Here is a 492,299-nt window from a genome sequence, read left to right as displayed (position 1 = left end):
CTCGGCACAGTGAAAACTTGTCAGGATGCCCGCAGGGTCAGGGCTGGTGCAGGGCTGCCACCCCACTCCCCGGGCACTAGGAGATGCTGAGCCTGTAAAGGCATGTGACCTTCAAAATAACATGCTACCTTGGGACCTCTTGATTGTTGTACAGAACTAATCAGAGATCATGTTCACAAACATTTCTCTAGAAATACAACAGAATCTTGCTCCTCTTGCTGTGAGATGGGGTTCAGCTCAGATCACTTTGCTCTGGAAATTGAGCTTTTAAGAGCATTGGTACTTGGTGTGAAATCACAAGACCAGTGTTTGAAAGAGCAGAGAAAATCAAGGCGGCAGCAGAACTACACCTGTGCTGAATGAAGGAAAGCCTCCGGAGCAGGCCCTGCAGACTGACCGTGAGGAACTGTATTTACATTTGACATTTGTTTAGAAAGCATCATAGGCCTGTGGCAAAGGGACTGTCTGACCACATCAGGGAGGAAAACCAGATTCTGAGGTTGGCCACAGTTTTCTTTAGAATCCCTTTTTGTGCCTCATTTATTTACTAAGTGAGGGATTATGTTTTCTGTTCACAGCTTTGTCTCTTGTCTGCTTAACTTATGTTGTTTGGATTAGAGGGACTTCTTTATTAAAGGCTTGGATGCTACTGTAGTGCACAAATGAAGATAATTGAAACATTTCCAGGTTTCCATAAATATTCCAAATGTTATTATCCTTACATTTCTCCATAAATGCTACTGAGTTATGTTTTGTTTAAAGTATGATTTAGGATAATTGGTTAGTCAGAATACTGGTTTGTTTCTGAATAATAAGTAGTTAATAATATCTGCTGTTGAAGCCAAGAACTATTATAGATTCAAGAAAAAAATAGACTAAAAAAACCCCAAACCCCTCAATGCCATATTTCTTCTGAATTACTAGACAGAAGTGATACTAAAAAGAGGAAACCTTTCTCACCACAGCACAGTGCACAGAATGTCTTCCCAGAAAACGTATAAGGATCCCTGTTCAGGGGAGTCTGGGGGCTGGTGCTGGCTGAGTTTCCTCGAGCAAAGATCTCCATAGGGAAGGTGTAACTTCAGAAGTTCTCCACCCATACAGATGGACATCTTGAATTCATTTCTATTGCAGTCTGCTGCCAGAAGAGCTCACGAACTGGCCCATCTACCATGTTGTGGACAGCAGCAGTTCTGTTTGAATTGAGGCCTCTGTCTGATGCAGCTGAGCTGCACAGAGCCCCTTCCTCGCATGGGCGAGGCTGCTGGGCAGTGTCTGACCCTGCCCTGGGGGCTGTGCTGGGTGGTGTCTGACCCTGCAGTGCGTGTGTGACTGGCCAGGGCAGGAGCTGTGCTGGTGTTAAGGGTTCCAGCCCCTTCACAACAGGGTCACAGCAGAAGCTGCAACATGTGTTGGCCTAATGCCATCCTGGCAGCTCTTCACTAAACACAAACCTGTGAGCAGGTCAGTCCACTTCCAGTTTCTCTGATGTCTCATGATCCAGTGGACACAGTAAATAAACCTGGGGAAGCCAAGGGGTCTTTGTACCTTCCCCCAGGAGGTAAATGCCCTCACAGTTGCTGCCTTTCCAGTGCAGGATTGTCACAGTGCAAGCACCGAGCTCTTCCCAGGCTCCAGAATAACCCCTGGCACTGAGTTGGGCACCACCACATGAGTTACACACAGACACACACATGGATGGAGGCACTCACCCCTACACCAACCCACAGATATATGTGTGTATGTCAAACTTCCCTTGCTTTATTGCAAGCCTTTGCTATGAATATGCTTCATTAGAGCCTGGTCAGTTGTTGCTCAGATTAGTGCCCCATGATGGACGCTGTTTAATTAGATTTTTATTTGTAATGTTGTGCTGGAGTACCTCAGTCTTGTGACATGCCACATCAGGATCAAAGTTCTGCCCAAACTCCTCTCACTGTTATCTGCAGTGGACCTTGGAATTTTTTTTGGTTCTTTCCTTTCCTCTGATGCAATTAAGATGAAGCAATATTTTAAGTCTTTCTTCTGGACTTGTTCCTTCTGCAGTGACCACAAGGAACTGGTCATAATGAATAGTATCATCAAGACACCCTAACAGCTCCTGGGCAGTTGCTCAGAAGGAGTGAATTTACACTGTTAATAACATACACTGATAGATTTTTTTTTTCCCATACATTTTTTCCATCCTGGCATTTATTCTGGTACAAGACGTTCATTACAATTGCTCTTATATCAGGAAGCAGATTAAGATAGTCTTCCCAAAGACACACACTTCCCAAAGACACACACTTGCCTTTTGAAGCAGGAGGTGAGAGGAGCATCAGTGAAACCTTAGTGGTTTGATTACATGCTCTCCATGAACTGACCTGGGTTCACACACAAGGGGGAAGCAGTCCTTAGCTGCACAGGTCTAAGATGGAGTTATGTGTCAGGCACCTGAAGAAGTGGGCAGTACTCTCCAATTAAATAAGAGAAGTTCCTCCCCTTACTGTGCAGGGGGCAACTGGAATGGTCTTTAACATTTGTATAGGCTAAGAAGTGAGCTCAGAGAGAGGGGATTATGATTTCTGTCAGGGAACCCCAGTGTAGCAACTCTTATTACAGCCTGTAAATAAGTATTTTTCTCCTTGATGCAGCTCAGCCAGCTGGAATGGAAGTGAGCAGGGAGTAGCTTCTAATCTCATGTTAGAAATAAATCATATCTGCCCCAGAACTTCTGTCTGGAATTAGCTGGTTACACAAGGCATAACCTTGCTGATAACTAACAGTGTTATCAGGACTTATCTGAAGTTTACTCTGGCTTTCTTTTGGTTCTAGTACATCAATAATTAGGGCTGTTCTGAACCAGCTCATTGCAGCAGGATTGGGGTGCAGAGCAGTGTTTATAAAACAAACTAGTCCTTGTGCAGAAGCCAGCATCCCACAGAAACCCTGCCTGCCTTACTCAGGTGGTTCTAATCTGAAATAATTAATTGGCTAAACAGTTTCTGCCTGACAACTCTACCAGATTTCCCATGGGATCTTACACAACCTTTGTCCTTTATGAAACTATTGTAATATGTAAGGAAAAGGTCATGGGATTCATCCACCCTATTTCTAAACTGCTCCAATGGAAGTCCTCATTTAGCATTGAAACAATAAACCCCATGCAATACTTAGCAGTGCCTGCCACAGCTCCTCTGCCGTAAGTCATTTGTGGGTTTCCTGTGTTTCTGGAAATGTTAATATCAAGGTTTGTGCTGCTCAGAGATCCAGGCCTGTCTGAAAGCACTGCTGTGAGCAAAAGAGAGGATACTCACTGATCAGAGATGAGTCCTTAGCTGTTAGATTCCCAGAAGAGCACTAGGTCTCTCTCTGCAAAATGTAAACTGGTTCTCACCCAAAGGCCCTTGAGTTTTGTGGTGCTACAAGGAACACGAGCACTGTGACCTGGGGAGTTATTTCTGTGTCTCTGGGAGGAGCTGTGTGCCTGGCCCTGCTGAGGGTCCCAGGCTTGTGCTGTGGTCACAATGGGAACTCCTGGAGACGCTGGGGATCAGGCTTCACCTTGTGGTGTCCCACCACAGCAGGAAGAGGCTTGTAAACGTGGTACAGTATTATAAATAGTCTCACTAATGAGGAGAGCTTGTGTACTTGGTCTAACACTATCATTTGTGTCCTGGGAGAAAGGTTAGAGCAAATAGAGGAACTGCTGCAGGCAGCGCTGGGAGAAGCAGCTTTCAGAGGTGGTGAAAGGGGAGCTGGGATGTTGTTTTCTTACCCCACTTCCATAAATCAGAGCTTTTGGTGAACACAGCCTGAGGGGACCCTTCAATAAGCCTCTCCTGCAAGACCCCACATTGAAGTCCTACTTGCTGACCCAGGGCTGGAACAGTGATCTTGCAGAAACAGGCTCATGGCAAGCCCAGCTTTTAGCTCAGCTCATGAAGGTGCTTAAATAAGCAGATTTGCAGCCCACATGTGCTTGTAACACTGTCATGGCTTTAGAGAGAGCTCTGTAAGCATCTGTCTGGGAGCACAAACCAGGCCTCACCAGCTTAGCCTGCAATGCTGCACGCAGACAGTATTGATAAATCAGTCACCAGATGAGGTACCAGAACACTTTTATACAAGTTTTTAATAAAAAATTCAACAAAAATATATATAATCAGGCATTTTATGCAATGCATACATTCTTTATATCTGCAGGTACAGATAAATAACAGAAGGCAAAACCAAGTATTTTGCTTATCTTTGGCCATTAACCAGTAATCACCCCCAAACAGATATTATAGGGTTAAAGGATAATAAACCAAATCTGTAAATGTCTCTCATTACAGACACAGTATCAGGCAATAATACAGTAGTCAGATTTTCAGAAATGTACGGAAATAGTTCTCTAACTCTGCCCAATACTGAAATTTCACCTGGTTTGCTGCTATGGAACATAAGGCCTTCAGCTGACTCAGGCACGGTCCTGGGTTACATTAGATACACTCCACTCCTTATTAACCTCAGTCCCTTCCCCACACACTGCTCTCTACAAAGCTACACTGTACCTCTTCACAAATAAACTAGCACGAAGCCTGACGTGGGGGGCAGCTTTCTGGACCCCAACCAATGTACAGAAGGAAGCTTAACTGCTCTACAAGTCAACAGTTTTCCTACCTCGGTGTGCCAGAACAGCTGTCTTTCCACTTACAGCACAGATGCATCATGGCTCTACCAAAGCTATATATACATGAGACACATGAAAAATCACATAAGCAATTCTTAAAGGTACATTGATAACATGTAGCAGCTTATGTCTATATATGTACATGTTTTCACAGTTATATTTTAGAAAATTGAGAACACCAGGAATACCTCTACTGTGTTTTCTATAAATAGTAAAAAAATTACCTGTCAGGCATTTTGATAAAATAGTATTTATCACTTTAAATAGCTCTTGAAAACCTGTAGTTTTAAGCTTAAAGGCTGTACAGTTTGAGGATTCTGCAAAGTGTTTGTAGCTAGTTTCAGCAGCTAGGCCACCTCCCAGCTGTTTGGGTTTTTTTCTTCTCAAAAAACTCAAATCTGGTAACAAAGGAACTCCACCACTTTGCACGGGATAGGCAAGTTCTTGACTTGGCTGGTGGGCATCACCCTGCGGATGGCCATGCGACACAGGTGCTGCAGGCTGGACACCTGGCTGGGGGTTGCCCAGAAGTACACGCTGCCGTCCTGGGTCCTGCACAAAACCCCACAAAACCCTCCAGGTTACTCCACTTGGACCAGCTCAGCCTGCTACCAACTCACACGCACGACTAGGTAGGGGACTTGCTGGTGCTCAGTTCCAGCTGCTCCAGATTCTGATTTACTCCAGATTCTGATTTACTCCAGTTCCTATTTTAAGCTACAGCAGCACAATAAGCAACTTGTCTATGCAACAGGAGTAGATCTCCTAGCAGCTACTGCTGTGCCACCTGACACACAGCAACTGCCCTCAGCTATCTGATGGGCTTCTTCCAATCCACGTTTAGGGTCTCTCACGTATTTATTTTTAAAGATAAGAAATTAGTTTATCAGCTGATGGATTTTACTGCTATTCCAGGCATGTTTAAACAAATAGTACCAGTCAGAAGCACCAGGTTGCAAGGCACAACTGAAGATTTTCAGAACACTGAGCCATTGTTTTCAATCTTTTGTGTTACCTTTGTATTTCAAAAAGGAAAAGAAGTCTGTACTTGCCCTGCAGCCAGAACACTGCCATCGGTAGAGAAAGTACAGCAGAGCCCATTGTTCAGCGGTGCAACTTGTACAGGGTATTCTTCATCAATTCTCCAGAACCTGACCATTCTGAGGGGGAAGGACAACATAGGAAGTTATCAGAGTAGGTTTTAAATTCTGCTTGGTGTTTTCTCTGTGCTGCATAAGAAACTAGTCTGGAGCACAGCTTGGAGCACAGCTTGGGCGCCAAGAGCGCCAGGAGCCCAAGCTGACAGTGCTGAGAGGCTCCTGTCCTAGGGCAGGGATGCAGGAGGGGTAGCAGCCTGTCCCCACACTCACTTGTCGTCGGCCAGGCTGGCCACGTGCAGCCCGTCGTGGCTGAAGCACACGGAGCGCACCCAGCGGTCGTTGGCGCCGCCCGCGAAGATCGGCGTGGGCGGGGGGAACAGGTGCCTGCGGACACACAGGGACACACTCGGTGACAGTGCCACGTCTGGAGCTGGGGAGGGCCCCTCAGCCAGGACAGCAGAGCTCAGGCATTAACAAACAAACAGTGTTTAACCAGTTAGCCATGCATTCAGGAGTGCAGACTGAACTGCTGTGTCTTCTGTGGTACTGAGCTCTTCAGCTTTGTTGAACAACTTAGTACACATTAAAATACCTGTGCTGTAAATTCTCTCTCAGATGAGAGAGAAATCTCCAGCCTCTGCCACTTCAGCATTTCCATCAGCTACTGCTCTTTTCCAAGTCCAATTTACAGCTATGTACACAAACCCGCTGAATTTCAGTTAGTCATCTCCACTCTGGGAGAAAGTTTCCATGTTTGACTGCTTTACTTACCCAAATTCCCTAAGAATCACTCCAATATGTGGATCCCAGACATAGACTCGAGTATCATAAGATGCAGTAGCCAGTAATGCTCCATCAGGAGAGAACTCACAAGCTACAACATCATTGTGATGTCCTTCAAGTTTCCGTAACATGGAGTATTTATCCATATCCCAGAGGAAAACCTGCAATTAAATGAGCTGATGTTATAGCTCTGCTCAGAGAAGCAATGAAGCACTTAATTTGTTTTTTTAAGTATAGCTAGTCTTATTTAGGATTATATTAAAATCAGGTATTATGAATTACTACAATTAAGAAATATGCTCAGTGTCATACTCAGATTAAAATCAAGGTTTTTTTAAAAAATAATTAAAGCAGACATGCAAGTTCTAACTCAAATTTGTTAAATGTTATTAACAAAATAAGCCAAAATATAAGATAAAGGCAACACAATTTAACCATGTAGCTTACTGAAATTCATGTATTACAAAACTATTTTATTAAAATATTCAGAAATAAATAGGGTTAAACTCTACAGTCCCCTCTTTCCAGTAACTACCAAAATTTTAAGAAATATACAGACAGAAAATGTAAGGTTAACATATTGTTACTCCAGTGGCATCCCTTTAAGATCACTTGTTTACAATTGCTTGGATCACCAACGTCAGCCTAGGAAGAGAAACAGATACTGCAAGCAAAAAGAATTTTCACAGCCAAAAGTTATGTCTTTGGCAAAACAACAGGGAAGTCTAACCACATTATTAGAAAGAATTTAGGCATTTAAAATCAAGTCAACAGTAACAAACAACATTAATATTACAATTTACCCAGCTAATTGCACAGTGTATTATAAGAATTGATAGAATGTTACAGTATGCTGAGATTTTACATGCACTTGTACATTATATATAATCAAAATAAGGACTGTGCAGAATTACTGAATAGGACCCATCCATGTACTGCAGCATGGTTTTATAGGAATGTAAGTCATTAGCAAAAGCTGTTATGTCCCTCAAAGAGCTCCTTAGCGGCCTTGATTTTTCCCTTGACAGTTTTACTGCACAGGCTAAATTGTGACATCTTGGATAAATTTATGTTTGACCAAAACAAGCTCAGCCTTAGTGCCTCCCACATGGCCTAACTCTGAACCATTTTACAATCCGCTACAAACATGTTCACTAATTTTTCCAAGGAGACCCCAACATTCCATAAAACTGGAAACTAAGTTTGAGGAGTCAGTGTGTTTCACTGCTGTGAAAATTATTGAAAAAAACAACCAAAAAAAAAAAAAGCAAGCAAGCAAGCAGACAGTGGACATGGAGCAGCACCTGCGTACGTACAGGACCCCTTGCAGCCGAGGGCAAGGTTACTTCGTCCTACGGTACAGACGGTACAGCTCGCCGGGCTGGCGGCCAGAGCTGCCACTCTCTGCCCGCCAACACCACTGTGCTCCTCAGAGTGGTGCCAGCTTAACTCAATCACACCAATATTGCTGCCACCACCTGTGACAGGGAAAGCAAGAAGCTTATGGAAAACACACAGCCTCCAGACAGCAATGTACACATCCCCCTCTGCTCCACTACTGAGCCAAACCCCAGACCTCGGCTGTTCTCACCGAGGTGGACAGTGCATCTGAGCACTCCCACAGAAGTGATGTCCAGTGCCTGAACTGGGCCTTCAAAGTCTTGTTAAACTGCCTACAGAGCCCCTGGAACCAGGCTGAACGCCCCTTTCTGGTTTGCTCAAATTCTTCAGTGCCAGGAGTAGCTTATGGCATACATGCATCACCTGCACTGCTTTCAGTTCTCTAACAGGGCATTAGGATAGGATGGAAGCAAAAACAGTGTGCTCCTCTTCCTGCTGACTCTTAGGCACCATTGCCATTGGTATGGGAAAACAGGGAGAAATGTCTTTGTTCAGCAGGAGATGCCCTGACTGGCTCAGACTTTGTAAAGTCTTTCTCACTGAGCATGAAATAGGAAGGACAAAATCAAAACCAAAATAGTTTTACACATTAATCTAAGTATCTTTTAACAAACACTGGCTTTAGTGGTCTTTGTTTTATGCCATGACCCTGTGGAGACCTATTCCTCAACAGTTACAGCCTCTTCAACTAAAAGCAGTGCAAGTTCCATTCACAAATCAGGGTCTCAATGCACCATTTGCCAGTCTAATTTCATGCACTTTTACATCATCAAACATTAGAAGTTCATGACACCGAGCACAAGCTTAATGTTACTTAGATTTAAAATGATTACGCACACAATTCAGGAGAATTAAGGAACAAGAAACTCTGACACATACTGCTTTACTAGCTCCAACAGAACAGAGGATGGAGGAGTCTGGAGAGAAGGCACAGCCATACACCCAGTTCGGATGGCCTCTCAACACCTTCATCATGTTTCCTAAACAAAAGATACTGCTGTAAGAATTCGTTAAATATTACAAAATTCAGATTGAAAAGCTTTTCCACATTAGTTATTCCTTTGTAAATTTTTCTATTATTTTCCCAAATGTCTTGCAGAGTCATCCTACACAGATATAAAACCCCTGGGATGCAGCCTCTAATCCCAAGACCCTATTCAGAAAAGTCACTTCATGCACTCCTAGCTCAGCCCAATACCTGCCTCCAGGGTTCAGACAGATAAAGAATTCCAGGGGAGTGCAGAGTGAGTGACTAACAGAACATGCAGTTTTTAAGCAACTCTGACCAAACTGAGTCTAGAGCAATAAAAGAGGTGAGTACATGGATACTTCTCTCAGGTATTAGGGCAGATAAAGTCCAGACATGTACCATCATCTTTCAGGTCCCACACTCGCAGGGTTTTGTCTCTGGACGCAGACACAAGAATCAGGCTGCCATCGGGGGCAAAGGTTAAATCTCTGACAACTTCTGTGTGGTCCATCAGGTTAAGGAGGAGTTTTCCTGTTACATGAGAACACCACAATTTAAAATGAAGGACTGTACTTAGATCAAATGCTTTATGGATACAAATACTGAATATAAATATTGAATATAGAATCACAGCACGTAAAGACAATTTTCTTCGTAGAAATGCTCCCTTACAATGAGCAGCACATGGATCCTTTCCCACTCCTGTATCGAGAGACAACTCCCTGAAAAATTACAAAATCTATATACTAGAATCTCAGAAATAAGGCAAGACTTGTCTTTTGATAGACATACCTGTTCTAAGATTCAATTTACAAGGACAAATTACTCAATAATCATTATTTTTTAAAATGAGTTCTCTCCAACCTAGCAGCTGTGCTACCAGCAAAGCTCCAAGTCCCTAAGTTCAGATTCAGTCTTTTTGAGTCATTCATTTTCTTTTTTAAAAAATAAGAGGTCCTCATCAACATAAACCAGCAACTTCATGCTTTTAAGGTATGGTAAAACTAAGAAGTCTTTTGAGTAAAAAAAACCGTACGTATGTGCACATGTAATTATTTTGCATCTTCCGTCTCTCACATCTCAAAGCATGAGCTGCCTTTCTTGTTCCTTTGGCAGTTTTTCGTTACTTCTGGTTGCAGGAGCTCATGCTTTTTAAAATATTTTTAAACTTGTATTCGAGGTTCAGCTCCCAGTTACAATTCTATAACCAATTCCTGCTGTGTCCTAACGATATTATTACTGCATAAAGTGAGAGTTGGCACTTCAGTGCAACAAGGAGTGTTTGGACAACGCTCTCAGGGACACGGTGGCAGTGCTGGGGTGTCCTGTACCGGGCCAGGAGCTGGACTGGACGATCCCCACGTGTCCCTGCAGCTCAGGATATCCCGGTGTGCTGTGAGCCCCTCTCCCACCCACCTGTGTAGACATCCCAGATCTTGATGCGGCCGTTGTTGAGGCCGGTGGCGAGGAGCAGCTGGTCCTGCCCGAACTTGAACCGGTGCCACTCGATGTTGACGCAGCGGCTCTGCTTCTCAGGCACCGAGGAGCCGAAGGCCAGGCTCCACACGATGTCCCCGCAGTCGATGATGTGCTCGCAGGGCTTGTTCTTCTGGCCGCTCTCGCTGCTCTGCCTCGGCAGCCTTGTGCTGACGGCGTTCGCACCATTCTTTGTGCCGTGCAACAGGCTGCAAAGAGAACAAAAAGCACAAAAATAAGCGCAGGTTATCTTGAAAAACAAACATTTCTTCAAGGTGTAATGAAACCTGGGAGTTGTCATAATGTACATCTCTGAGGCGCAAAATGGCGCATTTTTACTTTAAAATTAAAAAAGCAGCTTTTTCTTGTAACTGTGCAAGATTACCAGCACCTGGGAACCTTCCAACACAAAGTAAGACTAATATTCTGTATACGCTTTTACCTCTGTAGAGAGCAAGACACTAACTTAACCTATTACAAAACCCAACAGTTTTAAAGCATTTACAGAAAAACGAGCCACAAAAATTTCTAGGACTTTCTGTTAAATGAGTGAGAAGTTCCCTGCAATTCCCTTACATGTGTTAAACCCTGAAAAGAGATAGAGTGTCCAGCACATGGAAAACAATTAACCACCCCCAAAAGGGGGAAAAAATGGGTGAGAGAAATGTAACCAGCTACAGAACTGCAGGGGCTGGCTACCAACTTCGCTAACATGCAACCCGCAAGTGCCAATAAAATGTGTATTTTGGAGCTCCACTTGCATTCTAACAAGGATGATAAGGAAAGAGGTCTGCCTTTAAGTAAATTCCTAAAACATAAAGCCAAACAGCGTTGTGATAGGGAATTTAAAGGGCCAGATCTGCCCACATCTCTAAATTCCCTTCTCTTTCTAACTTCCTCTTATTTTAGAGCATCTGAATTGATTAACAAGTTACTCCTCCACTGGCTTTGTGAGGTTACAATAGTTGTTCCTCTTGCTGACCACACAGGAAGAGACAAAACAGCTGTTATTTTAAGGAATTAGTTTTTCCCCAAGGTGTCAAAGCCTAAAAGACCAATACATGCGTTTTAATCGATTTGAAGCCATCTCCTGTTTTTAAACCCTCCTGTTTTTCAGGTGCCCTGAAAGCCATAGCGGTTTGTCTTACAAGTTGTTGAGGCACTGTGCCCAGGGGACCAGCTTCACTATGCGATGTCCCTGTGACCACGCCAGGTACGAGCCATCGGGAGCGAACGCGACCGTCCAGTTCTCCCGGCCGCACTTCTTGTCGAAGGGAGACGTGGGGGCCAGAAGCTCTCCTACCGTGCGCGACCGAGCTGGGGGACAGAGGAGATCCGTGTGAGAGGGGGATCGTGCAGCGCCTTGCGCAGGCTGCACGGGCACCCGCCGCCTCACGGCGACTAACGCGAGCGGGAGGGGGCCCGGTGTCACCGTACACCCATCAGGGATGAGCCCCCGCAGGGGAACACGCGGTGCTGAACCAACTGCTCCCACTGTGCGCGATACCGCACCCGGGACGGGCCATGCCGCCGGGCCCGCGCCTGCCCACGGCCGGGAGAACGGGCCGGCGGCCGGGAAAGGCTCCGTGTGCCCGGAAAGGCTCCGTGTGCCGGGAAAGGCTCCGTGTGCCGGGAAAGGCTCCGTGTGCCCGGAAAGGCTCCGTGTGCCGGGAAAGGCTCCGTGTGCCCGGAAAGGCTCCGTGTGCCCGGAAAGGCTCCGTGTGCCGGGATCCCGCCTGCTACCCGCGGGCAGCCCCGAGCGCGCTGCTGTGCTGCGGGATGGGCTGAGCGCCCGCCCGCCCCCGCCCGAGCCCGGGTCGAGCGCGGGGCCCGGCCGCGCTGCTCCCGCCCGCCCTCCCCGCTCACCGATGAGCTTCTCGTTGACACTCGGAGGAAAGCTGGCCATGGACGGGCGGCCTGAGGAACGGCGGGGCTGCCACGGAGCGGGACCGGCGGGCGCGGGCTGGGCAAGATGGCGGCGGCGGGCGGCGGGGCGGGGCGGGGCGGGGCGGGGAATGCGCCGCGGGGGCCGGGCGGGCGGGGCCGCTGCCAGGGGAGCCCGGCCCGGCCTGCTCTGCTCTGCCCTGCCCTGCCCTGCCCTGCCCTGCCCTGTTCTGCTGTGCCCTGCTCTGCTCTGCTCTGCCCTGCTCTGCTCTGCTCTGCCCTGCTCTGCCTTGCCTTGCTCTGCTCTGCCTTGCCCTGTACTGCTCTGTTCTGCCCTGCCCTGCCCTGCTCTGCTCTGCTCTGCTCTGCTCTGCTCTGCTCTGCCTTGCCTTGCTCTGCTCTGCCCGGCCTGGCCCGCTCTGCTCTGCCCGCCCTGCCCTGCCCTGCCCTGCCCTGCCCGGCCCTGCTCGGCCCGGCCTGCCCGCAGCCGTTCGCGCTCCTGCCCCCGTCCGCTGCCCCTGCCCGGCCGTGCCGCTGTCCCGGCCCGGCCCGGTTCGCAGCCTGACCCCCGTCAGCCCCGTCCTCCCGCCGTGTGCCTCCCTGGTTCAGGGGCTGGAGGAGTCTCCTGCTCTTTAGGGTTTCTTTCTGACCATGTATAATTCAGTATTTAAACGCAGCAGGATCTGGTTTATAATAAAATTTTGCTGTTGATGAAGTTGTTCACAAGCAAGCTGGAGAAAGAGGTCCCGAGAGCGCCTCGTTCTCTGTGATTTTGTATTAACATGTCTATACACTCCTCTCTCCTTCCATATCCTCTTTTCTCCTTTTGAGTATCTAAGTTCTGCCCCTCTTCTAGACAAAGTGACTCTTCCTCGCTCTCTCTATGGACTTCAGAGAAGCGCCCAGCAGGATAATTAACTGCAGATAATAACTGTGATTTCATTCCACAGCAGTGGCCTCGCTGGCAGACGCACTGCAATAGCCATGGGATCAGCTACTCAGCTGTAGCAACAGCCAGGAATTACCCCAGGGTGAGCAAGGCCAGCGAAGCAGTTTTTAAATCATGCAGTGACACAATGTCAAAGAAAGGAGCAGGGAGAAGTTTGGAACGTTCTTGGTGATGTGAACACTAGCATGGATTAGCACTGGTTTGTATAAATGCCCCTAGCACATCGTAGCATTTATTTGATACAGCATAATCCTGTTCCTGCTCTGTCCATCCCCCACTGCCAGCAGAGGCAAGAGCCCCGAGCAGCTCTCTGCAGCCAGTCCCTGGACACCTCCTTGGAACAAGGCAGACTTGTAGCCAGTGAATATTGTGAAATGCTGCTTGGAGTTGCTCATGGGTTATGAATGTTTGAGCCAGGCCAGCCCAGAGCTGGGCTGACTCACGTAAGGGTTCTCCAGAGGGTCTGAGCCTCGCTCAGAGCCAGCACACACTGGGTTCTTTGCTGACCCTGGGGACTCTTGCAGCCAGCAAACTGCAGCGCTGGGTTACTCAGCTTCGCAAGGGTGTTGCCACGCTGCTGCTTTTCTCACGCTTTTTTAAGAAGAAAAGTATTTTGCAATTTATTATTTCTTTATGTCTCTCTTCCTGTAAGTACTGCTCCAACAGCTGAAGTTTCTTCCTCAGTGAGCTTTCTGCTCATTAGCGTAGTACATTTGAGGCCAGAGGAGATAATTAGCTCATTTAGTCTGGTCTTTGTACAACAGAGGAATATAATTTAATCTAATTTCACACACCTTCAAAGAGTGAGGATTTCCAGCCTTTACAACACTGGGGTCCAAATGCTGGTCTTTGAACTTTCCAGTCCACGTTTTGTGTGTAATGGACACAAAGGCAAACTGGGATATGGAAAACCCCCGGGGTTTGCAAGCTTGTTAGAACAGTGGTAGCACCTTCTGTTTTCAGGCTGGGCGGGAAGGGCCGTTGTCCTTGTGTCTGAAGCCAGAGTGGGAGGGGTGCAAGCTGCCAACTCATCCCCTCTGCTCAGTAAATGTATCTTTCTGAAATTCAGCTTAAACTTGAGATAAAGAAGCTACACTTTCTTTCCTCGGAACTCTTGCTGTGTTTATTTTCCTTGCAAGTGGCGTGTACGGGGTGATTTTTCAAATGATTTTTCAGTTCTTCCCGGGCGAGGTGTAGCTGTGGGATCCAGGGTGTCACACTCCAGGCTGTCACACGCTGCCAGGGCCTGCAGCGGGTGACTCAGGCTGATTTATGGGTTTTCCATTATCTTCCTTTACGGATGCAGCTGCCAAGCCTGCACAGGGCTGCTCAGCTGGGAAGCTCACAAACTTGATGCCATCTTTCTCCATCAAGTCTTTACTCACTGCAGTAAGCTTTCACAAGTGAAAGGGCTTTTGTCCTTCTTGCCTGTCTTGGAAATACCTCCCGGGATCCAGGCTATGGAGCTTTTCCCTGGGCTGCTGGAGCACCGGGATCTGCTGATTTCACATTCCCATATTCTGACACGGTGAATTCAGTTCTACCCATTTCTTTTGCTTTGTCTTCTCAAGGCCCACAAGTTATGTTCCTCCTCCTCAGAGGTGTCATTCTGTACAGCACTCCTGGCAAATTAGGAGCAGTTAGGGCCACTCACACTTAAGTCCAAGGTAGCTCGTCTGTGCAATAGTGCTTGCCATTAAAAATTATGCTATTTTTAGTCTACACTGTTAATAATTCACAAGCTCCTGTTTGTTTTGAGAACCTTCTGGGGATGGAGAAAGTTCAGCCTCAGTTTGTGGAGGCAGAAGACAAGGTGAAAGGAAAAAGCAGAATGGAAGAAAGAAGGAGAGGGCAAAGAAGGTTGAAGAGGAAAAAGGCTCACAGTGCAGTGAATGGTGAACAGCAGGGGAGTTAGACAGGAAAGCGCTGCCAGGAGTTGGACTTCAATGATTCTTGTGGGTTCCTTCCTATTCAGGACATTCTGTGAGTCTATGATCCTAAGGAGGTCCAAGTGACAGCCCCCCAAGCTGAAGGGTTAAAAGCTCGACATACCAATAAAGCAACAGCCCAGCCCTGCAAGGAGCTGTTAGAGCCAACGAGACCTTGCGTACGGGGCTTTGCCAGCTCGTGGTCTGTAAATGCATTTTCAAAACTCTCAGCAGTCTTTGCCCCTGAGTGTCTGCTGCCCGCCTTGCTGCAGTTGTTCCTGCCATGAGGTGCTGCTGGGCCTGGCACCGTTTCAGCTGTTGCTTCATTTCACATACGTGTTGTTGTTTGCCTGGTGGCTTCGAGCAGTATTGGCACCACTGTGGCCCTGGAGAGTTTGCAGTCTAAACAGACAAGGCAAACAGCAGTTGGGAGGAGGAACAGGGGGATGAGGCCACTTTCTCAGGGTCATCATGGAGCAGCCAGGAGCACAACTGTGTGATTTTCCCACAGGCACCAGATAAGGCTGCCTCCATTTCTGGAATTCTGGGCTGTCATTTCTCTCTCCCCTTTTCTCCGTTGCTCTGTGACTTATTTACCGTTGATTCTTGTGAAAAATTTTAGGTGATTCTAAATTGATGTACGTCTGGTACTTAAGGGGTTAATTTGTAAAGGTCTGCTAAAAGAGTGTGCAGTGGAAAAGCTGCACAGATGGAATATCAGACTATGGGAATTTTTCTCTGCGTTCTTTTGGTCTCATGGGGATTTTATCATTTTTGGAGCACGTCTTTTATAATAAATAGAGCAGATGGCTCAGTGTATGTTGGGAATTCAGTGCTTCCATGATGAGTAGCTGCACTGAAATAACGGAGACAGAAGTTTGGGGTTATTCCTTTTAGATTCAAACCATCCCTTCTCTGTAAGACAGCCATGAGTGCCTTGTAAGGGAGCTGCTTTCAGAAATATCTGTGCTAAATTTACCCTCTGAGGGTATGAGAGGTCTTATCTCAGATGGCTGAAGTGACACTGAGAGTTCTGAGCTGTCCTAAACAAGGGCAGGGGAGAAGGTTCCCTGTGTTACAGAGGAAGCAGGTCAGCCTAGCCTGGGCTCGTGTACCCCGACCCTCACGTGTGCCAGCACAACCTCCAATATCCCTGCCTCTACCACACAGCTATTTCACTTCTTCCTTAAAGCATCCTGTCTGGAACATGCTGGGTTTGTGTGTTCCTCTCCAGGCTGTTTGCTGTGAGTTCAGCTGGCAGAGGGGTGTCTGGGCCAGAGAGGAGCAGCGCAACGCTGGCAGGCACAGGATCTGCTGTTCCCTCTAATGTAATTGTATCTAATTATATCTGTATATTTCCAATGCTGCAAAGTCCCAAGTCTGTGACTTTAACCAGGGTTAAAAATGTTTTGCCTGGTCCAGTAAAACCAGTGGGACCACGTGGCCTCGTGGCCAAGGCAGGGGAAGTAGAATCAGAAGCACTAAGGCTGTCTTCCTAACTTTGCTGCTTCCTAACTTTTGCCTTCTGGGGGAATTTGAACTGCAACAAGCCTTGTCTGCCAGATTTAAAATAGCCTTTCTTGGACTGCTTATCCTCCTGTCATGCATATCATTCCCTGCTCCTGCTCAGTACAGCAGAGCCAGAAGAGCTGAATGTCTCAGTAGGTAACAAGTTGTGCCTTTCAAAGCAAAAATGCTGCCTCTGCAAGTGCTGAGGAGCCGACTGCTCGATTCTCCTGGTGCCATCAGGCATTGGCCAAACCCAGCTGGGATTGGGAAGCTGGTGTAAGACCAGAGGAATGCAAAGCAGTCACATAACAAGTCAGAAAAAGGGCTGTGTCCTGGCCAGCTCTGAGTGTACAGATCACAAGACAGCAGAGAATGTTCTGAATTGTTCCAAACCCAAATGCTTTTGTGTTAATATGAAATGTTTACCTTTTTTTTTTTTTTTATATGACCCAAGGCAGAATTTTATAGTGGTTGCAGCTAACCTGGGGTGCAGGCAGTATTAAACTGATGAACATGTTCACAATGGAAAGAATATTTTTGGTTGTTTTTTCTTTTTTTTTTTAATCTGTGTCTTGGCATTGGACCATCATGATTGTCCAGAGGGAAGATCAACGGCATGAACGGTGTCAGTGTAAATGTCAATAAATCATCCATAAATTCAATTTATAGAAAAGCAGGTTGAGTTTAATAGGAAAATCAAATGGGATAGACTCCCTACATTCTGTAGAGAAGATCAATAAAACAATCAGGACAGAAGAAGTCAGCATGTTGGGGAATTGCAGGGCTGTGTATGACAGCTTCTGCCTGGAAACAGCCGAGGCTTGCATTCCTGCTGCAGGGAGTTGGGAAAGAGCAGGTTGCTTATAGATAAAGAGTGTTTGCTCACAGATCAAACAGCTCGAGGTGGGCCTGAGCTGGTGTGGAACCGAGCTTGAAAATATTTGGGTAGCTTGTGTCCAGCCCTGTTGTTACAGGGAACATGTGCAGAGGGCTACGGAGGAGGTAAAGAATCTGAGAGAAATGGACATCCTTTGAAGGTGGAGGTTGGACAAGTAAACTTCTCCTAGCCCCCATTTTTGGGTTGTAAAAATGTTGTAAATAGGTATAAGAGTGAGGGGGGAACACAGGAACTTGCCTTCTGTGGTACCCTGGGAATGTGTGGCTGTGCTTGCCCGGTGTGTGCAGAGTGAGGCCGGCGTGAAGCGGTTCATGGTGGCACCCTGTGCACAGACAGGGAGGGGGCTGTAAGCAGAGCTGGCCATGCTGTGCCTTTCGGTGATGCCCTCTCCATGTCTGGCTGCCCCCAGGTCTCTGTTCCCCACACTCCTGTGCATATGTGAGTGCTGGTCTGCTCGCAGCTTTCCGGGGCTGGGAGAACGCTCCGGGAAGGGACACGGTTAAACTCATAGTGCAAATGGAGCTGTGATCATGTGCATGTGCCTTCTGTGAGCACAGCCCATTCCACAGGGCAAAGGAATAAGCCACAGCAACACAGACCCCACTGTCTGGCTGCCCCACACCCCAGGCTTTGTTTCTTTATTTATTCCTAAACAGCCCTGGGTACAGAGGCACCAGGGCTGTGCCTGTCTAATTCATCTCCTGCATCACCTTTCTCTCCACTGCACATCTGGCTCTGTCAGCCAGCCAGGGTCACTCCAGTGAGTCTGAGAGCTCTTAAGAGAAGGCCCTGCCCTCTGCATTAACGTAATTGCAGGTTATTTGTGAGATTCTTTCCATGGCTTACTTCCTGAAGGTCTGGCACAGAAATCCGGTTTTGTAATTTGAGCCCTAACGAGTGGCTGGATGTAATTATGGTCTCCATTATCCCAGCAGTCTCTGTAGCGTGGAAAGTAAAAGTTCAGTGTTGCCACTAGCACTGAAAATACAGCAGTTGGCAGCTAATGAGTCCCGTGTGCACGCAGCACGTGGGCAGTGTGTACACAGGTAGGACACAGGTTCACTGGGGCCTGCTCTGCTCTGTTTATAAATGTTTCCTGAAAGAGGCTGATGAGATTTCTGGTTATACTCTCATTAAAGCTCACCAGAAGGCACAGATTGCACACAAAATGTGTAACAAATAAGGTTAATAGGTTCCCCACTAAAGCAAAGCAGGATTTGTGGGAGCATAATTTACCTTTCTGCCAGATGTCATAAATGGGGGATGAGCTGGACGTGCTCAGATCTGCGGACACAGGGATCAGCTGCAGAACAAAGGGACTCGTGGCTGGCTGAACATGGCGTGCCAAGGCAGCTGAATACTGGGAATGGCTTGGGAATGCTCTGGTCACTGGGAAAAGGCTGCTGGGAACCAAAGACACGGGACAGAGAGCACATTCCTGCCAGACCTGCTGTGTAAGCCAATCTGCAGCCATGCTGCGAGGCTGCATCCTGCCGGAGACAGGCCAGCTGCTGTCCGAGGCTCTGGGGAAGGGGCAGTTTCCAGGAAGGGCCCTGGTCTGGGGGAGGCTGAGGCCGGCCCTGTGTTGCTGCCTAGCTGTTCCGTCTTTTCAGGCTGCAGGAATGGGATTGCTTTTCCATCTGTGCCTGTGCAGCACTAATTCAAAGGGTCTGGGATGAACCCCTGCAGTGCAAACAGCACGTTGTGTAGTAAAGGCTGAGTTACACAACTCAGGTGGAAGGTGGTAAAGCTGCTGCGTGGAGATCAGGCAGACTTACTCACACTCAATCTACATGCAGCTTCTAATCTTTACACTGCAGTTGGAGTCCCTTCCATGCTCCTGGGTCAAAGCCTTCCATCTCCCACATGGCTCAATCCAGGCCCTTTTTTGGGCTGCATTTGAAGGCTGTTCGGCTGTGACTATGCAAAAAAAGGGTGAAATTTTCTTTTTTTTAATTTAAATTGAGATCCATATATGGAAGGAAAAGATGAATTGACCACTTGAATCCTGCCAGTCTAACACAAGAAAATATTTAAATTGCAATTCCATTACACAATTAAGCTGGAGGAAGCTTGTGAGCTACACAGCTGTAATCTTTTTCTTTCCTTCCTTACTGAGCCTGGAAGCGTTGCCCTCTTGCCTTCTTTCTATTGGAGCCTGCTTTTCCTGTCATACTGCATACTTTGAGAGAGCTTGGCATTTTTCCCTGCCCTCTTCGGCTCTGGAATGCTTTCTTGCTGTTTCTTAATCCCTGTTATGACTGGAAGTAAGGCAGAGGTGGTGTCCTTTGTTTTGCTGCTGCTTTTAAGTCACATGATGATATTTGGGAAATCCATGGATCTGCAGCACTGCAAAATTACACCCACGATGAAAAACGAGTCCAAAAATGCAAAGCAGGTTAATGAGTCCTTAAAGGGTCAGGTTCAGGTTTGCGGCAAGGAGAGTTGTTAATGGCCAGCAGTTTGGTTCTCCAACCTTGTCATTGCCCATGTGGCCAGAGAATTTAAAACATAAATACAAAGACTGGATCTGTGTTTGGATGCCAGCTGGGAGCTCACCAGGAAAGTGCAAAAGTAACCCTGGTGTTCACAAGAGGGGCACAGCTCCAGGGTAAGCTTCATCCCCAGTTTCCAGCTCCACTGAACAGCAGCTCAAAGGCACCATGACCGAGGCCTCTGTGCTGCTCAGCATTATTTGGAAGCCCAGCAAAGCAGCACATGTTTTATCCAAAGGATGTTGCCGTGTACCATCCATCCAAACTGCTGGATATCTACTGCTAGTAAGCTTTTTCAAAGTTTTATTTTAGAAAACTTGTGTGGGCTTAAGCAGCAGTTGCAATTAAATAGGGCAGCATCAGCTAATGGCATGAGTCATGGGGAGGAAACTGAGCAGCAGTTGGGGAAAACTCTTCAGTAACAAAGACTCTTTATATTCATAAATTCGTACAGGCTGACACAAGGCTTACACAGAGGTTGTTTAAGAAGCAGAAAACTCAGTTCTGATCTTGACATTCTCCCAGTTGTTAAAGACTTACCTTTCCATCAGACAATTCCTTTCCCTCCTCAGTCCCTCCCCTACACCCGAGTTCTTAAGAAGACGGAGGAGGAAGGAAAGGCAATCTCTGATGGCTGGGCTGCTCCAGTGGCTTTTCTCCCCAGTGCACTGCATCCATGTTTAAATTAAAAGAAAGCTCAGTGTCCCATGTGTGAATGCTGCAGGTCTTTGCCAACCACTGACTCCACCTGTGACAGTAAATCCCATTTCTGCCCCCAGCTCTTTGGTCAGTGCTGAACTGGCAGGAGGAGTGCTGTGGTGCAGCAGGGCTCAGACCCAGGGTGCTGCAACAAAGGCTACTCTTGAAGGATGTGCTGATGGTACTGAATCCAAATCCTGGCTCCCAGACTATGTGATTATCATCTAAAATCAGCTGCTCTAACTGAGAAATAATGCCACTGAACTGAATGGGAATTGCACAGGCAAGTTTAATGTGATTTTATGGATAATCCTGCATTGCTTGCAGTGGAAACACTGCAGGATACAGAGGAGGTGGGGACTGGGAACAAGCTGAAAGCTCCTCTTGCTGACCCTGTTGTGTGATAAACAAGAAAGGAAACAAAATGTCAGGGAGGGGAAGTGATAAAATCGAATTATCCTTTGGGGCAATGTTCTAATCTAGGCTGAGCTGATTAGTCATCCAGAACAATTAAAATACTGCTTTATAATATTTAAGTAACTTAACCTCTGCAATGACTGCCGTATGTGGGGATGGCATTACTCACTGGGGAAGGGAAAAGTAGATACACAAAATGATCTCATTCTGCTGAAGTCTTTAGACATGAACACATACGCTGGGAGTGATTGTGATCAAACAAACTTCAACTGGGACTCGACAAAGAGCTTGTTTATAGCTCCAAGGCAAACGGGCAGACACTAACAGGGCTGTGTCCCTTTCCCGTGCACGCATCAGCCTCCATTTCAGAAAATATTCTGCTCCATTAAGTGCAATTAGAATATCTGAACTCTAACGAGGCCTTGATAATAGACTATTTCTTTTATCAGATCAAGTATCAGGGATTAAACTCCTGGTGTTTTGCATCCAAATGAGATTTCTACTGGAACAGAAATATTTGCGTTTAGAGTTGATTGTGTAAAACGTGCTACAATTTGAATGATCCTTTGATGACTGGGCTTTTTAGGTTAGAAGTTCCAATGTGAATATTTTGTACAGAATCTCTAATTTCTCCGGAGCATAATCCATCATTCTGTGATTACCGTTCATCTAGTCAGATCATTTGCTGGCTCTGTTCTTGTTCAACAGATCCTATTGCAGTCCGGGAGGTCCTGGAAGCAGAGCACACAAAGGAAAATCCGTGGTTTACCCTACAGAAAAGGTTTCTTCACGTTTTGCAATGTATCCGCACGTGCCGGGTAAGGCAGTAAAACAGAGTCAGGGAGCGAACACGAACCCGCCGCTCGCTGATGAACCATCGGGCTGTTCTTCGTGGCCAGCCCGAAGCGGAGGGGTTTAGCGGCCTCTAATGCCCTCTGATGGACAAATGCATCGGAGCGGCGTCCTCGGAGCCGGCGGAGAGCGGGGAAACACCGAAGTGTCTCAGCAGAGGAAGAGCTGCGGCTCTGCCAGGGAGGCCCCGGGCTCTCCTTGGGAGCCTGCCCGCTCCGGGTTAAACCCCGCCTTTAAGGGGTTTGTGGCTGAGGAGTTTAAGTCACCTCTTACTAAAATCTGGCAGCTCCCTTCCTTTCTCCCTGCCTTCCCCCTTTATTTAGGTTTGTTTGCTTGGCTTCTCTTAAGAACAAGGCGGAAATATTTTTGACCCTGATGGCAGATTTGGCACAGTTTCCCCACGATGACACCCCATCCATCAGGAATTGGGATCAAACCTGTGCCTTACAGAGGAATGCTTCCAGAAGGGATGGGAGGTTTCTGGACCAAAGCTGATAAATAGAAAGTGAAAAGTGTCACTCAGTGTATTTGAGCCTCTGCTGGAGTGTTTGACAAATGCTGGTGAAAATGAGAGACTGGGATGGGAGGAATGGACAGAAAAAAATCAAAGGAGGAAATAGAAGAAAAGGTTAATAAATAAACGATTTGAGTTGAAAACACAAAGTAGAGGAAAGCAGAAGACAAAGATGTGAGCGGGAAAAAAAAAAAAATCCATATTCTCTGTCAAGAAGCCAAGAGAAGTGTCACCTCCAAGAGCCAGTTCAGGTGTAATTCCAGAGAGGCCCAGATCTCCTGGGTACAGTGTGGGTGATGTTCAGAAATTAACTGAATCTGAAAGGGTAAAATGCATCAGAAAGAAAGGAAATGCCACAGGGCTTCTACTTTTGAAGGGGACTTTATTGAAGGTGTTGTTAGCTGATGGTATCTATGACACAGGATCAGCACCTTCACTCCCCAGCAAGGACAAAGTGTGAGCTGAGAATTCCCTGAGGTTTTCCTGCAGACCTGGCCAGGTTGTTTCCACCGTGTGCCTCGACCTTCTCATCTGCTTCCTCATCCTCTAACTCAGACAAAAAGCAGAAGTGCCAGAATACCTCCAAGGCAGTGATTCAAGGGCCGTTTTTGGCTGGATTAAAAACATCCATGGCTGGAAATTTCACAAGGGGGACTCCTCCCACACAGATAGATTTCCAGCTCACACTTTATGCCTTGGCTGTTCAGGCTCTAAAGCTCTGCTGAGAGGGAATAGAGACATGGCAGGGACTTCCCTGTGCCATGTGACTCCTGCCACTAGTGCCGCTTTGACAACCACAGTGGGAAATTTTTAGTGACGAAAAATCATTGGCATTCACACCAAAACCTGACAACACTCTGTGGATGCCTTAGGCTGCAATTCCTTGTTTTAGTTTACATAGAAGCTTAAGGAAGTGCATAAAAAAGCTCTTGCTGAAGTGTCCTTAAAAATCCACAAGCAGGAGTTTGTCAAGAGCTGCTGAAGAAATGGTGCCACAACTCAAGAGTTGCCAGAAGCTGGGGAACTTGGAATGGTTCGTCCTCCAACAATACCCAGCTGGCTGTTACAGACTGTCCTGTGTCTGCCTGGGGGAGGGCAGAATCAGGTGGGGGTTCATGGACCCACAGGCAGGGTCTGGCACAAAAATTAATAGTAGAGATATTGTGGTGTTTTGGGGGCAGCAGTGGGAAAATGGGTCTCCAGTCTAAATAATGGCTGAAATTTTTCTGTGAGTTTGGGGAAACACTGTGAGAGTTTCCAACATCACCATTCAAACCCCTGCATCTAAAATCTGGGAATACTACAGCAAATCGTGTTTGCTTTTAGGGAACAGATTTGCTTTGGGAAAAACACTGCCAGAAGCAGGAAGAAGCACTGTTTGTTTTGTTTAGTACATTTTGAAGGGAAGAAATAGCCTGTCCTTTTCTACCTCAGTCAGGAGTTCCCAGGATGCTTCTCTCTGATCTAATCTTATCACCCTGATTTCTTTCTGGCATTTTGGGACATGTTTTTCACAACCATATCAGTCAGCTGAAGCCCTTTCCTGCCCCTACATGAATTATTATTGTTTAGATTTTGGCAGAACGTAGAGATCCCTGTGAAGATTGTGGCTGGATTGCCTGCAGTGGAGATCATTCCTGCCTGATTGCTGTGGGACACCGAGGGGTCAAATACATAAACAGTTGGAAAAGGAGACAAGAAGGGCCCAGCAGGGTCAGTTCTGCCTCCAGCAGGGAAACCCAGCCCCTAGGTTTAATTGTGAGTTAATAAACCATCCTGGGTAAGAGCTGTGCTGCACTGAACCCGTGGGGTGTTTTGTGTTCATCTCTGTGCATTTGGTGTCCGTGTTTTGTGTTCTCTGCCTTTGCACTCCCTGTGACAAAGCCTTTGCTCTGACTCTGGGATCTCACCTGGTGCTGGCCCTGCCCCAGGTGTCCTCACACCCACAGCAAATCCCGTTGGAGCTGCAGTTCTTGGGAACAGAGCCCCAGCTTCCCCCTGGGGAGATTCTGGTGATGAAACAAAACCCTGCACAGACCACGCAGGTGTGGTTTGGGTACAGGACTGTATAACCAACACAGAGGAGGCTTTTCAGGAGCACCAGACAACAGCTAGCTTTGGAAACCTTCCTGAAGCAGGGTAGTGCTGGTCATGACACTGCCCTAGGAGCAGAGGGATCAATGGCTTCACAGCACACAGCAAATGGATGCTCCGTGACCCAGGGCACTTCAGACCCAGTGTTGGGCTCCCATCGGAGCCCGTGGGGATGCTCTCTGCATTTCCTGACAGGCAGAACCGCAGCGTGTGCAGGCAGAAACGACTAATTATCCTTCAACCAGTTAATTGGGTTTTTTCTTAAATATTTGCAATTGATTTTCATCTTTTTATATAACATCTGCTCTTCCAATATTTGCTGTCACCCAAGTTCCTGGATTTGATGCTAGAATGCAATGGAATTGTTTGTCCTGTAAATCCAAATTACAGGATTTTTATTGCTCATAATTTACAAGGAAAGTTAACTCAGGATAAATTTGATATTGCTATTGCTGGTAATAATTCCTGTGTGCTGTGATAACAGCAAGACTCTCTGAGTCACATCGAGGTCCTGGCTGAGTGGGGGGACAGAAATTCCGTTTGATTCTCCAGTTCTTCTGCCAATTTTAAATCCGCTGTTCCAGAGCCCTCACCTCAAGCTGCATCTTTATTTATATAATCAGAATTTCAACGGTACTGTAGCATGAAAGAACATTATTTTGTGCTTCTGTCTACCCAGAAGGAAAACAAATTAACATTCCCAAGAAGGAAAGTGGAAGTGGATGTTTATTTGTGTGTATCCTACTTTTCTGAGTCACCGAGTAAACAGTTGGCTGGGGCTGGTGACCAGGCTGGGGACGAAGGTGCCACACTCGGATCTGCAGTTACTGTCAGAGTTCTGCAGTGAAGACTTGGAATGTAACAGAATAAGTTAATTTATAGAAACACTCGGGTTTATATTTAAAAGGTAGAATACAGCTTTGCATTCCGGCCTGAGACAGCAAACCTGTGGGTGATCTGTCAAGCACAGCGGTTGGAGGTGGCCACCGCAGGGGGAATAAAGCATCGGCCAAGGGTCCTGTCGGCAAGGGGAGCGGAGATGGTCCTGTGAGATGCCGCGGACACGCCGGGCTCCGCGGGGCGGGCAGGCGGAACAGTCACCGACATCTGCGGCCAGGGCAGGGCCGGGGGCTCCGGCCGCTGCGGGATAACTGCGCTCGGCGGGGGTTCCGAGGGCGGTTTGTGCCATTCCAGCGCTCGGGATGCCTTTTGCCTTTCCCGTCCCCGCCGGACCCCGGCCCCGCCCGGCCCCGCCCGGCCCCGCCCGGCCCCGCAGGCCCCGCCCGGCCCCGCAGGCCCCGCCCGGCCCCGCCCGGCCCCGCCCGGCCCCGCCCGGCCCCGCCCGGCCCCGCAGGCCCCGCCCCGGCGCAGGCGCTGCGCAGGCCCAGGAGCGCGCGGGCGGGGGCGGCGCGCAGGCGCAGTGCGAGGCTCGGTGTGCCCCTGGCGCGGCGGGGGCGGCGCGCGCTCCCGCTTCCGGTGAGGTGTCATGGCGGGCCCCGCGCGCTGAGGGCCCGCGACACCGACCCCGCCCGCGCGCACCCGCCGCTCCCCGGGCGGGCGGCGGCGGCGGGACATGGCGGCGCACAAGCCCGTGGAGTGGGTGCAGGCCGTGGTGAACCGCTTCGACGAGCAGGTAGCGGGGGCGGCGGCACGTCCCCCTCCCCGGGCCGCGGGGAGGGCCGGGGGCGCGCGGCGGGGAAGCGGCCCCGCTCTCCGGGCGGGGGCGGCCGTGGCAGCGCCGCTCCTGCCGCCCCCCGCCCGTGCCGGGGCCGAGGCCCCGGGCCCCGGCGCCCTTTGTGCCGGGCGGGCCCGGGGCGGGGCCGGCGCTGCCGCCGCACGGGGGTCCCGGCGCTGCCCGGGCCCGGCGGCTCCAGGTGCGGCGCATCCGTCCTTGTGCCGGCAGCGGCGGCGAGGAGGGACCTGGCTCCCCTTCGCTGCTTCTCCCCCGCCTCTCCCGAAGTGTCTCTGCTTTCTGTAGACATTCCTGTAAAATTCGCGTCCTCGCTTTACATCATCTGGCTCTCCAGAAGGGAGGCAAAGCCTCGAGAACGAGGTTTAGGAGGGCTGGAGGCACCGCAGCGGCGGTGCTGCCCGTGCCCCCCGGTGCAAGGGCGATGTCGGTGTGCAGTCCCATCGCCAGCCCCGCGAGCACGGCTCTGGGGCGTGAGGAGGGGCTTCTAGCCACTGGCTTCTATTGCACTGATGGGTATTTACATCTCCTCGCAAAAGTCAGCACTAGTAGCTTGGAGAAGGATTTTCTGAATGGAAGGAAGAGGGATTTGTTGGCCTTAGACTTTATATTTCTCTGATCTACCAGCAGGAACTGCTTACTGGGATTAGGTGGGTGACTCTCAGTGGGGCTAAGCTCAGTGCTTACACTCCATCCCTACTCCCAAGGTGCTTTCCTGACGTGGGGGAGCTCCCTTGAGGCTCAACGTTCAGTTCCTGTGTTGTCTGTCTCATTTTGCCACACTGTCAGTGCAGCCTTTGTGTCACAGGAGGCCCAGCTCTGTGAGACCCTGCTTGGTGTAAATCCATCAAAAACGTGGAGCTGCTTCTCCATACTGAGCCTTGTTCCTGTAGTGCATCTGTTCCTCAGTGCTGCTGGGCTTCAGAAAGATGTGGCCTGGTGCAAGGAAAACAAACTGTTCCTTTTTACATTTATATGATGTTTGTTTTGAAGAGGAAAATATCAAACTTTGTCTTTTGACATTAAATTGAGGCAGATTTTTGCAATATGTTATAGACATATTTGTGTAGTTACCTTATTCTCCCCCTTGAGTCACAGATCATTTTTTCCATAATCTTAGAAAACATAGATTTATTGTGCTCCCAATAATACAAGTAAATATTTCTTGATGTACTGGTGTTAAAAGACCCTGGGCTTTCTCTTCTGCTTTGTTAAGTAGATTGTGGAATTGGGCTTGCCAACGTCTGTTAGGAGTTACGAACTTCTTAAAACAGAATTATTTTTCTGTACTTTTTATGGCATGATTATGGATATGTGTAGAGGAGAAATCCTCTGTGAATAGGAAGGAAGCTGTTCTGATTCTTGAAATGCTGAAATACTGGCATTATAGCGATAATACACATCAAATACATCATTGTCAGTCACAGTCATGGTGTCTTATCAAAATACACAGAATATATGCACATTATTTCAGTGGTGTTCATGCAGGTGTGAGGGTTTGCATCCTGTGTCTGCCTGAACGCAGGACCTCTCGATTCAGTACCAGGAGCCGCTGCTTGGCATGTCAGGAGTGTGTTTGAGTGAGGAGGGGGAGAAAGGCAGCTCGGGTCTGTTGTCTTTTGGTTTTTCTATGCAGGGGAAGACAAACTTTTCCAGGGTTTCTTCCTTCCTTTGCAAAGAAGGAAAGTGTAACCATCTTTCCTCCAAATTTACAGATGTAGACAGGCTTTTCATTCATTTGCTGAGTGCTTGAATTCATTTTAGGAAAGATGAAACAGCAAGCTGAGAGGATGCTAATCTGTATTGAGAACAAGGGAAATCAGGGCAAACCAGTCTGCTCTGGTCTGCTCTTGTTTATTGTTATAAATGCTGCTTTAACCAAAATCTGCTTTTGTGTGTACAATTCTGTGGGCCCGGAGTGACTGGCAAGCAGAGTTTAGTGAATTAACCAGTGCCTGGCTCATGGAATAGATCCCTGGAGCTCCTGCCAGTCCTGCCCTGTGCTCCAGTGAGCCCTCACCTGCTGCAGGGCTGTCCTGGGGCTGCCCCCAGGCTTCAGCTGCTGCAGAAGAAGCTGTTGCTGGTACCTGTGAGACCAAACCATGCTGACATAGAGCACGGGGAGAGCTCTCAGCAGAGCCTGCATGTAGTACTAGTTATTGTATTTCTCAAAACTTGGGGTGAGCAGGATAAAATTAGACTGCAGTAGCACAAAGAGTTAGTGGAATTCCCTGTGATTTCAGACATAGAGCTTTGGAAAATAAAATTTTCTCTGTTTTTCCCCTGGAAATGTTCATTTCCAATTCTATGGGTTGTGTTTTCATAGTGCTTTAAGTGTGTTACAGTGTGAAATCACAGGAAGGCCGGCACAGTGCTGGAATAGTTGTGAGCATATTTGGAGGAGTCTGACTGCCCAAACCATTTACCTCTAGACTGGTTTAAAACTGTCAGATGTAATAAAAAGTATTAATCCTTTGTAAACTTGTGGCCATGTAAGTGGTTATTGTGGTAGAGTGCCCATCCCTGGAAGTAGTCAAGGAATGACTGGACATGGCACTCAGTGCTCTGTGCTGGTGAAAAGGTGGGGATCACAGGTTGCACTCAATGATATCAGAGGTCTCTTCCAACAGTAGTGATCCTGTAGTTCTGATACTTTAAGGCTTTAAAGAAAGAAGCCTTTTATTATGTGGATTTTAGTTTAGGCTCCCCATTTGCAGTTCATGAGGTATGATGGCTTTCAGTTAAGAAAGTGTGTAAAAACTGAAAGTCAGTAGTAATGTTCCATTCTCCCTTTGGTTAAAAGGCATTAAGTTAAAGCAAATATTCCCTTCTCCTGTTGATTTTCTCCACAGTGTTTGAAATCTGTGCAGAATCAGAGACCTGCAAAAGCAGTGGCTGCAGGTACCAGCTCTTGTTTTCCTCGTGGCTTGTTAGGAAATCACTTGTAGTAACGGGATGTATTGTGAGGCGTTTCCTGTGTTGTGCTGGCTGTGCCCCCCGGGGATGTACCTGTGCTGGGAGGTGAGGCTGGGCTGGGCAGAGGTGCAGCTCCTTTCCACAGCGGCTGCCTGTGGGGCGGATTCCTCCAGGAGCTGAGGGCTGAGCCAGGCTGGAGCCCTGCCCTGCAGCTCAATGTGTGCTGTTTCATCTTTCCCATAGCAGAAACCTGCAGTGGCTGTGATGGGATGGTTCTCAGAGTGTGTGCAGTGGATGGGCAGCTGAGGTGCTGCTCTGCACAGGGCTGGTGCCCAGGGACAGGGCAGGGAATGGCCCAGTGCCACATGTGTTGTTACCTGGCTGCAGGAGGGAGCTGCTGGAAGTGTCCAGGCGATCCATGGCCCTTCCTCACCTAACACAGTGTTTGTGTTGGTGGGGTGGATAAATACACAGTTGGTCACAGCACCAACTTCTAGGTCACCTTCTGAATATGCTTGGTTTTTAGAGCAACCTATTTAAAACTTTGGAGAGTTGTGTGTCCTTGGGAAGGCTGAGCAGTGAGGTTCTTTTCGGGGATAGTGCCTCTTTAGCAGGTGTGTGTTCATAGAGGGGAGGAAGATGCCTGTTGATTTTGAGGGATTTGTCTGGTTCTGATAGGGCTGATGCTGAGGAGGGGTGGTGCTCTGGGGATTTTCTGTCTCCAGTACATGTGTGTATTATGGTCTGCTGAAAAGTTCCAAGAAATTGTTTGGAAGGATGAACTTAGGTGGATTTTGGGGCTGTTAAGAACAGCATTAGAGTTTTTTTCCTAGATGTTGTGTGTTTCTCCAGACTGTTAAGTACAGACTAAATAGAGATGATTTGTGTTCATTAATTGCAAGTGATAAAATCCATGGCTCAATGTAGCTCTTCTCAACAGCCTGAGTGCACAACTTACAGACACTCAGGCCTGTCAGTGGTGGTAGTTCCAAACCAATGTCCATGTTCATTTAACAAGAGATTGGACCTTCTTGCATCAGACTAGAGAATACCTGAAACAGGTGCTGATCACTTCACTGCCATGAAAAACACACATTTTTCTAAATAATTAGTATCTATGACCAAGGCAGGATTCTTTAAACTGAATGGTTTTGGATAAAAGTAAAAAAACCCCTCCAAACACAGTAAATCTTTTTTCTTTCTTCATCTTGAAGATTTACAGTTTGATAGCTGTAAAGGTTCCAGATTTCATCTACCTATTTTGTCTTTGTCCATTGCATGAAATAAGGCAAAATTTAGACCCAAATGGCATTGTTCCCTGTCCTCTGTGGCGTATTTGACCCCTTAAGGAGCCATCAGGCTGCATTAGGGCAGGGGAGGGTATGTGGAGCCCACCTGGGTGTAGGCTGTGCATGCCCAGTGCAGTTCCAGCCTCCTTGGCTGGTGCTTCCTGTGTCAGTGGTGACAGGAGCTGAGCTGGGGCAGTGACTGTCCCTTTGCTGCACTGGGGTGAGCTCAGAGCAGGGCATGTGTTCAGAGTTTGAAGCCAGTTATATTTAAGCTTTGTGCTCTAATTTCTGTTTCTAATTCAAATAGCTCTACAGGAAACCGTTTGTCAGTATTTCTTTTTTCTAAAATAAAATCAAAGTAAATGAAAGTAAAATTTTAGCTTTCCCCCCCCCCCCCCCAATGTTTGGATTAATGGATATTTGTAGAGAAGTAAGGTAGATTCTCTTTAGTCACTCAGCACTGGCACTACATTCTGTGAGGAGAAATCAAATGTTCCAGCATGTCAGAGTGCACAAAGAAAAGAGCTGAGAATTAAAAAACCCCAAAATAACAGTGCTAATATTTCCTTTTTGTATCGTTTCTTATTTTAAATGATAGTATAAAAAGCAGTTTTACTTCTAGGTGACCTTGTTGTAGTGGCTGTTGTGGCAGGAAGCTCCAGAAGTGTGTAATGTGATGTTTCTCTGGCATGGGAGCACACAGAACTAGATCTATGACACAGTTTCTTTGAGAGGCTCTTCTCAAGTGTTTTAGCACTCGGTGGTATCGAGCTTTGCTGCTGCTGTCAGCACAGAGACTTGAAAATTCAAATAAAATGTACTGGCAATAGTGAAATTTTAAATTAAAGGTATCTATCATCCACCAATGACTTCCAAAAATATATTGTAAAAATAACATCTGACAGTGAAAACAAAGCTTGAGTCATAAACGCTGTTTATTCTGCTTTTCCAGGGGTAAAACGAGCACATTGGAGCGCCTTGCACTGTTAGAAGGCACTGCAGTCCAAACTGCCAGGGAATCACAAATTCGAGTGGAAATTACCTGGACTGCCCCATGGAACTTGTTGCTGTGGGTGGCTTTGCAGGTGGAGTCTCAGCCCTTGCCCTGGAAGGGCCATCCTGGGAGCAGCGCTCGGTGCCGCAGCTCCCGGAGCCCTCAGGGACCTGCTGCTGCTCCGGGGTCTTTGGTCTGATCTTGAGTGCCAGGACCATCTTTTTTCTTCAGTAAGAGTCAGCCATTCTCTTAGGAAAGACCCAGCCAGTGTCCATAGGGATCCTGGTCCATGGTATCAAAAGAATTGAGCTTGAACCCACACCAAAGCACAGCTTACATGGAGAGGGAGTCACCCCATGGCATCAGAGCAGGACAGTGTGTCAGAGGCCCTTTCCCTCCCAGGGGACAGGCTGGGTTAGGCACACTGCATTCAGAATTGTTGGACAAAAGTGTTCCAAGTCCCAAGCTGGAGTTCTTCAATACCATTCCTTTGGGCTTTTCCCAGCAGACAGTGGTGTCAGGTGGCTGCACAGGGCAGGGGGGCAGTGGGGAGGGTGCCCTCCCGGAGCACCCAGCCTGGGAGGTGCCTCCTAAAGCACTTTGCAGCTGTAAAGCTGATTGTAATTCCTTGGAATCCTTCTTTTACCCTTTCTTAAATTCTCTCTCTCTGAGATAATCTTTTCTAATGCACAGACATTACACCACGGCATTTCCGTTGAGCTGTTGCTGTCTGTCAGAATACACCTTTATCCACAATTCTGGTCAAAATTGGTTAAAACTTGTAGTAGCGATTCAAGTTTTTATGGATAGGGAATTCCAAGGTCACACTTTAAAATACAAATGGCATAAATGTTCCTGTATTTGTTTGCTTTTAAGAAATATAAATCCTGAGTAAAACAATTGTTTCTGAAGAGCGGTGTCCCAGAAGTGGTGGTTTGGAGCGGGCAGGGGGAGTGGGTGTGTGCCTGGGAAGTGACTTGTTTGTGACCCCTGAAGAATTTGGGTACAGCAGGAAACAAAGTGCCCAGTGTTCCCACAGCAGCAGGAACATCTCGGGGCTGTGCAGTTGCTCTCAATCTTCTCTTTCTGGGAAAGGATGGATTTCAGGTCTGGTTTTTACCACTGAATGTTAGGCAGGGACAGGTAACATGGGGCTCACTGGTGCTTCAAGCATGTTTGAGGCTGAGATTCATCACTGAGGGTGTTTGTGGGGGGACCTCAAAGTTACCCACGTCCCTGGGGGCCACAGGTCCACTGCTGGTTCCTCCTTGGCCAGTCCTCTCCTGTGACAGAGCAGGGGACATGCGTGGAACAACTGCTACTGCTCACCTGCTCTGGGGTTTTGCCTCCCCTCAGGTCCCAAGATGCATTTTTTTCTTGCAGATGTTAGCCTTGGATGATTTTTGGTCGTTAATGAGCCCATTTTTAAAATAAAGGATATTTTTTTAGAATTCTATCTTACATTTTTCCACTCCTTTTGATTGCTTTGACATTCAGGTTGTAGAAAATCTATCACAAAGTAGAGGTTTAGTTTCAGTTCAGAAAAAGGAACAGGTGAACTTAAGCGCTTGGTTTTATAGATAGCTAATGGGAAGATTAATGTAGAGAAGACGAAGTAATGCGTTAGCCATTGTCTCTTGTAGAATGTTTTTTAAGGTGGTTTCTGGTGTGTCACAAGTTTTTAACCCATCTTTAAAGCTGTAAATTTCAATGTGTAAAAAGCTTATAACAGTTCTCTCTTGTAGCTTCCAATAAAGGCTTGCCAGCAGAATACCCACACCAAAGTCAGCACGGAGCACAACAAGGAATGTCTCATCAACATTTCAAAGTACAAGTTTTCCCTGGTCATCAGTGGTCTCACCAATATCTTAAAAAATGTTAATAACATGGTAAGTTTTCTCATTTTGCATTGTTTGGTGATTTTTTTCAAATAGTAATTTGGCAGAGAATTGAAATTTAGTCAAATTGTTGCTTGCCTTTTACACTTAATTATTTTCTGTTCCGAAGTTCACCAGCAGCATCTGTCAGAGCCATGTTCCACAGGAAGGCATTGGGATTTTGGGGCAGGGAAAAGATTTAAAACTTGGGCTATTTGAATTTTCCAGGCTGTTTGGGTGTTTTACTGTGTGTCTGTGTATATAAAGTATATGTATTTTTTAACAACCAGATGAATTTTAGTCAGAACTTTTGCCATGAGAAAAGTTTAGTTCATTGAGTTTTGAATCCATGTAATTTGGGATCATTTGGAGTCTCCCCAAATAGTTAACAGAAGTGGCCAGGCTCTGGCAGTACTTTTTATGGTTTTTGGAGAGATTCTTTGGAGTGAGCCCTCAGCTGTCATTTGTACAGGGATGTGCATCTGCTGTAACTGCAGAGGACTGATAAAATGAGAAAATAGGTTGCCCTGCTGCTAGGGATTTTAGGCTGCTTAAAGCTACCTGTAATCCCTTTGGGGAGAGAATTTATTTTAATTAAACTCTACAGGCATGAGGGAACATGTTGATGTGCAAGATGATTGGGCGATAAATGAGAAAACTGTGCAGTTGAAAGAATGTATGTGATACACAGATTTTGAGAGGAAAGACCTAGCTAAAAGTGTCAATTAAAAAGTCAGCTTTTGCCCTGAGGAGCAAGTCTGAATGTTTGGGTGATGGTCTGAACTTGTGTGGGAATCACCAATAATTCAGAAGGATTTCTGTAGCTGGAACAAACCAGTCCAAGAGACTGTCGGTTATAATGGTCTTGGTTTCAGAAAGAGTCTCAGCTGAAACCTGGGCTTAGGTGAGCCACCCTTCCCGTGGGGTAAAATAAACTTCTCTGGATGACTCCAACAGATGCTCTGTCTGTGGGCACTTGTACCAATGTCTTTTTGGCTGAGTCTTTCCTGCTTTATTTTGCTGTCTTAATATTGCTGGAGCCAGTGCCTGTTGCTGGCACAGACCTGGGTGCTGGCTGAAGCACCTGAGGGAATCCTGCCTTCCTCCTGTGTCTGCAGTGGGGCACCTTTTGGGAGGCTCTCCTGTGTTTCTTCCTGTGGTCTGGGCTAAATTTTGGAACAGTAATAAGCTTGTTGATAGGGATTTGTTGCAACATCCATTCTATTAAGCCGTTGGCAGTGAAATACATAATTGGAAAAGAGTCAGCAGTAATTGATACCAAAGTAGGTTCTGAAAAGGTGGAACCTGCGTTTTGAGCAGCTGATGGGTTCGATGGAGGTGAGGGGCTGCAGGGCATCTCCAGTCTTACTTTGCAGAGGCTGTTTGTTCCTTGTGATGTTTGGCATTGCAGACTGGACAGAGATATTTCTTTAGTGATAAGGTTTTAATTCCTATTTTAATCTGATTTTTGCTGGCTTTATGTCTAAACTCCAAACCAGAGCAGTAATGGAGCCATAATTTACTGTGCCACTTTGCTGCTTCACTTTCGTGCATTACAAGTCAAATATCTGTGTCTCAGATGAATCCATATCCTTTCTACTTCTAGAGAATATTTGGAGAAACTGCTGAAAAGAATTTATATCTATCTCAGCTGATTATCTTGGATACACTGGAAAAATGTCTGGCAGGGGTGAGTAGGCTTGCAAAAGCAGTTGCTAACTTGGAATCCAATGGGTTGGAGAATACAAGTCAAATGCTTGTGTATCTATTGTTACTGCTACTAAACTTAAAACTCATCAGATTTAGAGCAAATTAAGGTTAATGCCATTTAAAAAGTACTACAACTTCTATGAATGCAAGTAGTTGATGTAATTGATGCATTAATGATAATTTTTCATGTTGTGCTTCGTCCTCTGCAGTGCTGAGTTTTCTTTAAATGTCTTAAAACTTTCATTTGTTGAAGTAATTTTCCATGTGCTCTTATATACCACAGAAACTTTTCTGCCACTACTCTAGAGATGATTTCTGCAGGTGTTTCCTAGATTACATTAGTTAATCATGTCCAAATGTCCACCGGGAGTCCAGGCCTAAGTTTCCAGTCAGAGCTGCTGCGAGGCAGTTTGCTGGTCCCTTTGGGAGGAGAGTGGTGCTGGTTGTACAACTTACTGTGCTGAGCTGGAATTGCAAAGCCAGACTTCACTGAGAGAGAGATTTGCAGCGGTTTGTTCTTTTAACAAAAACGGGTTTATTTTTAAGCTGTATTCAATTTCCAGCTTGTACGGCTGAGGAAAATACCTCTTTTTGGCACTTTTTGGTTTTGATGCATTGAGTCAAAAAAACAGTTTGAACTTCAGAATTTACTTATTTTTAGATACTTCTGTGTATATTGTTTGAAACAGTGGTTTTCCTGATAGGTCATGATATTTAAATAGATATTTAAATTGTGCTGAATGTTTCTTGCTCTGTCACTTCAAATGAGAGCAGTTTGAGGCAGAATATGTTAAATCAGAGTGAGCCAAAGCCCTGTACAAAGCGTGTTGTGTTCTGTGGTATCTTCAGATGGATTTCTTGCTCAATGTTTCATCAAGTTCTCATGGCAACAGGACTCAGGTCAACTAAGTGGGAGTCTCTGAAACTTCCCAATTCCCTATGGAAAATTCATTGGTAGAATTTTAGAAAGCTTTAGTGCTGACCCTTCTGTTAAAACTTGCTCTTAGTAGAGCAAAGTTTCACTTTGAATTCTTTTGTAAATAGTTTCCTTATGTCTCACACTGTGCAAACTGGCAAAAATTAGATTTTTCTTTTGCAGGGAACTTAAGCCATTTTTGACTCGTATAGAGCAATTCCCGGCAAGAGTGAGGGAGAAGCACCTTTTTTTGGTTCATTTTTTAATATAAAACGCTTGCTGTCAAAATATGGCCACCAAGCCCCTACCGGAAGAGAGGTGAGGGTGGGGTTTGCCCTTTAGCCCTCAGTGAAAGCCGAGGTAGTCAATGCTGTCCTGATCCTCACCACAGAGCAGCAGGGTGCATTCCTCAGAACAAAGCGTGTGCTACTTCAGAAACTGGTTTGATGTTTTGCTTGATGCCCGATGAGGTTGATCAGCTTCGTGTCCTGCGTTTCTCAGCTGAAGATGTGGGGTGGGTTGGCTGCAGTGGGGCGTTGCTCAGAGAGGAAGGAGCCTTTCTGTGCAGGCTCTGTGCAGGTCGGGAGGTTGGATCCCGAGCAGGATTTAGGGGAACGCTGTTTGTTTGTAGCAACCGAAGGACACCATGCGCCTGGACGAGACCATGCTGGTGAAGCAGCTGCTGCCCGAGATCTGCCACTTCATCCACACGTACCGCGAGGGGAACCAGCACGCGGCCGAGCTGCGCAGCTCCGCCTCGGGGGTGCTCTTCTCGCTCAGCTGCAACAACTTCAACGCCGTCTTCAGCCGCATCTCCACCAGGTACTGACTGCTGCCTGCAGCCCTGGGGAGGGACAGCATCTGCACTGCTGCCTGCAGCCTCTGTCTGCCACCAGCTGCGGGCTGTTCAGAGGAGCCAACGCTTTAAATGCTCTTCAGTAGAATAGTTCTCAAGAGGAATGCCCTCAACCTTTCAGGGTTTTACTTGGGTTTCAGGTTGTGAAATGGACCTGTTTCATCCCCATCCTGGGTTACTGCTGGCTGCATTTATTGCTTCTTTAATCTGCTTTCAAAAGTACAAGTGAAAATAGGGAATGAAAATAATACAGCGGAAAAAGTTGAGTAAGTCCTTGTGGGTGCAAGGTGTCTTGGAAAAAAAAAGGATGCAGAAGTTAGTGGTTGTATCCATTTACTTAAAAATTTAGAATGAAAACTGGTGATTGTCCACAGCTCTGCTGGAGCTCCATGGTTGTTTTCCTGCTAGGAAGCTTTTATGTTAAATCTGTCTTATGCCTGAAGGGGACAAACATCTGGGCTGTTTGTTAGTTGTTGGAAAAGACCCATTTGTCTTCTGACTGACTTGAGTTTCACAGCACATTTACTGTAAAAAATGACTGGATTTTCTGCTTTTCTAAGTAAGAAGAGAGACAGGCCCAAAATTTCCATCTATTCTTTGCTCTTTTTGCTCTGTTCCAGATCCTTCTGATGCTTCAGCATTTGTCAGTCCATTAGAGTGGTGTGCTAAGCTTTTTAATACTGAAATACTTTGATGTTTTTTGAAAGGTGCTTGAAGTAGCTTAGCTCTTGTCACACGGTGTTACAGTTGACATCATTCTTGATTTATTAGAAGTGGAGCTTGGGCAGCCTTACATGGTCACACAGCAATGAGTGAACCAATTTAATTGAAACAAAGATTTATATTTTCCTTATATATTTATATATTTCTTTGGAAAATGTTTGTGGTTTAGAAATCAGTCTAAAATGATTGAGTAATTTGAAATTTAAAGTTTGTTCCCAAACTCCAAAGCCCCTGTCCATCATCCCTTTGAGCTGGAGCAGAGTGCTTTTCCCCTAACCTGTTTTCCCTTGCAGATGGCTTGTACAGCAATAGTTAAATGTTTGACCAATTGTTGCTGGTCTCCACAGGGGTCAGCCTGCTGCCAGTCAGCACTGCTGATCCCTGACATGGGTTTCCTGTTTAGGCATATTTCTGGGCCTTGTACAGCAGCTGGGGGATTTTTGGCATGAAAAGCACAGCAGTGAGGACCTTCCCATTCCCAGTGAGGCCTGTTAAGTTTCCCTGGCGCTGAAGACATGAAGAACTGCCTTTGTGTCTAGTACTAGAAATCACATTCCATGTCTGAAACACATCTGTAGCCTTGGAAGGAGCCATGGCAGTCCTGAGTTTGTGGGAACAGACGCTTTAGTGATCAGTGGCTGGGTGGCTGGGAGATGCTGAGTAAATTCTCTGAGACATGAGTGTGAAAAGATGCTGCTATGTTTAAACTGGTGTGATTAAACTTCATCTTGTGTGCTCAGGCCAAAGAAATGTGGACCAAGAATGGTTGTAGCTCACTCCACTGATATCCAGTACCATCAATCACTGCTGTACTCTGAGACCTTACTTGGGGCAGGCTGTGCTGTTAAGGAGCAGTAGCCTAAAGGTGTCAGGAGTCCAGACTTTAATGTTTAGTTGAAAAGATGACAAGGTTACTGCCACAGGAGGGTGGATAACAGGAGGATTTAGGCAAATCTTGGGCACAGTCAATCCCCAGAAGGTACTGGCACCTTGTAAGACTCATCACTGGTTTTCTAGCTCCATTTTCAGTATGAGGATGGCACAAGTCTGTTACGTTAACCCTTTATCATTCAAGATCTGTATTTTATTTCTAAATCTGGAAAAGTTTTTCTGAGATGATGGCACATTCCACTGCTATTGAAATGTACAGACTCACAGGTGTGTTCCTACCTGTCTGACACAACTGATGTAGAAGTTTATTTACTTTGTGTATTTTCAGATTGCAGGAACTGACTGTTTGTTCAGAAGATAATGCTGATGTCCATGATATTGAACTTTTACAGTACATCAGTGTGGATTGTTCAAAACTCAAGCGACTCTTACAAGGTATGATCTGACCCTGTGTTTTGAAATATTTCTATTTGAATCTGGTTAGTCAGAGATGACAAAGTGCAATTGATATATCTGGGTTTTATTGCTCTGTTTTACTCTAAACAGTCATATATTTACTGAAGTATTTAAAAATAGTTAAGTAATATAAAAACATTGGTTTGAAAATTGGTTTGCACTTCAAATGTCTTTTATAACCTGTGTTGCTTTTTAGAACAAGTTTCTGTTCTAAATGCAGAAATGTTTTATCTTTACAGAGACTGTATTCAAGTTTAAAGCCCTTAAGAAAGTAGCTCAGTTAGCTGTTATCAACAGTCTGGAGAAGGTAAGTGTTCAGTACTTCTGTTTCATTGCTTATTTGCAGACTTTCTCCTAGTTTAAGAATAGTTGCAATTCAGTAGTTTACTATAAAGTAAAAATTGTTGCCTCCCTTTGATGCAAATATGTTTTGCAAGAAATTTTGAGTGGTAAGAATAAAACCTCTCTTCGTTTAAATGCATAATTCAGTAAAACTGTTGAAGCTCTGGAATGTAAAGGTGTTTTCCATTATCTGCAGGCATTTTGGAACTGGGTGGAAAACTATCCTGATGAGTTCACAAAGCTGTACCAAACCCCCCAGACTGACATGGCTGGTAAGGCATAACACATGACAGTGTTCAAGGTTGGCTTCTCAGACATCCCCAAATGCATTCGCTTGCATTTTGTGCCCTCTTTGCTCCTCGTGCAGCCTGCAAATAAACAAATTTCTGTCACCCTTTGTCAGGGCAGGCAAGGGTATGTTCCTGTCTCTTTTCTTTCCTGGCTCCCCTGCTAAAAAGATTCATTTTGTGCTTCACAACACAAAGAAATAAACCCCAAAAGATGGAGACTCTTTAAATGTATATTTTTCATCTTGATACAGGATAAAAACTTAGAGAACATCACCTTTACTTGTCTCTAGTGAAAAAGAGAGGAGAATTTATATTTTCAGGTAAACCATGTCTTTAACTGGGTTGAGACCATTTGATCCCCAGTAGCATGTCAGTAATGTGCAAACCAGAACTTTCCTTCTGTGTAGGTGGAACTATCCCTCTGCTCTTTTATACCTGTTCTTTACCTCTGCATAGTTAAAACTGGTATTGAACTTGGGCTTATGTTTTATGCAGATTGTGCCGAGAAGTTGTTTGATTTAGTGGATGGCTTTGCTGAGAGCACAAAACGTAAAGCAGCAGTGTGGCCACTGCAGATCATCCTCCTGGTCCTGTGTCCAGAGATAATCCAAGATATAGCAAAGGATGTGGTAGAGGAAACTAAAATGAACAAGGTAAGAAAATTATCTGAATTCTGACTCTGGTTTCTAGAGGATGCTTTGTTTTGCTGATTCTGTATTTCAGGGATATTTAATTTTGTCTTTCCTCCTTAAAGAGCACACTGCAATTCCATATGTAAATTTATGCACTCTTTTTAAGTTCTCACCTTACATATGTTCTTTCACTGTCAGTAATTCATACAGATAGTTTGTCCCAAACAATGTTATTTCAGAACTTTTCCATCTCCTTGGAGATTTGAATCTCTGTACTGTGATTTCCTCTGCTTCCACCTGCAGCAAACGGCTGTGCTGAGGTTCTGGGGTCTGCAGGGGGCTGTGAACCCCACAGTTGCAGCACCTGCAGCACCTGCTGGGTTTGATGTGGCTGCAGCATCATGGCTGAGAGCAAAGAAGCCCCTCTTGTGCTGTTCTGACTGCCCTGGGTCAGTCCAAGGGAATGTCCTTAATAACTACAGGATTTCTCTGGAGTGCCGCATCCAGGTGGTTTTTGCCATCACAGTGTCTGGTTATAACTATTCCTGGTTTGAATTCTGCAGAAGCTGTTCCTGGACAATCTCAGGAAGGCCCTGGCAGGACACAGTGGGAGCAGGCAGCTGACTGAAAGTGCTGCTATTGCTTGTGTTAAACTGTGCAAAGCATCTACCTACATCAACTGGGAAGATAATTCCGTCATTTTTCTGCTAGTGCAGTCCATGGTAGTAGATCTTAAGGTAAAAATGTCTGTTTCCTAATTGCAGTGAAGAAAATTGAATTTTGAAATGATGGAGTGAACTTTCAATTTCTTCTTAATTGAATACCAGTGGTTTTCAATGGAAAGTTTTGTATTGAAAGTAGCCAAGAATAATTATGGTATCTAATCTATATATTTATATTTTTCTGAATTATATAGAATTTGCTGTTTAACCCAAGCAAACCTTTTTCAAGAGGCAATCAGAATGCAGATGTAGACCTGATGATTGACTGCTTGGTTTCCTGCTTCCGCATAAATCCTCACAATAACCAGCACTTCAAGGTAAGAACACTGCTTATGGTAAGTCATTTCTCTACATACTATTGACGACCTGTCAGTTATGAAAGTTGTGCTAACAGCAGCTTGAAGCTCATAAATGAGTTCAACTGTATAAATATCCCTTAGTAATAAATCCCTGCATGTTTTGATAAATCTTTTCACAGCTGATTAGGCTTCTCTTGTTCAGATTTGACAGGGTTGTCAATTTAATAAAAAGGCTCCAGAATGTTATTCAGGGTGGTAAGAAAGATGGCAAAGACAAAGATGTTCCTAAGTGGCTTTTATGTATTTTTATTGTAGATCTGCTTGGCACAGAATTCCCCATCAACATTTCATTATGTGCTGGTAAATTCACTCCACCGAATCATCACAAATGTAAGTTCTGGCAGTATTTCATCAGCCCAGTGGTGTGGGGCTTCTATTCAGATCGATATCTGCTTAGTAAATACAATTTGGATAGCAGACCGAATCTTGTTGCTTGTATCTATGCAGCAAGAGTTGCTTGCTACTAAGGAAGGACGTGCAGATCTGTTCCTGCTGTCCACCAGGGGATTCCCAGAGTGAGAGCTCGGGTTCCAGTATCACTCTCTTACATAGAATGGCAAATGAATTGTATGGTGTCTGGTGTTATGATAAATAATGATACCTGAAGTTACTCTCAGGGACATGCACCACCTTCTGCTGCTTGCACTCTGTTGACCTGGGGTAGAGCTGGCCCTGTGGTCTTCTTCAGGGATTTGGTGCAGTGAGATTTAAGTAGTGTGAAATTGTAGTAAGTGCTGGGCAATGAAAATATTTTGAAACTCTGTGCAGTGTTCATCTTCAATTGTTATTGTACTTTGTCAGTAAAATACAACTTTTTGACACTGTTCAGAAATATTTTCCTGACCAGTATGAAAATAGAAGCAGTAAGTGTTGAGCAACCATCAATCACTTAATGTATATAGCATTTTCTATTTAATGTATCCAAACATTGTAATGAAAACACTATATTTGAAAAAAAAAAAGCCTTAGGGGAGAAAATGCTGTGAGAGATGTGGTGGTGTATGTGGTGGGGTAATACAGCTTTTGAGATATTATCAAGTATTTAAAATACCGATTTCCCATTTTGTTTAGTGTATCACAGGGAATTGAGTGCACACTGTTTTGAAGTATTCCTTCTAGCATCCAGCATCCTGAAATCCACCACTCCCTTCTGCACTTGTGCGTGCAGAGCATCTCAGGGTTGGTGCCTATTCAGGAGGCAGAGTGATGCAGCGAGCAGCTAGGTCGGAATTTAACTGTCACGCGTTTGATGGTGGGCGTGCAGAACCATGGTGGGCGTACCCGCACTCGGGGTGAGGGCTGGCCACGCGGCGGCCGCGGAGCCGTGGCTCGGTGTCAGCGCCGCCCTTGCCTTGCAGTCGGCGCTGGACTGGTGGCCGCGGATCGACGCCGTGTACTGCCACGCCGTGGAGCTGCGCAGCATGTTCAGCGACACCCTGCACCGCGCCATGCAGGGCTGCGGGGCGCACCCCGCCATCCGCATGACCCCGGTAAGCCTGGCGGGCCCCTCCCGCCTTCCCCTGTGCCCAGCCCCGCCCGCCTCTTCATCACCTTTGTGCTGGAAACCAGAGGGGAGAAGAACATGGTGATGCACAGAGCAGCAGGGAGCCATACGTGCTCTGTAGCCCTGCGGTGTTGGGGGATTGGCTGTTGGTAGTTCGATGTCTCTCAGTTTTCCTGCTGCTTTTAAACTGGCAGCGTACAAGTATTTCTCCTGTAGCTGTCCTCTGTGGCTAACTGTCCATTTTGAGCTTTCTGGCTCTGTGAATAGCCGGCTAACATGTCCATCCTTGCTTAATGTGGAAAACCAAAGCATTCTGTATGTGAAGATAATCACTGAAAACTGCAGTACTTTTACCATGATTGGCATGTTCATTTGTCTTGCTTTATGTTGAGCAAGTGACTGGTCTTGGTGACAGCAACAAAGTGAAAGGTTTTTCAACCATTATGAAATAAAGTCAATATTCTTGGCTGTCTTGGAGAAAGTCTTGAGTAAATTCAGATTTGTAGTTCATCCAAATTCTTCCAGTAAGTCCACACACAGCTGTGTTGCCGCATTCTCCTCTGAACATTCCTGCTGTGGCAAGTGGTCTTGGTGGGTTGGTTTAGAAAGCCTAAAATGAGACATAAAAATACTCCTGTTGGGCTTCTCAAAGGAGAGCAAATGAGCACAATGCTTTTGGTTGAAAGCTACACCATGTTTAACTTGCTTTTCACCTGTGTGTATTCATCTGTTGGAGAATAGTTGCCCTGACAATACCCCTGCTCTGACTGGTGGTGCTTTGTCTTCTGCTTCTCACTTTCCCTCTGCCTGGCTGCTGTCGCCCACGTGGTCAGACGCCCGCCAGCCCCTGCTTTGCATGGCCCTGGGCCTCTGCTGCTGTAAGTATGACCCGTAACTACCGCAGAAAAGCCCTTCCTTGCTCTGACTTTTCTGTGCATAGTTACCCGCAGAGCCCGCCAGGCCCCCGGGCCGGGGGCTGCAGGGAGCCCTCACAGCGCCAGTGGAGCTCCTTCCCCCAGGAAGGCACTGTTGGTTCTGTGCCCAGCACGATGCTCTTCCCCAGTCCCCCCGCTCTGGTTTAGAACTGGTTCCTAATATCCAGCCTGAACACACGGATGTTGATCCCCTCCACGTCTGTCCTTGTCCGGTGCTGTCTGTCGGCGTCCCGCCGCTGTTGGTCCGTCGGTGCATTGCACAGAGCCTGGCCTGGCTCTCTTACTGGCACTCTTTAGTTTGGATTGTGTGGAGGCCATAAATGGCTTCACAGAAACAGGGCCTTTTCCCACGTGCCTCTCCTAAAAACCCCTGAACTGTGGCAAACTAAGGCTTAGCACAGAGTTAGTTGCCTCTACCACCATGCTATTGATTTCTTGGTCAGATGCTTTATGTGGTAGGTTTTATTCCATTTATTTGTACAATAACTAATTATTGAAATAACATGAGGTCCTAATTTCTTGTAGAATTTAATCATACAATGTCATACCTCACAGTTACCTTGAAGATGATTTCAACCTAGGCTTTCTCCTTTTGTTCAGAACTTACAAGTAGTTCACTAGTTTTTCACCTGGAGGCAGATTATTTTTATATTTGAGCGATGCCCTGTGTGCCTTTTAGAACTAAAAGGTTCATTTTCCAGAGGTTGTTGAGGTGAACATGCAAACATCTGGGGCTGTAGCAGAAAATAAAGATACTATTTTGCCTTTGGAAAAAAATCCCTCTCATGTACTCAGAATGAGTTGGAAATGTTTATTTTTATTTCTGTCTTACACCAGAGAAATACCCAGTATTTTTGGTCCTTTTTCTACTTTTCTTTCACCACAGTTTGTCTCTTATGCAAAACATTTTCTAATGTCCACATGCAGCTCACTGAAATAATTGTTAAGGGAACTTTAAAGATATAATAAAGTGATTGCCTATGAGAGAGGGAATTTCAAAGTAGAAGGCTGTGCAACTATACTTGAGTTTTGTATAGTTTTAAGCTTTTTCTTGAATTATGGAAGATAAAAGCAATACTTTTCATAAGATGTTTAATTATAACTGTTATGTTTGACTACCTTCCTGACAAGGACTGTTATTTTCTCCTTCCATCAGAGCCTTACATTTAAGGAGAAAATGACAAGCCTTAAATTTAAAGAAAAACCTACTGATTTGGAAACCAGAAGCTACAAGTTCTTGCTGCTGTCCTTGGTGAAACTGATCCATGCAGATCCAAAGCTTTTGCTGTGTGTAAGTAAATCCTACTGTCATACTGTTCAGTTGTAGTGGAATTTACTTTTGAAGCTACTAAATGAATAAATATTAATGGCCACCTGGCCACACTTCCTACTCATCTTTTCCTCTGGTTATGATGCTCCTGTGGTTTTAAAGGAAAAAGAATAAAAACGAAACTGTAGGAGACTTTACAGAATCAGAGTAACACAGTGAGAGGGAGCATGAAGTTCTGTGACTCTGAAGAGGAAGGTGGGGGAAGGAGAGGGGAATAGAAGAAAATTAAAATAAGGGGGTTGGAAATTAGTCATCATTTCAATGAGTCTTAGATCTTCCATTTTCTCAGGCCTGTGGTGGTTTAATATAAAAATATTCCAGTTCTGTCAGAGACATGATATGCAAAGCATGTTACAGATTAAAAATAAAATGACAGATTCTCTGAAAGATCCCGAAATCCCCCCTAGTTGAATGCCAGGAATGCTGCAGTAGCTGTCAGTAATGTGGTCAAGCACGAGCAGGTTTTGCAGCTGAGCGTGTGTTGGTGTGTTTCCGTGCAGAACCCCAGGAAGCAGGGCCCCGACTCGCAGGGCAGCACGGCCGAGCTGATCACGGGGCTGGTGCAGCTGGTGCCGCAGTCCAGCATGCCCGACATCGCCCAGGAGGCCATGGAGGTGAGCGACACAGCCCTGGGCTCTGCAGCTGGGCACTGCCACAGCCTCTCAGCTGTGCCCGTGGGTGTGTGCAGCATGGCTTTGTACAGAAATGCCGGGGAAAACCTCTGCGTCTGCAGTATGAACGCGGAATAAAGATTAAAATGAAATTCTACTGACACAGACTGACAATGAACTCTTGCTCTTCTATAGAAAATGTGTTTTATATCTTTTGTTGTTCTTGAAACAGCGTAGTGAGTATATGACTGTGCCTGTTTCTCTGCCTGTGCTCAGGTACTCTGTAAATTTCAGTCTTTAAGTGAAACTCTCTTTGGCTTAGGCCTTGCTGGTTCTGCACCAGTTGGACAGCATTGACTTGTGGAATCCTGATGCTCCTATAGAAACATTCTGGGAGATCAGGTATGTAAATTAACTTCTATAAACGAGAGAAATAGCTGTTTTGATTTGCCTTCTCTTTTGAAATAGCTGTGAGTGTTTTGGGAAAGCTTTGCAACAACAGCAGGAATCTGCAGTCAGAATTGTTATGTGTATTCATGGAAAAGTTGTATCTTCTTGCACTATACGAATTTACAAAAATGTAACAAACACTGTGCTGCTCCCTTAGATGGCTCTCTTCAGCAGATGGTAAGGTATAGAAATGATTATTAGTTTGAAAAGTTAGAGATTTTCACCCTCATTCAAATGTTTGCTACTTTTTAAATTATATTTCATTCTTTTGGGACTGAGGGGGGAGTAATGCTGAGCAATTCCAGAAGTGTGGATTTGCTAACCTTGACTCTGAAGCTCTCGCCTGGGGAAGATGACCTGTGATCTCCACTGGTCTTTCCTGTATATTTATAAAGAAATCTAATTCATTAAAGTTGTCTTGCCTTTTATAACTTCACAGCAGCTGTTGTGGTTGATTTCTTGGAAAATATGAAGGAAAATAAAGTTCCAGAAAAGTCAAAGTTACACAAAATGCTAAACCAAAAAATAGGGATCTGTAAACTCAGAATTCTAAGAATTACATAAACTAAATAATTAAAATTAAAAAAAATAATATTTGGTGAGCTGATGTGAGTTGGTGCTGATGTTTGATTGTAAGAAGGGAACAGCAGTGTAGGAGGAGTTTGGTTACCAGCACCAGCAGGTTGGGCTCGTGACTTCTGAGCGTGGGTCAGTCTGGGCTGAGCCCCTCCTCGTCGGGCCAGAACTGACACCCAGGGCTGTCATTTCAGGGAGTTCATGGTCTCTTCGGGCTGGGGGAAAAACCCATCACACTTGACACTAATTTGGACCCTTTGGCAGTTTTAACAGAGAGTGTGAGGCCTGACTGGATATGAAGAAGGAACATCCCTAGATGTGTTCCTTCCAGAGCAGAGTTGACACGTTGTCAGAGCAGTGTAGGTAACTCGTGCTGGCCTGTCTGTGCTGTCTCTGTCCTGGGCAGAGCTGGAGCTCCGGGCCGGGCTGCCCGTGGGGCTTCAGCTCCTGCAGGCCGCGGGTGCTGGGAAGGGTCCCAGGGGAGCTTGGCCTGTCCATGCACACTCTCACCTCTCTGTTGTACTGCTGAAAGCCCAGGGTAGTGTTTGCACAGGGTGTTCATGCTAAGTGCCTATTTCTATGTAAAATGTAGTGTAATACCTTCAGAAGTGTTGGTGCTCCATCAGAAGGCTGATGCTGAATTTCATTTTGCTGCAGTTCACAAATGCTTTTCTATATCTGCAAGAAGCTCACAAGTCATCAGATACTCAGCAGCACAGAAATCCTCAAGTGGCTGCGAGAGATTCTCATCTGCAGGAATAAATTTCTGCTAAAAAACAAAGTAAGTGAACGTTACCATCTCCCTGTTGGGATCATTAACATGAATTGTTCTCTGTTTTGTTACTTCCTTTATTTACCAGGTTATTTTTGATTGGAAGAGATTTAATAGCTACTCCTACATGTTCTGTTCTCTGATTTCCTCTCTGGTTTGTGAGGCACCTTGGTTAGAATTGGTGACCAAAGTTAGGTTTGGGATTTTTATTTTCTTTTTTCCTTTAGCTGCACAGGTTGCTGTACTTGCCTGGAAAATGAATGTTTCACAGAAACCTGTGCCTTGTGCCTCTTTGCCTAATACAGGGAAATAGTCCCCAAGGTGAGAAAAAGGGAGGATAGTTATGGTAAAATACACATGTTCATGGATGAAATAAAAGTTTCCTTTTGGATCTCATGTTCTTCTGAGTCCCAGAATTCTGACTTCCTTCTTTCTGATATTCCTTAAGTATGAAGTAATGTATTTCTTAAGGGGAAATAAAAGTCTAAGATACCATTAACATGAGGAACTTGATAAAGCCCTGACAGCAGCAGTGGAAAAAGTACTGTGTAAATGTCCAAGAGCTTTTTACCTTCCTCAAGTCTGTGCCTTCTACTCTTATAAAATATCAGTTGATATATTCTTTTCCTCCCCTCTCTTTATAGCAGTCAGATAGGAGTTCCTGCCACTTTCTCTTACTTTATGATGTCTCTGGAAGTGGAACTAGTCAAATTTCTCTTGACCATGATGAAATGATACGCTGTGCACCAGGAGCTACCCTCAGGAAAGGGAAGGGGAATTCTTCCATGGTAAGTAATACATGTAGATAATTAATTTTAATGCTTGAGAAAAAAAATCTGTGGGCAAGTAGAAATTAAATTACTTTTAGAGTAATTTTTGAAAATAAAATCAATAATTTCTGAGGAGGAAAAGATGTATGTATCCTAAATAATGTATGTATTTAATATGCTGGTTAACAATAATGTTTTTGACCTACAAAGTCATGTTTTTTCAGTTAAAATGTTGGTGAATATTTTTTTATTAGGATTGCTAACAGCATCCCTTGTGACAGCATCTAAGAGCTCTGATCCTGTTTAGGATGGCTTATTCCTTCTAGAACAAAAGCAGTTTCAAACACAGATTGGCCAGGGCTGAATTTTAATAAAATTGCAGTATTCATAAGCAATGTTCCCCAATTGGGAATTCTGTTTCCCAGGAAAGCACCACGGGCTGCAGTGGAACACCGATCTGTCGCCAAGCCCAGACCAAGTTGGAAGTGGCCTTATACATGTTCCTGTGGAGCCCAGATATCGAGGCAGTCCTGGTGGCCATGTCCTGCTTCCGTCACCTCTGCGAGGAGGCTGACATCAGATGTGGAGTAGATGAAGTCTCAGTGCATAATTTTTTGCCAAACTACAACACTTTCATGGAGTTTGCATCAGTGAGCAACATGATGTCAACAGGTAAGTCATGAGTCAGTTAAAGTAAGTAACTTTGTACCTGGACAGAAGACTGTTACTTGTGTTTAAGTTCTTTAAACAGGTTGAGGGTTTTGATTTGAGGCTGCTCTGGCTTTTCCTGGAATGTCTTGAATATTAGAATTACTAGAAGGTGTAAGGAATTTGGGTGACTGAGCTCAGGAGGATTTTACAATCGTGTAAAAGAAGCTACTTTCCTAAAGACTTTAGGGGGGATATGTTCCTCTTAATTTAATATTTACTTTCAAAGATCACAAATTTGTGTAGGTGGGTTTCCAAAAAACTTGGTTCGATGTTCTGTGTCCTTTGCAGGGAGAGCAGCTCTTCAGAAGAGAGTGATGGCGTTATTGAGGCGCATTGAACACCCCACTGCAGGCAACACAGAGGTGAACTAACTTCTCACTTTATGTGCTCTGCGTGCATATTAAAAAAGCAAACATGGAAATACTGTTGCTACAAGTAGTTTTGAAGTTAAATCTCAATCTGTCTTCTTTCAGGCCTGGGAGGATACACATGCAAAGTGGGAACAAGCTACAAAACTAATCCTTAACTATCCAAAGACCAAAATGGAAGATGGGCAGGTGACTATGAATTTTTCAAAAGTTCAACCTTTAGAAATTCAAAATAAGTCTTTAAGCTTATTTGTTTTAAGGAATTTGAATTTCAACGTAGCAAATGACCATTGTCTCCCAGGTGACCGAGAGCCTGCACAAGACGATCGTGAAGCGGCGGATGTCGCACGTCAGCGGCGGCGGCTCCATCGACCTGTCGGACACGGAGTCCCTGCAGGAGTGGATCAACATGACGGGGTTCCTGTGTGCCCTGGGCGGGGTGTGCCTGCAGCACCGCAGCAGCGCGGGGCTGGCCACCTACAGCCCCCCCATGGGCCCCCTCAACGAGCGCAAGGGCTCCATGATCTCCATGGTCTCCACCGAGGGCAGCGTGGAGACCCCGGTCAGCAAATTCATCGACCGCCTGCTGACCCTGATGGTCTGCAACCACGAGAAGGTGGGGCTGCAGATACGGACCAACATCAAAGACCTGGTGGGGCTGGAGCTCAGTCCAGCGCTTTATCCAATGCTCTTCAACAAACTGAAGAATACCATCAGCAAGTTCTTTGATTCTCAAGGACAGGTAAAGTGGTGATACATTATCCACATTTGTGTCAGTCCTGTCTTTGCCCCGGGTGACCGAAATGCGTCCCTGTTTGTGTTCTGTGCACACCCCCTGTGAGCAGAGTGATCATCACAGTATGTGTTGATGATTATTGTGGTTGTGATTCCAGGCTTTATTTAACATTCTTGAATTAGTGAGCTCTTGAGTGCAGAATCTGTGAGATTGTTTGTGGAATCCTTATAGCTGGCAGTGTTCACATGTTGAATCTTAACATGTATTGGAATTCTGTATTGGAATCTCTCATGCTTGTCCATGAGATTTTTGAAATGCTGCAGTATATTTGGCAAATACTCTTTTTTTTGGTTTTATGTGTAAAAAATTAAGACCAGACATTTTCTTCCTGTAGGTCTTGTTAACTGACACCAACACACAATTTGTAGAGCAAACCATTGCTATAATGAAGAATTTGCTTGACAATCACACAGAAGGGAGCTCAGAACACCTTGGGCAAGCGAGCATTGAGACAATGATGCTGAACCTGGTTAGGTAAGGAGCCCTCTTGACCTTCCTATACACAGGCATTATGTTTAAGAAGTGAATTAGACCCTTCTGTTTTATATCTTTTCTGCTTGTGTCCATGGAGAAGCAGCAGCTGATTTTCTGAGCCTCCTCTTGGTTCTGACACCTTCAATAATCACGGAGATTGGTTTTGTAGCATAGAGTGCATTGCTGGAGAGTGACTTTTGTTTTTTAAAGAACTGACCATTCCATAACTTGACCCTGTTCCCGTAGGCATTCCTGGTTACTTTTTTGTACATTGGTGTTAGTGGTTAAAAACCAGCTGAAGGGCAGTTTTCTGTTCAGTTTAACACTGACAGAAGACTTCTGTGGCCAGAAGAAATTTGCTACTGATGCAGGGCCTTTCTGGGGGGGGGGGGGGCGGGGAGGAAGTGAGGTAGCATGAAGTATTTAATTAATCTTTTTGGTTTTTTCTTCAGGTATGTGCGTGTGCTTGGAAATCTGGTACACGCCATCCAAATCAAAACAAAGCTCTGTCAGTTAGTAGAAGTAATGATGGAAAGGAGAGATGACCTTTCATTTTGTCAAGAAATGAAATTTAGGTAAGAATGGCATTACATAACTTCCAGGGTAGTGTACTGTGGGCAAGTGTAGTTTTCTTTGGTTATATGGTTAAAAAAAGAAACCAAACCCCTGTCACACCATTCCTGCTATAGGGATAGTTCCTTGTCTTTGTCTTCAGAATGATTCTGAGCCTGGTGCTCCGTTAAAATATTATTTCGTTTGTGGTGATACTAAACACACGTAACAGTTTAATGTGTGATACAGACTGGTAAAAAAACCCAACAAAGCTAAAGCAATCTATTTATATGTAACAGGAACAAAATGGTGGAATATTTGACAGACTGGGTAATGGGAACATCTAATCAAGCAACAGACGAGGACGTGAAATGCTTGACAAGGTAAGAAGGGACACTCTTCACCTGTAACAGTATTCCAGCTGGCATTTGATGTCCATGGATTGGCTGGCATGTTGGGCTTCCTGTAACAATAATAAGGAAGAGATGAAAATTGAAGCTGGAGCTTTGGTGAGCAATAGCAGAATTATATTTAATGCTTAGTCTTAAATGACCTGGCTCCTTTTAATACATTTTCTAGTTTAGAATCTGTACCACAAAATATAAGAGCTGTTTTCATGATGGACAGAACTGTAGTAGAATACCTTTTTATTATTAAAAATGTTATTTTTCATCTGCAGTTAGAGCTATAGGAAAAAGTGACTTATATTTTATTTGTTAAATTTTATTTTTCAGAGATTTGGACCAGGCGAGTATGGAAGCAGTGGTCTCTCTTCTTGCTGGGCTTCCACTCCAGCCTGAAGAAGGAGATGGTGTTGAGTTGATGGAAGCAAAATCTCAATTATTTCTCAAGTAAATAGTGACTTTTAACTATTTCTCTTTACAATCACTCTAAAGAGAAGCACTATATGACCTTTATTACAAACTGTATTTTCCTTCCAGCAGAAATAATTTTATTATCCCAGCAGGAATTACCTCTTCTGTGTCCCGTTTCAAAATCTCTGCCTTGCAGGTTTATGGAAACATTTTCATTTAGGAAATAATAAGAAAATTTGGCTTTGTTTCTGCTTAATGCAGATGTGTATTTCAGTCATGGCAGGGATTAGCTCAATTTGATACTGTATTTTTATTTTTATCCACAAAACTTAAACTCTCTTTGAAGACACCTGTTAGTAGAGGTACACCAGTGTTGGAGAGAATGTGCACGGAATTTGGGACACAGTGAGGTTGTTGGAGCACAGTTAAGGTTTCGGCTGTGCTGCGAGGAGGCTCTCGGGGCAGGGGTGAGGGTTTGGAGGGATTTGTTGTGTGCTGGCTGCCATGGTGAGGTTTTGGGGGGATTTGTTGTGTGCTGGCTGCCATGGTGAGGTTTTGGGGGGATTTGTTGGCTGCCGTGCAGGGCGTGTGTGACCGTCAGGGCCTGTCCCCAGGTACTTCACGCTGTTCATGAACCTGCTGAACGACTGCAGCGAGGCGGAGGAGGACGGGGCGGCGGCGGGCGGGCGCAAGCGCGGGATGTCGCGCAGGCTGGCGTCGCTGCGCCACTGCACCGTGCTGGCCATGTCCAACCTGCTCAACGCCAACGTGGACAGCGGCCTCATGCACTCCATAGGTAAGGCCCCGCGGGCGGCGGGCGCGCGGCTCCGCCTGCCGGGCACATCGCTGTGCCCCGTGCTTTTACATCCTCCTTAGTACTTCTGGCTTCTCTTCATCAGGCTTGGGCTATCATAAAGACCTCCAGACGAGAGCCACGTTTATGGAAGTCCTCACCAAAATTCTGCAGCAGGGGACAGAGTTCGATACCTTAGCAGAAACAGTGCTAGCAGATCGCTTTGAGAGATTGGTGGAGTTGGTTACAATGATGGGTGATCAGGGGGAGCTTCCTATTGCTATGGCTTTAGCCAATGTGGTGCCTTGTTCTCAGTGGGTAAGTTGATTCATGCATTTTATTTCCTACATTTTTTAAAAATAATATGTGAAAGAAAAAGTGCAACAACAGTCTGGTACACAGAGAATAGAGCTACCACTGACAATAGTTAGCCTTTCTTAGTATGTTCTTAAAAAGTTTACTAAATCTAAGTTCAGGTCTTGATGATAAACTGCATTTTTATAGTAAATTTTCAGTTAATGTCTAGGAATGATTTTATATGCAGTTATTCTAATAAATGCATCTGGGCTGGTTATTTGTTACAGGTGGTGTGTGCTGTAATGTAGGCACACAGAATTGTATTTGCTCTTCTAGATTTTAGCAAGAGGAGTTGGGCTTTGTTATACAGCAGAGCAATTGCTTGTCTGTCTGGATAACCAGTATGAATTTGTATGACTGGATATCCTGAGGCAGATTTTTAGACAAGCAGTAGCATAGGAAATGTTTGCAGAGAGATTGTGTTTGTGTAATTTGATATTTACCTGCCAGAGCCCATAGCAGACATAAAGCTTTATTGCAAACTGCTTGGTGGTTTTGTCATAATAGTGGGTTTTATACTTGCCTTGGCTCCCTGCGAGTCAGATTAACACTTCCTCCTCCCTCTAAGGATGAGCTGGCTCGTGTCCTGGTCACACTCTTTGATTCCCGGCACCTGCTCTACCAGCTCCTCTGGAATATGTTCTCAAAGGAGGTCGAGCTGGCAGACTCCATGCAGACACTCTTCCGAGGAAACAGCTTAGCCAGTAAAATAATGACTTTTTGTTTTAAGGTACATTATCTCTTTTTTTTTTTCTCTGGTACAGATCTCTTCAATAGCAGGAAAAGTTTAGTAATACGAAAATACAAAGCTGCCAGTCTGGGGGGTTAAGCACTTGAGTAATGGGATTAGATGAAAACCATACAGAGTTGCCATTGGGTCTCAGTTTTACTTGGTCTCAGCTCTCAATCTGTTAAGTTTAGGGAGTTTTTCTTTTCTGTTTTAACATTTCACTAACTGAACCTTGTAGATAACTTATGCTCAGGCCCTTAAAAAGTAGGTATCCCCCTGGCACTAACCCTTTGCCTTTCTGACTAATTCAATTATATGAGTGATTCTTGGCCAGTGCCAGCTGGAAGACTGTTCCTGGTAAAGTCTGAGGTCTTGTCTGTGCTCCCATTTCAGTTTAAAACGTTGTGTACAAACAGAGGTGAAGTGTGGAGTCAGTGCTCTAAGAAAGAATCCCTGCTTGTTAGCATTGTTGTTAGTTTTCTCTAAATTGGAAATTAATTAAAATACCTGTAGAAATTGATATCAGTTGTGTTCCAGAGGGTGAGACTATAATATGCAAACCCAAGTTTTTACAGGAATTTGGTTTATGCCAGAACAGATCAAGTTTTTTCAGGCTCTTGAAAGCTTCCAGAACTTTGTGGCATTCGTGTGAATTGCTGTGTCAGTCTGGCCTCTGTTCTTGTTTCCCCTGCACACAGGTCTATGGTGCTACATATTTGCAGAAGCTGTTGGAACCTTTGCTGCGGACTGTGATCACATCCCCTGAGTGGCAGCACGTCAGCTTTGAGGTGGATCCAACAAGGTTTGAGATTCAGGGCGAGCAGCAAATGTATTTATCTGTAAACATGATTCCCAGTCATTGTTTCTAATAGAACTCCTTTTTCCTTGTTGCAGATATTTTTCTCATGCTTTCATGCTGTTGTACCTCTCACTGTTCCAGGCACATTAATTGTCTCTGCAGCCCTCTTGCTCTATTGCTTTAAATTATCTCTAACCCTTAGAAAAATTATAAGTATTCATCTCTTAAGTAGCTTACCCAAAGATAGACCTTCTAACTAATATTTTAACCATCAAGTATCTGTGTCTACCTTAAAAATTCCTTTCAGATAAACCATCATGAAACTGATAATGCAATTATCAGTTGGAATTGTGTGTGCATGTTGTATGAAATGGTCTGGGAGAATCCCACCTACAGCTGTCTGTTCCTTACTGAGTTTTACATGACCTTTTATTTGTACCTTATGTGGGTTAAAATAGTGATGGAAACTTTTGTGTAAAAAATCACAAGTATTTCCATAAGAAAAAGAGGAAATGAGGTTCTTACCAAGGATGTAAGTGCAGCTTGTGTCGTGTTTGATTGCTGGTCATACATGTGTGGGTCTGTTTCAGGCTGGAGCCCACAGAAAGCCTTGAAGAGAACCAGCGGAGTCTCTTGCAAATGACAGACAAGTTTTTTCAGGCAATCATTAATTCCTCCTCGGAGTTCCCACCCCAGCTGCGCAGTGTGTGCCATTGCTTATACCAGGTATGCTTGCAGTGGTTGCCTGCCCCTAAGCTTTGGGGTTGGTTTGTGAAATTCCAGCAGTTTGTTTGTTTGTTTTTCCAGCAGTTTCCCCTGTGCTGTACACAGGGGGCATCTCTAAAGACTCTTCTCAGACATTTGTTAAATGACACAAGTCTGAACACAGGGGCTAAGTGGTGTTTTGAGGCTTGGGTTGGCAGTCAGGAGGTGACTGAAAGTACCCAGGTTCCCTGACCTCCATCCCCAACTCCTCTGCTCTGTCCTGTGGCTGCTGAGCCCTGTGTCCTGCTGGGTCTCCTTGTGTGTTTCTGATGGATTCAGCTGCTGCTAAAAATCCGAGTAGGAGTTCCCTCGGGGCTCACTGGGAGTACAGTTTCCAGTCCAGTTGGAGGACTGTCACAGAAATGCTGTGCCTGGTGGAATATTGGAGCTGTGATCTCAGTGAAGTGCTCTGGAAGAGCTACTTCTGGCCTTCCAGCCACAGTCTGTGTTCAGGTCTAAAGCAAAGCCAAGCAAATGGATTTTCTGACCTGTGTGAACTAATGAGTAACAAAAATTCCCCCCAGTCACATTTGTACAGGGAGTGCTGGGTGATCAGGGCAGCTGCTGCAATCCCCAGAGCTCGGGAGTGAGAACAAGGAATGTGTGTTGGAACTGTTGTGGTCTGGGGTTGTTCCTGTGAGCCCTTGCATTGAACCAGGTGTGCAGATGCTGAGCCTTGTTCCTACTCTGACAGCTCTGTAAAAGGCCTCTGAAGCCATCGGTTTCTCTTCCTGACTGTGGCTGTGTTGGGGTTGGTGGCAGAGTGACTTGGGGGGTTTTTTTTGATGGGTTTGGTTTTTGTAGTCAGCAAATGAGGTGGGCGGATTGGTCTCTTTCATGGCCACAGTGTCACAGATGTCAACTAGAAGAACATTTGAGTGTTACTGAAAATCTCACACACAGCCTTGGTTGTTCCTTCTGTTATTGGATGTTATATTCTCCCACACCTCATCCCAGAATTAGGTTTATGTGCTGTTACCAGGATGTATCAGATTACTGCCATTTCAGTAGTACGTTGGTAGAAATTATTTCTGTGCAAACCATTGGTAATTCCTACGTAAAATGGAATTTCTAAAATGTGCTCACCAGAAGGCATTCCCAGAGATTCTTCTATGGAAGCCTTTCCAAGTCTGTTGGCTTTATTCTTGCCTTTACTGTGTGTGGTAATAAGGGTAATTTGTTCCCAAAAGAGATGATTTACTGGCAGGTATACAAGTGGTATTAACTGATATTTAGCTTCAATATTTACTACTTTAACTGTTTCTAGTAACAGCTAGGTTTCTGTGCAAGTGTTTGTTCATCACAAAGTGTTAGTCATTCTGTACTTAAAATTCCAGAGAGTTTTGAAAAGTCTGGCCTTTATCTGAAAGAAAGTACAAACAAGATCTGATTTGGGGGCATTAATCCATTTTTGTCATAAGAACCAAATAGGTGATTTTTCTAAGATAACTTCCCTTTTAAAAAGGTGAATGTGTTCCATCCCAGGCACTAGTGTGAGAGTAAATATGGCTGAATTTTGTGGGTTTTTTTTTGCTTAGAGTTTTAAAGTAACTGTGTGTGAAGAACGCTCACCAGGTGTGTTCTGTAAATGATCAGTAGCTGATTTTAGTCACTGTAGCAACCTGACAGGAACGGTGTCTTTAGCTGGATATCGGTATCTTTGCTGGCTGGTGTTTCTGTTTTGGGAACAGAGCCTAGTGAGTGTTTTCCTTTGGAAACAGCAATAACTGGCTACTGGGACAGATTCGCCTGGCTCCTTACAGGTAATGTATGTTCAGGAGTGTGATGTGAGAACAAGCGTGCTCACAGTAACTCCTACAGAGAATCTGTGCTGGCTCTTTCATCCCCACAAACATACATGTGGTTTTTCTTATGAAAGCAAGGTGGAAATTTTCCTTTAGCTGCAGTATGCCAGTGAGTAGAGTGTGTGTACAACTGCTCCAGAAGCCACTCATGGAAATTACACAGGGAAAGTTGGCAGAGGTGCCACTGGTTAAATATTAATAGGTCCTGCACATGTTTCAGTTCACCTTGCTTAGCAGAGAGTTTTACTGGCTGGTTTGGGTTGCGGTGTTTGCTTTCCATTCTCTTCCATCCTTAACTTGTGGAAGCTCTCTGCCAGTGCCAGTGTGATGCTCTGGAGGTGGCTGAGTGCTGCAGGCTGGCTGGGACCCAGCCCTGGGTGCTGCTGGAGGCTTCCCAGGGATGCCCAGCCCCGTCCCAGCTCCTGGGAGCATTGATGCACCTCTGGCTGGGGAGCAGGGCACAAGGTTCTGGGGCTTTGCTCAGATCCTGCTGGAAGTAGGACAGAATTGGAGTCTTCTTGGTGGGTCCCTTTGCATCTCAGTGAAATGCAGAAATAAGCACAATCAAGTCAGATCTCTTGATTTGGAAATCTCTAATAAATTAACATAGGCTGTAGCTTTTTTCTTCCTTTGTCCAGAGAGTTACCTCTCACAGTGGTAATAACCCTGATGCTTCACAGGTTTAACCAAATTGAAGGACACACAGAGAAACATTGGGAAGATTTAAAACTCTAAATTTAATTTTAAAAGTAATATGTATTTCAAAGGTATAACGCTACTATTTGTACTGTTAAAATTATTTGGGGATGGTAAAATACATTTGAAAGCTGAATACACCATTTAAGGCCCAAGATCGTGTATCATGAGCACATTGATGTGGTTTGACTTTTAATCTAGCCAGAAATAGTAGAAATGATTGAAATTCAACATTTGCTTGTTTTGTATTTAATGCTTTGTAAATAAGATGTAATAAAACTGTGGAATAAAAACTCCATCATCAGTCTTTAGTTTATATATTTCATTTTCTGTTGGTTATGTTTGTTACATTTTACTGTGTAATTTATGTACAAGTCAACGTTGGTTTTTTGTTGCTGTATGTAGTTGGTGCTGTGACTTGTTTGTGCTCATCTCTGTTCTGTAGGCAACTTGCCACTCTCTACTGAATAAAGCTACCGTAAAAGAAAAAAAGGAAAACAAAAAATCAGTAAGTTTGGAGACCTTTTTATTAGCCATTTCTTTCAAAGCACAACAGAAATCTTTTGCTGTTTGTTCAAAATACCTTCACTTCAGTCTATTTGACCTCACTGTAAAATCATTCTACTAATTCTGGCACAAAATAGCTTTCATTTCAATTAACACTGGAATTAAGTTAGATTTAAAATATTCTCTGTGTGCCTATTTGAGTAAATGAGACATTTTTAACAATACTGCTTAGTATTTAATATTCTGACTCTTCTAGCCTTGCCACCATCTTCAGATTAAAAAATTGTGGAAGAGAAATGTTTTCTTTGGTTTTGAAAAAAAATCTGGGTTTGAGCTGCTTTAACACTCTGGCAGATAACCTGAGCTTGCATCCTGGGCAAAGAACAATTAATATTTGTGGGGTACTGGAAAGAGGCTCATGGGTCTTTTTGCTGACACATTTTCTTTTGTTTGCTTTGTGATTAAGCAAGAAAACCCCAACTTTAGCACTTGTATTATTTCCCGAGGAAAGCAGATTTCTCATTTTAAGTAACTTGCTGTGTTAGTTTAGATCTGTGGGTTGCTTTAGAATGTTGACTTTGAAAGTTCAGACTTACTCTTTACTTACTCTTTTCTTTGGCAGTGACCTCAAAATATTAACTATGAATCAACCAGAATGGAAATTTAGACTTTTATTAAATACTCTCTTATTTTTGCTGTAACTGAGCAGAATAGTGATCATGTTTAAAATGCAAAAGCTGTGGGCAAACCAGTATTTTACAAGAAAATATCAGTAATTGCATCACACGGTAACTGACTGGAGTTGCTACTGAACCAAAGTGATTCTTGGTGTATTTTCTACTAATGGCTTTATCTGGTTTAAGCAGCATGATTTGAAATTGCATTAGTTATGTTTTGAAGTATTTTACTAAACTGGGATTTGTTTGGAGTTTTTTTTTTAATTTTAAACTATACATGATAATACCAAGCTTGCTAATTTTATTCTGTGGAAAGGAAGAACCCGACTCATTTTGATTAACCATTATTACTCATTACAAAATACACATACAGACACTGATGTTTTATAAAACCACGTTGCATACCTAAGAACTTTATTTTTGTCAGGAAACTGTCTTTAACTTTTCAAAGTTAAACGAAAGATATCCAAAGAACAACTCTCCTCTTAGTAATGAACAGTTGATTTCCTAACAGAAAAGAGATTTCTTTTTCTTAAAACATCTTCAGAATTATTTTTTTTTCCTGAATGGCAAAGGACAATATTTTAAATCTGCTCAGTGCTTTTACACAGTGTATGTGTAGGCAGAGGAGCGCACTGGCCATTTAGCTCTGGCTCCTTCTGTCCTGCTGTGGGCAGATGATGGTTCTGAAGGGCATTTCTGCAAATAGCTCCTCCTCACAAATTGAAAATTACTCCTGAAGCTGTACAGCACCAGTGTTATTGCTGGAGAGGCTCCTGGCTCAGTTGGGGAGTTACAAACACACAGATAAAGGATGCAATAGTTGAAAGGTGTTCCCTGTGCTGGGGGAGGGCAGTGCACACCTGAGTCCAGGGCTGCGGCACTCCAGGGGCAGGCCGTGCGTGGGGTCAGCTCTGAGACGTGGCCAGGAGCTCTGGGAGCCATGTCCCTGCCAAGGGAGCTGTGCAGCAGCTGAGGGAGAGCCAGCTGCTGTTGGAGAGCCCCACTCCTTTCCCTCTTGTTCTGATTCTCTGGGATGCAAGAGAGTCCCACTCCAATGCGCTGAGCATGACCGGTGTGGAAGGAATGCTTAGGCTTGGCTTGCCATGCAAGGCTTTTCTCAGCCCTTGCCTTTTGCTTAATGCAGGACTGTTGTGTGTAATTGTCCGTGCACAGGTGGTGAGCCAGCGCTTCCCTCAGAACAGCATCGGGGCCGTGGGCAGCGCCATGTTCCTGCGCTTCATCAACCCCGCCATCGTGTCCCCGTACGAGGCGGGCATCCTGGACAAGAAACCCCCGCCCAGGATCGAGCGGGGACTGAAGCTCATGTCAAAGGTGAATCCAGAAACATTTTTATGTGCCCATATTTTATGTTCTACCTGCTTCAGTACTGCTCTTTGACCAGTGTGAGAAAATGTAGGAAAACTCGGGAGTTTTTTTCGCGTTCTTGAAAGTGCAGTGTCTGTGCTGTGTTTATGCATTGTGGCATTGTTCGAGCTCTCAGCAACGTATGGATGGGGACAAACACTTTGCCAAAATGATGGATAAGAGAGAGGAATTCCAGCCCTTGAACTTCTCATTGGGAAACAAAAAAAGACTGATGTTCCTGTGAGCACAATGAGGGTAACAGCAGCCAGCATTGATCAAGTTCATCCTACTACTAAAGAAGGAATTTTTGCTGTCTTTAATCTCATTTGGTCATACTTCTTGTAAAAAAATTTTAAAAAAGGTTTAATGATGGCATACAAATTCTGTGGCCTGTGCATATTATACATTGTAAATGTTGAGAAATTGTATTTTTTTTTAAACAGGGGTGTGCTACTGCTTTTACTTACCTGTCTTAAGTTCCAGGAGAAATAGTTAATAACTTACTGGTGGTTTGAAAGATGATTTATTTTCCTAGTTTAAAGTTTATAAATAAGTGAACTGGTTTGCTAGTATTTAAAAGTGTATGAAAGAAAAGACTTTGAAAGTGAATGTATTTTAAATTAGTTGACTTACTGGCCTTTTGTTGTGAAACCTCAAGAAAAAGTGAAAATAAACTGTTTCTGCCAGTTTAACTTCACTGGCAGAAATATTTGTGTTAATTACTGTAACAGTTAATACATTAAACCTTTGTGTGTGTTTGCCATCTTTTTTTCCTTTAGATCCTTCAGAGTATTGCCAACCACGTGCTGTTTACAAAAGAGGAGCACATGCGGCCTTTTAATGACTTTGTGAAGAGCAATTTTGATGCGGCACGAAGGTACGGCCTGGGGATGGCACACAGGCTGTGGTGTGTGGAGAGAGAGCTGCGAGTGCCCTCAGGGCCCTTTGCTCTCCCTCCCACACCGATGGTTATTGCTGCTTTGGAATGCAGGTTTTTCCTTGACATCGCGTCCGACTGCCCGGCCAGCGACACCGTCAACCACAGCCTGTCCTTCATCAGCGATGGCAACGTGCTGGCGCTGCACCGCCTGCTCTGGAACAACCAGGAGAAAATCGGCCAGTACCTGTCCAGCAACAGGTGAGGCTGCAGGCCTGGGAGGAGGGGTGTGCTGAGGGGAAAGGTGTCAGAGTCCTGGAATGGTTTGGGCTGGAAGGAGCCGTAAAGCCCATCCCATCCCACCCCGGCCATGAGCAGGGACACCTTCTACTGTCCCAGGCTGCTCCAAGCCCTGTCCAACCTGGCCTTGGACACTGCCAGGGATCCAGGGGCAGCCACAGCTGCCCTGGGCAACCTGTGCCAGGGCCTGCCCACCCTCACAGGGAAGGATTTCTTCCTAATATCTAATCTAAATCTCCCCTCCCTCATTTTAAAGCTGTTAAATACTCTCCAATGCTTCTGTTATTACTGAGAAGAATATCAGTCATCATCGAAGATTTCTCATACTTACTTTAAAAAAGAAAATCCAGCTTGTTCCAGTTGAGGGAAGGTTGGTGGGCAAAAAAGTGGGAATTGCTGAGTAAAGAAGGACTCTCCTGACAAGGAACATGCTGTTTTAGGGACCACAAGGCTGTTGGGCGACGACCTTTTGACAAGATGGCAACGCTCCTTGCCTACTTGGGGCCTCCTGAGCACAAACCTGTGGCAGATACACACTGGTCCAGCTTAAATCTCACTAGTTCCAAGTTTGAAGAGTTTATGACAAGGTAATGAGATTATTGTGGTGGGGACACACAATGTGGGTTTCTAGACTTTATCGTGTGAGGAGGTGTCAGCAGTTCTTAAGACTCTCTGCTGTCAAGACTCTCTGTTTTGAAGAAGAGTTTAAAAAGCTGAGGCTACATAAACCTTCTAGGTTTCTGAGTAGATTTTAATTAAAAAACTAAATTGAGAACCAAAGATGGCGGTAACACGTGACTTAAGGAAGGCTCAGGATTGTGTGAACTTAATACTTTTGTTTAGAGATGGAAGTAAAGAGGGTTTGGGATTTTTAAAATTTGTTTGAAAGGCAGTTGTGAAAGTTGCTGTCAATGTATTGCTTTTTAGGCACCAGGTTCATGAAAAGGAGGAGTTCAAAGCACTGAAAACATTAAATATTTTCTACCAAGCTGGGACATCCAAAGTCGGCAATCCTGTTTTCTACTACATCGCTCGGCGGTAAGAAGCCTTTCGCCTTCCCAATCTGAAATGAACCTGTCAGTCAGAGGTGTCAGGTGTATATAAGAGACACCAGCTTGGTAACAAACAAAAGTCTGAAAATAGCTTATTTGTTAAAATTTGCTGACAGTATTTTTGAGTTGTTTCCTAAACTAAAACTGTCATTTCATAGTAATTACACCCATGACAGGAGTAATTCCTAGAGGTGTTAAGGAAAGGGAGATCCCCGTGCTCACCCCAGGTGTGGTTAGAGCCAGCTCTGAGGATTGGATGAGCTGCTGAAGCTGGTCTTTGTGCTGAGGTGCTGCTGGTGGAGGTGTGCTGGCAGCACTGGGGAGGCTGGTTTGCCTCAGGGGGCCGTGGGAGAGCTGCCAGGGCTGGGAGTTCTCCAGTGCTGGTGTCACCAGGCACTTTGGGGTGCTGGCACAGCCCCTGGGGTGTTCATGGTCTGGTCATTGCTGGTGCATTCTATGCCTGTGGTTTATGCTGGTGCTGCAGCTGGAGCTGCCTGTGGCACCAGTGCTGGGAGAGCTCCTGGGGTTGCTTTGGCTCTTCCTGGTGCCTCTGCTGCTGGTGGGCGCTGGTTGGTGATGCCAGCGGGTGCCCTGGCAGCTTGTGTGCTGGGCTGTGACACGGTCAGGAGGGGCTGTGGCCCTGGGGACTCCTGCTGGGCTGGGGCTGGGAGCAGAGCCCTGCCTGGGCATGCTGGGGTTGCTCCGTGGGTTGTGCCTTGTGCTGGCTGTGGTGCCCTGGGTGGCAGTGGCATTGGTGGGGCCGCTTTCGGTGTTGTCATGAGGGGCTGTCTTCAGTGCTGAACCTTCTGCAGAGCCCTGGAGTTGATGTGAGAACATGGAAACAAGCACAGGAAACCACTTCTTTAGCAGCATTTCTTCTGTATCCAACAGTTTAAACAGCACAAACGTGTTAACAAGCCACTCTTCAAATTGCATGTTTCTAATGAAAGTAGTACCCAACAGGCATGTGCAATTTTTTCAATTAATTACAATTTTAGATCCTTAATTTTATTAAATTTCAAAATTTTTCACTAGGCTCAGCAGTGCTTTTTACTCTGCAGGTTGAATTACAAATCTCCTTTGGCTTGGGAAATTGCCTTCCTTAAACTTTTCTTCATTTTCAACACTCTTGTCTCTTTGGATGGTTTGAAAGATGAGTAGCATCACTTATCTTCTGTCCTGATTTTCTGTCTTCAAAAGTCACACAACAGTCCATGAAATCTGCAGGTGTGCTGAGAGAAGGGGCTTGCTCAAGGGCAGCCTGGATGCTTTTTTCCCCCCTTTAAATTTTTTTTGTTTTGTTTTAGCAAGATCCCTAATGTTTAAGCCCCTTACACACAGAGTTAGAAGTGAAGGCAGTCTTTTGAATTCTCTTTAAAAAACTCTCTGTTTGCTTGCCACGTTTTTCTTCTCCATTTTGTTCCATTAGACACAGTCTTATTTCATGTCAAGTAAAACAAAATGCCTGTATTGTTATCCTGCCTTGTTCAGACAAGAAATTAGGCATACAAATGCAGAGAGTAGTGATAACCCATCTTAAAAAGTGTCTGTGCCTGGCAGTGATCCGAGGCATCCTTATGTATTCTGTGCAGACCTGACATGCAGTGTTTCCTTCGTTTGCAGAGCAAGAAATGGTTATTTCACCTGCAGAGAAAGAGAATTTCTGGAAGTAAATCAAGACAAAAGTTTGCACCACATGTTTGCTAGGCCTAGCTCACCTCCCTCTTCTTTAAAAGCAGAAAAAGTAATTTATCCAAAGCTGCCTCCCTGGGCAAAACCGTCATGGTCCAGTCAGCCGAGCGTTCCTGCCTTCAGAGAGAGTGGGAAGGAGCAGATTTCTGAACATTTTATCCAGGTGTGGGATATTAATGAAAATATTGTCGTACTTTGACATGAGCCTTGCTGCTAGGTGAGTTATTACCTTTCTCTTCAGCAGCTGCACAGTTCAGTCATCCTGGCAGGGCTGCCTTTCAAACAGCAGGAAGGGCTTTGCTCTGGGATGATGCTCTGGCGTCGTCTCTTTTCATAGGGATGTGGCTAAGTGGAGCTTATTTGGGGTGTTTGTCTTCTGGTTCTGAGCCAAGTGTTGTGTTCTCAAGGTGTGAAATGCGGAAAAACGGTTTAGATTGGAGCTGCCAGGCTGTTTGAGGGCTTGTGTTTTTTGGGGTTGTTTTTTTCCGAGTTTCTTTTCTTTCTTTCTTTCTTTGGTTTTTTTTTGGGGGGGTTTTTTTGAGATCTTGTTGCTAAGGCATTGTTGAGTCATTTTACTGATATATCTGGATCAGTTTATGTCCTTCTTGTGCTGTGAAATTTAATTCCTTCTGTCATCTATCTTCACATTTTGTTTCCTGGGCAACAACCCAGCTTCTGGAGCCAGTGCTCTTCTGTTTTTAATCCCTACCCTGTTACTAAAATGATCCATAAATCAATAAATATTGATCCTGAACTACTGCCATTAGGTTTTAAAGCTGATCCCAAACTAATTAATAGGAATAAAACCTCTGAGTTATTGCTGCAGACCGCAGCAATCCCCACAGCAATTTTACCCTTTCCAGAGCGAGCACACAGCTAATAAAGGTGTTGCCAGAGCTTTCCTGGGTATTTTGAATAGGGCCCTAAAGTGCTAAATAGTTGTTTTGGGTACCAGTTCCACCGAGAATAGATTATTTTGTATTTCTGGAGGTCTGAGTGCGCAGCGTGTTTACAAACCCAGGCCCTCGGGCTTAGCTCAGAGTGGCTGCGCAGTTGCCCAGCAACAAGTGCTCGACTCCCACACTTCTGCCTCCTCCCTGCTGCCTTATCGACTCATTCGTATTCCAGAAAAATACCAGGAAGCCTAAATTCCAGTCTGCCTTACTGAAAGCAGTCTGAGCAAGAAGCCCTGGTGCTGCACAGCTCAGGCAGGGTTTGGGAAGGAGCACAGCCCTGGAGCTCACTTCATACCCAGCTGCGGGTCTGGGATCCAGCTTCCCAATCCTGCACGTGCCTTTGGAAAACCCCACAGCCCCATTTCCACTTCCAGGCTTTTATTAGCATGCTGAGGAGTTGGAAGTCTGGATAGCAAGTCCTTTAGGGTGGGGGCTTGCAATTTGCCCCAAATAACCTCTGGAAAACAGTGATTTCCTGTTGCTGGTCACCAGATTATCTCATTATGGGTGAAACATTCTCAGAGCCTTTAAAGTTGATTCCATACAAGTTTTTTTAAGGCAATAGAATTTGGCATCCTGTACTGATTCTGCAGCAAAGGCACATGTAGTATTTCCTGTAATTTCCTCAAATCAAGCAGTTCAGCCACAGCACCTCATTCTGTGATCAGTCCTGCCTTGCAAGCCCATCTGACCTCACAGTGTGGGATGAGGCCATGTGAATGAGGCAGTTCTGGGAATGGCTGAGTTCTGAGCATGGGAATTAGGTTGGGGCTGTGTTACAGTCAGCCAGCACTTAGCAAACACAAGGACTGTCCAAAGAGAGTGGCAGCAGAGACTTTTTCAGTGTTTCAAAGTTCTAAAGGGTAGGAAGGGAAAGGATAGTCCCAATGTTGCAATCATCTCATCAGCTTATTGCTAAACAATATTAGAGATGCATCAGTATCTAAATAATGCAACTTAATACAACCGTAATTTCCCCCGTAAGGCATGATGGTGGTCTGATAAAGCAGCAAATGTCTGCTTTAAACAGGATTGTATAATACAATGCTATCTATTTATTGGTAGTACTCTGCTTATTTGAAAAGAAGCACAGTTGCTAGTTCAGTTCAATACAAACATAACTTTATTTTTACTTAAATGCCAATGAAACAACTGTACAAATCCATTGTGTAACACTTACTGTTAGAAATTAAAACACGTTTCCGGTTATAGAAATGCTGTTCACAATTGGAAAGTTGTCATTTCTCTGATACCAGTGGTTGTAAATGATCTACAGTCCCCATTGACACCTTAGGAGAAACAGGTGGAGGACTCCAGTCTCAGTTGTGAGGTTTTCTGGGTTTTGCAGCACCCTCATGCTACAGTAACTGGAAATTAAATGGCCTGGAATGAATGGAAAACATTGTATAAGATCTGTAATATTAAGTGGATAATACTTTTTCAATTAACTTGTTCTTCAGTTTTCATTTCATGCTGTTTGCAAAACTTCATCTGTAGTATATCAAGTACCTTTGCCATAATTTAAATAATTTTCCTAGAGTGGACAGAACCATGCGTGCAGCTATTTCTACTGGCTGACGGTGCAGATGTCGAGGAGAAGAGCTTCCATGCTCGCCCTTAGAAAGCAGGGATTTGGGCATGTTCAGTGCCATGGACTGAATTCATTCTCTTTGAAATCACAAGAATCAGGATTGTTTCAATGACAGCTCGCCAGCTAATTGCTTAATTGATCTGTTACATGACTTGTGTTAGAGATTGGCTGGTATTTCGTTTTACTGATAGTAGTTTGCTATGTTCTGGCTGATTTGGTGGTATTCTTTTAAGCAGAACATATTAACATTTCAGGTTGTCACTTGACATAAAGTCAAGGAGTTCCAGGTCATTAATTTGGGTAGATAACTCCTTGGTGTTTGACAGTGTCACGGCATTGAACATCTGGCATTTTTCTCTGCTTTTATCTTTTTTTTTTTCATCTTTTTTTTTTCTTTTTTTTAATATGGAGAGAGCAATAACTTGCCTGCAGTGTCTAAGTCAAGCCAGAGCAGAAGGATACCAGCCCCTACCACTGTCCCATGCTGAAGTTGGACCATGTTGCCTTCTCAGTTTACACTCTCTTAGCAGACATCATGGCATTGTCATATTTAATTCCTAAATTCAAAACTGTTGTTCTTCATATTTAAAATACTCTAATACATATGAAGCAAACATAGATATACATGCTAGCGATTTTGCTCAGGAATAACTTCTGATTAGTGAAACAGCTCAGTTTAGTTCCTTTATTTTGTCCCTTTCTTTTGCATGTCATCATAACTTACAAAGAATCTGTGCTGCTATATTACAGGAATTGCTCACTGGCAAGTCAAGCAAGACAATGCAGATATGATACAGGCCTTCTGTTTTTTTCCAGTTGTTCAATGACAAAATCATACATAAAATCAGTACTTAAAATTCTGATGTGTTTATTCTGTGCAAGTAAAACAAAAAATGTAAATACAAAATAAGCACATTTTTAAAAACAAAATAATAGATTAGTTGTACTCAATTAAGACATATGAAAATAAGTAGCAGCTTAGTATCAAGACATTAGTGTGCACATCTTTAAGAACTGTTACTTTCTTTAGATCAGAGTCCGACCTTTGAATTTCTTTCATTCAGCTGGATGTGTTAACTCCAGCTGTGATCACAGGAATAACCTCAGTGATTTCCACGAGGTGCAAGCCCTTAGTCCACAGGCAGGGCCACGGCGTGCAGCACTGCGAGATAAAGCAGCAGCCCCATCTCCCAGCGGCTGGCGCAGGAGGGCACGCGCGCGTCAGGGGCGCTCGGCGTGGCCTCCTCCTTCCTTAAGGTAGCGGTTGTGCTTTGAGGCATCTTGGAGTAGTTTGTTGGCATTCCACTGGTGATGCTTAAAGTCATGGGAGTGGTGGAGGAGCCCGTGGCAGGGGCCAGGCTGGCGTTGCCCTCGGTGGAGTCCTGGACGTGGATTGTGCGTGTGGCTGCGGCCTCCTGGGGGCCGTCGAGGGAGTGGAGCAGGGGCCGGTCTGTGCCGGGGAACAGAACCGGGTGGCTTTGGGTCGCCAAGGAAGTGACTTCCTTGGCTTTAAATTGTTTGTGCGTTTTGGTCACTTTGGTGGGCTCGGGTGCTGTGGCAGAAGTCTCCCTGTCCGCTCCCTTCGTGCCTTTGATCATGGGGCTGGAGTCCAGGGCCGTGGGCTGGGCCGGGGCTGGCGTGGTGCTCACCCAGGGCCAGGGCTGGTCAGCACAGGGGGCCCCCACGACACGGGCAGCTGTGCCCTGCACCCAGTGCAGCACATAAGGGATGTTTTGGTTATCGCTGCAGGACCAGGGGTTGTTGTACAGAGTTACTACCTGCAGCTGGGAGAGCTGGTCAAAAGCTTTGTCAGGAATGTATGAGAACTTGTTGTTGTGCAGGTAGAGGCTTGTGAGGTGTTGCAGTCTCACCAGTGTTCCTGGGAGTATCTGGGACAAGAAGTTATTGGATAGATCCACCGTCTCTATGTTGTAGGGCATATTGGTTGGAACTGTCCAAAGTTTGTTGCTGCTGAGATTGAGAAACTTGAGACTGCTCAGTGTGTTGTTGATCAGGACAGCTCTTTCCACCATATTCCTGGAAACATCGAGCACTCTAAGATTCCACTGGTAAGCTGTATCAAGTTTCTGAAGAACTTTAATGTTGTTGTTTGTGGCATATAATTCCCATAAAGACTTGGGCAGATGAGCAGGAACATTCTTGAGCCAATTATTTGAAATATCAAGGGTCCTCAGATTGGTGAACCTCGTTAGCTGATGATCGAGATCTACAAACTGGTTAAAGGATAGATTTAAATATGTAAGGTTGTCTTGAAGTCCCTGGGGCAGTACAGTTAAGTTTCTGCCTGAACAGTCCACATTCCTGTCGTTTCCTGAGCACTTACAGCTAGAAGGACAGGTACCCAAACCAGTGGGTATGAAAACCAGAAGGACCAGCAGACAGGTAGATGTATTCAATATGTGGTATTCCATTGTTGCCTGGAAATAAATATACCAAAATGACACCCTTTAAATCCATGTAATACATTTTATCTCTGTATAAGGGTTGTCTTGGCAATGGCCACTTGCAGGAGAAATTAAGTAAAAATATCAATAACCCCCTTTGTGGCACGGTCCTTTTTAGAATTGTTCAAGAGAGACTTCACAAAGCATCCCTTCAGCCTGTCATGTTGTCTGGCAGAATGAGACTTGTTTTTTTCCTCTCCCTTTCCCCCTCCAGCTCAAATGAGGGCTTTCTTCCGAAAACGCAAGTCTCTTCCAAATGTTATACAATGTCTGCTTCTTGTTTTTAGTGATTTCAAGCCTATGTTATGTTTGGAATAATGTGTTCATTTATAGAGGATGAAAAAATGGCTGTCAACTGGATCTTCACAAATCTCTGCAGTAATGTAGCAGTCCCCCCCATCCAGGCATGCTGTTTGCTTAAGTAAATTGGTTAAAATACATTGTAGGAATTTAGCTTGAAACCCAAATTCCAGTGTTCATGCTAACATGCACTGTAGCATTTTTCCCTCTTTACAGTGTTAATTACAATCTCAAAGCTGGAAACACATGTTTAGAACCCGAGTTGCCGTTAATAAGAAATCTCTGACACTGCAGCAAATTTCTGGTGCAAGCATCTGTTATCAGCTACTAATTCCATTCCCATTTCCACCTCTGAGTTGGTAGTAGGCTTTTGTGAGTAAAATCAAAAAGCACAAACTTACCGTGGTGTCCTGCAGTATCAGCACATCGTTTCTGTGATGGATTGGAGCTTAGAGGTCGCCTTGTTCTGGAGAGCAGCTCCAGAGGCTGCCGGGGGCTGTGCTTGTCTCAGCTGCATCGTACGGCTGCGCCCGGCTCCGCAACCACCTGATCCTCTGGGCACTGCAGAGCCGGCCTCGAGCACTGCCAGGGACCTGCCAGGGCTGGGCTGGGCTGGGCTGGGCTGGGAGCAGTGCTCCCTCCCTGCTGCACAGCCCTGCTGAGCTCCGGCTGCCTCCCGAGCACAGGCTGCCTGCAGGCACGGCTCCCCCAACACACCCGCAGGCTCTGGCAGCTTGGGCTGCAGTTCCACTTCATGTTTCTGTTTGAAAAGTCAGGTTAACTTGGGTTCTTTTTGCCTTCTGTTAACCTCTCCTCCTGTAATAGAGGTTAATGTGAATTTAGGCTTCCTAGCTTAAGGTTTTTTTAAGGTATGCTGCCAAAATATATTTTCATAATTTTAAAATGCTCTGTTTTCTGTTCCTTGGATCAGGCTATCACTGCATTGTCAGGTATAATATAGCTCGGCTTGTAGAATTTTACAGATTTCAATGGGAAATCTCTATGATTTTCTAAAAGCAATGTGAGAGTGAGAGTGTTTATAATGTTTCATTTATAGTGCTGTTAATTTTAACAGGGTGTAACGCAATGGGCCTTACAAAAATCTTTGTATAATTATAATGCTATTCTTTAGGCATACCAAATCATACAACTTATGTAAACTGTAAAGAAAATTGAAAATATATTTTCCTGTAGCCATTGTATGCACAGCAGCCCGGAATTGCATTTGCATAATGTACTACTCTTTATTAGCGGTAGTTTGAAAATTTTGAAGTTTATTGTGTGCAAACCTGTGCTCTGTGCTCTGTCCACAAATTATTCCCTCCTCAGGTGAACTCCAAACTCTGCTGTTTTGCAGAGCTCTCATGGAAAGCTAGCTTCAGCATCTAGCAGCTTCTTTCTATAAATATAAGTGTTTAACACTGGTAAAAAAAAACATTAAAACGAATTTACTTCTAATACCAGCCTGCTACTTCCCACCCAAAAGTCAGCCCAGCCAAGGCTGGTGTGGAAGAGATGAGCTGTGCTGTTACTCAGGGCCCAGAGAGGAGCATGTAAAGCACTTGGACACTGGGAGTTCAAAGGAATCTGGCATCCATGAACCATTAAATGAGTCTGTGTTAGTAACTGAGGGCATTCTGTATCTAATCAAATATTCAGTTGGGCTTTAAGTGACCAAAACATCTTTAACTCAGAAAGCTTTATTAAAAGGAACTGGAATTGATTGCGTTCACTTGCACAGCCCAGTGGAGCAAACCCTGGTGAGAAGCCGAGTCCCTCTGAAGCTGGGCTGTCTCTGACATCTCCATGTGTGTGTTACCTGTGTCTGGCTGTGCTGGCACACACAGCTGTGTACTCTGGCTTCTGGAATCTGTAGTTACAGGTGATGACAGGGCACAATTTGTATTGTAGTCAGAAATTTGCTTCCGGCAGAAGCAAGTTGCTACCTCTTGTGAAAGCTGAAGTTGGGAAATACCAGGGAAATGCCAAGGAAATGCTGGGGCCTCACTTGCCTGCATCAACTTCTCCTTTTTTCACTTTTTTGAAAGTTACTTGATTTAAGGAAAATGTGGAGTATTCTGGAAATTAATTTGGCAGTCTACAAAGAGTGTTCTGGCTGGGGCAGTGTTTCATGGGTGGCCTGGATCAGTAGCTCAGGTGGTGGGGGCAGTGGTTCCTCTGCTTCCGAGTGAAGTGCCGAGTGCTTGCTGGGATCCGAGCTGGGCTCCTCGGTGGGTTCCCTGAGCCAGTCTGGGGGCGGTGGCAGGTCAGAGGATGCGGGTGGTGTGTCTGGGGGAGGACAGGGGTCAGCTGCAGTGTTGGCTAGCTCTGAGGCAGGAGCTGGAGCTACCGTGCTGGCTCCAGAGCAGCCCGCGGCCGGCAGAGGCAGCTGCCCGTTCTCAGTACTGGTAGTGTGCTGGGGTGGGTTCTCTGGGACAGTCGGGTCCTCCTGCAAGTTTGTGCCTTGTTTCAATTTCCAAGGCAACATAAATAAGACTGAAGAACGCTTGGTGCCCTGGTCAGAATCCATGAAGAGATCTGGCGTATCCCCATCCGCAAAGGGAGACCGGCCTGCCCAGTGGGACTCGGCCAGAACAGGCCTCATGCAGCATTTCCACAGAAGAATTACAATAATCGCCAGTATCATCCCGATCAAAATTATGCCAATTATCAGTGCTGCTACCCAGCTGCCATCCCCAGCATCCTCCTCTCCTGGGAAGGCCTGGGTTTCTGTAACAGCCAGGGATGTGTCAGACTGGTATAAACTGGGCTCAGTTGCTTGCAGTTGGTAGAGAATGGATTTGTCTGCTCTTGGACTCCTGGCAGTGGTGTATTTGTGGCTTTCAGTCATGGCAGCGTGGTGAGGTGCTGCTGCAGAAAGGGATCTCCAGATCTCCCCGCAGAAGAGAACCAGCATGACCTGGTTGCTGGCCATTTCCCTCCAGCCTCTTTACAAGTGTCCTCTCCTATTGCAGGGAAGAAGTAGAATGTGATAACTTGCAAACTGCATTTTTGCACTTTACTGCTGCCAGACAGTTTTGTGTTAATACTATCACAGTGAAAATAACGCTCTAACCAATATTTCACATTTCAAGTCTGTTCCTATCTGCATGATCAGCAGGTTTGTCACTGACTTTACAAATAACAGCAGATTTTCAACATTATTGATTGTATTAATTAAGTGACTTGTTTGAAGATAATGGCTTATTATCATCTTTTTTCACCTTCTCAGAAAAAGACATTGGCAGAGCAGTCCTCACAGGGTTTCAAAATAGCCTTTGTCAATCATGTAACTGGTTATGAACCTGGAACAAACTCTGCAGCATTGACAGACAGGGTTGTCAGAAGTGAAGAAATGGCTTGTTGTGATAGAAGCTGAGACAGAAGTGAAAGGCTCTTTACAATTATTTTAAACTTTTATTTCCTGTTCTCATCTTTCTTCAGCATAGCAAAATATTCAAAAGTTTTCCAAGTACTGATGCTATAATGACACAGCATTCTAATGGCAAAGTGTTTTATAAATAAATTCCTGCATGCAGACTGCAAATGTTGAGTTGTTGGCATGAAACAGATTTTTTTTTTTCCCTGTACTGATTGGAGTTCAGCTCTCTAAATGTCTCCATATGAAATAAATGTTATAAAATCTGTCCCCTACACAGATCTTTTCCTTCTGAAGTCACTTTCAGGCAATTTGAGCTGATTCATTAGCTACTATAGTGCTAGTCCTGTGAAGCTATTTCTGGGAAATTAATATGCATGAGTCTTTATGGGTTTACAAATACGCAAAATTAAATTTTAAATGCAGCAGTGTAAACACACATGAGCAGTAAGCTAATGACTCGAGAACGTCGTGATCTAAACTGTCAGGTTTGTAACGGGTTAAAATGATTCAATTCAGCTTTTATCCAGCTCCCCTCTTTTCAAAATAGAGTTAATACTTGAAGTTGATCCTTACCTGTACATTTATCTTCTCTCAAGCAATCACCGTCTGACTTTGTTGTTTGAAGGCTCAGGAGGGCTCTGTGTGCTCAGTCAGACAGCGTAAAATGGCTCTTTTCATGCTGAAGTTTGTGCAGAGAGGAAGTTGCCAACACTGGCAGGAAGCGTCCGCGCCGGGCGGCTCGGGGACTCTTTATCTCGGAGATCGTGTGTTCTATGGGCAAACTTCTGCTCTGCCAGCACTGCTGGGCTCGTATAAACATGGGCTTGTGGCTCTTGCTGCATCAGGCACCTCTGTGTGTTTATGTGCAAGTTCTTAAATACCTGTTTGCCTGTCTTTGTAGAAAATAGTCAGTTTCTTCTGTGTGAATCAAAAAGTATGTAAGTCTGGGCTGGATTTGAGTTGCTGATGTAATTCAGTGGTGGGTTTGCTGTGGTTAGTGGGAAGCCACCCCGGGCTCCTTGGTGAGTCATGGAAAGCTGTGTGATCATGGGATGCTGGCTGCTTACACATCCTCTGTTCTGTAGCTGCATCGAGAGGCAGAGGGCAAAATCTGATTTCACCCTCAGCCTGTCCCTACTTGCTCGGTTGTTTTTCTCTGTGGACAGGGTTGGGACCTGCTGCCATCACTATGGAGGGCTGTGCTCTGTGCAGCTGCTTCCCCCCCTCTGTCCCTGTCCATTCCATGGAGTGTAACTCAAGCTGCTCTCTTTGGTCTCCTGGAGCATTTTTGCCTGGAAAGGCTGCCTGGCAGAAAGAAACCCGCACCAGATATGTCCTTGTGGCATTTTGCAATTGTGTTCTGCCTGTGGCTACTGACAGATTCTGCTGCAGCCCTTCCTGTTGTGCCTCTCTTCTGACTGCACTGCTTCTCTCTTTCTTTGACACTCTGCCTGCTCCTGCAGCAAACATGCATCCTGATCCCGTACTCACACAGTAACTCAGTGTTTCTTGTCTGATTTCTTTGTCTCCTCCCTGCTCTCTTCAACCCCTGTAGGTGATTCCCATTTCTAGGCTAAGCATGCAAACTCCTTCCAACTTCGTTTCCCTCACTACACAACCCACCTCTGAGCCTGGCAGTTGCATTTTTTGAGCTGTGTCTCTCTCCTGGCTGCCACAGTGCTGTGGTCCTGTCTCTGCTGCTGCTGTAGCTGCCCTGCCAGCCAAGTTAATGGGTGATCTAAAGGAATTGGGGTGGGGGATTCAGTCATGCTGGTCATCTCAAACTCGTGCAACCATCTTATGTGTCACAGCTGTTGGTTACAGCTGCACAGGATGTTTGGAGCTTTGGCACTTTGCAGTCTCAGCACTTGTAACCACAGCGCAGCAGAGTTTCCACAGCCCAAGGAGCAGCCTGTGGAAAGCTTCTCACGTTTCTTAAAACAGCAAAGCTGTGCTGCAGGGAGAGCAGCCACAGGCACCTCCCTGGAATTATGGGACAGTCAGGTCTCTGAAAATAAGGAAAATAAAAGTGGCTATGGCTTGAGGAAATTCTTGGCATGTTCTTATTGGTGTCAGGAGAAAGTGGAGTGGATTTCCGTGATGCAGAAATCACAGCGAGTCATCAGAGACCATTACTGAGCTCAGCCAATGTTACAGGAATATAACATTCCAAATGCCTGGTCATGTTTTTTCTAGCATTTTGACTTGGAGAATAGTATCACGTAAGTCATTGAAAAACTGATATTGCAAGTTTATTGAGGATAACAAATTGAACAAGTTCTCATATTCTAGGAATACTACAAACTTCATTTATTCATAGACAGTGTCAAAACACAATAAATATGGTTCAAATGAGTCTGCTTCAAATGTAATTAAGCTGGTTTAAGACATTCTTGGTGGAAAATCCAGAAGGGCATTTTGAGAGGGACTAGATCCTGAATCAGGGGTTGAATCAGAGTTGTGACTAATGTGTGGTTTTCTCTAAAAAGCAACTTGGTTGTACCTGCGCAGGATCTTAGTGTTCAGTGTGGTGGTCAGACTGACAGTCTGTCCCTTGTTCCCCTCCTTGGTCTTTGAGCATGGGCAGATTCTGTCCTTTTGGTTTATCCTGTTCAGCTTCTGTCACTCTGATTTCTGGTCGAAGGAGTAAAACCAGTGCTGACACTACTTACAGAAAGCTATTTAACATTCTTACTGCCTTCTGGATCCACACATGGCTGCAGCATTCCCACTGGCATAAATAGAAAAACTCTTAACTCTGGCATTTCCTGAGGGGAAATTCTTGTTGTTACTTGAAAGTCATGTTTTTGCCTTACATTAACGGTGTAACAAAGGGAAAAGATTAATTTTTACCTGAGTGTGAATTAAATCTCAACTACAAAATTGGTTAAAATGGCATTGTGTGACTGGGATGGTTCTTTGCTTTCTTGTTCATTATCTGCTGCTTTGGTGAGTTTCTCAGTAGTTTCATCTTTGGTTTTCCTTCGGTTCACAGCATCCCTCCCTGGTATCAGCTCCTGCATTATCAGCTCAGTTCCACTTGTCTCCTTGGGCATCCTCTGCCACGTTCCTGCTGCCATGGGCCATAAGCTGTTGGTGGCCAGGAGGTCACCATTGCTCCTGGGCCTGCGTTTGCCCTGCTGGGCTCTTTTGAGATAGGACATTTTGTTAGCTACTACAACTGTGGACAGAAACAGGCAGGTGCAGATGAGCACAAGAACTGCAATGATAATGAAGCAAATCAGTATGAGAGACTTATTGTCATCACAGGTTTCTTTGGTCATTGGGCTCTTGGGTTTGCTGCTGGTCCCCAATCCTCCAGTGGTGGAAACTGCACTCGGGGCAGGGGAAGTTGAATTTTGGGCCATTGTGGAGGAGAAGAATGGCAGGGTACTTTTCATTTCAAAAGTAGTCATTTGGCTGCTGAAATTGAGGCTCAGAGCAGAATTTGTACTTGCTTCTGTTCGGTTCTGGCTCTCACTGAGGTTTTGGCCGATGGGACTCCAGGTTTCATCTCTGAGCTGAGGATAACCAGTGTGGTTTGCACTTGTTTGCAGCCACAGGCAGAAGATGATCATGACAGGGAAGGCCAGGTGTGGGTTACTGCATCTCTTGGTCTTCATCTTCCTGTTGAGTCCCCTGCAAAAATACAAATTATGGTGTTAGTTTAGCAAATGCTGGTTCTTAGAGGTTTGGATTGGACTTCTCGGGGAATAGCAGCCTTTTTCATGAAAAATACTTGGCCTCATTTTGGGGGGATGTAGGAGGATGAGTTCAAGCGCCCAGATTGTGAAAGAATAGATTGTCTCAAACTTCTGACAGTTTGAAGTTTATAGAAAACATGCTAAGATCAAAAAAGAGCATGGAGCAGAGAGAGAAAGAAAAGTTTTTCCCACTGAGTGCTTCGTGATGTCAGGGCAGACTCTGGGGGTTCCTCCTCTCTGGAGCTGCCCATGTTACACCCAGTCATCACTTCTGCTTTTACATGGAGAATGGAGAGACCATGAGGAGGTTACAGATCACTGACTGCTTCTCACCTCCCTGAGTTCCCCTGGGGCGGGCAGAGGAACCCTGCAGGTAACAGATGGGCAAACTTGAACCCAAAATGTTCCTGTAAGTGACAGCAGTAACTTACGTGAATTGTGTCTAGTTCCTAGCACAGCTGTCTGGAGTACTTTAAAATGCCCAGGAAAATCTTTGTTCTCTTATTTTTTCTTCTTTTTTGTACTAGAAGCTCTTTATCACAAATGTACTTCTTGTATTCTTCTCCCAAACATGCTACAGATTGTGACATTTTCTTTAAAACGCCACAGATAATTATGCAAATGAGAGTAATTATTCATATGTTCTGTTTCACATTTGTGGGGTATTCAAATCTGTACCTGTTGGATTTATCTGGAGGGTAAGAATGTGAGAGTGGGGTTGGTCTGATACTAAGATAATAACCTCAAATTAAGAGTGACAACTCAGCCAAGCAGTGACCAAGGCACTGCTGCTGCTTGGGCCAGGCTGCTCCTGACCTTCCCAGGGCAAGGCTGGTGTCCCACCAATGTCTTTTTTCTGTCTCTAGTAACAGATCCAAGTGTCTCCTTTGGTTGTTACACCCTCTGCTTGGTGCAAATTTAAATGCTACCGAGAATGACCAAAAGTAACACTGTTAATTTTATGTTTGTTCTTGAATAAATTTGTTTGTTGCCTGTAAAGGTAACAAAGTGTGCTTGTGTATGTGTGTAAATACGAAAAATGAGAGAAGTGATGTTCCTGGTGTGTGCCCAGATGAAGGGAAGGCAGGGATGATACACCCGCTGTGTAAGGGGATCTCTCCTTACACGACAAGGGAGCAACAAAAGATTGGTGTCTTTAATTTTGCAGTTCACCCATAACATACAATTATTTTCCATCCTGAGCTGAATCCTGTTTGTTCAGTTTGAACTAGAAACCATCTTAGTCACAAACTACAGCTCGGGTATCATTTTTGTCTGTATATGGTAGTAGTCACCTGAGTGATGCCTTGTGGCATACTTTGAAAAGAAGAGCAAACCCAGGAAACCTTGGGGTTTTTTAACAACATTTCAGCTATTTTGAGCAGAACAGGCAGAGCCAGCACAGCCACGCTGCAGCGTTCCTGTCCCTGCCCTGGGTGCAGCTCCCTGCTCTGCCCGGGGCACACTGAGCCCAGTGTTCATTGTGGGCTTCCAGACCAGATGTGCTTTTCTTAGAAATCAGCGGGCTCGTGGTGTGAAGGGCTGCACTTGAAACCATGAGAGCAAAGGAGCTGGTCTTTAAAGAGCTGGTTTTCTTTTTAGTTCAACCCTTTGTGTCTGGGTGTTGACGGGGTCTCAGTACCCAGCAAGATCTGCAGTGCAGGAACAAAAGAGCTAAGCAGTGACTGTCACTGTTAATGCCTAGGAGTCTGAGTGTGAATAACCTTTAACATGACTAAAATACAGTTCATCAGCTTCCCTGATTCAGTTGGAGATAATATTTCTACAGTTACTATTTTTGAGTTACTCAAACTTCTTTAAAAATACTTTTGCATATAATTTTCTATGAAATGTAGGAAACTTCGAAGTACAACTTAAAATAGGAGAACAAAAATGTGTACTTACCTTGCCAAGATGTAGTCAACAGAACATGGGCGTTTCAGATATTTAGTCCTTTGACAATAAGATTTCTTTGTGCATATATGTTGCTCCTAGGATGCAAGCAACCATCAGTGTACAGCAGGGAGATTTGGGCAGTGCTAGTGTTTTTTAGGCAAATCTGTAACTGCAATGACATGTGGCTCTAAGTGGGGAACTAAAACCACAGTGATGACACACTTCCTTTGGGTAACAGCTATACCATGAGACGTTGGGGGAAAAAACACCAACTTGCCCAAGTTAGCTCTCAGAACCACAGGAGGTAACGGGAAAAATAATCTCCTGTGCAGTTGAATGCTCTGTGTTCTGTCTCCGGTGTTGTCCTGCAGTCAGGTGCTATCGAGAGAAGTGTCCCAAAACCCTTAAAGCTACACCTGTGCTGACAGCATTTATCAGCTCTTCTGTAGCCTGTTGTTTGCCTTGGAAGAGTTAATGACAGCTCAGAGCAGTGACAGGTATTTAAAAGCACCTTAAATTTTCACAAGCTACTGATGAATTTATTTTTAATTAATTCTTCCTACTAGAAATCTGTCTGCTGTGTGAACTCTGGAGATGTGGTTTAGGCAAATGCATTGCCCAGTCTCAAAATTCAGAGAAACTTTAAGTGAGAAAAAATATTCTCAATTATGTGAATGTTTTTGAAAAGAGCTGTTTTTGTAGGCAAATCCTCTGTACTCCTCAGAGGACTGACCATTCTTAGAAACACCCCCCAAGCATTAGAGTGCTGCAGGACAGTAATTGGAGTGGCCCTGAGACCCTCTGAAAAAGTTGGGATGTGGATGTTTGATGATTCTTAAGACTCCTGAGATAAATATATTTTTCCACATACAAATATAGATATAATTTGAATCTCTAAGGTTGTTACAAAGTTGTGGGGCTCTTCAGGAGGAAGTTGAGTTAAATCCAAGCTCCCTCATCCTGGGCACTAAATGTGGCTGGAGTGTGAGGCACTGCCAGAGGCAGGTGTGGTGTCCCCGCTGTGGCCCGAGGGTGTTTGCAGGACCATGAGAAGGGTCAGTCTGGCTCTTGGACAGGACTGTGGGGGCTGTTGGTATGCCTGGACACTCAGATGTTTGTGCTGTGGGCCTCAAACGTGACCCAGCCATGTTTGTCTTGTCTTACAGGTTCAAGACTGGTCAGATCAATGGGGATTTGCTGATCTACCACGTGCTGCTGACCCTGAAGCCATACTATGCAAAGCCATATGAAATCGTGGTGGACCTCACACACGCTGGCCCCAGTAATCGCTTTAAAACAGACTTTCTTTCTAAATGGTTTGTAGTTTTTCCAGGCTTTGCTTATGAAAATGTCGCAGCAGTTTTTATTTATAACTGTAACTCTTGGGTCAGAGAATACACCAAATACCATGAAAGGCTCTTGACAGGTTTGAAAGGGAGCAAAAGGCTTGTTTTCATAGACTCTCCAGGGAAGCTGGCAGAGCACATCGAACACGACCAGCAGAAGCTCCCAGCAGCTACCTTGGCTTTGGAGGAGGACTTGAAAGTGTTTCACAATGCTCTCAAACTGGCTCATAAAGACACCAAAGTTTCTATTAAAGTAAGTGCTTTTAATGCTGTTCCTAGTGATCTGTTACATTTGTATAAGGATTGGAATATGATTTTACTGTCCCTTAATTCTCCTCCCCTGTCTTGAGGAGAAATCACAACTTTCTAGTATACCCCTTTAGGAAGTACAAAATTTGATCTGTTTATCTTTTCTAAAAGTAGAAGTGTCAGGCTGTTCTCTCTTTATGTGATTACCAGGAGGTGCTGCAGCAGTTTTTTCTTGTCTCCCCAAGGTTGGCTCGACAGCGGTGCAGGTGACATCAGCAGAGCGCACGCGGGTGCTGGGCCAGACCGTGTTCCTAAATGACATCTACTACGCCTCTGAGATCGAGGAGATCTGCCTGGTGGATGAGAACCAGTTCACCCTGACCATTGCCAACCAGGGCACCCCACTGACCTTCATGCACCAGGAGTGTGAAGCCATCGTCAGGTCCATCATCCACATCCGCACGCGCTGGGAGCTGTCCCAGCCCGACTCCATCCCCCAGCACACCAAGATCCGCCCCAAGGACGTGCCCGGGACGCTGCTCAACATCGCCCTGCTCAACCTGGGCAGCTCCGACCCCAGCCTGCGGTACAGAGCCCTGGCATTACTGCCCCTCTGCTCACAAACAGGGAGCCTTCCCAGGGCTGCTCTCCTCTTAGAAATTCTCTCTTGAATTTTTCTTTTGCCATAGCTCCATAAAATGCAATTTTTAATAAATAAATATTGAGTTTCTATAAGTGAAGAAGGGCACACACTGTCAGAGGAAGTGAAGGCATGAAGGAAGCGTAATTTCCCTTTATAAGGGAAATACTTCTGCTTTGCACTCTGTGTTTATTGGGTACATTTGACTTCCATGGTGTTGAGCTTCTTGTTTAAGAACGTGGGAGCTGTACCCCTTAAATTTGTGTCAGAGCAGGCTCCCCCAGGCTGGGTTCTGGCCAGGGGCACCCCTGGGCCCTGGGCAGGCTCTCTCCCAGCAGCTCAGCTACACCTGGAGGGATTTAGAATTTCTTGGAACTCCAAGCTCTTCTGAGAAGTCCAGTAAAAAGCCCTTCAAACATACTCTGTAACCTTGGCAGAAATTGTTCAGAGCAAGTGGAGGAATAATTTCTTCTATTTCTCCAAAGAAATTTTTTTTTCTCCTAATTGTAACCAGTCCAGGCAAAAAGTTCAGGATTTAGATATAATTTCTACTACAGCAGCATTGATTTGCTGTTTGAAATGTCAATACTGTGGTGTATAACGTGTATATGTTCAAAAGTACAAGAAAGCTCTTACAAATCACATTGTTTGCTTTGTTACAGGTCTGCTGCCTATAATCTCCTATGTGCCTTAACCTGTACCTTTAATTTAAAGATTGAGGGCCAGTTACTGGAAACTTCAGGTCTGTGTATTCCTGCCAACAACACACTATTTATTGTATCTATCAGTAAGACTCTTGCAGCAAATGAGCCACACCTCACCTTGGAGTTCTTGGAGGAGTGTATTTCAGGATTTAGCAAATCCAGTAAGTAACTCTAGTGCTTGTTAGTGCCAGCCATGAGTTTGAAAAGATTCTAATCTCTAAAAAGATTTTAGAGCTAGCTTAGTCAACTGAGCTTCCTCACTGGCTCTGCTGCCCTCTCCTTTTGCCATGCCTTTTTGAAGCTTCTCTGATCACCCAGTGTTCTTTGCCCAGCTCTGACAGTAATTATTTTGGGCACTAAAACTGAAAGGAAAAGTGCTGAGGAAGAGTTATTTATGAAGAGAGGCCAGTGCTGGCTGTGTGTGACGAGGTGGCTGTTGTTGCAGGCATTGAGCTGAAGCACCTGTGCCTGGAGTACATGACCCCCTGGCTGTCCAACCTGGTGCGCTTCTGCAAGCACAACGACGACGCCAAGCGCCAGCGCGTCACTGCCATCCTGGACAAGCTCATCACCATGACCATCAACGAGAAACAGATGTATCCTTCCATTCAGGCCAAGATCTGGGGGAGTCTGGGACAGGTACAGTTCTGCATTTGTAAACAAACACACGTTTTCTTGCACTTCAAATCAGGTTTCTTCTTACTGAGGTCAGCATTTTATAAATAGTTATACTTTAATGTGGGAAGTAAAATACAAATAGTGCTAACTAAATTACAGTTTCTAGTTCTGAAGGATTGGGAGTAAAAACGTAATGGAATTCAACAAGTCACTAAAAGTGATGCTTCAGTTTGTGGTAGTTGTGCATCTTCAGCTGAAGAAATTAATGATTGCTGTGTAAAGGGTGGTTTACTGTGGAAAAGTAAAGTTAATCTGACTGGTAAGAAAGGAATTTTTTCTCTGTCAGATAACAGATCTCCTGGATGTAGTGCTGGACAGTTTCATCAAAACCAGTGCCACGGGGGGCTTGGGCTCCATCAAAGCTGAGGTGATGGCAGACACAGCTGTAGCATTGGCTTCTGGCAATGTCAAACTGGTGTCAAGCAAAGTGAGTGCCCTCTTTGCCTTCATTTCCTTTCATAGAATAATTTCAGCTTGTTTGCTAATGTGACACTGAGATGCTTTCTGGTAACTCAGGACGGGCAATTAATGCAAAACCCTCGATAAAATAGGTTCCAAGCAGAAGAATAATTTCAGTGTTAAACGGTGATGGGTTTTACTGAAATTCTGAGTTGTGCTCCCCGTTTGAGTAGAACAAAATGGTTGCTCTCTTTTCAGGTGATTGGGAGGATGTGTAAAATCATTGACAAGACCTGTCTGTCCCCCACGCCCACGCTGGAGCAGCACCTGATGTGGGATGACATTGCCATTCTGGCACGGTACATGCTCATGCTCTCCTTCAACAACTCCCTGGACGTGGCAGCACATCTCCCCTACCTCTTCCACGTGGTGACTCTGCTGGTGGCCACGGGGCCCCTTTCCCTCAGAGCTTCCACTCATGGGCTCGTCATCAACATCATTCACTCTCTTTGCACTTGTTCACAGCTTCACTTCAGTGGTGAGCTTTTTTGGATTTTCAATGAAGCTGATTGCTCCTTAATTTGTTTAACAAATATTTGAGTTGTCTTTCTCTGCAAACTATTAAGAGAGTTTGAAAATAGTGGGTTGTAGTTCAGCATGAATACAAATCAGAATGAGGATATGATCAACAAGAAATGAGTATGGAATTAAAAAATGTCTCAGAGCAGGTGCATAATGTAAATTGTTTGTATAATGGGTTTTAGAAAAAGAGAAGAAAGTACCGTGATTTTCTGGCAAAGCAAAGGAGAAAATACATCTGTGCTAAAACTGGCTCATGTGCATCTTGTGAAGGGTTGCATAACATGATAACAAAAATACCAATTACATAAGGGAATTGTGAAGTTACAGTGTTAAAACAGGTCTTTTATCTACTGTTGTATTTTAGCAGTCCTAAAATAATTGATATTAGCAATTTGGCACTTCTTACCCCAGAAGCACAATGTAAAACCAGGCTGTATTTTGTGCAGAAAAAAAATTCAACTTTTATGTGATCTTGCCTTTTTTTAAGTATCTGAAATCTCATTTTATGTCTGTACCTATCATCAGGGAGAGTGGGTGCACACACACACAGAGAGGTGTCTGTGTGTCTGTGCTCTGATGCACAGGGGTGCTGAGCCTCCTGCTCATGCAGTGGGTTTGAAGTGCACTGAAATCAACTGAAAGGTCAGAACTGTGAAGATATTCAGTGCCAGAGCAGGGCCATAATTTTCTTCTGCTTCAAGTGGCTTTCTTCATGTGAGTGCCAGAGCCAAAGGCAGAGTCTGCTGCAGTTTGAACTTCCAGTTCTGTCGGTATTTCAGAGCAGGAACACTCTGGATTTCCATTTTCTGAATCACTGACAGAGCCACATCTTTAAACAAGTTCCTCTGTAGCAGACTCTAGAATCCATTTCTTGTGCCTGGTTCCAGCAGTCAGGGCAGGAGAGCAGAGCTGCTGTGCCTGACTCGGGGCAGTAGCAAAGGGAGCAGTGTTGGAATGGGCACAGGGACCTCTTGGCTGTTGGTGTCCCTGTGGGAGGAGACTCAGAGGGGGGAAATGTGGATTTGAATTTTCCTGGTGTAAATCTCATATGTACAACTTTATTCAACAGAGGAGACCAAGCAAGTTTTAAGGCTGAGCTTGACTGAGTTCTCTCTGCCCAAATTTTATTTGCTGTTTGGGATCAGCAAAGTGAAGTCGGCCGCGGTGATCGCGTTCCGCTCCAGCTACCGCGACAGGTCCTTCTCACCCGGCTCCTACGAGCGCGAGACCTTCGCCCTGACCTCGCTGGAGACGGTCACCGAGGCACTGCTGGAGATCATGGAGGTGTGTGGGGACAGGGGAGTGACCCCTGAGGGACAGGGGCACTGCTGGCCCTCTCTGCAGACAGCGGTGCTGGGGCTGTGCCTCCTCCCTGCTGAAGTTAACAGCTGATTTCTGAGAGCCAAACTTCTGCACATTCCCAGTTGTGCAGATACATCTTCTCCATGTTACATCCATTCAAACAATCTATTTTTCTCTTTAGGCTTGTATGAGGGATATTCCAACATGCAAGTGGCTGGACCAGTGGACTGAACTAGCTCAAAAGTAAGTCATCTATCTCAAACCCTGAGCCCTCCCTGCCTGTGCAGTACACCCAGAGTTCTCACCTTTTTTTATATATATATTTTCGGTTTTGTTGTTGTATATATGTTGTTTAATGCAGTGTACTCTGTTTCTTCACAGGTTTGCATTCCAGTACAACCCCTCCCTGCAGCCAAGAGCACTGGTTGTCTTTGGCTGTATAAGTAAACGAGTGTCTCATGGACAAATAAAACAAATAATCCGAATTCTCAGCAAGGTATATGGGTCTGTCTGTTTTCCTTTGTGACTCATAAAGTAGCTATTTTTAGCTTTATCTTCCCATCAAATATAGAACTTGGCATAATTTTAGGATAAATGTTTTTTCAAGCATATTCTTGTATAGAACTGATTGGAAATACACTTTCTATAGGCCAGGCTTTTGAATTTAAATTGACTTAGTGACAATAAGTTCCATCACTGCTGTGACTTCTAGAGTATCAATAGGTCTCAATATTGAGTTTAACATTCCTGACACAGGTGGATCCAGCAGTCAGTATTTAAATAAAGGAGAAATTTTCTCTTAAGGCATTTACCAGCACGCACATGATTCACAGCTTCCTTTTTCTCAAAGGAAGTGAATAACCTCATGTGTTGTGAGTAAGTATAGTAAAGAGCTGATTTATATCAGAAAACTTTGAAGCAGGTGCCTGGCTTGACAGTGATGTTCAGTCATTCCAAAGTAGGTTGTGTTCCATAGCAAGTGAGCAATGTACTAAACGTGTCCTTTAAGCATTTTATTAGAGTTTTATAGACACAAACTTTAACAGTGTCTAAATGATAAAGAGCTTTTCTCCAGCTCTTATGCCCCCCCTGCAGCCTGACTGTTTGGGTACACATTGTGCAGCCATGCATTTATTTCTGCTGTCTAAATCTTCATTCGGAAAAATTCTCGAGAGTTGGTTTAGAATGAGCTCAGACTTTTTAAATAATTGAGAAAAACTGTTATTGTGCAGAGCTTTGATCTTCTTTTTACAAAGCAAAATGTAATTATGGTTGTATTTTTAATTACTCTCTTTTTTCAAAAAGGGACTTGAGAGCTGTTTAAAAGGCCCTGATAATTATAATAGCCAAGTTCTAATAGAAGCCACAGTTATAGCCCTCACCAAGCTGCAGCCTCTTCTTAACAAGGTAAATAACTGGCTTTTTAGAATAAACAGAGAATGTAAATTATGATTATGGGTATAATCTCAGAAATACAAGTAAGTGTTGGGGTTTCTGAAGTTCACACTTCACTGTGACTCAAGCATGGAAGTAGCACATATGGGAAGTGTGGCAGATTGTGGGACCAGTGCAAAGGCTTGAGAAGTGCTGGGGAACGTTCTGTTCTGCTTCCCGGAGCGGGGCCCTGGCAGTTGGGCAGAGGCTGTGCCCAGGCTGTGCCTGTTCCTTCCACAAGGCTCCAGTCCTGCCTCCAGCTGTCTGTGCTGGTGCCGGGGCTGGGGGAATGGCCACGTGTGGCATGCTGCTGGTTCAGCCAGCCAGGGTCACTGCCAGGTCTGAGAGCACACCGAGGGCACAGCAGGAACAAAGAGCCTCGTGCTGCTCCTGCTGGTGATTAAAACTTGTTCTCAAAAAAACTCTGCTCTGGAGACCCAGGATGTGTTGAACGCCAGTTCCTCTTGTATGTAGTTCTGATTTTGACGAGGAAGTGCCTGGCCAGGTCTGTGTGCAGAGCTCCAGTCCATGTTCAGACTGAGAACAACAGACCCATTTCTGGTCAGGCTGGCACAGGGCAATGTGGGTCTGACATTCTGTGAGCAAGGAAGGGATGCAGGAGAGGAAGAATGACTTGGGAGGTGCAAACAAGGCTTGAAATTAATTTCCTTTCTACTGTTCACCTGTGAAGTGCATTAACAGGTCCATATGAGCACCTGTTTCCTTGGAGTGGTTGTGGCTGAGGACAGAACCTGCTACGAGCGGGACAAACCCTCCCCTCTGTCCTGGTTGTCTTTCACCCGCAGGAACTGACTCCCAAGTGAAATGGTGGCTCTTTCTCTCCCCCCAGGACTCCCCTATGCACAAGGCTCTGTTCTGGGTGGCCATGGCTGTGCTGCAGCTGGATGAGGTGAATCTGTACTCAGCAGGAACAGCCCTGCTGGAGCAGAACCTGCACACCCTGGACAGCCTGCGCGTGTTCAACGACAAGGTGAGCCCACAGCCTTCACTCATGGCAGCAGTTAGAGCTGATAGAAAAGGGGAAAAAGCCCAACTTTGTCCTTGTGAACACTCGTTAAGCAACTAAACCTGAAGATTACATTAGAAATTTTTTCACTTGGGTGGTATCCACAGGCAAAGATGTGGAGAGAAGCTGTCATTACTCTGTTCAAAACTGGAGCAGAAATGTCCAGGTGTGATCTGTGAGAAAGTGTTTGATATTTTCCTGTAACCTCTTAAAAGAACTGTTCTGTCACTTAAACAAAAATCTCAACAAACTTGAGATATACTGAGTAACTTTCAGTGAGGTGCTCTTGTATTTTATCTTTGTGGGTCAGAGCCCAGAAGAAGTGTTCATGGAGATCAGGAGACCGCTCGAATGGCACTGCAAGCAGATGGATCATTTTGTTGGGCTAAATTTCAACTCCAACTTTAACTTTGCACTAGTGGGACATCTCCTGAAAGGTAGGACTTCATACTGTTCTTTGAGATGAGCACTTGTACTTGAATAAAAACAGGTCAAGGGATAAAGGGGCCAAACTGGGTGGTGGATTTTAAGTAATTTGGATTACAGAGTAGATACAGATTTAAACAGTCTTGGATTAAAGGACTTTGCCAGGTTTCCTTTATAGTCTTCTGTGAAGGTCTTTAGTGCTGCTGCTGCTGAAAGTTACGAACTGTCACAGGGTGCAGAGCTTCATTTGCTGCACTCTTTTACTTCTTCCTCCAAGAATGTGTCTCTTTGCCTGTGCTCAGGCTCACCAATTTTTTTAGCATACTGATTTGTGAGATAACAGATATAATGTATTCACAGACATTTGAAATGATGCAGCTTTGAGGGGAGGGACAGAAAGCATTAGTCTTAAATGTGCCATTTCTGGTAGCACTGTGCTCTCTTACCCTTGAGATGGAATGTCTGAGGATGTGCTGGAAAATATTTATAAATGCTTTCAAAATATTAGTGCTTCATAAATACGGATTGAAAAGTTAAATACAATCTTTTGTTCTCAGGGTACAGGCATCCTTCCCCTACCACTGTAGCAAGAACAGTGAGGATTTTGCACACACTCCTTGCTCTGGTTAACAAACACAGGAACTGTGACAAGTTCGAGGTGAATACCCAGAGCGTGGCTTACCTGGCAGGTAATGAACCAAACCTGCTCTCCAGTCTGGGCTGACTGAAAAGGAGCGGATTATTGTGGAATTCCTTCAGGTTCAGGTTGTTAGAATTGTACCAGCACAAAGAAAACTTGTAACTGGTGGACAGGAGTGTGGGCAGGGTGGGCACATCAGGAAGGCTTTTTGGGGACTGAGGGCTCTGCCAGCACAGCACCTCCTCTGCAGCTTTGGAACTTCTTCAGGAAGGCTGGAGGTTTCTTGGTGTAAATACTCCAGTGTGTGCCTGAGAGCTTCAGGTTTCTAGTGATCTGGACATAGAAATTGTGACCATGTGAGGGCAAATGTGTAAATCTTGTCATTGTAACTGGATGGGGAGCATAATTCTTTTTAAACAACCTGCTTTTAATCTGTACATTTCCTAAGGTGTAACTGCAGCTCAGTGGTGTTGATGTAAATGAACACTGATGTATGCAAAAAATGCAAATGGATGGAATATTGTTTATATTGTTCTCTGCATTCCTGCTGTGGAAAGCTTCCTCTCCCTTTGTTTGGCTCTGCAGCCCTGCTGACGGTGTCCGAGGAGGTGCGGAGCCGCTGCAGCCTCAAGCACAGGAAGAGTCTCTTGCTGACAGATGTCTCAATGGAAAATGTTCCTATGGATACATACCCCATCCATCACAGTGACACTAGCTATAGGTTGGTTGTCTCACTTTTAGATGAGTTACCCACATTGCAAAGCCTGTTTTCTTTAGTAAATGATCTGTGGTGTGCTGGGAACTGAACCCCACTGATGGCACTGAGTCCATGGGCTGTGATGAGCAGTTTGCTCCTTACACTGGGATCAGGAGTCACAGAGAAATTTGGATGTAGAATTTGTACTGATCTAATTTTCAGAGCTTAACTGCTCTGGAGGCTGTTAAACCTTTTGCTAAATCTTTCTACAAGACCTGATTTAATCTCATTTATATTTTAGAAGAACATTTTGTTTGTCCTTTTAAGAGCTCCAGGGCATGTACTTGTCTGTGTCACTGGGAAACCTTGACACCTTGTTACAGCCTGTGTGCAGCCAGAGAGATCCGCCAGGAAATCAACTGGAAGTGCCATGGAGAGCCTGTGTCCTCAACAGGAAGCACTTCACTCAGGATCTCTCTTTTTAGCATTGAGATTGGAGTAGCTGATTACTAAATATGTTTCATCTTGCCCCATAGGCTGATTTGCTTGTGTTCTTTTCATTGCTTTATTTTTTTATCTCTTCAGCATCACATTCACATCAGATTGTTTGTTTCCACTAGCTCAGACATCTTTGCAAGCAAAGTAATTACTATTTCTCAATATGCATTTTGGGGAGATTAACCTGGTAGGAAAGATGGGTTTAAGAAAGGATAGTTTGGCTGTTTGGAAAACCTCTGCCTAAATAGCACAGTTTTAAGATTTTCTTAATTGAATTTCTCTGCACTTGCAGGACACTAAAGGAAAACCAGCCCTGGTCATCCCCCAAGGGGTCAGACAGACACCTGGCTGCCAGTTACCCAACAGTGGGACAGATCAGCCCTCGCACCCGGAAATCCATGAGCTTGGACATGGGGCAGCCTTCACAAGCCAACACTAAAAAGCTTCTAGGTTATTAACATAACTAATTTATTGGTCTGTCTACAGAATACCCTGGGAAGCGTTACTGGAGAAAAGTTGTTTTAGTTATGGCTTTAAGGGCTTATTCCTCATTCAGAGGAATAAGTGCAGTTTCTGCAAAATGCAAATTTCAGGGCACTGGACAGTTAAAGAGGACTCAGTTCTTTTGGTTATGAGGGGGGAGCGAGAGCAATGCTCAAAATGTGCATGTTGAAGTGGACAAAAAAAGATATTCCAGATGCTGAAGATTACTAGTGCCAGTTTTGTGCTCCCAGCCCTTTCCAGCAAACCCAGGAAGTGGATATTTAGCTGCTCCATTGAGTGTTGTGGTTGGGGCTGGAGGAGATGGTCCCAGAACACGGCAGATGTGTGTAAACAATCTGATTTTTACTCATGGCTTCTCAGTGCATCATGTTTACAACAAACTCGTGTATCAGAGGAACAAGCTGAGTTGCTTTCCAGAACTTGTGGAAGCCCTTTGGCATTACAAAGGTGGAAGAAGAGGGGCATTTCCTTCATTCCAGCCCTTTCCTGCTTCCTTTTCAGTAACCACGTCCTGGCATGTGTATTCCGTGTGTGGGGGCCAGGAGTCCATGGCATGCCCCCCTGACTAATTGCATGCTCCCTCCTGTGTATTGTGAAGCACTTTGGAAGCTGTGATGGAGAGCGGCATGGTGTGATCGTATTTTCTGTCCCATCCCTGAAAATGGTGAAAAGGTCCCCAAATTCCTGTCAACACATGGTAGATAGGGGAGTAGCTTGGCCAGAAAATCAGAAAAAGTTAGAATATGGATTTAGGTTTAATGTTTTAATTGCCTGATAAATTGTTTTTAGGTACAAGGAAAAGTTTTGACCATTTGATATCGGACACAAAGGCTCCTAAAAGGCAAGACATGGAATCTGGAATCACAACGCCTCCCAAAATGAGGAGAGTAGCCGAAAATGATTATGAAATGGGTGAGACACAGGACTAACATTTTAAGAATAATACTAATTATAAACGCTTTGTATATCTATACAAAGGACTATTTCTAAATTCAGTGTTCATTTACCAAGGTTACTCCATGGTAAGGGAGAAGCACCTTTCTCAGCAATGGCTTTTGCAGGGTGCAGCCTTCATATCTCTGGCAGCTGCACTGGAGCTGCTCAGTTTACAGGTGCAGAATCAGGGGCAGCTCTAAAGGACTGCATACAGGAGTGCAATGAAATAAATAGCATTTGGCTTTCTATAAGTTAATAAGCCCCAGCTGCAAATTCCTGCAGGAGATGGAATGTGAGCTGATGCCTGGAATGCCTCTCTTCATCTTCTCCCCCATCTGCTTCCTGTGCCCCCACCCCCAATTGCAATGCAAGACCAGGGTTCTTCTCTTGTATCTGCCTGACCCCAAATTTGGTACTTACACCCCTGGGCCTGTATTTCACTGGAGAGGAAATTGGGGTTTTTGTTTGCCATCCGATAACACATCCCATGTAGTGGTCCAGTGCTGCTGCATTACAGCGCAGTCGTTGCTTTGACCTTTGTGACGAGGCTGGTGAACGCCGAGGTTTGCACATGACTGACTCTGTTGTGCAGAACCTGATTCTGTCTTGCTTTGGGTTTATTTTGCTCTGGATGAGTTGCTCTTTTTTATCTGGCAGAAACCCAGAGAATATCACCACAGCAACACCCACACCTCCGGAAAGTTTCCGTTTCCGAGTCAAATGTCCTCCTGGATGAAGAAGTTCTGACTGACCCAAAAATTCAAGCACTGCTGCTTACAGTTCTTGTAAGCTTTCTTCTGTGTGTTGTTTGCTATCTTCTGATGTCCTTTTATCTCCCAGCAAAACAAACACGTTCCTTGGAGTGTTTCCTGCCTGAGTTTTATGACACACTATTTTGTATAATAAAAGGTTATTGATACATTATAGTTTAAAAGAAATGAGCATTACTGGAATCCCAGCATAATTCAGTTTAAAAGTCATTAACTAGTAACAGAGGTGCAGTCTGATAGCACTTTCTTCAGCTGTACCACTGCAGTTCCCACTCCAGGTACGATTCAGAAAGACTCAGTTGTGTAAAAAACTGACCAGATACATTTATTGCCAAAATACAAGTTGTTGCCAATTGGTTCTGTTGTTTCTCAATAGAGACATAAATCAATCTTTTGTAATGCTGCTTTCTGCTAGTCAGAAATCTTAAACCCTTTAAAGCTTAAAACCTTTAAGCGAAGGCTGCAACCACCCAGGTGAACTAATGGCTCCTTCCCTGCCAGGCCACGCTGGTGAAATACACCACGGACGAGTTCGACCAGCGCATCCTCTACGAGTATTTAGCAGAAGCCAGTGTTGTCTTCCCAAAGGTCTTTCCTGTTGTGTGAGTACCTGAAGTTCTGGTTACATTAACTCTGTACCTGGCTCTTCTTTAGAGGTCTCTGGTCCAGGACAAGCATCTACAAGGCACTTGCTTGTGTGGAGGTTACAAGCTGCAGTCTGTCCATGCTGGTTGATTTTAATTTGTCCCGAGTGTTTCAAAGCTGATTTAAAGCCTAGTGCAGGTGCTCTTTGGGTGTTTCTTTAGACACCTGTTGTAGTTTTGCTGGAGTGAATGTGTGTAAAGGAAACACGGCTGTCAGAAGTCAAGGTGAACAAGCATTCACAACTGACCTGAGCACATCATCAGAGTCATTATGGAACAGAGTTAGGAATTGTGTTCTGAAATCACTGGGGAGATGAAAATCCCACCTGAACTGCTGTTTGCTAAAGTCAGTTGGGAACTGCAGGTTTATTTTATTTAATGACCAAAAACTAAGCCACTTCTCCTTTCCTCAGGCATAATTTATTGGATTCCAAGATCAATACCCTTTTATCGCTGTGCCAGGATCCAAACCTGTTGAATCCAATTCATGGGATTGTGCAGAGTGTCGTGTACCATGAGGAGTCTCCACCCCAATACCAAACGTCCTATCTGCAGAGTAAATATTTTGTCTTTTTTTTTTTTTTTTAAGTAATGCTGTACTGGGAGCACTCTCTGGTGGCTCTGTCAGGTGAGAGCTGGGCTTTTATGGTGGTATTCCATTTGTTGTTGCAGGTTTTGGATTCAATGGGCTGTGGAGGTTTGCTGGCCCCTTCTCCAAGGTAAGAGCTCTGTGGGGTCTGGACTGTTTGGCCTTTCTGGGGCACATTGGTTCTGCAGGAAAGATGTTCATAAGGAGCACCACTCACTTATGAATGAGCAGAGAATGTCAGGGGCACCTCTAGGACTAAACTCAGCCCTGGGCCTGCAGCAGGTGAGTGGGGGTAAAAGCAGCCAGGTGTGTAAGTGCAACTTTCCTGCTCCCAGGGTCACTTTATTACGTGTATCTTACAGGGTAGGGGGTTAATTTGATAAGTGATGATTCCACGAGGCTAAATTTTGTGTTGGAGCAGAGCCAGTGGAGCACTGCCCATGTGTCTGGCCATCCCAAGGGAAGTGGCCCAGGTGTAGGGCTGGGGCAGGGGCTCTGCAGCCCCTCTTGCTGCCCCTGGGCTCCCACACACTGAGGTCACACTGACGCCTGATCTGCAGTGTGTACATTTAGATTGGTCTGGACAAGATCACACAAGTCAGTTTGTAATTACAGATACATCAAATGCTCTTAAAAATTTGCAGGCGAAACAGTGGGACTTGAGGGTGAGCTCTGGAGCAAAGCTCAAACTGACAGGAAAGTACAAAGGAAAAAACAATCTATTTTCCCCCCATCTCCCACAGCAAACCCAAATCCCAGACTATGCTGAGCTCATAGTGAAGTTCCTTGATGCCTTGATTGACACATACTTGCCTGGAATTGATGAGGAAACCAGTGAAGAATCTCTCCTGACCCCCACATCTCCGTATCCTCCGGCGGTGCAGAGCCAGCTCAGCATCACTGCAAACCTCAACCTCTCCAATTCCATGACCTCACTTGCCACTTCCCAGCACTCTCCAGGTCAGTGCCTGTTCTGGTACCACCTGGGTGGGGGAAATGTGGGAATTTCCTGGTTTAGGAGGCTCGTTGGCTCTTTGGATGTGTTTATGCATCAAACATTGGTGCACTGTGGAGTCAAATGAATATTAAACTGTTCCTGAGCTATTACCCTGTTGGTTCAGATCCTGGATTTTATCCAGCACAAAAGCTCTCCTGGGTCGCTCCATGTGAAGGGAAGAACATTAAGGGCATCAGAACAGCAGCACCTTCATGTGGAACATGTGCAGCAGTGAGGGCTTGAAAACTAATAAATATAAACATACAATCAAGGTAATTTGCTAGGAGAAAAGGCTGATCTGGGCACTGCAAGGTATAGCACATGTTGGGAAGAATAATCCCTCAGTGCCCAGCAGACTGGTGTGGGCTGACACTGCTCCAGTTGCCTGTGTGATCCAAGGCCAGTGCTCACACGGGCATTGCGCTGGGGTCGGGCTCTGCCTTCCAGGAAAAAAGAGTTCATGTGGGTCCTTTAGACTGTTGTATTGCCAGAAATATGCTGATGGTGAAGTAAGGATGTGCAGAAAAAGTACAGTCATCAGAGGCAGTAAATGGATAAAAATATCCAACTTCTGGCATGGGAGAAGGGAATTGCAGGGGAATGCGGAGGAGAAATTAAACAGCAAAGATTTGCAGGGTGAAAATGAGTAAAGAGTAAAACTTGTTATTCAGTACAGCAGCACAAGCCAGAGAAATTAAATATAAGGAAGAAAATAGAATTTATATCAAAGAAACCTGCATGAAGACTCATGAATTGGCTTGGGAGGGGTGGCTCATATATTGAGGAAATACTTTACTTTTTAAATGAATATTATACTGTGGGATATTTCTTCAGTGATGATTTAACTTCTGCAGTTCTGAACACTCACATCAACCAACCTTTTATTTCTGCTTCATTTCTAACCTTGATGGAAGGCCAAAACCCCCTTGTACTGAGGGATAGCCTTTACAGAGGTGTTGCTGGCTGGGCGTGGCTCTGTGCAGGAATCTGCCCTGCCGGGCATCCCTGGCTCACAGGCACTGGGATGGTTTGTTCAGGGTGCAGAGGAGCAGCAGGGGTAAGGCAGGGCTGTTGGAATGATTTGGGGACAGGGGTTTCTTTGGGAGCAGACTTTGCTGTCAGTGTAGAAGGACATTTGGGCAGCACCTTTCCATTTGGAACACCGCATGGGTTGCAGCTCCAGCAGTTTGTTTCCAAGGATGAGGTGATGGTGCAGGATTGAGCTCTCTGCAAGGGAAAGAAGCATTTTGCTCTGTAAATGTCCTCCTTCCTTCTGCCCCACTTTCCATTCCCTCTTCTTTACAAGCTGAGAGGAAGGAATTAATCCAGCTCGTCAAACATTCCTTCCAAGTGCTGTGCAAACAGATGGCTTTTGTCAAAGGCTGGTTAAGAGTCTCCACAAACAGAGTTGGGAACTAGGGAACTGGTTCAGGTTAATAGTGAGTCTGAAACAACACACTGCTGGCACTCTGAGCACTGTTTGCTTGGAAATTAAATTTCAAACACCAGTGTGAAGGCCACGTGTTCAGCAGCACTGAGTTAAAAGAAACATTTTCAGCCAAGTGCATTTTTTTTATTATGGCTACAAATAATAAGTTGCAGATACATGAAAATTTCATTTCTTGCATCTGGAAACAACTAGGCAGGATCATTGTTTATAAATGTTTTGTCTGTCACCATCTCTGTTTCTTTCCCTCCCCATCCCTGTCTCATGGACATTATTCACTTACATTTATTTCTTTCATTCTGTGTCTGTGAAGCTTCTCTGCCTTGCTCTAAGTCTGCAGTTTTCATGCAGCTGCCTCATCCAGGTACTCTCTTCTTCCATCATATTTGCACGAAATGCTGCTTGAGCTGCATTAGGGCCGGGCTGTGGCATGAGGAGCAGTTTCTGACATGGGAATGGCTTCAGCAAGTGCTAAGCTGCTGCATTTCTTGGGGGATGCCAGTAATACCTGGTGGTAGAGCAGAGTCACCCACAGCCTTGAGAATAAATCTGGTAACAGACAAGTGGATGCTTAATACTGGAAATCACTCTGCTGCACGTGTGAAGCTAAAATGAACTGTTTGGTGTGAGCTCTAGATTCACCAGGACTCAGCTCTGGCTGCAGGGGCACATGGGCAAACAGACACAAGTTCTTTGGACTAAACTCCAGCAGACAGAGGTGCAGTAAATCAGGAGCTGCACACTTCTGCATTGCTGCCTTGTGTGGAGAAGTAAGAGAAAGCTGCAGAAGAGGGTTTTTTGCTCATGCCCATGGGTTGTCCCTGTCCTCAACGTAGTTTGGGGGGTTTGTGCTGCCACCCACACAAGGAGAGGATGGTTCAGCCCCTGCAGGGTGTTCTTTGTTCTCACTAATGCCAACGCCAATCAATTTCTTGCACATAATTGTGGATATGTCACTTACAGGAACAGAACTTTGTTCTAACCTTTGTATTTGCTGTCAGACATCCCAACTTTTGCTGCTAATTGTACTTGCATCCTCACCAGACAGACACTGTGTGGCAGCTACACGGAGAGGCTGCTGTAGGGGGGTTAACTTTCGGCAGTTCCAGCATAGAGAGCAACAATGGATTGGGAGCACGTGTGCACTAAGCTCAGCTCCGGGCTTTGGGTGTGCAGTGACAGTGCCTGAAGCCATTGCTGAGGGCTCTAATGCCAGTGGGGTCTTCACTAAAGCACTTCAGTTTTGAGGTTTGTTTGATAGGAGACTTTTAGCAAAGCATAACAGAGTTTTGCTCTGCAGGACCTTGTCCCAGCCTCACCTCCTCTGTGCCTGTTTCCTGTCAAGACCCTCCTTAGGAAACTCCTTCTTTACTCATTAAGAGTGAATTTAATGGTTTGTTTTGCGTTTTCCTCCTTCCCTCACTTAAGCAGACTTTCGTTTTCAGCAGGACAGCCAAGTTTTCTTGGTTTTACTCTCCCTTTGCTCTCTGCCGGCTCCACAGGCTGGAGGGCAGGAGCGAGCAGCTCAGCAGCCCTTACCTGCCACAAATCGTATTCGATTCTTTTTAAACACGTCCCGGCGGTGCCGGGCGGGCGGAGCTCGGCGGGGTCAGGCCCCCTCTGGGACCCGCCCCTCCGGCATCCCCGCGGCTGGGGCGGCTGGGGGCTGCCGGCAGCGGGACTCAGCGCGGCCCCTGTGTCTCCGCAGGGATCGACAAGGAGAACGTGGAGCTCTCGCCCACCGCCGGCCACACCAACAGCGGGAGGATGCGCCACGGCTCCGCCAGCCAAGTGCAGAAGCAGCGAAGCGCCGGCAGCTTCAAGCGTCACAGCATCAAAAAGATCGTGTGATTGTCGCTTTTTAATTTTATTTTTTATTTTTGGACCTGACTGACACGCGCGGCCCCTCGCGAAGGGCCCTCCACCGGGTGTGATGCTGCACTTGATCTGTACAGTTCCCATCCCGCCAGCCGCGTTGCCAGATGATCAACTCCTGACCCACTGCCTGAGTTAACACCTTCATCCCCCCGTGTTCGGTTTCAGCCGGTGTTCCAGAACCACGCGTGTGCCCCGGGGGAGGTTGGAGTTCTGTAGCGCTGCAAAGCCGCGTCTTGTCTGAATCCAAAGCCATTTCCCAGCCCCGCCGTGTGTCTGTTCTGGCCTCGGGTGTTCCTGCTAAGGGAAGTGTTGATCCTTAACCCTGTTTGCACGCCTCAAGGTAGTGGCTTCCTGAGCCAGGGAAGTTTCTCTAATCCTGGTTTTAATCCAAACCTGTAAGATTTTAGCTATGTACTTTTTTTTACCACACTGAGAAGTTTGTGATAGCTGCAGTACAAGGCGCTTAACAGAAGTGGTGATTAGGTTAAATTTCAGGTAATTAGCAATAAAGGGGAGAGGAAAAGGAGGCTGCAGGAGTCCCTCATTCCCCAGACCAGGCTTCACACGCTTGGACTGTACATGGACCAGACTGGACAAACTGGCTTTTTCCCCAAGCTTTTTTTTTTTTGTTCTGCTGTACTTTATCTGCCCTGAGGAAGTTGTACGGGGGAAAATCCCTGGGAACTGACCCTTGGGCTGTCATTGTAGCACCTGCTTTAGTTCTGCCCTTCCCAACAATGCACGCCTTCCAGAGCACCTGGCAGAATATCCAGTAGGGAATGGAGGGGAAATGGGGTAGATTCATTCCTGGCTCTGGGGGATAATATGTGGCAAAGCTGCCCCTGTGCTGCCCGAGCAGGGACAGAAACAGCCACGTCTGCTCAAGGTACAGAATTTAAATTAACTGACACTGTGTCCGATCCCAGGGATGTCTGGCGGCGGCGCAGTCGCCTCCCGGGGCGGGCCCGGGGTCCTGCGGGGGTCACACAAGCCTGAGGTGCTGACACTGTCCGGGCTGCGGGCGGCAGTCGGCACCGGCGCCTGGGGTCGGCACCGGCGCCTGGGGTCGGCACGCGCCGCTGTGCTGGCAAGGGAGGAGGCAGTGCTGGTGCTGCACTGGGGCCCAGTGCTGTCACGGGTGCTGGTGCTGGTCCCGCTGTGGGTGCCGGTGCCCCACGGGCACGTGCAGGGTGTCTGAGTTTGGGCTGAGTTCAGGCAGGGGCTGTGTCCCTGGGGGCTCACACAGCTCCTGCTCAGAACCAGATCCGCTTCCCAGTTTCAGATCCCTCTGCTGTGGTAGGAATTAACAATCCTTCAGTGGCTTTAAAGGAAAAAAAAAGTATATTCATTAGGTAAAAGCCAGTCCTCCAGTGCAATCGTTAGTGGCTTTCAGTAAATCGAACTTCACAGCTAAATTATTAGAGAATGGTACAATTAAGGGTTCCGATTTTATTGCTATAGCACATAATTCCCATGTATCCACACAGTAACAATGTAACATTTATGTAAATAAAAATACCTTTATTGTATTGATTCATAAAATAACAATTTCTTTAATTTGTTTACAGTCCTGGAAAAACTATGAACACAAACTTCATATGCAAATAGTTTGCCAAAACAAGAGGAGTCATGGCAGTCATGGACTAAACAGGTTAGAAAGATGAACTGGTGCAATTAACCAAATCCCCTCACTCGGGTGGTGCAGGCGCCAGGGCAGGAACATGGTCACTGGTGACACGGAGTGGGGTCTGAGCAGGGCCACGAGGCTGAGCTGGGCTCAGGGACAGAGCAGGGGCTCAAGCCTTGGCTTTGAGGTCCCCAGGTTAGAAACCATTGTCATCCCACAACTCACATTGTGAGGAGCCACCCCTGGTGTCACTGGGGTTTGCACTGGGTTGTGCCCAGTCAAGCTGGTTCCAGCCCTTCCTGTTTTGCTGAGGACAAGGAATTGTAGAAGCCTGAGGATTTGGAGGTGGGAGGAAAACAAGAATCTCTTGTAAAGGTGGTGTGCTGTTTTCAGTTGTTTGTCGTATGAGCAGGTCTGCAAACAGGAACTGCCCAACTGATTTTGTTTGGGCAGAGAGCGAGCCCTTCACTGTTCTGCATTGCCCATGTCAGAAGTGTCCCTCCATCAGAGCTGATGTGTTCTCTGCAGCACAGAGATGTGAGAGCAGAGGGGACAGGGATGAAAGTCACCTTCCCTGTGAGAACTACTCCAGGCTCAGTCCCAGCTGAAAAAACTCGTCTCTTCATAAAGTCAGTGAACAAAACTGAATTTCCTCTTTTCCTGGAAAGAGGGAGTCGGTTGGAGTTTTCCCTGTATGAGAGATTGATTGAGAGGGCCTGGGCCCTGACAGAGCAGGGGTGTCAGACACCTGTGTCAGGTAATGGGGGTGGAATTGGGGTGCAAGGACTGCTGATGGCCAAGGTTTAATTTGGGATTGTGTGTGCTCCAAGAGACAGGGACATTGTCTTCTAGTACTGGTGCTTGGGAAGCTCGTGCTTGGCTCCTAGGGAACCATGGCCTTTGTGTAATGATTAAACTCCCATCAGTAATTAGTTGTTGAGTGCCTTACTGTCACTGCATCGCTCTCCCGCTCCCTCCAGCAGCCGCTGCTGGGATTTTGCCTCTTTTTCTTTCTCACATCCTCCTTCCTTTGTTCTTTCCCTGTTTGAGCACTCTCCACCCTGCCCATTCATTCCATCCCTGGGAGCACTGCTCCCATCCCGGGCTGCTCCATCCTTTCTCCACCTGCTGCTCTGTTCTCTGGTGACCAGCAGGTTGTTGCTGGTGACAGTGTGGGTGTGAGCCCTGGCCTGACACGCAGGAGCCCCATCCCAGGGTCCCCAGTGCCGCTGCACTCCGGGCAGCCCGTGGGCTGCTGGCAGGGGCTGCTGCTCCAGGCTCTGCTGCAGGGCTGGAGCTGCAGCCCCAGAGTCCCTGTGCTCTGACATGAAAACTTAAGATTCAGAAAAATCCAGTTGGAACACGTGGACCTCGTAATGTCCTCCTGGGGAGCATGTGTGACCCCCCCTGACTCAGAGCCCATTCCCGGCCCTCACTGACCACAGCTCAGTACTGTAAAGACAATTAACATTCTGTTTGTGTTTGTATTTTCCCTGACTTAAAGATAACTCAGTAGTATTTGAATAGTGCATAACCTACCTGTAATGATGCCAATGTTTCTGCTTTACCGTGCATGAGGTTTCCCAGGACAGGGAACATTTCACTGAGTCTCGTGGGCTGAGCCCCCGGCGCGTGCCGGGGCTGGCTCTGACCCGGGTTGTAGGTTTTAGGGCTTCTTCTGTTTCATTCTAAGGTTAATTTTTTCTGATGTCACAAAGCACGTCCTATTGTTATGCAACAAACCACAGTCACTCAGAGTGTTGGTCCCACCTTTTTTTTTATGCAGTATATTCACCTGTAAATAGTTTTTGTGTAAAATTTGACAGAAAAGTATATTTACTACACTGTAAATACATGTGACAATATATTGTATTATTTTGCTTTTTTTGTAAAGCAGTTAGTTGCTGTATATGTATAACATACAAATTTGATTATTCTAGTGTTAGTAACTGTTAACTACTCCTCCTCCCTCCTGGTGCGTTACATCATTTAAACCAGAAGCTGTGTACGACACACTCACCCCATGTATGATCTCACTGCTTCCATCCGGCCTCGGCTTCCAAAGGGTTTCCGTGATCCCAGTCCTGGTCATGCTGTAAAACCGAGCGTGTGAGCCTGGAGACCCCGCTCGTCCCAGCGCCAGTGGGAGCTGTGGGTCAGAATGGTGGAAACCTGGTTTCAGATAATTATTGTTCACCCCATTCTCCCCTCATGTATGTACTTGCCCCTTTTTTTTGAAGTAAAATGTAAATTCAACCTGCTCCCAGTTGTTTGAAGGTCATTCCCGGGCGCTGCGGGGTGAAGGTGGTGTACGCCGATGTCCTCTCTCTGTTGGGACAAGTTTGGGTGGGTTTTTTGGGGCTGAACCAAGGGATCTGGCCCAGTCCCAGACCCAACCCCCCACTTTTTCTGGGGAAAATTAAAATTCCAGTTAAAATCCAGTGTCTGGGGTTTGTCTTCCCAGACTGGTGCTGCTCTGGGTGTGGGATCCTGCACAGATCTAAGATTGCCTGCGGTGACTGAGGAAGAAGAAAGCCCATTGTCATGAATTTCATGTCACTTCAATAAGATTATCATAACTGAATAATAAATCAGAATATTTCTTTTTAAAATGTAAATTTAATATTGTAATAAAACAGCTGCTTGGTCTTTAAAGAACAATTCAGTATAATTTGTCTATTTGAGCTTTTTTAGCCTAGAAGCTTGAGGTTTCAGCTGTCAGGCAACTTCTCTGACAAAAGATTAATCACATCTATTTTTCTTTTAGGGGGATACATTACTTTCCCATTAAAAATGTATAAGTACTTATATTCTGGCTTTGTGAATCGTAAAAGGATGTAAAGACACATTAAAGTGTGACTGCATTGACTTCTTCTGAGACATCTTATTGTTGCTGCACGGTGAACAGACAGACCTGCAGACACCTGGACAGGTGATTCCCGTTGTGCTCCTGGTCCCAGCTGGGGCTGCACGAGTGGAAGAGCAGCAGTGTGTGAACTGTTAAATTTCATTTTCTTTACTTCAGAGGAAATGTTCCTTAGTTCTGAGGACCTGGAGTGGGAGCCAGGCAGGAGCCAGCCCCTGAGCAGCACCTGCTCAATCACTGCTGCCAAAAACATTGCTAAAGTTCCTCTTTTGGACAGTCAAGCCTCCCTGCTACTTGAGATCACAAATACACTGTAGCCACAGGGAGGGAATGAAAGGAAAGTTTTATTTCAGTTATGTATACAGTTGGAAAAACTGTATTTAGGGGAAAATTTCACCTTTGGAGCGGGCAATTCTAAGGAAATAGCTTCAAAACCCCTGCCCAGCTGATGCTGCTGAAATATTTTACAAAGGAAAATAATGAAGTAAAAATGCAGAACTTACTTATCTTAGGATATGAATTCTTTTCTGGAGCTAAGAACTGCACAAGGAGGAAAAGAAAGAAAGTTGTTCATGGCTGACCCCAGGATGGCTCAGAGCTGTTGGTGAAGGTGCCCCAGCACTGTCCCACGTGAATGGGCGATACCTGTTCCCTTAGGTCCTGTCATAGGATTGGATTCTGCCTGGTCACTTATGCCATTACCAAATGTGTTTCATGTGTCCGTGTTCCCTCAGACCCCTCTAAGGACAGGGGACAGAACACCTGAACTCAAACAGCTCTAAGGTGATGGATGAGTCACCTGTGTCACAGAACTAATGGCCAAAGCTGCCCTCCTGCAGCTGTGCAGTGCTGGGTCCCTCTCAGAGCAGTGAAATGCCTTCCCCGCTACTGGAGTTAGGATTTTCAGGTGTGAATCCTTTGTGCCTTGCAACAGGGGCTCCTCAGTTGGCTGCTCCTCTGCTGAAGCTCTCAAATGAAAATCACTCCCAGGCTTGTGTGGGTGGAGAGCGTAGAAAAACAATTCCCATGATGTGACTTGTTCAAACAAGTATGGGTTTGTCCTTCAAAGGAATCGTGAAAAAACCTGATGACGGGATCTTCTGGGATATTTAAATGACAGTGCTATAAATAGCCAGGAGTAACTATATGCTCAAGAAAACCCCCCTGAACTATTAAATTGTATTTTAATATTTTTTTCTCATGGCATACTGTCCTTCAGACAAACTGGAAATATCTGTTTTGCTGCTTCCAGCCCCAGTTAGGTACTGGGAGAGCGAGGTCTGCCCAGGAGAGCTGGCTGTGCAGCAAGACACGGTGCATACGCTGAGGAGCTGCTCACCCAGCCCTCCTCCTCCTCCTCGGGCTGTGAGGACACCGGGCAATGAAATGGCCGGGTCCACAAGAGGCTTCAGCAGCTCTGGTCCCCATGTGTGTCTGACACAGGCTGTGGCTGTGACCTTGACAAATCCCTGAATGTTTGACCACCAGGCACCGTAAACACTGGAATTGCCCAACAGTAACAGCCAAGTTACTGTTGTAACTTCCAAGAATTCCAAGTTGGGAATTCTTAACGGACAAACTTCTGAGATCCTTAGATTAGTGACATCAAAAGGGCAAAGTCTCCACACCGATGGATTTTTCCACTTTATGTGTGGCACAATTTGTAGTTTTTAGGTGGGTATTTAGTATTAATTCCCAACTGCTCTAAACAAAAAGATTTGAGGCAAATCAGGAACTTTCACAGAAAAATACTTACACGAATCAGTGATTTAGGAAGGGCAATCCTGCTTATACAGGACTGTGATTTCTCCAAGTTACTCATTTACACTCTCACGTACCAACTGCCTGCTGCGGGCACGTGTCAATAAACAGCGGGCAGGTTTGGCTTCAGCCAGCCTGGCCAGCGCAGCCCTGAGCTCCCCCGTGCCTGCAGTGAAGGTGTGTGCAGCAGGTTTGTGCAGCATTACCTGGTGCAGAGGGTGCTGCTCACACCCAGTGAGCTCTGGGAACAGCAGTGGCTCTGCAGGATGAGCCCTGGGTACTGCAAAGGGAGGAGGCTGACTGGGGCTAATCCATGACTGCTGGACGAACAGAAAGCTCAGGCTCTCAAGCTGGAGGGAGCCTTGAGGTACTTTCCTGCACTGCTGCGGCCACCAGTGGATACCCCCAGGAGCTGGTCTGGTTTATAACTCACTCTAGCTTGGCTGCTCCCTGGCCCAAAGCATGAACCACCTCTTCCTGGCCTACTGCTTCCCTCTGACTTTGCTGCTAAAGTTCCAAAAGATTTAAAAAAGCAGCTGAAGTTGTTCCACTGGGAAATCCAGAGCCACCTGTCCCCACAAAGATAGGTCCAGTGACAAACGCAGAGCAGTCTCCTCAGAAGCCCTAAAGCAGCACAGCATCCCGTGCGCTCTGAGCTGCCTGGCTGCATGGGAAGGAGCAGCACCCACAACACCCGGCTCCTGCCACTCCGTGTGCTACCATGCAACTCCGCTGGATTGTTTGGAGAGAGGATGCACCGCTCCCAAACAACTCTTCCCACACAGACCCAGGGTGGAGGCCTAGCCCCTCCCGGTGTCACAGTAACACAGAATTCCCAGTGATGCCCCGCAAGGGTCAGCACACTCTTCCCAAGACCTGGCTTCTGCTTGGGCTGCTCCTGCCACACCCTGAGGCCTCTCACCAGCCTCCTCTGGAAATTCCCAGCCTCCTTAGAACAGCGTCAACGATTTCCCAGAGTCTCCTCCGAGTGCCTTGCCCAGAGCTGTCCTGGAATCTGCTGTCACACAGCCCACAGAGCGTGGCAGTGCCAGCGCTGACCAGCCGTGCTTCACTACTGTGTATCCCCCCAAAACCTGAGGTTCCTTGGGACACAGAAATCATTTACACTGGATCTCCTGTAAGGATGCCAAAAGCCTGGGGGGAAATGTCACAAGTATTACACAACAACGTGAAAAGTCTCTATTAATTCCAACTTGGTGCTGCTGGAGCCAAGCAATAACCTTGCCTGAACAGACTTGAATTTCTCATTCTGGTTCAGCCTTGCAATTCCAATCCATTGCTGTAGCTTCTGGCTAATATTTGCTCACTAATGTGTCACCACCAGCCTAACGTTTGTGTAAAATTCTGTCTAAAGCTCAGATTCACTGCTCGCGTGTCTGGCTGTGTTAGCAGGCAATGAGGTGCTCTGGCTCCGGGGCCGGGCAGGCGGAGGATGCTGTAGCAGCTTTCAACAGCAGTGACAGGAGCCACTCCAAACGATTTGTGGAGGTGCCCAAGGCCCGACCGGAGCACCCGGCAAAGGCCGGGCAGGGAGCGGGGCTGTGGGAAACAAACCCGCATCAGTGCAGCGGCCGGGAGAGGCCCGGGATGCGGGACACGGCGCGAGGGGGCCGGGCTGGGCCTCGGCGGCCCCACGGGACTCGTCTGCGCCCGTCCCGCGACTACCGCGGGAGAGAGGGAGGAGGGGAGGGAGGCGGCGCGTCCGGACTGTCTCCGAGCCTGGGCCGCTGGAACGATCTCGGCCGGGACCACCCGGGCCCGTCCCGAGCGCTCCCTCAGGCGCCGCTGCCTCAGGGCCCGGGGCGGGGCTGCGCGCGCGCGCGGGAGTCTCGCGGGGAGCGGCGCTCTCGCGAGAGGGGCGGAGCGGGGCGGGGCGGGGCGGGGCGGTGCCGCTGCATGTCCGAGCCGGGCGGCCCGGCCGGGGCACGTGGGGCGGCACCGGCACCGCTCCGGACCGGGCCCGGCACCGTTCTGGGCTCCTCCGCCGCGCCAGAACATCCGTAAGTACCGCCCTGGGCCGCTGCCCGCCCGCTGGCGGAGTGGCGGGGCCTTCGGCCGCGGCTGTCAGCGGCGGCGCTCCGGTCCGGCGGCGCTGAGGGTGCTGCCCCGCTGAGGGTGCTGCCCCGCCGCGCTCCCGGCCGTGCTTCGCGCGGGCCGTGGCGGGAGCGCTCCCGCGCGGCCCAAGGTCAGCGCTCCGGCCCCGCGGGGATCCCGGAGCCGTGCGCTGGGGTCGGTCGTGCCGCAGCGCCCGGCGGGCACCGGCGGGCGGGGGCCGTGCGGGGCAGGTGCGGGGAGGCGAGCGGCCGTTCTGAGCCCTGCGGCGCGCTTGTGTGTTGTGCTCGCGGTTTCCCGGCCGGCAGCGGCCGGGCCGGTTCGCCCGTTCTGAGGGGAGCGCTGCGGCGGTGGCTCCCCCGCTCGGGGTCGGCCGCGGCTGGCTGGCGTGAGGGCGGGAGATGGCACGGGCGGTGCAGACTCGGCAGTGAAGGTTAAGGCACCTTGTGCTGTCTGCTGTGTGTCTGGTCTGGCAAGCCTTGCCTGTGTTATGGTAATGGCCGTAAAAACTGTTATTAGCAAAACTTTTAATGTGCTGCAGTGACTCCTTTTGTTTGTAAGACAGCTTAGACTATAGGCAGGAGCAAAGGAATTAAATTATATTGCTACTGAGGAAGTGATGTTTTGGTAGCCTTGCTTTTCTGGGAGAATCCTTGTTGTTTGCTCTTTCTTTTGCTTCTTTCTTTGAAGCAAGGGAGATCTAAGTTACTCCTGTTCCAGCGATGGGCAACTTGATCTGTGCCGTGCCAAGTTCTTTATTGTGATCCAGTAATTCCATGAGGTGGGGATCACAGCATGGACAGGCATCTCAGCAAGGGCATCCTCTTCGTGGATGTTATCCATAATAGCAGGAAACAGCACCAAAAGCTGCATTTGGCCACAGCCCATCTGTTTGGGAAAAGTCAGGGCCTTTCTGTGTTGCCAGGGTCGTGCTGCACCTGCCGAGCGTTATCGGGCTCTGTGGACTTTGTCTCAGGTGGAAGGAGGTGGCTGGTTGCTGGAGAAGGCGTAGTGCTGGTGTAACTTGGCTTTCCTGCTGTTGGCTTTGTGGCTGTGGCTCTGCAGAGCGGCTGGGCCACGAGCACGTGGGGTGTGGGAGTGCAGCACAGTTCCCCGGACCCGACCTCTCCTTGGGAGCACTTGGGCCAGAGCTGACAGAGCAGCTGAGCTGAGCTTGCTCCTCTGCTGGGATCACTGTAGGACCCAGTTCAAGTTATTTAACCTCCTCATTTTTAATGAGTTGCCTGTGTAAGGGGTGAAGGACTGTCCAGGTACCCGCTGACCTCCTGTACCTGTCTTCTAGTGATGCCCATGGGCCTGTGACTCTGAAAAAGGGCAGCACAGCTTCATTCTGTGTATGTCATTCTCAATTCCCTGGTGTGCTTCCATGTGCTGCAAAGTGCAAATGCACTGGAGGAAATGACAACTCTTGAGTAAGTGAAAAGGGAGAAGAAGCCTGTTGAGCTTGAGCAGTGTTTGAAGTGGGATAGAATCCACTGGAATCCATTCATGCCTCGTGTGCTGTCCTGGTCTTGCTCACCTGACAGTCCCTCAACTTCTGCTTCAGTGTTTCATTGAGCTCCTGAAGGACTTTTTAAAGCTCTCATGGGGTTTATGCAGGTCAATCTCTCACCACAATTGTAGCAGTGTCTTCTACACCAGGCTGTTTGCTCTCAGACATGAAACTAATGATATGTTGGGGTTGGAGGGTCTGTGTGGATGGCAGCGCAGGAACCCAGTTGTTATGTGTGTCAGTAGCTGTTTCTTACTCAGGAGTGCTCTCTGTATTCACTCTGGGTTTAGAAACCCCTCCTAGGAACCAGATTCCTTTGGAAAGAGCTCTGGAGATGCTTTGAGATACTAAAACTGAAAATTATGAACTGCTTAGAAAGCCTTGGCTTTAACCTAGACACTTCACAATGCCTGAAGTGGCGTAACAGGAATTCCCTCACTGCTCAGGATGTGAGTTGACAGGACCTGCAGCTCAGATCCACCACAGTTTCTCTGTTCCCAGAGGTGCAGATTCCCTATGGAGTTAACTGTGACAGGAGTTTGCAGCAGGAGTGCAGCCAAAGCTCTCAGAGCCAGCAGCAGTTTGATTTGTGATGGCTGAGACTCTCTTCACTTTGAAAACATTGCAGGCTGGCTGCAGGAGGATTGGAGAGCAAGTGCACTTCTGCAGGAGCAGTTATCTGAAGAGCATAATGCTTTTAAAGCAACATAGCCCACTTATCTGTGCCTCTCATCCTTCATGTGCACTTAACTGATGTGAAAAAACGATTTAAGGTATTTCTAGCGTCCAGGGAGCCTGTAATAGAATCAGGGCTGGTATCCCAGTTGCCCGTAGCAACATCTAGACCTAATAAAAAGCATTAATTGCAGCATTAATTACTTATAATTGTTTCATGTTTCTGATCTAATGATTAGCCTTTTTAAAATCCTGATTTTTAACTGCAGTGCTTCTGTGGAGCTCTTAATGCAAATGGCTGGTTAGACTTCATGAAGTGATGATTAACTTCAGGCAGCCATGCTCAGATATTCAGAAAAAGCTATTTTATTCAGCAGGTGTTTAATATTTCCTAGAAATTGAAGCTGTTGCATTTTTTTCTCATGGGGATTGCTAGAAGGGGAGATAATTGCATGTCCCAAACTGCTTTTTCAAATGTTCTGTCTTCAGCTGATTCACTGAATGTTTTTTTATTGTCCACCACGTGGATTCTGGTCAACTTTGCTGCTCCTGCATTTTGTCAGCTGGAAGCTGACTGGATTTTTGGCTCCTGTACACTTCTGCTAGCAGAGATGAGTATTTCATAAAAGATCATTTAAAATCTTTTTTGAGCAAATAAATCATTGCTGCAGACCTGTCCTGGTCGGGGTTGCCTTTGACCTCTGCTGCCACCTGGCACTGAGGATGAGAAACTTGCCATGTGCTGTGGCTGGTTTTTGACTCTGGGTATAAATAGCAGCAGTTCCTGGCAAAAGTTCATGATTTTCATGTGCCTCGGGTATCAGGGGCCTTAGCTTTGCATGGGGGGGAACCTGGGAACTGGGAATTTTGTCTGGGACAGGGATTGCAGTGTATAACCCCACAAGTCTTAGGGCTGTGACCCTGTACTTTCCTGTTCCTTAAAGTGGAGCCTCTTTTGTTATGAACTTGGGCTTGTGTTCGGTTTCTTGTTGAAATGCAGGGTTAGGGAGAATTCTTTGGTGTTCAGGGGTGCAGGAAAAATTAGCATATCCCTTCCCTTAAGAATTACACGTTGAGGATGGGCTCCCATCTCTCCAGATGGAATACCTGTCTTCCATTTCTTGTGTTTCCTCCAGCTCCATGTGGCTGTAAGAAGGTCACTTGATCTGTGCCTTGGCTTTGCCTTTTAAGAAAAGCTGAGGAGAGGAGCAGCCCCTGTTCTGGGGGAGGCTGTTGTGTGTGAGAGCTGCCCCGCAAGGGCTTGGGGGTGCTGGGGTGGTGTGGATCACAGTGATGTGATCTCTCTGGTCAGGTTGGAGTGTGCTGTGCCACTCCTCATAGCCCTTGTTCATGCACACAAGTGTCTTCCTGCTCACTCACCATGAGCAGCTCTCAGTGAGCCTTTGCTGTTCCCTCCCAGCACAGGTGAATGCAGGGCACCCTCCTCACTGTTGTTTGCTGTCCTCCCTCTCTAGGCGCTTCTGCAACTTCTCCCCAAGCTAAGGCTTGGGCGCAAAGGACTCCACTGCTTTTTGCTTTTCTGCCTGAGCCTAGTCCAGCTCTTGTTTTGGGAAGCTTGTTTGTCAAGGTCTCGTGGCTGTGCCCAGCGAACATCCTGTGAGCGGAGCTGCTGCTGCTCCCCAGATACCTGGGGACCTGTTTGGTCTTTGCTGCTCTTGGCTCTTGCAGCCCTATCAGTGTGTTTGATGTAAACCTCCCTGCTCTGTCTCCTTGAAAATTCAAGCCTGTTTTTTGTCTCCTGTGCAGAGTATATTGGAAGCACTTGGTTAGTTTAGTCTCTGTTTTGTGGAAATTGATAGAGATGCCAGGCATCTGACTCAGGTGGCTGCTTTTAAATTTTCATTTATAAGCTGTACATGTAGTGGCCACTACACTGTGTAGCCCATAGCAAGGGCTGCATTGGCTTCCTTGTGTAGAAGCAAGCATGAAATGCTAAGTATTGGATGTATTTTTTCTGAAATTCTGGAAAATAATTTGTTCTATTCTCCAGACTGAGTGAAAATGCAGAAAGAATGAAAGATGATAAAACTTTTCCCAAGTCCAAATTTCTGTGATGTGTTGATAGGTTATTAAGGTAATAACAGCTGCTTTGCCTGTACTGTGGGGGTACTGGTAAAGTGGTGCAGAAGCAGTTTTTGACATTTGCTGAAGTATCTGAAAGACTTCTCTGGGAAAGTGGGGTAAAAGCTCTCTTGCCTCCCTCTGCAGTAGAGGATTCACAGGGAGACGCTAACTTGGGTGAGGAAACTATAAATAGTGAAACAACTGGAGCAGGGAGGCAATAAGATATAAAGTGCAGTATGGAGCTTGATAACCTGATAGGGTTAATGTTAATTACAAGCTGTTCATTACTGCAGAGTAGGAATACTCAGGGCCTTGCCTGAGTCCATGAGAGCAGTGCTGAGGGTTGCTGGGGGTCAGTGTTTGTGTCCCTGTGAGCTTCCTGATGATTTCCAAAACATCTACTAAAAAAACTCTACAGGTTGGCTAAGCTGATGCTTTTATTGTAAAGCTCTGAGTGTAGAGATACATAGGAACTGTTCTGAGTCCTGCATTCATGCAAAGGCTGTTGCAGGAGCTGTGCTGGGCCAGGGTTGGGCTGCTGAGTGGGAGAAAACACACAGAACCAACAATCAGTGTGGCAGCTCCAGCTGAGAGTGAGGACTGAGCTCTTGTAGGAACAGCACTGATGCTGATTACACTGAAAGCAGTTTTTATCTCGGAGATAAAAGACAGCCTGGTGTTGGTGGTGTTTCTTGTTCCAGAGCACTAGTTTAGCTCTACATCAACCAGCTTTTTCAGCCTTTTATTTAAGTCACAATTTATCCTTTTGCAAATAGGAGACTGCTTGTTCTTAAATATTCTAAGGTTGTGGAGTGGCTTCACTGGTAATTTTCATTCACAGAGGAGCCTTGGGCTCATAGCCCGTGTTCATTGGGCTGTGAAAAGGTGGTGTTGCTTAAGGGGTATCTCTTGCTGTTCTAGTCTTTCAGTGCTGCTGTTTGAAGCAGAAATTGCTGCAGAGCACTTGCCTTTAATTAGTTAAGTACAGAGAGACTTCCCTGTTGGCTTCTTTTTAAAGTAAGTGCCACCCAGTTTGAGATCTTGCTGGCCTGGCTCCTACCTGTCTCTGGGTGTTTGTAGCTCCTGAGTCACACCGTCTGAGCTCCTGGCTCTGGGTGGTGTTGGGTTTGATGGGGGGTGCTCCAGGCTGGCCAAGAAGAGGACGGGGGAGGCTGTGGAGTCTGGTGGCCGAGTGACACCCTGGTGATCCAGAGTGTGTGATGCAAAGGCTGACAGGCTGCTGTGCCTTCACAGCTCCCTCCTGTAAGCTCAGCCCCGGGGGTGCTGCCGACCTGCATGGCAGAAAACCCCCTGTGCTCTGCAGCTGGAACAGCTGGAACCAAGTGCTGCAGCAGGACCTGGCAGGAGGTCCCTCCGTTGTGGATGTTCTGCCTCCTTCATCTTGTATGAAGCACAAAGAAGCTGCAGTTAGATAATGCAGTGCCACGTGCCAATTCAGCTTTCGATGAAAATATGCCTCATGCCAAGGGTGGGTTATGTAAGTCCTTACGTCTGTTTCATTGCAGCAATTTTTCTTATTTTAATCTTAACAGTAGGGCCTCCAGTTTCTTAGGTTTTTGTTAACTCCTGTTCTTATGCCTCATATAAGGCAGAGCATGTGCTACCAGTTATTTTTAGCATAGAAAATTTTAAAAGCCCACGTGGTCCCATTTAGTTTGAACCGTGCCAGCCTGTCCAGTTCTCTTTCACCCAGATAGTATTTATTTCCCAAGTGCTGCTTCACTAACTACAGGGTTTGTCAGGAGGCATCCTGGCCTTGCTATTGAAGCTGCATTTCCAATTTGCTCTGTGATCTTTCAGGACGGGCTTTAATTCCAGCCTTGATTTCCACAGCTTTCAGGGTTTGAAAACCTCTCAAGTGCAGGGGCAGAGGGAAGCAGAGGAACTGGGACTGGCTGAGGGTACATCCCTGCAGAGCATGGGGGCTCAGTCACTTGGGAGTCACTGTGGCCTCTCTCCTGGTGGAGACTCAAAGCAGCTCGCCCTCAGAACAGACCTCCTTGTGTGTAGAAAACCCTGAAATTCTGAGCAAGTACTTGCTGAACTCCTCTTGGACCTGGAGAATGAATTATCTGGTGTCCTCGGGAACCTCATGCTGCGAACATTTCTGACCTTATAAGGCTGTGAGTGCTGAAGGCTCTGTGTCCTGGCCAGGAAACAAGGTGGCTTAGAACTGCTCTGGGACCTTAATGCAAACGAATAGAGTAAGTTGGCTCCCCTTGGCTTTTTTTCTCAGGTAGGTGATGCGTGCGTTCTTTTCTTGTCTTCGTCTGCCTGCTCTTTACCAGGAGTTTTCCATAAATCAAGTCAGGACACAGACTTGGAGATCTGACTGACCCCTGCTCTCCCCTTGGTGTGTTAATCCCATCCTGACGTGGTGTGGGAATTATTTAGTGTGTTGGAGAAGTCTCATGCCCTAGCTGCAGCTCTTCAGCCCCATGGTACAAGGTGTGACATTTAGGCTGGATTCCCGGCGTGCCAGAGGGAAGGGGAAGTGGCTGGCGCTGCAGTGAGCGCACACAGTGCGTGAGCCCTGCACTATTTTTGGTGCAGGGCTGATGGGGCCCTGCCTCTTGGGAATGGTGCTGGAGATCCAGCGTTTTCTGCGGCTTCTGGCTCCTACAGGCTGCTCCGCTCCTGTCCAGAGCCTCTGGAGCTGCTGCGCTTCCCAGCTGGCTCCTCCTGCCCAGAGAGCGCGGGGCCTGCCGGGGCCGGGCTTTCTCCCACTTGGCAGTGCTTGAGGGCATGTGATTTGACAAGTTGCCATTTTCTGTCCTGCTGCTGGCAGGAAAATCCCAGGCTTTCTTCCCCCCACGTGTTAAAATGATCCAGTTGCTGCTGCAGTCCTGAGCTGGCTGTCAGATCAGCAGCAGGGAGATGGCTTGGCTGTTCTGGGACAGGTTGGGAAGTGGGTGTGAGCTTTGGGAGCTCTCCTGGGGACGAAATGGAGGAGGAGCAGTGTCCCAGCCCTTGGGATGGGCAGGTTTGACCCGCTGTCCTCAGGCATCACACACAGCCAGGCTGTGACCAGCATAGCAAGATCCGGCTGCCAGAGCCCTCCTGCCACGTCTGTGTAAGGAGATGTTTGTTGGTGTTGAGCTGTTCCCCAGCCAACCCAGCACTCCGGGATATCTGCTGGTATCTCGTGGAGAGCCACTGCCTTTCAGCCTGTTCTATCTGATGGGAGGATGTGGAATTCCCATTTAACATTATCACTGGTAGTGATGCAGCTCTGGCTAAAATAATAAATTAAAAACATAAAATCAAATGAGCATTGCAAGGAGCCGTCAGCTAATCCAGTAGTTCCCACTCATCCAGATATCACAGAGGAGTGAAGATCTTTATCCTAAATGATGATAATGTTCAGAATGACTCATAGAACTGTTTTGTCTGCCAGACTTTGGGACAGGCTTGTCCCTCTGTGGGGCATCCTGCGACTGTCTCCCTGTGCTGCAGAGCTGTGTGGGACTATTGTTTGGACAGTTGGTGCAACTTAGTAGGGAATCGGATAATAATAGGGCTGTCTGTTTAATTGGGAATGCTTGCTGGGAATGGACTTATGTGAGCTACTTTAATTTGGGTTTGTAGTATGCCTGAGAGACAGCTTGTAGGGTAGTTCTGCATTAATTACAACAACTTGGGCACGCAGCAGATGAGCACTTGCAGCTCACAATGTGCCATTGTGCTGGGCAGCATAAAGGGGAACCTTTTGTCCTGGGAATGTACAGCCTTCACCCTTTCCATTTGCCAGCTTCCAAACACCGAACAGCCACAGTACTGCATAGGTTTGTTGGTTTTTTAATTCCAAGATCCCAGATGTTGCCATTAACAGAGGTTTCACCCTCAGCAGTGAGCCCTGCTCCCTGACTACGTACAGACAGCTGGAAGTAACTGGGATTTAGTTGCTTCTGAGTTACTTAGTTTATTTAATCAGATACAAATGTCTGATGAACACACTCATCATTCTCCTGTGTAGAACAACATGAATGCCTTATTTGTGATGTACTGGGGATATTACTGAACTCCTTAAATCATGTCTGCAGCTGACCTTTAATTTGGGATTGAACAAGCAATTTTCTAGTCCCTGCCTTTGCCATTCATTCACTCATTTGTGTGCCTCAGTGTCTGGGCCCTGCAGGAAGCAAGGCAGGGTCTCAGCTAGCATGGTTGAAGTTGTGTGGATGCTCCTGTGGAATGGAGAGTGTGGCTGCAGGAGGTGAGACATCTGGAGTGAATATTAAATTATCTGAGGCTCTGACACTGGGTTTGAGCCTGAGGGAGGCATGGTTTTGTCCCTCAGCTAGAATGTCATCAGCTCCTTGTGGAGATTGTGGCCTGAAGGAGTGTTGCACTGGGAGCTGCGGTTGGGGCACTTGCCTGATAACAGAAGGGGTTTTTTGTTTGAGACACACTGAGCATGGGGCCAACTGCCTTGGTTGTCTTTTCTTGTCACAGAAATATTATACTTCTAAAGAGGAACCAGATAATGCTCTTTTCCAGTGGGTGGCTCCCATTTCTAAGATTTTGCTATCTCCTGAAAACAATCTTTATTTTTGTTGCTTGCTGGCAAGAGTCTTGAGGGCTGTTTGGATTAAAGCCTGTCTGTGTAAGCACCCTCAGACACGTGGTGTTTTGCTTTAATTCCTGTGCAGTGAAAATATAAACTGTAAGTGCTTTGCAGCAAGGCTGTTTGGGATGTGGTAACAGTTTAGCTTTGCATTCCAGTTGCAGACATTCCTCAAGCAAAAGGAAAGGCATGGCAGCCCTGCCTCGTGTGACCCAGGTGAGGCTTGCCAGTGAAGGAGCATGACTGGGTGTCTAGGTGGGAAATAAGTCACAGGCCTTGCAGAGGAAAAGGGAGAGCTGTCAGCTTTTGAGTCAGGGGAGTGGCAGCTGTCAGTGTAGTGGATTTGGACGTAGAACAAACTTCAGAGCTGGGTTCCTAAGGCTTGATAGAAGTATGTGTCATCAGACTCCAGAACCCTCAGGAATGGGGTGCTGCCTTTCAAGGGGAGAGCTGGGGAGCCCTGCTGTGTGCCAAGCCTGTGCTGTGGAATGTTGCGGTCCAGCTGGGCTGTGAGCCCAGCCTGGTGCTGGAGGAACCTGCTGTGCTGGAAGCTGTCCTGGGGGCAGGACTGATGTGCAGAGGTGTGAGGCAGAGGAAACAAGGGGAAATTAAATGCAGAGGTGAGGTAGGGTTAAGTCATGGAGTATAATGATGAGATATGTCCAGATATCCTTAGTCTTGGGTAAGGATCTTGTTCTGTGGAGTGCTGGCAGAGCAGAGATGTGAATTTCTAGAGCAGCTGGAAAACAAGCCTGACCGTGCTAATAGCAATATCTCAAGTCACTTATGGGACTTCAGCCTTCCTGTCACCTTCCCTGTGACTATTTTAAAGTGATTTCTGTTTCTGCTTCTAGGTATAACTGCTGAGGGTCTGCAAGATGGCTTTACGCTTCCGCAATTTCGTCCCGTATGCCATTCCTGGAGTGCTGGCACTTCTTGGCTGCTGGTGGATCTATTCCTGGAGAAAAAAGCACTCAAGCTATCGCGACAAACAAGCGATAGCCGTTCAAAGGGAGAAGCAGGAAGAAGTATCAGAGAGTGATTCACGTTCCAAACCAGAAGCATGTGTTCCTCGAAGACTGCCTCTTCCGTCGGAAGAAGAGTGCCTGCAGAACCCAGCCCTGACCTCCCTGCTGTCCGCGGGGCCGACGACGCCCTCTCTCCTGCGCCCAGCTCACGAGAGGCCGGATCTCTCACGGGACCTCCCAGACCTGTCGGCAGCGACAGCTGGGCCCAGCACCCGCGAGGACGACAGTGAAAAGCTGGAATCGATAGGATCTCGAGAGGGAAGCGGTGTCCCCGTTCGTGCCTCCCCCCCTCTGCTCTCAGAGAGCACCGAGTGTTGCCGGAGCGCGGCGCTGAGCCACGCACCGCAGCCAGGCTCGGGGACAAAGCAAGGCCAGCAGCCACCCCCGACACAGGAGTCTTTGGGAGTCAGGGAGGACATCGGCAACGCAGAGCAGTCAGATGAGTTTTCGTTTAAGCCCCCTAAGGAAAAGCAGATGCCAGGAGTTGTGCAGTCGGATACTGGCTCTGTGACAGCCCGTTGCTTGGGATTGGAGAAAGAAGCCAATGCCCCACAAGCCTTTCTCAAGGAAGCTGAAGTTGTATCAGGTCACGAGGATTCTGCAGTGAGTGTGTTACCAGGGAGTTTGGAATTTGCCTGTCCAAAGCAGTCCAGGGAAGAAGAGATGTCCGAGTCAATCACTGGTACTGTACCAGTGTGTCAGAAGGACACACAGCCTAAAGGAAATGAGTCTGAAAGAGAGAAGATTGGGGGAGTGAGTTTGGACAAGGAAGTTGAGAAAATTGAGCAAGTAGCAATACAGATCATTTCCAAGGTCATTTTGGCAGCAACTGAGGAAGTGCTGTCGGGTTCTGCAGGGGATGCATCCCCTTGGCTCTGCCAGGCCACTGCCAGCCGAGCTGAGGCACCTCTGGGGATGGAGAGTGTTGCTGCCTCTGGTCAGGTGCTTGTGGAGGGAGCCACAGCAGCCAGTGAGAGCGTGGCTGCAGGGAGCGGTGCAGAGGAGCAGAGTCTGGGTGTGACAGATTCCAGCTGTTCATCACACGGCTGTTGGGACAGCCCTGTTCAGGGAAACACAAAGGTCTGTCGGGTGAAGAGCCAGGTGTGCAGGGAGTCCCAAGGAGATGATCGGACTTGTGTGGAGAACTCACTGGAAAAGTCCCCTCTGGCCATGGAGGACTCTGGGTACAGCACGCACACACCCGGAGGTGGGACGAGTGTAGAGGACACCCTGCAGAGCACAGTGCTGTCTGTCACATCAGACCAGCACTCGGACTCGCTGAGCACATCCTCAGCCCCAGACATGTCTGCCGAGCAGAGCTTGGTACCGAGGGAAACCCCCCCTGCTCCTGGGCTGCCTGAGGGCAGCACAGTGCCCTACAGCAATGGGATCCTAAAAGAGGATGGGCCAGACCTGAGTCAGGAGTGTAGCAGTGCACCAGGGACGGATGGAGATCATTCAGAAGGTAAGGGACTGGAAAATCATCCTGCAGAACACATGGTGAACAAGCATTGCTGGGGAGCACCTTGCAGGTGTGAGACCTGCTCATGCCAGTGGTTTCTAGTGACCTCCAGGAAGCCCTGGGTGCTTACCCCTGTTTATGGGCTGCTGCTGACAGGAAGGTGAGGCAGCTTCTGAGGTGCTGCTGGAGGAGACAGAGCAGAGCTCTGATGAATTGTGATAAAATCAGCTGGTTGCAGAGCAATTACCCTGAAGCCTTTTTGTTTGGAAGGGCAAGTGCATGCCAAGAAATCCCAACAGGGAGCAGTATTCATGGCGTTCCCCCATCTGTCTGTGTTGCTTTTCCCTTGTAGATGCTGGATGATGTGTGCCTGGCGCAGTACATGTAAAGCTGTCTGAGCAAACATTAGCCTGTGTGACCTTGGGGATGGATGTTCAAATCCTTTGTAGGGCCCTGTGGTGCCAACAGCCCTTAATGACTGGGGATGTCTCTTGTAATTGCTACAAAGCAGTTGGAACATTGCTTGTTGCAAGACATGGGGATTGAATTTGCCAGCAGTGAAGGATGGAACCCACAGAACGTTTTCACTAGTGAGAGTAACCCCAGGAGGAGAATGATGTCGCATTGTTGTGAATGCTGGTGTGACAGGAAGGCCCGGAAGTGAGCTGTGGAGCCTGGTGGCACTGAGACCCTGAGGGTAGGGAGCGGGGAATACAGCAGGTAAAGCTGGTAAGGTGGCAGTGTTGGACAACAGGTCACCAGCTGACCTTCATGTCCAGGCTGGGAGTCTTAAATCTTCCCTTTGCCAGTCAGTGCCAGCAGCTGCACTCTTGGCCTTTCTCAGCCTCTGTGCTGTGTTACCCATTAAGATGTGGCAAATGTGAAGCAGCTCTTGGGTTCATTTTTCTCTTTGGTGGCTCACTGCATGGTCTGAATACTTGCAAGCAAGTGAGGATCATCATGCTTCTGCTTGTTAATGTGGAGGAAGGACCAAGCTTATGTGCCACCAGCTGTATCTGGGATCTGATCAGGAGGAGGCTGTTGGAGTTTGTCCCTTTCCCAAGCAGAAATGTTCCTGGTATCGACCCTTGGTTTGGGAACAAAATACAGTTCAGCTCTTGCACCTTGTTTCTTCAAGCACAGGGCAAATTTGGGCAAGAGGCAGCCCCATACCACCCCTCATAGTGGGCACACCTGGCACTGGGGTCACTCTGCAGCCCTTCCCTTTGGGGTGGGAATGTAAGTGTGGGTCACAGGGGCTGTCTGAATGCTTCTGCCTGTCTTGTAGGTTCAGATGTAAATAGTGTGGATTTTGTGGACAGTGGCAGTGCCATGAGGAAGACAGTGGCTCGCCAGAATGCGAAGCTGGAAGGAGGATCCAGCAAGCCCGACTTCGTTATCTGGGAAATTGAGGTCCCAAAGGTAACCAGCTGCTGGCCTGCTCACCATCCTGCCCTGCCTTACACAGCCACCTCTTGGTCCTCCCTGTCTGGTGCTGGCCCAGTGCCTTCCCAGGGAGATCAGCAGCAAGTCCAGGAGGACTGGAGCATTCTGCACCCGTTAGGACTCACAGGAGTGAAGATCTAGTGCACAACTGTAAATAAGCAGCACTCCAGGGCTACACCCAGGGGAATGGTGCTTGTTGAACTTGTTTTTCCCCATTATCTTCCACCCAGTCTGGGAGTCCAATGCTTTGAAAGCCTCCACGAGGCTTTGAGGGTACACAGGTATTAAGAGCACAGGATTATCAAAATGAACTGTGCTTACTGGTCTGGACTCGTCCCAGACCAGCTGAAGTCTGCACTGGTCCAGCACTGCCTTGTATTTATCCTGCCTGTGATAGAGGAACTGAGAATGTGGGTGGTGTAAGCCACAGAGAGCAGGGATGTTTGATCTACGTTTCTCTTCCTGACTGTTGCTTTCTTTTCCCTTTCCTGAAGGAATTAGTTGGCCGCTTGATCGGCAAACAAGGGAGGTTTATGAGCTACTTGAGGCAAGCGTCTGGTGCCAAAATTTATGTCTCAACACTACCTTATTTCCGTGACTCCCAAGTCTGTCACATCGAAGGTGAGTGGAATGTTTCTCTATTCATGGTCTAATTTGTGTCTTGGGGGCCTTAATTAGATGGGCAAGGAATTTAAATGGATTTAGTGCCTTCTGAGTCCAGTGCTTTTCAAAACTCCTCTGGCCAACCTGTTAGAACTTACACTGTTGATGCAGTGCAGGAGGATCCTGGCAGTTGTATTTCTTCAAGTGACAGGACTGGAGGTGTCCTCAGCATGTCCATGCTACAGAGTTCCCGTGGGATTTTTGTCTTCCAGGGACCTCGCATCAAGTAGAGAAAGTCCTGAGCCTGATTGGCAAGAAGTTTAAAGAGCTGTGTCTCACCAACATCTACACCATCCCTCCGCCGATGCCGCTGCCGCTTCACTCCCTGCTCGTGTCCGCCTGGGTGAGTCCCGGCTCTCTGGCCGTGCTGGGGCTGGAGCTTGCATTGCCAAGAACACTCATGACAGTTTTTCCTCCCCGCGGCAGCTGTTCCTCCCTGATGGAGTCACTGTGGAGGTGGTGGTGGCACACCAGGTGGATGCAGGGCACATGTTCCTGCAGCAGCACACGCACCCCACGTTCCATGTCCTGCGCAGCCTCGACCAGCAGATGTTCGCCTGCTACTCTCAGCCCGAAATTCCAACCCTGCCCACTCCGGTAGAAGGCAAGTCATGGATGCTCATACACTGAGAAAGTTCTGGGCTCCTGTGCAAGCCTGTTGTCCCTGAGTCAGGTGTGGGAAGTTCCCAGTGGATGAGGATGTGATAGCTGACATGTCACCTCATCTTTAAACTACCGCCAGAGTGCAGATGTTGCTCTGCTCTCCCTTACCCTGCTCATCCCTGGAGTACCTCCCAAGCCACGTAGCTGCATGTTGAAATTCAGAGTGAGATCAAGCCTGTCTCAGCTTATTTCCAATCAACCTGGCATCTGGGGTATTTCTGCTGACAAAGTGTGGAGCTGCTCCCAGACCTTCATAGTGTCACTGTGTCCATGCCTGTCACCGTGTCTGCCCCTGCTGTGAAGTGAAGGGAGCATCACATGGAAAGGGGTTGTGTATTCCTTTGTGGAGACAGACCTTGCTGTTACTACCCAGAGGCTGGAAGGGAACTGGGTACCTGGGTAGGGCAGCTTGGTTGTGGCAGCCAGAGCTGAGAGTAAAACCCACCAGTCCCATGTCTCAGCTGCAGGCCTGGTCTGCTGGGGATGTGGAGGGGTGTTGGAGGAAGATGGAAGCAGCCTAAGAAATGCTGTTGGTTCTCCATAGATAACTGAGCAGCACTGCTCATGCCTGAAGTGCTGGTTTTTGGAAATCCACTTATCCTGAGCCTTTCTTCTCTGCACTCTGGTGTTTTGCAGTTGGTATTATCTGTGCAGCTCCAGGCCTGGATGGGGCATGGCTCCGGGCTCAAGTCATCAGCTACTTCGAGGAGACCGATGAAGTGGAGCTCAAATATGTGGACTATGGAGGATATGACAAAGTGAAGGTCGACACACTCAGGCAAATCAGGTCTGTAGATCCTTTCCCATGGCCTGAGGCCATGTCTGGCTCAAATCCTAATCAGAGGGCTCTGTATTGTTTGAATTCTTAAAGGCTTTTCCACAGCTGAAGTGAGAAATGGTGGAAAGGTTCAGCTCAGCAATGAGTGTGGGTTCTTGGGAGCACAGCAAGCTCCTGCAAGGCTTTTTTGAAGGAAGGGGAGAGGAAATGGCAGCTTCTGCCACTTCAGTGGGGAAGCTGAGGAAGAGGATGCCTTCAGGAGACCTCAAAGTGTAATTGAGTGATGAGCCAGGAATAAGCTCCTGATTCTTGATGCCCCAGCCCCACTGGCTGAGAGAGCCGTGTTGGATCAGGGTTTTTTTACAGAAGCCCATTAAATACTTGATTGTGCCCCAGAGGTGGGAGACAGGCAGCACAGCCTCCCTGGCGGAGGTTGGTTTTGCTTGGAGCCTGATCCAGCTTGGCATGTTAATCAAACAATTTATTGCTGCTCTTAAATTGCTGGGAGAATAGTCTGATTTTTATTTTTTTTTGTTTGACTGTCATTAATTTAAAACTGAATTCCTGTTAGAGCAATTTGATTAATCAATGTCATATTGAAGAATGCAGGAGTGATTTAAAGCCCTGTTCTTACTCTGATCCTCTTTTCTTTAAAAGGTCTGATTTTTTAACACTACCTTTCCAAGGAGCAGAAGTTTTACTTGACAATGTGGTGCCACTTCCAGGTAATGGAGCTCTTGATGTACTGTTTGTTGGTCCTTCTCCTGCAGGTTTCCATGGATGCCAGATGTGTCCAAGCCATGATTCTGTCTAAACCTTCTAACTCCTATTGCCAGTGCAGCCTCTGATGTGACAAGAGGAAGGATTGGAAAAATTGTATTGTGTTCTTCTAAATGTGCTAGCATGGCATAACCTGTCAGAATCCAGGGGAAAGATGATAAATGTCCAGGCCTTTTCCTGCTTGGAGGAGAGAATTAATTACTGTCCTAAGCAGCAAGCTGGCAGGACTGGCAGGGTGTAGGTGCAGTAGCTGTAACTGCTCTAATTCTTCTGTCATAGAGCTGCTGTAAATGCAAACTTAGTTTTTAATCTGCAGACAAATACCTGACATTTTCCTCTTGAAATGATTTGTAAAGTTCTGTGTTCAAAAGCCAAGCCTGCAAGCACTGGGACAATGTCAGTCAATGCCTAGAAACACTTTGGTTTGCTTCTTTTGTCCTTGGCTCTGCTCAGGTGCTAGGCACCTGTGGTACAGACACTTTTAAGTTCCCAGAGCCAGTGGTGCCCCATGTGCAGGGTCAGCAAAGCCCCGAGGGACCTGAGGATCAAAAAACCAGTGGCAGCTCCAAGATTCTGCAGAAATGTACTTTGCTATCTTTAAAGCCTCCTGATTCATCAGCCACTTGTGTTCACACAATCATGGCTGGTGGCTATAGGAAGCTCTTCATCCCTTCCCTGGAGAACCATCAGCTCCAAGGACGGGATCAGCTGGGCCGTGAGGGTTCTTTGGCCTAGTGTGTGTAGGAGGCCAGAGAATATTAGCTCAATAGTCCTTCCTGGCCTGTGAAGTCTGTGAAAGACCTCATTTGTTTTCTCTGTTCTCCTTTTTCCTCAGACGAGGATCGCTTTTCCCCGGAAGCCGATGCCGCTGTCAGTGAGATGACCAGAGGCGCCGTCCTCGTGGCACAGGTACAGGACATGTCTGCTGCTGGTGGCACTGCTGGTGTCCTCTGCCCTGCCCTCTGTGTTTCATAAAACCCAAAGCCAGAGCCTACCAGCCAGGCTCCTGGGAAGTCCTGGGGCTGGGGACTTCCGTGAGCACCTCTCGGGACTGGGAAGGGATGAGTATTCCCTCTTGTTTCTGATGGATGCAGGGGGAAGGGATGGGTTTACAGAGCACGAGAGGAGCTGTTGTCCACTGGATCTGGGGTCCCCTGGGTCTGCACTGCTTTGCCAGTCCTCACTGGCTTTGTGGCATGGACATGTGGGATCCAGCTCCAGCTGGCCAGAGGCTGTGCTGGGACTTCTGGTGATGTCCCAGGGACTTCTGCAGACAGCACCTGCTTGCAGTCCAGTAGTGCTCACCTCTTCTGAAGTGCTTCTGGTAGTGGCTGTAGCTGTCCATGTAAGTGAGTTGGGACCAGAATTGCTGCACACTCAAGTTTTTCTGTGTTTCCAGGTCACAAATTATGACAGTGTCACGGGACTGCCGCTGATACAGCTGTGGAACTTGATGGGAGATGAGGTGGGTATATTGATGTATATGTTGAAAACTCCTTAATCTTAAACCTTCTATTATTGATTAGGAACTTGCAGAATCCATGTTTGTTGCTGTGGCTCGTTCACTTATCTACTCTTTTCTGGGTTTTTTCCCCCTCCCTTTAGGTGGTGTCAATAAACAGGACTCTGGTGGAAAGAGGGTTTGCTCGGTGGCTCGACTACTAGCAATGTCCTAGATGCCTTGACAACTCTTTCTGCAGAGAAAAAACAAAAGACAAAATCTTGTTTTGCACTGTTACAATTTGGTTTGGCAACTTCCCCCGAGGAGACCTGTTTACACCTGCCTGCGGAGTTTTGTGGTCCATTGAAACATGTTTTGCTCAACTGTTACCATTTCACTAGAACAGATACCTCATCTCCTGAAAGGGGGTGTTCAAAGCCATAATGACAGATACTGTAGCTTTAAAGCAAAAAATCCTCCCTGGCCTCTGCTCAAAATTTAAATGGAAAAAACCTTAAAACCTTTGGGTCTGGCTCGAGGCAAAGGCCCCCGAAACGGTAACCGCGCTTTGGTTCCGGCCGTGTTGTGCCCCATGAACTTGGTGTCTGCTTTTTCCAAAAGTTGCATCGGTTGTCCTTTTTTAAACAGGCCCTGCCTATGGAATTAATGGATGTTATTAAGGAATTTAATGTTCAGTTATGGGTTTTTCTGTATTGTGCCAGTAACCTGCACAAACAGCATCCATCTTGTGTCTTCCTTGCGCCAGGAGGTGGAGGAATTGTGTTCCCGTGTCTCACTGCAATCATGGATTTTAGGCTTGATCTGCTCTCCCTGCAGGGGCTTGGAGTGCAGGATGTTACCACTACAGTTTTTGCTCTGAAATGTCATGTATTTAAAGAAAAGAAACTGCTTGCCAAGCCCAATTGTAGTTTATATTTTTCTAGCCGTGCAAGTCTGTAAATATATATAAAAAAAAATCATTGTAATATTTTGTACAAGAAAAACACTGGAAACAAAGGGAACTTTACAGAAACTTTTTCACACCAAAATGTCCTATATAGGTAGAACTGGTATGGAGTGCATTAGGGTAGCCAAACTATTTGGAGCACTTGAATGTTGGGAGTGTCTCAGCTCTGCTGTATGAGGATTAGTGTCCCCTTAGGTTGCTGTCTGGTTGAAATTGTGATCGCTGCATCCTTTGCTATGTTGCTGTACAGATCTGTTTAAAAAAAAAAAAAGTAACAACTTGGCATTACTCTTGCAGTGGTGTTCTCTCTCAATTTTTTTTGTTGCTCCTTTTTAGATTTCTATTATATATTTAAAATTTCGCTCAAGTAATTTAAGCTGACTTAATTCTCTTAAAGACATGCCCTCTAATGTGTGTCATTTTAGATATGGATTGAGCTGGGATTTATTGCTGGCAGAGAAGACGCTTGCCAGAAATTGTTGATGTAGTCAGTCCTCAGAAGTTGCTTCAGGTGATTCAAGGATGTGCTCACATCCTGTGAGCTGACACGCCAGGGCATCACACATTTGGACAGTGGCCTGCTAAAGCCTTTGGTCCAATCCCCTCTGCTAGGGAATGGTTATATCCTTTCTTGGGGTTCTCTCCTGTTCGGCGCTTTGATTTAATGTTCATGTTTGCAGTAACATCCAAGGAAAACTAAATTTGGTAACTCAGATCTATAAAAAATATATCCTTTTGGAATGTTTCTTTCCATTTCAATTAAAGCTCAAATTTTAAGCCGTCTTAATGAAACTGTGATGACTTAAGAGCCTTCATTTCCTGCCTCCATCAGAGCAGCCCTGGGCTCCTTGCTCTGCACCCATGGGGTGGGTGTGTCACTGCTTATTGTTCATGGCAAAGTTTGGCTTGTCTGAATGTTGGTGTTTTCCCTTCTTTGAGAGGTGTGGAAGTCAGGAATCTACAACAGGGATGGGGAGCTCTGCCAGTCCCTTGTTTTCCTCTGGCCTGCACTGTGGAAGAACATCCTGTTCCCTATTTGTGTTGAGCGCTGCCTGGTTTTTAAACTGCAGTAAAATAGAACATTGCAGGGTGACAGGAACTGAAATAAGGAGGTGTTGGCAGGTAACAGATGCACAGCTTTTTTTTCTTTAAAATCACAACTCTCAGCCTGTACACGAACACTAATGGGGTGGCTGTTTTAGGTTTGAGGTTTTTTATACTATGGACAAAAGTGAGTGGATTTATTGAGATGGGGGAGGATGTAGTTGAATATGGACTGCTTGGAAAAGGCACAGATCAGGGTGTGGCAGTGGTGCTTTGTGCCCTGTCAGACCTCAGGGACGAGGCTGTGCTGGGTTTGGAGTGGGCTGTGCTGCTCATAAATCCAGTAGTGGCCCCTGAGCAGCCCCGTAATCCTTGGCTCAGGCCTGAGGCTGAGCACAGGCACATGGAGCTGAGCTGTCCCATGGGGTGCTTTGACTGAAGCCCTTCAAAGGGGCTTTTCCCTTTGGAAAGTGGTAATTTTATTACGGGTGAAATGAATGAGGTCTCTGGAGATGCCTCATTTATGGCCTCCTGGAGAGCTTCCATGGGCTGCACGGCACACTCCAGCACTCCCTGCCACGCAGCCCCTGGATGCCCAGATCCCCTCTCTGGGCTCTTTCCATGGATGAGAGGTGCTTCCTAGGAGGCCTCCTTCCCATGGCTGCTGCCCCTTGTCCTCCTGCTCTGGGTGCAGGATCAGGAGCCCATCCCTGGGCAAGCAGCACCTTCCTGCCAGATCCTCTGGAATGCCAGGGCCGCTCCTTTGGCAGAGCCTGGAGCTGATTTCCCTTTGGCACATTGATTTCAAGGCTCCTCAAGAGCCTTGGGAAGAGGGCAGAGTTTTTGGAGCAGAGGGAGAGTAAGGGGAGCCCGTGCCTGACACTGGTGTGTGGAGCACTGACACAAGGAGCGGCTCAGCTGCTCAGCTCCCACAGCCACGGGTGCAGCCCAGAGCCTGGCTCAGCACATCTCTCGTGGGAACTTCACTGGCCGAGGCTTTTTATTAAAAAGAAAGAAAAATGAGGTGCAAGCTGTATTTTCCCTTCTATTCCACTGCATCACACAGTTCCATGAGTCCCACCTCGGTGCTGTCCCTGGGAAGCTGGTGTGTTGGAGGCTGCTGAGCAAGAATTAGAGAACGTGTGTCTTGCCTTTAGTTCATTGCCTCAGGGGCTGTTTTGGCTTCAGTCACCTCTGCTTCCTCCCCCCTTCCTTCCCCACCCCATTCAAAAAAAAAAAAACCCCAAACCCCAGCACTGATAGATGAAAGATTCTGACTGTGTTGGGCAACAGGGGTGAGGATGGCAGCTGGAGGAGAGACCTGGGGCTCCTTGCCAGGGGCAGTGTCAGAGCAGTTTTGCCTGGACACCCCCTGGTCCCAGATCCTCAGCACTGCTCAGCCTGGTGCTGCACACAGGCTCTGAGTCTTCATAGTGTAAGGGCATTTGAGGCCATTTGTCCTTCTGACCTTCATGGTTCCCCCTGGCAGTATGTCCCACAACTTAATTATGTGTGAGTGGAAAAAGTGCTTCCTGTTTGTTTTCTGAATTGTCTGAAAGCCTCCCTGGCTCATCCGTCATCCCGGGAAGGTGAGTAATGGCCCTGCTGTGGCTTGTCCACACTCCCCCTGACTTCACAGCCTCCTCTCCTGCCCTGCCTCTGCTCAGGCTCAAGCTGCTGAGTTTTGCTCCCTAGGTGAGAGCCGGGGGGTGCCAACTTCCCCTCACACCCTGAGCCCTGCACCCTCTCTGGCCCTGCAGAGCCTTTGCTGAGGTGAACTCATGCTGGAAACTTTCCCCCTCTTGCGGAATCAAGGCTGTAAAGAAGCTGCTACGCATGCCCAGGTGTTTTAGTGTCTGAAAGCAGGGTTGGATGTTTCTGACTACATTCTTCATCCTCGTGGAGAGCAGGAGAAAGCAAAGGGAGTTGTGCTGTAGCTGTGAGTGCACCAAGGTTTTAACCTCCCCCTGGGAGAGGGATCAGAGGGACTCTGGTTTGTGCACTTCATGTCCCAGCTTCAAAACCCTGCATGTTGCCTGAGGGATGTTATTCTTTTTTTGTGCCCTGACTCTGCAGTTTGGATTCAAGAACGCTGAAGAGACATTTCATGCTGTTTCAAGTGAGGTGCCCTCATTTCTGCATAGCAGCACTCTCAAAGTAATCCGTGGATCTGGGTTTCTCTCCTGTGTGTTGTCTGTCGCTCTCCAAAGTGCACCTGAAGCACTTCTCTGGCCCTCAAGTACTGTTCTTGTTTGCAGCCACGAGTGGCAGCATGAGCATCTCCTGGTTCTGTCACATCCCCCTGAGCTCTGCCTGCTGCAAAGACGGTTCCCTGGCCGCTCCATGATCTGCCAGCATGGCTCCAGCCCCCCAGCCTCCTGTTCTCCCCCAGATTTCCTGTCCCCAGTGCTCAGGAGGGATTCCAGGAAACCCAGCCCTAAGGGAGACACTTGTTCATCACTGGAAAAGTTGTTTTGTCGGAGCAGGAAGAAATGCTTGGCTGCTTTGTCAAGTCTGTAGCTCTAATTCTGCTGTGGGACAGTGACACAGTGTCATGTGCAGGACGGGGTGAGGGATGGCAGGGTGAAGTGCTGCAGGTGCCCAACCCTGTCCCCAGAGGCTTCCTGAGGACAGAAAGACACCACAAATGGTGAGGGAAGGGTCGTGGTGGAGAAAGCTTGGTTCGCTTTTTTTGTATCTGCCCTGTCCCCTTGACACCCACACCCCCACCGCCGATCCCGTTCCTTCCTCAGGAGAGGAGCAGCCTCTGGTCGCAGTGACAAGAGGAGGAAGCGAGTCCCGGTGGCGAGGACAGAGCAGCAGATGGCACTCGAGCACCAGCCCAGCCCCGCTCCGCCGGTTCGGGCTGAGCCGCGCCGGGGAAGCGCGGCCGCTCGGGCTCGCAGTCCTTGAAGGGAGATGTATCATCTCAGCTATACACTGCGTCTGTAGGACCTTGATTTACATGCCTCGGATGTTCCTCTCTGCTCGCAGGTCCAGATTGTATCTCTGCTTGTGCAGGTTTGTCCTTACACAGTGTCTGGATGTGAGATGATAAAGGGAGAGTGTTGCTTTTCACTCACAGAGACAGACCCCTAATTTGCTTGGATGTGTTTTGTGATCGTGGCGTGCCTTTCCCTCCGAGCTGCCTCAGAACACAGAAGCAAGATGATTTTTTTTTCTCAAATAAGATAATTTTGCCCCTCCAGCCGAAAGGAAGTGAGTTTGTTGTCCTCACACTGAAAATGGACTTGCAAGTGCAGAAAGTGAAAAGCAAAGTTCAGCGTGATTTAACAGAGGCAACAGCCAGAGGAATGAATGAATCAGGGGAAAATGTTCCTGTTGAGGTGGTCACAGTGTGTGCTGGGCACACAGAGAGGTCCCCTGGGTGAGGAGCTCTGGCTCCCCTCGGTGTCCCAGCACTGCTGCTGCTCCTGGCAGAGCTGTCACATCCCAGGGCTGGCTGTTTGCAGGGACAGCTGAGCTTCCAAATACACAAGCCCTGACCCCGGATTCAGACCATGCTCATTCTCCTCTGGACCCCTGGGACACTTGCCAGTGGCAGCTGAGATGGCACAAGCCCCCCAAGGTGCCACAGCCTGTGCCAGGCTCTGTTTGCCCGGGCTTTGCCCTTGAACAGGGCAAGACACCCGGGGTGGGTTTGCCCAGGAATGGGGAGGAAGCTCTTGCTCCAGTGTCTGCTGAGCATCCCATTATTGAGAATGGGGGGAAAAACTGCTTGTGAGCCCCCAGCTCTCCCGTGTGTGAGATCCATACAAATCCAGATTTTTGTCAGCAGCTTGACCTCTTGGGCAGTGTTCTGGCTCTGCAGTGAAGAGGTGCCCTCGTTCTTCCCCTTGCCTGACTCCTGTGTAATGGAAGGGCTAAATGCTTATTACTTTTTTGTAGCCTTTTCCACTTGCCAATCAAACATGTCTGGTTGGGGTTTGTTTTGTTTCCGTGTTGCTGGGGCTGTGCAGGACGCTCCATCTCGCTGTAATTATGGTTCCATCATTGTCTTGGCTCAAAAACATCTGCTGTCTCCCTGTGATCTCCACTTCCCTGTTTCTTTGGAGAATTTCATGGATCCCGATGACCTTCTATTTTCCATGACATCTCAGTGTACGCAGCTGTTCCTCTTGCATTCCCCTGTCTCTCCATCTACCTCTTTTTTCCTATCAGCATCTCCAATGCATTTGGAATTTCAGCTCATCTGCTTATCAAATCAATATCTTGCCGTCGCCTCTGTGCCGCAGCCGCCAGGAACGCAGCACTTTGCCCCCCACTGCTGGGCTGCCTTCCCTCTGAGCACAATGCCTCCCCCAGCTCCTGCCTGGAGCCTTTGCTTTTCTCATTTAACATTTTAAAGTCCATTTTCTCAGGCTTTTTATTTTGATTGTTTTGTACCCTTTGGCTGTCTGGGTCTGAGGGCTGTCAGTGCTGCGGCTCTTCCTGAGCAGTGACGTGCCGCGGGATGGATGGATGGATGGATGGATGATGTTGCCACTCAAGGTGATGTCACTGCTGGTTGCTAGTGACAAACTGAGCAAAGTTGGAGTGTGTGAGGAGAGGAGCTCTGAAGGGTCTGGAGAAATACAGGCTCAGCTGCTGGTTTCGTGTGACCTTGTTGAAAGAGCGTGAGGTCCATGAGAGCGATGAACAGAGATACTTCAGGTTTTATTCTGTTCTGGCACCTTTTATTACTAGGACTTTACTCGTATGCCTATTCTCTTAAAAAATATTAATTAAAAAATCAGTCCGATAGCTGCTTCAAATGGACTAATAAAACTGGAATATGACAGGACCTTAAATCTCTGCTTTGTTCTGAAAAGTGTGCATCCAATTCTCCACCTCCCACTCCTGTCTCACCTGCCTGCATAGCAGGGCCCTAGCCTGGCTCAGGGTACTCCGTGATGCTGCAGCAAAAGTAATCCCTAGAATATTAAAGACATTTGGGGTTTTGTTATTTTAGTCACCTTTAACCCATGGTCTGTGTACATCTGAGTAAGAATATCCTGTTCTTGAAAGGTTTTGCAGAAGTTTGGCACCTGGAAGGTGTGACAGAGGAGAGGGGAGCAGGTAGGGAGCTGGTGGAGATAAGGAATCACACAATAACTTCATAGATGGATGGAAATAAGACCGTGTTTGCATCACGGCTTTTCCTCTTTCAGGGATGTGTTTATGCAGAGCTGGTTTTTATACAGATCTGCATTGCATGTGGGTGCTTGTACCTAAGTAGGGCTGTGAAATCATGGATTAAGGGTTCTAGTCATCCAGAAGGAGGGATGTGGCAGTTGGAGTGGATAATGACTCCCTGACTGGGGAGGAGAAATGCTCCCATGGAGATGGGAAGGAGTGGGTTTGGTGAGGACTCAGCTCTGTGTCCTCACCCAGGCAGAGCTGTTGGAGCATCACCAATACCAATTCCTGTTCCCTGGTGACAAGGACAGGGCACCTTCACTGGGCTTTTGCCCCTGTACAGGGAGAGATGCACAGGAAGGCACAGCAGCAGCCTGGCTCCAAAACAGGGGCTCAGGTGTTGGGCCAAGTGTGGATCTGGAATGGGCCAAACCAGAGCAAACCGAATGGGAATTGCATAGGGAATAAGTGTTAGAGGGAATAATCTGCATCACTTAACGCTCCAATGACTTTGAAATAATTGGCTGTTTCCTGGGCATATCCAGAAGAGCTAAAGTGTTCTCTGTTGCCTTTTGCCTGGTGATCTTCCAGAGACCTGACTGCCTGCCTCTCCCTCACCCTTTACCTCCTGGGCTCCCCTCCCTCAAATTTCTCCTGGAGTTTGTATTTTTCCCCCAACAATGTCTCTAAAGAATCACAAATGTGTAATGTGTGTCCCAATGCTTGGATTTTAATAACATGCAGCAACCCCCATCAGCACAGGCAATTTCACATTCAACACATTATTGCTATTTAAAGCGCCGAGGTATAAAAATGATTGGCAATCCAGCTCTGCCAGCCCGCGCCGCCGCTGCCAGATTGTGATTTTTAATATTGGCTGCTCTGCGCAGTTGTTCCCTCACCTTTGACTTGCAGATTTCCCAACGTCAAAATAGCAAAATCATTTTGGGTTGTACGAGGCACATTGCTCGCTGCTGAAAAGAAGCAATTATCATTAAATATCCCCCTGGCTGGATGTACACAGACACACCCGCACGGGCTGGGCTGCTCCGCGTCTCCAGCCCGGCATTTCCCCGGCTCTGCAAATCCCGAGCTGCTGGATTCTGGGGGGATGGGGGACCACGGGCAGATGGGGTATTGCGTTGTCTCTCTGTTGTGGTTATGGAAGAGGGAGGACGCTGGGATTCATCCCAGAGGTGCTGCTCCAGGAGGGCTGGTGGTTTTCGTGTTCCCAGGGCTGTGACAGAGATCTCGCACGGAGCCCAGAGGTGTTGGTTGTGTCAGGGCTGTTCCCATGAACCTGTTGCTCTGGGTTAATGTACAGTGTGAGTAAAGATTGGACCTCTGAGAATTTCTGTTTGAGGCAACCTCTTCCTGCTTACCTTGAGGTGACCAGAAGACTGCCCTTCTGGCATGAAAACAAGACTGTCTCTACTGAGATAATGGCCCTGGAAAGTTCTCTGTGTGCCAGAGAAAATCAAGTGACCACATGACAGGTGGGTAATTTCTCTCCTGCTGTTGCTTTCTGAGGTTGCTACTTCAGGCCCTGCTGCAGGGTGGCTGGAGGAAGGCAGGAACATCCTCATCCTCAGCTCTGCTCGAGGAGCTGTGCAGGGAGCAGGACCCACAGCAGGGTCCCGGGGGCAGGCAGTGCAGCTCTGGGGTCACACCTCGGGCTCCTACAGCTGCACAGCCCAGTGATGACACCGGGAAGAGCTGGGAGTGGGGATGAGGCTGGGTCGAGGGACGGAGCGAGCTCCACAGCACAGTGACATTTAACACTGGCCTTTCTCTCTTCTAAGAATACCTTTTCCCTCTTGTTCCCCACAGCAGTGGAGGAGACGGTGTGCCAAATCCACCTGCTCCAGCAGCTTTTGGAACAGGAAAGAGGAAATCTTTTGGGTGATCTTGGGGAAATCTTTGTGCCTTGTGCAGATGTGGAGTGAGCAAAGCCCTGGGAAAAGGCGGCCCCTGGAGCCAGGGAGCAGTGGCAGCACTTTGTCACCATATTTACACTTCCACTGGCCCAACATGAAGCGTTTGGCTCTCCTCCACTTGCGGAAGGGATTAGCTACTTCATAACATCCAGACAAGATAATCTCTCCAATTTTGCCTGGAAGAAGTCCCTGACAAAGAGCAGCAAAGCAACAATAATGCCAGATGAAGCAGTAATTGAGTTTCCCTTCTTATTACTTTCTCAGCTAAGTTTGTGTTGGTTTGAATTTTATTTTTTTGTTGTTGTTGATACAGAACAGCAAAACACTGTCCCTGAGCTGATTCAGACCAGCAGAGTTCCATCTGTGAACTGCAGCCACACAAGGAGGTGAGCAAAGAGGGGAGGGGGAACGACTGCATAAAGTTACGTGCAGTCTAAGATATGTTACACGCTCCATCCTTGCTGGAGCAGTGCTGCTCTGATGGTGCATCACACTAAAAGCCCACGAGAGCCACAGGGCTTTAGTGCTGCATCAATCCAAAATGGCCTTGGCCAGGAAGAACAAATCCAGGAGCCTCTGCCCGCTCCAGCTAAGTATTTTTCAGTTTCCCCAAGTTGTTCCTTCCCTTGGAAGAGCACCCTAGTAAGAAATAGCAGGAAGGATAGCTGCTGGGCTCCTGTGGGCCTCCAGGCGTGGTTCCCCAATGATGCGGAGAGTTTCATTTGCAAAGGTGAAGCTGAAGTGCTCTCAAGTGCCAGTGAGGCAAATGTCACCTCCTGGAGCGCTGCTGGACCGTGGGCTGGGCACGGCTGGTGGCTCAGCTCAGACAGCCCCAGCTCAGCACCTGCTCCTGCAAAATTGGGCAAGCAATGGTGCATGCAGGAGATGTTTGCTGGTACTGTGTTGTCCCACCAATATTTTAAGGATAACATAAGAGGCTGCTGACAATTCTGGCCTCCAAGAAGAACACGTCATCCTTGTTTCCTTTCTCTGCTCACTAAGTGATAGCCATGTATATTTTTAAGGGGATTGTCCTCTGGATTCTTTCTATTTGTCATCCAGTATCAAAGCTCTAAAGGTCACATTTTTCAAGTTCTTTGCTTGGAGCTTCAAAGACTGTACATTTACTTTAAACAAAAACTAAAAACCCAGCAATTTTAGAAAACCACTCCACACCCAGGGACTCGGGAAAGCTCTAAATATCACTGCGAAAGCTCAGTGCTCTCAGCTCAGCTTAAGAGCAGTCTGATTTTGCTCAACTGTAACCAGTCTGTAAGTGTATTTACACTTACAAATCACACATTTGTAATTGTGCCTGTTCATGAGCAAGTCATGACAAACAAGTGTTGAGTGCCCAGTTCTTATTTCAGTCATGCTCGGCCCATCTCCAGGCTCTGCACCACTCCCTCATCCCACGGGAACACAAAGGCTCCAGGTGGAGCAGGGATATCACCTCGGGGCTGTGACAGTCACACACAGGCCTCGGTGCCAGGCTGACCTGGCTGGGTGCCACCTCCAGGACAACACGTGGTGCCCAATCTGGCATCGAGGTAGAGGGGAGGGGGATGATGCCTGACCCAGCTGAGAGCCTTAAGTGCAAAATTAACCCATCAATGTAATTTGGATAAGTCTGAAGTGGCAGAGTGACTTCATTATAGCGCAGTGCTCCATGTGGGATCCCAGCCTTTCTTCCTTCAGTGTCTGGAGCCTGGAAGCCACTTCTGCTGGGCTGTCAGCTGGGCCTCACACAGGTCTCAATGTGAGTATTAAGCAGGTGGATGAGGCTGGAAGAGAAAGGAAGGACCTAAAGATCTGGATCCAGCTCAGAAGGAGGGAGGGGAGCATTGTTACAGACCTTGTCACCCAAAATCTCTCTTGGCTCTTACTCTCCTGACAAAGCCTGTTCTAATTATTTGCATAGCTTGATCTTGACATCAATGGAAACTCCAGCTGAACTTTGGCCAAGAAAGGACGGGTATGTCAGGGCCAGTTGCTTAATTATGTTTACAACTAAATTGCTGCAGTACATCTTCACTTCCTCGAAAGTGATTTTCCTCTGCTCTTTAATTTCATAGAACAATATGAAAGACATGAATCTTCATGAAACTCCTCTCCTAATGCAGCAGAGACTCCACAATGTTTGCAGGCTTTGCTTTTCATCACAAGAGGTCCCAGGGGAGGTTCAAGGTAGGATCCTTGCCATCCCGGCTCAGCAATCACAGAAAGCCAAATAAATAAAGCAGGAAGTTGGCAAAGCCCTGATTCAGCAAAGGCAGAAGCACAAGTTCAGCATTAACCTCTGCTTAAAATGATTTGGAACAGAAGAGTTAATCTCATGGCTGCCCAAAAGTCAGACCAGGAATCCAGGGCCTTGACAGTTGGCACATCAGTGCTTTTAAATCTAATGGGAGAGGGTGGTTAAAGCTGAGGAACGGCTTAAATATGAGAAAAGCACGTTCCCTGGTAGGAGGTTTCGGTCCCTGGCCAGACATTGTGGTTGTGTGTGATTTTGGCCAAGGCACTGATGCCCTGAGGGAGGCTGACGTTGGATAGCAGTGGATGGATGATTCCAGAGGAGGCTGCCATGGGGGGCCCAGCAGCTCCTCCTCACCCCCATCCCTCACCAGGAGATCCCTGGGCAGCGCAGGGAAGGGCTGGGGACTGGAGGGGTGTCGGCAGCAGCTCAGCCATGGGCTGCAATGCTCCCCCTGTTCAGCGAGCACCGCCCTGGTGAAGCCTCTCTGATGTGGGAAGGAAAGTGTAGGATCAGGGTAAGGGTCCATCAAATACAGGGGATCAAAATACAGGGGAGGGATGCAGGGTCTGCCCTTTGGGGTGCAGGGGTTTCACTGGACACTGGGTCAGAGCAGAGGGAGGGAGTGCAGGACGCCTCCTGGAGAGGTGGGTTTGCAGTTTAAACGTGTGAGACATCCCCTGAGGAGGGAGTGTGATGCTGTCCCAGCCCAAAACGTGCCCGACCCTGTGGGTGCCGGCGGGACGCGGCTCCCGCAGCCGGCGAAGCCCAGCTCCCTCACTCTCCGTGCTTATCTGATCTGCACCTCCGTAATGATGTGGTTAGAATTGAATTATGGTGCTTTAATGTAGTTACAGCTACATTTCCCAGGCACATTTCTTCCTGACGTACAATGCTGGAATTTAGGATGTGGCCAGAGGCTGTGTGTGACTCCTTGTCTCCCGGGCTTGTTGCAGCCTTGCCACGTGCTGTGCCAGGCCCTGGCCGGAAAGGCAGACTTAGGAGCTCAGTCCATATCTGCTGCTGGAAAATCAGTGAATTATGTGGAAAGCCAGGGAATTACATTAAAGGTAAGCCCAGGGCGACAGCCCTGTGTGCAGGGAGTGAGGCTCCTGCCTGCACACGGCCGTGCCGCTGCAGCGGGGAGAGGCATGGCTGGACAACAGCCCCTGCACGGACAGTGTCCCACAGCGGTGCCCTGCAGCAGTGTCCCACAGCTGGGTCTGGTTCTGTCCTTGTTTTCCAGCTGCAGGAAAATACCTTCCAAGATACATGGATGGAGGGGTGATCTTCAGCCAGTATCTGTGGTAGTGTGACCGTGAGGATGTTGTGCCCATTGAAGATCTGTGCTGAGACAGTCTAAAGCCTCATGGAAACTTTCTTGCTCATGTCTCCTTTGATGTGAACTTAATGGTCACGGAATTTGCTGTATCAGCAATGAGAATCATTTGATTAACTGGAAAGAAGCAAACTAAGTAGTTGACGCTAAAATCAGGCAGGAAATGATGGGTTTGCCATTTCCATCATGCCAGGGGTGCAGGAATGCTCAAACTTCAAAATGTGAGGGATTCCCACCATCTACAGAGAGGGAGCTTTGCTTATCAACCTCTCCGGGTGTTTTCATCAATTCTGATCTGCCTGTTGTTAATTTAGAACGATGGTGTCCTCTGGGGAGTGACTTGTTTTTCCTACCCCTGATTCAGCTCCACACTTGTGAATTTTAAGTGCATGTGCATATATAAATGAGTGTCTGTATTTATCCAGATCCTGCCAGTGCACGTTTTGCAATAATTCTCCTTGGATGCTCTTGCTTTCTCCTGCAGTCGATTTTTTTGAATGACATGGAACTGATAATGGATGTGGTTTCAGTGCGATCAGGCTGACTCGTCTCATTCCACCTCTCCTGCTTTTGAGCAAGAATGTGAGGACTTGCTGTGTCTATTTTAGATTCCGTCATGAAAGGAATAATTGAGATTGAGATTCTTAGTCACTCAATGCGGAAGGTCAGGGAATTAATGCTGTGTTACACCAGACCATTCATTTACTGGGCCTCCTTTTTTTTTCCCCTTAACTGTCTGTAGAGGAAAACAAATGTGGCTCAGAGAAGGTAACGCATCTTCAACACCGTGCACAGCCCCAGCCTCTGATAATACACACTGTTTATCTTTATTTTGGGGGTGTTCCAGGGTAGTTTTATCATCATAATTGATTAGTGGAGACAGGGAGAAAAAAATCCAGGAGTAACAGGAAGAAATGATTCCAGTGAATCCATTGACTCAGTGGTAGCATTGATCTACTTCTGGGAATTATTTATAGGAGGAGATTCATAGTTAATAATATTAGTTTGGACTTTGGGAGCAGTTTATCAGAGGCTCTTAAAGGCCTTTGGTAAAAATTAATCAGGGAGAGAAATAAGGTAGACGGCCTGGTTTTGGGAGAGGGAAGGAAATGGGATTTCTGGCATAATGCCATCCATCCCAGGGCAAGAGACAACACAAGGAGTAACTTGGGGTGCTTGGATATGTCCAAGCACAGGAATGAGAGGCTGGATTTCCAGCTGCTGTATCAGACAGCAGAGCTGGGGAAAGGTCTTTGGAAAATTCCCCATTAACCCCCTCCTTGAGATGAAGCCAAGGTGCCCACAGGACAGTCACCCCCACCAGATCCAGCAGGGAAAGCTGCCCAGAGACAGCACAAACCTTCCTCTTCCCCTGCCTCTCCTCCCCACTTTGTTTTTGGCTTTAACTTAATTGATCTGTATCCTGCAATCCTACCCGCAGGAGGAATGACACATCTGAAAAAAGCAGGAGGATTTGTTTAAAGTGAGCTGCTTGGGTTTTTTGCTGTGTGTATATATAGAGTTGCCTGGAAGTAGTAAATAGAATTAAACACTATGGTTCTGAAAAACAAAATTCTCAGGGCTGTCTGTTGATTTCAAAGCTGATGAAAACAAAGCAGGCTTTGAAATCTTTCCTTGCAGAGCTTCCCCCTCCTCCCTTATCATACGATAGATGGGCCTGATAATATTTGGGTTTTATTCTTCTTTTGAAACAGTTGAAAAAACACTGTTTTCTCAGTTAAGATGAAAATCACGATGTTTTTAATAAGGTCAGTGTAATGTCTTCATTAGCAAATGCTGAAATAATTTGATGCAGATCTGGAACTTGACAGGAAAAAAACTACAATGCTACCCAAAATATAGAGCCACATTTGCACCAGGTGTGAATCAGTACTGCTTCCCTAAAATTACTGGTTCTGGGATAACCAATTCCGGTTTAGGGACTGGCTGCTGTGTTTTTAAGTAACTCCCTCCTGCACAGCCAGACTCAGTGGGTTTTGTTTGTTTTCCTGCCTGGCCCTGGGCTGCTGTGAGCCCCAGGGCTGGGCAGTGCTCACTGGTGTTGGGTTTGGCGGTTTCCTTTCAGGTGATGGAACAGGTGGAAACAAAGAGAGGGGCTGGCAGCATGGGAGGAGGTGTAGAGCTCACCACAAACACAGGTGGATGTTAATGGACAGACAGCCTGAAATGGAATCAAAAATATCCAACCCACCAAGTCTGCAGTCTGTTGAAATTTTGTCTACAAATATCACAACCAAAGCTGCTGAGTGCTGTGCACTTTAAAGCCTGTCATGGATCCCAGGGACACATAGGAAGTCTTTGCCCAGCTTTATGGAGATGTGGATGGTACCTGGACAACCCTGACCAGCCTGACACCAGAGACCCCGAAGAGATCTCTTCAATCCCCTGTGCTGTGTCTCCTCCAGGGCAGGGCGGGCACAGCCCCTTTCCTGGTGGGGCTCTGTGGGGTGCTGCAGGCACTGGCATAATGCCCAAGGCAGAGATGCACCAAGAAAACCAATTGTTTGCAATGACATATTCTGCATTTTAAATGATCTTTGACTTCCTGGCAGCTCCCCACCGTGTCACCCCCCGGAATTGTATCTAAATAACGTTTGTCAGGTGAAGCCACAGCTGGGCAGCAGGCAAGGCCCTGCTCCTCACCGGGGACCTCTGAAACCCACCGGCCGATCAATCTCCACAACCTGCTAAATGATAGATGGAATGTAATATAGGTCATTATTTCTTCCCTATGCGTGAAAATGAATTATTCAGTAAAGATTTAGATCCTTTTTATTATGACACTGAATTTATAGAGCATACAAAACATAAATGCAGATTTCTACAGCCCCAGATAGATGAACTCGATCTCCAGGCAGCGTGAGGTGGGTGCAGCCCCTCAGCATCACTGCAGAGCAAAGATGGGATGTCCAAGGCACATGGCTGCAGCCTGGGGGATTGGGACCTGCCACCTTCCTTACCTGGCACAGCATTCCCAATCCATGCCCAGCTGGCTTAGGAGCCCAAGATCTCTTTGTTTCAGAAGTCAGGCTCTCAGGACCCATGTATCTTCAAGGAGATTTGGGGTCTCATGTCACTTTGGCCTTATAAATGCTGATCTTAACAAACTCTGCATCTCAGTCTCTGATATGAAACGGGAGTTGTAAAAATTGAAGGGAAATTGGTGAGGCTAAAACCTGCTAATGAGAGTAGAGTAGGCACTGTGTGAGTACATGGACAAATGTGATCGTCCCGCATTCGTCTGTCCTGCGGAGCCGCCGTGGAGGATCCGGGCTGGTCTGAATCAATAGCAGTAACTTTCCTTGTTATTGGACTAAATGCTCCAACTTTTAATTGTGCAGCTGGGGAGAACGTTATCCCTGGCCGGCAGTTACAGATGTCAGCTTTGCAGTTCATTAGCTACTTCCCAAATTCCACTGGGAGTTTGGATTTTTAGCATGAACATTAGAGGCTGGCGAGGAGGAGAGCAGAGGGCAAGCCTGCAAACTCTCAGCGGGCTGGAGGAAAATCTGGGATCGGGGCTGGAACGGCACCTTTGGGGCTGGGTGCTGTTGACTGCTGCCAAAGGAACAGGACAGCAGGTCCTGGTTTGTCACCTGTGGGCTTCAGGTGCTGAACGTGTCCCCAGAGCATCCCTGCTGCCATGAGTTTGGCTTCTGCTGTGACAGCAGAGTGCTGAGAAAGAGCGAAACCAACTGAACAGATTGAAACTGGTCACCCCCCTGAACCCAGCCTGGGCTCTGGGGGAGGTGGAGAGAGAACGTACTGATAAAGTCTTCCCAAAGCCATTTGACCTGTAATGTTCACTGATGGAGGGGATAACAGTGGAGATTTCCTTTTAATATATAGCAATCCAAATTTCTTTCTGAGCCATAAGCAGCTGCACTGAAGTTCCTTCTGTCCATCAGCAAAATCTGTCTTATGCTTGTTCTGGAACCCCTTTAAAATTCTGCACCACTGCCAGAGAGATTAAAGGGGTAATATAACCCCAGGAACCGCTCTCCCAACTCGTAATTTCCCGGTGATTATTACAAGAAATAGCTGAGATCTAAAGGAGGCTCAAAGGGGGGAGAAAAAGACTGTTCCTTAATCCTCCCCATCCGTTTCCTTTGCACATTGGTGCTGCTCACCCTGCTGGGGTAGGGCCAGGTCAGCCCCTTTTCCCTGCCCACTCTGGAGGAGCAGAGCCTGCCCCACTGCTGAGCCAGAGTTCAGCACTTCATGGCAAAACAAACCCAATAAAGGGAATTATATCCCATTTTACAGTGGTCAGCAGCACAGCACGAGGAGGAGTGTTTCTCCAGTGGGCCTGACCTCCCAGCCCTGCACACATCCACATTCCCACCTTGTTCATTAGTCCCTGCTGGAAAGTACATCCACATACTTCCCCAGCCCCAGTAAAAAATACTATAATCCCTGAGCTGGAAATAGTTGGTAACCCCAAAATAGCTCTTGCAGGCTTGGCTGCTGAGCTGGGAGGTCTTTGGTTGGGAGACGCTCGGTGCTGGGCAAGCGGAGGAATTCAAAATCCATGGATGTCTCTGAAAATGTAGGGCAACGTGGCTCAGTCCCACTGAGCAGGCGGCCCATGCTCCCGCCAGCGCTCCTTAATTTAGGCGAACCTGATTGCTTTCACCTTAGATAATTACACCAATACCTGGCAGCCCCATCCCGCCGCCCCTGCCTGACACTGCGAAGCATTGGTCAAACGCCGAGTGGGAAATGCAGGAGCCGAGGGGAAACGCTGGCCGGGCAGTGCCTGTGGGGCCGCGGGGTTCAGTGGCGCTGCTGGAGCCTTGGGATGTGGGGACAACAGGAAGCAGGGACACGGGGATGCTGAAGCCCGGGAATGCAGGGGCAGTGGGATGTGAAGGAGCCCCGGGAGCTGGCGGCACAGGGAGCTGGGGCCGCGGGGGTGCAGCAGCCGCAGGGTGTGCGAGCACCGGGCCCCAGCCGCCCTTCTCTCAGCAGCCCTACAGAGCTGCAGTTCAACCCGGGGTGCTCGCAGGGTCCAGGCGGTGACAAGGGCAGCGTGGGTGCGATGCCCAGGCTTGGTGGAGGCATAAATGACACCTCTCAGTGACGCCCGAATTCTTCCCGAGACCCTAAAATTTAATTTTCCTTTCCTGGACACCTAGCAGGCACTTTCCAGCCCGTGGAATTCTTCCCTGCCGCCCGCCTGCGTGCGCGGGGTGGGAGGCCGGCAGAGGACAGCCGCAAGAGCCACCCGTCGGTGGGGTCGGTGGGGTCGGTGGGGTCGGGCGGGCAGCCCCGGGTGTCACGGACACGCGTGAGGGGCGGCCGCGCGCGGGGAGGGCGCGGTGACGTCACGGTGACGTCACACGGGGCCACGCGCCGGCGGAGGCTCCGCCCCCGTGAGGGAGGGGCGGGATGGAGGGAGGGGAGGATGGCGGCGGGGGGAGGGAGCGCCGGCGCGGCGCTGAGCTAAGCCGATCCCACGTGTGACGGATCTGGCTGCTGCCCCAGCGCCTCTCCAGTGAGATCCTCCGGTAGCGGAGGGAGGAGGAGGAGGAGGAGGAGGGGGGAAGGGAAAAAGGGGCAAAGCAAGCGGAGCGAACCGAGCCGGAGCCGGGCCGGGGGGGGCGGGTTGGGCGGGCGGGGGGGGTTCTCTCAGGGGCTCTCGCTCGGCGCGGCCATGGAGGCGGACGGGAGCCAGGCTACCTCGGGGAGCCCCGGAGAGGCGCAGCACGACCCCGGGTAAGTCGGCGGGGCGGCGGGGGCGCGGAGCGCGGCGGCGAGGGGCGGTCAGGCGGGCCCGCCCCGCTCCGCGCCGCTCCGCTCCGCGCCCCTCCGCCCCGCCGGGAGCTGCCCCGTCAAAATGGCCGATCCCGCACCGGCGCTCAACTCCGCTCTGCTCTCTCCCTCCAGCAAGATGTTCATCGGCGGCCTCAGCTGGCAAACCTCACCAGGTAACCCCCGCCCGCCGCCCCCTCCCCACGCGTGTCCCGCCCCGCGTGGGCCGCGTCCCGCCGCGCCGGGCCCTGCCCGCGCCCCCCCATCCCTGACCCTCCTCTCCCTCTCTGCTCTCTCTCCGCAGACAGCCTTAGAGACTATTTTAGCAAATTCGGAGAAATTAGGGAGTGTATGGTCATGCGGGACCCCACCACCAAGCGCTCCAGGTAAAACCGCCGCCCACCGCGCTCGGGCTGACAAACTTCGCGAGTTGCCGTCGGGGCGGGTGGACCCGCGCCCCCCAATCCCACCCCAATATCCCACCCCCGCATCCCACCCCACTCGTGGGGCGCTGCGGGAGGGCTCTCCCCGCCCGCATCCCTCCAGCCCGGAGCAGGAAACAAAGCGGCCGGTGGAGCCGGAGAGGGGCCGGGGGTCGGGGCCGGCCGCCCCCTGCACCCGGAGGCTTCGGGGGAGTGGAGAGGAAGGGGGGGGGACGCAGCGGTTTATTTTTATGACTTCTCCCTTTGGCTCTAATTCTCATCACCGCCCCCCCCCCCCCCCCCCCCCCGCCATCCCCTCGCTCTTTGTCTCTCGCAGAGGCTTCGGGTTCGTTACGTTCGCGGATCCGGCGAGTGTAGACAAAGTCCTGGCTCAGCCGCACCACGAGCTGGACTCCAAGACGGTAGGTGCTGCGTGGGGCTGCCCGGCCGCCCTTCCCGGCACGGCGGGGACGCGACCCGAGCGCTCCGAGCCCCGCTCGGGCCGGTGTCGCGGGCGGTGTCAGGCTGTCATTGAACCGGGACCTTGCATGGCTCGGCTTTTCCTTTATATTTTTTCTAGACTTTGCCTTTTAACTTACCGAAAGCGGTAACTTTTTTTTTTTTTTTTTTTTTTTTTTTCCGAAATCCGAATTTGCCCGTACCGACCGCTGGCTCCTCCCCCGGCCTTATATTTTATTGAGCGGTGACATTGAAAAAGCTGTGGAGTAAAATCCAACTTTTTTTTTTGTGTTGGGCTGCGGAATGCTTCCTGCAGGGAACTTTGTGCTTCTTTTGATTGATTATTTATGTATTGGTGAGCGCGTTTCAAGGTGGGAGTGACTTATTGTCAAACCGTGAAAGCTGCTGCTCGTGTCATTTCCCAAAGTCATTTTTTGGAGAGGTCTCCTCACCTGTGATGGCAGGGCCCCTGCGAAATGCACGCGGTAATTTATGGGAAGCTCTGCAAGAGCTGGAGAGTGGATGTGGTAGAGAAGCACAAGTCCTGATGTGTTGTTGTTTCTCCAGAGCTTTTTTGCTGCGCTCAGTATCCAGTGCATAGCATAAGGAAAAAAATGCTTGTGAGATTCAGCTGATCTATTTTATTTTTTTTTAATAAACATTACAATTCTTTGATTTTTTTTTTAAACAATTTCACACTTGAGTTTGCCCCCTGCCCCGATATGGTGTTTTCAGTGTTGGGTCAAACAAAAGGTAGTGGGCAAGTGCAGCTCTGGGCCCTGTTTCCTCCCTGTGATCAAGGCCATGCAAAAAGATGAAGTTTTGTGCCTCCTACTTTGTTGTAGTTTTCAGCTTCGGCAAAGCTGGGAGGGGAGGGGGGAAGGACACTGGTAGAGGTCATCAGAGCTCTGGTGCTGCTGGCTCTGGAGGGGGCTGTGTTTTGGGAAGGGAAGGCTCGTGTTGGTGGAACTGTCTGCAGAGACCTTCTGCTGGACAGATCGAGCGTGGTCCTTATTGTCACTGGGGTTTATGGTCTGTGTACTGGGGCTTGAGGGTTTTATTTTAACCTGAGCGTGGTGGTAGGAGCAATCCTGTCTCGATGCTGCAACATCTCATGGGTGCCTGTGTGTGCGAGATTATAGTTAAATGAAGAGAAGGAGAAGCAGGGAGCAAACATGAGGATATGATTTTTTAAAAATGTAATTTATGGAAACAAAAAGCCCAAAGCTCTTGTAGAAGCAGGTGGAATCTAGTGTTTTAATTTGACCTACAGATTCTGCTGGGCTTGCCTGAACACGAAGCCCATGCTTTCACATGCCTTAATAATTTGATTTTAGGTTTAATCAGATATGGTAAGATAACTGATTCAGCCGTGCTCCTGAAATTAAACTCACCAGACTTTTCATGTACAGCTATATTCTCTATGTGTTTTTAAAGATAAATTTAGATAAGAAGAACAAAGGCAAACAGTATCTTGAACGAGGGTTTAAAAAAAAAAAATCATGGGAGGACACCCTGTCATATTTCTGACTATAATTAGGTCCTCCCCCAGCTTTTTTCTTGTATCACAGTCTAGTCCCTGCAATGTATAATTTGCTCTTCTCTGGGGGAGGGGTGAAGAGCTTCACCAGGGCAAATGTGCCTCGGTTTTGGTTGTGTGATAATGGTTGAATCAATCCAAATACAAAATTGACCTTAGAATCAGTAATGCAGCTTAAAAGTAAAGCATAGAGCCAGGCAGGTCCTTTCAGGCGTGTATTTGTAGAGTATTGTAGTAACTGTTGTGCAGTATAACAAGGCATTTGACTCTGTTTCAACGTTCAGCACAGGAGGCAGATCGGTTGGGTATTGGCATGGAAACGTCGCTCTTGTTTACAGTTACGTTAAAAGCTTTGTTTAGGTAATGGCCATTCATATCAGAAATAGTATTATAGTCATTTCCTAGAGGATTTGTAGATACAGTAAGTAGAATTGTACCTAACTAACTAATTTTTTTTTTGGTAGAACTTTTTTTTTTTCTTTTTGGTTTTTTGTTCTTGTTTTTTTGGTTGTTTTTTTTTTTTTTCTTTTTGGTTGTTGTTTAAATAGTTGACAGGGTTATGCAAAAGGTATGGATTTGCCACGTTCATTGCTAGTGTTTCTCTTCAAAGGCTGATGGTGTTTATCCAAAAGGTTTTGGGAAGGAAAATTCCGTTCTTTTAGAAAATCTGTCGCTGTGGTGCAAAGGACTCCATGCTCTTTGAATTGACCTTCAAAAATGAATGTGTTGCTTTGGAGTTTAATGGCCTTCCCAGCTTTTTACCAGCAGGACTTTTCAGTGATGTCCCTCTGGTGGGCCGGGTGTTCTTTGGTGGGAAAACGTGTAGTTTTGGAGCAAATATAGAAACGTGCATATTTTTCCACCTTTGGGTATCGCTGTGGAAAATCCGTACCTGTTGTATTTCCCCAGTAGACAAATGCCTAGTCAGTGCTGAATATATCTGTAGATAATGTTAATCTCTATGAAAAGGTTAGCTTTCTAGATAAATAATTTTACTTTCTATGCTTTTTGAACAATAAAGTGGCATGTAATCGCTCATTTCTCAGGTGTGTCCTAAAAAAGATACGATACTTGTATCTGATGGAGGCAAATCACTTTATCAGTTGCACATCAAACATCTGCGATATTTCCCATTTTGACAAATTAATTGAGCAAAACTGGTTTTTAGGAGAGGTTATTTAGCAGTGACAGGAATATTTATCACCACAGGAATAACAATACCAAATGGAAACATCTCCTCTTCCTCATCAGGGTTCGCCTGGGCGGGGGGGGGGAACACAATAAAAGCCAAATCCAAACTCTAAAAGAAAGCTTGTCCTTCTGAATATGCTTAACACAATCAGCATTAGTGGCATCAGTTGGTTATACAGGCAAGGACAACGCTGAAAGCAGTTGCAGGTTGTACGGTTTAGGCAGGATCTAGTACTTTTAAAAACATGCTTTTCCAGACCCCTTATGTAGAAGATGTCTGTGTGCAGGTGCTGCCTGAGAACCAGAAGTGAAACCAGCAGCACACAGGCGTTTTACTGTGATTTAGAGGGGGCACTTGTTAAAAGATCTGATGTTTTTGTTTACATCCAGCCTCCTGCCTGCGTGCTCCCTCCAAACACCACTGGGTACCATTTCTTTGCATCTGCGGTGGTGTCTTTTTGGTTTCAAGTAATTTTGAATGGGAGTGGAGTCCCTTTTTAGAGATGACCTATGTGGAAGTTGTGTGTGAGGGTGCAGAATGAGCGTTTTGGAATGCAGAGGGGATGCGCTAATTCATGCAGCGCAAGGGGAGCCAACGCTGCATCTTAAAACAGGGCGGGGGGTAAAGCAAGGATTTTTTTTCCCCTTTCTTTTTGTCTCTGTTGATGTGCTTCATTCATAGATAGTTCAGATAACTCCTTAATGGAAAACCTTTTTTAAGACGTTGTTTTCTTCTGGTTTAAATGCCTGTATATTTTACATACATGAAACTCGTTTGTAACTTGCTTTCCTCCCTTCCCACCCCATCCCAGAAATTCCTCTTTGGAGTTTTCCATTGATCACATATTTTCTTTGAGAGTGAGTAAATCAGATCAATTTGGCATATTATTATGAAGGAGATCTAGTCCTTCAAGTGTTTTCAGTTTTAATAATTGAAATGGGAATAATTTTACTTTGGTTTTGACTTTCTTTTTTTGTGTGGTGTTGCTTGTCAGTTAACAAAACAAAGCAGAAAAAAGTAACCCCAAACCCAACTGCAGGAAGGTGCAGGTGTCAAAGCCACCAAGTTAAGATGTTGGTCAGGAATGCTGGCCCTCTTTCTGTGCAACATCCAGAGCATGCAGATAATCCTCTACACGCAGTTTTGGTGGTAGAGGCAGCACCCAGAGACTGATCCAGAGCTCCCTGAGCACCCACAGGGATTGCTGCCCAGATGATGATGGAGGAGAAGTGCAGAAGAGATGTTTTATTCCTCTCTTTCCATCTCCCTGCCCCTGCCAAACTCCCTAGACAAACCCAGACTGTGACCTATAGTTTCCAGAGTAGCTCTGAATGACCCGGTGTGCTGAATTACAAGCCTGAGAAATGAGGGATTAATAATTCAGTGATTTAAAATCAAAATAATATAAAATGACAACCAAAGCTATCCTGTTGATTTCCCCTTTCTTTTTCCTCAGATTGACCCTAAAGTTGCGTTTCCCCGACGAGCACAGCCCAAGGTAAGTGGGAGGATCGATAATAGGATTTTAGGCACACAGAGAGTCATTGTTGCCAGGCAGTTCGGGTTTCAGCCGGGGAATTGGCAATGAAAGCTTTTAAAGCCGAGTGCTGCTCTCGGGGGGATCAGTCTGTGGCTGTGGCCCAGGAGGCTGCTCCGTGTCCATGCAGAGCTGGTCAGTCGGGCTGGACGGCCGGACCGGTGCTGGAGCTGCTGCCGCAGCCCCGCACAGCTGCTCTGTGCAGGGTGTTGTGCCTGGTGTTTATGAAGAGTGTTTGGATTAAGTGCAAGCTTCAGGCTTGTTTTGAGCTGAGCTTTTAGTTCTGTGGTTGTGATGGATGGGGGATATATCTCTGCCTTCATTGTTTGCAAATTTTCTTTTGTATAACTCGAGAGATGTGTGCGGAGTTGTGTGTAAGCCTTGGATGGCAAGTTTCCGATGAGGCTCTGGGGGCCTCGGGGTGTTGTTCTGCAAGAGCAGGGGAACAGTGAGATGTGAGCGTCCAGCTGGTCAGGCTGGCTGGAGCAGTGGCCTCTGGCTATGGTGTTGGCCAGTGCTCGCAGTGGCGCGGGGATGGTGTAGGGACACGGATGCTGCTGCCTGTGCGCTCCCTCCAAATGCCACTGGGTGCCATTTCTCCTGGAGGAGCTGCCTGTGGAATACAAGTGGCTGTTGCTCTTTAGGTTGTGCCTAATGAAAACAAATCAGTCTCAAAGCTGAACTTGCAGCGTGTGAATTTTGAAAGCCAGAGGCTGAAAGAAAACTTTTGTAATTGACTTTTTAAAATTTGTTTTTGAGAGTCTATTGGAAAAACTTAATTTAACTGATGTATGGCACTTGTGTGCACACTTGTCATCTTGGGCTACTTCAGTCTTCAGGTAAAAATGGGAGGAAAAGGCTGCAAAGTTGTAGATGCAAGTCAGTAAGGAAAAGTGGTTTAAAGTTGGTGGTGGGAAACTAGCTGACCAACTGCCTGAACTGTTACTGCATACAGCCCCTCATGAAAGCAAGCAGTGTAACTGTGTGTGTTGAACCATGACGTTAAATATTGCACAAAACAGGCATCTAGGAAAAGCCCTGTGCCATTTAGAACTCCTAGGCAATAGCACTGGAGAGGTGCTAGGGAGTTCTTTAAAAGAAAAAGAAAAAGAACAAACCCCAATAGCCTGCTCACAGAATTTTAAACCAGACTAATGTGGGCAAATGTTTAGAGGTTCTTTTCTTCCTAGGACATATCTAATAACTAACTGGTGAATAATAGCGTGCCTGGCTTGCTTCTGCATTGAGCAAAGAGTTTATAGCGTGTGGGGCTTCTGGATTATGTTGTTGGGTGGATGCCGTCTGTAATATACAATTGAAAGTTACCAGGATTTTGATCTTGTGCTTGATGTCCCTATCCCCCTTCCCAATACCTTTTAAAGGTTAATTGGCATTTTAAACTGTCTTCAGTGCCAGTTTCTACTGTTTCTACAGTGTTATTTGGAGAAGTCTGTAATGCTTACAACAGAGCTGTTAAGCTATCCCATGTGATTTCTTCTCTAACAGTTAAAAAAACCAGGACATGTTTTACATCGAGGATACTAGTGAGTTAAATTTTTGTGTTAAAGAATGCAAAATCAGGTCGTATTGACAAAGGAGATTTTGTTTTTCTACACGTAGGGGTTTTTTTCCCTTGGTTTTTGGTAACAGACATCTTTCAAGTGTGGGGCGAATGCTGGAATGGACGTCAAATTCCACTCTTAGCAGGAGCTCGCTCTCTCTGGAGAGGTCAGCAGTGTCTGTTGCTACTTTTTACACATTTATCCTTTCTGAAGTGTTGGGATTTCTACGGGGCACTTAAAAAAAATCTGAAGATTGAAAACGGCCTAATTTGGAGACTGGAGAAAATCAGATGCAATAAAGAGCAGATTTTACATCAATTATGATGTATTATTCTGGCAAGCATTTCATAATCTGGATATTTTGTTTTCTGTTTTTTTAATTAGATGCTGAATTAAGGTTTTGGACTTTAGTTGCTCATTTATCCCAGTTGAATAGCGAATGCTCAGCGTTAAAATGTGACTGTACTTTAGTCTAATTAACTAGCTAATGCTTGGGTCTGTGGAGATTAATGGCATTTAATGAAATGTCTCTGTCTCTCTCTAGGTGCAAGGGGAGAATTTGTTTTTTGTTTTGTTTGTTTTTTTCCTGAGTAATCTTCCTTCCTGGTATGTTTAGCAAAATGGGGATTTGTTTTGGTTTTTTTCTTTTCCTGTGATTTTCCTGGCACTGATGGGGGCTGAGGTGGAAGCAAGGCTGGGGATGCATTCCCCCTTCTCGGGCTCCCTTCCATCCATCCCTGTCCTTCCTTAAGAAGCCCTTTTTCCCCTCCTCAGCGCGATTAACTCCTCAGTGGGCACATCTGAGCTTTGCCACTGCCTTTGCCAGCCCCTGTGCCCGTGCTGCTCCTGCGCTGCTCCTGCGGGCTCACGCTCACTTGTTCCTTCCCCTCCTGATCCACAGTAATTGCCCAGCCCTGCCCTTTCAAACCCTAGCCCTGTAAAACGCTTTCTTTCGGGCTTTTTAAACCCCATCTCCGTGGTTTGACACCTCTCTGGTGATGCAAATTGGTTCCTGAGCAAGCAGTGGCAGGTTGTAACAGCCTAGCATTCTTCCCTGATTTCCTTAGAATGACCCTCGCAGAAAATCCTCGCTGATTGCCTCCAGTGGATTACCAGGATGTGTAATCCTGCTCTCCTTGGGAAGGCCAGGACGAAGTGAAGCCATTGTTTTAGGAAATTTGCTGCAGGGTTTAACTCCTTTGGGTTCTGGTGAATATGTATCTCCTTCCTTGGGGCTGCTGTTCCTTGATAAAAATCTGTCTTGCTTCCAAGTGCTGGAAGGCACTCTGTAAAAGGAGATCATTTATAACTCTGCTGACTTAAAAAATCCTTAAAAAGCAGCAGTGATGGGGCGCCAGTAGTTTTGTACCCCCTTTTGAATATTGAAGACTGCAATAATTTGGCTTTTTACTATATATACCATGCCATTCCTGATGTTACCTGCTCTGTTAGGTTGGAGAAGCCTTATCCAATTTAACATGTTCATTAGATATTTTCAAACGTAAGCAATTTCCTCCCTCATGCCTCTGCCTTGGGGATTTATTTAAAAAAACAAAACAAACCTGAAGAACGAAAGGACAGCAGCCTCGGTCAATGAAGTAACTCCTTGGCCATGAAAATGTCCTTGGTTTAGGAATTTGGATGCTTTGTTGTGCAGAGCGGTGTATGAAACAGAGGCAGGTAAAACTTCAGCCAGAGTTTACAGTTAGTGAGGCTGCCCAGGGAGGTGTATTTTGTGCTCAGGTTCCTCCAGGGTGGGACTGAGGTGCTCGTTCTTCCTGCCCTTACTACAGGGGCATAATGTGTGTGGTTGGGAATTGCTCCCAGTTCAACAAGCTGGAGCTGTTTGTAGTAAGGTGTGTGGCATAATGAGCACTGCGGATGTGCCCTGCTGGCTGTGGTCTGGAGCCTTCCTGGAATAAAACAGGCAGGGTAGCTGCTGCTGCTGGAGCTGCTCCCGTGGATCACTAGTGTGGGCTGGCACCAGGTGCCCTTTCTGCTGGTGACCCTGAGTGCAGGTGGCCACTGCCTATTTTAATTTGGGGTTTAGTCTGTGTGGATTGGGTACAGAACACTGGTGGCCATTTGGTCACAAAACAGCAGAAGGACTTCATTGGGTGAGGGAGGTATTTTGTTTGGTAATGGGCTGGGGATGCAGGACACCGATGTCTTTATTAGATGTGTTATTGTCACAGCGGTCAGTGCAGGACTGTCCTGGCCCCTCTGTGCCCCAGCCAGTCCCTGTACCCACATGGTGCCGGCCATGCCCGTGGCCAGCCTGGTTTCCTGTCTGGCTGGGCACGTGAGCTCCGAGCAGTTGTGCACATCTGGTCCTTCTTCTTGGACAAGAAGCAGTGTCAACAACTCTCCTTTCATGTGAGACGCTGCTGGTTTTAAAGCCATGTGAAGCTGCCTGTTCCAGAGCAGCAAATGGAGGGCATGCCCTTTTGGAATAACACCCAGGCCAACCTAGGATTTTTTTTAAAGCTAACCAGTGGATTTAGATGTCTGATTCCAATTAAGTTAACTGTGGGTGGGGTGTCTGCGTCCCTTGGCTGTCTGATAAGCCTCAGACAGAGTAGCAGGGAGAGATTTTATTCCAAAGCAAATGATGGACCTTGAAAATCAAGAGTTCTGTTTGTTTCCTCCCCTGCTTCTGCCTGTAAACTCCTCCAGGTTAGTCCTACTACTTCCCATCTTGTTTTAGATACTAGGTAGACTTTGAAGTTTCTTTTTTTTCCCCCAAAAGAATGTGAACTGGACACAGTAGCAGAACTCAGGATTCTTCCTTCCCTGCCACCCTTCCTTCCCCACCAGGCTGTAAAGAGCGGCAAGGTCAGACCTTTTTTCCCCAATGATTTTTTTTTTTTTTTTTAATTCTTTCTAGATTCCCCTGCATTTGCAGGTCTGGGTGGAGTAAGAGAGGAAGTATTTCCTTCTCTTGGCATCAGGCATTGATGTGTAGCTTGATAATAATTGTGGTATCATCTGCGTGCAGAGTAGTGTGAAGTCCTTCCCAGATAGTGTAGGACATTTCTTTGGGTGGTCCACAGCCACTGTTTGGGTGTCTTGTTCAACTAACCTTGATGTGAATCCCTTGTCCAGGGTAAGCTGCTCCTAGAATTTGCTTCCCTCTGGCATTGGATGGTCCAATGGAAAAGTTTCAGAGTCTGAGTCTTGGCTGATGAACCCAGCTCCAGGTAGTGGAGGATCAGGGTTTGAAACCCCTTGTCCTTGGGCTGGGGTTTGTGCTCTCTGCGGTGCGGGTGAGGCAGAGGGTGATCGCTGTCCCTGGATGCTGCAGCCAGAGGAAAACGGGGTTGTGCAGGGCCTTCTGTGGAGTGCAGTGAGTTCTGTCAGAAACAAGAGCTGAGCTGGATTTTTGTAACTGTTGTTTTTTGGAGATGTAAACATTTATTTCTTCTCCCCAATCACTCAGGTAGATTGTTCATGTTGTCCTGAATCCCCACAGACTGTCTTGTACTTGTTAAAATGTCTGTGTTTCCATTCTCATTGCCTAAGGACATCTTTCATGTTAAGAATAGTCCTAATGTACTTTCCTTCCCTTTGACATACTGCTAACTAAAAATTAAAATTGAGCACTGTCTAACATGGGACGTTTTTTAAAAGGAGGTTCTACTTTTTTTCTGTTTTCCTATATTGTTGGATTATTTTTAATGGCATCTACCAGGTGACTTCTGTGCACTTGTATATGCTAGGAAAGGTTCCGAGGTAGGGAGGTCAGGGAAATGGAAGGAGAGCAGCATGCTGACACCCCTGTGCATCCCTCTCTGCTTCCAGATTGAGTACATCTCCTCTGCAAAGTGCTGAGCCTTTATCAGCCCGGGGGTAGGTCTACTAATGACTGATCTAAAACCATCAAATTCATTTATTTGTCACTGCCAGTGACAGGCCAGTTAATGCTAATGGATTCTTTTTTTAGCCTGTTGACTCTGGTGATAGTCTCATAAATGTTGTGAAACCCAAAGCATTAAGGGAACTTGGAACTTATTTTTAGAGGAGAGCTACTGAAACAGGGTGAGGTGGGGTGTGTGCATCAAGATGCGTATTGTGCTGAGAAGGGAAAAAGAACAATTCTAGTTCATTAAGCTGTACTTTGAGTCTTTGCTGTTCCCAACAGTTACTTGACTTTTCAGTTGTATTTTAGTGTTCTCTTTCAACACATTTTGGGTCATGCTATAAAGTGAAGGGAAGCTGTAAATAGTCAGTCATCTTAGGGAAAAATGATTTGTTTCAGAAAATGGTTCATCTCAGGGCTTGAATCTTCTCTGCCCCTATTGTGTGAAAGCACTTAAGCATATACTTAAGTTGGCATAAGCATGTGGGTAAGTGCTTTGCTGAATCAGCATGGACTCAAAGCACATTATTAAATGCTTTGTTGAACTGTGAAGCCTGTAGCAGAAAAAGATTAAAAGATTACTTTGTGTGTTTGACAGTACTTTGTATATGGTCAGTTCCATCGCTTCTCCTTCAGAGATAGGCAGTTTCATCTCTATCATATTCCCCCCCCCTCCACCACAGGATCTCACTCACAAGAAAATACTAATCTGCTGTTTCTCAAAAAACTGATTACAAGGTCAGTGTAACATCAGACTTCAAAAAAAAAATCATTGTTGAAGCCTAATTTAGTCTCTAGCCCTGAAATCACGCATTCTGTTTGCCTTAGTCACTGGAATAATTCTGTAAACTATGTGAGTAGTGTTCAACGTGGCCTATGATTTTTACAATATTATTGCTGTAGAAATTGCGGTTTGCTGAGTAATTTGAAAGTTACCGTGAATCTTTGTAGTCAGATCAGCATGCGGTATTAATAAGTTACTTCTAAACTTTGGCATTTTACTACTCTCCTGTTGAAAGTATTTCTTCTGTTTTTTGAGTGCAGAGAAAATCTGAAGAATGTTGGGAAGTTGTTCTCCCCTGCTTAATCATTCCCTGTGCCGGGACTTCAGCAGCTGGGTATATTGTTGTGACTGAGTAGGCTTAAATTAAGATTGTCCTTTGGCAACTTTGTATTATAAAGAAGGACCCTGCTAAGGCTTATGCAATTCTGCACATGAGGAATAGTCCCAGAGAGCTCAGCGAGCACAGTGAAATGCAGACAAGGCTCCTTAATATGTTGGTGAAGTGTATGTGGCAGGAAGGGTGAAGGAAAAGAAGTATTGACAGCAGCAGAAAGCGTCGCTGCCTCTGCCCTGCCCTCCCCCAGCAAAGACTTGCATTAATTTCCCATTGACTCTGATGTACAATAGGGAAGAGGTTTCAAGCTGACTGAAGGGGCAAAGGTCCAAGAAAACTACTGTAGCAAGAACTGATGCAGAGTGACAGTAATGAGGTGGCCTGGCAGGTGGGAGGGAAAAATGGTGGGGTGGGGGAAAGAAACTAATATCTGGTGAATTAAGTAGTTCCCAGGGTTTGAAGTTGTTAAGTCCCCTTAGTTTTATTTTCCTTCGTGTGTGCGACACAGCTCTGAGATGGGGCTGAGCAAGGCTACTTGGCTGAGCACGTGGGTCCTGGTGCAGCTCCAGTCCTCCTGGCTCAGGGCTGGGTCCCTGGGAGTGCTGGCGTGGCCTAGAGGGTACAGAATTCTTCTGTAGTGCTCCCAAACCTGTGCTGTGCTGTTTTAATCAGTGTTTTAGTATTCCTGACTCAGAGCTCATCTTTATGTTGTTCTGTGGGTCAGTTTTCCATCAAAGAGAAGGTGAGGAGCAGAGGGTGAAGAAGTGTTTTGAAGTTTTGATTTATTTAAAATAGGAACTGTGAAGAGCCGACAAGACTTTAAGCTTCTTGAATGTTGGTGGAAAGAGAACGCCTGCTGGATAGAGAGTCTGGGGAGGCTTTACCCAATTGCTGAATAAACACTGTTCAGAAATCTTCCCAAAGGGTAATGTGGTGTGGTGTGAAAAGAGGTTGCAAGGAGCTGAGCATTTGTCCTAAGTATCCGTGAATCCCACTGGACTGGGAGATGTTGCTCAAGTCCAGGCCTGGTTTGTGGCAAAAGCTTGCCAGCTGCAAGCCCTCAGCACTGGCAGGTTTGGTGTTTGTTGCACTGCTAGAAGAAGGTGTTGCTGAAGGGGATGTTGCCAGGGATTCTTCTGCAGTGCTTGCTGAACGAGTGAAACGCCCGTTTAGTTTTGCTTTTGGCTGTGTTATCAGTCATTTATGTTCAGAGCTGTGTTGGTGCGATTCCCTGCTCTGAGCCTGAGCTGTGTGCAGGGCTCAATATGTACATGGAGCATTTATCCTTTTGCCAAAGGTTTGCAAAGTGCTGTAAATGAGTGTAAAGATGTTCCTTTACTGGTGAAATTTGCCTACTTCTGCTGTTGTATTTGGCAGACCTACAGAGCCTATAGCAGCATGTTGTGTTCAATGAATTGTGGGAGGGAACAGAAAACATTGAAAAGAAGTCCGGAGGTAATGCTGAGATGGGAAATACGATAGGAATTTTCTGAGGATTGGGAGTATTGCCCCACCTTTTGGTCTGGGGCTGCTACCAGACATGGTGTTGGGTGGTGTCAGGTCTTGTTGTCTGCCATGTCCTCAGGATCCCTGAGAGATCTCTCCTGTGTGTACTGAGCAAGCCCTGAGACAACTACAGCAAAAACTGTTGGCTTCTTGCAGCAGGAGCTCCCTCTCCTCAAAAAGTCTCTGCTGTGAAGTGTTTGGGGTTGTTTTGATTGATGCATTTGCACCAGACAGCTCATCTTTCTCCCCAGTCACTCTCTGTAGGTCAGCTCTCAGACTCTGGCCCTAGACAGGTGGCCTGCTGAATACACACCAACCATTTGAACTGTACCCTCTTCAAATGCTACCTGGTGAAAAAACCCTCATAAAACCTGCTAGGAAAATGTCCTGGGCCCGATGTTGGCTGGGGTTGAGAGCTGAGGAAGCAGAATCACTGTTGGTCCCTCTTGGTCTTGGCATAGCATGTAGCTATGTAACCCAGATAAGGCCCTGGGGGGCCTGGTACCGATGCTGCCATTGAGCCTGGAGATGAAGGGTCAGAGAAAAAAGGGCAGCGGGCGATTATCCAAAGACCTCAGTGTGGCAGAGAACGCAGCCGCTTCCTGACACCCGGGTTTGATACCACAGTAAACGGCCGCCTCTGTCTGAAGGGGATGTTGGCAGCATCCCTGGGTGCTGGGGAGGAAGTGTGGGAGGCAGAGCAGCATTGTACACTGCCAGCTCTTTATGTGACTTGTCTTTGAGGGGTTAAACTGGGTTTTTTTGTTGTTTTTAACGACTTTTGACTGTCAAATTTACAAGGGAAGCTGTGACCGGAGTGGCAGCGCTCCGGTGGGTGGTGGAGGCTGTAACTGCTGAGGTTCCTGCCGTACACCAGCACTTCCGAACTTTGGAGAGGGGGAAGCAAGATAAGGATGTGAGGCCACAGCATGTGAAGGGTAGCTGGTGGTGTGAATTATGGCTCACGCCGGTCTCATGGCTACAAACCAGCGCGGGGGCTGGCAGCAAGGGGGGAGCCCGGCAGAGGGTTGCAGTGGGCTCAGCGGTGCGTTGTGACACAGGGCTGCTCCTGGTGCCCTCAGTAACTGGAGGAGAGGGGGAAGCATGCTGAACTGCAGGTGTCCTGGAGGCCTCTGCCTCCAGATAAGCGTTGGCTTCTCTTCCCCGCAGCACCGGGCGCTCAGCCATGCCGGACGCTCCTCCGCCCCCGAGGCCTGGCTCCTGGGAGCTGGCTGGCTCCTTTGTGCGGCACGGCCGTGCCCGCTCCTGTCTGGGTGCCTGTCGTTCTCCCTGTTGCAGCTGGGAGGGATGGCTGCCGTGGTGCCTCCATCCTGTGCAGATGGGGAGCATGTCCTGATGTGCTTGCACAGCTCTGGGGACAGGCTGCCCTGGGATCGTGAGCCTCTGTCCCCTCTGTGCCTGTCAGGGAGCATTTCCTGCCCCAGCCTGCCTGGGACCCTGGTGGGGGTGGGTGGGTGACAGGGAAAAGAACCTGGAGAATCTCCTGCTACATCACCTTTTGTGCTCTGAACTCCTGCCTCACCTGATCCCGGGAACTGGGATGGAAGCAGCAGGTTCTGTGTGTGATGTGCTCGGCCCTATATGTGTGAGGAGGGAATTGTGATCGTCTTGTGTGATTTTTATTTTTTTCCCCCCTCTCTTTTTCATCTGGTCACATCCACTGTCATTAATCTTCCAGATTGAATACAATGATAGTTGAAAATCTTCTACAGTTATGATTCCCCCAATGTTTTGTGAGCATGGCTTTGATTTTGTGGTAGTCATAAGAAGTCAGTTTAGATTTCTGGGCATCTTTTTGTAGTTATTTCCAGTGGATATTTTAGTAGAGGCATTTGTCTTCTCTCTCGATTAAGCATGTGTATGCAATAGGAAAAGAACAAAATATGGAATAGAAAAAAATAGTAAAACAATTCAGTAACCAGTCCAAAAGCCTTAGTGCTAAAGAGCCATGAAGAAGCTTTATTGGAACTATAATTGCAGACATAAGCAGTGATTATCTGTCTTCGTGCCTTTATAGTCCCCATCACTGTTATCTGAACGCATGAAGCTTATGATAGTGTGAGTAGAACATTATTCATCTGGTGCTATGCTCTTGTAGTATGTGGAAAGTAACATAAAGTGTCAATTCATTTGAAAGTGATGGGGAGAGAAACAGGTAGGAGGGGACAAGTGTTTTTACAGAACACATTACTCATGAATCTTATTTCATCCTAGTTGCAGCTGAAGGAATGCAGGGACAGGGTAAACTTCTTACATGGACATGGTCAGATGAATTTTTACTGTTTCTTAATGTTCTTAGAGGTCTTGGGCAGGTGCAGCCCTTCATCGTTGAAGAGTGCCTTGGTGTGTTTCCTTGAAATGCTCTAAATTGGCTCCAGCTGAGAGAAGGGCAGCAGCACCTGTTTGTCTTGCATTCCTGAGAACTGGAGATTGTTGGATCAAGGCAGACAAATGGATGCTGCCAAGCACTTCTTGAGGTGGAACAGAGATCAGAGAGCAAGTCCTGAATTTCTTGGCTGATTATTGGTGCTGGTTATGCAGGTGAAAATGTGCTCTGGGCTGTGAAGAGGCAGAGGGAGGAAGAGGTAGTTTGGTGGTTGGGCAGCTGAAGCAGTGGAAGGAGCAGCGTGTGGAGATCTCTGGATTTTGCACTGAGATTGGTGAGCCCAAGATTGGGCACAGGTGGTTTGCGTTTACCTGATCAAGGCCAGTGTTAGGAGGGTCTGCTGATCTCTCCTGTCCGTTGCCCTCCTGCTGTGGTGCTGATTAGGCAGGTGTGAAACCTGAAACCTGTCAGCTGAAAGCAATTTTCAGGCCCCCTAATTCTGATTGCAGTCAGGTGCTCTGGGTGAAGGTAGTCAGTGGAGGAGGTGAGGTAGGAGCCAGAACTGCTGTGGTCTCTTCACGAACAGCATAGGATGGCTTGGGGCTGGTTTGAGCCATAAGAAGGTAACTGTTTTGGGGATGATTTTTGGGTAGGGGAGACACTTGTTGGATGGGAGACTGGTTATGCTTTTTTACCTTTTTTTTTTTTTTTTTCTGAAATTTTGAGGCAAAAGACTGCCATTTTAAAGGAGGAAAATGATACAGGGGAATCCAAAACTTGTAAGCCTGCTTTTTTATTTACTTTTGCACTGAGCTAGGACCAGGTGAAAAACAGGCCTGATTGTGTATGTTTTCTATGGACTTTTCTTCATTTCTTAGTGATGATTGTCTGTTTTTGTTGGAGTTAGCAGGAGTTATCCCCTAACTTCTGTTAGAGCAGCTCAAAGCAAAGCTTCTAAATTGCTTAATACACTCAAGGGCATTTTAAAAACAAACCCAGAAATCTGCTAGCCAAGTGCCTAGATAGACAAAGAACAAGGAGTGCAGTTTTTGGAGGCGTGTGCCTGCCTGTCCACTACGCAAATGTAAAATGAGATAGTGATGGTTTGAAAGTTTCTGGTCTTGAGTTGAGTGAACTGTGAGTGAAAAACTGATTCTTGGAAAAGTTTTATTTCATCATGTTAGTTGAAAGTCTGTGGGATGTACATTCCTGGAGAATCAGCATCCTACTTTCACGAAAGACTTGTGTGCTGAAATGACTTAAACTAGTTTAAATGTGGCCCTTGTTCTCATCACACAGAGATGAGGTAAGTGATTGCCATCACCCTTGTTTTATGGATGTGCAAAACAGAAGTGCTGCTCATGTGTTCTGCAATACTCGAAACGGGAAATCGCTGGTGCCTTGGGAGAGGATTATTCCAAAGCTGATGTGTGCTGGGGCTTCTGCTGGGCTGCGTGTTCCCAGGTGCTGGGGAGGAGGGGAGATGCAGGGTTTTTGGGGCTGAGGTGTCCTGACTGTGCCATGGGCACTGCTGGGTGAGGAACTGCAGTCCCCAAGAGGTGATGAGGCTATGTGTGGAAGTGGCCTGGGTGTTGCATCATCGGAGATGGGTGTGAGTCAGTAATGAAACCCTCTGCAAAAGGCTTTTGTAACTAGTACTGGCTTATTAGAAACAGTTGTTGAGGATAGGCCTGGCTTCACTGGATATTTGAAGCTTCTTAAGAATGGTGCAGGTGGTGCTCTGAGTCCGAGCAGGGCACAGGCAGACGCAGGGGAAGGTTGTAAGATGTTTAAAAGGGAGGGGTGAGTGCCCAGAAGAACAGACTGAACGTGGTGCCCGTGTGACACCTGTCCAGAGCTTCCAAACCTGTAGCAGGCTCCTGTGGTATGGGGCAAGAAAGGGAAACAGGGAATACAGAGGTGCTGGTGCTTTTCTGGGAGAAGGTCTGTGTGTGTGAGCACACAGCAGTGCTGCATCCTGTGCACAGAGCTGCGCTGGGGAGCCGGGGTTCTGCTGTGGGCGTGGAGAGGGGATGCAGGGTTTGGCTGGAGCTGTGGTGGTGAGCACTCCATGCCTCAACTCTGCCTGCCCCGTGGCTGAGAGACGCCGGGCTCCAGCCCCACAGCCCGGCAGAGGCTGTGCCTGGGGCAGGCTGGGCAGCAGGAGCTCCGGCCGGGCTCTGGTTCCCAGCCGTGCCCGTGGCTGCGGCTCTGCTGGGAGCGCCGGGTGCTGGGCTTTGGGATCTTCTGGCAGCAGAAATGAGGAGTATCATTGTGTTTTATTGTGGCTTCTAAGAACGCAGTGTGTTTGTGCTTCGGGGAGCCCCAGGGGCTTTGTTTTTCACCAGGCCTGAGCTATTCTTCAGCAGAGCCTTCCTGGAGCGTGAGCCAGTTCTGCCCATTAGGACCGAGAGACGGGCCTGACTGATTTCTGCTCCCTGCTGCATAATAAATCTGATACTAAAATTAGTGTTGGTCTCCCTAGGCCATAATTCTTGCTGAGATTATAGAGAATTGTGTGTGCAGAGAGGAACTGTGGTTGTGTGTGTTAGGGGTTTTTTTTATAAGCTTGAGTGTCCAATTTCCAGGTTTTTTACTTAACCCCCCCATCTTTTTCCCCTTTTCCTCTCTTTTGGGAAGTGCTTAGCCTTTCTGTGTATTTTGGCTATTTAAGCCTCTGTCACTGCAGGCAGATGAGTTCCTTGGGAGCTCTTCTGAAGGTTTTGTAATTGAGTCTTTTACCACGGCGACAGGATATTATTAACCTTCAGTAAAGCAATTTATTTCATACTCCTTTGTGGGGATAAGCCTTTTTTCCCCCAGGAAAATCTGTATGTGGAAAGGGTTTTACGTACAGAGGTAGCTGGACTTGCAGCAGTCATTATGATTTTAGAAAAATTAATAATTTACATGAAAAATACGCAGTTCTGTTTGCATCAGTTTAAAAGAAACCTTTGGTCCTGAATGATCCCACCCCTGCCCCAGTGTTTTATTTTTGAGAACAGACTTTTTGCCTGTTGGTGGCTATGAAAAGAGGTTGTATTTCATTTTAGAGCTCTTGAAATTTAGCCTGTGTGAGCACTAAACGATTTTGTCTTCTTTCAGATGGCCTTAAAAATGACCTGAGAGCTGGAGGGAGGAGTTCCTCGAGGGGTCTCCCTCTGGGCATGGCCTTTGCCCTGAAATCAAATGCAGACTAGTCCAGAAGTCGTTAAAGATTGGATAGCTCCTAGAATAGCAATTTCCAGCCAGCGGGGGGAATGCTGGATAAGTGGCCAGCCTGGCTTGAATCCCTTGTGCTCTCTATTGAGTGTGGTGACAAAGGCACCGGTCCGGGATTCAGGGCATCCAGGCTCGGGTGTCATTGCAGCTCCCTGCGCCCTGATTTTTAGTTTAAAAAGAGGATCAGAATATTTCTTTCCTCATGTCTCGTTAGACTTTTTACTTCAGTATCCTGTTAGACTTAAAAAAATTAAATTAACAATGCGCTCTTCCAGTCGTTCAAGCTACTTGGAAGCTCTGCGCTGTCAGAGCGCTGCTTTCGAAGGAGTTCACCACACCTTGCAGTAGGAATATGTTCTTTTAGCAATATATTAGATGAAGTAGGGGTATTATTCGCACATTATACAACGGAGCTTGGATGAGAGGCAAAGTGCTTTGTCCAGAGCTTTACGTTTATTAACACACTTGAGTCTCTTGGCGCCGTGTGGAGGCTTTAATTGCAGAGTCATCATTTCCCTGCACTGTGCCTCTCCAGCTGAACGCTGCTGCCTTGGAGTGAAATGGGCATCGTGGGCAAGTGCTGTGTCTGTGGGACTTCTGGTGCCCTTCCGTAGGGCTGCAGAACCACCCTCTCTGAGTGATCTTCCTGTGCTCAGCCACTTGCTGCTTTTCTGGATGTGTTCTGTGATTTCGATACAAGCTTCCCAGTGCCTCTTTGGTGGTTCCATCTCTTTTCCATGAGATGGGCTTTTCCATCTGTGTCAGAAGGCGCTCACTGTGGAGCTGGGGAGCACTCACCTGCTGCACCTTGGGGTGCAGGCTGCCGGTGGCAGGGACTGCACATCTGCTGGGGCGTGTCTTGGGCCCAGGAGAAAGGATGGGCACACTTGGGCCCACAGAAATGTGGTTTTTGGGAGGCAGTGAGAGCACTGGGTGCAGGCTGTCCTCTGGCTGCGGTGTGCGCAGGTTTGTGGAATGGACCTGCCCCTTCCTCGGAGCTTGTGGGTGTCACTGTGTTTTGTTGTTAGCAGTGAACTGAGACTTCTAAAAACACAGATAAACACCATGGCCTTGCTTTTATCCTGCAGCCTTCACACCCCCTCGGTGCTGCTGGCTTGCTGAGCAGGATGTGATGGTGGTTGTGCTGCAGGGGGACAAAAGGGCTTCTCTAGAACCCCATCGGTGCCTCTCCCGGGCCTGGCCTGTGCTCAGCCCCGTGGGAAAGGGCTCTTTGCTGTGTGGTCCTTCAGCCTCTCCTAAAATTCCAGAGACACGTTACATGCAAGAAAATGTTTTTGTTACTGAAAGACTTCCTGGCCCCTTCACATGCTGGTTTTGTAAAACTTTGCAGCTGGTAGATTTATTCTCAAGTCTTCAACTAGAGAATCTTTCTGTTTTAAAAATGGCAAAAATACATTTTCCCCCCTTTTTAACTCTGTTGTTGTAAATGAGCCCCACAATCTGAAATTTTTTTTTTTCTTGAAAGCTTCTCCACCAGAGATTTAATTAAAATATTGTGAAAGGCCGTCATTGAAAATGAGAAACCTTTTGAGTGGAAGGCACCCTGATTTCCCTCTGCAGAGCTTTTTGTCACCATAGAGATGAAAAGAGAAGCTCAAAATTGCACTTTCCCCTTGTGTGTTGCTACTGAGGGGCCATGGCTGCAGGTAGCAGCTGCACTAAGATCAGCAGGGCTGGCTGGGGCTGAGGCTTTAACTCTTTGCAGGGCACAAGCGCTGGGTCGGGATTTCCTTCCCTGGTGGAAGCATTTTTCTCAGTTTATTATTCTGTTTTAATTTCCTGTACTTCAGGGCTGGAATTTATCTGGGTTTGTGAAGGGAAGGAATGCAGGGGCCCATCCTTTTGTCTCCATGAAAGCGTAACTCAGCACCTCTGAGCACAGCAGAGTCCGTTGGGTCCGCTGCAAGCATTGCCACAGTGTCCTGAGGTGTTCGTGCACTGCTGAAGGAATGGTGTTGGAATTCCACTCGGCCTTTTTAATTTTTCTCTTTTAAAAATATTTTTAGTGTATAAATCATAACTCCTCTTTAGTGTTCAAGCCTGTCTGATTCTCACTTAAAACAGCTAAACGTTGGGCTTTTTTGTTGGTTTTCTTTCTAAAATCAATGGGTTAATGATACTTATTTTTCCTTCTGGTAACCCCTCTGGAAGTGTGGGGATTGCTAAATCAAAAATATATGCTGTGAGTGGTAAAACTGCTCTGCTACAGTTTCAAAGACAGTCCCACAAATTGAAGATTATTGGAGGGGACATGACACTGGGCAGTGTTATGCTTTTAATCATTTTAAAAACAAATTTTTCTCCCTAATCGAGTGAAGAGCAGGCTCAAGTGGATTCTTGGCACAAACATCTCAGACAAATGAAAGTAAAATGTATATTGAAGCTGTCTGCTGTTGTATATTTTATACCATACCTGTCTTGGTGACTGATCTCAAATGGGCGCAGTGGTTTAATTTTAAGCTGAGTGAGACATGTAGTGTTTAAACTTTCCGATAGAAAGTGAACATAACCCATGTAATGGCATTATTAACGGGGAGTATTACTAAATTGTAAGTTGCAAATTAATGGTTTAACGCTGAGACTAAATATACAGCTGTGTTCTTGTGTAATGTTACAAGACAAAATTAGATCAAGTATTTAAAAACAGAAGGGCCTCATCCAAACCCAGTGGGTGTCTTCTCAGGGACTTCACTAAGCCTTTCCACCTCGCAGTGAGGGTGCAGACCTGTAACCCCAGGCAAGTCACTAGAATGAGTGTGTGCCCTCCACAGTGGGCTGTTAACATCTGACTACCCGAGATGCCCATGTATTTGGAGTAAAATAATAACAATGCTTGTTTCCATGGTGGTGGGGACTTGGTTGGGTTCAGCTTGTACCTGATAGAAGCGATGCTGTTTTGTGTATGTATCTGAGTTCTGCAGGATTATGTATTAATTTTTAAATTAGACAGTATTTGGGAGCTTGGCTTGGCTCTGATGCAATTTGCCCTTGTGCTTTCCTTGACTGTTGCTAATAAGAAGTGCTGGCCTAAATCAGCGTCTTGAAGAATCATCGATTCGCTAATTGCAGATAATCAAGTCCCTGCTCACGCTGAGACCACTTTTGTTTCCTGCCATTCTGCCAGGATTCGGGCAGCATCTCCCAGCCCTTGATGTAACCAGCAAAATGGGTTGGGGGCACTCACATTGTTCATTCTCAGAGGTGACAAAGTTGTTGGTATTCAGGCTTGATGAATGAGGAGCTGATACCACTGACCTTTCTGGCTGAAATGGGCTGTGGAGGTCAGAGCTGGGGGGCTGAGTTGGGGAAAAGGGCTGTTCAGAGAGCTGTGCTGGCACAGCTTTGCAGTGCTCACCTTGGTTAGTGCAGTCCTGGGCAGTGTCTGTCGACATCAGCCTCCTGAAATTGTTCTGAAAATACATGGTAGTTGGTTCTTATTTTATTTTTTTTTAATGTGCTTCCTCTCCTTCTGTGTTCAGCTAGGGAGGGTGTTTCTGTGTGCTGTAGACTTTGCAGAATGTTTAAAATGAAGCAGAGGCTGATGAAAATTTGTGTCCCACAGCACAGTCAGGAGAAGCGAGGACAGGAGGCTGCTGCTCTGGTGTGGGTTCTCCCAAGCATCTCGGCCCCTGGGCACGGCAGGTTGTGCGTGGATGCTCTGTGTTCTCTCCATGTCCACTTGAGCCAGCCACCCTTCGCCCATCAGGCATTTTTCATTCCTTGGCTGGATCAAGTCTCACTGAAGGATGTGAAAAGGGATGATAATGGCTGGTGAGCTTTTCTGATGACTTTATGTAGAACAGCAGTTGATCCCAGACCATGAGAAAACAGGAGGAAAGTAAGAGCCTTTCTGAGGAAGATCCCATTAGCTGATGGGCATTATCCTTGCGTAGGTGCTGGTCCTCTGGGTCAAGGAGAGCAGGGCAAATCCTCTGCAACCCCTTGCTTGGCAGATGAGGAACTGGAGCATATTGCCTTGGCTGAAGCGTTTTGATGAAATAATGAGTTTTTCATGGTGTCCATCTGGCTGGGAGCTGATGCTGTGTGCAGGGCAGTCCGTGCCTCAGAGGTGGAGAAACAGGTTTGCTTTCCCCAGTGCTCGCTGCAGGGATTTGCAGCAGGGATGGTGCTCAGCTGGCAGAGCCCAGCTGCCCTTGGCCCTGCCCTGTGCTCTGGGGCTGTGAGGGTCTGGCCTGGAGGAGGGAATGCTGTGGAGTGGCTGGGGGTGCACAGAGGGCAATGGCAGTGCCCAGGTGTCAGGAGTCACGGGGACACCGAGCAAGTGGTCCCAGCTTGGGTCGCTGCTGGAGCCGGTGTCAGCCCCGCTGCCGCTTTAAAGCCACACCAGAGGAACAGATGATCACTGGATGGCTTAGGTTACATAATCTCTTTTGGGTTTAATGTCAGGCCCCCCTGAGCCCCATCCAGTGCCAGCTCCCAATCTGGCTCATAATACTCCTGAATGTCCTTTTAATTTTTATTAATAGTTCTCTTACTGTAGTGTTCCCTCTGCCTGGCTTTGTGTGCTGTGCATGCCTTGGAGTTCACTGCTCTGCCCTGAGGCATCCACTGTCTGGGCTTCCTGCTCCTCCACCAGCTGGAGCCATTCCCATGTGTTTTCTTTGCTAGTTCCAGAGGTGTTTTTCAAAAAGTGTTGTGGGGAGGGAAGCAGGAGGACTGTCCAGCATCATAACCTGTGTGGATTTGGCTCTTCTCATTCATGAACAAAGCTGGTGAGGCCTGGGAGAACAGAGCCTGGTCAGAGCAGACCAGGACAGTGGTGCTGAAAGTGATGAAGGTGGTGTTGAAGGTGAGACAGCAGAGACCACAAGCTCTGGCTCCACCTGAATGGGCTCCTACTCTTTGCAAGCACAGCTTTGTCAGCTGCACTAGTTTTTTTTAAAGTTTGGCTTGTTCATGTCTAAATGAACTGGTTTGTTTCTATATTGAGTTTTTATCTTCTGTAAACAAAGTTCAAGCTCTTCACTGTTTTTCTCTGATCACTTGGATGTAGTAAAGACCAGCAACTCTGTGGAGACAGAGCAGAAGTGATTTTGGATGCTGAACAGTTGTGTGATTCAGAATACCAGTGCTTTTTTCCTCATCCCTAACTCCATAAGTAGGTGCCTCTGCAGGTAATCTCCACTCCTGCTAGGATTGGTGCTAATTCCATGTGTGTCCCCTGATGGCTGATGTTTCTCTAAAAGCCCTAACATTGATTGTCTTTTTAGTAATTAGAAGAATAACATAATTAAAAAATATGCATACATATACACAGAGGGGAGAAAGGACTGAGATGTTATTTCAGCTCTGAGTCTTGGAATCAAGTAGAAATCACAGAATAGGTGTGGTTAGAGAAAACATGGTTGAGCAGCAACACCAAGCCCTTGGAATACTTCTGCATTCCCTGAGACAGCTTCCCTTACATTAGCTCCTGCATGACATTCTGTGCCAGTTAAAGCAGTTGAAAAATATTGCAGGGAAGATACTTAATGCATTGTGAACATCAGTGTGTTGTAGCAGCTGTTTAAAAAATGAATAATAAAGCCCTGAAGAGCAGAGTGCAGTACTCAGACTGCTCTGTGTGGCCGCTTTGGGAGCGTGCTGGACCAAGTCAGGATTCTGAGCTCCTGGAGTGTTTTACTCTCCTCCGTTGATTTAATTTTACTACTTTAAATGATTTCTTAGCTGAGGTGGGGGCAGGATGGATCTGTTTAGTTTCTTTGGAAACCTCAGCAAACATTGCCCTGGCTACCTTACATGCCAGTAGCTGGTACTTCCTAAACTCTTCCTTTGAGTAAACCATGGAGCAGAACTGATAATGCCATCATGCTCTTGACTGTGAGCCAAACTGTGGAAAATCCAGTAGCATGTCTGAATGGCTAAAAAAGCCCCAAATAAATCACAAAGTGCTGGTTATACAGTCACTGCTGCTGTTTGCCACAGGGGTGATTGCAGTCTGTGATCCCTCAGTGAGTAAGTCTCTAAATTGTATTCAGGGATGGTGTGTGGCATAGCTGGAGTACCACAGCATCACTGCTGCGTAGCATCAAGGAACAACAATCCAGTACTATTGTTTTGTTTATTTAATTTTATTTATTTATTTTTATTTATGTACTTTTTGGGCTGTGTCATTTTGCTAGTAGATATGTGCAAATGAAAGTCAAGACCAAGATGTGTGGGGAACATTAATTTTATTTTATCTATAAATATATGTATGAACACACACATAATGGGTGCCAAAATCTCTTACATATTCGTGTTTGTTCAAGTGTACGAGAAATGTGACTGACACCACTGAAAAGGGAGAAGGAAAATGAAATGAGTTACAGCTTTTGGTCCCTAAACTGCCATTTCTTAGTGTATCCTAGAAGAGCCTTTGCCCTAATGATGCTGAGCAATAAATAACACAGGGAAGAGTAATAGCTGCCTATGGTAGCAAATTATAGTTGATTTATTGCACATAATATATACAGGTGCAGCTAATTTAATTAAACACAAGACCTTTTAAATGCTGTGAAGACATCCCTCTCTAAAGCCAATCAGTGCTGTGGTGCTGTAATAGGACTTTAAGTGAAATAAGCAGCATTACAAGCACAGCTCTATTGGTCTGATCAGCCTCGTGTGTGTTTGAGGGAGGGAGTATTTTTCCATAACCATTAAAGCCACTTCAAGTCAACTTATGCCATAACAAAGTCCAATTTAATGTATTGATGCAAGTCATCCATTTCTTGGCCAACTGAATGGTGCTGTGCAGGAGTGGAGGCTTGGATGGTGTGGGATCTCACCCTGGGAATGGGAACAAATAACAAACAAGAAGTTGTGGTTCCCTGGAGCCTCTTTGCTTGCTAATGGGTTGTCTTCTATTCATCCCTCATGTGAGATGGGAAAAAGGGGACTGTGGTGAAAGAAACTCGTGTAGAAGAGCTCACAGGTCATAGAATCCTGAAAAGGTTTGGGATGGAAGGGGTGTTCAAGATCATCCAGTTCCACCCCTCTGCCATGGGCAGGGATGCTACTCACTACATGAGGTTGCTCAGGAACCTGTCCAGCCTGGCCTGGAACATTTCCAGGGATGATGCAGCCACAGCTTCTCTGGGTAATCTGTGCCTCACCACCTTCACAGGGAACAATTTCTTTCACCATCCCATCTAACCCTGCCTTCTGTCGGTGGCCTTGTGCCACTGCCCCTTGTCCTGTCTCTATCTGCCCACATAAAAAGTCCCTCTCCATCACACAGGTGAACACAGGCAGCATGCTGGGGTTACCTTTTCTGCATATTCACTTTTCTGGGATTTTTATCCCCTTGTGCTTCTTTTTTCAAATCAGAAGTTGCAGTGGGGGGGTGTGTGGGTGTGGGTGTGTGTATGCATAGAAATACACCTTTAGCCTGGCTTGATGCTGCTCCCTCTGCTCCCTGCTGCTATAATTTCCCTGGAGCGGGGCTGGTGCCTGCCCTGCAGTGCTGCCTCCCTCAGCTCATCACGATTCTGAGCTGAATCCCTACCCTGGGATAATGGGGGAGATGCTCTACGATACTTTGCCACCATTACTTGATTATTTGTGAAAGCGTAAAAGGCTCAAGTAGCTGATTGATTAATTTTTCTCTAAGTTTTTCTTCCCTCTGTTGCCTTCATTTGGAACATGTAATCAGGGAAGGAAGATGCATTAAGAATAGATGGGTATGCATATGAATGCTTAATTTTTTCTAATTCAGGCATTCATGTGGGCACATGTATCCCGCTGCACACTGTGCTAAACAAACCTCTCCCAGCGCTTCTGGAGGCAGATGAGTGAGTTTGGTGTGGTTTCCTCCTTCAGTGCTGGAGTTTCTCTGCTCTGAAGCAGTTGCTGTTCCAGCAACTTGGGGAGTGTCCCTGGGCACAACTGGGGATGGGTGCGTGCAAGGCTTGGTATCTCAGAGCACAAATCAAACATCTACTTGACCTTTTTATGCCTCACCATTGGGAAGGAGGCCAGCAGCTCTGCTGTAAATCGTTCTGGTCCAATGCTCCGGTCAGTCGCAGCTGGGGCTTCCAGTTGTAAGTTTGAAAAGGTGTTTGTTGTCAGGAGCTGCTGGGGGAAGTCCGGAGGGAGGCAGGAGCATCCTGAGGTTGGGAAGGGAGTAGGACATGGTTCCATGTAACCCTGAATAGCTGCAGCCACCTGGTAGAGGGTTTGGTGTAGAGGCAGTGACTGTGCTCAGTGTTGGTGGAGAGTGAATTGTCTGTGAATTAAGGTGTAGTAGGAAGAAAAGCCCTGGATAGCTGCCTTGCAGTTTGGTAAAATGAGTTATTGTAATTATTTTTCCAAAATAAGTAGAATTCCCTAAGCAAAAGAAAACTAAAATGAAAGCATCTTCTGTGTTGGTTGATGTGGTGGCTCCATTGAAAGAAAATCTTGGATTTCTTTTATTCCTTCTTTGAGAATTCTTTTTCTGAGTAGTCCTGTCTGTCTGTGGGTACTTTCTGGACGAGGATCTCCATGCCTCAGTGTCTTATCTGTTTAATGGATAGAGTAACAATTAATCTCACTTCTCAAGGATTCTGTTGTGAAGTGCTTTTGAGAAATCTGGCCTGAAATGTCACATTTGATAAGGCTGCTTGAGAGCTTCCATAAAAACTGCTTTTAATTCAAATTATGTTTGATGATAAAATATTGCGAAATAGATTGCTCCCTCTCCAGGCTCACTTTCTGTGTCAGGATGTAGAAGGGAGCTGAGACATTGGAACCAAAACTAGAGCATTTTTTGAAACCTGTAGTTTATTTTATGGTTTGGGCAGAGGGGAGAAAATTGTCTGAACATTGCCATGAGAGTACTAACTTCATGTTTTAATTTCCCTTGGAAAAAAATAACACTGTGTTCTAAGTAGGTCCAGTATTTGCCCTTCTGTGCTGTACTAATTCTCTTCTTGTACTTGTAGTTCTGATTATGTTCCCTCAGCTGGTACTTCAGGAAACGTGTTTGTCTTTGAGCATGTCTGGTGACTCAGAGACACGTCTCCATAGCATCTGGTGAGTTTAATTGTCATTATTAATCTGCCCCATGCCAATCTGTCCTCGGAGCAGCGGTGGGAGGAAGGGAAGGTGCTGCATGACTTGGGTGTGTTCTGCAGAGATGGGGCTTGGGAGGAAGGTTAGAGACAGCCTGGGCTGAGGTTCTGTTGCTTCCTGTCACTGCCTCCAGAACCATCAGAAATTACAGTCAAAGCCTCTGTTCAGTTGGGGCTTCCATGGCTCCCAAGGGAGAGTTCCTGGCTAAAGTGGCTGGAATCAGTGTCCTGCCCGTTCGGACATCGTTGGCCAATGCGCCCCTGTTCTAGTTATGTAATGCTGCTGTTTCCAGAGTTGTGGCTAAGTGTGTTGTAAGTTAATATCTGACTTTAGAGTTCAGAGATTCATTGGAACCAGATACAACTTGGCATTATCTCTGGAGCTTTGTGCATTTTCCATTTTAAACACAGTTGAATGAAGTCTCCCACAATAAAGTCCCTTCTTCCCTTTCTGGCTCGTGTTAGGGCTCTGCTGACCTGTGCCCTAACCACAAGGTGAGCCATACATTAGTTTTAAAATGATTTTTTTCCCTGGGCCTGTATGCTCTCTGTCCTTATGGGAAGGCTTTAAATGCTCTTTCTGCTCTCTGTCTTCAGTGCTGGAACTCTCACTTCCCAGTTCACGTAATCACAGGCTTTTCCTTCATTCCTGTTGTTAATCAAACTTGACTGGCTGCTTAATGCCTTTTTTCCTTTTTTTTTTCCTGATATGGTGATTTTGGTTGTTGCTTCCATAACAGCATTTTGTTGCCTTTGGCTTCACAATAAATTGGGGAAATTAATAGTGCATGATTGAGAGCACATACTTTAAAATAAGTTAAATGAGAAATAGATATTTTTTATTACTATTAAAACCACCTTTTTTGTCAGTCCTTTTGTTTTGAGCAAAGGGCACATTCTGCTTTAACTATTTTATCGTATGTGTGCTATTGTAATTTACATAAATGAATTTTAAATACAGTTATAAGCTGTGGGAAGATGTTATTGTCTCTGCACAATGAATGTGGAGATTTATGCTGTGCATACATCTTGTGTTACATTAACATTTGTTCCCTCGTCTCTGTTGGATAGTGTCATGATGGAGCCTTGAAATCTTTACACAGGTACTTCTCATGCTTATTTAAAACAGCATCTGAATTATTCTTCTTCCAGTCCATTCATTTCATGTAAATATGCCTTTGGATATTTGACTCAAATCTGATGACATTGACAGAAATAATAAAACTTCTGTTAGGAGCGAGATGGAGGCTGCTGCTATGCCCTCCCACCCTCTAAATATCAAACAAGTCCCATTTTTCCAGGGTTTATGTGTCTGGAATTAAATGCTTGAGCTGTTGCAGTGAAGCTGGTCCAGCCATGTGCTTGAGCTTGGGTTGCTCTGCCAGGTTGGGACCTTTCTCACAGACATTTTCTGCAGTGTCTGTCTTTTGTCCAAGGCTGGTGACAGGAGATGGTTGAGCTCCTGCTGGGATTATTATAGCCCTCAGCTGTAGTGCCTGTGACCTGGAAGGTGCTGGGTGTGCACATCCCTTTTTGGAAGGAAACCTATGGATGTGCTCTGTGTGTCCCAGGGGGAAATGGTCGCAGGGTTGGGAGTGGAAGTACAGCAATTTGGATTGAGGACCTGCTCTCTTCCCACCCTTGCCAGTTCTTGCTTTTTCTCCAAGGGAAAAACAACCTGAAAATGGCAGTTTGCAAATTCTGCAAATCCTTTTTCAGGGGGATGTGCTGGTGAAGTTAGGGTGGGGTACCACACCGTGGAAGAGGGGCTTCTTCTTGCTGGAGCTCTGGGCTTGGCCAGGAGGGCTGCACGTGCCAGGATGAGTAAGAGAGCCTTTGGAACACGTCTGGAGAGTGAAGCTGTTGAGCTGGAGCAGGGGCTGCTTGCTGACTTGCCAAATACAAGCCTCTGGTAAATGCTCTTGTGGGGGCACTTAGCCTGTGTGTTGTGGGGGAGGAGAATAACAATTTGACTTGGGGCTGGTGATTATTCTGTGGCTGTGGTTGAATTTCTCTCAGCTGTAGTGGTGTTTTGAGTTCTGGGGACAATTACCAGCTCTTCTAGATGTCTCTTTATTTCCTCAGCTTAAAAATGGCCGTTTGGGACAGATCCACCTGAATGATGTGCCTTTCTTCGAGGCTGCCTATTGAATAGTGACTATCAAGAGTCAGATTTTACTTCTTTCCTGTCAAGTGAGAGCCTGTTGCTGGGAGCTGGGCTGGAGTGTATGCACAGACAGGCAGAGGGGTGTGAGGGATCCTGAATCCCAGTCAAACATTCCCATCCTGGAGCCTGCGATGTGGGCGTATGGAGCTGCCAGAGAGAGTGGCAGTGGTGGTGTGCAGTCACAGCTTTGCTTTCCTGCCAGCTGGAGTCTGTTCCCATTGTGATCGAGAGCATTATACTTACCATAAATGTTTCTTCTTCAAATAAAAATTAAAACAAGGAAAGCGGAGCAGCGTGGGGCTGTGCCGGAGGGCTCGGTGGCGCTGGCTGGCAGCTGGCTCTGTGCCGGTCACCTCCTGGGAGCCCAGGGCCCGCGGGAGCTCCGGGGGCTCGGGCGGCCTCCCCGGCGCTGGCCACGCTCCCGAGCTGTCAGCGCCGGGCTGGGCAGCCAGGCTGGGCTGGGGACGGGCAGCCAGTGCCGCGTCCGGCCCTGCCGGCAGCTCCTGCCCACGGATGGCACGGGCTCAGCGGGCACCGCGTCCCCGGCGTGCGCCCGCTGCCGTCAGGGCTGTGGTGCGGGGATGCCTGGCCTGGCCTGGCCTGTTGGGCTCGGCCTCTGGGCGTGCCAGAGGTTCTGTTTTTCAGAGGATCTGGGGCAGGGATGTGCAGGGAACAGTCTCTGCTCCCTACAACTGGAATTCTCTTTGCAGGCTCTGCAGGGAAGCGCTGCCAGCCCTGCTTAGAGAGGGAGTAGTGTTCTGCAAAGCCATGATTTTAATTTTTCCAGTTGTTTAGAAGGATGGGGACAAGAGAGAGTAAAACTGCAGCTGAAAAAGGGGGAAAAAACTATACAATTTTTTTATACATGTATTTTTTGTTCTTGCTGGTTTTCTGTTTAAAAAGGAGTTTATTTGTTACAGGTCTGAGTAATGACTGGTTATCTGTGAAGCAAATTTTTTTTTTAGGAGGTTGTGGAAAATGGAAAAGGTTTGATTTCAAGGGGTAGGTTGTTTGGGTTTTGGGTTTTTTTTTTTAAACTTGGCTGAATGAATTCTGCTTCTAAAAATGTATGTGCATGTTTCAATGAGGTTTGGGGTTTTTTGTATTATCTAGTTGCTACAATAAGAGTTTTTGATGCTTTAAGCTTGCATTGTTGTTCTCTCTCCCTGCTTTTGGTGTTGCCTCTCATGTTCTAGGAATGCTCCAGTCTTTAATTTCTTGCTGTTGGGCTGTTATTAGCTTCCGTGGGAAAGGCATGAATAATGCTTATTGTTAGGTAAATACAGGTGCTGTGTGGTTTTCCATAGCAACATGCTCACCTGGAGGTGGTTTCAGACCTCTGAGGACTCCCTGGAGGATTTAGTAAATTAATCTGTTGGGAGATGTCCTGCTGGGCAGATGTGGTCAGGTTCTTGTGGTGTCCCTGTAGCCTGGCTGATGTCACCTCAGCCAGGGGAAGTAATTAATTGGTGGTGTATGAGCTGCTGTCTTTTACCTTCAGGTGGCTGTTACTCTTTCTGAGGTCAGCTCTGTGGTGTGGGGTGTCTGTTCCAGCTTTTTCTTGGATTAAGCCCTTTGCTCACTGAGGCCCAGGCAGCTCTGACAACAAGTTTCTAGGCCAGAGTTGCAACCATTTACATATGACAGTGGTGATTAAGCTGCTGAAGAGTAAGTGCGAGAGAAGATGGTCCCCACCTCGACCTCCTGGAGTCATTACAAAAGCACAAGGAAATAACTGTTTGCAGTCAGAAGCTTTATTTTAGGAGACAAGGATTGTGTGAGCCTTGCTACAGAGACACAGCACAGACTGCGCAGTCAGAGTTGGGATTATTCATAGAATCCCAGAGTGATTTGGGATGGAAGGGACGTCAAAGCCCAGCTAGTTCCAAACCCCTGCCATGGTAAGGTGGTTATTGCTGAGGTGGATGCCCTGAAGACCGGAATAATCGCAGGGGGTCAGATTAAGAGATGGCAGCTGCACTTGTAGTGTCTTAAATTTCCAAAGCTGTGTGCAGTCATTGAACCCTCTGCTGGGAAATATCCCTGCCTGTTCCATGGATGTAGGAAACTAAGGCACAGAGCTGGCAGATGGGGACAGAGCCTAACAGTTGATACTGGAGCTGTATTTAAAGGAGTGTCTGGTTTTGAAATCCAAGTTGAGTTAAATAGACTTCATCATGATGGCTTGAGCTAATCAAAGCTGTGCTGGGCCTGCTGCAAACCATCCAGTGGTCTCTTGTTTTCTTTTCAGCTCTGTTACTGGCTATGAAAGCAGCACAATACTTTTAAAGTTCAGGAGTAGTCAAACTGAAACGAAAGAGCTGCTTTCTGCTCAGAGGGGGACCAGCTGGAAGTCACTGCTGCTGGAGCTTGAGTCCCGTGCTATGGCTGAATTCAAACAAACCACCTTCTCTCCCTCCCCCTCACCTATAAATTCATGTTCCATAACATTATTTGCTAAAATTCCAACATTGGTAGTTGAAGCTGAAATGTTCAAATCCACAGCAGAATAGCTTGGGCATCCCGAGATTGACCTTACTTCCCTGTCTGATAGCTGAGGGAATGGCTGAGCCTTGAAGTTGATGCAGAAATTATGTTTTGCAAGCTGTTTTGTCTTTGCTGTCTTTGAAGGATCCAGCTGGTGTTTCTGGCCAGCCTCACCCATCCCTTGGGAGAAAACATGAGGTCATTCAGCCTCCATTTGCAAGGGCACCGAGCAGGGCAGAAGACTGGGGTTATTTTAAGCTTCTACTGACCAGTGCAGGATTTTAGACAATAAAAAAAATTTGTGTCTTTCTGCCTGCTACCTTCAGCTGCCCATATTCAAGATTTTATATCGTCTGTGTGCAAGTTGCCATGCAGGAGGAAAAGATTCGGCATGGGAGTATGTTTGTGCAGTTCTGTATTTTTGGTAGGTGTTTTTATATCCTTGGGAGAACTTGTCTGTGACAGCTGTGTGGGGTAATGCAGTGTAGTGACAGCTTTGGGTTGTGCTGAAGCTCTGCTAGCGAAGGAGCTGCGGCGTGTTCTCCCTCTCGCTTGTTATGCTGCTGTGGGATTTTGTGTGTGTTCATTTATGGAGCTGGGTCAGGGGAGGGACAGGCTGGAGATCAGGGAAAGGTTCTTCCCCCAGAGGATGCTGAGCACTGCCCAGGCTCCCCAGGGAATGGGCACGGCCCCGAGGCTGCCAGAGCTCCAGGAGCGTTTGGACAGCGCTGCCAGGGATGCACAGGGTGGGGTTGTTGGCTACTTTGCAGAGAAGACTGGATTATCTAAGGTAGGCCTAAACACTGAGAAGCAGCTGGAGTCGGTGGTCAGCCTGCTGTGCTGGGCACCCAGCCTCTGCTCAGCTCCTCCTCCTGCGGGAGCTGGGGCTTGTCGTGCGTCCTCTCGGTGACTCCAGTGCTTGCCTGTCTCTGTTTATCTTGTCTGCTCTCCCTTGAGCTTCCTGGAGCATGAGAGGAGGGACTCCTGCTCTGTCTCCACTTGGTACCCTACCCAGGGAAGAGCCCTGATCTCCCCTGGACCTCTGTGGGTGCTGCTATAACATCAGGAGAATAACACTGCTGATGAGAGTGTCCTTAAATGCCATTTGACACGCACACAACTCACATTCCGCTTATCCCAGAGGAAAACATTGTAGGCAGTTTAATCCATAATGCAAGAAAATGGCAGGGAGTTTTAAAATACTGCAGTAAAGAGCTGCTGGTGTATGGAGATGTTGGGATTGAGAGAGGTTGGATGTACTTTGATTCACATCTGTTTTGCTTGTTTGGGCTTGCTTCGTTTGTTTTGGGGGGTTGTTTAGGACATATCCTGATGTCATTTCAGGTTTTAGAAGAGCCTTGTTGATCTAGGAGTGGAAGTTAAAGGTAGAGAAGGGAATGTTTGCAATTAGCTACTTCCATGATAAACATATATATCATAGTGACTGATCTATCTATCATAATATGATTTCCATCACTTTGATGTATTTAGGTGATGCTGAGGGGAGAGGGAAGCTTGCTTTCCCTGAAAAATGAATCTGAAGTGCATGTTGATGTTGCTTTCTGTCCTTCCAGTCTCCTCTCTGACAGAGTGTAAAGTTTGTGAGGCAAAGTAGCTTTAATGTCATCACTGTCATTCCTTTGCGTCTTGAGATGTTGCTTGCAGCTGCCATCCTACAGATAAAAACTTGTTTCCTGAGCCAGCAGGACTGCTGTTGGAAAATAAGATGCATGCCTTTTCCAGGCACTGAGAAGTCCTCTTTCCCTGAGGCTGAGGGTCAGGGACCTTTTGGGTGGTGGTTGTGGTTCCAGGCCCTTTGTGCCTGTGTAGGGTTTTTGGCACAGCTGAGCATTCCAGGTGAGAGGCAAGTGCTGACTATTGAGAGAGTCCCTCCGTGAGGGGGAAGATGCATTTTTGACTTCCCGGAGGAGTTCCATGGGGGAATGCTGGTGATGCAGGGTGAGGGGCTTTGCCTGGATGCTGCTGGGGCTGGGGGTACCTTGTAGACCCTCATTTCAGAGCTGCTGAAGACTGTCAGCAGATGTAATCAAGTGGCTGAATTCCTGGAAGCTCAACCTGTGAAATTTCAAACGTGCCCTGATGCTGGGAAGGTTCAGAGATGCTGAGCTGTGTCTCCCGGAGGGGGGAGCGTGGCTGGGCAGTGCTGTGGGCAGGCAGCCCTGCAGGGCTCTGAGAGCTGCTGCCTTGTGTGGGTGATGTTAAGCAAATAACTTCTCCTCTGCTCGCTGTTTTTTATGGCTTTTCCCTTGTTTAAGAACGGATGCTTGAACCACATGTTTACTGAAATTCTGCTTCGCTGGGAAATCTGAATGTTTGCCATAATCTAAACACAAGTGACCTTGGGATTTGGAGCCCTTATGCAAGGATCCAGGAAGGAGAAGGTCTCTGCTGAGATGTTGCCTGTGACTCTGCTTGGCAGGATGTACAGCAGGGAAGCTCTGCCAGAGCTATGTGCCACACAAGCTTTGGGATCCTACTCAACTGCTTAAGGATGTTCCTTGATACACGAGGCTGTGTAGTCCAAAGGAGGAAAGTTTGCCTCCTGGATCAGGAGGGGAATATTGTTGAACAAGTTGCAGCCTAAAGGCCGTCTCTTGTTAATGAAAATTGAAGGGAAGTTCTTACTGGAAGGAATCTCTTGATCTTGTTTTAATGAAATGTGAGGAGTGATTGAGTTTGTTCTTTAGCAGAGAGAGCTGGGTGGCAGGACCAGTGCAAAGTATCCTCTCTCTTGTTCCTGCCCATCTTCAGCCATCTCACTGGTATGTGACTGTACTGTTCTTGCTCCAGCCTTGTTTGTGCAGCACCGGAGTCTCACCAGCAGGGCTGGTGCACTGCCAGAATGGGGCTTCTGCACACATTGCTAAGGATGAGGAGATCCAGCCCTACCCAGCGTGAAATGGAGGAGACTGAATCCACTCGTCCTCCCTACCCCATAAAACGAATATTTTCTTTTCTGTCATGAGAAGCTGGGTGATGTTTCCCCTGTGTTGACTTCTGTAAATCACGTCTGCACAAGCAGCGGTCTCCTCCTCTGCCATAGATAAGCCTTTGATCATTGGTTTTGCTTCGCAGCAAAGTACCTCCATTGCAGCAGGAGGGCGGCTGGCAGCAAGGACTGATCGATACTGACTTTTTAAAACATTTCTAGTTTCAAAGATTAAATATTGTACTAGACTTTATGATTTGAGGTCATTTTAACCTCCTACCTCTGGGCTAAGACAGCTCATCTGCCTCTCGTTTTTCAGGCTTTGTTACATATGTATTTGAAGCCATATGTAGAATAGTAAAAGCTTGTAGCTCTCTTCTGGTAGCAGTTAAAAAAGGGAGGGAGCAGTGTGAGAGCCACAGGCTGTGTGACAGCTAATACTCCCCCAGCTTCTGATTGGAATTCAAAGTGGGTTTGCACCATTTGCCTTCTGTCTTATTTCCCCACATTAGTGGTTAACCTCAGCAGGACACTCCCATATTATTATTATTTTCTTGCAGGAAAATTGCCTAAAGAAAATGAAGTTCAAGTCATATCAGGCAGATTTTTTTTCTAAGCCTGTAAGGGGAATTCCTTCTAAATGGGGCACTTGTGGGGAAGGAGAGAGGCAGAAGCCTTATTTAAGAGAAGTCAGTCAGGAGATCCATCTCCTCCCACAGCCTGCTGAGGCTGGGGGATGCGATGGTGAAAGAGGTTGATACTTGTCCTCCTTTTCCTTTTGCGCATCTCCTGATGACATTAGCCAGAGGAGATAAGTGAAGAATATTAATTCTGGTGCCACTGAAGTGTGAGCCTAAGATGTAAGGAGGGCCCTGGCACTGAAAACTCAGGCTACCTCTCTTCCCCTCTTTACTTTTTCAGTAGAATAATCTGCCTCCTTGAAATTCTTCCTCTATGTCTTTTCTTTCTGGTTGTTTGGGTTCTCATTAAAGCAGTGGTTGTGTTTTGCTTTGGGGATGATTGTGTAGCTCTGATCATGCTGCATCCGATACATTTATTCACTTTGGAAAGCAAGTGGGATCCTTTAGGATTAAAAGCCCGCGTGAATGAATGGGATTTTCTGGTTTTGTGCGTGTGTGTATACTTGTGTGTGTAATCGGGTCTATTTTTGTACTTTGGTTTTTTAGCATGAGTACAGGATGGTTTCAGGGTTTTTTTAAGGGGCATTTCAGAGAGTGAGGCTGATGCTGGGAGTGTGCTGCAGGCCTGTGCCCTGGTCCTTCTCCAGGGGTGTTTAGCATTCCAGCAGCAGGCTGTTGTTGGGTGAGTGTTACCAGCCAAACCAGGAATGCTGCTCAGAGGTGCAGGTGGTTTGTATCGATAGGTAATTTCCATTACTCTTAAGCTGGATTCCGATTTCAGCAGTCGGGTTTCCATGTCCCGAATTGGTTTTGGTGATGGAAACGCTTACTAGAAAAAGTGATTTGCCGTGCGCTTCTCTTCCCCCTAAAGGAACGTTGTCAAGAATTGCAAGGGAAGATTAAACACTTAAGTCTTGCTCTCCTAATCTGAATTGTTCTGTGAAAGCTTAATTTAAAGAGTATGCTCCTGATCCAAATTTGCTGCTCCCCACTGGCAGTCAGCTCTCAGAGCGTATCTATAACACACAGGATGGTGAGGGGGAGGCATTTTAACCTCTGCCAAGAGGAAAACACAACAGTTGGGAGAGGCACAATGTAATGGTAAATATTTTATTGACACGTTCCAAACATATTGGATGTAAATTTAAACACTATCTGAGATTTGTTAAGTTTCCTTGTTTGAATTTTTTACATTCCCGTAAATCCTGGTTCATTAATTGGCTGTAAAGTAACGAACATCTGAGGCAGTGCTTTGCCAGCAAGGAAGGCTGTGTTAGCCGTGGTGGGTGGTGGTGACCCCCTGCCACGGCAGAGCCCCCCGGAGCAGCCCTGCTGCGTGCTCAGCTCGTGCCTTGGGAGGCCCTGGCATGGGCAGGGAGTGCTTGGAAACCCTCTTGGCTTGGTTGCTCTCCAAAAGGCAGGGGAGATAAACCCACACTTGCATGAGTGGTGGGTCAGGAAGTGTAGAATGGGATTTTCTGGCTGCTAAAGAGGGTATTGGGGCCCCCAAAGAAATGGGAAGTCCTGAGTAGAGTTAATAAAGATAATAAAACCTTTAAAACTGGTATCTTTGGACATGGCCACCATCTTGTTTCCCTTACCACTCAGCCCTGATGTGGCTACTGGCCAATGACTTGTGAGGAATGACTGATTTGGGGGCAAGGCTCAGTTCTTCCGTGGCTGTGAAGAAGCACAGCAGCTTGCAGGAGGAGCAGGCATGGATCCCTCTGCCCCGTGTCCCTAGGCTTGTGGGATTCTTCCCCCTGTGTTTCCTTGTGTGGGACAAGAGCAGAAAACCTGGGGGCAGGAGGAGTTGGGAACTCCCATGTTCCCACTCCATGGGGTGTGGAGGTGATGAGGCGACCTTGGCTGGGTGCTTGGCTGGTGGAACACTTCCTGGGAAATCTCATCCTCCAACACCAAGCCCTTGGTAAGGACTGAAGGTGGAATTGTCCCTCTCTGGCTCTAGAACCTGAGTGTTTGTCCAAAAAGCAAAGAGTAGCAGCATTTTGGTCAGGTCTGCAGCTTGCTGTGAATGTTGCACTGAAATGAGATTTTATAGAGATGCGTCCCACTGACTTTTATCAGCACCCTCATAAATTGAAGGTTCTTCATTAGATGTGCAATAAAAGATTTTACTCTGGTAACATTCTGAAAATGTTTCTGTTACCTACCCTTGGATGTTGGCATTCTAAGGGGTGATCAATAAAAAGAAAAATAAATCCAGTTTTGGTTATACAGTTTGGCTCCAAAAGGTTATACAGCATTTATTTTAGTGCAGTTCTTCTAAAATTCCTTTGCTGCTGGAGTATTTTGAGGCTTTTTTTTGATTTTTAGTCTAGCTAATTAGATTTCTGGGGCTCAGAGGACTTGGCTGGCTGTGTCTTTGATGCTGTGAGGAATCCAGAGACAATGATGATGTGTGTATTTCAGCTGTTAACTGCAGTGGTTTGCAGGAATCAGTGACTCAGAAGCTTTGGCTTTCCATACAGAGGTGGCCTGGTTGTAGCTGTTGCTCTCTTAACTTCATTTTAATGTTGGGGTGGGATGTGTGTTTGTGTGTTTGTTCCTTTCATAGACTTCCCAGGAGTCAAACCTTCCATTCAGATCCAAGGCTGAGAAAGCAGCTTTTTAAAAATAAACAGAATAGGCTTATCTGCTTTAGTGAGTCTCCCTTTTTTGGAGCCTCAAAATAACTGAGTCGTTACTAAATTTTTTTGAAAGATGTGTCTTTAGAAATTAGGAGCTTGGTCATGTGAATAAATTCCTGGCAGTGGAGGGGCCTTAACGTGGGGCAGCACATCCCCGTTGTGGTGAGCACATGCACACACAGGGCTGTGGTTGTTAAACCAACCGCTGCTGCAGCCACACCTTCCAAATACCGAATCCACAGACTTGTCTGTCACCTCCAGAGCAAGACTTGAAGGATTAAGACCTTGAGCAAGGCTTCTGAGAGGGTGTTTCTGGGTCGGAACACCTGTTCCGGTTCAAATTTAGGTGCTGACTTGTTAAGCGTGAATTTTGTGATGTTTATTGAATTGTCACAGGAGCCAGGCAGGAAACGTGTATGAACGTGTCTCTTACCCTTCATTTAGTGGCATCCCATGCATAGAGGTGCTCAGTGATACCCATTTGCTCAGAGTTTACTCTGGAGCTTTTTTTTAGCAAATGTTTTGGAGACTTGCCCTCCCCTCTGCTGTTGCTCTTTACCTGCCCTCCCTTGGTTTGGTTTCCTCTCGTTAGATGGGCTGCTGGATTAGATGTTAATGATTACAGGCTCCAGCTCTGCCTGCTGGAAGGAGGACTTGTGGGTAATCACAGGAGAACAAAGCTGTAAAACTTGCCAATAGCCGTAGGAAATGTTGCTTGAAGGAAGCAGGAAACACAAGGCATCTATTATTATTTTACCTACAGCCTTGATGAGAAATCTTTGTATCCTACAGTGTCTTCCTCTCTACCCACCTGGGATCTTACAGAGTCCTGTTGAGGACACTAGTCTGTGCACTAACATCTAGGAATGTGGATCACAGCCAGATCTATGGCTCACCAAAGAAAACGACTTAAAAACTTCTGTTGAGGAGGATGAAGGAAAGGATCAAAAGGAGCCAACCTTTTGTTGTCTTCTAACAAGCAAAGCACTCCTGTCGAACATTAGTTATGGAAATGTCCGTTTCACAGAAGGAAGAGTGGTCCTCCCAGCATTGTGTGTTGAATCTGTGCTTGACCTTAACACAGCAAGTCTTCTTACACGTGGACTTTCTTTTCACCTGCATCTGCTTTTATCTGGAGTTAGCGCTCCTGGCTCGAGTGGTGTGTGCAGATGTGCCAGTGCAGATGTGATAGGACTTGAAGGGAGTTGTCAGATTAGCTGAGCAATGCTTTTTTTTTTTTTTGTTTTGCCATTTTAATCTTGGTTAAACCTCTTAGTCAGAGGGTGATTTCCATTTCATCTTGAGTTATGTTGGGCTTCCATGCTCATTTCAGGCTATAGCTTGCCTCCTTAAACTTCTGATGTAACCTCTGTAACTGTGTTGCCCATGGCTGTGAGGAACCATACCTGCTCCTGGGTATATAAATATTTTCTGCTTTTTGTCTTTGTTTGTCAGACGTTTGGGTTTGGTATGAGCAGGAATGAAAAAGTTTATGCTTGTTTTAGGGGGAAGGCAACAAATGTTTATCTGAATGATCAAAGCAGAATTTATGAGGAAATACAATGGAAACTATTCCTGGCTGTTTAGAAGCTGATGTATAGGGGTAAGCCAAGGGGAATAGAAATGAGAAGAAAAAGTGAACTGAGTACTCTCAAGTCAGACCTCTCTGGGCCTGAACTGCAGTATGTTTCCACTAAGCAAATGCTTTTTCTTTGTGTATTTAATACTCACTATGGATTTATGATGTGTAACAAAGGACTGGGAAGAGCAATGGCTCTGCTTGTGAAGTGCTACCTCAGTGAAGCCACAGAAAATGGTATTTTTATTCTGAAATATTTCTGAAATACTTACTGTTATTTGACTACTTTCCACTTCCCTCCTTACCTGGCCTGGCTGTTGACCAGCGTGTGCTGCAGGGTCAGAGCAAACCCGGCTCTCCTGGGCAGGCCAGGTCTGGTGCCTTGGTTGCTCTGCTGCATTCCAGGTTAATGAGCCTAAACTTGTATTCTCAGGCCTCCATTTTGTGTCTCATCCAAAGCCTGCTCTTCCTGGGATGAGGACAGCATGCCAAACTCGCTTGACCAAGCTGTGGTCACTGCAGCCAGGTTGCTGATCTCGTTAAGGTGACTCTAATGAGGTGTGACAGCCTGACGAGTTCAGGCACTGGCTGCTGGGAGGGAGCTGGGGCTGGACCAAGCAGGGGCTCCAGCATTTGTGTTACCTGGCTTTAGCAAATGGATTTCAGCACTTTAAAACATGACAGCCAGGCTGGGGGCCTGATGGGAGATACACCTGATAGGAAGTTGGAGTAAGTCTGCTGGTACAGCAAACCTTTGACTGAACCTGATTGTTTCAGGTAGGTGAATCGTATCCTGTGTGCTCCTCCTCTGCTGGCATCCAGAGGCCGCAGGGAGCTGGAGAGGTGGTTCTGTGCAGCCTCACACACAGCAGCACAGTGGGGTATGTCCCTTTCCGGGCCAGCCAGTTTGGAATGACTTGTCATCTGCAAAAGGTTTTCTGTGCAGGTCCTGGGGGCCTCGTTCCTTGGGTTTGGCAGTCCGTGGCCTCTCCTTCAGAGGACAGTGATGCCTCTTGATTTCTTGATTAAACTCAGTTATTCCTGAGGAAAGCAGGCTGTGTGTGTGCGGCTCATTTGGTAGCAAACCCTGTGACGTCTCACTGCTGTTTGTTTCACTGAGAATTAGAATCTATCCCCTTGAGGCTGCAGTCTCCTGTCTTGTTGATGGTGTGCCTTTGGGGCCCAAGGTGAGACAGCCTCTGCCATCACAGAGTGGGCTTTAATGTGCATTTCGCTATGTTATATCTGTCTCTGCTTTCTCCAATAGTCTTCCTGCAAGTTCTTAATTTTGTTCCTTAATCCTGTGGATATGGATACTCCCCTGCTTGCCCTAGGCAGGATCACTTAGGGAATAGTTTCTCTCTTATTCGTTGCAATGGCAGCTTCAGGCTGTTGCTGAACCTTCATTCTTTAGATGAAAATCAATGCAGTTAATGTCATGCTAGCTAAAGTTGTGCTGGTACCTAGAGGACTGCATGCTTGAAAATTGAAAGTCTTTGGAGTTCTAACACTTGTGTTGCTTTCTTCAAATTCTGACTTGGTTTAGGCACTTCTTAGCAAACAAAATGGGTGGTTGTATCTATCCGTAGTCCGTGTGTCTCAGAAGAAACAGGTTCCAACTCTTGCATCTGTGATGAAGCTGCTCTGAATTGGTGAATCTGGCGGCAGTTGTCTGCTTTGTCTTTTCTGCTTGCAGAGGTGACGTGGAGAGGATTGTCCTGGTTTAGAAGTGCTTTCAGAGACAGGAATCTTCAGAAGGCTGTGGGAGACAGGAAGGTGCTGTTCCAGCTTCTCAGACACGTAAACTCACCGTGGCACTGTGACTTGGGCAGAGCTGCCAGGGGCCATCCAGGGATCGCCTCTTAGGCTCAAACAGGCTTCTGTGTTTATATCAACGTAGATTTAGAATACCTCCCTTTAAGAGGCTTCTCCAGGCTGTCTGCTGTGGATTTATACTACGGGTCATGAGTGTGAGCTGGGCGACTCCTCTTCAGAGTTTTTAAGTTCCTTTTGGAGTTTTATAACGCATAACTGAGTCTGAAGTTCCCTTTTTTGCCAGTAACGAAGTACTAAACAACCATCTCTTGCTATGAGGGGAAGAAGCCGCATCTCTGCTGTGTGCCTTCTTCAGGGCTGCACTGTGTGTAGCATTAAAGTCAGGTTGCACATAACATGGTGTTAAGCATTTCACCGCTCTAGTTGCCACGGGTTGTGTTTTAAAAGGAGTCCTCTGTTGCCTCCTTGCAGCAGTAAGATTAATTAAAGGCTGTTATTTCCATTTTAAGCATGGGCTTTGGCAAGGCTGTGAAACTGGTAAGGCATTGTCTTGTCTGCTTATCGTGCCAGTGTTGAGAGGGTCTCATGGAGCCCACCTGTCCTTGTGTTCTTTGCAGGGTGGGGGCAGAGCTCCCACCAAAGGAAACCAGTGAAAGAGCAGCTGCTGGGAGTAAAGAAAAGGGATAAAACTTTCCAGCTGAGTTATGTGACTGGTCTGCCCTCCACCTCCTCTCGAGGAGTTGTTTGTTAACAAAGGTACTCACAGCTTGGGGAGTGCACCATAATCCTTACAAGTCATTTAAAGCAGTGTAGGCAGTTAAAGATTAATTTTGCATGCAGTGACCTCTTTATTTTTAACTGCTTTGCCTCCTGCATCTTCAGAAATAACAAACAAATGCTCCAAACATACCAACCCCCTTGGAAGACAATGATTTCATTGTGGCTGTGAACATGACATACATTACATAAATATTGGTGCTTACATGCCTGCTGATTCTTTGTCCTTGGATGCCGAGTCTTCCAGCCCCGCTGGTCATGTTTCATAAGAGCTTGGGAGGAAGCACAGCAGTGCAAGACACTGACGTTAGTGGTTGGTCCAGGCTGCTTTTCTAGCTCAGGCTGCTTTGCAAGGTGGATATTTTTCTATTAATGTGATCAGACTGGTTTATCTGTCACTTCTCTTGAGCAGGCCGCAGCTGCTCTGGCACTTCTATGCATTTATCTTGAGCTTTGAGATGTCTTTATGCTGGTTATTGCAGGATGCAGAAGAGCTTTACACAGTTCAAGTTCTGTGTCATCTCTGGAAGAGGAGTAGCAGGGCCTGATCCCTGTGAAGGCAGGGGGAGGCAGAGGAATGATGCACAGGGCGCTTGTCCTTGCAGCACACTGTGAAGTGTGTTGGGTTCTGCCCCTTCTCCCCCGTGGGGCTGTTCAGGGCAGCACTGGCCTCCCACAGCCATGCTGCTCTTTTAGCTCCATGATGGGGTTTTGTGTTAAGGAGCTGCAAGTCCCGGCTTTCAAACCCTGCTGATGAGTGGTGCTAGAAGTCGTTTTAATTTCCTGAGGGCTCCATATAACTCCAGTGGAGCTACGAGTTGCTCTCTGCTTGTTTCTGTAGCTACGCCACACTCGCTTGCAGAGAATGAAATCTAAATCTCTACATGATCTAACAGTAGTTTCCTAAAATATGAACAAAATCAAAGAATGAAGAATGTGTATTGTACAGAGCAGCTTGAGAAGCTGAAATACCAACTGAAGTAGCTGAGAGAAAACAAAGTAGGGGGTTTATGGGGTGTTTCTCAATTGTTTAATGTGTTAAATTAATCTTTGTAGCAAAGCCTTTTAAATTAAGTCAGAAGTAATTGTGTATATGTGCTCCTGTAATTGTAAGGTCACTGCCTTGATACAGGCAACAGAGAGGATAATTTTAGTTCAGTATCTCACTGCTTGGATCAAAGATACTTTATCAGACCGAGATGGTTGTGTGAGAGAGAACTGGAGTGTAACCTGCACAAGGAGCCAGGGTGGGAGCAGATCATGGTCCGCTTGTTTAACCTTTGAATGCCTCTTGGCTCAATGGCCCTTGGATACTGCTACTTCATGGAAAAAGTTCTAAATATAGTACTCATTTGTTGTTGAATAATGACTTTAGAGGGTGGATGCTGGCGTTTCCAGCTCCTTGCAGGGCCTAAGCTGTGCACGAGCGAGATACTGGAAATGAGACCAGTTAGGAGGTTTCAGTCCAGGAATACTGCTGAGCACCAATGCACCTTGTTGATTTGTGGAATATTCTGTTGATAGTCTTTTTGTTAAAAAACTCCCTGAGATTAAACCTGAGGATCATTTTTAACCCATTTCATTGACTTTTCATTCCCTTTTGTACCTGGTATGGTCAACTGCCAGGCATAGGCTCTGTTCATAGGTCATCTTGTAAAGGGGAAAAGATTTTTAAGGTAAATAGAATGAGCAGGAAATGTTTTTGGGGATAGGGCTCAACAAGACCGTCTTCCTCTGGAATAGGGAGAGAAGAAATCCAGGGAAAGGTGAAGAAATTTGCCTGAGGTCCCCCAGGAGGTCAGTGATGAAGCTGGGTTCTGATACTCTTATCAGTCCTTCAACTAAGATGTCATCCTTTACTGGAAGTCCAGAAACCCTCTTGGTTTTAACCACCAGTGAGTGGATCTTCTTCCTTTGTGGCTCTGTTTTCCCAGAGCTTTTACCTCAGAAGACCCTGCCATCTTGAACAATTTCCCTGTGTAATGCTTGCTTCATTGCTGTTTCATTTCACTAACTTTCACTTGAAAATCAGATGCTTCCCTATCTTTTCTTTTTACTTCCTTATACAGCTTTTCCCTGTTGCTGCAGCTCATTAAATCCTGCAGCTGTGTGTTATTTAACATCATAAAGTGGTTAGAGATATCATTCATGTAAAAGGATACAAAATGAATGTGCATTGTAATTCTAGTCTCGAGGTAGCAAACTTCTCTGTGGAGTTGTGACTTAACTTACAGCTTTGTAAAAGCTTTTACTTGCCTTTATTTTGCTCTTTTCTGATTCTTAATGATTTGTGTGTAGGTAAATATATTTATCGTGCAGTTATTAAGTAATCTGTATAATTGTGTACATTAATCTAGGTATGAAGTGTGTTGAAAACGTCAGTTCTTTCTCCTGCCCTGAGTTCAGCGCAGGCAGGTGCTGAGCTGCGCTGCTGCCCGCTGGCACCGTGCCCCGTGTGCGTCCTGACCTGTGGTCACAGGCTTCCTGTTCTACCGAAGACTCGTGCAAATAAAGCCATGCACCAAACCCTGTGGGGAGGCAGGTCTGCAGGTGCCAGGGGGCAACCTCCCAGGAAGAGGAGAAGGTGGCAAAGCTTTGCTCTTCAGTTATTTGGTAATGAGAATCTCGCTGGCGTTTGGCACAGGGATTTGTTGCAGCCATGGCAGCTCTGATGTATTGGATTGGTGTTCATGGCTCGTGGCTGGAGCGTAGCTGGCTCTCACCTCTGCTTTCTTCTTTTTTGTTTTCTTCAAAGCAGTTTGCCTAGCATTTCTGTGCCTACCTTTTCAGTTCTGGAGGTCATGTATTTCCTCTCCAGGAACGTGGTGAGACTTGGTGGGTGTGTCAATCACACAGGAAGCTAGGGCTGATAGGATCTGCTCTGCCTGTATCTGATTTTCTGGATGCTTTTATGTGTGCGTGTGTGGTTTGTTGTTGTGTGGGCTTTTCTGTTTGTTTGTTGTTTTTAAATCCAAGTGCTCATTTTGGGGCCTAATTGCCATTGTTTCTGTGTGCATTCTGGATCTGTGTCAGGGAGTTCGGTAGCTCTGCAGAGCCTTTCTGAGCCCAGGAGTGCTCCTCTCCGCAGCGCAGGGAGGCACCGGGATAGCCAGGCTTGCAGCGTGCCCTGCTCCCAGGGAGCTGCAGCTCTCCTGGCTCCTGGCAGGATGGCAAACCCTGGGCTGCCTCCCGTGCTGCTTCCCCCGTCGGCGCTGGCCGTGTTCGCAGGGATGTGTGTACGAGCCCGTGCACGTTTCCAAGGGCAGCGGAAGCTGGGGATGCAGCAGTGTGTCCCATGGGGCTCAGTGCTCTGCTCCCCTGGCACTGCCGTGGAACATGTGCCTGCCTGTGTCTCCATAAGGCTGGTGTGCAGCTCCTGACTGGTTTGCAGTCCTTAGCCGTGGGGTGTGGGACATGGATCTCCCTCCCCGGCTCTGCCGCGTGCATGCGAATGCTGGGCCCTGGCTGTGCCTCTCAGAGTGGCAGTAGGATGCCTTTAGGACTGTCCTTTTGCCTTGCAGAACATCTAGTAATGCCTTTCACATACTCCCTTGAGTAATCATTAAAAGCATTTTATCCTTCTTTTTTTTCCCCTCTCTTTTTTAAAGTATCCTGGCCAGAGCAAATAGGATAAGGAATTACAGCAAGCTGAGGCTGGTATAATATACTAAACCATGACTCTAACAGCAATTAACGCAAAGGAATGAACATTTACAGTGCCCTGCAGTTATCCTTAGTGCTCAGTGGTAAACTGAAATAAGCTTGGTGTCTATGGGCTCACTAGACTAACTGCCATTTTTATTACATTACATGGATTATTGCTCATTTTTCCTTCCATTTTCAGGTTTCTCTTAGGCTACCTTCCTTCCCCTTAATAGTGACCCCAAAAGAGAGGAAGAGGAGTGTTATACTTAGTGCAGCTGATGTTTGACACAGTTGAGGGTGTGGAGTCTCCCTTGCTGGAGATATTCCAGAACTGTCTGGCTGCAGTCCTGTGCCCTGTGCTCTGGGATGGCCCTGGCTGAGCAGGGAGGTGGCACCAGGTGAGCCCCTGTGGTCCCTTCCAGCCTGACCCGTTCTGGGATTCCATGATTCTGTCCTGCTGAAAAGGTACTGGTTGTACCCTGCTGCTCCCACATGCTTTGCCTTGGGCTCTTGGGCTTGTAGCAAGTTTGGGGCAGAAACGGAGCAAAGAAGAGCTCGCTGGGGAGGTTGGTTTGGTGGTGGACACATGAGACGGCCACGAGCTGTTAGTGCTTCCCAAATCGAGGTCACCACGTCTTCACCACTTTGTTGTGAGGAGAGAAGGACAGGGGAGAGACCCTGAGCTATAGCAACTTGCTGCACATGTATAATATTGGTGTATGAAGAACATCTGTGTGAAATACATGCTTTGGGCAAGAAAAAGAATGTGTAATGTAAGAAAATGCTGTTACTTAATACAGTTTTTGCTCAGAGGCTACAGTCAACACATGCTGTAATACTTCTCGCTCGTGTGATACAGTAGCAGCATGACACTTGAGATTTATTACTTTTGGTTTCTCTTTAAAGAAATTCTGAATCTGGAATCAGAAGAATGCTTTTTTTCTCTTGAGCTACAGAAGGGAAAATGTTTCAAAATGCCATAAATCAAAAATATATTAAAGGCCAACAAACCAGATGAAAACTTTTTTGGAAGATTGTATATAATGTTTGGCAGAAGAGACTAATGCGCTGTGGTTTTTGGCTGAATTTAGAAATGTGAAATACTCTAGGGTCCATCTCCTTGAAATGAGCTATTTTTATGTATTTTATCTGTCTATATATTAAAACAACACCAGAGGTGGTTGTGTGTGTGTAATGTAAGTATTAGCGTGTGTGATTTATGTTAAGTATATTTAATGCATTGTATAAATTCAATTATGCTTTGATATAGAACGTTCAGTTACAAAATGATTTCTGTAGTGCAAATGCTCACTAGACACCTTGGTTATAGCCAGCAAATCCTATGTCCTTGTTGACTGCAGGGCTGGCAATACATCATTTTTTATGTAGACTCGTTTCTCTCAGATCCATATATCTGCAGACTTTACAACAGGTGTGTTCCTGTGTGTGTGCTCTCTCTTTCTGATAACTCAGAGGTGCACCAGGGACTCGAGGGAAGCTGTGGCCGAGGTTCACCTCGTGCTGCGGAGCAGCCGGATGGAAGCATTCAGCTCTGATGGGTCTGAATGAGTTGGCTTTGTGTGTGTTTGCTCTTCAGTAAACTTTTTATGACATGTTCCTTCCCCTTTTAATGCATTTTCAAGTTGAGTCCTGTGGTTGTGTTCAGTGTAACCGAGTTGCAGAGCAGAGGACATGGTGTGGGACGATCAGTTAAAGCCGCTGCTTCCTCCTCCGCTGCTTGGCCTTCTGCCGCCAATTTCGAGGATGTTTCTGGCATTTTAAGCAAGGACAGTCACTCTTGAGACTCTGCTAGTTGGCTTTTAGTCTAGGGAGGCTGTTTCAAGTCAAAAGTTTCTACAGCCCTTTCTCCTGCTGGGAATCTGACACCACCACTGCCCCGTGATACATATACTACATGGATGGGTTCCCTTTTTCTCCCTAAATAGGGACTGCAGTTTTTCGGGGATGAGCTTTAGATCCTCACTCCCTGGTCACGTCAGTGATGCTGTGTGGCACAGTTTGCACTCCTAAACACAACTGCACACTTAGGGCTCAGGTCGTCTTACAGGGATCTACAAATTCCCAGTTGTAAAAGGACATCTTTTCGTGTAGAATTTCCTGTAAGCCCCGTGTAGGTACCAGAAGGCTGCTGTAAGGTCTCCCTGAAAATAGCAGAGGCTTCCCTTAAACCTCTTAGGGTCAGATGCAATCAGGATGGTCGATAGAGGCGGAGCGAGGGCTGAGCCCACACCTGACTGACAGGGACTGAGCCTTTCCCAGGGTGCTCCGAGTGGTAAAAAGCAACACAAACCCTCCAGCTCGTCACATCTCCTTCCCTTCCTGCTGCAACTCTTCCCTCAGTGTGGTGATGTTCATAACGCTCCCGAGTTTTGCTGTTTGTGGTGGGGACGGAACAACTCAAAGCTACATGTAAACAGCTTTGTTGGCTACTTTTCCTTTCCTTGCTTATATTGTACACCTTAAATGTGCTATTTCTTTTGGCATAATGGCAAAATCACTGCTTATGGGAACCGCTGTAGATAATACAAAAAGCTCTTTGAAAAGAGCTTTATCAGAGTACAAAGTACTTGGAATTGAAAGCCCCTAGAGGGTTGCTTTATTTTCCCCCTTCATTCAAACTTGTAGTGGTGCAGGATCGAGATACATCATGCCCTATTTTCAGCTGATTTGCATGTTAGAGAGAACGGAGTAATTGGTGTTTAACCAGAACAAAAGAGGATCTGTTTGCTAAAAGAAAAAGAATTCTTGAAGTAGACCCTAATACATATACTGCCTTTGTCTCTTCTCTCATTAAGAATTGAATAGGATGGCCTAGTAATTAGAATGTGGAAGGCATTGCTTTGGTGTTGATGCTTTTTGAGCTAATTGGTTTGAAAATTATATTTGATGTAGCTCTAAGGGATGTTGGCACAACACCTTCTTGGGACAGGGACATCCTGTACTCCCATTTTGCTGCAGAAATGGGCACTGTGAGGCAGGGTTTTGTCTTCTGGTTTGGTTTTTAAAAATTTTATTTATTAAACCCATATTTGCCTTCCCAACTGAACACACAGGATGCATTGTCACATGTAAATAATTCTTTTCTCGCTGGTATGAAAACCTTGAAATGACCTTGAAAAGAGCTTAGCCCTCTTTTCCCAAGTAAGTGCGTAGTTCAGCCTTTACTAAAGTAGAGATTTGAGCTAAACTGGGTTTGGATTTCTGCCCTTCTGCATTCTTGGAAAGGTTTTGTTGTTGTTGCTTGTTTGGTTGGCTTTTTGTTTCATTTTTGTTTTGACAAAAAGATTAAAACAAATGTTGTTCTTGAGCAAACTGAAATAAGACAGGTCTGGAATTGTGCAGGAGGCTTTCTTTGGTCAGTGTTTGTGCTCATCTTCAGCCCCGTCTCTGGTGGTGACAACATCGGGGCGGGATGATGGTTGCCTCTGTAGATCCTTCCTTTGGATGATGAAGTTGAGTTGCTTTAGTGTGAAAACCTGAAAAGTCAGAAACATTTTTTGTATCTCTTGAGTTGCAAGAGGGAGCCTTGCTTTGGACAAGCCTTTTGAATGGTGTCCCCTGGGCAGGCAGTGGATTTGGGATGGGTTGGAATTCAGAGGAGGAAGGTGCAATTCTTAGACTGGGAGATACATTTAACAGTAAAGATTCAGCCAGCTAAAGAGAATTTAAGGGTGTTTTACTTGCTAATGCTGTTGTTCTGTGGAACAAGAAGTCTCAAGCCTGTTGTTGGTTCTCTGCAGAGCCCTATACAATCATCTTAATAAAGTATTGCACTGTGGAGGAGTCATTGTGTTACGAGGATTAGATGAACTTCTAGAATTTCCCCCAAGGTTTCAGTGATAAAAAGAACAATTTTAGAAACGACTTTAGGTTCTGGGGAGTATGTATTTAGCAGTGTATTCGTAATTTAAATGGATCCAGTCTTGCAATGAGCAACAGCTTGTTTTCTTTACTTTCCAGGGGTGTCTTTTCTCCCTTCTCATGGTGGGTGGGCACGTGCCTGCCCTTCCTCAATGGTTTTGTTTGGCTGCTCACCAGGGTGTGGGAATCAGTGTCGAGTTTGGTCCTGCTTTAAGATCTGTGTGTTTATTGTACTGCAGCTTCAATGCCCTTTAGTGTCATAAAGCTTTAGCTTTAGATAGCGTGGGTATCTGAATGTCTTACATACCTTATCTTTAGATATCAGTAAGTGACACTAAACAGTGTAAAACCCAGGGTGAGGGCTGATGGCCACAGTGTCCCAGTGAGGCCCAGTGCTACCCCCTGCCCAGGGGTAGGACTGATCCGTTAGGATGATTTTCCTAACCCAGACTCAAAGATGCTGGATGCTCCTGAGCACCCGCCTCTGCTCCCTCTTATCTGTGCGTTGATATCTTCAACAAACTTGCATTTTTTCCCTTCCCGCATTCTCCATGTTTAAAAGTGGCCCTGAAAGGCAAAAGGTTTAAAAGGAGTTAAATAAACTGAAAAACCTGCCGTGTATTTCCGCTCAGAGTTGAAACAAGATCTTGTGGATTGACTCAAAATGAATTTTTTCTTTTTTTTTTTCTTTTAAGTTTTGCCAACAAAATGAAAACATGTTTGTTTAATCATAGGCAAATTCATCCTTCTGGTTTTTTGGTTCTGTTTTGTTTTCAGTTTAGCCAGCAAATTGAGAAATGGAACTGTTCTGCCAGCACTGCTTCCAGTTCAGATTGCTCTGAGGAAGCTGGGTGAATCTCCCCCTTGCACACTTTATCTAGGAACCATCAGAATTTCGCTGATTAATACCTTGGAAATTATAAATTAACCATATGGAACTACTTCAGTTTAAGTAACTTGTCTGTTCTGGTGAGAGCTAATCCCCTTAAAGCGTGGTTTTAATGACCGGTTTGTTTTCACCTGAGGTCATTAATGCTCTAAAACCAGCTGTTAACTGCACCAAAGAGGTTTTTCCTGCCCAGGGAGGAGTGCTGCTGGGCGCCCCCTTTAATGGTCTAATAATGCTTTATTCCTGCCCTACCTTCCGGACATACTGGCTGTTTTTAATGGCTGTGTTAGAAAAAAACCTGTTTATTTTCTGTCTGCAAAGGACTGATCTTGCAGCCAGCTGGGGGAGTGGTGTGGGGGATGCAGGGCACTGGGGCAGGAGTGTGAGCATGTAAAAATTGGAAGTATGAGCCTGCAAAGCCATTGCGTTGGGCTCAGGGCACAAGGGGAGGGATGGGGTGCACAGCCCACTGCCTGTTCCCGTGGCTCTGCCAGACTGGGAGTCATGAAGTCATTAGGAATATTAAAACTTCAGACAATGGGCTGTAGTAATTTTCCTGCTCCTTCTGCTTAATTTTTGTGCTAATTTATTGCTCCTCTCTGTTCTTACTTCTGTCACCTAAATGCAAATGCCCTGGCAGCCTGCTTTATGGATAACACTTAAAAAATAATGGTGCAATAATGAGTGGTGAATTGCAGCAGAGATCCTACTGAAGTGCCTGCAATATCCGCATTAATTCCAAATGAATTAATTGCAGTTAATACTATTGTATTTAAAACCTGTCAAAAGCCATAACAATGATTAGGGTGTAAGAGTAAAATGTTATTTCAGAGCAGCATCAACATGTTTTAAAACAGCAACAGAAGGTATTAAAGTGTGTCTGACCTAATGGCCATCATCATCATCAGCTTTTGTGTGAAGCCAGTCGGAACAGATGAATCAGCAGCATCTGAGGAATGAGCGGCCCTAAACCCATTCATTTTTCCCCTCGATTGGGAGCAAACAGCTTCTTTGCCCCAGTGCTGTAGGTAAGAGCAGAGGTAGGATGAAGGAGGGATTTTATCTGTCAGGGCTGTAGATCCCTCTGATCTCTGCTGCTGAACCTTGTCTGTCACCGGGGGCTGGTTCCAGGGGAAGGTGGAAACAGGCTATGTGTAGCTGTGGGAGAAGCGTTTCTTTAATGTTTATTTCCAGTCCTTCAGAACAAGTTGGTGCTGTGGCAAGTAGATTTATTATTCAGTAGTTAATACTCATAAAGTAAAAGCATCCCAGAGTCTTTCACTTGAGTCCTTGGTGATGCCTTGAGCGTCCCCAGCAGATCTGGGAGCTTTCCCCTCGGGAATGTGTCTTTGCTGAGAGGTAAAAAGGGTGGCTGGTACCTGAGTGAGCCAGTTCTCTGTGGGATGAGCTGACACTGTGCTGGCTGAAATGACAGAGCCTGCTGGGCTTCTGGGGGGAGTTGCTGAGGCTTCTTGGCAGCAAATCCTGCCATGCCTTATGTGGGAGAGGCTGAGGTGCTCCTTGGCTCCTGGGGACGAGACAGAAAAAGCCTGTCTTGGTGCAGGCTGGGAGCTGTGTGAAGGTGCTGAAAAGTTACCAGCACTTGGTGATTCACCCTGCCAAGTGGGTGACAGCAGGTGACAGTGGGACGTGGGCTCTGCCCCCGCCCTGGCAAGGCCCCGTGGCCCAGTTTGAGCACTCCAGGAGCTGAGAAGGTGCCTCACACGGATGGAGCTCCGCAGGAGCTGCAGGGAGGATGTGCCAGGCCTGAGGCTGCTGGGTCACCTTCCTGGTGACCTGTTCAAGGAGTCGGTGGTGGTGTCACCTGAGTGGGAACCTCCTGTCACTGTGCCCCACCAGGACTGCCCTGCTGGCCCTGGGCCCCGCCTGGGGAGATGTGCATCTTCACCCCTGATGAAATCCCTCCCCATCCGTGTCCTGGGCGGGGATCAGGGGCCTTGAAGTTGGGCAGTTTGGGCAGTTAAGGTCAAAAATTAAGTCTTTTAAGGTGAGGTGAGTGTGAATGGAGCTTTATTTAGGGCTTCTCTTGGTGTAAGAGGCTGGACCCAGGACGTGGTGGGGGCACAGGGAAAGAAGCTGCAGCCATGGGCACCTGGAGAGGCAGAGTGCAGGTGGACAGAACCCAGCTCTGCTTCACAGGCCTGTCTGCTCCTGCCATCACAGAGGCTCCACGTCCTCACACCTGGCCTGGGGAAACAGGCAGAAACTTCTTTCTGTTTAACCACTTGTATTGGTATTTTAGTTCTTCGTGTCTGGCTTTGAGGAGCTCTACACCTGCAGTTTGTCTGCTGATAGTGGAAAGCACAGAATATAATCTGGCAGATGAAGACAGCTGCATTCTGTTCATCTCAAACATGAGTTCTGCTTGACGATTTGTAGATAACAGTTTCCATCTGACACAAAGGCAGGGACTAATTCTGGCATGTGTGGGACTGATAAGATTTCAGACCAGATCTTTCTTCAAAAAAAAAAGAAAAAAAAAAAAGGAAGAAAAACCTCTTGATGTGTTACATAGTGCAGTAATCAGTTTCCAGGTTCTTTAATTAGATCTGTGCTTTAGCTGATTTAGCTGCATGTCTCAATACACAAATGATTTATAAAGGGGAAAAAAAAGTATGTGTTAATCTTGAGTGAGTGATACTCTCTGCTCTGTTTGTATTACATATCCTACAGCATTCAGGCTTTCCTTTAACATGGAATTGGACTTAATTTCTTAAAAGAAATTACAGAGCTTTACAGTTGTATTGTTAACAGCTTTTTATTGATGTAGGTTTGTACGTGTGTTTACATTTATATGTAAATGTAATTATTTAGTGAGGATTAGCAGTCAGTGAGGCCCTCTCTTTCCCTTTCGTGTGTTACTAGTCATTTGCAAATTCATTTCAGTGCAGGTCAGAAATTATGGTTGCTATTATATTTAAAGCATGAACTGTCCTGGATTCAGCATTTCCATGGACAAGCAGCCCTTCTGCTGCAAATCCTACCTGATTTCTTTCAAAAGCAGCAGAGAGTTCATCAAAGTCTCTCCTGCTCTTAATCCACCCCTCTTTGGCATTTTGGAAGCCACCTGCTGGTGGTGAAATCTGGGCTGTGGAACCTGTTGAAGCCATGGCTAAGTCTCTGTTCGGTGAATGAACTGATGGTGGGGACCCTGGAGTGACATCAGAGCGTGAGCTCTGGGTGCTGGGCATGCAGTGTGGATGTGTGGGGGCCGTGGCTGCTGTCTGGTGGTGGCTCTGTGATCAGAGAGCCCAGCTGAGCTCTCTGCCTTCAGCCCATGCCAGTGTCGTTCCTGGCCTTGGATCACCTGCTGCTCCAGGAATGAGCAGAACAATTCTGCTTTCCCCCTTCTCTGTAGTTAGAATAGAATCTGGGGCCTGAGGGTATCCTGGCTCCCTCTTGTAATTGCATCATTCCCACTATTAACTAAAGAGAGCAGATTCTTTTTTTAATAAAAGCTTCCTCATATGCATTCTTGAGTGTTGTTTTAGTTTGCAACTACTCACGTTGGAATGCATCCAGACTCCAAGTCCTTATGTTTCCTCCACATCCCCAAACTCTCTTCTGGGTAATTTGCATTTCAGCACTGCTCAGTTGTACTTGCTCAGTTTGAGGGAGGGAAGGGCCGGGCGGTAGCATATGCTGATTTGCATATGCTAATTGCAACATGGATGCTTTGCTTCCTTCTGGCAACCAGACCAGGATATTTTTGTTGTAATATCCTGTTGGTTTAAGGTGAGAGGTAAATCAGAGCTTGTTCTGCTTGATTTCCAGCTGGAGTCTTGATTTGAGGTTTGGTGGTAAAGGTCCAAGTTGCTTGGGGGATGTGATCAAAAATCAGGGAGCTGAAGGGTGTGACTTAAGAGTTGTTGCAAAAACTTAGGAAAACAAACTTTGTGGTTCACTAACAGGGAATAATAAAGGAAGGGAAGAAGCACTACAGGGCACTGCTGGGTAGCAGCATGACATGTCATTTGATGCTTCAGCCTTCAGCAAACACTACATCTGCAGCACTCTGCTGCACAGGGTCAGATTCCACAGGTTTGGTTTGGTGAAAAGGTGCAAGTTCCCAGGTATCAGATAATGCTCATTAGCCTTCTGTGTTTTGTAACAAAATCTAGATGGGAGGGGGAAAGATATTGGGAGGGGAGATGAATTAAATTCCAGTCTGTTCTTTCCCAGCTACTTGTTGGGAGACAGTGGAGTCCTGTCTAAACTCAGAGGGTTTTGGGTCATTTTTGCAGTAGAGCTGCATTGATGCGACTGAATCTTGTCATGGGCCAGCGTGCATAAAAAACCCATGTGAGCAGGGGAACTCACCCAGGCAGGACCAGCATAAAGTTTTTAGCAGCAATTCTGGAAGGCTCTGGGGGTTTGTGAGATTGAGACCTGCCTGATGAGCCAGCCCAGGTATGAGCTCTCTGCTTCATGGTTTCATTAGATGTGAACAATTCTGAAGCCTCCCCTGAAAAAGTGTTCCTTGATTAGCTTTGAATTTGGGGTTCTAGAGCTCGTGGGGTGTCGGGGAGAACCAGCAATTGCCACAGAATATAGCAAGAATACACAAAACATGGCAGAAAAGGCTGTGCGTGTCACTGGTAATTGCCCTGTTACTCTCAACAAACAAACTGGCTGCAGTGCTGGCTGGATTTACATCCAGGATCTTCAGAGCAGCAAAAAGGTTTTGTGTGCTCTGACTCACGAAGCTGATTTTTTAAAGAAATTGGGCATTTTTAAAATCCTATTTTCCTTCCATTTTCAGCCTCCTTTGATGAAGACACTTGAAACACCTTTTTAACTCTACGTTTTAAATGCTTTTTTATAGCCATGAAATATACCCTTGTGTGGTTTTCAGGTCTTTTTAATTTTTAAAAGCCCTCCTTATTGCTGCTGCATAAGAAGAAATTTTTAGATTATGGAGAGAAGCAAATGTGACATTCTGTTCTGTATTAAAAGTTAATTTGGAGCAGAACTGCAGACCAAGAAAAGTGTCTTTTCCTATACCTCCTTGTAATGTAATTGACCCCTAATACCTCTGCAAGATCTGGCACTCACACAGAGGGAACCAACTGCCCAGGGGCACAGTGTGAACACAGCGGGAGGAATTGGCCCAACTGGAATCAAACTTGTGATTATTTGAGGGTTTTAAAGCATGTTACAGCATGGTTTTGTCTAAAGCAGAGCTCGTGGTAGCAGGTTTGGGCAGCAGTGAGGTGATGTTGGTTACTTGGGGGGGCAAAGCAGGAAAGTGTCAGGTCCAGACAGGTGAGTTTGGCTCCAGCCCAGATCCAGATTCCAAATCTGGCCCTGGTGAGTCTTGATGTAAATGGGGGCACCAGGCTGTGAGGACCTGGAAAACCTCCAGGCCCCTGAGCCTGAGCGCAGACCACGATCTTGGTTCCTGGGAGCTGTAACACGCTGCTGTGCCCAGCGCTGCAGGCTCCCCTTGGCACGTGGGCTGAGGTGCGGTGTGGAGGGCAGAGCTCAGTGCCAGTGTGAGCCCTGAGTTGATTTGTGTACAGGAATACCTTGGTCTCGAGCTGACTTTGGGCACAGCAGATTGTTAACAATGACAAGTTAATTTGGATTGTGGTCATGCAAACAAGGTTTTCCCCAGGACAGCTCTTGTCATGGCTGCGATTGATAAAAGCCTTTGATACGTTCTCCCCTTGAGAGAAGAGGTTTGTGTAAACATACAGGTGGGAGAGATCCAGGTGGGTCACAGCCTTGTAGAAGACAAAATGACAACTTTGTGTAAAGCAGAACCTCTCTCAAATCTTTTTCAAGCCTGAGGCAGCCACAGGCATCCTCCATCCCTCCGAGCCCAGGGATGGAGGGGCAGCACAGCCACATCCCTGGCAGCAAATCAGCTGAGTGTTCCTCATCAGAGGTAGCAACTGGAGGGTTGCTACTGAGACTTAATTATGCAACTATAATTTTCTATAAAATGCATCATAAAACCTATTCATGCTTTATATTGGCATAGAAGAGTTACTCCAGCCTCGCTGGCTGTAGAATGCCCACTTTAAGAAATTGCCTAAATCTGTATTTTTCTTGGAGCAGTGCTAGTCAGCCCCACAGGTTGCTAATGAATATTTCATAACCTTCTATGAAGGATTGTGAAAATAATTTGAATATCTAAATGACTGGCTCTCCTTGGCCTAAGCAGAGCCCAGAAACAGGCTTTTGTTCATTTCTCTGACCTCTCTTGGCATACCATCAGAATGCCCAAAATTGTAGCCCCTACATAAACACCATCTTATTCTTACTGGCTTTGAGTTTCTTTTGCCATTAAGTCTGATTTTTTTTTTTTTTTTTTTTTTTAACTCGAGTGGGTAAAATACATTTTTGTACTTCCACACCACTTAGAGTGAAGGATTTAAAAATACCTCACATGCAGTGATTTAGCACAAACTCCTTCATCAGGGTTGAGGAACCACTTTTCACTATTTCACAGTTGGAAGGGTGGGAGGAGAACCCATTCCCACCTGCCTCAATCCTTGCAGTTTTTATCTGTCCCATACAACAAAAAAGAAATTAGAAGGGGAAGAGAGAGAGGCTGACACAGCAGTCATCATAGCTGAGAAAGTGGGCATACATACCACAGATTTCCTACAATTTTAAATTTTATTTTGTGTACCTTCACCAGTCAAATACACGTAAATGACATTTTACCCCTGGAGAAGGCAGTGCCCCTAAGGAGTGCCTGACACTGCTGTGCCATGGCAGGGCTGCCTGGAGCACTGAACCCCCAGAGCAGAGTTGCAGGAGTCAGTTGTGTGTTCGTAGGCTGGAGCACAGGCCTGGGAAGGAGGACGTTTGTGGTGGCCACGCCAGGATCTCTTGGGAGCTCCAGCCCTACGTGGGTGAGAGGCACTGCCTGAGATACTTGGGGGGATCTGGCAGCCTGGCTCCTCTTCACACTGGGGTTACTCACAGCAGCAGGTTGGATGCTTGATGATATTTGTAGGCTTTTAGGGCTCTTCACTCTGCTAATTTGACATTATTGAAGTTCTATTTCCCCAACTGTGCTGTGGGCTAAAGCGAGAGTGACAGCTTGCTCGTTATTTGTGTGTGCAATATTTATGTATGTAAATGACTGGTGTGTTTGCCTTTATCCCTCCATATAAATACAAGAGATGTATACAAATATAATGAGGAGGTACAGGAAGCTCATTTTGTTTAAGCAAAATGCGGCACATTAAGCCGTCATGCCCTGACACTTGTTCCGTGCTGGAAGACAAAAAGGGAAGCGTCTGGCTTTTGTTGGGAGACATGAAAGTTGCTGCTGCTTTCCATGTTGGGTATTATGGCTTCAGCATGCCAGAATCATTGGGGTTTTTATTACTATTATTTTTCCTTTTGGTGAAGACTGAGAAAAGACAAAGACTAAAAATAAAACCCATAATTTTTGATACAACTGTGGAAACATGGTTAGTTCTAACACAGCAGGTGGCTAAGGGACTCGATCGGCAGAAACCAGCAGTGCTTTCAGTGCAATCAAAGTTAAGTGCAGAAATTTAATTAAATGGTAGCAAGGCTGGCAGAAACTTTGTAAAGCAGCAGTGCATTGTCAAATCTAACAATTATTCCAAGGAACACAATCCACAGATGGCGTCTAATTGATAAATTAAGGTTCTGGTGCCTGATTCCGCTTACACTTAAAGGTTCTCTTTTCTTAAACAAAACCTTAAAATTTTAAGGCTGCTTCACTGTTCCAAAAACATAACAAGCGGGGCTGGGTTTTTTGGCTTGAGAAATGCAGGCTTTGTGATAAATGTAGAAGGCATTTGGCTTCTATTTTCTTTGTCTGACTTTCATTCCGGGGAAGATGTGGTGTGTTGCTGGTCAGGTGCTTACCTGGAATCTCAGGTATTTAGACCTCCTGTAGCTACTGGGACAGGTAGTCACATAATCTCTCAGAGCTTTTACAAGCTTTTCCCTTTGCCTGTCTGCCTCATGAAGTTGTCTGTCAACTTTTGGGCATCATTATCAGCAAATGCAAACCCTTCAGAGCTCCATACCGTGCCTGACAAGTCCTTTGCCAGTGCTAGGCTGGTGACCCTGGAGTACCAGGCCTGGAAGGGGCAGTGGCTCACATCTCATTGCTGGGGTCACATTGAACATCCTTTTAGAAGGGGTTCCGGGCTGCTTTTCTGTTTGCCCCTCGCCTGGGCGTCGGTGAGAGCTGCCAGCGCTTCGTGTTGGTGTGAGGGGACCCCAGAACGTGTCTGCCAGTTCCTGCAGCAGCGCGAGAGCAGCTCCAGGTGACATCCTGGATGCCTGTAGAGTTTAATAAAACAAAAAACAGGCTTTATTTTCCCTCTTTCTGAACTGGAGATACATCAGGGATATTTTGTCTCTGTTTGTTTTTGATTTCCATGTGTAAATACAGTTCACTTCCCAGGGTTTAGCGTAGCACTTCTGAGAAGGGGCAAGAAAGATTGAATCCAGCTCTTCAAATACACTTGGCATGTTGTCCTCTAATGCTGGAGAGGGTCTTCTCCCCGAAGCTAGTGGCACTTTTCCTCCCAGAGTAGTGTTTTGAACAAGGATGGGAGTTGAAAGGGCATCAGAGCACATAATAGCTGTATGGAATATGGAGATATACACACACCTGTGTGCACAATAAGTGTTTGTCCCTTGCTGAAAAAGGAAGAAAATTGCTCACCTTCCAATTCAGTATTTTCTTCTTTATTTAAGCAATTTTAGAAGATGGATGCAAGAGGGAAATGATCGTTTCATTGTATTCATCGTAAACCCAGGGCACAGATGCCCTCATTGCTCTTGTGAGGTTTTTATGTGTGTTTTTTGGCATTGCCCTTGTGGTAGTAAATTCTCCATTAGCAGGATTCTCTGTGATAGAGCTGAGGCGGTTCTGAAATGGAGCTGAATCAGTGCTTGTTATTTTTGGTTACTAACAGTATACTTGAATTCAGGAACTCGCCCGCTCCCTTCCCCCTTTCTCCCCTCCTGTGCCTAAATATATCCCACCAGTCAATCAGCACTGGCAGGCATCAATGCTATGGCTGTCAGATCGAGTTAGCTGTGGAGAGCCAGAGCTACTGGCTTGGGTTTTTGGGCTTGAAAATGTATTCAAATAGTGGCATTGTCATTTTACTTGCAAATAAGTATAGTCTGGTAATGGGGCCCTTGTATGGAAAGAATGATGCAGCACTTCAGACAAATCTATGTCTTCTTCCCATGAAGCAGATTAGCAATAATACAATCTACGCTGGTGTTTATGGCTGCATGCTCAGTGAACACAGACATTTCCGAATTTTCATTAATGGTGGATTTGTAGTTTTTAATGGAACAAAGAAAAAACACTGGAAATCAAAGAAATGCTAATGCCTTCCTGAGAAACTTAGACAACATTTGGTTTAGAGGCAGATCTGCTCTGGTTGGCATTTTCTCTCGTAATTCTTCTCCCCTTATCTGGGCTTGTTGGGTGGTTGGTTGCTGGAGAGCAACACTTAAGTGAACACATTATCTTTGTTACTGCTCCTTCCCAAAGCAAAGGGACTGGCCTTTGGTGACGGCATAGCGATTGCCACAGCAACCAGGCAGGATGTCACAGATTCAGAAGTGTGATTTTACATTCAGAACAGCAGCAGGAACAGATGGATATTGGAAACAAAATCCCCGCCCCCTCCCTTTGCCTCCTTGCACTCCTTCCGAAAGCAATAACAGCCCTTCTCACCACGGCTCTTTGTGGATCTCCGTGCGTGACTTCCATGGATTGTTTGTGCTGTGCAGTGGGAGCAGGGAGTGCTGGGGTGCGGCGTGGGCCCCGTGCTGGTGGCAGCACTGCCCTGGCAGTGTCGGGGCACAGAGTCATTGTGCCTGTTTCAGACTTCGGGACTGATGGAGGGGAGAACAAGCTCACTTGGGAACTTTGGCTCAGGCTTAGCTTGTATATTGTTTCATTAACTTTGGTAGTGGCTCTATTCTTTTAATCCTGAGCTTAGCAGAGTGAACAAACCAACCCTCGCCGTGGGTAGTCAGACACATTTGGGAGCCATCGTGCACAGAAGTTGATCGTAACACCCACCCACCGTGTGGGCAACAGCCTCAGGAACATATGCTCAGTCTGTTTTCCCAAAAAAGACAATATTGGAAACAGATGCAGGAAGGGTTTTGCACTCAATAGAATTTGAGGTCAGGGCCTCTGGTTTGAAGCACAGGGATCTTGTTCAGCATCCCAGCCGAAGGCTCTCCATGCAGGCTGCCGAGTTACCATGAGGTGGGCACACACCAAACACAGGGGTTGCAGGAGAACCCCGAACTCGCTGGTCCCTTGTCACAGCCACTTCTGGCCTTGCCTTTCCTCCCCTTGTCACAGTAACCGTGTCAGTTCTCTGTGAGCCTGACTGATCCCCTGGTACTGCAGTTGAAACCCCCGGGTTCTGGCGAGTGTGGCAGAGCCTTGCCAGGTGTCCAGGGGGTGCCTCTGGATGTACCTCAGGGCCAGGCCAGGTGAAGCCGTGGTCTGCCTGAGCTGACTCCTGTGTTTCCTGACTCTGTGTTTCCCTGAGCAGACCCTTGTGTCAGACTCACACTTAGCAAACACTTTGGACTCCTGTGTGCTGTGGCTGCTTCGGTGCTGACTCGAGAACAAAACTCGGAGAGCCCTGGAGCACAGGTGACTTGCCCAAACCTGGCCAGGTCTCCTTGGAAACTCCTTGTTCTGGTGAAAATTGTATGCTCTGGTCTAGTGGGCTGAGGCACTCTGAAATTATGCTCAAGTTTAAAGTTTCAAAGGAGTTAGGTGTCAAATTTGCACTGACTTGGATTTCACTAAGAGCAGAGTATCTATTTTTGTCTTGCAGCAGTAGGGTTGCAGACCAAGATCCCCTTGTATTTTTATTTTATTTGACTTTGAAAACACCAGCTGTGATCCTCTATACAGTTACTAGTATGAAGCACATGAAATTTTAATTAGCTTGGGTGAAGGGAAGTTCTGGTAATTGATTTAATATATAAATGCCCCTCTGCTTTCTTTAGTTTATGTGCTTGAAAGATTGTATTAGGAATTTTCTTATTACAGGGGAGATTTAAGTGCGTTTTTAGGACTGTCTTGAAATCAAAAAGTGAAGTGCGTCTAAACTATTTAGATGAAAGGTATTATTGATATTCCACTATTTCAGATAAAAGTAGATGATATAATTATTATTAGTTTTGTTATTTTTATTATTAGTATCTTAATGGAACCAGTTTGTGACTGCTGAGAAGTGAACAAAGGAGCATTAGTGCTGCATATCCAGCCTGATCAGACTGTGCTGGTGTCACTGTGGTCATGGGAGATCACACGAATTTCCCTTGGCTGGGGCTCCCGCCTTTGCCTTCTCCCGACCTGCTGCCCACGTGCTCTCTGTTCACCTGTCTGTCCAGTGCCTGAAAGCCTGCAGGCAGATCCCTCGTGCTTCAGAGGGAAAACCCCGGGCACGTGATGGCAGCGAGTGGTTGTGTCTCTGCGGGTGACTTATCCCAAAGGCCAGACTTCCTCTCTCAGTTCATACTCTGCTGCTGGCAGTGGGACTTCTCTGCTCACCTGTTCAGAGCTTTTGGGTTTTCCTTCTACCTCTGTCCCTGCGCACACTTTCTGGTTTTCTTCTCTGCATTCTTTTGTGCTTCTTAATGAAACAATGACAGAGAAAATCCCTCTGAACTCTCCAGGTGGCTTCGTAAGAAGTACAGTGACACTGATATCAATACCTGCTCCACCTGGGAGAGGCTCTTGGTGCTGGGAATGATCTCAGTGCTCCCCCAGTATTTTACAGACATGCACTGAAAAGCGTCTTTATTCAGTTTGACTGTTGCTATTATGTGGCGAGGCATTCAATAAAAGTTGTGATTTATGAGATGTGTGTGGCCGTTGTTGTTTTTTGCTCTGTCATCTATCAGGGAGAGAAAAGCCAGGCCTGATAATTCTTGGCACATAGCTTTTTCAGTTAAGAATGTCAGCTGTCAGGCTGTCAAGAGAAGTTATTTCTCTGGGTCTTTTTTTTAAATAGGCAGAGATCCTGCTTCATACTGTGCTGGGTTGATAAGGGAGTGCTTTCTGTAGTGCTGAAAAGTGTGTCCCATGGTAAGGCCCTTGGTGTGTGCCCACTTAAACTTCAGTGCTTTGTGTTTTCAGTGTGTGACAGCACTTGATTGCTTAATATACAAATGCATTCACTTTCTTTTTTTGCAGCTTTTATGTGTTGTTTTTTTTTTTCTTCTCTCCCTTTCTCTCCTCCTGAATGGAATGGGTTTTTTTCCCCCTTCTCTGTGACTAGGTATTTAAAAAGTGCTCTTTTGCAAAATATGTGCACATTAGATAATCTGGTGTTGCATAAAAGCTCTTTCATATTTTGGGGTCTTCTTGCATGCATAGAACAGGCCTAATTGGAGATAGAGGCTGTTTGTCACGAATGTGAGTATAAGGATAGGGGACAGAGGGGAAGAATTATGTTAAATACCAGGGTGATGTGTTTTTTTCTCTTTTCCTTATTAGTTACTTGCAAAAATGTATCAAGTAGTCATTTTGATGCAGTGCACAATAGTATCACAAACTTGTGCTTTGCATCCTAAGTGCCTGGTTAGAGCACAGTTAGAAGCTGAAATCATTCCTCGATTAGTCCCTGGAGTCCTGTATAAGTCTTTAACTCTCAGCGTGTGGTCTGTGATTTAACAGTGGATGAAGGATTGCTGAGCTGCAGCTGTGTGGAGAACCTCAAATTTTCCAATCTGCAGCCCCTCAGCTTCTTCCTTCTCCCCTTCCTCCTGCAGAGGACCCATCAAAACCTTGCCACAGCTGGCAGCGTGCTTCCCTTCGAGGGAGAACTTTGGAGCTGGCAAGAGTGGCAGACTCTGGTTCAAAACAATTGGTAGCAAATCACCATCAGAAAGAGGCAAGAGAGGTGTCTGGTGGCCATACAGCTCTTGGGTGCTGGGACGTGGTTCTGGCTTGCAGCTGTCATCATGTGGCTGCAGGTACAGCTTGTGGCAACCTTGTTTTGGTGAGTCAGTCTCCATGGAAAAGGAGAACATTTCCTGTGTGTAATTCAGCCTGGACAGCTCGCTCACCTACTTCAGCTACGAGGCTGAAGAGGTGGGATGGAAGGTTTGGTCGTTAACCTGTACGAGCTGTGTTGATGTACAGCACTGTGTGTGTGGCTTCTAGGTGCTCCCATGATTCATAGGTTCTTACAAATATTTCAGTCCTGTCCCTGTCTGCTCAAGTCAAGGCACACGGCTTGTAGACTTAAATTAAAATTTCCAGTGTAGTTACAGACCTTGCAGCTCTTGGGAAGAACAGGATCTCCAGATAGCCAGGTGTGCAGTGTGGGTGCAGCTGTGGGTTCAGGCTGAGGTGGGTTTGTTCCTGCAGTGCCAGCAGCACCTCTGGCTCTGGACAGGGCCCCTGCTAGCAGGGTGCTGCTGCTCCCTGAGACACTGCAGCCTCAGGAGCCCAGCCCACGTGGATCGGGCAGGAGGCAGATGTTAACAGTGCTCACATTTGGCTTGAGTCACACTACACAAGTGGCTGGCTGTTCATGGGAAGTTGTCCCAGCTTTTCATGTCCTGCCAGACCTGGAAATCCAGTCATCTCAGTGACTTGGCCTTTTTATGTGACATTTTTGGCAGTGTTGTAGTGATCTAGGTACTTGAAAGTCTGTGAGTGTATTGAGCTGTGATAGGCTTTGATACTGGCAGAGTTCTTGTGCTGGGGAAGATGGGGAAGGAGTGCATATCCAGCCAAATGTGTATTTTCAGTGACATCATTATTATTTAGAGACCTGTTTGTATTATAGATCAGGTAAGAATGAATTCCTCCATCGTAGCTGGGGTTGCCCTGTGAGGCAGTCTGGCACCTGCACAGCACTTCTGAGCTGCTCACCTTGAACAGGGGGCTGTGGTGGGGCATCCTGAGGATCAGCTGTCGGTGTTTAGGCTTGGTTGGTAGCACAGAGCTTGGCTGTGCCTGCTGGGGGGCTGGGGGTGGGCTCCCAACGTGTGCCTCAGGCTGGCATGGGCTTAGTTCCCTCTTTTTTTTTAAGTCCCTGAGCTGCTGTGGGGAGCCCAAGCCTGTGACAGTGCTGGTTGTCCTGGCACAGCTCCCTGTGGGAAATGGAAAAGGAGCAAGAGAGGTAGCCTGTTGTGGTGGAGAGGCAAACCTGAACCCATCAAGGTCTTGCTCAGAGCTGGTTTCCTTCCACCCTGGCTGCTGAGTGTGTCCTGCCCCCGAACACGATGCACAAACACATCCATTCTCGCAGAACTCCTGCCAAGTGCTCGGGTTTACAGTGTTAACAGCTTTAAATAAATTCTTCCTGGAGATAACTGATTTATTAGGCTCCTACCCTTCTGAAGGCAAAGCTAGTCACAATTAAGCAAACAAAGCAGCGTGAGGCAGTTATCATTGTGGGTAATAAATCTTTTGATGTTGGGTATCGCTGGCTGATGGGCTCGGAGAGCAGAACTCTGGACAAAGTGTGTCTTCAGCATGGGCCGGTGGCAGCCGTGACAGGGACTAATGTGACACATTAATGATTCCATTTGTGTACCCAGGTGTGTGTTGGAGGTGGACCATGGCCTTGTGTTGGGCAAGAGGCAGCCGTGCCCGTGCCCTTCCTGGCCCTGTTGCTGGTGTTGGTGGGTGCGTGGGCAGCACCTTGGGCCGTGCTTTACATGGCAGTTTCACAGTGTGTCTGCCTGCCTTGTTCTCAGCAGGACAAACAGGTGCAGAAACCAGTGATGTGTCAGCTTTAGCTACCCAGAAGGGCCCCGTGTTGTGATCTAGCTCCTCTTTCAGCCTGGCATCTCTCTCTGGCTCTCAGTTTTGATGGTGCATGGCTGAGAAATGAGCCCTCCAAGTTTTGGTCGGTAGATGTTGTTGTTCCCTGGTGGCATTTCTGTTTGAATAAACAATTGGTCCCAGACCTGTTGGCGTGGTTTGCAGCGCTGGGGAGAGATTTCTTGTCGGGTTTGTAAAAATGATCTAAATGGATCCGACATTGTGGCTATAAAACATCTGTAACATTACACATTTAGTTATGTTACTAGAGACTTGAGTTCATTTTGATGGGTAGTATTTTATCTGCTACTTTTCCCCTTCTGAAAGCAAAGCTTTCTGTAGAGGAGGATTTATAGAAATATATTTCTAGCACAAAAAAAGTCATACACATTAAGATGTTGGAGTAAAGGAGAAATAATGTCTTTTTTTGGAGACCTTGGCTGATTTATCTCTTGCTTGGTAGTTTGATATGGCCTTCCTAGCTAGGAACAATATTTTTTTATTCTTCCTTTAATAACAATGATGTCAGTAACAATGTCTTACACTATTCTAGCATCTTCAAATCAGACTTTCAGCGGGTTAGGCATTTAATGAGTGAAACCTCACAGGCTCCATTGAGCTGTGGGGATATATTTCTGTTCTTTTTGTGGAAATCAAGGCACACAGCACTCGATTGTGCAACGTACTCAACCTAATGAGGCTTCCCCAAATGCTGTGAGTTCAAATGTGTGCTTAAATGCTGAGCCCTGCAGTCTCCAGCTGAGCTTCTCCCAAAACTCTTTGATACATCAGTGCTGTGGAGACTGAAATGACTTGCCCTGTGGTCACTGAGTGAGTAAACATCACACAAGGGAGACAAGCTCTTGTAGCTGTGAGGTGCTGCCTTCCTTTGGAAAAAGTATGGATGTTTTCTCTTGCCTTGCTTCCACTCCTCATTCGTGGTGCAGCTCCTCAAGGGCCCTTTTATCCCCAGTCAAGGGTTATTTGATCTGCTTTAGAGTGACAACGATGTTGCTTTAATAATGGCTGGTGGGTTCCCTCCCTGGCAAGGGAAGCATCTCCCCTTTGTGAGCTGGAGGTGGGAGTGCTGCAATTCCTGTAATTCACCAGCCCATTTGTGTGTGGGGGAAAAGGATAAAAGCAAACACAGCATTTCATAAAACTGTGAAAGTGTTTCAACAGCAGTAATAGGCAAATCTGGGCATTTTGCAAGATTTTAGTGGTCTCGCATCAGAGGGAAAGCTCACCCTTGTGCAAAGCCAGGCAGCGCCTTGCAGCTCCATGGGCTTGACTCAGCAGATGAAGTCAAACCTGCTCATCAGTAACTGATTGCCATGTGCATCTAGATTATGTAGATGAAATTAATCAAGGCTAAGGGTTAAAGTTTCCATTTGTTCTTTTCAGAGAAATCATCTGGAGTATGTTGGGAAGGAGGTAAATTGCTTTACACATTTCTTATCCCTTCCTGTGAATTTTTCTTGTTTTAGCAGATTATCTAGAATCTTAACAGAGAGCTCTCATCACTGATTTGACAGGGTTATCATGAAAAATTAGTTGGTACTAACTTAGAAGCATTTAAATTATGCCGTGCTCTCTGCTCTGTAGAGGCAATAAACTTCTTTGGACTGACCTCAGTGTTTGGAGCTGGAAGAATTTACAAACTCTGGCAGAATCCTCTTTGTCACCAGTTCAGAGTGTGTTGTTGCATTTTGTTGAACACTGAGTTAAGGGACTTTGCCTGAGCTTCCGAGACCCTCTTGTCACTCACCCTGGGGCAGGCTGGAGATGTCGTGGGTCTGTCCTGGCCCAGCTTCCTGTTCCTCTGTACAGGAATGTGCCCCTCACTGATGTCCTGCACACCCCTCCTGGCTTTGGGAGAGCAGGCCCAGCCAGGGGCTTTCTCCTTGTATTGTTCCAGGTTAAAAAATAAGGACTTTGGCTGTGTTTTGGGAAGCTGATTAGCTTGGTTCCCCACTTTGGTCCATCCTGCTTCACCTGTAGAGCTGTACTGCATATCGACCTTGAACATGCCCTCGGAAACTTTGTCTGTCACAATTTTATGTCCTGTTGGAGGACAAAGGTTTTCTGGTTGTATTTTGGACATGGCACAAGATGTTTCCTTCAAGAAGATGGTACAACATAGGTGAGGAATTGATGAACATGGTAATGGTCAGTTAATCTGTGTTCCCACTGAGTACTTCTGGCATGGCTTCCACAGTGAGGTCCCTGGGCAGAATGCCATCTCCCCCTTTCTTCCCCTCCCTTTCTTTTCCCTCCCTCCCTCTCTTCCTCCCTCCCTCCCTTTCTTCCTGCACAAGGTGAAGTTTTGCCAGTAGCCTGTAGATTTAGGACCAGAGGCTTAATTGCTTCCCACTGGGGCCTTTGTCCCTCATTACTTGGGCATTGCAAAAATCCCCCCTCCCAGTCACACTGGGCAGTGCTCTCCATTTGTAGCCCTGAGATGTATTAATTTAAAAATAATTATCTTCATTTAAACTTACTAATGCAGTTTTTAAGCACTGCTGGACAGTAATCAGGAAGGCAGGTTGGATAAGTTGTCTGCACTCAGTGAATATTTAGAGTTACCTTCCTATCACACTGTACATGAGGAGCTGAAGCAACCAGGGGGGGCTTTAAATAGGTCCTCCTCTTGCCTGTGCTCCTGTAACCTGTAAAAGAGTTAACTGGAGCACAGGAGGTGGGAGCAGCCCTCAGGGATGTGATATAACTGGTTATAGCAAGGCTGTGGGGCCGGGAGCTATTGCTGGGCTCTGGAGGGGGGGGAACACTGGCTCTGGTGAATTTTACTGTATCTTTTGATACAAAGCTTGAAGCCAGATTTTGCTCAAAAAACCTGCTGAGCTCTCACAGCTGGGGCTAATTTTCAGGCTTGGATCTCCCATGCAGGGAGCTCTGCATGGTGGTGCAGGTAAAGGTGTTGCTGTGCCTGGAGAGCTCAGGGCACCTCCGAGGGGGAGTATGGGATGCTCCTGCCTGGACAGCAAACCCTTTTTTGGGAAGGTCCCCTTTCTGGGGGGTGGCTGTGGCCCATGGCAGGCTGCCATCACCTCGCTGTACCTGTGGGTGGGTGAGTGAGGGGCTGGTCCTCCCAGGGGGGCTAATGAGGGAGTTCAATCCGGTAGCAGTTGGGAAGATGGACCAGGAAGGGCTTTGCTTGGCCCCTGGCCAGGTTTGCTTGTGAAACTCCAAGGATGGTTTTGGCAATTGCTGCCAGTTCAATCTGTCTTGGAAAAATCACTTTGTGTGTTCTGCCTTCTGCTGATGCCACAGCCATCGAGGGAGGGAAACACACCACCCCAAAAAATCCCCACCCTCTCAGCAGTAACAGCAGAACCTAAGGCAGCCGAAAGCCAGGAATACAGCAGGGACCAGGTTAACAGTTCAGTTTCCAAAGGGGTTGGGAGAATAGAACCCATCTGTATTTTCCCAGAATGAGGGGAACTGATTTACCCCGCTGGGAATCTGTGCCGGTTGTTTGGATTAAAGAGCTCTTTCATTCCCACGTACCTTCTATAGCTCGAGCAGTTCTCACAGGATGACATGAGCTTACACAGGGGTCAGGCACAAGGTATTTGCACCGTTTAAGTCTTGCTGAAATCCTATTTTGAATACTTAAGCGTGTTGTACGTGGCACGTAAAGCCACGCTGCCTTTGCACGGGATTGAGCTCTGCTGGCTCTGGTGGAGCTTGGAGTCGGATCTTTGCTTCACATGGAACACAGCACCTCCATCACTTGTCAGCTATACAGAAATACCTGGAGGAGGGGATGGTTCTGGGGTGTTCTCTGTGAACAGAGTGTGGTTGGCAGCTTTCACTAAATACTGCCTTTTTCATCGTGTCTTTGCATCACATTTCAGTTGAGTTTTTAATAGCTTTTTGGAACTTCCTAGGAGGATCCCAGAGGCAAAAAGCTAAAAAAAAACCTGGAGAATTCTTATGGTGGTGTGCTCTGCCAAAGAAGCCTGGCTGTTCTGTTAACAAGATCACTTCCCCTGTTACATTAATTATTGTTGTTTTTAATTAGAAGTAATGCTGTAGTTTGAATGTACAGCACAATGGGGTATAAAATGCAGTTCAGCACAGATACCAAAGCTGGTTTTCCCAATTATAAACCTATTTAGAAGGTGGATACACTAGGAGTGATGAAATGCCAAACTGCAGATGAGGTGAGCAGGCTGGGATAGGCGTGCACCCCTGCACACGCTGTCGTACGAGAGAGAGGAGAGTGCTCTGGAAAACAGTTATGTATGCATAATTAGTTTAATCTGAAATTAATGCTAATTTCAGTGATTTGGGATGCAGGTTCACTATTAGTACTCTAGTCCACTTCCACCATATTGAGAAGTTGAGGATGCAAAACCTTGATGAATTCCACACTGGAGTGTGCCAGAGCTGAGTTCAGGCACAGGTTTCCAGGGTGTTCTTTGAGCCCCATGTGTTGGTCTCTGTCTCCTGCTTTGGGATTTTACATGGATTTTACTTCCCAACATGGCCTGCCAGTGGCACACTCAGGCTCCTCTCTGTGCCAGCTGGGTGTCAGCACTCATTTGTTCCAACTTCACCATCCTGAGGCAGAGGGATAGCTACAAGGCTGTGTAAAGAATGGTTGGGAAATGATACTAAAAGCCATTACCCTGAAGTCAAATATGTAACTTCTTTGTTGAATGTAGACAGGGCCTTGACTCATCTAGAAGGAATGGTGCATACTTACTGCTTGAGATTTTGAAATTCTGGGAATCCTGCAAAATATTTCATGAGCTTAAAATCCTCTTTGTTCATTTTTACTAGTCAGGATAAGAAGACAGTTTTGGTGGGGAAGGAAAAACCACAAGAAGACAATGAGCAGCGTTACTGTGTGTGTGTAAGGGATGTTCACAGGCTCAGAGCTGGAGCCTCCAGCTCTGTAAAACCTCATTCCTTCATTTCACCCAAGTAGGTTGGGTTTAGCTCACATTTGTGTTGGTATGTTTGGGTGGGACAAGACTTCTGTTCCCAGAGACTGCATCTTCAGCCTGTTGTTTAGAGGAGATTTACCTGATATGCCCCAAACTGATCTAATTACAGCCATAACCTTGCACAAAATGGCATAAACTCGGCAGACTTGCCTGGCTGAAGCTGGGAAGGTTTTCTTCCTGCTCCTGCACCTCCTGAAGTGTTTGCTCAGTTTCAGAGCACAAAGGCGATTATATTTTTCAAAAGCCAAGCCAATAAAGAGAACGTAACCTTGAATGTCTCCTCGCAGGAGTAGTCACATGTGTTTTGATTAACTCGGCACCAGCACCGTATACAAACAGAGCAATTCTGTGATGCTCACAATTAATGGCCTCGCACCAGGCTCGGATCTGCCTCTCCTGGCAATTCCTTCCGCAGCGAGAGAGAGACACCTTCAGTACACAAACCCTCCAAAACCAGCTCGTAGCCACAGAGCCCTGCAGTAGCCAGGGATGGATATATTACACTGCAAATAAAATCCAAAGACACGGAGCTGGAAGTATTGTGGTTTCAGAGTGACCCAGACCTCTTGGAGTCATTAATAAAACATGGACTTGTGATTGATTCACACAAATCGCTTCCTATTACCCAAACCCTGCCATTCCACCCCAGGAGAGGGCAGATGGAGCTGCTGTCAGAGGATCCAAACCTGCCAGTGCTTCTGTGACTCCATCGCTGTTTGGGGGTGTCCCTGTTGTGAGCAACCTCCGGAAAGCAGATTCTGAATTTACTCACAGGAAAAGATAAAGATCCTCAGTGACTTTCACTGGAGGAACTTCAGACTGGCAGCATGTCCCCAGGCTGTGTGTCCAGGGCCTTGCTCCGCTCCCAGAGCCGCGTGCTCTGCGTGTTTCCCTGGGGAAGCCTTCCCCTGCCTCATCTGTTTGGCTGCTGAGCGAGGATGCGCAGGTTAGAGCAGGAGTCAGAGGCCGTTTCCAGCTGGTCCCAGTCCCACACGGTATCTAATCAATTGAAAAGGGGTGATGCCACACCAGCACAGACACAGCAGGTGTGGAGAGCAGCTCACCTGGCGGAGCGGCGGGGAGGGAAACGGGCGATTCCAGCCCCAGATTCCAGCTCCAGCGGCAGCTCCTGTGCCAGGGCTGGCCTGGGCTGAACCCCAGCTGAGCTTGGGTGGCTGTTGTGGCTCTGTGGTGAGGGGCTTCCCCTTCACCTGAGTGGGAACAGGCTGCTCCTGGTCCCACCTGCCCGTGTCCCACCTGCCTGTGTCCTGCAGCCGCATCTGCAGGGCTACTAGGGGTCCGTGGCTTGGACCAGGTGAGGCCATGGTGCCATGTGCCACAGGTGGAAGGGAAGCAGCAAAACCTGCTGTTGAGGCACGTCGGGATCAGAGGGATCACAGCTCGGGCTGTGTATTTTCTGTTCTGGTGCTGGGGGGAGTGTGGTAACAAAGCAATTGAACCGTCTCTTCAGGGAAACGGGGATTGTAAGAGCAGACTTAATTTTGCGCTTCGCTTTGGTACCAAAGAGCGTATTTCTGAAACCATTTCCCAGCTCGCAACACATCTCTAGGCATTAAAATGTTGTGAATTTGCTTGTCATTACCAATATTTTCTTTGACTGAAGCTATTGAAACAAAGTGGTCTTTTTTTTCCTATAACCTTCAATCTTGCTTCTAAAAGCAATAGCTCTCTTTTTTTCTTTCTTTCTTGGTCAAATATAAAAATGATGATAATTTCAAATACTGCTTTAGAATAATTGCTTTCCTCCCTCTTTTATATGACAACAGAAGCTTGGCCTGATCTTAAATCAGATGCTGGCAGGCAGAGGGCTCTTGACAGCCCTGCAAAATCCTTTAGTTACAAGTCGGCTTTAGCCAATTCTTTATTTGTAAATGACAATTTTCTACAGAAAAATATATGCTTGGGCTTCAATTTCAGAGCCCTAGATTGCAGCCAGGAAAAAATAATTGAATTTTTACACATTTTTTTTTTCCTCCTCTCTTTTTCTTCCTTACTTAAAAAAAAAGCCCAAACAGAAAAAGTGAGGCTGTGTAAGGTGTGATTGGAGCTGATTGAGGGGAGTATCTGCCCTGGTTGATGCGCATGCCTGTGGGGGCAGGAGTGATGATTAGTTTGTTCTGTGCTGGGAGGATTTGGGGCCGCTCCAAGCTGTGTGTCCGATGCCTCAGTCCCGTGGAGGCTTCGCCCATGGCCGCTGTGGGGTGGTGGGACAGGGTCACCCTCGGTGTGGAGCAGGTCTGGGCTGTCCTCATGACCTCAGGAGCCCTCATTAAAGGCATCTTCAGAATCTTTAGTGAAAAAATAAGAAAGTGATACAGCTTTCAGGCGCCAGGGTCGATCCCTGTGTCTCTGTTTGCTGGCCCATGTTTAACCAGGCAGGTCCTGGCTCTGGAGTTAGGGGCGTTTTTCCCTTCAGTCTCTGGAAGTTGGCTGCTTCACCCAGTTTCCAGAGAAAACGCGTTTCAATGCCCAGATTTGTTTCTGAGGTGTTTGTTGGTTTCCTGAGTTAGGCAGTGTTGACTCCAACACCTCTCCATGGTGGGTTGGCTGCTGCTGAGCTGTCTCTAGCTGTAGGGCTGTGGCCTGCTCTGAGCTCTCCCCAGACCCCTTCAGAGAATGCTGACAGCACTGTCCTGGATCTGCCTGGAGCCACAGTGGCCCACAAGGATTAGGTGGTTTGGGATCAGCCCACCAAAGACACCTTGGGGTTTGTATCCCTGGGCTGATCCTGCCCGTCCTCGAGGGCTGCAGGTTATGGGTGATGGGTTGTGCTATGGTGCATTCTCCCTAGGGAATTCAGCACCATCCCTTTGCCTTGTTGGACCAAGCTCAGGCGCACCTGGGGCAGCAGGCAGTGCTGGGTGCTCAGCCAGGGCCAGAGGAATGCAGACAGGTTCCTGGAGGGGCTGAGCCAGCCCTGCTGGATGGTGACTGCACAAGCACAGGCTGTGGTAGCTGGAGGATGCTGCGTTGGCAGCACTGGCTGTCTTTCACCATTTGATTATTTTAAAAGTAACTGTGCAAGTTCCTTTTAAACTGACCCATGGAAACTTAATAACACATCACTTCAATTTGATGTAATTGCCTTTTGCCTGCCAAAGAGCATTCAGCCTGTCTGTAGGAAAAGGAGGGGCAAAGGCACCTCTCTTTTGAGACAGTAGCTATGAAGAGACAATGCTCGGACCCCTTTTTCACTTATATTTGCATTGAGAAGCACAATAAAAATCATTTATTAAAAAAAAATATCCGGGGGCTACAGTTGTTATTGAGAGCCTTTACTCAGCCATCTCTCAAATAAAAACAAAACAAGACAGAGAAAGAAGTATCTAATCAAATCGAATTGAAATTGCTTTTGTAAAGAAGTATTCTCATTATCTGGGTTAGGGATGGGATCTGAAGAATATTTCTTTTTTTCCACATATTGTTTGAAATAATCTGGTTAAACCATATGCTTGTCTTGTAATTTCTTACAGATGGTCACAAGAACAAAGAAAATATTTGTAGGTGGATTATCGGCTAATACAGTAGTGGAAGACGTGAAGCAATACTTTGAACAGTTTGGCAAGGTAAGTTCTCCCCAAGTGAGCACTACATAGTTCTTCTTTTGTCCTTTTCTTTTTAAAGTGTGTTTTCAAAAACAAAAGTGCATTGAGGACTGAGCTCAAAGGAACGCCGAGTTTTTGCCTTCTGTGTCATTTCTTGAAGCCTCTGAAATTCCTTTTCTGTTTGTTGCTTGTGTGTGCACAACATTGCCAACACTGTTTACTTCCATTAAAGAAAAAAAGCATCATTGGGAGGTGAATTTGTGTCTGTTCAGGAAGAATCTGACCCTTAGCTGAATGATTACACAGTTGTCTTCTCCATAAAATCAGCCTTCTGTTAGCCCCGATTCCAGTGGCAAAAAGGGCAGATAGACGTATTGGAGAGCTCATTAAGTTGTGAAAATGCCTGAAGGAACCACGTGAAAAGCAAGAGTAATGTGGAAGTCACTAGAATATCCACTTAATTTCTTACTAGAAAATCCTTCTGCAAGTATGTGTAGAATGCTGGCATCATTAAAAAAAAAGAAAACAACAAAAAAACCTCACTAAAACCCCAAAACAAACAAGTTTATCCAGAGAAGGAGATCTGAACCTTGCCAGAATAGTCTTTGCTATGATGTAACAGCTCAAACTCCACTGTCCAGGCTCTGGCTGGAGCTTAGTGACACTGATTTCCACGGAGCTTCCTGGCTCCCCACGGCTTCTGGATGCTGGTTCAGAGCTGCAGGCTCTGAGAGCAGTTTGTGTACCACCTTCCAGGGGGACTCCTGCCAGCCCCACTGTCCACGGGACTCCATGGATTCCAGCTCCATGGATTCCAGCCCAACAGCTCGATTCCTGTCTTTTGGAGTGCAGCAATTGATGTTTTAGATGCAAGATTGTGTGAGGACACAGCGGGGTATCTCAGAGCAAAGCAGCCCCCATTCCTTGTAGTTAGTTTATGTTTCTTTCATCTGCCCTGAAAAGCCTGAGCCAGGCAGGATTTTGTTGAGGGCTGAGGAGGCGAGTTTATAAATGGTTCCTGTGCTGGATTGATAGTTGTTTTGCAAACCAGTCATTTTATTTTCAATAATAATCTTCGATTCCGGCAGGATGTTTACGGCCTGCTGAGCCTTTTATTAAAGGATTACACGAGCTTTTGGATGTTTCTTCTGTAGTTACTTCTAATTGCAGAACTCCACTAACCTGTATTTTTCAAGTTAATAATAGTTTCAATATAAGTGCTTTGCATATTGTCTGGATGTTGTCTTAATATAGTCATTTTAATTTCACCATCTGGTAGTTTCATGCTTGCAATTTTACAGTCCCTGAGAATGCAGCAGCCAGGCTGTGTCTTGGGAGTGACTGGGGATTCAGGATGCTTTGGTTCTGGTTCTGCTTTCATGCTCTGCCATTCTTGAGACAGCTTAGCAGAGGTTTGCCCTTCCAGAGGCACTACTTTGGAAAAATCAAGTGGTTTTTTTCAGGTGTCTTAATTTTTCAGGCTGAAAAATTAAGGAGCTGAAAATTGCACAAGTTGGGATCAAGACAGGAACCCATTCCTGTATCGGCACAGCTGGGGATGTCCCGCTGAGGCTGTGTGGGCCAGGCACTAGAGCTCGGCTCCTGCAGGACTTGGGCTTGCAGGGCTTGGTCCCTGTCATTCCAGGTGACCTGTTTCACAGTCCCCCGTTCAGCCTGTGTAGAGTTTGGTGAAGCTGGTGGTGTTTGGGGCAGAGGCTGCTTGGCTATGTGACTGTGACTCGACCTTGGTGCAGGTGTTCAGGTTCTCCCCACGGCAGTGCTCTTTATCAGCTGGGACAGTTTGGTTTTGGGGTGTTGGAGGCGATTCTCCCTGAGGCTCTGGTTGTCAGGAGATGCAGAGCTGGTTAATGACCCTTGGAAATGGGGGGTTGTGGCTCAGCTAGTTAGAAGAGTCGTTAACACACTGTGGACAGTGGGATACTGTGTTCAGATACAGTGATGCAGGACTGGTGCTGCAGGACCTTGCAGGAGTCACATCCTTCTCCATCCCGCTTCCCTGCCCCTCCAGGACCTCCTTGCTGAGATCCCCAGCCCTCTGGGGCAGGGCCTGTGCTCAGCTCTCAGCCTGGCTGTCCAGTCGAGCCATTACCATGCAAACAGTGATCCACATCGATTGGTGAGCTCTGCCGTTGCTTAGAGCTTTCTTAAAATAAAGCAAATTGCATTACATAATTAACGTGTGAGGAGCCTCCCGTGTTTGATAAGAGCATCTCAGGTGATTTGCTCTTTGAAATGCTGAGCTTATTTATTGGTGTGGAAAAAATTGCTTACCGACAGCTGCGATTCCTGAAATCCTGTTTGTACTTGCTGTGGAGGGGAGCTTTGCAGCCAGGGGAGGTTGTTTTGGTAACTAGAGGTAGCTCTCAGAACACAGGAGGTGGGGACAGCAGCCACCAGCTTTGGGCCCAGGCAGGCTTGCTGGTGTAACTGGAGTTGGCAGGAGAGGGATAAAGTGTTGAATTTGAAACTGCAGCTTTTTGAAAAGTTAATGCTGGAACCTTTGTCTCCAAGAAAAGGAAAAGCTTTAGTAAACCCTCTTGCCTTCTTCACCAGTGCAAGTGCCTGATGCTACAGCACCAAAGTTTGTGGTAATGATAATTCCTGAAGTTTGGCTTGTGAGGTTTCTCATAGGGATTATTTTTGCTTTCTGAAAAAGCCCAGAAGTCCCAGATTTCCTTTTGGGAAGGTGGGCATCCTTAGCTGCCATAAGCTGGGAGGAAAACCGGGAAAAATTATGGAGTGAAGGCAAAAGCCATCACAGGACGAGCACGGAGCAATGTAATGAACAGCCTTGTGACTGCTTAGAGCTGCTGAGGCTGGTCCTGTGCACCTGCAGTGGTTGTGGGACTCCCAGAGAGGCTTAGTGTGGTTTGGGTGCTGAGGAGGGGAAGCATCCTCCTTCCAGTCTTTTCAGGGAGCAGAATCTATGGAGGACCTGAGAAGGATAAGCTGGGAAAATACCAAACTAAGCCATAAGCATTTACAATCAGAAGAAGGGGAAAAAAAAAATAAAAAAAATCCATTGTGTTACTCCCTGATCCTGACAGTCTCATGCAGTTGTTTGTGGGATCCTCTCCTGTTTCAGTCAAAGGTGTTTCAGACATTCTTACAAACAAAATAAATTCACTGTCCATGTTGACCCATCTGGGCTCTGCAGCATTGCCCTTGTGCTGGGTGTGAAAAGCTACTGAGGCCAGGCTTTAAAAGAATTTAAATGAGAAGTGTTAGGGTTGAGGAGATCCAGGGGGAGCTCGGTGGGGCTGGCATTCCTCCCCTCTGGAGAGGCCATGGTGCTGCCCTGAGCTGTGGGCAGTGCTGGGGCTGCAGATCTGCTTGTTTTCTGGAAGGGGTAGAAGGTGTGGAGCTCTGAGATTGGGACATGTTGGAGCATTTAAGGCATCAGGCATCGTTTAAAAAAGGAAAAAGCCACAACAGACTCCTAAAGCCTCACCTGGAGTTCTGTGAGCAGCAGAGGAGAGCTGTGAGTGCTCGTGAGTTGCACTTCTCAGGACCTGCAGGCGCTGGCCACGAGGGCAGGGAGGGCTCGTGTTTCCCAGGTGCTGCTCCCTGCCCAGAGCTCCTGTGAGAGCAGCCCCGGCCTTCGCTTGCACTTTGCAATTATACTTCACATGGCGAACTGTGTAATTAGTTTGGAAGACTTATGCCTAGTCATTGGTTTATCCTAATCGGCTTTGGCTTTTCCCAACAACAAAGTGAGCTTATTTTCCTAAGCTGAAACAACTCTGCTCCCTTTGTTCCTCTCTTTTATTGTCTCATTCCTTTCATTCTGTTTTACTGCCAAAGTTTTGTTTCATTAGGCCTACAAGTCATTTCCAATCCAGTGGGCTGCTACAATAAGGCCTTTATAACTCAGCTGCCCTGGTTCCCATGTCCCTTCTGGTCCAGAGCCAGGACTTGCTGTTTGACATGGGATTTTAACCCTTTGGCTGCCCCAGCTGCTGGCTCCCCCTTGGTGGGGCTGAGCCAGGCTGGAGATGAGGCTGGCGGGACCACACTGATCTCATGGATCCCAATGATTGCGTGCGGCCATTAATTGATGGGATAATGGGCTCCAGGTAACGCGTTCGGGCCCAATTATGGAAACAGAATTCTGAGTAAAAACCTTCTTACTGTAGTGAGTCGTGGTGGGAACAGTCCTTGGAATGAAAAGGCCGCTGTGTCCTTCTAGCAGGGTGGGAACAGAGTTCTGGTGAAGGTATGTTCCAGTTGTCCCGAGCTATTAGATCAGCCCATCTAGGACTGTTCTTGTAGAAAAATCATGTTTTCTTGTGTAGCAGAGAACACAAATTTAAATTTATCCTTTTTTTGAATCAGAATGGTGATGTTTGAAGGAGATCTGTGGAGTGGTTTTGTGAACAAACAATACTTTTCCATAATGCTATTTCAGACTACTGGAAGAGCAGTCAGTGCTGGTGGCCCCAGATGTTTTACTTTCAATCTGACAGCATTGGCTCTTCAATTTTCCTTTCACAGTAATCCTAAAGTGACTTTCAGGAAAGGGGGCTCTGGCACTTTTTTTATTTTAAATTTCCAGATGAAATTGGACCAGACCAGTCTGCATTAATTTTGATTTCTGTCCTGGCTTGCCACTAGGTCCCTCAGACCTACCGTACACCCGTTTCAGCTTCACTTGGAATATGTTGTTTCCTCAGGAATGGCTTTTAAGATTGGAAATTTTGGGACAAGACAGGATTTCTGAATTACCTCTGTGGACCTGAAATGTTTTGTGCAGTCACTTGTTATTTCCTGTGAGACGCAGAGCAGACCAGTGGAATAATAATAATAATAATATCTGGATTCTGAGTTGTTCTGGTTTTTTTTTCTGTGAAACTGTTGAGCTTTTGAAAACGTGTAATTTTCTCATCTCTTCCTTCTGTAGCCGTAGTGTCTTAGTAGAGAGAAGGTACCTTCTCACACCTGTCCTGGCTCCAGGCACGCCTCCATGGCCCCGTGGTGCTGCCTCACAAGGAGCTAAAGCTGGAAGCTCTGAACAGCAAAGCATGAGAATGAGAATTTCCTCCTTCAGTTGAACCATGCCCTGCATTATAACACAGACCCTCGTGCAAATAACAACCAGTTAACCTTTGAAAAAATAACCTTTCTAATGAAGTCCCTCTGCTTTCTCTGTGTAAGTGTGTCGGGAGGGGAGGAGGTGGGATCCACACGAGGATTTCAGCCTAATCGGATGGTTTACATAAATCGCTTCCTCCGTGCTCTCCTCCCTGACAGCTGTGAAAATATAAATCAGGAAAACAGGAGAGAAAACTCCTCCTTGTTTGGCCAGGCTGTCTGGGTGTGAACGAGTTAATGCACTGCTGTGGTATTAAGCACTCCAGTGGTTTACTTGTCCCTGAGACCTCGAGTATGGCCTCTGAAGATGTTTTTACAATAAAGTTGTTAGCATGAGAAAAGGTGGTTTTCTCACCATGGGTTCATTTTGGGGGGATTTGGAAGTCTGTGTGGAGCTGGGGCTAAGGCCAGAGTCAGGAGGTGCAAGGAATTCTGCTTGTATGAAAGTGAAAGCTTAGTTAATTTAGCCTTGGCAGAGAGTTTGGATTGTATTGTCGCCTCAGTTGGACATTGATATGTAGATTTAACGGTCAATAGGAGACATGGATGGGCTGTCCTTAAAGCATTTGCTTTGCAGAAAAGTCATTTTTTGGTTTGACAGATTGTTAGCCTTTCACATTTTTCAGCACTGTATTTCCCAGTTCAGTACTTGGGGATTGGTTATGTTTTATGAAATGAAGGGACAAATTTGGACTCTTATTTACATTGTAGTCTCTAATAGCCAGAGTTCCCAAAACATTTGTAATACGCAGTAAAACAGAGAACGTGATGGCTTCTTTTTACCTACTGCTGCTGTCAGTGTTCTCCTCCAGAGCAACTCTAAGCTGCAGGCCTGCTGTGGAACAGCTCAGAGCTCGTCCTGTTCTTGTTTCTAAGTTATCTGCGTGCACCTTGGCAGAAGTTGCATAATTTGAATTGCTCATCTCCTTAAAACAGAACCAGCAATAAACAGACACGTCATTGTTTGCAATGATAAGTTTGGGACAAGGAAAAGCAGAGTTTTTGGGGGCTGTTCTGTTACAGGAGCACAGAGCAGCATCCACCTCCTACACACCGCTGCCTCTGCCCTGTGCTCGTGCTTTAAAATTCCAGTGCTTCCACATTTCCTTATTTCCATGTTACGTCCATGATGTGCCAAAAGATAATGAATGTTCCTTTAAATTTTAGCTTTGGCATGTGACAAGGGATCTGGGATATAGGGGTCCCTCATGGCCTAAAGCACTTTTTATTATTTCTTCTCCCTCCTACACATGTGCTTTTTTTTTTTTTTTTTTTTAAACAAACCGAGAAACTTGATCATTGCTTGAAAAGCAGCCACTGTTTTTATCCTGTCAGTGAGAAGCTGTACACAGGAAGTCAGTTTTTAGGTGGTCTGTAATAAGCCACATGCTTTGTGGAAGTGGTTTTGTTATAAATTAGATGTTGGTTTCTACCTGGGTTTTATGAAAAGAGGAAATGTTAAGGCGGGATTTGTGGGCACGAAGGCGGTATCAGAGCCCAGCAGAAGTCTGAAGTACAGTTTTATTTCCTTTTCTCCTCTGGTTGATGAGGTGCTGAGGAGGCTTCGTGCTGTAGCACTGCAGCCCGTGGGAGATGAGTGAAATCAATCATTATTCAGGGGCTGTGTTTGGGGAGAGAAAAGTTACGTGAAAATATTCAGGTTTCCTCCTCCAGCATGCGATTTTTTTTGTATGTGTCTTTTTGTCAGTTTTACAACTGAGCCAAACCCGTGGAAATTATCTATATCCTTTCTGAGACCCCAAGGAAGTCAATTTTGTTTTTCACCCCCGCTTTTATTTAATACAAATGCAATAGGCTATATAAAACCCCTAACAAAATGAGTTAATCCTGTTTGGTAACATCTTTACATTATCCCTGGAGCATTCTTGGATTCAGCCCCAGTGAGTGGGGTTGTAGAAGCAGAACTTCCCTGGAAGGAGATGATTTGGGTTTGCAGTGCTGTGGTGGCGTCTCCAAGCCCTGTTTGGGCCCGTGGGTCTGGCTGCAGCTCTGCCCCAGCAAGCTGGGTTGAAAGCAGAAGATGGTGGTGTTAATCCCCAGCACTAGGAACCAGGTAAAATATCTGATGGACATTTTCAATATCTGCTGTGAAATTGCATCAGATTCCACTTTGGCACTTGTCTGGAAGCGCGGCCTCCCGGATACTCCAGAAGTTATTTATAGGTGTAGGTGCTGCTCCTGCCATCCCTCCAGGGCACTTCTGATCTTTGAGGAGCTGCAGCTGAGGGGCCCAAAGCTTGGCTTTGGGAAAACTCATGTTTTAGCACTGGTTCTCTGATGAAAAAACAGCAGCAGTTATTTAAACTTGGTGTGGTGTAATTGAAACCCATCCTCTCCTTCCTGCTCGCAGATTTGGGGGAGGCTCACGGCCGAAGTGAGCTGGTTAAAACATAATTGATTGGGGAGTCAGCATTTGATCAGTGCCATCATCCCACATAATGGATACCCCGGCACTGAGTGATGGGATGGGAAACGTGAGCGGGTTTTAAATGCGGCTCCGAGGCTGGGCCACAAAGAAAAGGGCTTTTTAAAGGGCCCAGGAAGAACTTCATAGAAATTGTTCCAAATGTGGAGAAGAGCACACGTTAGTGGGAGCAGATGTAATAATGCTTTTTCCACATGGAAATGAATGGCCATATTGGTCAGTCCTAGAGATGAAATATCTGAGTTTTGCTCACATGTGGAATATCGAGGTGAGACCAGTTTAATTAAACTGAAGTTAATTCTGCAGGAGTAGAATATGAAATTCATTTGACATCCAGTGTACACGTCTAACTCTGTTAGGAATACTTATTATGTTTTTTTCTTGGGGGGGGAAAAAAAGTGCCTGCACGTATTTGGGTAGAAATGGAGTGGTGCCCAAGCATGAATCACGTCAGTCCTATCAATAATTACCAGTCCTGGTACCTGCCAGCCCAGAGAAGGAGAGAGTGGTACAGTATATGTATTTATAAATATAACTGCAGAAACGGGGACAAGGGCAAAGTAGCTCAAATGAAGAGCCAATTAAGATAATCTAAGCAGAATGAGGATTAACTGCCTCTTAATCTGAAGGGTACCTAAAATGCATGTGGCCAGTTTAGATCAAACAAGTGTTGTCTGTGTCAGGGACATCCACGAGGGGTTTGGGGTGAACAGGAATGAACACGGAGTGTTCACCCCAGTGCCCAGTGGTGTCAGAATGGTTCTGAGGGGTCCTGCTGGCAGCATGGGCATGGAATGAGCCTCTGTGCTGTGGTGTCACCGCCGCGGGAGTTCGGAGGAGTATTGGATGTGTCATAAAGAAATGATTGCTGGTGTAAGGGGAGTTAACGTCTTGCCGTTTTTCTTTCCCAGAAAGTGGAAAGCACTCACAAGTCTTGTCAGGGAAGAAGCTGCTCTGTTTTTTCTTTTTAAAAAACAGTTTAAAAACCATTTTATTTAACCATTTAGCCCTTGTTCCATTTGCTGCTGCTCCAGGTAAGGCACCTGCAATCTATGTGGTGGGGAAAGGGATGCACATTTGCACCTCTCTTCCAGGAGATTGATTTTAAATTCCAGCAAACACAAGCATGTGCAGGATTGCACTTGGAGCATCCGTTTATTTTACCACTGGCCTGACAGGGTGTGGTGGGTGTGTGTTACCTGGGGCTGTTGGCTCGTGCTGGGTGTTTGTTGGGAGGCAGGGGGTGCCCAGACCCTGTGTTGGGAGGCAGGGGCTGCCTGGACCCCGCTGGCTGTGCCCCCTTTGCGGGGCAGTCGCCGTGTGAGCGGTGGCTCTGCAGGTGAAGGTGCCTGTGTTGACTCTCTCACTCTGCCGAGTGGTTTAGCGAGTTCAGATCTGTGCCATGTTAATTGTCAGGACTGGGAGGGTGGGAGCAGATTTCACCGGGGGCAATGGAAGAGATCCAATGAATTTCCACTCTGTTTCACTGCTTGGCAAACCAGCACTTACTGTCACTTTGCATAAATAGGTTTATTTCAGAGGGTCAGCCGGCACCACTCCCCCCTTCCCCTGCTGGCCCACCCTCCCCTGAAGGAGAGGAGGCCGACGAGCATTTAATTTCCCCAGCAGCAGGTGCTTGTCATCCATCTGAAGAAAGCTGCCAACATCTGGTGCAATTGCCTCGGCAAACGCAGTAACAAGGCGCCTGCAGTTCAAACGCAGAGAGAGCATTGCCTCTTTAATGATAACAAGCTGTTGGCTTCCCCTCTGAGATGAATTCATCTCACAGATGTTTGTCTAGTTTTGGCAATCTTATCACTATAGCTTTGGTGATTATGCTCAACTGGAGACTATTACTATAAAAGAAGTTTGAACTTGTTCCATTTTTGCATTATTTATTTATTTAGCCATTTATTTCTCTGCTTTCTGGATATAATTTGTATCAACAACTGTACTGTTGGTCCCATTACCCAAGTACCCTCACGATTTTTATTGCATCTGCTGAACAGTAGCTTGCTACTTGACTCCCACCGCTGGCAAATGTCTTTCAGCCACGCTGACGTTTTTAACATTCCCCATCAACAGCTTTGTGGTTTGAACCCTCTATTTAACACTACATTTTCTGGGATTACTTGGCGCTCGCTCTGTCTGTTCTCTCTAATAACTGCAATATACTCACTATTTCTGCAAAGCGTGAGGCGCCAAGAATATTCTGGATATTCTGTTTGGACGGCAGCGCTCTGGTGACCTTGGCAGGGCTTTGTAATGACAACACACGACCGTCTTCATTGTTGGATCTTAAACGTTTCCAGCCTCAGCGTGATCGTACGGAACATGGGGACCTGCAGGCTGAGGGCTGCAGTGCCTTTTGCTCTTGTTTGCTTCTCTAACATGCCTGGTTTTTTTAAGGAGACAATTTCTCCCCGAACATGTGGAATTTAATTCTGGTAAATAGGATTTATTTTTGGAAATGTGCTTGTGAATAGGTGACTCATGCCTGAATGAAGATGTGTCACTGTTGGTGGGGATACCACGTATATAATTTCTTAGGCTATAAATAGATGCCAGTCCAAGTACTGGTGACATGGTGATGCTTCGCACCAACTCGTTAGCTCAGCCTGAGGAGAGTGTTTAGAGTGTCAGTCTCTCCTGCTGGAGCAACAATTTCTGCTGATGCTTATGGAATAACATCAATAGATTTGTGAAATCCTGGGAGCACTTTAATTGGCACAACAGAAATCAGAGTCGAGGCACATTCCTGTGGTGCCATCATGGGGTGTACTCGTGTTTCTTCTCTCATTGCAGAGGTGGAGAAACTGAGAATTGGGGTGTTTGGGTGCTTGTCAAAGGCCAAGTGTACCACCTGCAGGGTCCTGAAACTCAGAAACTGGGTTTGCTCATTTGTTTCTGTTGCTGAGGGGATTTTAAGGTAAACACACAGGATCAGAGCTCACTCCCATTTTCAGATCTTGGAAGCAGCAGTTCCTTTTTCCTGTTGTTGATGCTAAACTGTGGTTCCATGTTGTTGATGTTTGCTCAACACCACTTAGCCACCAACACAGCACATATGGTTTAATGGCTGTCTTTTTTTTCTGCTTCTGCTGTAGTTAGAGTATTATTAAAAATCCATTAAATTTTGATGTACATCATAAAATATGTGCTCCTGTGAATGCGAGTGCAGATAATTATTTCTGATGAATAAACCAAAAGGACAAGTATGTAAGAAGTTCGTCCTGCAGCTTTCAATTTTCATTATATACATCTCCTGCAGGGGCAATCGTTGTGATGTTGCAGCTGGTTATTTCCGTGGCCTGGCTCTCCCTGGAGATGGATGATGACAGTGCAAACTTGAACTTGCACAAGTGCCTGTGTTTTTGTGGGCATATTTGTAGGTAAATGGTTAAGCAGGGGAGGTAATCCTCGGGAAGCCAGAGAGGGTGTGCAGAGACTGCGACACAGCAGCGACTTTCTCCATGTTGGTTCACTGTGCCTGGGCTTTGTGGATTCTCAGAAAGTAACCCAATTATTTCTCATTAAAGTAACCCAGAAATGAAGCAACAAGCAAAGTGTCATTGCTAAAACACCACCAGGAAGCCAGGCAAGCTCTTCTTGGTGTCCAGGGCCTGAAGCAGGCAAGGGAATCATTAAAAATAATGCATTATAGTGTCCATAAAGTTTCCTGCAGTATATAATGGCCTACAGGGGCCTCACCTAGTTTTCCATGTATGATATGGTTACAGCATCTCATTAACTTTCCCATAACACCAAATACACTTCTCTTGAACACCCCCTTCAGGCTTCACAGGTTTTGCCAAGTATTTCCTAACAAGCAGGAACTTCAATATTTATCATGCTCGCTTTTTATCCCCACCGGGCTAAAGAAGTGGTTGGCCTCTCTCCTGCCCCTTTAATTTCCTATTCCTGAATGCTCTGGGCAAACCCAGCTCTGGCAGGGTCCAGTCCCCTCACTGAGAGGACTTCCCTCAGTTTTCCCAACTCTGGTTTTAAGAGTCGCCCCTGGTATTTCTTCTGTTTAACTGCGTGCCTGCACCCAGGGATTAGTCTTGGTGTAGCACATAAACTCTTGCAGAGACCTTGTGTTGGAGTGAAAGCTCCTCTGGACTCAGGCCCAGAGGAAAGCCAAAGCACAGAGGTTGAATTAAAACCTTTGGACAAGCTGAGATACATGAAGCCACACCAAAGTGAAATAGAAATACAGATTTTTAACTTTTAGTAGAAATACATGCTAAGTGCCTTAAAAAGTGCCTTAAACATTAAAAAGCTGCAGCAGAGACCTTAAAACATAGTTCTTACTGCAGCAGTGTTACTTTTTCACAGAATTCTTTTACTTTAGACAAAACATAGATAGAATTATACTGTTCATATTTTTTAGATAGAGTGTTCACATAAACAATAAGAACTGATAGAAACTGTATATGCAAATCTGTGTAATACCTATGTAACACTGGTGTAAGACTTAAAATTGTTAGAATTAGACCAGGATAGGTTAAGAAAAGGAAAACTGGAATCGTGTGTTAATCTTATTGGTCAATTAACAAATATAATCCACACTTCTGTAAGAAAAGGATTAGATAATAGAAGAAACTAGAATTAGAAGAAGCAGCTGTTTTCTGCCTGCTGTTGCTGCTTGGCCTTATCATGTAACCCCCTTGAACTCTGCCTTCAAGAAAGCTATGGGACTGTGAAACAAAGAGTTCAGCCACCTCCTCTGATCTCTTACCCTGATCCGAGAAGGAAGGGTACCCCGTCAAAAGCTCAACAACCTTGGTCTTGGAAGCAGCACATAGCCCTTAGCTATCCCAAATGAGAAAGCCAAGTGAGTCCTAAAGAAATCCCACCAAATCCTTTGTACCTGTGGTTTCTTTGCACCTGGATGTTAGTGCTAAAACTGCTCAGGCCTTGATGTGCTGTATGTGGTGACTTGGTTGCTTTTTGCCCTGGAAAGGCTCCTTTGGGGCTGGGCACTGCTGCTGTTTTAGCTGAGTTCAGGAAGGTTGGTCCTGGGGGAAGATGATGTTTTGAGCTGACGTGAGCATCGGATGAGCTCAGGGATAAAGGGAAGGATGGAGTTATGCTTGTGCTGGGTTTAGGAGTTCAGTTCTGTGGACGTGGCACTGATTTGCTGTGTTATTTTGGTCTTATTCAGGTCTCTGTCCAAAATCTGGGACTAATAGTGTGGCTTTCCTCTTGCTGCTGTAACTGCAGGCTGTTGCGAGGGGGGTGAGCTGGCTGCGTGCAGCACCTTGCCACGACCTTGATCAAAGTCACAGAGCTGCTGTGAGACCAAATGATGACAAATAAATTCACCTTCATACAGTTTAGTCTAGCTGGCTTTGTTCCTTCATCCCTGATCTTCCCTGCGAAGGGTTCTGTTTACTTTCCCTGAAATGGAAGAGGCCCTGCTACACAGTCCTCTTTCAAAAATAAACCTCTGAAAAGGAAAACAAAAGAGAAGGAACAAAAATCAGACATTGTCCGATTATACAGAGCAGATCCTGATTCTATGTTCCAGGCAGCTCGAGCCAGAGGTTTGTTTAAGTGTAACACAAATTCTACCATTTTTGGATGGTTTGAAACTCTCCTCTTCTCCCTCTTGTACTTTCAGAAAACAATCAAAAAAGAGAACTGCCCATCCTGTCATAAAGAAGAGCTGCAGAGATTCAATACCCAGGATGGTAAAAGCAGATGAAGGGACACAAACACTTCCTGCCTTCATGCTCTGCCTGCATGAGTGGCCTTGGACTGTGGGGTCCCTGTGCCAGCCAGGCTTAAATGCCTTGCTGGCATCAGCATCTTTAGCAGTTTGCAGTCATGTTTCTGAAGTAAATAAGCACTAAATGTTGCCTGTTCCCACCCTCAGAAGGGCTGAGAGGGATAACTGAAAACCTCTGTAATGCCAGAACTGCGCTGTGTTCATCAGTAATTAGGATAGGGGTTCCTGGTGGGAAGTAAGTTTTGTGCTTGGTTGACTTGCAGGTCGTGTTTTCCATTTCTTTTCTGTGTAAGTGGAGAGGTTTATATACTGTTCCTTGACCTAAAAACTTGCTCTGTAAAAGGTGCAGAAGGTGCAGGCTGAGATAATGCGTCTTTTGGGACTGGAGGCTCACTTCTGCCCTCTGTTTACACGGTGTAAATCAAACTGGAGTAGAGCTGTGCAAACAGGCCAGGGCAGCTTGTGCATCAGGGGCTGTTCAGCCCTGTCACAGTGGTAATGCTGGGTGAAAATGCTACTGCCTGGGCCAGTTTTGTCTTGGCCTTTGGGGATCAGGGAAGGGCTCTAAAAATAAAAGAATCTGAGGTAACTGGAGCTGGTCTGCACACACAGGGTGTGAGTGAACGTGTTCCATGTGTCAGCAGCACTGGAGCTGTGCTTATTTACATGAGCTATGAGTTGGACACTTGGTTTTGAACAGTGTGGGTTGGGAACAGTATCTTTAGGAAGAAATTCTTTGCTGTGAGGGTGGGGAGGCCCTGGCACAGGGTGCCCTGTCCCTGGAAGTGTGCAAGGCTGGGTTGGGTGGGGCTTGGAGCAACCTGGGGTAGTGGAAGGTGTCCCTGCCCATCTCGGGGAGTGGAACTGGATCTTTAAGGTCCCTTCCAACCCAAACCATTCCATAGTTGTGTCCCCACTGCATGAAGGGTCTGCCTGTGCTCTTCTGTGTCCCGTTCTCTGACTCCTGTGGCCTCCCCAAGCAGGGTTGGAGTGTTGGTGCTGTGAGCCACAGCCCCACCAGTGTGTGCAGCCTCCTGTGTGCTACAGCCCGGGCAGGAATCCCTTGCTCAGAGTGCTGCTGAAATATTAATGCAGAGCAAATCATCTGGTTTAAACCGAACATCAGGTGGAGGAGGGAGCAGTGGGGTGTGATGCTCGCCGTGGTTTGTACAGGGAAATGTGCCTCCACTGCTGCCGGATCCTCCTGGCACAGTGCCCTGAGCCAGGTGGGGAGGTGGAGGAAATGTAGTAACCTGGTCCTCTTAAGTGCTGGGAGTTTGGGTCCTTAATCCTGCCCTAGGCTCCTAGGAGCTAAGGTGAAATGAGTAAAGGAGCATTGCTATTTTGCATCATCTGTGAGTGATTGGGAGGGTACTCGGAAAAAGTTAACTGCTCTTGGGACTTTCTCAGACTGGCTGTTTAAATCAGTTATTTTTCCCAGATGCTAAATCTAGGAGACTTCCTCAGCAGCCCGGTGGTAATAATAATACTTATATAGCACTTTACATATTCCAAGTGCTGTCCAAAAAGCTGATCTGTCTTGTCTGCAGTGATGTGTAGTTAAACTTGAAGGATATTGGCCTGAATTTGTAGTTGTTTATCAGCTGTATATCTGTGGGTGAATTTACTTTTCTGATGGTTTGTACCCTGTGAGTAAATTCATTTCTCCTGTGGATCTTGACATTAATTCCAGTCTTTCGTCTTGGTAGTGGAGATGATCTTTAAGAAGAGCAGAGAAGAAAGATGTCTTTCTGGCTATTGCACTGCAAAAAAAGATGAGCACAGCTTTAGAGAAATATTTCAGCCTATATAATGCATAAATTAATTTAGACCCTTAGAAGGAGTGTGGTTTTTCCCTGGGGAATGACCTGGCTGCCACGTGGCACACGGATGGCCATTGCCTGTCTTACATAATCTCTCCAAGGGTTTGCTGTTCTTTAAAGGTGTTTCCAGGGGGCGTTAGGTGCGGGCAGAGGGAACAGGTTTGCACACCTGCCTGCAATTACGGAGTTTGTTTTTATTCCCCTTGATGGTTTATGACAGTCCCAAGGACAGTCTGTGCCGTGCAGAGTTGTCCCTCAGCCAAGTGCGTAGTGCTGGAGAGGGGGAAGTGCTCCACACCCAGCCCTGTGTCCCCTTCTCGGTGTCACCTCAGGCAGGTGGGAGCCCAGGATGTGGGAACCAGGCAGAGCTGAGTGCTGACACGGGCAGGATATGGAATGTGGAGGCACAGGGCCTGGGTGATGGCTTGTGGGAGACTGGAGGAAGGAAAATATCCTCGGTGAAAGGGGCCAGGGAGAGAGCCAAGTTCCTCGAAAGAGGACCTTGCAAGGAACGCGCAGATGACGTGAAAAAGTAATTAAAAGGAAAGCCCTAATGGGACGTTAGGGGGAGATGCAGCTGGAACTTGAATAAGCAAATGTAAAGAGGGAATTAAGTTTGTAAGCTTTCCTCTGAGGAACTGCTGGGGAAAACAGGGCAACAGCTTCTGCTGATGTAAATCAGCATTGAGCCCACTGCCGAAGAGCTCCTGCCTGTGAGTGTGGCTCATTTGATATTTGCTAGTCCTAAACCTGGAAAACACACGGGGAAAAGAGGCTGTGGCGTTCTGCAGAGGTGACATGAAGGACGCTTGAGTCCAAAGTGAAGGATATCCACTACAAAAACAAAGGGAGACTGTTGGTAATGTAGTCTGCCTGGGGCAAATTGGTAGTTTGTGATAAGTAATATTAATTTAAGTGTATAATGCTTTAAATTATCTGGATAATTTAATCTATGTGATTTTAAAGAAATGATTTATCAGCTCTGATCTTGAATAAAAGTAAAATAAAACAAATAAAACAAAACCCCTCAATTAATATTAGCACTTTCACTCTGGAGAGTAATACACAGCAGAGACATTTATTTTTAGCTGTGAAGAATTTGCATGTGTGTTTCCAGATGTGTTCTCAGACTTGGTGCTGCTTAAAATTCAGCTACCACAGTATGTAGATCCCAGTTTTCTTTTCCGTATCATTTTGTCTCTACCACTGTGGATGTAATTTTTTTATTTTTTTCTTCTTTTTTCTCTTTTTCCTCTTTTTTCTCTTTTCTCCCAGCAGAGGTGGTGGAGGGGGGTGTGATGATTAAGGCAGCCGGTAAGTCTCTTAGCTTCCTCTGAACTTTACTCTCTCTGCCAGGAGTGACCTATTTAGATGAGGCCCTTTGATGCAGTTGGGGAGGTCAGGTGAGGTCAGAGCACTGGCCGTGCCAGAAATCCCACAGATGCAGGAAGCCAGGAACTTCTGGAGGATGCGGGTTGAACAGGCAGTTGTTTCAGCGTGTTCTCTCTTTGCGTGTGCGTTTGTTCTTTCTCTAAATCCCTGGAACAGAGGGGGCCGGGTGCTCTGCAGTGCAGAGAGCGGCCGAAACGCCCCTGTGCTCGCGGGCGGGCAGAGGATCCTCGCGGGAGCGGGCCTGGAGCAGGCACAGCGCCGGGCTGGATTCCCCCTGCTCCTCTCAGGGATCGCTCAGCGCTCACACAGATGCAGATGGCAACCCTGCCTCCCCAGCTCCTCCTTCCCGGCGTCCTCGCAGCCTCCGAACAAGGGGCTGCGCAGATGTGTGAGATCCTCCAGCCTCTTTAATTCCTCTAATTGCCATGTGGAAGAAAGGGAAGGAGGAAGACTGCTCCTCTCAGCTTGGTTGTCCCAAAGTAAAATCCCAGCTGAGCAGCTTAAAATAGATGGTCAGCTGGTTGTGAGGGCCAGAGCTAGCCCCGGAGAGCATGGCATCTGTCTCCCAGGAATGCTGCCTGGTCATCAGGCCGGATAAATTAGGACTAGGACGGGTCTGTGTTTGTGTGAGAGACAGGCTGCAGTGGGGATGGGGAGCAGCCCTGGATGTCAGCGAGGCGGCCGTGCTGCTGTCCTCTGGCGTGTGCCGGGAATCGATGGCGCGCCGATCACGGACACCGCAGGTCACAACGTGGCTGTGCCGGTGCTGCGCCCACTCCTGCCCGGGCCGCCCTGGCAGCCTCTGGCTGCGAAGCCACTTTCAGTGGCACATCTAATAACTGATCCAGCTTAAAAAGGGAGGGGGGAAAAAAAAGATTATGCCAATGATACCAGCACAATGACCAAGTCTGCTCTACCTTCTGTGCTTCCCTCTGCGCGCTGCCGCCTCCCTCCCGCGGCCGGGCTGGATCCAATGGCAGCGCTGCTTTTCCTCAGATGCAGCACAAAACAGATTTTTCTAGTGGCTGAATTTAATCACTTAGATGCAGAACACTGATAGACTGAATCAATTTAATTCCTATTGCTCATGACTGGGAGGGGAGAGAGGGGAGGAGGAAGGTCATAACAATTTAGCAAACAACAACTTGACTTAAAAATGTAACCAGTAGGTCATCAGTCTTAGTTTTCTTTGGGTTCGGATTTTTTTGGGATTTTTCTAAACCTGCCCAGGCCAAGAAACATGGCAACCTTGGGAAGAGGGGAGCACTGTAGTGTGCAGGGTGGGAGAGGTCATTTGTTGGTGTGCGAGGTCTGAAGTGCTGGGGCTGCCACAGAGCTGTGGGATCAGCTCCATCAGGGAGGAGGGTTGATGCTCCCCCCTCTTTTTTTTTTTTCTTTTCTTTTTTTTTTTGAGGGAGCTGCTGGAAAAGGCATCTCGTTGCTGGGCTGTGAATGTCTGGAATGGCACGTGGTGTCTGAGCATTTGTTTGCTTCAGAGCATCTCAGTGCTGAGCTGCGGGGTGCCTGGGTGGTGCCAGAGCTCTTTGGGAGACTCCAGTTACCTGCTGTGGCACAGTCCTGCTCCGAGAACAGAAGGATTTAACTGGAAACAGAGCAGTCTGTGAGTCTCCTTGCAATGCAGGGCCCTGCTGCTCCTAGGGTCTGTTGTTGTTGGGGTTGTACCCCTTCCATATGAAGCCCAAAGGATTGGCAGTGCCCTTGTAGTGCCTTCTCCAAGGCACTTGGCTCTGCAGAGCATGGGCTGTGCAGGTTCTGTACAGCCCCATGCCTGGTGCTTTTGGGCTCTGCTGCAGTTTCGGTGGTCCCAGGAGATTAAGCTCCTGTGAAGAGGTCCCCAGGATTGGCCTGGGTAAGCTGTTGATGTCACATTCATCTTTTACAAGTGTCCAGCCATCCCAAGAGAAGTCCCAGGCCCATCAGCCGAGTCCCAGCCCTAGGTGTTGTTTCATTAGGATCTTTCACAGTTTTTCACACAGCTCTTAGCCGGTGGGTGCTGCAGGACGTGGGTGACACTGTCGGCTCCTGGGGGGTACCTTGGGAGCGATGCTGCGCCTTCCTTTGCACGGCTCCAGCTCCGTGCCAGGGCCTCCCGAGGTGCCCTCCAGCTGGACAGGCGGAGCTGCACAGCCCTGACCCAACTGCTGCCATCGCCGCGGAGCAGCCGCTGCTCCGAGCGAGACTCACAGCAGTGCTGGAGTAATGAAAGCAAACTTGGCCAGCCTGACAGCAAACTTGGTCGCCTGCCACAGCCATTGGCCCATATGCACAGTGGTAAATAAAAGCTGGAGTTGAATTCCTTTCAAGTTTTATATAATATTCGCTACAATATGGAGTGGAGGGGGGAATCCCTCTTATGAGTAGTTCTACCAAAAAATAAACCCGAACTTCACTTTTGTCAGGGGTTGTGCAGCAGGGCAGTGATGTGGTTACAGAGAAGGGAATTCTCAAGTTCGTTGCAGGCTCCCTGCTGCTGTGTGAGGCTGTGGGACCTCCACAAACAGCCCTGGCCCTGCCCCAAGCTGGGCATTTGTGTGCTGCTGTTCAGTGAGAGGCTCGTGGTGGCAGCAGGAGATTCCAGAGGGAGGGCAGAGCTGGTATCCAGGCAGTTGACTCGGAGGTGTTTGCTGCCTGCTCTGCTCTGTCTGGAGCCTGCTCTTGAGCCTGGCCCTGCGTGCACAGCTGAGCAAGGACGTGAACCAGAGCAATGACAGAGGGAGCAGAAGGGGAGGAAGTTCAGCTGCGCTAAGCGATGGTCAACTTAAAAATAGGCCCATCTATTTATAGCCTTGGCAGTCCAGTGCCCCCCCGAGTGCTACAGCCTGTCTGCAGTCACATCTCAGGTACATATGTATATATATTTATTTATAGACATGCATATACACACACACACACATTTGTGGGTAGAGGAGACCCTCCCACCTGCCCTGGGGCTGGCACGTGGGGGCATGGACCCTGAGGGTGTCAGGGAGCCTGGCAGCAATTTGGGTGCCTTTTCCCTTCCTGCCTTTTTTGTGAAGTGCCCAGCTTGTGGGTGGGTGGCCTCATGCCACTGCTTCCCTTATAAACTTCTGCTTATAAAATACCTGCTCCTCGTTGAAACTTAATCCAATTAAATCTTAGTTATATAGGGCCCCAGGACAAAGTTGTGATTTTTTCATATATGCTTGAAAAAAAAGGAAGTGTGTCTAGGGACTGTTTCCTTTGAGATTGTCTGTCCAGCACTGAGGACTTTTCTGTTCGTTATTTGCATGCTTATATTCAGTTTAATTCTATGACCTATCAGGCAGGGTTGATATTCTTGGTTTTTACTTGCACAGTTTTACTTGCATGTTTGGGCCTGACGTATAATTGGTGTTTCAGCCGTGGAAATAATCAGCAGAGTAGATAAGCTTTGATGGATGGCACTGTTGGCCGGAAAAGCCAGCACCCCTGGGAACAGCAGTGGTTGTAGAAGGCTCCTGTGGCTGTTCTGGGACTGAGATGTCAGAGTGGTACCACTCCAGCCTTCCAGCAAATCCTGACTCTACCTCAATATATTTGTACCTCGAGGCCCCTTTGCCTGAATTAGACATGAGGTTTAGTGAGACTTTGTGAGGGAGTTTCTTGTACTTGAAATGAAACCAGCTGGTTTTATTCCAAGGAGCATATTAAGGGGAGATTAATGTCTCTCCGTACACAACGCCTGTAAGGGCAGTTGTGGGTTCTTTTTGGGTTTGATTTTATTTTAATGGAAGACCGATTCTATTTTAATGTTTCAACTTTGGTCTGCCAGTTCAGACTTGAAAGCTGAAGCTGCTCCTTCCCTCAGTAGTACACACTTAAGGGTGGAATTTCTGCTTTAGTTTTCAATCTCTTGTGCTTTTGTCATTTTTTTATCACAACCTTATGTGTTCTTTAAACAGTTTTTTATTTAATCATTTATTCTTTTAAGTGGGTTTAATTGTATAAAGATTATCATGCATAAAGAGACGTCTATAATTAGAAAGGGGGATTGGTGCTGTTAGACAGTGTTTTAGTGAGGAAAATTACAGTGTTCATAAACTGTTTGGAGAATGGAGGCAGCATATATTAACACTCAACAGGTTTTATGTAATTCTAAGAGAGGATTGACTCTTGCTCACTTGGATGAGTTTTAAGCCCTTCTGCAAGCTTAGTGCTCCCCACTCTTCCTTCTCTTTCTCCTGGTGCAGAAGTGGAAACAGCCCTGTATCTGCTTTTCCTTTTTCCTTGAAAGCAGGAATTATTAATAATAATTGACAGTTTTTTATTGCTTGGGCTGTGAAGAGACTTGCCTTTGGCTGCTCCACTGTCCTGACTCTCCTGCCCCTCACTTGTGGCAGGTGGGGAACCTGGCACCGTTCAGATGGACGTGCCCTTGGGACAGTCCAGATGATTTCCAGCTCCAAGGATTCAGCAATGGGATGCACACGAGGTGGTTTAAAGTCTCCTGGGATTCTTTCACACTGAGTTCTGGCCAGCTCTCCTGGAAAGAACATGTCACCACTGCTCTTTTTCTTACTGGTGCCTCCTGTTACAGTGTGCATGTGTGAAAGTACGGATAAACACACAAAGCTGTTGTGGTGCTCCATTCCAGGTAGGGAATTGAGTGGGAAGAATTACTCTGCACATCATTTGTGAGCTGAAGTGAGCAGGAAAAGCCAGTGTGTCGTGGCTTAGCAGCCTGCCTGCAGTCCCTGGATTGTCAGAATCTCTTCTCCCTCCACCTCCTCCCCTTCCCCATTGAAATGACACAGCCACAGGGGACCATTGATTTCTGCTCTCCATGTTGTTAATGAAAAATCCCTTGTTGAGTCCTGGTTCTCTAAATCCTTCGAGACAGCTGCAGCAGTTCAGATACTTCAGGAGCAAACATGTCAGGCTGGGTGATGGATGACTTAGTGAACTTTAAAGGGACAAAAGGGTTGGCTTTGGTTGGCCATAAACCCAAGCAAGGCTCTTATCCATGAGATTATTGCATTTTCTGTAGCCAGTTTGCTGAGCATATTTTGATAACTCAGTACACAGTTTCCATCTCCGATGGCATACGAGATTTATCATGTTTCTTAATGCTTAATAATTGTATTCTGAAGTTTAGCGTCAGCCAAACAAGAGCTGTGAGTCTTAGTGATGCTAAATAAAGCCTTCTCATGGTTTCCCAGGACTCCACATGCGGTCCTTGTTTCCTTCGCTTTGCCAAGTTCAAGCCATTAATTTTGAGGGAAGGGAAGTATTACTTTAGATCACCTTGTAATGCTTTGTTGCCACATTTTATGTTCCTGGACAGCACGGTAGTGGAACACTCCCTTTATGAAGTGGAGGGTGCAGATGGCAACTCATTAAAACTTTAGTGATAATCACCCTTCCTATGGAATTACCGCTTAAATCTGGTTAGTAGAGGAGGAGGAGCAGCGTCACGGAAACATGCTGCTTCTGGGTGATTTAAAAGCATATGGGATTGAGTGTTTTATGTGTGCCCCTTGTCAGGAGCCCTCAGAGCAGATTGCCAGAATTGTTGAGCAGTTACAGTTTAATGGAGGTACAGGAGCTTTTGCTCTTGATCCCTTTGACAGTTAAGCTGTCGTCTCCAAGTGCATTTGGAAAAAAAAGTCTTTTAAATACAGCTTTTTTTGCAGAATAAATGGAGGCGAGAACAAGTATGTGAGGCAGCTGGTGAGGAGCTTTTTGGTCATTTCAAGGTTGGGAAGCATTCTTTGGGGAGCGATGCATCATTGTTACACGGCCTCAAAGCAAAAAAGGTACTTGCTTGTTTGTCCTCACTTGTGCAGATGGTAAGAGGAATGGTCCCAAGGGCCAGCTGAGAGCTTGGAAGTGCCTGGCAGTTAGAAAAAATATTTGGATTCAAGTCTCAACACTGTTACAGATTTTACTTTGGGACTTTGAGCAGGTCACTCACTTATTCTCTGTCTCGGTTTCCCACTTGTGGAATCTGGCTGAAGGGTCACTGCCTTCACTGTAGCGCAAAGCACTGGAGATCGTGAAGTGTTTGTGTGTGAGCAGGACTAAATATTAACTGTGAGTAGAGAGAGGGTCTTGGCAAGTATTTTGAGACATAGAGCTGTTGAGTGTAACTGGGGAGGCCCTGATTTCCAGAGGCAGGTAAGGATGTCTCCTCTTCCAGGCAGCTGCCTTTGGGTAAAGAGGGTTCCCAGCAGCATCCTGAGTGTACCAATGTATTTCAGTCTAGAGGTGTCTAAAAAGCTCCCCACATAAATCACCTTGCCTGGGTAACTCAGGTGCAGCAAGGGTGGGGATTGTTTTTCACTGCTCCAAGGACTTATGCTGTAGTGTCCCCATGTCCCCTGTCTGCATCTGCCTTTCCATGAATTTCCCTGGAGGGCCGCCAGTGGCTGGGCTGCGCTCGCCGCTCCTGCTGCTGGCTGCAGGTCCACTGGCTCTATGGGATGAACCACCAGCCAGAATTTGGCCACTGTTTTCTCAGTCACATCTGTCTAGTCTTCCTAAAGCAAACAGAGAAGCTTTCCTGCTTTTTCAGTGCTGCCGAGCCAAACGCCATGCCCAGGTCTGTTCCCTGCTTGGCTCCTGCCACGGTAGCCTGGCTGTGCCTGAGAGCAGTGCTGGCCAAAGGCTTGCACCTTGTGTGCCAGGAAGGTGGGATGCTTGGGAGAAGAAAACAAAGTATTTCCAACAGTATCCTGCCTTCAATCAAGTGTTAGGTGGGAAAACCTTGATGTAGGGTGGGACACAGCAAGATCTCTTAAATATGGCTCTTCCTCCTCATCAGAGCTGTATTTGAGTTGATAATTGTCTGTTTAGTGCACGTAAGTGAATTCCTGATTCTGTCCTTATGTCCAGCAGCTGGACTGTGGCTCAGTCCCCGCCTGGCACTGCCCTGTGGCTCGGCCCCTTGCTGGGGACTGGATTTAGGTGCTTTTTGCTTATCTCCTAGTTCATGTTTTGCCTTGTTGGCAGCAGTCACAGCCTCGCAGCCCAAGCCTGTCCTGACAGTGCTGATGGGGCTGAGGGACAGCAGAGGTGACCAGGGCAGCCACGCTTCCACTGGCATCGCTGCAGGGATGCTCTTGAAGGTCTGAGAGGAGCTTTGGCCTGCCCAGACCTCTCCTCTGGCCATGGGATGGAACCAGGACCCAGAGCTGGTGGGTGAGATGGACGGGCTCCCCTTGCTCTGGGATCAGCCTCATTTGCTCTGAGTTTACATTTCAGACTGTCTCCTTTGGATTTTACAGATGCGTTTTCAAAAGCAGACTAAGGCCTTTTTTTCTTTCTCATCTCCTCTTTAACAGCCACTTGAGCTGTGGGGGACACTGGGCACATGTTTACTGGTAAAGTGTTTCCCACTGCATATTGCAGGAGAGTTGCTTGGAAGTATTTGAAAACAACTGACTGTAGCTTCACCTCATCTCTCTTCTGCCCCTCATACCTCACACAATGTTGCAAATTTTACGTTCAGCACGAATTTAAATGCACATCATATATCTGTGAGTTCTTGAGGGGCCCCAGCTGTGATCGGCACTGATGGATGTTGAGTGCTCGGCGTCCTACGAACCTGGGCAAACCAAACGGACACAAGGGATTTCTGCTTTGTATATTCATATGCAGGACAGTGAAGAAAGGAAGAACCCACCCTCCTGGAAGGGTTTCATCTTTTGAACAAGGCACATTAGCAAAGAAAACACACTAACATTTGCGTGCATTTGTTCCAGTACAAACACACGTGTTCCTCCACAGCAGCTGTGGGGCTGCAGCGGGGGCAGCCGAGGAGCTGCGCTGAGCCGCCGTGTGCGTGCTGGAAGTACTTAGTTCTGCTTTATTACCACCCCTACCCCCCCAAAAGAAAAACAAAAAAAAAGAGAAAGAGAAAAGAACATCTGCTAATGCGTAGCTCAAAAAAAAAAGCTGCAGAGGAAGGGCCGCTCGCTTGGCTGCCGCTGAACTCGGTGAGAAGTTCAGGGAAGGCGTCGGGGCCGCGGGCGGGCGCGGGGAGCAGTCGCTCCCAGCCACAGCGTGCTCGTGGCTCTGCATGTTGGGGTTTGTACGTGGTGAAGGTTTCTATGTAATTATAGCATATGCAGATTAATTTTTAACAGAAATCCATAACAGCTGATGATGCTGGAATATGGTGTCTCTGTTGACAATTGCTATTTTTGGAGGAAGCAAACCCTGAGGCCTTTGCAGTGCTGTGTGTTTATACACTGCTGTCTGCAGAGGGGAAGTGGGGTTTGCAGCAGCTCTGTGAGCAAAGGGATTCTTCTCTCTGATGTAATGGAAAACTTCAAAGTCAGGGGTTTGGATTAGTGATTACAGTAGTTGACTATTAAGTTCCTTTTGGTCTCCTCATGTTTTTAAGTGCCTTTAGCTCCCAAGTGCACAGATGGGGGGAGTGGGAGCGATTTAAGCAGAGACCCTCCCCCACTTTTGGGTGCTTGCTCCAGCAAAGGTTTCACTGTGAAATACTGGTCCCAGAATGTGCCCAGGAATGCACTGGGGATTGTAAGCACAGTGTTTTGTTTGGTTTTGCAAAGGAAGCTCAATTTACCTTTAATTGTTTTGTGCATATTTCCAACAGATGCAGTTTATTTTCTTGTCAGTGGCTGCCTGTGCTGGGAATGCAGGAAGCTGGGAATGTGGCAGGCTGGATGCTTCCACGTCCTAGGCCAGAGCAAGACCTGCCTTCTCCTGCCTTCTCCCGCCTTCTCCCAACACCTTGCACGTGGCTGGTCCCCAGAACTAGGCTGTTTAATGCCTGGCTGTTAATTGCTTTAGAAATCATCACTTTCAAGCTCTTGGTGGGGGACTTCTGATTTTTATGAGGCTTTTTTGTGGAGAGCAAGAAACTTTGATGTAATTTGAGTATGTTGGTGCCAGGTGCTGGGCATTGCCTTGTGCTGCTGTTTGCTCCCAGGTACCCAGAGCTGCCTGTTCCTATTGCCCAGTTGTATTTGTAGCATCTTTCTCAGTGGTCTTTCTGGATTCAGCTGGCCAGGGGTGGGTGGGAGCAGGCTCGACGGAGGTCTCCCACGTCACTGCTCACTGTCCCCAGGTGACCAGGGTAAATAGACACACAGCATGTTATTCATGCATTCAGTAATTGCCTGTTCTTTTGCCTTTCCATGTTCCAGCTCTTACTGTGTTTCAGTGATTTGTTCTCTTTGCCTGGAAATGAAAATTCCTCTTAGCTGTTTTTCTAGGGATTGTTTTCTCCCTCTTCCTGATGACAGTGCAGAAGCTGCTGGAGGCTGATACCTCTGGAGAACGTGTGGCTGTTTGCAGACACTTCAGCTCCTGCAGCAGTGGCTGCAGGGAGTTCTTTGGTTTCTGCTGGGGCTGCACAGGCCCAGCTTTTATTTTCACCCTGACAGAATTCTGCAGGACCCTTCCCAAGCACTGGGAGCCAGTGCCAGCAGCCACAGTTCTGCTGCCTTTCCTTGTGGAAGGGTTTGAATCTGGGTTCCACTGACTCCTTGCTTCTGCTCCAGCATTGCTGGAGAGGAGGGCTGGCACAGGAATAATGGATGTTTCACGGTGAAGGTGAAGTTTGCAAGTACCCCATGTGCATGTAGCTGCGGCTGTCATTTATTAGTCTATCAAGAGGGTTTGTTTTCCCAAATAACCCTCTGAATTATTCTGTGTAATTAACTCATGAACTTATTTAAAATGATAACGGGGTAGGGAGGAGGAGAGGAAGCGTTGTGGAGCTTAGAAAACCGATAGGATTGCATCACTTTTCCCCACTGATCGCAAGGTCGTCTCCAACAGCTGTTCCAGCGTAATTACCCAGCCCAGACTCCATGGTTGGAACAATTGAAAAATTACAGGGGTCACTGGCTCGGTGTCTTAAATTTTAATAAGTACATAAAAACAAAGTGCTGAGTTATTAAAAATTAATCCTGCTAAGCGGTTGTTTAGGCTTTCTGGAGATGGAAAGCCTTGAGAGTGTCCATTTGTCCACCGGGGCTGGAGCAGTGCGGGTGGTTATCTCTCCGGCCCGCGCTGCTCTCTGCAACACTTTAATGGGAATGTTAAGTTTGATTATTAATTTAATCAAGGTCATATTTTGTTTATGCAGAAGTAGAATGAACTGCAGCCCTCAGTAATCCTTTCTCTCCTCGCTAGCTCAGCCTTTGTAATTCCTGTAAGCTGCTCACAGGCGCGGAGTTGGGATATTCACACAGTCAAGTGGATATTGTGCAAGTGTTGATTATCGCGCGCGGCTCCGGCTCCTCCTGAGCACAGAGATGTTCTATTAGCGCGGAACGTAAATCTGGCAGCATTAACATTATAAGCCTAATTTTTCCCCCCCTTTTGGGGCTTTGAATCCTGGTTATAAAACTTGGATCAGAGCTGGGAGTACGGCGAGCGAGTGCTCGCTCTGCTCTCCGTGCATTCTTCAAAGAGCGCTCAGCCGTGGCGCTGCTCCGGGAGCACATTTGGGAGCTCCTGCTCCGGTTCTGCAGCTTTGTGTGTGTGCAAAGCCATGAGAACTTGCCACAAAACAAAGCCGAACTCCTTCCCTGCCCCACCTGGCATTGTTTTCTGAGACAATTAAATATAAACGGCATGCAAAGCAGGGAGGTTAGGCTGAGCCTGGGGGTGGGCTTTGGAATGAGACATTTATTTCCTTAAGTTGTGTGCAGGAATTTCTAAAGGAATCCAGTAGGAATACTTACTTTTATTTAAACATAAATAAATTGCAGGCTATCTTGTGCCCCAGGGATAGCTAGAGAAAACCATGAGGGGCATTAGACATAGAATCTGAATTTTCAGATAGCTGTAGAATAGGATATTGGATCTTTTTCCTCCGTCCTGAGCACAGGCCTTTGAATTAGCAAGGTTATTGCTGGCCAGCTTTCCAGCCTGCATAATGGGACTTTTTTTTATATAGCAGGTCTAAAACTTTCCTGAAAAACAGCGAAAACTCTGGGGACCTTTTGGCTAAGCTGCCCCTTGGAGGAGGAGAGCGCTGGAGAGAGGGACATCCTCAGGCTGGAGCTGAGCTTCACAGCCCTGCTCTGCTCCCACCCAGCATGACCTTGAGCTTGCTGAAACACACAGCAAGGAATATTAAGATTAAACTGATGCTGATTTTTGTTTTCTGTAATTTATGGCTGTAACTCACGGCTGAGTGGTGACCACATGAATCTCCTGAGAGCCGAATGGGGGGCAGCCCCTGTTTCCCTACCCCAAAGAAACTGTGGTGGGTTTTTCCCCCTCAACTCTTTAGTAGGGACTAGAGGGCAGGGCTGTGCAGGGAAGGTTGCGGACCTCTCCCTCCTCTGGCTGCTGTTAGCGTACAGTCCTTGGGGTGATGGAGGGGTGATTGCATCCCTCTGGAGCTGGCGTGGATCACCCACAGCAGGGCTGTTCCCCTCAGCCACCTGCGTGGAGCTGCCTTTCACCGTCTCCCCTTTTGTGAGCAGCGAGGTGAAAAAATAGCAAGAGCCTTATTAAGATGTTTTTAGATAACGTTTGCTCAGCTGCAAGATGGCAAAAGATTTTTCAGAGTCTATTAGGCAGCCAGTGCTATGGAATCTTAAGGTTGATTTGAAAAATTGGCACCTAATGGTTTACAACTGAAATAAATTTCCAGAAATTGGACCAGGGAGAGAAACTTCTGCCTCTGTGTCTGTGGCGTGGTGAGCCCGCGCTCAGTGAGGGGCCACTGCGCCCTCCCAGCACTGCCTGGGATTTTTCCCTTCTAATTAGGGAATGTGAGGAGTTCAGATCAGCTTCTATTCATTTCTCTGTTTTGACAGAGTTGTTTGATGAGGAGAGGGCTGCTGGAGGGAGAGTCTCCTCCTGCCTGGAGTCTCTTTCTCCCCTTTCCTCCTCCTGCCGTGTTTTGTAAAGGCCAAAGCCTGAGAATCCCTGAAAAATTAATGGGGCCTCAATAGGTGCTTTGCACCGCTGCTCCCCCCTCTCAGCACCTACTGCTGGTCCCTGCTGAGCAATCTGCAGGAAAACAGCTCCCAGCTGCTGCTCTTTTGTATGCAAAGCTGACCTAGAGCAGAGTGGGGAGCCCTCGGTCACCCCGACCGCAGGCTTCGGTCCCGGAGCTGCTCCACTGAGATGCTGCAAATGTCAGGGCAGCTGTGTCCCCACCCCGCTCCCTGGGTGCCACCATCCAGCACCAAACCTCATCAGCGAGCTGGTGAATAATTGAAAGAGTTGCCTCAGAGGAGCTGGGCACAGGGGAAAGGTCTCTGCCTTCAGAAAATGTAAAAAAGTCTCTCATTTTGGTGTTTGAAATATTCAGAGGGATCCTGGAGGGTTCTGAACCCATAAGCACCTGCTTTTCTGTCATTATAGAAAAGCCTTCTGCGGTTTTCATCATTATTATGCAATTTCCAGTTAGCTGGTGCTTGTTTTCTAGCCTGGATTTAGAATGAGAGGTGCTGGAAGGCATAATTTTTAGGTTGGACCTGGCTGTGTAAGTTATCTCTTACCATTCTGTCTCCTCAGATCTCAGGCTCTACCTCTTCCACCAGGACAGAGACACTTGCTTCCCTCTCCTGGTTTGGTGCCTGGTTGAGAGTGCTTAAGTCTTTTCCTTGAAAACTTAAAACATTCCTGGTTTGCTGTAGCCGTGACTTGTCTCATGCAGAGAGCCCCCAGAAGAGCAAAGCCCAAGCCTGAGTGCAAAGCCATGTTCATCTTCTTGTGCCTTGCACAGCTGGGATGGGGCTGTGCTCCTGCATCTCCTGGGCTTCCCTGCCCTCAACCTTCAGGATTCCCAGAGAAGGTCAAAGGCCTCCCTTTTTCCCTAACTGGTTGGGGTTGTTTTTATTCCCTTTGTTAATGGAACGCCCCCCCAAAGGAAGAAAACAAAATAAAGTGATAAGTCTTCTCCATTTGGCAATGTGTAAAGGCTTTTTAAAGCTAAACAAGAAAACCAATTATTTTTCTAACTGCTTTACTCCTTCAGATCTTTCACTGTAATGGAGATTTAGAATCCATCACTGTTTAGCTATTATTTCTGTGTAAAGAGTCATGCCCTATTGCACCAAGCAAACAGTCAATTTTTTCCATTATACTTTGCTGCAAATAACAAGGGTATGGAATAAATGACCTGTTTTGGAGCAGATCTCTCTCCATTTGGTGCCTGTGTCCCTGGAGGAGAGCAAGGAAGGGGTTAAGGCATTCCTGGGCACTCTCTCCATTGGTGGGAGCTACCACAGTCAGGGGCTGCTGCCCACACCCTCTTAGAATCATGGAATTGTTCAGGTTGGAGAAGCCCTCCCAGACCATCCAGTCCAACTGCTCCCACAGCACTGCCAAGGCCACCACTAACCCCCGAGTGTGTCCCCAAGTGCCGCATCCACACATCTGTGCCAGTGCCTGACAACTCTCCTGGTGGAGGAGTTTTTCCTTATATCCAAACTTAAACCTGCCCTGGCACTGCTTGGGGTCAGAACCTTTCCTAGAGGCGCTGGAGGCAGCGTGTGCACGGTCCCTTGGGAGGGCTTCCCCGGCTGGCTCGGGAGCAGGCAGGGATCAGGAAGGTGATTCTTCATTCTCCTGATGGTTGTCTGACTTTTATTTAAATGCAGGAGACTCGCAGGCGGGTGTGTGTTGTGTGAAAGTGTACTGCACAAATATGTAGCCAGCAGCTGTTTTTTTAAAATTAAACAGACACTTGAGGTTAAAAAGCCCCAAGTTCAATGTAAACTTCCTTCTGTGCTATTAAGTTTGGATCACATCCAAAAACTCGATAATTTTATTTTATGTCATTGAGTCTGTTTGTTTACATTTTGCATTTCATTCACATTTCACTGTTGGATTTTGCTTCCCAGCTCAGATGTCGCTGCCAGGGAGCAGCGCTTGCGTTGGAGCTTTTGAGGGGGAGGGCACAGTGCGAACACAAAACTTCTTTTTATTTTATGACTTTTCCTCTATTTAAAGGCATTTTTAGTGGAAGCAGTGTCTCTGGCAGCTCTGCGGGGCTGGGCAGTGACCGTGGGTGTCTGGGGCACTGGCTGGGTTCCGGTGCCGGGGGCTCTGGTGACTCGGAGCTGCGGAGCATCGTCAGTGCAGAGGAGGATCTGGCTGTCTCACAGGAGCAGCTGGAAATGACAGTGAAGGCTGAAATAGGAAAGTGTGATAAATTAATGGACTAAAACACCGTAAGGGACTCGTTAAAAGAAATAGCTTTAGGAGAAGCTGTGAGGAGGACCTGGAGTGTGAAGGGGAACAGACTCTGCCAAAGGCCCGGGTGTTTCTGGGAAAGAAAGGGAAGTGCTGGTGCCTTTACACAACTTGATCATTAGGAGAAACTGATCCTAACTGGGAAGTTACAGCTTTTAAAATGGTTGAGGGAAAAGGGAGGAAGCTGGAAGAGTGATTTAGGCTGGCAAGAGAGGGGTGATGCCTCTCCGAGTGTCTTGGGGTTCAGCACCTGCAGAGGATTATTTGGCTGAGGAGTAGAGTCAACAAGGGAACCAGAGGAAGTAAGATTAATATATTTAGCCTGGAGGTTGAAATAAAGTTTAAGACTATCAGTAAGTGAAAGGAATAGCATGGACTGTTTAAGACAGTGAAGGTCTGTAAGACACAGGATGTCTCTTCCAGTGCCATGTTCCCAGGATTTTCACACATTTCATTCTTCTACCCCAGTGTTTGACTTGCATGACTAAGTAAAGACTTCTCTCTTTTCTTTCCCCTCCTTTCTTTTAAAACTAGTTTTTACATAGCCTGTTCCCAATTGAGGCTTTTTATTGAGAAACAAATGCTTCTGGTTAACTTCTGTGCGGAATCTGTCCAGCTTTAAACCATTGCCATGAGCAAAATTCACTGAGAGGAAGAAAAAAAATCAAAACAAACATTCCCCAAGTTGGGGCACTTCTTTAAAGGGGAGGAATTTTTATATATTTAGGTCTGTATATAATAGATGCATGTACATGGCACACACAGACATTCCAAGCAGTGCCCTGGGGCCGTGGCTGTGTGGGGAGGTTATGTAAAGCCCAGCTGGCTGCAGGGAGCCAGGGAAGTACCTTGGTTGGGAAATGGGAAAATGTGTGTTGGGTCAGTGTGGTTTGCAGCTCAGGAAGGGCAGGAATGCCTCCCTTGTCCTGGATGGTGCCGTGCTTGCACACAGGCCCCATTGGTTTGCTCGGGAGCTGCTGCGCTCCGAAGGACAGAGCGGCTGGGGAAGAGGCTTTGGAGTTTTTTGGTGATGTTGGGTTTGCTGTTTGTTTGTTTGTTTGTTTGTTTGTTTGTTTGTTTCTTCAGCTGCCTTGTCTCAAGGGAGCACAATTTGAGTCAAACTGAAGTCTCCTGGGTAGTTGTGTCCTTCTCAGGCAAGCCTGTGTTCCTCTCTTTTCCCTTCCCTTTGGGCAAGAGCTTGTTCCAGCTTCCCTTCCGTGCTCTGCCCCCGGCAGTGCCTGCAACCCCTGCCTTTGCTCACAGCATCCTGTACCAGAGAAGGGGAAAGCACTGAACAGTCTTTCTTTCATCTTCCAGATGTTGTTTTGTGCTCTCACTGACCTTGACCAAAGCCAGGTGCTCCGGAGGCAGAGCCCAGCTCAGATCTGTCCCCTGGCAGTGCTGCAGGCTCTGCTCCACCATGGCCCTGGAGGGAGGATCTGCCCCAGCCACGGTGGCTCCAGGCAGAGGAGCTGGTGCTGTGGCAGGACTGGGGTGTCCAAGGGGGAACAAGAACTAAGGGAAGGCTGAGGAGAATCTCCTCTGGTTTGTGAACTTCACATCTGCCAAAGCTCATTGCTGGACAGCTGCTTTCTGCTGCTGCTCTCCTCTCTCCCACCTTTTTTTTAATTCCAGAACAACATATTGAGGAGTTTGATTTGTTTTTGTTCTTGCTTTTGTTTTTCCAAGGCAGTGAGCGTGTTTTAGACAAACATAATGAAACAATTTAGAAAAATAAAAGGAATGGAAATAACCTCGTATAAAGTGGCAGAGAAAAACCACTCTTGGCATCATCAGCTGTGCTCACGGTGAGGCACAAACTATCTCAACATGTCAAAGACATTTAAATCTGCTTCATCTGAGAAGCCCTTTGTGGAGGCAGCACTGCAGTGCATCCGCTGCTGGTTGGGTACAGAGAGGCTGTGGTGACTCCTGGGTTTGGTTTGGTTTCTCACAGGATTGTTCTGGTCAGAATTTTATGATTGTTTCAGATCTGTCAGACTTCTGATCCCTTCTCATAAAGAGTGCTGGATGTAAAGAAGCAATAATTAAAACGCCAAAACCCACACCAACCTCCCACCTCACTGCTGAGTTCCTTCACTGAATGGTTGGCAGAACTGGGCTCTGTAGGTGGCTTTGTTTTGCTTTGATTTCCAGACCAGTGGTACTTCTGGAACGCTGGGTTTGAGAAATCTTGTCTGTTTGGAGATGTTTGCAGTGTGGATGTTGGGCCCTTGGAAGGAGGATCATTTTCTGATATGCCTAGAGAAGCAACTCTTTTATCATGGTTATTGCTGGGGAGTCTTAATGAACTAAAAGACCTCCTGTCACAAGAGTCCTTAGCAAGATGTTTGTATTTTTTTAAAAAGGGAAGAAAATGGTTCCTTGCCTTTTTTATTAAACAGTAATGCAGGTTCAGACTGTGTTCTGGTGAGTCTTTAATTGGCACAAAAGGGCAGTTTAGCTTCATCTTAAGGAAGAGTTGTCAAACAAGCTGGAATTGTTTAGCACTCAGAAACATGCTGAGCAATAGGCCGTGATTTGCATCTTCTTCTCAAACATCACATAGTGCTGGAAGTTACTTCATTGGCATGAAATGAGCCTCTAATGAAGACACTTCTCCAACGCTGATGCTGCCCCTGCAAGAAATAGATTTCTTGTCAGAACTGTAATTTCTGGGCTGGAGAAGGCAGATTTAACCCCCTGTGCGTTGTGGCTGCTGGAGGTGCCAGCCGAAGGAGCTGACTTTGCAGGAAGGTTTTCTGTGGAGCAGGGGCAGAATGGGCCAGACTGGAATGTGCTCCATGTTAAAACAGCCTAGGCCTGTGGCTTGTCCCTCCCTTTCTCCATCCCCTGCATCTCCAAAGATTATAAACCCTCAGATCTTGTTTTGATCAGCATGCGGATGTTCTGGAGCATCTTGAATTGAATCAAAGCAGCAAGAAATTGGTTTTTGCAAAGAAGCTTCTTAAATGAAAGAATTCCATTATGTAATTTTTTTTTTTTTTTTAAATCCATGTAGTAATTCCTTTAAATTCTGCTGTGTTTCTCTTGTATAATGGTTTGGGTCATTACTGGAGCATATTTCATTAACATTGTTTTCTGCTTCCTGAGCGTTTTCTGGGGCTCCTTCTCCTGGCTGGGAGCCGATGCTGTCCTGTGCTGCAGACCCTGGTGTGGGTCAGTGATGCTCAGGAGGGGCAGGTGTGGTGTTTGATGGTGGGGATGCACACAGATGTGCTGGAGGTGTGTGGGTTCTCCCAGGTGGACCTGGCTCTGGGCAGCCCTGAGGGGCTGAGCAGCACTGTCAGGGTGATGGTGCAAATACCAGCCCAGGCCTGATGGCAGAGTCCTGCTCAGTGTAAGTGCTGCTTAAACCCGTCAGAAACCAAGGCAGTTCTCCACCACGTTGTTAATATAACCTCTTGTTCTAATGCCTTTTGTGGCACTCAGGATTTAGGAGAAGTCCAAGAAGACGGGGAGTGCTGTTGCACTTTGCAGGTCAGGCCCAGCAGTGCCAGCGTGGGGTGGGAGGGAGAAGGCGAGGGCAGAGTCGAGCGGGGACGTGGCAGCCAAGGAGAGCGCCGGCAGTGAAGAGGGGCTGCGGTCAAGTGGCCACTCGTGGCAGTCTGCTCTCCTCACACTGGGTGTGCACACGAGGCCTTCTCAGAGTAATTGCCGAGACTCCTGTTTTCCTGGGGATTCCTTTCCGCCGCGGAGCGCGGGCGTGCTGCGGGAGCTCATTAGAGCGATGCTGCCAGCACAGGGCCGGGTGGGTAATTGGCACCACAGACCTCGGGGCAGCCCCCCCTGCAGCCCCCGGCCTTCCACAACCTGGCCTGGGACACTCCCAGGGATGGGGCAGCCACGGCTTCTCTGGGCAGCCTGTGCCAGGGCCTTGCCACCCTCACACGGAAGGATTTCTTCTCAGTGTTGAATCCTACCATGCCGTACTGTTTGTGAAGTGCTCAGAAGTGTCTGTGGCGAATGCTCTGCTCCCATCACCCCGGTGAGTTCCTGTGAGTGCTTTTTTGGCTGGCAGTGGGGTGTCTCTGACAGCCTGAGCCCTGCTTCCCACTGCCAAGAGCACTGTGATGCCTGCCCTGCGAGCCGGGGGATTGGAGTTTTAGTTGGATGGAGACAGCTTTTAGGTCTCGGGTTTCATTTTGTTGTTGTTATTGTTGTTTTCCAAATTCCCTTCCAATCCATCTGCTCTCCTGACATCCTTTTTATGTTGTTCAGAAGACAGGGAAGGAGTTGCATTGTGAGCGTGGTCAGGTCAAACTCCTCACTTCTATCTCTGCTCTCTGGTAGGTGATGGGCATTTGGGGAATAAAACACTAAGAACAGGGTTTAACCAGCCTTTGTTTGCTATTGTCCAGCTGGGCTTGAGACAGCAACAGAGATGGGAACAATAAACAGGGAGAGGAAGGAGAGATTTTAAACAGAACTGTTCTTTTTCTTCCTATTCCGGTGTTCCTGGAATCTGACACATTTTGCTTTTTAGTCCCAACTGTATTAGTAAAAATAACACACAAGCAAGGTATGTTCGGTGCAGCTCAGCACAGTACTGGTTTTTGCTTAGATTTTTATGCATTTGTCTCCATCTCTGTGTGTTTGTGGAGGGTATCTGTGTGTTCTGAAGGTGCTGAAAAAGAAATTATGACATTTTATGACTATCCTGCCTCATGTCAATGTATTTACCCCATAATCCCCCGTGGTCCCTTGGGCCATAGTGGTTGTCATGGGTTGTTGGGATCACCATGCTGGGAGGGGCATCAGAGCTGAGCTTCTTCCTATCTCAGGCAGCCTCATTGTATAGTCTTTCCAAAAGCCCTGGAGTACCGCCGGGGTGATGTTGGCTTTTTTTACCTTCCCTAGTACTGTTGAGAGCTTGTTTGACTCCTTGCTTGTGTGATGAGTAGGATCTCAGCAAATTTATCCTCTCATTTTCTCGGTGGCTGTTTTATATCCACTACATTCACTTGCAGCTCTGAGGGAAGCTGGACCCCTTTGCTGAAAATCCCATCTCCATGAGTCATGCAGCAAATGCAAAGTCTCCCCTTTTTTCTCCTTGACGCTGATTAAATCTGTGTTCAACACGGTGTGAGAGGTTTGCAGGTTGGTTTATTGGTTTAATGTTATTTTTAAGGATGTTTGCAGAAGGCTTTACTATCTCAGGTCACTGTCAGGAATTTTTTTCTACTTAGTTTTCATCATTTGGTCTTCAGTGTTTTTGGGGGCTGGTTTTTCAGTCCCTGCTCCAGCCCTGTTCTTTTCCTTATAGCAGGTGACTAATTTTCACAGCTGATCAAAAAATGAGGGAATCTGGCAGAGAGAAGCATTGTTGGGCCAGTTTGTTATGCTAAACAGCATTAAGTCTTTTACTTATTGTATTTTCCCATTTCAACCCTTCTTCACACAAGCTTTAGTCTCTTTTTTGCTCCTCTGAGCACTCCAGAGCATTCCTGGGGATCACAGTGGGAATGGCCAGGGATTGCAGCCACAGGGTCCTGCCCCCTTTGCTCACATTATAAAACTCATGTGTAATGAAGGAGAATTTTCTCCCTCGTTTTGTTTCAGATCATAAGTACCAAGTAATACACCAAGTAAGTAATATTGTGCTATCCCTTTCTTTCATATTTTTAAAAAATTCCAGTCTCCAAGTGATTTGCCTGTTGGATGCCTGTGGACTCTTGGGGGATGTTGTTTGTGCTGGGTTTGTGCTGGCACCACACCCCATGCCCTGCTGTGCTGTCAGCACCAGGCACTTGGGAGGAGTTTTTGGGAGGTGCGGGTGAGGCCGGGCTCCCAGGCAAGGTTTGCCTCCCCCCCCCACCCCACCCGGGCTTCGTACCCACCCGCCCCATGGGAAGTTATCTTTGAAAATCTCCACCTCCTTCAGAAAGGCTGTTTTTAACAGCTGCACTGCTCTTAATTTCTAAACCTCGGGAGTAGCTCTCCAGTAGGAATAGAGCTTGGAAAACAAAGCAATCAAAGGAAAGCTGTCCTGCTCCCTGGGCATGTTTGGGTAGCAGTGTCTCGGGGGATGCTCAGTCGAGTTCTCTGCACCGAGGCCTCTCCGCAGTGTGAGAGGGTGGGAAGTTGCACCCGCAGCAGCTCCAGCTCCTCTGTGTGTGATGTGCCTCCAGTGGAGATACCCATCCTGCTGCACATGACAACAGTAACCCAACCTATTCCGCCCAAGTAAATAACTCCGGAAGTAAATCTCTTGTCATGCTGCCTTTATATATACCTTTTAAATTGAGGATGAGTGACAAGACATGGTTGAGTCACTGGAAGGGCATCTCTGATAGTGGTGGAAGAGCCTTTTCAGATCTGTTTTATACCTGGTTGTCATTGCAGCCGTAGGAACTGTGCTGCCCTTCAGTGGCTGCAGGTCTTAAAATGACAGCTGGGAGATGGAGATACTTCTGGATGCTGCTTGGAGCTTCCTTGATTGGGCCTGAATCACTGGGAAGGGAGGAACATCCCACTGTGGGGGAGAGGAAGGGGGTGCTGGCACTGCCTGGTGCAGGGGACATGGGGACAGCCCGCAGTGAACGTGGGAGCTGGCACATGAGGGCACATGAGGCTGCACATCCTGGCCCCAGAGCACGGAATGGGGATGTGCTTATTAGATTTTCAGATGTTATTTAGCTTGATTGCAGCCTTTTTACAAAAGGAGTTAAGACATGGATATAAAAGATAATAGAACTATAAATTGCAAGTTAGGTTCTTAGGAAATCAGTAAATTATTCATTTAGCAGTTGTGTGTGTGTGCTAATTTCATGTTGCTATGCTACCTCGGGGCGGAGCAGGGAGGTCAGCCTGCGAAGCGGGGCGCTTTGGAGAGGACAGAGAGTGTGGCACACAGCCTTCAGCTGGATGATAAATTGCCTCTTTATCTGCTGTTGTCCAGGGAGAGCCAGAGCAAGCGACTGAAAGAGGTGTTTCACACCAGGTAGTGATTTTTGGAATTAGACCAAAAATCACACATTTCAGTCCTGAAATTTGTTTAAGTGTGCTTTGTCTTTGTGACATCTCTGCTCGGCCTCTCCCTGGAGACAGGCAGATCACAGCATCTCAACACCAGCTTTGGGGCTGTCTCCCTAGGATAGTGGAAGGTGGAAATAAGATGATCTTTAAGGTCCCTTCCACCCCAAACCCCTCTGTGATTCCATGATCCTGTGATCCCTGCTCATGTGGTCCTGCCTCTGCTATTGCTGGGGCCAGCAAGAGCTGCCTGTGGAAAGTGGATTTTCTTCCAGCTCCTGTTTTCATGGAGGGACATTGTTTTGTCTTGGCAGAGCTGGCACTGCAGTGGTGGGTAGCCAGGAGGTGCTGACCAGTCTGTGATGTCCATGGGGACAAAGTAAAACACTTCAAAACGTGGCCAAGACTCTTTCATTCCAGACCCAATGTTTTTGGGAAATGTGAGCTTCTGAGCTGTCTTGGGTACAGCAGCCAGGGAAGACAGGGTTTAGAAAGTGACTCTGTCTTAATGGAGTGTTTCCCAGGAAAATGGGAGGAAGGAAAGCAAACCCCGCAGCATCATCCAATCCAGGTATGTTGAGGCAGGGAGTGGGGGCTCCATGCTGGCATTGTCCCTCTCCCTGCTACCTCTGTGCTCCAAGTAAGTTTCAGGCATCTCTAAGCCACTGAAGCAAATCTGGTAGACTTGGGTACAAATGACCTGTGAGGCTGCATTTCCCAGAGGGCAACAACAGTTCTTCCATACCAGTGGTACCTGTTCTGCTGTGCCTGGTTAATTGAGCCCACTGTGGATATTCAGGAGCCTGGGTAGCTAATTTTTTTTTTCCTGGGCACACCAAATACAGGGAATCTGTGCATATGGGGGAATGTTTGTGGTCTTTTGCACTGAGGTAGTCCTCAGCCTTCTTGCTGGCCCACGTGCTAAGTGCTGCTGCACTCAGGTAAGGAGATAATGATCACATCATTAAGACACCACTAAAGCTGGCATTACTTGTTAGGTCAACATATCGATCTTGACATTATGCTGCAAGATGTTTTTTAGATAATGCCTGTCCATCCTGCCTCTTGCTCCAGGAGGAGGAAAGAAGAGGGAGAGAGGAAATGCAAAACTGAAAGTGTCTTGACACAGATCTTTCCCCCAGAATAAAAGCACTTTGCTCCTTAAAAGATTTGTTGTGCCGTGGAGACTCCGGCCTTGTTGGTGCTGATGGGATTACTGGCAGATTTCCTTTAAGTCCACAGAAATCCCAAGGTAGCCGCTGGGCTCTGGGCAGATGACTTGGTCATTCTAAAAAAAGACCCTTCTTAGCCTTGTGTGTTTGGGTGCCCAGTGCCTTGCTCTGGAGGCAGGTGGGTCGGAGGGAGGCTGCACTGACCTGCCCTGGGGTTTGGCCCCAGTTCCCCATGACCATCCACCAGTAAATGTCCCATCAGTTCACTCCCCAGATAACCTCTCTGTCATGGTACAGCTTTCTTTTCCAGCTCAGGATATATTTGCATTTTACCCATCCTCTGAGCATATTAGAAATCTTGGAAATGCCTTTTCTGTCTCCCTGCAGAAGAAAACACCTCTCACTTTTTAATAAATTCTTGTCTTGTTATCTTTTCTGTATTGAAGCTGTCCAAGCCAGTTTTTCTCATTTCACTGTGCTCTTTATATTGTGCTACTTAAAGGCAATTTGTAAAAATAGCAGCAGTTTTACTTTATATATGTATGTGTGTGTATGTGTTTGCTATCACTAGAGCTTTATTTGGTATTTTAATCTGGGCTTACTGACTGCACTTTTAAGGACTTACAAATCAAAAGTAGTAGTTCCAAAAATGCATGATGTTTTTTAGTCCCTGACTTGCAGAGAAGCAGCACTTACACCAGTGCTGAGCTGGTTCACTATCCCTCTAAATATATTTCATTAAGAACAGTCCATATGGTGTGTTAGGGAGAAGGGGAGTGCAGAGCAGAACCTGTGTCTGCCAAAGAAAACTGTTTTGATCTAATGTTGAGCATAGTACAACTTTGGGGGAAAAAAAATAAACATTGTCAGATGGGTCCTGCCAAATTTCATGATTTATCAAGAGTTTCAGGCTGTTCAGTGGTATTTTTTTTCTTCTGAATACTCCAGTTTCTGGAGTCTTGTGATTTACACAAGACTGTTCATTTTCATTTTTTAAACATGTTGTAGGAAACACCCTCAAAACATGGAACCAGGAAGCTGCAGTGTCAGCAGGTTAATGAATCCTTTGCTGTATTATGTTGAAGATCTGCTGGGGTTTTAGTGCCTCTTGTGATTTGGAAATGGTGAGCTGTGTAACTTCAGAGTCTGAGTGAAAGAGGAACCTGGGAGAACGTAACTTCTTAGGGTGCTTGGTGTATGGTATTTCCCAAGGTAAATCTGTCAGACTTGTTCTCCCGTTCCCGTGGAGCTTCGCTGCTCTCACGTGCTGCTTCTGACCTCCCAGTAACACCACTGGGTTAGCTTTGAGCTTACTGCACTGAAGTAAATTTTACAGGAACGAGATGGGGGGGATTGCAGTAGAAAATGAGCAGAGTATCGAGATGAGGAGGAATCCAAAGGGCCGGTGTCCTCCAGCTGAACACCAAGGTTAAAATCCGACTGCTTTAGCCTGCCGTGGATCTGGGTGTGAGATCAGCACTTACTTATGGAAGGGGATAAATCTAATTTCTAGTGCACTTAAAACTGGGTTAGCAGAAGCACAAGCAAAATACCGTAGAGAACATTTGCCTCAACCTTGCCGGGTGCAACAGAGCCTTCCACTTTCTCTTAAATCCATTTCCCAGCTTGCAGCCACCACTTGGAAATGCCCAATTATAAATTTGTGAGTCTTTTCATTGCTTGTTTCCAGGTTATTTTTCTTTCTCTCCCTTTCTTTACCCCTTCTTTTTCCCTTTGCCTATTTTAAGCCTTGGCTCCAAAATGAACGCTCTACTTCCCACAGTCCTTCATCACGCAATGTTTTCAGCAGACACTCAAGAATTAAACATGTACAATTTCCATAATACTGATTATCCCTGTTTAAGTGCTATTTTAGAGGGTATTAATTTCTGTTGCAGTAGCAGGCGCAGCACTTAGCACCACCAGCCCAGTTTTCCCTCTGTGCCTTAGGCTTGGGTTTGGCATGAGCTGGGATTTGGCTGGAATTGCTCTTCACTGCGTTTAGCCCTGTTTTTAGTGAGAAGGGAAGGGTGGCAGAGCCGTCCCAGTGAGGAGCTGGTGCTGGGCTGGAGGAAGGCTGCCTCTGTCACTTTTGATATTTTCTGGTTTTTGTATGCAGAAACACAAAGCACAATTAGAATACAGTTATATATCCTCATCGTTATTAAAGCTTGGATTAACATGACATAAAGTTTTGTCTGGGGAGCCTTTTGCTATGGCTCAGGGAGCATTTTTGTGTGACAGTAATAGGCTACAGTTAATATACTTGAATGATACCAGAATCTGTGTAATAAGACAGAACAAAGGGGGTTTATTTGAAACTGAATTACAAAGGTGGAATTATCATTGTGAACAATCCACCGAGATCGCAGCTTAATTATTGTATCTGGCGTTATTTTGGCGAAATAATGTGGAGTCAGGGAAGCGAAGTTAAAAAATATCTATCTCCCATCTTGGAAGGACATCTTGTCAGTCAGGAAGGATTGATGTGTGGACCTGTCACCTCATTTTTAACACCCAAATCCTCTCTTTGCCCGTTTTTGCCATTTGTTTGATTTACCGAGCCTGTTTGCTGTGATTCAAGAGGCTCTTGTCGTGTTTCTAGGAGAGATTCATCACTGGGATATAATCCATTCAAATAGCTTTTGGGCAAGAAATAAAAAGTGTTTGAAGCCAAGAGGTTTCAAACAAGCCGTTCAAAGGCAGCTGTTGGGCCTGTGGAGAGGGAGGAGGGAGGGCGGGATTGTTCTCCAGGGCCTGGGGAGAAAAAGGAGTGAAAAGGTGGGGGCTTCCCTGGGGAATGGGTTGCAGGGAGGCGGAATCTGGGGGCTGGGGAGTCTGGAGCAGACAGGAGAAAAGATGCACGTCCTGTGCATGTGGCCACCACAGGTTCAACACAGATGGAAATGGCACCTTTGGAAAACTTTGGGCCATTTTCACATGTAAAACATTATTCAACTATCTTGTGTTTGTACGGACAGTTCTCCCTCTGCCTGTGCCCTGAACCCTTGTTACACAGATAATAAGTGTGGGGGAGTAGGATTCCTTTTTTAATGTTCATTTATAAACTAAAGAAAATTACTTCTTTCTCACAGAAATCACTTTGGTGATGTCAGTAGCTGCGGGAGGTTGAATTGACTTCAGCAACAAAAAAACCCTCTCACAACAGAAACCCTTGTTCCTTCTGCAGCGGGCTTTGAAAGAGGAGCACTGTGGTTCCAGGATCCCGGCTTCGGTGATTACCCTGTAATCCCCGTGCCGTCCAGGGGTAATTAAAAATTGCAGCTGAACCTTGGTTTCAGATGCCTGGGTGAGGCTCTGTCAAGCTGATGAGATTTGGCGTTGTTGACACGTGTAAAAACTCAATTTACCCATTAGTACCCGTTGTTCTGGGCGTTCAGTCCCTCTCCAAGCAGGATGACACCGGGGCAGAGTGGGATGTACGCATCTCGGAGGGCTGGGGAGGGAGGTGGGGAGAGGAGCTGTGCCCAGCACGGCAGCACCACTAATTGCTTTCTTTTGAATATTATATTCAGCCTTAATAGCCTGCTCTCCTGAAGGATTGCCTTTCCCAGCATTTATTATGGCTCGCTCCGGAGCCTGACCAGAGAGTGGGAAGGGGTGGAGCTGCAGGGAATAGAATCAAGGTGGTACATTAAAATCCCATCCCAGCAGCCCAAACTGGTGTTGCTGTCTGAGTGCCCTGATTGAGCTCGGGTGGGAGGGCCAGGCTGCAGCGAGTGTCCCGAGGTCCTGAGTGATGGAAGTGGTATTTCACGTCCCGTGCTCCCCGTTCTGTAAACCGGGACCGCCGGGCAGCGGCAGCGATTGCGGCCACAGTTACCATAATGATGATTTCTGCCCTTAAAAGACTCATCCCTCAGGTGCTTTGGGCTCCTGCCCTCTCATCAAGACTAACTGTGGTATTTTAAGAGGTAAAGAAGAGTCCAGACCCCTGAACAGCAGAAATCAGAGCAAATGCTTCGTGTCGGTAATTTCTCCTCCCTCGAACTCACTGTAGTGTGGGTGATGCAGGGATGTGCTGGGGCTCTGAGCTCAGGGAAATCCACATCCCCAGCTCTGGCTGTTTCATAGCTCTGGTCTGTCCAAGCAGGTTCTGAAAGCAAAGCCAGGGACTTGTCTTCTCCTGTTTTTATCATTAATTTGTGGCAGTGGGAAAATCACTTCCTGTGCGTGGGCGCTGTGAGCTGCCAGAGCAAGCAGCGTGTCTGTGTGGGGGAATTCTGCTCCAGCAGCCTGAACGTCGTTTTTAAAAAGTGATAAATATCAGAGTAATGAGTTTAGTGTCGCTATTGTTCTCTGACCACTCACCCTTTTAGCAGCCTGCACCGGGGGGAGGATTTGGGGTGTTCTGCACAGGCAGAGTCCTCTGCTCCAGCCGCCATTCTCTGCTTGCTGCAAAGCCAGGCTTGGAGGATGGGCTTGGATCCCCAGGCCAACAAATGACACCTTCTTGAATGCAGCATCATCGACACTTGTCACAGCAAGGGTCTGGTTTGCTAATGGTTTTTCCATAAATTAAAAAATCCCTAAATGTAGAAAGATAAGCTGTGTTTGATTTTGGGTGGAAAAACAAGGGAGGACAGTTCTGCTTAGAACAAACAGCCCTGGAAAAATATTCCTTAATATGCAAGTCAGTATATGAAAAGAACAATAAAAGGAAAAAGGATCCAGCAGGAAATAAAATGAAACTTTTTTTCATTACAGTCAAAGAGAACTTAGATGAGTTTTCCTTTGCTAATAAACTGCAGTTTGATTCTGCAGCTGAGCCTTTAGCTGGAGCTGGCTGTGGCAATTGTTCATCCTTTTTTTTCTTTCAAATCTGGGCAATAAAAAGCCCTTCATGCATCAGGAAGCCTCGTAATGCAATCCTTGTCTTATCTTCACACTTATTCAGCAGGTATTTACGAAAGGGCAGCAGGAAGCTCTTTAAACCCGATCCTGTTACTTTGCTCAGGATGTCTCTTAATCAGATCTGTGTCCCTGAGTCTGGCCTGCCCTGGGACTCTGCTGCAAAGGCATCTGTGAAAACACCCTGGGTTTCTTGTGAATAGAGTTCTTCTCAGTATTTTCAGTAGTAGGGAAGGCTCTGGGCTGGGTTTCTGTGCACTATGGCTTCAGGGCACAGTGAAAACCCACAGGTTATTCATGGAATCCCAGAATGGTTTGGGTGCTGTGGCTGCAGCAAAGCCTGGGAGAGAGGCAGAGTCTGAACTGGTGCTGTGATTAAATGAAATGACAACGTCCCTCTCGCTGCAGCCAGAAAGGAGGACCTGTGTTTAAATTTGGCTTTCCAGGCAGTGGCACTGCTTAGTGTGGCTAAAGCCCATCATGAGAGGAGGCTGCCCCTCCTCTGGCTGGGGCTGAAACAGCCTTGGCACTTCCAGAATCAGTGCTGGCCAGGCCTGGTGGGCAGCACCTCCAAAGTATTGTTTGGAAAAGAAAACAGATTGCAACTTTGCAGCACTAATATGCAAACGAGCACTGTGAAGGGAGGAAGAATTATTTCTGCTGACGGTGCCTAATGTTCCGTGAAAGTAAAATCACCAATGCCTCGCACCTGGCTGGCTGGAATGCTGAAGGAGCAATGTTCCAGTGATGGCATTGCCTGCGCTGCCGGAGGGGGGGAGACGGGTCCTGCCCTGCCCCACGGCACCCCCCAAGCAGTTACCTGGATGGGGAGATGTGGCCTGAGAGCACCCGAGGAAGTAAAGGAGCTGACCTCCTTTGAGCTTTGGTGTTGTTGGGTCGTGTGATAGTTGATCTATTTAAGTTTCAGTTAAGTGATGCAGTTGCATGGAGCTCTCAGCCTTTGCTTTCCAAAGAGCAGAAGTTCTCCAGCCTTTCAGCATCAGAAGCTTAAACCTGTAAAACCCGACAGCTCCAGTGTGAGCCCCAAAAAGAACAGTTTAAAATTATTGTGCATGCATTTAAAAAGTAGCCCTTGTGTGGGTTTGCCTCGGGTTTTTATCTGGTGGTGGCTCCTTCGGGCAGGTGGGGAGGAGGGCACATGGAGCAGGATGATGGAGCTTGGGTTCTTCAGTCAGTTGTGGATCCCAGAAGAAAACACTTGCCAAAAGTTGTTCTGTAGTTGGGGAAGTTTGTAGAAAATAATGCACAGTATGTGCATGTGCACATGTGTAGGGAGATGGGGGCCTCAACAAACAGATGGAGAAGGATCAGTGTGGGAGGGGGATCCCCCGATGCCAGCAGGGAACTGAAGGCAGATTTCCAGGATGGTGCTTGGCTCTGGGGCCACGTGCAGGTCACTAAAACGCCTGTAACTCAATTTCCCTTCTAGTCCCACCCTCTTCCTTGTCTGTTAGATGGGTAAAACACAAGGATGTTTTGAGGCAGGGTGAATTAAGTGTTTGTAAGGGAGCCTGGATGCTCTCCAGCAGATGTTTGGAACAGGATTCTGTTCTTGCCTCTCCGGGGAAGGGCAGCAGCAGGAGCTCCATGATTTAACCCCAGTTTCAGATTGAATGACTGGTTTTAGCGGCTGTGGCACCTCTGTCTGTGGCCAGGTCAGTGTGTGTGTGTGTTATGCTGATGGGTACAAAATGTGTCATCGTGGCAGCCCTTGATTTGCTTATATGACATGTGCCATCTGTGTCACCGTCCAGAGCTGTTTCAGGCATGTAGGAAGTGCTGGATGGTGGCACTCTGGGACCTGCTGCTGTCCCTAGAGAGACTGAGGCCATGAGCCTTTGGGCAGTACCACGTCCCTGCCCGTTCTCAGCAGGACACTGCTGTTCTGTGGTGAAATCTGAAGTTTGTTGGTGCAGTTGTCCATCAGTGAAGGGCTCTATCAGCACCTGGCAGGTTGTTCACCCCATCCTTGGGGGTTTGTGAGTTTGTAGTGACCTCGAGGAGTTGAGTCTCAGGTCCTTGCTGCAGGGTGGTAGAGTGTACCCCTTGTACCCTCTTCCCTCGGGATCCCAGAGCACTGGACTTCTGCTGGACATTCGTTCCCTGCAGCTCTGCTGGCCTGGGAGAAGGGCAGGAGGACAGGGATGTCCCTCCGGCTCCTGTGCTCTCCGAGCCACGGTCTCGGTGCCGGCTCCTGACTCTCTTAATCCATTTCAGAGATGCAGCACTGGAACCTATTTTCCTGTCAAGCTAAGGAGACCCAGGGGAGAGCTGCCAGTGCTGCGGGCAGGGATCGTTCTGGGCAATTAGACCTGGCTTCGGGACTTGATTGCAGAGTCACCCCCGCCCAGGCTCTGCTCTGACGAGGCAGCTTTTCTGTTCCCTAAAAGCACAGCCAACAAACGCATGCCCTGCAGCTGGGAGAGAGGAACTCTGGCTCTCTGTGTTGTCTTCAGCCTGATTTTCATAGTGAAAGGCATCCCTGGAATACCTGGTGTTGCAGGTAACTGGGACATGAGGGACACCTCCTCAGCAGAGGAGCTGCCCGTGCCTGAAGGATGATAGCTGACTCCCAGGGTGGTTTGGTTTGTGTCCCATTTTCTTGCAGGGACCTCAGTGTCTGTCCCTGGATGTGTGGGTGTATGTGGAGAAGTGTCCCTGGGAGTTTATCCACTCCCAACCATTCTGCTGCTGGAGAGGTCATTACCTTATGGCACTGGCCTTCCTACTTTCCCTACCTCTTCTCACCACCTTCTCTGCTACAGGCCCTGGTGCTGAGGAAAGAACTGTTTTTGGTTCTGAGTTGTTCATTGGTTTGGTGGGGTTTTTTGCAAGAAGCTGTGTTCCTTATCAGTGTTGTTAGCTAGCACGTGCTGGAAATCTGTGGGGCACAAGGGAAGCTCTCAGCCAAGACAGCAGGTAAAGGAACACTCCAAGAGTCCTCGCATAGTTAATAACTTGATGGGAGCTTTGCTTTCATCAATACTCCATGTTATTAATGCCAGAGAAGGAATTAATGAGAAATTGTCTACGAAGTCATGTTTAATTTGTCCTGCTGTGGAAAGCTGTTTTTTCTGGAGAGCATTAGTCATTCTTACATCCCCCTTGGTAGAGTAAGTGTTGAGTAACGTGTTCGTGTTTTGCAGGAGCATTTTGAAGTCCAACAGTAGCCACAGTGCTTTTTGGCAAGCGTTGGGGATGCTCTTTGCCATGTCACGGCTGGTGAGCAAGCCCCGAGATTAACGTGATTGAATGACTGTTTTAATTTCAGCCCTGATGGAGCAAAATTAGTTACAATGATATGTGTGTGTTGAATAAAATTGTAGTTTTATTAGCTATAATTGCTGAAGAAGACTTTTTAAAGCCTTGACTGCTGGGGGGAAAAATTGCTAGCACTGGAATTTGTGCTTGCACAGTATGGTATTGATTGTTATCATGGTGCATAATCTGTCAGCCCGCGGTTGGGAAGTTGTCACCTCTGCACACTGGGGAGAGCTCAGCCAGGGACCTCACCCAGTGCCTCCAGCACCCTGGGGAACAAGACCCATATCGTGCCTGGTCCATGGAGGAGGTGAATCCCCCACGAAGGAGCTGGGAGCCAGGGCTACCTCAGGAAGCTGGAGCAGCACTCCCAGCCTGGAGGTCCCTGCTTTGCTCCCTGGAGCATTGCCCAGGATGGGACCAGCGTAGTGGGGGGGTGGCAGAGGGACTAGCCATGCTCTGGGTTGGGTCTGGTGTGGTCATCCATGCTGGGACACAGTGCTGAAGGAACCTGGGTGATGGTCAGGGGGGCTTGGGGGAGCCTTTGGGCGGGAGACAGAGCCATGCGGGGAGGAAGGGAGCGTGTGTGACAGAAAGATGGGGAATAATTTGTTTCTTTGTTTAATTCTGTTGTAATCAAGCCCAGAGGCCCGGTGTGGGAGAGCCATTTCAAACTGTCTGCCATGCAATAGACATTTGTCTTAATTTATGTGGGGGGAGGTTGTAAATCTGCAGGAGTGCGTTGCCGATGCTTGGATTTCACATGCGCATTTAAAATAACAGCACCTGACAGTTCACTGGCAGCTAAGAGGTTTTTCTGCTTCAGAAAACAAAATATTGGAGGAGTTGCACAGTGTGGATAAATAATTTGAGGAATTAGACCAGAATATCCAGCACACCTTTCTTGGGAAAGCAGAAGAGGTGATAGACCTGTAAAGTTCTCAAGTCGGGGATGGAGGGAGTAGAGTCACAACCAAATTGTGTGGGGCTGAATGTTGTCCTTCAGTAATTCCTTCCCTCCCCAGACCCAGCTGGAATTGCCACCGTGTTTCATTCCAGGTGTAATTCCATTTGTCTGCCCTAATTCTTCTTTACCGTGAAGGGATGGAGAACATAGTGCCAAATCTGCTTGGGAGTGCTGAAAACAACCCCTCCATCCCAGGGGGGCACTTGTGGGGAGCACAGGAACACCTCGACCTGCTCTGGGTGTGTTGGAGACTCAGGGTTTGGATCAGGAAAAGCCTCCCTGGGCTGGATGAGAGGGCGTAAAGGCTGCTGCGTGTCCCTGCAGTGTAGTTATGGGGGTTTCATTGTGGAAGTTTTACTCAGTGAGTAAACTTGATTCAAATGGAAGAACCAGAACACGGCGGTGTGGAATGGTGGTGGATGTTGCTCCTGCTCACACAGGAGCCCTGTACGGCAATGTTGGCTTCACAAGGAGTGTCTGTTGGCACCTCTTGGGTCTGTGTCCCTGTGGGCATTGTGCGCTTGGAGAGATACGGAATGAAATTTACAGTTTTCCAGAAAAAAACCTGGTTTGGTCCTTCCACTTTCAGTGGCAGCTCCATGCTCCAGTTTCTGCAGCAACATCCTCCAGATTCTTTGGGAACTACTGCTGGGTTTTGCAGGGCACTCAGCCTGTTGGTTCCAGTGTGAGTGACTGTGGGCTGTGCTGGGTCTGATCAGCTCCTGCTGCCTCATGGAAAAGAGGAGTTGAAAATCCTAAAGAGGAAAGTAGGAGGAAGGACTGGAGAATACTGTGTGTTCTTGTGCAGGACCAGATCACTTGCATTAAATTCAGAGCCTTTCTGAGTACAATTAATAGTCATTTTATTTAGGTCACCCTGGTTTTGTTGCTTTAAATGTATGCCTCCATTAAAGTGGAAGAAAATCAAATACATTTATCTCCGTGGAGCCTTTTGTGAACTAGTTGGGCATATTTTAAATAACCCTGGGAACTGTTAGGATTATTAAAGCTTTTGGCTCCTCCAGGTTTTTTTTCTTTCCTCCTATTCTCCCCTATTCCTCCTTCCAGGCAGTGAGTAATGAAGTGGTAGAGGCCTTCCTTTTCTCAGAGCCCCAAGTGGATTGGAAAAAAAGAAGTTAAATAAACTGAAGCCCATTAGTTAGGCTTTATGTAAGAAACTGGGTCTGCATTGGCTGTATGGATGGGCTGTGCTGGGACAGAGGAGTCTGGGGGCCTTAAGTGTCCATTTGTAACTGGTGTTCACTGGCAAGCCTTTTTCATCTTTTTTTTTAGTTACCCTAAGACTGTTCATTTTGTAACACTCACCTGATGCTCAGAATGAGTCCAGATTAATCAGCTCCTCTAAGCTTCCATATCAAGCCACACTCCATCTGAGAGAGGCTGGGAGTTTGGTGGATGTGGCTCAGCCTCCCCCTCCTGTGCTGATGCCTCCAGGAGCTTCGCTGGGGCTGAGGGTCCAGCAGGCAGCGTCTGGTGGGTGATGGCCAAGCCTTGCAGGTGACAGTTCCATCTTCCAGTCCTGCTTCTAACCCTGGAAAAACCTTCCTTGTCTCTTGTATGCAGAGTGTGAGCTTCAGGTTTTGAGTTGAGACCTGGAAAACTTGCAGTTTTGTCTTTAAAACACTGGGCGAGCAAGCGGCTGGAGGAGGGGGTTAACTTGGGCAGTCACAGCCCCTGAATGTACTTGAGTTTCAGCTTTGGGTTGTTTTTTTTTCCCTTCCCCTGAAATAGGGATCAATTTGCTTACTACAGGGTTTACTGCCGGTTACCTTGACTGTGTCCCTTATTTCTCCTTGATGAAAACTTGAACAAGCCACTTGTGTTTGCTTCACAGAGAACCGTGAGAAACGGGCTGTGTGTGTGAGGCAGTGTGGTTTGCTCATTCTATTCAGCCCTTTGTATATTCAAATTCTTCTAGTTTGAGTTCTTGCTGTTCTGCCAGATTTCCATACCATTGATGGGTTTTCTGCATTAATAAGTTTCTCTCCCCCCTCCCTCCCATACCCTTGCCACCTTTTTGCAACTGGTGAAAAGTTTTTCTAAGCGCGCTGCCCTCTCCATATTGATTTTCTTCTGCTTGTCTCACCAGCTCTTAGATGTTTTATTTTGCAAAGCGTTAATAGAATTTTCCTTTTGCCACTGCACTTTATCTATTCAGGAGGTTTCAAGAAGTCTCATTGTGTCACCGGACTATGGAGGAAAGAGGCTATTCTTCTGCTACAATGGCTGCCCTAAAAAATAACGCAGGGTGGGGTAAGCACAGAAAGGGCAGAGACGGAGATAAAATGTTCTGACCTTAGGAAAGAGAAAAGATAACCAATTAGACATTGTTGAAAGGGCACCAGCTGGCTCAAAGAACACCCCACTGATTATTTTTTCTTCAAGGCATACTTGGGCCACGTCTGAACTCAGCTGCAGAGACACTCCCCCCGTGCAGGTTTCATATGTGGACTGTCAGGGCTGACCCTTTTTCAGGGAGCTGGTGCCCGGCGCCGATCCCAGCAGTTGGTGCTGCTGGAGGGGGGAAGCGCCCGCTCCAGGGTGCCTGTGCTCCTCGGGGCCCCAGGAAACCTCCCTCCTGGATTAGCCCCTGCAGCCTGTGCTTGTTACTGCTAATAGGGATTTATTTGCATAAAAAAGATCTCTGCCAAGATCATCATTCCAGCTTGGTACACATGGCACAAAGCCGTGTTTGCCCAGAGGACTGGGGGGAGACCTGTTGAGTTGGACAGGTGGGAGAAGGGACAGGAACTGCAGAGCCCAGTGTGACCAGGGGCTGCACCCAGAGCCCCTCGCCCCTCCAGTGCTTGGTCTGGTGCCGGGACCAGCCCCTCCTCTGCCCTGGCAGCTCTTGGAGGAGCGGGATGAGGCTGCACAAGAGGTTCAGGGCTGTGGCGCTGCTGCCAGCAGCGGCTGAGACGTGGCCATGCTGGAGTGAGAGCAGAGTCATGTTGTGCCTCACCTGACATGTCTTCTCCCCCTAACCAACACAGCAGCCTTTTTGAAGTCCACAGTAACGTCCTTGCGGGAGGAGGTGTCATTTTGGCAGGACGGTGTGGGTCCAGCCTGGAGAGCTTCCATGCAGGGTCAGGGGACAGGGGACCTCCTTGGGCTGCTGGGTCTGTGTTCCTGGGCATCCAAGAGCTCTCCAGGCTCTGGAGGCAGAAAAGTTTGATACTAAACCTTTTGCATCAGGGATTGAGTAGGGACAGAGTGTGGCTGGTGCGGGGACCGAGGAGGCACCGGGAGCTGCGATGCCCCAGGAAACAGCAGCAGGTGCAACGTGTAATTTTTGGTTCTAGTGAGGCCAAGACCTGTGAGAATGAAAAATAAAGATAGCTGAGCAAACATAACCCTGGAGCAGAGATAAGCAGGGTGAAGGGCAGCCTGGTCCTTATCTGCCTCCTGGTATTGCTCATCCTGGTGAGTTTTCCCCCTTGGAGGGAAGACAGAGACAGCAGGACAAACAGCTCTGTGCTTAATGCAGTTTGGGTTTTTCAGTGCATCAGCGTCTTTAGGTCTCAGCCAAGATGGGTATCAGGAGACCTGTAGTTCTGCACTGTCTCAGGCCATTGCTAGCACTTTCTGCAAACCATTTTGACTAAAAAAGTTACAAACAACTTAGGGAGAAACAGGTTTTCAGATGAATTTTAGGCATCACGTAAAGTTTTGCTGCACTGTTTTTTTTTGCTGTCTCCTGGAACATATTTCAGTCCCTCAGAAACTCAGGAGGTTCAAGCTGTGTTTTCACTATCTTCCCAAACTCCTTCTGCCCAGCCAAGGTTGAGATGTAATTTTTCACAGACATAGGCTTGATGTCTGTCTGCTGCCTAAGAGGACATTTGGGGGGACAGGGAGACCTTTGGTGGCACTGTGTGACATGAGGAGAGCGTGTAACTGCATTGTAATCACTCAGCTAAAACAAATGATTCATAGAAAGCCAGAATACAAGCACAAGGAAGTACAGAAAAATTACTGGTGGAAAAAAATTCCAAAAACCTCAAACAAAAAATCCCAAAGCCACACCTCAGCCAAGCAGCAGAGTCCTGTAGAGGATAAAACCTTTTCTTTAAAGTTCTTCTTCCTTCCTGCAACACCTTCTGCAATTCACTGTTACAGGTTTTCATCATCCCTGAGTTTACAACAGGGAATTGCAAGTCTGTAATTTCATCTCAGAGCTTGCCCAGGACGTGTCTGGTGGCACACGGGACCCAGCTGCCCCTGCTCCTGCAGCCTCAGAGCACCAGCTCAAGGTGTGATAATGCTGGGAAATCAACCCCAGCAAAATATCCTTGTGCAATAAGTGCAAAATTTTAGGTGTGGCTGCACAGATTAAATGGAGGTGGAATAAATCATGCAAATCCTAATGAAAGTTGAAAGCAATTTGGTTGCACTTCAATACATTTCATCAGTCATCTCTCTTCTGAAGTGGAAATGCCAAGCCTGATGCGAATTAAACTTCCTCCCTCCTCCCTCTTCCCTCTCCTCCAGCTTTTCAAAGGCCCTTTTGAAAACCTCTGAATACCTTTCTTGGCTGACCAGATTTTACCCTGCTCATACCTCTTTTAACCTAATTCTCAGCCAAGACAGTGTCTCTAATTTGGAGAAGTCATGGGTTTGATTTGCATCCACAGTTCCTCCGTTAGCCCTTCCTTGTCTCCCTGCAAAAGGGAGATGAGGCACGGCCAGGGATTGATGTGAAATGGAAGAGCTGCTGAAATATTTGGCTGTTTAAGGCCAACACTTTCAGTGGCCACTTTTCTGCTTCAGGATCAGATGTCATCCAGGGCTGGGAGGGGGAAAGCAACAGGTTTCCGAAATGAGGAGCTGCCTCTGGCCAAAACCAAGGAGTTCTGCTCCATCCAGGCTGCTCCTGCTGTGTACCCCCTCCCTGGTGTATGTGCTGAGTTCAAGTTGCCAGCGTATGTTAAAGCACAGCTCTCCCCTCTTTGTCTTGCAGGTAGAGGATGCCATGCTAATGTTTGACAAGACGACCAACAGGCATAGAGGTAAGAGGGGTTGGGAGCTCTGACCTCGCAGTGTTGTGGCAGCTTCTGCATGGGGGAGCCAAAACCGGATTCAGTGTGATGAGCCGGTGGCCAAATCCATGGTGCTAAATCCCTCTGTCCTGCAGGTAGCAGAGGGAGGGGCTGCTTGTCATGGAATGCCGCATGCACTGGATTTTCTTGTTAGAAGCGACTTTCCTGGTCAGTCTAATGACCTTACTTTGGGAGGACCATTGTCAGGCTCCCTGGAGAGGGTAAATCCCGTGGAGCTGAATGTGCTGAGGCTGCCGGGAAGCAGCGGGTTTGTACCAAGGTGGCTGGCATTAGTTAAGCTGGGTATAAGGGCAGTTAAGCTGAAACACCAGGAAATGAAGGTGCTAAAGCCATCCACTGGGATTTCAAGTGTGCTGGAGTTGTGAAACTGAGTGAGGGCTGTTCGTCCTCCAGTGGTGGTAGCTCTAAACAAACAGGATCTCCAGAAGAGGAATTTCTCTGCACATATTTCTTGAGAGAGACGAGGTTTCATCATTCCTTGTACAGCTCTGTGAAAAGGATCTGAGGATTATTTTCTCTGTCACAGCCATTCTTTTCAGTGGAAATAAACGATGCTGCTGTGCCTTTCGGAGAGCTGTTCCCATTCCCGCTGCATTCCCGAGCTCTGGCAGCACTGCGTTCTGCTGGGAGCAGCCAACAGGAGCTGCCCTGGGGACAGGCCCCAAGGCCCAGTTCCCTGCCCTCCACTGGAGATGGATTTTCTGCCGGGGTGCTGGGAGGCAGCGCGTGGCTCCTGCCCCCGTGCGACGGTGCGGGCTCAGCGCCGGGGCTGCCGCTGGCTCCGGCCCCTGGGTTGATCTGGTTGTTGTCTCAGGCACGGAGGTGGCAGCTGCTCTAAGTGGTCTGGGGAGGCTGCCAGGGGGTGGGAAGGAGCCTGTGCCCATCCAGGATGGGAGCCCCGGGAAGGGGAAGGGGGCAGCCGCCTCCCCTCACCTTCATCTCCACACAGGGTCAGCAGAGCTGACCCCGGCGTGCTCTGAACCCTCACTGCTCTGATGTTTGCTGTAACAAGAAACTCAGTGTGAGCAGATGGCTGGGTGAGTCAGGCAAGCCTCCAGGATAGCATTCCCTCCCTCTCCCTCCAGCAGCTCCCTCCCAGGCACTGATTCCTCTCCAAAGTCAGGCATCATAGTACCCTGGAAAGTTCAGCAGTGAGCACAAGAATTGCTCAGGAAGATCAGCTCTTCCGAGCCACAGAGGGTGTGTGAACAGCCAGTGCCCATCCATTTGTAACAGGGACCTGTTTAAAGCACTTATTTAGGTTGAAAAGTTCAACCCCTGACAACTTTCTTTTATGTCCAGGGAATTTTCCACCCTTCTCCGCACAGTCACCCTTAAACAGGCCATAAATACTCTTCTCCATTCAGGATCTCAGCACTTTGTTTGTTGTGTTTAAAAGCTGCCTGATGTGGAGCTTTGGTGCTGGGCACAAGGGCCCCATGGCTCTGTGGTCTGGGGGCAAGGAGATCTGGGGGGGTTCTGGTCCCAGCAAGGCGTGTACTCAGCAGGTTTGGCCTCTGAGACCGGTGGAGGTAGTCTCAATTTGCTGAAATGTCCGAAATCCTGGAGCTGGGTTCTCACCTGGCTGTGCCTGCAGTGAGCCACCTTGTGCCTGCTCTGCCCAGGCTCTGCTGCTGGGGTGGGCAGGAGGCTGTGCAGGGACATTAAAGCAGAGCAGCGGTGTGTGAGCCCTTCCTGTGCTTTCTGCAGGATGCTTGTCTGGTGTTCCTCAAGGTGACCCCTGCTCTGTCCCCCACTGGTGGCTCTGTGCTGCTGTAAGCACTTCCCGAGGTGGGAGGGCACGGCAAGTGTTGGTGTCTGTGTTCTGCTAGTGCTGAGCTCTGCTCTAGCAGCCCTGCTTCAGCGTTTCTGTGCTCTTTGGGGAGCCTGCAGCAGTGTGCTAGGGAGCCTGCAGGTTTGAACTTGGGTAATGAGCCCCAAAGGACCAAAGCAGGCTCCAAATGCCAATGTGATGTTACCCCACAACCTCCCCTGTGCTCCACAGAGTCAGGCTCTGCACCCAGGTCTGTCACGCTGGGGACAGGGTGGGCTGGAGTCCCTCTCCTGGCAAAGAAGGGAGTTCTCTGGCACCCAGGAGAGTGAGCTCTGTTTGGGAGGCTGTATCCCAGGGAACAGGCTCACCCATTGCTGGGTGAAGGACAATGCTGCCTGTTTGCTGGGATTAGCCAAAATTCCTGTGACTGGGGAAGCCTGGACGGTGCTGAGGGGCTGCACAGCTGCCAAAGGAGAGAGAGGGCTGAGCTCTGGGTCCTTATCCCTGCAAAGTACAGGTGGAAGGAAAAATCAAGTGTAAAAGGCAGAGTAAGAGTCCTCTTCATCTTCACGCTTGAATTTATCCAGCCTTTTGTGGCATTTTTTCCTGCTCTGTACAGGTAGCTACGCTAATCAGCCTAATGAACTGGCTCAGGGCTGTGGTGATGAAGTGAATTCTGCCGCCTCGACCGCCGATAAAATCACCCCAGATTTTACAAATTGTGACACTCTGATTGTGTTGGAAGCATGTTTAAAATGCGGTAGTGTGCAGCAACAGTGTTAATGGCAATTCTTAAAACCACTTGTGGGTTGCAATCTGTATCTTCAAATTAGCCACGGGAAAGAGGAATGGCAGATAAAATATCCGCTGTGGTTTGCTGTCGTTAGTCTATGCCTGGAATAATCATCGTGGGCACGGAAAGGGAAAAGGATTAAAATTCACTCCCTACTGCTAGAAGGCGAGATAAATTTCCTTGCAAGCAAATCGAGAGGGTTTGTTGACATAATTCTGGCACGTGTGTGTTGCTCCTGTGTGTGTATTCGGGGAGTGTGTAACTCACCTGCACCAGCGCTGCTTGGTGGAAATCCAGAGACTGAACCAGGCAGAGGAAGAGGGATTTTCAAAGCTGCTCACCCTGGATTGAAAACCCCACCCAAAATAAAACTTCATGCCTGGCATGGAGCACTTTGCCTCTGTGGTGAGCTTGATCTTGGAGGTCTTTTCCAACCTTAGCGATTCTATGATTCTGTAACCTTAAAAATGCCATCAGGCCAGTCATGCTGTGTCTCTGCTGGAGTATGTTAATGTCCAGCTATTCCTGGATGTTCTCTAAGGAAAATAAGACTCAGCTCTTACATTTCATGCTGATCTATTTAGCTGTATTAAAGGCAGGCTGCAAAATCTGAGAGTTTAATTGGAGTGGTTAATTTTGGAGTATTGTAGGCAAGACAATCCTAATAATCACTGGGATGTCTCCGTCCAAGGGTTCTCCTGGCTGTGACAGTGGGCACACAGAGAACCAGCACTTGATAAATATCCCTGGGTCAGCTTGTTTAGGTGCCCTTTCTTTTTGGAAAGAAAGCATTAGTGATCCTCTATTTCTGTACTACTGTATTTCTGCACTCCTCTAAAAACCACACACAAAAGTTCTCCCAACATTCTTCTGGCAGATCACTTCTGTCACTTTCTTCTCTGCCTAAAATTTCATAGAGCTGAAAATTACTGGGTCAATCTTGAAAGGATTCAGTAATTGGAAAGAAAGAAAAAAAAGGAGGGTGGTGTTATTTTGTTACCCTTGCAAAGTGCAGATAAAATCTGGAGTCCAGCATTAGTTATTGATCTTTGGGGGTGAAGGGAGCCTGGCAGGATGATGATGTCCTTCTAACTTCATTATGGAGAGGAGCTCCAGGAAGCATTTCAATGTGCTGGGGTGGGGGCCGTGCCCTTGGGCTCTGCCGCGCCGGGCGATCCTGATCCCGCAGCCAGGGAGGGTTTGTTGTTTCCAGCAAAGCTGAGAAAAAGCACCAGACCAGCAGGCTGCTTGTGGAGGAAGAGGAGGGAAGGGACAGTTAGATCAGTGTAGGGGTGCAAGAGTGGCCTGTCCTGAGTTGATCCCAGCATAAGGTAGAGATAAGCCAGGAGAAGCGGGTACAATGGTTCTGTATCTCAGTGGGATGCTCTTGGTCCCAGCCCTGGGTAATCCCTGCCCAGCCTGTGCTTGTTCCATGGGTGCCTGCAGCCTTCAGCCACCCCAGAAGCTGTCCAGGACCTGCATCACAACAGCCCCATGTCTTGGACTCGCAAAAAGCCTAAGATTTTGAGTGACTGCATCCCCCAAGCTGTAATTGCGGGTATTGAGTGTAATACTATATGTTTTTCAAAGCCGTCCAGCCCCCAGAGTTATTTTCATATCAATTAACCCTCTTGCACAGTTAAGGATGGCAGCAGAGAGAGGAGGGAAGTGACAGCCTGTGATTTGGATTCCTTTAATCTTAAAACTAAACAAAATTAAAGCGAGGCAGGCTGTCTGTGGGGTGCAGACAACATCCTACGTGTTAGGGGTTAAACCATATCCAGAGACAGACGCTGATGGTGGCAGAGCTCTGCGGTCACTTGGGTTTCTGCAGCTGATGCAGAGTTCTCCCTGCTTCCCGTGCTGCAAGGAGGGTGCCCAGGCAGGGGCTGGGGGGCACCTGGGTGTGCCTGGGGCTGGGTGATGGGTGAGCATCCCTCTGGCTCCCAGGCCCTTGCAGGGGGTGCCCACCATGCCCTGAGTGGGGCACCAGGAGACCGCTGGCACCCACGCATGGCATCGTGGACACTGCTGTCCCAAGGCTGGGGGTTGATCTGAACCCACAGAACTCAGACTGAAAGGTTGGTGCCCCCCGTGGCACTAAAACCACACTCCAGAGCATAGGGGCTCTCCCATCCTTCCCACGGGCTCCACTCTCAAGGAGGAAGGTGAGGGTCAAGCTTCATGTCTGTGCCATGTCCATCCAGCAGATTCCAGTGCATGAAAGTAATTGTCCAGGTGGAAGCAGTTGGTGTAATGGTTGTGTTTACTGGGAGAGACAGGAGCGGTGCTGTTAGAGAGATATCGGCTGTGCCTTGGCGAAGGAGGAGGCTTTTCTGAGGAGAAAAATAGCCTTTTGTGTTCTGTCCGGCTGCCAAAACCTCGGTTCTGGAGCTGATCTCTGAGGTTATAATTGATATTTTTATGGATGAGATATAAATATAATTAAGTCACTGCAATTATTTGTTTACCGCCATCTCCCTCAAGTCAGGCAAGGTCATGTGCATTTAAAAATACGTCCCCAGCCAGTTTTGAGTAAAGAGTAGTTAAAATATATAGAAATAATTGCCTAATTTGGTCATTTTGAGAGTAGCTTTTCTTGGCAGCAGCCTGGCTATAGCACCGAGTATCCTTAGAACTGGTCGGAGGGAGCCTTCCCTCAGCTCACAGATTGTGCTTTTTAGGAGGCTGGGGCTGAGCAAGAGCTGCTCCAGCAGGTTTGACCCACAGATTTGGGGAAAAGCATCCATAGACACGGTGATGATGTTTTTTTAAAACATAAAGTGCTTTAAGGGCTTTGGATGAAAAGTGTGACATAAGCTATAAATGGAGGCAGTGTTATTGTTATTGCTTTCCGAGATGAGATGGGCTTTTATTCCCCTGTCAGCTGTATCACTTCATAAATGGGACTCCAGAGAGTGCGGTTGTTTTGCGGGAAGCTCTGGCTCCACACTGCTCCCTCCCCGTGAAATCCATCCCAGGGACCTGGGGCTGGCAACGGAGAGATTTAACCCTTGGTGACTGAGCTGAGGAGTGTTCATCTTCTCCAGAGGATCAGGGGAGCAGTGGCTGCGCACAGAGGGTTTGGAGCAATTTTTAAGCAAATATTTGCTTCTAAACTTCACGTGAGGGCTGTGAAGATTCATTAGTTAATATTATTTACCATTTACACACCTATCAGTGAACACCATCAGTCACACCTGTCTGTTTAGATTGCAGCAGTGACATGTGCCATGTTAATATTTTATATGTGTGTCTTTTTAATATTACATCCCCCCCCTTATAAATATTCATTTCTTAAACACATTAACGGCTGCAGCGCTGCAGAGCAACGCTGACATCTCTGCTCCGTGTCACCAGTTCTCCAGGCTGGGGCATCCAGGGTGGGAGCTGGGATGGCAGCAGCATGAGGAGAGCTGCTCTGCTCTCAGGGCTGGGGGCCACTTCCCAAGCTTCCTATCTGGCACCAGTTTGTTGCCCTCAGGCTCTCATCAGGTGATGGGGACTGTGAGTGTCCCCCTGGGGCAGGGTGACAGCTGTTCTGGGGCAGTGCCATGCCCGTGGCTCGCCCAGCTCTGTCCTGCTCCGTCCTGCTCCCTGCTTTGGTGTTAATAAACACAAAACAAAAAGGAAAAGCTGCCAATTCTTGGATCCATCTCCCTTGTCTTTTAATTTCCTGGCCGGTGCACCTGATGTGAAGTGTAAAAATAAACACAGGCCAGTGTGAGCCCCGCATCCCAGCGGGCTCCAGTTTGGAATAGCAAATCAGGCTCCTGGCCACGCTTTTCCAGGCGATTATGGAACGTCTCGGGTGGTTACAGTCATCCTGCCCCTGGCCTCACGCTGGATAATGCCACCTGAGGCTTGGAATAATTGCCCGGCTCTGGACTGTCTGTCAGACCTTATTGCTTAATTTTATACCCATAATGAAAATTCCATCCAGAGGACGAGATGGAGCGAGCAGCTGCCCTGGCTGGGGTGCACCCAAGGAAGAGATGCCTGTGGATGCTTTCTCTGAAGAAGGGGAGAGGCTCCACTTGAAGCAGCACTCGAGAAAGGGGCTGGTGTTTTTATTTTCTTGTTTAACAAACAAACTGCAATAGTAATACTAATTAGGAAAAAAATCCCTCCAGCCTCCAGTAAAGGCTGCAAACTCAGCCCAGCAATTCATTTGGAACCTCCAGTATCAGAGACTTTACATTAAATACCAACTTAAAAGCACATTGTAAAGGACAGTCAGGTTGTAAACTCATTTGTATCTTGTCTTCATGGCCATCACAGGTGAAGAAATCACTTAATTCTCTGTGCCCAGAAGGAGAGCCCTGTGCAGCCTGACCTTTCTGACCTGGATTTATCCAGCATCCTTTCAATCAGCCCTTGTGCAGGTTGAGGAGATGGTGGCTGAAGGTCTCAGACCCCAGCACTCACCCTCCCCAGGATGGAACAGCTCAGGAAGGAGCCTCAGAGCCAGAGTGCACAACTGTCTGGGGAAATGCAGCATCTTCTGTGGCACCTGTGCATGGGAGATCTTAAACAGCTTTTCAAATATCAGTTGAGTTTTCGGGGGTGCAGTAAAGGATGGTTTTGCAGATCCGAGGCTGATATCCTGATGCCGCAGGTGGGAAAGCAGAGGCACAGAGATGGGAGAGGGCAGTGCTGCTCTTGTAGGTGTCTGTGGTGTCCAGGGCAGGACCATGAGCAGGAATGAGGCATTTCCTTCCCATGGAACTATTGTTCACGGTCTTTGTCTTGAAAAGAAAAATCTTCATTCACTTAGTCCTAAAGTGCATCAACACCAATGCAGCTAAACCACAGTTGTACTGGAGAGGGCAGAGGAAATGAGCAGAGCCACCTGGTCTCTGCAAGGTTCTTGAGGAAACATAAAGTGAGCATTGTGCAAATATTTCAGAAGTTTTCTAAATGATGATCATGGTTCTGTCACACTTGCAGGGGGTAAGCTTGTGTCAGAGACACCACATCGTGTGCCTGGCTGAGGCTGCCTTGAGAGTGAGGTCATTTAATACGAGCTCAGTTTGCCTTCTCAGTGTCACTGCCGAGCAGCCAGCTTGAGTGACAGAGAAATTAGCACAAATCCTGATGATCTCTGAGCAGAAAGAAACCCTAAAAGCCACAAATAAGTTCTTGCTTATGAATCTACCCAGCTGATGGAACCCAACCCCTTTTGCTTCCTGAATGCAGGAGCCAAGTGATTAGCAGGGAGCACTCTGAGCCTTGTGGGACTGTTTGGAAATGTTAATTGAGGAAAGGCCAGAAACGGGAGGAGAACAAAATGCAGCATTTCCATAGACGGGCAGTCTGCATACAACAGGCAGAATTAAAATCAGCATGGTGACCTTGAGAAAACAGGCAGCTCCTCGCAACGTGCCCAAAAATGTGATATGAAAATGGGGAGAGACGCTGCCTCACTCGCTCCCTGGTGTGTTGGTTCCTTCTCCCAGTGGATCACAGGGAGCAGACTGGGCAAGTCCTCTCCAGCATGCACAGGGGGAGCTTTTGTTTTTCACAGACCTGTGCTTTCTCTTGGTTGAGTTTCATAATGAATCTTTTGGAGCCCTTGCAGTGAAGGTGAGGAGGATGTTGCAGAGAAGGGGCTGGTTTGTCACCCCTGGAGTGAGTCGCCTCTGTCAGTTGCGCCTGGGCCCCTTGTGCCTTTAATTGCACAAGGTCATCGCCATATGTAAAAACCTCCCGGTGATTTGTTTAAACAGATAACACATCCTCTATCCCCTAAATCTTGAGATTCAGCAGAAACAGAGGTTACACAGATAATGCTGGTAACGAAGCTTTTGCCCCTGAGCCTTCGTCAGAGCAGGCTCTGCCACTTGTTCTCCCCCGTCCTCACATCCCTGGCTGGGGTTCTGTTTCTGGATATTTAAAGTGTTGGGAGTTCGGGGGGGATGCTCATCCAAGCTGTAGGTGCACCTGTACAGGTACCTGAACATGTGCTCAAGTGTGTGTCCCTCCTGGGGGTGCAGCAATTGCTCCCAGGGTTGTTTCTGCAAGGCAGAAGCTGCAAGTGACTCTGCTGCCAAAGGAGGGCTTGTCAGGGGGGTGGAAATGGAAGGTTTCTTTAATTAATTTGATTAATATGTCCTGGCATGGAGTGATTTTGCTTATGCTGTGTGGTTTTTGTATATATAAGCTGAAATAAAAACATCTGGTGCTTTTTTCACTGGATCCGATAGAATAAGTTGAAAAACAGCTTCTTTCAGAAAACTGCAGGTCGGCACATTTGGGTTGTGGGTTTTATCTTTTTAATTTATTGAGTGTTTTCTGGACCAGAAAACTACCTTCAGCTAGAGTAGTAACTCAGTGATTGCTCCCCATTTTAAAACACCTTCCCAGTGCCAAGAGCTTCCTGAATTCTCTGCTGTGGGAGGAAATCAGGAGTGAACAGATCCAGTACCGTTAATCCTCCTCAGCCCTCCCGTGAGTGATTCCAAACCCCTTTTCAGCTGTGTAGGGAATGGAGCCCTGCGTTGTCCCAGTGAATTCCAGGTCGGATGTGGGAATGAAAATGCTGAGCATGGATCTAGGCTGGGGTCGTGGCTCACACTTTGACCACAAAACCATTTCTCCCTATTTACTCTCACTGGGACTGTTGCCAGCCCCAGTATAAGTCAGGTGGGAGTTGAGAGGTTGATTTCAGTCACAGCAATGCCCTGGTGATGGAGATCTTCCTCCTTACCCACTGCAGGAGTCACACGTGAACACATGTGTTCCACAGAGCACTGGAAATTAGGGCAGGATCCCTAGGGAGAAGCCTGGCAGGAGAATTTCCTTCGTTGTGGCAACAGATAGTCCCCCGTCAGCTCACAGGGAGTTTGGATGAGCTAAAATCACTTTAAGTCTTGGCAGGGGGTTGGCTTTTGCCATTTCTGTTCCTGTTCTAGCAGCTCTGTTCCTCTTTGCCCTAAACCCAAACTAATAAAAAGGTTAAAATACTTGCTTTCGTGCTGCCTGGGTGCAATTGCAAGAAAACAAAAAAATCAGATGACAGAAGTGTGGGATTTGTTTCCCATTCTCCCACTCCTGGTGGTATCCCACAGGTTTTCTCTGGGCCCTTTGGCTTCGTTCTGCTCCATCCTGACAGGGCAGGAGCACAGAGCCAGTTCCATACCTGTCCCTGTGGTTCAGGAGGGATCAGGAGCAGCAGGAGGGTGGTGGGAGCTGGAGATGGGCTGCAAACCTGCCTGGCTGCCCAGGGAAGGAGCAGCTGCAGAGGGAAGATGGGAGCAGCTGTGGGTATGAAATTAGTCATTCTATGAAGAAATGGATTTGATAAATAATAAAACAGTGGTATTAACAACAGATGCTTTCCAGGTCAGATGACTTTGATAAAAGCACCCAACAGCCGTGGGTAATGGTATGAAAAATATGTATCTATATTTATAGATCTATTTATATGAAAAGTCATATAAATAAGTGTTTGTGTATATGCTCTCTGTAAATGTACCTGACATTTTATTTCTGTTTTAAAATGACAGTGGAAGTGTCGCTGCTCCCGTTCTTCACAGGCTTTGAGACTTGTCAAGAAAACCTGAAATTTGATCAATTCCCCGAAACCAGAGCTCCCTCCCCTCCTCTCCATAGCACAGGCTCCATTTGTTTTTATATTCATACCTTTTCATTTTGATAACTGTTTTGATTTGTAAAATACTATGCCTTATACAATGTTTCCTTTATGATGATGTAGTGTGCTCTTCTTATCTTTCACCTTAAATCTTTGATAAGAGCATTTTAAAAATGAAATTGCTACCTGGCACCATTACACACTCCTGGCTGCCTGCCAGCAGAGACGGAGCTGCTGGAGGAGAGAGGCTCTGGAGAGCCTTCCCGAGGAGTGCAGGAACTGGGTTGGGATGGAGGAGGCTGAGGAGAGGGAGGAAGCACAGCAGGACTGACCCCTGCCCTCACAGCCGGGTGCTGTGTTGGCATTGGGAACGCTGTGGCCTGGGGAGCACCACACCTTCGCAGGGGTGGAGGTGCTGCCAGGGGTCAGTGCCAGCCCCGTTCCAGCCATGCCAGAGGTCTCTGAACATTCCCCTCTCGTCCTTCCCTTCTGAATTCCATGTTAACCCAGTGACTGCCCCTGCAGCCACACGGGGAGCAGAGGGAGCCCATAGGGGTCACCTTATTTTCTCCTCGAAACTGTCACACTGAACTTTGGGATTATGATGTTTTGGTAGGGTAACCCAGCACTGCTGGAGTTTCCAGCACATCCAAGTAATTGAAATGTTTTTGGATAGCTGCTGGTTGTGCTGCGGAATGTGATTTATCAGGGGAGGCATCAGCAGTGGGAATATCAGTAAATAGACCTGTCTGACGTGGCAGGTCATTTTTATTTTAATGTGGTAGATTTAATGAACTCTGGTTGTTATAATTCATGGCAGTGGTGGAATGCATCCATCCCCTCCTGATGACATTCGGTGCTGCTCTGTCCTTCGTTAGTGCCGTTATTATGGCTGGAGAACTCTGCTCTCTGCCTTACGTTCCCAAAGTGCCCAGGGTTGCCTGACAAATTGTTGCCTTTTACATTCAGTATCACTAGCAATAAACGTAGCCAAAAACTTCCCCAAGTAGTTAATGCATTGTAAATTATTATTATTATTTATTGAATCTCTCAAAAGGGCGTTTGCAGAGGCCTGTGGGTGTTCCCCAGGTGTTGGGGACGTAGCTGGGGCCGTTCCTGCCCTGACACCTCTCCGGGAGTTCGAGGGTTGGAGCGTGTCGAGGTCAGAGCCAAGAGCAGCCCCCAAATCTGTTGTCAGGTGATTGAATAGCATTTGTGTCCAGCCTAACCCAATCTATCTCACCTCGCTGAGAAGAAAAAAAAATAATCCTGCATCAAAATTACTGCTTTTGGAACTGTCTTGTCTCTTTTGAGTAGGAACTGGAGACAACTAGACAAGCTTCAATGGAAGCGAATAAAGAAACGTTACTTTGTGAACACAATCTTCTGGTACCAGTCACTTCTCAACAGCCATTCAATCAAAATGCTAATGGCAAAGGCAACAAGGGAGCGAGGTTATTGTAATCCTAATTGATAGGCTGCAGGGATGGGGTTTGATAAGTGCTGTTGAAGAGATGTTTTTGAAATATGATTCCCTTTAATTACAATGATACTAATAAAAACTGAACAAATGATTTAATGATAGTTTTCTAGGTAACGGCCTGAAGATTTTTGTTCCAGTTATTTTGGAAGCTGGGTTTTTTTTTCTTTTTTAAACCAGAAATTATGAAAATCACCTCAAAAATAAAGCCGTAGTGGCAGGTAGTGACTTTATCTCGACTTGCGTGGCTACTTTGCATCAGAATTAATACTGTCACATCTGAAGCTTTTGAATAAGAAATCCAGTCATTTATTTATACAATAGACTTTGCTGAAAGCCCACAGTTGAAGCCACATTGCATGGAGGAATGCATTTAATATCTAGTGCTTATAATAATTAGGATCAATTATGCCAGCAAGGATTTGAAAATACATTTTGAGGGAGGGGCTGAGAGGTATTCATGGGGGTTTTACAGCACATCAGGAGCAGGGGTTGGATCACATGAATGGAGATCACTGGCATTCAGCAACGGGAAGCTCCAAACTTTCCCAGGCCAGCAGCATTTTCCATGTCCCCTGATGGGGGTGGGAGAGCTGTGCCAGTGCTCCATGTTCTGTGACTTGCATCTTGCCTCTGGAAATAGGAACACAAAGAGAAAGGGGAGATCCGTCACTGACAGGCAGCCTCTGTCTCAGCTAATTTTTGATGATTTAATTGATAACAAAACAAATAATTTTTGGGGGGGATGTCTGTGTTTTGCTATTGTTGGCATGGGTAGGGGCTCCTGGGACAGGGAGGATGCGCTCTCCTTCCTTTCAATTTGTCAAGCTCTCTCTCAAAGATCTGCCAGAGAAGAAAGGGTAATTAATAGGCTTGAAGTCATTTCCGATGTGTCAGTATTTCTGCCTTGCTTCCAAGTGATAATGTTCGCTGGCTCGAGGCCTCCGGGGAGCCTTCCATCTTATTAACTTGTCTAGGAGAAACAGTGAGTGGGGACAGCTTGGGCCAGTGGGTGACATGAAATAAGGATTTGTGCTGCAGCGAGCTGTAAACATGGGGGCCAGTTGAGTAAAAAGTGGAAAGCAAAAAAAAAAAAAATAAAGGAAGAGAAATATATTAAAAAGGCCACTGGTTCACAAGTGCAGCTGATGGAAGGGGGACGATGTGCTTTATTTAGGGCAGCCTGTACTCAGCGCGTTGAGCTGGAGCTGATTTTGTGCTGTGTCACCCATGGCCAACTTTGGCAGTGCCAAAGCTGGGTCCTGGTTCTGTCTGGGTCACCCGTGGTCCAGCATGTGGCCTCTGCTGCTGGAAAACCTTGTGTGTGGGCTGTGGTGGTGTTTTATTTTAACCAGAGGTAAATGTGTAAATCTGGGGCTGTCCTGTGTGTTCGGTCCCATCCTGCTGTCCCTGCACGGCCGGGGCACACGGAGCCACCGCCCCGAGCAGCTGCGGCCGAGGGCACCCGAGTGGCTTTGGGATGCTCAGGCTGAGGCGCTGGAAAGGGACCTGTTTGTCAGCACCCCAAGAGCTGGGCCCGTGTCCTCATCGCTCCGGCTCGTTGCCAAGTCAGTTGGCAGCTTTTGAAGCATTTCTTGGTTGTGTTTGAGAACTTCTGTGTTAGACTGGGGACACTTGGGTGTGCAGGCGCCTTCCTTCTCGGAAGAACCGCAGGGATTAAGTAATCCTGCATCCCGTACGGAGCCTGGGACACGCTGGCACTTGAACAACAACCTGGTGGAGTTGTGCAGCAGTGACAGGGTCCCTGGTGTCGCCCAGGTGAGGGAGTAGCTGTGCCTCATGGTTGGAGTGTGGAGAGAGGGGAGAGACCCCTTTACTCCATGTAGTTCAAAACCTGCTCTTCAGAGCTCCTCGAATCCTGCACACTCTGTCAAGGGGACAGGTCAGCTGGTTGTAGGTGGGTCTGGTGTTCAGGTTCAGTACCAGCTGGAAGACAGGCTGTAAAGAGGGACAGAGGGGCGAGGGCAGAGCGAGGAGGGGGTGTTTGGGGGTGGTGTTGGTGCAGCTGAGCCCAGCCCGGCCCTGCCGAGCGCCGCTGCGGCCGCCGGAGCTCTGACCTTCATGGCAGATGTGCCCTTACATAAGGGGGGTGCTGCATCTACAATTTAACCTTCTTTGCTCTTCTTGGCTTGGTTTTAAGTTCTCCTCCACCGCACAAGCATGAGAGCAGCTTCGTGAGCCGTGCAGGAGGGACCCAGTGGGGACAGCGCCAGTCCCACCGTGGACGAGCTGTTCCTTGGGACTGTTCCTTTGTGATGTTTTGAAGTAGCAAACCTTGGTATTTTGGGTCACTGGGAAGGAACAGGATGTCTTTCAGGTATTGACAGGTTTTTGTTCTTTTCTCTTCTTTCCTGATTTTACCCGTTTGTCAAGCTCACTTCTCCTGTTCCAGAGAAGTTATTGCTAAACATCTCTGACACCTCTTGGCAAAGTGTGAGGTGGCTACAATGAAAAAAACAAGGAAGCCACCTCAAAGCTCTTCAGTGATTAAACCACTTAACTGGCAAGTTCTTCTCTTCCACTGCAGAGCATGTTTCTGCCCAATGGAGTTCCCCTTGCAAGCACTTATTAGGAAGGCTCTGGTATAATCTAATTAAAATTTGGTTTAATATTCTGTGAAAATGAAAACTGAATCCTCACTGCTCGAAAGAATGACCGTGCATGTATTAGTCCTCTGTTTTGTTGTTGTTGTTGGCTTATTCAAATATTAACACTGCCTGCACGCTCAAAATGATGGTTTGTGTCCATTATCAGGGCTTAATTCCCAAATTTAATGATGAGTGATACACAGGAGTTGGTGAAAGCTGCTTGCTGGATATTTTTTATTATGTTTTTTATGCTAATGTTCCTTCCTGGAGGTAAATAAGAGGAGGGGATGCTGGGCAATATTATTACTGTGAAATTAAAATAAAGTCCTCATTATTTGAGGATGGAATTTAGTGGCTGAAGGTTTACTCTTCATCTGCAGCTTCATTCTGAATTCTTCCAACTAATTACCTGCTGATTAGTTGAGGACAGGCGTTGCTCACCTTGGCCTTGAGCATCAGGTTATCTCCTGGGCAGGGTGTTGGGGTGGATGTATTTGGTACATGTGAAGAAGGTACTGACCTCCAACAAATAGGTAACAGCAACTTCCCTGCATTTTCTGGTCAGACTTAACTCTTCTTTAGGGAAAAGCTTTTTTGGGAGGAAATAAAATACAGAATTTAAAGCTGGAATTTATTTTAAAAAATACCCAAACCTTTTATTCTTGCATTGAAGATGGGAAAATTACCAGAATGTCAGAAAACCTCCAACTATCTGAATGTTTCCTTCCCTTTCCCCACCTGTCTTTCTGAACTTGATTTTAAACATGGAAATATCTCTGTTCCTGATCTATTGAAGGTTCCCATCAGTGACCAGCAGAAAGGCTGCTCTGGCGTGCATCTCCTGTGGGCAAAAGATAACTTTAAAAAGCACAGCTTTTATCTGGAGAGAGCGGGGTGGGAGGCAGGAGCCACGGGGATGGATCACTGGAAACTTTCTCTGCACAGGGAGCGGGATCTGCCAGGAAAGTGTGTCAGGAAAATCCCCTCAGAGCAGATGTGCTTTGGGATTGCAGAGTCTCTGAGTGGTATTGAAGGCACTTTCCCAACTCGGGCAGGGCAGCCAAAGCCAGCACACCCCTTCCCAGACCCTGCTCCCTCCTCCTCCTTAGGGGCAGGGCACGAGTGAGGCTGTGCCAGGCTGGAAGGACTGTAACCAGTGCTTTGTTGTGGTGGCAACTTGAGAAATAAGGGAGTGTTTGGAAGGAGAGCCTTTACTCTTGAGAGTTTCAAGGGAAGGTGCTGAAAACCACAGCAAGGCTTGGCAGGGCGAGCGGCCTGGCTGCACCCGGGGTCAGCGTGGGGCTCCACGGGGTTACGGTGTGTCCACCCTGTGTGTGAGAACACAGAACCACCCAGCAAAGAGCCCACAAAGCCTGGGCTCAGGAGGTGCTCATGCCAGTGGGATTTCTGCCATGAAGCTCCTGGTTTGCACTGTCCCCCCGAGGCCTCACGCTGATGCTCTGCCCACAGATGACCACTGAGCCCTTGCACTGACCAGACTGTAGGATGAGGTGGGGTCTGGCTGGATGGTGCTGACATCAGCTGGGGTGGATAAATGTTGAAATTATCAAAACAGGCAGCAGCTGGTTTCATAGGGGTTCCCTTGCTCACGCAGCTGATCAGAGGTGATTTTGGCGCTTGCCATGAGCACCCCGGCCGGAGCAGTGGCCATGCAGGCACCTCTGGGGGGCTGCATTATTTCCCAGTCCCTCTGCACTCTGTGGCAAAGGATAAATCACCCATCCTAGGATAGATGGATGGAATGTGGTGTCAGGCGGGTGTCAGCCTCACCAGGCTGAAACCACAATGACATCATGAAGCAGATCAAAACATTAAGTCTTTAAAACCGTATGTTCGATGTGTCATATCACAAGAGCTTTATATCCCTGCTGATAACGATCAGCTGCGTGTTATCTCTGCTTTCTCGCCCATACATTTCCTACAAGCTGATAAACTTTGAGCTGGATGAGAACCAAGTGTGCCACGTTGGTAACGTCTGGAGCAGGGCTGGAATAGCCTGCCCAGGGGCTGATAACAGGGTGATAGCAGGACCCGCTGTTCCAGATGATTCTCAGCACCTCTGCTCCAGGTCTTCCGTCCTGGTGGTGGGCTCCAGGTGCTGCAGTGATCCTGACAGCCCTGCCCGTGCTCCACAGCCAGGTAGCCACCGTGGCCAGCAGAAATAGATAAATACCAGTGAGCATTGATGTTTCAGGAGTGGGATGCCTCGCTTCACTTGGCATTTTAATCTCTCCCAGCACTAGGCTGGAATAAGCACTTTCTTGGTGTGAGGTGATTTATTTTGTTAAAAACTAAAGCATTATTCATAATTATGCAGTTTTGTGAGAGTAGCCATAGCAGTGTTCTTCCTGTGGTTGGCTGTGGGAGCTGGAATAATATTTAAATAAGAGCCCTGGGGAAAGGACACGCTCACATTCGGCGCGGGGCTCAGCCTATTGAACTGGTGTATAATTACCTCTATTCAGCACCACTGCTCCAGTTATCAGCCAGCGTCAGGGGGAAGGCCAGCGCTTCGAAATGACACAGATTGTTAGAGAACATCAAACTTTTTTAATACAGTTAATGATCCTCAGCTATAAATAGCCTGTTCTCGGTGACTGGCACCGAGGGTTTGTGCTGAGCTGCACGGCGCCGTAGTTCGCTGGGTTTTCTTTTCTTCTTCCGCAGATACTGTAGGTCCTTCCACCCAGATGCTTTACAAACGGGTTAAATAGACCCTTTCTGGGTCAGGAAGTGAAGGTCCTACCCAGCAGGAATTTGCCCAAGGTTGTGTATGAGGTGGGAGTCCAGCAGCTTCATCCCCTGGTCTTTTTGACTCTTGCCCCCCACCACGGACTGGAATGGGGATGGCTCCTCTGGGGCTTCTCACCTCTCCCGTGCCACTGGATAGTCTTCTGGGAATGGCCAGGCCTTTGTTTCATGGCGAGACAGGCAGCTTTTGTATATGCTGTGCCCCAAAATTTCCTCTGTCCTCTCTCCAGTTAAATGACTGTAGGTTCGTGGAGGAGAGTTTTGAGATGGGGCTTTCTGAGTTTGGTGGCAGCTGCAGTCCAAGAGCTTGAAACAAGAAGGACTTGGTCCAAAGGAGCCCTTGTCCTGGCAGTGCCCTGCTCTGACCCAGTAAATCCCTGAGCAAGTGTAAATCTGCTGAGGGGAATTGTCTGCAGAAGGCCTGGCCGGGGCATTTCTCTGTGCTCAGGCTGCATCACGAGCAGTTCCTACTCCCTGGGAGTGCACAGATCCCTGTAGGTTGCTTTACCCTTTACAAAATGGGATTTGAGCCAGCCAGGAAGTCTGAGAGTGGCACTTAAAAGCTCGGAGTGCCGCAGACACGCTGAGCCGGTCGCTGGAGGCAGTGTGTGAGGCTGAGATGGGGCATCAGGCTGAGCTCGAGAGGGTTTCCAGTCAGCAATGCTGCTGAGTATCTCAGCAAAATAATGCCAAAACCCCCCGAAACCCTGAACTGACTCCTGAACTCCAGCGCAGCGATGGAACACCGCGTTTCCCGCTGCCCAGAGGCCGCGGTGAGACTCTGCCACAGCTTTGTTCTCCGGAGCCTGCAGGGACCACGGGAAAAGGTCATCGCACAAACAGCGCTCCTCCACGGAGAGCTCTTTGTCTGCTTTGAAAGCGGGGAAGCAAAGGGGATTCTCATGGAATGCCTGCCCCCACCCCACGTGTTCCCGCTTCCAGCCCAGGCTCGGGTCAGGAGTCAGCCCTTGCTGGATCTGGGGCTTTGGCTGCTTTTCAGTGCCGTGGGTTTGCTCCTGGCACGGGTGAGGATGGAGCCGGCGGCTGGGGATGAGCGCGGGGATGGAGCTGGAGGCCTGGGCACTGTGAGAACACCCCAGGGAATGCTCAGGGTGTGTAATTAGTTCCCCGTTTCCTCTGCCTGTGACTGCTGCTCCTGGCGCTTTTGTTTTTAAGGATAAAGATTTCAGCGTTTCCCCGAAGGTTTGAACAAAGGTTGAGCGTGGGGGGAAATCCATAAAACAATGTCACCAAAACACAGGGAGGAGAGGGAAGCTTTAATAAAGCTTTGCTGGCCCTGTGCACCTGGGAGTCGGGCTGGGATGGATTCGAACAGGAAAGAGGCACTGGAGAAGGTCACCTCTGAAGGTGGCAGATGACAGAGCAGTGTGGCCGCGCTTCTGGGGGAGCTTTGGCAGGAGCCCATCTGTCCGTAGGTGTTTGTTCATCCCATCCTCCGGCATGTGATTCCCTGACATCCTGGGGCTGGGCAGAGCTGGGGAAGGTGCTTGTGCTTGTGTGGATCAGGGATAGATAGAGGGGAGAAAATTTCAAGGGAACCATTCACAGCAGGGAATGACTCGGCTGTAGCTGTCACAGGAACTCAGAAGACAGTGGTGAGGCACTCAGTGATGACAAATCGTGGATTTTGGATGGCTCAGCAGAGAAAGTCCCTCTCTTTTTACCTCATCCATCTGTGCATGGTCTTGAAAAGCGGCTGCAGGGGAAGGGAAGCACCTGCTGTACCCGAGGAGCATTGGGAAGCCTATTTTAGATGTGATACTTTAAAATTTAGATGTCATTATTAGCAAAGGGCTCTGGGTTTTGTGCTTGTCTGAGCCTTGTTTTCCTTCTCCTTTCCCAGCAGATCCCTTTTACAGTGCTGCTCTGCTCTGTGTGGTCCCTATTAAAAGTTTCCTTTCCCAGGGTGATTCTGCTCCTTTGTTGCATCTGGTTCTTGAACACTTTATACTATCAAACAGCAAAACTGCTTTTATTGATGCAGCAAAGAACAATGGGATTTCTCCAACAGTGCTCCCAAAATACACTTGTGGCTTTTTATGTTTTTTTTATTGCTGGCTTCCAACAGTGGAAAAAATGATTAAGATCTGTTAGGTTTACTCTGGTCACTTCAATGGGAGATTGGTAATATCAACAAACGACTCCATAAATGGATTATCTCCTCTGCTCTGGCAGGGCTGAGGCACTGTGCTGCTGCCCTGCCCGTGCTCCTTGGGCGAGACAGGCAGCTGGGAAAGCAGAAGCATCCTCAGTTTACAGGAGGGTTGGGCAGAGCTGCGGGCGCTGGGCTCGTGCTGGGTCACTGCAGGGTGATGGGGCGGGCTGGATGTGCGTGGTCACTGCTCCCACAGGGACTGGCCCCGAGCCCCGCGCGGCTCCTCCCGAGTCACCTCCTCTGTCTGCGGGGAGAGGGAGGGAGGGCAGACAGGAACCCTCTCCTGTGTGTGAGCTGAGCTTCCCAGAATGTCTCTGTGCTGGATTCGGGTTTTCCATATGAACAGGTGTCAGGATAAGTGTGTCTGCCATATAAAAGAAAAGATTATGCCATGTTAAAAATTTGATATATGCATTTTAATGGCCACTGTCAGCCTTTGCTCCTGGACATATGTAAAATTTGATGACTCCTGACTATCTGGAGCTATTACCGTAGAAGCAAAACTGTTTGCCCTGTTTCAGGGGAGTAATGTGGAGCGGGATGGAAGCTGGGGCCAGCAGAGTCTCTGGTGTTAATGAGGAGACACTGTGCCAGCTATGAGACCATGGATGGGGGTCTGAGCAAACTGCTCTAGTGGAAGGTGTTCCTGCCCATGGAAGGAAGTTGGAATGGGATGAGCTTTAAGGTCCCTCTCAACCCAACCCATTCTATGATTCTGCGTTACCTCACTCAACCTGTGGTCCTGGACAAAAATCAGACATCAAGCTTACATTTAAAAGGGTGTTTTTCCCCCACCTCCTCTACTTCTATCAGAACTTTCCTGGGAACATGCCCAAGCAGTTCAGACTTTTTTCTTGTTCTCAACCCATGCACACAGAGGAGAGCTGGGTCAGCATTTGCAGGGGTGTTTGAGGCTGTATCTCACACCCTCGGTGGTGGTGGGAGCTGCAGAGTGCTGGCCTCTCCGTGGTGGTGGGAGCTGGTTTCCAGGAATAGCTGAGCAAATACTCTGCTCCTTACATGTGTATCCAGAGGAACAACTGGTGCGTGCATTCAAAGCATCTGTCCTGGCCAGGCTCTCTCTCTCACAGCAGTCTGCGTTGTTTGCTTAGGCAAATACTGATACGGTGCGTGAGCAGCAGGGATGGAGTCCTGGCCAAGGATATTAATAATGTCCAGGAATGTTGTGTGCTGCCTGAAGTTTTAGCCCAGAGGGGTCATACTGCACAGCTCAAAGGGATTAGCTTAACCTGAGGCTAAGCTGCTCATTTTTGTTGGTATTTCCCTTGACCCTAGTCAATTTTTTCAATTCTTTGAATAGTTTTTTGTTGTTTGGTGCCTGATTTGTTATTCCTTTGCACTGTGATATATGGAGTCAGTAGGGCAGTGGAGAGTCCGTGCTCTCCTTCCCAGCCAGGGCTGGCAGTGCCTTGGGAGGTAGCCCAGGGAGGGTAAGATCCATGCAGGCTGCAGAGCTGCAGGGAAGCGTCACTGGGTTTTGGGTGCAGCAGCATTTCACCTGGGTGAGGGATGCAAACCCAGCAGCTAAAGCACAGTGAGGAAAAACATTGTTGAAGGTGGGGGGCTTTCCATGGGGGTGCACCTGTAGAATGTGCCCTCGTGTCCTCATTCACCTGAGCTTTGTGTTGGTGGCTGCCGTGGCGCTTCCCCACGACAATGCTGGGGCTGCACCAGTCTCACACTGGCTGTCCTGTTCCTCCCAGTGCAGCACCAGTGGGGAGGGGGTGTCTCTGCTGGATCGAGCCCCACGCTGGGTGCTCTGCCTGGGGTCTGCAGTGACAGCTGCCAGCAGCGTCACCAGCGCCACTTTCGGAGCCCGTGGCGGAGCGTGGCCTTTCCCCTGCCCATTTATCTCGGCTGGTGCTCGTGTGTTAATGAGAGAACGACACCTGCACGCTCCCAGCAAAGTGCCCTTCGCTCTGCCTTCCATGCTCTGGAGTTTGCAGGGAGGACTCTGTAACCTCTGCTGGCAGCTAGGGAACCCAGGGCCATGTGTGATCTGGGGGGGTGTTCACCGCCCTGGTGGCTCTGTCCCCCCCAGCCCTGAGCTGTCTCTGTGCTGCTGCTGCTGCAGGATCCAGGTAGGCAGGAGTCACCTTGAGCGCAGCCGTTCAGCTGCTGGGAACATCTCCCCCTGCAAAGTCAGTTCTGGAGACGCTTCACTTCTCTGGGGGCACCTCTGGCAGCTGCTGCACCCCGGAATCCACGGTGGGGGAGTTAAATTTCAGCAGCACAAACAAGGGGAAGGTTCTGGGCTTGGCAGGTGCTTGGAGAGGAGCAGCAGCAGTGGCAGGTTTTGGCGTCGTTCCTCCACCACAGAGCTGCCTTGTGCTTCTCCTGCACTTGCTTAAATTGAGCAGAAACTCATCTTCAAAATCCCTTTTTTAGTTTGGAGGGAGTGGTCAGCTCCAGGAACACAGAGGCTCAGGGGCACTGGCTCACCAGGGTGGGGGTGAACTATGACCCTGTCACCAACCAGGGGACACTGATTCACGATGCCTTTTGGTGGCAGGTGCTCTGTGACAGAGCCTGAAATTGGAGCATTGCTGAGATGGGGCACAAATGGGCCTGGGTGGGGGCAAGCTGGGGGTCTGCCCCTCCCAGCCTCCCCATACAGGGCACCCACTAATGCCCCATTGTGGGTGGGCATCCATCATCCCCCCCTCTTTGTGACAGAAAAGACAACTTTGGAATCTTGGTTGCAGAAGAGACAGCTCTGGGAAGGAATACTTGCACTTTTTTAATAATCTATTTCTATAATTGAAGGATTTCAGATTTCTTTTGTAAGAGCAAGTGCCTGCTTAAACATGGAGACAAATACAACCAATAATATGTACTTGAAATTTAATGCAGGCTAATTCATTTTGGCACAGTCCCAGATATGCTGATTAAATGGCCTGTGAAGTGCTACAATATCTTGATAATGTACATTCCACATTTGATTATATAATCAATTATGTTGCACCTAATAACATTTAAAATTAGTGGAAAAGCTGTGAGCAGATTGTATCAGGTGCAGAGTGGGTCTTGGGCAGCTTTAAAAAAACTTCTACCAGCGTACACTGCGAAGGAGCAGGCGTAGATGGATCTTCAAATACTGTTCTTCAGGAAACCAGAGACTTGATAAAATTTCTGTTAATTTAGTGACTTGATTTAGCATAAAATAAGGTGTCTGCAGCTCCCCTAGTTTGCTGCTGGCAAAGGGACTAATATTTCCTATCAAGAGGTGGCCTTGCACCAGGTGTTTAGAACAGCCCCGGTGAGGCTGGCAGTAATTCTGTGGTGGCTTTAGCCCCTGGGCCAGACCCAGAGCTCAGCTCTGCCTGTGGGGGTTTCCTGCACCCACCAGTGGGAACCAGAGCTCCCCCTCACTGGCTGTCCCCTGCTTGGGGAACCTGAGTGTCCATCGCTGGGGACAGCCAGTTCCTCCATCGTGTGGGACATTTTAACGTGCTGCTGATTTCAGCTGTGGGCACTCACTGCTCCAGAGGGATTCCCCACCTGGATGGCTGGTGGTGATCACTGTGATGGGGAGCCCCGAGATGGCACCTGGGAGCAGCCAGGATCATTTGGCAAATGATTGTCATTCCTTTTTGGGAAAGTGAGTGCTTTCTGGGTGACTGGCAATGGCAGGTTAGGGGGAATTTGGCCTGGGTTTTATGGTCCTCCAGTAGAAGAGGGTTGATGGGAAACAAATGTGTTATGGCCCCAGACAAGCTGTTGCTCCATTTTTTGTTCTGTTTAAAGCAGCACTATCAACCAGTTGGAATATAGGCTTGGAGTATCGCAGGGAGTAATCTAATTAGTATGAAGTCAATTCACTAGTTCCTTTTGTATCTCGTGATTAAATAAGTGGGAAAATGGCTTGAAAATTAGGTGCTAGAACAACCCAATTACATTTCTGTAGCTTTTTGTATTCAATTTCATAAACAATTTTGCTCTTCGCTGGTTAATCAGTGAATGCCTTTTTCCAGTTTGAAAAGCACTTTTGAAATTATAATGCAATTAAATTGTGTGTGGATGTTCTGGCATAGCGAGCGTGAGGGCTGGGGGCCTGGCAGCCAGCCATGCTCTACCTTGACAGTAATGAGTTCCTGAGCTGGCAGCTTGCTGGTGTCATTCATAATATTGTCCTCGCTGGGATGCTGTGAGAGGCAGCCGGCTCTGCTCCTTCCCAGCCGGGGTGGCCGGGATGTGGCGCGGGATCCTGTCCCCTGGGCGTGGATCCTCGGCAGACCCAGTGCCTCGGCACTGGCAGTGGCTCAGTGAGCAGATCAGATGTGCCAACACCCAGTGGAGTTTGTCACAAAGTTGTAAAGCAGCTGCCTGTGCACTTTGGGCTTTTCCTTTTTTTTTTCCTCTTTTTTTTTTTTCTCTTCCTTATATGAGCCTTTGCAAGACTGGAGATTGGCAAGGGATGTGGGGGGATTAAGTGTAGTTTTCCTGGGGGGCATGACAGGGACAAGGAGGAAAACATCTCAGTGTCTTGTTATCAGAGAATTACAGAATGGTTTGAGATGGAAGGAATCTTAAAGCTCATCCAGCGAGCGGTTTTCAGTGCTTGCTTTTTGTGCAGTATTTGTCTTGTGTCCAGCCTGCTCGTGGAGAGTGGGAGCTAAATTCAGCCTCCTGGGGAAGGGTGACCAAGCCTGCATGATCCCGGGATTTATGGCCAAGCAGCATAAGGGGAGAGGCAGAAAGCTGTGTTAAGAGAAAAAGAAATAGTGTTGGAAATAATGACTTGCTTGGCAGGTTTTAACAAGTTCAGTAATGGTATTAGGTGCCCTTGGCTCAAGATAGTAACCTCCTCTTAAATGATCATTACCTGGCTAATAAAGAGCTCGGAGCGGGTCATTACAGCTTAATTTAGACGTAGCATCCTGTTTGGTTTGCACAGCGTGGCCATCTCTCAAGTTGTTGAATCTGTTGCCTGGATATGAGGCTGGGATATGGGATTGCTTGGGTTTTCACGTGGGGACCCTCCCCCAGCCCTCCCAGGACACAGGTGTCCCTCCCCACCCTCACCTGGGCAAGAGGAGCTGGTCTCAGCACTGGGTGACCACAGCCAGGCAGGAGGATATGCAGGAGTGGGGGTTCAGCCTCGTGCCCCCCAACACTGCCCTGGCCTCTGCTCCCTCCTGTTGAGCCTTTGTGCTTCTCTCACCCCATTAGCAGCAAGTTTCATGTGCAAATAATTACAATAACCAACCCCCATGCATTATTAATATTTTGAAGACATCTCTTTGATAAGCCCATCTTTTCAGCCAATTTCCTATTTCTCCCGAAAGCAAAGCATCTTTCCTCCCAGTTTTGTAAATCTGTTGTTAAAGGGAAGAAAAGGAAATGGAAAAAAGGATTCCCCCGCCTCCAAACCCTGACACCAGGCTGGGTTCTGCACCGCCTTTGTCAGCCCTGGATGGAATTATGCATCATGAATAAAAACTGCTGTCAACATGCATTGGGTTCGAAACATTAGAGCATATGGTATGTGATTATCTGTATTGTCAAATGCAATAAAGTGAATTTGGATATAATAAAAAATGTAATATTTCAGAAATTTGGTAATAAACTGTGGAAGAATTGACAGGCAGAGAGTATCTGATGCCTGTGGGCAAACAGATAAAGATGGCAGGATGTGGCACTCGGTGGCTGAGGCAGTGCAGCGTCAGGAGCTTGATTTTCTGATGGGAGCCTGAGTGGGCTGACTGGCACCCAGGGTGGTGGCCTTTGTCCCTGCCTGGCTGCCAAAATCTGTAGGTCTCACTAATGAATAGACAGAAGCACGAGGTTGCCATTCTGGTCGTAGATGGATTTATTGGATTTTACAAAGACTTGGGGTTTGCTTCTCTGATAGCAAAAAGAAACCTGTTAGAGTCTGCCATATTCTCAACCCAGCAGCGTTCTCAGCATTTCCATACCTCTGACTCCTTACTCAGCTGGGAAATCTGTACCTGAATAACAGGGAGCAGTGAAAGGCTGTGAGGAGCAGGGTGGGGCTGCTCCCAAATACTGAGGAAAAAGAAAACAGTGGAGGTAATTTTCTCCTGCAGTATCTCACATTCCAGCCTGATGCTTTAATTCCTGACCCGCTGACAAATCTGTGCCTGTTGAGACACGGATGTCCCCAACACAGAGAAGCTGAGTTAGGAACAAACTTTGGGGCCTCCTTTGTAGAAAATTCTGATGGAAAAGTGCAGATGTATCACACGTACCCGCAATTTTTCTTAGGTCACCGCTAATGCTTCTAAATGATCTGCGAACGCATTAATCGTTTCTGTTAATTAACAATATGATAAAAGTGGCATTTAGTAAGCTCTGCGTAGCGTGCGTCTCAGTCATTATGTACTTAGCGGTTTGGTTTGATTTCAGAACATTAATAAAATAAGATTTTAATGAAGATTTGTTGTTATGAAAAATTTATTACCAGGAGTTCAGGTGCTGCTGACACGAGCGTGGTCTGTGATGCACGCGGGGGTCCCTGGGTGCGCCTGCCACTGCGAGGGCTTTGCTTGGGACCCCATCCCGGCCCTGACTGGTGCCCTCTGAACCTGGAAACCTTTGGTCAGAATGGCTCATTTGAGAGGGGGACAAGGCCCTGTACTCTTCATCCTCCCCTCAGGAAAATCCGTGCCCCGAGCCAGTTTGAGTGGATTTTGGCCCGTTCGGAAGGACAGCTGCCACGTGGCTGCTCACCCCGAGGTGCCTTATCCTGTTTCTGAGCAATTCCCACTTTGTAAATGCCACACAGCCATGGGAGGATGGAGCAAGGAGCCTGAGCCTTGCAGCTTTCCTGAACAAAAGCAGAGGAGGATCTTGCTGGTGCCCTTTGTCCAGCTGGGCACTGACCGCCGCGCTCCGGTCTCCCGCCACGCCAGGATGGAAACGCCCACGCCTCAGAGCGGGGCTGGGCTCAGGCAATTGCCTGCTGATTTAATTTTAAGAATTTACTCTCCTGTCATGGAGAATATACTGACACTTTAAAGTGCTGCCTGTGTCTGCCAGGAGAACCTGTGTTCCATATCCAAGGTGTACATTAACACCCAGTAGATGTGCAGGCAGACCATGTCTTGGTGGGTGTCAGTCACAGCAGCAGGGCTGGAGACCACATGCTGTAGTTAAATGAGGATATTTTCCATCCTAGATCACAGGTTTTTACTTCCTCCATCCCCTTCCATCTCCTGGTGCATCTCTCTCCTGGTCTGGTTATCACAAGGATGAGATGGGATCCTGTTCACCTTGGAGCAGGTGGTTCCTTCAGGTGTGGTCACCAGTCTTCTCCCCAGTAAAACCCCTCCTTGGAGATAAGGAGGTAAAATCTGAGACATGTGTGTCAGACTATGGCTGTGTTCCCTGAATGTGCAGAGAGTTGCTCCTTTGGAAACCAGAACTTCTCCCTCCATGTGTTTGCAGTGCAGGAAACTGGAATAATAGGAAATAATGGCTTTTGTCAGCTTTTGTCCTAGACAGTTTTTGGGTCTAACAAGCTGAGTTGCAGTATGAAAACTCAGAGGAAGGGACAAGGAAGTGAGGGGGAAGAAATGGGGATGCAGACCACAGGGAATATTTAAATGACTTCTCCAAAGACACAGTATAAGGAGGTGGCAACGTCAGGGCTGAGCTTTCAAGTCCCGGCTCTCGTGTTCTGGGGCTGAGGAATGAGTGGCTCTTCCCTGAGACAGGATTAAACCCCCAGGTCCCCATTCCCAGACTCCGGGGGTAAATGACTTGTAGTACCTTCACAGACAGAAGTTAGAAACATCCGTGGTTCTCTGTCTGGGTAACTAAAACATCCTGTCCCCTCTGCTCGATGCATTCTGTTCAGCTACAAAGACAAGATTTGGTGACAGTGATCACAGGACTTGGTTTCACATCCCCCTCTCTTACCCCCCCTGCAAGTTTATTATTATTATTATTATTTCTATAAAGCAGCTTGGCAGGCTGGGAGCTTACTAAGGAACTTTTTCCTCTCTGATTACAAGGGATGTGTGAATAAAGTAGAACGGTATTGATTCACACCAATCTATGCATCGACTGTGTGGGAGCCACTTGCAATTCCCAGCAGCACCGGAAAGCTTTGCAACAGGGAGAAATATGACCAGGCAAGTTGAGAAAATAAATTAAACTAGTGTCAACTTTTCTTGTTTCTTCCCTCATTATTAATGGATGGAATGGGGCTCGTTTATCAAGAAGAGGAAAAATTAATTGACACGGGCTTTAATGTTATTATGCCTGGCTTGTCTGGTCACATTTCTTCATTTTTAATTTTTTTTTACTTTTGAAAGGCATTTTATTACCTTTCACAGGACCAGCTGCCAAAACTATGGGCATAAACAAGAAAGCAGGTGCATAAATAATACCACAGCAGGACTGGACCTTCCTCTGTTTCAGAGCTTAAGTAACTCAGATCTGAGGCGCGGAGCAGACGCAAGCGAGCGGGTCAGGTCTGGAGCCCTGACACAAAGGGGGAGCACAGCCTGAACTAATATTTCCTCATTACGATGCTGGGAGCTGCAGCGGGTGTCAGGCTGGATATTCCCATCTGTCAGCACAGCCGCTCCTCGGGCGGCTCCCACGCCAGGGCCGGAGGGATCGGGGACCCCAGGGACGCGCAGCTGGGCTGGTCCCAGTGCCGGCTGGGTGGGAGGCAGGAGCAGGATGGTTCTCTGGAGCACGCTGTGGGTGTGAGGGGGACTGGTCCTGCACTAACAAGCGACTGGGGGTGATTCTTGCTGGGCAGCAGGAGCAAGGTTTAAGCAGAGCTGTGTTGGTGTGATGGGAGCTGTGTAAATCTTCTCCTTTGTCCTCTCCCTGCTCTTGTCTCCTGCCCTTGTTCTTTGGGATTGCTGCGCAAGACAAAGGAGCCTTGGTGATCCCCTAGTTCCCAGAATACTTTCAGGAGCTCTCTGGTACTCTGGTTGCTGTAAGTGCAGGATGAGGCTGTCCCAGCTGCAGAGACCCCGCAGCCTCGCCAACCGTGCGGGCACAGCTCGGGCAGAGGCAGCACAGCAGATGAGATTGGGTGGCTTGCTTGACATCATCGGGTGACCTCCAGACAGCTTGGGACTTAAAACAGGCTCTAGTTGCAGTGTCTTCACTGACCAGAGCATCTTTCAGGTGGCTGGGGAGCCCCTCAGAGCTGTACCTGCCTGGTGAGGTGGGCTTGGCTCAGGCACCAGGCAGTGATGCAGGTGCTGGTACCTGTGGCATTGCTCTGGCTGGGGGCTGAGGCAGGGTCCTCGTCTGCCCATCAGAGCCCTCCAGGGTTAACCCCAGCATTAGCGTGGGTTTAACCTCTGTGGTGTGGGATGCAGTCACCTTGTTTTCCTTGTTGTAAGGCGAGCACAGGTTTGAGGGTGAGACCTTTACCCGGGTAAGCTGCTTTCATGTAATTCTGCCAGCCAGTGACGTCCTCGGCTTCTGCAGCCACAGCTGTGACACAGATCACTGTGCAGCCAGACCTGGGGCTGTGGGAATGATGCTGCCAGCCAGGGAAAGGAGATGGATTTCATGGCCATGGTGTCGTCATCTCAGCTATATTTTACCAAGGTTGACGTAAAAACTTTCAAGTGATGACAAAAGTGTGAAATACAATTGGTTCGAGGGGGGAAAAGAAACAAAATACAGAACATGGGAGCACTGACATTTGGTATCTTCAGTCTGGCTCCTTAATAGTATTTATGGCTTCTGCCTATTCTTTTACAGTATTTTAATCATTTTATGGTTTCAGTCACTTTCTCTGAACAACGTTTCTCTTATTTCTGGAATACTGTGGCAGAACGTGCTGAGATGACTCTGTGGAGCTGCCTGCCCACAGGCCTGGGCAGCTCTGATGGCTGAACAAGGCTTGGGATCAAAGGAGGTTTTTCACAGAATCCCAGAGTCATCTGGGTTGGAAAAGATCTCCAAGATCCTCGAGTCCACCCTGTGCCCGATGCCCAGCTCATCACGAGCCCAGAGCACATCAGATGTCAGGGCTGGCATCATTTTGGTGCCTGTTGGTGCCCATTAACCAGCAGATGAATGGAGTGGGCTGACTCCTTTTTCAGCAGATGAATGGAGTGGAATAACTCCTTTTTCCCAGCAGATGCCAGAGGAGGGTTTTTCACCTGAAGGTCATGGATACATGTCTCAGCTTCCTTTAGTGCTGGTGCTTGGCTCAGAGCCTCTCATTTGGGGCATCTGTTTGCCTCTTACTTTATTTTTTTCCCCTCTTCTTTGTCTTTTCTTTTACAGAAAAGATTATTCAAATGAATATTCAGTTTTATTCATTTGAATAAAAAACCCAACCGTTTGACTCTGTTAAATGCTTATCTCTTAAATAGAGCTTGTTAGCTTCCAATAATAGCTTCATTCAGAAGGATGCAGTATAATTTCATTTTAAAACGTGTGCTCCTTGACAACCAGAATCCTATTTCTGTCACCGTTTTCAACAGCCGCCTTTGTTTTGGGTTAATCTTTTCCATACACTTTCTGAGAACCATTTTTTTGTTGACTCTTAGTACCTCTCAGAAGAAATAATTGTCTATTTAGTCCAGGAAGGTTTCTGAGAGTTTTGGTAATTTAAAAATCAGCGTGTATTCATTATGGGAACTAATAAGAACATGCGTGCGGGGGGATCTTTGTGTGGGTGCAGTTATTAAAAGTCGGAATTTGATATCCAAAAAGTGAAACAAGAAAAGAATCTTAGAATGGTTTGGGTTGGAAGGAACCATAAAGCTCATCCTGTTCCACCTCCTGCCATGGGCAGGGACACCTCCCACTGTCCCAGGCTGCTCCAAACCCCGTCCAACCTGGCCTTGAACACTGCCAGGGATCCAGGGGCAGCCACAGCTGCTCTGGGCAGCCTGTGCCAGGGCCTCCCCACCCTCACAGGGAGGAATTAAGGTGCCTATGTGCCTGCAGATGGAAATCCTCTGGTTGCTCCCACTGAGTTTGAGGTGTTGGGGATCATAGGAATCACCTCTGGTTTTTCTCTCCTGGCCAGTCTGACCGAGTGCCACAGATCTTCCAGAAACCTGCAAATGCCTGCTGACACCTGCAGATTGTTATTTCATTGTTATAAAGTCTGGAAATGCAGGAAGCTGGGTGGCCATCTGATTTAATCAGACAAATAATTTCTTGATAAACCTGTGCTTAAGCCATATGGAGTGGGATGAGAATGGGAAATTTGTTTCCGAGTCCAGACATGTAATGACTGCAGCGGCTTCCTCGTGGTGTTTGGCATATTAGGGCTAATCTCCTAAATTCCCTCTCCCCTCCATCCTGGCACCAAGGCCTGACACAAGTTGAAAGAGAAATCCTCAACTGCAGCACTCGCTAATGAGCTGCTAATGATGAAGATGTTACTGGTGCTCAAACAATTAATGACTTGTAGCCCCAGCCCGGGCATCTCATTGCACTGGGCAGAGTCGGCCCAGCCACGCTTTGCTCCCAGCTCTGGGATTCCTGGGATGCCAGATTCAGGCAGTTAACCACAAAAATTTTAGGTTTAACTGCAGGTCTGTTTAAGGTAGATTTAAATGGAGTAATTTAGAAGGCAAATGAAAGACTTGAGTTATGTAAAAAAATTCAAGCTGCTGCCTGCTCTAAGTGCAAAGCAGAGCAGTGTTGTGAGCCTGGTGTGCTGTAGGATGATGGGTTACACCTTGGAGGAGGGCTAGAAACCATTCCTGGTGGGTTTTCTCCCGGTAAGAGGGTCTGAAGTGGGATGGGAGCATTCCCCATGGCTACAGGTACTGTGCACTCCCAAAAGAGCTGTCTGGGAACTGCTCGGACCTCACCTGGCAATGCACTTTCCTCTTCAGCCAGAGGCAAGGCTGCACTGGGGCTGTCCCTGCTCCAGCCTCGTGCAGTTTCACCGGTGTAGAGTCCAGCAGTTGCCAGTTTGGGGGATGGAGTTCATCCTGTTACGATTCTTAAGATTTCATTAGCATAATTGGTGTCGATGTTGGCTCATTGAGCCTTCTCCAACACATGAGATTGGGGATTTTTCATTAGCCTGAGGTTTTTCTGTTAAGGCAGGAGCAGGGAACACGGCATGTAGCTGTGGTGGGCTGCCAGATTCCTTTAGTGCAGCCCCAGCAGAGCAGACTCAGTGTACAGCTACAGGCAGGCAGCAGGCATCAAACAGCCTAAACCAGCCCAAATCCTCGGCTCTTTGAAGCAGCAGTGGAGAAGAGAGGAACGATTAGATCAGAGGCCTTAAACGTAATGGGTTCCTGGAGGCCTCAGGATGTCCTGATGAGGTATTAGAGGAAGTAATTCAGGAAGAAAGGGACAAATAACCACCTCCGGAGTGGGGCTGACCCGGCACGCGGCAGCGGGGAGAGCACACGGAAACACAAAGTGCTGCCCTGTATTTGGGAAGCATTGGGGTTTTTCTCCTTGCCAGGGGTAAATGAGGAATCATTTTCTGTCTTCCTGGATTTTTATGGTTTTTGGGTCGTGTAATGAGTCAGCTCTAATGGAGAAGTCTCGTGGAATTAAACAAGAGATGAAATCAATATGGTTCCATAGAAATATAATTGGGTTTTGTAGAGATTGCTCTTAAAAACCTATAAGGTGTAAAAGAAAATACGGCCTTATTGTAGTTTCTGAGCCATCATGTAACTGGGGTGTAACTATCCATTAAATTCTGCAGGATGGATCAAAAAATCCATAAGGAGGTTTTAATTCTCCATTAAATCCTATGGAAGAGCTGGAACAGAACCGTATTAATTTTCCCTGAGACAATGCTTCTTCCCTCCATTAGGCTACAATAAGCTCAGGAACAGCTCCATAGGCAGCAGGTGTAGTCACACATGCATGTTGTTATGGAAGTTTTCCAAAGTCCCAATGGCTAAATAATGCTTTATTAAAATGAAATTGTTACACTTAACTAATGTTTTCCTTCCCCCTCCCCTTTTTGTATCTTTATTAAATAGGATTTGGCTTCGTAACTTTTGAAAATGAAGACGTGGTGGAAAAAGTCTGTGAAATTCATTTCCACGAAATCAATAATAAAATGGTGAGTGTTGGTGCTCTGCGGCGCAGCGGTGGCAGCGAGCTCTGACCCCGTGTCACAGATGTGTGCCGTGCCCGGGGGTGGTGGGACACCCCTCTGGGAGGGTGCTGGGCACACCCCGTGTCTGCTGGAAGGGTGGTGGGGACAGGGTGCTGAGCCTGGACCACGGCTGGCCCAGCCCCTGCTCTGTCCCTCGCGGCCACAGGCTCGGGCAGCTGCCCCAGAGCAGCTTTTGGTGTATGAAGCCAAAGGGCTTGAGGAGGGTGTGAGTTCAGCTCCTCGAGCAGCCCTGGGGAAGCCATTCCCCTCCTCCTCCTGCCCTGCTCCCAGTCAGAGCCGTGATGTTTCGGGTTTGGGAGGGCAGTGCCGTGGGGTGGCCCTTACACCCCACCGTGCTCCCAGAAACTCTGCTCTGGCCCAGCTCCCGGTCTGATCCTGCTCTGCCGTGGCTGCTGCCTGCTGGCCCCTGTCCCTGTGGCTCTCTGCCATGGAGCCACAATCGTTCCCACCCAGGCCCAGCCCAGGAGCCAAGCCCGGGTGAAGTTCCTCCTCAGTGACAGGCAGGTCCCAGGTTGTGGGTTGCCCTGAGCCAGATGAAAAGGGGCATTTGTATTTCAATTGCTGCAGTAACTTTGATATTTTCAGCTAAAATATTCTTTTTCCCTTTGTCAAAACATCCTTTGCTTCTCAAATGTGTATTCAGATATGCATTGTATATTGGTCTGATACGTGTTCACAGACTTTAAATTCAATAATAGAGCTTTTAGTGTGGATAAGATCAAAGCAATCTCCTTGGCATATGCTGGAGGCCTGATTCAATATTTGACTTGCTAATTTTTCCCAGGGCACTGAAATAATATTCCTCATATTGTTCCTCCCTGCAATATGCATCTGAAATAAAAGTGGGGGTCCCCTTGGCCAAATGTGGGGTGGCAGGGCTGGGGCAGTGCTCCTGCTCCTGTGGGAAGTCTCTTGCTCCACTTCAGATGAATGCTGTGGACTTTGCCCTGTCCCATTGCCCCCCAGCCCCTCCTGCACCGGGGTCTCCTGCCTGTCCCCACAGTGCCTCACCTGGGTGCCTGTGGGGTGAGGGAGGCTCATTCCCTTTATGTAGTTGCTAAATGCTGTTAGTCTGCCTTAAAAAAAAAGAACAGAACAAACCCCAACCACCCCCACACGACAGACCCAGCGACAAATTAGAAACGCTTGGGATGTAAATGTAGGGATTGGCAGGTGGGAGGGAAGAGCTCCCCTCCAGGATTTTCCTATCCACAGCAGGAGGGCACACTCCATAGGTTTAGTTATTCCCCACAACAGGCTTTTCTCTGGAGCAGGGCTCAGGATTGCCCTGGGGAGGTGCGGGGGGAAGCTGGATGGAGCAGCAGGGCACCCCCTGGGAGGGGAGGAACGGGGAAGAGCTGTTGGGAGAATTTCTTCCCAGGTGAAAGGCTGCACAGGAAGGTAACAGGGAGCGTGGAGGATGGGACAGGGTGAAAGCACTCAAGGAACATCACAGAGAGCAAGAGAAACAGTTTTGGGTGTTGGTGTTTGTTGTTGGGTAATTATTTTAATTATTATTATCCCCTTCCCACTCCTGTGCCCGCTCAGTGCCCCCTCCAGGTGCCACCATCTCTGGGTGTTCTCTTCTTGTCACTCCTTCAGCACTGATTTTGAAAGCAGCCCACGAGCAAGGGGATGAGACATGATCCTGTCTTGGGACTGAGTCATCGCCTTGCTGATGTGTCTGCAGCTGAATCCCAGCCCCTGCGGGGGGAGCTGCGTGTCACGGGGAGCTGGCCTGGGGTGGCACACGGCTGGCTGGGGGCAGTGTTGGGGTCACATCATACTTGGATCGTGTCCCCCTCTGTCCCTGAGCTGTGGAGGGGACGAGCTCTCGCAGCCCCAGCCCAAGGCGATGGGGTTTGCAGTGGCTCAGTGAGCTGTGGCTGGGACGCCCTGTCCTCATTCCCATCCCTACCCGCTTCCCTGTGCCCATCCCAGGTTGCTCAGCTGGGACATCCGCAGCTCCGTGGGCTCGGGCTCACCCTGAGCTCGCTGCTCCTCATCTCCTGAACACCATCATTTCCCCAGGCACGGGGGCAAGCAAAGGGCAGCGGGGTGGCTGCTCCCCAGCCTATTTCCAGCTCCAGCCTCCCTGGCAGGCTATTTTTAGCTCATCCATTCTGCTTCTGTTGCCATCCGTAAAGCTTAGAATGTCAAATGTAATATTAAACGAGCAGTGGGACAGTGAAAAGAAAATGCCAGCGAGGTATTTAATAAATGGAAGTTGGAATTTACGTGGGAGGCCAAAGATGCTCCAAACATTGCAGGGGGACAATAAACCCAAACGAGCTGTCCTCGGATTATTGTTCCTTTGACAGGAGCAGGCTGCTTTGCAGAGAGATACCTGTTTTTCTAAGGAAAAGTAAAAGCTGGAAAAGAAACATGATGGGAGTAATTATTTTCCCTTAGATCCCACTGTGGCAGACTCAGTTCTCATCCTGGGTACAGTGCTGGTGAGGGAGATGAGCTGAGCCTGGAGTCAAGGTCTGATGCCAGGCTCTGGAGCAGCTGACAGAAATGTTGGGCTGTTCTAGAACAGGCCGTAACACTGCCCAGCACCTGTGGCTCTTCCTCCTTGGGGTGGGATTTTGCAGGTTTTGTAGGCCTTGGACACTTCCAGGGATCCAGGGGCAGCCACAGCTTCTCTGGGCAACCTGTGCCAGGGCCTGCTCCAGATCCTTTAGTTCTAAGCCCCAGTCACTGATCAATAATCTGGTAGATCAACAGAACCACGACTCAATGCATTTTTTAAAATAAGCTTAAAACTTCTCTGCTGTTGCGTGGTGTAGCTCGCCCATGGTGTGAGTGACACGTTGTCCCCAAGGTGATCAGAGCCCAGCAGGCTGTGAATCACACATTGCTGGCACGACAAAGTCCCCTTGTCTTTGGGTGGCTCAATGGGGGTTTGTGCATTGTGGATATTGCTCATTCTGCTTTCCTCAAAATAGCCCTGGTTTCCCTGGAAAGCTGTTAACCAGAGGTTTGTGAGACATCCCGGGCTGAGAGCTGACAGCCTGTTTTGTTGTGCTGGGTATAAGAGGCTTTTCACTCCCCAGCTCAGCCCTCCTGGGTTCCCGTGGCTGAGACTGCTCCACTTGACCCAGGAGTACCCCAGTGTAAGGTTAATTCTCCAAACTAGACTAAACAAAAATAGTGAATTTTAGTTTCCCTGCCTTTTTTTTCTTTTTTTTTTTTTTTTTTTTTTGCCTTAGAGTTAAACCTTTCTTTGTTGGGCTGCTGAAAGTGCAGCACATCCTTGTACGGGGAGGTGGAAAAAATCTGGAAATTATTAAGATGCCCAGAAATGCTGAATTGAAGTTTCAGTGAGGTCCAGATGTGTGTACAAAGACCCTTATCAGGCAGCTCTCGAGGGCAATTCAGTATGGAGCTCAGTCCTGATTCACATCCATATACATTCCCTCTTGGAGAAGCCTCACTGCGTGTCCTGTCACATGTGTGACATCCCTGCCGCCTCCAGGGTTTTCCCCTTGCAGTAACTGTGGCTGTGGAGTGGTTGTGGCGCTTTCCATCCCATTCCCCATAAGAACAGGGCTGGATTCTGGCAGAAGAGTAGCCAGGCCCCTTTTCTTTCTGTTTTTGCTGTTGATGAAGAGGCAGCATCCAAGCCCCCTGTGGATCCACTGTTGTGGTGCTTCACTCCTGTTCTGACATGGTCCCAGTTTGCTGATGGGATGATACGTGGGCAGCCTCCCAGAGCACCTCATGGTCTGACACTGCAGCCTGGGGAGTGTGACAGTCCCCTGGGGATGAGCTGGTATGGCTGGGGTCAGTCAGTCCCTTTCCCAGGACAGCAGAGCAGGGCCACGCTCCCAGTCCCGTATCCCACACGTCATCCCTCCTTTGGGGAGAGAGTCTGTCTGGATAACGGAGAATCTTCTTGCCCTCTGTAAGGGGTATAGTTGTTTACAGAGGCTTAGGAATTATTCTTCTTTCCTACTGGTGACTTTTTCTTCCCCTTTAATCCTGCTTAAAACCCCTCTGCAGCTCACTGCCATTGCCTTTGTATCCCTGTGTGCTGTGGAAATCAGAAGCAGTGCCAGGCTCACAGAGAGCAGCGGTGGGCTGGGTTGTGGTTGCAAAAGCTAATTACCAGGTTATTGTTTCTAACGGTGCTAATCCAAACTTCATTTCCCTGTTAATTGTCCATCCATCCAGGCTGGATGGGTTTTATCATCCTGACTGTGCAGCACCAGTGACCGTGAGGTGTAAACCAATGCTGTCGTGGCATTGGGAGCAGTGGCCGTCCCAAGAGATGTGGTTGTGAAATGAAGTGACATGACACACTTCTGGTGCTCCCCCGTCATTTGACTGGAGGAGTCATCTTGGCAAACTCCTGTTAAATGACGCTCTGGTTGAAAATCAGAAGGACAAAGTTAGAGGCACAAAGCTCAAACCTGTGGATTCAGCCCTCAGCCCAGCAATGCGTCCCCACAGCCCCTGCAGTGCTGGGCTGCACCACTGCATGTCACCCTCTTACTCAGAGCGTGGACTGAGCTGTGGAGCCACATAGGATTGGGTTGGGATGACTCCAGTTAGCTCCAAACCAGCTGACTGCTGCAGCTGTAGCACCAGGGCCAAGGGGAGTGCAGGGGCCGTCTGCTGCGGGCGTGAGATGGCAGTGCCTGAGCAAGAAACCATGGAGAAGTGCTGTATTTCTCCTTTTTCCTGGGAGAAAGAGGGTGGCTGGGGATCCCACTGGCAGCAGGGCTGAGTTGCTGTCTCACAGGGCATTGGTGGAATCGCCACGTGGTTCCAGTGGTGTTGAGCAACTTCCAAAGGCAGCAGGAGTAACTGAAAGTGAAAGAATGCAGATCCTTTATTGATAGGGTTTACAGAAATTTTCTGCTGGATAGAAATATTGATTCTTTATTCCTATTTTAAAAGGAGCTTTTTGTAATGATCACTGGGAGTCGTTTTCTGTTATCGATTGCCATGGAGCCATGCTGGAGCCCTCCCTCCATTCATCCCCCAAGTGCCGGTTTCCCTTTCAGGAACAAGGAACTTCTTAAATCAGCACTTCTGTCATCTTTGGGGAGTTGCAGTGGGTGGTTAAAGAGACACACACGTTTGCTCTTTTAAATCTGGTTACGCTATTCTGGAAGTTCACCTTTGAGCGGGAGGAGGTGTGGGGAGGCAGATGCTAAAAATAAACCTCCCCCCCTTAAGTAGATCAGTTCTGCATTTGACATTTACATGGAATTCATTTGCATCTCATTTGTACATGTTTCTGCTCAATAGGTAGAATGTAAGAAAGCACAACCTAAAGAAGTGATGTTTCCACCAGGGACGAGAGGAAGGGCACGTGGATTGCCGTATACCATGGACGCTTTTATGCTAGGGATGGGAATGTTGGGTAAGTGCTGCAGCCACCACTCTGGAGCCTGTGTTGCCTCCTTGATTTCCAAACCCTTAAGCCACAGGGGTGAGCAAATCCTGCACCTGTGTGGGTGCCAGGCTGAAACTTTAGGAGGGGTGGAGTGAAGAAAATAATCCTGTCTGTGGTAAATGATTAACTCCCCCCCCACCTGGAATATAAAAAATTTGCATTTAAATGGATGTTTTAAATAGCCTGTTTTACTCTTACTCGCAAAAATAGAATGATGAAAGATGCAGTGTGTTCATTCTGACTAAAAATGATCTCTCCCCTTTTTTAGAGGAATTGAGTCACACATTATTCCCCTTCTTTTAAAGGTAGCTTTGACAGTTCAGCATAGATAATTGAAAATCTTGCTGGTTCTTAAATGGCATGGATGGAGGAAGCGGGGGGATGCGTAACAGGACAGGTCGCAACAATAATTACAAGTTTCAAGGAGATGGAATGGTATTTTAGTCCTGAGTATTGTGTCCAGAAAATACTAATTAAATGGGATAAATGATATTTAATGGCAAATTCCTATTTGTGCACGAGGTCTATTTAGTTATAATTGGTTCTCATTTGTTTCTGCCTAGATAGTTCTTTCTAAATAATGTGACAACCCCCGATACTCTGTCCTCGGCCAAAATGCTGCTAATCCATTGCCAATACTTTTTTTAAAACACCGTATATTTTAAACTTTCTGCTCCCTTTGTGTCCCTGGGCTTTGCCTCAGTTGTCACCTCCTGTGTCCATGAAGCATGTGGGAATGGGAGGGCAATCTGGAGGTGTCCCCAGGCAGCAGTGAGCCTTTCCCAGGCCAGTGTCCCCCTTTGGGATGCTTGACTTTCCTGTCCTGGGTTTAGATGATCACAGAAACTGAGCACAAAGCTCAGTCTTGGAATCTGGGTTGCCCTGAGCTCTGCTGAGGAGATTCAGGGGCTGGCTGAAATGCTGGAGGACCCCAGAGCCCGTGGGGTGGGTGTCAAGTCAGAGGACTCTGTTCCTGCAAGGATCAGGCTGTTATGCTGAGGTGTCTGACACCAGGCACTGCTTGATTTGATTGGAAAAACTTCCTGCCATGTTTGCTTTATCTCTGAATTAATAGTACTTCTGTTCGTGTGGCTGGAGCGATCCATTCTGGGATGTGTAATCGGGTTATTTCAGCTGATCATCTGTTTCGCTGTCCCCACGCTCCACTGCCACCCAGCCCCATAGTGTTTGGAAATCACTTTTTATGCTTAAAATATTTATCTTGCTCTAGTCAGTCTGTGATTTCGTTACCTGTGTGTTCCCCGGGTGCCTGAGCAAATGTACTTGATTTCTGCCGTTTTCTCTTCCTTTTCCACCTGTGCTGCCCGAGGTCGGGGTGGTGGAGGTGGAGTGTGGAGGTCTGTGTGCCACCGTGCAGGCCAGTCCTGCTGGCTGCAGGGGGAGAGAGTCCAGGTCACCCTGGGAAGCAAAGAAAATCCACAGCATCATCATCCTTCACCGTATGGCCTCAGCCTTTTTCCTTGCAGCTGGGCACAAAGTGAATGGAGCTGGATCCACCCCAGTGTCCTGAAGGGAAAATTCAGCCCCCGGGTGCAGTGTGAGTCCGTTCCCACCGGGGCTGTCTCTCTGGAAAAGGATCATCTCAAGCTGTGAGAGTTAAGGAAAGAAGCCCTCAGTGAGTGGAACTGCACAGAGGAAGAGATGGGGCACTTGTTGGTCCTGCTGCACTGGGGGGCCGGGTCACCCTGACCAGTGCGACTCCGGCCGATCCCACACTGCTCTCCCTGCATTTCGGATCGGGGGGCTTGCTGAGCTCTAGTGATTGATGCATGTTGAAGGCCAGATGCTTCATTATCCACTCGAGCTGCTTTTTCATCTTCCAAGTTCCTGCTTGCTACAGTGGCACTGTGTTAAATAATTAAGTGCTGAACAAGGAAATTGCAGCACAGGAGAGCAGAGCTGCTGGATGGCCATCAGAAACCCCCGGTTTCAAAGGCTGCAGGGCCCATCCCTGCAAGAGGGGCATAATTAACCCATCAAATGATCAGACACAGAGTTCCATCGCTGCCGAGCGTTCCATGGGGTCTCACGAGGCTGGGTCAGGTCTACCCTGTTCCTTCTGTTCCATGCGCAACTGGGCTGAATCAGAGCAACCTGGGCTGCTCTGGAAGGATTTTTATACCTGTTTCCAGAGGCCCTTGCTCAAGGTCACCTTCTCCAGCTGCTGTTGACGGGCAGAGGAGGGAATCGGAGGAACGAACACACAAGACAACCCAAAGGAAGGAGCGGGGAGCGACTCCCTCCAAAGCTATTAAGGAAGTTGGTCTTTTTCATTAATCACAGCCTCCCTAAGGAGCCTGCAGCAGCCGGGGTCTAAAGGTGCGCAGGCAGCCGCTTCTGTGATGATTTGGTTGATTGGAACAAAATTAAAGTGTTCTTCTGAAAGGATTTTTTGACTGGGAGAGTCAGGAAAGGCTGAGCCTTCTGCCAGGACAGCTGCTGGGCTGTCTGGGGCTCGGGCTGCTGGTGGGACACACTGGTCTCAGGGAGAGGAGGAGCACTAATGAGCCCCGCTGCATAAAGAGTGGAGCAGATTCAGTTCCACTGATCTCCCTGTCAGCCCAGCCAGCAGGAAGAGCTGCTCCCCAGCCCCGTGGATGCTCATGAACAGGCCCCGTGTGTCCCCTTGCACGTGTCTGTGGCTGAGTGGAGCAGTTTGGTGACCAAGAAACTCGCCCTGTGCCTGGAGCCTCATGCTGGCTCCTGGCCTTGGTGCGTGGGTCAGGAGCCTGGTCATCCAAGGGCACGTGGGTGTCCCAGCATTGTCCCACAGCTTTTTGCCCTCTGTTCAGGTCTGTGCCTGAAAACTTGAAGAGAGGAAAGAAGAGAGCAACGGAGGAGCAACATTAGGAGATGATCTCCCCTCCCATCTGAAGCTGCTCTCTGTGTCTGGGACCGCAGCCACAGCGGTGACACCTGGCTCTGGAGGTGACCCTGAGCTGGGCCCCACAGCACTCATTTCTCCTGGTGATGGGCATCTTCCTGGTGTTTAATGTTAAAATTTGGCTCCTTTTAGCTTGCAAACCCATCCAGAGGTGGGAGCACTCGGTCCCCAAGCTCACACCCGCAGAGTGCGGGAGCGATGTGTGGTGGAACATGGATTTCGGAAGGTCTCTGGCAGGGCTCTGTGTTCCTGCACACGCTCAGCCTAGGTAGGCTGAGCTCATGCATAAAAGAAGCTTGTGCCCTTCAAAGAAAGTCATTCCTTTTTCCACCAGACACTGTTCGATGGAGTAGCAGCTGCAGCTCAGAGCAACACTTGGAGACAACAACTTCCATGCATTTTCTGGAGCATTTGAATTAATTTTGCAGAGGTCCCCTGTCTCCTTTGTGCTCAGTGTTCCCACATATTGACCATGAGTTTTGTCCACCCCATCACCGAATTTTAAAATGAAAAGACACTTCCATAGCCTGGACAGGAGCTGGGTGGAAGCAGTGGTGTGAAAGTGGTGTGGTTGCTGATTTGAGTTCTGCTTCCATGAACAGGAGAGTCTTGCTCTAAAGGGGGTGATGCAGTCAAAACTTGGATTTTTGGTCTAGCAACAGGGGATAATTCAAGGGATTCATCATTGCTAGTAAACCAACTGCTGGGTGCCCAGTGCAGGATGAGGATGGCACCTAATGGGAGTGTTGGATAGGTCAGCATGGCCATCATTTGGCCTGATGAAGGATCCACTGGGTGCGGCGTTAAGCACCATTGATATTCAGCCAGGCAACGTCCCCCGAGGATCAGGCTTCAAGTCGTTAGAGCAGAGCTGGGCACTGCAGCAGTAAATGAAGAGGAAAATTGAAGTAATGTTGTATTATAAATTTATGATTTCATCTGCCTGACTTCGAGAGCACCGGCGGTGCCAGCAGAGCCCCCGGGCAGCTTGGCTGGTGCCGTGGCCATCAGGCACAGCCAGGTTTGGCCAGGGACAGGAGAGCTGCAGCAGGTGTGCCCTGGGGCCAGAGGCAGGGCCATTCCAGGGCAGGCAGCAGAAGAAGTGGCATCCAACCACTGTGGGCAGCTGCCATCCCCCACTGTGCCAATCCAGCTGGGGCCACAGGTACCACACCTGCAGAGCTCAGGTGCTGCCCAGCATGTCAGTCCCTGTGCCCTGACAGTTGTGAGCTGACAGATCTGCTTCAGAATTGCCTGAATCAGAATAAACTGAATTCTTCCTCTTGGCAAGGAGAGAGGGGCTGCGGTCGGACGCCGCAGAGCGATTTTTCAGTGGTGTTAATGGCACTACGTACTTAGCAAACAATCCATTTATCAATAGTGTTGTTAAAAAAAAAGGAAAGGAAAAAAAGGTTTGTAAAGCTTAACTCTGAAAGATCTGATTTAATGACAGAGGTGATTAATTTCTAAGGGAATCCAGCTGTTGAGCTGTGAAAGGAGGGCTAAAGCAGTGTGTACATATCACTGAGCGCTGTGTGCTGTCCGGGCGTCATAGGGCTGCCTTTGCCTGGCACTGCTTAATCCCATAATCAGAATTCATCCAAGCATTTTTATCTTCCAGTTTTAGATTATGATTAATAGTACGCTGTACGTATATATAAATCTGATCGGAAATGGAGGGACTTGCTGCAGCAGGAAAAGAGCTGGGTGATGGATGGGTGTATTAAAGGATAAATAAAAGCAGAGATAGGAGCCCCCCAGAAGAGCCATTCGGCTGCTGAGCGTGTGCCCGGGCTCCAGCCCAGCTGCTGCCAAGATTCCCACTGACTTCAGACAGCGGGAGAAAACTTTTCCTGATGGTTTCTTGGTCTGGAGAGGCCTGGGGTGCCTCTGAGGCTCAGTGGGGACATTCTGCGGCATTTAGTGCACTGGAATTGCACGGGGTGGTGCCTGTTTTTAAGCAGTCTGAGAGAGGAAAGGTTGAGAATCAATGTGAGGTTAGAATTTTAGGGAACCCCGTGAGTGTACAGGACACCTCGGGACATTGGCCATGTGGGTTAGAGCAAATAGCCCCTGTGGGACCAGAGAGAATGGGTGTGCTCTGTAAGGTGGGGAGGTTAAAACACGGGGTGTCACAGTGTGCAACCCCATGGCTGCTGCCAGCCCCCGCATGGCCAGGGACCAGTGGGACATCCAGCACATGCAGACAAGAGAGTGAAGCCCCCTGCCCAGCCTGGCTGGTCCTGGCACACAGGCACTGTGTGACGCAGGGAGACTTCACCCAAGGCTGGTACCAGTGTCCATCAGCACCCTCCCTCCAGGCCCTGCTCCCTCATATTCCAGCTGCTTGTTCCAACCAGCAGAGTTGCCACTTTGTGCCTTCACTGAGGTGTTTTTATTCACAGAATGCTCTCAAGTGGGTTTTTCTCCTCATAACCCTCCCAAAGCAGCCCGAGGTCGGCTGCGCCGCTGCTCTGCCTCAGAAAGGGCCTTCGGAAGCACCTTGCACAGCTTCCTTTCCTGAAAAATTAAAAGCTCTTTGACTCCCTGGCTGGTCGCTGCTGTTGCCTCCAACTCTTTGATGTGTTAACTGTTGTCCTTCACACTCCCGGGATAAAGAATTACTACTACCTTAATCTCCAACTGTCAATAGCTCTGAAGCAAAGTACATTCATTGTAAGCTCTCCAAATGTCAGAGCAAACCCGTGTTATGTGTTTAGCCTTAGCATTTGGCATTTACTCTTCCAGCTAACAAGTATGCACAGTCCTTGGGCTCCAGACACCAAAGTGCATGTTAATTACCAGAGTGACAGGGCTCCTGCTCGGAGCTGGGCCAGCACCGGCAGCTCAAGATGTTTCTATCCAGGCTAATGATGAAACCTCTCTGCAGTTTGGCATGAGCAGAATAAATCTGATTTTTTAATACCTTCCGTAAAATTAGGTCTCACCCATCCTCCCTGTGATTGTGCATTGTATTAAAAAACAAAAAAAAACCCTTCAGAAAAACCCTTCATTAATCCTCAAACTTCTCTCTCTTGTTTTTTTTTTTTTTTACATTTCTGTGATCAAGGTTACCCGAATTTTGTTGCAACATATGGCCGAGGATATCCTGGATTTGCCCCAAGTTACAGTTATCAGTTCCCAGGTACGTACATTTCATTTGCAGATTTGCTTTATTTCCCCTCTTTCCTTCTTTTTTGGGGGTTTTTTTTTCTTGTTTGTTTGGTTTTTGGTTTTTTCCTTTTTTTAAGTCCGTAGCTGCAGGCTGAGACAGGCAAGTCTGCAGGGAGCACCTCACACAACAGCAATTTTTTTTTTTTTTTTTTTTTTTACTATTTTAAAATAGACATTTATAGCGACATACTTTCAATACATTTTTCCTAATGTATAAATTGGTACTGGTTATTTGAAAACAAAACTTCTTAAATTAAAACATAAAAGCAAGAGAGATCACTGAAGAGCTGTTACCCTCCCTTTGATGGGTTTTTCCTTTCATAGATATTGTAGAGCTACACACAGACACGCACACGCACACAGGGACCCGCACACACCTTCCCGTGCTGGCCTGTGGTAAGTGAACGTTCACTTTTGGAGTGCGAAGTCCGACCTCGCCGTGTTCCGTGCCGGGGGCTCCTCCCCAGGAGCAGCGTGCAGCCGTGGGGTGATGCTGTGCTTTGGCGTCGGTTCGCTTCCCCCGCCCTCGGCGGAGCTGCCGCGCTGCGCCGGGACTGGGGCGCTCAGCGGGCTCGGGGTGGACAGATGGTAGAACCACAGAATAGAATGGTTTGGGCTGGAAGGGACCTTCAGAGGTCCAACCCCCTGCAGTGAGCAGGGATGCCTTCCCAGGATCGGGTTGCTGAGAGCCCCGTCCAGCCCGGCCTTGAACATTTCCAGGGATGGGGCATCCAACAAAGCCCATCCAAAGCCTTTGCCCTTTCCAGCACGTTCCGCAGTGGGACTGGCACCACACAGGACAGGGAGTTTCCTTTCACTCCGTGTTTTTCCCAAGCAGCTGGAACAAGCCAAGCAGCACTGCTGTGTTTGTGGCTGAAGCCCCACCTGGCCACCATGGTTAGGAGACTCCTGAATTCCTGAGCAGCCTTGTCACAAGGGTCACACACTCCTCAGGGCTCACAGCACAGGGGTGGGAGCTTGGGGTAACGGGGACACCCAGTGAACCCCCTGCAGTGAGCAGGGAGGGGCAGGAGGAAAACCAGCGCCTCACAGGAAGGTTCTCTAGGATGGGTGAGGATGTGAACAGAGGCTTAGCTCCACCTGCAGCGCACTGGGGCAAATGTGGAGCCTTGTGTTCGGTCCTAGGTCATTAGGATGACACCCTGCTTTGGGAAAATACGGATTGTTGTCACCTGTAGCATGCACAGTGTCCTTGTGGTGGGGTTATTGTGCAGCTGGTTTTTGCAGGACCGATAACACCGAGGGGAACAGCACTGTGAGGGTTTGTGTATTTGAAGTCACAAATGCCAGGGCTCTACCGAAAGCTGAGCCACCTCTTCCCACCAGTGCTACGTCTTCCCACCTGGACCAGGCCAAGTCTGAAATAACTGGGGCGTCAGGCAGACAGCAGAGCTGCCAGGGTGACACGATGCTGGTGGGGACAAGGCAGCTACCCCCAGGTCCAGGTGACACCGCCTCTGGTTCTGCTGGAACCAGTGGGACAGTGTGGTCTGGCAGGATTGCAGCCAGGAGCTGGAGGTGAGGAGGAGGCTTCAGCAAGTGTTTGTGTGTTGTCTCACACTCTGACTCCTCACGATTCCATGTGCCAGCTGATTGTATGAAGGCACTGAAGGAGAGACACCTTTGATAGGTTTAATGATGGAAATCGGCAGAGCTTAGATGAGTTTAATTATAAACATGTCTGAAGCGAATGTGTCTGCTTGCTGACAGCAAAGGCACCCTTTGACTCGACCCCTCCTTAGATGTATTTTTATTAAGGGCCTGTTTTTATCAAAACAGGACTTCCAGTTACTGCCTGGTTATTTTCAGTCTCCTGCAGAGCTTGAATATGGAAAAAGAATCCATGTGGAAAGCTGTGGGCCATGGTGGGGCCCAGGGGAGCCAGGAAGCACCAGGAGATGCTCAGGGTCCTGTCTCACCTTGTTGAGTTCCCCTGCCCCAAAGCTCTGGCCCTGCTCCCCTCCTGCTCGGATCAGTTATTCCTTAGCAGCAATCAGAACCTTTCCAGAGTTGTTGGGAGTTTCTCAGGTGATTTGGGGCTCTGATCTCCAGAATCACAACCCAGCAGAGCGTGCGGGGTGGGAAGCGTCCTGGCTGGAGGCGCAGTGTGAGGAATGGTCCAGCAGCAGGATGGGGTGCCCCCCTCGCTGGAGCAGGTGTTTGGGGCAGGGAGCCCAGTGCCACAGAGCACAGCTCAGTGCCAGGGAGCCTTTCCAGGAGCAGGGCAGGACTCAAGGACAGGGATGTGCCAGCCCTTCCTTTCGTGCATTTTGGCACTTGCAGAAGGTCATTGGGGCCTGTGGTAGGGCTTGGAGTGTGAGACAGGCACTTGCAAACTGGTGGAAGGGAATCTGAAATGTGCTTTTTTAGTAAGTTGTCAGGTTTAAAATCTCAGTGTCGTGATTTGGAGGGAGAAGTACTCGGCTGTTTCTGCAGGAGCATCCTGGGTCTGAGAGCTTCCTCTGCCTCCCTCCCTGAACGCCCTGGTGGTGCAGCCTCAGTACAGACACACAGAGAATGTTCAGTCACACTCTGGGCTGCTCTCAGGAGCTCTGGCAGCGTTTGTCACAGCCCAGTCGTGTCCTGCACCTGCCCATGCTCCATCCACTGGCTGGGCTGGGTGGCCGGGCCGGGGTCACCCCACAGGGCTGTCACAGGCACTGTCCCTGTGCAGGTTGTGCTGCCCAGTTACTATTTCAGTAAATTAAAGCCAGAAAAAGGAATTCCCTTCTGACTGAACTGTCCTGACGGTATTTCCTGTTGTCCAAGTGAAACGAGGTACAAATGCCATGATGCACCTGTTTGCATTCCCATTCCCATGCCCGTGTCAGAGCTGCGGGCAGGGTCCCCTCACGGGCTGTCCCATGTCCTCTCCCACATCCTCTCCCACATCTCCACCATTTCCTGTGGCATGGGACAGCCCCTGGCTCCAGGGGCAAGACACGCAACCCTTTGGCGACTGCTCTATCTCCTCCCATCCCGTGATTCCTCCCAGCCCTTCCTCATGCAGTACATTGCCTCTTTTTTTTTATTTTAATTGCAATCACTCCCTTTCTGTGTCTCTTCTTTTTTTATTTTTTTTTAATTTCTGGGACTTATCTTTTCAGTTTAATCTATTAATTTCTGTTCTTATTTCACTTTGCAGACTATTTGCCGATTTCACAAGACATAATTTTTATCAACTAGTTCTTAAAGATGCATAACAAATTAATCGGGGTTTACTACAGTGCTAATGAGAGAGAGACAGAGAAAGCCTGGGTGGTCCATGTTTAATATCAATGTCCACTGAAAAATTGCTGCTCTTACTGGCTGGTTTGATTGACTGGACTTTTTATTTTATTTTTATTTTTTTAAAGGCTCCATATCCTCACTGCTTTGAGTTTGCTTTTTATTTTTTTTTCTTATTTTTTTTTCCTCTGCTTTGTTATGAGTTTTTAATGCCCACTTGGAATGTAACTCACAAGGATGGGGTCAGGGGCGTTCCGAAGGCATGACTTCTCACAAACTTTTTAGAAATCATTTTATCAACAAAGTAAGAAGGATGATTGGGTTGATTTGGTCTCACAAACAGCCCCAAAGAGAGTGATTGGCGCTTTTTAACATGGTGACATCCAGCAGTAGCACAAATCCCATCCAGGGTGGAGCGAGACAAGCGTCTCCTGTCCCTGGGACCCTTGGCAGCGCAGGGCTGAGTTACCCCAGCTGTGTGACCCTGTGGTGTCACAGGCCCACATGTGTCCCCTTCCCTTCCCTCTGGCCTGGGGGCTCTTTGGGAGCTGCCACCATCACACCAGGGCCGTGGCAAGATGCCACCAAGAGAGGGGCTCAGGCAGCTGCTGCCCCCCACAGCAATTCCTGCCCTGCTCCCAGAGCCAGTGGGGCTTGGAGCAGCCTGGGACAGTGGAAGGTGTCCCTGCCCATGGCAGGGGTGGAACTGGATGAGCTTTAAGGTCCCTTCCAACCCAAACCATTCTGGGTTTCTCTGATTCTTTGATCCCAACTCTGACCGGCGATGGTCCTGCACACTGCCTGCAGCTGCTTCTCCTTCCAAACTTTGCTTGCAAATCATGGGCAAATTTCCTAAATTCTGGCCAAGCTTTCCCTGCTTAAGCTGCATCGCGCCTCTTCATCTCCACCCAAATCGCAGGAGAGCTGCAAACCTCCATCCATTGGCTTTAACAAGACCAGATTCTGGACTTTCGGGTAGAAAACACATGTTCTGTTTAAATTCTGCTGTTCTTGAAGTGTTTCTACCCACTTGATGATAAGTTTGTGAGAAGTACGTTGCATGCTTACAGTAGAACTGTAATGCATTTTAATGTTTGTTAATCCACTTGTTTAAAATGTCGGTGTCAAAGGCTCTACAATCCACGGCTGTGCTGTTCATTTCATTAAAGATGCTTGATGTAATACTTGGGTAGTTTTCTTTTGACTTCTCTGCAGGCAATAGCTTTTTTTAATCTGTATGGCTTCTTATTATTTTGTTTGGGTTTTTTTGCTATGAATTGCTTTGCTTTTGTGAACTTGTCTTAGTGTGCATGATTTGCAAACATTTCAGCTATTGTGAATTTTCTCATTTTTTGTAAATAGTCCATCTGTGCTTTTCTTTTTTTTTCTTTTTTTTTCTTTTTTATGACTTTTTTTCCTGTAAGTAACTGAGGTAGAAAATAATAATAAATTGTTTACAACGGATCTGCTGTGTTGCTGCTCTCTTAGCTTGCAATTTTAATATTTTGGTTTGGATGCCCAAATAACCAGTACCAATGACAGTTGAATAAAAGAATAAAACAACCATCACTCAGAGCGTGTGACCCGCTGTTTGAAGAACCTGCAGAGGAACAGTTACATACGAGGTGTGTTTACAGCAAAAATTACACCCAGAAAAAGACAAAATGCACTTGTAACTGGGGGGAGAGGAAATTGCAGCATCCCCACTGGTCCTCCAGCACTGTGGCAGGATGTTCCTGCACTGTCTTTATCCCAGTTATATTTTCTCCCATCATCACCTGAGTGTTTGGGGGTTGTCGAAGTTCCATAGAAGCCTTCAGGTCAGAAATTTAAATTATTTATTTTAATTAAGGGTTTGTTTGCTTGTGTGTTTGTTAAAGCTTATTAAAACCTTTGTATATGGTGAGAGGTGAGAAAAACAAATATTTTCACAAACTTCAGAGCTCAGGGAAATATATTTGCTTATTAATACTGGTGCTGCAGAGGCCATGAGCTCAGCCTTGGGTCATGCTCCTGCAGTGCCTGGGGCAGTGGAAATGCAACACAAGATGGTTCAAAGTCTGAAACTGATGGGGTTTGTTTGTTACTATGAGAGCATTTAAACCAACCTTCTGCTGAGCTTAATTCAGTTTCTTTCCTGATGCCAGTCCCACAGTGTTCACTCATCAGTGCTGGGCAGGGAGGTATCCTGTGTAAAGTTACATGTGGTGCTCACCTAGGAGGTAGTAACTAGAAAACAGGTGTTTTCCAGGTGAGGAAAAGGAACTGGTGTCAAAGACAAGGGGAATTACTATGTCATACTTAAGGCTTCTTTGTCATAGTGTCTTGACAGGAGGAGAGGGAAGGAGATTCCCGTGTCTGGGGTTTAGGACACCCCAAAGCAAATTCTGTTGCTCAGGTCCCCCCTTGATTAATAACCTCGAAGGGGGGTGCAGCGGGGATGGGAGGAAAAGGGTGTGGTTGCAGCATCCCAAAAAGCCAACCATTCCCTCTGTCCCTTGTGCATTGGTGTGAAACACCCAGCCCTGGGGCGTGTGGTGCTTCATCGACCCCAAGCCACATTCCCCTGTACTCGAGCACCCAACTTCCTACTCTGGTGAGGTAAAGTGATTCTAAAGTGCTGCCTACACATGGCTTCTGTACCCACAGGGAGAGATGAAGTCTGTATTAACAGGGGTCAGCTCTGTAAAACACTCTTCGAGCACTGTTACACAAGTGTAGGGCTTGTAGAACATTTACTAATGGGAGCAAAGTTTGTCTGGTTGTGATACTGGAATGATCAAATGTAGCACTCAGAAAAGGAGAACCTGGTGGCAGCTGCAAAATAGGAGGAGGACATGTGAAACCTATTTTAAATTGTTCAGTTAGTTAAGCCTTGTAACAGCAAGAGATGTGGAATGAAGCTGGAGATGTTTCTGACTCCTTTGTCTAACCCTCTCTTAACTGCTTAAATTTGCTCTGCTCTCCCCTGTGCTGCATGCCTTGTTTTCACCTAAACACATCACTGCATCTGCATGGCATCACTGGTTTACAGAGTGCATTTGGAATCTGCTGGAACCACCTGAGTTACCCATTCCCACCTCTCCGTTTCAGCCTCCATTCCTGAAGACAGGCTGTAGACTGGACCTGGTTTAAAATTAAGGTTTTGGGTGTTCTTTTGCTGATGAGGGATCGTTCCCATTGCAGGCATATCCCTGGAGGGAGGAGCAGCTGGAACTGCAGACAGCAAACTGAGAAATTAATATAGCAGAGCCCATAAATCTCCACCCAGAAGGTTCTCCTTCAAGTTCTGCTTAGATGATTGTGTTTTGATGCAGGAAAAATTGGTCTCTAGAGCTGTTCTCTGAGTCCGCGCAGAACTGAAGCACCTTGGCCTCTTAGGCAGTTTTTCTGAGAAAAGCTGCAGTTTTTTGATGTTGCAGAGAATTGTGTAAAAGGCCTTTCTCACCTTCTATTTCCCCCTACCCCTTAAAGTAATCCTATTATTAGATTTAATGTGAGATTTTCCAGAGAAGCTGTTGGTCTGTATTGATGGTCCAGCTCCCAGCACTGTCAATGGCAGCAGAGTGTGGCCGGTGAAAATGGAGCCTGTCCCCCTTTTCCTGCCCCATCCCCTCAGTGTGAGTGAGGCTGCTCCAGAGGTTTCCCTGAATACCATGTCTGGCTGAGGCCCAAAACTGCCCAGGTCCTTCATAAGATTTTTCTCCACTTACAACTTGAATAACTGAGAAATAGGAACATCTTGAACGTTGAACACTGATCATCCTGTTCTCGGCTGCTCACTGTTCTGTGCCTGCAGTTTGAGGCTTTAAAACTTGAGGTTCATTGCCCTGAAAATGAGTGATCCTGAAGGGGCAGAGAGGAGAGAAAAGGAAGAAACCTCCAAACCTGCTGGTGTCTGTGGAGCTCTTTGTGTTTTGGGGTGATGCTGCAGCTCCAGAGCGATGGTTTCAGCTTTGAGCAGGCCACAGCTGCAGTGACCAGGAGGGTTAATGGGAGCAATTACTCACAAGAGTAAAGAGGCGTAACACAAACACCCGTGTGTGGAGGAAAACATGGATAACCCTGCAGAAGGAGGAACACAGTCTGGTAATGCACATCCTGCTGAAAGGAATTCTCTGTGTCCGAGCCAGCCGGAGCATGACGGCTCCCCTGCGTTCCTGCCTTGTGCCTCAGTAGAGACAATTTTTGACTAAAGCTGTTAAAAATTGAAGCTGAGGTTACAAAGAACTTGACAAGATTGGTCTCCTTATAGCACAAAAACATTCAAATGTGAATGTTTTAGTAGTAGGGTTTCCAGCTGGCCATTGAGGAGCTTCCGCATCCTGCCTTGTCCAGGTGCAGTGATCGTAGTTGCTGCAGCAATGCCTTGAAGATTTCTGGGCTCAGCATCCCAATCCTCCCCTCTGACCTCTTTGATAATATGGGTTATGGAATGCCCAGTGAGGCACGGGGAAAGTCCCTGTCTGCCAGCGATGGCTGTGCTGTTTGAGCTGCACGTGAGTGGTGAAGAGTTCCCCACCCTCTGATAACCTTGTCCTGTGATTTACTGCCTTCTCTTTTATGAAGTTGCCTCTTCGTGTTGAATTTTTCCAGCTTCAGCCTCGAGACACGAGTTCTTTTTATGCTTTTGTTCATCATTAAGGACCTGTCTTTAAATAATACTTACCCAGATAGTTTAGATCATTCATAAAAATTGAGACAAGCAGCTTAACCAAATAGCTCATTTTCTTTACCATCAGAGCAGCAGAAATGAGGCTTGAAGCAAATCAGTGCCACGTTGCTGAACTCCAAATAGGTGCCTTAATGTGGTTCCATCTAACCTGCCCTTGTTCATCCAGCAGCAGGGGACTGAAATGCAGAAATTCAGAGCTGTTGTGCTGTGAGGCAGCGTGGGGCCAGTGAGCTCCTGGGTATTCCTGCCCCTGCAGCCATCATTTCCTTTATACTTAACTTGTTGATTAAAAATCTGAGGTAAATGTTTGGCTTTGGCCTTCAAAATAAGTTGCAGCAAGTCCAAAGGAGGCCACCAAGATGATGAGAGGGATGGAGCACCTCTCCTACAAGGAAGGGCTGAGAGAATTGGAATTGTTCATCCTGGAGAAGACTTCAGGGGAGCCTACGGGAAAGACGGAGAGAGACTGTTTACAAGAGCCTGGAGAGACAGGACAAGGAGGAATGGCTTCAAAGTGCCACAGGGCAGGGTTAGATGGGATAAGGGGAAGAAATTCTTACTTGTGAGGGTGGCAAGGTCCTCACACAGGTTGACCAGAGAAGCTGTGGCTGCCCCATCCCTGGAAGTGTCCAAGGCTGGGTTGGTGTAGTGGAACAACCTGGGATAGTGGAAGGTGTCCCTGCCCATGGCAGGGGGTGGAACGAGATGGTTTTTAAGGTCCGTTTAACCCAAAACATTCTGTGACTCTCATTCTATGAAATTCTTTTATGGAAGCAATCAATTTGTGTTAAACAGAACCATTTGCTTTTAGGAAATGGTGTGGTTGAGATTCTCTTTCATCCATTCACTTGATTCTGTCATAATTCTCTGGGTTTCACCAGTTGCTAGTTAGGGACATTACCAGTTACATACTGGGCCTGAGTGTTGGATGGTGGGGGTTTCCATAGGGCACATTTGAGAAGTGGAGCCTTGAAGCTGCTGTAGGGTAGGAGCAGGTTTTAAGTAGAGTAAGTAACCTAAATCAGCTGCCAGCTTTTGCTTCTTGGCTTGTGGTTTTTTGAATAAATAAGTTTTTTTAGAACAAACTGTTTGCCTTTGAGAAGTTTCCCAGTTTTCAGTATAGTGAAATAACTGCAAAAGGGTTATTGCACTTGAAAAGCCCCAGAATGATAATTTGGAGACAGACAAGGCTTTGTCTCGCTGATGCATAAAGTAATTACTGGGCAGAAATGCACCATTCTCATCCTAAAACCCACGGCCTGAGAGTCCCAACAGCTGAAAAATGGGTCATTTACTGTATATAAAGTGGAAGTGCCAAATTTTAAATTAACTATATTTGGGATTTATTGTTCTGTTGGAATTCCACAATGGGAATATTTGCTCATCATAGCATCCATCTGCAAACAGACATTGGGGGGCATGGGACAGACCTTGCACATGTGGCTGGGCCCTGGATGATGCAGGGGCTGTGGGATGAGGGTCCGTGATGCATGGTGGGTTCTGGCTGAAATTCCCTAATTTGCTGAAATAGATTTTAACAAGGTTGATGTAACGCAGTGGAGAAAGACAAAGGGAAGCACTTCAGGGGCTGTTGCAACAGAGGACTCGGAGCAGGCTTGGAGATGCTGAAAGTGTTAAGAGAATTGATCAAAACCTTTGGAAAGTACTGCCCTGTTTCCCTGGAGATCTGCCCTGCTGTGCTGGGTCCTGTTCATCAGCTGTGGTGTGGATGGCACTATCCCACCTCCTCACAGACAAACCAGGGTCACTGGTGGGAAGCACAGGACATTCCAGGCAGGGCTTATTGCTGCCCCGCATTCCTGTGGACTTTGAGAAAGCTTTCATAGAGTCTGCAATCAAATCCCGAGGAGTTAATTGCTACTAAACCGTGGTAATGAGTTGTGAATGATTTGGTAGAATCCTGATCTTTGATGAGTTCTAGAGAACATTTGATTTCTGTGGGTGTTATGTTCTTCTCTAAATATTCAGCACTGAGTTGTTCTTTTAAAGCTTGGAGTAGTAGCAGGTTTAGTTCTTTCTTATTTGTGTTTCCTTATAGAAAGGGTGGGGGAGTGTGAGACAGAGAGCCTGGAAGATGAAGGTTTTAAACATAAAGGGATTGTTTTGGGATGGAGCTTTCCCTTGTGTTTGCTCACCATTAAAGACGACATTTTTGCCCGGTAAATTGGACCCACGCCTGCCTGCCTTCAAAAAAACCTACCAGGCTCTTCTGCTTCATGGTTTTGAGTCTCTGATACTTTTGAAATGAAGTCTAAAGATCCTCCAAAGAGGATAACACTGCCTAATGGAAAGAATAATGCAAGCGAGAACCCATCTGAAATGACAGCTGTGAGCCTGGCGCAGCTTTTCGGGCTGATCAAAGCTGCTGGGAACGCCACTTGAAAAGGGGGGATCAGCTCCTGGGAACGCCGCTGGAAAAGGGGGGATCAGCTCCCTGGCTCCTCTCCCCGCTCAGCCTGCACATGAATTCATATTCCAGCCTTTGCACTTCTTTCCTGGGAGATGAAGTGACCCTCCTGGAGGGCCGGGGTTCAGGTCAGCTCGCTGGGGAGCACCAGGGCTGTAAGAGGTGAAGTGTTGGGGTGTGAAGGAGCTCCAAGCTTGATCCCCCTCAGCACAAGGACCCCCAAACACCCTGCACAGACCAGTCTGCAGCTCATGTCTGAGCACTGGAAACACCCCGTGAGCACAGCCCAAGGGGGTTACTTCTTAGTTGCAGTTTCATGATGGCTTTTATTTAATTCTCTGTGCCTGTTCTATGATTTTGGCTATTTTCTGAAGTCAGGTGGTGATTTGAGCATCTCAGCTTCCATTTTCTTATTTTAAATCCCTTTGCTCATTGCTGAAGTCTGAACATGCGACCTCAGGTGCCCAAGTGCTTTGGCCATTAAACAGAGGAAATCCTTTGCATGATATTTTTTTGTGTAAGAATTAATTTCATGATCTTTGTGCCCTTTTTTTGGGTTGATTCTTATTGTCTGACTGGTTGTAGAGGATAGGGTTGTGTGTGCTTTGGGGATGCAAGGTATTTGGGGTCTTCAAAGGCTGATCAGAGCAGGACTGAAGGAGTCAGTGATTTCTCTTAGAACCAGAGCTGCAGGAAGAGGGTCCTGGCATCAGGAAGGGGGACAAATGGTTCTTGTGTTATTCCCTTGTGGTTGCCTTGTAGCCAGACCCAGGCTGGAGGGCAGGAGAACTCAGTGATTTAAGAAGGAATGATCCCACCCGAACAGGAGATGGAGCAGGGCAGAGACCTGGTGAGCCCCTGGAGCCCATGTGAAGCCTGGCCCTGCTCAGGCAGCGTTGCGCTCGCCAGATTTGTTCACAAAGCCCCTGGAAAATCCTCTAAATCCTGTGTTCCCACTGCAATGCCCAGAGCAAGACAGCAGGGCTGCGTGCTCCAGCCCAAACCTGCTGCTCCAGGGCTGTGTCATCCTGGGATCCCCCTTCTCCCAAACTCACCTGTGCATTGGAGAGACACCAGCCATGGACTGGATGTGGGGCCTCAGGGCAAAGAATTTAACCCAGATCTGTCCACCTTCCCTTGGTGCTTCACTATTTAAAGTGAAACTATTGATGCAGGAAGCAGGAAAATTTATCTGTGAAAAATTGCACTTGGAACAGGGGTTTTGGCTCGTTCTGAGCAATGAGAGAGCATGAAATTGCTGTGAATCCTCAGGGCTTTCCTGGACAGCGTGTGAGCCCAGTGCAAAACGTTTATTGTAAAATACCTTCTAATTGCAGTGCCTGAAGTGGGCACTGCTGGCCTTTGGAATGGCTCTGGGAGCTTGTTTCCTCTGGGCAGCTGGGAGCAGCGGGCACACAAAGCGTGGGGATCTTTTGTGCTTAAACAAACACCAGGAATGAATTGATCTCTCCCTCCGCTCTTTTGATTTTCCAGGTGACTTCAGAGGGCTCGGAGGGAGTGGGGCTGATGCAGGCCATGCTCCTGCTTGTCCAGGGTGGGATCCAGAGATGCTGCTATCAATGCTTCCATTGGCTTCAAGGCACTCTTGTCCAGGCACCCATTTGTGGCACCCAGTTACCTCCAAGCTGCTTCTTAAAAATTAACTGGGAGCCTGGGAGCCCTTTAGCAGCAGGTGCAGGGATTAAAGGGCCTGCTGGCACCCCACAGCAGCAGTCTCCAAAGCCACTGCCGTCTCCTGGAGATGCCTGCACTTCCCAGGCATTGCTGAGGGGAAACAGTGGCACCGGACCATTGTTATCACACTGCTGGCTACAAGTTCTCCTTGTCCCCTGCTCCAGCTCTCGGAGGCATTCCCAGTGCCCTGTGCTGGGAGCCCCATCAGGCAGAGTGTGATGGTGTCAGATGCCCATCACTGCTGAGGGGGTCAGGAGCAGAGAGCCACAGAGGTACCACAGAGATGCTGGCACAGTGGTGGGAGGTCACACAGCATTAGTGGCTCGACAGCAGTGACAGGGGAGCTGTTCCCAGCTGAGCGAGCTGATGGACGGGGGGCCTGGCAAAGGGCATTTTAGCAGGGGATCGATTGCTTTCAGTAGGTCGGATTGATTTGGGGATCCTCCAGTGATGGAGCCATCCTGTGAGCGTATCAGTGAGCAGGGCTTTGTCAGTGTTAATAATCAATCCCTGTTTCCATCTCCCGCTCCTGGAGCCTGTGCTGCGGCTGCTCCGCCTGCGGCCCCTGCGGCGTTCCCGCACAGAGCGCGAGCAGCGATCACACTTGAGCTGTTTGGAGTGCCATGTCGCAGGGATGCTTTTATCTCAGAATTGGGATAAAAGCTTCCTTCGGGGGCGGAGGGATTAATTTTTCACACATCTGTCCACTGGAATGCAATAACGGAGCCTTTGTTCGGGCTCTTTCCGTGGAGCGCCTTCTCCACCCTTGTTATTTCACTCTTCTTTTGCATGGCAAAACTTTTTGTCCTGCATTTCAAATAGATCCTGAGCGTCCCTGGCAGCTGAACAAGAGAAACAAACTTTCCAGCCCTGTTTTTTGTGCTGTTCTCAGGGGATGCTTGGTGATTTGAAGGGTATTTGATTGGTTTTGGCAGAGGCGTTTTATTCCATGGAAAGTCCACAGCTCCTCCGATCCCGTACGGATGGTTTAGAGAGCCCCTGGAGCCTCCAAATGAGAGATCTGCGGGTGGCCAGCTGGTCGTGGAGGTGCCATGGGAACGCTGAGGACACTGCTCTTGGACCGTGCGCCGTGGTGGGCAGGGAGCAGAGCGGGAGGGACGGGGGCTGGTGCCAGCTCTGCTCCTGCCTGAGCCGCAGGGGGAGGGCTCGGAGCTTGGCCTAGCCGTGGCTCTGCATGAAAATGAAGCCCCAGAGCCTCAGCCCTTGTCTTGCAGAGCTTACCTTGCTCTTTGGAGGTTGATTTGACTCTTAACACTAAAGTCTCCTCACTCCAGCCCTAGTCACATGTCGGGGGACCCACCCAGGGTTGATGGCTCCGTCACTAGCAAGAGGGAATTTAACGCTCGGGTTTAACACTGGTTACAGCATCCCCCAGTCTGGATGTGCTTCCCCCCCATCCCACTCCACAGAGCCTGTAATAGTTACCAGCAGAGGTTCACCAGGAGGACCAGGGCTGGCTTTGCAGTGCTGGGCTCTGTGCACAGGGAGCACCAGCCTGGGGATCCTCTGCATACATTCACCTGTGCTATTTTTTTTTTCCCCCCAACAGCCCTATTACCATATTTAAATGCAAGTATGTCTTTTTTTGATTGATGTTTTAAGTAGCTTCAAGTCACTCTAGCCTAGTTCTCTGCTCCTTGCCCTGGTAGCTGAGCTGTAGCTGCGCCATAGTGCTGAAGGTAGTGGGCTGTAGTGTGCTGGGCTCGCACTCTCGCTCTCAGGCTCACTCTTCTCTTTCTCAGTGCCTCAGTTGTTCTCCTGTGGTTCTTCAGCCTTGCAAAGCAGCTGTGATCATGGTCCTGGTGCCTGCTCAAGGGCCAGGTTCCATCGTGGTGCCCACCCCAGGCTTGTCCTGTTGGGTGGCAGGAGCAGTCGGAGCTCCCAGAGACCAGGAACCTCCCTGGAGTTGTTGACTTTGGGGTTTGGGGTTCTTGCCGATTGCCTGGACTTTGCCATTGCCCTCTTAAAATACGCATGTTGAAAGTCAGAGTCTCTGGCAGATCTTTTGAATATTAATTAAGTAAAGACATTAAATCTGCAATCTTGCTGGCAGCATTCCATTCCTCTGTGAGGGCTCGGTTCCCTGGAGCAGGGGGGATGTCACAGAACTCCTTGATCTGCGGCTGGTTTGCTTTCAAGAGCTTTTTCCTTTCTTTCTTTCTTTCTTTCTTTTTTAAACCACATTCCATTGAATTTTTTCTGCTTGATCCCAGCAAATTTGTGATCTTGACATGAGGACCTCCTCATATTTTCCATTACTGCTTTGTCTGTAGACCAGCACATTATTATCACTTGCAAATAAGCCCGGAAGAGAATTCCCGGGTCGTTGGCGGAGCGGGCTGACCCCGTTCCTGCGGGAGTGTGGAGACACAAGCCGAGTGCTGCAGGCTCTGCCTCCAGCCTGTCCTCCTTGGCTCCACGGCGTGCCATGGCCAGGAGCTCCATTCCTCCTGTGCCAAGGGGATTTGTGCTGGCAGGGACCACTGGCAGCAGGCAGCTGGCAAGGGCTCGGTTCTTCCCAAGCACAGTGGCCGCTGGTGGCACGGAGAGCCGGGATGGCGAGCTCCGGAACCCTTTGCCCCGCAGAGACTCGCGGTACCTGCTGGCTTCTGTCTTTACCTTCTCCTTTTCTCCACGGCCAGGTTTTCCGGCAGCGGCTTATGGACCAGTAGCAGCGGCAGCCGTGGCAGCAGCAAGAGGATCAGGTAGGGGGGCCCGTGGAAGAGCAAACCCTGAGAGTGCAGGGTCAGGTAAAAGCTCTGTCGGTATTCTGTGTGGCTGCAGCTCTCCATCATTTCTCTGATTTTCCTCACACTTATTCTGGGGACCTGAAAACAAATAATCAAAAAAAAAAAATTAGAGAAAAAATAAGTAATCAATCCCAACCCAAACCCAAACTACAAGCAGAGGCCATGGGGGCTGGAGCACCTGCAGGAGATTGGCATGAGAACTGCCAAAACCAGGGTAGATATTCCAATTTGTTTCTTTCTTTATTCCTTTATTGTGTTGGTTTCTTTATTTGTTTGGTTTAAATTCGAGGCTCTGAAGACACCCCGAAAAAGATTAATTTGTGGTTTTGGAAAAAAAGTTTTGGTTGCTCACAGGAAGCTGGGGTTGGGTTGAGGCAGTGGCAGCAGTTCTGGGTGCTCCTGTGCATGCCCAGAGCCGCTGTCACCTCCTCCGCCATGGCCGGCACGGGGCAGCCCCATGGTGAGGGGCTGTGTCCCTTGGGATGGCATCACTCATGCCCTCAGCACCAGCACGTGGCTGACAGTTCACCATCCCTGCCTGCTCCAACCCTGCTGCTTCCATGGGGAACGACAAAGCTTTTCTTCTGTTCTTCTGAAAACTTTTTACTTGTTTTTTCCCCTTAAGGGAAATAAATAAATAAATTATTGCCAATTGCCGTTACTGCCTTAGGTTTAAATTTCGCTGAACACGTGAATCAGCACTTTGCTCAGGTGACAGAGTTCAGAGCAGCCCTCAGTGAGCCATGGGCTCGGCAGCTGCCCCGGCTCCCAACGCAGGCCGGGACGGAGCCACTGCCGGGACGGAGCCGCTGCCAGCCCCGTGTCCTCTGTCCCGGCGACTCCTCAGAGGACACGGGGCTGGCAGCACCTCCCAGCTCACTCATGGCCGAGCTGGGGGTTCTCGGCGGCTTTTCCGGCAGTGCCGGTGGGTTATCAAGCTCTCCCCGAAAAGCCCCGACTGCGTGAGGGAGTAGGAGGTGGGCGCAGGCTCAGGTGTGTCTCGAGCGAGAGCCTGATGCCATGGAGGCCAAAGAAAGACACCAGGAGAACTCCGTTCCATGCAAACTGGCACTGCTTGCAGGCTACAAAGGACTCTCTGTACCAGTTCCATCCTGTGGCATGTAGAGAGCGCCTAAGGGGTGACTTGCCAGCCTGGTTGTGGGGATCCCCCAACTCCCGGCTTCTCCTACTGCCCCGGCACGGAGGGGGAAAAACAAACCCAAAGAGGAAAAAAAAGCCCAAACAAAACCCAAGATTGCTTTTGCATATGCTTCCAGGAAAACAGACCTCATTGTTTCTGCCTCTTCCTCATGTTTTGCCCTTCAGGTTTTGTTTTACGTGCAAACAGACCTGGTGAGTTGCCCCTTAGCAAGGCACAGAGGGTTTGGCTGGATTAACGTTGCTTCCCTGATTATTATTTTTTTTTTTTTTTTTTTTTTTAATTGGAGTGCTTTTGGTGCCCATTACAACTGAACTGAGCATTGATCAATTCTGTGCCTGAAAATCATTTGTCTTTAATTTGAGTGTTTTTTGGTTTCTCTTTTGTTGGGTTTTCTGATTTGTTTTTTCGGTTTTTTTGTTTTTTGATTTGAACTTGCAATACGAAACTAAATCTAACCCTAAATTAACAACACCCTTTCTGGCAAGTTTAAAGAGCAGTATGGTGTTTGGAAATGTCTTTTCAAGCCTCAAAATTGCCTGCGTGCACAAAACTGGCAAAACCCCAAAACTGAATCCAAAGAGCCCCCGTCCCACCCCCAGCCCCGAGGTCTCAAGGAGGAAGGTGGGTTTGTCACCGGCCCCGCTCACATCCGCACCAAGCCGTGGTCTGGGAATGGGGGGGTTTCTGTAGAGTCATCTCCATCCAAAGCCGGTTTCGGAAGGGACATCCTGGGTTTGCCACTCCATCAGCAATGGTAGTGAATTGTATCCAGGAGCAGTGGAGTCCGATCGATCTTGCGCTGCAGTGTACGGGCCCGATTCATTACAAGAAAAATGGCTGGGGTTTTTTCCTTCTTTCCTTTTCAGTTGGGTTTTTGTTTTTCCTTCACAAATTCGCACAGCCCTCCTTCACATGTGCCTGGTCCAAAGCACAGAGCACAGCATGGCTGGCCCTAACTGGCCCCTTTCTGCCAGGAAGTGGAAAGAGCTGGGAAACACCTGGGCAGGCATGTCCCACCACCGCCAGCTCACTGGGAGAGCTCTGCCCAGGGCTGCTGGAGCGGCCCCAGCACAGAGCAAACGTTGTTCAGGAGGTTCATGGAAAGCATTGATGACAGTCCATGTCATCAATGTCCCCTGACAGTCCATGTCATCAATGTCCCCCATCACTGCTGCCTCTTCAGCAGCATTCCAGCCCCCACAGCTCACCCAAAATTGACCTTCTCTGTTCTCCGGCCCCGTCCTGCCGGATCTTCCCCACCTTCCTGGCATCAGTGCCAGCACGGAGACTGAGCACCCGCAGAGAGCGTCCACCTTCAGATGCGTGTCTTGGTCTCCCCAGGAAGCTGCAGCCCTCTCACTCCAAGCCCCTGGGCACTGACCACCTTGATTTGTCCCTGGGGTGACGTTCCTCCTCTTGGGACACTTGCATGTGTGCTGTGTCAGCAGAAGGAGCCCACCAGGGCAGGTACCTGCTCAGGGCCTCCTCCCTGCCCTCGCCCCTTCTTTTTCTATGGCAGCATGTCACCAGCTGACCTTGCTAGATAAACAGGTTCTTCTGTGTCACAGCAGGTCTGTCCTACAACCAGCAGAAAGGGATGTGTCCCTGTCCTCGTGCTCAGTGCCACCATAAATTCATGTCCCGCGTCGCTGCTCGCGTGCCGGCAGGGTGAGCGCGGCGGTGCTGCTCATCATAAATCACGTCCCCAGTCGACATCCCAGTGATGAGATGATAGCTGAGGTCCTTCCAGCAGACAGAGGTCTGGCCACATCCATTCGCTCTGGGTGGGACTGTGCTGCCGAATTCCTCCACTGGTTTTGACAACCTCACCCATTCTTGTATTTTTTTAATGAATTGGGACCTGAGCCATGGCAAACAAGCAAAGTTAAAAGTCTGAATGCTGCAAACTCCTCCTAGACAACTTCACTATCAGTGTCACGTTTCTTTTGAATCCACCTGACATATTTTACGTGTAAAACATTTTTGTCGTGTAAATGCTTTTTTTAAAATACAGTCATGGGGGGGGCACATTTTTCTCTTGCATTTGACATGGGAGGGGTTCATCTGGCAGGAGAGCGAGACGAGGAAAATTTGTCAGGAGAGGGTTTTCGTTCCTTCCTCTTTGGTTCATTGACAAGCCTGAGATTTTTCCAGTTCCCAATCTGTTGCTACCAGCTATTCCTCCCTGAGGACTGGAGACAAAACCCATAAGGCCACACTAATCCAGCCCTGTCCCAGCTCCCTCGGGCAGGCTTTGCCCGCCGAGCCGGCCGGCAGCACTCGGCGCAGTGGGACAGCACAGTGCCACGGCGCCAGGGGCTGCTCTCCACCCCACCCCCTGGCACATCTGGATTTTGGGCCCCAGTCCCGGCTTGCCAGTGCTGCCTTTGAGCCCTGTGCCCCAACAACCCCTTACTGGACTTTATACTTGCCAGCTATAACAAATCTCGTAACGTGAGCTACTGACCTTGATGGTGAGTGTGAGCAGTTATGTTTTGTTGTTTTCTCTCTTGCTTGGTTGGGGCTGCTGTGAGAGAGGGTGTCTCTGAGGCAAACTTTCCGGCCTCTCTTACACTCGGACGTGCACACCTCCTCTCAAACACTCTTCTGAGCGCTCTCAGCGGGAAGGTTTGTCCACACCTATTAATCCTCTCTCAGTGTCCAGCTTCTTGTTAGTAGCAGCTGGTTGCATGTTTTTTGCTTGTTCGGACGAAATGGTTCAAGAAACGACTCATATCAACTCTTGAGAAATGTCTCTATTTTTTTGTACACTTTCTTTCTTTTGATGTTTTATATTAATTTCCCTTACTTAAAAAACAAAACACCTGTCGTCCCGTAAAACATTTCACATCTCCCCTTGCCTGTTCTTAGAGTGTATGTATCTGTGGGACTGAACTAAATGCATGCACTGTAGTAGTCGTACTGGTAGCAGTAGATGTAGTTGTAGAACATGCATTGTCGAGTTGATATTACAGGCACCATCAACGCGAACGAGCGTGGCAGATAAAAGCAGAGCCTTGGTCTGATTGAAAGCATAGGGATAACACAGCAGAGAGCTGCTGACGGCTTGGATCCATAGAGCCCTATTCGTTAAATCCCATTATCTGGAAGTTTAAATTGAAGCTGGCTGTAGGCAACCTACACCCTCCGTACAAGAACCCACACGTGCTGTTATGCTGATAGTAAAACTGACGTTATTTTTTTTTCAAATTAAACCCCCCCCCCCAGGAATTGAAATGCTGACTATACCTGTATTCTCTTATTTTTATTTTGTATCCCAAAGAACTTAAGATATTTTTCAAATCATTTTACAATCATGGTTTCTCCATCAGCCTGTTACTCGTCCATATTAGCCCATAGACTCATTTGTTGGCAGTCGTAGACCAGATGTGCCACACGCAAATCACTCCATTTGGGAATCCGAATAATTCCGTGTGTGCGAGGCAGCTCCCCGCAGCCTGTCCTGAGCCACCAAGCGATTGTTTGTAGGTCATAAACCTTAAATCTTATTATGCAACAGAGACTCTGAGCTAGTGATGGGTCGTACTCATTGCCATGTCACCCAGCTTAAGGGAACATTTTTAAATGAAGATTTAACATTTCATAAATATCAGCATGAGGAGTTCGAGGCAAGTTCATCCTGTCTGCCATGAGCCAGCAGTGGCTTTGCTTCTCCTGCCTGGGTTTCTGTGCTAAACTTGGAAAACGCAGATACGGCGCTGCAGTCAGTAAATCCAACAGATGGTAATTGAGATCCCAAATTAGGCTTTGGTTTATTTGTTTAGGTTGCTGCTTGTCAGAAAACATCCTAATGGGAGCAGAAAAGCTCCTGCATGGTGTGGTCACCCCTCCCCTCCTCCCCACGCCCTGGCCACCCCCAAAACCAGCTGTGCTGGGTGGGAGCATCTCCCTGCTCCTCTGGGCAGAGCCACGCGCTCATTAATGCACTTAAGGCAGCAAGGGCTTTCAAAGGAAATAAAATATCCAGAATGAGCTTTCCAGTGTAATTAAGGATTTGTATCTGCTCCTTACCTCTAATAGAACATTGAGTAAATCAAGCAAACAAGCGCTGGGGCTGACACGGTGCGAGGCCAGCTGAGCTGCCCCTGGTGCTGCCGGGGAGCTGAACATTCGTGTGTCAAGGCAGGGATAAGGTCCCCTTCGGATCTCGATCTTCCAGGGAAACGGGGGCCCCGCTGTTCTATGTGCCTATGATGAAGTGGGGAGTGTGTCTGAAAGTCAGCAGAGCGACAAATTGCATGGGGTCGAGGAAGCCGTGTCTGACACTTAAGGAAGGTGCTCCAAAATCTAATCTACTCATAGGTTAGCAAATTATGGCCATAAAAAGGGGGACAGTGATTGGTGTGTGTGTGCGGGGGAGAGGAGCTGCCATGGGCTCGTGGAGATGTCAAGAGGAGCGTTTCAAAGATCTGGCCATGAACCAATTTGGGATTTCTGCGGCCTGCTGGGAGGACTCCCTTGTGGCACGGTGGCTCTGGTGGAATTGCTCTCCCTTTTTTATTCTCCTCTATAAAAGTACATAAAGTTTAATCCAGGCTATGTAATCTCAAAAGCCAGAACCTAACAAGTGGACCACTTGGGAGCAGCAAGGGCTGGAATTTCTCACTCCACTGGAACTGCCGGTAATTATGTGACAGAGCCTGGCGGGTGATGCATTGGGAAATTAATGGCTGCATCGGATTTTATCCTTTGCTTATCTCCCTGGCAGAGGCAGCATGTGCTGGGGAGCACGGCGGGTGGCCAGGCAGGGACCCCACACCATGGGGGCTTTTGGGAGGGGTGGAAACAAGGAAAATCATCCTGGTTTAAACAGGAATTTCATCAGCCAGGCCTGGCACAGAGCAGCCCCGGCTGGTGAATGCACTCTGGAGGAACCACTCTGCATTCCCATGGGTGGTTTTGGCCTTGTTACTGACAATATTGGGAGCCTTACAGTTACTTGTCTGTCTACTACCCCAAATTATAAAAATAATAATCAAGGGGGGTCTTCTCTGTTTAATTCAGAAGTGCTGTGCTGCTCCAGGGTGGGAATCCCACAGGTCCTTTTCAGAGCGCAGGCTCCAGGCAGGAGAAACTCTGTCTTGTTTTACTGTAGGATGCTACTTTTGGATCTTCCTTGATCCATGAGGGACTGATCTTCTTCCTGCAGTGCCAGGGAGAAAATTCAGTAGGATATGAAACAATTTGGTGCTGCTGCTGCTCGACCTTGGCCACAGCAGCCGGTGTTTGACAGAGCGCTGGGCTGAAGTCTATTGAGGTTAAAATACATCAGCTTTAATCAATAATTTTGTAATAGAAAATCTTGTGCACTTGATAAATCATCTCCAGTGCAATTAGTGACCACCTCTGAGCTGCAGTTGAAGTTAATCTGTAGCAAATTTAGCGGGTAACTTTTAATAGTCTTTTCCATCGGGAGAATTATTTTCCACGGGAAAATGCTCCTCAGAATGCTCATCCAGAGCTGTTTTATTTAGGAATAAATTCTTCTCTGTGAGGGTGGTGAGGCACAGGTTGCCCAGAGAAGCTGTGGCTGCCCCATCCCTGGAAGTGTCCAGGGGCTTGGAGCAGCCCGAGATAGTGGAAGGTGTCCCTGCACATGGCAGGGGGTTGAAACAACTTTGGTACCCTCCAAAGTCCCACTACAGCCAATTATTCATGTTTTATTCCCTTTCTCCCAGCAGAAGCTGGGGGACAGAGCTGTTGGCTGTTGTAATTAGACTTTGCTCTCCACAAGATGCAGATGAATTGTTGCAGAGTTTGAAGTGGGGTCTCAGCACGTGCTCTCCAGTGCACAGGATCTTCGAGCACAGGATGATGTCCTGTGCATTTTAGTCCCTAAACAGGTAAATACTGCCAGAGCTGAGGGTAACTTGCCTCTCCAGCAGCAGTTACAGGCTGGTACTCGTTAGTGGAACAACTGCTAACTGTGAGGCGGCGCACATTGGACTGACACACTACTGTCAGTATTTTCATGCTGATTCTCTCCCTAAATGCTTTAAAAGTAAATACATAATTACAGTGGTGTTTTTTCTCCCTCTTTCCTTTCTGAAACAGAAAACTGCCAGAGGAGCAGAGTAGTTTTTCCTTGCAGCAGATGTTGGTGTGCATCTGGCACAGTGTGAGCTCGAGAAGTGCAGTGGGTTAGGAGTTGCCAGAGAATGCAAAATGAGTCTGCAGGTATATAAACCTGAGCTTTTTAAAAATAATAAACTCACACAGCTAGGGCCTTTGTGAGCATTTCCTGATGCTTAAAAGAGCCCAAAACTCTGTGCCCTGACGAGGGGTTGGGGTGTCAGCTGCCAAAAGTGTGGCTGGTGCCACCAGCTCTCCCCCAGGCACCGTGTGCTGGGCAGCAGCTTGCCTGGTGCAGACCCTCCTCCAGGAAGGGATGGTTGCACAGGACTGGAGGTTTGCAGTCTGGATACCTCTTCTGTTACTTAGATAACCCCCTGTGTTCCTGAGCATCTCCCCCAGCCCATGGGGTCCATTGGCAACAGGAAGGTGCCCCCCAAGCAAGACCCTTCTGCTACTATGACTTAAATTATGCAGCAAAACAAAGACCCGTTTTTGGTTTAATTTTCCTCCTGTATTGTCTGTTATTGTACAAAAGGCTTCAATTTCAAATTACAGGAGTGATAGCCAGTTAATGTGGTACAGTGGGAGGCCGGAGTTGCTGTTGCTATGGCAATGGAGTTCGGCTCATTTGTTTTGTAGATGAGTAATTACTACGCAATTAGAGTAGGCTAAAAATAAAGGGGCCTTTTGTTCCCTCTTACTCATTAATATTAATAAAAGACCTGTCCGGGCTGTGGTAAACAATTAATGCAGATGTGGTTGCCCATGGTAAAATTAACAGCAGCTTTCGTGCTCCTCAGCGCGAGGTGAAGGCGCCGGCATCACCTGGCTCAGCTGTTCCTTCATTTTAAATGGAAAAATGCTTACAGAGGGGTCTGTGATATCCCAGCATCTGAGCTTTAGCTCTTATTTGCCAGTTGGATGGGTGGTAATAAGTGTTAAAGCTTCGTGTGCAGGCACAGACAGCAGGAACAGCGCTGGGGTCGGCGCCTGCGACACAGCGAGCGCCCGCAGCCCGCCGAGGGCTCCGAGAGGAACCCAGCAGCAGCAGGTCCTGATGCAGACAGCTCTTCATTCATCCCCCTTGGATAAATGCCAGGGCTGGAGCAAGAAACTTGCCCAAAAACCTGAGCACAGGCAAGGACAAGTGTGATGCTGCTGAAATGACTCCAGCATGGCATGTTACAGACATGGATCGACAAAAAAGAGTGTAACAAACAGTCCCAAGCATTTGATGTGAAGTAAAAAGATGAGAGTAGATTTAGCCTGGATATTAGGATTAAATTCTTCCCTGTGAGGGTGGGGAGGCCCTGGCACAGGTTGCCCAGAGCAGCTGTGGCTGCCACCCCCCCCCCCAGAAGTGTCCAAGGCCAGGTTGGACGGGGCTTAGAGCAACCTGGGATAGTGGAAGGTGTCCCTGCCCACAGCAAGGAATGGGACTGGATGGGCTTTAAGGTCCCATCCAAACCATTCTGTGACTCTATGAAGTATGTAAACAGTAATCACATCATATTTTGAATTAACGGTAAAACCAGTTAAATTGGCAGAAACCAGTTAGGAAGACAACAGCACAGCGTTTATCTGCCCCTTTGGTTTATTTGTGAGTTCCAGCACAGCTGGTGAACATCCCATGCCCGCAGGGAGGGACAGCGGAGCAGGGCAGAGCTGGGATGGGGGTGCTGAGGAGTGGTCACCTGCTCCTGCATCATCCCTGGGGTGCTGGGCACCTCTGGAAAACACCATCAGGAAGGTAGAACTTCTCCTATGGGCAAATACCCCAGCCCAGAACCCTGGATCCTCTGCTGGGGGGGCTGTGGATGCACAGAACTGCATCCCTCCCAAACTGTTTAACTAATGGAGGGAATCGTAGCAGAGCCTTTGTAAGGTCGACATTTGTTTGTTGTTAAGGATCTAATTAGAAACATGAGAGGAAGCTGAATGGCTGCTTGCTCGGCTAATTAGCGACATGCACGAAGACCACTTTGAACTTCAAGGACACAAAGCTATTAGCGCTTACATCAAAAATGGATTAAACTTCTGTGCTTTTATAATGATTAAAGATGAGCCGCTCGAGAGGAAATCCTTTTGTAGGGCTGTGACAAGAGCTGGCTCCCTGACTGCAGCTCCTACAGGCGAAGCTTTGTGTGGCCTCTGTGTCGCACTCGGCCTGGCGCAAGTGACACCACTAACACACGCTATGGAAAATGGGATTAGGCAATAAATATTGATCGTTGGCAAAAAACTACAGCTGATCTGCAAAGTGCAGTTATTTGTCCTGCTGCATAACTGCGGGAATTAGAAGGGCTGGGCTTGAATGTGCTGAATTTTGTGTCTTTTCTTCTGCAAATTGGTGCACATCAGCAGCTTCCAGATGTGGCGGATGCCTTGGATGTGTTAAGTGCAGTACTCGGCAGAAGCAGGGGCTCACATGCAGCAGTGGGTTTGTAAAACACCTGCACCAGGTGAATTTTTATCTTGCTCAGGCTTGTGGAAGCTGCCCAGCTCTTGGTCCTGGCTCATCTCAGGTGGTTCAGCAGTTGGTTTGTGTCGAGCTGTGGCTGGAGGAGCAGTGGTGGGAGGACACTGAGGCTGCAGCAGGAGCAGTTGCCACAAGATCCCAGGTGCCATTATCACCCCATTGTGCCCATCTGGAGGAGGGTGGGCAGCACTCAGCCCTCCCTCCTGGTTCCCACTCACTTCCAGCAGTAATTGCCGGGAGCCAGCTCACCACCCACTGCTTGCTGTCATTACCCTGCGATATTTTGATGTGTGAAGCCGTTTCCAAAGGGGCTGCAGAGGCAGAACAACCTTTGAAAGTGTGACTGCAGCTAGAAAATAACGTTCAAATAGTACCTTGTTAGGGCAGATCTCGGTGTGTCTCAGCCTCATCACCACTTATTTTGCTGATGAGCCCGACAGTTGTTTTATTTTCCTTTTTCCCTGCAGGGCCAGTGTAGCTGCAGGGGAGGGATAACCTGGGGCAACCTGGCTGCTCCCCATTATGGAGCGTGTCGGGGTGACAGGGGAGGCACAGCGCTCGCGTTTGATTTTCCAGAGTGAGGACTGAGCCAGCTGTCATCTGTAGCTCTTCACACTTGCAGAGGAGCCGTGTCTGCCACAGGGTTCTTAGAGAGAGACTTGGCTTTTCAAGTCTGCTTGGGAAGAGCAGGAGCAGAGGGATGCAGGTCCCCGTGAGAGATGTACAACATGGCACCTCTCATCGTGACGTTACTTGTTTTTCTGGTTTGTCTCCCACTTTCTCTTTCGGCGAGTTGGGAGCTGTTTGTACCTTGTTATTCTCCAGAATATCTGTGTGTTTCCAGCTCATTATTTCTGAGACGTTTGTGAGCTGGAGCATTGATCCGAGTTCGAGGTGTGCCACATGCTGCCTCCGACAGAAGCCACACTCTGTAAAAGCTCAGACACAAGGAAGCGATGCTTCCAGTGGCTCAACCTGACCACAAATGAAGGGGTTTGGAGCTCTCTGAGGTGATTGGTATAGAAAAAAAGAGCCTGAATATGAGCTTTTTTTTCTCAGTGCTGTGCCAGTGCACTCCTGCAGCCTGAATAGGCCCCTGAGAACCAGGAGCACCGATGTCTTATTTCAGACTGGCATTAATTTGTACATCCAGTCCCGGGTAAATGACATTCTGGTTGTTAGCAGCTCTGAAAAGCAAGGTACAAACTCCCATTAACTTCAGCCCTGACTGCACAAAGAATTAGCTTTGGCCAAGCGATCTGTAACATGGGTGCAGTGCTGCTAATTATATTTATAAGGCTCTGAGCACTAATGATGTAAGATTTGCATGCAGTGCTGAAGTTGTGCTGGTTATTTAAAGTATCAGCGTCGCGCTGTGAGTGCTGCTCTGTTAGTCATGCATGCGACAGCGTGGCCATTAGTGCCACGCTCTGGGACACTCGGGGTCCCCAAGGAAGGTGGGATTGTCCCCACACCACTCACTGTGGTTTTGCTCTGTGTCCTCTCTGGTGGCTATGCTTGGGTGGTTGCAGAGGCAGCACAGCAGGCTGGAATGCTTGGGAGCAGGTGATATTCCTTCTGTGACAGTCTTCTCTTAAAATCTAGCAGTAAATGGACCCAAGTGACTCAAATTCATAGATTCGTAGAATCCTAGAACGAGTTGAGTTGGAAGGGACTTTAAAGACCATCTAGTCCAGCCCTATGTCATGGCAGGGACACCTTCCACTACACCTGGTTGCTCCAACCTGGCTTTGGAGTTAAATGCCACCAGGCTGTGGGGCAGTCCCCTGTCCCAGCTGGGCTGCTCAGTGCCCTGCCCAGTGCCCCCCATGCCCTGCCTGCTCCCATCCCTGTCAGCAGCATTCGATGTTATTATATCATTTACTGCTTCAAGCTGGAAGATGATGTTTGCAGCATGTTCTATGAATTTTTCATAAAGATAGAAAAACAGACTAATCTTGTGAGCTTTGAGTCTTGGTGGTGGGTAATGGCTTTGATTTAAAGCATTTTGTCTTAATGATAGTTATATTGAAAATTTCCTGCTGCTTTCAAGCACGTTTAGTTATTATCATAAACACTGATGGTAGAAATGCCTGCCAAATTGTGCGTGGCTGTTTATGGCAGATGAGAGAGTCATCCAGAAATTAGAGCACTGGATCAACAAGTTGCAAAGAAACCTGTTTGTACAGGAATCCACCCTGGGGGCAGTGGAACAAGGCAGGAACAAGGAGGGTCTTGAACGGGAAAAGGGCTGGAGATGACCAGCTCTGGTTGTAGGATATGCTTGACAGGAGATGAGAAATTAATTTGTGATGAGAAACATAGAATCATTTATGTTAGAAAAGACTTCTAAAATCAGTGAATCTTACTTTAACCCCACTTGCCAAGCTCCCCTGTACCTGCAGAGCTGCTCACCCCCATGCATGGCTGCCCAGGGACAAGGAATATCCTGCCTCTGCTTAAAGAGGAAATCCAGTGAATTGTGGTGGTTTCTTGCCCTCATGAGGATTTCCTCATCTGTGCACTATGGCAGGGAAGGCAGACACACACTCTGTACCATTCTTCATCTGGATATTTTTTAAATTTTGAAATATTCATATTTGTTATGAGTCCCCTGCAGTGGTGTTTAAGTCTTTGGGTTTTGGTGCTGTAGGAGAGGGAACGGTGTCACCAAGGCTCCATGTGGGCTGTGTGCAGGTGACAATGATTCCCATGCAGTGTCTGTCTTAGTCCTCTGTCCAGATTGCCCCTGGTTTGTTTTCTTTGAAATACAGTATATTTTAGTGGTGCCTAAGTGGTTTTTTTTGTCATCAGGTCTCATTTACTAGTCCCTAAGGGCCTGACTGTCATCCCAGTGCCGTGTGAGTTCCCCTTGTGGGACAGTAATGTCAAAATCCTCACGTTTCTTCTCCTTTTCCCTCCCTCTTTACTTTCCTCATCCATGGCTGAGTTGAGTTTATTTGGGTGGGATTCCAGCTCCCAGCTTGTCGTGCTTTGCCCAGCCGCGCTCTCCGGCCCAGCGGCGTTCGGGTCCTCGTTAGTGTAACGCTGCTCGTAAGGCAAATGTCAGCAGGAATCCTGACTTAGAAATTTCTCAAGAGTTCATCGAGGGAGAGTTTATCTTTCAGCAGTGACCTTTCTTGTTGAACACGGATTAACGTGCGAGCAGGGTCTGTGTGAGCAAGGCGGTTTGCAGGAGGAGGCTCTGGATGTGCATCCCTGGTTTCAGCCTGGAGCCTCCTGCTCCTGCCTCAGCCTGGGCTGCCAGGCTGGTTTGGGTTCCAGCTCTTGGCTCCTTGACATAAATCACTTGGCTGAATGTGGAGAGGCATCTCACACGCATGTTAAATGGGGATAAAGGCGCTCTGCTGAAGGATGGGTTGGTAATAAAGCAGCCTCACTGCCTAAAGAGGTCCAGCTCTTGCTGTGCCAGCCCTGCACAGCAGCTCCCAACTCCACCAGTGCCAATATTGGCATTAAAAAAAACCTGTTCTGGGGCTGCTGTATGAACCCACATTTTTTATCGCATCCTGTGTCCCATCTCACTTTCCCTCACTGATTTTCAGTGCTCCCCAAGTGACACTGGGCAGAGTAAGCCTGAGGCTCCCCAAAGCCCGTCCCTCTGGCCTGCAGGCAAACGTTCACCTGCTGATCAAAATTCACAGGCTCGGAGTCTTTTCTGTGAGAAAAACCACAGCAAATTCAAAGTGAAGCAAGCAAGACATTAACCTGCCCTGTTCCATCACTGCCAGAGCTCCTGGCTGCTGGCCCTTGATCTCCATTGGCACAGGAAGGAGCTTCTGCAGCCCAGAGGATGGAGGATCACTGGGGCTGAAGATAAAAGGTGGTTGGCTGTGACTTCCAGGCACATCTAATCTTTTCCACATCTCTCCTGACCTTGATCCATCACAGGGCTTCCTGGGGACACTTGGGATTGTAAATTTTGCATAGAGGAAGCCTTTGAGCTGGAGGCACCTAGGTACAGTCTCAGAGCTGTGAAGTCTCCCGGTGCAGGATGGCTTCCTGTACAATGTGAAATGGGACCTGAAATGGGTCCTTTGCTGCCAGGGCTTCCTGAGTGCTGGTAATTCTTGGAAGGGGAGAAGATGGCCCTGCCAGCTCCCAGGCAACGCTGAGTCAGTCTGCTGGATCCAGAGTCAGGGGATTCGTGGTCAGCTCAGCCAGTGCCTCTGCTGGGACCAGGCAGCAGGTCAGGCTTTGCTTCTGGTCTTGGCATCAGGACACAATCAGTGGTTCCCTCCCCTCCATGGACAGCACAATCCCCTGACAGTTTTTCAGCAACGAGCTTCCAAACATCTGCCCCAATTCCTGTTTTTGCCATGGGATATTGGTGGCCAGGGGAGAGTCTCTAATTCCTTCCAGCCTGCAAGGAACTGATGTCAGTGCTCTGCAATTCCCGCAGTTCACAGCAGCCTTGAACTACTTCTGCCAGCTCCAACATTAGGAATTCTGTCATAACAACACAGGTTTCCAAAAAGAGTTAACTTTTCTTCCTGATGCAATATCTGTAGTCTGGAGGATTGCAGGCATTTTTCCTTCTTCCTTTTAGTCTCAGGGTATTCCAGGTTTGTGTAAAACAAACTTGTTTCCAGGTAGTTTTTGCCAGAGCACATCAGGATTTGCATGTTGGGGAAGTTGTTCAGGGTCCCTTTGCTGTTATGATGGTAAAGGTAAAGCTCACCTGAGCTCCTGGAAGAAGACAAATACTTCGCAGCTAACCATGGCTGAGCAAATCATTCAAATACGACTTTCTGAGGCTGGTGAGCCTCCTGCTAATTGTGGGAGCTTTCTGTTTCATTTATTGGGTCTGGAGCAGTGTTGGCTCTGGAAAAGCTTCCAGTTTTTTCTGTGGAGGTTTTCAGGCGCCACATGGAGAGGTGCCAGGGCGTCCCAGCCTCCACACAGCACTTCCCAGGCACTGGAGCAGCCTTTGGTATGCCCATTTTCTCTCCTGTGAGCAGTGTGGAGTGTTGAACCCATGGTCAGTAGATGAAAAATTATCCTTTTCATTACCTACCTGAATTGCCAGCTCTTCTGCAGGTGTGAAAGCCTTACTTCCAGTCTTAAGAGATGCACATGAGAGTGGCCGGGGTGGGATGTGGGATGTGGGGGGACGGAGAGTCTCTCTGGCTCCTCAGTTTGCTGTTCTGGAGGTTTCTGGCGCTGCTGTGGGGTTTGCAGGAGTGTTTCACTGACAGGATGCCCCCTGGCCGTGCCGTGTCCTGCTGTCGCTCGGAGCAGCCAACTGGGTTTTCTGTGTGACTTGGCAGGAAAATTCACATCCATTTTATTGAACCAAAGGGAAGAAAAGGGGGGAAAAGTGCTGGCTTCTAGTAATAAAGGGCTTTGGAACATCTCAGCTGGATATTTTTCTTCACAAGTGAGAAGGCCAAATGTTATCTTGACATTTAATCTTTAATAATAAAAAAAGGCTCTTTGTTTGCCAGTGAAGTCCAAAATCTGTTTACTCTCTCATGCCTTATTTCTTTTAACTTGCTAGCTTAGATGTCCTACTTACCCTCCCCTGCTGCCGGTTCAGAGCTGTGGTGAATCATTTATTGTCTAAAACTGACTTCCCTGTCACCACAGAGCCACCAGCTGCCGGGTGCCCTTTGCTTGACCGGTTCATTCATTCATTCATTCAAGAGCTGGGGACCCCTTGGGTGAGCAGTGCAGGGGAAGGGGCCAGGACAGATGTCCAGACTGCACCCACCACAGCACTTAGGTGAGAGCACGGGGCTGGCTCCAGGCTGGTCTCCAGGCCCAGGAGAACCCTGGGGTCAGTCCATGCAGCTCTGACCTGTGGGCAGGGGTCACTCCAGGCCACCAGACTTCACAACCCATTCTAGGTTTAATGAAGATCGTGGGAAGTTGCAGCCAGAGGAAAAGGCTGAAGTAGTCTTGGGGCAGCCTGGAAGGCTGGAGATGGAGGTGGTGGGGTCGGGTGCCCAGGTGGGGTCTGGCTCAGGCTGCGGTGTTGGGCCCACGTCCAGCCCCGTTGGCCACCGCGTCCCAGCACTGCCCGCGGTGGGGACGGGGTGAGGCACCGGTGGGTGTGGGCAGACCAGGCTCCCTGTGCTCCCCAGGGACCTTGCAGGTACCACCCAGGTGTAGCTCCAGCTTCCCGCAGCCATCTCCATCCAGCTCCTCCCAGTCCGCTGACTTTTCTTTCCCATTGAAACTTCTTCCTCATAAATTCTACATCCAAGAGCACCCGTGAGAAATGCCAGAAGCCTGACCATCTAACATGCTTTGATATCTAAATTTCTTCTTCAGTATCATTCTTATTTACATTGTTTTTCTTTCTCAAAAAAAAAAAATTAAGAGAGGAAAAAAATTAAATTTTCTTTTACTTCCACATTTGGAGGTGAGTTGTCATCCACCCTCTGGAATTCTTTTTTGCTTTTGATCTTTATTTAATTTGTTTCATTTTGGTTGATGTCCCAAGCATGGTTTTGGAGACGAAGGTAGGTCTTCGCTCTCCAAATCAAAAGGAAAAAAAAACTAAATAAACCAACACTCTCCTTGGTCATATTTAAAAGAGAAAAATCCAAACTGTTCCATTCCATATCATTTAAAGAAAAAAAAAATCAACTATTGAACTGTTTCTACAGCTTACTGATCTAAAAGGGCAGGTTTTTTTCCAAAAGTATCGAATGGATCCAAAAAATGATTTTCCTAGATGCGATTCAAGTTATTTGCTGTCAACATTTTAATATCAATATTACCACAATGTGTAGTCTCAAACTAGTTCCTTTGTAGTTTGCATGGGATGTGAATGCTGTCTCGGCGTGCCCAGACCTAGAGAACTTGTTACTACTGCATGAGCATCAAGTCAGATGTTGAAAAATACCTATTATATTTTGTGATAATTTGGTGAAAATGAGCACCTCCAGTCTCTGGTTGCAGTAGTGTGTTGAATGATTGTTCTTTTTTTTTTTTATATATATCCATATATATATTTTTGGAGCTCTAAGCTTCGTAGTAGTCCGGGCTGACTCTTCTCCAGTACTTGCTCTCCTCTCGCATGGCCTTGGTTAAGTGTTAGAATTGGGCCTAGGCTGTTTATTCTGGTGTTTGGCTTTGTAATACCGGTGCATGCCCGGCGTCTGGCCTCATACCCAGCTTTATTCTCTGCACACCAGTCTTGAATAGCTACAGTGCTCAACCGAATTTTGGCGCACCCGCTTCCCCGGCAGGCTCCAACCCAGCGCGGCCCGGAGGCTTCCCCGGGGCCAACAGCCCCGGGCCCGTCGCGGATCTCTACGGCACGGCCAGCCAGGACTCCGGCGTGGGTAACTACATAAGCGCCGCCAGCCCGCAGCCGGGCTCCGGCTTCGGACACGGCATCGCCGTAAGTACCCCGTGCTCGGCCGGGGCTCCTTGCTGGGGGTGGGAGGGGGCTCTGGGGGGCTCGGGGGTGGTGGCCTGACAGCGAGCGCGGCCTCTCGCTGCCGGAACCTGCGAGCGATGCCCGACCCACCGCTCCCGCTGCCAGCTGGAGTCACGGAGTCAGTAATCGCTGATTACCAGAACAGTCCAGCTGGAATCAGTAAGGTTGGAAAAGACCTCCAAAATCATCGAGTCCAACCTTTGACCAATCACCACCTTGTCAACCGGACCATATCACAAATTGCCACATTTCCGGGCATGGTGACTCCACCACTGCCCTGGGCAGCCCATTCCAAAGATTACTCACTCTTCCAGTGAAGAAATTTGTCCTAATAGCCAACCTGAACCTCTCTTGGTGCAAACGCTCCCTTGGAACCATCTGCAGCCAGACATGACATGTCTCAAAGGGGAATATTTAATAAATAAGGGATTTAAATCCCTGCTTATCTCTATGGGCTTTATATCGGCCCAGCTCCCCCTCCTGGCTGATGCACCCTTTGGCAGACGGAGCAGCAGTCCGTGCTCCCACTAAACGAGCAAAATGAACTCGTTAATTTGGCTGGTGGGACCCCAGCAGGGGGACAGGACATGTCCTGCTCCCCTTCACCTGTTTGCTAACCTTTGGGGTCACTTGCAGCCGGTCCTGGCATCCCTGCCCGTCCCTCAGAGCCGCAGGTTCCGAGCGAGTGTCCCGCTCGGCTGTCGGGTCACCGGGAGGTGCCTCCTAACGCCGCGTTGGGTCTGCGATCGCACTAATGAGGGGCAGAGATTGGCTTAACAAGGCTGCACGTGGCTGTGTCACTGTGTGTGAGCATGAATGGGGCTGGCCTCCGCCCCGCTGTCACCCCAGCACAGACTGCAGCGGGGGCTCCTGCCCTTTTTGGAGTACGGGCAGGAGTTGGTTTTTATCTCCTGTACGATGAGGAAGTGCAGAGGCTCCACCGAAGGTCCCTCAAACCGAGAGAACTTCACTCCCTGATGGAATTGGATGGGGGGAGCTGGAGTGTAGTGCAGACAAAGTTCCTGAAACTGTTACTTTTATTGCAAAAAAAGACAAACCCTCTGCCTCCCTTCGTGCCCGTGTGCTCAATTCCCATCCTGGGCCTGCCCCTCCCGTGGTCACACCATGGATTTGACAATCCCTGTGGACCAATTCTAGCACAAACGTGGAATATTACTGCTCTGCAAGGAGCTACATCAGTTCAAACTGCCACCTCTCACTACTTAAAACACCTCTTATTTCTATTTTTCACCTGAAGACCTGTTTGTGCTTGAAAACTTGGGCACTTCGGCCTCAGCAACGTCCTGATTTTTCAAGTGATAGGACACCAGGTCCAAGCCTGGGTATCCAGATTTGTCTGCACTAACACTTCCCAAAGAACCATTTTATAATTGACTTGCAGATTGGCAGCCTCTTAATTCCCCCAATAACTGCAAAGAACCCCATAGCTTTTTTTACATATATATTTATTTAACATTCTCCATTTACTAACCCTGGTTTAAAAACAAAGAAGGGAAAACCCCAAAGCTTATTTTTGCACCTGGGGGAATGAGAAGATGATGGTCTTGGAAAGGTGACCATAGGGTTGAGCACACCTGGTGACCAGAACAGCTCTCGGAAATCCCTATTCATGCTGGCAACACAGTCTTTCAAGTCCTTTGATAATTTCTTGGCAAAATTAATAATCAGCTGTTCCCATGTATAGAGCACTGATGAACTTAACAATTGTACAATTTTAGGGACCTTTGATTGCAACGGCTTTTACAAATGGATACCATTGAAACGTTACACATGGTTGGTTGCCATCTCACTTGGAGGTATTACAGTATATCCCATTTGTACTTTGTGCTGAACTACCATCTCCCCTATATTTACTTTAAGTGAACAATTTTTTATCTTCATTTCGTCTTTCCTTGGCCTTTAATCATTCCTTTCTGTGATTTGTGTTACTCAAATCAACCTCACGGGTTGGAAACTGGAAGACAGATCCAAAGCCAAACCCCCAAAAGTCACTTTGTCATCTTCATGATGCTTTGTGCAATAATTTGAAGAGGCAGAAAACCCAGAAGGCTGTGGGGAATCACCCCCAGTGCCGGCAGCCAGAATCCCAGTGGGATCAGAGATCTGCTCCCAACGCACGGGTTTAAAAATAGCTGAGCCCCACTGCTTTATTACTGAGAAACCATCATTCTTAATTAAGTGCTGTACCAAATATTACAGCTAAAAGATAACATTGTAACTTGTAACCATAGAGCAATTATCAAGATTAAAAAAAAATTAAACCTGAGCAAATTAAATTAAAGACATTACCTGAGCACCGCAGCCCTGGATCGCTGCCAGTTTCCTACCCTTTGAACTAAGCTCGAGTTAATTAAATGTTTAATTTTTTTTTTTTATTATTATTTGGCCTTTGGCATATTCATCTTTGCAAACAAATATTCTTAACACTCGGAATGGAATAGATTAGAAAATGCAATGAAAAACAAAAGTTAGCCCAGTTAAATGGCATGGGTTTACCTCCAGAGCTCCGAGCCCGGACAGGCAGATGGAATGGATGTGACAGATTTTATTTCCCTGCCTCTTGCCCAGCACTACATGATCAATGTCACATCATTACATTCAAAAATCAGTCTATGAAATTAGAATTAAAGTTATTCAAGGGGCTGGGAACTGTGGAAAACATTTGGAGACTTTAAACTACATAAAAATAGATTTACACCTAAACACTAGTGGATAAAGGGGGTTTCTATTTACTCTCCATCTCTACACACACCCCCAAGATTACAAGATTGTTCTGTCAATTGATTTGCTCCTCCAAGGAGTGTTTTTTATGGGAAAGAAAAAAGTGCCATAAGCACTCTTGCTTAATCCCAGCTATTACTTGCACGTAGCGGTGTCTGTTCACCGATCAATTTGTCAGAATCCTTCACGTTTCCTGGGCCGTCAGCCTTTGGAATAGTGAGGTGGTACCCGAGGCCAGCTGGAGCCTGAGCAGAACATCATAACTCAGGCTAATAACGCGCGGTGACGGCAGCCCCGCCAGATTGATGGGCTGTAATCACTCCTCACTTACCACAGCCCATCACTGCAGCCATCAGTTACTGGCCAGCGCTGAGACTCAAACCATTAACGACTTAAAAACAAAGTGCTTTTAATGTTGCTCATTACTAATTAAAATAGATTTTGAGAGGAGGAAATGAGCCTTATTATTAATTCCTCAAGGAACACTGAGTTTGAAATTCTTGTGGCAGCGGCTGGTCCCAGCTGTCCCAGCATCCCCGGGGTAGGATTTGGCTGAGGTGCAGGTTCTGGGGGCAGGGATCAGTTCCCACATCCCTGCAGGATGCTGGTGGGACCTCACCCTGAGCATGGCTATTTGGGGATGGGTTTTGGAGGTCATCCCAAAATGACCAGGGAGCATCCTTGCCCGGCCAGCCCCGCGAGTGGGTTCCTGCAGAACCAAGCCCTAAATATTTATATCCCTTGTATACATTATGTACCTCAGCTTCAGGCAGCAGCAGGGACAGAGCATTGGAGGCTGAAGCTCTGGTATAAAATAAATCCTGGCCTCTGCTGTGCCCAGGTAAAACTTGTCACCTTCCAGGTACTTCAGAGAAAACTCATTTTAGCAAAGCTGTGTAAATTCCTGGTGTAACAGATGCCTGAGGAACCGTTGTCCCTGGCTGTGTGTCCAGTCACATTTTACTGTTCCTAAACCAGCCCAGCCCTCAGCTAAGCCCCCAATCTAGGCTTAGCTGGGATAGAGCTGGAAATAAGAGCAGGGAATACATGAGACCCCCTCTCCCATGGGGGCTGTCCTGGGAACACCTCAGCATTCCAGCCGGTCCCTCCTCATCCTCCCTCGGGGTGGATCGAAGCAGGCTGCGGCCGCAAAGTGTTTGCAAACACTTTGGGGGTTTTTTTGTTAAAAATCCTAATTGGCCTCAATTAACTGTCCCTCTCCTGTGTCCGTGTCCACCTTCTCCCCACGCAGAGTCTCTCTGGATGTCCGGGCAAGACGGGGCGAAGTTTCTGAAGGGGCCCACGGTTGGGTGATCTCATCAGACTTTGAGCACTACATCATCATCATCATAATCATCATCATCATCACCGCCAACGCAAACTGGAGGTGGCACTCGAAGGACTTGGGTTGTTTAAAATCTCTCTCATCATCTCATGAATCTGCTGTACTATAAAAACAACAGCTTTTAAAAGTATGTATATAAAACCCATTTCTTGTTCGTTTTATTTTCTCGATGGGTTCTCCCCCCTCTTTTTAAAGCTCTCCAAACCCACATTTTTTCGTAGCGTTTTTGACATAGTCTCGTAGCCACGTAGTCGGAATTCTTTGTGTATGTAGCGAGAGCCTAACCATAGTGTAACTGTTATATTAAGGGGTTTCTTTTGCTTTTCTTTCCCACCTCCCCTCCTCCTCCTCCCTTCTGTTTTACGTAGTTGTTGTTGCTTAAAGGATGCTGAGATGGTGACAGGAGCCTCGGCCGCCGGTCCCGGCTCGGTGGCGGGGGGAGCGGAGCCGGCGGCGGGCGCAGCACGGGGGGCTGGCAGGGCAGGGGAGGGGGGAGCAACAGGTTCTCTGGCCCTTCTTTTCCTTTGTGGCGTCTTGGTTACTCTAATTCTCTCTATTTTCGGCAATAAGGCGAGGGCGACAAACTTTTTGCGCGTCCTTTTTCTATATAAGTGCTTTTTTTTGTTGAAAGAGGTGATATAAGGTTTTTTGAAATTGTGAATTCTGAAAAAAAAAAAAGAAAAAATAATAAAATGCTGTAAATACAATTCCATTAACTACATAGAAACTATTAAGAAAGAGAAATACAAACCTATTTTTGTGATGGAGTCAGCCTAAGGCAGTTTCTCTATGAAAATGGATGAAAAAAGACAAGGAAGTTGTAGCCTTTCAGAGCGACTGCCGGAGCTGGCCGGGGGGGTTGTGATGCTGTGGGACCCTCCCAGCTCGCCCAGCTCGTACCAGCAGCTTCGCTCTCAGATGTGCACAGCTTACAAAGGAACAGTCTAGTGGTAGTTTTATTTTAATTTAAAACCTGCTTTTCCCAAAACTGATCAAGAAGCTACGATTTTTCCTACTCAACGCATTTACGGTTCAAAGCACACCTTTATTTTGGGTTTTTTTGTTTGGTTTTTTTTTTTTTAAGTCATTGTTTTAAACTAGATCAACTTGCTGTCCAGTCATTTCAGCTGCTCTGGGCACCCTGTGCAGGCAGAGCAGCGTCCAGCTTGCATGGTTTCCTTTATTATCCATCACTTTCTGTATTAACAGAAAGCAACTTTGGTTGGTTTTGTTTTCTTTTTTTGTTTTCTTTTTTTTTTTTTTTTTTTTTTTTTTTGGGAATACCTCAGTGCTACAAGTTTCACCCTAGAAGCAATGGAAGATTTTAATTTATTGTAGTTGTAAACAGAATTTAAAAGAAATAAAGTATAAAACATCATTGCACTGTGACTGGTAGGGGAAAAACTGACAGTTTCCTATTTGCACATGTTTAATATTTGGCTGTTATATATATGGTCCTCTGTTGGGGGAGGAAACTTATGAAGGATATTTTTTAATTTAATTTTTTTAATATTGGTAAATAGGCCTGCAACAGCAAACTAGAAGTACAACATGGTAGGTGGCATTAAGAACATACTGTAGTGTGGATATATTTCTTCTTTTTTTAACGTAATATTGACAAGTTTTATTAATATTTTTTTAAATTGTTACGTTTATAAATTTGGTACTTTAGGTACAGCCAGTATAAGACACTGAATGCGACATTTGTTAAAAAGAGCTGCTGCACTCCTATTTTTGTAAATTTTACTAACAAGTAGACTAATGTAGACATTCAATAGACAAGGTAGAGCAAGGCATCTTTAACAAAACAAGGCACCATACTGCTAACCGAAAGGAGAAAACCTTGTTTTTCTTGTTTTTAAAAAAAATCATGCTTTTTATGTAATGTTTTAGGTTTTTTTCTTATTTCAGAACAACCAGGTTTAAGCAAAATGCTGGACGCTTTTTAAATATTGAGACTTGATCAAGTAATAAAAGAAATAAAACCGAATTCTTTAAAAAATAAAAAGGTAAAAAAAAAAAAAAAAAAGACAAACCAAATTCCCTGCGATTCAATGTGCCGTCAGGGAATTTTTTATTGCTATTTTGTCAATGTTGATGATGTACTGTACTACCAGTTGGTTTTCCTCTCCATTCCCTGTCACCTCATAGAATATTCTTTGTTGATCATTGTTGTATGTTAATAGTGTATAAAATGGCTTATCTTGTAAGAGTGCTGTCCTGATGGTAGTGTAGTGAATTTTTCCCCCCCTCTTTCTCTCTTCCTCTTCTAGTACATATTGGTAGGTGTATCGTAATTAAGGTTAAAAATTTAGATGTAGTTATTCAGATTTAGGACCAGTAAGGATAGAACTTTCTCTTATTTAAGAAAAAAAAAATGCTAATAATTTTGGGAAGGTTTTCCTCTTTTGTTTTTTTCTTCTCTTTTTTTCTTTCTGTGCTTTTTTTTCTCTTGTTTATTATTTTTCTTTTGCTGATCTGATGCGGTTTCAACTAACCAAAGGTCTCACAATGTTAAAAATGCTGGCAAACTCTTAAGGCATTTGTAGATCCCCACCCTTGACTTTGGAAAGGGGATGTGCCATACTACCTTAAATGCTAATGCTAGATATGCAAAACTGGATTTTTTTAATTTATTTTTTAAAAGAGGGAGGCACGGTATATTAAAACGATTTTACTAAGAGAAAAAAAAAAACATATTTTTTTAAGAATGCTCAGAAGAAATTGCTAATCTGTGTGAATATGTTTTAGATGTTTATATACCTTTTGAGAAGTCCCAGTGGCCCATAGCACAAATGTCGTGGAATCCAAGATGTTTTGATGTGGCTACCTAGACTAAGGTTCACGTTAGTCCCCCACTCATCTAGAAATCCATTTTGAAGGATTTTTTTTTTTTTTTCTTTTTCTTCGTTTGTTTGGGGGTTTTTTGTAAATTTTTCAGCACAAAGGTTCAGCTCCACCTTTGTTTTACTCAAGCCCAGAGAGCGGAGGATCGTGGAATCATGGAATGGTTTGGGTTGGAAGGGACCCTAAAGACCGTCCAGTTCCACCCCTGCCATGGCAGGGACACCTTCCACTGTCCCAGGCTGCTCCCAGCCCCAGTGTCCAGCCTGGCCTTGGGCACTGCCAGGGATTGAGAGCCCACAGCCTCTGCGGGCACCCCGAGGGATGGTGCCCTTTGCTTTCCGGATCTCTCACACGGACCCGCTACCCCCGGGGTGACCAAAACGAGGGATTTCCACCACGCTGGGTGACCTGGGCATCCAAAGGGCCCACGGGGCCACCCCTGCCCGGCTGTGCTGTGGGACGGGCCATGTCCCAAACACCAGGGACATTTTGGCACCAGGGACATTTTGGAGGAGCCACAAGAGCTTGGGACCCTCCCCCTTCGAATAACCCAAGTCCTTTGGGATCAGCTTGATTAAAGTGAAGCCTGATCTGTCCTTTGGGGTTTTTATTTTTTCTTACACTTCATAAATGTTCATTTTGAGTTGAATTTGTAGCTTGGACTTTAAGGTAGCATGGCTCTCTTTGCTGTAAGTTGATTTTTTTCCATTGTACAGCAGCATCTGCTGGTGAATGTCACACATCTTGCTAGGCTTAGTTAAACCATTGGGTAATTGTGGGTGATAACGACCTGAAAGGTGTTGGGATTTCTTTTCTTCCCTGCTGGGCAGCCTAGGATGCTGCTTTCATCCGTAGTGTGAATGAGGGCTAGCGACTCCAGCCACACGTCCCTTCCTGTTTCGTTTCTGCCATTCACTCAATGCAACATAATCAATAATAAAGCAATATAGTTTACTACATTTTTACTGAAGGCCAGCCATGGTTCTGTATGATATTGCATATGAAACTGTTTACAAAAACAAAAAAAACCAACACTAACTCATAGCTGTCTTTTATGCTATAGCGATGTCTCTTGGGTGGAATCTTCTGAATTCTTTTTTTTAGTGGTTTGGTTTGTTTTTTTAAAGCGACATAGTTGAGAGAGAGGGAGAACTGAGGTTAAGTGTTAGGGCGAAGAGACAGGATGCATCGAAGACACACCGGCAGATCCCGGTCTGCGCACAGACACTGTAGAGTTTCCTACGTACAGAATCCAGTCGACCCCGCTGCCGCGTGCGAACACTACGTGAGGAGATTCTGTAAGCTAAGCAATACTTTAATACTGTAATAAAATTACCAAAAAAAAACCACAAAAAAAACAAAATAATAATAATAATAATTTTAAAAAAGAAAAAAAAAAAAAAAAGTAGTTTGAGAAAGCAAATCCTCGTGGTCGGTTGTCGGCCCCCCAGCAGTCCGACTGTGTTGTGTGGAGAGCTCGGTGTCCGAGCGGGGCGGGCCCGGCGGGCAGCGGGGTCGGCCCCGGACCCCGCCTGGGCTCGTCTGTCGCGTGACCGTCGTAGGTAGCAACCCCCCGTCATTCTCTGTCGTACGAGGTCTGAACTCCCATCAGTACTAGGATGCAAGTGAGCATTTCAGGTGGTCATAAATGTACCTAAATAAACTATGGCACAGTGGCAGGCCTAGCCCTTCCTTTTATACTTTAGTATGAACTGATGAGAACTTTGGTAGTGACTTTTTTTTTATATATATACATATATATATGTATCTATATATATCAAGCATCTTTCAGGTCTCTGTGTATGGCTTTCTGAAGCCCTGTTGTAAAATACTATGTGGATGGGGGTCTCTCACATCACAGATGTGGAAAGTATAATTTTATATTTGTATTTTCAAATAAATAAGTTTGTGAAAGGTTTCCATCCTCTACTGTGGTCCAGAAATCAATGTGTTTGTCTGACGAAAAAATACAATAAACTGTTTTGAACAGATCCATGGAGTCCCTTTCATTGGGGGTCAGGGGGGATTATTTATTCCTGGGGGGTGATATCAGCCCCATCACCCCAAAACCCATCACCCTCTGTCACTCCTCCTGCTCCCACAGGGTGGGCAGCACATCCGTGCCCTGTCCGTCCCCCTGCCCAGTTCCCCATGGCTGGTCCCTCATCCTGTGCCCTGCCAGGCACGTTTTTGGCATCACCAGCACTAATCCTATTTCCAGGAGGGGCAGTGGGTGGCCATGTGCTCCCAATCCCATTGGATAAATTCCCAGCCCCCCACATCCTTGCCGTGTATCTTCCTCATGGGAGTGATACGCTCTGTGTGGCTTCACACCCTCTCTCAGCTCAGATATTCCACCAGAGGCTGTTTCCCTTTGGCTCTTGGCCTGGAGTGGAGCCAACTTCCCCCCACCCCTCCTTTAGGCTGTAAATACTCACAGTGTTCCAGGATGACACAGGTTCCTTTCCTGGAGAGATGGGGCTGCGGGATTGGGCAGGGATGGAGGGGATGCTCCAGCCCCAGCAGCACCAACAAACCTTCCCACTGCGCCAGGCCCCTCCTCAGGCGTCCCTCGCCCTGCGTCCAGCCGTGCCGGGGCTCCGGGGGTCTCAGCCCGGCCGGTGCCGGTGAAGGTCAGCGCACGGCAGGATGCAGGACGGGCTCTCTGGAAAGCAGTCAACACATCAAGCTCTTAATGGGATTGATGATTAGTGGAGCACCGAGGGGAAAATTAGATTAGAAAAACAAATGAAAATAATTTCGGAAGTCATGTTTGTTCGGGGTGGAAGGCGCTTCCACTGCGAGGGCTGCAGGAAACGATTTGACTGCAATCCAGAAGAAAAGGAGCGCGGGTCTGGAGTACATTAGTGTGGTGGGAGGCCGGGAATAGCAGCCACTTAACCCTGTCATTCAGCAAACATTAGTGAATTATGAGTGTATTATACGTGGGTGATGTGTTTTGTGCAGAGCCCGCGGGCCCGCTGTAGCAGCACTGAAATGGGAGTGGGGGTCGGTGTCAAAATGTAAATTTTTATACCAGCTCTGGAATAAAAATAAGATTTTGTGTTCGCCTCCCAGCTACTGAAATCAAATTGCAGCCAAAATCAGAGTTGTAAAATAAGCAAAAATTTTCCTTCCCTGTCAAATTAGTGCCCCGATAAAGAAAACAAGGGAGATAAATGTGATTTACTTCCTCTCCCTCCTGACATAAACATTTATGGCCGAGCTGTAACAGTGAGTTTCAGGAGGCAGCTGGGACCACTGGGGTTGTGCAGAGTCAACCAGGTGGGGGTCTATGGGCACCAAGCCCCCACTGTGGCACCCATGGGGCAGGTGGGCTCCTGCATCCCTGTGCCACATCCCATCCTGTGCCCCCAGTCCTGCACCCCTGCCCCAGGACCCCCCAGTCCTGTCCCCCAAGCTCTGCCATATCCCACACCATAGGTGGCTGTCCTGGCTGTCCCAAATCTCGGAGTAAATCTCGGGTTTATTAACCTGCTTGGAGGACTCGAGCACCCTCTGCTCTTCAGCAGAGCCACATATCCCCCATCACACATCTCGAGGCTGCAGTTCAGCAGCAGAAACCAAGCCAGCATTTATTAATTATGAGCTTAAGGACTCCCTTTCACGGCTATTTACAAGGGCCTCCTCATTATTAATAAAGAATAATAAATTAGAGGGGTTTAAAGCTCATTTGTTCCACTGGGTACCAGTCCCTGTGGTGGCACAAGCCCAGATGCCACCCAGCCTGAGAGCACTGAAACCCCTGATGGTGATGAAACCCACCTCCAAAAAACCCCACTCCTTTTTTACCATTCTGTATTCAATTATGTCAAATACCATCAGAAATGAGCAATTCCAGCAGCTCCACATGTCGAGGGCGCAGGGCTGCAGTTTTCAGCTGGTCACGAGGTGGTGGCAGCGCCTGGGTAAGGAGAGACACTTGCAATTCATTAGCGCTTTGCAAAGGGCAGCAGTACTTGACTCCGTTTGTGCATTAGGCAAAGGCTGATTCCTGCTATTTACCTCCACGGCAACGGCTGGAATTAGCACGGAGCAGCTCCCACGGGCCGGGCTGGCTGCATCCACTGCTCTGCAGGGCAAACAGAGCTTACCAGAGAATCACGGAATAGTTTGGGTTGGAAATAACTTCAAAAACCAACCAGTTCCACTCCCTGCCATGGGCAGGGACACATTCCACTATCCCAGGTTGCTCCAAGCCTCATCCAACCTGGCCTTGAGCACTTCCAGCTTCTCCAGGCAGCCTGTGCCAGGGCCTCCCTACCCTCTTCCTAATATCCAATCTAAATCTGCCTTCCTTCAGCTTGAAGACATTCCCCTTGTCCTATCACTGCATGCCCTTGTGAAATCAAAGTCTTTCCAGTATGGGTGGAAGAGCCTGGTCCCCAAAGCCACTGTATCCCACGGCGGCAGCAGGCCCAGGTCCCCAGCTTGGCCTTCCCGACATAAACAGCCCTGACAGGGCCTGGGCTGCTGAAACTTGGGCACATTCCCACCCACTGCTGCATTTCTGGCAGCTTGGGAACCGAGGTCCCGGTGCCAGTGTCCAGCTCCCAGCCTGCTGCCGCCACTGGGTGCTAATTGCTGCGACACATTGAGTGGCACTCGCCCCGCGAGCGGGTGAAAGGAGCCCGCGCACCGCTCCCGCTCGCTAATAATTACTGATTAAAAACTAGTTAAAAAGCCAATGAAGACTGAAACGTGCATTAACCGGGTGACCCCGGCCCGCGCCAGCCGCGGAGAGACGGGAGCGAGTACGGAATCTGCACTTGCAGTGTCTCCATCGCTTGGTGACACCCAGCAGGGATCTGTCACCTCCTGCATCTACAGAGCACCCAGCACGGGCTCTGATGTGACATAAACATCAGCAAGAATAAAAAGCAGGAATAAATTCCTGGTTTTGCCTTTTCTAAGCCCGCAACGCATTTGGGCCACCAATAAAACTGCACAGGATTTATACAGGGCTTTGCCTCTTCAAAGCAAGGCAGCAGTTTGTTCCCCTCAGCCCCTTTCATCCAGAGATCCAAAGTGCTTCCTATCCGTCCTTTCACAACCTTTTGATGGGTGGGGAATTCCTCTTCTTTAATCTTGAAAAAGTGAGCCTGGCTGGGCGGCGGGCTCCAAACCCTCCTGACAGGAGGTGGAACCCGAACCCGTCCCTGCCCCTGTCCTGCTTTGCCCCGATAGTGGCTGAGTTACACAGCAAAGGATGCTGCGCTGAGGTGCTAAAGGGAGGTGAACACCTGGAGGGGCGCAGCGCCCAGGGCCAGGCTCAGCATCACCCCCGGGCCCGGAGCCGCTGGGGCATCACGAACCCGCACCCGCCGGCCCGAAGGATGCGCGGCCGCGCTCTCAGCGCTGGCAGCCGCGACACGGTGCAAACGCAGCCTCCCCGCCCTGCGCCGCGCTGGCCCCATCGATCCGGCAGCGCCGGGAGCATCCCAGAGCGGGGATGACAGCGGGGCGGACACGGGAAGGTCACCGGCGCATCCCGGCCCGGCCACAGCCGTAACCCAGCGGAGGGTCCCCGCGGGGGGACGCCGAGCCCCGCACATCCCTGCGCGCTGCGGTTCGCATCCGGCACAATAAAACGAGGCGCCGAGGCCACCCGGAGCGAGGGGGAGGCGGCGGTGCCCCAGCCCGAGCCGCCGCTGCTCAGCCGAGCCCCGGAGCCGCACGAACAATGCTCTGCCATTAGCAATCAGAATATCGGCGCGGCCGCTCATAGAAAATCAAGAGGCTAAATAATTGAGTCAATAGCGCTGCGAAAGGATTGCTCCGTCAGCCCCATTCTTGTGCTAAGAATCCTCCAGCAGGGCTGAGGATTCAAAAGCTCGGAGAATCAAAAAGGAATTGATTTGATTCAGAGCTTCAGCCCGGGCTGTATTTAACACATCATTTTTTGCTTGCTCTACATAGAATAGAAACTGTTTGAAGGCAGAGGGGCTGGGGGAGAGAGACAGGGAAGCGGGAAGCACAGGAGAAGGAGAATATTCTGGATTTGCTGCCTTTGTAAGAGCGGTTGGACCCACGCTGTTCCCCCAGACAGCTGACAGACCCTGGGGACCCACAAAGAGACACCCCTGGGCTCCAAGTCCCCTGAGCATCCACCGAATCCGGCTGGGCCCGTGGCTAAAGCAGGACCAGAGCGAATGAAGGGAAGCGACTCTTGCTGCGGATCGCTGCTCCGCGTCCTCTCTGCTCCGCCGGAGCCGCCGCCCGCATCCATCAGGCTCAAGGGCAGCTGCTGCGGTTTAAGGGCGCGGGAGGCGGCGCAGGGGATGCTTCCGCTTGGGAGAAGGCAGAAGGTGCCTTTTGATCCCTGCCGGCCTTGGCACAGGGTCACAAATCCTCCTCTCCCACTACCAAATGGCCACGAGCGAAACCGCACGATTGCCACCCAATAGAGTGGGATTCACAAATTCCCAGTGGAAGCACAAACTCCCTGCAGCTCCGTGGGTGCTGCAGAGCTGTGCCAGCACTCGCTTTCTGCTCCTCTCCAAACCACCATTTCCAGGATCCTGCAGCATCCCAGGGAGCTCCTTGCTCCCAGAAAAACTTCCAGGGTTAAACCCCTTGCACTCGGAGGTCTCTCTGACAATTACCTGCTTTTTGGCAAACACCCATGTACATTTTCATGATACCTGTAGTAATTTCTGGGAGCCCTTCTTGGCCTGCTTTTGGTCTATGAAAGGGGCAGAAAAATCCTCATCCAGCTCCAGCATGCCACCAACGAAGACAAACTAGTAAATGCAGAATTGCCCCAGATTCCATCAAACGTGAGGGCAACGACCACTGGGAGAGGACCAACAGTTACAAGAACAACCCCACGGTCCCCTCCAAAGCTGTTCTACAAACCACACATTCAAACATCAGCAACACTGAGGCAGCTCAGAACACCCAGACTTAAACACTTCCAGAAAAATCTAAACTAACTGCAGAACAAAACCCAGTATCCTGAGCAGGGGAAGAAGCAAGCGCCAAGAACATTCCAGCAAAGCCATTTCTCTGCTCATTGTGTGGCACATGACGTTCTTTAAACCCTTTTGGGTCGTTATACCCCTCACTCAGCCCAGCTGGCGGCTGCCGACACAGCGGGGACCCCGAGACCCCCACCCAGGCAGCTGATCTGATGTGTTGATGAGCAAGTCATGTCGCTATAATAAGGAGTGTTTATTTGAATAATAAGGTCAGGGAGTTAAGTAGTTGGTATTCCACTCATAGGAAGCAGTTTGCACAGTGTCACTAATAATTAAAGGGGTTTTTTGACTAATCTAGTTGCTCTTCCTAAATATACTCCACTCTGTTCAAGAAACTCATCAAAGCAGCGAAGTGATCTTCGAGGTTATTAATCTCCTTTGCTCCACAGCTGGAGCAAATTTATTTGCTTGAATTAGCATGTAATAAACTTATAATAAAGCTGCCATATCCCTCGCTTTAGAGATATAGTTTGTGTAATGGGTAGTTAAATCTAGGTAATGTAGCCGTGGTCTTTAGGCTCAGAGAGAAGGGGAAAGGAAAAACCTCAGCAGAGCTCTGTGTTATCCCCAGCACTGGAGTCCAGTGAGATTTCTTCCAGGTCAGGAAATTCAAACTTTTTGGAAACCACTGGGTCAGATATTAAGCAGAAATTCCTCCCTGTGAGGGTGGGGAGGCCCTGGCACAGGCATCCCAGAGGAGCTGTGGCTGCCTCTGGATCCCTGGAAGTGTCCAAGGCCAGGCTGGACGGGGCTTGGAGCACCCTGGGATAGTGGAAGGTGTCCCTGCCCATGGCAGGGGGGTGAAAGTGGATGATCTTTAAGGTCCCTTCCAACCCAAACCATTCAAAGATTCTGTGACTCTGGCAACCCCAGCAGCAGCCCCAGCAGCCCCTTCACCATTTCCACTAGAAAACCAGGAACAGATGAGACCTGTTTAGCAGCTCCCACAGCAAAGGAGGGGTCCCCACAAACCAGTGGGTACCTTCCTCGGCCACCAAAGGAGAATCAGCCCCAAAAAGCACCCTCGGGGCTGCCCATGAGGGCTGATGCCCCCAGCCCCACCGCTGTGCACAGACCCAGTGGAGCAGCAGCGGACACTCAGGTTGGCACCAGAGCTGCCAACGCCAGCAGGACCCACAGAGATGGAATATTTCAAATAGAGCTGGACTTGGCACAGGGTGTCCAAGTGAGAGGAATTAATTTGCATCAGTTCACTAAGTTGAGCCTTTCTAGGCTGCAGTTTCCCAGGAACAAAAAGTCCTCTCACTTCTTCCTGCGGAACACTCACGGCACCGCTGGTTGGGAATGGGCAGGTGGAGACGGATGTGGCAGATAGCAAAGCTCAGCTGCACGGGGAGGGCTGGCCCCCACCTCCTCCTCAGAGGTTGTTATTCACAGAGCCTGGGTAGTAAATAATTTTTCCCTCTCTCCATTTCGGCTCTTTTCTGTTCCTGCTCTGCTCTGGAGCAGGGCCTGGGCATTAGCCAGAGGTGTCAGAGGTGTTAGACAAGGTATTAAGGAGGTGTCAATGGTGAAATAGCTGGGATTACAGTAAAGTCTAAATAAGGTGTAAAATAAAACCAAAGGTGATAAAGTCGTTGATAAGAGAAGCTGGAGAAAAATAGGAGTGCAATTATTTTTCATCCCGGTTGTTCACTCTCACAGTGCATTATCTGTGGCTTTGCAAAGACTTAAGTGAGATTTTTTTCCCAGTCTATGGTATTTTCTCCCGGCAGCACCGTGGCTCCACAGCCCTTCCACACACCAGGGGAGCATCCAGCACCTCCGCACAAACCCACACCTGCCCAGGAGATGCCCCTTCCTCCTCCTCCATCCTTGTCCAGGGGATTGAAGGGGCCATTCTGGGGAGGACACCGGCGTTTCGGAGGCTGTGACCTTGGCAGGAGCTACTGGAGCTGGAGCCCAGCACCGTCCAGGCTGGGGACGTGCAGCTATTGGAAGAGGAGGGTGCTGGTGGGGACGTGTCTCTGCCGGGCTGTCAACCCAGCTGTCACGGGGCAGGGACTCACCTTCCCCGGCAAGAACCCATCAATCATCCCGACAGCCCCTAATCAGGGAGACGGGGCTCGGCGGAGGATGGAGAGCTCGCTCTCCCCCTCCCCCAGCAAATTGTATAGGGGGAAAAAAATAATGCAAGAAATTACTCCGGATGGCAAATCAACAAATTAGCCTTGATTACTATCCGGGTCTCACAGCCTCCTCTTCCTCGTGCTCATCAGCTCAGTCTGCTGAGCCGCTCTGCTCCTGCAGCGCTCATCCCCGCGTCAGCCGCTGGAGCTCCCCGCAGCTTTCCATGGGGCAGCACCCCCGGGGCTGCAGGTGGGAACCTCACGGGACCCCCCTTCAGCAGCTGGAGGCTCAGGGAGCCACCCCGAAGGAGGGAGGTGCCTTTTCAGGAGCCAAAACGGTGCGGGAGGATGCAATGGCAGAGCTCTGCCGAGATTCCCTGGCTCTGGGCTCTGAAGCCAGTGGCCCTTTCTGCCTGGCACAAACTAAAATGAGGTTTTTTGTCAGAAAAAAACACGGGGGAGTAATTCTGGTGAGGGGAAAAAAAAAGTTATTTAAAAGCACGTTCATCTGCAATTCTCCCAGTGCTGTGAAGGGTTATTAACTGATTGGATTTCATCACATCCCACTTTGCTGCTGCAGAGGCTGATTGTCCTGTATTTGCATTTCTCTTGGACAAGCAGCAATCCTGGCCCCCACGGTGGGCACAAGGCCATGCCATGTGCCCTGGGATGGCAGCGGGAGCTCAGCTCCATCCCATCACAGTTGAACTGCCAGGAGCAGTTCCCTCAGGATCCCTGGGCTCCGTGGTCACCCAGGAGTGCTTTCCCCCTCGCTCAGAGCCAGGAGCTGGGAAGCAGCACCATTTCAGATGTGAACTTTTTAGAGTTAATTTGTTTTGGTTCTTTTAAATGGCACAGAACTGCCAGGCAGGCTGACATCACCCGTGAAGGCATTTAAAGAAATGGATGAATACAAGCAGGAGATGGATGTGCTGGCCAAGTACAACCCGGGCGAGCTCAGGTACACGAGCGTGGTGTTCCTTCCCTGCTTATCATCTTCATTAATAATGTCTTTACTCCAAAACCATTTCCATCATCACGGCTCTGCAGTAACGACCCCGGCGCAGCTCAGCGCTGCTGCCTCAATCTTCTCACAGAACAAGCAGCAAAATAAGGGAGACTAAAACCCAACAGAAACAAACGGCCTTTGCTTGGGCAGAGTGATGAGGGGTGTTAACAGAGGTGTTAATGCCCAGACCCCAGGCAGGGGGGATGGACCAGATCCGAGCTGGCTGTGCCAGGATGGCACCGGAGGCACCGCTGGCCCCATGGCCACCCAGGACCTCCCAGACCAGCCGGGTCCAGTGGCCTCATGCACGGCTCTCATTAGAGGTGTGACATTCAATAACCTGGGCAGCCTGAGGTGGGCTCCTGCTGGAGGGGCTGCACACCCTTGGCTCTGATGGGAGCTGCTGGGAGCATCCCAAAGCTGAACCCCTGGCGCTGCAACCCCAGCCCCAACAGCTCCTGCTCCAGTCCCAGCTCCAGAGGAGACGAGATCACACACGTAATAAATCTGCATTTCCCTCTGCTCATCCATCAAACCCTCCCTCCTTCTCCATCTCCAGACCCAGGGATGGGAAGTGTGCACGGACAGCTCAGGTGCCAGCTGGGCAGGGACAAACCCAGCCTGCTCCCACCCCTGCAGCCACCCAGAGCCATCAGCATCCCTCTTACCTGGGAAACACGAGTTTTACGGTGCAAGGGCAGGGGGAAAAGCACCTCCTCTTCCATGGAAGTGGGAAAAGCATCTCCTCCTCCAGGGCAGCAGAGCTGTGCAGCGAGTGCTGATCACAAACTTTGCAGCACTTCGGTGTCAGCCCACGGAGATGTCACAGCTCCTGTCCCCAGCGTCCCCATGGATGCTGCCTTCATCACCCAGCTCTGGCAACTTGGTTTTTCGGGCAAGAGGTGCTGGAAAAAAACCAGAATTCACTATTAAAAAGGCCGATAAGTGCCTTGTTTGTCCAGGTTTGTATCAGCCAGGCCTTGCATGTGCCATGGGAATGGCCCACGTGGCGAGGTGCGACCCACCATGGGCTGGGGCTGTCACCCAGCACGTCCCCAGCCCGGCACACAGCGCGGCAGAGGGAAGCAGAGATATTAAGTGGCTGATTTACATAGTAATCTGCAAGGGGAGAGATGTTCGGGGCGCCCTCAGCCTTCATCAGAACACTTGTCATAGTTGTGCTTCCATCTGAAGGGGGAGGAGAAGGGAAATAAGTCCTTGGGTTTTTGCATGTGTTATTTTTGGTGTGAAAGCAGGGGCCTGCTGCAGGAAATCAGAGCCAGCATCCCACCCACAGGGATCCCAGCCGTGGCTGGATCCCGCCAGTCCCACTGCTGGGGATTTGGGGTCTGGGGTGTGCAGGCAGTGAGGGGGGTCTGGGGCTGAGAAGAAAATCACCAACATTAAAGTTCTCAATAAAACATCTGGTGCCCTCGCACAGCTGCGGGGCTGGACACTGAGGTCTCACCCATGGGTGCCCCCAGCTCCTCACCAACACCTCACCCGTGGATTTAGCAAAGTATTTCCCCTTCAATTTTCTTTAATGTAAAACCATTCAGATCTATGAACACCTCTGTCACTCCCGTATGTTGTGCTTCTTTTCCATACATGAAACAAGCTGCTTTCAAGCTTTTTAATCAAATAGAGCAAAGCTTAGTGGAACAATTAGATAATGGGGAGGAAAGGAAATATTTTCTACCCTCCATACGAACAATGACAAGAGTTTCCTTCTCCTCACAAGGACTGCAGAGATTGGCTGAATTCAGGGTCAATTCTGTGACTGCCTCAAGAGAAAGCCTGAACTGTTTTTTACACAGCCAAGGGCAGGGGAACTCTGGCTGCACCTGCACCCCTGGACGCTCAGCTTCCATGGATCCATCATTCACAGCTCCAGCCCATGGACTGACAAGTCCCCACACTCCAGCTGTGCTGCAGGGGCACGTGCAGGGTGTTGGCTCCCAGCCTGGAGCACACAGGCACGGCCAACACGGAGCACGGACAGCCAGGGCGCACCGGACACACCACAGGTCTCCCTTCCCAAAACCCTTTTCCTCCTGGACCGCAGCAAAACACCAAACCCCAAAAGAGCTGCGCCCCAGCACTGCCAGCACCGGCTGCCTGAGCCCATCAGCCCAGCCCGGCGCCGAGCGAGCAGCCGGGGTGATTAATATTGAACATCAACAAACAAAACAATTGGAAAGTCAACAGTTTAGGGGAAGAGGGGGCTGCGACAGCCCCGCGGTCCTGAGGATTATTTTAAATGTGCAAAATGCCATCTCTCTAAATAATCAAACTCCACTGCTGCGACTCGGAAATTGCCACCCACGGCTAAAGCTCCAATTTTAAACGCATCCTCAAGTCAATCTTTGTAAATTCCACATTAAATATTGATCAGCCCCAGAGAGGGCTGATGCTGCGTGTTTAGCATAGATGTGCCATATTCAAACAGCCGTGGCTGGGAAGCAGAGTCTGCCCAGATCCCACCCCAGGCCTCGGACGCTGTCACGGCGATCGCTCCGCGCCAGGAGGGAGGGACATCCCCAGGGGAGGCATCACCATGAGGGCACAGCTTGGTGCTGCCCCATCCCAGCAGGGACCCCATTCCCAGGGAACCTGCCTGGATGACCAGCACATGGAAACACACAGGGAAGGGCAAGGAAGGATCCCCAGCAAGGGCCTGGCACGGATGGACAGTGCCTGAAGCACCATAAGGAATATTTAAACAGGACACAGGAGGGGAAGGAGACAAGCGCTGGTGCTCCCCTTCTAAGGACACCAGCTCCAACCATACTCCACGAGAGCAATGAGTGCGTGCCCAAGAAACTCAAGGTACAGCATCAGGGCTGTTCTGCTTCCCAAACTCACACCATTACAGGAGGGCTCCAAGGGGGAGGTCTGAACCACCAACATTCCCAGTGATCCCATCAGGAAGGGGTTTAAGGAAAACACGATTGTTGGGAAGTGTTCCCTTCTACTTCCAAATCCCCAAACATCGTGTGTGTATATATATATATATATATATGACTGGAGTATTATGAAATCATACTTGAAACCCAGATTCCAACTCCATTTCCCAACCACTCGTATAAAATTTTCATTACAGATTGCTGCCCTGCAGTGGAACAGAGGGCAACTTTATTAGAGGCCGCCTGGCAGCAGGAGAATGAGCCAGTCAACAGCTCCAGATATTCCTCTGCAAGATATGGCAGAGTGCTGGAAATGGAACAGATTATATAAAAAAAAAGTAATTCAGAGCAATTTCTAGTAAAGAGTCAAAGAACCATATAATTCAACATTTATATAGACAAGGCTTCAAGGGAACTCTTCAAAAAAAAAAGCAAACCAGAGGACGAGGTAACGGTAAGAAACTCTGGTTTGATTTTTCCTCTTTTTAAAATTTCTTTTTTAACCTGCCCTGTTGGTTTGTGCCACCCTGGGCTCTGGCAGCACCTGCAGGGACAATTCCAGCTCCCAGTGCCTGTTCGACTGCTGCTGCCTCCCCTCCTCTTCCTCGCCCCGCTCCCCACCTGACCCAAGGGCAAGCCCTGCTTTTCCTCACAAATCTGCCAGCCAAGCAGGGCTGTCCCGGGTGCACCGGCCAGGGATGGGGGATGATCCTCCCCAAATGTGCCCACACGCAATTTTCCTCTTCCTCATCTTCCCTCCCTCGCTTATCGTGCTATAAAAAGACCGGAGGAGAAGACAATCCTTTCTCTCCGTGATTAATTAAGGCCGGAGCGGGCCCACGGCGCGGAGCAGCGCCGGTACCTGCATCATTTCCAAGGTGCTGCAGCTGCAGCGAGCCCCGTGACTTTCCCCCGCCGTCGTTTGTCATCTCCTGACACTGATAAAGAGCTCCTCCAGCGCTGTGTCTTTGCGAGGGAACATATCCATATCAAAGCTGCTTGGATCATCCTTTTGCAAACTATCTGCTGCATTTTCTGGCCTAGTTTCCTTTCTCATCTCCAGCTCCTGTTCTTCCCCTCCGTGAGCTCCTGTAGCAGCACCACCACCCCAGCCTGCCCCAGCACCCAAGGCTGAAGGCTCCTGGGGACAAAAGGGATCACTCAGCTTCCACACCGTCCAGTGGGATCTCTGCAAACCCAGAGTGCCTTGGTGCATCAGCCAAAAACACTCCTGCAGCCAAGGATGCCTGTGGTGGGGTGAAAACATTTCAGCCTGTGATGAGACTCATTCTCAGGCAGCATCTGACACGGGAAAGAACACCTGGGGTGCAGGGATGGAGGTGCTACAAGCCGGAACCTGGAGCTACAGCTGCCTGGGGGAGGTGAAAACAGCACCTAATTCTCAATATCACCTCGGGTCACAGCGTGTGTAGTAGAAAAGCAAACACTCACCTTCCCCGAGGTGCATCACAGCTACAGGAGCAACTTTGTGCAGCCAGAGCATGAGCAATGTACTTAGAGCCATCGGGAAAACCATCTCCTGGCTCTCTAACTGAGCAAATTGCACCTGGAAGACCCAGGAAGTGAACAGCAAGGAATTGCTGCCTTTTTTTTTTAATCCAGAGATGCTTTTCTCTCCGTGATGGCACTTCAACAAGAGCTTAATGAACAGCATTTTCTTGGTTCTGAGAGGCACAGACAGGCCAGATAACACCACTGATTCATTAGCATCCCATCATGTCTGCAGCCTCCGTATTCCCCAGCCATATGGCCAGCACGATGTGCTTCCAAAAACTGGGACATCTACGAGGGCTTTATCACCAGCAGCCATCACACTGGAGCAGCCTGCGGTTACATGGAGATGGGGAACATCTTATTTCAGGATCTCCTGGGTGTGAAGGAACACGGCGTGGATGGGAGACAAGGTGACTTTGTGGGACGTGAGCATCCCTCCCGCTGCAGACAGGACTTTGACCAGGATCACTCTGGGTCCTGAGCAAAACACGTCTCCAGAGCGGATACACATCTCCAGCAGGGACATGCTGCCTGCCCAGGTGGGAGACACAGCATCTGCTTTTATCTGTCTCCAGATAAATTCCCCACATGACCGATGAAAGCTCCCAGCGAGCTGAGCTGTGTGTCCAGCCATCAGCCCTGTCCGAGCTGAGACCTCAGCCAGGCATGGAAAACAGAGAGCTTCCCCCAGCCCCACCAGCAGCAACATCTGGGCACAGCATTAGGTGGACATAAATAGATGTTAAGTGACCAAAAATAGATATTAAGGGACCATATGCAGCCTCTGAGAGCAGCAATCTGTACAGGAAGCTCCTAGCTCTCATCAAGGCACGGCAGGGAAGAAGCCCCCCAAAAGCAGTGCAGGAAACAGCAGCACCCCGAGGTGTGAGCAGCCCTTGGGGGACTTCATGGGCCTTCGTGGAGGAGCAGGGAATTTGCATCAGCCCAAAGAGCTGCTGGCCCCTGTGGAAAGGGGGACACACAGCCCAGGACACGTGTCCTTGGAGACCCCAGGTGGCATCTCCCACCCCTCCTGAGACCACCTCCTCCTCTCTCAGCACCATCAGAATCTGCCTCCAGGTTCCCAGCACCTGACGTGTGTTTTCTAACAAGCAAATAACTTTTTCCTTACTCCGAGCTCCGTCTGCAATTCCGTGGGACCCAGCGGGAGGGTCTGTGCTCCCCCTGCACTCACCAGCCTGTGTCAGCAGTTTGTTATGCAGCCCTGTGGGTTCTTCAGTTAAAAAAAAAAAAAAAAAAAAAAAAGAGGCATTTTCAAAGCTTTAATGGCTTTGAAAACAACACAGCGAGTTCTCTTTACTGCAGGAGAGGTTAATGATCTCCCTCTGCTACAGAACCAAACTGGACATCATAATAAATAACCATAATAAGATATAAAGTATCACCTGGAGTGGTTCAATGCAGAGAGCAGGTCGGAGTTGTGATGCATTTCCATTATTCAGAGTAACTGCCAGGTGGGAAATGTTCAAAGTGAAGGCAGTCAATTAAAAAATGAAAAGCCTTACTTAAACAGAGAGGGACTGCATCTTATCTTGCCTGCCCACGACCGTGTGCTCTGGCTCCTGGCAGCCCCGAGGAGGTCCCTTCTCCGCCCCTGTCCTTCCCCTGCAGCCAGGCACGAAGGCCAGCAGGGTGGCACCGTGTCGTGCTGCCACCACGGCCCACGGTGGCCCTGCACTCCCAGCGACACTGACAGCGACTGCCAGCAGGTCTGGAAGGCACAGAACCAGAGAACGAGGTGGGTTGGGAGGGACAATAAAGCTCACCTCACTCCGTGTGCCCTGCCAAGGACAGGGACGGCTCCCACCGGACCAAGCCCCACGCAGAGCCTTGCAGGCACATCCCTGTTTGGGTTCATAAAACCCAGGAGCACCTTGCTCACCTCCACAGCTGCTCTGCCCCGTCCCCACGAGAGATGTGAACTTCACAGAGCCTGGGGTGACACGAGTCCCTGGACACCCAGCAGAACCTGGACAGCAAAAACTCCATCAGGAACACCCGCACGGGGAGCAACGCGACATCACAAACCCCAAACCGGGCCGGGGCAGCCCCCCTGTCCCCCTGCCCTGCACGGGGCTCAGAGCAGGAGCCGATCCATCACCCACGGCAGGAGCTGCCCCCGGAGCGGTGCCGGGGAGGGGAGGGGGTCGGAGTTCGTCCCACGTGGCATTAATCACCTTTCCTGAGGCTCTGCACGCCTGGACAGACCTATTAATCAGCGGCATATCAGCCCTCCAGCCCGGCCGGGCCCCTTTGTGTGGGTCCCTTCCCATCACAGCCAGATAAGATTATCAGTGACGAGCAAGACACCCATTGAGCAGCACCTGACTCGAAGAATGGGATTTTTTTTTTTTTTTTATTTATCCCCCTGTCTCAAAGATGAGCTGTTTCTTGTCTTGTCAAACCACATCCTTTTCTTGAAAGAACCAGCTTTAAGAATCCAATTTGTCAAGCTGGACAATCATTTGAGAATCCATAAAAAGCCTCGGTGACTTTATCAAAAAAAATAAATCAGAAGGTTTTAAATGGTAACTGAAAGGGATTTGAAAATAGGTTGAGTGGCCTACATCAATTAATCTTCAGAGAGATGGGGCTTTGTGAAGCTGGAGTGGCAGAGAAGTGTCAAAAACTAGTTACTGGGCTTGAGAAGATGGAAGTTATCAATATTTCTCCTCTCCTTTTTCTCTCTTTTCCTCTTTCTCTGCCTCTTCAGAACACAGTGAGGCAACATCCCGCTGCCACAGGGCACGGCAAAGCTGAGGAGGGCTGGTGGTCAAGCCAAGAAGGGGCAGGTGGTCGGGGCCACTCTTTCCTGGTGATATTTTTCCACCAACTATTGCCAGTGTCAGCCAACAAGGGCCAGACCTGCTCTGCCACCACGGCTGTGAGTCTGTCACTGTCACTGCTGGAGCTCACCTCCACCACAGCCACAGGGACAGCCCCTGGAAGAAGCCATCAGACACTGCTGGCACTTACAGGGGGCTCAGGAGTCCCGAGGCACATTGTGGCACCTGAGGACCCAGCTGGCTCCGTCACCAGCCGGGGCTCAGCTCGACTGAGGAGGGAGGAGAGAAGGGCAGAAGGAAATAAAAGGTTTCAGTGCAACCCGATAGGAGACCTCAGGGCTCACAGAATGAAATGAAGAAGCTGGAAAATGAGGGATTTGGCCGAGGAGAGCCAGGCCCCTGGGAGGGCGATGGATGTCCCCACCCAAGGGCAGACAGCCCCGGCTGCTCCTCGCCCCCGGGGACGCGCGGCCGAGGGACAGGGTGTGACAAAACACTGAGGGATCACCACCGAGGGGACACCTGGATGGAAACAACGGGCTGGACAATTTGCCATAAAAAGAAAGAGCTTGGGAGGAATCAAAACGCTGGAAAGGGAAGGCCCACGCTGCCGCGCTCCGGCACCGAGAGCAGGATGTGAGGGGCTCCAGATGGCTCTGCGGTTTAGTGCAATAAAAAATGTAATCTGACAGGCAAGCGTGGGGCTGGAGAATAATAATAAGACAAATAATTTCCTTAAAAAAACCCGAAAGGAGTCTAACAGCTCAAAGATATCTTCATTTGCTGCAAAGAACAGAGACCATCAGTTATTTACTGCAGTTGGGAGCACGTTCACGAGCTTTCAAGTGGTATTTTGTTGCAGAAGCATAATATAAGGACACTTTCTTTGCTTTCCAGCCAGGGGAAATAGATCTGACTTGGAACCTGGCCAGAAGGGCTGCAAGTTCGGGCTCTGAAGCAAAGGTGATAACTTTGCCAATTAAATATGGATGTGATTTTCCCCCCTCTCCTTCCCTGGAATACTTTTGCAGTGCCATTAGGTGATGATATAAAGACATCGGCCTCCTGGTGCAGCTTAATTGCTCCTATATAGAAAAATGATGAGCTCGATTGCGCTGCACAAGGGCTGCTGTGGCTACTTGCTGCCTTATTAATAGGTGATACTGACGTGTGTTTAATTCTTCTGCCCAAGGAAAAACAGGGAGACAGCAAAGCCCTGCTCAGCAAATGCCTCAGCACTCACTAAACTGCTCCATTGAACAGCGAGGGGCTGAAGAGAGAGTTTATATTTAATCACACACTTAAAGTGTTTTGCTGAGTCGATGCTCAGTGCAGGGAGACAGGATGCACTCCCAATTAAGTGACCTTTTATTCCCATATCCTTATATTTTTCTTTTTTATTGATACACAGCACAGACAATCCTGTGTTTTGCAGTCTCCTGCTGAACGATTTCTAGTCCAGGGTGAAGCCTGGACAAGCTGAGAACCAAAAAAAAGCTGTTGTTTTAATTCACATGGACCTCAGAATAGGCTGGGAGCAGAAGGGGCTCTGGGATGTCATTCCCTGGGATGGGGAGGGGGCAGAGATCACCTCCAGCACACAGGGATGAGCAGGGACACCGTGCTTAGAGGTGAGCAGGAGGGAGTGTGCAGGGCAGAACACGAGGAGTTGGAAAGGCAGCCAAAGGATGCTGCCTAATATTTAATGTAACATATTATCCTTATTGTTACTGTTATCATAGAATGGTTTAGGTTGAAAGGGACCTTAAAGCTCACCCAGTGCCACCCCTGCCATGGGCAGGGACACCTCCCACTATCCCAGGCTGCTCCAAGCCCCATCCAGCCTTTCCTTGGGCACTGACAGGGATCCAGGGGCAGCCCCAGCTGCTCTGGGCACCCTGTGCCAGGGCCTCCCCACCCTCACAGGGAGAATTCCTTCCTAATATCCATTTATTACTATTATTATCCAACCTTTGGGAAAGCACTATTACTGCAGGTTTTCAGTCTTTACTTCCTCAGCAGCCACTAAGCTACTCCTAAAAATCCACATTTTCCTCTGCTTTCTAAGTCTCTCTAGCAAAAAGTTTTTTAAGGGACTGACTCTCTCCCAAAAGAAGCTGGGGAGCTGCCCTCCCATCTGCATGAAAAGCAGGTGGGCACGGGCTGCAGGGGATTTGCATTTGCTTCTGCTGAGGCTCTGAAGGTTGAGTTTCATCCCCACAGAAGCTGCTGTTGGCACGGGGGGAGCAGAGCAGGGGGCTGCCACTAAATTGATGGCAACAGAAAAACCTGGAGGTACAAATGGCTCGAGAAAAGGCGTGATGAGATGTGACTGCCCTGGGTGCTGGGACTGCAGAGAGCAAAATGGGAAAAGACCACCTGGACGAAGAGAAAATGCTTCTGATTGCTCGGGGAAAAGCGGAGTTAAAGATCATTGGAACGGACAAGGCAATCTGGCGGCGGCGGCGCTGGGATTGATTCCAGGGCGAGGAGGGGCGGGGGCCGCACCCCCGGGGCTGCCGGAGCGGGGCATCCTCAGCCGGGGGGGCCCGAGGCTCCTGCCACACCAGCGCTCCGGGCTGGGCAGCCCCAGCTGCGCCCCCGCAAAGCAGAGCGCTCAGCCCCAGTGCAGCGCTGGGGGAGAACGGGGCTCTCCCTGCCCAGCCCCGGCTCTGCCGGGAAGCAGGACTGAGCCAGACCATTATGTGGAAGCACAGTTTAGGGGTCACACAAGTTTTTGGGTGGGACAGGTCCCTGCATCTCCCCCAGTCCAAGGACCTAAACCCCAAGGGATGCTCCGCGCATCCCAGGAGGACGTGTGCCCTGGGCTGTGGATTCACACAGCCAAAGGTTTTCTGAAGGTTATGCAAAGGTTACCGCCCAATTAACGTGCCGGAGCAGCACCAGCTCTGTCTGCCTCATTTCCAAACCTGAAGGCCACCGGGCAGCTCGGCAGCTCCCCCCACACATCTGCACTGATCCCTGAGTCCTGGAGCACATTCCAGCACAGGGTGATGGCAGAGATGGAGATAGCAATAATGATGTATCCATTTCCTCTACCTTGGGCATTTTTAAGTCATCTCATCTCAGAAATGAGCCATTTCCAGCGTTTTGCATGACAACCTGTTGGGCCCTCTCAGCTACGGGCAGATGGCGGGCTGTATTCACACATCACCTCGTGGAGCACCAGACAGGCTGGGACCCCATCACTGCTCTGTTTCAAGGTCACAGAATCACTGAATGGTTTGGGTTGAAAGAGACATTAAAGATCATCTAGTTCCAACCCTCTGGAACCATCTGGATTCCTCCCTGGAAGGGAGGAACAAAGATCATGGACTGACCCAGCTTTCTCTCGCTGATCTGCCTGACACCCTCTGAACTCCTGTGACACCACAGGGGAGGCAAAACCCCGGGAAGATGGAGATTTAGTTTGCTCTGTGTGCTGCCCAAACCTGCAGCAGGTTCTGGAGCCCAGCCTCCAGCTGTAGGATAACACAGTGCAGCACACACAGGGAGGAACCCTTTCGAAACAGGCACAAGAAACATTTCTTCAAACGTCCCTTCTCATGTCATTAATTACGTCTCGGGTTACTACACACAAGCAAATGAGGATGATTTCCTTCCCAGCATCACAAGCCTGAGGTCTGCTATTCCCTTTCTCTCAGGTCTTCCATTAGCCTTTATAGATGATTTCCCTGTCAGGCTTCCTTCCATGCCTGCTCACAGCTTCCCAGCATTCCAATCCACCCAATCTATGCTCATTGCAACTCCAAGTGCTCCACTAATTCCTCTCCTTGCGTTGCAATTTCACATTGCTCAATACTGGGTGTAATGGCAGCAGCGCTCCTGCCGCTACTTCCCAATTAAATGAGCCAGGAGGAAAAACATTGGGAAACGTTTTCAACCGAGCCTTTATGGTTTGAAGGACATTTTAAAGGCTGGGAACATAACCTGGCTCCTGCTGATGTTCATGAGGATTTAATCATGAGAAATTGCAAACAGGGGCTGGAGCAGAACAAAGAAAGGGGTTAAGAAGATGTGACTTCTCCAGTCCTCCCTGTGTCCCACAGAGCGGGGCTGGTCATCTTGGCTGTATTTTTGGGGTCCTGTGTTGAGAAAATTAAGAGCCATCAGCAGCAGAAGGTGGAGCCCAAGCAACCTTCTTAACCCAAGGAACTGCAAAATCAAGCACATTTCTTAAAAGCTGCTGGTTTGGAGAGGCTCTCAATAAAGGCACACAGAAAGTACCTGGAGGAGAGGCTGTGGCACTGTGGACACTCCCTCCAGGGCCCCCCATGTGCCCACCCTGCCCCGCAGAGCCAGGAAGGACAACAAACAGCAGCAGAAAGCAGAAAACTTTCAGCCTCCCTCCTGTTAATTATGATCTTATTTTGCACAGAGAACCTGTCATTCAGCAGCCGGTAATGGATAGTTTCTATTTCAATTCTCCCTCCACCCTATTATCTTTTATAAAATTCAGCCAGGCCGGTGATGGATTGATAAGGGACGGTCCCGGCGGGAGCCGGCTCGCTCGGAATGGCTCTCACGCACGCCCAACTTCTGTATCTTTTTAAATATTTCAGTTGTTTGAGATCTTTATTTCACATTTCGATTTCCTGTAGTACAGTAAATTTATCTTAGTCACCCAGTCAAGTTCTTTCCAAGTCTCTTATCTCCTCCTCTCTGTACAACTGAAGGCCCCTACACTATCTGTGCTGCCGATAACGCCGGCCCTGGCAATCCACAGATCGCGCTGATCCGGCGGCCCCGGCCCAAAGGAGACCTTGGCAGCCCCAGGCTGGGCACCGGCTGGAAGTTCAGCGCTCAAGCCCCGCGCTGGGTCCTGCCAAGGCATCTCCAGATCGGCTGGAAAAGCGCCTGGGGCTTCCTGCAGACCCAAGGGACAACGGGGCCAAGGGCAGCTGCTCCCTGCAAGGAAAAGCCCAGCGGGGACCTCCCGGGATGGCCCCAGTGGAGGGGTCTGTGCCAGCCAGAAGCCCTGCCGTGGTCCCAGGCCGGCAGGCACACATCATCCACACAGATCACTAAACCACAGATTCTTAAATATCTCAACAGCAAGGAGCAGAGAGAGCATCGCACGCAGCCACGGGAAACCCCCCGCCACAGCACTGTCAGGGCCGGGGAGGAGATGGGAGCAACCACACTGAAATAATAATGAAAAAAACCAACAAACAGGTAAACCCGAGTCACCTTCTCGCTGCTGTGCCGGTGGCAGCGCCGAGCGCGATCAGGTAGCACCCCCTGGTGCCACCGCGCCGGAGCGGGGCCGGCACCGGCGAGCCGGGAAAACACTGCCCGGGAAACCTGGAGAGCCAGCGGGCTGGGAAAGCCCTGCCCGGGAAACCTGGGGTTCGACCCACAGGGACACACGCTCGGGTGGATGCTCCGGAGAGGCAGCACAGCTCTCCTGCCTCACTCCGAGCACAAACGCGCTGCTCTGGGACCGTCCCCGTCCCTCCTGCCAGCATCCAGGAGTTCTAGGACTCAGGATCAAGGGAATCGAGGTGATTTCCCTCCTGGGGAACAAGTGGGTAACAGCTCTTGCTGGTTATGGCAGGACAAGGAGCTCGGGTCCCCTCCTCTCCCCAGCTCTTGGAGTGATTTGCTCCCCCAGCATCAAACCCAGCAGCAGGGCACCCAATAAATACATCTGCAGAAGGGTGATTTATCTGCAGGGGAAGCCATGGAAATTCCCAAACCCTCTTAAATATCCGTTTCCTGGCTCTAAACCATCAGTAAGTTGCCAACTGGGGAACGTATTTGTCTGCTCCCCTCTGTGTATTTTCTGCTTTTCATTATAATTTGCTAAATAATACATTACAATGAGTTATTTATCACACTCAGCCGTTTCACGATGCCTCCTCCATCCTGGGGAATTTCACCCATAAATCAGACACACAAATATCTGCTGGCATCGCTGCAAGTTTAACCCTGCACCCTTCACCTGCCCCAGCAGCTCCCAGGCTCTGCTGAGAGCCGCTGCTGGATTAAATGACAGCCAGCCCAGGGAAGAGGGGGAAGCTCCAGCACTGGGAAGTGACCAGAGAGGCACAGGAGGGACACCTGCAGACCCCCAGACTTTCTCCTGGTGACTGTGAGCAAAGTGCTTGGCCAACACCAGGTTGTCACTGCTGGGAAACAAGACAAGGACAGCGCTCAACTTCAAGAACGCCAGGAGGGAAAATTTATGATTCCTCCTTTCCAAGTCACTGTACCTTGCTTTTGAAACAAATTGGCTTGCAAATATGGATTAATTTAACTTTACACCATCCATCTTAAATCAACAGTATCTGGGCCCACAGATTGGGAAATCAAGGCATGGACAGGAAAATTAAAAAAAAAAAAAAAGCAGAACTAGGAACAAAACCCTCTCTCTGTGCTTTAACTACAAAATCATCTTTCCCCATTAGCAGCTAATCAGAACTACCAGAGGGGAAGAGATTACAGACAGGGCGGAGAGGGGAGTAACTCACAGAAATACAGACATCAGAACAGATTTTCATTTATTTACTCATTTATCACAGTGAGTCACAGGCTTTGAGTTCATGAGTCTGCATTAGCCTTGCAGGATTTTGGGATGCAATCTCCAAAATCTGAAAAGCGAACAGGTCACAGCCACGTGCCATCTCAGGAAGGAGAAAATCAGCAGTTTGGGGTTGGTCTTGGGAAGTCTGATATTGCTTTGCCTGTTGGATTATGAGAAACCACTAATCTTCCCTCGCCAGCCTCCTAATCTCTCTGGGAGCCCAGATGCCTTATCTGAAACTTGCTCAGTGGAGAGCAGCCCAGGTTGCCTGGCACTGGGATGGATTCCAGCGGCTCTGGGAGCCAGGGAACAGCAGGCAGGGGAGCTGAGGTGCCACAGGGTGCCCCGTGCCGTGCCAGCCAGCGGGGCTGCCCTCAGCAGCACACGGCCGGGGTGGGAGCAGTCTGGTGATGGACACCACCGATGTCAAACATCGGGTGCTTGTTCTGTAACTGAGCAGCTCCAGAATGAGCCGGGCTCCGAGTGCCAGGGCTGAGCCCCTGCAGCCCTCCTGCTCCTCCAAACACCTCTGTGCACACTCAAATCACCTCTGTCCATCTATACACCAAAATAAACCACCAGCAGTTCAGGGGCATTTTTCCCCCCTCTCCCTTTTTCCCCAAAATGAGCTGCAAGAAGCCACGAGCTTTATTTACTCCAGGCAGGGAGTGCCTCATTTCAAGCTTTCCTTTCTCTCCTTAGTTCATCCCAGCTCTCCAGAAGAAGAGAGATTCCCACACCTGACCACCACCCCCAGACACTGCCCTGGGTGGGCTCCAAGGTGTCCAGAGGGACCATCGGTCACACCAGCCCCAGGATATCCCAACAGGGCACTACCTGCACACAGCATTTCCTCTGGCATTTCCAGCCCTGCACACGAGCCCACGCTGGGAAATGAGAAACATACTTTTAAACAAGAGGAAATGGTGTCTTTGTGTCAGGCAAGTGGAAGAAATCCAGGACCAAGAGACTGCAGAGCCTTTCCACTTCAGACAGCAGGTGCTCTCCAAGATGTGGTTATGGCAACAAAATAAATGATGGATAATTGCTTTTGTGACAACTTGCCAATTAAATTAGACTCAGCAGAATAACATAATGACAATTTGTTATGCTCTGGTGGGCACTAACACACCAATCATAATTAAATGCTATGACTGAAATAGAATGCTGCTGTACACAGGAATATATAACCCCAATTCCCTCCCAGTGAAACATTATAGGTTCAGACTTGATTTCAATTTCTGGAGGATAATAACATTAGCGCACATCAGAATGAGCCTGCAATATGCAGAGAGGCAGCAGCAGCACAGGGACAGACAGAGACAAGGGCAGCTGAGCCACCGGGCTCCTGCGGGGACCCCTCCAGCATCGCTGATGCTCCGGGCCTCGAAGCAGTGGGGGACATCCCAAATCACTGCTGTGTCCACGGGAGATTTCAGATCCCTGGCTCGGGGGAGCAGCTGGGGGAGCGACTGACTCAGAGGGAGCGACACTGGCCCCAGGGGAGCAGCCCCACTGCAGACACCAAGGCAAGAGCTCATCGGGATGGGGCCACAGGGGTTTCTTGGGGCAGCACATCCCTTTCTGCCAGCAAAGCCCTCACGCTCCAGAGCGGGCCCCTCGCAGCCAGACTGAGCTGTGGGACACAGCACAGCCTGGCCTTCCTGGAATGATTGTCAAAATGTGCATTAAATGCACTGCAGTGCCCGAGAGTGAACTCGCCCCACAGCTGGGATCCCTCAGGGACTCAGCCCCACCAGCTGACCTGGCCAAACTGGCCATGGCTGCCATCACTGGGTCAGAACTGACCAACAAGGGGGTCAGGTCCTGCCAGTACTTAACATTTACTGGTAAAACAGCAGCAGCTTCTTCAGCCACTGCTGAGTTCAACCCACTGTTCTCACTGGTTTGTTCTCACCCTCCCCGGGGGTTTTGTCCTGCATCTTACACATCCCAGAATTCTTGGGCCAGGAATTACTGTGCCATGGACATTGCTGGGGCTGCACAGCAAAACACTGCAAAGAGCACCAATCCCAAACCATTAAAAAGCTCCAATTTAGAACCAGGCAGGTGGCAGAACCAACACTGCCCAGGTCTTGCAAAGCACGAGCCACCTCTGCGCCATCCCCTCTTCAGTGTGGAAACACAGCACATCAGAGCCAGCACCCTGCTCTGATTCCACATCCATTTTCCTAACAGATACAGATCTCTGGAATATTCCAAAGCTCAAAACAGGGCAGGTTTGAAGACCAAATGTGTGTGTGCAGGCAGGGCTGGGCAGAGGCAAATCCCAGAGGATTCTACAGAGTGGCAATACCAATAATTTTATGTCTTACGTGGAGCCTTCTTTAAACATTAAACCCTTTATTATCTGCCTCGATTAAGCTTGGCATTGGCAAGGTCAGATCACCTGTTTTTCAAAGCTGACGAATTATTTTGGCTGCTCCAGACATTAGACCTGATCCTATTAAATCCTTAGTTCCCCTGCCTTCAACACATACCAGCGGATAATCCATTGCCCAGGAGCACGTGAAGGGGCTGAGCACAGCTCTGGGGGCAGCTGCCTGTGGGCTTAAACAGTGCCCAAGCTCAGAGCCCGGCTCTGCAGGCCTGGAGGTGCTCGTTCCAGCAGGACACATCCTGCACTGGCACCGTTTGGGAAAACATCGGTCTAAGGAATGCTGCATCACCCCCAGGAGACTCCTCCACTCATCCATTGCACCAATGTACCTGCATTCTGCTGGAGGGCAGGCAGTTCTTCACCCTAAAACTTTCAGGTGAAGCCCACGTTTTTAGGAACTGGCCTTGGAAAACCTTCAGCCTGGCAGTCAGAGCTGAGGAAGGTGTCACTGCCCGCGCTTATCTCGTCTTTGATGCCTCAGGAATTAAGGCACCGTGTAACTAATACTCCGGCATTTACTGTCACTTAAAATAGCCTGGCGATCAGCGAGAGGAGCTGCCGCACGCAGCACTCGCCCCGCGGGAGGAAGGTCAGGAATTTCGCCCAGGAAAGGTCACACTCCGGGACGGGATGTGGGATGGCAGCGACCGCCTGTCTCCGAGCAGCCACCGAGCGTTCCGATGGCAGCCGGGGCTTTGCCGGCTGCGGGGCCGCTACCGGACCGCAGGAGCCGTCCTTGCGGAGAGCAAGTGACAGGGTCACAGCCCTGCAAGGCCCGGGAGCAGACTCTGCCTTCCCCAGGGCAGGAATCCCCGCACCCCGGGGCTCTCCATCACCGCAATTCCCTCGGTGCCTCCCCCGGCTCCCACCCCGCCGGCTCCCGGGGGAAGCCGCGATGCTTTCTCCAACACTTTCTGGTGCAAGCTCGGACTCTCTCCCCCTCCCGCGGGAGCCCGGCGGGGCTGCGGTGCCCCCCTTGCCGGGCAGGGCTCGGGGAGGGGCCGCGGCCGCCGCTCGGCACCGGGAGCGCGGAGCGCGGCTCCCACCTAGCGGGGAGCGCCGGGGGCCCGGGGGCTGCGCACCGACCCCCTCACACCGCCCGCTGCTGCCGGGGAACGCCCGGGCAGCGCCGAATGGCCCCCCGGCTGCTGCCCAGAACCTCTCAATTAAAGTGCCTGAGTTCCAGCAGGTCCCGACCACCGGCATCTCCCTCCAAGCCCGTCAGACGCTGTTCAAACTCACTGGGTTTAATTGGTTTTATGTTAATTGCACCAAACCCTCCGGCTCGCATCCCTTATCCCGTGGGTTCCCCGTCACCCACCAGACACAATAAATCCGCGGTGCTGAACATTCCAACCACGGCCTGCCCCTGCCCGGCCCAGGGCTGCCTCTGCCCTGAGCTTCCAACAGGGAATTCCCACATTCACACCATGGGAAGACTCCTTCCTCCCCCTCTCTCTCCCCTCCACTGAAAACAGAGGGTCCCTTACATATTTCCAGGCTCTCCCGCACATTTGGCCACGTACCTGTCTGGGAACAACGGGGTGCACCCACCAGTGAAGAGCACAACTACTCGAGCAGGAGCTGAAGCACCGCTGCACCCTCCCAACACGGTGCTGCTCCACAAATCCAAGGCTTTCTGCACTTCCCAAGTGGTGGTTGGGCTCCGTGGGCACGAGGCAATCACCCTATAACCCTCACACCTGTGGTCATCGCCTGTGGTCATGGTAATTAATGGCTTGCAGCTGGTCACCATCAACTTCCCAGGTGTTAAAGGGGAGGAAAAATGCCTGAGGGGTCTCTCGCTCCATCCCCCCCAGGCCTCAGCTGCGCCTGAGGGCAAATCCAAAGGCTCCCAGCTGAGCCCACTTAGGAAGGCTGGTCCCGCTGGGCGGGATCTGCCCCCAGAGCCACCCCTGTGACTTTTTTCAACACAACATAAAACCAATTCCAGCTTTCTCCTCACCTGCTCTGCGCAGCAACTCGTTCAGGGCACAGCCCAAGGCTCTGTGAGGGCTCTAAATTCCATGTTATTGCTCAGTTTGGAAATGGATCGCTGCTAAAACAGGGATTTTTGCTCTTTGTAAGAAAACCTGCACTCCCCTCTTGAGCTACAGAGCAGAACTAGGAATAAAGTTTGACTACAGAAGCCAAACCACGAGCATTTTTACATCCTGCTTTTCCCTGCCAGTGAGCTTTCCTGCATCACACACAGCAGCAGCTGCACTAAACTGGGCAGGGAGGGAGAGATTAGACATCATTTACACCTGCTGGGAAGAGGGTGGCAGTTTGGTATTTTAAAGAATAACAAACAGAAAAAAACCCGCCAAAAAATCACAAATGAAAAGAGACAAAACAGTGTTTGTCTTTCACACAGCCCAAGCCAAAATGTTTAACGAAAGATCAGCCAGCCACTGGATTTGCAGGCACGGGAAGAACTCCTTCCTAATCCCAGGAAGATTAGTTGTTATTTCCTTACATTTTTCCCATGCCAAATTTCCAGTGACTGTTTCCTAAGCAGCATCACCTTTCCCTCAGCAAACAGCTGGAACATCCCATTTTCACACTTCAAAGGTGACCAATTTCATTAGGAGTCACTAAAAACCTGCAAAGCTCCCAATTATCTGGTACTGCCACACTTCACCCCGCTCTGGATTTAAGCAAATGATGGAATGGGAAGAGCATATGATGCCATTTCTATAAATAGCACCTTTCCCCAATCAGCTATAAAAAGATGACACTTCAGACAGCTGCTGGAACACATCAAACAGGATCTGCCATTCCCACAGCAGGAAACATCTTTGCTACTGCAAATGAGACACCTGAACAGGCAGAACCTCCAATTTTTAAAGAAAATGTTTTAATTTTCCACTTTTTCACTCATATTTTCCAACCTGACTTCAGAAAACAGTCATGAACCCTAAAAAAAAATAGAGTTATCTGTGACTTTGTCAATGTGGAGCTGGACAGAGGGGAGGATGTGTCACATGCACAAGCCTGGAGGGCACCAGGATGCTCAGGTGTGTTCCCTGAGGGAAATGTCCCAAAACAAGGGGTGGGGGTTGGTTCCTGGCAAGTGACACAGGACAGCAGGGCTGTCAGGAGGGAGAGGGATTCTCCTTCTGTGTCCCTGCCAGCTCTGGTGGTTGCTCCTCCCCGTCCTTCCTCTTCTCCTGCAGTTCCTCCAGCACAGTTTGGAGCTGCAGGTGCAGGGCAGGATCCCTGGATGCAGCACCCTGCTGCTCCTGCTGTGCTACCTGCAGGGAAGGACAGAAAAACACATAAAACAGGGTGGGAAAAGCTTCTGAAGGGTGACTGAGGAGAGCAACGGCGCTCTGTGTGCCCAGAAAAAGTTTAGCTCGTGCTGAGATTATTATGAAGGTACAACACAGTGTCACCAGGGCAGGACACTCCCAGAGAGGCTGCTGACCTCGAGCTAAAAGATGGGAAAATTCACGATGCCACAACAAACACACAAAGTTCCAAAAGGTTTATACAGATACACCATGGATTGTTTGAATGATTATCCAATTTCATCACCAGAACAAGATCCTTCCTGACCCACAAGTCCCTTAACCTTGGCCTGACACATTCATGGCCAAGAGGAAAGTGTGTGACTGCCTTGCTGAGGATTTAATTCAGACCAACGCAGCATTAAGGGCCTGGGAGTGGAGTTTTCTCCATCCACCAGGCAAGTAACTCTGTGGATATTCAATACTCACTTTATCTGTTCCTCTTCTCTGTAAAATGATACCACTGGCCAAAAGGGCTTTTCCTGTTTCTTCAAACAATTTCTCCTCTTCAATCTTCCCTTCTTCCTTCAGTTCATTGTATTTCTCAATAAACCTGGATTGCAAAATTGCTTTTTTACACTCATAAGTAATGTTCTGGTTCACTGATGGACAGGGAGAAAGGGACAGTCTCAGAAATATTCCTGGTTTAATTATCATCTTACCTCTGGCAAGTAGATTTGAAGTTTAACTGTGTCAGGTCAAAAGGTCTTGGGCCATTGCCATAAACTTTGTAAAATCGCCTGGTCAGAAAAGGAAAGAGTTTGGGTTTTGCAGATAAATCAAGAGTAAACAGACAACAGCACAGTCAGTTAATTTAGTGAGCAATAAGAGCATTCACACTATTTCTCCTTTTCACAAGAGCCTTTATGAACACCTGGAAGTGTCCAAGGCCAGGCTGGACAGGGTTTGGAGCAGCCTGGCATAGTGGAAGGTGGGACTGAATGAGTTTGAGGGTGCCTTTCAACCCAAACCAGTTTGGGATTCTGCAGAAGTTTGTTCCAGCTTTTTTACGGTATTAATAAAGCACAGTTAATCATCACCACCAGCAGCAGCAGCAGCAGCGGGTCAGAGCAGCTCCCCCTCAGCGGGGTAACCCAGCCTGGAGCTCTGTGCCCGACAGGGATCTGCCCTTCCCACCGCAGAGGAGCCTCCACCAGCCACTGCAGACACAGGGCACAGCACAAACCCCACCCTATTGACTCAAAACAACCGCGCAAACCACCAAGCGAAGGCTGGCGCTGATTCAGGAGCGCTCCCCGAGGGACAACGCGGATCGTCCCCTCTCGGTGACACCGGGGACAGCCCGCTGCGCTGCCCGCAGGGCCGGAGGGGACAGAGGCCGATCGGCGGCGCCCGGGCCGGACTCACGCTCGCTCTTGGTCCTCCCGGTAGAGGATGGGCGGGATCGCGTCCGTGACCCGCCCGTAGCGCGGCCGCGGCACTCGGTACAGGGGCTCCCGCAGCGGCGGGAACGCGGCGTACACGTCCAGCCACAGCGGCTTCTCCATGATCCCGATGCGCACCAGGTTCCGCGTCCTGTGGGGGACAAGCGCCGGCGGGGGGTGCTCAGGACGCCGCGCTCACGGGAGAACCGGGACCCCCGGCATCCCCCGGCCCCCGGATGAACCCTCCTCCCCGTACCGGCTGAACACGCTCCCGATCTTCTGCGTGCGGCTCCCGGCCATGGCGGCCCCGCCGAACCGGCCCCCGGAGCGTCCCGAGCCCGGCCCGGTGCTGCCCCACAGCCGGAACCGGAACCGGAACCGGAGCGGCCGCCAGGGCGCGCGGCCGAGTGCCGAGCGGCGGCGGGAGGAGGTGCGCAGGCGGCGGCAGCCGCTGGCCGAGCGGCGGCGCAGGCGGATCGCCCCGTCGGTTTAAGGCCGCCCCGGCGCCGTCCCGGCCGTGCCCCGGCGCCCTCAGCCCCAGCCCCGGCAGCAGCCCCGGGGCTCGCGGGAGCCTCGTCTCCTGTTGGCTGCTGCCGCCATGTCGCGGGTTCCCGGGATCGCGGCACATCCCGAGCTGGACCCACAGCGACAGTCGAGTCCCGCTCGTGTCCCTGCACAGACACCCCAACAGCCCCGCCCGGTGCGCCCCTCAGAGCGCTGCCCAAACGCTGCTGGAGCTCTGGCAGCCTCGGTGATTCTTGTCATGGAATCATCAAGGTTGGAAAAGACCTCGAGGCTCACCAAGTCCAGCACTTTTGGCGAGTGGGCAGTGGGGTCTGCGCCGGCCCTGTCCGGGGCTGCCCCGTGGCCTGAGCCCGCCCCGGACAGCCCCAGCCCTGCCCGCTGGGCTCAGGAGGCTGCAGCAGACACGGCGTGGCCACCGCAGGGTCCCGCCGTGTGCTTTTAACCTCGGTTTATAAAATCCAGCGGCTCCCCCCAGGCCCGGTGCAAACAGCCTTGCTGCAGGCAGCCTTTCCCGGCTGGGAGCAGCGCCTGGGCACTAGGTGCAGCCCTTAGCTTGGGAATGAGCTGAAGGGAAGGAAAACACATCTCTGCTTCCATCTTCCAGCCTGGCGAAGGAAGGGGGCAGTAAATTTCCACGGCAGACTGGCAGCCAGCAGGTATCCCCGGGCTCACACATCTCCAGCCCCATCCTCAGCTGACCACTTTCCAGCCCCGCGCTGTTCTCAGCCGCTGCCTTCCTTAAAACGCTGGTCTGAGAGCAAAACCCCTGTCCCTGTGGAGGAGCGGAATTCCAAAGGGAGCGGCTGGGACTGCTCCAGGGCTGCATCTGAGCTGCTCCAAGGACTGGGCTCTGCAGCCCTTCGGGAAGCCCTGGCTCCCCGCCGCGCTCCCTGCGGCACCAAGGCAGCAGCCAGGGTTTCTCCAGCATTTCCATGCTTTTGATATTTAAGGCGAGAATGCCTTGGCTTTTTCCAGGCTCTTCTTTCACACGGAAGGTTTCCAAGCCACACGTGAGACTGGGAAGCTCCAATCCTGCCAGGAAATGAAAGGTGCTGCCGGAGAGCTGGCACAGGACAGGTGGATTCTGTCCCATCCCTGCAAGTGAGGGGGATGCTCCGTGTGCCCCCCGGCCCTGCCACTGCCCCCCAGGGCTGCCCACAGCAGGAACTGCTTCCCCAGTGATGGGTCACTGGATTCTTGAGGAAATCACTGGACACAAATCCAGCCCCATCAGGAGCAGGGAGGCAGCAAACCAGGGCAGGTTTGGGGCATTTGCATCTGAGGGGCACAGCTGGAGCTGGGCTAGAGCTGCCCCTTCCCTCCCCAGCCCCCTTTCTTTCTTCTTCCCCCTGTAAAGAGTAGAAAAATACACAGTGTTAAAAAATATACAGTGTTAAGAGTACAACAAGACTTTATTATAGGAATTACTATTAAACATCTTTAAGAAAAAAATCACTTATGGAAATAAATTCTAAAATAGCCACACTCACAAACATCACAGATCAGTTTGTTTTGTTCTTTTTAAACCTTTTTGTAGAGAAAGGATACAAACATCACTGAGAGTTGTACATTTTTATGTAAGAAATGCATTTTGGCTCCCAAGCCGGGTTTGTGGCCTTTCCACTCCTTAGACCTGACTTTTTGTTTTTTACAGGACACATAAACAACCCCTCTCCATCTCCATTAAAATGATACTTTGTGCCTCCAAGATATTTTGACACGGCTACAGAGTGACATCATCCAGAGGCTGTGCCTGGCCTGAGATGTTTAAGGGCAACTTGTTGAGTGGTGGTGGCCAAGACGTGCCCAGGGCCCTGTGCCAGCTCACAGCCCCCGGCCACCCTTCCTTGCTGTCCCTTTCTCAAGGCTCAGTGGGAGCAGAGGGTGCTGGGCACCTCGGGGATGTGCTCAGGCAGAAGGCAGAGGCAGCTGCTGGTCCGGGACTGCTCCACCAGCAAACCTTGGCTGGGTTACAGAGGTGACTCGAGACGTGTTACTTCACGAGCAGGCTGAGAGGAGGGACAGTGTCCCCTCTTTTCCCCGGCTGCTGCTGAAGCCAGCGGTGCAGCAGGACTGAGCTGTGGCCCTGTGCCAGCCTCCCAGGAGAGCTCAGCCCATCCCCGCAGCCACGGCACGACCCAGCCCATCCTCAAACCCTGCACGGCAGGTGCTGCGAGAGCCGGGGCCAGCCCAGCCCTCCTGCCAGCACCTCCTCGTCTGGGAGAGCAGAATTCCCTTCCTGCTCGTTGGTGCTTCCTGCGCTCATGGAAACTTCGCTGGGACTGAAGCCCTCGGTAGCTAAGAGGCGCTGGAACAGTGACAAGCTGATCCGCTTCCAAGTTTGATTTTCTTCCAAATATGCAGAGCTGGGAAGGAGTAACGGCAGCCTCCTACAGCCCCCAGGGCCAGCAGAGGGTAGGGAAGGAGCCCCTCCTTCTCTCCACCACCCTCAGAATGAAAGTCCCACCCAGGGACTAAAGGATTTTCCGTTCCCCGATTCACCCTTAGCCCCTTGCACCCTGAGGCATGTGCTCCTCCAGCCCCACATCCTACCCTGGGCAGGGCAGAGCAGCCCAGGGCATCCTGTGCCCTTCCAGCACCTCCTGGCAGCCAGGCACACTATCAGGAGCAGGGGTGCTGCCCATGGTGTGGGACAGCCAGCGTGGTTGGGATGGCCCTAACCTGTCACTCACTGGGCTGCCACGACTCAGGACACACTCCTCAATCCGTCAAACAAAGGAGCAGACACCAAAACTGGTATGGGCTGGGTGGGGTGGGAATTTTGATGCTTTGATTTTAGGAACCCAAAGCTTGCTGGCATCCCAGGGTGCTCCAAGCCCAGTGCATCCTGCCCTGGTCCTTGGCACTCCAGAACTTGTCTGAGTACTGGTGCTGCGGGAGAGCTCCATTTGTGCTATGGAGACATCACCCAGACCAGACCCTGCAGCCCCAGACACCTGGAAGCAGCCCCAGACACCTGGAAGCAGCCCTGCCCCTGGCCAGGAGCCAGGAGAAAGTGAAGCTCAGGGGATGCCCCCGATGCCCACCACGGCTGCGAGGGGACGACAGCAGCGCTCAACAGGTGCAGCAGCTGCAGCGCTCGCGGGGGAGGAAATCTTGGCGTCCACTTCAAAGGCACGCGAGCTCCGTTGGGATTGAAGAGGAGCCTGTCGGGAGCCAGCGCCTGCAATGGGGACTTTTGTTACCAAACCCTGCGGAGAGGCAGGGAAAACACTTGCGTGAGTGTTTGATGGCTGGGGCTTCTGCGTCTGCCGCCTTCGCAGCTCCAATCCTGCAACATTTGTGCTGGTTGGCGGGAGCCAGAGAGTGAAACAGGCATGTCTAGAGCCACCTCCTGCATTTGGCAGGGAACGTTGTGCCGATAAAGGAGAAGAAAATGTGCTGGCGGGAGCGAATTCTGACTTTACGCTCGTCACTCATTACTTACACAGCGGAGGAATTTGTTTATGTAATTATTTTTAGCCTGACAGCATCTCCCCGAGCTGCAGGACTCCGGCGCTGCGAGAACGAGGAAGGGGCTCTGCTGCTGCCCCGCTCAAAACCCAGCAGTGCCCCCAAGCCCCTGTACAGCCTCTCCGTGCTGAAAACACCTCCACCAGCCCTGCCAACTCCCGGCTTGGGCTTTGCCTCTTACCTACAGCGGGGGCATCCCTGGAGCTCCCAGGCTCCAGGACCACCCCCAGCACCCCACACCCGGCGGGACATGTCCTGCTCCATCAGTGAGGGTTAAACCGGTGTGAAATCCAGCCCTTGGTGCTGCCCTGCGGCGGCACAAAGCGTCCCAACTTCAAGGCAGTTGTAGCAATGCCAAAGGCAAAGGTTTAATTCAAAGTGAAACGCCTAGGAAAAGAAGGCCTTTCCTTTATAAACAATTTATATTATTTGACTATTACCTGATCTGAATCTCTGCTCATTACTCCTAGCAATAATAGACAACGGCTGTTAGCTTCCCTTTCTCACGTGGTTTTTGTTCCGGTGTGCGCAGAGTAAAGTTACATCAGACCACTACAGATATGTTCAGGAGTGCTCCGGCCAAGCAGACCCCACGTGTGAATGGATCCTCGTTAGTACGACTGATTTCATTCCTCCTGCGCCGCCGCCCGGGCCGAGAGAGCAGGCGGGGCTGCTCTTCCCCAGCCCGAGCTCCACTGGCTCCTCCGCAGCCGCTCGCAGCAGCTGCCCGCTTTTTTTCCTTTTTTTTTTTTCCTTTTTGGCTGATTCGCTCAATAGGAAAAGTTGCTTTCAAACCACTGGTAAGAAAACATTGTGCCTCACTTCAATACTTGTACTTCAGAGGAGTACAGCAGCAAAGGGGGAACAGCCAAAATCTGGGTGATTTGTTGGGTGGGTTTTTCCTTTTCCAGCCATCTCCTGATGAAGCCTCGTGCACGTCCTGTGCCAGCAAGAAACCCCAGAGCTGGGACCTGCAGGGAGGGGAAGGGGAGGGAAGGAGAACAGCATGTGCTCAGCCTCAGCCACACAGTGACAGCACCAGGGGCTGTCCCAGCCATGGCACCCATGGCCACTGATGGGGCCTGTCCCCACCAGGACACACTCTGGACACAGCCCAAAGCACGTGGCCCCTCCTCCAGCCAGGCTGGACCATTCACACAGAAGTTATCATCCATCCCCAGGTGCCTCTCACCGTTTACTGCCCTTCCTTCGGTGTCTCCTCCTCCTCCTGGAGCTGCTGTCGCCGTGCTTGGAAATCTTCATCTGAAAGGCAGAGGCAGGTGGGGGCTGTAGCCACCTCCATACCAGGACACCACTGCACCTCGGTCCCAGCTCCAGGAGGAGCCCCAGGGGAGGCAGCCCAGCTTTCCCCAGGGCAGGGATTTCCTTGCTCAGAGAGAGAATTCCCAGTGGGACTTGGGGAGTTTCTACCAGAACTCGCCTGAGAACACTGGATGGAGGTTTTGGCCCACAGGGGCATTTCTGCCAGGCACTCACACCTGAGCCAGCCCTGGGGTGATCTGGGGCCAGGCACCACGGCAGCCAGCACAGCACACCCAGCACAGCATTCCTTACCATATGCATGTCCTTCCACGTTGTCGAGAAGATTTGCCGTGGAAGCTGCCGTCCCCATCCTGCGCCCTCCGCTAAGGAAAACCGGCTGTGGGGCCAGGATGTGGCCGTGGCACCACCACGGCCCTTCCCAGCCCACGCTCCAGCCACAGAGCTGCCCTTGCGGAACCCCCAGGAGCACCGAGTGAGGCCCCCCTGCCCCACAGCTCCCCAGCCCCTTTCAGGATACATCTGGTGCTTCAGCAAGTGTTTTCTTTTTGATTTCCTCATCTTTGTCTTCTCAGAGAAGGCTCTGGCAAGTTCAAACAGCTTCTTGCGTGTGGCTGGAAGGAAGCAGCCAGGTGAGGGTCTCACCCAAAAACCCTTCCCAAAGCTGCCACGGGCAATGGGAAGGAGATGGGCAGGGCCAGGGGTGCGAGAGCCACCCACACCCTGGCACCCTGTGGTGATGCCCTGGGTTTGCCAGATTCGGAGAGGGAGACAGGGATACCTTGGTCCCTGGCAGGAGGTGCTGGTCTTTTACGCTTTTGCTGGGATTTTCACGATCTTCCTCACCCACCCCTCCCACTGTCACCCCTGCCTGCAGCCCAGCTCAGGCTGCCCAAGGACCTCGGTCTAGTTTGTGGTGGCAAAGGCAGGCTGTGACTTCCCAGAGAAAAGGATGAGTTTGGGAGAGTGCCAGGTACTGCTGCCATCTCCCCCTGCCCACCCCACTCCCAGCTGCCCTCCAGCCCTGCCAGGCATCCCGCGGCCAGCACGGGGCCTGCACACCGACTCACATTTTCCCATGTGTTTCAATTTGTCTCGGAATAAGGCATCGTCGGACACGGCACCGCCGGCCTCGTTGGTTACAGAGGGAGCTACGTCACCTGGAAGGCAAACATCTGGTCACCAGGAGTGCGTGTATGGTGAGGGGGGGCTCAGGACAAGTCACTCCCATGACCCAGTTCCAGCACCAGCAAAGGGCAGAGCTGGGAGAGAGCAGGTGGGACGAGAGCACTGGCACGTGGGGCTGGCTCCGGATGGGGACACAACCCCTGGGACCGGGGGTGCAGAGACAAGGACCAGAGACCCCCAGAGCCACGTCCCTGTTCCCCGGGTCCGGGAGCCCAGCTGGAGCCCTGCTGGGCTGCCCAGCCCCTGCGACTCGCCCGACCCTGCGCAGGGCCATCGACAGACACCAGCTCTAATTCTGACTGTGGGCAGCTGCTCTGCTCCCGAGGTTAATCAGGATTACCCGGGAACAGTCATTATGCCTCCAGGCACAATCCTCTGCTCCAGCTCGGCCATGGGAGGGCAGGGATGGATGGAGGCAGGACGCAGGAGCACCTCCACGTGGGGAGGGCAGGAGTGCCCATCCCCATCACCCACCTGCTCCTCTCCCATGCTGGGAGGGCAGCAGGGAGGGATCAGCCAGTTTCCTCCCTCCACAGGCACTCTGGAGGCAGCTGGGCAGAGGGATGGGAATGCAGGGGCTGTGGGGGATCCTGCTGTGGAGAGACAATGCTCCTATGTGTCTTGGAAGTTACCTGATAAAACGGAGGAGAAACCAAAGTCGTTGCTGACAGCAACACTGGTCGACTTGGATTTTTTGGACTCATATTTCAATCGATCTGAAAAAGAAAAAACGCAGTGCCCGCTCGATCAGACCCTCGAGGCAGAGCACATGGCTCCACTCCCCTCTCCCCTCACGGCCCCGTGGCTGCTGAGGGACAGGCTGGTGGCAAGGGAGGGAGCTGGGCCTTTGCTTCAGCACAGCGACCACAAGCACTTCGGTGGGAGCCCGCAGCAGCAGAGGAACTGCCCACCCACCACAAGCACACGACGAGCACAGCCGTGGTTTTCCTGCCACCTGCAGTGATGGTGCTACCAGGACCCTGCAAAGCACCAGCGACACCTCTGAGGGAGCTGGGCCAACGGGGCTCAGAAGGAGGGAAGGGCAGCTCTGTGCTCAGTGACAGTAAAACCATCCACACCCAAGCCCTTCCCGTGGCACTGGATGAACAACCAGCTCACTGGGAAGGAGTGTGGTGACAGGGAAGGAGCAGTCATGGCAAAACTGCTCTCCAGTTCAGGCCTGCCAGCACTTGGAGAGGGTGCACAGCTGTGGAGGGCTCAGGGGGCATTTTCAAAGCCCCTTGCTATGGATTCTGCTGGGCTCTGCCACACGTGCTGCAGAGGGGTGGGCAGGGGGAGGAGAGCAGGAGTCTGGGCATGCGGGCAGCTCGGACCACCAGCCTGGCCACATCCTGCACTGGCTCTGCTTTGGCACAAGCCCTGATCCCACGGGCAGGGCAGTGCTGCCAGCAGCCAGTGTCACAGCAGGGTACACACCCAAAAAGCAGAAGTTTCTGAAGGCACTTTTCACCTCTCTCCAGGGCAAGGAGAAAATCCCGGTTCCTCTGGAGCTCCTTCATGAACTCTTCGTTCTGCAGGAAGAGCGCGATGCGCTCATCCTCCAGGTACTGCTTCCACCGCCGCTCCTGCTCCAGGGAGCCCTGGCCCCGAGGGACGAGCCCCCGTGGCACAGGCTGCCGGCAGCCGTGGGAGCCCTGCAGAGGCAAACACGGCACAGGTTGGGCGGTGGTCTCGGGGGTCCCTGCAGCAGCACCTCGGGCTGAGCTCAGCCTTCTGCCCCTCTGTTACACCGCAGCTCTCCCAGCCCCGATGGCCACCGACTGCTGCTCCCCAGGGGGGTCCCTCTCTCCTCTGCCCCACAGCCCAGGGCACTGCCCTCAAAAAGGACAAAGCAGGACAGGGCACCACCGCCTCTGCCCCTTGGGAAGGGGGACAGGGCGGAGAGGATGGACATCCCATGGGTCAAACTTTTGGAGCTCCTTTTGCAGAGCACAGGCTGGCACAGATTATTAACTCTAAACCATGTGGTTGTGCCACCGCAGAACATGGTGTGAAGGTAAGAGAAGGGTCTCAGCAGCATCACTGCTTTATCTCCCTTCTCCAAAGAGCAGAGTCTGCAATGTCCCGCTGACAAACATCCCTGCACGAGGCACGTGACGCCTCGCACCTGGGGAGCAGCACAGCCGCACGCTGCGGCACAGCCTCATCCCTGCCTACAAGATTTATCTGATTTGTAGCTGCTCCCAGAGAGCCATAAAAAGCAAAAGCACACAATTACTGGGGAAAGAAAAGGGCAGCTGCTCTTCTCCTCCCCCTGAGCCCAAATGAATTGGCATGCTCCTATTCCCAGAAAGGTAATAGAGCCCGTGAAGCTCAACTTGCGGGGCAATCATTCATGAAAACGTGGCAGGCTGCCTTTGGAGATGAAAAGGGAGGGAGGAGCAGGGTGCCTGCAGCCCCCCCAGCCCCTCACCATGGCAGGAGGGTGCTGGACACATTTAGCTGGACCCTGTGTTAGCAAAGAGCCAAGGGATGCCCCAAACCGTGGCTTGCCTGGAGTTGAGCTGGGTGCCCAGCATGTGTTGGGGCTGTTTGTTCCCCGTGGGATGCTGCTGGCACGCAAACCTTGTGGCTTAAAGCCACCATGGAGTACCCGTGGACTCTGATTGCCCAGGGGCAAATCCACTGGCTTGCACTAGGTTTCCCACCCAAATTCCACTGCAGCAGCCCTCAAGTGCCCTGGCCGTGCTGCTCTCCTTAGGAGCATTACTGGTCCTGCTGCTCCTCACCAGGGCAGTGGGCAAGATTTTCAAATAATTGAAAATATTAGGTGCTTATGGCAAGTGGCATTTCTGGCACTAATCATTGGGATAATGGCAGGAAAAAAACCAAAGCCTCGCTGAGACATCTTTGACACCTTGCCCACTTCAGTCTCTTGAACAGGACATGCTCCAAAACTTTCGGTTTAGTGCACACCTGGTACCCAGATGCTTCCAGAGTGCTGATGCTGCAAGCTCAGGGTGGCCGAGGACTGGGATGGTGCTCCACGCCACCTCACGGAGCCAGGCTGGAAGGGGTGGCCAAGCCTCACCTGTGTGCCGGCCGTCTGCTGGGGCAGGATGCGCAGGAAGTCCTCGGGGAGGTTGCCCAGGAGCGGCGGGTTCCAGTTCCTGTAGTGCGCGGGCGCCGCGGCGCTGCCAGGGCCTGGCACGTCCGTCCTGCGGGGCAAGCACAGGCAGCACCTCTGGCGAGGGAGAAACCCACCAACGCCTGCCATGGCAGCGGGGCACAGGGCCTGGCACAGCAGTGCCTGGCACAGCAGAGCCTGCCCAGCTCCACCAGTGGTCCCGGGAACCAGGAAACCCCAGCACATCCCCGAATGTGCAGCGTTAGCTTTCCTAAAGTGTTTGGAATCTTTGGGAGCTGCATTTCAAGCCTTGCCCTGCAACTTTGCACGCTGGCTTTTCCTTCTCCTCTTTGTTTCACTCAGACTCCCAAAACCCAGCCCAGTGGAGCCCCAGCACTGCAGGGATTTGCTTACGGAACTGACAACGGCCTCTCACCAGATGTCACACCCAGCCTGCACAGAGGGCAGGGGCTGGCACACAGGTGCCCGGGGTTCACACTTGCTGTCCCCCAGCCCCACACCTACAGCCACAGTGGTGCTGCCAGGGGACAAGTGAAGCCAGCCGAGGTGTGCGGTGAGGAGCCGGCGTGGGGCTCGGCCGCCCAGCACCTGGTGTTTTCCAGTGGAGGCGAATGCTCCCCACCCCCGGGAGCTGATTTTTGCCATTCCACATGCTGCCGGAGTGGCTTTCCGGCCCCTCAGCTGTTCATGTTTTAAGCCCTCACAGGGATTTTTGAGCCAGCTGTGAGCTTCATTCATCTCCCTTGGCTTTGTGTCACTCGACCCTATAACGAACTGGGGCCAGACGGTGTGCCAGGGCCAGCTGAGGGCAGCCTGCCCCCCGTGTGCTGGCACAGGGTGCCCCAGGAGCAGGAGCTGTGCGGGGCTGGGGCTCACCTGGGCGGGGGTGTGGGCGGTGCACGGGGGTAGCGGCTGCCCAAGGCCTGGCTCTCGTAGGCGGGAGGGGAGTACACAGGAGGGGGCTCCTCGTCTGAGCTGTCCGGCTCCAGGGTCCGCTCCAAGATCTGCAGGGTGAGAGGACGGGGTGAGGGCAGGACAGGGAAATGCTCCGCAGCGGGCCAGGGCCCCACGTGCAGCAGCAAAGCAGGGATGGCACGGGCTGAATGCCGCTGCAGAGAGGATGGGCAACCTCCTGGCACTGGACCTCCTGCACCCAGCAGGGTTTGGTGGAGTTTGGAGGTGCAGCTTTCAAGGGAAGAAGGTGCTATCCTTGGATGCACACAGCCCTGGGGAGTCTCTCTGACAGCAGCAAAAGGGTCTCTGTTGGGTTTTGGGACAAGGGAGAGGTGGGAGAGCACTTTGGCTTCAGTCTGAAGCTCTGCCCAAGACAATCTTGGGTGCAGCAGCCTGGCTGAACTGGGCACTCAAACCTCTGCCTGCCTGCAGCAGTCGAGCAGCACTGTGCTCAGGCAGGAGGAGGCAGGATGAGACTGAGGTGCCCACTCACAGTGACCCGGCTGTGGAAGCCAGAGCCCAGCAGAGGACCTCCACACCGGTTACCTCGGGGGGGATGCTGTCCTCCGAGTCCGAGCTGTCGTCACAGCCGCTGCCGTCCAGGTTCATCTGCAGGAGCTGGTCGATGGTGGCGTCCACGGCGCCGTTGTTGGCTCTCAAGACGCACTCGATTATGTCGTAGTCCATGTTGGGGAACATGGTCTTGAAGTCCTCCATGGCCTGGTTGAACTCCAGGCGCCGCACCTGCCTGGCGGGGCGGCTGTTGTTGAGCTCCTGGGCGGAGGAGCCGCCGCGGGAGCCGCCGTTGCTGCTGCTCCGGCGGAAGAGGCTCGTCATGGCGGGGCGGCGGCGGGGGCTCGGTGCCCACGGTCCCGGCTGTGCCCGTGCCCCTCCTCACGGGGGGCTGCCCCGCCTGCCAGCCGGGACCATGGGTGGGCGGCGGGGCTCCCGCTCCCCGCGGCCGGCGGCTCCGCGCGTCAGCCCCCGGCGCACGGCAGCATCCTCCCACCTGCGGAGGGGACACGGGACAAAGTCACCCACGGGACAGCACGCAGAGGTTCCCCCATCTCAACAGGAGACATTCGGTTCCATCCCACCCATCCCTGCGGGACTGTGCCATCCCCGCAGCGGGCGCGGCACGCCGGAACGTGGATGTGCCGTGCCAGGAGCTGTACCGAGAAAATGCAAGGCAAGAAAAATGGCATTACTTCCACTGCTGAGGGCTGCCCAGATTTAACGTTTCCAGGTTTGACATGTATTTATAAACACAGCAAAATCACTCTTTAAAATAAAACATGGAGTCGGCTCAGAGAGTGTCAGAGCAGGGGGCTAAAATGCTCTGCAGCACGGCAAATCGACCCTTTGGAAAAGCCAACAAATCCAAGATTAACATTCACTTTAAAACCATAAACAGATTATACAGCTACTGCTTCTCGTTTGAAAATGCAGGGCCAAATTCAGTTCTGGATTAACTCCACTGTTTGAAACAGAATTACCCCAGGAACACTTTTGATCCATAATATCATTTTCAAAGGCTTTTTCCTAAGCAGCAGGCAGAGAGGTCAGGATAACTGTCCCTAAATGGTATTTAATGCAGAAGAACGTGCCAAGCACATTTCTTAGCAAAATGGTATAATCAGATTCTAAGCCATTAAGAGGAGCAGTCACCTCTGAAGGTCACCCAGGCTCTCCCCTGCCCAGCAAGACCGTGTGTGACAGCCATGTCCCCAGTGCTCGGCCCCTGTGCCAGCCCACAGCCCTGAGCTGCTCCGAGGGGTTTCCAGGGGCTCCCAGAGGCTGCTGAGAGCGAAACACACTTGTAAAACATGGGGAGCTCAGCAGGAACTTGGGGAGAAGTTCACTTTTTGCCATGTTGCTTAACCCCCACCTTCATCCCCAGGGACAGCACTGCTCTGGCTCGGTACCAGAGGAATCACGGAGATGATTCCTGCTCCAGGCATGCTCTGCTCTCCTTCCCTGGCTTTTTGTAATCCTGGAAGTATTTGCATTTGGATGCACCACAACAGCAGCCCCGTGCAAACACCAGCACCCAATCAGTTGCTGCACCTCGGTCCCCGGGCTGAGGATGGTGCCAGGGGCCATCCAGTGCCACCTTCCCGTGGCATTTGCTCCCACACAGGACAGGACCCGTACAAAAGAAGCAGGAGAATCGCTGTCGGGCACAAGGGGCCATTTCCAAACAGCACCGGGAGCCCCCAGCTCGCTCCTACTCACTAATAATATCCATTTAACTGGTCACTCAGCCAGGAACTGTCTCCATCCCAGTAATTCTCAGTCCCTGGGATCTGCTCCAGCTTGCCAGGAGCCAGGCATGGAGCAGCGCTGTGCGAGTGAAGCAGGAACAATTCCGACAGCTCTGCCCGGCTCTATTCACTGAGGACAAATAAATCCGCTGGAGTCAATTAATGAAACACTGCTGCTTGGTTCCTCCTCCGCTCCCCTGACTCATTCCCAGCAAAGAGCCGGCATTGTTCACATCTCTGGAATTATACTTTAATTGCAATATTGCATGGCTGGTTTAGTCACGTATTAAATTGAGTTGTAACACATTCACAGGGTACACACCTCCTTACGAGATCTGGCTACTCCAAGAGGATGGAGAACGAGCCTGGACACCCACGGGGACACAGCTTATACTGGATACACTGCAAACACACACACAATGCACATATGGGCATGAGAGTTTCTGTGGAGAACCGTTGGCTCAGCAATGCTGTGCCAGCCCATAAACCTCAAACAGCAAAATCAGCCCTCAAAATCAGGTTGGAAATCCCCAGATCTCTATAAAGTAACCGAAGTACCTGTGGCTGGGGAATCTCTGTGTCCCAGCATTTGACCTTTGAGTGTGGATTTAACGTCTTCCCTGTAACCACGAGGGCCATGGCTGTGCCAGGCACTGGCAATCCCCCTGCCAGCCCTTTGGGCTCCTGTTGCCAACACTGACTCTGGGGAGGTGTTAGTCAACACTGCACGAGAGGGACAACTCCCTGGAAGTGCTGGGTAGTGTGATTGAGCACAGCAACAAACAGAGCCACGGAAATCTTCTGGTCAGAAGACCAACAAAATTAGGGATGGGGAAAAGACATTTATACACCAGAAAGGCTCTGCTGCACATCTGGCTTCAAACAGTCCCAAGGGAATGTGTTGGGACATTCTCTGCCCTGAGATATACCCAGAATTTGGGGCTGGCAGGGGCTGCTGCGAAGGTGCAGCTGAAGGTGCCACAGGTGCTGTGGCACAGACCAGGGCAGTTCATGTGCCCTGAAGGCTTTTAAACCTATTTTTTTCAAAGTCCTGCTGCTCATCCAGAGAAGTGCAAATCACTACATCAGCATGAGTTAAAATCCAGGGAAAAGCAAGTGGTCCTGTTGGCAGGAGTTGATTTAAAAGATCATCGGGTAGCTGTATTCCGAGGATCCTCCCCAGTTCCTGCATGTCTGCAGCAGCGTCTTCAGGCGAGCAGTGGGGACAGCAGCCAGACCTCTGTGACAGCTGGGGAAGGGGCTCAACATGTTCCTGGCCCTTATTTCTGTGATGTCAGTGAGGGCCTGGGAAGATGCCAGGAAAAGCAAAATCCTTTGGATTTCCCAAAAAGGAAAGAAGAAGTTGGTGTCTGCAGCCCACGTGCGGGCACAGGCGCACTTGGGGCACGGGCTGGGCTCCTCTTCCCCTCGTGCCCCATTTGCAGAGTGAGGCTGTGATGACTCTTACGGCTGCTGCCTGATCAACTTTCTCCCTGTCTGACAATAGCTCCTGCCCTGTTATCCCGCAAAAAGGACCCTGAATGCTGTTATTCATTCACCAAACCCAGGCACAGGCATAATCCTTCGCCCTTCTGCTGTTCCCATCACAGGAGGAGCTTAAAGGCTTTGCAAGCTCCTGGTCCACGTGTCCCTGTCCCACAGGTCACAGAGAGCAGCCAGTCGGCAGCGGGGACACTGGTGTGCCTGGCACTATCCCCGTGCCCCACCGGCCCTGGAAGCACAGGATAAATCCTCCTGTCCTGGCTCACTCCAGCTGAGCCACCTCCACATCCAGCAGTGGTGGCTGTGCTGGCACTGACCTGTGCCACAGAGAAAGTGCCATGTGACATCCCAGTGCCAGGCTGGGGCCAGGCACAGAGCCAGCACTGGGTTAGGAAGGGCTGCCAGGATGCCACATCCACACCAGCTCTTATCCAAATGCTTTCACACCCTGGGACAGGGCTGGCACTGAAAATGCTGTGTTTTGGTGTCACTGCGTAGCCAGGACAGCACAGGACACTTTCCCACACACCTGCATGATGACTGCTGTCTCACTGCACACTGTTCTCAGGCATGAGCACCTTTGGCTGCAGCTCCTGCCCTTAGCTCACCCCTCAAAACCACAAAATACAACCAAACACAAGCTGGCTTTGGGGGGCGGGTCCCCTCTGCCCGCCCAGGGGTTCACCCTGCTCTTCTCCCACCCAAGCTGCCAATGACTTGCACAATTCGGATCCACCCTCACCAGAGCCAAGAACGAGACCAGAGCCAGAAGAACGCCTCAGTCAGGCTCCTGGGGAGGGATAACGCTCACAGCCTGGGAGGCACATCCTCCTGTGCTCCCGGCATCCCTCCTGGGCACGGCTGCTCTCGCCCAGCCCCTGAGCAGGCACTCGGTACCTCCCAGAAATGGGCTCTTCCCATGGAGGGACGGCCCGAGGGGAAGCTCTGGGAGGGTGTGAATAGGAGGCTGCTGGCCCTCAGCTGCCTGGGAAGAGCAGCTGGATAATCCCGGGGGTCGGTCAGACCGGTAATGTCGTGCTGGAAGCAGCAGTTGCTCGGCTCTGCGAGGAGCACAGCCCGACCGGAGGAGCCAGCAGCTGGAAAAGCACTGGGACTGATCGCTTGCAGCCCTCTCTGCTCAGGGAAGAGCTTTGGCACCAAGTGCAAACGAGAATATTCCCTTCCCCAGTGTCTGCTGTGGCTCAGACAGCAGATGGGATTGCTCAAACACTGCCCAGCCCCTTCTTCCCTGCTATTGCCACTCTGTGTTCATAGATCACCCCCGAAAACACACTGGAGCTGGGACCCCGCTCTGCAGCCAGCATGGGGGTGACACCACCGACTGCTGGGTCCCTCCAGCCCCGCACTCCCCAACCCTCAGGCCACTCATCCCGTGGTGGCTGCAAGCCCAGGCCTCTGGTGCCTCAGCTGGCGATGCAGAGCAGATGTGCAGAAGCCTTTCCATGCACAGGATTATTTGGAGACAACGGCTGACAGCCCCTCCAGTTTCTGGAGGGAAGACTCTTGGAAGAAGTCTCAAAACTTAGGGATGTTAAACCAGAAATAATGGCTCTGTCCAGAGCAGATGTGCTGAGTTCTGCTGCAGCCAGGCCCCTGCAAAGAGATTGCTCAATGTGGGAACGAGAAGTCTGGGAACGTGACTGCTTGGCAGCTGCAGGTGTGATTATAACAGGACTGAAACTGGGATGAAAAGTAAATGATCAGGAACAGAAATTGTTATTCTCTACCACCAAACATGCCAAGGATGTGCAGGATGGGCCCCTACCAGTCTCTCCTAAATCCTCTTGTCACCTTCCTCTCTGCCTCAGGGGATGCTGTGCACCCCTCCTGGGCCCAAAGCCTGGGAAAATTGCTCCGAGCAAATCCTTTTTCATGGAAACAAATAAGCACCTGAGGATCTCCTTTAATACTTGTTCTACCGCGTATTAAAATGGCTGGGTTTAAGCCCTTTTCAAAAGCAAAAGCAATCAGGGAGGCGAGCACAAGTAAGCCCTGCTTGGGAACCTGGGCAGCACGTACCTCTCTGCAACAGGAAATTCCCCTCTTGGCTCCGACAGCAAGTGTGGAGAAACCGGGAGAGCCATGGAGTGATCCCAAGCCCAGCGCGGCACTGTCAGCATTCCTGCCCAGGTGCTCTCAACCAACTGCTTTACTGGGGAGCCCATGGACACTGCAGCACTCTGAACACTCAATATCCACGTTTCAGAGCTGCAGTGGCTGCCGCTGCCTCGGGGCACCCACTGCTCTCCCACCACTGCTGGCCATGCCCTCCTCCTGGACAGATTTATGGGAGCCCTTTGTGAGCCGACCAGATTTCGGCCCTCCCCAGCACCCAGCTGAATCCTAAAACAACAACACCCCGATAAAACCGGGGGGGACACACTCAGCTGGGACCACAGAGCCAGGCAGGGCTGCACCGGGAGCCCCTCGCACAGCACCCAGAGCACCCACCTTCCCCCTGCCAGTGCCGGGATGCAGCAGGATCTGCAGGGCTGCCAGGGGGTCCTGGTGCCCCCAGCCCTCTGTGCCAAGCGAGGCAGAGCCAGCCCCCTGCCCCTCGGCATTGTGCAGCACTAATCCCCGGCTTTCACACGTTTTCCACGGCAGGACCACAGCCCCCGCCCCAAACTAAGCCCACATTAATGAGGTAGCACTAGATCCTCATCCAAAAGTCGCCTGCCTTGCGAGGCCGCCTTGCACTGGTTTCATTGAAGGTAATTTGATCTTGGTAGGACGACATTCCTAAAATAGTTGAGGGAATTCAAACATGAAATAAGGTTTCCAGGAAGGGATTAAAAAAAAAATAGGTCAAGCAAGTGTGAGCGATTAAAGTGACCCAGCATCCCTTTGTACGGTTTAACTGCGACTCTGTTCAACTCTATCTTTCACCAACATGTAATAAATTAGATCCAAGAGGCTGCCCAAAGCAGAGAGGCTGATATAAGATTATTCCAGGAGGTGGCTGGCGTCGGTGACCTTTCCTCCCCTGGCTTTCACCGCCAACATCAAACACACACGGCCCAGCTGAACGATGGGCTCAGAGCTTTGGAACGGCGCACGCGACCGCACCACGGCCGGATGCCAGCACTGCCTCCGTCCCACGGGACAGCCCTGCGCCCATCCCAAACTTCCTGCCTCAGTTTACCCATCCCAAGGCTGGCAGGAGGGAAGCCTAGACATCCCTGTGGCCACTGGTGTCCCCCCAGCGCTGGCCGCAGTCGCCACGCAAAGCCCTAGCGCCATATGTCACACAAACCCATCCTTAACTGCTTATCCCTCTTCTCTCTTTGTGCTCCCAGCTCGGCACAAAAGCACCGGGAAGCAGCTGGGAGTGAAAGAAAATAAAAATTCCTGTGGAGACAAAGGTGTGTGGCATTCCCTGGGGACTGGGCTCAGGGCAGGGCGTGTGGAGGACTCGATGCCGGGCAATTTTTGGGTTAGGTTTGGGCAGTGAGTGATAAAGGGGAGTGGGGGAACATGAACCCAGGCTGGGGGCAGGGCCAACTCCACTCCCTGGATAATTAGTGTGGCTGATTCCAATTGCTAATTTGCCATTATAGGTCAAGAGTCACAGAAATTAAAGGATGGGAGGGAAAAAGGAAGAAAGAGCCTGAGTAAAGGCAGTTCCTTCCCCTCCATCCCTCTGCATAGCAGGAACATACTGGATCAGACTGGGCTGACCCTGCCCCAGGCTGGTGCAGAGCATCTCTGCAGGATTTGGCCCTGGGCATCCCACAAAGGCAGGGACAGGCAGGGGCAGGCAGGGACAGGCAGGGACAGGCAGGGACAGGCGGTGCAGACCAGGCCCAGCCTCCAGCATCTCCGGTGGCTGCTCTCCTGCCGTCAGGGTTTAAGGGCTGGCACTCACTGTGCAAAGGAAAAATCCTGTATTGATTCACCCGAAGCTCTGGAGCACAGACCGCACGAGTTTCTATGGAAACAAAATTAGTGGAGTAAAACTCTCCCTGCCGGCACACGGTGAATTATTCACCAGGACAGGCCCCTGGCCAGAGGGGCTGCTGAGAAGATTTAAAGGTGATCACAGAGTGGCTGCTGTGATCCCCCTTCCCTGGGGGACCAAACCACAACCAGGGAGAACGAAAGGCCCTGGGTTTCCACACCATTTGCGTGGTGGGAAGGTCCTGCACCTCCCTCGCCGTGTCCACAGCCTCTGGGGTCCCCAGGGAGAGAACAAGGACTTCCCGTGTCGCTTCCCCCACTCCCAGCCCCTTGCACCACAGCATGGCAGTAATACATGGCACAAAGCGTCACTGCCTGGTGTCCACCTGGCTTGCACCGGCCACCCTGTGGTCAGCCATCCCTGGCACCCAGGATGAGCCTGTGAGGGCAGGACCGGCCGCAGCCCCGCTCATCCCACAGAGCCTCTCAGCACCGTGCTCACCACTGCAAGCCAAGAGCCAGGGAAGAAAGGGACTAATTAAGTCACAAACAGAGGAGGGTTTTTTTATGAGTCACTAAGCCATATGGCTGATGCAAGCTATCCCAGGAAAGTGCCGAGCCAACAATCCAGCACTGCTGTACCCTCGTTGTCCTGGGACACGGTGTCACACTGTAATTGCGCCAGGCTTTTGTCCTCCCTCGTGCCGGGTGACATTGCTCAGCAGAGGAGAACCTGCTTGAAAGGCTACACCTCACCAGGGACAGGTATTTAATTAAGGCCCTACATCAGACCCCTCCTGCCAACCAGCACAGGCTGCTCCATCCCGGCACAACCTGGACTGTGGGGCGGAGAAAAGCCCTGAAAGGAGGAATGTTGAGTTTGCTCCGTCACAGCACATCACAGAAATTACACGGGACACTAACCTGGATTTGAAGCCAGGCCAAGGCTCAGAGAAGCTCTCAGTCTCCTCAGCAGCAGAGTCACCCCTGCGCCAGCACAGCCGTGTTCTGGGTGGCAAAGGGACCAGACCCCAAGCAGTGGCTCTGCTCGTTGCCCCCTTTGCCACCGGCCACGTGCTGGACCCAGCCACCACAACGGGTCACGTTCTTCTTCAAAATCCCATCTTGCTTCTCTTTCATTATTTTTAAGTTTGCATTACTAATTCAGGTACATCCCGTCCCAGCTGATTTGCACTGATCGTGGCAATCACCAGCCAGGGAAGTTAAAAGCCACCAGGATTTTAGAAGTAAAAGTTTAGGCTCCAGGAGCTGGGAATCCTCCCCAAAGACTGTTCCCCATCCCCACTGCTGCCTTATGGCCCCAGCACATGTTCCCAGTGACCCATCTCCGTCACCAGAGCTCCAGCCACCGTTCTCTCCATTTTCTGGAGACTATCTCCCTATTTTCCCCCACTCAGCCCTGCTTTCCTACGCCAAGGACAGCGGCCAGGCTCCATCCCGGAGTGTTTGTGTGCCCATCTGCGTGTGCCTTCCCTGGGGAAGTGAGAGTGAGGGCAGGGATCGACCAGCTGTCAGGCAGAAGAAAGAAATACCACTTCCAGGAGTCAGAGCTCATTTCCCAGCAATAAAAGCAGGCTGCAAAAAAGTACCACTAATGGGAATGCACATCCCACACCACTCCAGCCACCGATAGCAAAGTACCCAGGGGCTGTAGCTTGGAAAAATAAAAGCCATCAACAAGGCTTGGTTTTAAGCAGCACAGCTGTAGGCTAGGCCCAGATCAGGGCATAAAGGATCTGCCATTCCCCACACAGGATTATTGCTGTGGATGATGCCTTCCACGTGCCAACCTCGGCTCCTGGCTCCGAGTTATGGCTCCTCCAGCACATGGAAAAGAAAACCTTACTGCTTCCTTCCAGGGAGGGGAATAGCTCAGATCAGTATCTGCCCTTAACTGCTCCACTCTCCATCCTCCTCAGCCCCATTATCCCCACTCCACACACATACACTGCTCTGGGGACCTGAGGAAGAGCCAGAGTCTCCAGTGCTTGTAAATGCCACCTAGAAGGGAAGACCTGAAGAGTTTGTGCTTCTTGGAGTTAATTGTGGGTGGATGCTATCTCCTTTCCCATCTATTCTCGGTGTGCTTTGGTGAGGAGGGTCCTCATCACTGCATAGGCAGCCTGCCTTCCCTCTGCCAGGCTCACACCCTCTGAGCAGGGGTGTGAGACAGCTCTACCTCCCCAAAAGAACCCCCGGAGATCCCGGCAGACCCCAGGGACCAGCCAGGGGACAGCTCCTGCAAGGCAGTTACTCTGGGTTTTAAGACACACTTGTTTGTTTGTTTGTCGCTGGGCAACAGAGAGGATGGAAAAAATATCAATGTCATATTGTCACCTATGAGTCACAGCTCAGCACGGGTCGAGATGCCCAGGTTCTGCTTCCACTGAGCACGGGGAGACAGAAAAGGGCGTGAGGCACCCCAAAAGCAGCTCACTCCCCCTCTCTCTGCCTGTCAGGCCCTGCCCCGACACCTTCCCCATCCCCACAGATGGGGACTCGAGTGGCCTGGGCACATCAGTGGCCTGGGGACATCGGTGGCCCAGGGACAACTTTGCGAGCCCTGGAAGTCGAGGCAGGAATTTGCATTCCTATTTGCATTACCTAATTGCGCCTGCGGGTTTCCTGGGGCAGCGGCTGGCTCTGGTTTCCATGGCAGGTTTTGTGCAGACCTGGAGAACCGAGGGAGGCACAAAGGGGCCACAATGGACCTGCCACTCACCCGCATCAAAGGCGGCCGGCGGGGCGGGCCGGGGGCACCGCGGACGGGGCACCGCAGCCCGTCCCCCCGGCACCGCCAGCACCGGGGGACCCCCGGGGCAGGGGCAGCGGGTGGCTGGTGGCCGACGCGCGGGGACACCCGCGGTTCCAGCGGTGGGGACATGCCGCTGGTGAGGCTGCTTGACGGAGGAGAGGAGCCGCAGCCGCTTGTCGCCCAGAGGCAGCAGCTGCTCCGCGCCCGTCGGAAGTGGTGCAAGAGCTGGACCCAGATGTTCCCCCTGTTCTCATTTCCTGTTATTTTCAGCCAGCTTTCCACCCAACTGGGTGGGTGGCTTTGTCCTTCCAACTTCTCTCTCCATTCAGGGACCGTCTCGCTCGCTGCTGTGCCCACCCAGCTCCCGTGCTGACCCCAGGGAAACGGCAGAACAGCCAAACCCTGGTCCCCACACCATTGCTGCGAGCCCAGTGCCACCGAGCAGCGGTGAGGATCCAGCCAGTGTCCCTCCATCACCCTGGCCATGGTGACAGAGATGTTGCCACCACAGCCACGCCACAAAGAGAGGGACCCATCTCTGCCTCGCACACCTGTGAGGGGCTCTGTGCTATTATTTCAATTTTTTTTTCTTATTTTACAGTTATCAATTACCATCACCACCATCACCTTGTGCTGCCCCAAAGCCTCCCAGCTCCGACCACAAGCACCCCACAGGCAAGTGCACCCACAGGGTTAGGGCAGCAGCCCACTCCCCACAGGTCCCACTCCAGGATTTTACCCTCACAGCACAGACCCTGACCATGAATGGCCCTCTGGATCCCCTCCTGGCTATCCCACTCTGAATGCCAGCAGCCACAGCAAGTCTGGTTATCTGTGCCCCCGCAGAGGGTGTTGGTGCAGGCAGATAACCACCAGCACTCACTATCATGCTGCTGTTCCCAGGGCTCAGGGAACCACAGCACGGATGCCACGGCAAAGCTGCTTGGCCACGCCACCAACACGGTCAGGTGTCGGTGTGCTTTGTTCATTTTTTTCTCATTTGAAAGCTCTTTTTCAATAAAATGCTGGAAAAGTCAAAGCTTTCCAACTCTGTGGCTGGGAAGAGGATGGGCACCTTTGATGGAAATAATTTTGGCTATCAGATGCTCTGACACCAGGGATGGGCTGTTGACAGCTGGGGACTGGTGCACAAGGCTCTGCCAGCATGAGGCACATCCTCACCACAGGGTGGTTGGTTATCCAACCACCCACCTGTGGGAAAGGCCACAAGTGCACAACTATCAGGAGGTGATGGCAGGGTCTCCTCTGCTATGACAACCACCAAAAGCTTCCCACTACCACCACCACCACCACCAGCACCAGCCAATCTCCACTCCCAGAGGGCTCCCCTGGGGTCTCATTGCCCCAGTGCTGCACTCCCACTGAGCGCTTCCACAGGAAAACCTCTGTGAAAACCACAAAAAGCTTCTCAGCGGAGCAGATGCCGCTTCAGCCTGTGTTCTTAGAGATGGAGGAGGAGGAGGATGTGCGGAAAGCCACAGCTTCCCCAGCCGCAGGGCAGCCCCGCCAGCAAAGCCCCAGCGGCAGCCTCCGGGGTCAGCCCAGGATGGTGGCTCTCTCGTGGAAATCCTTACGGCTCCAGCCCCCGTGTTTGTTGTCAGTGGCAGCAGCAGGAGGAGGTGTGAGGAGGAGGTGCGACTCCAATGCTTTTTAAGAAAATAATAAAAAAAGAGCCTTTCCAACCCGCCTGAGAGACAGTGCAGGAGAGCACTGCTCTGAGCGGTGACTTGCACTTGACTCCTTCTCCATCGCTGTCTGCCCACAACCCACTGGCAGCAATTTCGGCGCTGGATGGGAACCCCAGGTGAGGATCAGCCTGGCAGGATGGTGCCCTCCATCCTTATGGAGGATGTGAGATGTGGCTGAGCTGGGCACCCGGTCGGGGGCTCACAAATGACGCTGGTCACCCAGGAGGTGACCACCACTGCTGTGGCAACCCAGGGCCCTGCCAACTCCTGCACCAAGCCGTGACCCATCCGGCAGGGATGGCGGGGGGTGAGGTGTGCTGCTCCATGAAGGCGGCGGAGGGGACAGGGACGATGTCCAGCAGCAGGAAGCCACCAAACCCAAACCGGCAGCGCACGGAGGGGTCACGCTCGGGGACCGGCGATGCTCCGGGGCTGAGCGGGACGCGGCTGCTGCCCCACGGCCGAGTCTGCCGGCCCGCGCCCGGCCCCACGCGGGGAAGGCACCCTTGGCCCCACGCCGGCCCGGCGGGCTCCGCACGCGGGACCCTCCCGAGCCCGGCGCAGGCCCGCGGCGGAGCCGAGCAGCCGGAGCAGCGGCGGGGCCGAGCCGGGGCTGCGGCCCCCAGCGCTCCGCTCCGGCCCGGCTCCGGAGGGGCGGCCGAGCGGCCGCAACAGGCGCGGCCCCGGCCCCGCCGCCGCTCCGCCCGGGCCCCGGTGGAGGCCGAGCCGGCGGCGCCCCCGCTCCCCCCCCAGCCCCGGTGGGGCCCGCGCGGCTCCGGGCCCGACCCGCGCAGGCCGAGCGGCACCGCCCGCCCCAGCCCAGCTCAGCCCAGCCCGGCTCGGCTCGGCCCGGCCCGGCCCGGCGCACAAAGAGCCCCGGCCCGCCCCCCCTTACCGGCGGTCGGCGCCGCGCTGCGGGGGCGGCGGCGGGCGGCTCCAGTCACGCCGGGAACCATGGAAAGGAGCCGGGACGGGAGACGTACGTGGCGGGCGGGCGGGGGCGGCCGTGCCCGGCAGCGGGGGGCGGCGCGGCGGGGCCGGGGCCGGGGCCGGGGCCGGGGCGGGCCGGGGGGGCGCGGGGAGCGGGGCCGAGCGGGGCCGCGCCGAGAGGCTGAGGGGGCGGGGGTGCGCGGGGCCCCGCGGGACTGCTGTGTCCCCTCCGGGACTGCTGTGTCCCCCCGGGACTGCTGTGTCCCCCCCGGGACTGCTGTGTCCCCTCCGGGACTGCTGTGTCCCCCCCGGGACTGCTGTGTCCCCCCGGGACTGCTGTATCCCCCCGGGACTGCTGTGTCCCCCCCGGGCCGGAGTCCCCCCTTGCGGCGCGCAGAGCTCGATTCGGCCCGGCCGGCGGCATCGAGGGGCGGCACCGCCCGCGCCCCGCCGCCAGCCGAGGTGAGACAGCCCTGACGGGGTCCTGGGGATCTCGGGGTCCCCCCGTTGTCCCCAGGCTTCCCCAGCGCCTCCAGCCCTGGGGTCGGCACCTCCGGCCCTGAGTGGCCTGGGGGCCAGTGTGTGGAAGGAGCAGCATCCCCTGGATGGATGGATGGATGGATGGATGGATGGATGGATGGATGGATGGATGGATGGATGGATGGACGGATGATGGATGGATGGATGATGGACGGACGGATGATGGATGGACGGACGGATCCCAGCTCTCCAGGCTGGCTCTCAGCCTCTTCCACACCTTTGGAGTGTCCCAGGCTCCTGGAGCCCGGACCTCCAGTCCCGTGGTAAGGAAGAGGAGACAGCACTGCTGCCCCACAGCTGAACATCCCAGACGGGTTACAACCAAGCATCACTTGGAGCAGACAGAAAACAGCCGTCCCCGTACAGCACGCTCTGGCTGACAGCTCAGGACGGGAAGCAATCTCGTCTTACAAATTACAGGAGCCCGTTTACACAGGGCAAACACTTCCCGTTCCACAGAGACCAGAGACCGCGAACGGCAGCAGGTCAGAGCCTCCACTTCCTTCGTGGCTCTCCAAACCTTCCAGACATACTGCGGGAAGAACTCCACACCTCTGGGCACCACGGCCTCCCCCAGCACCCTGCCACAGCCAGAGACTGCTCAGGTGCACAGCTGTGGGTGCTGGAGCCTGAGCACATGTGTGGGATGGTCCAGAGCTCTCACAGCACAGCTCTTCGTGCTGAGATTTGTCCCATTCCATCATTTCATCTGTGTCTGGGAGCTGAGTGATCCTGGGTAAAGATCTGGAAGGCTCTGACAGGGAACAGAGCAAGAGTGGAAATACTGGAGGCAAACCTTAGATTTTCAGCCGTACCAAACATGTGCCACATCGTTCTCTTCCCCAGGTTAGCGCAGATCAGACTCTTCTGAGGCACAGCGCCTTGCAGTGAGCTTTGGTGGCTGCAATCTCCTCCTAATCCAGGCTTGTTTCAGGGAAAACAGGCAATTTTACATCCCTTTGATATGGGTCTTAGCTGCTAATGATGCTAGGAAGTAAAAAGAAATGGGCATAGAAATACACAACTATGAAGAATTAAAATAGTGAATTTAATTCAGCCAATTCCAACAAAACTGGTAATTCCCTGGAAAACAAACCTTGGACAGAAAACACAGAACAGAAATGGTTTTGTCGTGACAGCTGGTGAGAACAACTGAGTGAAAAGGTGAATGGAATATTTCTGACTTCTCTGGAAAACAAAATGTTTCACGCATCCTGAAAATGCCCTATTTTTTACTAAATGGGTTGGTTTGAGAGGCAGTGATTGTAAATGCTCTGCAAGGAAAGCACACGTCTGTGCTCTGACACAACCAGTGACTGCAGATGCCAAACGTCTGGTTTCTAAAAAGCCCTGATGCTTCCCTAAAGGAAAAGCTGGGACTTTTAAAAATCATAGAAACATGGAATGGTTTGGGCTGGAAGGGAACCTCAAAGCTCATCTCATTCTAAGCCCCCACCAAGAGCAGGGAAACATTCCACTAGACCAGCCCAGAAACCTGAAGAACAACAACAAAAAAAATCTATTATTAAGAATCATAAGCCTGGCTTGCCCAGTGGTCCTGATTTTGGCTTCAGGGTGATGCAGAGTCTGATGAAACGGTGTGAGGCTGTGGCCAGGCGTGTGGAGGGAGCTGGCTGGACAGCCTAGCTCAGCTCCTCCAGCACTGAAATACTCTTTCCAAACCAATACCAAAAAAGGTTTGTTTCTAGGTCAGGACCTCAGCACTCAATTTTAACCAGGGGCTGACAGTCCAATCTGAACACAGCTGTAAAATGGATTCGTGGGAGAAGCTTTGGCATTCCTTTTGTAATTAGAAAACAGCCACTGAGCTGTGTGCCTTTAAAGGTGAAAGCTATTCTTGACATAAAAATTAGCACGTAGTTCCTCTGACATCCCTTGGCTGCTGCGCTGGGAGCTGTGAGCGAACAATCCAAAGATAAGCAAGAAATATAAACATGCTGAATTATACAAATACGTAGAAGGGGATCAGGTTTAATTTATTTTATTCTCTGACAGACAAAGAGATTTATTTTTACACTTTTTCTCCTAAAAAGCACTGGTTAAAAGGTCCACTTAAGCACTGAAACCTCAATGGCATTTAAAAACTTGAAGTGCTTTTAATAGCTGCCTTTTGAAAATACTGTTAAATCTATTTTTGAGATGGATAAACTAAGCTACCAGTGAAGCAGGGCAGGAGTTTTTGGAAGGGCCCAGCAGTGAGAAACTCATTCATTTCTCAAAAACTCAGCTCCTGTACATGGACCCTGAGATAAAAACTACCACAGTGCTCAATGCTTTAAAAACCTGAAGGGTCCTTTAAATTCCAATTTTCTCTCTTTGGTGGGAATCTAACCCCGACAGCCTTGAAAATGAACCCCAGGCAGTTTTCAGGATACGCTCAGAGTGGCTGTTTGTAAAATAAAAGTGAGGGAAGAGCGAGCAGAACTCGGGAGGCTTATCAGCACCCGGAATGCCCCGGCTAATCCTCGGCAGCCCCGGCCCCTTTATGTAACCTGGGATTGCTGCAGCTCAACAGCTTACTGGGGTCTGGGTGGTTTTCTTTAAACCTCTTGTGGACAAATGCAAACACATTAAATACTTCTTTCTTCCGCCTCTCTAAGGAAAAAAAATGTTGTAAGAGGGGAAAAAAAATGTTTTATTTGTGAACAAGGGCTAATAGAATTAAACTTGTATACTGAGACTAAAACGTGTTTCTCTCTGATCCATCTTGAGTGAACAGAACCTTCCCAATTTACAATACTCAGGTGTAACTCTTTGAAAAAAGGTTGAATCCCAAATTTCCCTTCACCCCCAACACTCTCTGAAGTGCTGGGGTGTTCCAAATAAAGAGAAGAACTGCCCCTTTATACCGTGTGCACCATTTCTGGCAGCGTGGGTGGCTGTGCTGGAATACTTACATCCTCGTGGCCGCTTCCCCGCGGCTCTCCTTGCCCGGAGGACGCCTTCCCGTGCCCTCCATCTGACTGCTCTGACTTTCCACGGCACATATCCTTCCAAGGCAAAATTCAACTTTCAAACTCTCAGCCGGTGCTAAGCCATTCACCTCACGCTGAATGCTTACGGAAACTTCAGAAGGAAAAAAAATAAACCCCCTATTGAACTCCTTGCAATCGGAGACCTGAATGGGCTCGATATAAACCCCACTCGAACCAGCGGCAGCAATAGGCTTCCCTGGATGTTGGATTTGATCCAGCTTAAAAGTTTCCATGAAATAAACTAGGCTAAGCGCATCAGCTGCATAGAAACTAACTCGGTGTAACAGGAGCATCTGTTCTTCACATCCACCATTTTCTTAGAGCCTTAACTCGGCGGCGCTGTGAGGTGCCAGCGGATCCCCGGCCGCGCCGGCACCGGCACGGACATCGATTAGCAGGGAGCATGCACGTCGTATAAACCACTTGACCAGGTAGCTTTTGTTTGTCAGAAAAACAGCTTAATGTATTTGGAAGGATGGCGTTACAGAGCGAAGTCAATGTCCGCACTGAGACAGCGGAGGAGCACACCTCGGACCCATTAATACACGGTACAAAGCAAATGTTTACCCAAGTACAAATGAAACAGGTCGACAATTAGCTAATGCAGCTTTGTGGACATAAACCAGGTACAGTCGAGCAGAACCAACATAAAATAAAAAGGAAACAGCCCTTTTCCTACGCCACGCTAAGAGCACCGTGGTTAGTGGTTTGGGAAGCCTCTGTCACGGTGAAAAATTTCCTTGCCGGTGTTTATTCTACTGCTACACTGCTGGGATAAAAATAACAGCTGGCTGTACAAGGGACCCACTGTCAATACTGCAGTAATTGACAACATACAATTAAGTCTCACACCTGTTTATTGTAAGTAATTCATAGATAACCACTTCTAGTACACATTTTCATACTGGCTTTTAATGCTTTTGTTCTCTTTTTTCTTTTTTTTTTTTTTTAAGCTCAGGGATACCCAAATTTCATCTAAGGGTCATCACTGTGGTTACCCAGACCCAGAAGGCTATACCTACTTTGGGAAACTGGTGCAAGGTGGTGTGGTGGCCAGGGGTGACAGAGATGGCTGGGGAACTACAGGTCCCAACATGCAGGACGGTGTGGTGGTGGTGGTGGCAGCGGGGCCGGGGGAGCGGGGCTGGGGACATGCGCTGGCGGGCCGGCCATGCACGCCGGGCTCTACACAGGGCCAGAACAAAGACCTCTACACACCTGGAGTGAGAACAGTGGTAACAAAGTCATAGCTACATATTCTTCTCTACATTTTTGTTTATTGAGACAAACTAATTAAAAGGCACAAACATAGGGCATATGTTTACATGGACATTATAACAAACATATACATTAAAAGTGTAGGAATGTGTTTCCTTTCTGCTAAACAGAAAGTTCCTAAGCTTTTATATATACAAAAGTTGTACAATTTGATGTCCTAAAGTACAAAAGATCATTTATAAAATTATTTTACACTAAGCTCTATTTTTTTTTTGTTTGTTTTTGTTTTACTATGTAGTCCAAGCCCCTAGAACAGTTTCACGTAAGGATACAGATACCTGTCACCTGAGCCAGCAGCCTGGCAATCACTGCTCGCACGGACACGGCCGGGGAGGAACGGAAGCAGTCCAGTGTGACTGGTCAGTCCTGCTAGCACTCTGTGAAAATGCACACGCTAATCTCCAGAGCTCTCAACTTCATAAAGATAAAAACATCTCAACTGTAATTTCTTTTTTTTTTTTTCCTCTTTTTTTTTTTATTTAATGTAGAGTCTTGGGTTTAGGGTGGTTTGTTTTTTTTTAAACAAAGTTTTAAAAATGTGAATATGTGACATGATAGTCTAAAAAGTATATCTGTTTCCCTAGACTTTGCTTTCTACTTTATGTACAGATAAACAGGTTAAGAAAAAAAAGCACATGTAGCTTAAACATGTGTGACCATTTATGAGCAGTTCTGGGCTGGACAGCTCAGCACCCCAGAACTCCCACAAATTGATAGAAATGTGTTAACACAATAGAAGAATAACGTAAAAATGATGATGTTTGCAAATATTTACAAAGTTGAACAGATTTGCACAACACTTGATTAAGAAATAGGGGAGAAATTAAAAGACGCTCTCTGCTTGTCCTGGAGGGGCATCCTACCTAGTTAGTGGTTAGAATAAAAACTGTATACAATTTAATATAAGACAAAACTTCTAGTGAACAACTAACACGTCTGTCCCCTGCTGAAACACCAGCAGGCTCTGATTGGGAGGCAGAGGGCATAAAAATCACACCCAGGGCCTCCAGAATCTTCCAGCTTAAAGCAATTTTCCTTAAGTTTCCAAGCACTCCTTTTGCTCCTAGATAAGAGTCCCATGGGGGTCTGACTGTTCAGAGACCATGTTTACATACATTTTGACTCCTCTTCTGTCAGCCATGGCTGTTTCTCACCAAACAATAACAGGTTTTTTTTAAAAAATGTTGACTACAATGCTCTATTCCCTTAGGGTAATATGTTGGGTAATATTTACATCTCCAAATATCAGGTCACAATCCCTATTATATGTTGAAGTTAGAATGATAAGTTATCATATGCTTTGCATATCAGAGCTGGTATCACCTTTCCCATAGGGAATGCTGCCTGAAATTACCATATTCCCAAAGGTAAAATGCATATTTTCTCCAAAAATGCATTTTTTTTTAAATGACAACATTGTAATGCATTTACTCATTAAAAAAAATAAAAAAAAAAAAAACATCAACACAGACAAAGGTTCTACACTAGCTCAGAAACAGTGGACTTGCCTGGCAGGTTAAAATGATCCATCCACCCTGTCACAGATACAGAGGGGTCTTTGCTAGTGTTCAGATTAAAATAATTTTCTAAGTTATAATTTGAGGGGATAAAACATAAAACTGTTTTTTTTAATTACCTTTTTTTTTCTTTTTTTTTTCTTTTTTTTTTTTTTTTAAAACTCTGGCAAATAAATCTGTTCTAATTCAGCATCAGTCAGCTACAAGGTAAAACTTAATTTAAACGAAGTGCTCCAGTGAAACTCAAGCCTGAACCATGTGAGCCAAATCAAGGGGAAGATGCTATTGTGGTCTCTGATGGTGTTGCCCCAGTGTCTTAGTCTGAATTTATTATTAACTAAAACAAAACAAAACAAAAAACCCAAAAGAACAAAACAAAACAAAACAAAAAAAAAAAACCCCAACCAAACAAAACCCAAAAAAGAACTGCTGGTAAGGATTCCATTTTAATCCTTTTTAATACTGTTTAGAACTTGTTTACCAGGGAGGAGAGGTGGGCAAGGCCTGGGGCAGGAAAGGCATGCTCTCCACTGGTCTCATGGCTATGTTGAGGGGACCAGCCAGCGTCATGGGGGTGGGCAGGTTCATGGGGGACGTGATGGTGACGGGGTGCGCTATGTTCACTGGAGCGGTTACCGGGGTGGGCAGGTTCACCGGGGTGGTGAGCGTTAATGGAGAGGTCATGGACAGAGGACTGGTTATAGTTACAGGATGCCCTAAGTTCATCGGACTGGATATATTAACTGCACTTGATACATTTACTGGACTTCTCATGCTCATTGCAGCTGCCACTGTGACTGGGTTTGTGATAGTCCCAGAAGCCACAGAGGACGTTATATTGAATGGAGTAGTAAGAGTCACAGGCGTAGTAGCAGCAGTGGAGGTTTGGCACAAGTTAGCAGCTTCTAAAAATGAGACATAAAAAAGACAAAAAGTTTTTAACACATAAAAAAACCATGGACAAGATTTAAACAAAACAAAACAAAACAAAAAACCCAAAAACCAAACAAGAACAGGTACAAATTCTGGAATAATTTTCTTTAGGTATTATTAGTAAGTTAAAACTGTTAACATTCTATAGCCTACAGGAAATACAAACTCTCATGCAGGCCATTTCAACTCAGTATTTTTTCCTGAGAAGTCAAGTGAGGTTTTCTTAGCAAGAGGGTTTCCATGTTCATAAAAACAGTATTGTACAATCAAAAAAATCCTCCCCAAGAGGAACAGTAGAAATAGAGGAGAGAGTGTACATACCGAATGGTACGTACTCTATAGCCTTCTCAAAGGTGAACTGACATTCTGTGAAGGTTTTAAAAAGTCATTATTAGGGACTGATAAGCAAAGCTCGTTTCAATATTTACCTGCTTATTTCAGTCTTAATTATTGCTACTAAACTGCTCCACTGCTCACAGTACCTCTACTTCAAAGCTACCCCAGCAGCACATCCCTCAACCCCCATCAGCTCCTCAGCTTTCACATAAGCTACAGCTCCACACCATGTTGGTTTGGGGGGTTTTGGGATGGGTTTGCAGCAAGCAGGACTGAAGTGCAGAGCAAGGGAGACCCAGGAGGCCGGGGCTGGGGAGCGGGGCCGGCCGGGGGGACGCGGGGGGGACGGGAATCACTCCACATCCATCAGCACCACCTGCCGGCTACCCACACCGGGAGGCTCCGGAAACAGGGAACAGGGCAGGGCTGGCTGCTAAAGAAACCGGGGAAAATACACTCTACAGCAACGTTACTAAGCCGTGTCTGATTCCACAACTGCAGGGCAGGACCCCAAGCTCAGTTACACCCACGTGTCAGAGGTAAGCCAGGAGCAAAGAGTCCACTTTGCCACTGGGGCAATGCAAATGTAACTTTGAAAGCAACATTAGCCCCATTCAAGGGTTACTGTTGGTTCTTCAAAGTCCATAGCTAGGAGGGGTGGAGAGGAAGGGAAAGAGTAAAAAAAAAAAATAAAAATTGTGAAAATAAATTGTACTAGACTAAAAGAAAATCCCATCTAGTGTTGTAAAGCCACCACAAGTGGAACTAGCACAGGAGAACCAGCATGGAAAGAGCAGCTCAGGCACGGCACTGACTGGTCTAACTTCACCTTCAAGCACAGTCACACCCAAAGACACATCCCACCCATGCTCCTTCCCCAGTTCAGTTAAGCTAAAAGCACCAGTCTGACGCCACTGCTACCCACCCCCCTCCCTCACTCCCCATCCTGCCCCAAACCACTATTAAGTTAAAGCATAGTCAACATTCCTAATAAGAAAGGAAAAAGAAACAAGACACAGGGAAGAACAAGCAGAAAAAAATTCTCAGTGATTTCCTAAATCTGACACCATTTCCTTTATCTATTTAGTGGCCTGATTATGTGTAATGTTTCTATTATCACTACATTTTAACATGAATAAGCTGTTTCTGTACTGTCTGATCACAGAATTCAATTACTGGCATAACAAGGGGAAAGGAAGCAAGCAGCCTAAAACACAAACAAGAACCTAGAAAACAAAAACAGATTGAAGGAACTGAAAGGAAGGTTAGGAGAAGAGAAAAAAATAAGGTGAGTCAAAAACATTCCTAAAAACAGCCAGTGAAAAACAATAAGCAGTGGTCACTAAGAACTTCTAAAACATGTAATCCATGAGGTCACATGATGGGCATTAGTAATCAAACTGTTGTGAAACAAATAAGCAGCAGAAACGGAAGAGTTTAAACAACTATATCCTAAAACCACTGAACGGAAGCAATCTGTTCTCTACAAACTGACACAATGACCAACAACAGCAATTCCACTTCAATTACAGCAGCACAGGTAGAGGTGAGCAGTGAGCCAGCACTGATGAGAAAAGGATCACTGATTAGCTCATTTTGTAATAAAAAAAAAGCAACAGAGAAAGAAACTTATCTGAAGTCTAGAAAACTATACAAAGACAGTTATATGATGATAGAGCAGATGGAATAAATTGGGAGAGAGAAGATGAACAGGACACAGAAAGCACACAGGTGCACACTGGTGCTGATGCAAGGACAGGGGGTGTGTGTATGTGTGGGCACACAAGTGAACAAGGGCAAATATGCACCAACACAGCTAAAAGCCACATGCAAGTCAAAGCCCACACTCCTGCCCTGGGGCAGACACAAGCTCCCCTCTGTAACTGATGGCTCCAAGGACACAGGCAAGCACAGAGACCAAGGGAGCAAGTCATGAGCAAGTCATTTAACAGCCTGATCTGGGGCCTGTTTCCTCCTGTTCTTTCTTAGCTGTGACTTCTAAGAATGAAACTGTCATGTAAGACATCCCTCCTGACACCTTAAACTCCCCAAATGACTGTAAACTCCGCTACCTCACAAACCCAAACGCGTCAATATTGGTTTGTTTTACCTTTCTTCCTCGCTTTGACGGCCTCTTCCCACAATCTCAGGGTCTCTACCTGCTTTCCAGGCCAACTTGTTACGTGTTGCTGCTGCTGCTGCTGTTGCTGCTGCTGCTGCTGTTGTTGCTGTTGTTGTTGCTGCTGCTGCTGCTGCTGCTGCTGTTGTTGTTGTTGCTGTTGCTGCTGCTGCTGTTGCTGTTTCTGGTTGCTGGTCTCTTCACTCATGCATGCTATGCCAATCAAGTAAGAACACAAATTCACCTTGAAAAGTTACTCTGCTTTCTGCTGAGATAACAAAGGCAACTTCTACAAAGAGCATGTGGAATCTCACAGTATTCCAAGAACGAAATCAGAGGTGTTTAAAACAATATCATTAATTCTGTGCTTTATAAAACTACTTTTCCAAGAGCAAAAAACCCAAATGTAAGTCAAGAACATCTACTTTAACTGCCAAAAATGTATTTGTATTTAGGAAGAATGAAATTAAAAACTCCAATGAGTCCTCTAGAACTCAAGCTGATTCCACTTTTTCTAAACTTTAGCTCCAGCTTAAAAATGAAAAATAGAAAAGCTTTTTTACTTCTTATTGCAAGTATGACTTAAAAATTTCAGTTTACCTTTACATCACAGAACAGCCTGTCACTACTCTCTGGCCACAGCACAGCTCATCATTTCCACGTCTAACAACTGCTCTAAATGCCTCCTCATGTGAACTGGCTTAGCACCACCAAACTGGCTTGGGAAGCCAGAGTTGTAACTTTATACCTTGAAAAATACTTCACATCCAAATTTCCTACTAAGCTCAACAATCAGGCATTTCAGACATTCCCAGTACCTTCAGATTATCCAGGAGTAACAGGAACTGCAAAGATGTTGTAAATTAATACAGTTTAAAAGGCTTTAAGGACACAGTTTCCAAAGACATTCCTTACTTCTGCCTCTTGATTCCTCTGAAAACCCGTTTTATATTACTAACCATGTGGGTTAACTTAAGTTACAGGTATTTTAATAGGGAAAATTTGTAAGTCAAGTCTTCATTTGCTTGCTAGGCACTCCCAGGCCCAGACCGCAGCACTTCCACAGAGTTTAAGGCTAGAAGGAGCTATTACAAACATCTCATCTGACCTCCTGCACAACACCAGTCAGATGCCATCGATGCCCAAAACATATCAGGGCTGGATTTAAATCCTTTTCTTGTCAGCTACAGCCTGAGGGAGGAAACACTGAGCCCCAGGGTCAAAACTCAGAGAAAGCAGAGAAATCTTTCTCCTAATTTTGATGAGCTTTAGATGAGGCTTCAGACCTGAAACCTGGCAGGTCTTAGCAGCTCTTAAATAGTCTAAAATCTCCAAACTATCTGTTGGACTTTTAGGCCTGCACAGTTCAGGAAGTAGTACTAAACTTAAAAGGTGAGAAAATTTTGGAGCTCTTTTCTTCAAGAGATTGGTCACTGTCATGAACTGCAGGGCATTCCTAAGGGATAAGAGCACAGTGTAGCAGCAAACCAACTCCACACATGCCAATTCTTCAGCTGAAGCAGATTCTGTTACTAAATATCTACTTTTAAGAGGTGTGACCACCCAAACTGACAGACACATAGCTGAATTTTAATGTCATCAAAGGCAATTCCCTTCGCAAACACACTGTTATTAGAAATGTTTGTAAAACGTTCACCTACTTTTATTGATGCCTTGTTTACAGGTATTACAGTTGATACTTTGGCTCTGCCCGTGTGTCTTTAAGTGGCTGGTGATATATGCTGCACTCAGAAGTTTACCACAGATATTACACGATACCTTTCCTTCATGGCGCACCATGTGTGTCCGCAGTCTGTCTTTGGTGGCAAAGGCAGCAGTGCACGTCTAGGTGAAGGACAACAGTTACACTTGAGGTGCAGACAGAGCAGTACAGCATCACCTACAGGCCCACGGGGAGCCCATGTTACCTTGCAGGTCCTAACGGTATCCTAAGTGCATCGACAACATTAAGTTTTACCCGTATTTATAGAGAAACCAAAATCAAACTGCTCAGCAGAGACTGAGAATGGAACTCATTTCTGAGGCAATCAGGACAAAAATCATACTCTGTACTATTTGAACTTTCTAAAAATAGTGGGTTGCCTTACCCACCAATGCAAGAGGGAGCTTATAAAAAATGCCTACAACAGGCAAAGTTGGTTTCTAATATAATTTTACTGTACAAATATGAACTTGGTACCTTACACTGCTCAAGTACTTCTGTTCCCATCCAGAACAAGGAAACAAAACCTTTTCCTAACGCTATTCTTTTTACCCAAGGCTTTTATTTAATAAGATGAGTCACTAAAACACAGGTTGGAATAAGCATGGATATTCCAAGCAAAACAGTTAATTGTTCAAGGGCAATCAAATTATTTTTCCTAGACTCAGTCATCAACTTATGACAACTTTCTTTCCCCTTCCAGCAAAATAACAGATCCAGAATCAACCATTCCCACCCATTTTAAATAGATGTGCTGAGAAAGAGATTTGATTTGAACATGCTGAGAAACACACTGCACACACTACCCCAGAAATGAGCACTGAGCTGAGGATGCTGCTACAATCCTACTACTAAGTTAAGCATATGGTAAAACAGAGCAACTACGCTGTTCTCCAAGAAAACAAAAACCCTCTAATCTTCCTAAAAAAGCAGCCACAGCATCTTTTTAAAGTTCCACCGTAACTCCAGCACTGTGGTGAGGTAGAGGATGTGGCTTTATTCCTAAACTTGCTTTTCAAAAATCCAGGAGCAAATATGGTTCTGGAAATATTCACCTGAGTTGTACTGACACAATAAGGTATTGTTCTTAATAAACCATTTTAGCCCTTACTTGGCATTTGAAGGGTCTCTCTGTTGAGTGAACATGTTTAACGTGACAGCTTAAATGATCAGGCCTGCAAGAAAGAGAGGAACAGGAGAAAAGTGCACACAGTTACAAACACAAAGTCAGGACACCTTGGTTAGCAGTGCTGACACCGCACTGGTCACTCCCTGCAGCCCCCATCCCTCTGACAGCCAGGATAAATCCCTTCCCCTCACCTACCACGAGCTTCACCTGCAACACCTCACAGCTTAAAACCAACCTGCAGTTTAAAACTTAACTCTGTTCTCACACACCTGAAAATGGCACGTTTGGTCACACCTTGTGTAAAGGTGAGAGCGCAACAGCTCTAAAGGTTGAAGTTTTCTCTGTTGCAAGCACAGGTACAAACAGAGCCGGCAGCAATGCAAGCCCCCCAGTGCTCTGTCAGTGCTCTCCACCCTGCTGTAAGATCAGGTGACAGTTTACCTGCCCTGCTGCATTCGGACACAGACCACAGCAAAGGCTGGTAAAGGGGCTCTGTGCACAGCCCCAGTGACACAGACCTGTGTCTTACGGGACCTGGATGAGGTCAAGAAACCATTTCAAACAACTCTCGTAAAAAAGGGACCACTTCTGGCCACTGCTGACCTTGCTCAAATGGAGATTCCCTCACCCTAAAGGCAGACAAGGCTCCTCATCTCCTCACCAAACTCCTCAGAGGTTTGGTTCTCCCAGCCCCTCACTATGATAGCTTAACCCTCTCCTTGCTCAAGAAAAGCCAGTAGTGGAGCATGCCTGGGATTTATCTCATGGTACCTTGAGAAGCCTTTTCCACAAACACCACAGGTGTAGGGTTTCGTGATGCCACCTTCGTGAGACCTCACGTGGTAGGTCATGCGATCCTTTCTCTTGAAGCGCTGATTGCAAATGGGACATTCGAAGGGTTTCTCATCGGAGTGGGACAGCTTGTGCCGGTTGAGGTGGTAGACGTCCCTGAAGGCCTTTCCACACATCTCACAAGCATGGTTCTTCTTCACGGGCTTGCTGGGCTTCTTCACCGTCTGCGTCACTGCCATCGCCGTGGCACCAGCGCTGCTGCTGGGGTTGGTGGCAGAGGAAGACGTAGTGACTGTGGACAGGATGCCTGCGATAGTCGAAACCAGTGAACTCCGGCTGTTGTCACCAGCGATGGTCGAGATAAGGGGCACCATTGTGGTGGGAGTTTTCTTTGGCCGTGACACTAACTTTATCCCTGTGTGGCAGGACTCGTGACGCCTCAAATGGTAGCTGTCCCTGAAAGCTTTGCTGCAGTAAGTGCACACAAAGGAGGTTTTAGGTTTTTCCTTTTTAATCCCAACAATAGCATCCTTTAATGTTTCTGGTGCAGGCTGAGGTTTCTGCGTTATTGGTAAGGGCAGAATCGGCTTCTGATCGGGCGGCTCAACAGCAGAGCTCAGGAGAGGCAACAAACTGTTCTGTGCTGCCTGCTGTTGGTGATGGGAGGCTTCGTGTGCCTAAAACCAAACATTCACACTTAAATTCTCTGGATGGGTGCTCACTCTGGCCTGGTGAGAACATTTACAAACGACAGGGAAGCACATTCTAGACCAAAAGCCATGGAAGGAACAACAGGAGAAGGTTACATAACGCTGGTTTTGGACAAGATAACCCGCTCACGCTGTAAATGCCCTGGCTGTGCAGGTCCTGTGGTAAGTGTAGGACACAGTGCAACAATCAAAGAATTATTAAGTTTCTGGAGGGCAACTTTTCATGGAAGACTAGGTGCTTGTCAGATCTTTTAGTAACAGCATTTCATCTTTACATAACAGATAACTCATTTTGCTAATGATCGTATCAGATGGCATCTCAGGACTATCTCTGGAGAGGATGAAGGTGCTGACAGGAGTTGCAAAATAATGCCTCACCTTTAAGCTGAGCTTAGTGAATTGAACAGCAGCCACAGAGAGCCAGGATGTGATAAGGCGTCTTATTTAAACAGTGTGTTCATACCCCTGTGCCAGCACTGAAACCAAAGCAACTGGAATCAGGAGCTGTCTAAAGCCACATCTCTATATTTAGCAGGTTCCTGATGCATTTATCCACTGACCACTGTGCTCTCTGCATCTGGAACTAACAAGAATAGCGGCATGGCCTTTTTCTCTTTGTCAGCAGCTACTTTGTGCTGGGAAGAGAAGCTGATCGATACACACTGGGAGACGTCTAGAGATGCTGGAGAACACAGTTCGGGGGTGTTTGGAATAAACCCTGAAAGCTGTTTGAAAGCAGCCAATACCAACTAACTTTGCACTACAGAATCAGTGGCAGAAGCTACAGGGAAGGGAAGGGGGGGCCTGCAACCAGCAGCGCTCAGCTGAGCTGCAGCCTGCCTGCCACGGGCTGTGCTGCACCACGCGTGGTTATTCTAAGGCAGAAACACTGTTATTAAAACTCATCCAGTCAGACTGGGACAAAACCCTGGCAGATACAATTTTAATGTGGTTTAGAAACCACACAGACCAATTCAGCCTAATGGAGCATTAAAATAAATCACTCCAGCACCTTAAGCCAGTTTAAGTGCATCTGTATTCAAGATGTGCCTCGGTCTCATCAGACCAGTTTTAAATCAGGCTCGTTATTAACGCAGCGTGCCAGGCCTGAAGTTGAGTTTGGGGAAACTTGTATTCCCATTAGATCAGTACTGCAGCCTTCCAGGACTCCTTTCCTAGGGTTTTCCTCACAAAATAACATGACTCAAAGCTGCGAGAGCTGAATAAAACACTGTGCTGGTGCACAACCCCGACCTATCTACTTTTACATCTGTTGGGGATGACAGTGCTAGGAAGTGCACTCAGGCTAATGCTCTTCCCTTGGGAATCCATTTCAACGCGTCCTTTGGACAAGCCAGTATTTCTAGAAGCTCACTTTGGGCCTTTTTCCTAGTTGTACCCTGGATGCTTTGCCTGTCTGGATCGCAGCACGGACTACAGCCCCCCCCCAGAGCATCTCTCCCTTGCTGCAGGGCAGCTCCTGCCCCACACAAGCCCTGCATCACTCCAATCTCACTTTTTGGGAGCATGATGCTGGTGATCTTTGGATAAAAGCCATGGGTGGATACCAACACTAACCCACGTGGGAAGGAATACAAGCTCCTGAACACTCCAAGTCTATCTGACAGGAAAACAGTTTCCAGGAGAAAGCCTGGACTCTGGACATTAACAGGAGACAAAATCATTAGGAGCCAGGCCAGGCTGTCCATCAGTATCTGCATTTTAGATCCATCTGTGCTGAAGCTCGGGATGCAACAGGTAGGCTGGATATTGCCACACCTGCCTGGCCACAGCAGCCACCTCAAACAACAGCCCAAGGGGCTGGTTTATTTTAGGGAGCGATTGCCGAAGAGCTGGATCCAGAACTCTCCTGGAGGCGACGCTGCTAAATCAGGGCATGGCACAAGCTCCAGCAGCTCCATTAAACTTTTCCCTGACTTCAGTGACAATTGTGGATTTTTAAACTATTTATTTTCCACATTTTTAAAAAGGTTTTGACACTTCTGCATTGCATGAAAATAGAGTCTGCATGATACACACTGACAGCACAATACTGAGCAAGTTGTGCACTTCAACACGATTTTAACTTTAAAAAAAATCTGAAATGTTTTACAACTTCAAACCAGTGTTAAACAATGTTAAACTGCACCAGAAGACACTGCAGAGCACCTAATGATAGTTCCAGAGATACAATTTCAAAGGCAGAGCTACCAGATCGGATAATGGAGAGCCCAAATCCTTTGGACAAGGTTCAAACTTGGGCAGTTTATGGATATTTTTAAGCCTCAAAGAATGGTCAGCACTTCAAGGTAATGATGCACTTATTCCTACAGATCCGATGGAGACAGCAGACATAAAACAATGTATATCCACAAAGCTACAGGCTATGGAGCTGCTGCTTATGTAAGTCTGCTTATCTTGGTTCCCAGGGAGCCGGCGTTATTAGCAGTGCCGTGCTCCTCACAGCCCCTCTGCCACGAGCCGTGTTCCTCAGTTTCCAAGGGCCGTTAAAGCCTTTTAAAAAAGGATCAGGCAGCATTTTTTTTTAACTCCCTGTTGGAGAAGGGAAGCCAGCACCTGCTGCACGCCTCTGGCAGGCGCAGTTATCCAGGCTCCAACCATGGTTTTACTTGACCCAGCATTAACGTCACGTCAACATTCTGGGGATATTTTGATGGCCTGGGACAGGCTCTCGTGCAAAATCCCCTTGTTCTGTCACTAATTCCTTCTCTCCTGGGGGGGCAGTAAACAAAAAAACCCTGCAATTCGTGACCCGGAGTGTAGGATGTGGCATTGTGAACTTCCAATGCCAGAGGCTAAAATATTTTTGTACTCCAGCCTTAATGTGAGAGCAACAAATTAGCATGAGTCATATCTTGAACACTCCATCTGATGGATGAGTCCTCCTCACATTAACAGATACAACTTTCACTTCCCAAGCAGATACTAAAAGTGGTTTTCAAACTATGCATTTTGGGGACTAAGAAGATCCAAACAAGAACTGCTTATTCAGTAGCATGACTGTTTCTTTAGAAAGGGATACAATTCATCAAAATGCCACCTAAAAACAATCAAACAACTTTATTTGGAAGGAGCGATTTACAGTCGCACAGCCCACTGCTACAGGACTAAAATTAAAACGCTGAACCCTCCTCTAAAAACATTTGGCTAAAAATTACAACTTTATATTCCACATATTAAGCTGTCCCTTAGGAATCCTGTCCCAGCTGGAACACACACTTGGTTTAACACTCCCCCCAGGAAGAACGAGTGTGAATATTCAGCCACTTCCATTTGTTATTTAACTGACACTGGGGAGAGGCTTTTAAATCCACGCTTTTTAACTAGTTTTAACTAATCAGCTGGATCAGGGCTGACGTGCTGCTGTGGGAATGGGAAGAAGAAAAACGAAAGTCACATCAGGACTACCTCAGTGCTGCTTTCTGCTGGGTGCATTGGCATGCTCACACCCCACATCACTGATTTTAACAAAACCACTCAAGAAACAATATTCAGCATTTATTATGAGCTCTGAAAGCTTTATTATTTAGGGAGGGAAAAAAAATCAGAGGAAAATTTCCACGTCACAGTTTTACGAAGATGCTTCCGAGTCGCACGTTCAGAAAGTGAACTGCTGACTCCTTAATTAAAAGCAGCAAAGCCGACTCCTAAATCAGCGTGTGACATCACTACTTCAAAACTCAGCACCTTCAAAAAAACACGGAGGAACAGCGAGGAGCTGGACACGTACTTGAAAGCATTACTTGGCATTTCTCAGCCTGCTGCAATACAGTCCTGCCAGCCTAGGAAAAATTTCCCCTGGAAAACGCTCAGCTGGGAGGCAGCAAGGCACTAAACCAGCCCCGGCTCGGAGGGAGATGGCCCTCAACTAAGGAGATTAACTTCTTAGCGTGAAGTTTCCTACGTGCGAATCACAACTGCCCACTAGAGTGAGAAATAATTCACCAGACCTCAGCCAAACTCGATGGCATCACCCGCATCCATCACGAAAAGGCGGAAAACCCAGAGCCCAGCTCCCGGTACCGGCTCCCCGGAACATTCCCGGCGTGTTTTCGGAGGCAGAGAACCCGAGCGAGTGACTCATCCCTTGGTACTTGCAAGGGACGAATTTTTCCTCTCTAAAGGAATGGTGCTCGCTCTTGGCGGATTTATTCATTCAACTCAGGTTTTCAAACTCGTGTCACGGGTTGGGTTTGGGTTTAATTCCGAGGAGGACAGTGAGAAAGCGAGCGGCCGCGACCGGGAATGTGCAAAGAGGATTATTTTACCTTGAGAAAGGTGATGTGCTGGGCGCTTTCCCCCCCCACCCCCCCCCCCGCTGCTGCTGCTGCAATCACACATTTTATGCTTTCCAGCTCAAAAAAAAAGCAGGAGAAAACAATCTGGCGTGAAAGGGCTCGCGAGCCTCACAAAAGCCAGGCGAGGAATTTTTTTTTTTTACTTTTTTTTCTGGTACATTGGATTTTCTTCGGAATTACATAAACAGCGGTGTTTTTAAGTCAGTCTTTCACCGACAGAAAGGGGGAAAATTGTGACTCAGTTAGCAAAGGGAGGGGTTGCACGCTCCACCGTCCCTATTCCTCCCCATTCCCGTTAGGATTTCGCCAGTTTTTACAGAAATCCGGCCCGCTCGCGTCCTATTTTAAAAGAAAACAAGCTCCCTCGTCAGCCGGCCCTGAGTCAGGCTGTTTAAAGAGGGATTAATTTATTCTCCCAGACACGGCGTTTGTTCCATCGGGGTTTTGTTGGAGCCCGGTGGAAGCTTGGGGTTGCTTTTTTTTTTTTTTTTTGGTTGTTTTTTTTTTTTTTTCTGTTGTTGTTGTTTTTCTTTTTAGGCGGGGGGGGGAGAGAAAAACAAGCAAACATAAAAAAAAAACCAACAAAAAAAAACCCAAAAAGCGCGATCTCATGTTTTACGGTGGGAAAATGAAAATAAAATATAAATATGAATATCGGTGGTTTGCAATGAAAGCGGGAAGGGAGCGCGCTGCGGGGCGGCGGCGGAGGGAGAAAGTGCAGGAGGGAAGGAGGGAGAAGCGGAGCCGCGGGGCCGGTGAGGCGCTGCCCGGCGGGCCGGGTCGGGCCGGGCCGGGCCGGGCCGGGGGCGGGCGGGGGCCGGGCGGCCGCGCTGAGTGACAGCCCGGCCCGGCGGGGACCGGCGGGGCCGCGGCCGTGAGGGAGGGAGGGAGAGAGGGGGGGCGCGGGCAGCGCCGCCGCCGCGGGGCCTCACCTGAAAGAGGAACGCGGTCCAGTTGGCCTCCATGGCGGGGGCGGCGCGGCCCCGGGCGGCGGCGGCGGCGGCTGCGGCGGGCGGTCCCCCCGTCGCTCCCTCCCCCGGGCCGCAGCTACATGGAGCCGACAACAAAGCGGCGGCGGCGGCGGCGGCTCAACATGGCAGCGCCGAGCGGCCGCTTCCGCTAACCTCGGGCTGCACCACTGCGGCCCAGAGGGGGGAGGCGGCGGCGCGGCGCCCCGGCGGGGCGGCGATGGCCCGGGCGGCCGCGGCGCCGCCCCCGCCGCTCCCCTCGCCGCGGGGCGGGCGGCGGGCCCGGGGCGGCGCGGCGGGGCGGCGGCGCGGGCGGCGGGGCCGGGGCGGCGCGGCGGGCCGGCCGCCCCCCCCGCGGGGCTGGCAATGGGCCGGTCCCGGGCTGGGGAAGCCGAGCTGTGGCGAGAGAAGATGGAGGAGCGGCCGAGGTGTCCGGGGCCGCCGCCGCCGCCCGCCCCGGCCCGGCCCCGGGGCCGCCGAGCCGCCCGCCCGCCCCTTCTCCCCTCCCCGCCCGCCCGCCGCCCCCGCCTGCCGCGCCGGGAGGGAGGGAGGGAGCCGCGGGGGCGGCGGGGGGCGGCTTCGCCCGCGGGTGCGGGCGGGCGGCAGCGCCGGAGGCGGAGAGGGGGGGTGTGAACTCGAGGTCGCCCCGGGGGTCGCCCGGCGCTGCCACCGCCTTGGCACAGTCGGGCTCGCCCTCAGCCCACCCGGGCTCACCCTCATCCCTCCAGGGCTGCTGCCGCCTCCCCGGGCCGGCCCTGTTTCGCACCCCGCCTGGCCGGGCTCCAGGAGGGCCGGGCCCGTCACCGTCCCGCAGCCCGGGGCCCCAGCAGCCTCCCCCGGGCCGGGCCGTGTCCCCCGGCCCTGCCGCCCGCGGGGTCTCGGGCGATGCGGTGACCCTGCGCAGCCCCGCACACCTCCACCGGTCCGGCTGAGTGGATTCGCCCGTACCTGAGGCATCTTCGGTGCAGCACATGCATGCAAATCGTAGCCACCAGCAATTAAATGCATACGTACCGTTAATTATGTGTTTACATACATCAAGCACGTCCCTGACAGGCAGCAGGACGGGGCCCAGGGACGGCTCCGTGCACCTCCCTGGTGCTCCCAGGGCAGGGAGGGATGCAGGGGACATCTGTGCCCTGCCTCAGGTGGCATCTGAGGGACACCCAGCATTTCTTTGACACCTGAGTGTGGCAGGTTTAACACTGTCACAGGAGGGGGGTTTTAATCCTGACCTCCCCTCGCCTTCCCTGGCACTCGGGAGATGAGAACAGGCTTACAGCACTTTATTTTTTATTTTCCCCCAGCTCTGGTCAATCCTCTTTGCTCAGGCCTGGATCCCCGCTGAGCATCCGAGGCTTCGGCAGCACTGGGAGTGGGAAGAAGCAGCTGAGGCGCCCTGGCTGCAGCGTGCAGGGCTAAATTTGGCCCCTGTGACTTCCTCCCGTGTGGGACACCCGGGTGGTTTTTCTTGTCTCCTGTTACAGATAACGCAAAGGCCGGTCCTGAAGCCGCAGCTCGGGGAAGCCCAGCGCAGCAGGGAGGAGGGACGGTGGGGACAGAGCCGGGACCAGGGGACACTCAGCGGGGGTCGCCGCCCTCCGGCTCAGCTGTGGCTTTGAGCAGTGTTGGGCAGGTCACCTGGCTCCTGCAGGGCTGGTCCACAGCCCTCCCGAGGCGTTTCTTCACCTTCCGAGAGCGTTGCAAAACAGTCCTTGTTCTGTTCTGAGAGATGCCTGCGGTTCTTTCACGCCTCTCAGGCTTTTTCCTTGAAACTCCAGCGCCAGAGTCAAGTGGTTATGTCAAAACGTGTTTGCATTTGAAACAAAAAAGTTTCTGAGTCTTGTGACCCCAGAGGGAAGTTTGTGACTACGTGCCCAGGGGCTTGGCTGCCTGGAGTGGCCCAGCCTGCTTGGGAGCACCTGCAGCTCCAAGGGTCCATCTGCCTCAGGGAATTTGGAGCCTGCTTGGTTTTGACTCCCCTATCTGCACCACAGTAGAGCTCTGTGCTGATGCACAGCACTGGAAACTGCAAAATGTTGCCCTTGCTCTGCAGAAGCTCCAAACTGAGAAAAACAGACCAGAAAAAGGAGCCAAAGGTGGTTGCCAGTGCAGCACTCCACCAGCCCAGCTCCCCTGGACTCTGCTCATCCCAAATGTTTTTCCCAGCCGTGGTGTGGGACCAGCTGGATCACCCCCACGGCACCCCGTGTGCTGAGCCGGAGGGTGTCCCTGTCCTGCCCTGTGTTCCGACCCCGGCACTGCCGCCAGGAGAGCCCGGAGGAACCCCACGTTTGAGGAGAGGGGACACCACTGCCGCCCCTGGTTATTTCCCTCCCGGTCGCTCAGTTATTTTTGTTAACGCTTATTAAGGGAGACTTGGGAGAGCTCTTTGTTAAGGGCTCACACTCACTTCAATTAAAGGCTAAGAAAACTACCCAAGCGTATCACTGACTCATCGGAGAAATCCCGACGAGCACGTAGCCGGCTAAACTCTGTTCTTGTTTTCACAGCTAAAGGACCGAGAGGGGATACAGGAACAAAACCTGCGAGACTCACAGCTAGGTCAGACGAGAGGGAAATGGAGTTGGAACCCACTTCCCTCTCGGCAGTGCCCGGCTGGGCCCTCCCAGCCCCTCTCTCACCCCGACACATCCCGCAGCCAAGAGCTGGGTTGGGAGCAGAGCGAGCCGAGGCGCTGGGAGTCCCCGGGGGGAAGGACTCGCAGGAGCTCTGTTTAGAAAGGGCAAGTCTGTGCCAAGCCTGACGAACTTTCCTTTACCCAGAATTATAACTGGAAGTCTAAAAAGCCGCAGTGTTTGAAAACACATATTTACATTATATATGCCCCAAAGCAGAATAAACAAAGGTTAGATTTGTAAGCTCTCCATCTTAATTAAAGCAGCACTGCTTAGGACAAACCCACATAACAGGCGGCTTGAAGTGTTGTGTTATTTAATTTATACCTTCCAGCTCCCTTAGTCATGGAGCTGGGACAGCGATAGCATCAGCAGCCACCCTGCTGTGCGGCGCACAGGGAATTTCTAGGGCACTGGGAACCGTGTGGCCCATTTACCACCATCCCGAGGCTGCGCTTTTCTGCCTTTTCAAGCTCAAATCTTCCCTCCTTCTGCCTTGGCACTTCCCACATTGTTAGGAAAGAAGGGAATGCTGCTGGGTGTCTCCTGCCTCCAGTGCCAGTGCTGAGGCTGGTTGTGAGGAGCCTCCCAGGGACAGGCCAGCACCGGAGCTGCCCCTCGGAGCCACAGCCGTGCTCTGCCAATGCCAGCACGACGCGTGCCCCAGCCCCTGCTGACAGTCCCTGCTCCGCTTCTGCTGCGCCAGCGTGTGCTTGCATCACTTAGAATAGAAACTGTGGTCAAATATTGCAGCTTTAGAGGAACCCCTTTCTGTTCATGCTCTGAGTGACACAGCGGGCTTTGAATCTCAGAGCTCTGTGGGGCTGGAGAGCCCTCGAGAGTGTAAATAAGCTGCGCTGGTGGTACTGAGAATGTGCTCCCCACAGGCAATTTCCCTTCAGCTGCTTCCCAAGTTCTGTCTTCTCTGGTTTCTCTCTTTGCAGCCTCGATTCCCTCTCAAAGCGATCAGGGACACTAAACAGAGACCGTGAATTGCATCTGCGGGAAGCAAGTGTGCAAGCAGAGTGTTCCTGCTGGGAGGAACCGTGGGATGATCCAGCAGCCTCAGAGGAGCATCCCACAGTCTCCCACTGCCCAGCACCTGCTGGATGAGCATCTCTGACCTGCAGGAAAATGAGGGTTGAAGGTGCTTCAGGGACAGGCAACCCATTTACTAGGCAGAGGGAAATGGAAACAGAAAAGGAAAGGGAAAAGGAATGGGAAAGGGAAAGGGAAAGGGAAAGGGAAAGGAAAAGGGAAAGGGAAAGGGAAAGGGAAAGGGAAAGTTCTTGCCAGATGGCTGCCCACAGTCACGGCCTCCATCCCACCCTCGGGGATGGCAGCGATGCCCTGCCCTGCCCATGCCATGCCAGGGCCACCACGCCAGCCGGCCCCGGGGCTCGGCGGGAGCGCTGCCACTGCCGAGAGCTCCAGAGCCTTCTCGTAATTAGTGCATCTGAAAGATCGCTCCACTTTTCAAAAGAGGGAAATAGGATGCAGGAAATTACCAGCCAGCTCGGCTGAAGCGCTGAGAGGCAGGACCGTGATCAGTGGGGAAGCAGCGAGGAGCTGCTGCAGGGGAAGGAGCGTTGTCAGTGGGACTGAGCAGAGATGGCTGAGTGCTGCTCCCTGCTCTGGTTTCCTGGTTTTAGCGCCAAACTCTGAGGTGCTTTGCTGCAGTGATGTGTCAGGAGGAGGTAGGGAGGGAAGCTGGAGAAGCCAGAGGGATGCCCAGGGCAGTGGGGTTGTGGTGCCAGGGCCACACACGGCTGTGACAGCAGGGACACCTCTGGGTCCGTCCGGAGCTGGGTGTCAGCTCCCACCACACGCTCACCATCCCAGGGCTCCCCGAGGGCCGGGCCATGCCCGTGCTCCCTCCAGGCAGGAAAAGCCTCACGGTTACTCCATGCTTTAAGCATCCCCTGGCGAAAGCACTCCCATGGCAAACTGCCCGGCAATGGTCACTCCCTTCCCTGCAGTGCTCCCGAACTCTTTCTTCCCCTGCTGCACCTCCTGTCCCCCCTCGGCCACGCTGCCGCACCTGCCATGGGAAACCCTTCCTGCCTTCCTGGGATTTCCTCATCCTCCCTCATCGTTGCCACCCCTGCGAATCCATCAGTGTCTCCTCTCCCCGGGGTGCCGCAGCAGGCGGATTCCCGCTTCCCGGCAGCCTGAGCTTCGCCTTCCCCGGCTGGGCACGGGGCTGGCCGCCTTCCCCCGTGCCTCGGACGCCCCGTCGGGGCCCAGCACACGCCGTGGCCGGGCAGGAGACGCTCGGAGCTTCCGGCGGGGAGGGACAGCGAGCCCTGGGCTATGTTTAGCCCTGCGGCCGCACGCCGGGAAGTGCCGTTATCTCTTCCCACCTCCTTGTCCTCGGCCGTGCCTGGGCTAATCTCTGCTTGGCACCTTGAGCGCCGCAGCTGCCCCACGCCGCCGGCACCCAGCGGCTTTTTGTTGTTATTTTAGTGATCTCCGCCACAACATTTTTTTCCCATAGAACGCCCGCTGTCATCTGCGCCCCGACGGAGCGGAAGAGCCGCCCCTCGATGGCCCCGCTGGCCCCGGGGATGCTGCTGGTGTGGCCCGCAGGGTCACTGCCCGTGCTCATCTCTGCCACTGCCACTGTGGGGACACACGCGGGGGACACCCCGGGACTGCCGCACACGGGGATGCGCAGGGCTGGGCTCTGATGTCACATGGGGGGGATTGCCCGCGTTTAATATCAAATCCGAGAATCGTGGAATGGTTCGGGCTGGAAGGGATACTGAAGATCATCCAGTTCCTCCCCCCTGCCATGCTCAGGGACACCTTCCACTAGACCAGGTTGCTCCAAGCTCCGTCCTTGAACACTTCCAGGGATGGATGGGGCAGCCACAGCTCCTCTGTGTCCTTATGATTTACATGGTGTACACAGAGACAAGGAGACACGCAGCTTTTTCTGTCTCATATGGAACATTTCAGAGCCCTCCTGGCAGGTGCTCCTGACCCCTGCTCATCCCCTGCCCCGCGCTGCCCTCAGCACTCTGCCTTTGAACCTGCTGAACTCTGCTGCTCTCCAGGAAAACATTCCCAGTTTGATTTAAAAACTTCCCGAGCCAGAGCCTGTACCAATTACTTAGCAGCGCACTGCTCCGGTTAATCACCAGTGACCATTTTTAGTAATAATTCCTGCGGGGCCAAGGACTGCAGGGAAACATCCGCTCCTGCCTTGCTCCCCTTCCACCATCTGCCCCGGCTTCTCCCGGGCACGGGATGTACAGCAGCAGGCACATAAGGTCAGTGCATTTAGGGAAAAACATGACCACTGAATTAGAGCAGCCGAGCCAGCGAGGAAATCCTAACGCTAATCCCTGATCTTTCACTGACACACGGCAAAGCTCAGCCGAGCCGGCTGCTTCCCTCCTCCCCAGCCACAGCTGGAAAACACGGATAATGCTGCATTACCTTCCCTGCAGGGCTGCTGCGATTAATAGCAGCAGAGAGCTCTGAAATCCTTCAGGGATGGGGATGGCAGGGATTAATATTCGGCTAGATGGTCCCCCAGGACCCTTTGCCAACACCATGCCCCATTTTCTTTATTCTTTGCTATTTACTTTTATTTTTTTCTGGGACCTGGGTGGTGTTTAATCTCATTTGGCAGTTATGGATTGTCTCCAAAATAATCAATGTTTGTGCATTCATCTGCATCGCTCAGCTGATCCCACAGGGATGAGCATGCAGCGCTGGCGGGAGCCTCAGGCAGAGCATCCCTGCTCTCACTGGCCAAGGAACCAACTTTGCTCTGTGTTTCCAAGGGGGAAACAAAACCTTTGGTGGTAGCAGGCAGCTCTGCCTCAAATTAATTTGGGTGCCCTCGGGAAAATATCCTGTATCATCCTGCAAATCAGGCAGAAAATGATGCTCGCCGTGCCTTCCCTCCTGCCTGAACCCTGTGTACTGTAAAGACACGCACGTGCGAGGATGGAGAATCAATGGATCCAGAGTCTGCACCTCGGAATTCTTTTCCCCATGTTTCATCTGGTATCAAAAAATCACTACAAATATACAGCCCTGCCCTTTGTCAGAAGGAAAATACCGAGAGTTCAGCAAACTGCCAAGTTTTTCATGTTTAAATTTCCGCTGGCAGCTGCTCTCTGCAGCTTCTCAGCCAGTCAAACACCCCGTGGGATCCAGCCGGCCCCAGAGCCCCGGATCCACGCTGGCAAATCTTCCCAGGTCGGCATCCGCGTGGTCTGAGATCGTCAGGATCTGTCACGTCATCATCTGCGCAGAGGGCAACCAAGTCATGCGAGAAAGGGGCATTTCTTAAAAAAATACAGGACCCCGAGCGTGAATCGTGGCTGAGTCACTGAAACACGAAACTCACTAAAGGGATGAATTAGAGCTATTAGAATATAGAGGTAATTACTCATGTGAACAATGCCCTGCTCGACTCTTTAATGATTACACAAATTAGTGCATAAAATTATGTTAATGGCCCTGCAAGCGGCACATCCACCCAGCCCGCCCGGCAGGAGGGGACGCAGAGGTGAGCCAGGTCCCCCTCAGCACCCAGGAGCAAGGTGAGGGAACGCCAGGAGAGGCTGCAGCCCATCCTGCGGCTCTGCCCGGCTCTGTGCCCGTCCTGTCCCGCAGTTCTGCCAGGCTCCATGCCCGTCCCATGGCCCTGCCAGGCTCCACGCCTGTCCCACGGCACTGCTGGGCTCCGTGCCCATCCTGCGGCTCTGCCGGGCTCCAGGACCATCCCTCAGCTCTGCCAGGCTCTGTGCCCATCCCACGGCTCTGCCGGGCTCCAGGACTATCCCGCAGCTCTGCCAGGCTCTGTGCCCATCCCGTCCTGCAGCTCTGCCCTGCTCCATTCCCGTCCTGTCCTGCAGCTCTGCCGGGCTCCGTGCCCATCCCGCAGCTCTGCCAGGCTCTGTGCCCGTTCTGTCCCATGACTCTGGCAGGCTCTGTGCCCATCCCATCCCGCAGCTCCGCCGGGGTAGGACAAAGCACCGCAAGGACCACGCAGTGCGGGTGGGTACAGCACTGACTCACCTTCAGGTGCGCGGGAGAGGGATTTTAGGGAACGTTTATTACACAGGGAGCTGCCTGGAATCTTCATTTTTCCTAATAATTCAGCTTTCTATTTGAAACCACTCCAACTGCAATTCCAGATGAACCGCTCTTCCCGTGCAGGTGCAGTGAGGATCATTCTGCACTTGGCATGGGGGACTCTCACCAAAGCTGGGGCTGTTTTTAGCCAATCTAGAAATGACTCTGATTTTGCTGCACAGCTAAAAACTCTGCTGTTATCAGGACAAGAAACCTCACAGCACAACCAACGCACACAGATCAATGAAAGAATCCCCTGTTCTAAAGCAGAAGTCTCTGTTAGAAAAAAAAAAAAAACCAACCAACCAAACAACAGAAAAAAACCCCAAACTGTGGTTTCTGGGAGAAACCACAAGTTTTCTAACCGTTTCTATTTCGGAGCTAGTGATGGGTTTATTAAGCACGGGGCTCTCGGGACGATGTGCAGTTAAGGAGGAGAGATTCCCTCCCTCTCCACGGCGCTTCCCGAAGCGTTCGCACAAAGAAGGCAGTATCGGGCCGGGCTGCCGGGCAGCTGCGCGGCCGAGGGCGGCACAGAGAGGCCACCCAGCCCCGGGGCGCACAATCGCCCTCAGTTGTACCAACAAAGCGGCACTATCGGAAGCGCAGGAGCGTCGGAATAGGCGGATTCCCTGCAGGAATGGCGGAGCTCATCCAGTGCTGCCGAGTAGAAGCACCGGGGAGGGAACGCTGCCTGCTCGCTGTGCAGCAGAAACCCGCCTGCTTCTGGATGGAAAAATTATTTAGGAGAGGGGGTTACATTTGGATGTCCCCATCTGCTTTAACAAAGGCAATTCCATTTCCCTACCCCTTTCCACCTTCTTTAGAGAGAATGGACTCTCAAAACTCTTAGTTTCAGGAAGAGCACATGCATAAAGAAGACACCTGGTGCCTTGGTTGGCATCTGTTGAAATCCTAGCAAATACCTTCCCGGAAGACGTGCTGGTGGAACAGCCACCGAGAGCTGCCTGCCTGCAGCCAGCCCGCTCCCACTAATGCACGAGGATATTGAAATCAATGCCAGTTCTACCCACCAGCCCCAGCTGGGAGAGTGGATGGCTCCCAGGGCCCTGCCTGGAAGCAGATTCCCCACGGGGGAAGTCAAGCAGGCACTTACTCAGATTCACTTTCACCCTTGGAGAAGCTGAAGGGCAAAAGAGATGGCACCGATCTCCCCGGGCTGTGCCAGGCCGGAGTGTTGCTCCCAAAACTCACCGACTCCTCGCCATCTCTGTCACAACGTTAATGAACTCATAACGTGGTATAATTAAAAACTGAGAGTGTGTCAGGAGGCACAGCCTCCTCCAGTTAACTTCTCCTAACGCTGTCAAACCTGGTTCACAGCACATTTCTGAGATATTAATTTAATTCTTCTATTTTATGTCAATCAGAGAACACGATGTTCCCCCCGAGGATGGCGGAACACGCTGGATCAGAATCTGAAATTAAAACACAGGGCACCTGGGGAAAGCCTTGCTTCACCCTGTGGCTTCCCTGCCCCAGCACTGCCTGGCTGGCTGTTCGCTGGCTGACAATTTTAGGAGAAAAAAGGTGGAATGCACAAGGGCTCCACACTGGGAACAGGTTTATTACAAGATCTCAAAGTACTTCACAAACACCACAGCTGGGACACAGAGAACAAAGTGAGTGGATGATGCTGGGGCAGGAACAGGACCAGCAGCTTCTGCTGGAGTGACCCGAGCTCCCCCCTTGGGGGGGGAAAGCCAAAATGAGAGAGAGAACCCAGGAGTGCTCCATTCCCTTCCATTTTCCAGGTGAAATGGAAAGGCAGCCTTGCCACTCTGCGGGGAGGATCGCAGCCTTTGGGCACAGGTGTGGTCTCCACCGGCTCTGTGACACTCCAAGTCAGAAGCTTTCCAGGAAGGTGACACTACACAAATCCCAGCACAGAGAACGCTGTGTTCCCACCTCCTCTTCCTGGGAGTCAGTGTCCTCCAGGGGCATCCACAGGGTGATCCAAACCACTGAGATAATCTCAGGAGCAAACAATCCTCAGGTATTTCCTGCTCCAGTAGCTGATCCACACACAGGTGAGACTTGGAGCACATCTTGCACCCACTGGCTCCCTGGTGCCAGAACCAGGCTTGACAAACTACAGCCTTCCTGCGCTTCCAGCACACGCCTTGTACAGGGAAATCCGAGTTACAGCCTTCCTGCACCTCCAGCACACACCTTGTACAGGGAATTCCGAGTTACAGCCTTCCTGCACCTCCAGCACACACCTTGTACAGGGAATTCCGAGTTACAGCCTTCCTGCACCTCCAGCACACACCTTGTACAGGGAATTCCACATCATAGTTGGCTGAACTACCCCTGAAATTGGTGCCAATTCATCCTGCATGTTGATGAGCTCCTGGTGAACCTGCTTAGAGTCACCAGCTCTGCCTGGACTCGCTGGGTCAGAACTAACGCTTGTATTTCAAAGTGAGGATGGTGATTCCTGGGGTCCTTCACTCCTTCTCCCCGTGGGTCCTTTGGAGAGTGATCCTCTCCAAACTCCACCTCAGTCCTGGCACACCTAACTCTGCAGGTTTCCCTTTGTGAAACACCCTGAGCATGCCCGTACCCTTTCAAATCGCTTTCACCTTCCTTCACCACGGGTGGTGTAACAGATCAGTTCCCAGAAGTTTGGGGTTTTTGAGTCAAACTTCCCCTTTGCTTTCCCAGCTCACACCCATGTGCCCTGGAGCCCCCACTGCCCTCGTTTCCCACATCCCAGCAAACTTCTCTGGCAGCAGCCACCCCACCATCCCCCAGGGCCACAGCCTCCTCTGGGCATCCATCCCCTTCCACCTGGGCAGGCGCTGTGCGCAGCCGGGCCACCGCTGCCACAGGGGTGCAATTCCCTGTGCCCACAGCTCAGGGATGACACCAAGATCCCAGCTCCTGCTCAGTTTCCTCCACCCACACCAGTAATGGTCAGAGACAGCAGTTCTGCCCCCATTCATCCTCAGGACAAGCCCATAAATCTCCCATTTTCCCCATGTGATCTCCCACCAACCCTCATATTAACACTCCCTCTAAGCACGGAGAATTCATTCTTTTCCCCTCCCCATCTACTAAATTCCACCCATTGCCCAGGGAACTGATCCTTTATTGAGGAGAAGCTCAAACATGGACGCTTCCTGTGGAACACTCCGGCTCTGTTCCACACAAAAGGCTTTTGTCCGGATCCCCAACGCGAGGGCGGTGGGTGAGGACGAGACTCCGCGACCAACGATGACACACGGGGCGTGTTTTTGTAAAAATTTTATTTGTCAAAGAAAAAAAAGCAATCGCCAATTGAAACCTACGCCATCTTTAACTCCAATTTTGGTCTTTAAATTTAGAGAAATGACTTATTTACTTTTTTTTTTTTTTTAAACAAACCCCCCTTTTTCCCCTTTAAGGTTTACCATCTACTCGTGCTGAATCCTTCCAAGGAGATTGCTCCAGCGTACCTCTCCAGGTCCTCGCTTTGCTCCTTTTACCAAAAAAATGCAAAACTCCATCGTGCATCTTAAGGGCTCCAATCGTCAAAAATAGGAAAAAAAATATCTTTGGAATAGCCAATTGAGTTGAATAAAAAAATCCACACGAATGCGGTTTGGTTGGGGCAGGAATCCACTCCTATGTTCCTGGTAATTTGATCCCGCTCCATGAATCCTTGTAATTCAGCCTCCCTATCCTATCCACATTATGATTTGAATCCAATGATCCAGCTCCAAGGATTGGGATCCAGTGAGCCCTCTCCAATCCAAACCTTTATAACCAGCAAAACCAAAAAAGAGGAGGCAAAAAGTTAGATACTGTAATGAAAAAATAGGATTCTGGGGAATGATCAGTTATGTTTGCCATCAATTAATTCAGATGTACAGTAATAACTATCAATTCCCCAAAACAAACTTTCCAATGGTGATGCTCAGATAATTTCTTTAGAAATGTTAATTACTATTTGGAGGAAACATTGTAAATATTTACAATATGTCAACTGGAAATGCCAACATACTCAGCGCATTGGTGGGTACGAGGTTTTGTGGTTGTAAAAAATGGTCTTACTAAACTGGAAAAGCTTTAACTGCTCGGTCTATCCACCTACTATGGAATGGCTGGACTACAGCTGCACTCCCAGCTGGAGGGAACGTTAACAATCGGTGTTTTCACACGGATCGTGAGTCAATCGTGAATTAGTCTGAGGGGGCAGGGCTGAGACTTAAATTATTCCCCACTAGGTTTGCCATTTTTATTTTGCTTTCATTCTGGTACTTATAAAAATGCAACAGCCACGCTGTATCAGTCACACAGAGGACATGCAGATTTTAGCAGTATTGATATTATACTCTGATTGCAAGTTCTACTACAAGTGTACGGATACTACGGACATGGACACTTGTAACCAAACGCTGTGGGACAAAATAAACCAGTACTCCCCCCCCGGCCCCGGTTATTCCTTTAAAAAACTAGAATGGAATAGAGAATTACAAAAGCAGGGATTTGGCCACAATTGCCCCCCCAGAAAATGAAGTTTTAAAAGAGAAGAGCAATCGCAGCCTGCGGTCACGAGAACATGCCTGAAGCGACACGTGGGGACACGTATGTGCTCGGCCTCAATTCCCCTGTCTCTCAGTATAAGGTCAATACTGCCAAGTTCATCTGTGACAATAGCACTTGGAGTCATACCATTGCCTCCATTATTGATCTGATCCTCCTCAATCCTCCTTTTGACAATCCTAAAATGATTGACATGTGCTCCACAATCCTTTAATCCAAAGCATTCTTAATCCATCTCTTCAGATATGTCTACAGAAAGACACACGAAAAGGCAAGATAAAATGTAAGATCCCCCAGAAGAGACAAGTTAGCCACAAACATCCCAACATCCCCAGCTCGTCTCGACCACAGCGGAACACTGAGACATTTACACAGCAATACCACAGCTCCAAGAATGTTGGTATTGAACTAGAACTAAACCGGAACAATCCTGACTGACAGCAATTAAAATACAATTTACCAAAGACAGGAGGGGAATGTCGGTGTCGAGGAGCAAATACTCACTAGGGATTTTACACAAGAATGCAATTCAACACTTCAGCCAATTCGAGTAAAACAGTTGGAATTTTAAAAAAAATAATGAAAGACTGTACTAAGTAAAGGAAAACTGTGTACAACATGGGGTTCTACAAAAAGATCAGAGCTAGTGATGTTTATGTACGAGATCGGGATCTGCTGTGGCGGGGAGAGTAGCGTGGAGATCCTCTGCTTCTTCTTGGGGAATAACTGCGGCTTCTGCTGTTGCTTCGACTACGGCTCCTGCTACGACTACGGCTGCGGGACCGAGATCTTCCATAGCTTGGGCTTCTTGGGCCATCAACTTTAACACGGATGTAGGCAGTTTCTCCCTATTGAATAGACAGAACTTTCGATTGAAACGTCGAGGCTTCAGGGCCATGTTTCAGGCATGCTGACAGACTGCAGACAGCGTTACTACGGCCGGGACAGACAGCAGAGCTTACACGTCTATCTCCAGCCTGACCACACGCTTATTTAGCTGCTTTGTAACCAAACAGTGAACACCACACGTTCCTTACCTTCAAATCCTACTGTTAAGCCCCTTGTATCCAATTCTGGCCAAAGAAAGTAAGTGTGATACCTACCTCGTGAGATCTAAATTTAGTGTTATCCAGCTTTCGCACAGCGTAGGTCATGTCTTCCTTCCGCACAAACTCCACGACACCAGTGCCATCTCGGAAAACATCAGCATAACATACATCACCTGCTTCACGCATGTGATCCTTTAAATCCTGCCAACTTCCACTTGGAGGCAGCCCTACAGAAAAACCAAAACGTGACTTTAAAACCGGATTAGAGCTTCACCTCCTGTAGTTACAGCAGCAGCAGCGGCGCAGTGAAGGACAGGAGCGCTCAGCATCCGGGAGACACCACTCCTCCCCTCCCGAAGCACACGGGGCGATGCTTTTTAAGGGGAAGCTCGCAGCAGCACCGCGCCTGGAGGACCCTGGGGGAGCACTTAGGCTAAGAGAGAGCAATGACTCACCCGAGACTATCACTCTGTACTCCGAGCGCCGGGACGGGGGGCCGTACCTGCCCCGGGGGGCTCCTCCCCCTCCGCCGCCGCCGCCGCCTCTGCCGGTGCCGCGGCCGCTCCGAGGGAACTCCACGCGGAGGCGATACCCATCGTAGTCGTAGCCGTCCCGCCCGTAGACGGCGTCCTCCGCGTCCCTACGGGCGGCACGGGGCGGGCGGTGAGCGCGGCCGCCGCACCCCCCGCCTTTGTTCCCGCTTCCCGCCCGCCTCTCCCCGCCCGCCGCCTCAGCGGCCCCGTTAGCGCGGCCCAGGGCGCGGGCGCTGCTCCCGGGCGGGCAGCGGCGGCTCCCTCGGGGCGGGGGGGCCCAGCGAGGCGCCACAGGGGTCTCACCTGGGGTCCTCAAACTCGACGAAGGCGAAGGGCGGGCCCCCGCGGCGGTTCTTCAAGTCGATGTCGCGGATGGCGCCGTACTTGTAGAACACGTCCTCGATGTCCTTGGTGCGGATGTCGGGGGGCAGGTTCCCCACGTAGATGCGGCAGTCGTTGTTGCCGGCCGGGCCGCGGATGACGCCGCCGCCGGACATGGCGAGGTCGGCAATGTTTGCGGCGGCGCGGGGCGGTGCGGGCGGCGCGGGGCGGCGGTGGCGGGGCCGGGCCGGGCTCTCGGAGCGCTCGTCACCTCCCCCGACCGCCGCTTCAAAATGGCGCTCGCGGCTCCGCTCGCGCTGCCTCTGCGCGCACCGATCTCACCCCGGGACGCAGCACCAGCCGCAGCACCGCCCGCGCTCACGGCGGAGCAGCAGCGCACGCGTCTTCCGCCGCGCCCTCACTCCTCCGCCTCGCGCATGCGCGGTTTCACCGCAAAATAGTCCCTCGGTTCTTGCCGCTTCGGAGAGGCCGAGTCCGTGCGGGTGGTGCAGCCGTGGGGCGCGGGGGCGCGGCGAGCTCAGTTATGCCGTGGGAAACCTCCCGCGCCCGCGGCAGGTAAAAGACGCGTCTCCCGGCGGCGGCTTAACAGGCGGCGGCTGCGTGACGTCACGTCCGGTGCGGCGTCCCGCGCCTCTAGGCCCGGCCGGGGAGGGCGCGCCCCACAATGCCTTGCGCGGGACGGCGGGGGCGCTTGGCGCCAAGCGCGGGGCGCGTCCCACAGTGCACCGCGCGGCGGCGGGAGCGCGCGGGGCGGCGGCGGGAGCGCGCTCCGTGCCCCCGGTGTCCCCCCGGTGTCCCCCCGGTGTCCCCGCCGCGGCTGAGGGGCCGCAGGGACGCGCTCACGGCTCCGTCCCGCTGTGCCGTGCCTCGCAGACGGTGCGGAAAAGGGCTCTGCCCGCTCCCCGGGGGCAGGACGGAGGCTGACCCAAAATGGCCGCCCCGGGGGCGCAGGGAGCGGCAGCAGCCGCTCAGCGAGGTGGGCACCGAGCTTGCACATCTCCCTCAGCAACTGGAGTTTGGGTTTAAATCAGTTGGGTTTGGGGTTTTCCCCCGCTCACGGTGTGTTTCCCATTGCTGAACCCGTACGATGGATCTTGGGGGCTCTTGCGTCCGACACTTGCAGCTGAGCACGATGAGCTTGGGCAAAACAAACTTTAAGAATGGCCTTGACTTGGTGTGTAAATTAATAAAAGCGGAGGAACAAAAAGCGTTAGAAATTGAGGCGAAGTCGCATCCCAAGCGGATACATTTGAGGACACTGCTGAGGGCTGCATGCTGCTGCAGAAGGGTGTTCTATATAGTGCATTTGTGAAGGTTTAGGGTCACATCAAAAACAGACTCAAAAGAAGCAGGACAATAATATCCAACTATGTCACATTTATAAAATTATAATTTAAATAAAGCCACTTTAAAAACCAGTGGAGTACTCTGCATTGCCACAAAGCCCTCACAGATGTGTTAAAGCAGCTTTAGAGTGGGAAACCACTTCAGTGTGCCCCAGTCCACAAGATAATACAAAAAGGTGGGTGAGATTGTGCTAAAAACTATTGAAATGAATGATCTTGTGCAATCTAGGTGTCTCTCATTGATCCCTGAGTGTTGTTTGTATGGGCAGAGGAGACTCCCGTGGTGCTGGAGAGGTTCAGTCACTGAAACCACCATGAGGGGTTAAAACAGTGTTGGAGTGTGGAGGAAACCCTTTTAGGCTCCTGAGTTAATTAAGGGATTGTGAAAAATGCCTCCTGCCTCTTCCTTGGAGCCCATCACGCTGCCCTCATTTTTCACGTTAATGAAAAATGCATATTCCTCTGGAAAAACAGCAATCCGGTGGCTGACAGGGAAATGTTTTCAGTGTAACATCATGACAGGCATGACTTACAAATGCTGCTCGTTTTTCTCTTCTTGAGGTGGAAGGGCAGCGATGCCTCTGCTCCAGGGTTTTGAACAAGGAACGTCCCTGTTGAGCTGCCAAGGGATTAAATAACAGCAGAGGTGGGGTGAGAGAGCCCATCTTCACCAGAGGTGGTCGGCAAAGGGTAAATTCCCAACTGCCTGCAGAAGTTCTGCATCTGTGACAGAGTTTTAGGGCTTCACAGTTCTCTTTGTAGTGGAACACAACGCAGTGAGTGAGCAGTGACTGCGGCCCCTGCAGTTCCAGCACGGATCTACGTGACTTCACTGGGTGATTTGGGGGAAATAACGGAGTTTTTAGACTATTTAACAAGCTATTCACAATTTAACAAGCTGTTCAGTTATTTGCCAGCTCAGCAGAAACACTTTTTGGAGTTCCCAACCCTGGAAGTGTCCAAGGAGTGACAGGACATGGCACTCAGTTACGTGGTCTGGGTGGCAGGGTGGTGATGGGCCAAGGACCGGACTCAGTGATCTGGGACGTCTTTTCCAACCTACGATTCAGGGATTCTGTGACCCCTGGAAGTGTCCAGGTTGGATGGGGCTTGGAACAACCTGGGATAGTGGAAGGTGTCCCTGCCCATGGCAGGTGTGGGACCAGGTGAGCTGTAAGGCCCCTCCCAACGCAAACCTTTCTGTGATAAAAAAAAACCCAACAAGTCCCCTCTCCACAAAAAAACCCCCACAAAGATCCTGATTATGCTTTTCCCAGGTGCAGGGAAACTCCATCCTTTGCCAAGAAATGAATGTCTATTTTCAAAAACTTATTAAAACCACTGAAAGTTATTCTTAAAGGCATCATAAACCAATGGCAAGTCTGCTTGGTTGGTGAAAACCCTGTTGCATAATTTCTTTTGTGTCTTAATAATCCTCATAACTGCTTTAAATGAGTCTCTTAATTACCTTAATGAAGTGTCTATTTATAGAAGTATTGGATGTTTTCTTCCTCATTACCTTCCTTAGCTCTGTGTTATCAGTGGAGTGTTTAGTTGGATATGCTGCAGAATACTTATTTCTCAGAGTCATTTTTGGCTTTCTAGCAAAACATATGTGGGGAATTAATAAGTTATGTAGAAAATAAATTACTGGTAAGGCAAAGGCAAATAATCTTGCTAAAAATAAAAAGAAGCCAACTACTGTAAAATGGCAAGGTTTTGTTCTCAAAATGGGAGCAGCAGAAACCAGGGCTGTCCAAGGGAGAATATTGGTGAATAATGCAAATATTACCCATGTAACGTCATTGCTTATTGTTCTTCCTGATGAAACTTGGGAAGCAGGAGGTTTCCCAAGCAGAGCTGCAGGGCTGGGGCTGTGGCCCATGGCCTGTCATCGCCCAGCTCTGTCACAGAGAACCTGTTTTTCCTAATCCTTACTACAGAGCAATCCAGCTGGGATTAGTCCTGACTAATCTTACTGTGTTGCAAAATAACAGTTCATCAAAGCTCAGATTGTTTGGGAGAAAATGGTCATTTTTTTAAGAGGCATCTGAAGTTGTAACATTTTTTTTGTGAGAACTGAGCAATGAATTGTCCAAACTTGCCATTTCCCTCCTGTAACAGTCGTTTGGAATCTGCTGCTGGAGGGTTTTCCTTGGCATTTCACCAGTAACTTGAAACCACACAGGTTGTGTCTTTGGAGGTGAAATACAAAGCTGATATTTTGTGTGTGTGTTCCATTTTAAATAGTGCCTCAAAGTGATCAAACTTACTGTTTTGCATGTAGGAAAAAGATGCAGAAATACCAGTCTGATTTTTTTAGAGAAACTCTGAGTTTAAAGTAAGACAAGGAAAGTGTGTGTAAGCTTGAAAAGAATTCCCATAGCAGTGGATGGTGACAGAGCTCGTTCTGTTTATGCAGATTTATCTGTAAGCAAAGAGATTTCCTCTGCACATGCTGGGGCATGTCTGGATGCAAACGGAAAACACAGCACACTGCCTGTGGGAATTTTTCCTGGAAGCCAGCCCAAAAGGACACACATGGGTGGAGACTTAAAGGAGAAAAGCCAGACAAGCAGCGGTAACACCACCGGAGTTCAAATCGTCCCAGGTGGATTTGGAACGCTCATTTTTTTAATTTCCAAAACCCTGCTGTTTTTCCTTCATGAGAACAGCCACACCATACAGCTGGCCCCACGACGTGCTCAGATCCAGGGTCCCTGGAGCAGAGTCACGGGGCACAGGGAAGCAGAATCATTTAAATTGCGTGTGGTTATTTGTCCGGCTGGTAGCAATAAAAGGTTCATTTTAAAAAATTAAAAATAATAAAAATCATGGATTTGCCGTGATTTCTGCTGTCTTATTTTCATGTTACTTGGATTTGCAGCGATTCCCACATGCCAGCATACCATGGCTGGGGCTGGGAGGGAGAGGAGCAGCAGTTAGCACAGACCAGAAAGTTTCAATGAGCCCCCCCAATCCATTTACATGGATTTATTTCCCTGGGAAGATATTTCTGTTCATCCAGAGCTCTGCCATTGCTCCCTGCCTCCTGCAGTCACCAAATATCGCAGCAGCTGCTTGCATTGCTCTTCCCTCTCCCTGCCTGGTGGGATGCTCCAAGGCCTGACGTGGAGAGGGAGGAAAATGAATGCAAACTGTCAGTGTAAATAAACCTGCTAACGTTTATTCCTGCTAAGGAATAAATAAGTGGAAAGGAGCAGATCCATTTGGGTTGCTCGTTCCAGAGGGAACCTCGCAGTTTGGCAGGGTCTGGGCAGTGAGTGTTTCCCCGCAGCTGCTCCTTTTCCTTTTGCTGTTTTTATTTCTCTGTGCATTTCCTGGAGCTGCCTTCTTTCCCCTCGATGCATTCAACACTCCAGGCGTGTGGCACACAGCCGGCTGAGCCATCCACACCAGGATCCAGTGAGGAGCCGCTGCCATAGTGCACCGGTGGTGGCACAGCACCGGCAACAGGAGCTCACCAGCTCCTCCTGGCACTTCCCTTCCCACCACTTGTGTTCCAACTCGGAGTGAACGGTGCCATCCTGATACAGGGAACTGAAACAGGGTTTGTCCATTAGAGGTATTGATAGCTTCTTATCTGGTATGTGGCATCTGTCACCGTCCCCGCCGGGACACCGCAGGGCCACGGCTCAGCCACAGGCAGTGGGAGCTCTGCACTTACACATCCCAGGGATGTCTCTGTGGGGGCCGTGCCACTGAGCCAAGCCTCGGGAGCGTGGATAGAGCTGGATCTCTTTGTTCTCCAAAAATAACCCAAATTTGCCAGGCCTGAGTGGTTTTTAAAAGGAGGTTTTCCATTAGCTTTCCGTGGAGAGCCGCTGGCAGTGATGCCGATGTCCCCGCTCCCTCCCCGGCTTGGGGCTTTCAGCACCATGCAGCCCCTGTGGTATCAGTGTGGGCTTGCTGGTTTTATTTAACACAAGGAACTACAACGAGAGAGAAATGCATTAAAATTGGTTTCAAGCAGAATATTTTTAAATACAAATAAAAGATTTTGGAGCTGTTTCATGGGCGCTGTAACTTTTACGTAAACACTGGAAGAGGCGAGGGACTGTGATAACCATGTGAAACAAAAACTCACAGAGACCAGGGTGGGAGGGACATTGAGCCATATATTTTTCCTGTCAGAGCTCAATGGAAGGCAAATAAACGATGAAAAATAAACTCAACATTTACAAAAGGCCCTGGGTGGGAGCAGCCGCCAAGGGCCGGAGCAGTTTGCTGATCCCAGTGCTCAGGTGCTGCTGAAAGAATTCTGCTCCCACTGGAAATCCTGTTCCACAGCATTTTATTATCCAGACATTCTTAATCAAGGAAACCTCATGGTTCATATCCCATTAATTCTTAAGGAGAAGGATGCAAAGTAAGTGCTTTTGAATGAGCAGGTTAAAAGATCTGTCAGAAATTAGGAGTGGAGGCCCAGCAGCAGCTGTCCTGCACTCTGCTCTGCAGGGCGAAGAAAGAACAAGACAATTTGATTTATGTGTGATACTGGACTTGCTGGTACCACAGTAGCCCAACTAAACAAGAAATACAACCTATTTTTTCCTTTTCCTAATAGGCCTTTTAGGTGCAGTTTCTTGAGGGCAGTAAATAGGAATATCAGGTCTTTGTCATTTAGAGCATGAACGATGGATACTAATTTGATCATTTCCCAAGAAGCATATTAACATTTTTATCCTCTGAAACATCACATGTGAGAAAGAGCAGGAGCTGCCGGGGAGGAGGAGCCTGGGACAGCTGGGCTGGCGAGGGCAGGGAGCTGCAGCACCAGTAAAAGCTGCAGTTCCTCCATGGGAACCAGTTAACCATAAATCCAAGGCTTTGGATAATGTCCTGGCATACCAAGGACTTCACTGCTTTGTCATTTGTCTTCCCATTCCAGAGGGTTTCACCACACACACACACACGTGTGGCATCCCTGTGAGGCTTTTTTGCTGTTAGCAGCAAACAATACCTGTGCTGCCGGGCCGAGGGCGAGCACAAAGCAGCGCCTCCCGTTCTGTTTGCTCCGAGAGCATCAATGCTGTCAGTGAGCAGTTTTTTCCCTCTAGGGCTCATTTTTGTTTATTATTCCCCTTTTTATTCCTCCCTATCCTCCCAGGCAGAGGACAGCTTTGCTCCCAAACTGATTGCATGCCTGCCTGGAGTTAAACGCGAGCTGAGCACTGTGATGGACTGGGGCTGAAGTGCCCCTGGGCACTGGTGGGACTGGAATGAGCTGGAAATATGCCTTCCAGACCCTTACATTGGTGGTTTACGCTGAGGGCATGGCGTTGGATGTCTCTGGCATCCACTGGCTACTGGGTGCTCCATGGCAAAGCCAGGTGTGTCTGCTGGTGGTTGACCATAGGCTGGCCTGGATCCCAGCACAGAGGCAGAGCTGTCCCAGGGCACCGAGGGCTGTTCCCAAGGCCACGTGTCTGTGCAGAGCTGTGCTCTCCTCCCACGGATATTTCCAGGCCGTGGGACCTAAGCAGTTGTGACATTCCCGTAAGAAAACCACCACCTTTGCAAACTTTGGCAATGTTTGGCTGGAAGCCTCTGCTCTTTTCTGGCCATGAAGTGCATTCCTGACACCTCTCCCTGTGTATCCACGATAACCATCTCCTTAGACCAGGGATGGGGCTGGACCCTGCCCAGTAATTCCACCCTGGGGGTGTCAAGCAGGGGATGGGGTGCACTTGCAGCTCCAGACAGAAGTTTTCCTGGCTCGTTCTGGAGATGCCAGATGGAGGTGGTTATGGGCTATATACTCCCCTCTCCCACTGCTCCTGCCCTTGTGCCCTCCTGAGCCTTTGGGTTGTGCTGGCTCGGAGAAGTGCTCTGCACAAGGACAGCCCTTCCCGCTGCATTTCCAAGGCCAATTAAGCAGGAGGCAGAGTAGCCTTAAGTATTCCTCTAATTAAAACAAAATCCCTCATGGCCTCTTATATACAGAGAGATATTACAGACTTAAGGATTGTATAAAATGTGTACTTATTGATCAGATCAACTGTTGCAGCACCTTCTGTAGAGTTCAGTGAGAGCATCAACATGACCAGGCTGGCAAGGAGGACTGGAGAGGGTTTGGCTGGAGCTTTCAGTGATGCCAGCCCAGGGCGAGCCCATGAGCACCCGCCTGCTATATATACAGTTATATACATTTACATGCATTGAAATACACATTGCCCCCAACACCCATGCGGGCCCTGCTTTCCCAGGCCACTCCCTGGCTGTGGTTTGTGGAGTTGTACCACAGTGGGGCTGTTTCTGGCTGCTTTGCTTCTGAGCCCACTCAAATGGCTGTTTTTTCGATTGCAGGAAGGCAAGAGCATTCCTGGTAAAGCCTCAGATTGATCGAAGGACGGGACGTACTTTCCAGGGAGAAGCAACCACTCGAAAGCTTTTGCAGCTGAGATTTTGTGCTCAGCAAGTTGCTCCAATTTGAAGCACAATCCTAAGAAATGTGAGTGTGTGGTGGAAATGTCTGCAGGCCTGGATTAAAGCAGCGCTGGCAGATGAGGCTGTAGCTTCCACAAGATAAACATTACAGAAAAATACTGTAAATACGGGGGATTCTATTTTTTTTCCCTTCATTTTTTCCCCTCACTTGGGCCAGGAACTGCTAAAGCTTAAATAAATCATTGCAGAAGTGAGACTGACCTAAATTATTCTACACAGTGGAGACCTTGTCTCCTGCTTTTGGAGATTCTTGTATTTAAGCTGTGCCAGAACAGGGTTTAAGTTGTCTGTACAGCAGTAGCTCCTTCCTACGCCCTGGGGAGCTCGGGGGAAGGTGTGAGATCGGCTGGCGTATGCCAGCAAGGCTGCTGGGGAGGCAAAGCCACCGGCTCACACGCTGGGGGAGCCAGCAGAGATTTTTGGTGCCACACCATCCCGTGCTCGGTGCTGGCAGGTTTCCCTGCCCTGTGTGGGGCTGTCGCTGTGCTGGGCTCCACTTGTTCCCAGTGAACACACAGTGCAGTGCCTAATTAATCCATGCATGTGTGCCTAATCAGGGAATGCACAAGTGCCCAGATAATTTGCATTTGGGCACCCAAGGAGGTCATGCATCAGCATCCAAACTGACCCTGCATGAGCACGCACAGGTTCACACTTAGAGCTTGCACAAGTGCAGGGTCAGTCCTGCAGAGAAGCCGGGTCAGCGCATCCATGGATGGCTCATTCCCGTGCCCGTGAGCCCCGATCAGGGCATGCATGAGCACCCGGGCAGTTCCTGCCCGTTATTTGGCATACAAATGCCCAATCAGCCTGTGCATGACTGCTCAATCATTGCATGCATGAGCACTAAGTGGTTTGGACATGGTTTCCCAGTAGGTTCACTGGTGAGCACCCACTGTGTTCCTGGAGCAGGGACTCCCCTGGGGACTACAGCCCGTGGCTGGAAGAAGGAGCAAGGAGTATGGCAGAGTGGAGGGAGCGCAGAACGGAGACGTGACTGACGTGGATGTGCTGAGGTGGGGCAGCAGGAACCCCCACCCTGCAGCCAGCCCAAAGCCACCGGCATGTCTTGGCACCTCCCAGCTCCTCTGACGGCAGCACCGTGCTCTGTGTGACCACAGGAACCCAGCTTTGGCAAGTGCTGTGGCTCACAGGAGGGTGGAGTAAATGATCACAACAGCCCTTCCAGCCTTAAAAATGTAGGAAGCCTTTGATGTGCAGGCAGGACGCCTTGCAGATAAACCACGCTGGGTGTAGGGCTTGTGCCAGAGCACCAGCACAAGGAGAGGGAGCACAGAAAAAGAAAAATGGAGAAACTCAAAGTAAAGTTACCCATCAGCCTGGCCCTGGCCCTGCAAGCACCGAGTCTGTGTCCCCAGTCCCTACCCCATGGCTGACTCGGGGCCCTGCACAGCCCACTGCGGGAGTGAAGCCACAAGACATGGTCACAGAGCATGTGGCTTTGATGTGACCTTTCCTTCGGTGTTTATGTTGTCTCCAAACCTGTTTTTCTGTTCAGAAGAGATCAGATTAAAGGAAGTGGCCAGCCCTCAGTGCATCCAGCCGGTCCAGGAGCCTGGGCTAGGATGGTGAGAGCTGGGAACAGAGGACTGGGTGGCTTCTCACCCTTTGTCCCTCTGCATACACTGAGGCAGTTCTTACATCCCTGTGCTCATGCGACCCTGCCGAGATTCCAGAGAGACGTCCTTATTTATGGATCCTGCATGAACTGCACACCGCGAGTCACTCGCAAAAACTTGCAGAGAGCAGCTGACCTGAATCCATATTAATAAGGCTCACAAGTCGTGGAGTGTTTTCTCTCATGCCTGTGGGATGGCAGGAACGTGCTGCCTTGTGGCACGCAGGGTTTAGACAAAAAGCCATCTATAGCCTGTCGCATTTTTAAGCCCGTTTGCCTTGGAGATAAGCCCAGGCTGCCCTGCCGTGGTGCCACACTAGAGCTGCCTCTGCTCCGGGACAGACCTGGGAAGAGAAGGAGCGATGGCTCCCTGCATGCTGGAGCCAGGGAAAGGCCATGCTGGCTTTGGGGGCAGTGTTGGGGTTTCAGAGCCCCGGTGTGTGATGCTGCTGGGAAGTGTGTGATCCAGTCCTACCGAAGAGCATTTCTCCTTGGGCAGGGACACCTCAACCTCTGCACCCACTACCCAGCTGCTCCCACAGCAGTTACAGGGATGCAGCCTCTTCCCAGCTGGGAAACAAGGGGACAGTCCCAGATCTGGCATTCCTGCACTCTGGTCTCACATTGGGATGAAAGCCTTTGCAGATCAGGCAATAAATCAGGGGACTTGGGGCTGCTCTTGCTGTTAAAGGACCACGCATAGTGTCCAAACCCTCCACGTCAGCGGTGGCAGCTCCCGCGGGAGGTTTTAGAGCCTTTCCTTTTATAGGGCTATTTCTTTTTCCACGGGATTTATCAGGTTCAATAGCAGGGATTCAGGGAGATAATAACGTACATTAACCAGGGCCCTGGAAACTGCTTCGCAAACAAGATTGATCAAAGCAGCCCAGGATGGAGAGCAAACCCTCCGGAATGCGCTTTGCAAAACACTTGCCAAAACAATTGACTCCTGGTAAAAAATAACACATGGGGCAGCCCTGGGGGGCTGTGCCGTGGAGGGACCCGGCTCCAGCAGCCACAATGCTGGTGGGGGGCTGCAGCCATGAGCAAGGGCTTTTGTGGGTATGATGAAGTGGCCAAATCCCCCTTGGGATGGAGCAGCAGTCCTGCTCCAGGGTGCCCACACCCTCCATTCCACCCAGAGGGGAATTAATAGAAGGTGCTTTACTGCTGCTGTTGTTTTTATTGATTGTTGGCAAAGAGAGTGACTGATGGTGGAGTCTAGAGAAAGGAGGGGAGCAGAGGTGCAGGAGACATGTGGGAGGAGGAGAGAGGGAAGGAATTCCTGCAGGGACAGGAGATGAAGGTGACATTTCAGCTGTTGTCTGCTGTGGATCTGTGCTATAAAATAAGTCGGTGTGCCACATCCATAGCGGGGCAGAGCAGAAGTAACGGGCTGAGTCATATCAAAGTGAGTTCAGGTTAAATAAGAAAAATTTCCTGTGGGGGATGTTTCTGCAGAGGTACAGCATGGACGTGGAGCTGGTGGAAGGAATGCTGCAGCCACACACTGTCAGCCCTGCATTCGGATGTCAGACCTCTGCATTTCTTGTGGCAGATGGGCACAAAGTCTGTGGTTTTTTACTTGTAATTGCCTGGGATTGGAAACACATCCCAGGGGAAGCATGTGGCCACGGGGCAGGAGGACACAGCCTTAGATGGCAAACTGCTTGTCATGCCAGGCCCTTTTCCTGTGAATCTCTGTGAAGTGTTTTATATAGTCCACTCAGAGGAATTTATAAACAAATGCCTTTTGTCACTCTTCAGGAACGCATCTCCCTCCATCTATCCTCCAAGCACTTCTTTGTCAAGGCCACGCTCCTTCCAGGGCAAGGAGCAGGACTGAGCCAGGCAGGAGCAGGGCTCCTCCACCTCCTCTTGCTGCAGATGCTTTGGGAGGAGGCAGGATGTAACTGGGATAGGGTTACAGTCGGATTACAGAAGCAGCCACCAGCTCTGGAGCCAGCTCTGGGGACTACAGACTGTCACCATTTGGGTTCAGGGCCACCCTTTGATACCTTGTCCCTTTGCTCCTCAGGGCAGCTGCCTCCTGCCCTGGGTTGAAGGTGCCCATGGGCTTCTCCAGGACAGGATGAAGAGAAGTGCTGGTTCTGCACCAGGAAAATACCAGGAGGTCCACATGGTGTGACTCTTGGGGATGTCCTGTGCAGGGTTAAAAGTTGGACCCAATGATCCTCGCGGATCCCTTCCAACTCAGAGTATTCTGTGATGGGAGTCCTCATGGGAAAGCCCGGGGCTCCCACTGGGTGGGACAGACAGGATAAGCATCGCCCAGCAGCTGCCTCTGGCCTTAAAACCTGCCGAGCCCCATCAGCTGCCGGGCCTTGGCTCAGCACTGAGAGTAGAGCACAAACCTCCCCGATGCGAACGGCGGCTCCGTTCCAAGGCTCTGCGCCGCCCGGTCTGGGATGCTCATAAAACAGATCCACAAGGCTCAGATCTGCTGCCTCAACAGAGACTCGGCAGAGCTATAAATAGCCCAGCCAAGCGTGGTGCAGCGAACCTGAGCACAGCCGGCTGCCCTCGTGGGCAGGCGCTCCGGGAGCCATGTGGCGACGGCCAGCAGCATGGTCTGGGGAGCTGGCCCGCTCTGGCCGGGCAGGCCAAGACTGTGTCACCTGCCCGGGCATGGCCTTGTCCCCCCTGTGCTTGTACAACCTCAGTGCTGGGCACTGCAGAGTTCATTCATCCTCACTTGCTTTTGTGCTGCTGACCTCTCTCTTAAAGCAGGAACTCAGGTCTGGACCCATTAAGGAACAGTAAATATTTTATTTGCTGTTGGGAGTTTTGACCAGTATCTCAGAGGCTGCAAAGGTCACACCAGGAAATACTCATTTCATTAGCAAAAGGGATCGGCCCATTCTGGGGCTGCTGGCTTGTGGAAGGAATCCAGCCTGTCCTCTGGGTGCTGTTACCAGCTATAAGCCTGTCTTCATTCAGCAATCAAATCAGGGAGGTTTCAGGACCTGGAATGGTTTTCTTGGTTCTCAAGGCCATGCGGGCAATTAAAACTGGTCTTGTTAAGAAGCAGCTGAGCCCGGCCAGCGCTGTCTCCCTCTCACTACATAATGAGAATAGGGGCAGGCACGGGAATCAGGATTTTTTGATTTGCTGGGTTTTTCTTCAGGTAGCTTCTACAAAGGGCTTCTTGGCACTGCTGCTCGAGTGAAATGGAGCAACCAAAACGGGAGCTGGCTGGCGGCCAGCCTGGCAGACGGGCACGCGGGGGCAGTGGGGTCCAGGTGTGTGCCTGGAGCACGGCTACCGAGGGCAGGAGCCCCGCGTGGGACAGCCAAGTGTCTGAAATGCCAGGGTCACACCTGTGTGCCGGGAACCCTGGGCAGGAAAGCCAAGTGTGCGAAGCACCGGGGTCACACCTGTGTGCCAGGGTCCTGCCGGCCTGGTGATCCCTCAGCGCCGAGCCCAGCACAGGATCCCGAGAGCTCATGGGCAGGTGTGTGAACAGAGAGGTTTTGTTCTCCCCTCTTGGCTTTCACGTGTCTGTGGAACATCACAGGTTCTCAGGGTGAACATACGGTGAAGCAGCTCAAAGAGCCACACGTCACCCCAGCCTCTGGGTGTGCAGGCACAATTCTCGGCGGCGCAGTACCAGGGTTTGGGATTTTATCAGCTTTCCCACACAAAACAAGGCTGGCAGGAAGAGGACCTGGCAGGATGCCCTGAGACATCCCAGGGGAAAAGCAGTGACTCCCACAGGATGTGGGGCTGGCAGTTTAGTGAAAGCTGGTCATTCCCGAGGCTTTGCTCACTGTAAGAAAACCCCAAGAAACACTGGAACACTTCTGATGCGCTCAGGAGTGGGAAATGTGTCTGGGGACATGCTGAGTCCTCTGGGGGACACTGAGCACCTGCCTGCTGTGACCTGAAAACCTGGACATTTGGGGTATGTCGCCCAGCTCCAGGGAACATGGATCTGTCCCAAATGGGGTGCTAACAGCCTCAGGGACCTTTCACAGGTCCTTCTCTCCCGCTAGTGCCCTTCAGCTGGAAATATGTGCTGCTGTGGGAGGACGTGTCAAGGCTCAGGAGATCCATGGCCATCGCAGGTTGGAGATCTCAGGTGAAAGGTGCCATTGAGGTGCAAAGCTGCAACTCACCACCGAGACAGGACTGGGTTTGACTGAGGTTGAGCCCTCTGACCAAGAACACTCTGGTGTGTGACCCAACCCAGTGAGTTCCCCTCAGAAGGGTTCAGGCTCCCGCCGGGGATCGGGGTCCCCAAAGCAGAGGGGACCCCCGCAGGGGAATCATGATCCTCTAGGGCAACAAAGGTCCCTTTAGGGATCAGCCGCTCCAGGGGATCAAGCTCTCCCCCCTCGGGGATCAGGGCCCGAGGAGTGGAGCCCCCGGGGCACCGCCGGCCCCTCACACCGGCCCCGGCCCCTCACACCGCCCCGGCCCCTCACGGCCCCTCACGGCGCCCCCGCCCCCGCGGCCCCGCCCCTCCCGCCGCGCGCCGCCCCGCGGCATTGTGGGATGAAACAGGATGTAGGCAGAACAGCGCGGGCGGACGGGCCGGGCGCGGCGGGCCGCGCAGCGCCGCAGCCAATGGGTGCGCGGCGCGCGGGGCGGCGCAGCCAATGGGGTGGCGGCGGCCCGCGCGCCGCAGCGGGCGGGGCGGTATTTGAGCGCGGCGCGGCGCCGGGGCGCAGAGCGCGCGGGGCGCCGAGCCGAGCGGAGCGGGCTGAGGCAGCGCGGCCGGGCCTCCTCATACCTCCTCCTCGGTGCCGTGCCTCGCCCTCCCGGGGTGGCCCTGTCACTGTGAAGGTGAGCGATGCCTCCGCTGGACCGGGGCTCTCCAAGCCTCGCCCGGCACCGGTCGCTCCTTGTGCGGGGTGGCGGCGGGACCGCCCCGAGGGCGGAGGTCGCTGCCGGGGCCGGGCGCGACCGGTTCCTGGGGAGCGATCGGAGCCCGCCCCTCCCTAGGGGTCCTCGCCGCTGCGGAGCCGGCCCCGCTCCAGGCAAGGTCACCGTGGCCTCGGGCGGCCCTAGAGCTCCCCCCGTGAAGGTCACGCAGGGCTCCGGCTCCCGGGAGTCCTGTGGGGGAAGGGGCTGTGCCGCACCCCTCTCCAGGGCTCTTTTCGGCCAAAGTGGCGGATGCGGTTTGTGCAGGGGTTGGGCCCCGTCCCCGGTCGCGAAATCTATGCTGTCCTGGTGGGGGAGCGGTGGGTGCTGGGCTTGGGCCCCGTTCCGAGCCGTGGGATCTGTGCTGTCCTAGTGGGGGAGCGGTGGCTGCTCCCATTCTCGCGATCCATGCTGTCCTCATGGGGGAGGTGGTGGATGCTGGGCTTCAGCCCCATCTCATTTCTAGGGTTCTATCCTGTCCGGAGAGGAAAGGAGTGGTTACCAGGGGGCTTGTGTCTCATGCTCTTCCCAAAGCCCCAGCTTGTCCTGCTGGAGTACTGGTCTTGGGACTCATGCTCATTTTAAGATCTCATCCTATCCTGATAAGAAAAGGGTTGGGTGCTGGCTTGGGCCTGATTTCTCTCCCGAGGCCTCATACTACCCTGGAGTGGTAGCTGGGGCTGTGGTCTTCGTCCTCACAGACCACATCCTGCCCTTGTGGGGAAGGAGTGGCTGCTGAAGCTGTACTGTTACCCCTTCCTAGGCCCATCTTGCCCTGAGATGGGTGCTGGGGCTTTGTGGTTTTCCTCGGGGAGGGCCAGGTTGGGTGGCAAGACCCCGAGGGCCACCTGTGATCTTGTGGTTTAGGGTTACGATGTGTATGTGGTGCTGCTGGGCGGGTGGGCCCTGTAACCCCCGAGGGAATGAGCAGAGGCTGGGGCCCTGCTCTCTGGTGTTCGGTTGCGTGCAGGGTGTGACACTCCTGTGGCAGGTGCAGGAGACCCTCCCTCCAGCAGCACAGCCACTGCCAGCCCCTGTTGTGGTTGGCCACGGGGCATGCTGTGCCCTGGAGCAGTGCAGGGGAGGGTGCTGTGCTGGGGAAGGCCTCCTGGCCAGCGTGTGCAGCCCTCCTGAAGGATAATCATTTTTTTCCTCTGGCGCTGTCGCCCGTGGCAGCACAGGCCTGCACTGGGATGGTCCTCGCCTAAACAATGAGGAGGAAAGGTGCCTTTTGCAGGTCACTCTGTGGCTGGTTATGCAATGGCAGGTGCCCTCTGAACTCTCTGAGCAGTGCAGGTGTGTGAAGGCCTGGTGTGTGTGAGGGCTTGCTTGCTCTCTTTCCCTAAAGAAGCTTTTCTGGAAGAATGACCCACAAGTGGATTTCTGCTGCTTCCCTCTTCCTGTGGACTGGACACCCAGAAGACTTTTCCAAGGGATTGTCAGATTCCTGGGTGGTGAATCCAAATCTACAGGCATTTGGACTGTTCTGAGCTGTGTCTTCTCTTCCCTCGGCTTCTGGGCTGCAGGCAAACCCCCACTGGCTGTAGCCACAGCATGGGAAGGAACAAACTGCCAGGAAGTGGCTTTTCCAGCTCTGTGATAGGGGCATGTGCTCTCTGTTGGCATTGGAGCTCAGTTCCTGTCATTCCTCCCGATGCTGTTAGTGTGTGTTAATAGCAGTGCTCTATTAAACACTGTATCTAAATTGTATAAATTAAGGTGGCAATAGAAGTCTTCAAGCAAAGGCAGAGGGAAGAATTGAAGTATTGTAATCAGAGGGCTGCAATTATGTAACTGGATTCTCTTTCTCTCTGGGTAGCAAGCTCCTTTAATTGCTGTAACAAAGCTACTCCTTCAGTTTTCTGGGACTCTTCCAGGAAGTGATCATTGCAGCAGATTTTTTTCACTCCACAGCAGAGCTAAAAATGTGTAGTTTCACTGTTTCAAAACATGCTTGGTAGTATCACTCAAGACTTATAGTGCTGTAAAAGGATTTAGGAAACTTAATGGTGCTCAGCAGGCTTGATTGGAGGCACTCCTTGCCATTAAGAAGCTTATTTCCACAAAGTTTTAATGTGCTGGAGTAAGAGCTGCTGCAAGGTGAGCAGCTGTGTCCTTCTTGGTGCAGTCACCTGGATCCCCAGGTAACATGTGCCTCCCCAGCCCCTGAGTGGGGAATGGGAATGAGGGCTGTGGTGGCCAGAGCAGGACTTCATGGTGCTCCTTCTCCAGGGCTTGAAGGAAAACTGTGGTGCTGGGATTGTCAAATCCCAGTTTTTTAGGATGATATGAACTGTGCTGGAAACTTCCCAGTACTGAACACCTCACTGGAAAGGCCATGTCAGATCTAACGGCTGCAGTGGTACAAAGCAGTTTGAGAGCAAAGCGGGCTGCACACCTCACTCCAGAGCAGCACATCCCAGTTTCCTACCAGTCCTGGGCTGCAATAGCATGCTGGTTTTGGCATCTGTGTTGTGGTTCCTGGGTGAGGAGGGGGCAGGAAAAGGAGGGCTTTGCTGAGCTCTGGCTCTCTGGTGGGACTTGCCCTGTTTCCAGGCTGCAGTGTGGTGTTAACCTGCTTCTGGCTTGTCAGACTGGCTGTGTCCTGTGGGAGCAGCTGAAGGCTGGGTTTCATGGCAGAACAGCAGGGAGGTGAGGGGATGATGATGGCTGAATGTGGAATAATGCTTCTTCCAGGCTAAATGAGCAGCAGGAACTGTGACACCTGGGATGGGGGAGAATAAAAGCACTGCTGCTCTGAATGTGCTTCCTGAGCCTCTGTGCCAGTGACAGACAGTCTGGGATCTGTTGCTTGCAAGGCTGTGAGCAGAGGATGTTCCAAAACACTGGTACACCTGGAAGGCAAACTTGGCTGTAGCCTCTTAGTGTACAGGAGGGCTGTGGCTCTCTGCAGATCCTGTCTCCTCCCACACAAAAGCTTTTCCTGCGTGTGGTTAATGCAGGTGGTGGTGCTGGACTGTCTCTGATCTAACCTCCAGCCAGTGCTGGTGCTCTGGCTGTAAGGGGCACCTTGGCCTGGGGCTGCTGTAGGCAACCCCGATAAACTCACTCTGGCCATAACAGGGGTTTGTAGTATTGGCTTGTGACGCAGCCTGCACGGAAAGGACAACCTCTAATGCACAGGAAGCATCTCCTGTTTGGGAAGGGATTAAAGGAATCTATGTTCTGCCTTAGGTTCACGATGTCTGACAGAAAGGCCGTGATCAAGAATGCGGACATGTCCGAGGACATGCAGCAGGATGCTGTAGACTGTGCTACACAGGCCATGGAGAAGTACAACATAGAAAAGGACATTGCAGCATATATCAAGAAGGTAACTCCGGGATGAGGGTGCTGTGCTGGCTGCGACTTCCCAAAGCTCCCGAGTCTGTCAGGAGCTGAGTGGCTGAGGCTTCATGCTTGCATGCTGGGAGGGAGAAGATATGTGGCTGCTTTACTGCTGTTTTCAAGAGGATGGAGTGACTTCTCCAAGGTCGGGGAGGGCTGTGGCAGAGCTCTGGCAGGCTCTGAGCAAACTGCAAGTGCTGTCCCTCAGGATTTGCCAGCCTGGAAAGGGCTCTGCTTAGGACTTGCTCCACAGAGCTGCAGCACCAGTGCAGGTGGGATCATCCCAATGTTTCACTTGGTGGGCAGCAGTGCACGTGTGGTTCTGGGATGGGTGCTGTGCAGGAGGATGGGCCTTGTGCTGGGGCTGTGGAAGCTGCTGTGATAGAAACAGTGCAAGCAGCTGCCCTGGCTGGTGAAGAGGTTGTCTCCCCATTTGCAGGAGCCTGTTAAGTCTCATGCTTGATGGTACCTGGGGAGCTGTTGGTTCCCCTTGTAGCAGCTTCTCAGAATGGTCAGGCAAAGTGCTTCTAGAAGAGGGAAATGTGACTTCACAGGCGGTGGAGTCCTGGCACCTCGGCTGGTGTTTGGGCCTTACTTGTAATCTAAGCTTGAAGGCAAAGGATTAAAAGGTGTCTCCTGACTTCTCAGATCACTTTGAGGCATGACTTAGCTCTAAGTGCTTGGGGCAATGCAGCCTGTAAAGTGAGGGAGTGCAACAGAAGGCATCCAAAAAGAAGTTGGCCTTTATTTCATGAGTGTGTTGGGAGGAGGGAAGCAATTTGATGCACCTTCATGACCTGGCAAGAAAGCCTTTTCTTTACTTCAAAGGTTACCTGCAAAGAGCTCAAACTCTTCTGCTGTCTGAGAACTAGAACTGGCTTTAATCTTGGATGTTGAGTCTGTTCTTCTGGCTCTGTCTCAGGGGAGGGAAGGGTGTTCTTGGGAGTAGTGTGTTAATCAGAGGGAGGAGAATGGTCTTTATCCGGCCTGCTAAGTAGGAGAAGACTCTTGAGCCAGCAGTCAGCTTGTTCACTTCTGACCTCTTGGGTCTCTGTGCTCTCTGGCCTGTGAATCTGCCTGCTTATTTTCAATGTGGATTTTCTCCCCTTTGTGTACAAAAGTCCCAAATAGCAGAAGCCAGGCTTTTCCTCCTTCCTTTTTTTTTTTAGGTGACCTTTAAGCTCAGATGCCTTGCTAGAGCAGACGTGCCAAAACCTTTTTTTCATTTTTTGTGAGTGGGTTTGGAATGGGAGAGGAGAATTATTCCCCTGATTAGCCTACACACAGGGCTGTACCAAGGAGAGCTCTTGCATCTGCTCTTCTTGCCCAGGGCTGATGGTGCTTCAAGGCTCAGAAGATGTTTTGCTTGTGTTGAATCCTTCAAACAATCTAGTGCAGAGGTTTGGTTGCTTAATTTAATAGTGTCTTGCAGTGGGGAATCTCAAGATGCTGCAGGTGGGAGGAGAGGTGATAGTGTGTGAACAGAACCAGCTCAGAATTTGTGCTTAGAACTATTTTCATGTGGGCTTTCTTGGCCTTAATGCCTCTCTTCTCTTTCTTCAGGAATTTGACAAGAAATACAACCCAACTTGGCACTGCATTGTTGGCAGAAACTTTGGCAGCTATGTAACACACGAGACAAAGCACTTCATCTATTTTTACTTGGGTCAGGTTGCAATTCTTCTCTTCAAGTCTGGATAGGAAGTAGGAGCGATTGAAATTTGGACTGTAATGCACTGATGGCTGAAGCCACGACTCCCTCTAACATGGCTATGCCGCTGCATGGACTGTATACTATATTTAATGTGTATATGTTGCAGTAAAAATCTACTTCTGTTTAGTTGCCTGGGAAGAAGGCGGCATTTTTTTGTTACTGCTTTTTTTGGTTGTATTGCACTAGGAAACCTGTAAATGCTTAAACAATGGCCTTTACGTGGGAAGAAATAAAACTATTCCACAACAGCTCCCTCACTGGTAACTCCTTCTTTGAGGCTGGGAAAACTTCTTTGGGCAGGCCAAAAGCCCCTGACTTCCTTACTGAGTCCTGTTAGACTGTTAATCTTGCAAAGAGGAGCAAAGCCAGTGTGAGCCTCTGTCCCACCCTGCAGACTGTAGAGAGCTGGCTCTCCCAGTACCCTCGGGGCAGGTCTTAGACCTTTCCTGAAAGCTGGTGGGGTGGCTCTGGGTGACGTGGCTTCCACACCCAAGGTGAACTCCACCTTTGACTGTGATACAGGCTTGCAGCTGGCACCCCTCGGTGTTCTTGCTCAGTGCCCTTCGCTGTATTTTTGGCTCTGCTGAAACACTGACCTAGACTTGAGTAAGCAACTCAGCCTGGTCTGGAAGGCTTCAAAAACAGCCCCTGAGTTCCTGCTTGTTGCAGAAAGCAGCATCCTGTGGCTGAAGTCTTTAGACCTTGATACTGAGCTCTAAAGCCACGTGGCCTGGCCCCGCAATGGAGTGGGATATCAAATTGGTGACTACTGACAACAGCTCTATTTGGCATGTTTGTAGCCAGTTGTCTCAACACTGCCTTAACTTGATGCTCTCCTTAAAGCAAGCTAGTCGTGTGGAAGACTTGTAAGTGGCCACTGTCTCTTTTTTCCTTTTTTTCTTTTATTTTATTTTCTGTAGCTAATAAGCTATTTCTGGAGGATCGTCCTCCATGTTCTGATATCTGCTTTTGTTCTTAAAGCACAGTACCAAGAAGTTAAATTTACATGTGATGTTTGTGTGAAGGAAACTCATGTGACATCTGCTTCAAAGGCAGACAAATGTCTTGGTCTCCAATAGGTTCAGCAGTGATGTTGTCTTAGTACGTACTGACTCGGGATTACACTGCAGGAAGTTCTGATCTGGGTGTGGAGAAATGCTGTGTGATGGCAAGTAAATCCCTGGTGCTTGTTATAAGCTCTGATTATTGGTTTGCTGACTAATGCATTGGCAATACCACTGGGCTGGTGAGCCCAGCTTGTGTCTCTGAGATTAATTTGCTGTTGGGAATAAATCATTGCTGGGGGCAAAGGGCAGAGTGAAGGGAGCTCTTTGTGAAATGATTTGGTGACCCAGGTTGATGACTTCCTGAAGTAAAAGTCCTTCTTGTCTCTGTGCAAAATCCAAAGTATGCCTAATTTTGTATTATGGATAGAACAAAGTTGTAACTAGAAAGAATGTAGCTGTCATAAGTTCATGTTGATGGAAATGTCTGCACTGGGGTAATGTGCCTTGGACTGTCTGGGGCACTCGTGTGGTCTTGTCTCTTCAGAACTCCACTCTGGGTCTGAAAGGAGAATGTTTTGGGTTTGTTTTTTTCCAAGCATGAGTCTAATGTGAGTCTGTTCACGGTCTCTCGTGGAGCAAGATCTGTTCCCTTCATAACTGCAATTGCTCAAATACCATTTTTTTTTTTTTCAAACATTAAAGGTGAATTGACACATTTAAACAGCTTCTGGTTTCTTCTTCCTTACCAGCTGTCCTGAGCAAAGCCTGTCCTTGTCCAGAGAGGGTGAGCAGCAATTTCTCTGCCTTGGAAGATGCTGATGACCCAAAGAAGGCAGGTCAGGGAGGGAGAAATGACCGGAGGTGGCCCCTCTGTGCTGGTGCTGACCTCTATCTCTGCTCAAAGGCTGAGCCAGAGGGAGGGATTGAGGGAATTGTGTCCTGCTGCACTCTGATGGGATGCTCTGTGCTGCGTAACCTGGATCTGAATGGGTTGGAGCTGACCTCTTAATGGATTCAGGCAGCCAGGGGCTGGTACAGCAGCTGGTGTCCTGGCTCCTGCACAGGAAGGTGTCTCCCTGCTTCCCACGAAAGTAGGTTTTCCCTTCAGGCCTCCTCCCTGTGCTGGAGAGAAAGCTGAGAGCTGCATCTGATGTGTTTAATGCCTCTCACAGTGTGGGGGCTGCAGGCTTACCCTTAAACAACCCCCTCAGCTTGTTATCTTGCTCCTGATGCAACCTAAATTTGGGGTTGTGGCCTCCGTGATATTCTGGAAAAGCTGTGGGCTCTTCCCGAGCGCAGCAGTGTAACAGCTCTGCTGTGGCACAGTAACAGCAGCGTGACTCACGCCGAGCCGCTCCGCGCAGGCAGCAGCGCGGCTGTTACACACAGGCCATCTGCTCCAGCCTGCACCTGCCACTGCCCCAGAGCAGGGGTGGTTTCTACTTTAGGGGAGCTGGTGGTGATGCTCTTTTCTCAGCAGCCCCAGCCTTTTAGCTGGAAGTGGAATTGCTGGGCTTGAGTGCCAGCTGGGTTGTGCTGGGGCTCTGCATTCCCAGCCTGGCTCGGGCTGGGTCAATACTGTGGCCCCAAGGAAATGGTGCAGCCACGTGGGGCTGGGCTAGTCGAGTCCCCTTGGTACACAGGGCCCTTTGACAAAGCAAGAGGCAGAGGAACTGGCTCCTGAATCCCAGCTGCAGCACAGGAGGCTGCTGATCCAAACCTGTGAAACACTTCTCCAGCCTGAGTTTCATCTGGGAAACCCCCATTCCAGCCATGGATCCAGGGGCTGTGGTACTGCTGGAAATCAGTCCTTGGTGGGATGGGGAGGCCCTGCCAGGGCTGGACAGATGGTGTGCCCTGGAGCTGACACACACAAGTACAAAGTGGACTTGGTGCTTCCTTGGATGTGTCACTGCAGTAGGAATCCTGCTTCAGGCTGAGGAAAAGGAGCTGTAGCTCATATCTTCAGGAGCTAGGCAGTGAAACAGAGCAGTCTTTCCCCTAAACATCTTCCTTATAGCACTGGGGCCCTGGAAGACACAAACTGCCTAAATTTCAGCAGTGCTTCCCTCTACACAGCTGAGAGCAGGGGGAGGTTTGAACATGGAGCTGTGTCCCGCTTCCCTCCCCTCCCGCTCCCCAGCAGCTGACAAGGCTCTTGGCTTTGACTTTTTCCATTGCTGGGCTCCACTTTGTCTCCAGTTTCCACCAGGCACAGCTGTCCTGGATGATGCCTCGGAGCGTTAACTGTTTCTGTGCTGGAGAGACCAAGGGCCTGTTCCCCAGATGGCTGCTCGGTTTCAAGCTATTTGGAAACATCTGGATCTGGAACACCGAGTGGAAGGTATGTATCTGCAGGGGGAACATCTGGAGGAAGAAACTGCTTCCAGATGTGTTTGGGCAAAAATGCTATTGAAATGTAAACTCAGTTTATGTTGTCCTGCCTCACAAGTGCTCAGAAAGTGCCTGGGTGCAGAGGACTCTGAGGCTGCTGCTGTGGGTGAGCTCTGGGTGCAGATGTGCCTGCAGATGTGCAGTTGCTGCAGGGAACGGTGTGGTGCGTGGCTGGCGAGAGAGAGTGTCATTGTTTTCTCTCTTACCAGCCAAGTCATTCAATCTCTCATGCAGAGTATTTCTTCCAGATGTGGAAGTGCCTTACAAAAGCAGAGCTGTGTGACACTGGAGAGCAGAGAGGCTGGGGTTGGGGAGCTGTGCTCTGTGGGCATTGCTACTAGACACTGCCTGGGATTCACTCTTCTGCAGAGTGAGCATGGGGCAAAGCCATGGGAGAAGGTGTCAGTCCATCAGCCTTGCTCCCTGCCTGCCTGGCACAGTGTTCTTCCCCTTCTCTGTGACCACCTGGGACTCTGGGAAGGGACAAGTGGCAGCACAGGCCTGGGAATTGCTCCTGTGGGAATACCCAGGCTGCAGCTCAGTGCTGTCCTTCCCTCCCAAGCAGCCTGCAGCATTGCATTGCAGTGTTACGCTCCGGGCACGTGGAAGCAGAGCCTGTCGCTGGAAAACCCAGTACCCAGTGGACCTGTTCCTTCTCCCAGTGCTTTTGCAGGCGATTAGTGATGAAGAGAGAGAACATGGAAATAATTTTTATTTCACTTTGAGCCTCTGCTGGGTAAATCCTGAGGAGGACGGTGGCACACAGTGAAGGAAGCAGGGCTGTGCCATCCCTGCCCACCCGAGGTTTCCCTCCTTTGTTCTATTTATTGAGCAAGGATCCTGACACCCTTTCCCAGACGGTGACTCACAGCAGCTCTGTCTGTGCAGAAGCCATGTGTCTTGGAGCACTTTATAGATACAGGAGCTGCAGGAGCCTCGCAGGAGCCAACTGTGTTTATTAAAAGATGATCAGATGTTTCCTTCCTTAAGGCAGTGTCTAGCTGAGGCTGGGTAATAACTCATTACCAACGAGACAAATAACTGCTTATCATCAGGTCAGTGCCTTTGCCAGCCCTTCTGATTGTGGTGGCAGGTGCTCTGAGCACTGGTGGGCTCAGCACCCAGAATAGGGGGTAAGAAGACCCCACTCCAGTTCCTGTCCCTTCCCCTGTGGCAGCCTGAGCTGCTGCTCAGCAGGCTTCGGCCCTGGGGTTCAGCTCAAGGAACAGCTTTATCCAGTCGTGGTGCAGCATGTTCCCTACTGCCCGTGGAATCAGGCTGCTGTAGTGACCTTTGCAGGCCATGTCGTTCCGTCCTGGTGCTGGGGACTTGGAGCCAGTGTGCCAGAGCTCCTTGTGGCCCGACAGAAAAATCAGCAGTGGGCCAGGGCAGTGCTGGACAGGCATCCCAGGAGCGCTGTGGGGCCATGGGTGAGGTGGGAGGCTATGATCCCCCATGTCCCCACATGCCCCATGCTGACAGGCTGGGCTGGGGAGAGGCAGAGCAGGGCCGGCTCTCGTCCCTGGGGCCGGCACGCTCTTGGGCTGGCTCAGAGGCTTTCCTCAGACGCCATCCTCTGGTGCAGCCGCCGCGGTCCTTCCCTGCCAGATGCCATGGCATCTCTCCATGTCCTTTGTTCCCTCCCTTGCTAACGCCTCTCCCATGATTTATGGCCGTTGCGGAGCAGCCTGGCTGCAGCTCGGCTGCTTGTCCAGACCCCTGGGCTCCGTGCCCTCGCTCCCAGCCTGGGGCAGGGAGGCTCCTGGGGAGCGCTCTGACCCCCCTGCATTCGGGCCCCCTTGCATTTAACCATGTGCATGGCCTTTTCTTTCACGTCCTTCCAGCCCGGGTGTGAATGAAGTGCTTTCAAGGGGAGGAGATTGTTGGGAGCCCAGCTCTGCCTGTGCATTGGTAGCAGCCCGTAAAAGCATCCCAGGAATTCGCCTCGGCGGCCCTGTGCGGGGTGAGCCAGTGAAAGACGCCCTTTGTTCCTGCAGCCGATCCCACACACCCTCCGACCGGGGCTGGAATCTGCAGCGCTGGACGTGTGCTCCCACTGCCTGCCACGCTGCACTGAGGCCCTCGGGAAGAGGTTTTCCCACGTTTTACCCTGGCCGGGGTGAGCAGGGCACTGGAGAAAGGCTTCCCCTGGCTGTACTGGTCGAGCCAGGCGTGTGTGACCCCAGCCTCAGCCCCGTGCTGCCTAAGCTGAGTCAGAGGGATGGAAATCCCTTCTTGCAGGGCTCCCTCTCCCCGCAGGGTTTGATTACAGGTTTGGGGTGTGATCTCGCGCCCATCCCGCGCAGATTGCCGCTGCTCGCCTGCTGCCTGCCCGGCTACCGGGGCCGCTCCGGCGGGGAGGGCCGGGGGCTGACACGGAGCCAGGCCGGGCCTCGCCGCAGCCTGCACACAGCCGCCTGGCGCCCGGCCCAGAACATGGCTCTGGAAAAAAATAAATGCCTTTGTTGTTGTTGAGGAAAGCCCAGAACGCTCCGACAAGGACACAACCTCTTCCTAAAGCTGGGTTTCAAAGCCCTGCTTTCTCAGAGGGTTCAAAGTGACCTGGCCAAAAGCATCTGCTGCTCCGTGGGTCAGCCTGGATGGAGGAAACCCTGACCCACGTTGCAAGGGCTCCCTCTGAAACCATGGCTTGCAGGGGGACCGAGGGGTGGGCACCCATGAGGCCCCTTCCACAGGCTGCCCACCCAGGGGTGCTGGGAGGGAGCCCCTGGAACTTTTCTGTGCTGTCATTAGCCGAAGAAAAGCTTTGGGTGACTCAGCAAGCGAGTGCCAGACCAGGGCTCGGACACTGCCTCCATCCTCCAGCAAGACTGACACATGCAGTTCAGACAGAGCCTGGGCTGGCTAAAGATACTGTGGTACTTAAATATTTTATAGAAAATCATTAAGCAATTAAATCTGGTGGATCTCACATCATACAAAAAGCAGCTTGAAGCCTGTGCAGTAAACAGGGCAACGCTTCCTGCTCGTTTGGGATGTCTTCTTGGAGTCTTAACTACAATACTTGCTTCAAAATAACTATAATTATCTCTTAATTGCCATTATTGTTTAACATTTTTAGCATTTGCAAGTGCAAACTGTTACAGTTTTCCATGCAGATACAATCAGTAGCCAGGGCTCACAATGAAAGCAATTAAAATCCTGTGATTATCACAAGGCTGCGTGTCTCTACACCAGCTTCAATCTGCATCACTTGCCAAGATGTAGGCTAGAAACTCAGACAAATTTAGCATTTATTTAGTAACCCAGCAAAGCTACTACCTCTTGCTGCCTCCAATGATTTGCATCTACGGCACTTTTTGGAAGGACAGGGGAGGGGAGGGGAAAGAAAGCAGTTTCTAGAATACATCCCAGGAGAATATACAGCAAGAAAAATTATGCACATGAATTATGCATCTGAATTATGATTTCACTCCTATTTTTGTCCGGATTAGCTCATGTTTGGTGTGCATCCCTGGCAGGGTGCTAGCAGAGCGCGCTCCAGCTCCCAGCAGGTCACTGCGGCTCTGGGTCCCGTGGTCCCTGCTCCACTGGCAGCCGCTTCCCAAGGGCTCACGGAGCTTCCTGGGGATCCAGCTCCCCGGCAACGAAGGAAGCCCCTGCTCCTGCACCCCTCTCGGGCTGGGTGGGTCGTTTTTCTTTGTTAATTGAATGCCTCTGTTCTGTAAACACAATGGATAAAAACAGATTTGGGTGTACGCTAAAAAAGCAGGTCTGCGCTATTTTGTAAAGAGGGGGAGGTGTTTGCAGGCTGTGCTGCCACCAGCCAGGCTTCAACAGTGTCCCCCAGGTCCCCACCATCTCCTGGGGAAGGCACACATGGAAACATCTCAGCCTCTGCCAGCTCTAGGGAGATAAGCCCAGGAGAGAAGTGCAAGGGGAAGGCAGTAGCAGGGCTTCCAAAATCTCACCAGATGTGACTGCAATCCCAGCTCACAGTCAAGTAAAGCCAGTAATCCTTCCAGGAAAAACTGCTTGAGAATCCTCAGCCCCTTTCCCAGGAGGGCTGGTGACCCCAGGCCAAGGATGTTTCCATGTGTAAGGAATTTCAATGGCCCTCATTGCAGGAGGGAATTATCCTCACTGGCTAAGTCAGCAGGGCACCTGCACCCAGGGTCCAGGCTGGGGTGGGTGTGAGCACAGGGCACCTTCCTGTGATGGGGCCATGTGTGTAGGGAGGCTTGAGGGGCTGTGAATGCTCCCTGGCCCTGGTTCTTCCCTCACCAAACCGCACATACCATCTCTGCTGCTGCCTTGGATTAACATCTCTGACATCCCAGCAGTTGTTTGCATGAGAAAATGAGATTAGGAAAGTATTTCAAGTATTTGTGTCTGTTGTTCAGTGGCAAACAAGGCTGGAGCCAGTGCTGTTTGTCCCGTCAGCTGGCCCAAAGCTTGGGAAAACAGCCAGGAAGGCAGTGGGAGACACCCAGCTAAGTACCAGGGGCTGAATTTGCACATACTTTTGGAGAATGGGAAATGTGGAGCATGGTGCAGGCAGAGGCACTGGCTGAACCTCCCTGTGTGTGCACCTTTGTGGGTACCCAAGGGCCTCCCTGGGACACCTCAGAGGATTGGGATTTTTCTACATTCAGGTGTTTCCCATCTGCTTTGAAATGCAGCTGGTAGGAAGTAAAAAGTCAGTGAATTTAGGCAGTCACAGGAAAGAGGAGCAAAGGCAGAATTAATGGAAAGAGGCATCTTGGAAAGTCTGGGCTTGAAACCCCTGGAACTGCCCACTGAGTTTTGGGCCAGTTGTGCTCCCAGAGTGGTCAGGTTAAGATGAACTCTCCAGTTTGCCTTTTGGAGAAAGGACACAGCTGGTGAGTGAGAGAGGTAAGGAGGAGGCCAGGAGAGCTGCAGCAGCTCCAGGTCACCATGTTTTCAGGCTCAGCAGGGCCCTGCCACTTCCTGGAGCTGTCCTGTGGTTCCTGTTCAGTTTGGCTTCCCTGTGGCAGCTGTCACCATCCCTGCATTTTCAAACCACCTGCCTGAATTTCAGGGAAATCATCCATATATTCAACAGGAATATCAATTTCCAGGAGCTCTGGGGGACCCTGAGATCAGAGCAGCTACTACAAGGATTATGCTGAACTGTGCTCACCCCACCAGAGCTGGAATTCCTCTTGGACAGGGTGTCTGCTGGGGGTGCAGGGAGCTGGGGGTGCAGGGAGCTGGGGGTTGTTTAAACTTCTCCTGGTCTTCCTCAGGGGCTCAGGTGTCCTGGGGTGGGCCCCCATCCCAGCTACTGGGATCCAGCCCAAGCGATGCAGCCCAGGGAGGACATTTTCTCCATGTTTTTACGCCAGAAGTGGCTCCTGAAATCAATAGAGAAGGAGATTCCTCTGCAGCCTAGGGAACCACCCTGTCCATGTTCTTCCCTGAGGCCTTCAAAGGCGCTGAGGAATCTAATTCCCACTAATTTGCTTTGAAAACACCAACTTAAAATTGTAATTATGGCCTGGTGTCTTGCTGCGGAGGGAAGACCCCAGCAGACTGCAGCTTCCTTGCTTCCCTAAGACATCAGTTTTGATGATTTATTAAGACTTACATTTTTAACAATATGATGTTGGTTAATGTTGGAAGATGTTCCTACAATTAATGAAAATTTCATAGACTGACTGGAGAAGAAAGAGACCATTTTATGTCCCCTACCAGATGGCCTAGACCAGCTGCTCACTTTTTTCTTTGAACTGTGATTCTAATGACTTCTCTGTCCTTTGAAGTCTGCTTAGAGCTGCTGAACCAGATGGATTTGCATGATAGTAGCACTGCACGTTTAACAGTGGAGGACTTGTGCTATTTTCCCTCCTGGCCACTGCTGAATGCTGCAGTTGGGGGATTTGGAGGGGTGAGTAAACCGGGAACATTGCCAGGCACTGGCAAAATATGTCTTGGTGTAACATCACTGGCTTCAGTGGAGTTATTCCCCAAACCCACAGTGTCCTTACCCTCCTCTCAGCTGGTTTTGTTGCTTTACAACCCATGGGACACTGTCAGCCATGGATTTATTGGGGCCTCACAAAGCGGGGACTGCTGTCAACGCACATTTCAGCACCATTTTAAAAAGGAAAAGAAGAAAGAGCGAGCTTTAAATATGTAATTAAGAAGTTTTTAAAATAATAAATCACAAAATAAAATGGTAACAAAAGAAACAAAACTGAAAAAGGTCCCTGAGTGTGAGTTTGGTATGAATTTATGCAGAGTAGAGAAGTTGGGGAGGCAACACTGACATTCCTGGGTTTGAAATCTCCAATCAACAGTGAAGGTGGCCACATCACTTTCTTATGCTGCCTCTCAGAGCACTCACAGGATCTCAAGCAGCTGCTCTCCCTGGAGCAATGTCCGGGCTGGGCTGGCACAGAGCTCTCTAAAATCTCTCAGGACTCTGATGATCCTTGTGGGTCCCTTCCAACTCAGGATATTCTGTCATCCTATGATAATCATCCCTGCACAATAATAAAGTGCCTGGGGCTGTCTCTGCACTGTTTCCATGTGCCTGCCTCAAAGGCCTTCAGGGACTTTTGAGGAACAAACAGCACAGGATAAATGGAACGATAAAGGGAAGGAGCAGAGCAATTACCCATAACCAGCCAGCCCAGGGCACAGAAGGATGCCAAGGCCATGGCACTGGTGGCACAGAACGTACTTTTCTTACTCAAGGTGGTCAGTGTGATAAGGAAATGGAAGGAAGGTAAACCAGAGGTAAGGCTTTGCCTGGATGTGACATGGAAGGAAAAGGCACCATGTCCTGGCCCTGGAGCCCTCCTGTTCCTTCCCAGGTGATGTGGATCCAGTGTTGGCAGCAGTCCATGTACACACAGCGAGGCAGGAACACTTGACTCAGCTCTGTTCGAGTGAATGTCCCCATCAACCAGGCCTTTCCAGTCCTTGGCTGCTCTTCCCAGATGCTGCTCACAGGGAAAGGCAGGAGCCCAGCTTCATTTGATGTTACCTGTCAGCGAGATGTTCATGCCGGTGAGCTGCAGATCCCATCTGATCAATGACCCTAACGGGAGTGAGTTCCTGTTCACAACCACTGGTGCAGTGTCCCCAGTGCTCCCAGTGTCCCCAGTGCTGCACGATGGCAGTCCTGTGTCTGGCCTGAGCTGGGTTCGCTCAGAGCTGGGACGGGGCTGCGGGACAGGAGCAGCCTGTTACAGCACAGCAGCCCTCATTTCGGGTTACAGCCAGGGGAGGTTCAGACGGGATACCGGGAAAATTTATTCACGGAACAGGTTGTCCAGCCCTGGCACAGCCGCCCAGGGCAGTGGTGGAGTCCCCATCCCTGGGGGAATTTAAAAGCCACGTGGATGTGGCACTTTGGGACACGGCTCAGCGGCGGCCTTGGCAGCGCCGGGTCGCTCTCGGGGGGCGTTTCCATCCTGGATGACCCTGCTGTTGAACACTTGCTGTTGTTCCCAACAGCCCGGGCCCGCTCCCGGGGCCGTGTCCCACAGGCGGGCGGGCACCGCCACCTGCCGCGGGCCCTGCCCGCCCCCGCCCCGGCCCTCAGCGCTGCCGGGCCCGCCCGGCCGCCGTAGCCGCGGCCGCCCCGGAAGGGCTCCGGTTGCCATAGCGGCGCGGGCGGGGCGGCGGGGCATGGCGGCGGCGGCGGGGCTGGGGCAGCCGGCGGAGCCGGGCCCGGCCGGGTCGCTGCGGCGCTGCCTGGCGCGGCTCGGCGCGCTGCGGGCCCGGCCCGACGGCGGCCGCCGCACGGAGCTTCATCTGCTCTTCGACCAGCTCATCTCGGAGAGCTGCGGGCCCGAGCCCGCGGCCGCGCCGGGCCCGCAGGTACCGCGGGGATGGGGGCACCGGCGGCTCCGGGGCTGTGCCCGCGTGGGAGGAGGAGGAGGCGGCCTCGGGCGCGGCCGTGCCCGTCTCGCAGCGCGCGTGTGGCGGGTGTGAGCGGGTGCCGGTGTGGGGGACACGCGGGGTCGGTGTTTTTCCCGCTGTGCCCACCCCCGGGGGTCCCACCCCACGTTTCCCCGGCTGTGGGCAGCGTGTTCCCGCACACCTTCCACGCTCTGCCGCCCACGCCCGGGTCCCTTCTCCGGCTCCTTGGTGACTGAGCTCTGCTGCCCTGTGCCAAAGAGCTGCCGGGTGGAGGTGGTGGGTGACACCAATAGGTGGGTCTGTGGCAATTTTCATAGTCTGATGTTGAAAAAATAGTAATTTTTTAAACCTTAAAGCAAGCCATTCAAAGCTGAGCACTCTAGATGTGCAGTATAGATGGTGCTCCACTGGCAACACACAGTACTTCATTATTACACTGGTTTGTTTTCATTTTATTTCCAAAGCAGGCTTACTTTGCACTTTGGAATTAACTGATTTTTGGGCAATCCTCTTCTGTTCCTTGATCTAACTTAGTATTTTCCTTGAGCCATTATTACTGTCTTTGTAGTGCCTAAATAATAAACCGAGGCTTTCTCTTCCAGGATGTTTGTGCTGTGCTTGTTGAAGCCTGTCACTTGGTTCCCTTTGATCAGGAACACCTTGTCAGCAAAGTCTGTCAGCTTATCCATCACTTACTCAACAGATATCAGGTAGGAAGAGTTTGGCCATGTCCTTCCTGTTCCTCACTAAGCCAGGGGAGCTCTGTCGTTTCCAGGGCTGTGGAGCTGACCTTCAGGCAGAGTGTCTTGGATTTTCACTGTATTACTTATTTTTGGGTAGCTGAGGCTCTGATCTGGTTCTAGCATGGTTCCTCATAAAACCAGCTCTCAGTCAGAAGTGATTCGCCATGGGAAGTACTCTTGATTTTAGGACACTTGTACAGATTTATCCATTTTTTGTCAGCTGATTCTCTGCTGGTGTGTGATTTTAACAGCCAGATCACCCAAATCTGACCAATATCTCTGGGTTTATTGACTGCAGCATGATGATGTTTACCTTGACCTTTTCTGTTATGACAGGTGATGGTTGATGAGCAGAATTTGAATTTCCTTCTCTCCTACTGCATCTCTGCTCTGAGGCAGTGCAGCTCCTGGACACATGTTGAAATTCTGCAAGCCTTAGCAGCTCTTGTTTACAATAATGGGCCTAAGTGTCAGAAGGTGAGCTTACAAACTAAGGGAAAGTAACAACAAAAATATTTGTACTGCTGCTTTTTCTACTTTATTTTTTTTTCCTGAAAGAAAGGATAAAAAAGTTCTCAAGTTGTGTTACCTTTAGTGCTAAGATTAGATCCCATTTAAATAGTGGCTGATATTTATGGGAAAGTTGAATTTCAGTTGTGTGTATTAATAATTATTATTCCCTTGTGGAATACTCTGTACCTGCAGGCTGCAGCTGTAGTGATCACCATTAAAGAAGGGCACAGGCTTAGCCTGCAGACCAGGCTAAGCCTCAGGCAGGAAGAACACGGGGAGCTTCAAATTGCACATAACTCCACAGGCTCCATTGAGGATCCTGAAATCCATCCTGTAACCAGATCAGGGCTTTAGCTCGGCGCCGTTTCAAAGCAGAGGCTCTCGGGTATCGATCCTGTGTGCAGCTCCTTGTTGCTGCAGCTGACAGTGTTTGAAATGCTGAATCCTCCTGCTGTCACCAGCTCGTGGCAGCTTGCAAAGCAGTCTCTGCTGTTGGGCTGAGCATGGGGTGGTGATGCTCACAGTTTGGGAGCTGCCAGCTTGTGTGGGCTTGTAGCCCATGTAGTGGCAGCAGTTTGGTGCAGCAGTTGTTCCTAGCTTAGCTTCATGTCTGGGAAGAGACCATAAACTGGGACTCAGCTGAACTGTGCTCAACTCTGTCCTTTCCTAATACAAAATAAGAGGACTTAAGGAATTAAGATTTTTATGCTGTTTTTTATAAACATAATCTGTCTCTGGAATCTGAAATTGCAGCTGACAATTTTTATTTTTTATTATAAAATTTTGTTTTATTTCTCATTATCCTGCTTTGATTTTTGACTGGTAATAAATTCAACTAATTTCACTAAGTCAAGTCAGCTGTGCCTGTGATGGTTATCAGTGAGTGACCTCTCCTTGTCCTTATCTCAGCTCATGAGCCTTTCTTTATATTTTCTCTGCCCTGCCCATCTGAGGAGCAGTTTTGGTGGGCACCTGGTGTCCAGCCAGGCTCCAGCCACTTCCCAAACACAAGAACCAGGAGGCTGAGGGAGGAGCACTGACCCCTAATGACTTTTAGTGGTTTGTTCCAGTATCTCCCGGACCTGCTGGGCAAGGCTGGGCTCCTGCTGCAGTTCAGTGACCCTGCCCAGCCAGACGTGGAGCTCAGGAGGGCGGCCGTGCGCAGCATGGCAAACCTGTGTCTCAGGTGTGTACCAGCCTTTGCAGGTGCTTTAGAGAATGTGTGTCTGCCAGCACGGGGCCAGCAAGGTGCAGGTCCATGAATTTGAAGTGCAGAGCTTTAGTGTTCCAAGATATCTGTGCATAAAACCATAAACTCTCAGTCTTCCAGAAATAATGTTATGGGGGTTAGTGGAGGGAGGAAATGAACAGCTGTTGTGCTGTCTAATTTTTTGTGCAGAAGGTTTCCTTTTGTTCCCTGTGTGGTAGAGCTGGCCCCTTTCAATCAGCCATCCATCTATCTGGGGTTCTTTGGTCTAACAGAGGGCTTGGGTGGGACTTTGTGTAACTTTATGAACCTGTAAACCAACCTTGTGTCTCCTCCTGGTCTAATTTTAGTGCCCCTGGACAGCCATACCTGGATGAGTCCTACAGAAGTGTCTGTTTTCAAACTTTCCTAAGTGTTCTGCAGTCTTCAAAAACCTCTGATGTGGATGACATCACGTTTTGCATGGTAAGTGTGAGTCTAATTGTCTAAAATACTCTAATTAGGAGATTGATCTGCTTGAATATGTGGAATTTGGAATGTTGTCAACTGAGATTTTGCTTTAACAGTCTATAATTTATCATATTACTGTCCCAGTTGAGCAAAACTGTAATTGCCTAGAAAGTTGCTTGGAAGATGTGAACCTGCAGCGTTTTGGGAAGGGAAAGTAAGTAATTCTTTGTTTTCAGTTACTGCAAAGTGCACTGAAAGGTGTCCAGTCGCTTCTCAACGGTGGGAAAATGAAACTGATGCAAACTGACCAAATTGGAGCTCTTCTGGCAGTGTTAAAGGTAAATCCTTAAATCCACCTGAAGAAAGAGGCAGACACCGGGAGGTTCCAGATGCTGTTAAGTGGGAAACAGTAGAAGATGAGCAAGAGGGAGCAGAGAACCCTGAGTGTGGGGGAAATGGAGTGTGAGATGTAAAGAAAAATATATTGAGTTTCTCTCACAGCATCTTCACTGCACTTCCCACAGAAGAATGTGAGAGGAAGATGGGAGGCTTGGTGCTTTTTGACATACTTGAAATCCTCCTAGATGGAGATGTATTTCAGATGTTGCATAGCCTTACATATGGGAGAGGCAAGACCTGGGGGAAGGAGCACAACTGAAAATTGGTGAATTCACCTGAGTGGCTGTACAGTAAATCTGTGCACAGGAAAGGGACAGAATGCTAACGTTTGTGTTCCTGTTGTAGAAATGCATGTTCCATGGGCTGCCAGGACTGAGCATAGAGGTGCCCACAGCCCTGTACCCTGCTCCCCTACCTCAGTATGATAAAAGGTCACCTGTCAAGCAGGAGCAGTCAGAACCAGCCACCTTTAAGCACACAGGGGTAAGCTGATTCTGCAGTGTGTTTGTTGTGGTTGTGTCTTACCTGTCATGATATTGGTGGCTCTTCATGTCCTGAGCATGTGGTACATTTAATTCTTTGCTTCAAAGATTGTAAATTCTGCACTGAGTAGAATTGCTTTGGGGACTCAGGTGACATGAACAAATGGCTCTGCAGAGCTTGGCTTTCCCGAGTTAAGCTCTGTGCAACAATTATTCATCCATAGCCAAGAATTCCTGGCCTGCAGGCACGGGATTGATGCGTGCAAACTAGCCAAAGCTTTTGATTTTATAAGTTACGTTTTTTCTCCTAACACTTGCACAATTGTTTGACTCTTTCTTAGGGAAGTCAAGTTCATTTAAGACTGATTTCTTGCCTCATCTGTTCTCCTTAACCCTTCTACAGGTTATTTTTTAACCCTGTAAATACTTTGGATTACTGATTATCTGGAAGACATTAGAGAAAATAAAGTTATCTAGTCATGTTGACTTGTTTCTTTTTAGGTGTTGAATACCTACTGTACATCTGAAAGAACTACAGAAGTATTTAGTGTTGTTCTTTAATCACTTTTGTGTGAAATATGATTTTTAGATAAAAGTTTCCTTGGATATATTTTATTTTACTGATGAAGAAGCCAAAGCTTAGTTTTTGAGGCTATTCAGTTATAAACTGCTTACTTCAGTATTACTGAAAATTTGTGACTGTTGCTACTAATAAGCAGAATTTTAAAATTCAGATACCAGAGAGTACACAGACTGTTTCTGTGTGTAGAGTATTGCACAGACATGTAACTGCATTTATGTATTTGTTAAGTATTGACTAAAAAAAAAAAAAATCAATTTTTTGTCTTAGAACCGAAGAAAAAAGTCCAAAGGGAAACAAAAGAAGGGAGAGTTTGGGGAAGAAGGAAGAGAAGATTCGGGGGATGCAGGAAATGAGTCAGTCCTGGGAGCAGACATGCTGAAGTTGCACTTGGGGGATGTGCAGAACAGCCCTTGTCCGGATCCTCGGGCTCGTGCATCGGATGTGTCTGCTGGGAAGGATCCCCTGTGCTCACATCCCACGGGCTGGAAACGCGTCAGCAGCAGTGAGTCGGAGTATTCTGACGCCGAGGGTGGAATACAGAGCAAAGTGAGGTGATTGTTGTGCACATAAACATAAAACGTGGGGATCCATAAAACACTTCCATAGGGCCCTTTGTTCTTCATCAAAACTGCTGAGGAAATCACTTTCCCTTTTGATTTATGAGATGATACAAGAAAATTGGAAGGCAGTAGTTTGTGTTGGTTTGGAAGTAAATTTGTTCTTCCTGTTCTTGGTCTAAAAGGTTTCCTCTCACAGCCAGCCACTAATACAAGTAAAAGAGCTGGAGTCCATCCCTTGTCCCTGCTGTTTTCATTAATCTTTTTGTTTGTGTTTAAGGTCCTACCAAGCCAATGTTCGCCAAGGGGCTCTGGCCTGTTTCCTCTCCACTATAAAGTCAATAGAAAAGAGAGTTCTTTATGGCTACTGGTCAGCATTTGTTCCTGATGCCCCTGGTATTGGCAGCCCCCAGTCCGTGTCCCTGATGACAATTGCTCTAAAGGACCCTTCTCCAAAGGTGAGGCACTTATGAGTACAAAAACTGTTGTGTTTTCCCCTATTAATCTTGGGAGTTGTCTTCTCTGACCTTCAATAAGTATTTGGCTACTGCACCCCAAGAAATAAACAGGAAGCATTGGCTAAGGAAACAAAGGATTGGTTCTGTACTGCTTTAAGTTATGAAAAAAAGTTAGAGTTGAATTTTCTCTTTCTAGAGAGGATTTAATATATTTTAAAATTCTCCATCTGTTCGAAGGTAACAGAAATGTTTTATCATTTCAGACACGTGCCTGTGCTCTTCAAGTCCTCTCAGCCTTCCTGGAAGGTTCTAAGCAGTTCCTCTCTGTGGCTGAAGATGCCAATGACCACAAGAGAGCTTTTACTCCCTTCTCTGTCACTATTGCTTCCAGCATCCGGGAGCTGCACCGCTGCCTGCTGCTGGCCCTGGTGGCAGAGTCCTCCTCTCAGACACTGACACAAATAGTCAAGGTAACTGCACTGCAGATGTCCCACGTGCTCCCAAGGGGTGACATTGGTCTCTAGATTAAGTCCTGAAGAAAGATTGCACAGAGCTGTTGTTGAAGAGCGAGGTGGTGGGAAACAGACCTTTGTCATCTCACAAAGCTTCATTGGCTGAGTCATCCTGCAGAGTCATGGAATCACAGAATGGTTTGGGTTGGAAGGGACCCTAAAGATCACCTTGTTTCGACCCCCTGCTGTGGCCAGGGATGTCTTCCACCAGACCAGGTTCCTCAGAGCTCCATACAGAGTCTTGGGGTTTCTTTTCAGCACAGTTCTCTTTCTCCTGCATTTTTTTAGTCTTTCTGAAGCTGAATTTACCTATGAAATGATTCTGAAGGCTCACATTGGCTTTAAAACTGGGATCCAAATTGACAAATCCTTCCATGGGCTATCGAAATTCCTTGGTCTTTATGCCAAGTCACAGTAGTTAAATCCTTGCTCTTAGGAGCCAAGTTTGTATCCAGTGTTCACACAGCAGATAATTGGGGTGGTTTTTTTTTCAGGTGCCCTCAGATAATGAGCTGCCTGAGTGACCTAAATTACAATTGTAAAAACAAACCTGTTGGAGGCCAGGCTGACATTGTAACCAGCACCTTTCTCTGTGTTTCAGTGCCTTGCAAACTTGGTTTCCAATGCACCCTACAGCCGATTGAAACCTGGGCTGCTCACCAGGGTGTGGAACCAGATCAAGCCCTACATCTCTCACAAAGGTTTGCATTCTCTCGCTGTTATATTCCTCCCCTTCTCTGTGCCCCATAAATTCATAATTCAATAGCAGTGGCTGTTTATTCATTATAATCTATCTTGTCTGAAAACTGCTGAGGGAGGATGCTGGGCTGTCAGTGAGGTTCTAATGGAGGTTTTTTTGCTCTTTCTTCCCCCCCCCCCATTGTCTGTTGCAGATGTTAACGTTCGAGTTTCCAGCCTCACATTGTTGGGGGCCATAGTTTCTGTCCAGGCACCTTTGCCAGAGGTGCAGCTGCTTCTGCAGCAGCCCAGCTCCTCGGGGCTGAGCAGCAGCGGCAGCGCAACCCCTCGGCGCTTGGTGTCCTCTGAGCAGTGCAGGAGAGCCCTGCCGTGGGAAAGCCCTCTGGACAGCCCAGCAGGGTGTGCAGCTCCAGAGCCCTGCTGGCTGCTCCGCCTGTGCGTTTCCATCATCGTCCTGCCCAGGGAGGATTCCTGCTCCGACAGCGACGCCAACTTCCCGTCCTTGTCCAGCGTCTACGAGCCGTGTCCCCTCCGGCTGGAGTCCCTGCAGGTGGGGCGGATGCACAGGGGGCTTGGCTCAGCATCCAGCTGCCTCCCTCTGTCGTGGCTTCCCTTTGCTCCCTGCTCTCTCAGGGAGATTTGGGCTGAGGCCTTTGCTGGTGCAGTGGGGCTGAGGTGCTCAAAGAGAAACGTTTTGATTCCCTGGCTGCAGCATGCCTGTCCTGCTGCAAGCCTGCTGCAGCAAGTTCCTCTGCCTCTGATTTTTATCTTCAGTATTTTTAAGTAGTATTTGGGGGTGTGTGCTGGCAGACCGTGAGTCTTCCCCATGCAAACTACTCCATACAGAATCCAAATGAACGTTTTGGTGGAAAACAGTAGGGAAGTGCCCTGCAGTCAGAGAACAGTCTGCAAGGAGCTATGGAGCGACTCAAGGAGAACCTGTGGATGCCTTGTTTTAATTCATGTAGCCACAGCAAAGGGTAGATTTTGTAACATGCATCCCAAGAAGTCTCACTCTTTCTGGAACACTAAATACTTGTTAAATCTGGCTTCACAGAAGGCAGCAGCAGTTTTACAGGAGGTACAGAATGTCTTGCTCTTAGTTTTTTTGGCTACAGGAGCCCTCACAGTAAATAATTCATGGTGTTGCTATCTGATAGTGCTTCTGTGGCTCTTCTTTGAACAAGATAATGGAACAGGGAGGCTTTTAATCAGCTCTAGTATTCTAGAAGTTGTGCTGCAAGGTGTATCTGTTACATCAGAGTTCATTATATGGTGCCAGGGTTGATTAGCCCATTAACATCCTTTCAGTGTGTATTTGGGGTGTTTTGGGTAGAAGGGGAAAATGCTGAATGGAATTTTTTTTGTCTGTGTTTAGGTGTTGGCTCTTCTTGTGAAAGGTTATTTCCCTATGGCTCAGAGCTATTTCCTAGAACTTGGAGAAGTGGCTTGCAGATGCATGGAAGAAATGGATCCATCCATTCAGCTCCATGGAGCCAAAGTAAGAGCAGGAGGACACATCAACATTGTTTTACCAAGTCAGTTTTATCTGTCTGTGTGCTTTGCAAATGCAGATGAGTGGTGATGAATATTCAGAGCATCTGTGTGTGTGATGTAGAAATGCAGTACCCTGACACTTGGAGAAATGCACCTTCAGCTTCCAGTCTTGAAGTCTCAGCAGAATTTTGTTGCTCTGCTGAGTCACCAGGAAGCTTGGGAAATGCAAGGACTATAACACTGGTCCTTCCCTGACTGAGCATCAGCTGGTGCAGGGACTGGACTCTGTGACCCAAAGATTTCCTCTTTGTGCAGTAATTTGTTATGCTGTTCTAGCTGGAGACTTTATGTAGGGAAAGCTTTTCCTCTGATTTCAGTCCTAGCAGGGACAGGACAGTCCAAACCAGTACTGAATCTTTTATTTTTGTTCCCTGGGTGAGTAGATGCAGTCCTAGGTGAAGGTTCTGTAGTTCATGGTCCTTGAGTCATCCCTGATGAAAACCTCCTTGCTTTTTGTTCTTTGTAGCTCCTGGAGGAGCTGGGCACGGGTGTCCTGCAGCAGCACAAACCCGACTCCCCCACTGCCCCTGAGCAGAGGGTGCCTGTCAGCGTGGTAAGTGTGAGATTCCACCTCAGTCAACTCCTTCCTTGGACTCTGCAAAGCCACTGGCACAGACACAGATAAATAATTGCAGGGAAGCAGGAAGGGACTCAGACTGTGGCTTTATGGATGCCAGTGTGGACAGTTTCTGTAGACTTCCTGCAGTAATTTGGCAGTTGTTCCTGCCTGTAGACAGATGTGTTGGGTTTTATTTCTTTTACATGATGTTAGCCCTGTCTCTTTGCCTCTCCTCTTCCCAGATCTTGCAGCCTGCTGTAGCTCAGAGAGCTGGAAGAACAGCACTGATTTTGCATGTGTCATTACTGCTGCATAAAACTCTTAGAATTTTGGTGAATTTCCATTGTTAAAGAGCCAACCTACATTTTCTGGCTGCTCACAAGTGCAGAGAGAGTGGCCAGAACCACAATATATGTGAATTCAAAAAAATTCATTAGCTGTTTGTTGGTTAAGTTTGCAGAAGCTGAGTAATATAGGCCTGTTTAAGTCTTGCTTCTGTGAACAGAAGGCAAGCTTAAACATTTTTTTGGCTCATGCTGAGTTTTGAGCCTACAAGCCAGGAAATGTGTTCAGTAGCATCAGGTTCCTGTTATTCTCTATGAAGGTAAATTGTCAGGCAAATGAAAACACTCAGCTGTGTGGATTCAGGAGTGGGATTACAACTCTATTTAGTGCAGTTTAAATTTCAGGGTATGTGGCCTTGAGAAGGAAACAAAAAGAACTCAGTGAACAGCTACTTGATAGCAGTACTGAAATGTCTTTAAAATGTTTCTGAATGCTAACTATTTTAGGCTCCAAACAATTGTAACACCTTCCATGTGTGATTATGCTCCCTGCTCTAAGTATTTCTTAAAGATGATAATCTTAAAGACAAGAACTTAGGCACAATTGCTGGGTTTAAAAGATAAACCTGGCTGTACTCTCCTGCAGGTTGTGACCTTCTGGACGATGATGTTAAATGGCCCTTTACCTGGCACTCTGCAGAACTCCCCCCACGCCACTCTCCAGACAAGTGCCTGTGATGCCCTGTCCTCTATCTTACCAGAGGCTTTCAGCCTCCTGCAGGTAAGAGAACACACCTTTAAATGTGGTGGTTTTACCTTTGAGGCTTTGTCCTTGTCCCCCGCATCACAGCAGTGTAAAGCTTTCTAAAACTTACCAGGAGAGAGTAAAGAAACCTCACTGAATTTTTTTTCCTTTACATTCTTGAACATTGTGACTGTTGAAGGCTGGGAAAGGCAATGTTGGGAGCAATTATCCTGTCAGAACAATTAAACTGTGGGTCACAGCAGCTGTTTGGCCCTGCCATGAATACCCAGCCTTGGCAGGGATGCACAGGAGATGGAGGACAAGAATTTCATGGCATGAGGGAGGGCTGAGGGATTGTTATTCTGCTGGTTAATTCTTTGAAGAGCCAGCTGAGCCAACAGCCAGGGCCTGATGTTGTGCACCCATTTGCATGTGTGTTTTTCCCCTTTGCAACATGAAATACGCTTTTAAACATGAAAGCCTTGGCAGGGGATCCCCCCTGCATTGTACAGCTCCTTCTGTGTCACTGTGCCCTTGCTGGGGAGTGCTCTGCCAGATCTCATTTGCCCAGGAATTGCTGGTCCAGCAGTATCTCTGGAATTCTCCAAGTACAGCATGTACTTCATCCCCCTGTACTTTGATCCCATCCACTCTCCTGTCCCTGTGGCCACATGGGGTCAAGTCAGTGCCCACTCTGACCTTTTGTCATGGGCTGGTGAACTGACAACCTGCCCAGGCTGAGCTCACCCTGCCTGTCCTGGTTAATGAGGGGCAGAGAGGGAGGGAAGGCAAAAGCAGCCCATCCTCTCTGTGTTCCCTCTGATGGGCCATTCCTTCTGCTTTGGATCAGAGTTAATATCTTGGTTTCCTTCATGGTCTGACCTAACAGCAGGGAGATCCTGTGTGCTGGAAGCATTCCTGGTCCCTGGGTGGGCTCCTGAAACACCACTCAGTTCACTTAGAGCATGCTCTGAGTGGAAGCTCCTTCAGATACAGGGTCTGTCAGAGTATTTGTGTGTCCCTGTGGAACAGAGCTCTCCTCAGTCCCCCCATTGCCACTCTGCTCCTCGTTGCAGGGTGACCAGCAGATCCTGTGTGTCACGTTGCTGCTGGGCCTGAACCACAGCGAGAACCCCCTGGTGAAAGCTGCTGCTGCCCGTGCCCTGGGAGTCTACATCCTCTTCCCGTGCCTCAGGCAGGTCAGAGCCAGCCCATTCCCTTCTTCTGAGCCATTTTATAATGGGTTTGGTGAGCCATGAGATGTGAAACATGGATTCTTTTGAAATTAATTATCTTTACTTTTGGTCTGTAGTGTATTTCTGTTTCCTTCCTGGCTCCAGACCTGCTCTTGCCTTTCGTGTGAGAGCAGAATCAGTGTAGGGAGGTGAAGCAGAAGTGAGAGGAAAAGGAGGGAGGTCAGGATCTTCCCAGGCTCTCAGGGATGGAAGCTGGAGTGGTTAGGTTGGCACAGAGGAGCTGCAAGAGGTGAGGTGGAGCTGGGATGGAGGGATGAGCTGTACAGTGCCCTGTGGAGTTTAAAGTTGGACTCGGTCTTAGAGGTCTTTCCCAACCTTTAGGATTCTATGATTTTAACAAGTTCTTAATGTGAAGCCTTCAGTTTTGCTTAAAACCAAGAAATAAAGCTTATTTAGAGAAAAAAAAAGCTGGTTTTTTTTCTACAAAATTTCATCTTAGCTTGGCTGAGCTGGAAGATTAGTTTTTACAATGTAACCTTAAGTGAATGATTTTAATTTAAAAAAAAAATGCAGTAGCTGACTTTGGAGTTTAATTCCAAAATATTTGGAAAGAAAATTCTTCACCATAGGCCCATGTAGTGTGCCATAGAAGATTAGACAGGCAGCTCAACAGGGAGTTTGGAGAAGCAATTACTTCGAGAGTGGGATTTGATTAGTGTAAGGTTGGCAGTCCATGTAATTATGTTAAAATCCAAAGTAACTAAAGCACCAATGGAATTAAATAATACATGGGAGCTTTTCAGCAGCAGCTACCCAAGAGTGGTGGACTTGGTCAGCATTCAGGCTTGGACTGTTAATTAAAGGTCAGGCAAAGCTGCAGAGAGCACCATGAGCTCATTAAGAGGTGTCACCTAGAAAAGAAGAGTAAATGAATAGAGCTGGTCCCAGTCTCATTTTCCCTGCAAAACCCAGAATGTGTTACTAAGGAAATCACCTGAGTTTTGAGAACTTTGTAACTTCACAGCACTTTTTGCTTTGGCAGGATGTGATGTTTGTGGCAGACACAGCAAATGCCATTCTGAACTCCCTCCATGACAAGTCTCCCAACGTCCGTGCCAAGGCAGCCTGGTCCCTGGGCAACCTCACAGACACCCTGATCATCAACATGTACGTGACACAGCCTGCCCTGGGGTGGCACCTCCCTGCCCCCATCCCAAAGCGTCAGACAGACCAGACCTACTGGTCTGCAAGAGGACACAGCCTCAGGCTGTGCCAGGTTGGACATCAGGAGCAATTTCTTTATGGAAAGGGTGGTCAGGCATTGGAAGGGGCTGCCCAGGGAGGTTTGGAGTCCCTACCCCTGGAGGTGTCCAAGGAAGGACTGGCTGTGGCAGTCAGTGCTCTGGGCTGGGGACAAGGGGGGCATCGGGCACAGCTGGGACTCGATGCTCTGGGAGGGCTTTTCTAACCAAAATGATTCTGTGATACTTAACATTAAAAAAAGGCAAAATTTGGCTTGGATCCTGCTTTTTAACCACCCTCTCCCTGTGTGTCTGCCAGTATGTGACACTGTTAAAGCATCCTGTGTCTCCGTGGGAACACCTTCCACTATCCCAGGTTGCTCCAAGCCCCATCCAGCCTGGCCTTGGACACTTCCAGGGGTGGGGCAACACAGCTTCTCTGGGCACTCTCACAGGGAAGAGGTTTTTTCTAATATTTGTTCTAAACCTACTCAGCTTGAAGCCATTCCCCCTTGTCCTGTCACTCTAAGGAGAGGCTCTTTAAAACTTTTCACTTCTCAGTTTTCCACTTCTTGTGTGTTGCTTGGTGTAATTACGTGGTTCCTTTACTTTCAACGTAACACAGAAGTAAAATTAATAAATATTTAACCCTTCCTCAAGCCAGAGACTGAGGGAAGCCCAACCTACTGTTACATTTTTAACAGGAAAATAGTTATCATATATTCCTGCTACAGAATTGCCCCTGAGCAATTCCTTGCCCTCTGTTTTTTATTACAGACTTAACCATTGCTAACCAGCTTTCTTGCATTGATAGTTTGGTTTTAAATTAATAAACATAGTGGTCACATGCAGAAAGGTCTGTCTTACATATTAGCCTTCTAAAGAGTGAAGGTTGTTTGTTCATGGGCCTTTATAAAGGGTTGTATCACATCTTTGGGGATGGAGCAGCCGAGCTGGGTGTTCACAGGGTGATTCTCCTGCCAGGGAAACCATGGGACAAAGCTTCCAGGAGGAACTTTCTGATCTGCTGCTGCTGAAATTGTTACGGTCTGCAACAGAAGCATCCAAGGACAGAGACAAGGTAAGAGTGAAGGGAAGGAGAGTGGAGTTGGTGTAGTTAACTCTTGGATATAAAAAAAACACAAGGAAAAAGCACTTTGGGTCTCTTTGCCCCAGCGTTTGGGGGGAGCTGCAGCTCAGATCCTCCCCTGGGGGCTGGTGCTTGGAGGTTTCCTGTGGTGTTTGAATTGCAGGGAATTTGAGTGGGCTTTTCCACAGCGCAGGGATTTGTGGTTTGGATTGTGGCCATTGCAGAGAATGATCTTTCTGGTGGTGTTTAGGAAGACACAGTGTGATTTCAGCTGTGCTCCTTGCTGGCTCTGAGATGATTTCACAGCAGGCTCGACAAGACCTGCACACAACCTGAAAACTGGGGAGGTTTTTGTGTGTTCCAGGTAAAGAGCAATGCTGTCCGTGCCCTTGGGAATGTGCTCCATTTCCTGCAGCCCTGCCACGTGGCCAACCCCAGGTTCAGGGAAGCCATTGAGGAGTCCCTGCAGGCCCTGATTGCCACGGTGGGCAGCGAGGCCACCATGAAGGTGCGCTGGAACGCGTGCTACGCGCTGGGGAACGTGTTCAAGAACCCTGCCCTGCCTCTCGGTGAGAGCCTGCTCCCCTGCCCTGGGCTGCCTCAGCTCTTGTGGTTCTGATCAGATCATTTCCTAATGGGTGGAGAAGAAGGGGGGAAGCCAGTGGAGCTGAGTCTTGGTTCACAGCTTTCCAGGACTCTTCCCAGTGGAACAGACTCGGCTCCTTCCAGTGCAGGTGTAACTGCTATGTTCAGTTGGATCTGCCATGTAAGGCAAGAGTGTGAGGGTGGGATTATAGATGTGAATAAATGCCAAATGTCCTCTTGTAAAACCTCGGGAGATTAACTGTTTTAACTAATATTTCATTTCATGACCCCTGATTCTCTCATTTAAACCACAATAAATTCAATAAATGTCAGTTCATTAAATATTCAGGAGACATTTATAGTTTTGCATATTTTGGCTGATTAAAAAGGGGTGGGGTTTTTTGTGTTTTTTCAGGAGAGGCTCCTTGGGCCACGCAAGCTTTCAGTGCCCTTTCCTCTGTAGTCAAGTCCTGCAAGAACTTCAAAGTGCGAATCAAGTCAGCCATGGCCCTGTCCATCCCCAGCAAGAGGGAATGCTACGGCTCCACGGAGCAGTTCTGCCAAATCTGGAGTGCCTTGGTGGTGGCCCTGCAAAGGAGCGAGGACACCGAGGACTTCCTGGAGTTCAAGTACAGCTCCAGCCTCAGGACCCAGATCTGCCGGGCTCTGCTGCACTTGCTGCGGCTGGCGAGGAGCACGGACCTGCCCCTCATCTGGGGGAGCCTCAGGGACCACGGGGAGGCCATCAAACCCTACGTGCTGCAGTACCTGAGGTCCTCAGGGGAGGAGAGCGAAGCGGGAATGCACACGGACCTGGGGGAGAGGGAGCGAGGATTGCAGGGAGCCATCGACCATCTCAGTGGGATAGAGAGAGAGCTGCAGGGCAAGGCGAGGGTCAGAGTGTCCCTGTACCTGGAGGATGTCCTGACAAACCACATCAATGCCACGGAGCTGACAGAGGCTTGAAGGAAACGCCCATTTCAGTGACCAAAACTTCCACAGGGAGCGCCGGACTGCGTCCCCTTGCACAGGGCATCCAGAGGAAAAGCTTCCTGCTGCTGATATTAAATACTTTATTTCAGAATTTATTAATAATGCCTCTAGGACATCATTTTTATATTATTACCATTTTTTATTGTCGTGTTTGGTGAACTCTGCCGTTGCCCTCCCCGGGGTTGGTTTGTGCACTTCGCTGTCACAGCATCGCCACTTGGAAAACAAACGCCTTTTCCTCCTCTGTGTGTTTTGTAAAGCTGCCTGTTCCCTCAGCTTATCTCAAAGCATTTTGTTCCTATTGCTGCAGGATCCAGAATCGTGTTTGTAAAGCAGGGGGCTGGAAGAATTTTGTTTTTCAGAGCCACTGCAAATGTTGTCACTCTTGTGTTCCTGCAATAAACCCAAATACACCAATATTTGAAGAACAGCTTAGAGCAAACACCCTTTGCCTTTACCTGTCTGTGTTCCTGGTGTCATACACCTGGCCTCTGCCTCCCTGCTGCCTCCACTCATCCTGTCTTCCAAAAAAAATCAAAATTCCTTATTTCCAGGTGGATTGGTACCATGCTGCCTAAGGCAGAAAATTCAAAGTAGGTTCTCCAAGGCTGGAATTTTGGCTCTTCAAGCACCTCTGTGGGAGGTGCAGTGATGTTCTAACAGCACATGGATTCGTTTCTGGTTCTGGAGTTCTGTCCCCTTCCATTCCTTCCCGCTGCTGTTACTTACTCTGTGTTTGCTCTGTGCTTACTCTGCTGATAGCCGGGGGAGCACTGAGCTCTCTGATGTTGCTGGGGACAAATCTGCACCTCCAGGAATGAGCAGGGCTCTGGGGCACTCAGAGTTAAGTGCCTGCTGTCCTAACCCCAGGCTGGATGTTTGAACAGAGCTCAGGGCAAGCCCTGCCTGTCGTAAAACCTCTGGGGGATACAAAATTCATCTGCTTTGTTCTTCCACCCTCACGCTGGCTGCAGCAGGCCTCAAGTGCTGAGAGTATCCTCAACTTCCCAGAGTAATGGAGCCTTTTTCAGTGGATGGATGGGGCCAGTTCTCTGCCAGGGAGGACTTCTGCTGCTGCCCCAGCCTGGTGTGTGCAGACAGGCTTGTGCCAGTGCTGGGAAACCCTGGGATGGAGGCAGAGCTGAGCAACCCTGCTGGGCCCCATCCTGACTCTGCTTCAAGTGACACATTTGCGCTTCAGCTTCATTTGCTCCTTTTCTCTCTGGCTGCTGCAGCTGTACCTGTACCTGAACCCGTCTTTGAGCTCCCACACCTGCCACTGCCTTGGAGAGAAATCTGTCCCATGGCCCCTGAGAGCACAACTTGGCCTGGATTTCTTTCCCAATTTGCTGACATCTCTAGAGCTGCCTCCATCCTGTACCAGCTGGGATGCTGGTCCTGAGGCAGCTGTGGGACTTGGGAACAGGGTGTACCTGAGCTGAGTGTACTCCAGCAGCCCCACCCAGTGTCAGGGTCTTCTCTGAATGGAGGAATCTCTGGTTTTATGCACCCCAGGGTGCAGATTGCTGTGATACCCAATAGGGCATCACCCTTAGCTGACCTCTGGGGACAAAGGGGTGCAGGTCTGGGGGACAGCAGAGAGGCAGGAGCTGGTTTGTGCTCTGGCTGGTGGAACTAACTCCAGTCAGCATCTTCTGAAGCTGAGATAAACATCACCTGCCTTCCATCAGGAGCTGTGTGGCACAGGAGCATTGCTGGGGACACACACGTGGAGGGGGCAGGTGTGGCAGTGAGGCCAAATTTCTTTGGGTAACAAATAAAAAGCCTCTGTGTGGGGTCAGTTATGGGGTTCGGCTGTGCCTGGCCATGGCCCCACAGCTGCTTCTGGGGGAGCTGGGGCTGTGCTCTCCTGCCTGGTTTGGAGGTCAATGATGATTTTACACGTCCCTTCAGTGTCGGATGCTCTGTTTGGTACCTGGCAGAGCAGCGTGGGCTGCGTGTGCCCTGTGCCACCCCTTGCTGCCAGTGAGGGCCACAGGGCTGGACACAGCCTCCGTCCTTCAGGGCCTGATGGGGCACGAGGTGCTCGGGGCCGGGGAAAGGCAGCACCTTCCCCACCCCGGCCAAGGTTTTATTGTACTGCCTCTTTATTGTTGTGTTTACAAGCCAGGCCCTTTATAGGTTTTCCTATGAATAGTTCCAAGGAGAAGGTAATTACCTTATCACATGCAGGATGATTTATAGCCAAGGTGGCAAGGGACATTCAAGCTCCGAATCGGCTCCGTTTGAAAGACAATCCGCCTGTTCTTCCGCGGGGTCACTGGGTGGGGAAAACAAAAGGGCTTTAGTGCCCAGCCCGGGGATGTCTCCTGCGGCCGAGCAGCCCCCGAGGCAGCGTTTCCCTGGGCTTGTCGCCCACCTGCAGCCCCATGGGTTCCCCTGGGGACACCTGCGGTGGTGGGCTCTGCCCTGGGCAACCCAGCAAGGACCACCCCAGTGGGTCACTTACAGCGTCCCTGGGGGCTGTTAAACAACCCCCTCGCCTGCACCGAGCTTTTTTGATTGTTATTTTTATTTTTAAATTAATTTTTTCCTTCCCGCCAACAATTGTGTCTATGACCGGGGAGCAAAGACAGTGATTTACCGGAGACCCTGCGGCTGTTGAGCCCTGAGCATCCCAAGGCAGCCGCCTCCGTGTCCGGCGGGCCCGGGAGCGGCCCCGGTCACCGGGCCACGAGGTGGCACCACGTCCCCGGGCACGGCGGGCGCGGCCCCGGTGGCCGCAGCGGCGGCTCCGCTTGCTCGCGTCCTCGGCGGGGTCCTGGCTGTCCCCTCGGTGCGGTCGCGGGGTCCCCTCGCGGGGTGTACGGGGGTCCCCCGACAGGACACGGGTGCCGCCAGCCCGTGCTCCCCCAGGCCACGCCGCAGCCCCGGGATCCGAGCACAGCGCGTTCCCCGGGTGATAGCGCAACATTTTCCCTCCCGGTGCGCGGCCGCGGCTGGGGCCGGTGGTTTTGGCCCCGGGGAGTGCGGGTGCTCCCTCCGCGCAGCGCCCGGGGCTGTGACTCCGGTGTCAGCGACATCGGCCCCTGAGCAATGGGGTGGCGAAGGCAGAGGTGACTTCCAGTGGCGGGGTCAAAGGGAAGAGGCTGATGCTCAGTTCATGCCTGCTGTCTCTCCCATAAAAAATGGCTCCGCGCTATCTCGCAGCCCGTCCCTCCCTGGGACCCGCTAATTCGGTGATTTTTATCCTGTCTGTTTTCCTTTTCTCCCCTCTGCAGCCTCCCGGCGCTCCTCCTCGTGCTGATGGATGGAGCCGGCAGCGCCCGCACGGAGGAGGCGACGGAGGGCGAGGGGATCTGGGAACAGCCCGACCCTCGGTGGCCTGACCTGGCTGTCACACCAGCCTCCGCTCCCAGGCCACGCTCCTCCGGGGGGCTAAAGCCTGCTGCAGGAGGGATCCCAGCAGGAGGGGTGTGGGCAAGGAGGAAAGGAGTGTGGAAGAAAACCGTGGGCACCCCAAGGCTCTGGGCACCGCAGCGCCAAGCGGGGATGGGGACAGAGATTCTAAAGGGGCTTGGAGAGCCCCGGGGAGCAGGATTGTCCCTGGGGTCATGCCTTCCTGTGCCATCCCTGCGAAAAGGGAGCCCACGCTGCTCCGGGGGGGGTCCTCTGGCTCCCCGGGAGCCCAGACTGGTATTTCAGTCTAGACGTGCTGGTATTTTTTCAGTCCAGCAGATTTCCTTGATGGCCCAGCGGTGGAGCAGCGGCACGCTCGGCACGCTGGCACGGTGGCAACTGCAGGGCAGGGGCTTCCCGCGGGGGCACGGGGGGCACAGCCTGGGCAGGAGTCCTGCCGGAGGTGACGTCCCCAGTCCCCGCTCCTGGAGCAGCAGGAGAAACGTTTGCACTGGAATGGGAGGGAAAACTATGTGGAACTTGCAATTTGCTCATAAACCCAGGCTTGCAGGGTGGGAGGCTTGCCGCATCTTGCTCGAGCGCTGGCCCACGTGCAGAGGGCTGCGATGGGCTGGGTGATTCAACAGCCACCCCCGTTCCTGCTGCCCCGTGCGCTCCCACACCGGCAGGGTTGGGCTGGGTAAATATTTTGGGGGGCGACCAGCTCGGCGCTGCCGGAAACATCGCCGTGACTCGGGTCAGTCCCCTCGCCGCTGCCGCCACTGGGCTGATGCTTTTACCAGGCTGCCTGCCCAGGCAATGCACCTCTGCGTGCCACCCATCCCATGGGGACCCATCCCAGAGACTGCCAGGGGGACAAAGGCGGCTTTCAGGGCCCCGGCCGTGCTTGGGCGGCCTCGGAGATGTGTGAAATTCGGCTTTGGCCCAGCTCCTTCCTGGAGCGGAACTGTTCTCAGCGAAACCGTCCCCACCACCCGCCCTTAATGGCTTTTCTCTGTGCGCCCGCATTAATGAACGCGAGGCCCAGCCTAATCGGGGGGAAGCCATGCAAGTAATTGCTTGAATTTTTAATTCGGGGTTATGATAGGGGAATCAAAGTCACACGGCAGCCGCTGAGGCCGCCCGTGGCTCCGCACCATTGACTCCCGCAATTTGCTTTTGATTTTTGCCCTCCCGGCTCCCCCCATGGCCCGGCAGGGACCCTGCTGGGGGCCGGGGCTGGACCCTCCCAGGGAGGGCACTCGGTGCAGAGAAATGTGCTTGGAGTGGGGGTCCCACCTGCGACAGGGGCTGGGGTGAGCTTGGCTGTGCCCATGGGGGGCTCTTGCCACATATGGGAAGTTGTTGCCAGTCTTTAACAGCGTTTCCTTGCTCCAAAACCCCTCTTCCACCTGCACCTCACTGCGCTGCCTGCGGAGAGCTGGATTTTACTTTTCATGGAACTTTTTGAATTTCTCTGTTTCCATTGTGGCAGCTCTTGCCCTCAGCCTGGGGAGCCACCAGTGGGGAGCCCCTGCCCAGAGCACGTCTGGTACCACCATCATCACACGAAGGGGCGAGTGACACAGACACCCACAGCCACGGGGTGACACGTGGGACGGTGGGGCTGGCCGGGGTTTGGGTTGGGTCCTCCCTGTAGTGCAACTGGGACTTGCACTGAAGCTGCCCTGAATTTGGGAGCGCTGTCCTCAGGGAGCTCCTCCAACCCTGAGCATCCCCTGGGCCTTGGCACTGGCCACGCTGCTTTTGTTTTCCCACAAAACAACCCCACCTCCGCGCTGGTTCCAGCTCGCTTCCCTCCTCTTTGTCTTGAAATTAATAAAGAGTCAGAGGACGCGCGGCAAAGCAGAATGGCATCCATGCACTGCCTGCCCCTGCGGGGACACGGTGGCCGGCAAGGCCACCCTGCCTGGCACCGGCATCGGGGTGCAATGGGAGAAGCCATCGGGCCGGTGCCACACTCGCCATCGGGCACAGCCCCGCCTGGGATGGTCCCCGCGGGCACGGGGCAGCCCGGCTCCGCTCGGGGACCCGCTGCCTGCCTGGCTCTGCCCCGTGACCCCGTGTTTGGGGTTTGGGCCGCTGTTGTGGTGTTCCTTGTGCCGCGATCCCATGGGCAGATAGCATTGTTTGCCCTGACACGTAAGCCAGTGACAACCTGCAAGAGCTCTGGCATGGATTCCGACCGCTCTCCCGGCCTGCCCCGCTTCCAGCGCCTTTTTATAGCCCAGCAGAACTTGTTTTGCTGTGGCAGCGAAGCAGAACCTGAGTGTGAGCTGGAGCTGCGGGGGGACCTGTGTGTGGCTCACGGGGGGTGCTGGGTCACGTCCGCACCCCTGCAGCCCCAAACACCCCGCAGTGGGTCCCTGCACCCCACGGCTGCCCAGCTCCAGCCCTCCACTCGAGCTCAAGACCTGGGGAGCTTGAGGGAAGTTCCCAGCCTCTGAAAATGGGGGGTCTGGGGTTTTGGGGGGATGCAGAGTGGGCTGGGGGCATACTACTGGGGAGGGGATGTGGTGGGAAGGCCACCAGTGCAGAAGGACACATTGTCATGGCCATGGGCAGGGGACAAGCTGAGCCCCACTGCCTGTCCCCCTGGCAGAGTAAGGGGACACCAAGCAGCCCCAGGGGGGTCCCACCTGCAGGTGAGGGGCCACCAGCCCCCCAGTGCCCCCCCAGAGCAGCAGAGCTTTGGCACAGGATGGGAGGTGAAGATGGATTATGAAAGTGTTTCTTTGCTTTGCTTTTGAGAAAGGAGAACTTCAAAGGGGCCATTTATCACCAGACAAAGAGAGTCGCGAGTTATTTGCAAAGTGTAAGGGAGAAACATTAATTATCGGCGTGACAGACAAACGCTGCTGCCGGGTGTCCTCCTGCCCACCCTGCGCCCCGGCCCAGCAGGTCCTGGGTGGCTCCTGTCCCCTCCATGTGCCGGCCCCAGCTCCTGCCTCGTCTCCTCCACCTGTGCCAGGTGGGGGCTCTGGGTGAGGGCACTGGGCTAATGGATGTCCCCAGGGGGATGGTATCCCCACCATGGATGCACCCACACGGCTGGAGGGGCAGCATGGGGGCTCCCCGTTGTGTCCCCAGTGCTGACACTGCTGCCAGCACAGCCCACCCTGCCCAGGTGTGCCTGTGGGGTGAGACCGGATGTGGTGGACACCAGATGGGGATAAATCCATGCCCTACAATCCATCCCCTTCAAGGCTGAACAGCCCCAGAGCATCTCTTCCTGGATGATGCCCAGGTTCACGTTCGCTGCGCTCGGAGCAGGGGGCCCGCGGGTGGAAGAAGAGTCATTTCCACACCAAAGCCTCGCTCTGCAGCCTGGTGACAGCTCGGACTTGTCCCTTCCCTGGGAGCCGAGCGGGTTGTGCAGCACAGCCCGTGATGGGGCATTTGTAGGATGTCAGTGGGGTCTCTGTGCTGGAGACTGCAGATGACAGGGCTCAGCCCAGAGCTGAGGCACCAGACCCCTACAACTGAGCCTCTCCCCCAGAGGCTCTGCAGAGGGAGAGTCAAGGCTCTGTCCATGAGCTGGGAGGGAGAAGAGAAGTAAAAAGATAATTTGCATCCCAAACCAAAATGCCAACAGACCTGACTGCCCTGGAGAGTGAAACACCTCTGTGGTGTTGGAGACTGTGAATATGGGGCTGGTGGGGTATGAGGGCTCCCCATGGCCCTGCTGAGCGAGCCCCACGCAGGGCGGGCAGCTCTTCCTTTCATGTCTGATCCCTCCCGAAACCACAGCTTCCCTTCGCCCCGCGCGGGGATCAACCGCGGGTCATATTTAATAAAGGTGGGGATGGGAGAAGGCTTCAAAACATTACATCACCTCGGTGTGGGGGAGGCGGAGGCAGGCAGGGAATGCAAAAATCTCAGCGCAAGTGGGGGCAGAGGAGAAAAAATCTCCGTGAGGGGGTTTAATGGGCCTGTTTTGGTG

General features: G+C 49.0%; 13 protein-coding genes and 1 long non-coding RNA gene across 37 annotated transcripts; 5 read left to right on the top strand and 9 right to left on the bottom strand.

Annotated features, from left to right (window-relative positions):
• Positions 1 to 4,099: 4,099 nt before the first annotated feature.
• WSB1 (WD repeat and SOCS box containing 1) lies at positions 4,100 to 12,377 on the bottom strand. The gene is made up of 9 exons (XM_069033154.1): positions 12,254 to 12,377; positions 11,536 to 11,704; positions 10,328 to 10,596; positions 9,311 to 9,442; positions 8,821 to 8,921; positions 6,529 to 6,701; positions 6,028 to 6,141; positions 5,710 to 5,817; positions 4,100 to 5,209 (listed from the first exon to the last, which is right to left on the bottom strand). The coding sequence occupies exons 1-9, from the start codon at positions 12,291 to 12,293 to the stop codon at positions 5,050 to 5,052; spliced, it is 1,266 nt and encodes a 421-aa protein (XP_068889255.1). The 5' UTR covers positions 12,294 to 12,377; the 3' UTR covers positions 4,100 to 5,049.
• Positions 12,378 to 26,100: 13,723 nt separating this feature from the next.
• NF1 (neurofibromin 1) lies at positions 26,101 to 101,547 on the top strand. Of its 4 annotated transcripts, XM_069033549.1 has the most exons (59): positions 26,101 to 26,259; positions 33,261 to 33,404; positions 34,999 to 35,082; positions 36,650 to 36,840; positions 38,817 to 38,923; positions 39,184 to 39,251; positions 39,483 to 39,558; positions 40,072 to 40,229; positions 40,772 to 40,945; positions 41,125 to 41,247; positions 41,545 to 41,619; positions 42,648 to 42,779; positions 44,885 to 45,019; positions 45,559 to 45,672; positions 45,992 to 46,071; positions 47,353 to 47,476; positions 48,112 to 48,255; positions 48,663 to 48,909; positions 49,237 to 49,310; positions 49,422 to 49,505; positions 49,618 to 50,058; positions 50,447 to 50,586; positions 51,039 to 51,161; positions 51,438 to 51,521; positions 51,873 to 51,989; positions 52,568 to 52,749; positions 52,853 to 53,064; positions 53,672 to 53,833; positions 54,532 to 54,635; positions 55,223 to 55,358; positions 58,344 to 58,406; positions 60,259 to 60,417; positions 61,230 to 61,327; positions 61,442 to 61,588; positions 62,068 to 62,214; positions 62,555 to 62,665; positions 79,832 to 80,264; positions 80,506 to 80,846; positions 81,563 to 81,765; positions 82,050 to 82,243; positions 82,569 to 82,709; positions 82,940 to 83,219; positions 84,333 to 84,547; positions 84,747 to 84,808; positions 84,947 to 85,061; positions 85,871 to 85,972; positions 86,850 to 86,990; positions 87,337 to 87,463; positions 88,010 to 88,141; positions 88,678 to 88,813; positions 89,580 to 89,737; positions 90,581 to 90,703; positions 91,385 to 91,512; positions 91,999 to 92,099; positions 92,555 to 92,697; positions 92,814 to 92,860; positions 93,474 to 93,690; positions 95,488 to 95,538; positions 96,883 to 101,547. In XM_069033549.1, exons 1-59 carry the CDS (start codon positions 26,200 to 26,202, stop codon positions 97,023 to 97,025), a joined length of 8,553 nt encoding a protein of 2,850 aa, XP_068889650.1. In that variant the 5' UTR covers positions 26,101 to 26,199; the 3' UTR covers positions 97,026 to 101,547. The 4 variants fall into 4 exon arrangements, with proteins under 4 accessions (XP_068889650.1, XP_068889651.1, XP_068889652.1 ...); XM_069033550.1 differs by lacking the exon at positions 95,488 to 95,538; XM_069033551.1 differs by lacking the exons at positions 58,344 to 58,406; positions 95,488 to 95,538.
• On the bottom strand, positions 67,349 to 70,358 carry OMG (oligodendrocyte myelin glycoprotein). Its single transcript, XM_069033311.1, has 2 exons — positions 70,085 to 70,358; positions 67,349 to 69,356 (listed from the first exon to the last, which is right to left on the bottom strand). Exon 2 carries the CDS (start codon positions 69,348 to 69,350, stop codon positions 68,049 to 68,051), a length of 1,302 nt encoding a protein of 433 aa, XP_068889412.1. The 5' UTR covers positions 69,351 to 69,356; positions 70,085 to 70,358; the 3' UTR covers positions 67,349 to 68,048.
• Positions 71,347 to 73,721, bottom strand: EVI2B (ecotropic viral integration site 2B). The gene is made up of 2 exons (XM_069033424.1): positions 73,639 to 73,721; positions 71,347 to 72,649 (listed from the first exon to the last, which is right to left on the bottom strand). The coding sequence occupies exon 2, from the start codon at positions 72,616 to 72,618 to the stop codon at positions 71,782 to 71,784; it is 837 nt and encodes a 278-aa protein (XP_068889525.1). The 5' UTR covers positions 72,619 to 72,649; positions 73,639 to 73,721; the 3' UTR covers positions 71,347 to 71,781.
• Positions 75,361 to 78,822, bottom strand: EVI2A (ecotropic viral integration site 2A). Its single transcript, XM_069033326.1, has 2 exons — positions 78,675 to 78,822; positions 75,361 to 76,704 (listed from the first exon to the last, which is right to left on the bottom strand). Exon 2 carries the CDS (start codon positions 76,686 to 76,688, stop codon positions 75,930 to 75,932), a length of 759 nt encoding a protein of 252 aa, XP_068889427.1. The 5' UTR covers positions 76,689 to 76,704; positions 78,675 to 78,822; the 3' UTR covers positions 75,361 to 75,929.
• Positions 101,548 to 105,208: 3,661 nt separating the features above from the next.
• AKAP1 (A-kinase anchoring protein 1) lies at positions 105,209 to 124,260 on the top strand. Of its 4 annotated transcripts, none has more exons than XM_069033195.1 (11): positions 105,209 to 105,327; positions 115,095 to 116,733; positions 118,019 to 118,152; positions 118,671 to 118,797; positions 119,052 to 119,182; positions 119,266 to 119,443; positions 120,139 to 120,289; positions 120,938 to 121,005; positions 121,896 to 121,969; positions 122,460 to 122,525; positions 122,666 to 124,260. In XM_069033195.1, exons 2-11 carry the CDS (start codon positions 115,119 to 115,121, stop codon positions 122,723 to 122,725), a joined length of 2,604 nt encoding a protein of 867 aa, XP_068889296.1. In that variant the 5' UTR covers positions 105,209 to 105,327; positions 115,095 to 115,118; the 3' UTR covers positions 122,726 to 124,260. The 4 variants fall into 4 exon arrangements, with proteins under 4 accessions (XP_068889296.1, XP_068889298.1, XP_068889297.1 ...); XM_069033197.1 differs by lacking the exon at positions 105,209 to 105,327 and adding an exon at positions 111,388 to 111,877; XM_069033196.1 differs by lacking the exon at positions 105,209 to 105,327 and adding an exon at positions 111,388 to 111,909.
• Positions 124,261 to 140,830: 16,570 nt separating this feature from the next.
• On the top strand, positions 140,831 to 353,291 carry MSI2 (musashi RNA binding protein 2). 14 transcript variants are annotated; one of them, XM_069033632.1, is made up of 16 exons: positions 140,831 to 140,920; positions 141,092 to 141,132; positions 141,261 to 141,342; positions 141,716 to 141,800; positions 146,026 to 146,067; positions 215,515 to 215,607; positions 224,152 to 224,178; positions 268,527 to 268,575; positions 300,769 to 300,851; positions 306,171 to 306,285; positions 312,294 to 312,368; positions 312,722 to 312,793; positions 327,108 to 327,170; positions 344,173 to 344,327; positions 346,106 to 346,183; positions 348,361 to 353,291. In XM_069033632.1, exons 1-15 carry the CDS (start codon positions 140,859 to 140,861, stop codon positions 346,145 to 346,147), a joined length of 1,086 nt encoding a protein of 361 aa, XP_068889733.1. In that variant the 5' UTR covers positions 140,831 to 140,858; the 3' UTR covers positions 346,148 to 346,183; positions 348,361 to 353,291. The 14 variants fall into 14 exon arrangements, with proteins under 14 accessions (XP_068889733.1, XP_068889730.1, XP_068889728.1 ...); XM_069033629.1 differs by having other exon boundaries at positions 344,119 to 344,327; XM_069033627.1 differs by having other exon boundaries at positions 327,108 to 327,215; positions 344,119 to 344,327.
• Positions 353,292 to 354,870: 1,579 nt separating this feature from the next.
• LOC138120715 (uncharacterized) lies at positions 354,871 to 379,232 on the bottom strand. 2 transcript variants are annotated; one of them, XR_011155943.1, is made up of 6 exons: positions 379,103 to 379,232; positions 367,725 to 367,811; positions 367,228 to 367,289; positions 366,954 to 367,055; positions 362,069 to 362,305; positions 354,871 to 355,225 (listed from the first exon to the last, which is right to left on the bottom strand). It is a non-coding gene; the product is annotated as an uncharacterized lncRNA (long non-coding RNA). The 2 variants fall into 2 exon arrangements; XR_011155942.1 differs by lacking the exons at positions 366,954 to 367,055; positions 367,228 to 367,289; positions 367,725 to 367,811.
• A 1,182-nt stretch (positions 379,233 to 380,414) lies between these two features.
• Positions 380,415 to 382,649, bottom strand: MRPS23 (mitochondrial ribosomal protein S23). Its single transcript, XM_069033555.1, has 5 exons — positions 382,511 to 382,649; positions 382,238 to 382,405; positions 381,532 to 381,609; positions 381,299 to 381,422; positions 380,415 to 380,833 (listed from the first exon to the last, which is right to left on the bottom strand). The coding sequence occupies exons 1-5, from the start codon at positions 382,552 to 382,554 to the stop codon at positions 380,675 to 380,677; spliced, it is 573 nt and encodes a 190-aa protein (XP_068889656.1). The 5' UTR covers positions 382,555 to 382,649; the 3' UTR covers positions 380,415 to 380,674.
• A 1,524-nt stretch (positions 382,650 to 384,173) lies between these two features.
• On the bottom strand, positions 384,174 to 405,955 carry CUEDC1 (CUE domain containing 1). Of its 2 annotated transcripts, none has more exons than XM_069033563.1 (11): positions 405,854 to 405,955; positions 393,332 to 393,794; positions 392,708 to 392,835; positions 391,775 to 391,901; positions 390,194 to 390,377; positions 389,355 to 389,438; positions 388,605 to 388,694; positions 388,055 to 388,148; positions 387,829 to 387,887; positions 387,446 to 387,516; positions 384,174 to 387,224 (listed from the first exon to the last, which is right to left on the bottom strand). In XM_069033563.1, exons 2-10 carry the CDS (start codon positions 393,620 to 393,622, stop codon positions 387,449 to 387,451), a joined length of 1,125 nt encoding a protein of 374 aa, XP_068889664.1. In that variant the 5' UTR covers positions 393,623 to 393,794; positions 405,854 to 405,955; the 3' UTR covers positions 384,174 to 387,224; positions 387,446 to 387,448. The 2 variants fall into 2 exon arrangements, with proteins under 2 accessions (XP_068889664.1, XP_068889665.1); XM_069033564.1 differs by lacking the exon at positions 405,854 to 405,955 and adding an exon at positions 395,372 to 395,419.
• Positions 405,956 to 409,860: 3,905 nt separating this feature from the next.
• Positions 409,861 to 425,456, bottom strand: VEZF1 (vascular endothelial zinc finger 1). Of its 2 annotated transcripts, XM_069033561.1 has the most exons (7): positions 425,213 to 425,455; positions 419,231 to 419,928; positions 418,442 to 418,505; positions 417,269 to 417,452; positions 415,599 to 415,820; positions 413,474 to 413,518; positions 409,861 to 413,124 (listed from the first exon to the last, which is right to left on the bottom strand). In XM_069033561.1, exons 1-7 carry the CDS (start codon positions 425,243 to 425,245, stop codon positions 412,697 to 412,699), a joined length of 1,674 nt encoding a protein of 557 aa, XP_068889662.1. In that variant the 5' UTR covers positions 425,246 to 425,455; the 3' UTR covers positions 409,861 to 412,696. The 2 variants fall into 2 exon arrangements, with proteins under 2 accessions (XP_068889662.1, XP_068889663.1); XM_069033562.1 differs by lacking the exon at positions 413,474 to 413,518 and having other exon boundaries at positions 425,213 to 425,456.
• A 10,783-nt stretch (positions 425,457 to 436,239) lies between these two features.
• SRSF1 (serine and arginine rich splicing factor 1) lies at positions 436,240 to 439,779 on the bottom strand. Its single transcript, XM_069033252.1, has 4 exons — positions 439,421 to 439,779; positions 439,040 to 439,224; positions 438,639 to 438,811; positions 436,240 to 438,383 (listed from the first exon to the last, which is right to left on the bottom strand). The coding sequence occupies exons 1-4, from the start codon at positions 439,612 to 439,614 to the stop codon at positions 438,189 to 438,191; spliced, it is 747 nt and encodes a 248-aa protein (XP_068889353.1). The 5' UTR covers positions 439,615 to 439,779; the 3' UTR covers positions 436,240 to 438,188.
• Positions 439,780 to 453,598: 13,819 nt separating this feature from the next.
• On the top strand, positions 453,599 to 459,112 carry DYNLL2 (dynein light chain LC8-type 2). 2 transcript variants are annotated; one of them, XM_069033295.1, is made up of 3 exons: positions 453,599 to 453,724; positions 456,998 to 457,136; positions 458,714 to 459,112. In XM_069033295.1, exons 2-3 carry the CDS (start codon positions 457,005 to 457,007, stop codon positions 458,849 to 458,851), a joined length of 270 nt encoding a protein of 89 aa, XP_068889396.1. In that variant the 5' UTR covers positions 453,599 to 453,724; positions 456,998 to 457,004; the 3' UTR covers positions 458,852 to 459,112. The 2 variants fall into 2 exon arrangements, with proteins under 2 accessions (XP_068889396.1, XP_068889395.1); XM_069033294.1 differs by lacking the exon at positions 453,599 to 453,724 and having other exon boundaries at positions 456,979 to 457,136.
• A 10,776-nt stretch (positions 459,113 to 469,888) lies between these two features.
• HEATR6 (HEAT repeat containing 6) lies at positions 469,889 to 485,405 on the top strand. Its single transcript, XM_069033752.1, has 20 exons — positions 469,889 to 470,080; positions 470,725 to 470,832; positions 471,202 to 471,342; positions 472,449 to 472,564; positions 472,936 to 473,050; positions 473,272 to 473,373; positions 473,780 to 473,917; positions 474,767 to 475,050; positions 475,337 to 475,514; positions 475,778 to 475,984; positions 476,628 to 476,727; positions 476,920 to 477,275; positions 478,104 to 478,226; positions 478,749 to 478,835; positions 479,772 to 479,906; positions 480,947 to 481,069; positions 482,109 to 482,233; positions 483,292 to 483,388; positions 483,762 to 483,966; positions 484,398 to 485,405. The coding sequence occupies exons 1-20, from the start codon at positions 469,889 to 469,891 to the stop codon at positions 484,946 to 484,948; spliced, it is 3,483 nt and encodes a 1,160-aa protein (XP_068889853.1). The 3' UTR covers positions 484,949 to 485,405.
• The last annotated feature ends 6,894 nt before the right edge of the window (positions 485,406 to 492,299 follow it).

This window comes from Aphelocoma coerulescens, chromosome 19, assembly GCF_041296385.1.
Source record: "Aphelocoma coerulescens isolate FSJ_1873_10779 chromosome 19, UR_Acoe_1.0, whole genome shotgun sequence".
Lineage (NCBI taxonomy): Eukaryota > Metazoa > Chordata > Aves > Passeriformes > Corvidae > Aphelocoma > Aphelocoma coerulescens.
The sequence above is the reverse complement of the archived record's forward strand: the minus strand, read 5'-3'. Positions and strand labels throughout refer to the sequence as shown.

Excerpts from the sequence above, each read along its gene's own strand:
- WSB1 (XM_069033154.1), bottom strand. The coding sequence starts at position 12,293 with ATGGCCAGCTTTCCTCCGAGTGTCAACGAGAAGCTCATCG. Across the intron at positions 11,705-12,253 it reads TGTCAACGAGAAGCTCATCG|CTCGGTCGCGCACGGTAGGA; the intron begins GTGAGCGGGGAG and ends TCTGTCCCCCAG. Across the intron at positions 6,702-8,820 it reads CTGTTGGAGCTAGTAAAGCA|GTTTTCCTCTGGGATATGGA; the intron begins GTATGTGTCAGA and ends ATTTAATTGCAG.
- NF1 (XM_069033549.1), top strand. The coding sequence starts at position 26,200 with ATGGCGGCGCACAAGCCCGTGGAGTGGGTGCAGGCCGTGGTGAACCGC. Across the intron at positions 39,252-39,482 it reads TTATCAACAGTCTGGAGAAG|GCATTTTGGAACTGGGTGGA; the intron begins GTAAGTGTTCAG and ends CATTATCTGCAG. Across the intron at positions 42,780-44,884 it reads CCGCCATCCGCATGACCCCG|AGCCTTACATTTAAGGAGAA; the intron begins GTAAGCCTGGCG and ends TCCTTCCATCAG.
- OMG (XM_069033311.1), bottom strand. The coding sequence starts at position 69,350 with ATGGAATACCACATATTGAATACATCTACCTGTCTGCTGGTCCTTCTG.
- EVI2B (XM_069033424.1), bottom strand. The coding sequence starts at position 72,618 with ATGGCCAGCAACCAGGTCATGCTGGTTCTCTTCTGCGGGGAGATCTGG.
- EVI2A (XM_069033326.1), bottom strand. The coding sequence starts at position 76,688 with ATGAAGACCAAGAGATGCAGTAACCCACACCTGGCCTTCCCTGTCATG.
- AKAP1 (XM_069033195.1), top strand. The coding sequence starts at position 115,119 with ATGGCTTTACGCTTCCGCAATTTCGTCCCGTATGCCATTCCTGGAGTG. Across the intron at positions 121,006-121,895 it reads CAATGTGGTGCCACTTCCAG|ACGAGGATCGCTTTTCCCCG; the intron begins GTAATGGAGCTC and ends CTTTTTCCTCAG. Across the intron at positions 122,526-122,665 it reads GGAACTTGATGGGAGATGAG|GTGGTGTCAATAAACAGGAC; the intron begins GTGGGTATATTG and ends CCCTCCCTTTAG.
- MSI2 (XM_069033627.1), top strand. The coding sequence starts at position 140,859 with ATGGAGGCGGACGGGAGCCAGGCTACCTCGGGGAGCCCCGGAGAGGCG. Across the intron at positions 140,921-141,091 it reads GAGGCGCAGCACGACCCCGG|CAAGATGTTCATCGGCGGCC; the intron begins GTAAGTCGGCGG and ends CTCTCCCTCCAG. Across the intron at positions 215,608-224,151 it reads ACTTTGAACAGTTTGGCAAG|CCCTTGTTCCATTTGCTGCT; the intron begins GTAAGTTCTCCC and ends TTAACCATTTAG.
- MRPS23 (XM_069033555.1), bottom strand. The coding sequence starts at position 382,554 with ATGGCCGGGAGCCGCACGCAGAAGATCGGGAGCGTGTTCAGCCG. Across the intron at positions 381,610-382,237 it reads CGGGAGGACCAAGAGCGAGC|GCGATTTTACAAAGTTTATG; the intron begins GTGAGTCCGGCC and ends TTTTCTGACCAG. Across the intron at positions 381,423-381,531 it reads TTCAAATCTACTTGCCAGAG|GTTTATTGAGAAATACAATG; the intron begins GTAAGATGATAA and ends TTTGCAATCCAG.
- CUEDC1 (XM_069033563.1), bottom strand. The coding sequence starts at position 393,622 with ATGACGAGCCTCTTCCGCCGGAGCAGCAGCAACGGCGGCTCCCGCGGC. Across the intron at positions 387,888-388,054 it reads CACTTGCTGAAGCACCAGAT|GATGGGGACGGCAGCTTCCA; the intron begins GTATCCTGAAAG and ends CGGAGGGCGCAG. Across the intron at positions 387,517-387,828 it reads CGTGGAAGGACATGCATATG|ATGAAGATTTCCAAGCACGG; the intron begins GTAAGGAATGCT and ends TCTGCCTTTCAG.
- VEZF1 (XM_069033561.1), bottom strand. The coding sequence starts at position 425,245 with ATGGAGGCCAACTGGACCGCGTTCCTCTTTCAG. Across the intron at positions 419,929-425,212 it reads GGACCGCGTTCCTCTTTCAG|GCACACGAAGCCTCCCATCA; the intron begins GTGAGGCCCCGC and ends GTTTGGTTTTAG. Across the intron at positions 418,506-419,230 it reads TGTGGAAAAGGCTTCTCAAG|GCCTGATCATTTAAGCTGTC; the intron begins GTACCATGAGAT and ends TCTTTCTTGCAG.
- SRSF1 (XM_069033252.1), bottom strand. The coding sequence starts at position 439,614 with ATGTCCGGCGGCGGCGTCATCCGCGGCCCGGCCGGCAACAACGACTGC. Across the intron at positions 439,225-439,420 it reads GTCGAGTTTGAGGACCCCAG|GGACGCGGAGGACGCCGTCT; the intron begins GTGAGACCCCTG and ends TGCCGCCCGTAG. Across the intron at positions 438,812-439,039 it reads GTACAGAGTGATAGTCTCGG|GGCTGCCTCCAAGTGGAAGT; the intron begins GTGAGTCATTGC and ends GTTTTTCTGTAG.
- DYNLL2 (XM_069033294.1), top strand. The coding sequence starts at position 456,984 with ATGTTCTGCCTTAGGTTCACGATGTCTGACAGAAAGGCCGTGATCAAG. Across the intron at positions 457,137-458,713 it reads TTGCAGCATATATCAAGAAG|GAATTTGACAAGAAATACAA; the intron begins GTAACTCCGGGA and ends CTCTTTCTTCAG.
- HEATR6 (XM_069033752.1), top strand. The coding sequence starts at position 469,889 with ATGGCGGCGGCGGCGGGGCTGGGGCAGCCGGCGGAGCCGGGCCCGGCC. Across the intron at positions 479,907-480,946 it reads AGGCTTTCAGCCTCCTGCAG|GGTGACCAGCAGATCCTGTG; the intron begins GTAAGAGAACAC and ends TCCTCGTTGCAG. Across the intron at positions 483,967-484,397 it reads GAACCCTGCCCTGCCTCTCG|GAGAGGCTCCTTGGGCCACG; the intron begins GTGAGAGCCTGC and ends GTGTTTTTTCAG.